At 47.0% G+C, this 553822-nt stretch overlaps 3 protein-coding genes, 1 non-coding gene and 1 pseudogene across 4 annotated transcripts; all 5 read right to left on the bottom strand.

Moving 5' to 3' along the window:
* Positions 1–10747: 10747 nt before the first annotated feature.
* On the bottom strand, positions 10748–10883 carry LOC139013370 (small nucleolar RNA SNORA58). Its single transcript, XR_011472019.1, has one exon. It is a non-coding gene; the product is annotated as a small nucleolar RNA SNORA58 (small nucleolar RNA).
* Positions 10884–35898: 25015 nt separating this feature from the next.
* LOC139013240 (tryptophan--tRNA ligase, cytoplasmic pseudogene) lies at positions 35899–36872 on the bottom strand (annotated as a pseudogene).
* A 16885-nt stretch (positions 36873–53757) lies between these two features.
* On the bottom strand, positions 53758–67773 carry KCNK17 (potassium two pore domain channel subfamily K member 17). Its single transcript, XM_070419407.1, has 5 exons — positions 67537–67773; positions 64343–64457; positions 59884–60044; positions 59273–59447; positions 53758–54236 (listed from the first exon to the last, which is right to left on the bottom strand). Exons 1-5 carry the CDS (start codon positions 67771–67773, stop codon positions 53926–53928), a joined length of 999 nt encoding a protein of 332 aa, XP_070275508.1. The 3' UTR covers positions 53758–53925.
* A 1489-nt stretch (positions 67774–69262) lies between these two features.
* Positions 69263–75347, bottom strand: KCNK16 (potassium two pore domain channel subfamily K member 16). The gene is made up of 5 exons (XM_070419406.1): positions 75135–75347; positions 72363–72477; positions 71175–71341; positions 70132–70297; positions 69263–69825 (listed from the first exon to the last, which is right to left on the bottom strand). The coding sequence occupies exons 1-5, from the start codon at positions 75345–75347 to the stop codon at positions 69602–69604; spliced, it is 885 nt and encodes a 294-aa protein (XP_070275507.1). The 3' UTR covers positions 69263–69601.
* Positions 75348–86183: 10836 nt separating this feature from the next.
* On the bottom strand, positions 86184–491139 carry KIF6 (kinesin family member 6). The gene is made up of 22 exons (XM_070419405.1): positions 491063–491139; positions 486787–486896; positions 480825–480899; positions 399409–399556; positions 393545–393654; positions 375967–376096; positions 350716–350922; positions 339918–340061; positions 338949–339035; positions 332609–332712; positions 281094–281199; positions 280120–280258; positions 274223–274438; positions 177035–177143; positions 163988–164043; positions 123950–124000; positions 104898–104982; positions 103196–103331; positions 100187–100284; positions 93984–94073; positions 92558–92664; positions 86184–86651 (listed from the first exon to the last, which is right to left on the bottom strand). Exons 1-22 carry the CDS (start codon positions 491126–491128, stop codon positions 86641–86643), a joined length of 2385 nt encoding a protein of 794 aa, XP_070275506.1. The 5' UTR covers positions 491129–491139; the 3' UTR covers positions 86184–86640.
* Positions 491140–553822: the final 62683 nt, after the last annotated feature.

Here is a 553822-nt window from a genome sequence, read left to right as displayed (position 1 = left end):
GCGGCCTGTCTTTGACTGAAGCCATTATGCCCCACCTGCCTGTACGTTCTATACACAAATCGTACTTTTACAACATGTGTCGATAATCGTGTTTTGATGTAATTGGTTGCCTTTATAATATGGCACATTTTATTGTATGCATTTAAAAGCAGGCCAGTTAGAAGTCCACAGGTTCACCCGAAGGTGAAGGTTCTGCCTGGAGGGTTTGCAGCAAGTGTCCTGGTCACTAGCATTTCCAAGAGCTCACCCCGCAGGTGTGTCCTTTAGGAGGTGGGGGCAAGAGTCCACATGGGAACCAGAAGGCAGGTGGGAACAGGGCTGTGAGAGGCAGGGGTGACAGTAGACGTTAGGAGCTAGTGGCTCTGTGATTTAGGGGTTGCCACTGTTTGGGGGGCTCTGCTACTTGATGCTGTTTGCAGGGCCTGCTGAGTTCTGGAGGGAGGCACCAGAAAAATTGCTTCCCATCCCCCGTTGCCTGACACTTGCTCACGCACAGCCTCTCCCCAGCCCGCCTCCCCTAACCTCCCTCACACTTCAGACCCAGTGCTTAATGCCCTCAACAGCCACATCTGGCCCCAGGGCGGCTACTCCCAAGGGACATAAAGATCCCAGGACAATTGGCCACTTGTGCTCCCAATAGGACAGAGGCCCAAGGATTGGTAGAGGAGAGGGCGGGAGGGAGGAGGTTGAGGAGGATGCCAAGGCGAAGGAGGAACCAGGATTCCTGGAATTTCTGCCTCCTGAGCCAACCTCCAGGCCCGAGCTGGGCAATAAACAGAACTTGGGCACACGCAGGATTTTGGCCGTGGACTCCTGGGACATGCGATTGTGGGTGATGGCTCACCAGGCCCTGGGGCTCCCAGGGCTTGGGGCCCCAGACCTCACGACGGGGCTCCTAACATATAAGCTACTACTACTCACTTATCATAAGGAACGGAATCCCTGTCCCCGGTCACAAAACACCTCTCTCTCCACCAGTGACCCAAAGCCTCTTCTCCTGATCCAGGGTCCCACGCTGGTCTGGTCTGGAGAAGCCGGGGGCTGAGCCGGCTCAAGGACCGACTGAAGATGGGCACGTTGGGGTGAGCGGCCTAGACCCTTCCTGACCCACTTTACGTCAGGCCGACGACGGGACTAGTGATCAGTGATGCCATGACTTGAGTTGCCATCACTGTGAGCTTCTTATGTGTCAGGCCCTGCATGGAGCACCTCACACATTACTGCATTGAACCTACGGCCCTCTAAGGTAAGTCTGGCCTTTATTCCCATGTTACCTGAGAGGAAACTGAGGCACAGGGAAGGGAAGTAACCACCCAATCTGCTGCATGGCGATCGAGGATCAGGACCCAGACTGGTCTGAGGGCAGAGGCCTCTGAGCACTTGGACAGGGCGGGGTCCGAGCCAGCTCTGCCCCTCCAGCGCCCAGCCCGTGTCCCCCCAGAGCCAGGCTGGCACCCGCTGGGGTGCACAGTGTTGGCCCTGCTGCTGATTTCAAAGCTATAAGCCCAAAGCACAAGGAAAGCCCGGGTGAGGTTGTCTTCATCTATGAGAGGGGTTCTCGACCAAGGGAGAGAATGGTCGGCGCTCAGAGGTGGTGGCCAGGAAAGGGACCGGGGCCACGCTGCCCCTGCCTCCACCAGCAGGTCCTTCCCTGGATGAATGGAAGACGCTGGGCCCACCTAGGCCTCCAACCTGCTCCCCCTGGTGCCAGAGGGACACCTAGGCAGTGACCATCCTGGCTCTCAGCATCCCCAAAGAGAGACCAAGCTGCCCCCTGTGGGAAGTCCCCAGGCCCACCCTGAAGTAGACTTGCCCCAAATTGAACTTGAATCTGATCAAGTCTTTACATCCAGCTCACCATTTGTAGGAAATGCGGAGGACAGAGGCCTACAGCACCGGGATGTCATCGACAAAACGCAAGTCAAACCACTTGTAAGAAGTAAATAACCAGAAAAAAAGAGACGGGAGAGAGGGCGAAAGATGGATCAGAAATTTATAGATTGCAAGGGACTAGGAAGAGACCAATCAATTACATGTATAGACCTTATTTGACTCTTGATTCAAACAATAAAACACAAAAACAAGACAGCTTAACAATTTGTAACGTTTATGAGGCAATTGGAAATGTGAACACTGAATGGACATTTGATCGTATTAAGAAGTTTTTGTTTATTTTCCCCCCATTAACTATCTGCTGCCTCATTTTTAAAATTGTGATCAAATGTACATAACAAATTTACCACTTTGATGGTTTTCAAGTGTACAAGCCAGTGAAATTGAGTGCATTCACAGTGTCATGCAACCACCACCGTTATTCATTCCTAGATGTTCATTTGGTTTAAAATATGTTCTTATTGATTTTAGAGAGGATGGGAGAGGGATAGAGAGACAGAAACATCGGTGACAGAGAGAGTCATTGATAGGCTGCCTCCTGCACACCCCTACTGGGGATTAAGCTCGCAACCTGGGCATGTGCCCTGACCAGGCATTAAACCGGTGACCTCTTGGTTCATAGGTCAATGCTCAACCACTGAGCACCCTGGCAGGGCCAGATGTTAATATTTTTAAGGTGTAATCTGGTATTGTGGCTTAAGAAAAGACATTTTATTTTTACTTTATTTTTTTTACTAACATTTTTTTCTCTTGCTGCTTTTAAGATTCTCTCTTTTTTTTTAAACAAGACATTTTCTTTTTAGAGATTAAATAAAACATTGAAAGAATCTTGTCAACTCTCTGTTCCGCTGTCGCTGGTACATACAGTCCCTGTCCTCGCCGTGGCCTCCAGCTCCAGCTCACTGCCTCTCCGGCACACCGCCCACCTCTCAGTCCTGCTCTGTGTCTGCTTCAGCCACGTGGGCCTTCACGCCAGCGCCACACTGTCTGTCGGGGGCACCTCTGCCTTTGTGGGGCCCCTTCCTCCATAAATCATATTTTACAAATGTGCCAATATAAAGACCAACACATGAGTATTATATTTAAACACTTTGTTCCAGCTAGAAGTTCATTATTTTCTTCTGATTTTAAAAGAAATCAAAACACTAACATGGGCTCCTTTGAGTATGGTGCGCCCCAGACACTGTGCCTGCGGTGGCTAATGGGTAAGTCAGCCTGTCCGTGAATTCAGTGTCTGCCTCCCCAAACACTCGCCCGCTGCCCTTACCCCTGGCAAGCCCTACTCTTCCTCGGGGAAGTCTTTCCTGGCCTCCACAAGGCCCCACGGCCAGCCCCTGGCCCATCACGTCTGCTTGTGCTTCCCCACACCCTGGCTTCATGAGAAGCGTCCCAGTCGAGAATCATATATTAATGTATGTGATTTTTTTTTGGCTTCATATCTGTCTCCTCCAATAGTTTGTCTGTCTGTGTATTCCCAGCATCCAGCCCGGGGCCTGGCATATGGTGGCACTTTAGAATAAATATTTGCTGAATAAACAAATACATTTGGAGTGGGAAGGGACATCAGTGGTGTTTTTAAATATTCAAATAGGAAAAAGACAAGTGTTTGGAAATAACTATACCAAAAGGTTAACAATGTGGGTGATTTGGGGGTGGGGGGGGGGGCCGCTGTCGTAGGAGGTGGAAAGAGTGGTGGATTTCAGAGTCATTTTCACATAGTTGCTAAGAGACTAGATCTTAAATGTTCTCACCATAAAAGAGAAGCGTTGTTAATTATGTGACGTGAGGGAAGTGCTAGCGGATGCTGTGTGGTAATCACACTGCAATGCCTAAATGTATCGAATCAACCGTGGTATACCTTAAACTTACACAAGGCTATATGCAATTACATCTCAATAAGAACGAGTGACTTTTATTGTTTTGGTCTGCTTATGTGCATTGCCCAGTTTTTTCTCAGTGAACACCTGTTGCTTACGTATTAAAAAGATTAAGCCTGGCCGGCATGGTTCAGTGGTCACGGTTTGATTCCTGGTCGGGGCACATGCCTGGGTTTTGGGCTCGATCCCTAGTGGGGGTTGTGCTGGAGACAGCAGATCGATGGCTCTCTCTCATCATTGATATTTCTATCTCCTCTCCCTATCCCTTCCTCTCTCTGAAATTAATAAAAACATAAAAAAAAAAAAGATTAAAAACCAAGCACCAGAGCAACACTATTCCGGGAAAGCCCGGAAAGAAAGACCCTCTGACCAGGAGCTCCTTGAAGCATGGCTGTTATCCTGTTCGCTGCACTGTCCCCCGTGATGGGCACACTGCAGGGGCTCGTATTTGCTGCCTGGTGCTGCCCCTGGGGGTCTGGACCGGGACGGGGACTGGTCACGGCGGGAAGGATGAGTTGGAGGCTGCACGCTCAGCAGCAGGTGGAGAGTAAGGGATGAGTTGAGGGCAGAAGTACCGGGACTCAGAGAGGAAGGATTCACCTCAACTGGACAACCGGATGGATTGCAAAGTTTGGAATAAGGCGGAGAGAGTGTAGCAGGCGGGAGGGGCCGTGAGCACACCTTGGGGTTTTGTTACAGGTCTGGTGCTGAAGAAGCCCAGAGAGCAGGGGGGACAGAGGACCAGGGATCCAGGAACCTGAAGAGACAGATTTAGGGGTCACAGCACCCAGATGGTTGCTGTCTCCTCGCAGCTGGACCAAACTGCCCGCTCCCGCTCCCGCTCCCGCTCGCAGGCTGGGGAATGGAAACGTTAGCAGCTGTGGCTCGCTTCGACGCCCTTGGAGAGGGAGAGGAAGAGGAAGCGTCATGAGGCAAGGGTGCAAACCGGTCCCGGGGCTGAGACAGATACCGGGAGAACCGGACCAGCCTCTGAACCCACAGCTGGAACCGAAAAAGACATCGATTGCATGTACCGATCAGAGTCCAAGCTGAAGTGCAAGGAAACAAACTCACAGGAACCCAGAGAGAGGCAGACCTTTCTGCTGGGTAAAAATCACTGCCTGGAACCAGCTGAGTCTTCCTTCAGCTCATGCCTCGACTGGAACCACTTTCCATTCCGGGTGCGTCCTTGCTCTGCAATGGGCACATGAGTCACCAGGAAAAGAGAATCCGATTAACAAAGATTCAGCGAGACTACAGCTGTGGCCAAAAAGCGGGGCGTGCCTGCAGAGCAAGCCTTCCCCTCGGGCAGCTGGGTTGCCCTGCACCCCAGTCATGCCTGCTGCTGCCACTGTGCCCAGATCTGACCGTCAGGGGATGTGCCGTTTAGATGAAGGCAGGACAACCTCCAAGGGTCTTATTTCAAAATGTGATTGTCCCTTCCTGGCACATCCCAGTGGCTAAGAGCTAGTTGCAAATCTGTTCCCTGTTCTCTTTGAGGATTAGCTGGGATCAGGACCCTAAGAGAAAGGAGTTTAATGAGGGCAGGGCAGGACAGAGGTAGTCCTGTGCTTTGATATGATGCAGGGGGCAGGGGCCAACTTTAAGGCTGCCGGCGTGGGGTGCAGTTGGGGTCCGCCATGGGAGGCCCTGCGTGAAGTACTCTAGCTGTGCTGTTCCAGATGTGTGTGGGGACCGGATGGGCTAGTCTCAGAGTGGCTCACATCCTCCCACAACCCTGTGTGCCTCTGTGGACTGTTCTCATGTGGTCCATGGATGCTCCATGATTGTTCCTCAGCTGTATAAGGAGATCCTTCCAATACCACGCTGGACACATTGTCTGTGCTTTAACGCGATGAGCCCTGAGAGAGGAAGCTCTTCGAGAAAAGCCCAGCCAGAAGCACTCAGCAGGCATACTGGTCAACTTCAGCATGTTTTGCACACTACAGCATCTGCAAATAACAAAGAACTCCACAAACAGCTGCAGTCTCTACAAACAGCTAGTGGCTCTGTAAACACCTTCCAGTTCTGCAAACATCTGCATATTTTAAAACAATTACAATTTTTTCCCCTGGCCTGTGAGGCTCAGTTGGTTAGAGCGTTGTCCAGTGCACCGAAGGGTCTCGGGTTCGATTCCCCGTCAAGGCATATACCCAAGTTGTGGGATGGACCCCTGATCAGGAGGTCAGGGTGCATACGGGAGGCAACTGATCAATGTTTCTCTCACACATCGAAGTTTCTCTCTCTGTCTCTCCCTCTCCCTTTCGCTCTCTCTAGAATCAATGAAAAACATCCTTGGGTGAGGATTAAAAAGAAAAAGAAAAAGAGCAAAAACAAAATAAAACAATTACAATTTTAAATTGTGATTTAAATTTAAAACAATATTTACAAATGAGAAACTCTGCAAATAGGGATAGGCTCTGCAACAGCTGTGGGACAGCTATAGGCTTTGCAAAAAGTGGCAAATCGACTCTGCGAAAGGTTGGACAATAGGCTGTGAAAGTTTCATCAATAAGCCCCAACCTGACCATCACCTACCCTTTCCACAAAACATAACTATTAGGATGACGATGGGAGGGAGGGTAGGAGGACAAGTGAATTTGACAAATAAAAGAGGTAGGGGCTCTTGTTGCATTGGCAATGTGTCAAGATAATTCAACAAACATTAATGGAACATTTTTATGTGTTAAGAGTGGTGCTGGCCTGGCCGGTGTGGCTCTGTGGTTGAGCGTCTACCTATGAACCACAGCCGTCAAAGCACATGCCCAGGTTGTGGACTTGATCTGCAGGAGGCAGCCGATCAATGATTCCCTCTCATCATTGATGTTTCTATCTCTCTCTTTCTCTTTGAAATCAATAAAAATAAATTAAATAGAATGGTAGTAGGCACAATGGGAAATGTGGAAACCACATGGAAATTCCAATCCCCCGGGCCCTTCCGGGTGGCTGTTGAGAATGCCTGTTCACAGTGCTGGTAGATGTCCTTCTGAGTCATTATTACTGTGTGCCCAACTAGTGTCCTTGGTTACCAACTGGAGCACTGAAACCCCATCACAATGCACCTGCACACTGCATCCGAAGGCGATTGACGCCTCTGCGGATGGCATCAGGGTTGGGACAATCTTGTCTGTGGGGACAAGGCTCTCTAAGGGCAAAGAGTGGACAGTTCTGGGGGCAGGAGTCCATGCATGATCCTCCCTTGCTCCTGTGTGTCCTTAAGGGCCCGGGAAGCATGAAAATGATGTTGAAGCATTTGCTCAATTAAAGCAGGAGGAGATGAGCACCGGACACAAACACACCCGCTGACGGCTGGGGGAGAGGGACGGCTATTGCGAGAGGAAAGAAGTCCTAGGGATTGTTGAGGCCAATGCACAGACACACTCTGGCTAGGTGGCCTTGGGGAAGTCTACTTAACCTTTCTGAACTTTAGTTTCATGTTCCATGGAAATTGGGGGTAGAAAAAGTACCTACCTCATAGTATTGTGGTGAGGATTAGGTGAGTTCAGTGATGGCCTATGATGAACTTCATCTAAATTTGGTGACAATGATTATGATGGCAGTGGTGGTGGTGCTGCTGCTGCTGCTGCAGCAGATGATGGTAGTGGTGGTGGTAATGATGTTGCTGATGCTGATGGACATTGTATTCGCTTCCTAGAGGTGTTAGAACAATGTACCATAAATGGAGTGGCTTAAACAATAGACATTTATTGTCTCACAATTCTTTATTGTCTCTCAGTACATATAAGATCAAGGTATTGGCAAGGTTGGTTCCTTCTCAGAAGGAGTATGAGAGAAAATTTGTTCCATGGCTCTTTCCTAGCTCCTGGGGCCTTGCTGGCAATCTCTGGATTTGTTCGGCTTGTAGAACCATCACCCGGTGTCTACATGGCATTCTCCCAGTGTGCTTATCTTTCTCTGTGTCCAAATTTTTCCTTTTTATAAGGACACCAGTCATGTTGGATTAAGACCCACTCTAATGACCTCATCTGAACTTGATCACCTCCAAAGACCTTACTTCCAAAAAAAATAGGACTCCAACATTTTTAGGGAGGACATAACTCAACCCATAGCAGTGATGAAGGAGATGGCGATAATGGTGATGATGATGGTGGTGGTGACAATATTGGTGGTGACGTGATGGTGGCCTTTCTTTTTCTTGCCTCTCTGTAACGAAAGCAGGCTCCTTGCACAGTAAAGAACTTTCTGCTAGACCTGGCCCATTGTAGGCCCGTAATAGATGCCCATTGCACCGAATTGCAGTCAGCCCCACCCTGTCGTGACCTTGCTGGGTGACTGGCTTGGGGATTCCCTACTCTCTGTTCTGAGTTCCCACCCCCCAACCTGAGACCGAGGGCCATACGGGGTGGGAAACTCAGCCAGGGAAGCAGGAAGCCAGCTTTGAGCCAGCAGGACTGTGTGGATATTCCCAAGGCTCCGAGCAAGGCAGAGGCCGTGTTGTTTCATAAGTGTCTGTGTAAACAGATGGCAGGGAGCAGTGGTTGTGACAGGAAAGATTGATAAGACATGAAGAGTCATAAACACTTCAGCGCAGCCTTCATCCCAGCCGAGCCTGGGTTCAGTGTTTGCTCAGGTGTGGCCCTTCCCTCGCCACAACACGAACTGCATCGCCTGTTGCCCCGGGGAAGAAGGGGTTAATCTGGGATGGAAAATAAATAAGCACACACTCCATGGCAACACCACCACCAGACCCACAGCGCACCTTCTCACAGTATTCCACTTTCTAAAAGTTGTGTAACCATAGCCTCCTTAACGCTCTGCCTTTTGCAAAGCACTAGGTATACTTCTGTTTGTTTTTTTAAAATAATTTATTCTGAAATAATTAAAAAATATTTTTATTGATTTCAGCGAGGAAGAGAGAGGGAGAATGAGAGATGGAAACATCAATGATGAGAGAGAATCATTGATCAGCTGCCTGCTGCACGCCCCACACTGGGGATCAAACCCACAACCTGAGCATGTGCCCTGATGGGGAATCGAACCATTACCTCCAGGTTCATAGGTCAACTCTCAATCACTGAGCCACACCAGCCAGGCTATTTTTTTTTTTTTTTAAAAATACATTTTATTGATTTTTAGAGAGAGAGGAAGGGAGAGGGATAGATAGAAACATTTCATTGGTCAGCTGCCTCCTGCACGCTCCCTCCTGGGGATTAAGCCTGGAACCTGGAACCTGGGCATGTTCCTTGACTGGGAATTGAACCAGTGACCTCTTGGGTCCTGGGTCGACACTCAACTGCTGAGTCACACCAGCCAGGCCAGCCGGGCTATTTTGAAATAAATTTGAATTAACAGAAATTTGCAAGAACAGTACTAAGAACTTCCTTAACCCTTCCACCCAGATTCTTAAACATTTTACAACATCTGCTTTGTCATCCTCTCTCCTTTTATTTTATTTTTTAAAAATATGTTTTATTGATTTTAGAGAGGAAGGGAGAGGGAGAGAGATACAGAAACATCAATGATGAAAGAGAATCATTGATTGGCTGCCTCTTGCACACCCCCTACTGGGGATCGAGCCCGCAACCCAGGCATGTGCCCTTGGCCAGAATTGAACCTGGGACCCTTCAGTCCGCAGGCCGATGCTCTACCCATCGAACCAAAACAGCTAGGTCTCCTCTCTCCTTTTATATAAGCCCATTCATCTTTTTCTGAATTTAACATCAAGCTGCAAACATGATGCCCATCACCCCCAAATACAAGAAAAATCTCCTGTCTGAATCACTGCACGGCTCCCCAGATTAGGGAATTGACATTGGTACACATTCCCGTTCTGTGCACAGTCCCTGTTCAAATGTTGCCGCTGTCCCAACCACGCCTTTTCCCTCTTGTGCTGCAGGATGGAGTCGAGGACCACGCATTGCATTTGGTTGTCCTGAGCATCCATCTCCTTCAGTCTAGACCAGCTTCTCCACCTTTCCCTGCCCTTTGTGTTCTTACGAGTCTTAGAGAGTCAGGCCTTCTGTTCTGGAGGTGCCCCTCAACTCGCTTAGAAAGCATAAGCCCTGTGAACAGTGACAACCTGATGTTTTCTCCTAACCAGTGGTCGGCAAACTGCGGCTCACGAGCCACATGCGGCTCTTTGGCCCCTTGAATGTGGCTCTTCCACAAAATACCACATGCGGGCGCGCATGTACAGTGCGATTGAAACTTCGTGGCCCATGCGCAGAAGTCGGTATTTTGTGGAAGAGCTACACTCAAGGTACCAAAGAGCCGCATGTGGCTCGCGAGCCGCAGTTTGCCGACCACTGTCCTAACCAGACCCAAGCCCCATGCTTTCTTGACAGGAATACCAGAAAAATGACTCCATGCCTTCATTTCTTTCTTTTTTTAAAATAAATATATTTTTATTGATTTCAGAGATGAAGGCAGAGGGAGAGAAAGATAGAAACATCAATGATGAGGAGAATCATTGATCAGCTGCTTCCTGCACACCCCACACTGAGGACAGAGCCCGCAACCTGGGCATGTGCCTTGACCGGGAATCAAACGGTGACCTCCTGGTTTATAGGTTGATGCTCAACCACTGAGCCACTATGACTGGGCTGTACCTTCATTTCTTTTTTTTTTTTTTTTAAATATATATTTTATTGATTTTTTTTTTTTTTACAGAGAGGAATGGAGAGGTATAGAGAGTTAGAAACATTGATGAGAGAGAAACATCAATCAGTTGCCTCCTGCACACTCCCTACTGGGGATGTGCCAGCAGCCAAGGTACATGCCCTTGACTGGAATCGAACCTGGGACCCTTCAGTCCGCAGGCCGACGCTCTATCTACTGAGCCAAACGGTTAGGGCCATACCTTCATTTCTTTTATTTATTTATTTATTTATTTATTTATTTATTATTTTTAAAAATATATTTTATTGATTTTTTACAGAGAAGAAGGGAGAGGGATAGAGAGTTAGAAACATCAATGAGAGAGATCGATCAGCTGCCTCCTGCACGTCCCCCAGGGGGGATGTTGAAGTAATGCAACTTATCCAGCCACCGAATAGGCTGGCTAGAACTAGCACAAACTCCAAATTACTCTTGCATACACTGTCCCCCCTGCCTGGCCATGAGCACAGCCAGGCAAGGTCTACGGGTATGCCCATACCTTCATTTCCTGATTAAGTTAGTGTCTGCCAGGCTCCTCACTGCCAAGTCACCATCTCGCCCTTCTAATTAATACATGCCTTGTGGGGAGATTTTATGAAATTATTCCCAAATCCTGATCCTCATTGAACCTCTACCCACCAGCTTCACTGTCCGTTGACAGCTCCTGTCTGAATCAAACACCACTATGGTGGTTGCCAAATAGGACCGCCCCCCCCCCCCCCCCCCAGCATTTCTCCTATCATTTATTAGTTGGCATTCTACTATAAAGAGACCTTCCTTTCTCCCCAATGTGCTTGTTATGTCAGGATTAGCTCCGGGATTCCTATTTCATGTGATTAGTTAAAATCTGTTAATATTATTATTTAGTTTGGTGTTCAAGCTGGCTCCTTGTGTCCTTCGACATGTCCCCATCATTCTCTAAGCATTTTCTTACTTCCTGGCACAATAACACGTTCCGGGTTCATCTGTACTTTTCTTGCTCCAGCTCTGGAACCAACCATTTCTACGAGGTTCCTTTTAGTGGAGGATAATGTTTAGACACGGAGATCAGCTGCTCAGTGGGTTCTCTCAAAAGGTAGAGCTAGGACATCCCTGTACATACAGCCGCTTCTCACTGTCCACGGGGCTTATGCTTTCTAAAGTTTCCACCAACGCGGCGTTAGTGAACGCCAAGCCATCGCGCCTACGGAAAATACAGGCTTGGGTTCCTGTGAGCCTCCGGTTACAACGTTTTCACCCGCCGATCAATTCATAACTTTGTTTTATGGGGTTTTGTGTGTAAAGACTCCTTATTTAATTATATTGTTGACACTGAACTCGACAGCACTGCAATTCATGCCTGAACAGAGCTTATCTAACACGCTGTTACTCCGGAAGGCACATCGAAGCTTTCTTGCGCTTGGGAACACGAGACGGCACTTCAGCTGCACCTGGGGTTTGTTTTAAACAGCAAACTCGCCAACCACAAACACAGGAACGAAAACAACAGGGCCCTGCGCAGACTGCGAAAGGGACGCGTTTGCAGGCTGAGGGTTGAAGCAAGGGAGTGGAGGGCCCCTTTGGAGCTCAGCTGGGAGCGTGCCCATTGAACGATGAGAGTTTCGCCCCGACCTGTGCGCGTCTGCGAGTGACCTTGGAAGTGCTGCGAGTGTTTATTTTGGGGATTGCAAACACATTTCAGCGAGTCGGCGAATTTGCAGATATGGAATCTGTGAGTAATGGGGATTAAACTCACACAACTCAATAGCAAAAAAACAAACAATCCCATCAAAAATGGGCATTTTTCCAAAGAAGATATACAGATGGCCAACAGGTACATGAAAGGAGCCCCATGTCACCATCATCAGGGAAATGCAGATTGAAACCACATTGGCTGTCACCGCACACCTGTCAGAATGACAGTTCCAAGCAATCACAGGTGTTGGTGTGGATGTGGAGTAAAGGGAACCCTTGTCCGCTGTTGTGAGAATGTAAACTAGTACCGGCGCTAATGAAAACAGTATGGGAGTTCTCCCAAAAATTAAAAATAGAACTACCATCTGACCCAGCGATTCCACCTTTAGGTATTTATCCAAAAGAAATGAAAATGCTAACTGGAAAAGATATATGCGCCCCATGTTCATTGCAGTATTATTTACAACAGCCAAGATATGGAAGCAACCGGTGTCCATCGATGGGTAAATGATAAAGAGGTTGTGATATATATATTTTAATTTTTTAAATTTTTTTCTAATATATATACTATCCCACCATTTGCAACCACATGGATAGACTTCAAGAGTAGTATACTGAGTGAAATAAGTTGAACAGAGAAAGACAAATGCCATATGATCCCACTTATATGTGGAAGCTTAAAAAAATAACCAAACCAAACCAAAAGCCCTGATCTCAGGGAGTAGATTGGCCAGATTTGGTTGGAGGGCAGGTGATATGAGTAAAAAGCATTCACACATACAAACTTCCAGCTATAAAAGGAGCAGGTCATGGGCATGTCGTGTACAGCACGGCGACTTTAGTTGATAATAGTGTATCGCATATTTGCAAGTTGCTAAGAGAGTCAATCTTAAAAGTTTTCACCACAAGAAATGAACTTGGAACTGTGTGTGGTGATGGTTAACTAGACTGACTGTGCTGATCATTTCACAATATATACAATATTAAAATTAATGTTGTTCACCTGGAACGAATAGCATGTTACATGTCAATGACATCTAAATTTAAGGAAGGCCCGGCTGGTGTGGCTCAATTGGTGGGAGCTTTGTTCCATAAACTGGAAGGTTTCAGGTTTGATCCCCAGTCTGGGTGCGTCTGGGAGGCAACTGATCAATATTTCTCTCTCTCTCTCCCTCCCTTCCTCTCTCTCTCTAAAAAATAAAATTAAAAAAAATCAATAAAAGTCTTTTAATGTAAAAAATCATGTTTTTCCTCCATATACATACCACGAACATATGATACACCACCCACAGACACCCATACTATTCCAGTATCTATCTGTGTAAATACATTTTAAAAGCATGAGTTCATTTCAATGCTTTTTATTCCAATCCCAAGCCTCACGATCCTTTCTAGCTTTCCTCTTTCCAGTCTGTAAAGCACCTCTCTGATGGTGAAAAGCTCTGCTTCCACCAAATATATTTGCTTATTTGCTCAGTCAATTTACCTTCCTGGCCCTCAGCCTGTGAGCTGAGTCCTCAGTGCTTCTGTGCAGCCCCTGCCCTCACCGCCTCGCTCCCTCTGCCGAAGAGAGGAGACAAAGGGGCAAAGGGAACAGACAACCATCCCTACCATACAGGCCTTGTGAGGGGGGCAGGGGGAGTATTTTCTACCCATTTTACAGAAGCGGCTCGAAGAAGCTGAGCGTCTTGCCTGAGGTTGACAGCAAGTAACCCCAGGAGCTGAGGGAATGAAATGTGCTGGGCCTTAGAGTAGGGGTTCTCATTCCTGCCTGCACACTCAATCCCGGGGACGCTTTTCAGAAAGACTAATGCTCAATCCCCACCCCAGGCAAAGAGCAGGGGACCTCTGGGGAGGAGACGCTGGCAGTGTTTGCTTGAAGCTCTCCGGGGCACCCCGATGGGTAGCCAGGGCTGAGAGCCACTGCGTTAGGGCCATGTGATCCCAGACCAAATCCTCACGTGCCACTTACGAGCTGCACCATCATAGATGAGCCTCAGTCTATGCATCTGTAAAATGGAATTTAGTAACAGCTTCCTAGAGTGTTCAGTCTTTCCCTGTAACATTTGTATGCTATGAGCATCATGAATCCAAAGGTCCCCTCCCACCTCAACCCCCTCCCTGACCCTCATGACTCTCTGTCGCCCCCCACCTGGCCCAAGAGAGGCCATTGGATCCATCCCTTTTTGGGGTCCTTCTCACTCCCTCCCCATTTTTCATCACAGTGCTTTTCCTTCTTTTTGCTCACATGTTCCCAGCCCTTTTCAAATGTCACCTTCTCCAGGAAGCCCTCCTAAATTGACTGAGATCTCACTATCTCCCCTTCCTGAGCCACAGTATTTAAACCTTTATTTATTTATTTTTTTGGTGGTAAAATACATATTCCAAGTTTGCTATTTAACCATTTTTAAGTGTGCAGTTCAGTGCCATTAATTGCATTCACAGTATTGTAGAACCATTTTCACTGTCACTACAATTTTTCATCACCCAAACAGAAACTCTGTACCTGTTTCTATGCAATAACTGCCATTCCTCCCTGAGCCTCGGACTCACTTTCCATCTTATGATCTTGTCTCTATATTTATGCTATATATTCCACATGGAGAGAATCATCCAGTATTTGTCCTTGCGTTTCTGTCTTTGTTTGCTTAGCATAATGTCTTCAAGGTTCATCTATGTTGCAGCCAGTGTCAGAATTTCATTTCTTATCACGGCTGAGTGCTATTCCATTGTATGGATAGACCACATTTTGCTTATTCATTCATCTGTTGATGACACTCGGGTTGCTTCTACCTTTTGGTTATTGTGTATGATGCTTCTATGAACATCAACATAAGGTATCTGTTTGTGTCCCTGCTCTGGACCAGGATTTTAAAGACAAAGTCATAAATTGAGTTGTTCTGTTTTCAGGTCATTGTGTGTGTCAATTCTATCTCCTCCTAGGCCACAGGCTGTATCTTAAACTTGTCCTGGCCCCTCAGCACTGTCGGGCCGGGTGGTTCCTCAGGGAACGTGTGCTGATTGATCGAGTGTGACATCCAGGTAGGAGGGAGGTGAGTGTTGGTCACAGGCCATGTCCGGGACCAGCCTCTAACAGCCAGGCTGATTCCAGCCCAGTTTCTGGGTTGAGGGAGGTTGGAGAGAGGTGAAGAGAAGCGATCCGAAGCCCAGGACTGTCACCCTCTCCCCAGTGTTGATTTGGCTTCTCCGTAAAAGAGACATACACTTCTAGGTTTTTATTCAGACTCCTCCCTCCGAGCATGAACTTAGCCATCTTTTCAATGCCCCCTGCAGGTCCCCACCTGTCAGGCTGGGTCACAGCTCCCAACTTTTGTTCCTGCAGTTCTCCCTTCCCAGAATCCTCTACCCCCTTTTTCCCTCTGGCTGCCTGCTACTCATAGTTCAAGGCTAACACACCGCCTCCAGGAAGCCTTCCCGGACCCTGTATCTGCGTCAGTTGCCCTGCTTTGATGTACCCACAGCATCTGTACTTAACCCATGTTTGGCATGTACGGATGAGTTATAACAGCTGAGTCACTTCTACTCTCCCCCAGTGCCCACCTACCACCCCATATAAGGCATTCCTGAAGGTCTTTCTTCTTTGTACTACTCATCAGTGGCACACTGCCCAGCACTTAGCAGGCCCTCGATAAGAATCTGGGTAATAAAGGGGTATGACTATAAAAGATCTGAGTTTGAAGTTTAACTGTTGTTTTTATTTGCTTTTTCAAAAAAGTAACACATTCACATGATCCAAAAGTCAGTCTCTCTCACTCCTGTCCTTAGCCACCCACATCCCCTCTCCTTTTCGCCCTGTTCTGCTCCGTTTTCCTCCACTTCATAATCTATCTTGAAGATAATTCTGTCATCACATGAAGACTGTCCCACTTTCCTACACAGCTGTGTAAATTCATTGTTTCGATAGACCGTAGTTTCTTGAACCAGGGCTCTACTGTGTGCATTTAGGTTGTTTCCAACTCTTTGCTAATGCTAGCGAGGCTTCCATGAATTATTTTATCCCTCTGTCATTTGCGGCATATGTCATCTGCAGGACAGCTCAGTGAAATTGCTGCGTCAAAGAGGATGTGAATGTGTAAGTGTGGAGTGAGCGTGATTGCTCTCCGCAGAGGTTGCTAATTGCTGTTGAAGATCTGGTGGTTTGGAGAGTTTGCCCATCGGACACTCGTCTTGAGGCAGCTGAGTGACTCCCAAGAAAAATGTTGATCCAGGTTGTCTTCAAGCAGCTTATAGGATTGTTAGCAGCAGCATTTTCAGCATCACCATCATCATCATCATCATCATCATCTAAAAGCCCTTGAACTGTATTGGGTAACTGACAGTCTGCCAGGCTTTCCAGGGACCAGATACCATCCCTCTCCTCAGGGAACTTCTGCTCTCAGAACCCAGGGTTCGCAGGGCTCAGCGACCTCAGGCAGGAAACAGGAATGAGTGTCGGACGTCACATCAGGGTGAGCTGAGCAAGATGGTGAGAGGCAGAGTTGTTCAGGGGCCCCTGGAAGCAGAGCCTGAGGCACAGATTTGGGCATGTAGTTTATTTGAGAGGCGGTCCCGAGAAGCAGGAGCCAGGGAAAGAGGAGACTGCGACAGGGAAAGAGGGAGGGCCCTGTCTGAGTTGCCGAGGGGCCACTGCTGTGGGCAGGGACACCCTGAGAAGAGGACAGGCAGTTTCCTAAAGGCCCGATCTCCAACTGACTGAAGGTGGCCCCTGCCCTTCCAGGCTGTGAGCTGGACCAAATGGGCTCCTGAGATGGTGGGGAGTTGGGGGGAGAAAGCAGCTGCCTCAAGGAGGCATGAGTCTGAGCTTACACAGGAGGGCCCACCACAGGGGGCTGAGACCAGATCTGTGCCCAGGAGATGCGATGCAGGGAACAGGGGCAAATGCCTCAGACAGATGTCAGAGGCGGTGACACCTGGGAGGGCGGCCAGCTCGTTGTGATCAGCCCAGAAGCCTCTGGAAGAGTGAGCAAGCCGCAGGAGCTGACGTTTATGGACCTGGGATTGGAAGTCAACCTTGGCTCCAAAGCCTTTGGTTTTGTTTCTGATAACACAGTGACGAGGACTCTTCCTTCTGTCAGGGAGGCCATGATGGTAGGTGGTGTCTCAAGTTCAAGTATGTGATCACCTTCTACACTGCTCCCAGCCCAAGTCCCTCCCACTGCTGCCCAAAGACAACGACATGTGATGTCATCCCCTCAGGGCTGAGACCCTCAGGGGATGGCATCTTGTGGTGGCTCAGAGGGAACTTTAGAGAAGCTCAATTCCTAAATTTCTTTTTTTTTTTTTAAATATATTTTTTATTGATTTCAGAGAGGAAGGGAGAGGGAGAGAGGGACAGAAACATCAATGACGAGAGAGATTCATTGATTGGCTGCCTCCTGCATGCTTCCCATTGAGGATTGAGCCCCCAACCCAGAAACATGCTCTGACCAGGAATCGAACCATGACCTCCTGGTTCATAGGTTGACACTCAACCTCTGAGCCAGGCTGGCCAGGCCAATTCCTAAATTTCAATTACGAATTGCATTCGGTTGCTAGTAGGAGAGATTCAAAATGATAACATCTTGCCTGGCTGTTACGGCTCAGTTGGTTGGGTGTCATCCTATTCATCTAATGGTCACCAGTTCAATTCCCGGTCAGGCACATGCCCGGGTTGTGGGCTCAGTGCCCAGTAGGGGGCGTGCAGTAGGAGTTGATGGATGTTACACTCTCTCATTGATGTTTCCCTCCTCTCCTTTCCCCTCTCTCTAAAAATCAATAAACTATTCTTAAAAAAAAAAAAAGGACAGCAACTTCATGAGGTAGAGCTTTGCTTCCTCCCAAGTAAAAATGTCCATAGACAAGCCAGTCCAGAGTTGCTCTCACAACTCCATGAAGTCGTGTTGTAGCCACATTCCAGACTCCTTCCAGCTTCCTTCCTTCCCTTCCAGCTTCCTTCCTTTCCTTCCTTCCTTCCTTCCTTCCTTCCTTCCTTCCTTCCTCCCTCCCTCCCTCCCTCCCTCCCTCCCTCCCTCCCTCCCTCTCTTTCTTTCTTCCTTCCTTTCTTTCTTTCTTTCTTTCTTTCTTTCTTTCTTTCTTTCTTTCTTTCTTTCTTTGTTGTTAATCCTCACTCGAGATATTTTTCCATTGATTTTTAGGAAGAGTGGAGAGAGAGGGAAAGACAGAGAGAAACATCAATGTGAGAGACACATACGGATTGGTTGCCTCCTGTACGAGCCCCAACTAGAGTACATGCCCTTGACCGGATTCGAACCTGGGACCCTTTGGTCTGCAGGTCCACACTCTATTCACTGAGCCAAACTGGCCAGCGCCAGCTTTCTTTAAAAAAATATATGTTTTTATTGATTTCAGAGAGAAAGGGAGAGGGGGAGAGAGAGAGAAACACCAATGATGAGAATCATTGATCAGCTGTCTCCTGTGTGCCCACTACTGGGGATCAAGCCCAAAATCCGGACATGTGCCCTGATCAAGAATTGAACTGTGACTTCCTGGTTCATAGGTTGACGCTCAACCACTGAGCCACACTGGCTGGGCTTTTTCCAGCTTTCTGTTTCTCCATCCTTTGCATGGGTTTTCATCTTGAGGGCTACCTCATTGTGCAAGATGGCAGCTGGAAGGATTGTGAGAGGGCAAAGGTCACCTGTCAGCTCAATCAGGATCCTTTATTTCCCCTGAACCCCAGCCTGCCCCAGCCCCACAGATGTTGTATCAGCCACCCTGCTCTGAAAGGAGTATGGGAAATGTTGGCCACTTCCAACAAACAGCAGTATAGAGGGAAGAAGAGGAGGGCGGGTATGAGATGGCAACCAGCAGCCCTAATATAAGGCTCAGAGCTCCCCTGGCCCCCAAAGGAGCTGGTTCTGATCCTGGAATGAAACTCCACCGGCTCAGCTTTCAAATGGTGGTGGTGATGAAGGTGATGGTGATGCAGGGGGTGCTGGTGGTCTGAGACAAGTGGCCCAGGTGACAGCAGCCCTGTTTGGGCAGCCCAGAGCCTCTGTCCAGGGGCAAGCAGGCCGTGGCTGGAGGTCCTGCTTGAAGCCTCTCCTATGACTCAGCCATCTGAGCTCTTACTCTTTTCCTCGTGCCTGGGCAGGGGGCATTCAGGCTTTCAGGGATCAGTGGTTCCCGGGCCGTGGAGTGGCCCTGTCAGAAGGTGGCAAAAGGACGGGGAGGGGAAAAGGTTGGCCAGCTGCACACCCATAAGAGTTTGACTCCCCCAAAAGAATCAGCCCAACCCCTATCAATGCCCAGCCCTGATTTAACTGACCTCAGTGAAGATGAGGGAGGGCACCCGAGGGTCTCTCGCTCTCCCCCTCTCAGGGGAGGCCTCAGGGCAGGACTCCCGAGGTGGGGCCTCGCCTGCCTGACCGAGGCAGCCCCTTCCTGACCTCTGAGAATCATGATGGAGGTGGGGGAGAATACCCACTCCTGGGGTAAAGTCTCCGTTTTCATGCTTCTTGCACAAGACTTAGTGCTCACCACCATTCCCAGTGCTTAAACATTAACCAGAGCCCAGTCAGGAGGTGTTCTGGGGGCATTGGCCCCACCAGGCTCTGAGGACTGCCATCCACAGGGCAGAGTTGCTGATGGGGACTTCAGTGCCCTCTGCCCAGGGCCTCTGCCCAGCTCCCGCTCCTAGGCCCTACCATGTAACAACCCTTTGGCCTTGGTCTGTCTCCTAGACCCCACCCATCATTGCTCTGAGCTACTTTTAGCATAAAAGTGCCAGGTTTGTCCTCAGAATGCAAGGAGGGTGAGGAGATGAAGGGGAAGCTGGAATCAGCACAGTCACCTCTGTAGGCCTGGCTTTGACACCTGTGTGCCTTAGGCAAGTGATAGAAACCTTTCTGGGCCTCATCTGTGAAGTGGGAATAATTAGATGAATGGATGGATGGATGGATGGATGGATGGATGGATGAATGGATGGATGTACAGATAGATCTAGAAGCTTTGCAAGTCTAAAGTGAGATCACACGCATTTACAGATTGCTGAAGGTAGGGAACGGTACAAGAGAATGTTTAACTACCTCCTGGCTTGGCTTCCTTTATCAGCACTTGGACAGCCTCACATGCTGAGGGATGACATTCTAGCTCTAAGTCTTGGACGCCAAGCGTGTCACGGTTGTAGCTTAGTTAGAGTTTCACAATCACTCAAAAGTTTCTGACACTTTCAACACTAATATATAGTATTGGGAATTGCCCAAAATATTTTAGAAAGGTCATTTGATCACTTTTCATATATGATAAGTATTTTTCAGCTAAAAATATATATCTTAGAAATTATTAAGATTATATTAGAGTTTATTTTAATGAGACATTTATAATGTGTAAAGACTCATGTTGAGTTTTCCCATTATAACCGCTACTTATTATTTAAGGAAAAACATGATTCGTTGGACAAATTAAAAATGACAAGTTATATCATGTTTAAACTAAGGATTGAGAGTGTTTTGAAGTGGATTGATGTTGATTTATACATTAGAACAACAACTGTCTGGGACTGTTTTAGGAAGCCACGTGTGGAATCTTTACATCCCACTTCATGGGAAATCAGCGGGTCCCTGTCACCCCGGCTAGTGTGGTTTCTACGTGATGAGAGAGATGTTTTCTTTCTTTCTTTTTTTTTTTAAAACATACTTTTATTGATTTCAGAGCGGAAGGGAGAGGGAGAGAGAGAAACATCAATGATGAGAGAGAATTATCGATCGGCTGCCTCCTGCACGCCCCCACACTGAGGATCCAGCCCACAACCCAGGCACGTGCCCTGACCGGGAATCGAACCATGACCTCCTGGTTCATAGGTCAATGCTCCACCACTGAGCCACGCCGGCCGGGCAGAAAGACATTTTCTCAATGTCCCCACACCACCTGGTACGGCTGTGCAAGGGCTACATTTCCAATAAAAGCAAATTGGAAAGAACCAGCCCTTTCTTGTTTTGCTTTAATAGCAGTTTTGAAGGACCCAAGACATCTTGTTGTGCTTTAAAATGCTTTTGATCAGATGAGTGCAAATGAGGGGCCCGGCGATGAGCACGTCGAGGCAATTGTGTAGCTGCTGGATTCTTATGCTTCAATCTCAGCATTTTTTCCTCCTTTTCCTAATGATGTAACCAGCCACCGGGATAGACCTCAGACAGCAAGTGACAATATCTAAAAACTATTCGAAGTTGTGGAATGGTCAACAGATTCTCACCAGCCATCACGTGTGGCCGAGTAAGAAGCTGAGCCCCCAGAGGCTGAGTCACAAGAACCACGCATTCGTTCACTCGGCAAGCACTCACTTCCCTGGGGAGGCGGGAGGGGAGGCTTTTACATTTGTTGCAACTTACTTTTGAATAACTAATATGGTTAGGTGGCTTTATTTATTTTTTTAAACAGAGGACATTTCTTTTTAAAAAAATATATTTTTACTGATTTCAGAGGGGAAGGGAGAGGGAGAGAGAAATATCAATGATGAGAGAGAATCATAGATCGGCTGCCTCCTGCACGCCCCCCACTGGGGATTGAGCCCACAACCGGAGCATGTGCCTGACCGGGAATTGAGCAGTGACCTCCTGATTCATAGGTCGATGCTCAACCACTGAGCCATGCCGGCTGGGCATGGTTAGGGGGTTTTAAATGCGGAAACTATAAGAGCAAAGTGGAGTTGCTGGGACGGAGTGGATGTGCATTTATAATTTCAATAGCTGCTGCCAAGTTGTTTGGTTCCAATTTCCATGCTCAGCAGGAAGACCTGAGTGCTGTGTCTACACATCTTTGCCAAGTAACGTTTGATCCTGGCCAATCTGATACGTGAAAGTGATATGTCAGTGCTAATTTAAATGTGCAATTCTCTTATTGCAGGTGAGGTTGGGCATCTTTTCAAATGTTTAAGAGTCATTTGAATTTTTTCCTAGCTGGTTTGGCTAAGTGGATAGAACGTTAGCCTGTGGACTAAGGGGTCCTGGGTTTGATTCTGGTCAGGGGCACATGCCCGGGTTGTGGCCGATCCACGATTCTCTCTCTTCACTGATGTTTCTATGTCTCTCTCCCTCTCCCTTCTTCTCTGAAATCAATAAAAATATATTTTTAAAAAGAGTCATTTGAATTTCCTTCCCTGTGGTTTGTCTGTTGATATTCTTTGCTTACTTTTTTCTATTGAGGGTTGCAGGTTTCTTCTTATTGATTGGTAGGAGCTCTTTATATGTTAGGGAAATTCGCTATGTTTTGATATTAACCATAAATATGCCTCCAAATTTATTGTTTGTCCTTTGGTTTTATTTATGATAGCTTCTGCATTCAGAAATTTAAAAAAATTTGTTTGGAGTTGAATTTATCAAGCTTCTATTTTATGACTTCTAGGTTTTGTGTCATAATCATAAAGGCCTGTGGATTGAAGGGTCCTGGGTTTGATTATGGTCAAGGGCACATGCCCTGGTTGGGGACTCGATCCCCAGTAGGGAGCATGCAGGAGGCAGCCAATCAATGATTCTCTCTCATCACTGATGTTTCTATTTCTCTTTCCCTTTCCCTTCCTCCCTGAAATCAATAAAAAAAATATATTTAAAGGCCTTCACAGTGAGGAAAGTATTTATTTTTTAGTATAGTTTTATGGTTGATAGTATTACAGATATCTTTCATTTTTCTCCCCTTCCCCCTCCTCCCAGCCCCTCCCCCCCTCCCCTAAGTCTTCACTATCCTATTGCCCGTGTCCATGGGCTATGCATGTAAGTACAGAAGTTCTTTGGCTCATCCCTTCCTTGGTTCATCTCTTAGGAAAGTAATTATTTAACTTATTCACATTGAAAGGAACTGAGATGGCGACAGATGCCATCACCTCCCTTAACAAAGAGTCCCAGGCTCAGAGACCTTGAGAGACCTGGGGTTTCACAGGCCTTGGGCTGGTAGAAGCTGACTGCCTCCAGCCACTGCATTGAATGAGCCGGAAGACTGAGTGGGGCCCAGAGGAGGAAGGTCCACGCAGGGTTGGTGTAGAAGCAGCTCACCCGCCTTCCCTTCGGGGTCAATGCTCAGGCAGCCCCAGGTGGAGGGGGAGCTCAAGCGGGGCCCTGTTTCTGCAGGCTGCACCTCCTCCCTGACTGCTGGGAAGGAGGGAGAGGCTGGGCAAAAGGGGGGAGGGAGGCAGATCCTCCATGGGGAACAGGGGAGATGTCTGAGCCCACAGCGGGAGGGAGGGAGGGCAGACAGTGGGGAGGCGCTGTCTGTCCCACCATCTCCTCTGGCCTCACCCCCTCCTGCAGCCCCTTCCCTGACAGGATGCGCCCCAGGGCCCAGCATCTTCCTCCCGAGCCTAGTCCTGTGGCTCCTTTGTTAACACCTGCACTGCTAGGAAGCAGGGCCTTGGAGTTCAGATGCCGAAGCGCCAGGGCCTGTCCCACCAGCAGGATCCTTCCAGGCTCCACGGGCCACAGCGATGTGTTCCCACAGCCCTACGGTTTTTTAAAAGTTGCCATTTTGAATTCTTTCTCTAAGAGTGCCCTCTCTGAAATTGTTTGAGCTTCAGGCCCCATAACCCACTGCTGATCTGCATGTAAGCAACTCTAATGGTGGGATGTCAGGCAAGCAGGAGGCAATCTTCATTTGGGGGCTGGGAACCTTCCTGCCGGCTCCCAAGTCACGTCAGGCTAGTGATACCCACCCAGTCAAAACCCAGCACAGCAATGCTGGTCTTTGGTCGGGCCTGGCCTGGCCCGCTGTACTCGCTTTGTTGAGGGGATGAAGGAATGAGTGAGTGAGTGACAGGCCCGAACTCTGCCAGAGGGTAAGGAGCAGGTAGGCAACTCTTGGCTGCTTACCTGCCTCTCACTCTTCTCAGAGGACATGGGGGTCAGAGCCGCTTACCCAGCCAGGAGCTGCTGGCTCCCTCCTCCTCCAGCCCAGCTCAGCAGCCACTTCCTCTTGGCTTCAGTTCGAGGTGCAGGTGCCCCTCGGTCACGGGGCGGGGTGGGTGGGGTGGGTGGGGTGGGAGGCGGACCAGGGCCCTGTGTGTTTATTCCCCTGGGCCTGAGTGAGCAGGTGGTGTCCTTGAGTGAGAAGTATTCTGAGGTTGGGTGTGTGTGTGTTGGGAGGAAATGTGGGGGATGGTGGACGTTTCTGAGAGGGAAGGAGAGGGGAGCAGTGCCCCAATGTCCACAGACACGCTCCACCTGCCTCCTCCCACACACTTTTGGGTGGGGTTCCCCTTCTTCCCTTTCTGTCTGCCACCCCTGCCATCCAACCGGTCCCAACCAACAAGCTGGTCCAGATGCTCTCTGAGGAGTGTGGCTCAGACCTCAGTTCTGACTCCTGGGATTCGTGGATGGGATTCGCCACTCCTGTGGCCCATTCCTCGTTCTCTCCAAGGCCCTGTAATTCCTGCTTCCACATCATGCTGGGAGCTCTCTGTTCTCGAGCAGCTGCTGCCATTTAGGTAAAAGCCTCCATGCAGAGAGCAGGCTGGTGCTTGCCAGAGGGGAGGCGGGTTGGGGGGACTGGGAGAAAGGGGTGAAGGGATTAAGAAATGCAAATTGGTAGTTACAAAATAGTCCCGGGGATGCAAAGTACAGCATGAAAATATAGTCAGTAGTATGTATGGGGCCAGGTGGGGGCTGGAAATATTGAGGGGAACACTGTGTAAAGTATCTGATTGTCTAACCACTAAGCTGTACCCCTGAAACCAAGACAAAAGAACATGGAAGGGAAACTGTAATTGAAAAATAGAAAAAGAGAAGAGGGGTCGGGTGGAGCGCGTCACTCTCAGACAGGGATCTGGGGTGAGTGGAAACAGGGGGTTGTTACAAAGACCCCAGAAGGGGTCTGAATCAGCATATGGGTTTTCTCCCCCTTCCTTTTTTTATGTTTCATTGACTTTTTTTAGGGAGAGGGAGGGAGGGAGGGTGAGAGAGACATCAATGTGAGAGCGATATTGTACATTGATTGGTTGCCTCCCACACTTGTCCTGAATGGGGACCAAACCTATGACCTTCTAGTGCATGGGACGATGCTCCAACCAGCTGAGCCATCCGGCCAGGGCCCCCCTTCTTTTTCAAACGGATAAATTATTCCTAGGTTATACTTTAACATGCTTCAACATTCCAAAGGTGCAGGAGTGCTGAGTGAGGTTAAATTCCCCAGCCCCGTCCTCTCACCCCGCAGGGCCCCTCCTTCCTTGGGAGCATCATCACCATCGCCCACCTCAGCAGCCGCGTACGACACGGGGGCGTGGATGAGTTCATGCGGGCTCAGACTTTCTTTTTTATTAGAGAAAACGTGGTGTGCAGCCACTTCAGGAAGCCGGCAAAATCGCTCAAGCGGACACACTGCATGCTGACCCCATGATGCAGCCAGTCTTCTGGTCCAAGTTCCTTTTCAGCAGCAGCGCACATGTTTGCTCATCCCGAGACCGCGCGATGCTCAGCGCAGCCTCGAGTACCAGAGTCAGCACCGGAAAGATCCAGAACGTCCTGGAAGGCAGGCGGGATGAATCAGTGCTTCACATTCGCCCAGTGATGAGAGTGAACACGTGGCTGCGGCGACCGTGAACACAGCGCACATACGTGTCACTGCAGAAGCCAGAGGGAAAGGGGCATGTTTTTCTTAAGTTGTAGCACAGCAACGACGAGTGTACAGTGTTAGGTGTCAGCTAGTGGTTGCCTTTTGTGGGCGAGGCAGGGGCAACAAGGGGGGAAGGTATCGAAGTGCTGCCGGTCCCCAGCTGGGCTTGGACCCTGAAGTCCCCGCGCCTGTCCGGGGACTACGCTACACTAGAGTCGAGGACCCACCAAAAAATGGGGGGAGGGGGGTGACATCATAGAAGAGGGGAAGCATCATGTCTGAGAAGCATGGTGAGCCCCACAGGGCTGGGGGGTTGGATGATCAGCCCCCAAAAGGCCTTCCCAGCCCGTGGGCCTGAGCCGTGCCAGGGAAGCGAAGGAGGTGGTGAGTCACACCCAGGATTCGAGTCCATAGCCTTTCTGTCCAGTTCAGCAGACACCAAGTGCCCACGGGGGCACGGGTCTCAGTTCTCTAGGGACCCGGGACTTGGTCTCTGCTCTCAGGAAGCGCACAGCCTGGTGGGAGAAGGAGGTAGCATCTAGAAAAACGGTCAGCAGGCAACAGGATACATGCCAGCAGGGAGGCCTGTGCCCATGCCACGGGAGCCCAGAGAAGGAGGCATCTGAGGTGAGCTGGGAGATGGCACGTGAGAGTCAAGGCCTGAAGGGCCACCAGGAACCACCGGTGAGCAGAGGGGTCCCCACAAGAGGGCCCAGGCAGGGGCCCAGCGTGTGTGGAGGCTCAGCAGGGGCTGGGTGGGGAGGGGATGGTACTCCGGAACCGCATTTCCTCTGCAGGGGATTGTCCCTGTCAGAGTATCTACAATTAACCAGCCACAGTCATCTGGCAACTGTCATGGCCGGGAACTGGTGCAGAAATACCGAACCTTAGGGTGAGGGTGGGGAATTCAGGGAAGGCTGCCTGGAGTGAGCGGTGCAGCACTAAGACCTGAAAGTCACAGCAAGAACTAGTCCCAGGGAGGGTTTCAGATAGGGGACAGGATTCCGTGAGGCCCAGAGGCAGGGGTGGGGGTGGTCTGGGGGGTGGGGTGGAATAAAGGGGTTGAATTTGAGGACCAGGAGCTGCAGGAGAAGGGAGGTGGCTGCAGAGCAGAGTAGGGGCATGTCCTGATGGCCGGAGTAAGAATATGGGCCTTTGCCTGAGGACAGCGGGTTTCAGCAAGATAAAGTGTGCTGTGATACATTTTGTAGCAAAGAGAATGATTCCAGGGATGCAGGAAGATGGGAGACACGCAGGGGAGGGTCTGTTACCCCGAGAGACAGGAGGGAGAGGGGTCCAGGCAAGGGCAAAAGGAACAGGGCAAGGAGCAGGGTCCCTGGAGTCCTCAAAGGATCAGCAGCTCAGACTCCATTTCCCTTTCTCTCACCTGGGTCTTCTGCTGGCTGCTCAGGCCATGGCCTGCCAGCCCTTTCCTTCCTCCTGGGTTCTCTCCTCTTTCTTCTTATTTTTTGTTGATTTCAGAGAGGAAGGAAGAAGGAGAGAGAGATAGACACATCAATAATGAGAGAGAATCATTGATCAGCTGCCTCCTGCATGCTGCACACTGGGGATCAAGCCCGAAGCAACCCAGGCATGTGCTCTGACCGGGAATTGAACCATGACCTCCTGGTTCATAGGTCGATGCTTGACCACTGGGCCACACTGGCTGGGCTCATCTTCCTTCTGAGGCCGCAGCTTCTTTGAACATCTTCCCACCCTTCCGGGGCCCCCTTGAGTGTGCAAGAGTGTGTGCCTCCAGCGGGCATCATTCACACGGACACCCCTCAGCTCTGTGATGCAGGCAGGAGGTGCCCTGACCCCGACACAGATGCTGGGGCACACGTCCAGGTGAGTACAGAGCCTGGTCTGATTTGTTCACCCAAAACCCCGGCACCCAGGGGTGCCCAGTAGACATTTGTTGGGCGAAAGAATGTGGCAGAGGCAGGTGCGGCAAGGCCTCTCCAGGAAGGACTAGCTGCCCAGTGGCCAGGAGCGTGGTGAGGCCGTGGTTCCACTGGTTAGCCTCTTTGGGGACCCCCGGCTGGGGCGAGGGTGAGGAGAGTGAGGTGCCCGGCTCTCAGGATTGTGCAAGCACCTCCTTCCATTCTGTGCTCCGTGCTTCGCTCTCGCCGCTCTCCGGCCTGGCCTTGCGGGCTGGTGGCCAAGTACGGCAGTGGGTCCGGGGCCTTGTCATTTCGACTCCGCTCAGTCAGGGCTCCCGCATGGGCAGTCTGTGAGCTGGAGTTCTCCGTTGGGCAGGTAGAGAACTGTCAGATCTGCCCAATCTTGCTCCTGCCTGTTTCCCTGCCAGGAAGTCACTTCTCAGTGGCCCTGTCCATGCCTAACCTCAGCCCAGCAGCAGCTTCCCAGAGAACCTGACCTGACAGACAGGCGCAGCCAGATTACAAAGGAATCCACACCCCTGTGAGCGCCGACACTCCGTCCCGAGCCCAGCGCCCACATACAAGGTGCTCAAGGAATCCCCGAGGCCCTGGCTGGTCTGGCTCAGTGGATCCAGCGTCGGCCTGCGGACTGAAGGGTCCCGGGTTTGATTCCGGTTAAGGGCCCATGCCCGGGTTTCCGGCTCCATCCCCAGTAGGGAGGCAGCCGATCAATGACTCTCTCTCATTGATGTTTCTATCTCTCTCTCCCTCTCAGAAATCAATAAAAACATATTTAAAAAAAAGAAAAAGAAATCCCTGAGGATGACGGAGTGGGGAGGAGATCCCTGGATGTCCGAGCATCTGCTGGGAGGCCAGTGAGTGTCTGTGCGAAACTTGCTGGATGCCTCCAGCTGGAGTTCCCACGGCGCCGGGAAGGAATAATGGGGCGGAAAGAGCGATTTCCACGGTTTAGTCTCAGGGAGTTTTTGCTTTTAGGTGAGATGAGGCCACGTGGGTTATTTGAAGGCCAGTCCTTTGCTTTTGGCAGAGACGATGTCAGAGCAGTGTGCAAACACTGGCTTATCTTGAGGTGAGCAATTGGCAGCTGCGCAGAAACATGTTTTCGCTGGGCAGGTGAGGCGGAGGAGAGGAGTGGGCAGGTCCATGGCGCTGGACTGTCACACCAGATGCCCTCAGGCACATCTCCTCCATCTCTGAGCCTCAGTTTCCCCAACTGTAAAGTGTGATCTGGGAATGTCCTGTCCTGGGGGCTCAGGATTCACGAGACAGGAATGTAAAGAGTCCATTATGGATTCTCGCCCTGAGCGGAGTGGCAGCCACTCTTATCATCAACGAATGCCGGTCAAAACCGTTTAAAACATGAAGTCGCTGGGCCAGAAGGTGTCCTTGGTGGTGACTGGCCTAACTGCCTACGCGGACCAGGTTGACAGAGATGCCTCATTTGGAGGATAAGCGAGGACTCCAATTCCGAGGCCGCAGCAAACAGGGACGCGAGCTGGGCCAGGGTCCTGGGAGACAGGAACAAGCTGGCAGGGCCAAAGGCGCTGACCATCCTCAGGGTCTCAGCCCCAGCAGAGCCCGGCGGGGAGTGTGAAAGTCCATCTGCCCTTCAGGATTAGGGTTTGGTCAGTGTTCCGGGATATTTGCGTCAGTCAGCCTTAGGGATGATACCTGCAAACGCTCTGCCCACAGCTCTGCCTTCTGGGGGCGCCCCAAGGGCTTCTTAGAAAGAAGGCTGCTCCCTTCCAGGAAGCGGAGGTTGCATATACAGCCTGTGCACAGCCTCCTGTTCTGTGAAATTCACATCCGTGTATGGAATAAAGACTAGAAGGAAACACATGGAAGTATTTCTCACCACCCTTTTTTTCACGGGGGGAGTGGGATAATGAGCGACTTACATTTTCTCCGTGGCTTGAGGGTGTCGCGGATGGAGGGTGGAGTGGAGGAAGTTGACAAAGATTTAAAAATGTATTGTCCTCAGAGTCCATTTAACTTGGGGGTGAGGTTCTAGACTCTGCATTTGGCATTTTCCGATGAGCGAGGATCCACCACCAGCATATGATTTCTAGAACACAGCGAAAGAGACCCTTTCAGGTGGGGAGTGGGTGGCCCTGGAAGCCTGAATGATCATCTCAGACTCTCACTTATCCTTCTTTCCCACACAAAGAGGGAGACATGGAGATGAAGGTCCCATCCCGCCCCCCCCCCCCCCCCCCCCGCCCCCCGCCGCCCCCCCCCAGCGCCGTGCTCAGCTGAGTTGGAGGCTCGGAGACGGCCTGTGGAGAGAGGTCCCTGCACTCTACCACCAGGCCCAGCTCCTCACTCTGGGGAGGAAGGGTCTGGACACCAAGGCTTTTGATAATCTGCTAAAGTTTGTGTGTGGCACTCTCATCGCTTTTTTGAGCTTTCTCTCCACTTCCAGGCAAACCTTCTTGCTTATCCGTGTCTAGGTGACCTTTAATGACCTTGCTGGTCCCAAGCCTTCCATATCCCCAACTCGTCTCCTCTCACCTCTGTCCCCACTTGTAGGGTTCCCTCACTGCACTGTTCTTGGCAAAGCGTGCTGGCTACTAATTCACACTACGGTGTAAAGGACCCCCGCCCCATATTACCACTCATTAAGCAAGAGATTAATAAGAGCAGCTTTACAATGGAATTAACGCTCTGGAGAAGTCAGCGTAGCTAAGCCAGAACCCAGAAGTGGAATCAGAAGGTCTGGGTTTAAGTGTTGTCATTGCCTCTAAATCATTGGCTAACTTTGGGCAAGCTGCACTCTCTCTGAGCCTCAGATTCCTCACCTGTGGAAGCATAACAGGCCCTAAAAATTGCTTTTTTTTTTTTTTCCAAATCAGTTCACAAGATATTCTTTTTTCTCTATTACCTGATTTTCACACAGACCCTTGGTTACCTTGGCAGAAAGCCCTATTATTCTGACTGGCCTTGCAAAGCCCAGCTCAGTAATCCCTTCCCCAGGAAACCCCTCCCCCCGGCCTGGGTTAATCAGTCCATCCCGGGCTGCCTGGCCTCTGCACCTGCCACTGGCTCTGGCCACTCAACCCCCTGCCTGGCATCAAGGGCAGTGACCTCTCATTGTCCCTTTGGCTCCCCAGGGCCTGGCCCCCAGTAGGCCCCGAGTGGCTGTTCCAGTGACATTGAATGACACCAACTGATCGGATTCTGTCTTCCCCGTGTTCCTCAGCTCCCCCTGCAGGGCCTCTTCTAGAAACCCGGGAGGTGGGTGGTTGTGTCTTCATGGGTCTCCCATGACAGTGCTGGGCAGGAGAGATCTAAGGGGGAGACCGGGGCCCCCTTTGTAGAGGTTGTCACCCTAACACCCCACAAACACAGCTGGTTCCAACACTAAAGAACTTGCAAGTGACTTGCCCTGCCCTGGGCCAAATATCATATTACAAATGCCCAGCCCAGGGCTGGCACCGGGGAGGCAGGTCTCTGATGTCAAATGCTAGTTCCTTACCTGCCTCCCCCTTCACCTCCCGCCTGCCACCCGCCCCCCCCACTTCCTTCAAAGGTGAAGGTAAGAAACAGGTTTCCAATAAGTGCCTCTGTGATGCCGAGTGAGGGGTCCCACCCCACCCAGTACCCCCAGGACCTAGGCCACTGTGCCATGTATCCCAGTCGGTTTCTCACTCTCAGAGGCTGGGTGTCCTTCTGGAGGAGTTGGAGAGGCTGGGGCGGGGGTGGCAGCAGCTGCGTCACTGCAGTGTGGGGGCAAAGAGCAAGGACCTGAAGCTGGGCAGTCCCCGAGGCACCTTAGCAGAAGTGCCACCGGGCCTCTCAGGGCCCCCATGGCCTCATCCTGTGAAATGGGGATGATCAGAGTCCTCCTTGGGTTGCTGAGAGGCTTAGGTGAGAAAATATTTGTGAGGCGACAGGCAGAGCGACCTGGAACAGTAACCCCTGTGTTCATCTCCAAACACTGCTGCCATTGTGGCCGTAGGAAAACCGGGCAGGACCCTCCAGAGCAGCCTCGGCCAGAGCCGCTGGTCTGGAGTGGAAGGGCACCTGGGCAGCCATGCCCTTGCGCTGCCCGCAGCTGGAATGTCCTGGGTGCTTGCATAAGGTCGGGATGAAGATCCAGGTGGCTCGGTGTTGTGCAAAGCACAGCTTTCCCCGGGCCTCAGAATTGCAAACCTTGGCCAGGCTTTCCTGGTGACGAATGTGCCCACCCTGGGTGGGGCCGGTCAGCCACAGCCACGGCCTGCGGCCCCACCCTGTTCTCTGGAGTGAGAAGAGAACGGCATGTCTCCTTTGGGTGTTAACCTGGCCCGGAGCCCAGGGTCCAGGTACAAGGGTGCAGGGTCCAGCAGACCCTGGTGGGAGCCCTGGCTGTGCGCCTGGCGTGCTGTGTGTCCTTGGGCAGTCCCCGCCCCCTCGCGGGGCCTCAGGGTCAGCTCATTTCTAAGGCCCCTTTCAGCTCAGGGAGCGTCTGCTTCCCACCCTCCCAGGAAAGGGCTGTGGGGCTGGCTGACCTCTTGCTTCCACCGAGAAAACTGAGCTTGGGTTCTAGTTTCATTCATTCACTCATTCATTCATTCACTCACTCATTCATTCACTCATTCATTCATTCACTCACTCATTCATTCACTCATTCATTCATTCACTCACTCATTTGTGTTTTCCTAAGGGCTGGGCCACTCATTCTGCTGCAGTTCCAACTCGTCCCTGAAGCTTGAGGGTCTAGGTGACAAGAAACAACACATGTCCTCACATACCCCCATCAGATGACAGCACTTGCCCAGGGAAACCAAGACAGAGGGGTGATGGCTGCTCTGAGGAGCCCGGTGGGGCTGCAGGAGGGCAGGCTGGGTACACTGGAGGGAGAGGGGGGCCTCTCAGGTCGGGCGACATGGTGTGGGCCTGAAAGGGCAAAAGTCAGAAGCCCTGGACGGGGAGTGACCCCCGCAGACAGTCCTCCAGAGTGTTGCTTCTGTGCATGGGCTGGGGGCTCCGCTGCGGCCAGGCTTTGGTCCTGCCCCCAACCCCACCCCCACTCCCACCCCCACCCCGCCCACTCCATCAGCGGTTTCAGTGGCTGCGGTGACCTGACCGGCTGGGAGCAGCCGCCCGTGTGGACGAGACTGTCGGCTGCGGGCCTGTGTCAATAGCGGGCTTTTTCTCCAGCTGCCTGTCAGCCGCCCTCACTGGGGAGCTGTGATTTTCCGACGGCTGAGTCACTCGGGGAAGGCGATACAGGAGGCCGTAGATTAGAAGCATTTCAGTTCCTGAAACTTCCCATTCCGTTTACGGGAAGTGGCAGGACAGCGAGAGTCCTGTGGGGAGCTGGGCAGGAGCCTCGCAGGGCGCAGCACGGTGCCCCATGAAGCCAGGGGTCTCAGGCACAGCCATGGTCTCCCTGGCACGCACGGGCTCCCTGAGGACAGGGTGTGTGTCCCCACCCTGTCAGGAATTTCTCCTACTTTTGTGCCAAGCCCCCTGCTGTCCAGGCCTCTGGGGTAGTGTTCAGAGATGCTGTTAAGCCCACTGCCAGGCATGGACCTGGTGGCCTGGTGTCTCCTCCTGGGGTTTCTCTTACATCAGAAGGAGATGGCAGGACATGAGGTCTCTCATTCCCTGTGGTGCTCTCTGCTCCTCTCTCCCTTTCCTTTCTCCTGGCCAGATCACCAGGGGCTCAGCCCTTCCTCACCTCAGGCCCTCATCCCTCAGCACGCCATCCCCACCCAGTCCTGCGGGCCTTGCTTAACCCCGGGCCGCTCCGGTACTCATTGACCAGGGAGCAAAGGTGGCAGGACTGGGCACTGCTGGCGAAACCAGAGACCAAACAGATGGAGCGGACGGCTGACCGAAGTCCAGCTGGGCTCGTGCGGCCCCGACCTCAGTGGGAGCCGAGGCAGAGAGAACTGGCCCTGGCCGAGTCCCCAGGGTTGATAACAGGAAGGACCTGCTGGTAATTGGTCCAAACTGGGGAAGCGGACATCAACCAGTGAGCGGTCAGCCACCCTTCCCACCGTCCCTCACCTGTCGCTGACTCTGAGGTCACTGCCCTCAGAGCAGCTCTGCAAGGGGACTCCGTGTGACCTGCAGCCCCTCCCACACACGGCGGTTCCTGGCAGCAGCAGCAGCAACTGTCTGCAGGGCCTGTCCTTCGGGCCTCGGGGTTTAGAGGGGTTTAGAGAATGTGGGTCTTTCTCAGCTTTTCCCCCCAAGGGGTGCCCACAGGGGCCACACCGCATTCTCCTGAGGGCCTTGGCTCAAAACAGCCAACTAGCGGCCCTAGTAAAATCCACAGTGTTCTCTTTCCTTTTTTTAATCCTCACCTGAGGATATTTTTCCCATTGATTTTTAGAGACAGTGGAAGGGAGAAGGAGAGACAGAGAGAAACGCCAACATGAGAGAGACACATCAATTGGTTGCCTCCCGCATGCCCCGATCAGGGCCAGGAGCCTGCAACTGAGGCATGTGCCCGTGACCGGAATCGAACCAGGAACCCTTCGGTCTGCAGGCCGATGTTCTATTCGCTGAGCCAACTGGTCAGGGCTGCAGTCTTCTCTTTTCCTAAAACCCGCACATAGAGTTTGCATTCCAGTTCATCCTATGCTTCATACAAAGATAATATTGTTCCCCGCACATTCTTTGGGTCAAATGGGTGTTGCAGGAAGATGGGGCCCATTTATCCCGTGGCTTTGTCGTGCCGGGCACAATGGTGCCGGTAGTGGGAGCCCAGAGCAAGTGGCACAGGGGCTCAGGGGCCTCAGAATTAGTCCTAATGCAGAATCCACGCCCCCCCCCGCCGCCCCAGCTGTATAAGAAGGCTCTCCATCCTTCCTGTCCCCTCTTCCCCAGGAATTCCTGGTGAGGGTCAGTGGTCACGGCCACCTGTGCGGGTGGGAGAAGGGCCTCCTGTGTGCAGAGAGCTGGGCCGCTTCCTCCCGAGGGCTGCTTGGCTCTTCTCCCCGGGAGAGACTGGCGGGGCATCTCAGCCAGGGACCAGCTGGTTAATGAACCCATGGACACTGGGGTGTCGCCACATTCGGTCTCAGCACACCTTGTCCTAATCATGGGCCCAGCCATCTGACAGGCGTGTGCATGGAGACCGATGGCTCTGGCCGAGGCTGTAAGGGTGCCATCCTGGCAGAAGCTGTGAGAGTCTGCGGGCTGCCTCTTCCCTCGTCCCCATGCCAACCAGCCCCAGACCCAAATATTTCTGACTCCTAAATGCTTCTCAAATCCATTTTCTTTCCCCCAGTTTTATTGAGGTATAGTTGACATAAGATATAGTTGTGTATGTTAAAGGTATTTAGCATAGCCCTAGCTGGTTTGGCTCAGTGGATAGAGTGTTGGCCTGGGGACTGAAGGGTCCCAGGTTTGATTCTGGTCAAGGGCCTGTGCCTGGGTTGTGGGTATGATCCCCAGTGGCGGGGAGGGGGCATGCAGGAGGCAGCCAATCAGTGATTCTCTCTCATCATTGATGTTTCTATCTCTCTCTCCTTCTCCCTTCCTCACTGAAAGTAATAAAAATATTTAGAAAAAAAAGGTATCCAGCATAATGACCTGAATTTCACATACCGTGAAATGACCTCCACAATAAGTTTAGTTAACTCCCATCATCTCATATAGATACAATTTTTTAAAAGTGTCTTTTTCTTGTGATGAGAACTGTTAGGGTCTACTTTTTTTGGTTAATCCTCACTCGAGGATAATTTCCGCCCCCCACACCCCAGCCCCGTTGATTTTTAGAGAGAGTGGAAGGGAGGGAAGAGGGAGAGAGAGAGAGAGAGAGAAACATAGATGTGAGAGAGACACGTTGATCGGTTGCCTCCTACACACGCCCTGACCTGGGCTGGGATCAGGCCTGCAACCCAGGTACATGGCCTTGATCAGGAATTTATTTAACTCATAACTGGAAGTTTGTATCTTTGATCACTTTTTTTTTTTTTTTTTTTTGGCGGGACCAGAGATTTATTTAGGCCAACAAGTGACAAGAGGGTAGAGCATTCAGGAGTGGACCCTGCCCCCCCACAAGGGCTTTCCCAGACTACACCGGGCACAAGACTCAACGGCTCCCTTGGAGCCTGGGGGCTGCTGTGTGCTCTCCACCGCCCAGGACACCGGCAGGGTGCAGGCCTCCATGCCAGCCAAGTGTCAGGACAAAGGTGTCTGCAAAGGCCGAAGACTCCCCTCAGCAGCCGGCAGGGGGGCCCAGCGCTGGTTCTCAGGGTGGAGAGCCTGTCCCTGGGGCCAGCTGCTGGGAGCGGTGTGGGGAGGCTCAGAGAGGGGCAGAGACTGCCAGAGAACACGTGGGGCTGGAGTTCACGTGTGGAGTTTCTCCCACAGACTCACCTAATGAAAGTGGCCTCCTCGGGCGATATTCAGTATGAAAAGCAGCCTCAAGCTGGGAGATCTCTCCGTTAAACGCACAGCTGGCAATCCTTTTTGGTTTTGGGGATGGGCTGTGCCCATTAAACTCCTGAAATGTACATGCAGACTATAGGCTCCCTTACCAGCGGCTTGGAGGGTCTATGTGGAACCGAAGGGTGTTTTCAGTGGAAGTGCTCCCCAGGGCGGCACAGGCTGGCAGTGCACGCCTGTGGCGGCTCTGGGCGGGCCGGGGTGCCTTGTGGGAGAGAACCAGCGGGACTCCTGTCTGCCCAGCCCTGGCGCCGGTGCACAGGCAGCGCACAGGGTTTGGCCCCGAGAGAAAGGATGGCCCAGGGAGAAACAGGACTGACAGGCACAGGGTTACCGACACCAGGACCAGGAAGCTGTGACGGCCTAAGTACAGCAGTGATTCGATTGGGCTGGGGCTCTGGGTACATTTGCTTCTTTATGTACAGAGATCAGTGGGCGTTACTGAAAGTCGTAGGACAGCTTCCGGGGGGTCATGAACTCTCTGACGATCTGCTCCGTGACCTCCTTGCGCCGGGCCTGGTGCTCCGCGATCAGGGGCTGCAGGACCTCCACGAGCTCCTTCTTGAGCTCCCCGGTGTGCATGGCTCCGCTGGTGTAATCCTTCCTGATCTGCTCCAGCTTGTCGTCATCCTCCAGGAAGAAGGTCAGGTACATGAAGGACACGTCCACGTCGCAGTTGCCCCCAAACTGCCTGTGCTCCTCGATGGTGTCTCTCCCTCCAGAAAACGCGTGCTTGTTGACCTTGGTCTTGATCTGCTTGGCAGTGTCTGTGAGGAAGATGGAGGAGTTGGGGTCGCTGGCACTCATTTTGGTCTGGGCCCCCTGCAGGGCGGGGAAGAAGGTCGAGTGCAGCAGGGCTGGTTTAGGATAGCCGATCCTGGGGGCGACGTCTCTCGTCATCCTGAAGTAAGGGTCCTGGTCGATGGCACAGGGGATGAGGCACTGGATGTCCGTCTTGTCCCCGAAGATCAGCCCATGTGGGCCTCTCTTTGATCACCTTTATCCAAACCTCCTGCCTCTGGTCACCACCAATCTCATCTCTTGTTCTATGTCCCCCGTCCCCCAAAGATTCCACATATAAGGGGATCACACAATCTTTGTACTTCTTGCTGACTTCTTTCACTCAGCAGAATGTTCTCTAGTTCCATTTACTTCTTTTTTATGGCTGGATAATATTTCATTATAGGTATATATATGTATCTATGTATATATGAATATTTCTTTATCCATTTCACCCATTAATGGAGACTTAGTTGCTTCCCTCTCTTGGCTGTTGTAAGTAATGCTGCTAGGAATTGGGTAAGCTTATCTGTTCAGCTCAGTGTTTTTGTTTCCTTTGGATGTATTCCCAGAAGTGAATTTGCTGGATCATATAGTTGCTTTTTCATTTTTTGAGGAACCTCCATAACTTTTTCCAGAGTGTCTGAACCATTTCACAATCCTACGGACAGTGCACGAAGGTACCTTTTCTCCACGTCCTCATCAGCGTTTACCTCTCTTCTTCTGATGACAGCCATTCGAACAGGTGTGAGATGCTATTTCCCTGTGGCTTTGATTTGCATTTCCCTGATGACTAGTGATATTGAGCACCTTTTCAGTACCTGTTGGCCATTCATATATCTTGTTTGGAAAAATGTCTATTCAGGTCTTTTGCCCATTTTTAAAATTGGATTGTTTGGGGTGTTTTTTTTTTGCTATTGAGTTGCTTAGTTTTTTGTTTTTTTAAAATATATTTTGGTACTAACTCCTTATCACATATATGATTTACAAATATGTTTTCTTATTTTGTAGGTGGTATTTTTATTATGTTGACTCATTTTTCAAAGTAATCTTTGAATCTGATCTCAAAATCTTATCTCATTCTTTTGCTTAAAACCCTTGGCTGGAGCGTCATCCCATACACCAAACGGTTACGGGTTCAATTCCCAGTCAGGGTGAGTCCCAGAGACAACCAGTTGATGTTTAGCTCTTACATCAAGGCTTCTCTCTCTTTTCTTTTTCTCTCTGTAAAAATCAATAAAACATACCCTTGGGTGAGGATTAAAAAAGAAAAACTACAGAGAGATACCACTTCATACCCATTAAGAAAGCTACTATAAAAAAAACCCCAAAAACAACTATTGGCAAGGGTGTGGATAAATTGGAACCCTGATGCACCATTAGTGAACATATTGATGGTACAGTGGTTCTGGAAAACAGTATGACGGTTCCTACAAAAATTAAAAATAGAGCTACCATCTGATCCAGCAATTCCACTTCTGGGTATTGACCCAAAAGAATTGAAAGCAGGGCCTTGAAAAGGTATCTGTACACCTGTGTTCGTAGCCTCATTATTCACAACAGCTACAGCGTGGAAGCAACCCAAGTGGCCCTAGGTGGAGAAGCCAACTGTGGTGCATACTCACAATGCGATATTACTCAGCCTTACAAAGGAAGGGAATTCTGCAATGTGCTACAACAAAGATGAACCTGAGGGCCTGGTGCTAAGTGAGCAACCAGTCACAAACAGACAAACACTGCATGATTCCGCTTCTATGAAGTACTCAGCGTAGTCACGTTATAGAGACGGAGAGTGGAGTGGTGGCTGCCAGGGGCTGGTAGGAGGGGTGGAATGGGGTTATTGTTTAATGGGCATAGAGTTGCAGATCTACAAGATGAAAAAGTTATAGGGAGGGATGGTTGCACAGCATTGTAATATATTTAATGCCACTGAGTTCTACACTTAAAATGATTAAGATGGTAGATTGTATGTTGTGTGTATCTTACCACAGTAAAAATGTGAAAGCCCCAGCTGGTTTGGCTCAGTGGATAGAGCGTCAGCTTGCAGACAGAAGGGTCCCAGGTTCGATTCCTCTCAAGAGCACATACCTTGGTTGTAAGCTCCTCCCCAACCAGGAGCACGTGCAGGAGGTAACCAATTGATGTGCTTCTCTCACACCGAAATTTCTCTCTGTCTCTCCCTCTCTCTTCCACTCTCCCTAAAAATCAATGGAAAAACACCCTCGGGTGAGGATTTAAAATAAATAAATAAATAAATATGTAAAAATCAATAAAAACATGTATTTAAAAAGTGAAAAAACAAACAAACCCACAAACAGGACTCTCTCCACTTCCAAGATGAATTGTATTTTCAAAAAAGGATCACAATCATATTTCTTTCCCATACACTCTTCCAGAAGAGATGGGGTCTGTTTCTTTGTTTTATATTGTGAGAAAGCGAGGCCACGTGAAGGCGTGCTAGGCCTCAGCCAACAGCAAACCTCAGATACCAGACATGAGTGAGTGACTGCAAATGATGCACCCAGCCCTCCAGCCCCAGCTGATGCCGGTGGAGCGGAGCTGTCCCCACTGAGCCCTGCCTGAGTCGTAGCTTTGCGAGTGACATAAATGTGCTCATTTTAAGCCACGAAGTTTTTTTTTTTTTTTTTTTAAATATATTTTATTGATTTTTTTACAGAGAGGAAGGGAGACGGATAGAGAGTTAGAAACATCGATGAGAGAGAAACATCGATCAGCTGCCTCCTTCACATCTCCTACTGGGGATGTGCCCGCAACCCAGGTACATGCCCTTGACCGGAATCAAACCTGGGACCTTTCAGTCCGCAAGCCGACGCTCTATCCACTGAGCCAAACCGGTTTCGGCAAGTTTTTTGGAATGTTTTGTTACACAGCCATAGTAACTAGACTCCCAGCCCCCATTCCTTCCTTGACTCAAAAAACAGAAGAGCCGAAACCGGTTTGGCTCAGTGGATGGAGCGTCGACCTGCGGACTGAGGGGTCCCGGGTTCGGTTCCGGTCAAGGGCATGTACCTGGGTTGCGGGCACATCCCCAGTGGGAAATGTGCAGGAGGCAGCTGATCGATGTTTCTCTCTCATCGATGTTTCTAACTCTCTATCTCTCTCTCTTCCTCTCTGTAAAAAATCAATAAAATATATATATATATATATATATAAAAAAAAAACAGAAGAAAGGAGGAGAGGTTGAGAGGAGGTGACAGAAGAAGACAGGTTAATGAATATATTATCCTTTCACCCCATTCCAGGAGGCACTTAAAATAGAGATTGAGTTATAAAGAAATAAGGAACTTGGCAATTCTTGCTGATACAAGATTGTAGGCGGAAACCTCTCCTTCTACACAGGCCTGGGATGCCTGTTGACATGTTTGTGTCCTTGACCCCATGTCTGTCATTGTCTGGGTCCCCTGTGACTCCTCAGACCCACGACCATCCTGTTACAGAGCAGATGCCCAATAAATGTGCGTCAATGAGTCAATGAATGATGGTGAACAAGTGAAACCTAATGCCCATTGTGGGGTTTTCATAGAGGTCTTGGTCATTTATTCAGAGAATATTCATGTGAAGGCAGGCTGAGAGACGGATTCTGTTTATAAATGAGGGCGCTGAAGTCCAGAGTGGGGCAGTGACTGTCCCGAGGCCTGGTGTCCGGTGGGTGGCAGAGATGATCCAGCACTCCGTCCCTCGGTGGCCAGCCTATGCTCTGCCCACCCACTCACTGGCCCTGACCACCGCCAGGCCAGTCGGACCCTGGAAAGGATGGGCTTGGGTGGTTTCACCCTCCCAGTTATGACCTGCCCCTGAGTTTACTGGCCGGGTTGGTCCTGGCCCCTCAAGGGCAAATGGCAGATGCAGAGAGACCACCAGAAAGGGAGCCCTTGTGGGCTGGTGACAGGGACCCAGAGGAGGTGCTGTGGAGGAGTATCTGACACATAGTAGGTGCTCCATCAACATCTGTTGAGTTGAATCGAATTGAAATAAACACCCAAATAAATACATGATGTAGACAAAGAAGAGGCCAGGTAATAAATCTCACAAGTTCAGTGACTGAAAGTCAGGGTGACCCGATCATAAATTCCTAACCAAGGAGGTCATAGAACGGTGGGTGGTCACACCCCAGGCCTATAAAAAGATGATCTTTGCCTTAAGCAAGTGCTGTCTGTGTTCTTGTGCATGTAGGTTAGCACACCTTTGAAGAGCCAGGATAATCCTCGTTCCAGATCCCCAGAGGCATAACCACCCCAGGAGCACATAGTCTTGTCCAAACGTTGGGAAAGAACTTCAAAATCATCATTCCCCAGAGCAGCTGAGATCTTGCTTCCTGGCATGTCGTCAGTTTGGCTCCAATAAACATTTTTTTTGGAAATTAAATATATTTTTATCATTTCAGAAAGGAAGGGAGAGGGAGAGAGAGATAGAAACATCAATGATGAGGGAGATTCATTGATCAGCTGCCTCCTGCAAGCCCCACACTGGGGATTGAGCCCCGTAACCCAGGCCTTGACCGAAATCAAACCATGACCTCCTGGTTCAGAGGTAAATGCTCAACCACTGAGCCACACTGGCCGGGCTGGCTCCAATAAACTCTTATAAAAATTCTCTACAGGTTTGGATGTTCTTATATCTACAGTAATTACAAACTTGTATGGTGAGTGCCGATAAAAGGTTTCGGGGAGATGGGAGGGCATTGGAAAGGGTCATGCCTTCCTTCTGTGAGGCCTCTGAGAGATGGCATTTGAGCTGAGCACTGCCAGGTGGGAGGAGTTGAGGTGAGGGTGGAGTGAGAGAAAGCCTGCATGGTATTCTAGGCAGAGGAAATGGTGGCAGAGAACCAGGCTCGACTGAGGAAGCAAGACAAGGTCAATGTGGCTATTGTGACAGGGGAAGACAGCTTATGACAATGACAGAGATGACAAGACTAATGAGGTCAGCAGAGGCCAGACCAGGGGACCTGGGCACTTTGCCATCTAGCTAAAAGACTACATTTCCCAGCTCCCCTTGAAGTGAGATGCGGTCATGTGACTAACTTCTAGCCAGTGAAATGTAAGCACCTGTGTTGCCTGCTCTTTAAAATAATCTCTTCGCAAGGGCTGAGGAGTGTGGAGCTTCTCTTCTCCCCTAGTCCCTCCAGTGGAATGTAGACCACGTGGCTGGAGTTAGCGGGGCCAGCTGGAACCATGAGATGATGCAAACATGATGATCATGACTGCTTAGCTTCAGGAGCTCAAAGAGAAATATGGTTTGGGGATAAACATTGGAGATAGGTCAAGCTGTCGTTGGCTGTTGAAATCTTGGCAGGCACTTGATAGCCCAGGGGGATATGTGGAATGAGAAAGAAGATGGCCTAGGTGGGAGCTTGGGGAAAACCAACATTTATAGAAATTGAGCTGGCCGGGCGTCTAGGATTTGAGTCCAGTCAAGGGCTCCAGTCTCCACCAGCCCTGTTAGAGGAGCTCCAGTATCTTCCCCTGGAACTCCCTTATCTGCAACGACAGGACTCCTCAGGGATGGAGTGCTCCCAAGGGCTGACTGCTGAGGCTAAGCACGGGCTGAGCGAATTGGAGCCTTTAGCCCCACAAACCTCATGGCCACAGGTCACCACTGTAGACGGTGCAGCACATTCCTCTGCCCGAATATCTCTAAGGATTTGTGCAAATCGATCCACCCCCTCCCCAGCTGTCCTACATTTGAGTAACTGTTCCTCAGAAGTGACCCTTTGCCTGACAAAGAGGATCAATTGTCCTCCTCCGTTTCAGAGAGGAAGGAAGAAAAGAAAGAAGAAAGAGGGGAAGGAGGAAGAAAAGAAGGGGAAGAAAGAAGGAAGGAGAAGACCCTGGCTGGTGTGGCTCAGTTGATTGTCCCAGCACTGTCCCGCACTGGAAGGTGGCGGGCTGGATTCTGGACAGGGCACATACAGGAGGCAACCCATCTCTCTCTCTCTCTCTCTCTCTCTCTTTCTCTGTCTCTCTCTCTCTCTCATCCCGTTGCTGTCTCTCTCCCTTCCTCCCTCTCTAAAAAAATCAATTAAAAAAAAAAAAAAGAAAGAAAGAAGGAGGAAGGAAGGAAAGAAGGAAAAAATTAAAGACAGACAGACTGTCCTGGTACCCCTCAGAGGGCTGGCGAGGTGGGCAGGAAGAAGTCCAGGAGAGCACAGCCCCAGCGATGCCACGCTCCCGAGAGGGGCACGAGGTGAGGCTGGGCGTGTAGCTGGTGCTCAGACCCGACCATCTGTGTTGCCTCCAAAGCCATGTCTTACCCACGGCGATGGCAGGAAGAAGCGAGGGCTCGGGTGTTGGCTGGGCCACGAGGGGAGAGCCTGTGTGAGCGGGGACTGCTCCCTTAGAAAAGAGGCCCAGCAACCTCCCTCCCCTCCCCACGAGGACACAGGGAGACGGTGGCCCTCGTGGCCCAGGAAGCCGGCCTCACCGGACAGCAGCAGCTTGGTGGCTGCCTCCCAGCCTCCAGAACTGAGGAGTGAGGCCTGTCGAGTACAAGTCGCCCAGTGGAGGGTGCTTTGTTCCCGCAGCCGGAGCTGGGATACGTGGACGTAGCAACACGCAGGTCTGTCCTCACTAAGGGACACTTTGGGGTCCGATTGCACACTGGAGTTGGGTGCATGAGAGAGAGAGATTTCATGCACCCAACACAAAACGTCAGGAGAACAAAAGACTTGATTCCAAGATGGTGTGAACTTCCCCCCTTCTCACCCCAAACTACGTCCAGGGGCTGAGGCCACAGCTACGCGGTTCTCTGCCACCCCTTTGAGGAGTCTCCTGGGGAAAAGGCAGAGCTGTTCCCCATCCGAAGGAGAGCCCGTCTGTACCAATGAGGCTAAGTTCGGGGGCGGGGCAGCCCCTGCGCGGCCCACTCTTCCTCCCGGTCCTCAAGGAGCACAGCACCCCGAGGACAGGTGTCAGGGTCCTGGCGCCTGAGGACAAGTGCTGAGAAGTAGGAAGACTGAGGCCCCAGAGGTTAAGTGACCTGGCCAGGGTCCCAGAGCTCCTAGGAGTGCAACTGGGATCCAGACAAGGTCTGTCCAGGCTCCTGTTCTGAAACCAGCGGGTCTCAGAGGGCGCTTCCCGGACCGGCAGCTTCCGCATAAGCACTTGTCAGAAAAGTAATTGTCCTGCCCGGCCGGTGTGGCTCCAGTGATTAAGCATCAACCTATGAACTGGGAGGAGGTCACGGTTTGATTCCTGGTCAGGGCACATGACCAGGTTGTGGGCTTGATCCCCAGTAGAGGGGGGTGGCAGGGGTGGGGAGGAAGTGGGGGGCAGCGTGCAAGAGACAGCCGATCAGTGAGTCTCTCTCATCATTGATGTTTCTATCTCTCTCTCCCTCTCCCTTCTTCTCTGAAATATATATAAAAGTAATTGTCCTAAAATTCACAAACTGGGGGACAGGGGCAGCACCCTGTGTTTGGACAAGCGCTCTAGGGAATACTAAGTACACCATCCAAACTCTCCAAGCCAAACCTGAGAACGGTGCATACTGGCCCTCAGCTCCTCTCTCCTAGACAAGTGCAGCTGTGGAGAGGGATTGGACCCTGACCAGACTCAAGCTTCAGTCTCTCCCCCCACTCCCCGCCCCCACCCTGAACTTAGCTTCATTGGTGCAGACGGGTGGGGGATGGCCCTGCCTTTTCCCCAGGAGACTCCTCAAAGGGGTGGCAGAGAGGGTGTAGCTGTGGCCTCAGCCCCTGGACGTACTTTGGGGTGAGAAGGGGAAGAAGTTCACACCATCTTGGAATCAAGTCTTTCGGTCTCCTGACATTTTGTGTTGGATGCATGAAATCTCTCTCTCTCTTTCCCCCCTCTCTCTCCCACTGTCCAACGCACGCTTGCTTTTAAGAGGGAGCTGGGGGCTGGGAGTCTACGGCACAGGCTTTGGGGAGTTTAGCCATTTCTGCTTCCCCCCACGGGCAGGGCATGACGATGATAATGACGATAATACCGTCACTCGGAGCCAGTCCATCTACTAAGCTCTTTATATGCATTAACCGTTCAAGCCTCACAACCTTGCGAGGGAGGTACTGTCATTATCCCGTGTTAAATGGAGAACCTGAGGCACAGAGAGGGTAAGCAACGTGCCCACGGTCACACAGCCAGTAAGCAGGAGAGCTGAGCTCTGACCCCAGGCCAGGTGTCCATGCTCCTGGCTGCTGAGCTACTTCAGCCTCCAGATAATAATGAAGTTGGCAGTGGGGCTTTGTCTACGCCAGGCCCCGTGGACAGCGCTCCACGTAGAGAAACGTGGGATGTTCTTACCATTGCGACCAGTGAGCTATTTCCAGCTGACCCGTGGCCTTGGTGGGTTAAACAGTTGTGGTTTGGGTTATTTTTTATGGCCGAGCTTGCGTGCGTGCGTGTGTGAATGCGTGCGTCTCACCAGGAGAAGTGGGAAAGGCCAGGCCAGAGATTGTTGCTCTTCCCATGTTCTGAAATGAACCTGCGCATTGCACTTGTGGTTGCCGGAGGAAAATAAACCGATCCCCTACCAGTCAAAACAACAATATTTGCGCAGTTCCGGTAATAATCGCTGGGACCCGCCCTTTCTCTGGCTTGCTGGCAGCACCTTGCCCTCGGCTCACTCTCACTCCCAGAGCCCCCGCAGCCTTCCGTGCATGAAGCTCATGTTCCTGGGCTCACAGCAGTTCCTGGCTGGCTCAGGGCTCGCCTCCTCCGGGAAGCCTTCCCAGATGGCTCATGCCTCCACTCGGGGCAGGACTCAGCACTTGAGCCCTCCGTGCGACCTCATTGTCCCTCTCTTCCTTTGAGCTCAGTGACGCAGGGCGCCATGGTTCTCCCTCTACCCCTGTGACTGAGCCTCCTGTCTCTTGTCCTCCTCTTCTGAGTTCAATTTTTCCCCTTCTCGTCTTCCTTCCTTTCCCTTATTTCTCATTCCTTGTCCTTTCTTTCCCTTCCCTTTCCTTCTCCTTCCTTCTATCTTTTTTTTTTTTAAAAAAAATATTTTTATGGATTTCAGAGAGGAAGGGAGAGGGAGAGAGAGAGAGAAACATCAATGATAAGAGAGAATCATTTATGGGCTGCCTCCTGCATGCCCCACATTGGGGATCGAGCCCACAACCCAGGCATATGTCCTGACCAGGAATCGAACTGTGACCTCCTGGCTCACAGGTCGACGCTCAACCACAGAGCCAAGCTGGCCGGACACCTCCCTTCTCTCTTCTTCACACCCCTTTCTACCCCACCCATTCCTGCCTCTCTGCCTTAGCTCTGAGGTTCTTCCACCTGGTCTGCCCTCCCTCCTCCTCGCCCATCCACCAGAGACCAGCTCAGGTCCTCAGGCCTTGATCCAGCCTTTCCTGATGCCCACAGGTCTGACTGCAGCCCCCCTCCTCTGTCTGTCCACAGCTCTCCACCATCTAGCCAGCCCCATGAACTCAAGCGTTTGAGTCCCTCTCCATTTACCTGTCACGCATTTAAACATGTACTGTGCACCCCCAGGTGCAAGGCCTGCCTCCTCCATTGCCTGGAAGCTCTCACTCCTGCTTCAAAGCTCACCGAGACATTACCTTCTCCTGCCGTGACCCCTCTCCCACAGCCGGGCAGGCGACCCCTGTGTTCCCATGGCTCCTGCACACGGAAGCGAGGCTAACACACGAGGCGGATGCTGGCAGTGCCCGGCCGCTCGGCTCTCAGCATTCCCACTGCTCTGCAGGCTCCTGTGCCCCATGCGCTGGGGTTAGCGCCTCCCGACTCAGCGAGCAGGCCCCGGGCAGTGAGGAATGGGATTTGGGGATCATATTCCCCAGCTCCTCACCCCTCAGCGGGTAACTGGGAGGCATGGTCCCACCCCAGGCTTCCAGAGTTCTTCAGTGAGATGGGGCCCGATTCCCCACAGCAGTCACTGCTCCTCACCCGTCTCTGCAGTCCTTGTCTTCCCTTTGCTGCTTGTCTTCCTATTTGGTGCTTCTTGGGGCCACTTTCTAAGTAAACGGCGTATAGGCAAGTCCCGTCCATGACCTGCTTCTGGGAACTCAAACGGAGGTGAATCGTGTAGGACTTAATCCGTCTTGGGTGCTTTCTCAGTTCTGAGAAATTTAAAAAAAAATTTTTTTTAATGGATTTCAGAGAGGAAGGGAGAGGGAGAGAGAGCTAGAAACATCAATGATGAAAGCGAATCATTAATGGATCAGCTGCTTCCCACACACCCTCCACTGGGGATCGAGCCCACAACCCGGGCCTGTGCCCTGACTGGGAATCGAACCGTGACCTCCTGGTTCCTAGGTCAGCGCTCAACACCCGAGCCACACTGGCTGGGCTCAGTTCTGAATTTGCAGGAGTCTGTTTCCCCCGCACAACAGCCTCCCTCACGGGGCGGAGATTGCCAGTGTCATTTCCATTTCTCCTCTGAGGAAGCGGAGGCCCCGGCGGTTAGCAGCGTGGACAGCTGTCCCACCTTCCTGGGACTCAGGCGCTTCCTGGACGTCTCAGGGACTTGCCCAGGACAGTCTGGGGAACACTGGGCCCAGCTGGTCACCCAGAGGGGAAGGGCCTGCCTCTGGTCACCAGGAGTGAGTGGGTCGGGGGGAGAGGGCACGAGCTCCGGGGCACCGTTCACAGGGTTTGAGGAGATGCTGCTGCAGACTGAGCTGGACGTGGGGGACGATAAGGAACTGAGCGAGGGAGGCACAGCCCTGCACCGGGAGCACCTAGTCAGATGGGGGAGAGCTTCCTCCCCACTTCTCCGCAGGGCCCAGAACAAGGTTTAGGGGAGCCCTTTTCCTGCCCTCAAGCTGCTGCCCCAGCCAGACAAGAGCGACGGGTCTGGGTCTCAGTGTTCTCAGGGCTAGACCGGCCCCTCCTGGACCAAGCGGTGGGCTGGCCCCTCCACACTGGGCTGCATTGGATCTGGGGCCGGCAGGGGAAGGCGGGAGATCGATGGGCTGGGTGCTTGGATCACTCGGGTCCTTGCAGGGAGCAGATGGTACCTTCCAGGGCTTCACTGCAGAGTGTGGGCAGGTCTATGCCAGGGTGACTCCCAGGGAGCAGCCACAGTGGGGAGTACCACCCCGAGGCCTCTGGGCAAGCGGGGGTGGGGGGTGGGGGGGGTGGGGGGTGGTTCTCACTAGAATGCAGCCCATACTGCTCCCCTGGGAAAGGGGCGCCGGGACAGGCACTGTGCGCTTAGGCAAGGGACGAGGCCACTGGCAAAGCCAGGGCTGCAGGGCAAGGGGGTGAGTGCCCTGGCCTCTCCCCCAGCCTCCGTCCCCTCACTCTCCCTCTTGGGCCTTAATCAAGTCAGAAGTGAAAGGAGCCTGGGTGACTCAGTCCCTGACCCCCTCCCGAGGGTTCGGAGTGAGTCTGAAAGTGGAGGGAGCAGAGATGAATAATCACTGTGAGGGGAAGGCTCACACCCACTCCTCTGGCGCCTCCCCCAGGGCACGACCTGACCCCAGAGGCCTGGCCAGTGGGCGGGGGAGAGGCCCCTCCAACACACACCCTGACCCTCTCACTTCCCAGGCTTCCCCAGCCTCCCTCCCGGAGCTCTGGCATATTCATTCCTCCCATCCCCACCTCACTTCCTGCCCCCCCCCCCCACCGCCGCCCCCCAAGTCCACTGGAGGCCAAAGAGCAGGCAGGTCCAGGAGGTCTCCTCAGAGGAAGAGGTACAAAAAGGTGGGGGTGGGGGAGAGCTCAGTCCCAGAGGAAGGGAGGGGAACAAACCTTTCTGAGCCCGATTTTGTCCCGGATACAACACGGGCGCTTTCTCATCCATTACTCACGCCCCCTTGTCCATCCAACATTCCTGAGGGTGACATCAGGGTTTCCAATTTAGGGACGAGGAGACAGGCTCAGGGTGGTTTTGTGGCTTCTCAAAGGTTGCACAGCAAGCAAGTGGGAGAGTCAGGATACAGATGCATGTCTGCCTGAGTCCAGGGAAGAATAAATGAGTAAAAGTTGGTCTGAGATGTGGAAAAGCTGGAATGGTGGGCAGAAGCTGAACAGGATCCTAACCCCAGGGCCAGGCAGGGGTGGGGGTGGGGGGCGGGGGCGTGGCCAGTGGCTGGTGGGAGCCAGTGTGCGCAGTTTCATTTTCCCGTTTCTGAAGACTGTGCAGCGGGGTGGGGAGCATCCTTGGCTCCCCGCAGGGCCATAACTGGGGTGGTGGGGTGGGGACACCCAGCTTCAGTTGCTCTTCCTGCCTCCAGGCCTTGGTCTACCTTGGGTCCAGGAGGGATTGGAGAGATTTGTGATTGGAGAGGAGATGCTGCGAGTCTTGAGCAAAGGCCTCCGAGGAGGGAGACAATTCTAACTGGAGATGAGTTGCAGTGGGAAAGGCAGGTCGGAGATAGAGCAGCGGTTCTCAACCTGTGGGTCGCGACCCCTTTGGGGGTCAAACGACCCTCTCACAGGGGTCGCCTAAGACCATCGGAAAACACATTTATAATTACATATTGTTTTTGTGATGAATCACTATGCTTTAATTATGTTCAATTTGTAACAATGAAATTAGGGGTCACCACAACATGAGGGACTGTATGAAAGGTCGCGGCATGAGGAAGGTTGAGAACCACTGAGATAGAGGCTCCAACGCTGTGTATGGGGGAGGGGAGAGGTCAGTGGGGTCAGGGCCAGGCCCAGCACTGTGTGTGTGTGTGTGGGGGGGGGGGCTGGGGGGAGCAGAGAGGGTGATTTAGGGAGGGCGGAGGGGGTGACTTCAGGGCAGTGCTCTCTGGGCCCTGGGCCCAGGGCCCAGGGGTGGGGACACGGTGAGGTAAGGATCCAAGGGAATTGGAGATGGGGGTGTCTCAGCATTGCTGTTGCCCCAGACTGAGGAGCCCTCTGGCTCCCAGAGTTCAGTCCTTCTCTGGTCTGGCGCCTGAAATAAATGGTCACCCCTCCCCCCACTAGGCCTTCAGGATTGGAGGGGCCCTGGGGAACTGTGTGTGTGTGTGTGTGTGTGTACAAGAGCAGGCATCCTTGGATCCAAATGCTTAAGGCAGCCCCCAGGAGAGGGGTGGGGCCGGGAACCGCCCTCCCTGAGATGTGGTCAGAGAGAACAATCTAGAGGAAAGCCCAGGGAGTAGCTGTCAAGCTCAGACTCCCTGAATCTAGCCTCCTCCTCTGCAGTCCAGGAGGCATAGGGCCCGGGGAGGCTGGTCCAGGTCACACGGGGCTTAGCGGTGTCTCCTGCCCCCACAGGGCGCTGGTCTTCCTCCAGAGGCCTGGCGGCAGCCTCCTGATGACCCACAGGGACAGGTGACCTTCGGTCCGAACGTCCACCAAAAACCTTTCCTCATCTTCAAACAGCATTGAAAACAATGGCTGCTCTCTCACAGCGCTGAGGGGAGAAGTAAATTACTTAGTGAAGGTAAAGAGCTTAGAACAGTGCCGGACACATAACAAGCTCCCAGTAAATGGGAGGAAGGGATGGTGATGTGGTGATGACGATAAAAGATGCCACTGTTTGAAAGGACACCCTCAGGGGACACGGGGTCTGAGTTTGCCCTGGCTGCTCTGAAGCCACCGAGCTGGGCAGCCCGTTGGGAGGCGGCGCTGGTTGAGGGGCTGCCTGCCCCTGGGTGCCGGTGCCATGGGAGCAGCAGTGGCCCTGGTTTGCCAACTCCACACACACAGTTCCCGGTCTGTGCCAGGAGGGCTCCCTGTGACTCATGTCCAGACCCTCACCCAGTCCTGCGTCACCGCTGGCTCAGCCCCGTCTGCCTGGCCGTCTCAGGCCCCCAGAGGGGCCAGCACAGAGATATCGCCTGCCACAGAGCCTCCTGCCTGCCTGCTCCTGCCTCGCCTGGGGTGGGTGTGAGTCTCCAGCAGCTGACATGCACACTGCCTCCTCTGGGCTGGGGCACACTCCTCCCGCACCTCACACACTCACTTCACACACTCGCTCACTTAAGCCTGGGAGACCAGCCTGCTCTTAGCTCCATTTGGAGCGGAGAAAACTGGAGACCTTAAGTGATTTGCCCAGGGTCACAGGGATGGGGAGCCAGGCAGGCTGGCTCCAGACTCCGCACCCCTAACAGCCACACCCGACTGTCCTGAGGGGACCCCTTTCCTTCCCCCTTAGGCCTCAGGGGCCTGGCCGAGGCTGTGTGAACGAATGGAATGAACGCCTTGGTTCCTGGCCGGCACCCATAGGACAGCTTTCCCAGGCTGCCCTTGTCATGCCATCACCATACCATCCCTCCCTCTCGCCGGTGGGGGAAAGCGCTCCCTGCCCACTTGGTTCTGTGGTTTCCATCCAGAGGTCGGAGTCTCTGTTCTTGTGCCCTTCCCAGACTCAGGCCTCTCCAGGTAGCTCCAAACACGCTTCTTATGACCTCCCCCACTCCACACCCCTCACTATTCACCCATCCCTCCCCACTTTGTGGGGTTTTTAAGACAGTTGCAGCGACTCTTCTCATTGGCTGTGCAGCAGACATCTGCAAGGAACTGGCCAATCAGAAACCTTCCTCTGCCCCACCCCCAACACCACAGGTTGGTTCCCTCTGGGGCAGGCATTCTGAACAGAGTAGGGGGGTGCATAGGGCGAAGGGTTTGATGGGGAGCAGGGACCCTGTCTAGAGAGGCCAGGCACGAGGAGAACGTGCTCAAGCTGAGCTGGGACAGAGGCCAACCCAGCACACGGCCTCTCTCTCCCCCTGCCTTCAATGATGAGGTCCTCTTTCTGGAGTGTGTTACATACAAAGGATGCCACTCCCATACCTTCAGCGATCTCTTCCTCACCTCCGGTTACCTCTGCGCAGTCTGTGGGCCCTAGGCAGTGGGCATGGGCCTTGCTACTCACTGGTGTTTGTCCCTGGTCCTGGCCTTAGTCCCACTTAGGCCCAGGCCAGATGGCACAAGCTTTGTCCGCAGCCAAAAGGCTGGCCCTGGCCCAGTTCAGGAGGGCCCTGATGCTAACGGGTTTGCCCACAGGAGCCCCTGGCCCCTGTGACGCTATCTGTAGGATGGTGGATGGGAGCAGAGACCAGGAATCCAGCTGCCCAGGTAACCCTCAGGTGCTGGCTGGGTTTGGGGACCCGGGTGTGGAGCGGAACACACCATTATGTTCCGATTGGTAGCAATTCTGGGTGAGAGATGGACATGCTCAAGTAAGATGCTCTGCAAACAGAAGTGACCTCTGCAAACCCTACCAGGCTTTGCAATCTGTGGTTGGAGCCTTCCCAGGCAGTGGGGCCGGGGGAGGCAGGAGGACCCCACGGGTCTGCCCCTGGCTTTTCCGTGGCGTGAGTGAACGACTGAGCTTGGAGTCGCAGCCACACTGGGGCCAAGCACCTGCTGGCTGTACCAGCAGGGAGAGCGCTCAGCAAATCTTGAGTTCACCTGGACGGTCTGTGGAGGGGGAGGGCCACACTCCAGCCCTCAGTCCACTCCCTCCACCAGCCCTGGGCAGTCACCTGGGAGGAGGTGGTTTCCTGAGCATGCTCCCGTCTCCGATGCTGCCTTTATCCCTGGGTATGTGTGTGACAATTAGAATTAGTTTTGTCTGTGTCAGAGAAACCCCGAATAATAGTGTTTCAAATAAGATAGCATTTATTTCTCTATCACATGGGTGACGTCTGGTGGTCTTTAGTCCGGGTTTGTTATGGTGTCTCTGTAACCATCAGGAATCCAGGCTCTTCCTATTTTACTGGGCCGCCAATATCAAACATGGCCTCTAGCTCAAGGTGCAGCAGGCTGCCAGAGCTGCAGCCACGATACCAGCATTGCAGCCAGCTAAAAAAATGAAGTGGGGCCCTGGCTGGTTTGGCTCAGTGGAAAGAGTGCTGGCCCTCGGACTGAAAGGTCTCGGGTTCGATTCTGGTCAAGGGCACATTGCAGGCTCAATTGGGAGGCAACGAATCCCTGTTTCTCTCGCCCCTTCACTTCCACTCTCTCTAAGCAATCATTGGAAAAATATCCTTGGGTGGGGATTCACAAACAAACAAACAAACAAAAAACACACAAAGTGGGGCCCTGGCTAGGTGGCTCAGTTGGTTGGAGCATCGTCCATACACCAAAAAGATGATGCGTTTGATTCCTAGTCAGCGCACATACCTAGGTTTTGGATTCAATCCCTGGTCAGGGGACGTGCAGGAGGCAACCAATCAATGCTTCTCTCTTTCTCTCTCTCTAAAAATCAATAAAAATGTAACCTTAGGTGAGGATTAAAAAAAAAAGGCACATGAAAACATGCTCAAGTCATGAATCATCCGAGAGATGTAAATCAAAATGACAATGAGGTACCATCTCACACCTGTCAGAATGGCTATCATCAACAAATCAAACGACAAGTGCTGGCGAGGATGTGGAGAAAAAGGAACACTCGTGCACTGCTGGTGGGAATGCAGACTGGTGCAGCCACTGTGGAAGACAGTATGGAGTTTCCTCAAAAAATTAAAAATGGAACTCCCATTTGACCCAGTGATCCCACTTCTAGGAATATATCCCAAGAAATCAGAAACACCAATCAGAAAGGATATATGCACCCTTATGTTCATAGCAGCACAATTTACAACAGCTAAGATCTGGAAACAGCCTAAGTGCCTATCTGCCGATGAGTGGATTAAAAAACTGTGGTACATCTACACAACGGAATACTACGCTGCAGTAAAAAAGAAAGAACTCTTACCATTTGCAACAGCATGGATGGACCTGGAGAGCATTATGCTAAGTGAAATAAGCCAGTCAGAGAAAGATAAATATCACATGATCTCACTCATTTGTGGAATATAATGAACAACATAAACTGATGAACAAAAATAGATCCAGAGACCAAGAAGTGTCGAACAGACCACCAAACCTCAGAGGGAAGGCAGGGGCGGGGAGGGGGGTGGGGAAGAGATCAACCAAAGGACTTGTATGCATGCATATGGGCATGGCCCGTGGACACAGACTGTAAGGGTGTGATGGTATGTGCTGGGGGGTGGGAACAGCTGGAGAGAGATCAATAAGGGAAATAGGAGACACATGTAACACTTTAAACAATAAAGAATTTTTTAAAATAGAAATTGGGGAAGAAGAATACACATTGTCGTCCCCCCCCCCCCCCCCCCCCCCCCCCGCCCCAGCACTGAAGCCACACAGGATACTTCTTTATGGACCCTATTGGGCAGAATTTGTTCACAACACTGCACCTAGTCTCAAAAGAAGACATAAAAAAAATGTCGTCTTTCGTCTGGGTGGCCCTGCACCAAGATTAAAATAAGGGGTCTTGCTACTGGGAAAGAAGGTGGGACAAACCCTGGAGTGTAACTAGCTCTCCTTTCCACAGCTTGAGACCTGAGTCGAGGGTTCCGAAGGCGGCCTGGCTCCCCCAGGCCCCTCCGGGTAGCAGCCTGGCAGTGGGGAGTGGCGCTCTGCCTCTCCCTCTGGGCCCTGCCTCCAGCTTCGGGGCTGGAAGTCGCCCTTGGAGCTGTGGTGGTAGCAGGAATATGATCTCCCCCGGGTCTCCATCAGGGAGAAGATCAGTTTGATGATCAGGGCCAGCCATGCCATCCCGAAGAGGATCCACAGGGACACCGTGTTCTTGTACCACAGTGGGTACTGCCGGGAGGGGTCCATCCCTAGGGGAGAGGCAAGGTCAGAGGCTGGAGTCCTGGGAAAGTCAGGGCCAAGTTCCCCACACAGAAATGGGCAGACATGGCTTGACACGGACGAGCAGAATATGGGAAGTCCAAACTGGTCCGAGACCGCTGGCCTGGCGGTCACCTCTGAGAGCATCCAGGAAGCCCCCCTGGATTGGCACCAGGGGTTTGAAAACAGTTCCTCTTTGTCTAAGGCACTCTGTGCTCCATTCCAGCGGTTCTCAGAGCAGCATCAGCACCACCTGAGAGCTTGTGAGGAATGCAAATGATTGGGCCCCACTCCAGACCGACTGAGCCAGGAACGTCTGGGGTGGGCCCCGCATCTGCGTTTTCACAAAGCCCTCCAAGAGATCCTGAGGCCTGATCTGCTGTTCGCGTGTCTCTGTGTGGTTTTCTCATATCTGCAGGGAGGCAGTTTGCCAGGGCCTTTAGGAAGAACAGATGGAACCGCTGGAGTTTGTTTCCTGCCTCCGTTCTTCCTGGCTGTGTGACCTTCATCTGTCTGACTGTCCCTCACCTGGGACATGGGGAAAATAATTTCTCCCCCTGGGCTTTCGGATGAAGTCCTGTTATCTCAAGGCCACTATTTACTTCTCCAGCCTCGATTTGCACACTTCTCCCCTTTGAGAATTGTGCTCCAGTCACTCTGGTCTTCTTCCCAAGTCTTCATCTATCATTTTTCCTGCCCCAGGACCTTTGCACTTACTGCCCCTTAGGCTCAGAGTGTTCTTCATTTCAAATTCTTCTTGGCCCTAGCTGGTTTGGCTCAGTGGATAGAGCGCCGGCCTGCAGACTGAAGGGTCCCGGATTAGATTCCTATCAAGGGCACATGCCCCAGTTGTGGGCTTGATCCCCAGTAGGGGGCATATAGGAGGCAGCTGATAAATGATTCTCTCTCATCATTGATTTAAAAAAATATATATATTTTTATTGATTTCAGAGAGGAAGGGAGAGAGAGAGAGAGAAAAAAACATCAATGATGAGAATCATTGATCGGCTGCCTCCTGCACGCCCCCTACTGGGGGTCGAGCCCGCAACCCGGGCATGTGCCCTTGACCGGAATCAAACCTGGGACCCTTTAGTCTGCAGGCTGACACTCTATCCACTGAGCCAAACCAGCTAGGGTTGATGTTTTTATCTCTTTCCCTCTCTGACATCAATAAAAATATATTTTTAAAAAATGTCTTCTTGGCCTGGTTGTCTTCCCCTCATCCTTCAGATATCAGTTCAGATGTCACTCCCCAAAGACTAGACTGGGCCCCTCTGCTAAGACCTCTCAGTGCCTGTGGTTTTGTTGGGGAAGTTACCTCAGCGTCCTCATCTATAGAATGGAGGCCATGAGGGTGTCCACCTTCTCAGACCGTTGTGACTACCACATGGGTCCATGCATCTAAATGCTCAGAATGGTGCCTGGAACAGGGTGGTGCATTGTTCCCTGTTGTTGGGTGATGGGTTCACTCACCACTGGGTCCCCACGCTGGGGTCCCCAACACAGACAGGGCTGGATAGGTAACAGCTGAGGGAGGGGGTGCGTGGGAGTTGCTGTGAGGCTTAGGTAAGTCTTGCTCTGTAACTCAGTTCTTCCCGCTGTCTGTTTCCTGGGGTCCGTCTTGCCTCCCTCAATAGACTGGGGTCATTCAAAAGGTGCTCTGTCCTCCTACTTCCGTGACATCTTCTCTGTCTTAGCTCTCGCACCGCCCTCTGACCAACCCCTCCTGTCCTGTTGGCCCAAGACAACCTTTCCGTCCTGTCCCCTCACAGCTAGGCCCCTGGCCTAGGCCCCGGGGAAGAGCCTGCAGCCCGGGAACCAGCTCGCTGCCTGGCCGGAGCCGGGATTGGATTAGGCTGATTGGGTTACGGGGCCATGATTCCGCCGGCGGTCCCAAATGAGATCAGCGGTGCGCCAGCTCCGTGCCCTGCCACCCGCCAGCTCAGCTTGCTCCTGGCAATGCAGGGGAGGAGGTGTTCCTCTCCAGTTTATTTCATTTTTTTTTTTTATAGCTGAAATCGTAAGTGGCAGGACACCTGGCAGCTGGCAAGGCGCTCAACTGAGTTGCAAATGCAATTGTGGGGGCTACGGGTCCAGAGAGGAGCAGGCAGCTGGGACCTGGGGACCCAGCCCACCACAGCCTTAAGAGGAGCAGCTGGGACAGCGCCCCTGTGGCTGCTGATGCAGGGAGCACAGGCACCCACAGTCCAGGTGGTGGGCCTCAGCATTCCCACCCAGGGCAGGGGATCGACCTTGTCCCTGGAGGATAGGGAAGGCTGCGAGGCACGGGAAAAGGAGAGTGGGGTTTGTTCCTTCTCAGCTGTGGAAGATTCTGGAACACAGGCATGTGAGGAGCCCTCCTCGGGCGTCTACCCTAGACCTGCCTTAGGCTTGCCTGCTCTATGACCTTAATCAAGGTCTTTCCCATCTCAGCCTCAGTTTCCCCTTGCAGGCGGGCAGTCAAGGGCTCAGCGTAGTCACTGGCCACAGGCACTGAAATGGCTACAATAGCAAATCTCAGGAGAGGTGGTGAAGGGACGGCTCTGCCCGCCGCCCCTGTAAGTCAGGGCGGCAGGGGCTCCGGGAGGTCTGTGCCCACACCCCTGCCCGGCATTCCCCACAGGGTGGCTCACGGGAGCAGAGATCCCAGCCCTTCTCACCCCTGTAGAGACTGCTATGCGGATGCCACTGCCCCTCCCTCGATGGGGGTGAGGCCTTGCCTTCCATTTTCAGGGTGCCCAAGTCCAGAGGGGGCTGCCCCTCCTCCCCACCCGCCTCAGGGGTCGCAGAACTTCCTCAGGGGTTCCCCTCAACCCCACATAGGCTTTCCCTGTTAGCTCCTCCCACAAGTCACCCTAGTTGGGGTCCTCTTCCCACTTTTCTGCCCTCCCCTTGCACTGGGCTCTCTCAGAGCACCAGCCTTCTGGGTTTAGGACTATCGCTGGGGACAAATTCCCTTCCATCCTCTGAGCCCTGAGGGGTAGAGGGGGAGGCGCTGCTGCAGGGCCTTCAGGTCACACTGCCCTGGGCTGAGGCTGCTGCCTGCTGTCAGAAGCGTGTTTCAGGGAGGCCCAGGGGCAGCATGAAGGGAGAGGGCTCAGTGTGGAGAGGGGGAGGGCAGGGCCAGGCCCCGAGAGGCTCCCACAGGCCTGGTTGTGGATTTTGTCCTCCAGCCTAAGACTATGAGGAAAAGCAAAGGTTTTCAGAGGAGCTGGGCAGGTGACGTGATAGCACTTGCCATTTTTATTTTTTATTTTTCCCCTTTTATTTTTAGAAAGCGTGGAAGGGAGGGAGGGAGCGAGGGAGGGGGGGAGAGAAAGAGCGATACATCAATGTGAGAGAGACACACTGCTCGGTTGCCTCCCACACAAGCCTCGACCAGGACTGGGGATGGAATCTACAATCCAGATTCGTGCCCTTGAACGGGGATCAGGGTCTTAGGGTCGATGCTCTAACCACTGAGCACACCACCCAGGGCAGTGCTTGTCATTTTTAGAAATCTAAGGGCCAAGGGGGGAGGGGGTGCTGACAAGACAGAGACATACAAATCTATGTGCCATCGTCACTGTGCTCTGTGAGGGCAACACCTTAGGAGCAACGAGGCTCAGAGAGGGGCTGTGTGAGGTGGTCTGGAAAGAGTCTGAGCTTTGGAATTAAACAGATCGGAATTGATATCGGAATTGATAGCTGTGTTATCTCAGGCAAGTGGCTTGGTCTCTCTGAGCCTCAGCTTCCTCCTTAGTAAAATGGGTGATATGTCCTGGCCCGTGTTGCTCAGCTGATTGGAGCGTTGTCCCATACACCAAGAGTGGAGGGTTCGATTCCGGTCAGGGCACATGCCCAGGTTGTGGCACCTGCAGGAGTCAACTGATTGATGTCTCCTCTCTCTCTCTCTCTCTCTCTCATCAATAAAAAAATCAATAGATAGCCCTGACTGGTTTGGCTCAGTGGATAGAGTGTCAGCCTGCGGACTCAAGGGTCCCAGGTTCGATTCCAGTCAAGGGCATGTACCTTGGTTGCGGGCACATCCCCAGTAGGGGGTGTGCAGGAGGCAGCTGATCGATGTTTCTCTCTCATCGATGTTTCTAACTCTCTATCTCTCTCCCTTGCTCTCTGTAAAAAATCAATAATAATAATAATAAAAAAATATATATATATATAATAAATCAATAGATAAAGTGGGTGGCACTCATGGCTCTAGACTGCCTGATGAACTGTTACTTGGTAAAACCTCATTTCAGTGTTCCAGGCTGGGTTCTGTCTCCAAAGGAGTGAGAGGGCAGGGCCTCCTCCCCAGTTTAGGTCCAGGGGTCCGAGCGCGTACACAGAGCCCCCTGAGCCCAGCGTGGTGGTGGTGCCAGTAGCTACTGCTCGTCCTGTGAACTTTCAGCTGTGGGAGCCACCCCTCCCGCCTGCCCCACAGGCTGTCCTCTCCTGCCACCTGCTGGGCGTCTGCCTCTGCTTTATTATGCACGGTTTTCCGGGACCCACGTGGGGCTAAATCACACATTGAACCCCACCTTGGCCCTTGGGACCACGCAGCCCACTCTTGCTGGCGCTCAGAGTGCGGCTGCCAATTGTTTTCCCGTGGGGGCCAGGGTTCCCGAGTCTCCAACTCTAGCCTGACCCTCCTGGGCCCAGCCCAGGGACTGTGGGAAGCTTGGCGTCTCAGGGGGTGGGGTGAGGTGGGGAGGAGAGACCTGGGACAAGGACAGATGGGGAGGGGTTCAGGGACTCCCCTTATCTGGAGAGCTGCAAGAATGGGAGCGAGGCCCCCCCAGTGCTTGTCAGATGGCCAGGAGTGCGACCCACAGCCTGAGGCTGGTTCAGACTCCAGTTGTCACCTTTTGGTGGGTGACCTTGGCCTCTTCACACAACGACGGTGGGTTTAACCTGCCAAGGACTTGGGGCGTCAGGCCCCCACGGGGCCTGGTATGCAGCAGGCACCCAGGGGACGCGGCCACGGGGGCAGGCGAGTGGAGGGCCAGTCTCAGCCCCCTCTCCCGCTGGCCGCTGGGGCTCTCACCAATCACGTAGTCGCCGAAGCCCACGGTACTGAGGGTGATGAAGGCGAAGTAGAAGCCTTCCATGTAGCTCCAGCCCTCCATGTGGGAGAAGAGCAGGGGCGGCAGCAGCAGGAAAAGCAGGAGGCCCGAGAGGAGGGTGCCCGAGCCGGTCAGCCAGCGGGCCTTGGCCGGGTCCTGGGGATGCACACAGAGCTCAGCGCCCCCTGCTGTCCAGCCGGGAGCAGACAGCCTGGGGCACCTGAGCTGCAGGCAGTGAGAGGGGGGTGCCCTCGGGGCCTCTCCACCTGGCTGTGTCCCCAGCTTTCCAGCCAAGGCCTTAGTCCTGGGGCCCTTCCTGTCTACCAGTCCCCTCGTGTCTCCCCACTGAGCTCTTTTATTACTAAAAACCCCTTCTGGACAGTGTCTCCCCCCCCCCCCCCCCCATCCACCACATCCCCACGGTAACCCTGACTCCCAGTTCTCCCAACATCGACCCCCCGGAGCCTCCAGTCCCACCAAAGACTCTCACCAGGGCAGTGACTGCCACAGCCATCAATGGCCACGGTTGCCAGCACACCCCTCATTCCACAAGTGCCCCTCACCCTCCTCCCCTGCTGCCCTGGGACCTCACCTGCCAGGCGCCCCCCAGCCTGCGGGCACAGCTGTGCACGCCCTGCTGCATGAGGTGCCCCAGGTGGTTGAGCACCACGAGGTTGAGCGGGATCCCCACCAGAGCAAAGAAGATGCAGAAGAGGCGGGCGGCCATCGTGTGGGGGCTCAGGTTGCCGTAGCCTGAGGGGAGACGGGCACATCAGGGGACCCTTCCGTCGCTGGGGTCCCTGTTCCTAACCCACTTCAGACATGGCAGCTGGTGTATCCAGCCTGTGCAGGGCGCCTAGGCACCCGCTCCCTCCTTCCAGATGGGGTTATGCCCACGTGGTACAGATTGGAAAACAGAAGCTCCCGGAGACTCAGCAAAGCACATGAGCTCAAACCCGTGAGTGTGAGAGCCCCGTCTCCCCTCTCTCCACCTCCTCCCTCTCTGTGGGCAGAGAAATGGGTGCAGGGACGTGGGAGGCCTTGGAGCCTCCAGCCCCTGCACCTCTGGGATTCACTGCACCATTGAAGCTGTGTCCCCAGGTGGGTCCCGGCACCCAAGCTGGTGGCTCCTGCCCGATGCAGTTCTCCTCTAACAGGCCATCTTGCTCGGGACCCTCCTGGCCGAGCCTCTCAGCGCCCCACTGCAGTCTGTGCTCACCCCCCTCAAGCCCTTCCTTCCTTCTCTCCTGTCACAGGTCTCAGACCTGCTTTGCAGCTTGAGGCTCCCACCATCTCTCCTGCTGCTCTCTATCTTTCAAAGCCACCCCCCCCCCCCCACCCCACATTTCTTGCACACCTGATTCGGTCTTGTTATCTGATTTCCAGAGGGCGCTAACTAACGCACCCAGGTTCTTTCCCAAACCCCTCGGAGTGAGGGCAGAGGATGCACATCAGGGGACCTGGGGGTGGGGTGGGGTGGGGTGGGACCTCTGTCATGAAGATCAGGGAAGGGAGGCGAGGGGAGAGTGAGGTGCTCCTAAAAGGATTCTGTCAGCCTGGACACGCTTTCCTCCTCCGTTCCCTGCCGCCTCTGTCTCCCCCATTCTCGGTCATCACTGTCTTGTCTTTCTAAAACACAAACTGGGTGATATCACCCCCAGGTTATCATTCTGTATTATTCCTCCTCTCTGTGGGGCAAGTCCAAATGCTCACCTAGCCCATCTCGGGCTGCACTCCTGCCCACTGGACCCCCAAACCCCTCCTCCCTCCCGTGCCTTTGAACATGATCCCCCCCCCTACCAAGAGTGTGCTTCCCGCCCTCCTAGCCCACCTGTAAATGGTCTGGTGGAAGAGTGGCACCCCGCCCCCCCACCCCCACTTTGAGGATAACCCACTGCAGGCTTTGAGGATAACCCACTCGCTGCTTGAGAATGATTTAGTCCCATGTCTGCCGCTCCTGAGGGTCGTGAGCCCCTTCGGGGCAGGGGCTGGGTCATAATTATCTTTATATTCTCAACAATTGGCACAGGATTGACACTCAATAGGAGCCCACCATATGTGTGTGGGAAGAGTACAAGAATGAATGAATGAATGAGTGAATTGGAAATATGGGAATGAATGTGTAAATAGATGAACAGATGCCGTGCACCCTGCCCCACATCACTGCTTAAAGAACCTCCCCCCCCCCCCCCCCCCCCGCCCCCCGCACACTCATTTGCACTGTATTGAGACTGGTGGTTTACACTCTCCAGCCTCACTTAGGGGTCTCAGAGGCACGGTCCCGGGAGAGGCGGGAGCACTCGTCTAGAGCATGGGTGTTGGAGTCAGAGGCACTTCCTGGGTTTGACCTTTTCATCCCAACCTGTGGGATGGCAGCCCTTAGATTCCGGATCTGGGAGGAGCTCCGTGGATGCCTGTGCCTTCCCGAGGCTGATACGAAAGGGGCTTTCTCCTCCCCATCCCTCTCAGTCAGCCCTCAGGTAGCGGAACTGATGGATATCAACGAAGCCCTCACCTGCCCGCTGAATGCTTGGTGGCCATGGCCCCATCTAAGCCACCTCTCAGGTCAGCATGTCTCCCACCTGTCCCTCTTTCACTTTGGTAGTCCAGCCCTAAGACACTTTGCCAGCGCCCTGCAAGGTCCTCTGTGGTTGGGCTCCCCTGTCCCTTCTCCAAAGTCAGTCCTCAGTTCCAACCCTCTCCAGCCATCTATGCCTCCTACTGTTCACCGAACACACCAGCCACGCTCTACCTCAGGGCCTCTGCACGTGCTGGTGGACGGTTCTGTCCCCAGTTATCTGCATGACTTGCTCTTGTATTTTGTTTGTTTCTGCTTCAAGGGCCACCCCATGTACAGTAGTCTCCACACCCCATCACTATCGAACTCCCTTACCCGGCTTTATTTTTCCCTAAGCACCTCTTATAACCCGAATATTCTCTGTGCATTTGTTAGTTTGTTTGTGATCCCTCATAGTAGAACGTCAGCACCCCCAAGGGAAGGGACTTGCTGGTTCTGCTCACCGATGTATCACCAGCACCTAGAACTATCAGGCCCGCACTAGGAACGCCGTCTTCTTGTTAAATGAATGGGTGGATACATGAGTGGACACAGGAGCGAGCTGGGGACGGACTTCACAGGTGATGCACGGTTTCCGGGCTCAGGCCTGTCCTGCTGGCCCAGAAGTGCCGTGTGCCTGTCCGACCCCGTTTCATTCTAGGGCTTGGGAAAGACAGCCCTTACGCTGGTCCTGGGGCATTGGAAAGAGCAATGCAGTCCCTCAGCTGGGTTTCCAATGCCAACTCTGCTGCTTCCTAGCCACGTGCCCTTGGGACAGTGTGCTTCCCCGTGCCCCCGTCTCCTCATCCGTAACATGAAAATAGGAGCCCCGTCCTTGGAGGTTGGACCGTACGCACAAAATCTCAAATGTTAAACTAGAGCAGTGATGGCGAACCTTATTGAAAGGTCCGTCAGCATTTTGAAAAACCCTAACTTAACTCTGGTGCCGTGTCACATATAGGCATTTTTTGATCTTTGCAACCATAGTAAAACAAAGATTTATATTTTTGATATTTATTTTATATATTTAAATGCCATTTAACAAAGAAAAATCAACCCAAAAAATGAGTTCGAGTGTCACCTCAGACACGCGTGTCATAGGTTCGCCATCACTGAACTAGACCGTAAGGGTAGGGTGGGGCGCGGTCCCCGTTCCTCTGCCCTCTGCCCATCAGAGCCGACTCAGGCAGTGGAACCGAGCGGAGAGAAATGGACAGGAGCACAGACCAGGCTCAGCACCGCAGGGCTGGGAAGAGACAGGCTGCAAATTCCTGAATCCAGGGGCCAAAGTCACAGGCCTGGGGCAGAGGGTGGGGGAGGTGTGGGGTTCAGAGACTGAAGACCCCGACACCTGTGACTGTGTCTCCGTGTCCCCTGCCCTGGAACTCCATTCGTGCTGGTGGAATGGGTACTTTGGAATGAGTGTGTCAGCGTCTGTTGAGTGTCCACTGAGTGCTGGGCCTTAGGCTAGATCCTGGGGGTTCAGAGATGAATAAACATCGTCCCCCTAGGCACAGGGCCCATGGAGCCTGAGGGGCCCCCAGGCAGGCTTTCCTCAAGGTGGAGGGCTGGCCAAGCTCCCGTGGAGCCCTGAGGCCTGCTTCCAAGAAGTACTGGCCGATTTAAAACTAGGAGGAGAGCCCTCTGGGTGCTGCGGCCTGGCTCCTGTCTGGGAGGACAGGGGCTGGGACTTGTTTTCCTGAGAGGATCCTGGCGGGTGGAGGTGGCCCGAGCCACTGTGGTGTCAGCCTGCCACCTGGTGGTGACTCCTGTGTCATGCAGGGGCTGGGCCTGGCACCAGGGCAGGGGGATGGGGCGCTTTACTTACTTCCTGGGTCTAGAGCTGGGGCTCTAGGCTGCTCTTCACCTTCCACTCACAACAACCCCCAGGCACCCTCCTGGGACAAGGTCCACCTCTGCTCTCCTGAGGGCGGGGCTAGGGAAACTGGGTGGAGGCAGGGATCTGTCCCAGTGTCCCAGGTGAGGGAGGCAGGGGGCTTGGAGAGGAGAGCAAAGGGTTACAGGAGTGCCTTTGTGGACTGAGGAGTGGCCTCCAGGAGTGGCCACTTCTCACCAAAGGCAAGAACAGGTTGCAAGGCTGATTTGGATTCCTGCCCCTTCTTCCTCACTTCCCACCACCACCCTCGCCCCACCCCCAACTACCCCTGGGCTCAGTGTTGGGTGGGTTTGGCCCAGAGCATCTTTACTCCGGCCCAGGGGAGACCCCCTGCTTCCCGAGGGGTTTGTGAGGCAGAAGCCCCCTAGAGCGGTGCTTCACCAACTCCCGGGGACCCTGGGGAAATGCAGAACCTGGTACAGCAGATCTGCTGTGAGCCCAGGACTCTGCTCCCAGGTGGTGCCCACAGTGCCTGAACCACCCACTCTGGGAGTCCTGAGGCCCTGACACCCCTCCAAAAGGCACTGGTCCCCTGTCCCTCATGGGGAGGCCATCGTGCCAGCCATGCTCACCTGCCCCCCCCTCCCCCGCACTTACCGATGGTGGTGATGGTGGACACGGAAAAGAAGAAGGAGCCCACGATCTCCCAGCGCCCCATGCTGGTGGTGTTGCCCAGGACGATGTCCCCAGTTTGGTACGCGTGGATGATGCCCTGGGGGAGAGGCTGCAGTGACCACCAGGCTCTGAGGTGACTGGACTCTTGCACCCAGACCCACATACATGCTCACGTGTACACACACACACACACGTGCACACACACACACGTACACACACACATGCATGGACAATCCTCACAACCACTCTGAGCCCAGACTGGCCCGGGCCAGGAGGCCCTCCAACCAGGGGCTCCTCTGGGGCAGGGACCCTGGGGATGGCTCCCTCCCTTCCCTTGCCCCCGGGACCCAGGCCATCGCAGGATATCTCACTGGTTGGAAGAACACCATTCATTTTCTTTCCTACTCACTCCCATTCTTGCAACAAGCGCTAGCCAGACATGACCTGTGGTGTTTTGGAGGACATGGAGGTGAAAGAGACGTGACCTCAGTCCTCAGTGGGATGGAGACAATGCACTGCAGTCAATGCAGCTTTAAGGGCAGTGCAGCTGCATGATCCTGGGCAAGACACTTAGCTCCGTGCCTCAGTTTCCCTATCTGCAAAGTGGGAACACTAACAGACCTACTTCATAGAATTGTGGTGAGGGTTAAACGAGGCACTAGATGTAAAGATGTAGACCAGTACCTGGACATGGCACATGTTAGTGTTGGCTGTCATCCTTACTGCGACGAATACAGTGCCGGAGGAATACAGAAAGAAAGGGGGTTCATTCTGATGGGGGAGGGGCGGAAGCTTCATGGAGGGGTGATGTTGTAGCTGGGCTTTCCTTGAGGATCAGATGGGATTGCTCCCAGTGGAAGGGCATTTTGGTAGCTGGCAGGCAGGACTGCACCTGGGATCTCAAATAGGGAGACCGAAAGGTTGTTGGGAGCCAGGCCATACTTGGTCTGCCTGCCAGAGAGAGAGAGTGACAGGCCTTTCCCAAGGCTGCTGAGCAAAGGCGAGGAAAAATCAGGTTGTGCCCGGTTGGCGTGGCTCAGTGGCTGAGTGTTGACCTATGAACCAGGAGGTCATGGTTTAATTCCTGGTCAGGGCATATGCCTAGGTTGTGGGCTTCATCCCCAGTGTGTGTGTGTGTGTGTGTGTGTGTGGGGGGGGGGGGCAGAAGGTAGCTGATCGATGATTCTCATTATTGATGTTTCTATCTCTCTCTCTCTCTCTCTCTCTTTTTTTTTTTTTTAAAAGAAAGATCAGGTTGTGTGCTCTGTGGCAGCAGGCAGTATAGAAGATGCTGGCAGACCAGAAGCAGAAAGCCTGCTGCAGGGCTGAGTGATGGAGCGGCCTGGCCTGCATCCAGGCACAGAATGGTCCAGGGGGAGCAGAGAGGAGCTCGTCAGAAGCCCAAGCCTCTGGCCCTATTTGGCGTGGGCAGTTCGGGAAGCATCTAAGGCCCTGTGGGCCGTGTGGATGGGAGGCCAGAGGAGGAGGAGGGCTGGGAGGAGGGCCGCCTGCTCTTGACCTTGGAGGAACTTTCAGGCTGCTAGGGAGCTGCATGTACAGGTCTCCACCCAGGGGGGACCTGGGTTGGAGACATCCTACCCTTGTTCCTGGGGATGAAGCCGGAGGAGGGCTGAGTGGAGGTGTGAAGGGGGAGGGCACAGAGAGGGAGCCCTGCGGGAACCTCGGGAACACCCACACCCACAGACACACACTGGGCTTCCTGGCTCTGTGGCATGCGTGTGTGCTAGCCTCCCTAGCCTCTGTTTCCTCTGCTCTAAAATGGGATGATATAATGGAATCCGCCGGTGAGGTAGGTGAGGACGAAACCAGGTACCACGCTAGGGACAGTGCTGGGTGTGCAGGAAGTGCTACACAGAGGCATTAGCGTCATTGCCATCTCATCATGGTCCCCGTCCCAGGCCCAGGGAAGCTCACCTCCCGGCCAGGGGAGTGCGGCCGCTCCAGGACCAGGCAGAGGGCTGTGCTCATAGGGGTTTAGAGGTCGGGGGTGGAGGTGCTACATTAGGTCCTTAGCAGAGAAGGTCCTTCCCCTGCCCACCTCCAGGCCCCACTGAGGCCCAGGCCAAGGGCTCAGGACTCCTCCCAGCCCGATGCCCAGGATGCAGGCTGCCCTCCCGGAGGGGATTTCGGGCGAGGTGTGCAGCTGTCTGCTCGTGGGATCAAGCCAGGACTCGGGATGCTAATGCAGCCGTCAAATCCCAGCAACTACCAGTCCAGGTCGCCTGCCCTGAGGTGGAGAAGCCCTGGGTCCATCCTTCATGCCCCGACCCCAAGAACCCGGCCCTGCTCCCCTGGGCAAGCCCCGCTCGGCTCCCATCCTCTGAGCAGTCTCGGTCCTCAGGAACCCCTGCGTCCCCGCCCCTCGTCCCCCTGGGGCTCTCCCAGTCCCTGGGCTGGGGAGGATGCCCAGCCCCTGCACCCGCCCCTCCTTCTCTAGGACCCGGGGCGCTGGCGAGCGCTCCCTGAGCCCCTTCTCCTCCCCCGCAGGCCCTGACCGAGGTCCCCTTCCTCCTTAGACTCCGCCCAGCACCCCCTGCGCCCTCGCCCCTAATGCGCATATTTGCACCCGGGGTCTCTCTGGAAGGGGCTGGGCGCGCCCTTCAGTCCTTCGCCTGCGGGTCCGACCCCAACGCAGAGCCGTCCGGTCCCAGTCCCACCTCCTCCCGCCACCTCCCCAGCCGGCTGAGAGCACCCTGGCCTGGCTCTGATTCGACGGGATGGGCCCTGGCAGCTCCTGACCCAGGTAGGCGCGCCCCCTGTCGTTCTCATCCCCAAGTTCGGCGTTGGCGCCGCGAAGCCCTCTCTCCATAGGGCGGGTCACGCCCTCTGGCCCCTAAGGTGCTCACAGCGCGGCGCGTCCCTCCGGCTGGAGCGGGGGCGGGGGCAGGGGCGGGGGTGGGGTGAGGGGGTGGGGGTGGGTGGGGGTAGGGGGATGAGCAGGGGACTTTCCTGTCTGTCAATCCAACACACTCTCTCCCCCACCCCCCCACGTGCGGCCGCGTGGTCCCCGCGTCCATCGCCTCCACCCCTTTGGAGAAATGCTCCCTGCGTTCTCCTGGCCGGGGCCAGGGTATGCCCTGTCGCCCCCTGCCCGCCACCCGCGCTCCCCTGCCGGGGTCTCCCCGCCGCACCCGCCGGCCCCGCTCTCCCCTGACCCGGATCAGCGAGTCCAGCGCCGGGCCGTCCAGGCACGTGAAGTTCCGCAGCAGCGCCCACTGGTCGCGCTTGAACCTCGCCTTGGAGGCCTGCGCCGCGGGGCTCTCCAGCATCCAGAACACGCCGGTGCCCAGGGCCAGGTAAGCCAGGTAGACGAGGAGCAGGAGCACGGTGCCCGGCAGGGTGCAGCGCGGGGCCCTGCCCTCGGACGCTGCCCGGGCTCGCGATCCGCACATGGTAGGACAGACAGGGCGGCCGGCCTGGGGAGCCATGGCCAGGACCCAGGTGGAGAGGAAGGGCCGCGCTCTGCTGGTCCCTTCTCGGCCAACCGCAGCTCTGCCCAGTGTTCTCAGCAGAGGAGGCGTGCCCCACCCCACTCCACCCCGGGGATCCAATCCCCGGGACAAAAAGAGGCCTGAGCTGTGGCATCTGGCCCCGCCTCGGAGTGTAGGGAGTTCCCACTCCCCAGCTCCCCTCAGGGAGAGGGGGAGGGCTGCGGGGTGCTGCGGGCCCTGAGAAGGAAGGGCCCCGAGCCCTCAGCTGTCCTGTAGCGAACAGTGGGAGGGACTGCGGGAGACCAGACTCAGGGGGAAGAGAAGGTAGAAGCCAAGTTTATTTTCTTAGGGCCCCTGCCTGAGCCCCTGGATCCAGGACGGTCTCCAAGGACTGCTGCTTCAAGTCCTCCCTGCTCTCCCACACCCTCATCCTCCCCTCTGTGCATCCAAAGATGAGGGCCGGGCTGGTCAGCACTGTCCATGAGCCTGGGAGGCAGAGGGGCCTGACCAGTGAGTGGGTTGTCCACTCCCTACTTCAGAGGAGACCCCGTACTCCCTCCTCTAGCCAGAATGGAGGGAGGGTCCTGGTGGTAAGGGAGCCCCTCTACTTGGCTAGGGGTCCTCAGCTTCAACAGGAAGTCCCGGGATGTAATCTGGGTCGCGCTGCTGCAGATGCTCCCCTGGGCGTCCCACCTGGGGTCTCTGCTGATTCACAGCCTCCCCTCGGGCCCGTCCCGAGGTCCAGCCACTTAGGGCCTGCCTTGCTTGGGGTCCTGGGAGAGGCCGGGGCTGAGGTGTGCAGTCCTCGGTGAGCGGGGCCCGGGCAGGACTGGCCTCAGTCTCTCCTCTCCTCTGGCCGGAGGTGTGGCCATCTGGCAGGAGAATGGCCCGGCAGCAGAGCTGGTTCCCAGGGGAGGCCGTGCCTCCATGGAGCTCTTTTCGTGGGAGTCTCCAGGGATCTGCTGACTCTCCGCGTTCCCAGGGAAATGTTTGGAAATGCTCTTAAGAGGACAGGAGCCCAGAGTGGGTGATGGGGTCAAGGGGTGCCCTGGGGGAGGGTCAGGGGAGACCATTCCCAGGAAAGTGGGCGGGACCCCCGGACCTCCTAAGCCTTGCTGGCGGACAGCTCCGGACTTCCAGACCAGGGCACTGGCGCTTGCCCGTCCCTCAACGCAGCTGCCTGAGGGCAGATCCTGTCTGCACCGAGATGCCCCAAGGCCCCTGCCCCCGCCCCGCCCCTGCTCCCTGCCAGCTGTTCTCATGGGCCCCCCTTTGCCTTTGTCATAGCCTTTTGGGCCCTGGGTTGGGGTTGCCCCTCTACTTGGCTAGTCCTTCCACTTGACTAAGTGAACATGGAGGGCAGGACCTTCCCAGAGCCTGACTCAGTGCCTGGCACATCTCGGGGCCAGACCAGTGACCGTGCAGGTATCCAATGAGGCAAAGTACAGCCACCCTTTGTTTGCTGTCCTGTAGGAGGCTCTGGGGAGGGGCTGGGAGGAGGGCAGTGGGGCTCTGGCCATAGTGATCCATGTCTGGTCACCTTCGAGGGGAAAAGGCCAGGGGCTCTGGGACAATGGCCAACCTCTCGCTTCACACTCATCCGTCATTGATCCTGTCTCCCCATCTCCATTCTGGTACTTTCTGGGACACTCCTCCCTCCTTTCTCTCCAGTGAGCTCCTGAGATCAGCCCTGGCTGGGAGAGGAGGGGGTGGGGCGGGAAATCCAGAGAACACATGCACAGGGTGGGGGAAGCTGAGAGGGGCTCCTCGGGCCACTGGGAGCGGGGGCTCATGCAGAGGTGGGGATCTTCTGAGGTCTGGGGAGCCCATTGGCCTCAGGAACTCCCCCTTCCTTGAAGCGGAGGCCCCTGCTGAGCAGCCAGAGCTGAGAGCACCTGTGCAGAAGCAGGGGACCCAATGGGAGGACCAGCGCCAGCCATGCCAGGCCCAGGAGGATCCAGATGGCCGCCAGGCTCCGGTACACCGAGATGTAATGCTTGCTGGGGTCCGTGCCTGGCCGGGAAGGGAATGTGATAAATGCCAGGGATCTGAGGCCACAGCCACTCACCCCACCCCGGGTCCATTGGGGCCCTGCTAGTCTCCCCATAACAAGGATTAGCAATGGAGGGCTCTGGGGAAAGGATATGGATTCCAGACCAGCACTTTCTGAGGATGTGAGAATTCGCAGCAGCCTCAGAAATCATTCATCTCCAAAAAACCAGGGGCCATCTGGTCCTCAGTGGTCACCCCCGCTGACACCTCCCCACCCCCCAATCCCGGTGACCCTGACTCTGAGATATGTGAAGGCCTTGTTCTCACCGACAACATAGTCCCCGAAGCCGATGGTGCTGAGAGTGATGAAGGCAAAGTAGAAACCCTCACTGAAGCTCCAGCCCTCCACATGGCTGAAGACCATGGGCGGGAAGACGAGAATGACCAGCGTCCCCAGCGTCAGGAACAGAGCCAGGCCCAGGACCTGCAGTACCTGGAGGGAGGGAGGGAGTCCATCTCTGAGTCCACTTGGGAGACCCCAGGACTGTATGGGGGGAGAGTCTGGGGGAAATTTGGAGTGGGACTGGGTCACAGCTCAGTCCCTTTTCTGCCCTGCAGACCTTTGGGGTGGGGCCTGGATCTCCGTGTCAGGGGAAGATCTGGTCAGAGGGACTGCTTTGGTGGGTCAGTTGGAATTCAGAGATTCCTCTGGGCTAGTACAGGTCCCCCAGGCCTCAGATCTGGGACAGAGCACTGTCACTGAAACGTCCCAGCTTCCTCCGCACACTTGTCCTCCTAGTGTGCCTGGCTTTGCAAAGGACTGGCCAGTGGGGTGGGCACTGGGGCATGCCGGGTGGCCTGGAGTTTGCTGGAGTTCTGTGATGACCATGGACGTGTGCCATGTTGACCAGCTGTCAGCAGGTGGCATCCAGCTGTCATCTCCTTCAGGATGTGTGGCAGCTACAGGAGTGTAAAGTCCTGGTCATGCCCAGCCAGCATGGCTCAGTAGTTGAACATCAACCTATGAACCAGGAGGTCGTGGTTTAATTCCCAGTCAGGGCACATGCCTGGGTTGCAGGCTCGATCCCCAGTGTGGGCATGCAGGAGGCAGCCAATCAATGATTCTCTCTCATCATTGATGTTACTATTGCTCTCTCTCTTTCTCTCTGAAATCAATAAAAATATATTTTTAAAAAAGTCCTGATCATTTCAGCCTGCTGTGGGACACCTCCGACAGCCCATACATGCTGCAGGGCTCCAGGAGGGGTTGGCCAAGTCTGCCCAACATGGCATCCAACCTCTCCCTCTGCCCAATCCTTTTCTTCCAGCAGTGCCTACCTAATACCTGCTGTCGGGAGGGTGGGGCCTACCTGGGAGCGCCGGGGCTGGTCCTCCCACCTCTCCAGTGTGGTCAGGTGGCCACGCAGCCCTGTGCCCAGGTGGTTGAGGAAGATCACGTTGAGGGGGATGCCCACCAGGGCGTAGAAGACACAGAAGACCTGGCCTGCCTCGGTGCTGGGGGCCAGGTTCCCATAGCCTGCAGGGGAGGAGGAGTGAAGTGTGGGGAAGAGAGTTCAGAACTGCCTCCCCCACAGACACCAGCAGAGGTGGGTGGTCTTAGCTGCCGCTGGGGGAGGAAGGGAAGCTCCCCTGGTCGAGTGAACACTCGTCTCATTCTCTGCTAGGATGATTCCTATTTATAAGATTCCTGCTTGTCTTCCAAGGCCCATCTTAAATGACACTTCCTCTAGGAAGCCCTCCTGATGACCACCCTTCACCTTCCTAGTAAGTCTGATTTCCCACAGTGCTTTGTGTCATTCCTACCTACTTATCTACTCTGCCTGGCGCTATTATTTTTGGTGTTTATCGTATCCCTCTTCACTGGATTGGAAGCTCCTTGAGGGCTGAGTCAGGATCTGACCCAAGTTTGTATGAACCCCGCCCCCCTCACCCCTTCCTCTGTCTCCCCTGTCACCAGAGCTCAAAGAAGGCGTTGGACCTAATTGGTCTTAATTGAATAGATGGGGTTAGTGAGGGTCTGGGGTTTCCGGCTGAGGGGTGTAGCAGACACTCCCAGTGTCCTGGCCCCTTGGGACCCCTGGCACAGCACCTGCAGCCTGTAGACAGTTCCTGTGCACACCGATGGCTTCCCTCCTAGTCCCTGCATCTGTACCTGAGAGATTTTTCAGCTGCAAGAGTTCCCTTGGTCAGTGGGCAGGTCCAAGTGCTGGAGAGTTAACGGATCCAGGATTTGCTCTCAGCCAGCCAGGGCAGGCGTGAGGAGACACACTGCCCTGCTTTCTCGCCCCTCGCGGGGGCTGCTCTGAGGATGGGCTCCACCTCGCCTCTCAGAGGGTCTGGAGTGAGCCCAGCGGCACTGCCCAGTAACCTGCTCATTGATGCAAACTTTATTGCCTTTCCTCCTTGTTTCACTCTCCCACGTCTCCCCTGGAGCTTCCTGAAATCACATCCCAGAGGAACCACATCCTTGCCTCAGCATCTTCTTTCGGGGAACCCAAACCGAGACAGGGGGAGCCCCTCTTCATCCGGCCCTTTACCTATGGTAGTGACGACCGTGCCTGCAAAGAAGAAACTGCTGCCAAAGTCCCAGTTGCTGGGGTTGGTGGAGTTGCCTTTGGGGTTCACGCCCTTCACCCAGGCTTCCATGATGACCTGTGGGGTGGCAGGAAGAGGGAGTGATGGGGCAGCTGGAGCCCAGAACTCAGCAGGGTGCTTTTGTGGCCCCTCACTTAGTGAGGTTCTCAAGATGGTCTTGCTTCCTTTGCACGGAAAAGGAATCTAACGCTCAGAGCCGCTGCACTGCCCGGGGCTGTGATGTGGGCTGGTGGAGGGGATGGGCACCAGGAGACAGAAGATGCTTAAGGGGATGGACCCGGTGGGAGATGCTGCGTGTGGCCAAGAGGGTGAGATGCCAATGGGTTGTTAGGCCAGTGTGAAGATTTTAGGTTGGATGTTCCTGGAAGGGTTTACTTGGAAACACGGGGTATGGGGTCCATTGGGAAGGTGGGGGGTTGGAGAGAGAGAGCCTGCCCTTCCAACAGGGCTGATGGTCCTTTGTGCCTCCAGGTGAGCTGGTAGTCCTGCTCTTTGCTGCCCCCTAGTGAGTGCCAGCCCAGGCCTACAAGGGAAATTCCATCAGAGGTGGGCAAAGGTCCTGTGTGTGTGTGTGTGTGTGTGTGTGTGTGTGTGTGTTTTTTACAGAACCTGAACCCCTCCCTGCAGGTCAGGCCCGAGTCCTTTGTCTCTGGCCTAGCTCTCTCGGGTAGGGCGGGGCTCCCTCCCCACTCCCTTCCCCTGTAGCTGTGAGTTGTGCCAGGGCAGCAGCACAGCTTGGCCACTTGGTAGAGCCCCAAAGGCAGGCGGGAGAAGGTGGGGGAGGGGCAGCTCTGGCCTCCAGTTCCTGTGGGAATGTTTCCCTGCTGGTGGGGTGGTCCCATGAGCCAGGCCGTTAGGCGCCCTGACACAGGCTGTCTGCTTCTTCTCACTTTGGCAGAACTGGCCTCGTCGCATGTGGACTTTGGCCTCCCTGTCTTTCCCACACACCCAGACAGACCGAGATGGAATCTTCTGGAACACACCCTCTCCCTGGAGACCCTCCCTCGGGAACAGCACTTGCCCCGGACTCAGCTGCCCCTCAGGCTGACGTTCTCCATCCCGTTGAGGAGGGGCCTTGAAGCCAGCGAGGATGCTGAGTGGGGCCCTTCCGTCCTTCTCTCAGAACCCGTGGTGGAGCCGTCAGAGTCCTGCGAACCCGGACAGGGCCTCCTTCCCTGGACGCTGCCTGCAGGACTGTGGCAGCTTTCCCTGGTGGTCTGAACCATCATGTGCGCTCTGCAACCTCATCCCAGATCTCTGCTTTTCAGCTAGACATCCCCTGGCAAGTGAGGTCCCCCCTTTCCTCAGCTAGACATCCCCTGGCTCCCTCAGAGCTGCAGCCAAGCCTGTGGCTTCCCCCTTCGTTTGCAGAGCTACCAACCCTTCCCACACCCTCTGGCTCCTGGGTTTCACTTCGAACCCAGGGCTGCGGGAGCAGGAGGCTCCAGGGCCTCTCTCATAGCCCTCTTCTCCTTCCTCACGCCTCCTGGAGTCTTGAGAGGCTCCCAAACCCTCTCCAGTCCTGATGTGGGTGCTGTGGCCCAGCCCTCACTGCTGGGCAGCAGGGAAGTGAAGAACAGGCCTGGGTAGGTCTCTCACAGCCCACCCAGCTCATAGCCAGCTGCTCTCCATCCTGCGTGTGCATCCGCATGGCCGCCTGCTGGTCCCGCCCCGACTCTGTGGGTCTGGGGTGGTGTGATCACTGGTGTTTCTAACAAGCTCCCAGGTGCTGTCCCAGGTGGTGCTGATGCAGCTGGTGGGGGCCACACTTGAGAACTGCTGCGTGGTGAAGAGCAGCCGGCCTGAGGGCCAGTTCTGTCTCTGCCACTAACTGCACAACCTTGGCCAACTTACGCCACCTCTCTGTGCCGCAGTCCCCACCTACAGACTGGAGATGGTGATGATGCAAGTGATTACGAGAAAACACCTGTAAAACACTGGGCCCCGCACGGTGACCCTGTTCCCCGCTGGTTAAGGCACACGGTAAATGCTCAGCGAATACCGCCCACCGCGGTGCTGACCTGCTTGTGTCTTTGTGGCCATGTACTCTGCCTCCTGGTCTCTAACGCGTTTCCCTTCCCCAGCAGCAAGGCCTTTTGCCTTGTTTCTTGGAGAGAGCATGTTGGGACCCAGAGTTGCGCAGGGGAGCAGCAGGAGCCAGACAGGGGGTGACCCCCTCCGCCATCAGCGATTGCCTCCCATGGGCATGGTGTGGGTGGGGCTCAGTCGCCCTGGCCACCGCTCTCCAAGCCCAGTGCCAGGGTCCAGGCCGGGCAGGCCAGCGTGGCGGCTGCTCCTGACCTTTCTCTGTGCCTCCCGCCTGCTGCAGCCTGAGTGTGGTCAGCACAGCGGCCACGGGGTTGGGTGGAGCGCAGGGTGCGGGACAAGGTCATTTGCACAGCACCGGTAGCACTACGTCCACTTTTAAGCAGCAAGTGGCAGCTTAGGAAGTGCTTCTGACCTGCTGCTGAGTGTCCGCGGCACAGGTGTGGTTTTCCTCCTCACCTTGTAGATGAGGAAACGTGGGCCCAGAGAGGTTAAGTGACTTGCCCAATGTCACAGTGCTCCAGTCTTAGACCTGGACCCAGGTCTCCCCTGGCTCTGTTCCCACACCCTCTGCTTCCAAACAGGGCATCGGTCCCCGGGGCGTGGCCCTGGACCTACCACAAGAAGCCCCATCCTGCCCACCCTCCCCGGCAGCGTTTCCTCATCACCTGCACGAACTGCTCCAGGGCCCGCTGGTCCAGGCAGGTGTAGTTCTCCAGGAAGCGCAGCTTCTCAAACTGAAACTGGTCCCTGGACTGAGCCTCCGCCTGCTTCTCCAGCAGCTGGAAGATAGTGGCGCCGAGCAGCAGGTAGCAGACATACACCAGCAGCAGGGGCAGCAGGCGGCCGCCCCAGCAGCTGCAGAGCCCGGCATGGGGCATGGCGTGGCCAGGACTCTGCCAGGGCAGCGGGGCTGGCTTTGGGAGGAGCTGTGGGAAGGGCTGGGGGACCTACACTCGGCCCCCTGCCGGCCTCGCCCTCCCAGGCACAGGTGTCCGGAGGCAGGGAGTCTGTTTGAACAGCGCGGCTCAGCTTGGATGCACTAAGTGCCATGAGTGCAAACAGGCCTGCCTCCCCCCGCCGGCCTCTTTTCCATGGAGAGCAGCAAGTGGCACGGACCCTCAGATAGACCTACCGGGTCCTGCTGCGGCCATCGTGCCTCACCCTCTCCCTGCAAGCTGGACGGGTGTTTCTAGGCCAAATCTGATGCTCTCGTCACTCTGCCCAGGCCCGAGCGGCCCCCTCGGCAGCCCCCCGCTTCTCACCCACGACGGGTTCAAGTCCCCAAGCTTAGGAGCTGGGAAGAAATCAGATTGGGTGTGAATAAACCTTGTACTCAGTTGCCGTGGCTACCAAACGGGGCAGAATTGACCTGCCTATTGGGGGAACTGAGGATGAGTGAACTGGTGACAAATCAGGGCAAAGCAAATAGATAGCGACAGTCCCATCAGGAACAGCACGGGCCGGTGCTCCTAACACACTGGGCGCATTTGCTCCGCGGCCTTGGCTGACAGTTGTCCTTGCCTGAAGCCCTTTAGCTGGCTGCCTTCGAGGACGCCACGTCGGTGAGATATCCGTGTAAATAAGACGAGGCTAGAGGGTGTCCTGGCTCTAGGAGGTCAGAGTCGGGGTGTCTTCTTTGCTCATGTATGTGTGTATTTGTAATAGTTTGATTGATATATGATTTACATACCATACCAGTCACAAACGCAAAGTACACAATCGAACGTTTTTTAACGATCAACTTGAGAACATTTTCACCACCTCGAACAGAAACCCTGGATCTGTTAGCCATCAGTCCCCCTCCCTGAAGCTGCCCCCTGAGCCTCTGGCAACTGTTAATCTATTTTCTCTATGGCCTTGCCCACTCTGGACATTTCCTACAAATGCAGCCATACAGTATGTGGCCTTTTGCGCCTGCCTTCTTCTGTTAGCTTAACATTGTAACGTTCATCCACACTGTAGCCTGTCAGTACTCTACTCCTCTTTATGGCTGAATGATATTTCATTGTCTGGATATACCAACGTTTTATTTATCCATTTTTCAGTTGAGAGCTATTTGGGTTGTTTCGACGTTTGGCCATTGCTCAATGCTGCTGTGAATATTCACGTACACGTTTTTGTGAGCGCACACATTTTCAATTCCTTTGGATATATTCCTAGGAATGGGATGGCTGGGCCATACGGTCACTCCATGAGGACCCGCCAGACCGTTTTCCAAGGCGGCCGCACCATGTTGCCTTCCCACGGCAGCGCACGAGGGTTCTGGCGTCTCCGCGCGTGGTTTCTGAAATGAGCTGCGGCAGCAGACACCCTGTGTTGCCTGCCCGGCTGCCTTTCCTTCCTTCCTGGCCCACAGAACCCCACGTTGGTACGTGCCAGGCAATGGAGCGTGGCTGGTCTCGTCATCACAATTATCCTGCTCCCTGCTTGCAGACCGGGGTCCCCAGGAGCAGCCTCGAGGGGGTTTGTGTATGAGCAGGGCAGTCAGTCAAGGCTACCTCCACCTGGTTCCTGGGGAGCCCTGGCGGGTCAAGCACCTCCCAGTCAGTCCCAAGTGGGGCAGGGAGCTGGGCTCTCCTATTCCCATCCTGCCTTCGGGCATCCCTGGCTCCCGCCTGCCGGCAACATGGCCCCAGTAGCCTGTGGACAGTCCACTGAGGAGCCCCAAGTGCAGACAAGGCCACTGGAAGCAAAAACACATTAAAGTGGGGAGAGAGGCTCAGATACAGGGAGGGGATCTGAGGATTGACAGTGTCCCTTGCACCCACTCTCCAAGCTCCCTCGCAGCTGGGTGGCCATGTGGCCCAGCTCTGACCAATGAGGTCTGGGCAGAGTCTGCCAAGGAGGTGGGGGCAGAGGGCTCGGCCCCTTCCTTTCTCTCCTGAATGCACGGGTGACTGCGCCTGCCGCGCGAACCAGTGTCCTTGAGGGAGAGGCCAGGCACGATGCGAAGATGCTGATTCCTGCACACACCCGTCTGTAGCTCTTTTCAGAAAGCCTTTTGTTTAGGCCACTGTTAGGTTTTCTGGAACATCCCAATGGCTCCATGAGGCTTGGTTTTCTGAGTTGTTCAAGGCTCATTTGAGTTGGAAGGAACGGGAACACTCTCCAGGTCGCTCAAGTAACTGAAATAATTGTGGTGGGAAGCCAGGAGCAGCCAGGGTTCCGGCACAACCGGGCCTGCACCCTCCTTTGTTCTTCCACTGTTATTGTGCCGGCCCTCCCCCAGTGGAGCCCCTTCCCTCCTCCCGGCAGGAGAGTCTGGTCGGTGTCAGCTCCCAGGCGCCCCCTCTCTCGGCATTTCTTGGCTCAAATCCTCTAGGAGGCAGTGTGTCCGGGAGCGCTCTTTCCTGTGGCTGCCTCAGGCGGAGGGTGGCTGTCCCTGGTCAGTCCCCACCTCAGCTGATTGGCCCCAGCCAGCTAGCACCCCCCCTCCCCCCCTGTACAAGTGTCATGTGAAGGGCTATGGGGAGGCAGACACTGGCACAGGCATGTTCAGGACAAGCACCTGCGGTTCTGTAACGGGAGAGGGGAGAAGGGGGCAGGAAGGAAGACAGAGGGAGAGAGAGGAGAGAGGGGGAGGTGTGACTTACAGAAAACAAAAGCAAGGAGGAGATGTTTGCTTATTTCAAGTGCACGGATGATGGAGAGAATGTAGTGGCATAAGGCTCTTTGTCTGCTCCGAGGCCAAACCAGAAGGACAGCCAGTACAGGCAGAGCTGGAGGCTGCACCTTAGGAACATCCCAAGGCTGTGACGAGTGCTGAAGGCAGGCAGACCCCGCCCCCCCCCCCCCCCCACAGCACCCCACCCATCCTGTGGTCCAGGTGGGGCCGTGGCTGGGGTGGTAGCTGCCTTCTCTGCAACCCTGCAGGTTCAGGGTCCCCCGAGGCCACCTGGGATCTAAGCCGCCCTGTGCGAGGTCCCCTCACCCCCAGAGCTTTCGGCCAGCACCGTGTGGGGTGTGGGCTTCTCTCGGAGGCAGATGCAAGTGTCTGGAGCCACGAACTCACCCTGGAACTGGGATTCCTCGTGTTCTGGAGAAACGGGCCAACAGAGTGCTGGCTGTCATCTCGTCACTATAGACTCGCTAGCTCCTGGTTTAAGCAAGGGTTGTCGTTAGGCCTGCAAGACCATATGATAATCAAATCCTATTTTATTGCCCCGGAGACGCTCAATATGTGAAGAATTCTCTCGTGTGCCATTTGGGAAGCTTAGCCATGGATGCCCGGGGGGATCCCTGGGAAGGCCTTGGCCTCCAGTTACTTGAGCGACCTGGGGAGTGTTCCCGTTCCTTCCAACTCAAATGAGCCTTGAACAACTCAGAAAACCAAGCCTCGTGGAGCCATTGGGATGTTCCAGAAAACCTAACAGTGGCCTAAACAAGAGTCCCAACAGGTTTGGGCACCGTCCACAGGCAATGGTGGCTGTCCTCAGGCGGGAGGAAATGAAGGCGAGAGAACGCCCTCCCGGCCTGGGAGCACACGTGGGCCCCAGGACAGCGGGGTCACCTCGGGGTGCAGGGAGGGCGGGCCAGCCACCGGAAGCCCTGCTCCCCTCAGGCCCCGGGCACGGAGTGTACCAGGTTCACTGTGGGCAACGCACGCCACTCATTTATAGACTCCAATAGCCCCCCTTCCCCTCGGCTTCACTTTCCATGGTGTTAGTTATCCATGGTCAGCTGCGGTCTAAACATATTAAATGGAAAATTCCAGAAATGAATAATTCATACGTTTTAAATTGGGTGCCGATCTGAGTAGTGTGAAGAAATCTGTCACCGCCCCCCTCCATCCCACCGGGTCTCGAATCCTTCCTTTGTAGGCTCCGGGCCGTTAGTCACTTAGCGGCCGTCTGGGTTATCAGATCGGCTGTCACAGTATCGCAGGCCTTGTGTGCGAAGAGTCCTTCTTTTACTTCGTAATGGCCCCAAAGGCGAGAGTGGTGGTGCGGGCAGGTTGGATGTGCCAGAGAGAGCCGTGAAGTGCTTCCTTTAGATCAGTGGTTCTCAACCTTCTGGCCCTTTAAATACAGTTCCTCATGTTGTGACCCAACCATACAATTATTTTCGTTGCTACTTCATAACTGTAATGTTGCTACTGTTATGAATCGTAATGTAAATATCTGATATGCAGGATGGTCTTAGGTGACCCCTGTGAAAGGATCGTTCGACTGCCAAAGGGGTCGCGACCCACAGGTTGAGAATCGCTGCTTTAGGTGGAAGGGTGAGAACCTACAGGAAAGAACATGTATACGTAGGATTCGGTCCTATGGTGGTTTCAGGCACCCACCGACGTATCCCTGTCAGATAAGGGGGCACTACTGTCCCTCCTGAGAACCTGCCACGTGCTGGCAAAGTCGGCCAGACTGTGACCGCCTCCCCTTTCTTGGCCGCCCTCTCTCCCCACCTCCTCCTCTCTGCTCTCTTCTCTCCCACTCAGGTTTTCAAAGACCAGCAAGGACAGAGTCTTTCTCAGGAGCACTGCCAGCTGGGACCGGGGCGGGGAGGCCAGGGGGGCTCTGAAAACCCGAGGCCACAGAGCTGAAGGACGGCAACATAATGTGGACTTGGTGTGTGGGCGTCAACTCGAGGTTCCCAAAACACTCTGCCCCCTAGAGGGAGCCCCCTCCCTCCCTTTACTCATTCAGCACACAGGGATGGAGGCCTCTGTGCTGGGACCTGCCTTAGCTGCTCCTGGCTGGCTGTGGCCTGAGGTGCTTAGGTTTAGGGCTTAGGAGTGAGCCCTCAGGACTGCTGGGCCTCCTGTACCTTCCCCCGGCCCAGCTCCCTGCCTGACACCCCAACGTGGGCACCCCTCCGCTGTGAGCGGCCGTTGGACATAGGTCATGATTTATAATCCCTTTCAGGGAATTATTGCTGCTAATGGGCCACGCTGATTTGTGCTTCCAAGGAGGGGAGGGCAAAATCAATTAATGGACAGTCTGCCGCGGCCGGGCCTGATGGCAGAGCGTGCCTGACATCCGCAGCGATAAGGGGCTTTCTGAGGCTGAACTAATAAGGAGATTGGAGGAAAAAGAGGAAAAACAACCCCCGATCAATTTCATGTACAATGGGCAGAGAAGGCAGAGTAAACAGCTGCTGGGCCCGGGCCTCGTTCCATCTGGATGAGCCCCGAGATAAGGGAGGGACAGGCCGCCCCCCCGCACCCCCCCCCCCCATCCGACATCGGCATTCACTTACAGAGTCACTCAATGTGCACATATCCGCGCAAATGAAAAAGGGCACGTTCCAGCCGGAACCAGGGGAGAAGATAAGGCCCACCTGGCCCCGTACGTCCTGCAGGGGAAGGGCCAGGGCAGAGGAGCCAGGCTTCAGACCCTGGGCCCTGACAGAGGGCCTCGCAGATGGCACCACAGGCCTCAGCGACGATCCTGCATGTGGTGGTCTGGGCTCAGGGGCCTCCCCACGGGGGGGGGGGGAGTGGAGGGCGTCCTGTATGGAGGCAGGGGTGGTGCACTTCTGTGTGGTGGGTCTTTGACTGTCCTCATGGCCAGAGACTACGATGTCGGGGTCTGTCCAGCCCAACTGTGCGACCAGCAGAGAGGACGGGGAAGCTGAGGCGTGCCTGCAGGGAAAGGCTCAAAACCAACCAACCAACCAGCCTTTATTGATCTCATTCAGAAATTGTTTGGGAGCAGCAAGTGTCCTTCCCGCATGAAATCTTCCCCCGAGCCCCAGTGTGTGGCACAGCCGGGGGCTCTGCTTGGTGGCGGGAGCCCACCCACGGATCGGAAACAGATGCCCTGGCCTAACTGGGCTTAGAGCAGATCCCCAGGCAAAGTTTGGGTACGAGCAGTTCATCTGGGAACGGATCCCAGACAAAGACCCCAAGAGAGTGGGAAGAGAGGCAGGGGAGGGAGGCAGCCACGTGGGGTGTGCTGAGGGGGTGACCGCTGTGGGCTCCCGGGGCCTGACCCCCCTCAGGACCTCTGGGTTTCCCACCGGCAGCAAGGAAGCTGAGCTGTTTGCCCCCCAACTCCTGTCCCTCATGGTGGAGGGCTGCTCCAGGGAGGTTAACCCCTGCACCACCCCCGCCCTGCACCTGGGCTGAGGGCACCCCCGCGGCCAGAGTGAACCTCCAGGTAGAGACCTACAGGTGCTGGAGACGGGACGCTGCTGCTGTGGACGGGGCTGTCCATAGAGGCTGTGCGTGAACGCCAGTGGCTGGGGCCAGGGGCAGGGCCCCGCAGGGTCTGTCACAGACCCTGAGTCCTCGACTCCCTCTCCTGAGCTGTGTGGTTGTAACTCCTGTGGGGAAAGAGCGCCTCTGTGGACCCAGTGAGGGAGTGGCCCCCTTGGGAGCGCTACATGAAGAGGGACTCTGTGGACACCCCATATTCAAGGAGCCCCTCTGTCTCCTTGCCTCTGCATCCTATGGAAACCCAAGGTTCAGAGCATTTGGAGCTAAAGCAGCAATAAGCCCGAGAAGGCGTGGACTGGGATGCAGATGGGGATGCGGACCAAGACAGACTTCATCCTGCCTCAGGGAGGAGCAGGGCCTCCCAGGGCCTGAGAGGATGAGTGGAGGCGCCGGGAGCAGAGCGCAGGCCAGGGCTGCTCCTGGGTGTGTGGGGTCCTGGCACGTAGTTTTTGTCTAAATAAGCAATTTGATTAAAAAATGTACCAAATTCACGAGTCCAGGTGAAATATAGGGATTTATTCAGAATATGGTGGAGGAGAGGTACCTTCTGACTTGTTCGTCTAATCCAGTGGTCGGCAAACTGCGGCTTGGCAAACCGCGGCTCGTGAGCCACATGCGGCTCTTTGGCCCCTTGAGTGTGGCTCTTCCACAAAATACCGACTCTTCCACAAAATACCGACTTCTGCGCATGGGCCATGAAGTTTCAGTCGCACTGTACGTGCGCGCCCGCACTTGGTATTTTGTGGAAGAGCCACACTGAAGGGGCCAAAGAGCCGCATGTGGCTCTCGAGCCGCGGTTTGCCGACCACGGGTAATCAATGCATGAGCAGATGCTGTCCTACGTCTGTGAGCTACTCAGAGCAGCACATCAGCGCCACCCTGGTGGCCCAGCCTCGAGCAATGCCGCCGAAGGACAGCTGCGCTGGTCAGCAGGAGTGACCGGCTGTCCGGGCTGTCCTCCTGGAACCTGCACGGACCAAGGAGCTCAGCAGAGGTATCTGCATCTCTGCCCCAGCAGGGCAGCTCCAGGGCATGAGGCCCGGAGCACCTTGGAGCCTCCGGTCACCCCTGTGCGTGAGTTGAAGAGCACCCTGAAGGGAGGAAAGAAAACTGAGGCCATTGGGGCTGGTCTGGGCAGGGGTGGCCCTCATGGGTGACATCACTGGCCTGAGGGAGGGGCCCTCTGAGGCGTGGTGGAGGGGACCTCCTTGCCTGGCTGTGATACGGGACTTTGGACTGGAACACGCGGTGTTCCCCTGGGCAGCATGGTTCCCCGGATTCTTTGTCCGTCGGAGTCGAAGAATGAATCCACGGACGGAAGATGGCATAGCGAAGGTGGAGGTTTATTGAAGAACAAGTACAGACTCCCACATGGGGAGGGGGAAAGGGTCCCCCTTGGCTGACTTTGGAAAAGGCAAACCCAAAAGATATTTCAGAGAAAAGACGGTAATAGTATCTCATGCCTGGGGCCAGAGGGGAAGGAAGCTGGTCTGGGGCAGAGCTGCTTCCTGAGACAAGGAGTTTAGCGAACGGAGAGGGTGGAGGACCTGACCAGCTTTCTGCCTGCTCTTGGCCCTGAGCTCCCTCTCAATGAGCATAAAGTTGGCTCAGCCCTGCTGGCGGGCACTTGGCCATAGAAACCCCGAATAAAGGGCTAGCCCTGCAGAGGGTTGCTGCCTCCCCTCCAGCCGGGAGAGAAGCACCCAGGGCCGCATCCAGAGGCTGCGTTCCACATGGGAAACAGCTATTCCCGCCCTCCCACGTTTTACACATACATCGTCTGCTTCCCACATTCGCAGCCAGTCTTCCCACACCTCCTTTTTCTTAAAGCCCTGGTGGCCGCGGAACACGTCATAGAATAAGTACTCTCTTCCCTGTCTCCTTAGATGACTCCAGTCCCCACGGATCCCTACTTGCCACACTCCGGGTTCCTCTTCCACCGCTCATCCCCAGGCTCCTAACATCATGGAACCCCTAACCCAGGGGTGGGCAAACTTTTTGACTCGAGGGCCACAATGGGTTCTTAAACTGGACCGGAGGGCCGGAACAAAAGCATGGATGGAGTGTTTGTGTGAACTAATATAAATTCAAAGTAAACATCATTACATAAAAGGGTGCGGTCTTTTTTTTTTTTTTTTAGTTTTATTCATTTCATACGGGCCGGATCTGGCCCGAGGGCCGTAGTTTGCCCACGGCTGCCCTAACCTCTATCCTATTCCTAAGCCTTTCTCTTTGGCCTTCCTCACCCGCCCTGGCTCTCACACCCCGACCTGTGACAGTGAGCCCAGGCCCATCCTATCCCACCCCACTCCTTAGGGCAGATTCTCTTGTTTGTTGCTTGACTATCTCCCTAATTAGAGGCTAAGCTCCAGGAGGGCTGGCACTTCGTCTTGGTACCTCCAACTCGTCAGAACTTAGCCTGGGGTCGCACATCCTGTTGGAAGAATGGCCAGATGAGTGACTCCTGTTCACAGTTGAGGAATTACAACCGACATCCTTCTGCCTATGTTTCAAACACACATCCATTGCATTAAAAAAGTCCCTATGTCTTTCACGGGTCTGTTTTCTCCTCATTATGAACCATGTTTTCCTACGTCTTTGCATGCTGGTAATTTTTTTTATTGGATGCCAGACACTGTGAAGTCTACATTGTTGGGTGCTGAGTATTTTGCATTCTTTTAAATATTTTTGAGTTTCGTTCTGAGACTCAGGGAAATTGCTGGAAGTTTACTGGAAACTCGGGACTCTTCTGAGGCTTGCTTTAATCGTTAGGACAGAGCCTGCACCTGGGGCTGATGTGGCCCCACGTCTGTATTCAATGGTCCTTTTGTGAGGAGGTTTCTCCACTTGGGCTGTTGGGAGCATGAACTATTCCCAGCTCTGTGTTATCTGCCTCCTCCTTTCTGGGGGCTCCTTCCCCAGTCTTGGGTGACTTTCTCACACGTATGCATTGGTTAGCAGCTGGCTGAAGACTCAAGAGTACCCTCCTCAGAGCTCCAGAGAGAGCGCTCTCTCTGCTGTTTCTCTCTGTCTCTATATCTATCCTCTCCCTCTCTCTCCCTCCCTCTCTCTCTCTCTCTCTCCCTCCCTCCCTCTTAAATATATTTTATTGGTCTCAGAGAGGAAGGGAAAGGGAGAGAGAGAGATAGAAACATCAATGATGAGAGAGAATCATTGATCGGCTGCCTCTTGCATGCCCCCCATTGGGGATGGAGCCTGCAAGCTGGGCATATGCCCTTGACTGGGACCCTTCAGTCTGCAGGCCGACACTCTATCCACTTTGCCAAACCAGCCATGGCTCTCTATCTCTATCTCTATCTCTATCTCTATCTCTATCTCTGTCATACCTCCTCCCCCCCCCCCCCCCCCCCCGCTTCAACTCACTCACCTCTGGTACTCTCTTGCAAATTTAAGCCCCCTTGGCCTCCCTGGTCTGCCAGCTCCATTTCCTCAATCACAAGGCACCACCTGGCTCCCCTCCGGAACTGCAGCCTGGACTCTGCAGGTAGTGAGTTGGGGCCGTCATAGTCACAGGGCCTCCTCATTTGAGTCTCTTCTCTTGGGTATCAGTGTCCTCTCCTGCCTTTTTCCAACATCTGAAAGCCATTGTTTTATGTATGTGTTGTCTAGTTTTCTGCTGGTACTATGTGCCATTGAACTGTGAGCCAGAAGTGAGCCAGAGAGACCGCACCCGGCCCACGGGCCTCAGCCACAGAGCCAGCACAAGCTGTGGGGCGGCACCAGCTGAGAAGCAGGGTCTCTGGGCTCTGACCCCCACTCACCCACTGAAGAGGAGTCACTGAGTACTGACTCGTGCTGGGGATCTGTGAGTGCAAGACAGACAGGTCCCTGTTGTCAGGGAGCTTTTAGCCCTGTGGGTGGGGGGCTGCAGGCCACAGAATATAAGCAAATAAAGATGATACATCAGACAGTGATGAAGAAAATAAAACATAGTCATGGGTTAGAGAGTAACTAGGGGTACCTCTAGTTGGGGTGATCAGGGAAAGCCCCCCAAGGAGGGGACTTTTGTCACTAACTAGCCACATATCAATAGGCCAGGGCCTCCCCTTTGCTTCAGTTCCAAGATTATGTAAATGAGGGTATGGATTAGAGGGGCCTAGGGGGCCTGCCCAGCTTTGAAATTCGGGGACCCCTCTTCTCCTGCATGACCCTTCCAGCCGGCCCTGAGAAGAGGGAAATAAGCCCCTGGGAAGGAGAGAACAGGAGCAGCGGACAAGCACTTTTATTCTGCGAGCTTCATTTCCAGGCGCCATTCCTCTCCCTGACCGTTCATGCTCCCTGCCCGCAGCCCCCACCCGCCACTGCCTAAGGGTTGGCCCACCCTCCGCAGGCTCTGCACCAGGAGCCGGGAGCCTCACTGAGACACGACCCTGGCAGCTGTTTCCCGGTGGGTGTGGGAGCTTCAGCCCCAATCCTGCAGTGCCCCAGGGCGCCCACACTGCGGAGCTCCTGAGCCATCCACGGCTCTTTGGGTGCTGCCATGTCCTTAGACCGCAGGGTGAGTGGCTCCCTGGAGACACAGCTCATGCCGATGCTGCCTACGGGTCAGCCGGGCATCAGGGTGATGGCCGAGAGACTGGAACTGGCCCTCACGATGCCCTGCATTCCACTGCCCTGCCTTGGGCTCCAGCCTCCCGCCTGGCCTGCCCTCGGCGTTGCTGTGGCGGGGGGTAGGCTGGAAAATAGCTGGAAATGACTATTATTCCCCCTGTTCCACCCATGTGAGCCCTTGCACTACCTGGTGCTACTTCATGTCTGTGAGTGAGCCGCAGCCCTAGTCCGGCCCCAGCTCCCTGGCCCCGCCCGGCCTGCCAGCAGCTCCAGCGCCCACAGCAAAGTGGCCCCAGCTCCCGGCAGCCTCCCGGACACCAGCCCTAAAGAAACAGTCTCCTCCATTGAAATCAAAGGCATGAGTTGCTCCCAGCAGGTCACTGCTGAAGCCAGGGTGAGTGAGGGGCAGCCGTCGTCTGTCGTTCGTTCTTATTGGACACTCACTGGAAACCTGAAAGGAGACAGGATGCTCTTGGTTAGGCTGTGCAGGGGCACCGACTTCTCTGGGATTGAACGGCGAGGGGGCCTCGGGCAGTGCCCCTCTCAGTGCCCGGCTCCCAGGGCTTCAGCTACTCCCCAGGCTCGGAAGGAAGAAGCCCTCTTTGCCCTGGGCCAGAGCCAACACTTACGCTCCGACCCCAGGGCTCTCACGGGCTCTCTTACTTCATTCAAGGGTCTCTCCTTGCTCTTTGCTCCTGGTATTGGGTAGGCTCCGGCCGGCCCCTCTGACCACACGGCCTGCCTGTCACCCCCCTCCCCCCCCCCCACGGCTGGGCACGGAGAAGGCTTCTCTGGATGAAGAACCAGAGCCCCTGGGTTCTAGCCAGGATGGTCCCCTATCTGTGCACCCATGACTTTGGGAAAATCGTGTTAGTTCTCTGGGCTTCACTCTCCTCCTTTCCTAATACCTGGGAAAGCACGGGACTGGCGTGGCTCCTGGCTTCTTGGGCATCCTGGGAGCTCGCCAAGAAGCGCAGAACCTTGGGCCCCACCCAGACTCACTGGACCAGAATCCATGTTTCAACGAAGCCCCTAGACTCAGTGGTGCATTCAAGTGCGAGGGGAACTGGTACCAGCCACATGCCGTTAGTTAATCTGCCTGAGGTTTCGCTATCACCACAGGAGCAAAAGGGAATTTCTGAAGATTCTTGGGCGGAGTAATGAACACAGTGTTTAGCAAAACCTGCAGCAGGCAGAGAGATTGGGGGGTGAGGCAGCAGCAGCTGAGGCGCGGCCCGGGGACCTGCAGTGGGTGGGGAGGGGGTGTGGCCTGCTTGATGCTGCCGAGGAAGAATCCACGCTTCTCCGTGACACACTGGACGTGGGAGAAGCTGGGAGGACGAGGTGGAAAACAATTCAGGGCAAGAGCCCTCGGTTCCTCGGGTCTAATTCTGTGTGCAGCACCGGGCTGCCTCGCTGTTCACCCAGCTGGTCTCTATGTTTAAAGCAGCCTCAGCTGTCCTCACTGAAGGAAGGAGGACCAGCAGGCACACCTGAGTCCACGCGGGTGACTTGTCCCAGTCGCTCTGCACCTGGTTCCCAGCTCTGCTGCGCGTTGGGAACCGATGCCCGGGCCACTCCTGGGGCAGCTTAAATCAGAGTCTCCGGGGTGGGCCAGGTGACTCCCATGGGCCGTCAGTGCTGAGACCCACTGCTTTCCTCTCTGCTCCAAGGACTGGCGGGGGCAGGTACCGGGCCCACCTGCGGGCGGCTGCTGGCCGGGTCAGCGGTCTGAGGCTCCCTCTGCACACTGACAAGCAGGGGGCCAGGAGCGGCGGCTGAGCCAGCCCCCCCCCCCCCCCCCCCCCCCGGCCCGGGACTGTCACTGCCTCACAGACGGGGTCGTGATGACAGGGGTGGGGCCGTGGAGAAGAAACGCCACAGGCTGGCTCAGGGTGCTCAGACTCCAAGACGGTTCTGCACAAAGACAGACCACAGCCCCAGGGAAAGGCGCCGTGTGCAGGGCATGGTTTACTGTGTGAGCCCAGTAAGATGGAGCTGTCCCTCTGTATTAGACTTTGTGGCTGTGGGGTCCCGGAATGGAGGGCGCTGCTACAGATAAACCCCTGAAAACGCCACACCTCGCCCTGCGGACCAGGTCTCAGCACACAGGCCACCCCTGCTCAGCTCCGGACATTATTCAGGAGACGCTGCCCACGGGGCAAAGGTGGAATCGGACCCTGACCGGTGAGAGGGAGGCTGCTGAGGTCACATGGGGCGGAGATGGCTCTTGTGTTTCGGTCTCTTCCCTAAAGTTCCATGTTCTTGCTTTTCCCCGGGGAAGGTTCCAGAGCAAAGGAGAGAGGGAGCTGGAGGTTCCCCAGGGTGGAGACGGTGAGGAGGGCGGTGGGGACACGGGAGCACTCAGACCGAGCCCTTCCAGGCACCAGCAGGGGTCACACCACGGTTCCTGTCCAGAGGGAAACACTTCCAAACTCAGGGGTTAAGGAAGATGGAAAACACACTCTAGAAAGGATTTAACCTCATCTCCGTGGACTGTAAAGCCATCCTTGGTAGTTAGAAGCAGCAGATCTGACACCACGGTGACTAACGCCTCCTCTGGGGAATGTTTATCTGTCCGCCAGTGCCCCCGGCGGGGATTGAAACGTCCCACAGCCTCCCGTGGATCCTAAATCAAATCGATTCGCCGGCCCTTGCTGAGGTCTGAGAGTCCGTGGGAGACTTACGTTAAATCACCCTCTCTGGGCCCTCGCTCCCGGGGACAGTCACAAATCCCCCATAATGAGCGCTCCGAAAAGCCCAGACAGACGGCCCCTAGATCGAGGGCAGAGGGAGCCGGGGAGAGGGACGTGTTTGCTTTGGCCGGGGAAGGGGCCTGCGCCTGGCCTGCGTGTTTGCCTGACAGGGAGGCTGATAAGTGGGCTGCGTAGCAAGTGCTGTGCGACGGGACCTGGGCCGTCTGCCCGTCCACAGAGGCGGCACCTGCTGGCCGGTCGGCCGACCTGGCAGGAGAGGGGCCTTTGTCATCCCGTCTCAGCCTCCTCTGGCCCCATGGTTGTTTTCTTCCCTGAAGAATGAAAACTGAACCCTCGAACTTGTTTGTTTTGATGAGTGACTTCCAGGCTGCTGTTTGCTCGGAGGACAAAGCTCCCGGCTTCGGGGGCGGGTGGAGGCCCAGGGGCCAGCAGGGCCTTGCAGGACGGCAGGCCCAGGGGAGGGCGCAGAGAACCACTGTTCGCGGGGCAAGCGATTCGACGTCTGCGTGCCTCAGTTTCCTCACCTGTCAGAGGGCTCCCTATGCCTCACAGGAGTGCTGAAAGCCTCGGATGGAATAACGTACATAGAGTGCGGAACTGGTAATGCGCTAGAGTTTCACCTGCAGCCCAGCTGCCGCGCCGCCTGGGCATCGAGCCGCAGGGAGACGCCATCCTGACCCCGGCCGTGGGCGAGGCTCTTCTCTTCCCAGAGGGTTGGAGGCAGAGCCTCTGTCATGTGTACAAAAGCCGAGGAAACGTGACTTAAAACATTGTTCCTCACTCCAGGACTTCTTGACGGGAGAAATGACAGTTGAATTTTTATGAATTGTCCCGAGGAGGGACCTCCCTGCCCCCAAACCCCGTCTCTTTCTCCATTTATGGCCCAGACTCCACATCCCGCACCTCCTCAGAGAATTTCCCCTGCAGTCTGGTCCTCTGGTCCATGTCGTCAATTTCCTTTGTTCCTTCATCAACACTTCACTCACTGTCTCTGCTTTCTCCCCTCCCCTCCCTCCTCCACCACTGCAATCACCGGGCTTTCGCTCTCCCAGTCCCACCCAGAAGGGCGCTGGGCCAGGGCCACCGAGGCCACGGCCACCTGGACACGCCCCGGCCAGTGGTCCGCGTGCTGCGCCTGCTGACTCGCAGCAGCACTGGGCTCCACCGCCCGTCCCCCTTGGAGCCCGCTCTCCTGCGACCTGCCTGAGGCGTCGCTGACTCAGCCACCAGCCTGCCTCCCCGTGAGCCTTCTCAGTGTCTCTGGCTGCACCTCTAAATGTCGCCACGCCTAGGGATCTGTTGTCAGCAACGAGAGATTTTACGCTGCGCAGTGCCCGGCTTTCCACACCTCCCAGACCTCCCGCGGGCTCCAGCTTCAAGTGCAGCCGCCTTCTCATCTCCTCTGGGCACACACACCCATCTGAACTCCGAATGGGCCAACCGGAGCTCCAAGTCCTCCAGATGCCCTTGCCTCTCTCGCTGGGAAAATGGCACCACCATCCCATCTCACTGGCTGCTCAGATCAGAAGCCTGGGACCCCCAGGCTACCCTCCCTCTCTCCCACCTACAGCCAGGCCTCTGTGAGTCCAAGTTGCCCTCACCCTGGCCTGGGTCTTCCCAGGCGCCTGACAATGGCTCCTTCTGGCCTTCTAACCCAAGCCACGCACGACAGCCAGAGTGACTTTCCAAAGCAGCAGGCACGTCTGCCCGCCACGGGGCACGTCCTCAGAGAGCTCCCCCTGCACCTGCGACAGAAGCCAGGCCCCACAGGGACCCTGGACCTGGCCCTGCTGCCTCGCTCACCCTCCAGCCACCTGTGGCCAAGCCAAGCTCCTTCCTTTCAGCGCTCTTCATTTCTGCTTCTCCGCTGGGCCGGCTCACTCGAGAGCACCACGCTGTGCCCTTCTCACTGTTCAGCTGTGAGGGTAAAGCTCTTCCCGCAGGGAGCCTCCCCACCACCCTCCCAGCAAAGCGCAGCCTCCCCGTTACTCTCTGCAACATTGTGAATTTGGCTGGTTCGCTGCACTCATCTGCACCTCACAGGGTCTAGGTCAGCCGTGGGCAAACTACGGCCCGCGGGTCGGATCCGGCCCGTTTGAAATGAATAAAACCAAAAAAACAAAAGACCGTACCCTTTTATGTAATGATGTTTACTTTGAATTTATATTAGTTCACACAAACACTCCATCCATGCTTTTGTTCCGGCCCTCCGGTCCAGTTTAAGAACCCATTGTGGCCCTCGAGTCAAAAAGTTTGCCCACCCCTGGTCTAGGTGCTAGTTGGCGTGCTCATCCGTCTCCTCCCTCTTCCTGGAATGTCGAGGGCACTCTGTCTTTTTTTAAAAAAATATATTTGTATTGATTTCAGAGAGGAAGGGAGAGGGAGAGAGACCTAGAAATATCGATGAGAGAGAACCATTGATTGGCTGCCTCCTGCACGCCCCTTACCGGGGATGGAGCCCGAAATGCGGGCATGTGCCCTTGACCAGAATCAAACCTGGGACCTTTCAGTCCACAGGCTGATGCTCTACCCACTGAGCTAAGTCAGTTAGGGCGAGGGCACTCTGTCTCATTCACTGCCAGGGTCCAGCCCTGGTACAGTGCCTGGCACACAGGAGATGCCCAATAACTACCGTGTTCATTCACCGACCGGCTGTGCAAACTATTCAGTGTCCGATACATGTCGTTAGAGTATATGGGGAGTAGATGGGGCCTCGGAGATCACCGAATCCAAATTCAATTTTTTCCTTCTTCTCTTTAGACAAGGAGACGGAGGCTGAGAGGAAGCCAGCGGTGAGGTCACGGTGCCCCAGCAGGTTGCTGGCAGCGCGGACTCTCAGGTCTCAGACAGGCCCTGGCCAGGTGCCCATGGTGCTGACCCTACCAGTGAAGACGGGACATATGTGGGCTGGCATCCGGGTGAGCACAGCACGGCAAAGGCCACCCTTTCCTCAGGGTGCTGGCCCTCAGGGCCGGTGTCAGTCATGATGCGCCCAGGCCTGCCTCTCATCCACCACGGAGCCCACTGACGTGGAAGCGACCCTAAGCCTGCCTGGTGTGGTCTCAGGCGAGGGAGGCGGGAGGAGGCCTGTCCACAGCGGCTCCGCGAGGAAGGCGGGAAGGGCCTGCTCTTTCCCTCCCTGTTGTCTGACCGGCCACACATGTTTCTCCGTAACTTCTATGGCCCCAGGCCTGGGCCTCCAAGTGCTGCTTACACTGACACCTCATTGGCGAGGCCACACCTGCAGGAGAACTGGCGTTTCCAGCCAGGGACTCCACAGGCCAGGCCTCCACTCAGCCCTCCTGTGTGGCGAGGACCCAGCCAGGGAGCGCTGGCTTTGGGGACAGGGGACAAAGGGAGCTGACCACCTGGAAGCGGAGAGAGGCTTTGCCAAGCCAGGCAGGAGCAGCCGGGCTGCCCACCCTCCGGCCTGTCTGGGGGCTTCTGATGCTGCCGCGTGGGGCTTTCTCCAGGAGGATGCAGAGGCCAGGCACCCGGATGTGAGCACCAGGCCAGTCCCATGGCCTCAGGACCGTGCAGGGCGCTTCCTGCTTCCCTCAGGCCTCGGTACTTGCTCCAGTCTCCCCCTGGGGAGCAGAGCAGAGTGGGGGGCCCTGTGGCCCTGGAGGAAGGCACTTACATTTCTTCTGCAGAACGTTCTGTCTGGCCTTGATGAATGCCAGGATGTCGGAGTCCGTCTGGCTGTCTCCGGTGAGGGGGACGGACGAGGCCCGCCTCTCAGGGATGCTGGGGACAACCACAGGTCACACTTTACTTATGTTTGGACTCAGCGCTTACCTGTCCCAAGGCTTTTCCATTTTCAATGACTCCATGTCACCCAGGAGGCCATGAGAACCAATCGCCTCCTCCTCCCTCCCTCCCCCTTATCTGTGCAGCAGCCACAGCAAACCTTTGCATGCAATTGTGTCATGTCCTCACCACCTTCTCCACCCTTCGTCACCCCCCCCTTCCTCGTTCCCCAGCTTACCCGAACAAAGCCCATTTGACCTGGGACCTAGCTCCTCCAGCACCCAATTTAGGTGTCATGTGCCTTAGGCTGTCTCCCCAGCGTGTTCCCATCCCCACCACAGCTTAGCCAGTTCTTCCTGAGTCAGAGATAACTATTCTCCCCTCTCTCCTTAAAAACAGAGCCATAATATTTAGCCAAGTAAGCTGCACAGCTAAAAACTACATCTCCCAGGTTCCTTTGCAGCAATGTGGCCAGGTGGCCAGGTCCTGGCCAATGAGACTTGTAAGAAGTACTGGAAATCCCCTTAGGAGGAAAGGGAGGGACATATGTGGCCTTCTCCCTCCTCTTTCTCCCTCCAACGTCTCCATATAAAATCTCCCTTAAGAAAATTCAGAGCAATGTGCTCTCCTGGCTTTGCCAAGCTGCCACCCTCACACCTGCCCCTCCACAGCAGGTGACAGTCCCCACTCCCTCCTGTATGTAATAAGGTGTTCATTATCACAGGTCGTCTTTTGTCAGCATTCCAGCTGCAGCTCAGCCAGGAGTGCCAAGGCAGAGTCACAGCAGGTGGATGGGAGCTGGGGGTGGGGGTGGGGTGTCCGTTCTCTCTGGGTACAAGGAGGAGCCCGGTGGAGTTCACCCTGGGAAACCTTGGGAGGAGAGTGGCACCTGCCAGATGAAGAAGGGCATGCGGGCCTTCTACTCAGAGGGCACAGAGCGGGCGCTGGGAGAGGCCTGGTCCACTGTGTTCAGGCGCCAGGGAGAGGCCTGGAATGAGTGGCTCACAGGCTTATCCACTCTGTCCTCCCTGTCGGGGGGCTCTACGGGGGCTCACGGCCCATGTTGGGATGGTCCCTGGGGTGGCTCTTCTTTCCTTTAATGGCCCCACGTACATCTATTCACAGGAGACAGGAAGCATCCATTCAGGGCCTCAGCGACCCTGGGGGATTCGGGTGCCAGGCGGCGGCCAGCCCTGGGCTCTGTGTGCGGCCACTGGACAGGGGTCCCTCAGGCTGTGGGGAAGGCAGACTGATGATTTCCACCCAATTTGCCTACGGGGGGGCAGTGACAGGCGTGAGAGGGGAAGGTCACAGACCTGTCGTCCAGGGAGGCACGAGGGCCCGTCTCCTCCGGGCTGGGCAGGATGGGGCGAGGCGAGGGCAGGATTTTCCTGGTATACACAGCGCTGTAAAGACCAAACCCACAGATGAGAAGGTATGGGAGGAGGTTTGCCAGGGAGAAACAAACTCAGGGTCTGTGGTTAGGAGCTGTATGGACCGAATCTTTGTGTCCCCTCACCATTCATATATTGAAGCCCTCACCCTCAGTATGGTGCTGTTTGCAATGGGGCCTTTGGGAGGTTTGGATGAAATGATGAGGGTGGGGAGACCAGAGCTCTTGCTATCATGTGAAGACACAGCAAGGAACCGGGCTCTCCCAGACTTTGATTCAGCCTCCAGACTGAGAAATAAATGCATTTCTGTGGGGTGTTTGGTGAGGGCAGCCCGAGCAGACTAGGCCAGGAGCCAAGAACCCTCTGTCGTGAACGTCCTAGTCAGATCAGGCTGCCAGAACAGCAAACCACAGTCTAAGGCAGTGACGGCGAACCTTTTGAGCTCAGCGTGTCAGCATTTTGAAAAACCCTAACTTAACTCTGGTGCTGTGTCACATATAGAAATTTTTTGATATTTGCAACCATAGTAAAACAAAGACTTATATTTTTGATATTTATTTTATATATTTAAATGCCATTTAACAAAGAAAAATCAACCAAAAAAATGAGTTTGCGTGTCACCTCTGACACGCGTGTCATAGGTTGGCCATCACTGGTCTAGGGGGTGGGAGTGGGGAGAGACTTAAGCAACAGGGAGTTATTTCTCAGTTCTGGAGGCTGGGAGTTGTAGTTCAGGGTGCCAGCACGTGGGTTTTCTGTGAGAGCCTTCTTCACTGTGTCCTCACGTGGGGGAAAGAGAGTGAGCGAGCTTTCTGGCCTCTTATCAGGGCACTGATCTCACTCACGAGGCCCGCACCCTCAGGGCCTAATCACCTCCCAAAGACCCCACCTCCAAGTACCATCAACATACCAGTTTGGGAGGCACATTCGTCTGTAACATCCCACCCCCGATGCCCCCAAATTCATGTCCTCATTCCATCCTCCCCGACCCCGACCCCCCCCCCCCCCCCCCCCCCCCCCGCCACCTTCCTAGCTTGTTCCAGCATCAACACTAAGCCTAAAGTCCAAAGTCTCACTGGAATAGCATTTAATCAGCTCTGGGTGAGACGCAAGGTATTCTTGATTCATTTCATCCTGAGGCAAAATTGCCCTCCAGCTGTGCGGGGACAGGCTCAGCATAGGCCAGTGGTCGGCAAAGTCAACAGAGCCAAATATCAACAGTACAACGATTGAAATTTCTTTTGAGAGCCATTTTTAAAACGTAAATTATATAGGTAGGTACATTGTTATTGACTTAATTAGGGTACTCCTAAGGCTTAGGAAGAGCCACACTCAAGGGGCCAAAGAGCCGCATGTGGCTCGCGAGCTGCAGTTTGCCGACCACGGGCATAGACCTTCCCCTCCCAAAAGGGAGAACAGGAAATAAGGAAGGTGATGGGTCCCAAGGGAGTCTAAATCCGCGCAAGGCCAACACCAGGAGATCTCAAGGCTCAACCATCATCCTCTTCGGCTTGGTGATCTGCCCTTTGGTCCCAGTGGGGTGATCAGCCAGGCCCTGCTGGGCAGGGGTCATGCCCTCACGGTTCTGCTGCGTGTCCCCCAGTGTTGGCCTGTGGAAAGCAAGCCCGTGGGCACCTCCTTTTGAAACAGGGGGGCAGCCCTGAGGCTCTGAATGGCCTTTGGGGTCATTCTCCTCTTGCTGGAAGAACGGTGGTGTTCACGGCAGAGTAGCACTGTGGTTCCATCCCGTAAAATCCAAGAAGTCCGGCAGCCTGCCTCGTCCCGTCCCCGCTCCTCCTCCTCAGCTCACCCTGTCAGTGCTCCTGGTGGGGCGGCCGATCCCGTCCCCGGTTCACGCCCACACTCATCTCCTTGTGGTCGCTCGGCCGCACCCTGGGGTTCTCTTCTGGAGACACTTGCTTAGTTTTTGCAGCTTGGACAGGCGGAGGAGTCTCCAAATCTGTACATTCTAGTCATTTTTGCTTAATAAGGTCGCCTTCAAGTCACGACTCTCTTACATTTCACTTTAAGCAGTCAGGAGGGGCCAAGCCATTCCGTCCACACTTCGCTTAGAAATCTCCTTGGCTAACACCAGGTTCATCACCTGTAAACTGGACCTTCCACAAATACTGGAACATGAACACAGCTCAGCCGAGTTCCTTGCCACCGTATTACAAGGACTGCCTGTCCTTCAAATAGCATGCTCCTCATTTCTGCCCGAGACCTCAGAGTGGCCTTTACCACCCAATTCCTACCAGCGTTCTGGACGCGATTATGTCTCTTCTCTAAAAGGCGGGAGCTTTCTCCACAGCGCTTCTCCGTCCATTATGAGCCCTCCCCAGAATTGCCTTTAAAAGTCCCTTTAGGACAATCTCGGCTTCTTCTGCATCTCAAAGCTTTCCAGCCTCGCCCCATCACCTGGTTTCACAGCTGTTTCAGCATCTTTTGGTTTTTGCTGTAGCAGCACCACTTCTGGTACCCATTCCTGTCTGAGTCAGGGCAGGCTGCTATCACAACGTGCCGCAGACCGGGTGGCTGTGGGAATTCGTCTCTCACGGTTCTGGAGGCTGGAAGCCTGAGGTCTGGGTGCCAGCAGGGCCGGGTTCTGGTGAGAGCCCTCTCTGGGTTTCAGACTGCTGACTGCTGTTGTGTCCCTCCCTGGAAAGGGAGTGAGCCGGCTCTCTGGCCTCCTCTTATAAGGGCGCTAATCTCGTTCATGAGGGCTCCACCCTTATGATCTAATCACCTCCCAAAGATCACCCCCCATCTCCAAATACCATCACATTGAGGTTAGAGTTTCAACATATGAATTTCTGGAGGACACAAACATTCAGTCCATGACGATGGCTTATACATTAATTTTCATATTGGAGCACTGCATGTATTGGATATGCAAGTTGAACAAAAATAATAAAGATCACAAATGTCATTCATAGACACGGTCTGCACACCAGGTCCTGGCATTGTGCTCTGCAATAGCCTCATTATCCCCATTATATACATGAGAAAACTGAGGCTTAGAGAAGTTTAAAAAATTCTAAAAGTTACCCAGCTGGTCAGTGGCCGAATCTGGACCCAATCATGACACTCGAAGCCTCCGGAATCCATGCTCTCGGCCACGATGCTTTATTAACTGGGCCCCCCTCTGGTGTTCTGGGGGAGCACAATGGAGACGTGTGGCGTTTCCCTGGCCACACCAACTGCCCTTAGGAGGCCCCAGCTGACCAGCACTGTGCTTCCTGAGTGAGGTGTCAGATCCAACAGCTCACGCACACACAATTTTGCCCATTTTACTAGGCTGCCTGGTATACTGGCCTGGCCTTGGATTCTTGATTGCAAATAGCAGATCCCAGGAGCAACCCCTGGGAGGTAAAGGGCCAGCAGCCAAAGCCGTCCGATGCCAGGGTCAGGATGGGGTCCTCTCTCTCTGGCCTTGGGAGGGTCCTGCCTACACACACGTCAGAGCTGGAAGAGGCCTGAAGAGTCTCCTGGTCAGAACCGTCCTTTTACAGGGAGCACTCAGGCCGAGGCAGGCCAGGGTTCGAGACAGGTGCACCAGCTTTGCCACGTCTGCACTGAGTCCAAGGAACTCCACAGGCCTGACAACCTGCGGTCCCGCCCATGAGTGCAGCCCCGTCCTCCGTCCTCCGCCGCAGCCTTCAGCCTCTCCCGTCTCTCCCAGCAGCGGGGCTTCTCCCCTGGGCCTGCCTCCTCAGGTTCAGGGCGGTGGGCCGAACAGGCAGGAAAGGAAATCAGAGCCGGGCGCTTACTACTATTTCCCAGCATCCCAGAGCCTCTCCACTGAGTGTGTGGGCCGGCTGGAAAGCAGCTGCAGGACCAGAGGCAGCCACAAGGTGGCAGGCTCTGCGTGCTCTTCTTTAGGGAACAGAGGCCAATTCTTTGGGCTGGAACTGGAGTTCTTGGTGTGGGGGCGGGGAGGGTGAGAAGAGGAGAGAAGGGTCCAGGTCATCTTGGAAGCTGTAGCAAACCTCACAAGACCAAGTCATTGGCACACAAATGCGTCATTGACTCAATGGTTTCCCAGCGGAGCCTGTTCTAAGATTCCAGGGAGTGTTCACAGGAGCCAAACTGTGGAGGGTGGGGAGTGGATGGAAGGGGCAGAGCTGGACGGGGGCCGGGCAGAAGGGCGTGGTGACCACACCATGGCAGAGAAGGCCCTGCAGTCCCGACGCCCAGCCCGTTGCCACGACCAGCTCAGGCAGGAGCATGGCACCATGCGGAGGCTGGGGCTGCTGGGAGGATGACTCCGCAGGTCCCTAAGCGGCCCCGGGGGCACCGATGCCATAGCCCGGTGTCTGATCCCTCATGTTACAAATTACTTTTGTCCCCTCTCCTGACCAACCAGCCTGACGCTGAATTCATTTCTCATGTTGATATTTGTTCTGGAGAGAACATACCAGCCACCAGAACTTATTATCTTTCTTAATAAGGATTAATAAGCAATATTTATATCAATTAGACCTCCCGGTTGCCATTCAGAGCTGTGAATTTAGTGTGTGCAGCCGGCAGGCTCTGCACATCCTCGGGAGGTGACGGAATCCGGTTTCTTTCAGAGAACCTAGGAGCCGAGTCCATCAGCAGCGGCCTTGCTGGAGCTCGGGTGCAGACAGCTGGCGGGCTCGCTCTCTCGCTCCAGCGGCTCCTCCGCGGCACTGGGACACTCATCTGTTCATAGAGCAACAGTGTCGGAGGGACCCTGGTGCATCTGACAGAGAGAGGGAATCCAAAGAGGGAGCTGGCTTGCCCAAGGGCCCGCTGCTGGGAAGAGCTTTGAGGATGATTCAGCATATCCTTTGGGAAAGCCTCAACTGGGGGACTTCTTGGGGGTCAGATGGAAAGAAGAGATGGACAGATGGAAGGGAGAGGGAGAGAGAGATAGAAACATCAGTGATGAGAGAGGATCATTGATCGGCTGCCTCCCGCACCCCCCCCTCCCCCCCACTAGGGATGGAGCCCGAAACCCAGGCCTGTGCCCTGAATGGGAATCAAACTGGTGACCTCTTGGTTCATGAGTCGATGCTCAACCACTGAGCCACACTGGCCGGGCCGGCTTTTCTTAGTTTTTTGTTGGAATGTGCTTTCTGGTCCAGGGCCCCATCCTGGATAGCACATCACGGTTCTAGTCGCCGCATCTGCTCAGGCTCCTCGTGTCTGTGGCCGGCTCCTGGCAGCCCTGGGGAGGACTGGCCCGGTGGGGGGGGGGGGGGGGGGAGGACTGGCTGGGTGGTGGGGGGGACAAAGGGGGGGGGCCTGGAGAACGCCCCTCCACAGGCCTTGCTGCTTTCCTCATGACTTGGCTGGGGTTTGGGTTGTTGAGAAGAAGGCCAGAGGTGGAGTGCCACCCCGTCCCATCCCATCACGGGGCTGTCTGACAGCCCCTCCCCCAACGCTCCCCAACCAGAGAGCCCTGCTGCCCTTCACCCCTTACAGGCAGCTCCCAGGTGGTAGAGCAAGGCCCCACCCTGCCTGGCCTCTGCCGTGGGGGGGTGGGGGTGGGGGATGGGGGGGAGGAGCTGTCCGTCTGGGGCTGCAGGTGGCCGGGGCACACAGCACTGGCTGTACTGCCTGAGCTGTGTGGTTGGAGAGATGATGCCGTGAGTGGTGTGACAAGAAACCTGCCCTCCAAGGCGGTGTGTGGGGAGGCGCGTCTCTGCTGGGTCAGGCCGACATTTGGGAAATTGCCTCTGGGCCGTCCTCACTGGAGACGGGCTCACAGCGCCGCCCACATCTGTCCTCACAGCCTTTTACCAGAGCTCCTGGCAGGCTGACTACCCTCTGCCCTGCCGCCAACACCCACTCTCCCCACCACCCTGCCCTCCCACTGCCGACCCCTCTCCCTGCTCAGGCGCTGGACCAGGGCCTGTGCGGTCAAGGGCTCTCTTGTTGCCATGGCAGTGGGTCTGCAGCATCAAAGCTGGGGAAGGTCTGGGGGCGGGGGTGGGGGGTTGACCAAACAAGCCGGCAAGTTACTACCTGGCGTCCACACGTGATTTAACAGAGTGACTGCTCCTCCCACAGAGACCTCAGAGCAGCCGAGTGGCCAGGAGGACAGTGGGGAGCCGTCTCGAGGCGCCCCAACCCTGTCAGCCGAGCCCTCCTCTTACCTTTGGTTAGAGAGAAGCGGGGGCCTCTCGTGCTGGGATCCGGGCCTGGGTGGGGGCGGCTGCGTGTGGCTGGGTGAGTTCCCTGCCGGAGGGTCCACCTGTGGGCCAAGCAGCGTCGCACGGTGTTAGCCTGAGTCTGATGATGGGGAAGGGCCCTGGTTTAGTTCTTAAGGGGAAAGCACTAGCTATGGAAGTTGGTGTGTCTGACATACGCGGGAAAAACAAATCTAGACACAGTGACGACTGTAGTGACCGGCACCTACATGTCACCTGTGGACGGCGGGGCACAGGCAGTGTGTGATCTGGGCTACGTTCTCCACACTGAGCACGTAGTCCTTCCTGCAGTTAGCAAACAATGTTTAAACTGGGATCTGCCCGGCCGGCGTGGCTCAGTGGTTGAGCATCGACCTGTGAACCAGGAGGTCGAGGTTTGATTCCTGGTCAGGGCACATGTCCGGGCTGCAGGCTTGATCCCCAGTGGGGGGCCTGCAGGAGGCAGCTGATCAGTGATTCTCTCTCATCATTGATGTTTCTATCTCTCTCTCCTTCTCCCTTCCTCTCTGAAATCAATGAAAATATATTAAAAAATAAAATAAAATGTGAGCTGACAGTTCTCCGAAGTCCTTTCTGGTTTTGCATCCCCAGTCACAGGGAGATGCGGCCCGAGGTGGGAGGACACCACCGAGCACCTCGTGCGGGGACAGCTCCACCGTGTGGCCTGGAACCACACGTCTGCACTCAGGGCTTGTGGGAGGGCTCCACCTGCAGCTCATCTGGGCCTGGGCAGAGTGCCCGTGACGCTCCCTGAGCACGAGAGCACGGGGCACTTCCCACTTGCTCCCTGTCCCCCAGGACACTGACTCGGGAGCTTCTCATTGCCTCTCACATCCTGCTGAGGCTTAAGGCGTCTGCCTCGCCCACCCGGGTACATCGCAGGCTGTGAAACTGCTCATAGCCAGTTCCCGGGCAACAGGGTGCCCATCATCCCTGCTGCGGTCACCTGGCCCCTTTGGTTTGAGTGACGTCTGTGGACAGAGGACCCATGGAGCTGACACCTTGGCTCCCCGGCTTCCACTGCCTCTGTAAGTCATAGACTGACGGACCCTGTCAGCCGGCCCGGACACCTCCTGAGTCACATGGGCTGTCCCCCAACCCTGTTCAGCCATGGAGCCCCCTTGGGTGCTGCAGTGGCTGACACTTCACTCTTGATGATGAACCGGGATGAGGTCTTTCCTGGGGGACAGGCAGACCCAGGGGCACTGTGGACGTGGATGGGAACCAATTACATCTTTATTTTTCCCAACTTCTGCCTGAAATTTAGCATTTTTCCCAATGATAAGCATAGACAACAAACGACCAATGTATTAGGAGTACCAGCGACTTCATCACCAGTACAGATCATAGAGAGATCTTCGTATCACATTACAGTTACAGTTACAATCTTGAAATATTGTGGTCATCATTTCTTTGAAATTATAGTAAGTATTGGGCCTGCCCTAGACCTTATTCATGAATGCATTTGTAAAGTGCTGTACATATTATTATATCATAACCTTGTTTTAAAAATACTTTGAGAACTGTATTTCAGTCTTATTGTTATTGTGCTGTTGTTTTTTTGTCATCATGTGTGTTTAATTTTATCTAAATACTAGGGGTCCAGTGCATGAATTTGTGCACCTTGAAAGGAACTGTGGGCTGTGAGGCTGTGGTGGGCACAGGGGCAGGTCTCAGCCCATCCTCCACGCCTCCCCCACCTGGCCCCTCCCACCATGGCCCCTGGTCCCCTATCTGCTGGCAGACCCACTCCCACTGCTGTTGCTCCCACGCACTGATGGCACCAGCCCTGCTAGCACCCTCTGACGGCACGAAGCGACTGGGGCCACCACCAGCAGCAGGTGCGAGCGGTGGTCACTGCCCCGATAGCCCCTCAGGAGCAGGAGGAGGTGGAGAAACCCTCAGGGGCAATCAGGGCTGGCACTGGCACCAGCAGCGGGTGCGAGCACCAGGAGGGACCGCGGCCTGGGGGAGCAAAGAATTTTCAGTAATCACCAGAGGCTCACCCCGATGACAGCGACCGGCACCCTGCCTTGGTCTGGTGCCCCCGCTCACCTGCTCCACCATCCCGCCTCGGCTGATGCCTGCCATGTTCTGCGTGTGCCCCCTGGTGGTCAGTGCATGTCATAGCAACCGGTTGTTCGGTTGTTCCGCTGTTTGGTCTATTTGCATGTTAGGGTTTTATATAGATAGATTCTTCTCTATTATTGGCCCCTATGGCCACTTGGTAACATGTTAGGAGCTGCTGCCTGGCTGTCAGGGCAAATAGCTTCTTTGGATCAGTTTTGTGTCAGATGGTCCCTGCAGGTCTGCCAGCTGTGCAGGTGACACGGCCGCATGCAGGTCATCACTCCCTGCACCACGGCCAGGGAGCCCGAGGACAACTGGAACCGGGGCTAAGCTAACGTCCCCCCAGATTATCTTAGCTTCACTATATGATAGGGAACTTTTAAGAATTTGTTCAGCAAATATGCAAAGGTTTATCTACAAATGTGTTCCCCGTGAAATACTAGAAGTAACCTAAACATTAAGCAATGGATTAAAGAGACTAAAACAGATCCGTGTGATGGAATGGTGACGGCCCGTAGGACGCTGGTGAAGAAATCACAACGTGGAAGAGCAGTCATGCTCCGTAATTAAGTAAAAATGCCTTTGTGACACCTGGAGACCAATATGATTCTAGTTTTATACAAACATGAATATATATGCATAGACATGTGATAGGATAGTGTGATCCAACATGCGACAGGCACCGAGCAAGGAACAATGAGCCCAGATCACTTGAGTTTTTTGTTACCAAAATAAGCGCTTGCTTCACGCAGGGGCTGAGAGCATATGGGCCTGTATGCTGAACCCCCACTCCTCCTCCCCTGGCAGCCCCAGGGGGCTGTGTCTGCCCCTCCCCCGCTGCCCTGCCTTTCCCCAACCCCCGCAGGGCCCTGCGGCCACCCGTACCTGCAGGCTGCTGGCCTCCGCTGCCCACCAGGCCTCAAACTCCTTCTGCAGCTTCACCTTGGCTCTGTCCATGAGCAGCTGCAGGTGCTCGATCTCTACCTTCAGGGCCTTCAGGCGCGTGAACATGGTTTTATACCTGCAGGGGCATCAGGCAGGAGCCGTGAGAGTCTGGAAGGAGGTGGGGCTGTGGATGGGCTGTTGGCTGAGGACCTGTGCCTCCGTGGCCTCACAGTGCTGCGCTAGTAATGGGACTGGGACCCTCATGCTGCCCACCGAGGCCAGAGTGTGGTGCCAGGTGCCACACCCACCACAGGGAAGCAGAGCTTGGCGTTTCTGTCCCCTGGGCTCGTGGGCCTGTGTGTGAGATGAAGGTCCCATCTCCAAGAGTGGTAACTGCCATTACTGAGCACCTGCGAGGGGCAGGCATTGCTGCAGGCCCTGGACATATACACACTCATTGAACCCTCTGCACAGCCCTATGGATGCACACAGTTCCTCGCCACTTGGCAGATTGGAACCTCAGCTGGAGCGGTTAAGTAACTTGCTCTGTGACACAGAGCTCATAGGGAGAGCAGCCAGGATGGGGACCAGGTTGTCCAACAGGAAGTAGATGAGGATTCCTCTGCAGAGACACCCTGACTTCTGAGAGGGCCCCGTGGTTGGGAGTGTGGACCAAGGGGACAAGACGGGGGCAGCACAGACACAGAGGGGGGATCGAAAGGAACTAGAAAATACACAGAGCGAGGGAGAAAGAGGACAGCAGGGAGTGGACCCGGGGCCCGGAGGGCAGTGCAGTGCAGTGCGAGCTTTCGGAAGGAGGCTGTGGCAGGAGTGACCTGCCCATCGGCTGCGTGGGATCTTGTTCTCAAGTCTCAGGAGGGTCGGGCGGCGGGGTGTGCTCGGGGTGCATGCCTAACCAGCCCGGGGTGGCCTGTGTCACAGTGACACTTTGGGGGCAAGGAGGTGGCTTGTTTGGTCTCCCCAAAATCTCTCCATGGCAGGGAGGAGACCGCAAACATTGGTTGAACGCATGAAGGAATGGATGGGCTGGAGTGTCTAGGGCGCCCTGCTGGAGTGTTAGCAAGACTCTGTGACATGCTGTGTCGGTAATGGCCACATGGCTCTGCAGCTTGGGGGTGCGCACTCTGTGACTGAAACCACCTGGGGACCCTCAATGGCTGCAGGAGGGTCTGATGTTCTCAGGACGCCTTACAGATCAGGAGACAGAGGAGGGAAGTGGGCCAAGCTGCAGGTGGAAGGAAGACCCCGTGGTCATATCTCTTGGCTTCCCTAGATGGCAGCAGTAGACAGGACTGGCTCTCCTGCAGCCCCAGCAGCAGCCTCAGCCTGGGATTGAGGGAAGGAGGTGCCAACAGCCTCCAGCTCTCCCTTCCTGATACTCTTCCTGCTCCTCATTCCACCTCACCAGCCTGGGGTTCATGCACCACATCTGCCTGCTCAGAGGCCGCACCTCTCCAGCTGTTTTGGGACCCAACAGCTGGACCCACTTCCTAGAGAAGCTCCAGGCCTGGGCGGGCACGGCCTCTCTGCCGGCCCAGGGCAGCCCCTGGCTTCCATGGAGCCCTCTGAGCTGGGGGTGGGGTGTTGGGGAGCCTCTGTGGGGCCCTCTGAGCTGGGGGTGGGGAGCCTCCGTGGAGCCCTCTGAGCTGGGGCAGGGGGGACAAGGAGAAAGAAAGGTCACCTTTTCTTTTCCTCCTCCAGCTGTGACCGCAGCTTCTCTTCGTGAAGGTCGGGCACCGCGGGCGCGGGCATGTTCTCTGTGACACCTGGAGAAGGGAGAGCGATGCTCAGATTTACCTTAATGAGGAAGGAAGTCAAATGGTTAGGGCGCACCCCAAGATGCCAGGGGACTCTGGGAGCTCCTCTGGGGCCTTGGGATGGGACCTGGATGGCTCCTCCCCCTGCTGGCGACCTCTGCTCCGAGGGAGCCCCCCCGGAGGCTCCCGTGAGTCCGCTCCGCCAGCCGTCCTTCCACCGCCCAACATCCGTCACGGGAGGAGAATTCTTCCTTACGTCCCACTGGTCCTTTTGCTGTTAGGTTCATGCATTTCCTCTAGAATCCCCAGGGAGGATGCAAAATAGCGTCGCTCATCCTCGGATACAGAGCCCTGTGCAAACCAGGAAGACACCACTAAACCGGCCCACATCTTTCTTGTGCCCGCTGAGGGGCCCAGTTCTCTAGCCTCCTGGTTTTGACTTCCCTCTAAAGCAGTGGTTCCCAAGCCTGATTAACCCAGACAGTGCACCCAGAGCTGAGACCCACTCTCAGATGCCCTGACCATTCCACGAGCATGGCCAGGCCGTGGGGAGGGCTGTGTTCCCCACTGGGGATCAAGCCCGCAACCTGGGCATGTGCCCTGATCTGGAACCGAACCGTGACCTCCTGATTCCTAGGTCGATGCTCAACCACTGAGCCATGCTGACTGGTCAGCTCAGTTTCCTCTTACTTGAGCTGAGAGCTACCACACTGACTTCTTTCACCTCTACTTTGGATCTTTGCAAGAGCATAGCATGTCCTCCTTCTAATCTGCTGGTTCTTTAAATATCTTAACAACAACAACAACAACAACAAAATTCCATGTGTATTTGGAGCTTTATTCTCAGGCCGACTCTTCCCTCATCGAGGACTCACTGACGGTTGTTGTCTAACTGATCATAAGTCTAGAGCCTGAGTCTGATCAGAAGACTCCAGCGAGGTCTGAAAGGGGCAGGGCTCTCCTGGCTGTGCCGGCTTTACACCCTTTATTTCCATAGCAGGTGAATAGTAACAATGACCATTGACTGAGTGCCTTCTCGATGCCGGGGCCTGTCAAGTGCTAACCGAGCAGGGAAGGCGTTGCCATCTCACTTCACTTAGATTCGGAAGCTCAGAGAGGGCTGTGAATAAACCAAGGTCACACAGCTGACAAGGGACAGAGCTGGTTCCAAAGAGCTAGGTGTTTATTCCAGGCAGCGCCCAGGACTATATTCCAGCCACTTGGTTGTTGTCACGGCCCTGTCAGGCTGTCATTGGCCATTAGTAAGCTTGAGGTCAGTTTAACCACTTCGATATTTTTATTTTATTTTATCCTCACCCAAGGATATTTTTCCATGGATTTTTAGGGAGAGTGGAAGAGAGAGGGAAAGACAGAGAGAAACATCTATGTGAGACAAACTGCGGTACATGCTCTTGACCAGAATCGGACCCGGGACCCTTTGGTCCGCAGGCTGACGCTCTATCCACTGAACCAAACCGGCTAGGGCTACACATTTTCATATTTTTATGCGTGGTTGTGAAAGCACCTTATTTCAGTGCGATTGTCCTTTTCATCACAAATGCAACAACCCCCATTTATTGGGGGGTTATGTTGCTGAGAGGGATTTATTTTCCCCTTGGGCTGCTGTTCCTGTCCTCATCGGACCATCGATACATGTGCTAAGCGGACTAGGAGTCTGTGCTGTGTCTTCCAGGCACCAGTTACTTTCTCTCCCTTGTGTCAAGTGACGACAGTCACTTGTGAAGTGACCGAGCAGCGTCTGACTCCTCATTGAAACACAGGAGATGCAGACGCCGCAGACTCCAGAGCTGCGGACTCCACTGTCGCCCATGCAGTGCGCCCGATGGGCCCTGAGGAGCCAGACAGCCTGACCACGCGGCCACTGGCCCAGCACAGGCGCCGGAGCCCCTCCGAGGCCGGGGCGGGCCCTGCTGCTTCGTGTCCCCAGTGCGTTGCTCACACTCCACGGACAGGGTGCACTCACGCCTCCTGGGTTCATGACCCTTGTGCTCTGAAGGAGGTCAGACGCGAGAAACTGGAGAAAGTATCTTACAGACAAACGGGCAATGGTAGGATGGGACGTGGACAGAACACTCCTCTCTGAACAGTCTCTGAAACAGGCAAACGTGCCGTCCAGCCTCTTAAAAAGAAAAACTGTGGGTCTCCGTCCTCCTTGTGGGCCCACACCAGGGAACCCCTGAGAAGTTCATGAAGGCCCTGTTCTGTGGTGACTGGCTGGGCGTCCTGCAGCCACAGGACCTGACAGGCTGCTGGAGGCAGGGCTCCCAGCTGCACAGGGACGTCTCAGCCAGCCCCTCCCCCCCCCCCCCCCCCCCCCCCAGGCAGTCTCTAGGGGCCTCATGAAAAGCAGAGGGCGGGGCGGCTGAGCCGGGCAGGCTGCCCAGCGTGTGTGCAGGGCCCTGGGCAGGAGTGGGGCTTCGTGCGGGTCTCCCTGGCAGATGGGAGTTACAGGTGCCCTGGAAGCCCAAGGGTGTCCAGGAGCCCAGGGCAAGGAGAGCATCCGGAACGCAGCTGAACGAGAAAGGAGACCATGTCAGCCACCCCGTGTGGGGCATGCCTTGGCCCCACTCACTGTGCCACCTCACTCATTCTCATCACTCCAGCAGGCAGGTCTCATCCCCTCCGTTTTTCAGACAAGGAGACCGAGGCTCAGGCTGACAGGTGGCTTGCTCAATGCCATCAAGCTGCCATGCAGCAGAGCCAGGCCCTGACTCCAGGACTAGTCACTCACTCACTCCCGTCACAAACGTTGATGCGTGTGGACACGGGCCCACTCCTGTGCCAGGGCCGTCTCCTGGGAAGGCAGAGAGACCCTCAGAAACCGCATCTCTGTGGAACGCCAGGGGCTGAGAGCTGCTGCGAGGAGAGAGAAAGCTGGACACGGGCTGTAGGGCAGCCATGTGAGGCGGGAGGCAGGGGCCTCTCTGAGGAGGGGCATTTGAGCAGGGACCTACATGAAGAGAGAGGGTGTGCAGAATTCAGAGGAGAGGGAAAGGAGCGAGTGCAAAGAGCCCGAGGTGTGTCTGCTGGTGCATCTGGAGACCGGTGGGAAGGCCAGCATGTCTGGAGTGTGCCCCCTCCTGTCGGCCATGATTTGGGGCTCCAGAGAGATCCCCAAAGCTCCTCTTCCCATTCCCCGTTCTCTGCCACCCCACACACTGCATGCGCACATACAGGGAGAGGGAGGGTGGTGGGAGCGGAGGCCAGTGAGGAGGCCCAGTCACAAAGCACCTTGTAGGTCATGGGAAGGACGTCGGCTCTGAGAGAGGCCAGCGGCTGGAGGGTTTTGAGGAGAGGAATAGCTTGATCTAGTCCTTTGATATCTAAGCCAAGCTGTTTCTTTGCTGAGCAAGACAAAGCTGCTCCAAAGTGAAGAATCGTTAATGTGAGGTGGCGCCAGGATGCCGAGGGCTGTTGAAAGGATCCGGGAGAGAGAGCTGGGGCATGGGACCTTGGGCAGCCAGAAAGAGGGCACGGTATACCCCCAAGACACAAGCTATCTGCGTTGTCATGACAACCAAAGGGGCCTCTTGCCAAAGGTGATGTTTGCTTAGTGAAATGCTTTGTAACCCACCAGGAGACAGCCCCTGGCTGCGCCTGCTGCTTCCTGAGCTTGGCTCACCGTCCTTTCTGCAGAAAAACGGGGGCTGGGAACTCAAAGGAAGTGAACAAAAGCGCTGAGCAGCGGAGGGGGAGTCACCAAGGGCATTGGGCTTTGTGTGTCTCCATGCCCACTGGGACTGTGGCCAGGGACAGGCCCTCCCGTCACCTGACAGGAGGCACAGGGAGCCCTCCTCTCAGGCACAGGGTCCGGCTGGGAGAGGGCATGGGAGGTCACAGCCCCGAGTGGCCTTTGGGTCGCACTGTGAATCTGTAGGGCAGCCGGCTCCAAAGCAACACAGAAGCGAGGAGGGAAGGTTTCATGCCAGCGGCCGTGGATCTGAATGCCACACACGGAGGAAGCCCTGAGCTGTCACACAGTGACTGAAACTTCAAACAGGGCGCACACGGTCCCTGCTCTGAAGTGTCAGGTCTTTGGGAACTAGCAGCACAAGGAGGACAGGGACCCTTGCTGGGAAGGCCAGACCTTTGTGTGCCCCTCCTCCCTGGCATGATTGAACTCAAGCTCCTCTACATACACACACACACACACACATATACTCACACACTCACACACTCACACACACACACACACACACACACTCACACTCTCACACTCACACTGTCACACTCACACACACACTCACACACACACGCTCACACACTCACACACTCACACTCACACACACGCTCACACACTCACACACACTCACACACACTAACACACACACTCACACACACGCTCACACACTCACACACACTCACACACTCACACACACACTCACGCACACGCTCACACACTCACACACACTCACACGCTCACACACTCACACACACTCACACACACACACACTCACACACACACTCACACTCTCACACACACTAACACACACTCACACACACTAACACACACGCTCACACACACGCTCACACACTCACACACACTAACACACACACAAACACACACTAACACACACACACTCTCACTCACACACACACTCACACACACTAACACACACACATGCTCACACACACACACACTCACACTCTCACACACATGCTCACACACACACACACATACTTACACTCACCCACACTAACACACACACTCACACTCACACACACACACTCACACACACGCTCACATATTCACACACACACACACCCACACTCACACACCCATATACCTGCCCCCCCCAACTCTCCTGTGCAGTTATTTAGCTTCTTAAATGTGCAGAACCACATTTCGGTGGCCCAGGCTCTCCCTGGGGTGCACATGAGAATCACTGGAGGAGCTCGCAGCAGCATAGACAGCTGGGCCCACTCCCCACCTACAGAGTTAGGGTTTGCTGGTAGGTCCCCTGGTGAATTCTTTTTTCCTTTTATAAAATCAGAGTATTTATAGCCAGAAGCATTTGTTTGGCAAACACTATAGTAGCTAAATAAGCAAAACCCAAGACAAGCAAGGAAGAATTGATGGGCGCATTACCGTTGGGTCTTTGTCACATAATTTAAATTAGGTAATCAATAATTATATACAGAGAGGGAATGGTATCGTCAATAAGGCTGATTTAGTGCCGTCAGTAGAAATCTCCTACAAAGATAATAACATGTGCTCTTATTGAGTCAACAAAAATCTAAAATAAATTGTCATATGAGAGACTCTAGAATCTTAAAAATCCGGATGAACAACACAGGAGTGAATGATCAGATTATACTCTGATCAAGGAAAAATGAACTGATCAAGTTTAAGCAACAGAAAAGGAATTAGTAAATGTGAAATAACAATGGTGAGTTAATCTTGTTTGATATTCTTTCTCTGGCGAGTTCTGATGCTCAGCCCTTGTTAAGAAACGCCGCGCAAGCCTCTGAGCCCTGTTTCAATGCAAGCACTTCAGGCAGGAGAGATCAAGAATGCCAAGGCCTAGTAGGGTGGCGTCGGAGCTGGCACGCCCTTTGCCCTGTCCACCGGCCAGGCCTTGGGAGCCCCTGTGGAGACAAGGGGCCCAGGGTTGGCAGCAGGAAAGGCAGCTGTCTGTGGGCTGGAGCTGCCTGCACGGGGCCCTGGTGGGTGGTGGGTCAACCTGAACGCTGATGCCCACCGTGCGGCTGCTCCGAGGGTCGAGGGTCGGGGCTTCCTGTGTTTTATCTTATCTAATCCTCACAGCCCCGATGCAGGAGGGGAAGCGGAGTCCTGACGGGGGAGGAACCTGCCCAGGATCACACCACTGCTGAGCGGAGCCGAGCTCAGGACCCGGCTCCATCCCACTTCAAAGCCGCTGCCTTTTCCTCCGTACGTGATTCCGATGATGAAGGAAGCCCGGGCAGAGCATTGAAGTCGGTATTGACTTGTCCTTGGTATTTGAAGGTGATGCTCTTTCCCGCGAAAGCCTTTCAGATCTGGGGCCGAGGCTGAGACAAAGCCTCCGTTTCTTCCCACGTGCCGGGCCCGTGAAGACTGCCCTTTACCAACAAAGCCCCGCTGCACCCTGGCCCCCTGGCATTTGCAGCGCGCCTGCTGGAGCCTGTCCCCCAGGCTCAGCCCCCCATGCCCAGAGACGGCCTGCTCCCTCCGTGCCTGCAGGCGAGGCGAGGCGTCCAAGGGAGGCACAACACAGACATTTCAACCCAGCGCCGGAGGGGAGGGGCCGGTGGGTTTCCACAGAGCAAAGGCCACAGGCCCAACATGGCCTTCCCCTGGCCAGTGCCCTGCGTGGGAGCAGGCGTGAGTACGTGGCTCTCCTGGGGCAGAGGGGACCTGGGAGCCAGGGCGGCATCAGCTGGTCGCCTCCCCTCTCCACCGAGTGATTCACGCACTGGGCACCCTCTCTGGGCCTCCTTGGGCTCCTCTGTCTCACAGACTGTGAATCACTCAGCCCACCTTGTCCGAGAAGTCCAAGTGTCTGTTCTTGCGGAGATGAATGGTGTCAGTGGCTCAATTACCACAATGGGCAGTGGCTCAGAGGCAGAGAGTCTGGCTTCCCAATCAGCCCATTTCCTGGTTAATGGCTCAAATTTATTGTCAGCTGAAGTGATGGCATGCTAAGGGGCGCTCAGTGCCGCCATCCATCCTGGTGTTGATTCTGCGGAACAGCACAGCTGCCGGTGGGGTGGCCGGCGGGACTCGCGGGTGATGGACGCCCTGCAGACACTGGCTGTGGCTGATCGCTGCCCTGGTACACTCACCGCCGCAACCACAGGCGCTCCCTCCGAGAGGGGTTCCCCCTTGCTTCCGTACCATCAGAATCATTAGGTATGCGGCTCAGAGCAAAACACAGTCCCAGGCACCCCCAACAGCAGCCCACCACTGTCTCTCCCGGCCTGAGTAACCCTCCTGCTTCGGCTCTGGGCCGCTCTGCCCAAGGTCATGGCCCCAGGAGTGGCCACTCTCCAGCATTTGCTCCTCCCCCTCCCCATCTGTCCCTGTGGAGGCTGCGGACCACACAGAGGCCGGCGTGCACGCGGGGCCGTGACCTGGGGAGGCAGCCCCAGGAAAGCCATTTCTGGCTGTGCTACTCGCTGCAGCCTCACTATCCAAAGCTCTCACTATCTCCTGCATCTTTACTGTCCTTTCTGCTTGATCCCCAGACCCATCTTTTGGCTTCTAGTCAGCATTTCTCTGGTGGCAGCGGCTTAGAGCCTGGCTTGGGGACACTCTCTGAGGCTTCTGGCCCCCAGAGGCCAGCCTGTGCTGAGGCCCCTCCAACCTGCTTTCCAGCCCACTGTGGCCTCCTCACCACACACACACACACACACACACACACACACACACACAGAGGCGTGCTCACATCTGAACTGAGTCTGAGTCCCTCGAGATTCTACCCTTTGTTACTTCAGCCTCACTGACCAGTGGTGACCACAGGGCCCAGTCTCTGTGGCTTTTCAGAGAAAGGTGAGCAGGAACCCTGGCACCCCCCCACACCCAGTCACGTCTGTCACACGGGACGCAGCCAGTCGGTAGTGTTCTCGGGACACACAGCCTCTCGGAGGACAGCTTCCGTGGTGCCTGGGAGTGAGCGGCCCTGCCTCCCACACGTGCCTCTGACGATGATGGCTGGTGGGGCTGGATGATCGTCCTGACTGGCTTACAAGAGAAATGTCAGGGCTTTTAGGAATCGGGTTGAGGATCCTTGATACAACTGTGTCCTCCCGTTTTTGGAAAACGTATCTGCTATTAGGCAGTTTGTTCAGTCAATATGCTCATTTGGCAAAAATGTATCACACACAGTCCGAAGTTCTGAGACAGCGCGCAGTGGGGTTGCACATCTTCCAAGTAAGACGGCAAGAGGCCGTAGACAAGCAAAATGCCCACGTCCACGCTGGAAAGGGCCGAGGGAAGTTTTTGAAGAGAATTTCTTTAAAGAGAATGAGCGCCTGCCTTAAGCCCACTTATCTTCTTCGTGGGGCGACGTGTGTGGCAGTCCTTCTCCTCCCACAACAGTGGTCACAGGGCTGGAAGGAGACCACTCAGAAAGCTCGATCAGCGTCCTCGGGAGTGTGTGTGTGTGAGCATGTGTGTGTGTGTGAGCGTGTGTGTGTACGTGTGTGTGTGAGCGTGTGTGTGTGTGTGAGTGTGTGTGCACAGTGGGCTGATGTCTGATTCCCACTCAGGAACTCTAGAGCAGGGATTTTCAACCGTGCGCAGCAAGAATTTTTAAAACATGCAACACCTGACTATTTAGTCAGGGGCACTGATCTCTTTTCCCTTAGATTGTTAAATTAAAAAATGACACCTGCCAACACAACAATAGCCATCTGATGTGAGTGAATCAAATTATACCTATTTTTTGTCAGATCAGCAAAAAATATATTTTTTGGTGTCTGCAGAATTGTAATAATTAGTTTGTGTGTGCCAGGAGATAAAAATGGTTGAACATTGCTGCTCCAGAGAGTAGGCTGTGGGCTGATGATGTGCTAGGAGCAACAGCGCAGAGCTGCCGCTGTGTCCCTGTGACCGGCCTGGGCTACAGCCCGGGAGAGTCAGGGCGGGGTCACCTCACTGGGCCGGCACATGTTTAACCACCAGCTCTTAGAAAACAAACAAATAAACAAACAAACTCACACCCTGACTTGTAGTGCTGCCAACTGTTGTGGTGGACATACTCCCATCACGGCCGATTTTAAGCTGCCAGCATGACGCTCCTGACTTGGAGCTGGAAGAGCTACGCACGGAAGCCCTCATGAGCCAGTGTGAGCTGCTGCAGCCCATCAGACTCTCCTGCATTTCACTGAAGACTCAGATCCCTTTTAACAGGGACACCTAGAGGGGACGTGGACCTCAGCAGGAAGGGGCCTGGCAGTGGACCACAGGCGCTGGGGCTGTGCGTTGGACCCATTCCATTTGCCTCTCCAATACACCCTCTGCCTTCTTCCACTCTCCAGCAGCTAAGACTAGTCTCAGGAGGCTGGCTGGTAGAACACTGGCCTTCCTTACCGCCACCCCCCCACCCCGGTCCTGCCTTCTGGCCGGGCTCAGCCAATGGGGGACATGGGCAAGTAACTGAAGTGACTGGAGGGTGGGAGGAGAAAGAGGCTGGGTAGCTCTCTGGCCCCCACTCCCGCCCCAATCATCTCTGCAGGTGCCCTGAGAGGGATGCACTGCTTTAAGGTCATGGCTCTCAGCCCTTTCCCTCATCAGGTCCCAGCGCCCACTCACTGCTCTGCTCACTGCCTTGCAGCTGTTACCATCTCTGGGGTGCAGCAGTCTTCCTACACTCTGATCTCAGCTTTGTCAATAAACCTTTATTCAACTCTCTTCACAACACCTGATTTGAGTGCTGCCATCTGCTTCCTGTTTGGACCCTCACCCATATAGGTTCAAAGTGGGTGAACATCTGTTCGAATTAGGTGGTTTCCCCAGGTGAGGAACCTTCAGGTGAGGGACCCCCAGGGACCCAGAAAGTGCCCCAAATGAGGAAGAACCAGCTTTAGCCTCTACCAGGCCCAGAAAGCACAGCCTGCTCCAGCTGCTCCCATCAGCTGCCCGTTCTCCCTTCTTCTCTCTGCTCCTGGGACACTGAGCTTAGCAGATTGGGAGGACGTGAGTTAGGGAGACAGGAGCTGACCTTGGACCCCACCTTCCTGGCAGGTTGCCTTAGTTGGGGAAGGAAGAGAAGTCTTATCTTTGAATGAAATTTGAATTATTGAGACTATAGTTATAACGTAAAATGACTAATGTCTTTCTATCGTTGGTTTTGTTTGTAATTACAATGAATGACCAGTGAGTCTGGGCAGCCCAATTTCCACCCAGGGACAGAGGAAGAACTCTCTGAGGGTGAGGATTAAAGAGACAGGGACAGAGTGAGGAAAAGGTGGCCGTCCGAGCACGTCCCAGTGCGGCGGACGCGCCAGGCGCCCAGGCTTTAGCTGCTGAGTGCCTAACAGGGACGGTGCGCCCGGAGGAGAAATGAGGAGTGAATTTGTTTTCATCTTTAAGCAAAGCGATCCTCACGTACATGGTAGTGAGGAAAATGAAGGTTAATCAGAATCAAATTGGGATTCGGTTTTTACTACCTCTATTATCACAACAATTCTGCTGACACAGTCATTTCATTTGATCTCTGAACTCTTAGAATCGAATTCTTTGTAGAGTTCTGGAAATTATTATAAACCAGTTTAAAGACAAAACCGTTCAGAGAATTATATAAATAACACGCATGCACCACCTCCATGTTTTGAATAATCTAGTTGCCACAGTTGCTTCAGTTTTTGTTTTTGAACTTGAGTGTTGCAGAGCTGGCAGGAGCCTCCACAATGCCCTCCCCAGTCACTCTCTTTTGCCCCTGAAACAGCCCACCTGCTCTCAGATTCTCACTCTATACTAGTGACCTGGTGCACGGATTTGTGCACATTGAAAGGAAATTAATTAGAAGGTGGTCGGCGGTGTGGGACTCGGCAAGACAGGTGGACACGCCCTGGAGCCAACCTCCCTTAGTCCCTCCCTGGCCTGCCGCACCTGGAGTGGTGCTGTGGCTCAGGGGCATCTGTGGAGTGAGCTGGGTCCCTCCGGCAGGTGAGGTCCCTTGGGCTGGCCTGGGGGGATCAGGCTGAAACCGGCTCTCTGATATCCCCCAAGGAGTCCTAGAGTGTGAGAGGGCCCTCTGCAAAGTTGCTGTCATACAGGGTGTGGAACACAAATTCAAGTGTGCAGTAAACCAGATTCAGGACTGACAGTGCCCCAGCAACAACATAACCCATGGCCGGAGGTGGAATCACGTGGCCCCATGGGGAATTGGCCTCCCTCCTCTCTGGTTTCAGGGTGTGTCACCCAAGAACCGCCGCTGCCAAGTCACTGCAGCTCAGCAGTTCCTGCATTGAGTGTCTGCCCCCTGGTGGTCAGTGCGCATCATAGCGACCGGTCAGTAGGTCAGACACTTAGCATATTAGCCTTTTATATATATAGATGTCCCTTAAACAGGACATAGCTAGCTCTTGACCTGAGAGGAGGAACATAGTGCTCTCTTTGTAAATGTTTGTTGGCCTGGACCCTGTACATGTAGGTTTGTGCATCTTTCTGCATTTATGTTGTCTTTCACAACAAAATGTACAAAGCTCCCATTTCCTCTCCCCAATAAGCAGTATTGAAAATTTGGGGATTTGCATAAATGGTATTATTCCGTATATAGTCTTCAGCAATTTTCTTTCTTTCAATCACCACTGTGTTTTTGAGATTCATTCCCAGTGTTCCATGTAGATCTAGTTTATTCATGTTGACTCTGTACAGTGTTCCATGGTGTGACTATATCAGAGCGACAGCTCATCTCTCCACCCTCCCCTGGGGACCTTGGGCTCGTTGCCTGTTTTTGTTTGTTTGACTGTTTGCTGTGCTGAGGACAATGCTGCGATGAGCACCTGGGGCGCGTACGTGACACCGCTCTGGGGGCATGCTCCTGGGCATGGACACGGCAGGGGTGGGGGTTTGCATAGCTTCAGTTTTGCCAGATATTGCCAGAATCGTCCTCAAATTAGTTGTTCATAGACTTTAACTATACCGTTCACTTTTCCCTGCTTCTATTTTCCTTTTTTTTTCCTGAATGGGAATTTCGCTGCTCTGCTCCCTGGGTGCCACCTGCCCACAGCTCTGCCCTGACAGACTACATGTCTCTCTTGCACGGGCCCTTGGCTCCTTACAACGGCTCCCTCGTGGTTTCCCGAATGGACACCAGTATTTTCAAAACACCACTCGAAGGTTCCTGCTGGTTGTTTGGAACACAGCACCTATGGCTTGTGTCTGAGCACAGATGGCCCTGTTTTCTTGTTGGGAGTCACTCCAAACTCAACTTCTTCAAAGAAATGGGAAGCACATCACACACACAGCAGAATCGGTCCAGGAGACACAGCAACCTTCCCTGGGCTGAGATTTGCCAAGCACAAGCGGTGATTTTTATCACATGTAAGGGAGAGAGCATGCAGGTGGAAAGGGGACAGGCCATAATGAATGTTAGTCTACTAGACTAGATTCTACAAGACTACATTCTACTAGAGTTTTGTTTTCTATGTTTGATATAAACTGAGATTTTGTGTCCCCTCTCCCCAAATTCATACATTAAAATTTAATCTCCAGTGTGATGGTATTTGGAGGTGGGCCTTCAGGAGGTAACTGAGGTCATGAGGGCGGAACCCTCATGAATGGGACTAGTGCCATTGTAAGAAGAGGCGAGAGGGCGCGCTCACCCCTTTCCACGTGAAGACACCACGAGAAGCCAGCAGCCTGCCAGCCAGGAGAGGGCTCTCACCAGAACCCGGGGCTGGCACCCGACCTCAGGCTCCCAGACTCTGGCACCGTGAGAAATAAGTCTCTGTTTACCAGCCACCTGGCCTGTGGTGATTTGTTGTGGCAGCCCGGGCCGGCCAGGACATTGGTCAAATGCCTCGTTCATTCAAAGTAGCAGGCGTGGTTCTGCACATTTGGGAGATGAAAAATGGCTTGGCAATTGGTGGCAGGATCATCAGTGGCCAAGTACTGGGCCCGGCTGTGCTTGTGCACAGAAGAGGGATGAATTGTGCCTGTGAGCAGATGCGGGGACAGTGGGACCCCCACAGCTGTGCCCGTGGTGGGCTCTGTGGCCGGCTTCTGTGTGCCTGGCTGTCTGGTTCGTGTGGTTCTGGCTCTCAGAGTCTGAGACCATGTCACTTCTGCTCCATCACGTGGACAACGTGCTCAACACTCATGCCAGCCCGGTGAGCAGATATTCTCCCGTGGAGAAGGAAGCGGAAATTCAGGACGATTAATGGAGCAAGGCCACGGGACTAGCACATGGTAGAGGTACGACTCCAGCAAGGGTCTCCTGAGTCCCAGGTGAGGGCTCCTTCGACTAAAGCACAGCCGCTGCTCACGCCTGGCCCCAGTGCTGATGCCCACAGCCCTTCTGTTCTCCAGGTTGGCTGGAGGGGAGACTGGGAGTACCCAGAGCCCGGAGCCTGGGCGACGGAAGCTGGGCAGGGACAGGGGTGGGGACCCTTCTCACTCTCAGCCTCCGCCTTGAGCCTGGAGACTTGGTCAGGGACCTTGCATCACCGGAGCTGGTTCTATGTTCACAGGAGCCAGGGGTTAGAACAGACTCAGGGGTGAGACTTTATCACCGGCCGTACTGAGCCACCCGAGTCCTTTGGGACCAACTGACAGGCCTCTCAGCCTCGGAGGCAGCTGCTTTCTTTACATTCTGCATTTTGACGATTCATTTCTGAGAAGATGAAAACACCGCCAACCCACCCAAGCCCTCCATGTCTCCTCACCAGGTGCGAGTGTCCCCGCATGTCCTAAGGAAGCCTGCGTTCACAAGGAGGTAAATTGTGTGCCCCGAGGGCTGAGGAGAGCTCGATTCCTCTGTTCACTCTACAAGCCATCAGCAGGTGCCAGCTAAGGCTCAGCGACTGCGCTGGGCACAGACTCTCATGTGGCCCAACCACCCCATTTCACAGATGTTGGAACCTGGGCCCAGAGCCCCTTAGCTGGTGTCTGGTACATCGTTAAGGCAAAAATTTGATCCTGAGATGTCACTGATTTATTCAACAAACATTGATGGAGGACCTACTGTGCGCCAGTCACTGTGCGCGGTGTTGGGGAGACGCAGAAGAGACTAACAGTTACCATACAATGTGTTAAATTCCAGAAGAAACCCACAGCTCTGGGAAGGGAAGCCAGGACGGCCTGCCTTTGGAAACGTCCTATCCATCCCTTCGCCTGAAGGGACCAAGACCTGCTAACAGCTTTGGTTGAATCAGGGCGGGTGAAACTCCCGAGCCCTGCCACTTGCAGTGTCTATCCAGCCCCGCCCCCCACCCTCGGGGTTCCCACAGGGCCCGCTGTGAGGACCGCACACTGGGCGATGCCAGGGGTTCCCCCCCCTCACCCCTGCCCTAGTTCTGCAGCAGCCAGCGGCTCCTCTGCCCATGGGGAACGCCTGCTTCACACTCAGCCTGGGCTGTGTAGGGACTCAGGGAGCCTGGTGAGTAAACGGGTGACAGTCTGGCCTTTTGCTTTCTCTTAAATTTGTTACATCAGGTGCAGAATTCCAAAGAGCAGTTCAGGCGCAATCTTAAACGATTTTACAGGGAGTGAGAGAAAGTGGCGGCCGCAGAGGCCTCTGTTCTGAGACAGCAGGGTCGCCACTAGAGGGCACTGCAGGAATTCTGTTTGGGGGAAATGAGCTGTTTGTAGGCACTCAGCTGGAACAATGAAGTAAAATAGGGAGCCCTGGGCCTCGGGGGGGCCCCCCCCACGCTCCCAAGGCTCCGCTGGGGACGGGCAGTGGCTGCCCTGTTTTCAGGGACAGGGAGCAACCCCCGGTGGCACTGCGGCCACAGGGGACTGGCCCAGGGGCTGCTTTGCTCCTGGGGTGTTGACCGGGGTTGGGGGACCTAGTGTTTGTGGGGGAACCTCCAACGCCATTTGGAACCTGCCAATGGCCTGCTTATGGAGCTTGTCTTGTCATTAATTCATCTTCGTCATTATTGTTGCTATCTCCTGTGACATGCCTGTAACAGAGGCGACAGAATGTTCCAGCAGGTCATGCTTTCACAGAAGTTGGGGCAGGGATAACTGTGGAGACAGGTGAGGTGTCATCCAATGCGGGCTGAGCTTCTCAGGGGCAGGATCCCCCACTTCCTTCTTCCACAGACAAAATCACGGACTGACCACCCAGCCCCCAGGGCAAGGCCAGGCGGGCAGGCGTGTGGCCAGTGTGGGACTCTCGGGGCAGCCTCAGACCTGTGTGCCTGCAGCAGATTCATTGAGAGCTGGCCAGGCCCTCCTGGCTGGGCTGGGAGTGTGTGTGCCTAGGGAACAGCCCAGGGAACAGCCAGGCAGGGGCAGGGCAAGGCTGGGGCGGTGGTCGGGGCGGAAGACGGATTTGTCACTCCTCAGGAGTTGGCCAGTGATGGGAAGTTGGCGAATGCCTAGGGTTCTCTCTTTCCCAACGACTCCTGACCCAGACCTCCTTGCTGGCGAATGCTCAGTGGCTCAGCTGGCCGAAAGGTAAAGGCTCAGGTCCAAGGTCCTTGCTGAACCCCTCAACTCACCCTTTCAGCACCCCCCCTGCTTCAAATCCACTCCCCCAAAAGTCATCCTACTCCCCCTCCACACACAGAAACATACAATACATACGACACACACATACACAACACATACCCACAGATACCACACCCATGCCACACACATACCACATATACCCCCATACCGCACATAGCACACATACCACACACACCACACACATATACACCATACACACATAACCACACATACCATGCACACACTACACATACCACACAGGCCACACACATCATGCATACCATACACATGTCACACACCCCACACATACCTCACATATACCCCCCACACACCCACAACAACCCCTCCCTGCCCCCTCCACTTGGGTTCTGAGTCCTGTCCCTTCTCTAAGCTCAGCCCAGGCCGTGGTCTCAGTGACCTCCAGGCCACCTCCTCAGGTGAGTTTCCTCCCGAAGCCCAGATGGCCAGTCCCTCTCGCCTGACACATTGTACAGCTGCTCAGCAGGGCCTGTGTCTCCTACACTTTAGTCACAGGCACTTGGGAGGACTTTGAGGGCAGCTGGGCGAGAGCCAGTCCCTGGTCAGATACTGCTCAGGAGAGACACGGAGGAGCCGGAGGAGCCGTGCTCGGGGCTGGCCCCGGCTCCATCCTACGGAGCGCAGGTGCCTGGCGCAGGACCTCGGCCGCGCACACCCACACCCACACTTTCCTGAGCTGAGCTGCAGTGGCCGCTCCCGCTGTTACGGGGGTCGGTCTAAGAACTGTGCTCGAACAGCATTTCCTGCGTTCTGTAGAGCTGCAGTGGGAGACGTCGCTCACGAAGCCACTCTGTCCTTCACACAAGGGTCTGCGCCACACGTCCTGGCTGTGTTTGGTTCCAGGGAGAGATTCTATTTTTGCGGGTAAATTAGTGAGCGTGCTTCCTGTTGTCAGGAAAGAAACTGGCACTCAGGGTGCTTCTCTCTCTGCCTCGCGGCTAGATAAGGGGGAGAGGAATTTATCGCCTGTGTGTTATAATCTGCTCAGCTGTGGGGTCCAAAAGCACTTACTCCTTCCACTGCTTTTAATGGACTTATTTTATTTTATGTTCCAATGTCTCATTATGCTTTTGCAAGATGTGTGGGTCTGGAAGCCATCTGGGGAAGCACTGATTGGGCCTATTTATTGCCTGTGCTGGCTGCTAGGGGTACAGAGACTCACCGGACTTTCTGGGAGCCCACGTTTTAGCGTGGAGATTAGCGATGGAAACGGATAACTACAAAACAGGGCTGGTGCTCTCGCAGAGGTGTGTGGGGCTGGAGGACAAAGCCGCCGGGGTGACCGGGGGCAGGGCACGGTCGAACTGCTCCGGGGACTGCAGTGGGAAGAGGACACGATGGCACAATACATATGTGTCTAAATCTGAAATTAGATGGAGTTTTCTCTATGCATGCTGCCCCTCCTGCTGGCTAGGGCAGGCATCGGACCTCTGCCCTCTGTGGACCAGCAATGCCCGCCTGGCAAGGGTGAGGGCAGCGCAGTGTGGGGGTGGGAGCGCGGGATCTGGAGCCGCGCTGTCGTGTTTGCATCCTTAGCTGAGCGACATTAAGCACGTGTGTGTAACCCCTTTGAGCTTTAACGGTAAAGCCAGGGCAACAGTCGTATCTGCTCGTGGGTGTTTTAGAAGCAACACAGGAGGAAACACAGGCAAAGAGCGTAGAGTCATGCCTGGCTCGTGGTGAAGAACTGAGAAGGTCTGCTGATTGTGTCATCTGCATGATGACAATACTGTGCCATCGCAGCCAGGACCTCAAAGTGGGGGGAACACAGGGAATTCAGGCGCTCGCTGAATCTAGTTCAAGTAGAATCATTCCCAAATGCTGCTTAATTTAAAAAGAACATTGTTTCATTGTTTCCTGAAGCAGTGGGCGGGAGTGGGCCCCGCGCTCAGTCCACCAGTAACTTTTGTTTGTGCGTGACATTCTTAGAACTGGCCATTGATGTGTCTCCCAGAGACCCCCTCGGACCCTGGCTGTTGCATGGGCGGGCGGGGGGGCGGGGGGGGGGGGCGGCTGCTGGGCCCGGCCTCGCCTGCCCCGCTCTGTCTCCCTTGGTTTCCTTGCCCACTGACTTTATAAAGGACAGGGTTCCGTGGGAGGCAGGCCATGAAGGAGGGCCATCGTGGACTTTCAGCCAGGAGCGGGTAGAAGTCATCATGAGAGCACACGCGCGCACACACACACACACACACATGTGCAGAAGATGGCCTCTCAATGGACACTTGTCTGTGCCAGAGGTGTGATGGTAGATGTGTAACCACGGGCTCCACTTATAACATGTGTCAGTTCCTTGGTGTAAAAGCTCCCACCACACTGACCTCAAGCTGCCTGGGCCACGCCCTGAACGTGGCCTAAGGAGACACACGGGAGCCCCACCATCAAATCCATCTCCATGAGACAGACCCCGCGATGTCAATGACCTCGAGCACAGAGATGACAGTAAAATGTGGTAAATTATTCAGGAAGGGGTGGATTTTGAGTATTTGTTACCTTTGTTTTTTTCAATGTAATTTACTTAATTGTATATAATTAACTTTTAACACCAGCTGTGTTTAACACGGCTCCCAAGTTCTCGAAAGGGTAGCACACGCTCTTCTGACACGGGCGGCGGCGCTCTCTGACGTCCCTGGGCCTGGCCTCCCTTCACCAGTCAATCTCCTCCACACGGCTCCGCTCAGCTCATGACAGTCACCAGCCCCGCTAACCATCACCATCAGAAGCACATACAGGAGCCAGGCCTGGCAGGCTGACCTGCCCTCAGTCCTGGGGCCAAGCTCTGGCCAGTGTGTCCTGGGCCTCGCTGCTCTATTTCTGATGTAATCAGCAGTTGTTGAAACGATCATTATTATTACTGAAACCAAACAACCAGCCTTCCTAATGATCAAGTTCCTAGGTCACGGGGGTCATCCTCGTGACCCTGGGCTGCCCTCTATTCTCTGCTAGGAGTCCCAGCTGCTGGATTTCTCAGGTCCGGGCCACTCCAGGGCCAGGCCACCCTGGACAAACTCTTTGTTTGGAATAAACACGTTGCATATTTAACTGAAGCTGCATGTGTGCTTGGTCCCAGGCTGCAGAGGAGCAAGCTGGCCCTGCCCAGGTGCCTGCCCATCAGCCTCTCTGGGGCTGCACGCTCCTCCCAGCGCACTTCCTCGGGGCACAGGTCAGAAGGAAGCATTGTCTGCAGATGTCGCTGCTTAAAAGGCGCCAAAGGCCTTCGAGTTAGAATGTCGCGGTGCTTGTTTAGTGTTTGCATTATCAACGTGCAGAATGCGTATGCCACGGCTGTGGGCAAAAGCAGCGTGGGGCTAAAAGCACTCGGAGAACTGGTCCGAGTCCGAGTTTCACACTGAGAAGCCCTGTGACCTTGGGAAGTCATTGGATCGCCTTCACACGGAAAGTGCACTGACCTTTTGGACGGTGGTGAGGATGGAAGGAGACGGGCACGGAGGCTGCTTTAACCGCCAGTCCTCACTGTTGGACTAGTTAGCAGTGGCTCTAGGAAGCTCAGGGTAGGACTCTGGGGGGCTGGGATGTGGGGTGAATTTAGTTTGGGGTTTGGGGTGGACAAGGTCAGGAGGATGAGGCAGCAGCTGGGAGGGTGGGGTGCCTGGTGCTGACGCCGGGAGCAAGCACACAGGCGGGGGAAACTGGTCCCCGGCGTTGCAGGAAGCTGCACTGACAGCAGACCTCCTTTCCCTCCGCTCCCCGAGGGTTTGGGCGGGTTATGTTCCAGCTGAGGGTGGGGCTCCAGGCAGGTGAGCTGGTGTAACCTTCACCTCCCTCCCGCAGCCTCCACTCTGTACGCACCTAGAGCTGCTTGCTGCAGATGCCGCTGGGTGATTGCTTCCTTCAGGTGACCTGTCGGAGACACAAAGGGAAACCGCTAGTGAGTTCCCAGGGGCTGGGAGGAGGATGGCCTCAGGAGCATGGGGCAAGCTGAAAAGAAAGGCAGAGTAAGGGAGACAAAAGCAGGCGCAGCCTCCAAGAAGAGCCCTTCTCTGCCTGAGTTTTGTTGGAAGAAGAGGCTGCAAAGGTTGGGGCCCTGGCACATCACTGCCAATATACATTTCACCTTTGAGGCCAATCATTTTGGGGATCAACTACTTAGTCTCTCACTGACAATCTTTGCTAGGGCTCTGATCTCTTACACAGGGAGGCAGGGTTTGATGTTTTAATAACTTACAGGGCCAGTTTTAAATCCACTTAATTCTTTAAACTACATGAAATTGTGTCAAAAGAAAAAGATGGCGGTTTTGGTTAATCAACATCTTAAGATAAACACAACGGTTGACCATTTGGTATGAAGCACATATAATTCTAGGCTGTATTAATAAAAGTATAGTGGGTAGGTCAAAGGAGGTGATAGCAGTCATCAGACCACAGTTGGTATTTGTTCTAGGAGCAACTCTTTATAAGGAACATTAGTAAAATAGAAAATATTTAGAAGATGGTAACTGGGATGGTGAGGGGTCTGAAACTGTGCCAGATGAGGACTATCTGAGGTGACCCGAGGCATCTGGATGGGGAGGAAAATACTTGGAGGGAGAGGAGGCGTGGAGATAACTGCTGTCTTAAAAAATCTAAACATTGTCAAGGGGATGAGAAAACATTTGTTTTTGTCCGACTGCTGAGGGCAAAAGTCACGCTGACTGAAGGCAGACATGGGCTCCATATGAGGAAGAAACAGCTCATAACGAGGACTGTCTCAACACGGACTAAGTGGTTTCAAAATGGACTAACTGCTGGCCGAGGCTCTTCCTGCTCAGGCAGAAGCTGGGTGACCGCGCTGGGTGGTTGGGGTGAGAACGCCGGCCCTGGGCAAGGGTTGGGACAACATGCCCGCAGGTTCCCTCCGCCTCTAAAGCTCTAGGAGTCTGCGCCCGAGGGAGGGTGAGGCCACAGCCCTGAGGCTTATGTGCGAGGGCTCAGCACGCCAGTGAAAATGTCAGTCTGTCTACAGTGCCTGTCCCATTGGGAGATGTGGTCAGGCCACCGGGGGACTCCCAGGGAGCCTGGGAACCTCTTCGCTCCCTTGTCTCATGTATTTCTTTCTTGACACAAAGTGCATTCGGCCCCTCAGAGGCTGCGGCTGAACTGCAGTCAATGAAGCGGTCACAGGAGGCCTTGCCGCTCACTCACAGCTCTCGGGCCCTCCTAGAACGTCATGACTGGGTCAGAGGTCATTCCGGTTAGCTTCCCACCACCTTTAGGAATGCCTTCTACAGAATGAAATGGCCACTTCCCTGCCCACGTGTATGTGTCCCGGCTGTCCCACTGATGAGGTTGCATAAGGAATTACTGAGGTGCGTCCACACCTGCTTCCTTGTACTCTCAGACTCCGGCCGGTCAGTTGTCTGGAAGAGCAGAGAAAGGATCCTCTCTCGTCGGCAGTGAGAGCCCTCCACCCCTCAGGGTGCTAGGATTTCTCCACTCAGACGTGTCCTTTCTGGGTTAAACCAGCTCCTTCAGCTCCCTCTCGGAGGCTGCTGTGCAGCTGGGCCCAGGCGTGCACTGTGCCAGTCTGCATCTTCACAGAGAGGAAGCCAGGGGCATAGCCATGATTGCCCCCAGTTCCCAGTGGGGAAGGTGGGACCTCAGGGGGGTGCTGAGAGGGAGCTGGGGATGTGGACACCCGGCCCAAGGATGAGCACTGGGAGGGCCTGGAGCCAACAGGAACATGGCCTGAACCCCAGGCCAGCCCCAGCCCCAGCCCCAGCCAGATGGGACCTCCCCCTGCACCCACCCCGCCACCCGAGGGACACAACCATCACTGCCTTCATCAGCAGAGTGAAGAAGTTGGGGGGAGGGGTGCTGCTGGGTTGAGACTCCAGCTGAATCAATATCACTGACTTGAATTTTAAAGTACAGCACACACATCCTATATAATAAAAGCCTAATATCCTAAGTGTCCAGTCAATCGGTTGGCCATTCAACCAATCAAAGCGTAATATGATAATGATATGATAAGGCCTCTCAACCACTTGCTATGATGTGCACTGACCACCAGGGGGCAGATGCTCTGACCTGTAGGTTAGTTTGCTGCTGGGGTCTGGCCGATCGGGACTGAGTGAGACAGGCTGGACATGCCCTGAAGCCCTTCCGTGGTCCCTCCCCTGGTGGCCAACCTCCCATGTCCCTCCCCGGCCCCAATTGTGCACCAGTGGGGTCCCTCGGCCTGGTCTGCTCCCTCTCACAATCCAAGACCCCTTGGGGGATGTCGGAGAGCCAGTTTCAGCCAGATCCCACAGGGGGAGCGCCGCTCAGCCAGAAGCTGGGCTCATGGCTGGTGAGTGTAGCGGTGGTGGCAGGAGTCTCTCCTGCCTCCATGGCAGCACTGAGGATGTCTGGCTGCCTGCTTAGGCCCGCTCCCCACAGGGCTCCTGGACTGTGTGCGAGAGGGCACAGGTCAGGCTGAGGGATCCCCACCCCCCCGAGTGCATGAATTTTGTGCACGAGGTCTCTAGTTCTTCAAATAAAAGGCCACGGTGCTGTGACAACGGAGCACACACTTAGACTCATCTGTTTGCTTAGCGCAGGCCAGCAGGGCTTTCTGCTGCCCGCAGTGGGGAGAGCCAGGGTCTCTGGGCCGGGCCTGCTTCCTGGGACCTGGCCCAGGGGCCTGGCAGCGGGAGCCGCCCAGGAGCCTGGGTACCACCTCCCAGTGACACTGCGGGTGACTTGCTCCTGTGGCGCCTCCTTGACCCCTGCCTTCCCCACCACCGACCTCCCTGACCTGGGTCTCCCTGACGACGTGCCCCACCTCATGCACTGCCCAAGCGGGTGCTCAGCCTGGCCTGTCACGATCTCCAGCTCCAGCTGGAATGACGGCTCCCTCGGCCGGACCCTGGGAAGCGCCTCTGGAAGGACCGGGTCAAGGACCTCCACAGCCCCAGCCTGGGAAGAGCTGCTCGTGTGAATAAAGACAGGATTTGGCCACCAGGATTGAAAGGTGTATAAACGCCATGGGCATCCTACCTGCTCACGGAGCAGTGAGCCATTCTTAGGGGACAAAAGGCCGTCTTCCTGATGCTCCATATTGCTAATGGCATGTTTACAATGTGTTTACTGATGCTCTGTTTTGGCGAATTGGCTAACATCTCCCACCACGGGGCAATTTTTTTTTTGAGATCTTCCCAAACAAGCTTCTAAAAATAGCTCGATGACTGATACCTAACTGCATTTGCCAACAGGACCAGTCCTCATGTGGAGATAAGTCTGCAGTCGGCGGCATCTTACAGCTCCCCGGGTTTTGGCAGAGGGAGGAGCTGAGGGGGTGGGGGCTGCGGAATTCGCTCCGCATGCAGCTTGCTGTCACGAGCATGGTGATACATTTGCTGGTCTTGGCCTGTGTTCCTGGACCTGTCCCCATCCCGAGGTATGGTAAAGAGATGAGGCGGAAACAGAACTCCCGGCCCGAGGCAGGAGGTAGTCCGGGAGGGAGGCCGGGGAGGGGAGCAGAGCTGGCTTGGAGAAGAGTGGTAATTGGTCATTTTGTGTCTCCAGTAATTGACAGCAGTCCCTGCCAGAAATTCTCTCCCTTTCCGATTCACTAGTGGTCAGAGTAGGGATGGCAGCAGCAGTAATGGGGCGGGGTATCAGAGAACGCTGGCCCCTTATCCCTTGATCCTCCCAGGAATCTTGAGATACAGGAAATCAGGAACTATCACATATGATGGGGGTGGGGGGGTCCCCAAGAGGAGATGCACAACCTTAGGAGTAGCCACGTGCAGGGTGTGCGCTCCGCACGGCTTTCGGCTTCTCTGTACCAGGTCGTGCGTGTGAAAAGTATTATCACCGTGCAGAAAAGCATTACCACTTATCCTTCACATGGATGTTCAGTCTTCTGGGTCAAACACTTTTCCTTAAGCTTCACACTGTATTTTGCATGCCTGTTAGTTTGGAATCAGTCACCGAGCCAAGCCGCTCAGCTGGTCCGGAGCGGAGCTGCTCGCTCACAGCCCCTGGTGGGGTTGTTGCAGGCTGTGGGAACCCGTCTCTGCTGGGCCTCACCGAGGGTGTCGATGTAGCTACAGGCGGTAAATATTGACGCTCACCTGCTATAGGGTAAGCTCCATGCTCCAAGGGCTGTAGGATGTAAATGCTCCTGTACATGTAATGTAAATGCAACCGGTAGTAAATGCTCTCCTAGCTCAGGAAAGTTAGCATGCCGCAGGGGACAGCGAACAGGTGGCCAAGTGCTCTTCCTCCATAGCTGGACCCACATGACCCTGTTCCTTCATTGTGGACGGTTCCCTGTCATGCTGAGCCTGAGTTTGGCTGTTTTTTTTTTTTTTTAATTTTGTTATATTTTTGTTGATTTCAAAGAGGAAGGGAGATGGAGAGAGAGATAGAAACATCAATGATGAGAGAGAGTCACTGATTGGCTGCCTCCTACATGCTCTCCACTGGGGACCAAGACCACAGCCTAGGCATGTGCCTTGACTGGAATCAAACCGAGACCTCTTGGTTCATAGGTTGACACTCAACCACTGAGCCACACTGGTCGGACTGAGTTTGGCTTTTTGACACAGCACTTAGGGCAGCTATAACCAGCCACTTAGGTTGGATTTGAGGAGAAGCCAACCTCTTTGCCATTTTGATTATAGTAGAAAGTTATTACAATTTGTTGATAGGCAAAGTTCAGTTCAAATTCCAATTCTGCCACTTCCTGGTTGGGCAGGTTACTTAACATCTCTAAGCCTCAATGATATCATTGGAAAAAATGAGAATAATGTTATAACTGTGATGCCATCTGCCTCCCCGTCTCTCAGGAATCTTGGAGCATCAAGGGAGAGCGAACCTGCACAGCCGATACACCTCATGAGTTTTAGGTATTAAGGCACTTTCCGACATTGAAAAGATATTACATACATAAGATGACAGGTCCTGGTGGCTAAATGTCAAATCGACAGCAGAGATAAGTTTAGAGGAGGGAGAGGCGGGTAAGTGGCATCAGGAAAGGCATCATTACTGACAGTGAGCCTTGAGTAGATCCCCAAAGAGCAGGTCTGTTAAGGTGGGCCTGGGAAAGGCATTCTGGCCACAGAAGGCTACACTGCTGGGCAATACGAGGCCAGGTGTACACTGGCTGGGGCAGAGCTGGGAAGGGGGCCTTGAATGGAAATGTAGGGCTGGGGGAGACCGAATCTATTTTTAAAAAAATATATATTTTTATTTATTTCAGAGAGGAAGGGAAAGGGAGAGAGAGAGATAGAAACATCAATGATGAGAGAGAATCATTGATTGGCTGCCTCCTGCATACCCTCTATTGGGGCCTGAACCTGCAGCCCGGGTATGTGCCCTTGACTGGAATTGAACCTGGGACCCTTTAGTCTGCAGGCTGACGCTCTGTCCACTGAGCCAAACCAGCTAGGGCTAGACTGAATCTATTCATACTGGAGTCCAGAGTCCTAGGTAATCACTAAAAGCTCTGGTCAAATGGGTTCTTCTGTTCACCTCCGCGGCTCACATCCCAGTAAAATCCACGTAGAATAAACATCGGTAGCGGACTGGGGCGAGGAGAGATGCACAGACTATGTCTCCTGCCCGAGGGGCCCCGTTGAAAGGGAAGGTCTGGCTGGGGCCCTGAATTAGGTGTTGATGCAGCCGAGAGGGGGAAGCCAGCTTCTTTCTGCTAACACAGAAGGCGGTGATCACTGAAGGCTAGGCTTTCTCAAGGCTGCTTGAATGGCTATCTGTGAAAGCAAAGGGCTTAGCCTAAACTGAATACGTCACCTTGAGATGAATTGCCAACAAACGGGTGTGTAAATCCTTCCACGCCTCTTCTCCTTGTTAATCTACTTTTCATCGGGTTTATCTAAACTTGCTTGAATCATTTGAATATCTATGGAGACAGGAACCACCTCTCTCCACAGGAGCTGTGGTGGGTAAAATAAAAAAAGGAGAGACTATCGAGAAAACGTGGCTGGGTTAGATGACGGGACATATTTCTGAAGCCCGGACATGAGACGGAGATGCAAGATGGCGAGTGGAGCCATCAGCTCGCAGGGCTCGGGGCCCGGCAGCGGGAGGGTGACTAAAAGGGCACACGCGAGGCAGGGGATGAGACCTGGCCCGGAGTTTGAAGCTGCAGGTTGGGGTGAGACCCCCATCACCCAACCTGTGAGTGAAAGGGGACTGAGAAGAAAACAGTGCTGCCAGACGCCGCTTGGGGCCCTGGTTCACATCCCACGGCGTCCAGGGAGGGAGGGAGAGAGGGGCAAAGTCAGCCCCCTCCAGCTGGGAAGCCCAGCTGCCCGTGACCCCATGGCCAGGTCGGCCACAGCCCAGCACTGCCCTGGCGTGTCCCTCCAATGACCGCTGTCCACCGCCACTTCCGGACGGGGGGCCTGGAGGGTCTGTCAGGCGGAGAGGGGCGAGCACAAAGGGAGACAGAGAGAAAGAAAGAAAATGTGTTTCATTAAAAATGGGCCTGCTCACCCAAATGCCAAACTATATGAAGAAATCTAATGTTAGAAAAGATAGCAAAATCAATAGTTGGAACATGAATTCGTTACAGATGAAAGTAATTTCCTGGACAGGCAGATCAAGACATTTATTGATGCAGAAGCTCAGAGGATGAATTAGTCCCGCTCTCCAGTCTACGGCACGGTCCCCAGCAGTCTGCACGCCTGCGTGTGCGCATTTCTATCCCCGCCTCGGCCCATCCCTCTCCCACCCCCCCTTTCCTCCAATGGGCAGGCAGCCTAACTCCCGGACACACACACTTTTATTGTTTGCATTCTGACCGCCTGTGTTACAGCGTTTTATTGAGCTACAGTTCTCATTCTGTTTCTTACTTATCAGGCCTGCTTTTGACATCTACTCATTTTGCTATGTGCGCACCGAATTCTCAGTGACTAACTGCGGCATACACCCCGCAGTGTGCACCCCGACATTTGATGCCCCTTTCCTGAGGTTGGAAGAGCTGAATTACCTCCCACTCCCGAACAGAGGCCGCGCTGTGAGCGCCATCCTGGAGCGCGCCGTCTGACACGGCCGGAGGGGACTGCTCTGCTGGGGGCAGCGGGCCTGGTGCTTGATGTGCAGGCTGCTCGCCATGACGACGGGCCAGTCTGTACTTCCCAGACAGATGTGGAGGTAAGCGTGCTGAGAATACTCAGAGACGAATAAAGGCGTGCGCTTTCTTTAAAAGAAACCATGCAACGAATCGGTGTCAAGAAAATAGTAAGTGGAAAGAAAGGAATTTTGAAATATAAATTAGAGTGATGGAAACAAAACAAAAAATCAATAGAAGGAATGAGGGGATAAACCACAGACTTGACATATTTTAAAGGCAAATCAGTGAATTGGAAGATAGTATAGAAACACTCGTCCAAACACAGAAGTGAGAAACATGGGAAAGAGCCGCCAAAGCCGCGGGGAAGCTACCAAGAGGGTTCCATCTGTCTAACACGAGTTCAGGAAGAAGAAAGAGATGGGCCGGGGAAGAAGGAAATGTGAAGAGACAGCAGCTGGGATTTTCCAAATGAAGAAAGCCGTCAGCCCCCGGATTGAGGGTGCACTCGGGGTACTGAGCAGGATGGATGTCAATAAACCCGCCCCTAGACGCATCACCGCAACCACAGGGCTTCAGGGAGGGGGGGCCCCACCACCCGCCTCCAGGGGACCTGCCCGGTGACAACAGGTGCCCGGAGACAACGGAGGGAAGTGCGGTCAACTTGAATTTGATAGATTGTCAAACTGCCATTCACAGGTGAGGGTGCCATGAAGTCATGTTCTGTGATGAGGGGACCAAGCATATCCCACCCACAGAAGCCCTGCCCCAAGGAGACCTCAGCCTAGAGGCAGCCATGCACGAGGTCAGGTGCCTGGGCTCCGAGACAGGGCCCTGGGGGGCACGCTGCTGAGCTACTTGCTCCGGGTGTGTTTGCAAGTGAAAAGTAGGGGTGATAGCATGGCTGCTGTGAGGACTGCATTAGGTCATATGGGCACAGTGCCTGGAAGGGTGCCTGGCACCAAGGGTAAAAATTATCATTGTGATCGATAAGGAGAAAAATAAGCAGAGATAGGTGGGATAAGAGGAACAATGATGAGCATAAAAACAAATAAAATATTTAACTATTGACCATAAAAGCTCGTGTGTGTGTGTGTGTGTGTGTGTGTGTGTGTGTGTGTGTGTGAAACGTTAAGCAATCATGCCTGATGGAGATAAGGCGAGGGGACGTCCCATGAGGGTTCACCACGCTACAGCCCTGGAGGTGGGTGCAGGGAGGATGCATCTGTACTAACTACGGACATGTTGTAATTACTTTTTAACTCAAGAAAATAAAAATACACCCAAGTAGACAGAGCATCAGAAAAAAGATGGGGGGAGGGTTGTGGGGAAAGAATGGCAAAATTTTAACAATTCAACAGAGCAGGGAAAGAGAGTAAAGGAAACAAAAGAGATGATGGGATAAAAGGGTGTAAATGATCCTGTTCTTGGTCAAACAACGGCAAGAGCCTTACGTGTGTGTGTGTGTGTGTGCGCGCGCGCATGTATGAGTGAGTGTTCATGTGTGCGTGTACACATGTGCATGATCTTATGAGCAGGGAGGTGATGGGAGTGGACAGCCACAGAGCTGTTACGATGGGTTACCTGATGGTGGGAGATGAATTGGAAAGAAGAGGCAGTGCCAAGTCAGATGAGAAAAAAATCGTGCTTTAATAAGTGTGTCTGACTTACAGTTTATGTAAAAGTATATTTGCATATATTGATAAAAAGAAATAAAAAGTTAAAAAGCCATTGCAATACCCTTCCTTGAGAGGGAAGTGAAGTGTTAGAGAGCCTGTGAAAATTCTGCTGGGCACCTGCCACACGTGTGACGCATCCGTCCCGGGTGCTGACTGCAATGTTCATGACCCGTCTCAGCGACAGGGTTGGGCAGTGACTCGTCCTAGCTTATTTGTGGGAGCCCTGTCATTGCCCAGGAGCCTGCGGATTAAGGGGTGGCGGTGAGGATGGCGGGTCCGAGGGAGCCCACACAGCAGCCATGAGCCCCTGGTCTGGGTGGGGAGTGTCTGAGAAGCCTTCGCCCTCCTTTGGGGCAAGGAAGACAGGTGCCTCCTGGGGTCCCCAAGGAGAAAGGCCCAGTGATGAGGCGTCGAGCACAGACCGGGGATGGTCTCGGTGCTGAGCAAACACTTAAACGCGTTATCATCCCAAAATGACACTTTAATTGTCCAGAATCCAAGATTCTTCTTCCATTTAGGATGCCAAGCACCATATTTGGTAACGTTAGTAAGTCACAGAGAGAGGAAAAAGCAGTTCATTCTTAAAGATAATAATTTGAAGAAAAACATTGTAACTTGACATGATTCCTCCCACACCCCCTCAGGTTTCTCAAGAGCGCCCGTCACCCTGACCCCGTCTTGCGGAGGAGATGCGCCTCGTAATGGATGAGCGTTTCAACTCAGGCTGAAATGGCAGACACAGTCTGGGCTTCCAGACCGCTCCCCTCTGATCACTGGGGCAGGGCATGGGGATCACATTTTGGGGGGTGCTCTCATTTATAAAAATGATCCAATGATACCATGTCTGGGAGACCCGGTTTCTTCTGTGGGATTTTCATTCTGGCTACCCAAGTAATCACCATAATCACACAAGATTAGCACATTCTGTGGGAAGCTTAGGCATTTGGCTCTGTCTATGCTTAATTAAGCTAAGGAGCTTATTAATATCACTATTCCAGCATGTGATAATATTCTATAAACAGTTCAGAGAATTAAGCAAATAGGCTCATTTGTTAAAAACTCACGCAAATGTGCGAGAGTAGGTAAGCACTGGAGAAATTTAAGTTCAGCTCCCAGCATGCATTGTTCAGTACAAAACACCTCGGGGAGCTGAGGGCTCCTGGCTGTGTGGGCACCTGTCCAAGAGATGCTGCTTGAGATGCTTAGATGTTCTTATCTCAGCGAAGGAGGGATAGAACTAGCTTCCAAGGCCTGCCTGGAGGAGGAGCTGCAGACCACAGCCCTTCCTTCCATTTGCAGATGTGGCTCTGGCTGGGGTGAGTGGCGGGCCCATGCAGCATGGCCTTTGACCAGTGGTTCTCAACCTTGGCTGCACATTAGAATCACCTGGGGATCTTTTTAAAATCCTGATTTCTGGGCCTCGTCCTCCGGAAATTCTGTTTCTTTGTTATGGGGTGGGGCCACAACATTAGTAACAAAGAAACAGAATTTCCGGGGGATGAGGCCCAGAAATCAGGATTTTAAAAAGATTCCCAGGTGATTCTAATGTGCAGCCAAGGTTGAGAACCACTGCCTTAGACTTTTACACTCAAGGCTCCTCTGTGCCAGTGAGGGTGCGTAGGTACATTCCACCTCTTCCCAAAGCTCCCTCTCACTGAGGCTGGTGTGTATGGGCCCCTTAGTGACTGTGGAGGTGAGGGCAGGGTTCTACTAAGGGCGTGAAATAAAACCCAAGCACGATGATGTGTGGTTTGGCAATAGACAGGGCGTCCCCAACAACGTATATGCACACTTTGAATCATTATAAAGGCAGTGTTTATTAAAATGCATTTCATTTTCAACATTGAGGTATCAGCTGTGAAAGTGTGTATACATGGTTGGGGACACCCTGTATATAATTTTTAGATGGGTTAAAACATGCAAACAGTGAGTTTTACATGGCTCCTTGATATAAATAATAAACTCTCATCCTCCAAGACAAAGCTCGATTCTATTCATTTAAATCAGCTGGTGCTTAAAAAAAAGTCAGCAGAGAGAAACGTGCCCGGTTAAGGCCCAGGGCCGGGCAAGCTGCCGGCCGGCCGGCCTGTGGGTAACAGTCAGTGCTCCTTGATGTGGGGGCTGCTCTCCAGCTGCTGGGGCTGGAGCTGAGGAGAACGTGCCCACGGGGTTATAAATAGGAGACAAAATCAAATGGAAATGGTTTCAGCTGTCAGGTTCCAGTCATGTTTTATGTGCTGCATAGACTTGTTGCTCCTCTCGGGTGCAGTGGGCCAGGCCCTCCATTTAACCCACATGGGTTTCTGGGCTCTGTCCCTACAGTCCCTTACTGTGGGGTGCAGGGGGGGGGGCAGGGGGCTGGCATATATTAGCACAACTCAGGGGGGGTCATCCGAAGAAGCCAAAGGGTGCTGAGTCCCAGGGAAGGAGCCAGTGGGGGCCCTGGGGAGTCCCGGTGGAGGCGGGAAGCCGGGGGAGGGTGTCTGGCCTGCAGAGACCACGGAACTGCCGTGGAGGCTCCCTCAGGAGGAGGAGCCATGGACAATGGCAGGAGAAGTAGCAGAGGGAGGCCTGGGCCTGGCAAAGTGGGAAGAACATGGGCTTTGGGAGCAGGAGCCACCAACTACCTGTGACCTTGGGCTACTGAATCCCTCTGGGCTTCATTTCTTCCTTTAAATAGGATGATAACACCTTCAAGGCAAGGTTGCTGCGAGCATTAGAGAAATGTACATACAGCACCCAGCACAGGGCCTGGCACATCGCAGGTGCACATTAAGCAGGGTAGTAATGGTGGTGGAGCAGTGAGAGTAATTACCATGGCGGGGGAGGGGGGTTGCAATACAGATAATAATACAGAAGGACGCAAACCCATTGCAATCGTTTCTAAGGCCTTGGCTATGGTCAAATATGATAAGACATTGGCATTCCCCCCTCCTCTTTTCTGAAGGCATCCCTAAGTCCTAAGCTAACAAGTTATCTAGGGCCCAGTGGACTAAACTGAGGTGCCCCTACCGCCCCGTGAGAACAGCCACTTGTCCGTGCAATAATCACAGCGCAGGGCTTCCCAAAGCAAAGCTTCGGCCTTTTGGCAGCCCCTGGCTCCAACCACAACCGTTTCTGATGCGGGGCCCCCTCCTCAGCCTCTCTCACTCAGCCTCAAATTCACCGCTACTTTCATTGGCACCAGGATCTTCGGATTCCCTAACGTAGTCAAATAGGATGGATTTTGGAATTGGAAGTAAATAGCTTTTTCATAAGCTTGCTTGAAATCTACACTAATAAAAGACAAACATGCAAATTGACAGTACCTTCGCTATGCCTTAAGCCACTCCTACCAGCCAATCAGAGCGACTATATGCAAATTAACCCAACCAAGATGGTGGCTGGAAGCCACGGAGCTGAAGTGAGCAGGAGGCTTGGTTGCTCCAGTGATGGAGGAAGCCAAGTTTCCTGGCCGGCTCTGAGCTCCACTGAAGGCAACAAAGTTTCAATTATAGAAGGTAAATAAATCCCAGAATAAAAAAAAAGTAAAAAAGGAGAGGCTGGGAGCTTCCATTGCCAGGAGGGCTTGGCTAGCCTGGAAACAGCCATCAGCCCCTCACCCAGGCTGGCCAGAGACCCCAGTGGGGACCCCCACCCTGAAGGGGGTGTGACCAGCTGTAAACAGCCATCAGTCCCTCACCCAGGCTGGCCAGGCACCCCAGCGGGCCCCCTACTCTGATCCGGGACACCCTTCAGGGCAAACCAGCCGGCCCCCACCCATGCACCAGGCCTCTATCCTATATAATAAAAGGGTAATATGCAAACTGACCCTAACAGCAGAAAGACTGGGAATGACTGGTCACTATGACACACACTGACCACCAGGGGGCAGACGCTCAATGCAGGAGCTGCCCCCTGGTGGTCAGTGTGCTCCCACAGGGGGAGCTCTGCTTAGCCACAAGCCAGGCTGATGGCTGCCAGTACAGCGGTAGTGGTAGGAGCCTTTCCCGCCTCCTCAGCAGCACTAAGGATGTCCGACTGTAGCTTAGGCCTGCTCCCCGCTGGCAAGTGGACATCCCCCGAGGGCTCCTGGGCTGCCAGAGGGATGTCTGAATGCCAGCTTAGGCCCAATTCCCCAGGGAGCAGGCCTAAACCAGCAGGTGGTCATCCCCTGAGGGGTCCCAGACTGTGAGAGGGCACAGGCCAGGCTGAGGGACCCGCCCCAAGTGCACAAATTTTTGTGTACTGGGCCTCTAGTGTTGGTATAATAGTCATATTTTTAGAGCCGGGGATGACTCCTACCCTTATCCTTCATTTTTTTTCTTTCAGAAAATAGCACCAGGACTCTTTCCACTGTTGTTTCTGTTGTGGCCAAACCTCATCTCAGGGGCGAGGGGCAGCAGGAGGGAGGCAGGCTCGAGCTTGCTGACGGCTCGGAGGGTGAGTTTCAGGGACCATGAGTTTCAGAGAGAACAGTGTCCCTCCCTGAGCTCGAGCTTTGCCTGCATGAAATGCTAGTGTATGTGGCTTTGTTTCTGTACAGACTTCAGGCACAGCGGGTGGGAGCTGGCCATTTTGGGGTAAATGGAGAATAAGGGAATCCAGGAGTTAGGACTAGAATAAGGAGGCAAAACAGGTAGCCAAACCAGAGGGCAGGTTTTTGCGATAAGGTTTGAGAGACATGAAGGGAGTGAGTACACACTTCTCCATTCATCAGAGGGTGGAGTCGGGGGCGGGGCATGAACAGGCGGGGCGGGGCCGACCGCACAGGTTTTGGTACTGAGGCCCTGAGGCAATAAGTCCCAGGGATGACAGCAGGCAGGCAGTCAGCCCTCAGAGAAGAAACAGACACAGAGGAGGAATTGCCCTGATATGCAAAGATAAAAATAATTTACAAGCTTCACATTGAAACTTTAGGGGAAAGAGATCCTGAAAAGCTTGCAGTGTGTAAGGGATGGCAAATGGAAGTTAAATATACATAATCCTGTGTGACAAATTGAAGATGAATTAGATGTTATTGTATGTCCTTTAGTGTTTTGTTTTGGTGCATATGAAATATTTGTAGGGTCTTTCATAGATTTACTTGCAAATGCAATCTTTTTTTTTTTTCTTTCTCACATAAAGTCTTAGTCTTTAGTTACGGATTTTCCTATCACAGGGATGCTGAGGTCCCCTGTGGCTGGGGGTGGATGGACAACTGCACTCTGTCAATTAGGAGACGTGACAGTGGCGTCGCCGGGCACAGCGATTGTGGAGAATTCTCATTTCAGCACCGGCTGCTTTCCGTTCAGCTCATGGACTAACTGGCCACGGGCTGCTCCGGGGTCTGACAGGTACCAGAGGAGAGCAGACGCCACTCTTTGAACTTGGGAAGATGAAAAGTTTCATAATTAGGAGCAGCTTCCGCCTTCCATGGGAGAGTCTGGATATTATCTCTGAGGCAAACACAGTTCTGTTTGAGATACTTTGATAATTCAATGAACCATTTGAGGTCTGTACGTGGAAGGTTAAGCTCGACCATTCTTTGGGAAGCTCTGAAAATGAACATGACCCAAATGCAGGTGCTTCAGGATAAGAGTTAGGTGCTCTAGGTTCAGAAACACAGACCGGGTATTTCTTTAGCAGAACCATGTTCCGCACAAAGGAGAATGCTCCCCACTCTAAACCTGCAGGTAGATTGCCCTGTGCCTAAAGAGCAGTGTTTGTGCCTGAATGGTGTGATGGTTAGTTTTATGGGTCGACTTGGCTGAGGTATGGTGTCCAGATATTTGGCCAAACACCAGTGTAGATGCTGCTTTTAGATGTGATGAACACTGACGCCAGTAGACTTGGAGTAAAACAGGCGGCCCTCCATAAGGTAGATGGCCCTCATCCAACCAGATGAAGACCTAAGAGAAGAAAGACCCAGGTCTCCTGAGGAGGAAGAAACTCCAGATTGCCTTGGGACTCGAGCTGCAACATCTACTCCTCCCTGGCCTTCAGCTCGAAGACTTGTCCTACAGAATTTGAACTTGCCAACCTCCATGATCATATGAAGGAATTCCTTAAAATAAATCAGTCTCTTCTCTCTCTGTCCCTGTCTACACACACACACACACACACACACACACACACACACGCACACATCCTATGGGTTCTGTTTCTCTGGGAGCCATGACTAATACAGATGGCCGGTGTGTGCTCTTGTCCAAGAACTTGCTCTAGCACTTGGGGGGGAGAGGACAGACCCCAGTGAGATGGACACGCAGGCCTTCATCTGGTCCGCACCTTGCACATGAGCGGAGGTTCCCACTCAGGTGCTGAGTCATGCTCATGGTAGCAGGGAAAAGCACGACTGGTATTTAGTGGGCTGCGCCCGGTCCTGCGCAGCTAAGAATGGCTCTTCTCAACAGGCCAGGGAGTCCCCATTGAGAAACATGTCATTTGATGAAAGATAAGGCAAGGGGCTGGTCACTGAGCGCAGCCCACTTGGGTCAGTGACTTGCTTGTGTCATTTAAGACTGAATAGCCCAGAGTTTGGACAAAGTGCTCCAAACTCTTCGGCGGGGCTGTGAGTCCCGACAGTGCCCTGGAGGGAGTGACTGTGTGAAGAGGCAGTTGGTCCTGGAGGCCAAAGCAGGTGGCTGCTTGAAGTGCCTGCTGAGGGGACATGGAGGCCACCGAGAAAGAGGCCCCAGAGCCGCTGGGTCAAGCCCTCCAAGAGCCCCACTTCCAGACTGGTTTTCACCTACTTTCCCAGGAGCATTTCCATCAGCCCCAAGCCCCCCGTAAAGTCTTGTAAGAGTCGGCCTGGCCTCGTTGGATGCAGCAGCCAGGGAAGCAGGGCCCAAGGCTGGACCTGCAGCCCAACACTGCCCGCATCAGAGGACAGCGAGCCCAGAGAACGGCCCCCCAGAGGGAGGCGAGGGAGGCAGGGAGGACCCCCAGGGGCACACAGCAGAGCACTCAAGTGGCCGTCCTTGGAGACCCTCTCAGGAATGGTCTGGGACTATTTTTGAGATGAGTGGTTGGATTTTTAGCAGTAACGCCAGTAGGGACTTGGGCCATAATAATTTGGGAATAAAAAGGAGGCGCACCCCTGCCTGGCTGTCACAGGCTGGCGGGGCCTAGGCTGCCGAGACTCAGTGGGAGAAGTTTCCGAGGTGCTGCTCCTGCCCCGGGAACAAGAACAGGCGGCTGAGCGGGCGGGGGCGGGGCGAGAAGGCCGCGCACTCTGGAACAGGACAGCATTCCTTCAGACACGGCCTGGGCGCTCATATTCCTAACCGATGCCAATCCGAGCTACAAACTGCTGAAGACATGAAATCTGGTTAAATTTGTTCTTTTTCACCCTTCTTAAAATATCAAAAGCTAATATTTTTCAGACAGCTCTGCGCTGGCCACACTGGCCAGGCCTCGTGGGGTCCAAAGTAAACACACCTGATCTAGATTCGGTCAGCATCGGGGGGTCCGAGGAGCGGCCAAGGAATGAACAGAGGAATCCAAAGACTGTTCCCTGTTGCGAAAGGCCTCGGCGGAAAACAACTCTTGCTTGGGAGGACTCGTGTGTGCGTGTGGCAGGAGGGGCCAGGGCGATGGGGGCATGTTAATGAAGCCGTGCAGGTTCGTTCACAAGGATCTTGATGCTGACTGGCCGCTGGAAGCAGACGCGCCTCCTGCTTCATGGTGATGAATATTTATACTCCTTTCTCTTCAGAGTCAGTTCCAGTGACCGGTGAAGACGTGTGACGTGTGGTTTCTGGAGAGAACTTCGCTCGGGGGCCTTTGGGATGTTGTCTGCCGGAGACGATCCGCGCGAGGTAATGATTTTCTGTACCACAGAACTGCAGAAATCTGCTGCCCTGGATTACGTGTCAGCGGACTAATGCCAAGGAGCCTTTGTGGGTTGTTATTTTAGCAGCGAGGAGGCGTTTAGTGGAATTGGTGGTTTTTACCTGAGTCTTAGGAAATCACCAACTATGTTAATACAAGGGATGAATGACGGGTGAGCTAAGATCTTGCATAAACAGCAAGAAAAGAACAACTAATTGTCCGGATGGCCAACACAGCATCCTGAATTCCTAACTGTGTGACATTATCAGGATGGACAGCGACTTTTGGAAGCTGCCCAAGAGCCAGAGGCCTTCCAGCAGGTTCTAACTCACTTCAGTTGGCTCAGACCCTACCCCAATCATTCAGGCCCAGTCCCTGTTGTCATGTCTGAGCTACCATGGCCTTCTACCTTTCTCAGGGTGGTTCTCCCAGGAACAGACCCTAGTACAAGTGGTTCCTTTGAATAAACTGATAAGAAAGTGGAGGTGTGATTCAGGAAAGGAAAGCAGCTACATGGGCAACAGGAACTCAGTCCCATTGCGGGGACAGGGTAGGACACATACCGCTGAGTTACCCATCCCAGGGGTGAGGGAGGTGGGTATGTGAACACCAACTTCCAACAGTGGTTGGTTGAGGCCTCCTGGGGCGCGTTAACTCCCTAGCACTGGCTTGTCCCAGGCGCATCTCTCAGGAAGAGTGAAGGTGCTCGCAGATGGAGTGGCGCTAGCGTGCTCACACACGGTACCAAGAGGGGTGTGAGTGGAGTCTGACAGCATCTGTTCTTCATCCTCCTTGTTTGAAAAGATTACTACCTCTTCAGTTAATATAGTCTCTTACACACACAAATAATTCTCTGGCAACCAACTCAGCAAAGAGAGAGGCAGAGGAAATGGAATATTCTAGCCAGTCCACCGCCTGATTTCGTACCGGCATGGCTGGCATTTTGAGGACCAGGTTTATTGTCCAGTGGATGGGAATGACTACAGTAGCTCCTAATTTCCTACTGACCACATTTTAATAGAAAAACACATTGCCCAGACCTTGGCTCATATTCTACAGGCTGGGGTGAGCTACTCTTCCTTGCTGCGTCACCTTCCCTTTTTGGGGTGACCCCTTGGAAATGAAGCTCTGACATCAGAAGCTCCTTAACTCTCTTTCATGAAGATCAGCTTTCCCTTGGTGCAGTGGGAAGTGACGATGTGTTGCTATGATGGCAAATGCCACTTGGACCAACCCTGGCAGAGGTAGACTCCACCTGGGGCCTGAGGGACTCGAGCCATTCCTAGAACAATCCAAACAGTGCATCCTCCTTAGCAGGGTCACTCCACCTGTTCCTCACTGTGCTGTGCCAGGCACATCCTGCAACCATTTAGGAAGTCAGGGAAAGGCAGCCCTGGCTGGGGGGGGGGGGGGGGGGGGGGGGAGCTTGTTGAGATACTGCTGTGTGGAGAGAGACTAAAAAATAAGCAAATAGTCTAAAGAGGGACGGAGATCAGGATATTTCCTGAGGCATGTTTAAGAAACCCACAGATTTTGCTGAGTTGACCATACAAGGGGAGATTATATAGAGATAATCATCGCTGATAACATGTCTCCAAATCTGTCCCAGTGGAGCTAGACTTGCAAAAGTCTCTCTCAAATTATTTCTTTGATTCATCCTTCCCCTCAAGATGCCAGTTCATTTGTCTTCTTTCCCTTAATTCTAACCCCTTAAACTATGGTCTCTGCTTATCCAAATCCCACAAAATCTACAACACATTACTTTTGGCTTTAGCCTCCCACCCCCCTCGCCCCCCACATCTACTAAATCTACTCAGAGCCCTCAGATTCTCTTCTCAATAACAGTCAACTGACATGTTCATTAAAACAATATTTTTCCCTTTGTTGTTCAGATGAGATACTTGCTATTGTTCTCTAAGGTCACTAACTCTTCCCTTTGTCCTCTTCATTCTTTTTGTGAGTCCATTTGCTATTTTATTTTTTGGTTTTAATTTTCCATTTGGTTCTTCTTTACATTTTTGATATTTTGATACTTTCTACCTTTCAGTTTATTTCAAGAGGGTCTTTCTTCATTCTCAAAGCATAATTTAGGAGCTGCTTTGTCTCTGTCTGGTGATTCTAACCCTGAATCCTGTAGGGGTTGGAATCTCCTGATTGTCTTTCCCTTTGTGGGTTGAGATTTTCTTGGTTCTTCTTATATGACACATAATTTTGGGTCACATCCTGAACATTTTCAGGGTCTTGTTTAAATTCTAAGACTACTTATTTAGATTTGTTTATTTCAGCAGACAGTCAATCTGCTTAGGTTCCGGTCACAAATTCCAATAAGCCTTCTGTGGGCTCTGACTCCATGTCAGCTCTGCTCTCAGAGGCTTTTCAGTGCTAGTCAATTTCATCCCCGGTGTGTGCTGCCCAGTGGCCAGCACGGGACCTGGGTGCTAGTCTACCTGTAGCAGGATTGTCCAAGCCTTTGGTATGCTCTCTAGATCCATGCATGCTCAGTTTGAAAGTGAGCACAGGCGTTTATGTAAACAGCTTTATGGAATCATTGTCTTGATTTCCTTCCCCTCTGTGACCTACCTGACACATTACGACCTAAAGCCCCACTCCTGGACGCCTCCATCCTGCCATGTAATTCCCATGACTATGTCTGCACCTGGGCCAAGTGGTGGGAGGACAGAGAGGAAAGCAGTGAGGAGTCTGCCCATTTTTTGGTACCACAGCCTCTCCGGTGAGAATGAAGGGATCTCCTCCATCAGAGTTCCTGACTTCTGTTTGGTGGCTGCAGCTTGTCACTGCTGTCGGAAGATTTCCCGGCGGGGTCCCAACCTGGTGGGACTTTGTATTCTGGCCTCCTTCCTGAAGCCGCTGCTACCGATCGCTCTCTGGGTTCTCATTTGCTGTCCATGTGCTTATAGTTGTCTTCCGGAGGAGAGACAGGATGGAGTGTGATGACTCCACTTGCCCAGAACTGGAATGTGTTCATCTCACTGGCCATGAGTACAGTCAGGGCTAAAAGTCACATTCATAATATTTTCTTTATTTCCCTTTCTCATCATCAGGCAGGCCCAATCTCTGTCCTTTACCCAGCTCACGGGCTGATTCTATTTGTACTTCATCCCTCATCAAACCTCAGACATCTGTGCCCCTGTGATCCTGCAGAGCAGCTGGTTCTCCAACACCGCGTCTCTCCATGGCCTCTCCTGCCTCGAGAGCAATGCAGACCTGCCCACACCCAGTTCACACAACAGAAGTTCCACAGCCCGAACCTGGTGATGCATGGCAGTACTTTTGCTCATGTGATCACACATCCTAAATGGTGTGACCATAAGCCATTTTCATTAGACCCAAGAACAAGAAAGGACAGGGTGTTACCAGTATTAGCTAGTAGTGATTCAATGAGTGTAATAGGACAAGAAAAACCTCCACTAAGTGTCAATACTAGAAGAAGGTTTTTCTTTTGTGATGAATATAACTGTATTTCTAGAAAACTCAAGAAACTAGAGCAAGAAAAAGACCATTAAAATTAAAAAGAGAATTTGGTAAGATAACTTTGTACAAGGAAAAAAATATTTTAATACTTATTTATTGATTTCAGAGAGGAAAGGAGAGGGAGAGAGAGAAACATCAATGATGAGAGAGAATCATTGATCGGCTGCCTCCTGCACGCCCTTCCCTGGGGATCAAGCCTGCAACCCGGACATATGACCTGACTGGGAATCAAACCATGACCGCCTGGTTCATAGGTGGATGCTCAACCACTGAGCCACACCAGCCAAGCAGGAAAATATTTTTCAAAAATAGTTTTTTTTCTATCTCAGGAAATAGAAAAATATTCCATTCACAAAAGCAGCAAAAATTATAATACACTTAGGAAGAAATCCTACTCCTAGGACTCTATTCCAAGGACTGGCAAATTGGGGCTGGCAGGCCATTCTGTCCTGCGGTCTGTTTTTGTATGGCTTGGGACTGTGAGCTAAGAATGGTTTTTACATTTTTATAGGGTTGTAAAAGAAGAAGAAGAATATGCAACTAAGACCATTTAAAGCCCACAAAGCCTAAAATATTTACTATCTGATCCTTTAGAGAAAGAGTGTCCATAGAAGTAAAAGCACCAGTATATAAAAATATATGTGCATGGGTGTTTAGTGCAGCATGTTTTATATGGCAGAAAAATGGAAATAAATACCGTCAACTAGAAAATAATAGAAAATATTGTGATAAAACCATTCTGTAGACTATCATGGACACAAAATTTTGGATGCAGTGTAAAGCAGATATATATATATATATATATATATATATATATATATATATATATATATATATATATTATGATTATTTTCATCTCTTTCTCCTTTTTAAAACAAGCCACTCAATCTCCCATATAAGTATGTGAATGTTAATATCATTATATCTACATGGAGAAAGGATTTTTGAATGCTAGATTAAGGGGCATGAACATTTTTGTTTGGCGATGAGTAAACAAACCTCAGAGGTTTCTGAGGGGGAGTGCGGGGATATTAATCTTTATAAAGTAATCCTTACTACTTATTACCCAGAATTCTAACGTAAAGGTGGCCAACATCCTATTGGCAGACTGCTGCCAAATGCGCTTTTCCCTCCCCACCAAATCCTTCTGTTCAGTGGATTTCTCTTGTTTGGGATTGGCATTCTTCTGCAGCATTTGAAGAGCTTTGTGGCTTTGGCAGCACCTTGAGTCAAAGCTGACTCTGAACTCACTCCTCTGAAATCCACCCTCTCCTTCCAGGGCCATAGCAGGAAGGTATTGCCACCACTGTCTTCTTGAGACCACCTAGGGAGTCACCACCACACCCTGGTTAGCCGCTGTTAGGGCAAAGGCACCCCCGATTCAGCTCTGCCCCTGAGGATACGGCATCTGGCCTCCTAGGGTTGGACCCCTTTTTGCATTAGATGTCACCTCTGTTCTGGGAGTTAAAGGTTTTGTTTTGGTTGTTTCTTGGGGCTGAGGTAAAGCTAAATTCTCACGATTCCTCTTCATGGCACCCCTGTCCCCTATTTTTATAGGAATACATTGTTTCACAACCTTAAACATCAACCTGGTCTTGCTTTCGATGATTGATGCAGACGATTAATAAACTTTATATCTCTGATGTTCCTTGTCTGTTAAATTAGGTACATCACCCATTTTCTGTAGTCGTTCCTTAATTATTTACTTTTGTCTTCCAACAGAAGGGAGTGTCCTCAAGGACCCTAGTATTTGCTAATGAGTTGCTAGACACTACATCCCAGTGATTTATTAGGAGGTTTTCTAGACTTCAAAATCATCTCAACATGTGTTAATAAGTTTTGCAAAACACAATTAAAATTTAAAAATATCCAGGCATCATTAAAGATGTCTTCAATAAAGATTAAATGAATAAAATCAGTCTTTACCTCCTCACAAAGCTCACATTTTCAGCAGTAAAATCAGGAGACTTGTTGTCTGGTAGAAGATTTAAGCATCTGTATGCAGGAGTCATTTATTCATCGAGTGGCTATAGGACAGCTGCCCTGGAGTCACCATGCCCAGTCCTGACCCACACCTGTTGTAGTGAGATCTGTGTATGTGACCGAGGCTTCCTTGGGTATTTTCCTTGGGGCAGGGTTATGGTGAGGCATGACTCCTATTAACAATTTCAAAAACAAAGAGCAGACAACCCAATCTTATGTAACTCAACTTTTAAAAATTAGAGAAAAGCACCTCCCTAGGATTCTTCTAAAAATCTTGAGAGTAAATGAAAACAAGTGACAGACTGGAAGACAACACCTGCTACATATCCCAAGACAAAGGCCAGTATCCAGGGGACAGAGGAACTCCTCCAAAGCGTAAGAGAAAGTCAACTAACCAACGGACAAAGGCTGCGAGACACTCAATTCCTCTAGCCGCCAGGGAAATGCACAAAATAAGACAATAACGAAATACTATTTTTCTTTTTTTTTTTACTCTCCAACTGGCAAAACCTAAAATGACTGATATTATTATGTCTGAGCAAGGATGCAGGGGAACAGGTGCCGTCACACACTGATGGGAATACACACGAATGAAACGTTTGGGAAGGGAACTGGGGCGTGCGCATGAAAATCAAAAATACACATCCACTGCAGTTTTCCCCAGTTCTGCTTCTAGGCATCTATCTCAAAGAAACACTCTTTGTAGACAAAAATGCTTGCATTGTTTGTGGTAGAAAAATATTGGGAAAAAATGAAGTGTCTGTTACAAGAGAGTAATTAAATAAATCATGGTTTATTCATACTTAAAAATAGCCCCACTAAAATGGTGAGTGATAGGCCCATAATCACTGTTAAAGGAAAAAAGCAAAGTGCAGAATAACATGTACATTACGGTCCCATTTATGCAACACACAAGGCATCTTTGTACACGTCTGCTGCCTGTCTATCATCTATGTAAGTATGCATCTATGTATGTAGGCATGCATGCATCTATCATCTATAGGTCAGTCATCTATCTATCCATCTGCAACAGCACAGAAGGGGTGGAAGGACATGCACTGAATTGTGGGGAGTGGTTACTCCCCTCTGGAGAGCAGCCGTGGTTGGTACTGGGGGAGAGGAGATGAAGAGGGGCTCTTACATTTTGATATGTATATAAGGTAGCGTTTGAACATTCTACAGAGGTATACACACATGAATCACTTGAACAATTAACAAGAGACAAAAACTAACCCTTCACTGACTCCATAACTTTCTAAACTCCAGACCAGGGGGGACCCTAGGAAGATGGGCTTGCCTTTCCTGGACTGACTTAGCCCTGGCCCACCTCCCAGTCAGCTCTCTGCCTCTTTCCTTTGTCATCTCCCTGGGAGTAAAGGTGGGAAAAGGCTCCCATTCCTTCTTTTTAGCATCAGCTTGAACTCAGTGAGGGCATGTGAGTTTCCCGGGTACAACAGGGGCCGAATATCTCCTTCTAAGCTGGGCTGTGGATTTGTCTTGCCACCTGAGGGCACTGACCTGGGAGCCCATCAGAAACTGGGCTCCAGTTGTGGCTCTCCCCCTTAAGAGCTCAGTATTACTGGGCTTGTTTACGAACTCCCCCAGGGCTCAGCTTCTTCATGTTTCATCAGAGGATAATGGCAGCACCTCTCCCAAAGCTGGCCATCATTCTCATTATGGTGGGGACTCGACCTCTTGGACACTTGAGGCCCCAAATCTCCCGTAGACACGTGACGGCTGACCTCGAGCTCCGCTGTTTCCTCCCAGTCCTTGCAGGCCACCCAGCCCTGTCCAAACACTGATTGCAGGCTTCAGGGGTCTCCATAGCATTCCTGCCCCGGGCCAACCTGTCAGCCTCGCTTGGGAAGCTGCCCAGATTCCTGCTCTTATTATTCTTCCCACCCAAGCTGCCTGCGCTGGGCTTTTGTCCACGAGGTGCCTGATGAACGATGCAGCCTGGATGTGCTCGGAGCATCCTGCCCTTTCGATGTTGCCCAAGAGCAGGCAGACACCTCGGGAAGGGAGCACAGGGGCCCGTAGGGGGACACAGGTGTCTGCCCGAGGTTTCGATCTCTCCTCTGAGGTCCGTGCTTTAACCAGCTCATTGGCCACGGAGCTGCACAGGGTACTTTTAGGCTCGCCGAAGGAAGCGGTGGTGCAGACTGTGCCTTACAGGGGCTGGTCCGCGGGGTCATGCTACTACATGAAACCAACACCAAGCCGAGGCGCCTCCACCCTGAGCAGAATGGCCACGTGGGGAGAGCTACTCCCACCCAGTGTGCTCTGGGATTGAACGCTCTGGGCGGTCGGTCTTCAGCAAGGGACACATCTGTGTTCTCAGGGTGGTCAGCAGTAGAAGCAGCAAAGCCTCTGGTGTTTTCAGCATCACCGACAGAGCCCCCGCTCCCTCTTCTACCGCATCCGCGGTTACTCATTCCTCCTTTTAATCAACGTACGATGATGAAGTAACTTGTTCTCCTTAGAAGTGAAACAACGTGATGGGAACTACCTTCCCCTTTCGAGGCTGGAGGGGCCCCCACTCAAACACAGGCCTGCCTCTCCCAGCCCTGAGCTGCCTGCTTGCCATACAAGTCGGCGCTTTTCTGCAAGTTATTCTGGTGTCTGATGAGAACAGCTCCTGCAAGTTACTTCTGAAATACCCGCATGAAACTTGCCACGGATGTACATTACTCTGACGATGAGATTAGAAAGCATCGGCTGCCTTCGGGAAACCTACAACGACTCTCCGAGGAGGGGAAGGCGTTTTATTTTAAGGCATTTCATTAGACGAAATGGGTGTTGGGAAAATTGGTTCTTTGCAAGAGATTCAACTTAGAACCTCAGGTTATGCCATATTCCTCAATAAATCCTAAATAAGTCCAGTGTGAAAAATAGAATAATAAAAAGAAAACTATAAGAAAATTTAGGAAAGCATTAAATAGGTAGGAGGCTATGAACAACCCATCATTATTATTGTGACAATAACAAGTACGAAAGCAATGGAGAAAGTCATAAGAGAAAATATCAATGGATTTGAGAATATCAAAAATAATAGAAGAAAACGCTGCATATTACAAGGCACTTTACAAAAAGCAGTAGGTGAGACAGAGGGGCAATGGCCAGGTGCTTCCTTGAGAACCTGGGAAGAAAGAAGCTGATGTCACCTTATGAGAGTTGAACGAACAAAAACCTTTGCGCAGCTCTCCATGAGATAAAACCAAGAGGATGCAAGATGTCCGCCATTGTGCCCGCCCTCCCCATCTGCTTTAAGAAAGAGAAACCCCTCCTGTCACACTCTCTGCTGCCACTTTCCGAAATACAGGGCCTCTCTTCCTCCCTGGCCACAGCGTCTGAGCCAGAGGCTGGTTTCTGACCAAAACTGCACATCCTTAGGCAGCTGTTGTCTTTAAGGTCTAAAAAAGACCAATTGGGTCAGTCAGGTTCTCTTTCTCATAATGCTGAGCTAGGAAATAACTAGCTTGATAGCCTGGGGGACAGAACGTTTGAAGGTGCTCGCAGGTTCCAGTCGGGGTCAGAGCAGGCTCTGAGCAAGCGTGGCCCGTGGTCAGTGGTCAGCAGGGCTGTGGTCAGCAGGGCTGGCAGGCTGCAAGGCAGACAATGTGCTGAGGTAGCTCGAGGCCCTGAAGGAGGCATCGGTGAGTGTCGGGCTCTGGAACCACCCTGGTTCCTGACGGCCCCCCATCCCCCCAGGTGCTGGCTCTGGCTCCCATTCCAGCTTGAAGAGGGTCTCCGATCTTATTATTGTATCTTGATGAGGTTAACACCATCACCACCCATGCATCCTGCGTCTGAGCTGGCTCACTGGGTCTCTATTTCTAATAATCAGAAGATTACCAAACTAAAAGTAATTGTTTCTGTCACCCAAAACACTATCAACACGACATGGTTCATTTTGAGGGGATATATATGGAGTTTAGTAGATAGAAGCCTAATATAAGTGTCATTTTGTCTTTTCTGGAGAAACGGGTATTGTGCACGGAGGGGGCTGGTCTGCCTGGAAGCTGACTATGATTGTTGTAGGTGTTTGCTGCAGGGGGCAGTGGGCGCCTGGTGAGCTTCCACCGTGACCTTGAGAATCCAGCTCTCAAAACCCTTTACTTTGTTTTGATTCCCACTGTGCTTGGACATGTCTACTTACTAACCTTCCAATGACGAATCCACTTTGTTCCCTGGGAGAAGATGCCCTGGATGGAGGCGGTGTAAGAGTTTCTGTCTATAAAGGAGCCTCCTCCGTGGTCTATTTAAAAACTGCCTCTCTGGTTTACAGTGAGTTGACTGACATGCATCAGTCTTTCGGAATCCAGCCAGCCAAGGCCAGATCCAGGATCCTCGTTCATTCATTAAGTTAAGACCACCCTGTCGGGACTCTTGGGAGGCAGCCATCCATCTTTCCGTGCTGACATTCCAACCAAATCTAGCTTCCTTCTTGTATACATGACAATTATTAGTGTTATCCATTGTCAAGTTAATATACTCTACAGCCTCAGCTCACTCAAATCATTTTTTTTTGATCCCCAAGATGACAGCAATGCATTAAATCAATTCCACGAAGACATCAGTCATACTGGCATGGCTGCCTTTCAGATAACTGTATGTCTTGGAATTTCAACCTTCCGAATTGTTACAGAAGGGACCCTAAGAAACAGTTTTGCTCTTTTTGTCTCCAGATGCCTTGAGTCAGCTCAGAAAGTTGCCTATCTATATTGCTTTTAAAGGTTCCTAGAAATCTCTCTCCATTTAATTACCCTTTATTTAGGCAAAATGTCTTTTTACATGAGCAACTATCTTTTCAATACGACTGAAAAGTATTTCTTCCTTTTTAAGTCTCTGTAAAGATGAACTGCAAGTTATTGGTTCCTCTGTAATCAACGGTCGGTTCTCCGACAGCGATGCTTCTTTCACAGGGACCAGCTCCTAATGATCGGTGGCAACGGCGCAAGTGGAAATGGTCTCTCCACGTCCCTTTTCTTGGTCCAGTGAGGCCAGGGCTCTTTCTTGGGAGAGAGAACCTTCCTTCCTGTGCGGCTCCTCTCACCTCTGCGTGGCTGTTTGTGTCTCCATCACTCAGCCCCTCGAACCTTCCTATGCCCTCTTCTGTCTCGATAGCCTCACGTTGGATGAACAAATCTGCTATTTTATATAGTGTTTCTTATGTATTAGGAATTTAACCTGTTATAAATTTACTTCATGATTTTTTTACAGAGAGGAAGGGAGAGGGATAGACAGTCAGAAACATCGATGAGAGAGAGACATCAATCAGCTGCCTCCTGCACACTCCCTACTGGGGATGTGCCCGCAACCAAGGTACATGCCCTTGACCGGAATCGAACCTGGGACCCGTGAGTCCGCAGTCTGACGCTCTATCCACTGAGCCAAACTGGCTAGGGCTACTTCCTGATTTTTATTAGACTGTCGTTGGTTTGTTAGAGTTCCAGTTCTGAAGTTTCATGGGTGTTGAGAGGTCTTCCCAATCATCATTTTCCTGCAATTCCTGTTCTTTTTAGCCGGAGTTTTGCATTTATTCCACTCCAGCAGGAGTGCCTGTGCTTAAAACCAGTTTTAAGCTCCCCATTCACAGCTTTCTTTTTTCTCCAGGACAAATCACTCTGGTATCTAACTGAAACCTCCTTTACAGATTTCTCGTTTCAGGCACCATGTAAGTTTCTGAAAGGACTGTAGTGAACATGATGGCTTTCTGCCCAGCCTTTTTTTTCCTTTGGAGAAAGATACCTCCTGGATTTCTTAAAAATCTTGTTCAGTTTATGTGCATGTGATCTAAGCCATGGCTGAGGAGCGGGCACAGGCTCTAGGCCCAGTCAGGCGGAGGTTTCCTTCCCCTGGATGCAGGGATGGCTTCAGAGACGGTCACATGACCAAAGCCACGCCAATCATTCTTCCCTGGAGAGTCTTCTGCCAGCATTTTGGGGGAAAATCCCTTTTACTAGGATTTTGAATTCTACAGATCATGCTACTTAGAGCTTCCGGGGACACCTCGCCACCAACTGCAGAGAAGCTAGCAGAGAACAGTCACATAGAACTGAGAGATGGAAGGAGGAAGAGGAAGGGATGGGAAGGGAGGGCTCAGGGAGAAGGGTGGGAAGAAGAGGGAGAGGAAGGAGAAGCCTGCATTTGAAGCCAACAGTACTCCTTGGACTTCCAGGTTACATGAGACAATCATTTCCCTTTTATGCTTACAGCCAACCATCCCACCCATACAAATTGCACCCAAATTAATGGCATTTTTGATAAGTATAATTAAAAAAATCAAACTAAATACTCTAATACACCACCAGAGCTTAAAATACACATGTGGTGAATCGCTTAAAAATGCAAAAATCCACTTGGTAACTTTTAAATCATCACTTTGCTGCTTTTCTCTGAGCCGCCTCCCTTCTGTAGAGTTATCGAGGAGATGCAATGTCGGCCCAGAGCTGCTGGGCAGAGAGGAAGGGGGCATCTTGACTTTTGCATTTCCTGTTGTTGAGATACAATAGTTTTCACTTTGCAGTAACATTTTTGTTCTGTGGCCTCTGGTGACGTCTATGCCTGCCCTTCACCAGCCTTTCTCTAGTTCTTACCTGCGGTGGTTTTGGTACTTAAGCATAAGTCCTTCTTTACACCTACTCCTATCAAACCTCGTCAAACCTTGACATTTGAATTCTCTCAGGTTTTCTGAAGCATCAGTGAACCCACTCAGCTGGAATTGTATACAACCTGAAAATAGAACGCTTCCATTTTCCAAACCATTGAAAACGATAGTTGAAACCCATGGGAGCTGCTGGGAGCCCACAGCACTTCTCTCTGCAAACTAGAAAAGGGTGCCCTTAGGTGCCCTCAGGGGCAAGCAGCCCTGGGCCCGTGCACCTGGAATGGGGAGCCGGGCAGGCTGGGTCTCAGACCCCCCCCTCACCACCACAACTGAGCCCCTGAATCACGTCACAAAGACCCCTTTAATCTTCCTGGGCTGTGTGTGCATGAGCTTGGGTCTAGTATGAGCCCGTTGGGCAGATCCCGTAGGATGAAGGCAAATTAAACTCAGAAGAAGATGTCAAAGTGAAATGAACCTGATTTATGGAGATGATGTACTGTATTTAAGTTTTGGAATTGGACAGAAATGAATTTTAATTCCAGCTTGGCCACTTGGTAGGTCACCTCACTGAAACACCATTTTTAAAAAATCTGCAAAATAACAATAATGCCATATTTCATAGACTCTAGACAGCATCAGCTGTAAGGCAGGCTCATCTTCATTGAAGAGGTTTTTTTTTTTTTTTTTTTTTTTTTTTTTTTTAATTTTATTTATTTATTTATTTTTATTTTTCGCTAAAAGTATTACAAAGTGTATTACATAAGTGTCCTTTTTTCCCCCCCGCCCTTGACAGACCCCTGCCCTCCCTTACCCCCCAGTGTCTTATGTCCATTAGTTATGGTTATATGGATGCATACCAGTCCTTCGGTTGATCTCTTAATCCCCTCCCTCCTCCCCCCCAACCCTCCCTGGCCTTCCCACTGCAGTTTGACAATCAGTTTGAGGCAGCTCTGCCTCTGTATCTATTATTGTTCAAAAGTTTGTAATGGTCTTTATTATCCATGAATGAGTGAGATCATGTGGTATTTTTCCTTCATTGACTGGCTTATTTCACTTAGCATAATGCTCTCCAGTTCCATCCATGCTGTTGCAAATGGTAAGAATTCCTTCTTTTTTACAGCAGCATAGTATTCCATCGTGTAGATGTACCACAGCTTTCTAATCCATTCATCTACTGATGGGCACTTAGGCTGTTTCCAGATCTTAGCTATGGTGAATTGTGCTGCTATGAACATCGGGGTGCATATATCCTTTCTGATTGGTGTTTCTGGTTTCTTGGGATATATTCCTAGAAGTGGGATCACAGGGTCAAATGGGAGTTCCATTTCCAATTTTTTGAGGAACCTCCATACTGCCTTCCATAGTGGCTGCACCAGTCTGCATTCCCACCAGCAGTGCACAAGTGTTCCTTTTTCTCCACATCCTCTCCAGCACTTGTCGTTTGTTGATTTGTTGATGATGGCCATTCTGACAGGTGTGAGATGGTACCTCATTGTTGTTTTGATTTGCATCTCTCGGATGATTAGTGACTTTGAGCATGTTTTCATATGTCTCTTGGCTTTCTGAATGTCCTCTTTTGAAAGGTGTCTATTTAGATCCTTGGCCCATTTTTTGATTGGATTGTTTATCTTCTTTTTGTTAAGTTGTATGAGTTCCCTATAAATTTTGGAGATTAAGCCCTTATCAGATATGACGTTGGCAAATATGTTTTCCCACGAGGTGGGTTTTCTTGTTGTTTTGTTGATGGTTTCTTTTGCTGTGCAGAAGCTTTTTATTTTGATGTAGTCCCATTTGTTCAGTTTCTCTTTAGTTTCAACTGCCCTAGGAGCTGTATCAGTGAAGAAATTGTTTTGGCATATGTCTGAGATTTTGCTGCCTTTGTATTCTTCTAGAATTTTTATGGTTTCCTGTCGTACATTTAAGTCCTTTATCCATTTTGAGTTTATTCTTGTGTATGGTGTAAGTTGGTGGTCTAGTTTCATTTTCTTGCATATATCTGTCCAATTTTCCCAACACCATTTATTGAAGAGACTATCTTGGCTCCATTGTATGTTCATGCCTCCTTTGTCAAAAATTAATTGAGCATATTGGTTCGGGCTAATTTCTGGACTCTCTATTCTATTCCACTGATCTATATGTCTGTTCTTGTGCCAGTACCAGGCAGTTTTGAGAACAGTGGCTTTGTAATACAGCTTGATATCTGGCATTGAGATCCCACCTACTTTGTTTTTTCTCAGGATCGCTGCAGCTATTCGGGGTCTTTTTTTATTCCAGATGAATTTTTGGAGAGTTCGTTCTAGATCCTTGAAGAAGGCCATTGGTATTTTAATGGGAAGTGCGTTGAATGTATAGATTGCTTTGGGTAATATGGACATTTTAATGATGTTGATTCTACCAATCCAAGAACATGGTATGTTCTTCCATCTGTTTATGTCTTCCTCTATCTCTTTTTTCAACGTCCTATAGTTTTCTGAGTAGAGGTCTTTTACCTCTTTAGTTAAGTTTATTCCTAGGTATCTTAATTTTTGGGGTGCGATGGTAAATGGGATTGTTTTTCTAATCTCTCTTTCTGCAAGTTCACTATTGGTATATAGAAATGCCTCGGATTTCTTGGGGTTAATTTTGTATCCTGCTACATTGCCAAATTCATGTATTAAGTCTAGTAGTTTTTTGATGGAGTCTCTAGGGTTCTGTATGTATAATATCATGTCATCTGCAAATAAGGACAGTTTTACTTCCTCTTTTCCAATTTGGATGCCTTTTATTTCTTCTTCTTGTCTAATTGCAATGGCTAATACTTCCAGGACTATGTTGAACAGGAGTGGAGAGAGTGGACATCCCTGTCTTGTTCCTGTTCTTAGGGGAAATGGTGTTAGTTTTTGTCCATTGAGTATGATGTTGGCTGTGGGCCTGTCATATATGGCTTTTATTATGTTGAGGTATGATCCTTCTATTCCCACCTTGCTGAGAGTTTTTATCAAAAATGGGTGTTGGATTTTGTCAAATGCTTTTTCTGCATCAATTGATATGACCATGTGGTTTTTTTCTTTCAATTTGTTTATGTGATGTATCACGTTTATTGATTTACGGATGTTGTACCATCCTTGCATCCCTGGGATAAATCCTACTTGGTCATGGTGTATGATCCTTCTGATGTACTGCTGGATCCGATTTGCTAAGATTTTGTTGAGGATTTTGGCATCTATGTTCATGAGGGATATTGGCCTGTAATTCTCTTTCATTGTGTTGTCTTTACCTGGTTTTGGTATTAGGGTGATGCTAGCTTCATAAAATGTGTTTGGAAGTGTTCCATCCTCTTGGACTTTTTGTAGTAATCTGAGGAGGATAGGTTTCAGTTCTTCCTTAAAAGTTTGGTAAAACTCCCCTGAGAAGCCGTCTGGTCCTGGGCTTTTGTTTGCTGGAAGCTTTTTGATGACTGCTTCAATTTCTTCCATCGTTATTGGCCTATTGAGATTTTTAGATTCTTCCTGATTGAGTTTTGGAATGTTGTATTTTTCTAGGAATTTGTCCATTTCCTCCAGGTTGTCTAGTTTGTTGGAGTAGAGTTGTCCGTAGTATTGTTTAACAATCATTTGTATTTCTTTGGGGTCTGTTGTTATTTCGCCTCTATCATTTCTGATTTGGTTTATTTGGGACCTCTCTCTTTGCTTCTTGGTGAGCCTGGCTAGGGGTTTGTCAATCTTGTTTATCCTTTCAAAGAACCAGCTCTTGGTTTCATTGATTTTCTGTATTGTTTTTTTGGTCTCTATTTCATTGATTTCTGCTCTAATCTTTATTATCTCCTTCCTTCTGCTCACTCTGGGCTTTTCTTGTTGCTCTCTTTCTAATTCTTTGAGTTGTAGAGTTAGATGATTAACTACCATTTTTTCTTGTTTTTTGAGGTAGGCCTGTAGAGCTATAAACTTCCCTCTCAGGACTGCTTTCATTGTGTCCCAGAGGTTTTGGATTGTTGTGTTTTCATTGTCATTAGTGTCCAGGATGTTTTTAATTTCTTCTTTGATGTCATCGGTAACCCAATCAATATTTAATAACATGCTATTCAGCTTCCAAGTGTTTGAGTATTTTGGGTTGTTTTTATTGTGGTTTATTTCTAACATTATGCCATCGTGGTCTGAGAAGATGCTTTTTATGATTTCAATCTTCTTGAATTTGTGGAGACTTTGCTTGTGACCCAATATGTGGTCTATTTTTGAATATGTCCCATGAGCACCTGAGAGGAATGTATATTCCGCAGCTGTGGGGTGAAGTGTTCTGAAGATGTCAATTAAGTCCATCTGATCTAGTGAGTCATTTAGGATTGCTGTTTCTTTGCTGAGTTTTTGTCTAGCGGATTTATCCAGTGATGTTAGTGGTGTATTAAAGTCCCCTACTATGATTGTATTGTTGTCGATCTCTCCCCTGATACCTTCCAGGAGTTTTCTTATGTATGTGGGTGCTCCTGCATTGGGTGCATATATGTTTATCAGGGTTATATCCTCTTGTTGTATTGATCCCTTTAGTATTATGAAGTGGCCTTCCTTATCTCTGGTTATGGCCTTCACTTTGAGGTCTATTTTGTCGGATATAAGTATTGCTACCCCAGCTTTTTTTTCATTTCCATTTGCCTGAAAGATATTTTTCCATCCCTTCACTTTCAGTCTGTGTGAGTCCCTTCTAATGAGGTGGGTCTCTTGTAGACAGCAAATGTATGGGTCATGTTTTTTTATCCATTCAGCCACTCGATATCTTTTGATTGGACCATTTAGTCCATTTACATTTAAAGTTATTATTGAAAGGTACTTGTTTGTAGCCATTTCTATTTTTTTGTGGCTGCTTTCTTTCTGGGCTTTTTATTTCTTCTTTTTACACCAGTCCCTTTAGCATTTCTTGCATTGCTGGCTTGGTGGTGATAAACTCCCTTAGCCTTTTTTTGTCTGTGAAGCTTCTTATTTCCCCTTCAATTTTGAATGATAGCCTTGCTGGATAGAGTATTCTTGGATTCAGTCCTTTGCTTTGCATCACTTTGTAGATTTCCGTCCATTCTTTTCTGGCCTGATGTGTTTCTGTTGAGAAATCGTTTGATAATCTGATGGGGGACCCTTTGTAGGTAACTCTCTGTTTCTCTCTTGCAGCCTTTAAGATTCTCTCTTTGTCTTGTACATTTGCCATCGTTATTATGACGTGTCTTGGTGTCGGTCTTTTGGGGTTCATCTTGCCTGGGACTCTCTGTATTTGTGTAACTTTTTTCTTCCCCATATCTGGGAAGTTTTCTGTCATTATTTCTTCAAATAGATTTTCTAATCCTTGCTGCTCTTCTTGTCCTTCTTGCAGCCCTATTATGCGTATGTTACTTCGTTTCATGTTGTCCTGAAGCTCCCTTAGGCTCTCCTCCTGTTTTTTAATTCTTTTCTCCAGTTGCTGTTCAGATTGAGCTTGTTTCTCTGCCTTATCTTCTAACTCACTAATTCGGTCTTCTGCTTCTTCTAGTCTGCTGTTGAAACTTTCCATGGTGTTTTTGATTGTAGCTATATCACTTTTCATTTCTTCCTGATTCTTGCATAGGTTGTTGATTTTCTCATCCATCCGGTGAATGAATTGTACAACCATCATTCTGAATTCTTTTTCTGTCATGTTGCACGCTTCAGCTTCATTAATTTCCTTTCTTGGTGATTCTTCATTGTCTTTCCTCTGGGTATTGTGTCGTCTCTTCATTCTGATTATCTCCTGATGGTTCAAAGGTTGAGTTGCGTGGGCCTGGGCCGTGCGCAGTGGGAGGCTCCCACCACCCTAGTGTCACTGAAGAGCTCTGACACTAAGATGTGTGGTTGTTGTTGGTTGGTGGGAACCAGGCTCGCTCTGTGTCAGTGTTGCCAACACTCAATGTGGCCTCGCGCGTGCCCTTAGAATTAGGGACCCTGCCTGCACTGTGCTGAAATAGAGGCCCCCCTGACGCGTGTTTAGCACCAGAGCAGAGCCCCCTAGCTTGCGCCAGGAGTCAGAGTTCCCCAAGAGTTCAGTATCAGAGTCTCTGTTGCTTCGCGCAACCTCACCTTGAGAATCAGGGTCCCTGTGTGCCCTTGCACCAGGAATTGGATTCACTGGCTCTTAGTATGAATGCACAGGAAATCAGGATCTCAGGCGCAGGTGATAAGAAACACAGTCAAGTCACTGGTGCTTGGTGCTGCCTCCTGCCCTGAGAAACGGGGTTTCTGGGCCTGTGCTAGGCGGACAAACTCCCGTTCGCGCGATTGCTCCCAGCCCAGGGCTCTGATGCCAGCAGTGCGCGCAGGATTAGTTCCTGGTGCTGTGCGCGTTTTTGCTCCCAGCCCAGGGCTCTGATGCCAGCAGTGCGCACAGGATTAGTTCCTGGTGCTGTGCGCGTTTTTGCTCCCAGCCCAGGGCTCTGATGCCAGCAGTGCGCACAGGATTAGTTCCTGGTGCTGTGCGCGTTTTTGCTCCCAGCCCAGGGCTCTGATGCCAGCAGTGCGCACAGGATTAGTTCCTGGTGCTGTGCGCGTTTTTGCTCCCAGCCCAGGGCTCTGATGCCAGCAGTGCGCACAGGATTAGTTCCTGGTGCTGTGCGCGTTTTTGCTCCCAGCCCAGGGCTCTGAAGCCCGAAGTGCGCATAGGATCAGTTCTAAGGTGCTCGCACACTTTCAGGCCAAAGTTTCTGCAGCGCTGAGGCCCCGGCAAGGGGTAGGTCTATCAGTTAGTTACTCTGGCACTGCCCGCGATCCTGGGGGAAGGGGGGATGGGCTCTGCTACTCACGGATCTGCAGCAGGGATCTCCGAACTTTCCGTGTCTGCAGGTCTGTAGCTGTGGTCACAGGTCTCTGTCCCCAGTGGCTGCAGGGTCCTGGTATGCGTCTGAGATCAGACTGGGTGGTGCTGAGGCCAGGATCCTAGTCTCAAGCAGCTCTGTTTCCCAAGATGGCGTGGTCGCTGTGCCTCTGCTGGCCGCCCAGGAGTGTCCGCCCCTCCGTGGAGGGGCGCAGGCCTCCTCTGGGCTCCCGCAGTCGCGCCGCCCGCAAGTCGCCGCCTCCGGGTTAGTAGCCGCTGGGTTAGTAGCCGATCTCTGGATGCCGGTAGGTAACCGCTTCCCAAGATGGCGTGGTCTCGCCGCTGCGCTGGCGCCCAGGGGGAAGTTTCAGCCTCAATCTCTAACCATCCGCATTTTTCAGGAGTTCTCTGTCTTTCCTGGCTGCAGACTGTCTCTCAGCTGAACCTCCCCAGCTTGATCGGGCTGGTTGTTACCCGTTTCAGCTGCTCGCCCCTATCTGCTCCGGGACGAAGGACCAACACGTCCGTCTAAGCCTCCGCCATTTTTTCCATCGAAGAGGTTTTTATAATATAAACACTTAAAACCAGAATATGAAGCAATAGCCAAGTGGGGTGGATCCTGATTTGAGGTGTTGCAACTGTAAAGATCGTGCCTCGCAGACTATAGGACATAAGGTGATGCCCCTTATAGGCAATGGCTCTCTCTGGGAGGATTATGTGCCATAAGGCATGTTGCGTTCTTGCCACAGCTCAGAGTCAGTGCTCAATGAATGATGGAGGCTGTTGTTGATGTGGTTGTCATTTGGAGCTGGCGACAAATAGTAACAAAAGAATACACTTGATTCAGGTCTTCACAAGCTAGCAACATGCCCCGGCTGCTGTCTTGCCTGGCTCTGGGAGAAGACACTAGAAGCTGACATGCACCAGCAGGTCTAGAAGTAAACCTCAGAGAAATATTAAAGTATAGAAATGCACACAACTGAAAAACAGTCCTATTTATTCTGAGAATGGAGACCCAGATCTGATTTTCCCAAATCCCAAATGTATGGGAGAAACCTTTTTAAAAAGAGTATTGTTTCCAAGGTTGGGTTGGGATCCGTCTCCGAGTTTGGAGCAGGAGAAAGAAAACGTTCAGAATGTCTTGTTAGCCTTTCCCGCTCACTGACAGCTTCTTCTGGGACATTTCCTGTGATTTTGGAACTGGTCGTTGATTGGCTCTCTAGTGAAAACCCTTCTGTGCAGCATCCTGTGACGTCAGTTCTCATTTAGGCCTGGACGGTCTATGGAGGATGGAGACGTGCCAAGAGGTGTCTGTCGAAGCCTTTCACCTGCCTGCAGAGCAGCTGGCTCCTGGACTGGTTCGGGAGTGGGCCTCATGCCAGGGAACAGCCATTCATTGTCCTTTATTGCCAAAGACAATGCTGCCAGTGGGAGAACTCCGATGTAGAAACACCGATGCCAGAATCCCAGTGAGTGAAAAATGGCCTGGTTTGTGCCACCACCTCCAAAGCAGTCTCCTTCTTTTCCCACAGCCTGGGCTCGACGGCATTTTTAGAGATACGACAAATGGAACCAGGGTGTATATGAACATGGTCAAAACACAGCCCACAGGATGGAAAGCTCCTGTGTACGGAGCCGGTAAGCAAACACAAGGGAAATGACTCTCCGACGGACACAGATATTCTATGACTGTTTTATTCTTCCGTTTCCTATCTAAACTTGTTTCAGCATCAGGACTGATCTAAACAATGTACAGAGAGGGCCAGAAAAGGAGTTTGTGGCAAGAGCTTACCTACCTAGTTTGGGGTAGCTTGTTTGAAGAAAAACAAGTTATATGGACGTGTCAGGGATTTTTGAGAACGAAACGCAAGTGGCAGCTCCAGCTCACAATGTCAGAGAAAAGCCAAAGGGCCCGAGAAGACAGGGGCAACCTGACGTTACACAGGTGGGCCGGCTGATCTGCAGTGCGCACACACAGCGTTCATGTCCCCTCCGCAGGTCACTTCCAAGTGCGTGCCACAGAGGCGGGACGTGGTGCAGTCTGGAGCGAAGCTGAGTGGTTGTTTTGCACATGTAATGGCACATTGTGAGGGCTCCCACCTCCTCACCCTGGGAGTCGCTAAAGCACTCATTGGGGACTGAATTTAATCTCACCTGATTTCATCTCTCCCTAAGGAAGAAATTAAAGATCTATGACTCAGGAACATCACAAATCTCCTGAAAGCAGTTTCCCTCAAGGTTACTTTGGAATTTTGAAATAAGTGTATGAATTCCACCTTATGCCTTCTTCGTCTTCACCTTGGGTCTGAGATGCAGGGAGGATGGGCTGCTCCCTGTGGCCCAGCACCAGGAGGGGCTTGTTCAGTCCTGGGGTTGAGTCGCAGTGATCCATGCACCTGGACCGCCTCGGATCACGAGCACATTTGTAAGAGGATGGTGTTAGTTGGCTCTTGGCATGAAATGAAGTGATAGTGATGATGACTTTATTGGCACCACTGCACCAGCGGCTTTCTCTTAGCAGTGAATCTCAACATGGTGAGTCTCCAGAGAAAACAAAGGTTTGCTCACCCAGGGCTTCTGCTGGCACATTTGCAATCACAGATGTCCTCCGTGGGAGGTCTCCCCGCCCCAACCTGTGCAGCGGCAGGCAGCCCCGGCGTGCTTAATCCCAAGAACCTGGCAAATGGGATCCATCTACATACATTATTGCACCAAAATGATGGAGAATTTAGAATTGTGACAACCCAAGGTACTGTGAGCACAAAGCTAAGTTCATTGGCATACCATGGGTACCTTCCGTCATAATCTATGACATTACTATTGGAACAGTTTTCTTTAGGTTTAGAGAGATACATTTCAAGAGCAAAACCTTATACTACTCTGTGTGGAGAAGCAATTTATAAAAGGTCTTTCCTCCTGTCTCCCAGGATTGAAAACAGACCATTGGGTCCTTTGAGTCACATGATGCTGACAAGTCCTGGGATCCACGGGGGCCTGCTCCCTTGCCCTGCCCTCCCGGCCACCAGCCAGGTGGGTCAGCTGCCCTGCTGCCGGACTGGCTGCTCCTCGGCCGGGCATCTGCTTTCCTGCCCCATCAGCTTCCTTATTGCTTTGGTTGCTGATCCCTTCGAGAATCAGATAAACTATTACCTCCAGACAAATGCACACTCCTAACCCTCCCATTTTTTTCATGCAATTTCAGGGGCTTGGGGTCCAGGCCAAGGAAGGAATTTTAAATAGGGTTTTAAGAGAAACTAACTGTACTAAAGGTTACCAACATTTTAAAACTTTTTTTGATACAGGGATATCTATGTGCTTTTGTATAAATGCATTAAATAACCAGATTGAATGCCGTGTCTAATACCGATTGTAATTGAAAGTACTGATGAGTATAAGGGACATTTTACCATGTCGGCCAACTCTGCTGTGAAATGGAAATGCCTGTGATTCCCACTGCTGGCAGGTGCTGCTAGCTCTACTGTGGTCTGCTGCCTACATTCATCACGGAGGCAGTGCTACACCGCAGGCAGAGGTTAGTAAAAATGAAGTGCATCTTCCCCCGTCCAAGACCCTGGACTTGAGGTTAAGAATTTCTGAGGCTCTAGCGATTCTCCGCCTGGCACGGGGCCTGGCAGCCTTAGCCCTTCCCATTCAGGCCAATGAAGAGGACATAGGCCTTCCCTTTCCTCAACTGAAACAACTCAAGGCTACCATGATTTTCAATATTCTGTAGCAAAAGCCAAAAGGGCCATTCAGAGCGGCTTTTGTCCCTCCGAAGGAGGAAGGTGGGGACAACGGGACTCGGGGAGTCCGCTGTGAACAGGTTGGTGACTGCTGCCTTCCCTCCCACGGGGATCCCCTCTGTGAGGCTGCCCCGCCTGGGGGATGGATCTCCGTGTGTCTTCCCCGTGTGTCTTCTAGCTTGGGATGAAAGACACATTCTCCTCTGGCTGTCACAAAGGTCTGTGACACCCTCTTGCTGAATTTGCCTCTGGCTTTAACCTCACCTTTCCGGAGATGCACGCCTAAGTGGGGGAGCTCTGCTCAGCAGCCTGCATCCTGGGAAGGCACACTGGCTCAGTGTTGCTTCTCATCCTTCCCCTGGCTCATTGGAGGGTGCTGAAATGCTACGTGTAAGCTTTGGAGGTGTGACGGTGTTTACCAGCACCTGAAAATACCACTGTCACCGCAATCCTGTGGTGATGGCCAGCAGAGCTATTGCTGGAAAACGCCAGGGAAAAGGGCAACTTTCTCACTGGGATGCTAGAGCTCAGGCCTGCATGGGGGTGAAAAGCTCAAGTTTTAGGCAAAAGGAACTGTTTTTCCTGATGGACGAGGGGAGGAGGAGAGACTCGCAAGGAAAGGCACTCTAAGCACTGTGTTGGCTGGGCCCTCCTGCAACCGGGCCCTGGCTTTCGGAGGCCACCATGACCTGGTTTCCACCAGAAAAATGGTCCGTGAGAGAGGCTCACAGAAGATCGCCTGCTTACCGATTTTACTTCTTGCTTCATTTATATTTTCTCCCAGGGACTTTGCTTCAGAAAATCTGGAGGGGGAAAAAAAAAAAGAAATGAGAATTTAACTTTTTCCTCTTCATCTTAAATTATGTTTTAAAAATAATAGATTTCTCAGAGGTCTCTAAAATATTATAATACTTTATTAAAATACATAAAAGAAAATCTAAATAAGTGAAATATACTAGGCTTAAAATAGAGATAAATTTTATATTTATCACTGGTGTTGTGAATTTTTACTCCTCTACCCAGCATAGAATTTTCATGCTCATATTCACTAATTTATGACTTTGAATTTCTAGTGTTTATGATGTAAGGGGACCAGAATAAAGCATGACTGTAAGTTTTCTGTACTATGTATGCTCCACAGTGTCAGGACCTCATCATCACAAAGAACACATACTTAATGTAACTTAAATAACTTTTTCTCTGATTGTAAAGTCATAGATCAGAGGCCAGCAAACTATGGGTGGTCATGAGACAAATCCAGCCTCCCCCCCTGCCCCCCCCCCCCCCCCCCCCGCCACCTGTTTCTGTAAAAGAAGCTGTATTGGAACACGGCCACACCCACATTTACATAGTGTCTGTGGCTGCTTTCCTGCTAAAATAACAAATTGAGTGGATTGAACAGAGGCCATATGGCCTGCAGAGCTGAAAATATTTATTATTTGACCCTTTACAGAAAAAGTTTGCTGACTCCTGTTATATCTGATGCTAAACCACATCTTGAAAATTTAAAAACAAGAAAAAAAATCTCTAATAATCTGCCACCTAAAAATAAGCACATTTTGAGATCTCCCCAGTCTTTTTTCTAGCCAGTTTTTTATACCGTGTAGACCATGTTGTGTACATGGTTCTGTGCTTGGATTTTTTTTCACTTAGCACTATAGCATGCCTTTCCCCATGTCTTTAGAAACTTCTCCGTTGTCTTTGATGGCTGTCTACCAGTCCACCAGATGATTGTGCTGATGTTTGCTTAATGATTCCTCTGTCGCCCAACAAATACTTATGAGACCCCCCAGGGAGAGCTGGAGAGGTGGTGGAGGAAGGATAAGGCCTATGTGAGAAACTTGCAGCCCAGGACCTTACGACATATTAGTTGCTTCCCCATCTTCTCCTTTCTGCCATGAAATTTAAGAGGCAACTGAAAGTCTATGAAATAAATACCTACTATATATGGCTACAGGAAAGCCTTGTGCTACTGTGGGCAACACTGGCCCTGCCCTTAGAGGACTAAGGAGGAGCCTGTCCATCAGGAAAGCTCATGTACAAGGCAGGACTGACCTGGGTTTAATGGGGGCATAGGAGCTTTAAGAAACTTTTTATTATGGAAATTTCCAAATAGGCAGAAAATAGAATAACAGCATGAACCCTCACATACCCACCAACACATGACATTAATTGTTAACATTTGGCCAGTTTGATTTTTAGTCTGCAGACCGACACTCTATCCACTGAGCCAAACCGGTTAGGGCTCAGCCAGTTTGATTTTAATCATCTCCTTTCTCCCCATCTCTCAAATCTTTCTGGATCCCAGTAAGACCCACATTATTTCACACATAGCTGCTTAGTTGCAAGGTTTTTTGTTAGAGGAAGTGGGGTGAGGAGAGCACTTCAGGCAGGGGAACAATGCAAGCAAAGGCCAGAGTGCTCTGTGCTTGATGAAAAGACGTGTGAATTATGACACTGCTATTTTCCGAATCTGTCTCCTTGGCCTGCGACTGCAGACAGGGGAATTTCCGGGGAAGGGGACACAATTTTCCCTTCATGTTAGGTTTCTGGGACTCCACCCCGGTTCCCTCACTGAGGGTACTCAGGCTCATCATAGACAATGCACGTCCTCTCTTGAGCGAGGGCCTATCGCCTCCTGAAGAGGAGTGCAGTTCCTTCTGATACCATTCAGATTGGATTTGGTTCAGCAAACATTCACGTGGCATGTAGGTCACTGTGCTGGGCTCCGCGGGCTCGCACTGGCTGTCTGCTGGGCAGCATTGTCTCGGGTTTGGTCCAGGCCATTCAGAGGTGAGGACTGTCTTCATGCTTTAGTTTCTGCCAGGTGGGGGGACTAGGACTGTTCCATGGCCACCCTGTCCATGTCCAGTATCTAGGCTTTCATCGGATTTGACAGTCCTTTGTTGCTCAATGGAAGATTCCTCTTCCTGCCAGTTCTGTGGAGGCTGGAAGCGTTAGAACAATGAAAATGCAAGAGAAGGCTGAGGAGCTGCTGGAATTCATGTCAGCGCTGGAGGACAGCAGGTGGAGATACAAAAGGAGGAGGCTGCAGGGAGAACAGGCCACCACCGTGGCACTGTTCACAGAAGCCTGACAGGCCTGGGTGAGGCCTCCCCCCACACCCCACCATGACCTTGGCAGTGTCCAGACTGTCCAGGGGGCACAGCGAAGGGGGGCATTTAGTGCAGTGGTCCACGCTCTCCAAAGAGCCGCCCAGGACTGGCAGACACGGTGTCGGGTGGGGGCGCCTTGGGCAGTCTCACCTTCCTCTCTGCAGCCCAGCGCCAGGCTCAGAAGGGTTTGCCCACTGCAGAGGTGTGGGCTGAGGGCTGTCTGTCCTCATGTTTCCCTTTACTCCGCAGCTGTCACCGCTCCAGGCCACCCCGCCCACGTGTGTTCCTGATCCCTGGTTGTCAAGACAAACTCTTCCTTAAGGAAGCCCAGCCCTGGGGGAGAAGAGGGAGAGTGTGAGGGAGATGGGGAGATGAGAAAGGAAAGGAGGCAAACTGAAGAGCTGAGAAGAGGGTGACCCCAGTCTGCCACATCCTTGTTCTTCCTGGCCCGCCCTGCCCCTTCACACCCCCAGCTCATCCCCTTCCTCCTGCCCTGAGCTAAATTCTGCTCATCCAGACTGTGCTAGGAGGAGCCTTCCACTGCTGACCTTCTAACAGACACACGTTCCCATTAGTAACGTGCTCAGGGAGCCAACCTGTGACCAAGGTGTGTGCTGACTTTCCCCAGGGCATGTGCACCCAGACAATAGATACCCCCCAGCTGCTGCTCACTGCTGAGGAGGCGTGGCCCATGGGGGAGGTGTGGCCCCAAGGTGATAGCAGCTGAGGAGGCCACACCTGGCTCTGATCCAGGACAATGAGAACCACAGACAGTTTCCTGGAGAGGCCGGGACTGCCCACTCTTTCCGTGAGAGGTGAACACTGACAGGTCTCTGTGTGTCTCTGATGTCTATTGGTTGATGATTAACATGCTATTTATTGATAAGAAGCACTCATGCACCAAAGTCTAATTACAAATACACAGTTTATTGATGATATGCAACATTGTTGGGTTAGAGCGGGCAGGTGAGGTAATGAGTGCCAATCACCCCGGATTCTGGACACACTCCGTTGCTGCCTGGGCCAAATGAAAGTGTAGCCTCGGCGCCGAAGTTTGCTGTGTGCTGCACTCCTGGACTCCATCTCGTGGACGACTCTTTTTGAAGCTCCCATTCGATTTCAACCGTCACTTGTCCTGTGGAATACTGAGAGATGCACGGGTTGGTCTTGCTGGTGGTGAACGTTGTTGGAGGATTTGCAGGAACCAGAGTATTTTTCTTTAGAATTTGAGACGGGGATGTTTCAGTCCAAATCCACCCGTCAGCGGCGAGGGGTGAAAATGTCCATCTGTGTGAGGACTTTTAGACCAAATCAGTCCCTGGAAGGAAGTGTACTTCATGATCTCGCCACACCATTCCCGGAACGACTCCCTGGTGGTTGACGTTTTCCAGTGTTGGTCCTGTGCTTGTCTGCTGCACGTTGTCTGCTATTCTGTATCCTTCCTTGTAGGCAACTGGATTAATTGTTTTATTTTGCTTTTGATTGTCATCTTTATGTGTCTGAACTCCCACCATTAGAAAGTGCTCCATTTTGTCCAAAAATCCTAACTCCAGTGTGAGGACATGTTACTTCGTCTCCAATACGAGAAGCCGTTGCAATGCCTGGTTGCATTCTGGGTGCTCTTAAGTTGACAAGCACTTTGTTTGCAGATGTCCATCCAACTGACGTCCTGTTGTTGGCAGCTGTTTCATGCACGACCTTCCGTCGCATGCAAGGACCAGGCGGCCAAGTGCGATATTGTGATGTTAGGTCGCCTTTGTTGCATGTTTAAAAACCAACTTGCTTACGTTTCCGAATGAATAGCTGAATGTGATGTCAGCTATTCACTCGGAGACGTGCCATTCTACTGCTCATGTGTGCACAACCAGAGCATTGACAGATCGATGAATCCTCTAATAGATCAATATCCATGGGCACTCGCTGCAAATGCTCAAAACAGCGTAAGCAAGTTGGTTTTTAAAAATGCAACAAAGGCGACCTAACATCACAATATCGCACTTGGTCCTTGCATGCGACAACAGGTCGTGCATGAAACAGCTGCCAACAACAGCGCGTCAGTTGGATGGACATCTGCAAACAAAGTGCTTGTCAACTTAAGAGCACCCAGAATGCAACCAGGCATTGCAATGGCTTCTCGTATTGGAGACGAAGCAACATGTCCTCACACTGGAGTTAGGATTTTTGGACAAAGCGGAGCACCTGCTACTGGTGCGAGTTCAGACAACATGCAGACCTGCCGGCTGCATTGTCTCTGTTGTTGAGAGTTAGATGTCCATGCTGTGGAGCCATGAATACACCTGCTGGAAACGGAGGCAGCGTTCCTTCGTGTGCATTCCCCGCTGCATACCGTAGCTGAAAGTCTGAGTCCGCCAACACCTGGATTGTGCTTGTGAGATTATTAGTGATGTGTTGTCGTGTGTTATGACTTCTTTGACTTGACTGTTGAAAAGCTTCAAGCCAAGCCTTTTTGGTCCCCAGTTGCTATTGATGAGATGTTGCCAGTCTTGAAGGGAAAAGTGGCCATGGAACCGACTGAAGTCCAAGTATCCCCACAGGATGCTGAATCCGTAGTACTGGTTGTCATTGTTTCCAGTTGCTCCAGAGTTGTTGATTTTCTTGTACAGGTGGTTGTTGTAGGTTGGCAGAACCCAGGTACCGGTAGATTTTGTGATGATTCTGACACCCACCCGTGTGGAATCGCAATGCCAATTTCCCGAGGAAGTGCCCACTCCATCGGAACCCTGCATATTGTGGCCCATTGGGCTGCCACCACCTGCAGCCATTGTACTAGATCCAAAATTTGAGGACACTACTGATCCTCCACTAGTACTTGTTTGCTGAGATTAAGTTCTGATCCTGGAGTTTTAGCTGTCTGCTCCATTGATAAAAGTCTTCGTCTAACAGTGGCAGAGACTGGATCTAAAGTCTTGGTCTTTTGCATCCTTTAGTCAGTGTTTTCACTGGTGCCATCTTGACTGGCTTTTCTACCAGAGCACAGGGTTCGGGAACCCGTTTTTTGGCCTGGAAAACAACTTTTTCCAAGGTTTCCACCTAGCGATGTTGTCATCTGCGAGTGTCTTCTGAAACTCAGGGTCTGCGTGGTTGTATGTTAGATGTGGATAATCACCGCTGTTAAGGAGTTGATTATATGCCTTGTCGTGCTCTTTGGCAACCGTGTCTGCTCTGTTAACTAGCTGTCCTTTACCTAGACCATTAAGTGATCCAAAATATTTGTATCCAGGAACAACAGGCCCTCTGGTGTTGTCTTGTTTTTGTTGATTAGCTTTTGGCTTTGGAGGTCTTGCCTCAAGATGAAAAAACTCAGCAAGTGCACAGCCAGCCTTTTCCAACCAAGCTGGAGGATGAGCAACAAGAGACATGACTACTTGACTCATTTCATTGCAATCATCAAAGTCAACATTAAACTCATCACATGCAGTGCTAGCAAATGGGGTATCCCACTGCAATTTATGAATCTGGCTAAGTTTTGTATGTAGTTTGTGAATCAATCCAGAATCTGATATAACTTTTGGAAAACACTGTTCACAATCTGATACACCATGAGTGAAACAAATATCCGATTTTTGATTCATCCTTTCCCAGTTTTTACATGGAAACATCATTTGCGTCAAATTCAAATGTTGAGAACATTTAGAAACATACCGAGAGGAGAAATCCAACACTTCTGGCTCCCTTGACATCTCAATCTCAAATGAAGTTTGAACGCGTTTTGACAGGCTTATATTCTCCGTAGAAGGGGCGGATCTTTTCTTAGCCTCCACCCTTTTAACATTAAACTCCCGGGTAACATCACACTCACTGGCCTTTGCCCAGGCAAAGAACTCTTTGATCTCTGTTTTTGTGATCTTCCTAAAGTCATGATCGAGTTGGCAGGCAAGTTCAAATTTGAATATTTGATCTCCCAATGGCTGTTGATGTTCAAATGTTATTGAATTTCCATCCATGACAACACACATGTTAGTATTTGAAGTCACAGTCGCTGGTGTCAGATCAGTCTGTTGAGAGGACTCCCACTTTTGGTCAATACAAACAAGACTTCCATCGAGAATGGCCTTTGCAGACTGACAACCTTGGCAGTCATTTTTCCTTCTTCCCACCAGATGATCATCTTGTTGATGTAATCATTGAATGGAAAGTTTTCATTGGTCCAATTAACACATCCATAAAACAGAACAGCATGCGAGATGGCTTCTGCAATGTTTGTCTTTCCGGTAGTTGCATTAGGACCAAACACCCAGATAGTGTTTCTTTTTCCAAACTTTTTTTGACACCAGCCATACAGCACCCTTCCAGCATATGCAGGATTGTATCCATTTAGTTCAAATATTTTGTATATCCGATTGGTCTTAATGTCATTTGGCAGTTCATTACCGGCCAAATAATCACTGGTTGTTTGTCAGACTTCTGATCTTACATGCATTCTCCAAAGCAGATTTAATCTGGCTCCTGGATATTCCAGTTGCATTGTAGCTCAGATAAGATTCCTGGCTCTCTTGTATCCATTGTTTTTCTGAGGTGATACTGAACCAGACACTGAACAAGTCCCATATATTTTGATGTTGCTTTGCTCCTGTAGAAGGGATCAGATTCAGCTTTGTCTGGGTCGGTTTGTTGAGAATCTGAAGACTTGACTTGATTGTTGATGATCTGGAGGACAGTTAGTCGTTTGTGTTCCTGCAAATTAAGAACAGCACCTTTATACTCTTCGACAGTAGTCCATGCCCATTTGAAGCTCTGACTGGGTCTTTGGAAGAAGATACGTGGGAATGTACTGTTGTCTCAAATCTGATTAGCTTCATTAAATTTGGGCTTAGTAATTGACATCCAGTCTGGAATTTGAGGCTCAATTGTCTGATAAATCTGTTTTATCAACTTACGGTGAATTTGACTCAGGTAGCACCCAACAACAATACTCTTCATGCCCTTCATTTCAATTAGCGTATGTAGATGAAAAAATTTAGTTCCTTTTTCAAATTGTACCAAATAGAGCGGTTCAGATGTGACAGTTGTCTTCCATTCATTAACAAATTCCTGCTGAATTTCACCTGCAATCATTAGCTGTGGTTGCTCAATTTGATCCCAGTCCATATCAGAATCTGACAGCAATTTCCATTCTTGGTTCATAATCCAATCCACAAATTTGTCATGTATTCCAGGAAGGTGAGAGTCCCAATCACTTGGAATGCAGATAATAACCTCATAAAGTGAGGCCAAGGCTCAAGTGTCCATGAAGATGTGGTTACAAGTGTCAGCACGGTGCTGTTTATATACTTGCATATTGACGTCATATTCTCGTTCTCACGGTGACTCTCTCGAGATGTGGGTGGACTTTGGTCAGTGTTCACATCTCATGGAGAGAGGGGGCAGTCCCGGCCTCTGGGTCAGGCTGACTCACTCACTCGGTGGCTGTCACCACAGAGGAGCCAGTGTTCAAGGCCACTCAGCCTCTACAGGCCTCTGTGGTCATGTCTCCTGTCATGTCAGCTGGGGCAGTTTCTTTAGGTCCGTGGGGCAAATATGTCATTGGAAGGCAAGGGGCTCCTAGGACATTTTTCCCGGTCTTTTTGTCTAGAGTGATGAACTTAATAGATTGATTATTTGTAGAGTGAATATTTAATTTCTTCCCCTTGAGAGAGGAAGAGAGAAGACTGGGCCGGTATCTATGCCACTGCCTTCTCTGTAGACTTGTCTCTGACACGGTACCTCAGCTGCCTCTGCTATATTGCAATGAAGATGCATCTTTCATTTCCCTCACACTTTTTAAATACTAATATTATTTTCCTCTTTCATGTCATTTCTGCCTCAGGACGGCTGCCTTCTCTTGTCTACCGTTAAGAAGTCCCGACCCTGGCTCTCAGAAGCCTGTTGCTGTATTCTCCTACTTCTAGAGAGACACAGCATGGCCCAGCAGTTTTCTGGACTGCCAAGGTCTCCCAGAGTCAATTTCAAATTGTCATTCCTGGGCAAAAGAGTGCTTCTGAGTATCATTTTTGAGGCCAACACTGTCTTAAAAACTGCAGGGAGGTTGAGAAGAGCCTAATCTGCTCTTTGCTCTCAGAGTTTATAATTCTAGTTCAGGAGACAGGTGTAAATATAAAACGCAAGTGGAAAAATAATAAAGTTAAACATGAAGTCTAATGGGAACCAGGGAACTCCTGTGTGTCATGGATGCTATTTCCAGATGATGCCATGAGATTTGTTGTGTTTAGGTTCTGTGTCTGAAGGATCCAGCTGAGTAAAGGGGCGCTTTTCTTGGATTAGTTCACAGTAGCAAGGACTTCTTTCCTGGTGCATGCAGTTAATCTCCTCGTTTATTTCTTCTTTTGCTGCTCGCTGGTGCTCTGTGAGTGAGGGAGTCCGTTTGTATGAAAGATCTGCCACAGAAGAGTTGGCTGCGTGGTGCTTGGGCACTAGTGCTTGTCGGCATGGGTTCCAGCCTCTCCTCACATCCTACACTGTGAAGATGAATGAGTCACGCCTGAAATGCAGTCCTTTTCAATTGCAATTGTCTTTAAAAATCGGCCTAAGAATGGGCTCACATGCTCTGATTTAGCGAGGGCAAACCTCCTACTAACGTGGCGACGTCTTGTTTCTCTTGTCCCAGGGAGGCTTTCCCCAGACGGAGGCCAGAGCTGGGAGAGGCTAGAAACCCCCTGTGAAGGCAGCAAAGGGTGCAGGTAAGAAGGGGAAGAGAACCCTTCTACCAAGTAACACAGATGTGCGTGCCATCGATCGTCCCCTCCTGCAACTCTAGAGCAACTCGTACACTCTTGGGAACTGAGGGAATCACAAGGGATCCCTATATTTGGGCTTAGAATGAATTCCCATGGGCTAGAGAGGCCGAGCTGGCCCAAGGCACGGTGTGGGGGCTATTCGTCCTGAGTCCCTCTTTAGTGGACTTGGCCCACATGGTGTCACAACGCCAGAACCTTGAGGTACAGTTACTTGATATGAGATGTAAACAGGCAAGCCGGGCCACTAGGCCCTGGCTGCTGAGGACTATTAGAAAGGAGAGACTAGGCAGTTGGTCGAGTCAGGAAACTGATTTAATAGCATCCTGAGCAAGCTGGTGCACGTCTGTGTTGCAGGGACTTGCCCGTCCTCCCAGAAACGTTCTACGCGATGCTCCTGCCACTAGAGGGAATGGGAGCATCGTGTGGAATGGAGGGGACCAGGGTCCCGTGAACCAGTTCCTAAAGTGAGGGTGGCATGGAGGTCACCCCTTTTAGCACCTGTGGGCCTTAGTTTGATGTCTGTTCAAGCTCTGTGTTTTCATGCACAAACATTTTCTCTTAGTCCCCTGCCTTAAGGAGTTCTGAGCACGTCATATCTAACAATTGAATAGGCTCCATAAGGCAAACAAAAGCTCCCATCCTGAGAAAGGGGTAGGTTCGAGGTTAAACTCCCCAGTACCAAATACTCCTTTAATGATTGTTATTACAGTAACGTTAAGCAGATGTGACATTAAAAAAATGTGGGCAGGTTTCCCAACTTTTCATTTGACTTGAAAAGACTGATTTACTGCTGGGAAAACCTCTTTTCAGAGGGAAGCTTTGTGTGAGTTTCACTGATTCCCTTGCCCGATGGCCTCGGGGAAGATGGGACCACCAGCATTACCAGCCCATCCTGCGTCACTTAGATGTGTTTCAATCCAAAGCACATTTGTCACCGGGTCGTCAGAACTCTACTGTGCCGGAGGTTAGTGAGCCCTGAATTAGGCTTCCAAAGACCACCACATCCTTATCTCTGCTGCCCCCACACCAGCCCTCCTCCTGCTGGACACAGACCTCCACTCAAGGGTACACACCAGGACCAGGAAACATGCCAATTCTAGAATCAGAAGGATGAAGTAGCATGTTCTTCCCCAGCCAGTGGTTCTTAAGCTTGAGTGTGCAAGAGAAGCACTTGGAACTGGTGTAGCCTGTGGAGGTGCTGGGATCCACCTCAGAGGCTCCGGCTCTCAGGGTCTCTGGACACTGTCTAGGCAGTGGCTTTCAAGCCTGGTGGCCTGCTAGAGCCTTTAAGCAAATGGATGTTGGGGCTCTATATGAGTGAGAATAGGAGGGGAGGCAGGCTAAGGCCTTGGTTGCTTTTACAAGCCCCGTGGTCACTTGGTTATGGAGCCAGGGGAATGAGGACCTGGTGGGAGCTATGACATCTTAGGCAGGGACACAGCTAAGGGCTCTTTGGAAGTTGTTATTGGATAAAGCAGCTGTCGTCTAGCTTGACATGCTTATCTTCAGACAAACAAGGTACCCTGCTTCAACACGGCCACTGACTCTGCTGAAAATCCATGGCCCACGGCGTGGAGGAGGATGGGGACCCCTGGATGCAGGTGCCAAAACTCGTGCGGCCGGGCCTATGTCCTTTTTTGGAGGGAGACGGCTGTCAGACTTCACTAGCTTCACTTGCTTCCCCCAACACTCATTATTTTATTCATTCATTTATTTATTCATTCATGTCCTCGAGTCTTGGTCCTATTCTGCTCCCCCAAAGGGTAACTGTTCTTATGGTTAAAGCACACTAAAAGGTATCTTTTCGTTTGACTATTTTTGCATGCATATATTTATATTTTACACAAATTGTGGGTTCTTAGGGCTCCCCTTGTTAGCATGTGTACATTAACCCATGGCTCCCACTTGCTGCATCGATCCCATGGCAGCCCCCCCCCCCTTCACCTCTCTACTTCCCCGGGATGGATGCCCGGAAGGCTTCCAACTCTCTCTGGCCACAAACAACTGTGGGCATCCTCATATATGTCTCCTTTTGAACCTGGAGAGATAAACCCGGATGTGGAATTGCTGGGTCACGGGGGGTGCACAGACTTCTTTAGACGAAGAGGGCTGCAGGGTGCTCCAGTCGGTTGCTCCTGGTTACACTCTGATCACCTTCACTGCGTTCCCAGTGATCTAAGATCCCCACCAAACCCCCCACCAAGTGGAGAAGCTGTCGGTTAATAGTGGAAGCTGGCTCTCATGGCCATTGCTGTTCCCTTCTCTCTTCCCAGTCTGCCTTCTCTCCCCCGCCCGTGGCAGCTGTGCTAAACCTTCATCACCATCCTCCAGTCTCTCATTCTACATGGACTTGCACAGAGGAAGCAGCGGGTACTTTCAGTTTGCTCTCTCCGCTTCTAAGTGTGTCCATGTCAACCGCATCTTGCTTTGTTGTTCTGTTCAGGGCTCCTTCCTGGCTCAGCTGCCCTGACCTCAACCCCCTCAACCCCCTCCGGACCCCACTCCCCACTCCCGGAGCCTTGCTCTTTCCCACACTTCTCTCTCGTTTGTCACTGGTTTGCTTCTGTGGCCTACAGCCTTGGCCGATTCTCTCCCATTCTCAAACAGACTTCTCCTTAGGCTACCTCCCCTTTTTCTTTATAAACATGTTTTTCTCCATCACAAACTTTCTGCACACGTTGTTTGCTCTCTTTCTGCTTGCTTCGCCACTTCTGAAACTCCAACCCCTGGTCTTCCAGGGGCCGACTCTGTGCGCTTCCCAGCTCCGCCTGCCGAGTTCTTGGTAGCGCCCGCCACAGTGACCGCATGCTGCTCCTGCTCCATGGGGCGGTCTCCCCTGGGCTTTCAGGACAGGATTTTCCCCTAGTTCTCCCTCATCTCCTCTCTCTGCCTCTTCTCAGCCCCTCCGTGGCCTTTGTTCACTCTCCTTGTCCTTTTGAGCTGCCCCTGGTCCCACCCTCTAAGCCAGCGGTTCTCAACCTGTGGGTTGCGACCTCTTTGGGGGTCGAACGACCCTTTCACAGGGGTCACCTCAGACCATCGGAAAACACATATATAATTACATATTGTTTACAGTAGTAAAATTACAGTTATGAAGTAGCAACGAAAATAATTTTATGGTTGGGGGTCACCACAACATGAGGAACTGTATTAAAGGGTCGAGGCATGAGGAAGGTTGAGAACCACTGCTAGGCCCTTCCACTGCCACGTGTTTTTCTGCGAGTGCTCATCCACTGCTCATGCGTATGCCTCTCAATCCTGGATCTCACTGTCATTCAACAGTAGTTTTGAGAAGTTACTGTGTGCTAAGACCCAGTCATGTGTGACATATACCTAGTCTAGAGCTCTAGACCCATACATCTGGCAGTCACTCTGTTTTCTACTGCTTTAGGATATGTATCTGATTCATGGCTTATCTGAAACAAAGCATAAGTTCATTCTAAAGGGCTCACACACAGCCTTCCCCCACCGCATAGCTGCCGGCTCAGCTTCTGGCCTGGAGACCACACCCCGGGCCTGGTCATTTCACTTTCTTTGACTAAGGAGTGGAGGGCCACCCTCCAGGACAGCAGGGCCTGGAGTTCTAAGACTATAATTTAGTCCTTAGATATGTCCCTGCCTTTGGAACAGGAAGATATTGATAGAGTCACAAGCTGATGAGAATGGATGTGCAATGTGAGACTGGCAGAGGGAGTTAGTGCTGCCAGTAACAGTCCCTGACGTAGGTAACCGGCTGTCCCGGGAGGGTGAGGCCTACCCGCCTGGAGAATGGTACCAGGTGGACGTGATTCACTGTGAAACTGAGTGAATGCCGTGCCTTCCTTTCAGGAGTTGGGTTGGGCAGTTTAGGGAGGACAGAGCGAGCTTCCTCTGGCTGCCCGGCTCAGCCTTGCTGGGCCAGCGGCTCCCTGAGCCGGCCTTACCTCTGCTTCAGAATCTGTTTGTTGTCTTCGATGGTCACGCTGTCAGCGTGGTCCCTCTTGAAGATTTCAAAGGCCTCCTGGCGTCCTAATGACATTTCCTCTCTCATCCCTGTTGGAGACACAAGGAAATGGCCTCAGTCACAGCATCAGGATCCCATTAATTTCATTGTCACTCTAGTCAGACCACAAAGGCGGCCCTGGCTCCGAGAGGCCCACGGCGAGAGGCTCCAGACCAGACAGGTGGCCCCAGGCTCCTCCAGCCGGCCGCCCACCAGGGAGCCCTCGCAGCCACACCCGCTGCACCCCGCTGGCTGGGCCGTGCCTCCATGTGACTGTGGGGGGTGGGGTTTGGAATGTCTGGTCGAAGGAAATGAAAACCAGAGTGCCAAGCCCTCCATTGCCAAGAACATCTGCAAATACACTTTCTGCCATCATTCAGTGCCATATTTCTCCCTGTTTTCCTGTTCCTCCCCACTTGGGTTTTCTGTTAAATTTCATCCTGAATTTCCAGGCATTGAGTTAAAAGAAGTATAATTCAGACCGAAAGATTTCAAATCTAGAAAAGTCTGCTGTCTTCAGACCCAGCCTGTCCTTGTTTCCTGTGGCTAACGAGGGGCCCCTGACCTTCCTCAGAACTTAAGTTCTCCGTGTAAGGCCCATGAGCAGAGAGCGGTGCAGGGAGGTCCCTGGCTCATGTCTAACGTCAGCATCTTGTGTCACTGTCACCACTGCAGACTCCTCCTCCCTGCTGGGGTGCTCAGGGGCCTGATTCTGAAAGCCAGAGTCAGAAGGGCCAGCGCCCTGGGAGTAGCAGGTGGCATCTCTTCCCACACCTCCCAGGGTGAGGGTCCATGCAGGTGTGTGCCTGGGACTCGAGGTGAGAGCTGAATTCACAGCTGTATTTTGGATGAATCTACAATCATTTTTTATGCCTCTGCCCTTCATTCCTTTTTCCATGTTTTTATCCCTTTAATCCCACTTATCTTTGCAGCCCCAGCTGAGTGTTACCACCTCCATGAAGCTCCCCAAGGCCCAGAAGGGCACATCTTCCCTCCACCACGGACCCATCGATGCCTCTGAAACATGCACAGCCACAACGCTGTCACTTCACATGACAGTCCTTTCTGGTGAAATGCAAGTTTCTCCGGAGATGGAGAGAATATTTTTTTGGTGAATCCTTGGTGCCTTGTTCAATGACTAGCGTTTAGAATGTGCTCAACATATGTCTGTTAAGTGAGTCAGGCCCAGATTGAACTGGGAGTGATGATGGGCCTTCCTTGTTGCCATAGGAATAGGGTCCAGGGCTACAGGGGTTCACTCTGAGGCCTAGGGTACCAGAGATGCATTCATATGGGCCACAGACCACATCTCCTGCCTGCAAAAACCTAGCCTCAGGGTGGGGAACTGGACCAGCCCATCTGACACCAATTTCATGATTGCTGTTGATAAAAATAGCACCATGGAGAATGCCTGAATGGTGAGGCACACAAAGACACCCCACCCTTTCCATCGAAGCGAAGGGGCACAGCTCAGTTCCGTCTGCACATCTGCCCTGCACACTCCAGAATTGGGGCGTGGCCTGGGGACGGGTTTATGAGAGACTCGGAAAGAGAAGCCCTGATGCACAGGCAACATTAACCAGGGGGCACTTTGCTTCCACCAGGAGCCGAGGGACTCAGTCCATACCTCTCCCCTGCCCCTGGTCTGTGCTCTTTCTAACAATGTATGTTTGCCTTTCACTGCCTAATAAGATAACAACAGGGGGGTGGAGGGAATGGGCCTCTCTGGAATGGAGGGGGTGGGGGAGGCTGCATAGAGGTCACATTGGAGCCTGCCAGTGAGGTCCCCAAAGTGCTGCCCAGAGAGGAGGAGAGCAGGCTTCCTGGGCAGTGGGAGCAGAAACGACATGGAGTACACAGCAAAGACAATCCAGGAAGGTTGGCTGGGATCATTTTTCAGAGAATCTGTAAGGTCTTACTAAGAAATCTGAGGCAAGTGTGATATCTTATTATATCATATTCCCTCCACCCCCTGCTGGTATTTTATTATATAAAAGTACAAATCAGTACTTTTCAAAGATTTTTTTAAAGTTTAGTAAAGCACACATTATGGGGAAGTTGCATGGGAAGTGATTATTACTTTGAGTGAGTTAAGAGCACTGGGTCCTGCAGTGCTATAGGCTTATCGTCAGGAGCATGGTATCGCTTTTCCTCTTGTTGGAATGGAGAAATATTCTGGGATTGAGTTCTCTGAGGGTAGTGACCTCAGGTGGATGAGCATTAGTGTGACGGCCATCATCCTGGCAGTCAGCGTCCCAAGTGTCTGCTTAGAAAGGCCAAGGCGAGGGGGCTCATGATACCCATTGCCTGGAGGCAAAGAGGCAAAACAAGGCCTGGAAGCCTAGAGAGACTTCACTGCTGCCTCATGGAAGGGAGACTGAGAGTCCACAGAGATGACAATGGGAAGGACTCCCCAGGCAGCTGTATGTGAGACCCCAGGCTCTATCCCAGCCCTACTCTTGTCCATTCCAATTATGCTCATTTAGAGCTCATCTAGTCCTTTTGGGTTGTACTAATGGACCACTTCCTATTCTAATTTGGGGTCACCTGAAACGTTAATGAACCCCTTTTTATTTGCTGAAAAGATGTCTCCACCTCGCTTTCCCTCTCAGGATTCCCTTTCTCAGATGACAAGCTCTCGCACACATGGTGTGCAGAGAAAGAGCGGGGCAGTGGAGCACAGGAGTGACCACAGCCTACCTTGCTAATGAGATAATGAACCTGCCTCTCACTTTAAATCAAAAGCTAAAGGTGATTAAGTTTAGTGAGGAAGGTATGTTGGAAGCCAAGACAGGCCCAAATCTCGGCCTTTTGGGCCGAACAGTTAGCCAAGTTGTGAATGCAAAGGAAAAGTTCTTGAAGGAAACTAACAGTGCTGCTCCAGTGAACACACGGATGATAAGAAAGTGAAACAGCCTTACACCTGATATGGAGAACATTTTAGTGGTCTGGAGAGATGATAAACCAGCCACAACATTCCGATAAGCCAAATCCCAATCCAGAAAACAAGGCCCTAACTCTCAATTCTATGAGGGCCGAGAGAAGTGAGGAAGCTGCAGAAGAAAAGTCTGAAGATGGCAGAGGTGGGTTTAAGGAAAGAGCCATCTCCATAATATAAAAGTTCAAGGAAAAGCAGCAAGTGCTGATGTAGAAGCTGCAGCAAGTCATCCAGAAGAACTGGCTAAGATAATCAATGAAGTGGCTACACGAAACCACAGATTTCTAATGTAGATTAAACAGCCTCATATTGGAAGATGATGCCATCTAGGACTTTCATAGCCAGAGAGAGGTCAATGCCTACTGTCAAAGCTTCAAAGGACAGGCTGACTCACTTGTCAGGGGCTAATGCAGCTGATGACTTTAAATTGAAGCCAATGCTCATTTACCATTCTGAAAATCCTATGCTAAGTCTACTCTGCCTGTGCTTTATAAATGGAACAACAAAGCCTGATGATAGCACATCTGTTTACAACATGGTGTACTGAATATTTTAAGCCCATTGTTGAGACCTAGTGCTCAGAAAAAAAGATTCCTTTCAAAATATTATGGCTAGTTGACAATGCATTTGGTTACCCCAGAGGTCTGATGAAGATGTACAGCAAGATTAATATTGTTTTTATACCTGTTAATACAACTTCCACTTTATAGCCTATGGACCAAAGAGTAATTTTGACTTTCAAATCTTCTTACTTAAGAAATCCATTTTGTAGGGCTATAGCTGCCACAGATAGTGATTCTTCTGATGGGTCTGGGCAAAGTAAATGGAAAACCTTCTGGAAAAGATTCACCATTCATGATACCATTAATGAACATTTATGATTCATGGGAAAAGGCCAAAATATCAATATTAACAGGAGTTTGGAAGAAGTTGACTCCAATCCTCATGGATGACTTTAAGGGGTCAACACTTCAGTGGAGTAAGTAGCTGCAGATGTGGTGGAAACAGCAGGAGAACTAGGATTAGAAGTGGAGCCTGAAGATGTGACTGAATTGCTGCGACTCGCATGAGAAGAATTTAATGAAGGAGCTGCTTTTTGTGAATGAGCAAAGAAAGAGGTTTCTTGAGATGTAATCTATACTTGGTGAAGATGCTGTGAAGATTGTTGAAATGACAACAAAATTTTAGAATATCACATAACTTAGTTGAAAAAGCAGTGGCAGGGTTTGAGATGATTGGCTCCAATTTTGAAAAAAAAAAAAGTTGTACTGCAGGTAAAATACTGTCAAACAGCATCACATGCTACAGAGAAATCGTTCATGAAAGGAAGAGTCAATCAATGGGGAAAACTTCATTATTGTCTCATTTTAAGAAATTGCCAGCCCCCTCAACATTCATCAACCACCAGCCTGATCAGTCAGCAGCCATCAACGCTGAGACAAGATGCTCCATCACAAGAAGATCATGACTCCCCGAAGACTCAGATGATTAGCATCTTTTTATCAATAAAGTATTTTTAAATTAAGGTATGTACATTGGTTTTTTTGGACATAATTATATTGCACACTTAACAGACTACTGTAGAGAGTAAACATAACTTTTATATACACTGGGAAACCAAAAACATTCATGTGACTCACTTTATTGAGATATTCGCTTTATTGCGGTGATCTGGAACCTGACCTGCAATGCCTCCAAGGTATGCCTGCATTACCTTAGCTAAACTTCTCCATGATCCATGGTCATGATTTCATTGTGCAGATGAGGAAACTGAGACTCAGTAAAGAAGTGGGTCTAGGGGTAAGACTCTCCCAGCTTTTAGAGACAGGCTAGTTCTCCTCTTTGATCAGTTTTCCAAGGAGAGCATGCCTGACAGAGGGGAACAGGTGGTAGGCCTCCAGATAACCTGGTGGTAGTAGATTTACCCATAAAACTCTGCTCTTATGAGTGCTCATCTTGTCTCAAACTTCGAGCTTTCTTGATTGTATTACAGGGAAAACAGAACCATGAATTTTGTTAACTGTTTGCATAGTTTATTTACTTTATTACTATGTTCTCAAATTATCTCTAGACTCTGTACATGGGGGCAGGGTTTTTTGTCAGTTTTGTCTGCTGCAATATTTCTAGCACCTGGGTCATCCCTGGCACAGAGGAATAACTCAATCAAATGTCTTTTCAGTGGATGTTTTGGAGGCTGAATGCTTTTCCTTGTGATAGAGCATATTATGACTTTATGGGGGAAGTGACGATGTTTCCATGGCTTTCCCTCCCTCCACCCTCTTGCTCCTGGGTAGGTTCACCCCTCATCTAGTGTGATTTTAGAAATGTAACACCGTCGTCCCCCCACTACATGTCACCATGCTTCAGAGCCCACCATTAGAGACGAATGCCAATACCAAGAAGCTTTCATAAAAATGCAAATATTCTTGAAGGTATCACTGTTTTAGGGCCAGCAAAGAAAAATTGCATAGTTTGTTGACGATTAGCTAACAGGTCCTGCCAAGATGGGAGGTGGGTGTCAGAATCAGGGGGATCTGAGCTGGAAAGGGAAGAGAAATTGCACCTTGGTCCCAACTTTGTTTAGTCTGGTGGACTCAGCTGCTCATGAAGTGTACACCTAAGGAGACCTGGCTTCCCATTTCTCTCTTAGTTGTTTCCTTTTAGTGAATTTCAATCATAGGTCCCAGTGTTGAATCCCAGAAAATACGGATGACTCAGAGAAGCCTGCTGGCTTGCTGAGTCACAGGGCTGTTTAAAACCTAACGGGGAGCAAACAGAAGCATCACAGGGTCGTGTAAAATTTCAAACAAAACAAAGCAAAACCAAAAAAAACCCCAAAACCCCTAAAGGACAGGAGTTTCTCAGTCTAAGTCCCCAAAACACGACATTGCAATTCCGGTTGTGAATTGGATGGAAAACATTTCCACGTCCCAAAGGAGCCACCGCTTCCGGATGTTGATACCTACAGGGAGTGCTCAGGTAGACATGACCGTCGACAGGTACTCTCCACATTAGCCTTGAGTTGGGTTTCCGACAATGTTAGGCATCCGAAGTTCTTAGGCCCTGGTGCCTTGTGCATTTCTTAATGCTCACTTTATTGCCATCCTGAAATTTGGTTTCTTACTTTTGGAAGCCCTCCCCACTCCCGAAGCAGGGTCCCATGGAAACCAAATGGAAAGGGAAAACATCGGAAGTGGAGAGTCTATGCTGCTGCCTTTGGGCTTGCTGTCTGACTTCCTTTAGTCTGGGCACGTGGGCCAGAACTCATTTTCCTGGCTGCTCCCAAACAACCTACTGCTGCTGAAGCTATTGCTTAAAAATGGACAAAAGTAAAAGAATGGAGAGTTGTGTTGTTCATGCTGAAAAATGATTGCCTGGTTGGAGCCAAAAATGTATTTTCCTTGGAAAAGGCATTTATTCATGTTGGTGCCTCAGAGTGAACGAGGAAGGGGAGAAAAGAGCAAGAGGGAATGAAGGGAAGTGAGAGATGGGGTGGGTTCCCAAGGGAGAGGGGGTTTGGGAGACACTGTGTGGGGAAGCACGGGACTTGGTTGGAAAGTCTGTAAGGAGGATTCTCCAAAAGGTCGGGGGCCTCTGAGGGGACCTTGCCGAAGGCAGCAACCCTTACCTTGACTTTTCCAAACAAGTCCGATCCCCTGGGATGTTTTGCTGGAATCTCTATGTTTAGTCTTTAAAGACCTGACCTTGTAGAAGCATATACTTTCTCAAGAATACTTACCCTGCTGATTGTATCTAAAGGTTAATTTAAGTTCAAAGTGTTGTTACAATAAAAAGCCAAAGAGGCAGGCAATCAGGGCTGCTTTTACTACTAAAGTAAAACAGCCCCTTAGCCTCTCTTTCACAGAAACCTGTGTCAGAAAAATCTGTTCACCCGTCGTTCAGGGTCTGCTGGTCATCCCCAGCAACACTGTTTGGGGACACTCAGGGCTGCTGCTGGGAGGAAGCTAGATGTGTGTGTGTGTGTGTGTGTGTGTGTGTGTGTGTGTGTAGTGGGGGAGAGGGGGATGAGGGGGATTACACTATCTGTGGGTTGGTATTGGAAGCTTCCAAACTAAGGTAAGGGAATGATATGCATGCCCACAATCCACATTACAAGGACGTGCGTACAGTTATGAGAAGCAGCAGGGGCGGGGGGAGTGTGTTTTCGTAGATGATATAAGGTTCCATAGGCACTGAGAATTCTCTGTAAATGTTGAGTTAAGTGAAATACCAAAAATACCCTCACATATAGTTAGAAGAGAAGACCTTTCTTTAGTGTGTGGAGAGGTTAGAATGAATGGACCAATGGGAGGGAGAGGAGTTAAGAATTTAGATGAGAGGGATAACCTATCAAGGCAAATGAAACAGGTCAGGAGGGCCTGAGACCCAAAGGAAAGGCCAGTGGTCCAGCACTCATGGGAATGAGCTGGGAACAAGGATATCCCACGGGAAGTGATGGCTACAGCCAGAAACTGGGGTGAAGGCCAAGTCAGCAGCTTCTAGCATGGAGAGCCAAGGGTCCATCGGTTCAGAATGGATAAATTGGTGAGATGGGGAGGTGCTTAGGATCTCATAAAGAGGAATCTCCCAGAAAGATTAGAGGAACATCTGAGATGCTCTCTTTACCGTCTCCCCCAACGGTGGGGCGGATGTTGTCATTAGGAAGGAGGTGGTTTTGAAAGTTACATGAAAAACAGGGATGGCACATCTGTGGCCCGTGTTTCTGCTCTCCTTCCTCACCCCGATGGGAGACTTTGCCAACCAGTCACAGCATCCTTTGCTGGGGAAACGAAGGGCAGCACTGGTCTCCAGGCAGCCTCTCCCAGCCAACCATCCCTGCCCTAGAAGCTCCTCTTTTTAATAGATGGCTCCCAAATGGCTACCCAAGCAAACGACATCTGGTGTGGCTTTCATCATTCCTGTGCTTTCAGGATAAAACGGCTGCCTGGTTCCATCACCGTAGGAGCTGGCCTGCAGGTGACTTTCCTCAGGGAGCAGCATGCCCTAGACTCACTGGGAGTAGCCGTCTGGGAGTGGGTGCGGAGGAGGCCTCTGTCCCTGCTTCTCCACCGCCAGGGTGATGGAGGCCACCGCAGGAAGCAGGGCCATGTGCCACGGCTCTGCTTACTTAAAGGGCCAGAGCAGCTCAGCTACAATTTGAAGAGTTGCTGGGTGGGGACAGCAGGGTACGAAATCTGAGGATGAGGGGAAGACAAAACCACTTAGCCACGGCCAAAGTGACTACAGATGTGAAGACCAAAGGGTAGATTTTGGGGGGTGACCAAGGACACTTGCCCAACCTACTTCCTGCTTTTGATTGAGAACTTCTGGAATGGGTTGGCACCCCAGGGCCTAGGGGTTCACAGCCTATGTTCAAACCAGATGCTACCACCTGGCCTAATGTCTTTGGATTAGGACTTGTCTTGGAGTTTCCTAAATTGCTACATGAAAGATGTCAAAGGAGAACCTTTAATTAGTAGAGTCGTAGGGCTGGCTTGGACCATGGCAGGCTTGGCAGGGGCTCTAGGGAGGGGAGTGAGGGAAAATCTGAAGTGGAAAGCCACAGAAGCCTTAGGAGACCCACCCAATGGTGGCACCACATCTAAATAAATCAAGTGAGTTCCTGAATCCTAGTGCCAGAAATCACACATCCCACCAGCAACTCTCACAGGCCCAGCAGCGCAGACCACGTGGGCTTGGGGGGAACTGAGGGTTGGTGTTCAAGGCAGGTTGTGTTTCCCTTTCATCTTGGTAACCGTGTCTGAAGCACCCTCCTGCCACACTGTGTCCTTGACGTTCATCTGAGCAGGGGAAGAAAGGCCTGGTGTGCCAGCCGCGTGGACAGGCCTGGAGCCCCTCAAAGCATGGTCACCGCTTGAGGGCAGTTGCCCATTTCCAGCAGTTCCATCAAACCTCTAAACATGGTCCCAAAGGTCACCTGCAGAAAGCCTTCATTTTCCTAACCCTGCATCTCTAGGTTTTATTTTGTGGGCGTTCTTATTCAGGACAAAGCGCCCATGTGGTTGCTTAGAGAAACCCATAGACAGATGCAGGCATGGAGCTTGGAGAGCAGCCTGGGGCATGCTGGCATTTCTGTGTTTTGGAGTTAACTCAGGAATCTGGAGGCCAGCAATGTTTCCATTGAATAAGACAGCCTGCTGCCAGGTTGACCTGCATCTGGGAGTCTTTTCCATGGCTCGGTCCACAGCTGTGGCAGCCCTGGAACAGCCTTGATGTCTAATCCCATGCCCGATATTTGGACCAACCCTAGGAATTTGGTGGAAGGACACGTGTGTCCTAGCCCTTTGAGGGTTAAAGGGCAGTCGGCCGAGGGGCCCACTGGACAGAAAGGCAGCATTCCTCTTCAGCTTACCAAGAGGCTCCAAATTCTTTGGAATCCCAAAAACTCAGGACTCCCCAATTTGAGATGTATTGACCACTTCCAAAGGCCATGGTTAACTGTTGACTGGCTTCTTCCTGATGAGGTTCGAGATGGTAAAGAGCAAGAGGCAGCTTTTGGAGGATTGTGGTTGGCACATGGACTGAAAACCACGAAGGCATCTTATTAGGGCAGGAAGCTCAGAAGAGCTGGAGACCTTGGTGAGAAGGAAACTGGGGAAAGGTCCCCGGTGGCTGGGGGAGCTGCTTCATCCGGGAACCCAGGGGGCGGGGTCAGGAGCAGAGGGAAGGGAGGGTTGGCTGACTTGAGTCTCTGACAGAAGGACTTTGGTAGCCAACTATGTCAGGTCCAATTAAGTAATCACCTCTCCCTAATCTACACAGAGCTTACACCCAGCAGTCTCCGCAATAAAGTAGTCGAGGCACTTGAAATGGTTCTGCTGGACCGGAGCGGGGTGGGGGGTTACTATAGAGAAGAGAAGGGGAAGGTCCAGGTCCGACGAGTGTGGGCTTTGGCAGACAATCTCCCCCCGCAAACGAGCAAGTCATGAAAAAGAGATGAAGAGGACCCAGGAGGCCAGCGTTTTCCTTTCCAATTCTCTGTGTCCTAACTGCTGCTTCTCTGGGAAGCACTTCATTATTTAAATGCAACATTTGTTTATTCACTCAGGCAGCTAGTCAATTGGTGAAGCCCCCCATCTGTCAGCAAGTGCTGAGTGCCTACTCTATTGACAGCCCTCTTCTCTGGCCAGTTACAGATACATAAGAGAAATATTGTCCTTGAACTTACGATACAGAGCACTGGGGCGATGGGAAGGTCAAAGCTTACCGCATAAAGCAAAAGAGCGCTCACAGACGAGGCACTGATGGGTAATAAGATGCAGATGGCGGAGACGACTGGGAGGAACAAACAAGGGACATCAACAGATTACAGAGGGGCTTTCAAGGAAAATTCCTCCTGCGGAAGGTTTTAGGAACCCAGGAGCAGGAGCTGGAGGGAAGGAGGTCCCTGTGTTCCCGGCATAGGGAACAGAAAGGCAAAGGCATGGGCATGGGGAGGAGCCCACTTCGTGCAGGATCTGGCATAGAGATGGATCGGATGAACCTGGGGGCTTCCTTTGTTGTGGGGGGATTTATTCCCCAGTGACCTCTCAGTCCAGACACCACTCTCTGAACTTGTGCCTGGTGCTTGCCCAGGGCATCCCCAGGCAGGCAGTTCTCCCTCCCTCAGGCCACTCTGCCGTCATTCTTGTCCAGCATCTGAGCAAAGGAATATGACTGATTGTCAGAAGACATGGGCATGAGTGCTGGCTTCACTTATTGGCTGTGTGGCCTCCGGTCTGCATTTAAATGGCTCTAATCCCAGGGTCCTCATCTATACCCTGAAGCTAACAAGAACCCCTGCCTCTGGCTGTTATTGCGAAGAGGATCTACTTTGTGTAGATCTCCATTTTGGAACCACTGAACACCTGTGCGATGATGTATCTTGGTCACTGTCCCACCTGCCCACCCCCCAGCCCTCAGGCCATGAAATCCAGCCGGGATGTGACTGCCTCCTGTGTCAGCAGCCCCAGGTCCAAGCTGAGTGCCTGAAACAGAGCAGACACTCCAGACAAGGTGTGTGGACTGAATGAACGAGCAAGGATGAGATGTCTCCAGTTAACTTGTCTTAAAAGCACCACTTGCTAACTGTGCATATGTCGCTAATGCAGTTCTCTGTGTACATGTTCTACGATGACAATAAAGAAAGCGGAATGTGGCAGCTCTGACTCGTCTGTTTAAAAGTCTCTGACAGAATGAATAAATACGGCATACACTATACAAAGTGAAAGTGTAAAGCTGAGTAATTATCATCGTAAGTAATAACCAGTCATCTGAAAGCCCACGCACAGCAAGCTGTTGTGAGTGCGGGAGCTACTTTAACATAGTGGAATCTGGAGGTAGCTGCAAACCAGGGGTCAGTCACGTAGGGAGAGTGGCTTACACTGTCCGCGCGCTCAGCTGCACCTGTGTCCTCTGCTCCCGCCCACACCAGCCAGGCTCATTCCACAGTGACAGCATCTCGTTGAGAGCAAATGCAACAAGACAGGGGCTTCCTCAGCTTCCAACCCCATGTCAGCTAGTGGCCTTGCCTGTGGTACAGGTTTCCCTCCTGGTTACAGTGGCACGAGCGTCCACCACCTTGTCAAAGGCCCCTTCCATAGACAATGCCGGACAGGGCTGTCCGTGTTCGCCCTCTCTGTCCCTCCCCTCCCCGGCTCTCCTGGGGCAGTCCATGGGGCTTCATCGGAACATCCCAGTGATCTCAGCATTGCCCAACCAGGAGGCCTGTTTTCTGTTCTAATGGTAGTTGACCTCTCAGTAAGTGGTTGAGCAGCAGAGTCACCAACTGGTCCACATGCCACCACCATGTCCTATGTCCCCGGGGTTAGTGAGGCACGTGGGCTGTTCTGGCCACAGGCTGTGAGCGGGGCGGCGATGTGCTACTTCCTGGCTAATGCACTCAAGAGCCACCGTGCTCACTTCTCTCTCACTCTGGTGACCCCAGTCATTCCAGATGAGTCTACGTCAGTCTGGTGACTGTGGACCTGAGACCCTGCCCTCGTGCAGTTGAATAAGAAATAACTTATGATTAGCGACTGAGCCTCACTGTTCTAATGAGTCTGTCCTGAGCAGCCCACAGCAGCGAGCGCCACTGCAGACACCCCCCTTCTGCTCCAGCTCTTCCTTCCTGGCCTCTGTGAGGCTGCTGCCACGCTCTCCTGGGTTTTCCTCTGCCAGCCTCCAGGTATCAGGGCGTGGGGCTCAGCCCTGGGCCCTTCTCCACCAGCAGGTGATTTCATTTAGTCTCAGAGCTTTAATGGGAATTAAACACCAGTGGCTCCAAAGCTTGTCTCTTTAGCTCTGACCTCACCACGGAGGGCCAGGCTGGGATAGCTAATCACCCATTCGAAACCTCGACTTGAATGTCTACTTGGCATCTCAAACTTAACGTGCCCCAAACAGAACCCTTAATTTCAAACTCTGTTCCAAACCCTCCCTGAGCTGTTCCCCCTAATTGTTTCCATAGCCATAAACAGGACCACTTGCTCCAGCGAAACCTCTGGGACTCTTCCATGATCCCGAATCCCCCATCAGCTCACCAGCAGGTCCTGTGTGCAGCATCTAAACCAGTGGTTCTCAACCTTGGCTGCACATTAGAATCATCTGGGAATCTTTTTAAAATCCTGATTTCTGGGCCTCATCCTCCGGAAATTCTGTTACTTTGTTACTAATGTTGTGGCCCCACCCCAAAACAAAGAAACAGAATTTCCAGAGGATGAGGCCCAGAAATCAGGATTTTAAAAAGATTCCCAGGTGATTCTAATGTGCAGCCAACGTTGAGAACCACTGCTTTACTGTGTCTTTTTTATCCCAACCTAAGTCACTGCCATTTCTCACCCGGAATGTCTCTTACCTGTTTTGCCCACTTAGCAACCCGAGTGATTTATTCATAATGCCATCATGTCCCTCCTCTGACTTAAACTCCCCAGGGCTCCCTCGGCCCTGAACAAACCCCTAACTCCTCGGCCCGGCAGGCCCGGGGCCATCTCTCCTCCTCACGCCTCACCCAGAGCTGTGCTCACGCCCTCTCCACTCACTGGCCTTCTTTCAGCTCCTCAAATATGTCAATCGGATTCCTACCTCTGGGCCTTTACACTTGCTGTTTGTTCCTTGGTCTGGAATGTTCTTTCCCTGAATCTTTTTTTTTTTTTTTTTCTATTGATTTAAGAAAAGGAGTGTTTATTTATAGATCAAACTACATTATACATGTACTAGGTTGAAACGGAATCATTTGAGGGTCTGGAATGGATTAATTCCATTTACATTATTGCTATGGGAAAACAATTCAATTTTATTTTTTTATTTTTTATTTTTTTTAAATCTTTATTGTTCAGATTATTACATTTGTTCCTCTTTTTTCCCCCCATAACTCCCCTCCTTCCAGCTCCCACCCCACCCTCCACCCTCACTCCCCACCCACTGAGTTCATCCATAGGTGCATGATTTTTGTCCAGTCTCTTCCCGAATCTCCCATTCCCCTTTCCCCCCCAAGAATAGTCAGTCCATTCCCTTTCTATGTCCCTGATTCATTATAGTCACCAGTTCATTCTGTACATCAGGTTATTTATTCACTTGATTCTTAGATTCATTTGTTGATAGATGCATATTTGTTGTTCATAATTTGTATCTTTACCTTTTTCTTCTTCCTCTTCTTAAAGGATACCTTTCAGCATTTCATATAATACTGGTTTGGCGGTGATGAACTCCTTTAGTTTTTCCTTATCTGTGAAGCTCTTTATCTGACCTTCAATTCTGAATGATAGCTTTGCTGGATAAAGTAATCTTGGTTGTAGGTTCTTGGTATTCAGCACTTTGAATATTTCTTGCCATTCCCTTCTGGCCTGCAAAGTTTCTGTTGAGAAATCAGCTGACAGTCGTATGGGTATTCCCTTGTAGGTAATTGAGCCTCTTTCTCTTGCTGCTTTTAAGATTTTCTCTTTGTCTTTTGCTCTTGGCATTTTAATGATGATGTGTCTTGGTGTGGTCCTCTTTGGATTCCTTTTGTTTGGGGTTCTCTTCGCTTCTTGGACCTGTAAGTCCATTTCTTTCACTAGGTGGGGGAAGTTTTCTGCCATTATTTCTTGAAATAGGTTTTCAATATCTTGCTGTCTCTCATCTTCTGGGACTCCAATGACTCTGATATTAGTCCGCTTAAAGCTGTCCCAGAGGCTCCTTACGCTGTCTTCACACTTTTGGATTCTTTTTTCATTATGCTTTTCCAATTGGGTGTTTTTTGTCGAATCTTTGGTTTGATTCTTGCACTCCTCTGGTCTGCTATTGGGTATAATATTCTTTATTTCAGTCCGTGTATGCTTACTTTCTAATTTCTTTATCGTAGCATCGAGGGTCTCATTAGTTTTCGTGAGGCTCTGCACAAATTTATGGCAAGCCCTCAAAATTGCGATTCTTAGCTCCATATCCTCCATTTCTGTCATGTTTTTTTGTCTCCGCATCTTTTATGCTTTCTTGGTGCACCCCCTTGTGGTCTCTGTGCGCAGTCTTGTTCTAGCGAAGCCTTAATTGTTGTAGTTAACACTAGAGGGATTTGACCATCAGGCCGACTGGCGGTGGAAATCAGCTGTGGGAAAACTTCAGTCCTCAGGGGAGGTGCTAGCCCAGCCCTTGCCTGAGGCGGTCGGCAAATGGTTGTGCGCAGGGTTTGGGCGGGGCGGGCTCAACAGGGGGGGGGGGGGGGAGGGAGCAGCTATGGCCGCTCTCAGTCCGTCCCCAGGGGCTCTGCCTCTCTGTCCCAGCAATCGCTGCAAACCTCGGAGGGGCCGTAGCCAGACAGTCCCGCTTCTCCCGTTTGAGTCTGGGTCCCTAGAGACTCGCCCGGATCTGTAGCCCAGAGTCTGAGATTCACTCCTAATTGAAAACGACAATCGCGCCCTCAGCCGCCAGCCCGCTTTGCGCGCGCACCCTCACCACCGCACCGCCGTACCTTTAAATTTTCCACACTGTGCCTCCGCTGAGCGTCGGAATGCTGTTGTTCTTGCTTCTAGTTGAAGAGACTCTCCTCAGCCAGCCTTCCCGTGGTTCTGGTTGATGTCCGCTCCGACTTTTAGTTGTATTTTTGAAGTGGTTGTCCACGGCGGCAGTCTCTGGTGTTTTACCTATGCCGCCATCTTCGATTCTCCCTTTCCCTGAATCTTTCTGACTATCAATGCACTATTCACTTCCCAGCTCACAGGTCCTATTGGAAATAGGTCCCCTAATAGGGGCCAGATTTGCACCCTCCCCCGTCCTTCCAAACCAAGCCTAACCTGCCCTCCTGTGAAGGCACCAACTCTCGGGTTAGAGCTCTCTCCTCTCTGCACCCACAGTGAGAACTATAAAAAGCCCCTCTCACCCTAGTCAGTTTGGCTCAGTGGATAGAGCATCGACCTGTGGACTGAAGGGTCCCAGTTTTGATTCCAGTCAAAGGCACAAGCCCAGGTTGTGAGCTTGATCCTCAGTGTAGGGCGTGCAGGAGGCAGCCAATCAATGATTCTCTCTCATCATTGATGTTTCTCTCTCTCTCTCTCCCTCTCCCTTCTTCTCTGAAATCAATAACAATAAAAAACAAACAAATATGCCTTCTCTCCCAGGATCCCGGACTGGGGCAACCTCCGCAGGCCCTGCTAACCCATATTCTGATTAACCTCCTCACCTCACGCTCTGCTCTCTCTTACTTGGTTTTCACTGTTGTGCTTGCTTATTTTGTTTTGTTTTTATTTTCTGAATACCATGCCTATAAGTAATTGTCTCTAAAGGGAACCACACTAAACTCCACGTGTACATGGGGAGGGACTTGCTGGAACAGTTCTCATTCCTTTTCCTGGCGAGAGCTTCCATCTGAGACAGAGATGAGAGCCTCGGGGATGCCTGTAGCTGTTTCAGAGCGTATAGGTCAGCCACGGGGATCTGTGTCTGAGGCTCGGACAACCTCATCAGAGAGAAGTAATTGACCACCATGAACCATTTGTGTTAAGCCAATCAGGACGGTTTCTGAGGAGGCTTCTGTCATAGATGCAGTGCCCCATAAGAACTGGAGAGGAATATAGTTGATGCTGAAGGCACGTCCTAAAGATTTAAACACCCATATCTTTGCCTGATGAGGTAGGAACAGTCCAAGGCCTTACTTCACTTTTCCTAATTATCGAGGTACAGCTTGTTCATTGCAAAAATTGTTGGGAAATAGGGGGGATGGGAACAACCAGGGAGAGGTCAATGAGGGAAAGAGGAGACATATGTAATACTTTAAACAATAAAGCATTAAATTTTAAAAAAATTGTTGGGAAATGAAGAATGATGTAAAAAAGCAGGGAAAAGAATCACTCATAATCCCTCTACCCTCCAGTTTTTTCCTATACTTTGTTTTAACTACGTAGTTAAGATGATAATGCATATACAATTTTGTAGCCTATTAATTTCACTTAACATTGTCTTATAATTTTTCTAAGTTATTACAATTCTTTATGAATATTACTTTTTTGGTTGTGTAATACTTATTCATTACAGTCCATCCCCTAATATTGGTCTTTTCCATTATTTTTTATATATGTAAGTACTACGTAAATACTGCTGCAGTGACATGTTGGTGTGTACATTTTATTCCACACTGAATTAAATTAATTAACACGACAAGTACAGAGCCCACTCTATCCCAGTTCCTGTTCGTGGAGCTGGTGAGCAAGGGCCTCTTTCCTTGGAGAGCTTCCATTCTGCTGAGGGTCACAGACAGAGGAGCACCCGGATACACACTATTCGTCAGCTATACGAAGAGAGACACGCAAGGTATGTGCTAGATATGAATAATGGGGGAGACTGTTTTCTTAGAGAGAGGAAATTCTCTCTGAGGAAGCATATTTGCACAAAGGCATTCTGGGAGATTTCTGTAGGCTAGATTCCTCGAGGGAATTTCTGAGTTAAAGTTCCTGCTTTCTAGGAAGCCAGATTGCTCCCTAATAGCAGTGCTTGGAAGAAAGACAATTATAAAAGTGCACCTTACCAGGGTATGATCTCAAGCAAGTTCCTTATTCCCCTATTGCTTAGTTTTCCTGTGTGAAGCAGAAATAATACTTGCATGTGTGCATTTGGGGTGTGTGTGTGTGTGTGTGTGTGTGCGTGTGTGTGTGTGAAGCAGAAATAATACTTGCATGTGTGCACCTGGTGTGTGTGTGTGTGTATGCATGTGTGTAGCAGAAATAATACTTGCATGTGTGCACCTGGTGTGTGTGTGTGTGTATGCATGTGTGTGTGTGAAGCAGAAATAATACTTGCATGTGCGCACCTGGTGTGTGTGTGTGTGTGTGTGTGTGTGTTGGAGGCGGGAGGGTTGGGTGGCTGTGGAAATGGGATGTTAAGGTTCTTGTGACCTAGAAGGACTGGGTCAAGGAGCAAACACACACACATCTGTGAAAAGAGAATGATCAGGTTGTCAAATGTGTGCAGGGCATTCCCGTTGGTGGAAACTTAAATAAAAGAGGGCTCTGGAGTGCTTACACGTGTGGCGTGAACTTACTGTGTCTGAGTTCCGCACATATTAGGTGGTCAGTCACGCCTAGTGAACGAAAGAACGAACCCGACCTCCTGCAAAGAGCTTATGGACATGGGGGGCTGAGAAGGAAAGATCTCAGACGATTGATCACACAGCAGCCAGCAGCGCTCAGAATCTGCCTATCGGACCCACAAGGAAAGCCCCTTCATTCATGAGCCTGCACAGAGGTGGCACTGTCAGCTTCCTCATTCATAACATGGGGCTAGGACTGCAATGCCTCCTTCATAGGGCTGTTTGGGAGAGTGAGAGGCATTGAAATATGGAAAGAGCACAGCACAGACTTGTTCACAGTGGGCCCTGGGTACATGCTGTCTCTCTCCCTCAAACTGTGCAAGTAGGTAGGAGCGGGTCTGGGATGGCGAGAGGAGGGGCAACAACATAACGCGCTGAGAGGGCTCTAAGTACACTGTATCTCCCCAAACCCCAGACTGTGTTGCACTCTTTTGAGTTATGCAGTCTTTAGATAATTAATGTTGACAAAAAAAAACTCCAAGGAAGGCCCTGGTTGATGGCTGGTGTTGAGCAAAGTGATGGAAGGCCTGCATGTTAGCATCAGACTTACATGCTCTCCTCCTGATGAACCTGAATTGGAAAACACAGCTCCAATCATTCCAATCATATCCCCTATTTCCCCAGGGTCTTTCCGGCAGTTTCTCCTTCAGATCTAGGTCCTTCTATCTCGCAGGCCCGCGCTTACCTCTCTGCTCTGTCCCACCTCCTCCATCATCTTTCTGACTCCTGGCCCGAGGCTCTCTGCCGGGTGTGCTGCCTGGGGCCGGGGCATGCATTATTTGGGTGTCCTATTCGTTGGGAGTAGGACACATACATTACGTGACCACCATGATCACCCTTCCCTTTCCCAAAAGCCAGTGATGTCTGGGTTCCTTACTCACGAGGCACCGGGTGAAACCACAGATCGGTCCCACCTGCTGCTGGCCTCACAGCTCCTCCCTGTGTTTCTCCTCTGCTCTCTTTGCTGTGTCTCCTCACGTGGGAGAGGCACTGAGTAGCTCTCCTCTCAGAACTTGCAGTAATAGCCTTTGTCTGCCTTCTTCCTCACTGCTCAGGTTTTTGTTTTGCTTTTAATTCTGTCTTTTCTTTAAGCCAGAAGCAGACCTGGACTGTGGAAAACAATGCCAAGGGCTCGGCCCGCATGCCGCCATCTGCTGCCATGGCAGGACGAGGGGGGAGCCGGGAAGGCGCTAAAAGGTAGGCAGGAGCGATGGAGAGTCTCAATTGGAAAAAGCTTCCCAGGGTGGCATTCATCTGTGGTAACACTGTTCACAGCAGACACGCAGGACCTGGTTAACTGTTTGCAGAGCACGGGCTGGGGGGAGACCCCTCTGCCCTTCACTGCGGGGCTGACTAATGAGCCGGGGGCTGCCCTGGGCAGTGAGCTGCTCTCTGGACATAACGAACGCACAGAGTGAGCGGGCTGCTGAGCGCCCCTCTGGCTGGGCTTCCTCTTGTTACAAAGAGCCAGTTTTGAACGTGTAATTATGAGTCACGGGGCTCCCGGTCTGGCACAAAAGTGATTCATTTTAAGCAAATTATCAGTTTTTGCCCTGTTACCAATTGCCGTGATCAGCCATTCTGTTAAAAACACACACACAAAAGGAACACTTTTATGAAAAGAGCGGGATGTGTGGAAGAACCAACTGCACGATGCTTTCCAGACGTATGGACCAGAGTCAAGCTCAGGCCCCGTGTGAGCCAAGCAACAAAATAAATAGTGAACATGGCACAGAAAGCAAACGATCAGGAGAATTCATTTCAGAACAGATGCAAAACCAACTTGTGCAGCCAACAGCATAAAATTGCTATAACGCTATGATTCGTGGATATTCTCCCCTGGCCCCCATTCCAACTCGCTTGGACCTACTGGAATTGAGGTCAAAGAAGAAATATATATTTTGGGGGGGACGGGTTGATTTAACCCAGAACATTGTTGAAGAGTCAGTGATGATGGATGCATTTGAGTTGCCCAAAGGTAGCTAGTTGGACAGATGGACTGATAGGTAGAGAGCAGAGCAAATAAATGTGATCTAGCGATGCGTCTGTGGTGGAGAGGAAACCCCGGGGCCTTCTCCTGAGGACACCTGCTACATTCATGGTCTCTGGCTGAGGAAACATTTGAAATGATCAGTGCCCCTTTGTCCGTTTCAACAGTAGTAATGGATCTGAAAAGACAAAGGCAGTTTTTGTTTCCTCTGTTGCCTTAGGAATTATTAACACTTCCCAGGACCACAATAAGGGGAAATGGGTCCAGAGTGAACTGGTTCAAGTGTCTATTTTTTTGGAAGAATTACTTGAAATTTCCAATTAATCTCTTTAAGTAGCCAACCCCCTCACCCACACCACTGTAGCACATTTCGTAAGCTGCCCGGAGAACTTGGCTCTGGGTTAAATTGTCTCACAAATTTTAGATCCTTTCCAAATTACTTTCAATTTAAAGCTGCTTTTCTTGTTTCTTGATTACATTATTTCTTGCCCCTTCCCTAGAAACCACAGTTACTAAGTGGCTATTCTCATGTGTTCCCAAACCCATCCAATGAACTCAGTTAATCACTTAATATTTTTTGGAATATCCATCTTCTATGCTTTCTGCTAATCATAGTAATTGGTAAAAAAAAAATTAAAAAAAAATCAGTAAAAGCCATGAAAAGTAAAGGCAGAATATAATGGTCAGCAATCAGCTCCTAATGGGCAATTCCAGTACACATTTTCCATTCTCATACCTCTTGGCCTCTCTGCAGTCGTTGAATATCCCTTTAATTATGAAAATGTTCTTCCCTGCATCTTGGCAGAGTCTCCTCCTTATTATCCCTCTGTGTCTCTACTGTTCCCGTAAGCCTCCTTCACTGGCTGCGGCTCTGCCGTGCATCTAAGTGGCAGAGCTGGCAATGAGATCAGCGGGGATGGAAAGGAAATGTTACATTCAGTAGACATTTCTAATGAGACATGATGGTTAACTAGCTATGTGACTATATATTAGAACTCTTGAGTTACAAAAAATGGAAACCCAAAGTTTAGTCTGGCTTTAAAAGTGTTTTGTACTGGTAAAGGTAATTGAAGAATTCAAAGACAACACGGGCTTCAGGCACTCTTTGATGCAAAGAATCAAAAGGAAAGGAAGGAGAAAAGGCTGATCGGAGGAAATAACTGAAAATGAAGCACAGACATCTACTGATGTGGAAAATATGCAAGACTGAGATGTGACAGATTAATAAGGTCCAACAGATGTCTAATTGGGGTGTACAGAGAATCGAGAGAAAGGTGGAGAGCCAATATTAAAAGAGATAATGGTTCTACATTTTCCAGAAATAAGAAATATGTGAATCCTGGCATTCAGGAAGCACAATAAGTACTGGACAGAATAATACATTTAAAAAAAAAAACAACCCCTGATTTCCTAATCATAATATTCATGCTGAGAGCACCAAAGACAAGAGATCTTAAAAGCAGCCAGGGGTTTTAAAAGACATATTGCTACTAAAGAATAACAATTAGATTGACACAATATTTCCCAACGATAACAATGGAAACAAAAAGGCAATAGGATAGTACTGAGAGAAGAGATATATTAAATTAGAATTCTATACTCAGCTATATTGCCATTCAAACATGGGGGCAAGGGGTGTTTAGGGCACAAAATGTTTACTCTCACCCTAACTGGTTTGGCTCAGTGGATAGAGTGTCAGCCTGCGGACTGAAGGGTCCCAGGTTCGATTCCAGTCAAGGGCATGTATGTTGGTTGCGGGTACATCCCCGTTAGGGGGTGTGCAGGAGGCAGCTGATCAAAGTTTCTCTCTCATTGATGTTTCTAACTCTCTATCCCTCTCCCTTCGTCTCTGTAAAAAATCAATAAAATATATTTTTTAAAAAATGCTTACTCTCCCCTCTACCCATATAGAAAATCCAAACTCTAGCCTCAATTTCAAGCAGTTTTTCATCATTAGCCAAACACACTGTGTTCTCCCATGACCTTTGGGCTCCTGCAATACTGCCTTGTTGGCACGGGACGCCCTTTTCCACAGGCAGGCTCCAACCAATCATTCTATGTTACTTCAGGAAAAAGAATGCCAAATCCAAAAGGAAACTGACATATGTAAGAAAAATAGATAAATAAATAGGAAAATCTAAATAAGAAGTGCCTGTATATCTACACTAATAAAAGAGAAACATGGTAATTAGCGTACGACCGCTACCCTTCCCATTGGCTAATCAGCATATCCTTATGCAAATTAACTGTCAGCCAAGATGGCGGCCGGCAGCCAGGCAGCTGGAAGTGAACATGAGGCTTGCTTGCTCCAGTGACTGCAGACTCCAACGTTCCCCGCCTGCCTTGCTAGCCTCTGAGCTGGCAGTTTGAAACATTCTAACAAATATAGGCTGGGATCTCAGAGCTGGAGTTATACATTGTTTCGATTACAGAACCGAAACAAACCAGATACCTGCTCTCAGTGCTAGAGCCAGAGCTAAAGCTGGCCCAGAATAAAACCAAAAAGAAAAAAAAGGAGCCGTTGGGAGCTTCAATCAACAACCGTCAGCCTGAAAGCAGCCCTCAGCCCCTCACCCAGACTGGCTAGGCACCCAGTGGGGATCCCCACCCTGAAGGGTGTGTGACCAGCTGCAAACAGCCATCATCCCCTCATCCAGGTTGGCCAGGCACCCCAGTGGGGACCCCCACCCTGATTCAGGACACCCTTCAGGGCAAACCAGCTGGCCCCCAGGCCTCTATCCTATATAGTAAAAGGGTAAAATGCCTCCTGGCACTGGGATCAGCGGAGCACAAGGCTCCTGGCACCGGATCGGCATGACAGGGGGCAGCGCCCAAACCCCCTGATCGCCCTGTGGCTTTGTGTGTGACAGGGTGCGGCGCCCCAACCCCCCACCCCCCCACGGGCCCTGCTCTGTGTGTGACAGGGTAGAGCCATAACCTCCCATCGGCCCTGCCCTGAGTGTGACAGTGGCTGCGCCCCAACCCCCTGATCGGCCCTGCTCTCTGGGTGATAGAGGGCGGTGCCCTAACTCCCCTATCGGCCCTACTCTGTGTGTGACAGGGGGGAGCTCCTCAACCCCCTGATGGGCCCTGTTCTGTGCATGACAGGGGGGAGCTCCCCAACCCCCTGATTGGCCCTGCTCTGTGCGTGACGGGGTGGCGCCGCAACCTCCCCATCGACCCTGGCTTGAGTGTGACAGGGGGCGGTGCCCCAACCCCCCCAATCAGCCATACCCTGAGCATGATTGAGGGTGGCATCGCAACCTCCCGATCCGCCCTGCTCTGTGCATGACAGGGGGCAGCGCCCCAACTCCCCAATTGGCCCTGCTCTGAGCCCGACCAGGAGCTGCACCTAGGGATTGAGCCTGCCCTCTGCCACCCGGGAGCAGGCCTAAGCCAGCAGGTCGTTATCTCCCAAGGGGTCCCAGACTGCGAGAGGGCTGAGGCCGGGCTGAGGGCCCCCCCTCCCCTGAGTGCACAAATTTTTGTGCACTGGGCCTCTAGTCTATACTAATAAAAGAGAAACATGGTAATTGGCGTACGACCGCTACCCTTCCCATTGGCTAATCAGTGAGTATATGCAAATTAACTGTCAGCCAAGATGGCGGCTGGCAGCCAGGCAGCTGATGCGAACAGGGAGGCTTGCTTCCTTCAGTGACAGAGGACTCCAACGTTCCCCGCCGGCCTTTCCGGCCTCTGAGCTTCAGTTGGAAACATAGTAACATTTATAGAAGATAAACAAAAGCCCAGAAAACTCCTGTCAGTCAGCCGGGATCTCAGAGCTGGAGTGGCAACATTGTTTCGAATACAGAAAACAAAGGCCAGAAAGGCTTTCAGCCGAGCCTCGGAGAGAAAGCCGGTTCTCAGCTCCAGTGACAGCCATAGAAGGTAAATAAATGCCAGAATAAAAAAAAAAAGAAAAAAAGGAGAGGTTTGGAGCTCCAGTCGCCCGCCAGCCTGAAAACGGCCCTCAGCCCCTCACCCAGACTGGCCAGGCACCCCAGTGGGGGCCCCCACCCTGAAGCAACAAGATGGCGGCTAATTTGCATACTGAAGGCAGGCGGCAGCAGGCAAGGCTGTCTGCGGTCTGGGACCCGGATCTGTGACCCTGCCGGGCGGGATCAGCGGAGCCGCGAGGCCTCCCGGCACCGGGATCAGCGTTGACAGGGGGCAGTGCCCAAACGCCCTGATTGCCCTGAGGCTCTGTGTGTGACAGGGGGCAGCGCCCCAACCCCCTGATCGGCTCTACTCTGTGCATGGCAGGGGGCAGTGCCCCAACCCCCTGATCGGCCCTGCTCTGTGCGTGGCAGGGGGTAGCGCCGCAACTTCCCTATCGACCCTGCCTTGAGTGTGACAGGGGGCGGTGCCCCAACCCCCCAATCGGCCCTACCCTGAGCGTGACTAGGGGTGGCATCGAAACCTCCCCATCTGCCCTGCTCTGTGCATGACAGGGGGCGGCGCCCCAACTCCCCAATCGGCCCTGCTCTGAGCCCGACCAGGGGCTGCACCTAGGGATTGGGCCTGCCACCCGGGAGCAGGCCTAAGCCAGCAGGTCGTTATCTCCCAAGGGGTCCCAGACTGCGAGAGGGCACAGGCCAGGCTGAGGGACCCCCTCTCCCTCCCGAGTGCACAAATTTTTGTGCACCGGGCCTCTAGTAATAATATAATACTCTTTATTAATTTGGAGAAAAGAAAGAATAAAAATAAATTTGGTCATATTTTGGACAACAATAATGTTTAAGATGAACAGAACTTTGAATTAAAATGTCCTCAGGTTTCTGTATTGTTTAGGAAGGCAGTAGAACTATTAACTACCTTCACTGGCTGTAGTAATTAGTTAATTTTAAATCTAAAGTAGTAATTAACTAACCTTAGATTTCATAAAGCAAAAGTTACTTAATAAAATGTAAGAATAATAGATATAGCACATAAAATGTCCAAGCTAAACTAAGAAACAAACAAACAAAAAACTAAAAACCTCTCAATAAATTTACTGGAAGTAGGAAAGAAAAGAAAATAAAACAAATTGCAGTGAATAGAAAAGACACATTAAATAAAACAATGAAATCCAAGATATTAGTAATCACAATTTATGAAAATAGATAAAATTCACCAGGGCAACAATATATATTGTCAGATTGGATTTTAAAAATCCAAGTATATTCTATTTATGAGGCATATCTAAAATATAAGAACTTGGAAAGGTTGAAAGTAATAAGATTGAAAAAAGATATTCAAAGCAAATGCTAACCAAAAGAAAACTAGCAAAGCAATATTACTATCAGGCAAAATATACTTAAAGCAAAGTACATTGTTAGGGACTCATAGGCTCACTTCATATTGATACACAACAGAAATAATTCATAAATTGAAAACACCAAAGTATATCATCAAAACATATAAAAACAAACTAAACAAATCACAGGAAACAAAAGGCCAATTCCATTACCATAATGGAACATTTTAATATTCCATCACAATAACTGAAAGAGCAATGATATAAAATGAGTAAAAATATTGAGGATTTGAAATAATAAAGTAAGTAGACTTAATATAAAGAATTCAAAAATCCTTTATCCCCAAATGAAAAAATATATATTCTTTTATTTATTTTTTAAATTTTATTTTATTGTTTAAAGTATTACAAATAGTAGTACATATGTCTGCTTTTTTTCCGCATTGACCTTCCCCAAGCACGCATGAGATATTGACAGAAGCCGGACATGTACTATATTTCAAATCAGGTCTCAACAAGTACAGAAAGTTGGTCATAGAAACCATTGATAACAATGCAATATAATTGAAAATTTAACACAAAAAGACATCTTTAAAAACTTTGTATGTTTGAACATGTATAGAACATCTCAAAATTACTCAGGCGTCAAAGAAAAACTAAAAAGCAAAGTAGATGCTATTTATAACAATGTTAATGTTTTTCATATCTTGTGGAATGCAGCTAAATTAGTAATTAATGGAAAATTTATAGCTTAAGGGTTATATTATAAAATAAGGAAAAAGGTAAGTTAATGAAATAAGCATGTATCTTGAGAAGGTAGAGAAACATTAGAACAAACCTCTTAGAAGGAAGGACATAGTAGGAACAAACCTGTTGAGAAATGTCCTGCTTCTTCCCACTCCACCCGTATAGAAAGCCCAAAGTCTAGCCTCAGTGCCAAGCAACCTTTCCTCCAGCTACACAAAATTTTCACCAGTATCCAAATGCAAGACGCCTATTCATGCTTTTGCAATGCTGCTTCCTAGGTTTGGCAGGTTCCACCTCATTCTTCTTATTTCAGTTCAAGTGCTACCTCTTTCAGGAAACCTTTTGTCTCTCCTCTGCAGAATTCTTACATTCTTTCACATTGATGTCAATATACAATGGCTTTTTGTCATGTGAAAGTGAGCATGAATGCATGAATAGAATTGCTAAACTGGGTGGTCAAAGAAGAGTTTTTATAAGATGTCAGCCTTAAGCTAGAATTTATGTAAAGCCACACTAGATATTGTTTGAGGCCCAACTTAATAGCAATAGGAGTAACCTCAACAATAAATTACAGTGGGGCCTTGACTAACGAGTGCCCCGACTAACGAGTTTTTTGAGATACCAGCTGTCTCTCCGCTGATTTTTTGCATTGAATTGATAGAGTAATTTGAGTTAACGAGCTCCTTAATGAGCTCCTTAACAAGCTCGGTCTCGGAACGAATTAAACTGGTTGGTCAAGGCCCCACTGTATAGTCAAGATTCATTGAGCACTGCTGTGTACACTTAATAGGTGAGGAGAGAAAAAGTATTCCTGATGAGCAGATGACACAGGCAATATGAGTGAGGCCAACCCTATTAGTTGGCTAACCTAAAAATCATCCCCAATCCTCTTCATTTTTGCCTTCCTCTCAATTTAGACAGGTTGTACAATAAAAATATAATGCAAGTCATATATATATAATTTTAAGTTTTCTAGTAGACCCATTAAAATGTAAAAGAACAGGTAAAATTGATTTTAATAATATATTTTATTTAACTCACTATAACCAAAATATTGTAACTTCAATATGTAATCAATATTTATAAAATTAAGATATTTTTACATTTGCTTTTTATAATATATTGTTGAACTCCTTTGTATATTATATACTTACTAGAGGCCCAGCACGTGAAACCCCAGACCCACAGCACCTGCGGGACCCCAGACCTGCCGCAACGCCATGGGCGGGACCCCAGCGTCTGCTGCACTTCTGTGGGGGTAGGACCCCATACCCGCCACAAGAGGTGGGACTCCAGACCCCAGACCTGTCCCAGACCAACTGTACAAGGTGGGACCCCAGACCCGCCCCCATGAGGCGGGACCCATCAATGCACCTCCTGGTGACCAGTTGTTTGGTTGTTACAGTGTTACGGCCATGGGCTTTTTATATATATAGATAGTGCACCTCATTTCAGATACTGAATTGAGATGGTAGAGATAATCTTTATGTTTTATAAAATTTATAGTTTTTCCAAACATCCTTTAAAGTTTTCCAATAATCAAAATGAGTGCTAAAAAATACTGCCCTTATCTACAGCCAATATCATTCTCAATGGACAAAAACTAAAAGCATTTCCCTTAAAATCAGGAATAAGACAGGGATGTCTGCTTTCACTAGAGGACATACTTATTGATTTTAGAGAGAGGATGAGGGAAGAAGGGAGGGAGGGAGGGAGGCGAGAGAGAGAGAGAGAGAGAGAGAGACATTAATTCGTCATTTGACTTCCAGTACATGCTCCAACTGGGCATCAAATCCACAATCTAAGTATATGTGCCCTGACTAAGAATCAAAACTGCAACCTTTTGGTGTATGGAAACGTGCTTCAACCAACTGAGCTACACCAGCTGGGCTCACCACTCTTATTCAATATAGTACTGGAAGTCCTAGCCACTACGATCAGACAAGAAGAAGAAATGAAAGGCATCCAAATTGCAAAGGAGGAAGTAAAGCCGTCATTATTTGCAAAGTAGAGGCCCTGTGCATGAAATTCATGCACTGGGGAGTTCCTCAGCCTGGTCTGCACCCTCTCACAGACTGGGAGCCATCAGTCGGACATCCTTAGCACTGCTGTGGAGGCAGGAGAGGCTCCTGCCACTGCTGCTGCGCTTGCCAGCTGTGAGCCTGGCTTCTGACTGAGCAGCGCTCCCCCTGTGGGAGTGCACTGACCACCAGGGGGCAGCTTTTGCATTGAGAATCTGCCCCCTGGTGGTCAGCGTGCATCATAGCGACCAGTTGTTTTGCCGTTTGGTCAATTTGCTTATTAGCCTTTTATTATATAGGATGGCATAATATTATACATAGAAAACCCTAAAGACTCCACCAAAAAACTATTGGATCTAATAAAAGAATTTGGCAAAGTAGCCAGATATAAAATCAATAGCCAGAAATCAATGGCATTTTTATACACCAATAATGAACTATCAGAAAGAGAAACTAAGAAAACAATCCCCATTTTCTATTGAAACAACAATAAAAAAAGGTACATAGGAATAAACTTAACTAGGAAGTAAAAACCTGTACTCCGAAATATAGGACATTGAAGAAAGAGCGGAAGATGTACATGGATTGGAAGAATTAGCATAATTAAAATGTCCATACTACCCAAAACAATCTATAGATTCAACGCAATTCGTATTAAAATACCAATGGCATATTTCAGGGATCTAGACAAATATTCCAAAAACGTATATGGAACCAAAAAAGACCCCGAATAGCCACAGCAATCTTAAAAAAGAAGAACAAAGTTGAAGGGGTCACAATACCAGATATCACACTATACTACAAAGCCATTGTAATCAAAACAGCCTGCTACTGGCATGAAAACAGGCATATAGATCAATGGAACAGAACAGAGAGCCCAGAAATCAACCCAATTGGACTTTATGGTCAATTAATATTTGACAAAAGAGGCAAGAGCATACAATGAAGTAAAAATAGTCTCTTCAACAAATGGTGTTGGAAAAATTGGACAGGGACATGCACCCCCAAAAGTGAAACTAGACCACCAACTTCCACCATACACAAGAATAAATTCAAAATGGATAAAAGATTTAAATGTAAGTCACAAAACCATAAAAATCCTAGGAGAAAACATAGATAGTAAAATCTCAGCTATCTTGTATAACAATATTTTTACTGATATATCTCCTAGAACAAGGGAAACAAAGGGGAAAATAAACCAATGGGGCTACATCAAACTAAAAAGCTTTGCACACGCAAAAGAAACCATCAACAAACTGGAAAGGGAACCCACTGTAGGGGAGAACATATTTGGCAATGATACATCTGATAAGGGGTTAATTTCCAAAATATATAAAGAACTTATACAACTCAACGCAAGGAAGACAAATAATCCAATTAAAAAATGAGCAAAGGACCTGAATAGACACTTCTCTGAAGAAGAAATACAGATGGCAAATAGACATATGAAAAGATGTTCAATGTCACAAATCAACAGAGAGATGCAAAGGAAAACTACAATGAGGTGTCACCTCACCGCTGCCAGAATGGCTGTCATCAATAACTCAACAAACAAGTGCTGGCGAGGGTGGACGATGTGGAGAAAGGGGAACACTAGTGCACTGCTGGTACGAATGCAACGTGCAGCCACTGTGGAAAACAGTATGGAGTTTCCTCAAAAAATTAAAAATAGGACCGCCCTTTGACCCAGTGATTCCACTTCTGGGAATATACTCTAAGAACCCAAAATACCAACCAGAAAGAATATATGCACCCCTATGTTTATTGCAGCATTATTTGCAATATTTGGCAAGCAGCAGAAGTGCCCATCAGCAGATGAGTGGATAAAAAAGCTTTGGTACATTTACACAATGGAATACTAGGTGGCTGTAAAAAAGAAGGAACTCTTCCCCTTTGCAACAGCATGAATGGCCCTGGAGAGTATTATGCTAAGTGAAATAAGCCAGTCAGAGAAAGACAAATACCTTATGATCTCACGTATATGTGGAATCTAATGAACAGAATAAACTGACAAACAAAATAGAACCAGAGGCATAGATAGATACATGGTGCGGACTGACAGCTGTCAGAGAGTGAGAGTGGAGGGGGGACCGGAAAAAAGAAGGTGAAGAGAGTAGACAAAGAACATATATACATAGTCCCTGGGCACTGACAACTGTGTAGTGAAGGCCAGGGGAGGGGTGGTGGGGCTGGGTGGAGGTGGACAAAGAGGGGGACAATGGGGGACATCTGTAATAGTGTCAACAATAATAAAATACAGCCCTCAATATCTGCATCCATATTGATAAACTGGTCAATGAACTATTTATGTGTGATACTGGGAACCATGCATGCAGCTGCTAACATGTGGGCCACAAAACAATAATATCTGTGCCATGCAAAGACCAAAATGAAATGTAGTCTTACCCAAACAATAAAGTGTATCTAATGGAAAAAATGTGTTTTGTTTTTTTTGTTTTTACTGCTCCCATGTTTATATTTAAATTAATGAAAATCACATAAAATGAGAAATTCAGAGCCTCAGTTGCACTAACCACATTTCAAGCACACAATAGTCACGTGTAGCTGGAGGCTGCCGCATTGGCCAGAGCAGCTCTAGAGGCTGGAGGAGCCACACATCCATGTTCCCAGCCTTCACCGTACCTCGGCGTATGATACATTTTGGCCAAAGAAATATGCGACAAAGTTCAGAGTGAGCTTCTGAAAAGTCTTTTGCTTTCCTCATAAAGGAACAAACACAAGCAGGGAATCTGCTAGCATCCTTTCTTCCTCCTTTTTCTTGCTTTGCATGTGAACATTATGTGATACATGGAGATAGAGCAGCCATCTTGTCACCATGAGGCAACTCACTTGAGGATGAGAACTAATAACGCTAAGAACGATGAAGCAACCACCGAGACCCACATGACAATCACTGAGCTGCTGCACCAGCTCAGAGATCAACTACCTCTGAACAGTCTGTCCTTTCAATTTAATAGACAGATGGTACTTGCAGCTGAACGCATTCCCAATTGGCACAATGAGGAGAGCACGTTGGAAAATGAGACAAGAGGTGGCCTCAGTAGGGGAGGTATATGTTGAAGGATAGTAGTAAGCTTGCAGGGATGGCGCAGAGTCAGGAAAGGGAGGGCCCACTAGATATCTCACCTGAGAAGCCCAGAGTAAAACAGCTGTCCCCGCCTGTGAACCTTACCGTGCTCTTTTGGTTGCAAATATCAACCTTACTGTCTTTTTCTATTATAGTTTGTATAGATGCCATTTTCCGGTGCTCGATGATAGGGCCGGGAACTTTTCCAGAGAACGTATTCAGTAAATATTCATTAGCCAAATGATTCGATTGAGGGCTGGTGGTAACAAGACAGACTCTGCAGCTGAGATCAAATGTCTAACATTAAAGAAATCCCAGCAACCTAAAGCCCTCAGTGAGAAAACCTATTAAGGGTTCCTGTATTAATCTGTCAAGTGGAAAGTCCCTGGCCTACCTTTTATATCCCATAAACACCTAAAACAAAAAGGACCACAGTGAATTGGATTTTGCCGAACCCTCTCTACTTTCCACTTAATTAGCAGGTAGCACCTTTATCTTTCCTCTGGCATTTGGCTTCTATTTCCATCTCTTTGAGCATGTACCGCCTAACCTCTTGATGTCCTTTCCGTTATTCCTCTGAACTAAACTCCCCATTTTCTCTCCGTTATCTGGCTCCATAGTGTGAGACCAGGCTCCCACTTACAGCTTGAATCATTTGCGAACCTCTATTGGCCAAACTGCCTCCAGCCTCAGCAACTCCAACCTACAGTCCAATCAGATTCCTCTGATGCTATTTTTAAAGTCACATGTAAATTTTTTCTCAGATTTTGAAATAACATATTCTTTGTACATTATTTGGAATAAACTTTAAAAAGAAAAAATAATCTCTACTCTGACCACCAAGAGATAATAACTATATTTTAGTGTATTTTCTTCCTGACTCTCTAAGCGTTAGATCTACGTACCATGATTGAAACTGTATTATAAACAAACTTGCATTCATCTTTTTCACTTCTCATCACATTGTGAAACATGTCCTGTTGTAATGAAAAATTCTTCAAAAGAATTTAAAAAGCAACTGCATGATGTCCCATCATGGCCATTCTTTAACTTATTTAGCCGTATTCTTACATTATCACCTCTCTTTTCTGACTCCCCACAATGACTGCCAATTGTCTTTTGTATTAAATAAAAATTCCGGCTCCTGGACCCTGTCAGGTGCTGTAGTTACGCAGCTGCCTCTCCCTCCAGCTGGCAGCTCACGTTATAGCCCAGTGATGGCGAACCTATGACACGCAAACTCATTTTTTTGGTTGATTTTTCTTTGTTAAAAGGCATTTAAATATATAAAATAAATATCAAAAATATAAGTCTTTGTTCTACTATAGTTGCAAATATCAAAAAATTTCTATATGTGACACGGCACCAGCGTTAAGTTAGGGTTTTTCAAAATGCTGACACGCCGAGCTCAAAAGGTTCGCCATCACTGGTATAGCCCATAGCTCTGCCCCCTCCCTCCCTCCCACATGCAACTAGCCTCTCTCCTCTGAGCCATCGCTCATTTTCTTCCTCCTACATCTCTATCAGCTCATAGCGCTGCTTAGAAGTTACCTCGGTGTCGTTCCAATAATCGCCCACCACCCCTCCTTGTGTTTCATATACCCCAGTTTATCTGGTGTACAAGTTTAGGACCTGCAGTTTGTAGCTGGTCGTATTTATGTTTCTCTACGCGTCATGGTCTGAAAGGGTGGCAGGGGCCGCTCGGGGGCCAGAGCAGGAAGAATGGAGCGTGCAGGCTGGGGGCCGCTTCTTCTGGACCCTCTATTGCACTTTAGGAGTCCGGTCGGCTCTGGAAGGAAGGGGGAGGGGCAGGGGGGCAGGTAGGACCATCTCGTGCTCCAAGCTGAGCAGCAGGGAGTAGTCAGCGTTGGCCGGGTTTGAGGAACAAGATAGACTATCAGGCATTTGGACACCATCTGCATTTCCAGGCTAAATGAAAACATATTTATTTTGGCTGCTGAATATCTGGGGGATGAGAGACTCTCTGTGTATATGGGAGGCTTACCCCTTTTTTGGAAAAAATGATCTCAATTAAACCCAGTGTTTGCTTTAGATTAGCCAGTGTGTGAAGTGTGAACTTGTGCCCTAACCCAGTGAAGTGTCCCTATTTTTGCACCCAATGTTCCTTTATCTCACACAGCTCTTCTTTGGTCATTGAAAATTGTCAGCGTTTGCTTAAAAGGAGAATCTGGAACACAAAAGTCCAGTGAGTCTCCTCCTCGGCCTCCTCAGGCCTTCAGTTGGCAGAGGGCCTCAACCCAGCCTGGACGCCGGGGCTGAGGCGGCCAGGCCGGACCCGGCGGCGTGTTCCTAAGCGCCACTCAGTGGAGCTGGGCTCGCGCTCACAAGCCTGGCGTCTGCCTGTGGGAGGTCGCGGGGCTTCCCGAGTTCCGGGCAGTGAGACTCCGAGGATGGATTAAAGGCCCTTCAAACGCTGCCTTTCTAAACGGCCCCTTTGAACTCTTGTTCATGGACAACAAACTTTGGCCCTGAAAGCGTGGCTGTCCCAGTTTACGGCAAAAGAAAGTTCGGTGAAAACCCGGTTCGGTGCTTGTTAGCCACTCGAGCACAAACGTGGGTGGGAAGTAGCACCTTTCAGGTGTGTTTGTAAACTCTCCTCGGCCAGGACTTCTTTCCCAGAGGCCCACTTTCCCAAAGATGTCTGCTATCACCAGAGGGCAGTGTCGATCTCATTTTCCAGAAGAGGCAACAGCGGTACCTGAACAACAGCTGCCCAACTTGAAGCCTCCAAGTCGTCCCGGACCCCTTCCCTGTCGCTGGCTTCTTAGTCACAAAGACCTGCTGCCTCCGTCTCCTGGGGAGCCCTCCGCCCCCCCTGCATCCCCACACCGCTGCCTTCCTTGCTTCAAACCCTCACCAGCTCATGCCAAAACAGCGGCCCCTCACGCCCGCCTCCTTTCTCTCTCTGGCTCCATTGTGGCCCTCTTCATGCTTGTCAGGAGTGGCTTTCTAAAGAAATCCGATTGCTTCTCTCTGAGGCTTAAACACTTTCACAGGTTCCCTAGTGTTGATGGTCACAGTGTCATATCCAAACCTTATGAGGTTAACAATCAGGTCCCAACCTAAACCTTTTCTCTGTCGCCACTCTCCCCCCATACACACACACTGCATCTTGTGTGCTAACTACACTCGACCGCCCGAAGTCCTGGGAGCATTCGCACAGACCATGCGCTCGCAGGCCTCTGCTCTTTCTGACCTCGCTCTCCCCCCTTCCGCTGTGCGATGGATTCATTTCAAGAGGCAGCTGAAATGTTGCTGCCACCGAAGCCCATCTCAATTTCTCCAGGAAGAGTGTTGCTCCCTCCCCTCCACGGCACAGCACACGCCACATGCCTCCCTTGTCCCCTCCACCTTATGTGGAAGGGCTCCTTCTCTTGTTTAGCTCTTTGTCTTCTCTGTGAGCTCCTTGACCTCAGGATGGTGAATTCCAGCACTAGCACAGAGCCTCACATATGCTGGTGCTCTGTCATGCTGGCTGAATACATACATAGCGTGGCAGAGGAAGGTTTTCTGATGAACAGTTTTGTGTGACAATAAGACCGGCCTTTCTTCCTTTCTTCCTTCCTTCCTTCCTTCCTTCCTTCCTTCCTTCCTTCCTTCCTTCCTTCCTTCCATCCTTCCTTCTAAAAATCACTGGGTATCAAACTTCTCCTGGATTTTCTAGAAGAACATAGAGTAATGGTTCCCAAGTTTAAAAATCAAAGACAAGGGAGTTGGTATTTTCAAAATGGTGGCCTGAGGAGCTCAGAGAACCCTCTCACCAGTAAAACAACCATAGTTAGTGAATTTAAAAAAAAAATTAAAGTCTCTGAAAATTATCCTACGGGCACATAGCAAATGAAAAAAATATTTATTTTTGAAAATCTGCTAAATCTTTGTAATTACAGTGAGAGTTTGTGCCATTTGAGCCTGGACCCATTCTCGCTCCATCCCACAACAAGTAGTGATGGTAGCTCTACTTTGGGTGAGTGCACAAGGCTCCCTTGTCCCATAGCTCCCAGCCTGGGGTTACGGTATCTCTCCAGGAGGGGTAGGCTCCAGCGTTTCTTATGACCCCAGCTCTGTGTTGCAGAACCTTTATTCCAGGTGAGAGCAGATGAGAATTTGGGGGCCCATTTCCTTTTTTTATTTTATATAGATATTTTTTATTGATTTCAGAGAGGAAAGGAGAGGAAGAGAGAGAGAGAAACATCAATTATGAGAGAAAATCATTGATCGGCTGCCTCCTGCACGACCCACACTGGGGATGGAGCTCGTAACCCAGGCATGTGACCCAACCAGAAATCAAACCATGACTTTCAGGTTCATAGGTCGATGCTCAACCACTGAGCCATGCCGGCCAGGCTGGGGCCCCCTTTCCTTCACTCATCCCCCACTTTTAAGGCAGAAGCTCTACCCCAGGAGTTGCAGGCCAAGATTACTGGGTCCTAATTGCTTTTGCCTAAGTTTGCTCACAAAATGATGGTTTCATGCTAGAAGAGGCAAAATGAGAAGGCAAAGGGGAATGCCCCTGGCCAGCACCTCACTCATAAAGCAGAAGTGTCACCTCAAGAGATACGGACCATGGTTCCCACCCTCAGTTCCAGAGCAGCTCAGAGGTTCGGCTCAGAAGAAGAGGCAGGTGTGAAAACAGAGAGCTTCATAGTTTTCCCCAAGGTAACTGACTTTATTTGAACAGAAAGTGTGGAGAAGTTCATGTCTAAGGGTGAATTTAAGTGCATCAAACTGTGGAGTCTTGTATGCTCCGCATTGTTGGAAACAATAGAGCAATCAGCTGTCAATTAGCAGAGGCTAACAGTCAGGTGTGATACCAACAGGCAGACAGCTTAATAGAAAGATCAGGAAAACGAAGGAAGAGGTTGCCTGCTAAAACCACCTTCATCCTAGGGTGACTGTGCACATAGCCGGGATCATGTCTTCTGAAGGAAGAGCAACACCAGAGGCTGCACACCGCCAGGGAAACAGACTTCACTGAGATGGTCCAGCCAAACTACTAGGGAAATAAACATACACATAAATACAGGCCCTGGGGGTGGGGTGGTAGGGACCCGTATCCACAGTTGCTAAAATATATGATCTAAAATGTCTAATTTTAAATAAAGAATGATGAGAAATGCAAGTAAACAGGAAAGTGTGACCCATAAACAGAAAAAAAAACAACAGAAAGTGCCTATTAGAAGGTACAGATGTCAGCTTAGTAGACAGAGACTTCAAACCAGCTATTTTGAATATGTTCAAACGGCCAAAGGAAACTGTGCTTCAGGTGCTAAAGAAAGGTATGATGAAGTGGCTCGCCAAATAGAGGCTATCAATAAAGAGACAGAAATTATAAAAAAAGAACCAAAGGGAAATTCTGCAGTGGAAAAGTACAATGACCAAAGTGAAAAATTCACTAGAGGGCCTCAACAGTCGATTTGGACTGACAGAAGAAAGAATTAGTGAATTTGAAGGTCCATCAGTAGAGATTATGCTATCTGAAGAACACACAGAAAAAAAGAACAAAGAAAAAAATGAATAGCGCCTCAGAGAAATGTGGACACCATTAAGCACACCAATATACAAGGAATAGAAGTACTAGAAGAAGAGAGGAGGGAGAGAACATAAAATTATTCAGGTAAATAATGCTGAAAACTCCCCAAATTTGATGAAAAAACGTTAACCTACACATCCAAAAAGTGAGATCTACACCCAGCTGCATCCTAGTAAATATGAAAGCTGAAGACAGAAAATCTTGAAAGCGGCAAGAGAAAAATGACTTGTCATGTACAAGGGGACCCCAGTAAGACTAAAAGCTGACATCTCCTCAGAAATGATGAGAGGCCAGAACGCAGTGGGATTATATAGTCAAAGTCCTGAAAGAAAACAACAACAACCATCAACCGGGAAGTGTATCCAGCAAAACTATTTTTTCAAAAGTAAGGTTAAATAGAGACATCCTGAAACGAAAGTGGAGAGCATTTATTGCCAGAAGATCTGCCTTACAAGAAACACCCAAGAAATTTCTTTAGGCCAAACACAACGGACTCCAGACATTAATTAAAATCCATATGAGGAAACAAAGAGCACCAGTAAAGGTAATCATGTAGGTAATTGTAAAACACATTATAGTGCATATTTCTTCTTTTAACTGATTTTAAAGGCATCTATATAAAACAATGTGTATATAATTATATTGTGTGGCTTATAACATATAGAAATTTAATATGGTTGACAATAACAGTGCAAAGAAGGTAGGTGGGAACAAAGCTGTATTGAAGTAAGAAAATCACTTCAGTGTTATACCAGATGGTAACCTGAATCCAGGGACTAGAGGAAGAGAACCAGAAATGGTAAATCGGAAATATAATAAACACTATACATACATAATTGCTTGCCTTTCTTCTCTCAGCTCCTTTAAGATAAAAATTATATAAAGGATTAATTATAACACTGTCTTGTTGGGTTTGTAACGTATAAAGATGTAATATGTATATCAAAAATAACACAAAAAGGAAAGAAGAAATAGAGCTATATAGAATTAACATTTTTATATCTCACTGGAATTAATTACTATGTATCTGAAGTAGATGCTGATAAAGTTGAAATGCATATTTTCAGCCGGAGCAACAAATAAGAAAATAACTCAAAAACAAATAGAAAAAAAATTAAAGGAATTAAAATTCTACACTAGATATTCACTTAATTCAAAATAAAGCAGTTAGGGAGGAAGAGAGAAAGGAAAAAGACATGATACATGATAGAAAACAAAACATAGCATGACAGATATAAATTTAACTAAAGTAATAATAATATTAAATGTGAATGGATTAAACAATCCAATAAAAAAGGAGAGATTATCAAATGGGATAAAAAGAACAAGATCCAAGGATATGCTATCGGAGACATGCCTTACATTCAAAGGTACAAATAGGTTCAAAGGATAGAAAAGATATATCATGCAAACAGCAACCATGAGAAAGCTAAAGGGCTGTGCTAATATGAAACAAAATAGAGAAATTATATTTTAAAACAAAAAAATGTTATTATAGATAAAAGGGGACATTTTATCATGATAAAAGGATTAATCCAACAGGAAACTATAACAATTACATGTATACAACTAAAAGTAGAGCCCCAAGAAAGATGAAACAAACTGACAGAATTGAAGGGAGAAGTAGACACTTCAACAAGAATATTTGAAGATCTCAATATGTCACATTAAAAATGGATAGAACAACTAGGGAGAAGATCAACAAGGGAACAAAAGATTTGAATTATACTATAAATCAGCTAGACCTAACAGACACCTCTAGAATACGTTATACAAACCCTGCAAAATACACATTCTTCTCAAGTGTAACATTCTCCAGGGTAGACTATATTTTAGACCATATAACAGGCCTCCATAAATTTCAAAGGACTGCAATCAGAGAAAGTATGTTCTCTGACCACAGACTAGTGGCAGAGAAGGGGATATAGAGCAGAGTGGGGAAGGGCCAGGAGTTGGGATATCAGGGATAAGGGAGGAGCAGGTAAGGAGGCAGAGGAGGGAACGTTAGGGTTTGAGGTTCAAAGTTCAGAGGTCTCAGGGCTCTGACAGGTGGCTGAGCTGTATGATTTGGCTAAGTACAACCCAAGCCAATGACACAGGAGGTCACAGATTTCTCTGTAGGAGCATCTCGATTGGTCATCGAAGAACATCCAACAGTGTATCCCCCTGAACTTGTCTCTAAGCACTTCAACCTGGAGTCCCCCAGATGACTGCCCTGGATTATCTAAGGGTGACGCCTGTGACCCAGGGGTACGATTAGGAGGGATCGCTCTGCATGCTCCCCAGGTGACGTGAAAGATGTTGTACATGTACAGGGTCGGGTTTAGAAAATAACAGATTTGGGGGAAAGAAAAAGGAAGAACATGTCATTTTTCAACTACGTGGGTAATCATCTACTAACAGATGTTCCCACTGATCCCGGTAAGTAAGCCAGTCGGAGAGAAGTGTTAACTCCGTCCATGGAGCCCCTTCCCAGCAGGCGCATGCCCTTCTGAGGGAGTAATGGCACTAACTTCCCGATTCACTATGTGCTGCTCTTTTCAACGTCGGCTCCTTTAAGATCATATTGCTTTAAGATGATCAGATTTTCCCTTTAATGGAACACCACAGAGCTCTTTTCCTCCTTGACCTTTTAATTCATGTTGAATAATAAAACTTAACATTGAGCTGTGATTTGATATTACAATGCCAGGGATGCCAAAGTTAAGGCCTCACGTTTGCCAGAAGTCTGCAATTCTCGGTCCAGCAAGAGAATTTCAGGTTGCAATCTGGAAGTGTTTTAAATGCCAAAGAAATGTGACACCCCTCTCTTCTGTTTTCATTTCCTTTTCTCCTGTTCCCCTTTTCCCCTGGTATCTTTACGGTCTCCATGCTTCCTCCTCGGGGCAGTCCCTCCGGCACAGGGACCCACGTCTGCCCAGGGAAGGCTCTGCTGTGCACAAAACAGCTGCATTTGCAGAGCATCTATTTTTGCTTCCTCCGCTCGGACTCCCTGACCTCTTTCCATTGTGCCTCCGTGGTCCACACCCAGCCTTCTCACCGCCTTCTTGTCCTGCCATGACATTGAGCACTCCCTGTCCTCGGTGCCAGCTACGCACATGGATCTACCACACTCTTTCTGGGCACGGACACTGGTCACATGGCCAGAGCTAGGCACTCAGTCTTGGGTTCTCCTGATCTGTGGTCACTCATGAGGCCACATGTGTTCAGTAGATGTGTCCTGTGGTGGCTGCAGCCATCCAGAGACCCCCAGGTATTCTGGCCCGGAGCGCCATCAAGAGACGGTAAGAGAGTAATAAACACCCTCTTCCAGCACATCTGGGGACCAGCTCAAGGCAGCAAAGGTCTAACTAATCCAAGTCCTTGTGCTCCTCCCGATAGAACTACTTTAACTCTAGGAAAGGGAGAGTTTCCCTGTATATTTGCCTTGGTCGTGATAGAGCTACGTGCTGAGCATCTAAATCGAGAGGATACACGCGTAGCCTTCTGAGGGATGAACAAACATCAAAAGCGTCATAGAGAGTGGAGTAACTTGTAACTACATGGCCTTCTACTTTTTCCATTTTTAAGTGAAGCCACTGATACTTCTGACACACCAAGGAATTCCAGCTCTCTCCTGCAGCTGAGGAATCCTGGCATGTGAAGCACTTAGAATCTGAGAGCACCGAATCCTAACACAAGTGGCAATGGCTCCCTCGCTGTCCCCATCCCTCCCCATCCTCTCCTAATCCGAATCTTCTTCCCCTTCACAAGCAAACTCCTGGAAGTGCTGTCAGCATTCCCTGGCTCCATTTCCTCCACTTCTCTTCACACCTCATTTCACTGCAGTCTGGTTTCCATACTCAGCACCTCACCGAAACTGCTCTTCTGAGGTCGGCCACCACTTCCTTAGTGCCACACCCGTCTATTTAAAAAAAAAATAGACTTTATTGTTTAGAGCAGTTTTGGGTTCACAGAACAACTGAGAAGGTTCTGAGATTCCCCATATGGCCCCTGCTCCCACACAAGCATTACCTCCCCCATTATCAACATCCCCCGCCCCCCAAAGTGACACATGTATTACATCGACACGTCATTATCACCCAGAGGCCATAGCTTACATTATGTTCACTCTCAGTGTTGTGCGTTCTATGAGTTTGGACAAATGTATAATGACATGTATTCACCATCACAGTATCACACAGAGCAATTTCACTATCCTCAAAATCCTCTGTGCTCTGCCTATTTCTCCTTTCCTCCCACAACCCTGGTAACCACTGCACTTTTTTCTTTAAATATATTTTTATTGATTGCAGAGAGGAAGGGAGAGGGAGAGATAGAAACATCAATGATGAGAGAGAATCATTGATTGACTGCCTCCAGCACACCCCCTACTGGGGATCGAGCCCACAACCTGGGCATGTGCCCTTGACCAAAATTGAACCCAGGACCCTTCAGTTCGCAGGCCAATGATCTATGCACTGAGCTAAACCAGTCAGGGCTAACCACTGAACTTTTTACTGTCACTGTAGTTTTGCCATTTCCAGAATGTAATATGCTTAGAATTATATAGTATGTAGCCTTTTCAGATTGGCTTCTTTCATTGAGTAATATGCATTTAAGGTTCTTCTGTGTCTTTTCACGGCTTGATAGTTCATTTCTTTTTTAGCACTGCCTAGTACTCCATTGTCTGGATGTACCATGGTTTACTTTTCTGCTCACCTACTGAAGGGCATCTTAGTTTCTTCTAAGTTTTTGCAATTATAAATAAAGCTGCTATAAACATCTCTGTGCAGGTATTTGTGTAGACACATATTTTTAACTCCTTTGGCTAAAAATCAATGAGTGCTATCGCTAGATCCTGTGATAAGAGTATGTTTAGTTTTGCAAGAAACTATCAAGCTAACTTGTAACGTGACCGTACCATTTTGCATTGCCATCAGCAATGAATGAATTTCTATGCTCCCAGCATTTGGTGTTGTCAGTATTCTTGATTTTGGCCATTCTACTAGGTATCTCATTGCTGTTCTAAGCTGTGTTTTCCTGATGACATATAATGTGAAGCATCCTTTCAGCTGTTTACTTACCATCTATATATCTTCTTTAGTGAGATGTCTATTATGGTCTTTGGCTCATTTTTTGACTTTAAATAATTTTTTATTTTTCAATTACAATTGACATACAATATTATATTAGTTTCAGGTGTACAATCCAATGATTAGACATTATATAACCTACTAAGTGATCATCCCAATGAATCTAGTACCCATCTGATACAATGAATCTAGTAACCATACAAAGTTATTACCATATTACTTACTATATTCTTTATGTTGTACTTTACCTTCCCATGATTATTCTGTAACTACCAATTTGTACTTCTTAATCCCTTCACTTTTTTCACCCATACCCATTATCCCAAGCCCCCTACCCTCTGGCAATTGTCAAAATGTTCTCTGTATGTATGAATCTGTTTCTCTTCTGCTTATTTATTTTGTTTTCCAGATTCAATTGTTGATAGATATTATCTATTGCCATTTTATTGTTCATATTTTTTATCTTTTCCCCTTCTTCTTAAAGAAGACCCTTACATTTCAAGTAATACTTGTTTGGTGGTGATTAACTCCTTTAGCTTTCCCTGGTCTGGGTAGCTCCTTATATGTTCTTCGATTCTAAATGCTAGCTTTGCTGGGTAGAGTAATCTTGGTTGTAGGTCTTTACTACATCACTTTGAATATTTCTTTCCAATCCCTTCTGGCCTGAAAATTTTCTGTTGCGAAATCAGCTGACAGTCTTATGGGAGCTCCCTTTCTAGGTAACTGTTTTTCTCTTGCTGCTTTTAAGATTCTCTCTTTGTCTTTAACATTTTGCATTTCAATTATGATGTATCTTGGTATGGGCCTCTTTGGGTTAATCTTGATTGGAACTTTCTGTGCTTCCTGGACTTGCATGTCTATTTCCTTCATCAAGTTAGGGCAAGTTTCTGTCATTATTTTTTCACATAGGTTTTCAACTCCTTGCTCTCACTCTTCTCCTTCTGGCACCCCCATGATGCAAATGTTGGAACACTTGAAGTTGTTCCAGAGGCCTTCATTTTTTTAACTCTTTTCTCCTTTGCCTTTTTAAAAGATTTTAAATTGATTTTTAGAGAGAGAGGAATAGAAAGGGAGAGAGAGAGAGAGAGTGAAACATTGATTTGAGAGCAAAACATTGATTGATTGCCTCCTGCATGCCCCCTACCATGGATCAAACCCACAATGCAGCCATGTGCCTGACCGGGAATCAAATTGGCCAGATTTCAGTGCATGGGACGATGCCCAACCAACTGGCCACACCAGCTAGGGCCTTTTATTCTTTTTGATGTTCTGATTGGCTGCTTTCTGCTTTCATATTTTCCAAATCTCTGACTTGGTCCTCTGCTTCATCTAATCTACTGTTGATTCCCTGTAATGTTTTCTTCATTTCAGTTAATGTATTTTTCATTACTGATTCATTTTGTTTTACATTTTCTAGTTCTGTTTTTATTTACTATCTCTTTGTTAAAGTTCTAAGTTCATCTATTCTTACTCTAAGTTCATTGAGCATCCTTACAGCCAATGTTTTGAACTTTGCATCTAGTAGATTGCTTGTCTCCATTTTGTTTAGTTCTTTTTCTGGAGTTTTGTTCTGTCCCTTCATTTGGGCATGTTTCTTTGTCTCCTCATTTTGGCAGTCTCCCCGTGTTTGTTTCTATGTATAAGGCGGAGCTGCTACATCTCCTGGGCTTGGCAAAGTGGCCTAATGTAGTAGGTATCCTATAGGGTCCAGTGGCATAATCTACTCAATCACCCCAGCTGGGCACTGCAGGTGTGCCCCTGCCCCTTTGTGAGTTGTGTGCACCCTCCTGCTGTAGTTGAGCCTTGATTGCTGTTGGCATATAAATAGGAGGGGTTTACCATTTTGTCTTTTACATTTAGATCTGTGATTCTTTTTTAATTAATTTTTGTGAAGAGTGTGAGATCTGTGTCTAGATTCATTTTTTCACATGTGTATATCCAGTTGTTTTAGCACCATTTATTGAAAAACAAATTGTATTGCCCTTGCTCCTTTTCCAAATTATATTTCTTCTGCTCCTTTATCAAACATTGGCTGACTATATTTATATGATTTTATTTCTGAGTTCCCTATTCTTTCCCATTGACTTATTCATCTATTCTTTCACCAATACCTCACTGTGTTGATTACTTTAGTTTTATAGTAAATCTTGAAGTTGAGTAGTGTCAGTCTTCCAACTTTGTTGTTCTTCAATATTGTGTTGACTATTCTTGGTCTTTTGCCCCTCCATATACACTTTAGAATTAATTTATTCATGTACACAAAATAAGTTTTTGGGATTTCAATTGGGATTGCAATGAATCTATAGATCAAGTTGGGAAGTAGTGACATGTGGGCAATGTTTTCCTATCCATGAACATGGAATATCTTTCCATTTTCTTAGTTCTTGTATTTCTTTCATTAGAGTTTTATAGCTCTTCTCATAAAGATTGTGTACATATTTTGTTAGATTTATAACTAAGTATTTCACTGTTTTGGATGCTAATGTAAATAGTATTGTGTTTTTAATTTCAAATTCCACTTGTTCATGACACTATATAGGAGAGAGATTGACTTTTTGTATGTTAAATTTGTATCCTGCAACATTGTTATAATCACTTATTAGTTCCCTGGTATTTTACTTGTTTGTTTGTTTTTCTGAGTTTCCAGGATCTATGGTTTGGTGCCTAACATTGCTTTGGTGTCTGACATTTCTTAGTCTTGACTGTTTTAAATAATTTCTGTATTCCTTTCTCTCTTCTTATTCTGTTATTCCCATTGCACATATGTTAAACTGTTTGTTGTTGGCCCAATGTTCTTGGATATTCTGTTCTATTTTTTGTCTTTTCCTTTCACTATTCAGTTTTAGAATTTCCATCTATCTGCTTACATTGCCCATCTCTTTTTGAATGATGTGTACTTTATCTATTAGAGCCCTTAGGGTATTAATCATAGCTGTTTTAAATTTCTGATTTGATAATTCCAATATCCCTGCACTATCTGGGTCTAGTTTTGGTCTGTCTCTTCAAATCTTTTTTTTTGTTTTTTTGCCTTTTAGTATGTCTTTCTTGATATTTTTTTTCTTGGTAGCCAGACATAATGCACTGGGTAAAAGGAACTGCTATAAATAGTCCTTTAGTAAGGTGGTGGAAGGCTGTGGGGAGAGGGAAAACATTCTATGCTGCTGCGATTAGATCTCGGTCTCTTAGTGAGCCAATGCCTCTGGCCTGTGACCTTCACTCATGCTTCTCAGTCCCTGCCTCTACCTGCCCCTTATGTGGAGAGGACGGCTAGGGTGGCCTGGAGTTGGGTATTTCCCTTTTACCCCATGGAAGCCTAGAAGGAGTTGGGGTTGGGCATTTTTCCTACCCCTGGGTCAGGTAGGCTCTTGTGCAACCCCAGCAGGTCAGGCTCTGGTTGCGCATTTTCTCCTGAGGGCAGACCTTGTGAGGAAGAACAGAATGCTCTGGTGTATTTCCAAATGTCTCTTCCTTCCTCCCATCGCCAGAAGCATCAGGGGATTTTTCTCTGATAGTCACTGTGAGGATGTGGTGGAGGTCTTGGAGATAAAACTCACAGAAGATCAAAACTCCAGGGAAGCCCCATAACTGGTTTCCCTGGAGTTGTTAACTCTCAGAGTTGTCCCCACTGAGCCTCAAACAATTCGTTACAGTTCACTTTCCCTATGGCTGGTTCCTGTGCAGGTTTGTGCACTGGGGTTTCTGGTGGAGGAAGCCATGGCTCTCTGTATCTGTCCATTGGTCTCTCTAATTTTGGAGGCAGTGGTTTGCCTAGTGACCTCACTTCTTTTATGGGTCTAAGAAAAGTTGTTGATTTTCCAGTTTGTTCAGCTTTTTATTATCATTAGGACGGACAGAGTGGTGATTTCCAAACTCTACACACTGGGCCAGAGCCCTGCAGCGTCTTGCTGCAGTCCTGATCTTATTTGATACCATCAACCGGCTCTGGTTCTGTTCTCTGGTTCCCAGGACTCCACGTTACTGGCTGTCCTCCATCTCCCTGTCTGTTCCCGCTCAGTTCTCATGGCATGCTCCCTCTTGTTTTAACTGCTGGCTTTTTTCTCCTAATCCTCTAACTAGAAACTTCCATGTCCCTGGGTGAAAATATAATTCAAAAATTACTACCCTTCAGATGGCAAATGATAAATGACCCCAAAAGATTAACTGTTGGTATTTTTGTCTTTTGCATTATCGAGGGACTGAACATAGACCCATGATATAAAAAAAATTCTACGGTTGGTCCCAATTGCAGTAGGAAATCAAACAGCCATGTAGAGCATTTTCATAATGCAAAGTAAAAAACAAAAATAACACACACACACATGCACACACATGTTCTGACGGGGCACTCTAGTTTTTAAAAAGGTAGCTGCCGGGCCTTCGTGGCCTTGCTGAGAAATCAAGCCCTCTAGACTTCCGGCCCCTGCGGGGAGGCCTTGCCAAGTCGGCCAGAGCGATTCACACCATCTGATAAACTCATCACACCGCTTTTGTTTGGCTGTGGTGCCAATGCCACCAGATTCTCCCACAATAAGCATGTTGCACACTTTCCAATCACTTACTGGGCATAAAAACTCTACTTTCTAGAGATTCACAAAAAAGAAAAGAAAAGGATACAAATTGACATGTAGGAAAGTAAGATTTTGCTAATTTTGCTGCATGCGTGACAGAGCCTGTAGAGAACATTGAGTTCGCACTTCCCCTGCTGGTTGTCCAGTTTAATGGACAATCTGAGAAGGCTTGCTTCACGCTCATGCGGTTGCTTCGAGTTCTCTAGGCTGACCACTGCTTACCTGTAGATATTAAGGCCGTACACTTCAGGAAGAGACTAAACCTATAATATCATATTCTCTTTACAATTGGTTTCTGGGATGATGTTTATCAAAATTGGTTAAAATGGAAAAGAGATAAGCTTTGGCTTTTTGTAAATTTTCTTTAACTGAAAATTTGCAAAAAACTGAAGTAGGGTTTTAATTCCACAGTGGGGCTCAAAAATGGAACAGAAATCAGGGTTAGAGCACCAGGTATATTTATCTCTCACTCGACTTCTAGCTTTATTTCCCCCGGTGCTCAAGAGCTTCGCTGATTAAGTAGGTAACCTGAGCATGACAGAAAACTCAGGACACATCCTTTCCAACAAATAATTTTCTTGGTGGAAAATTCATTTGAGTTTCGATCCAAGATCATGACAATACCACCCACTTCTGTTTTTTATTTGGCCTTTGGAAAATCCAATCTTGGAAATAAAATAGATGTGTACGACCGAAGAAGTTTCTGTGTGACTCTAAATAAAAGCTAATCTTTGAAAACAGGGAACAACTGAATGAGGGGATCTTCAACAAGGGAATATTTAAAGAGAGTTATTTCTAGGAGTTTGAAATATTTTAAATTCATGGTTTATATGTAAGCCATGATATGTAGTAGGTAATGCTAAGTAGGTAAAAAAGATATTGCCTATTTGGGGGTTACCCATTCACTCATTCATTCATTTTTCTTTGGTTTTTGTTTTTTCCATCACCATTTATCTGCTCTATACCCTCTTCCACCTCTACTCCCTCAACCCCCACAATCACCACATTGGTGTCCACGTCCATGAGTTCTCTCTTTTTTCCTTTTTTGCTCAATACCCACTGAATATCCTCACCCCCAGAGCTGTCTGCCTGCTCTCTATCTATTAGTCTGTCTCTATTTTGCTTGGTAGTTCAGTTTGTTCATTAAATCCCACATATGAGTGAAATCATATGGTATTTGTCTTTCTCTGACTGGCTTATTTCACTTAGCATAATGTTCTCCAGTCCATCCATGGTGTCGCAAAAGGTAAAAGTTTTTTCCTTTTTACAGCAGAGTAGTATTCCATCGTGTAGATGTACCACAGTTTTGTTTTGTTTTTAAATCCACTCATCTACTGATGGGCACTTGGGCTGATTCCTACTCTTGGCTATTGTTAATAATGCTGCTATGAACAGAGGGGTACATAAATTCTTTTGCATTAGAGTTTTGGGTTTCTTAGGATAAAGCCCAAGAAGTGGAATCACTGGGTCCTAAGGCAGTTCCATTTTTAATTTTTTGAGGTAACTCCATACTGCTTTCCACAGTGGCTGTTTTGCACAAAAAAGGAAACTATCAACAAAATGAAAGGACAACCCACTGCTTGGTGAACATATCTGCCAATGAAACATCTGACAAGGGGTTAATATCCAAAATTTATATATATATATATGTATATAGATATATACACACACACACACACACACACACAGAGGAAGAGAGAGGGATAGGGAGTTAGAAACATCGATGAGAGAGAAACAAAGATCAGCTGCCTCCTGCACATCCCCTACTGGGGATGTGCCCGCAATCACAGTACATGCCCTTGACTGGAATCGAACCTGGGACCCTTCAGTCCGCAGGCCGACGCTCTATCCACTGAGCCAAACTGGTCAGGGCGTAATATCCAAAATTTATAAGGACTTATGAAACTTGACACCAAAAATCCAAACAATCCAAGAGGAATATATCCTATAAATTTACACAATGGAATACTATGCAGCTGTAAAAAAGAGGGATCTCTTACCCTTTGAGACAAGATGGATGGACCTGGAGAGTATTATGTTAAGTGAAATAAGCCAGTCAGAGGGAGTCAAATATCACCTGATCCCACTTATTTGTGAAATCTAATGAACAAAATAAATTGACCAATGATATAAGTCCAGAGGCATGGAAGAGACTGACATATGTCAGAGGGGATAGGGGTGGGGGGAGCACAAGAAGAAATTAACCAAAGAACGTATATTCTTGTATGCATTGCCCATGGACACAGACAATAGGGGAGCCCTGGGCAGAGGGGGGAGAAGGGGGGGAAAGGGAGAACATCTGTAATGCTATCAACAATAAAATATATATATTTGAAAAAAAGAGTAAAAAAAAGGGCAAAAGGCCTGAATAGACACTTCTCCAAAGAAGACATACAGATGGCCTATAGATATATGAAAAAATGCTCAACATCATTAATCATCAGAGAGGTGCAAATTAAAACCACCAGGAGCTATCACCTCACACCTGTCAGAATGGCTAGCATCAGTAAATCAACAACAAGTGTTGGTGAGGATGTGGAGAAAAGGGCATCCTTAAAGCAAATTTCTTTCTTAGTTAAGAGATCTCTTTAATCTCAGCTACCCATCCAATAACTAAGGTAACTGGCACATGTAAGTGCTCAATAAATTTTCCTTCTTTACTTCATGAATGAAGTAAATCTTACTAACCTTATATGTTATGTCAGAAAGCCAGCCTCTGGACTATTTCCACGGTGTAATAACTGATCACGAATACCTCATACCAAGTGCCGGAGTGTCGGCGCCTGTGAAGGGGCTGAGGTCAGAAAGCTTCTCTATTCCTTTGTCCCAGTCCCTCTGGGAACTGCGGGCACATGGGAGGACTAAATACATGCTCACTTGGAACTGTGTGTTGTCCCGTGTGGTTTGTGAATTTGGACAGGACAAGCTTATCTCTGAAGAAGTGGCAACTACTGAAGAGCGGTTCCAACTCTAGTTTCAGTTGAGCTGCCTACAGCGGACCCACCGCCCCAGGGCACCATCAGCAGGGCAATCACAGAGGCGTCGGTGACTCCCTGGTCCCTGAGTCTGGATCCAGGACAAGTGCCATGACTTCAGATTCTCACGAAGCAATGCCACCATGGCTCTGCTGCTGCGAGGGAGGGGTCTCCTCTTGTACTTCTCAGCCCGCTCTCCTTCGCTTGAGCTGATTTTGCAATGAGTTCTGAGTTAAGAAACAAATCCTGGGAAGAGCCCCAGTTTGGGGCTCAGAAGACTCCAGCCAAAGTCCTGGCTCCTCCTCAGGAACTGCGTGATCTCGGGCAAGTCACTCCCCGTCTCGAGGCTCCTCCTCGCCTACGAAACGGGTGGGTGGTGGATGTGGAAATAACACGCACCTGTTCTGAGGAAGTGACACAACGAACACAGTTGTGTGAAACGGGCTGCTCAATGACGCACACATGGTGAAGTTGTTTCTTCTTGACCTGTCACTCAAGCAAACACAGGAAAGAAAAGCGATGGAGAGTTGGCAGGTGACCGAGTTTTCCAAGTGTCCTTATATACAATAATCTCCACCAACAGAGCTGTCTAAATTATCAAGTAGCACCCCGTTCACATTGCTTTCCTAGACCCCTGACCCTGTGTGCTGGGACTGTTTTCCGTCACAGAGGATGCGGAATCAGGGTTCTAACCTGAATTTCAGGTCTGCCTTGATCTTCTCCTGGGCCCTCGCTGCTCCCTGCTCCTTAGTGTGGCTGCGGCGCCGCCCCGGCCCTGGCGGGGTGTGAGCCAGATTCTGGGCTGCGCTCAGGGTCAGAGCCCCAGGGGGAGGTGCTCTCATCTTCCAAGGAGGAGGGGGAGCCTCCCGAGCAGGAGGACAGCTTTGCGCTTCTCTTGGGCTTGGCTTTCCTTTGGGGGCCACAGTGCGGCTGGAGTGCGGCTGTTAGAATAGTCACTGCAGGTCACAGTGGTCCGTGGGCAGCTCCGCTGTGGTCTCGCTGCCCGTGGAACAGTGGCCTCTCTGACTGCGGGCAGCATAAAGCCCCGGGTGGCGAAGGCGCTGCTGGAGAATGGAATTCGTAAAATCCAGAGAACTGACACACAGACACACTATGCTCATGGCGCATAGTATTTTCATGTGAGGACACATAGAAATGACAGAAAAACCAAGAAACTCGGGCTGGAGCTGCAGCTAATGACCGTCCGCATGGCCACAGGAGCTGGTTTCTGGGCAGAACCGGAGGAGAAATGAAGCTACAGGAGCCTGAGGAAGCCATATGCTGGGGCCTCATTTTGCCTCTCCTGGTTTATGAGGGGGTTCCCTGAAAACCACTTAGTCCTACAGCCCCAACCCGCTCCCTAAATGAACAAGAGCCCCTGGCAAAGAGCTTTGAGATTCCTTCTTCCTCTACCCCGCACCTTTCTGGGGATGAACGAGGCATTTAGCAGAAGGAAAATACCCTTAGACTACTGCATGTGATACTGCATGTAACATACATGTTGCCTTCAGATCTGCGTGGGGAGCTTATCCTATCTCATGCTGTTTGAGGGAAGAAGCAGGGCTAATTGAAGATTTATAACGCCATTCACATGAGCATTTATTCAATAATTTATCTACTCATTCATACAAACACCTACTGGATTTACCAACCTTGACTGAAAACCTACTTTATAGTAAGGCAAGTGGGAAAGCTCCAGGAGGGATACAGAAATGAAGCTGACCCCCTAAGAAGGAGCTTAAAAGCCATCAGGGCCAGAGACATAGAAAGATGCTCAACCTCATTCACAGGAAGAGAGAAGCAAATCAGAGCTGCAAGAGGTTTCGCCTCATCGACTGGGAAAGCCCCCCAAGCGATGAGCACTGTGCGGGCAAGGCCGTGGGAAGCAGGCGTCCAGACGCTGCTGGCGAGGATGCGAGTGAGCACCGCTCCCCGAAGAGGGCAATTTACAAACCCATTAAAGTCACAACGAATGCAGACTTTGATGCAATGAGCCCCTGTGTGGAAATTCATTGTACGGATACACACGCACACATACACAATGATATAAGGGCAGGTTACTTTTTGCAGCACTATCTATAATAGCAAAAGATTACAACACACACCCCCCTTCAGTGAGGGTCCTGTATAATGGAATACTATGCAGCAGACAGGAAGAATGGTGTGGAAAAAGCTTCAAATTCTATGTTTAAGTGAGAAAAGCAAAATCCAGAAAAGCGCGGACAGCATGTCATCTTTATTTATTTTTTTGTCAAAAAGAAGGAAGATAAAAATCTTCACTAGTGTTTGCTTGAGTTTGCATGAAGGAACTCCGGGGGCGCACAAAGGAAGCCATGGCATTTGGGGCGGGAGTGCTGGAGGGGGACCGAGTGCCAGGTGGGAAGGAAACACGCCAGGAGGAGCCCGCACTGCGCCTCTTCACAGGGGTTGGACTTAAAAGCCACGTGGGTATATTGCCTCTTCACAAAATCAATGAGCGAGTTTTAAAAAAATTTTAGAGAAGACACACACATATGCTAATAAGACACACAATACATATCACACCCTTATTTTTTAAATTAAATAAAAACTCATTGAGGGATGAATCACATAAGAACCTTTTAAACTAATCTCTCAGACAGGGAGGAACCCCCTCCAATTTCCCTTACACACTCTTGCCAGGGTTCTTCCCAAACACTCTTTTAGACAGAATCTAGAAACGTTTCCTTATGGCCTCCGCATCAAATCCCAACATCACGGACTTTCAGGGCTCCCCACAAACTCGCCCCGCCCACTGCTGCCACCTCAGGGCGCTGCTGAGACCCACCACGCACCCTGAGCTCCCGGCAGGCTGGGTTCGCCACTCTTCTTGAACGTTTCCACGCCTGCGCCTTCGCTTGGGCTACTTCCCCTGCCTGCGGGGCGCTTTCCACTCTGCCCTCTGTCTGTCCTGAGCCCTCTGTCTCCCAAGGCCCCTCCCAACCGTAAAGGCTGCACTCTAGGCCCATAGAGATGTACTCCCTGTGTGGCTTCCATGACACCAACCATCGGTGCTCCGTGTGTAACTGATTCACAGGGAGGTTGTCAGGTCCTTTGAGATAAAGCCAGTGGAATGAAAGTGTGCGCACGTATGCATACACACACAGACACACACACAGACACACACACACACGCACACCACTGGCACCATTGGGACCCTTGTTGGGAAGCGACCGCACACGTTTCCAGCTTTCTGAGTCTACAAAGAAGAGGTTGCCTGGGCCATAGCTGTAAGGACTGGCTAGACACCAACCCAACCCTCCCTCACTGCTGCAAATAGGGGTTTAGGGACCCTGAGCTCAACTGCCCAGATTCCTGCCAACTGGCACTTGTGTAACAGGCATCCACCCTTGAAGTCAAACTGAAATCCACACATTACTGTGGTGTCTGGTGAATTGGAGGGGGGTCACCCATGGAGCTCGTTTGCATGTGGGTCCCTGCCACCACGAATGTCACCACCAATGAGGGACGAGGCGGAAGGGCATTTGAGATGAGAGAGAAGAGAGGACAGCTTCAGGTCCCGGCCCCTGTCAGCCCATGTCTGAGCACCAGCGGGAAGGGCCTGCAGGTGGCACCCAAAGGCCCCATTTCCTCAGGGAATGCCTTGAGCCACAAGTGAGGGGCCACCCATCCACAGGATGGGGCTCTGGGACAGTGAGAAATGGATGGAATGTGAGGCGGCTTTGACATTTTCTGAGTTTTGCAGCTGTGGGGAGCCAGAGAGGCCAGAGCCTGAGCAGGAAGCACGGCGAGGGCAGGAGGGCAAGTGACTCCTCGAGCCATGGACATGAGGGAAGGACCGCTACGGAATTACAAGAAACATCAGTTCTTGAGCAATGCAAGGTACCCACAGGCAGCCAGAGTCGCTGGGTGGAGGGGGTTCGGCAGGAGGCTGCGGATGGAGGTGGGTGGTGGCAAGAGCCAGAGCCATTTGGATTATTTCTGTTGGTGAAGCCTTGTCCACGCACCCAAGCAGGCAGCTTGCACTTGATGTTCACCAGCTGGCCCTCCTGCAGGGCGGGCCCAGGGTCTCACTGAGAAGGGACATAGTTTGAGTGACAGAGTTTTAGAGCTCGTGCTGGGACCGCCAGCAGGTTTCGTCCTGAGAGCTGACCCCTCCCACCAGCCGGTGCTGGGTCCTTGCGCCCCGCCGAGGAGGAGGCTAAAGCCCAGGTGGGCTCACTGGGAGGGAGCACTGTGGTCCAGCACAGCACCTGCCATGGGCTCGGAGCAGGAGGGCGCACTTCATGCAGATTCACCATGCTTGGTCCTACATTACAGTCCAGGACTCTGAGCCCCGGAGAAAGTGGCTCTTTCGAGGTCTCTTTCCAAGCGAGGTCCCTTCTCTCCCCACCTCGGCGTCTCCATTACCTTTAAAATTTTTCTTTTTTCAAATAAATGGAAAAGTAGGGATAATCCAAATAACAAATGATCTAAAACCTTGAATTTATTTAAGAGTCTTATTGTCCCATCCCTTCCCTCTGCTCTTCTAGAAAAGAAACTATGAGTTTTTCATAAAATAGTTAACAGGACTGAGATTTTTCTCTTTCTCTTTGACTTCCTGTCTATCCTTCTGGGGGCGGGAAACAAGAGGGAGCCGAACAGACACAGCACAGGCGGTCTGAGGAGAAGCGGGTAGAAAGATGTCCGCGAGCCCGCACACTGAGGGAAGAACCCAGAATGACGGTGCCTGGGGACCTTTCTTGTTTGCACCGGGATCCTCCCCTCCGCACTGCTCTCCTGAGGTCCCTCCCTCCGGCTCTGCGCGTGCACCCCACCCCGCCCACGCCTGCTCTCTGCAGCGGGGCTTAGGAGGAAATCGCGATCTTTAGGATTTCCCACCCGCCACACCATGAGGCAGGACCAGGTTTGCTGGGCTCGAATTTTAAAGGCAGCCTCTCACTCACAAAACAACTCGAAGCCCGTGCTGTGGAGAGGTGTAAACCAGTGCATTGCAAGCATCAGAGAGGTCGGGGTTGTGACCTTGACCCTGACATGAAGGGCAGGAGCACGTCAATGTTTTGCTGCTCTTCCAGGCCCTTGTCCAGTGTTCAAAGGGAAAACTCAAGGACAGCTACTGTACCTCCCAGATATTAGTCCGAACAGACCAGGGAAGTGGAAAAAGTCTACCAGCATTTCAGAATCAACAAATGAAATGAGACAGGCTCTGACAGAAGACCGGGTAGCTAAAAGTGACATTTCTCGGTGATTAGCTGCTCTATTTATTCCAAAAAAATATTTATTGCATTCTGACTGAGGGCCAGGAACCAGGGCTAAGAAACAAATGGACCAGTCATATTCTGTGCCCTTCAAGTCATCGCGTGGGGCAGGCCCACAGGCATGTCAACAGGTGATTGCATTACAGAGTGACAAGCGCTAATGAAGACGAGGGCACGGAGCCACGGGAACACTCACAAGCAACTTCAAAGGACCCGCTGCTGCTGGCGTTTATCTGTGCCTTGCTCACCTCCCTGCATGTGCATCTGGGCACGTCTGCCTCCTCTCCATTATGTTGTGGGGACCACACTGCATCTTACTTGTTTTGTTTTCATGGTCTGCTCGGCAGCAGATGCGTAATAAATAATTAGGGCCGCAGATATTTATTGAGCAGCTGGTACCTGGTGTGAGACTAAAAGTAGAGGCTTACTGTGCTGAACAAATAGTCCCCACATTCAAGATTGCAGCTCAGTGGCTGTGAAAGGCAGGGACTGCAAAAGGGTCACAAGAGTGACACACGCAGAGCGCTGAGGGAAGGCAGGGCCAGGCGCCATTGGATCTGCCTGGATGGACAGCAGGTGGGAGGTGAGGGAGGGCATGAGGGAACCCTGGGAAAGAAAACGGTGGGTGGTGCAGCGGCAGAAGAGGTGGAAAATATAGACAGGCAGTGCGATGCTGAGGACCTTGACCTTGATTTCCCAGGAAAAGTCCATGTTGATTGCCTGATGGAAGCAATTATGCCAGGAGTCCCAGATATAAGGCAAAGCTGCAGTGTTACTGCAGTTAAGTAGCTCCCGACAGCACCTGGACTGTGAGCGCGGGTGCGATTTTTCTCTGTGCTCAGCTGCATGGCCTGTGCAGACTGGGCCTTTATGCTTAAAGGTGCCACTGCTTCCTCACGCACAGGCCAGGCACAGGGCAGGAGGATCCCTCGGGTGGGCAGCCTGTGTTTGTGGCTGCCATCTCTGCCCCTCCTCAATCTGGTGTTGCCTCCCCAGGGAAGCCACACTTGCCATGTCTATGGGATGTGCCTTCTGGGCCCGTCTCTGGCCTCAGCTCTCCACCCTGACCACTCCCGTTATCAGCTTCCCCTTCCCAGCAATTCACTGTGGCCCCCTCCCCAGGGCTCCACGGAAGACTTCTCATTCTACAGATGTGGAAATTAAAGCTTAGTGAGGTTAAGCAACTTGTCTGTTGTCACACTAGCAAGTCTAGTTCCTGGAAAGGGACCTGCAGTGGTGCCTCTGGCGACCAGCCACCTGCAAAGCTCTTTCATAGACAGAATGTCTCCCAAGATTAAGGAAGAAAGGCAAGCTCTAGACCAGTGGTCGGCAAACTGCGGCTCGGCAAACCGCGGCTCTCGAGCCACATGCGGCTCTTTGGCCCCTTGAATGTGGCTCTTTCATAAAATACCGGCTCTTCCACAAAATACCGACTTCTGCACATGGGCCACGAAGTTTCAATCGCACTGTACGTGTGCGCCCGCACGTGGTATTTTGTGGAAGAGCCACACTCAAGGGGCCACAGAGCCGCATGTGGCTCGCGAGCCGCGGTTTGCTGACCACGGCTCTAGACATTTAATAAGATAGGATGAAACGTGGAAATGCTCACTGTCCTTATCAGAGACACCATCCCTGAAGCTTTAACTAAAATCACCCCCCCTCGCCCAGTCCTCCTCAACACGTGTTCAACATCGAAGAACACTCAGGAAGCCTTTGCTCAGCCACTGCTAGCTGTCCCACTCAGTCCCAGGCAGGCCTGTGTCTGAGCCAACGCGGATGCCCAGCAGCTTGAACAGGGCCTGGCACACAGCAACGGATCGATACAACCTAGCGCTGAGCGATTCCCAAGTGAGAATCTCCGGTAGGAGACGCTGACCCCATCCCTCTCACGGGAGTCAGCCTGCCGGCGCCTCGGGTGTGCTGGTCCAGAACCAGGGCAAGCCTCTGACGTCCAGCCTGAACAGGCATCAGCACGTTCTTAGGAAGAACAGGCCAACATACGAGGGAGGCTCAAAGAAAGAGCTGCCACTTTCCCCGCACGCACTCCAGGCCAGCAAAGTCTCAGTGCTTTAGTGCTTAACAGTTTGCACGTCACTGAATTCTAACGACTATCTTATGAGGGAGATGGTATATCCAGGGCAGGCAATAGTCAGTTTATGGTGGTTCGTATGGAAAATAGTACAATAATTTATAATAATAAAACAAGAGTAAACTCTGTTTTACATGTTCACAACTGTAAACCTACTTTTGCCCCCCTCTCCTGTATTCCCCCCCTTCTGTAGATGAGAAAACTGAGCACAGAGAAATTAAGTTAAGTAACTTGCCCAAGGTTGTACAGCTACAAAGTGGGATTTGAATCCAGGCAGTCGGGTTCCAGAGCCCACACCAGGCAATACCAAACAAAGTGGCAGATTCAAGACGCCCATGGATATTCTGACATTCCTGCCATCCGAGGGTGGACTCTTGTACCCTCCCCTGAAACCCAGATGGGCTTATAGCTAATCTGACAGAAGTAACCATATGCCAGTCTGGGCCTAGCTTTTAAGAAGACTAGCAGTTTCCATTTCTGCCCTCTGGGAGCCGGACCACCCTGTGGGAAAGGCCAGGGGAGAGGTCCAGGGACTACGTGGAGGACAGGTGTCCCTTGCCAGGCACCAGGTGGAAGAGCCATCTCCAACCCTCAGCCCCACCCAGGTGACTGTCATTGGAGATTCCATGTCACATGGAGCTGGCCCCTGTCTAAATGCCTGATTCACAAAACAGTGAGCTATGATAAGTGATGGTGGCTTCACGCCACTGAGTTTGGGATCTTTGTCAGGCAGTTGTGTCATGTCAACTGGAACAGTGTGCTCTGAACACTTGGACTGTGACACGCAGAAAGGATTCATTTTCCAGAAAACACACGTACCTGGGGAAACCCCAACGTTCAGCATTGGCTCCAGACACTGAAAGTCCGAATGGCCGAATGTCTACCTTCTATATCTTCATCAGAATTAGTGAGGACAGCTTTAGCAATAGGTTTTAAACTATTTTTCATTTTTTCATAATCTATACTAATAAAAGGGTAATATGCTAATTAGGGAGACCCTCTGGATGTCCTTCTGGACAAAGCCATGGTGGCAGGGCCGAGGTAGAGGCAGTTAGGGGCAATCAGGCAGGAAGGGAGGGCAGTTGGGGGTGATCAGGCCTGCAGGGGGAGCAGCTGGGGACTATCAGGTCAGCAGGCAGAGTGGTTAGGGGCAATCAGGCAGGCAGGTGAGCGGTCCTGGACTGCGAGAGGCCTAAACCAGCAGTTGGACATCCCGAGGGGTCCCAGATTGAAGAGGGTGCAGGCTGGGCTAAGGGACATCCCCCTCCTGTGCACAGATTTCATGAACCGGGCCACTAGTTTTATATAAAATCTTTGTTTTCTAAATTGCCTTTGACTACTTGATTTCTTTCATGGGATTTATTTATTATTTTTTTATTTTTTGAGGATCAGCTTTTTCCTAAGGAAGGCTATTAATTTTCCAAATTGTTTTTGTCCCACATCACATAAATTTGGGATACATCTCTTTAAACATCAGGATGGTCATAGCAAAGGGCTTGAGAGATTTCTCAGCTGGACATGAGGTCTGCACAGACCTACGTAATTAATGTTATCATTAAAAATAACCTCAGATTATTTATTTCTTACTTCTTGCCAGGATAGGAGATGAAGAATGCTAGCACTTGAGCAAAAATCTCAAACAGAAAACCTGAAGGTCAGAAAGGGATGATGACTGTGACAAGAGCAGCAGTAAATTTAGTGCCTTCACGCAGCTACATGGTTCCAGGATGGAGTATTTCCCTCAGCGCTGGCTTAATAAAAACAAAACAAAAAAGTAGCTGCTAGGGAGAGCCACAAGAGAAGGGGATGAGAGGATACGGTCTTAAAAATGAGCAAACCAAACCTTACAGAACTACTTAATACAAACCTCGAGGCACTACAACTTGATGTTGTTAGTCATTTCAAAAAGGAAAATTAAGGTCTTCTTCAGAGCAGTGCACAGGGTCCAGGGGAGCACGCAGAAGGCAGAAAATACATCCAGAATCGAACCACCGGTGATGCATTCGACCTGTGCCAGTTTTTTTCTTCCTATCCTCTGGCCAAATGTCGCCCTTGGATGTATGTAAAGGTTCTCACTAAATTAGAAGGAAGTTAAATGTGTGTGCGCAAAGGACAAATTGGGCCCAAAGGATCTTGCCGAAGATATTAATAAAGCGCTAGAAGAGAAAATGATTGTTGGGCGATCAGAGTTCGTGCTTCAGATGAGAGATGCTGGGAGAGAGGGGAGCAGTTCATTATTTTCTCCTTTGGAGAGGCTCCATCCCTGCATTCCCCAACGCCAGTGCCTTCTCACTAACCCTGAAATGTGTCCACAGGAGCATCATCTGTATCAGTGATGGCGAACCTTTTGAGCTCGGCGTGTCAGCATTTTGAAAAACCCTAACTTAACTCTAGTGCCGTGTCACAGATAGAAATTTGTTGATATTTGCAACCATAGTAAAACAAAGGCTTATATTTTTGATATTTATTTTATATATTTAAATGCCATTTAACAAAGAAAAATCAACCAAAAAAATGAGTTTACGTGTCACCTCTGACATGCGTGTCATAGGTTCACCATCACTAATCTATATCAAGGCAACGCTGCCAGACGATGGGAAAGCTGAGCGGATTGTGAAGACATCAAATAAGGGGAAATGTAAACTTTTATTCCAAAGAATGAAAAAGTCAGCTATCACACCTTTCTTGGTGAGAGAAGTGGGATGCTACAGGGGAAAAAGCATTGGTTTGGGAGTCCACACAAGTGGTCTGTGAGCCTGTTGTCTGTCTGTCTGTTACCAGTAAGTTGCCTGACTATGTGTGCACAGCAAATGGCTGTGAAGCACTAAGCTCTGGACTTGCATCTAAAAATAACACGGTTGGTTGACAAGCTAAATAAGATGTCTTTAGCTCAAGTATTCTGTGATTTTATGAAATATCAAATTATCTACAAAAGTGTCCTGCTAGCAATGAAAGGTGATGATAAAATTATAAAGAGGGAAGAAAAGAAGTTAAAACAGTGCTTTATAGGAGAAGATTCTGAGAACACTTAGAAAAACCCACACTGAATTATGCGAGTAATAATGACATGAGTAATAACAACATACTTCATTTAGCAGCTACTACATGAATGTCAGACTGTGTGCCAGGCACTTTACATTCACCATCCCCGGCCGTCATGATAGTCGGCACACTATGGCCACAGTGATATGTCCCATCCCATACACTCTTCTAGAATTTTGTCCTTTCACCATTAAGAGGAGACTAGTTTCCTTCTCCTTGAATCTGGTATACTTGCAACTCATTTGTAGCCAAGCAGATGTGACAGAAGCCATTCTGGATGGTTCCTGGGACTAGATCATAAAAGACGGTGCAGCTCTGGCTTGTGAGCTGGAACACTTGCTCTTGAAGACTTCAGTTGCTAAGTAAGCAATCTGGCTGCTTACATGCTGGGGGCTGCCACGATGGGGGAAAGCCAGACAAAGGCCACCTGGCAGGTCCTGAGACAACGTGAAGAGAGATATCTAGACAGCTCCCAGCTTCTCCAGCAGCCCTCTCCCCACAGTTCCAGCTCCAGCCACCACATGAGAGACCGTAACTGCCCAGACAACCCCTTCCCAAAATCCTGATCCAGAGAAACCATGAGAGATCAAATTATTGCTATTTTATACCACTACGTTTGGAGTGATTTGTGACTTAGCTATAACTAATCAGTAGATGTGGGTAATTTTGGTACCTGGAATTGGGGTATCCTATCTAATAATAGGCAAACACGGTAATTGACCGTACCTTCTCTATGCCTCCCATTGGCTAATCAGTGCAATATGCAAATTAACCACCAACAAAGATGGCAGTTAATTTGCATACATAGGCTCCAAGCTGTGGAGCGAAGCCTGACGGCCTGGGGCCGGTGGAGCAGCTAAGCCTGACGTTTCCCGGGCCAGCTCCGGCCAGAACTCGGCCAGAGTGAAGGCCTGGGCCCCGGGTGCCGGAGGCAAACGGTGCCAGCAGCCAGGGAAAAGGAAGGCCTATTGTATGAATCTCTTCGTGCAACAGGCCTCTAGTTTTGTAAACAAAAACCTATAACATGTCACACTGGCTTTGCAACTAGACAGCAACAGGAAGCCAGGAGGGACCTGAAGAGTTTGCTAGTGAGAGCCTGAGAGCTTTAAAGAGCGTGTTAGCAGAAGCCCCCGGAGGCGGTGGGCGAGGGCTTAATGGAAAGTGAGGGAACTATTATTCAAGCTGGAGAAAAGGAGACTCTTGGTATATATTAGGGGGGAGTTTAGCCAAATTATCACCAGCAATAAAATATAAATTTTACCCAATGACCTCAATGTTTTACCTAGGAAGACTTCAGGAAGAGTGTCAGGGCACTGCCTGCCTTCTTCTGGCTGCCTACACCAAACCAGAGGGGAGGAAAAGGAAATAAGATACAAGATATTCAGTTTTTGAGTAGAAGTTGCAGGAATTTCAAAGGGTCCAGAAGAGAATTTTCTGCCAACAAAGGGTTCTTGAATTAAGGAATGGCTTCCTGGAAAAGATGACATCTGGGGTGGGACAATAGATCCTTTGTTAAGACCCCATAAAGATCTCTTTGATCCTTTCAGACAGACAAAAGAACTCCTCAGGATCATAAATGAGGGCATGCCTCACAGATCCTTATAGATGTAGAGAAGGACTTACCTTAAGGAGCTTCATGGCTGTGAGTTCTGTCTAATGGAGTGGATTATAAAATGATAGGCAGGCATCCCATAATGTTTTTAAGGAAATTGTATCAGTTTGGGCTGAAGGAGACAGAGATAGGGCAACATATAAAGAAGCCTTTGAACCCTCAACCTTTTGTGGGTAGGAAGTAAGCTGAGAAGTTGTTCAGTTGCAAATGCAGGCCACTTCTTATTGAAAAAAGCAGATGCTTCAGAGACTGGACCCAAGGGAAGAGGCAAAGCCATGGAAAACAACTCCCAGGAAGTTGGTTGGGTTCTAATGAAGGACTGAAACTATGTGCCTGGATAGATTTTATAATTGAAATAGCCCAGTGCTTGCTGTGTGCCTCCCATTCTCCCCCTTTCTCTATGGCAGTATCTATTGCAGTTATCTGGAGTTTGGTAGTAAGTTCAGCATTGTATGTTATACTAGAGGCCCGGCACATGAAATTGTGCGCGGGTACGGTCCCTAGGCCTAGCCTGCGATCAGGGCCATCTTCCCTGGCTGCCAGCACCCACCCTGCCCCCTGCTGCCACCCACCCTGGTTCCCCATTTGCCAGCGATGGTAGCTGCTGGCCTGGGGGGAGGTACTGAGAGATTGGCTGTTCTCACTCACTTGCCGGCCCCACCCCGCTGCAGGTCGCCCTCTGTGTGTGGGGCGACTGGCAGGGCGCAGGCCTTGGCCTGGCACCACCTGCATCCCCCACCACGCACCCTCGGGTTCCCATTCACCACCAGGCGATGGGAGCCTGCCGGCTGAGGAAAGGGACCAAGAGGTGGTCAGTGCACCTACTAGTGACTGGTTAAGAGGTTGTTCTGTTTGTTCTGCCATTATAGTCGCTGGGCTTTTATTATATAGGATGTGTTGAGGCAGGTAACTTATCTCTACTGCTTTTCAGTTGGGAAAGTACCCAAGGAAGTACACCAGGACCTGACTTAGAGCCCAGACCTTGAGCCTAATGCTTTCATCAAACTCTTGAGTTTTATAGGAAAAAACATAACTCAAAGCACAGAAACTGCCATATTTAATAGCTTGATTTCCTTTTCTTCTTGACATCTAAACCATTAACTTAGGTCTTACTTCCTCCATGAAGCTGACTGCTTTCATAATCTTGATGATAATAAAAATGGTGATGAAAGCTTTGTGCCCTTCCTTCTCCTTTCCCAGAACCTAGGGGGTATACTTCTTGCTGCAGAATTTGTAGTTCCAACTCGTGAATGACTCAGAAACTATTTATGGAAGAGAAATCTTGTATGTTCTGGAATTTTAGAGCTGGAAGGAACCTAACAAGTCCAATTGCTCAACCCCTTCATTTTACAGACGAGGACATTGAGGTTTTATTTGTCAGTGGGATGATTTACCATAAAGTGGTTAAGTGACCTGCCCAAGGTCATGTAATTAATGACGGAGTCAAGACTAGAAATTTCTCCTGTCATTCCACTCCTGCGTTCAACAAGCTTTCCGGAGAGCCTGCTATTTGTAAGGCATGTGTTGGATTCTTTCCTTCTCTGGTTCCCTTTCATTCTCACTAGATGATGTTGACCAGAATCAGGAAGTAAACAGGCATTCAAGCCAGTCTACCGAATCCCTTCTTTTTCAGTAGTTCTAGACAAAATTTGATGGGTGGAGATGTGAAAACTATTGCCTTTGGTATGGGGTTGCCTGGATTTCTGATTATTTATGCCAGATGGCTCGTGTACCACCGATAATCAGGAACTAAATAAATTTGGTATCTTCCAAGTAGAATATTCTTCTTTCTCATATAGCCACCTTCAAATTATACAAACTCCATTTAATTAAAAAAGGTACAGCAATCCTTCTTACCAGCTGCTTTAGCCCATTCCCTGGCCTTTCCCCAAACCCATCCCTGCAGCTTAGCAAGACGGAGCTCAGCTTGAAGCTCCTCCTGGCTTGCAGAACCTTCTTGTTTGGTTTCTTTCTACACACATCTCGATGAAGTCCTGGCATCTTTCAGCAACATTTTCCCCACTCTTGGCACCAAACCTTTGTTGCACAACTCCCTACATGAGGAATATTTTGTTTCCAAGAACATTAAGAACTTTCTTGATATCTTTGGGAAAATCTCAGGAAACCCACTTCCTCTTTAATCCTTTAGGGACTGTAAGTGTGGGGTGTGGATTGTCCCATCCTTCCCACTTTCTTTCTTGTTTGGTGTTTATTATTGACTTGATGGTTACATGACTTTGAAAGGAAGGGTGATGTCTGGTGAGTGACTCTGGATGGTGCCTGGTATACCTGCACTGAAGAGAATTTAATATTACCCTTAAAAATGTTTTTATTGATTTTAGAGAGAGAGAGGAAGGGAGAGGAAGAGAAAGAGGAAAACATTGATGAGAGAGAAACATTGATCAGCAGCCTCTTGCACATCCCCTACTGTGCCTAACTGGGAATTAAACTGGTGACCTCTCAGTGCATGGGATGACCCTCAACCAACTGAGCCACACTGGCCAAGCCTTAGCACTACTTTTTGAGTGTAAGATTCAAGTGAATCTTAAGTCCTGGGAATAATGCTTGGTTTTATTACTTGGAGGTTTATATATTAAGAAGTAGCGACAGCCTCTTTCTTAAGAACTTTCTAAAATAAAATGTTTATAATAAAATAAGTGACAAATTAAAAGAAATTAATACTCAGTACTGTATTGTGTTTGTTTTTGTTTTTTTGTAGATTAAATAATAACAGAACTTTTTGAAGCACAAGAGAAGGGGCAGACACTTGAAAATATTTTTACAAAATCATTCAAGCCAAAGTATATATTAAATTTGATAGCAAACAAATTAATGCTTTTAGAATTCTGAAATTTTTAAAGAAAGTCTAATATTAAGATGTAAAAGAATGGGGTATTTTATTCATGGAGAGAAAAAAATATTGCAATATTTTCTTATTCTTTGGTCCTTTCTGTAGAAAAAAATATCCATCGGAATGAATGGTGAGGTATATAAGCAATGGCAGATAGTTAAGGCCTATAAGGATGCCTGTTGATTTTATGGACAAAGATGATAAGACTCTATGAACTGGTGAATCCTCAGAAGCTTTCTCCCCAGGCAGGGTGGCTGCCTGGATCATCCCTGACCAGCCTGCAAACATGCTGTTCACATCAGGCAGCTCCTGGGGGGGGGGGGGGGGTGGGGGCGGGGTGGGGTGGGGGGGGACGGAAGCGGGGCTGGGGCCGCCAGGGGCCGCAGAGCTGCCAAGCTTATTCAGGGAAAGGAAACAAAGGTGGAAAAAATCTGCACCCGTGTCTCCCACACCCCGCGCTGGTGGTCACTCCAGGGCTAGTCACCAACAGCATTTTTGGTGGATGAAATAGCTGCATTCCCAAACAGCCACAAAGTGGGCAGATTACTGTAATTAAAACAATCTCCAGATTCTAGGTCTTCTAAGGTCCGAATGAAGGGACAACGGAGAGGACCTGGTCTGGGCTCTGCTCTCTGTGTCTCTATTCCAAAGTGAAGTTAGAATGGGGAAGACACACAGCTTCGTAATTCACAGCGACAAGAGGAGCAATAGCCCCTTGGTCGGGTGTAGGAGGGAGAATTAGCACAAACAGGGAAGCGGGAGTGGGCTCATGGAGTGCTGTGCGCTTGCTCAGCAGCTCCCTCCTCTCCCAGCCCTGGATGGGTGTAAGTTTCCTGAGGGCAGGCAAAGCGACCATCATTTCTATCCTCTGCATCTCTTTCCTCCGTGGCCACGTCGGTGCCTGTACCAGCATTCCCTGCAGTATGCTGCAAGGAATGTGAGTTCCTGTCCTGTTAAAGGTCTTATGCATATAAAAGGGCGGGCAGTGCAGTGATCAAACAGGCCTTAAAATGGTGTTAAACAAAACAAACAGTTGAATGGGGTTGTCCTAGGTTGTCCTGGACCGTTAGTAAATCAATGCACCATTTGACTTGTTAAAAGGGAGGGTGGATTACTTTGGCTTCTCTCAAGCTTTCTGACCAGAGAACACCTCATTCATGGCTTTTTGCAGGACTCTACTTTATGGACGGCGCCTTCCATGTGGTAGATGCTGCACATTTTTGGAGCTGAATGAGCTTACGTCTTACCCTTTCACTGGTTACCCCTTCAGCATATTTTGCCTTGATTTTTTCTTTTCTGTGTTAAACACCCTCTTAGGCTTATTCTCCTGTAATCATTATCATACTTTTTAAAATATATATTTTTATTGATTTCAGAGAGGAAGGGAGAGGGGGAAAGAGATAGAAACATCAACGATGAGAGAGAATCATTGACCAGCTACCTCTGGTCAATGACCCACACTGGGAATTGAGCCTGCAACCTGAGCTGGTGCCCTGACCGGGTATCGAACCTGTGACCTTCTGGTTCATAGGTCAATCCTCAACCACTGAGCCACGCCGGCCGGCCTATTACCATACTTTCTATCGTTCATTACTTTTCTAGTCTGTCTGCCTTCCCCACTGTAAGGCCTGGGAAGGCAGGTTCACCCCTTGTCCCCATGAGCTCCCTCTTCATGGATGTTCATAACAACCTTCAAGAAGGGGTGTTCCAACTGAATCTGCCATTTTGAGCGACCAAGGCAATCCCGTCAGTGCGGCTGTCACTATTGCTGTGCTCTGCACACTGCCCCTCTCCAACTCCAGGGTCCTGTTGGCGATGGCAGCAGCCGCCGCATGAGCCCCCGCTGACTCACACAAAGCCTATCGAGACCTTGACTCCTGAAACCCTACTTTTGCCATTTTCTTTTTGTTTGTTTGAAACAGCTTTACTGAGATATAATTCACATAGTACAAACTTTACCCACTTAAAGGGTACAAGCTAATGATTTTTGGCATCGTCACAAAGTTGTGCAACTATCCTCACAGTCAACATTGGAACGTTTGCATCATGCCGAAGAGAACCGCTGCGCCCTTTCGTTATCAATTCCCGGTCTCCTCAACCCCTCAGGCCCTAGGCGACCACTAATCTACTTTCTGTCTCCGTAGACGTGTCCATTTTAGACATGCCACTTAAACAGCATCATGCGTCTTTCTGTGATGGGCATCTTTCACAGAGCATAATGTTTTGCAGGCTCATCCATGTTGTAGCATGTGCCAGTGATTCATTCCCTTTTGTGGCTGACTAATATTCCATGGTATGGATCTCTCACATCTTGTTTACACATTCATCAGTTTATGGACATTTGGGGTGTTCCTACCTTTTAGCTATTGTGAAGAGTACTATTCTGAATAGTCCTATACAAGTTTTGCTTTCAATACATGCTTTCAATTTTCTTGGATATATGTACCTGGGAGTGGAATTGCTGGGTCATGTGCTAAGTCTATGTTTAACTTTTTGAGGAACTGCCAGGCTGTTTTCCAAAGGGACTGCACCATTTTACATCCCCACCAGCAGCATGTGAGAGCTCCAGTTCCCCTGCCTCCTCTCCAGCACTTGACTTTTTGATCTAGCTACCAGCGTGGGTGTGGAGTGGAGTCTTGTGGTTTTGATTTGCTTTTCCCTGATGACTTCAGTATGTTTTCATTTGTATATCTTCTTTGGAAAAATTTCTATTCAAATCCATCTTTTTACCATCACTATACTGTCTCAATTACTGTTGCTTTGCAGTAAGTTTTGGAATTAGAAAGTGGTGAGTCCTCTAACTTTTCCTTTTTCAAGAACATTTTGACTATTTGTGTCCTTTGAGTTTCCATATAAATTTTAGGATGAACTTGTACTTTCTACAAAGAAGCCAGCAGGGATTCTGATAGAGATGGCATTGCCTCTGAGGATCAATCTGGGAAGCATTACTAACTTAACAATATTAAGTCTTCTGATCCATGAACATGGACAGCCTTTGTATTTATTTAGGTGTTCTTTAATTTCTTTCAATAATATTTTATAGTTTTCAGAGCATAAATTTTGTACTTCCTTTATTGTAGGGAGCAGCTCTAGGGTCAAGCCCCGGGCTGACCTGTGGCAGGGCCACAAACAAGTCCCAGCCTGGAGGGCAGAGCTCTCCTAGCATAATTAAGCCTGGCCTTGTAGCCCTCCCTAATTCCTTCCTAAGTAGCTAATGGGCTGTGGGAGGTGAAGCAAGTGTTGCCAAAACAAGTACATTTGTATACATGTTAATCTACCCTTGTTTTAATCAGACTATAAAATAAAGCATTGGCTTGCAGGCTGAGTCCTTTGTGTCTTCATCCAGGCACGGGAGACCCACCGAGCCCCAGCTGTATTCTTTTGTCTGTCTTTTCTTCAATCCATCACCACCCCTCCTCAGGTTCACCCTTGGCACACTTTATTAAATTTATTCCTAAATATTTTTTTTTGTTAGTTTGTAAACAGAATTTCCTTATTTTTATTTTCAAGTTGTTCACAAAAAAATGTCTAGAAATACATTTTACATATTAATCTTGTACCAAAAAATCTTGCCTTTGTTAGTTCTAATAGTTTTTAGTGGATTCCTTAGAGTTATCTATATACCAGATCATGTCATCTGTGAACAAAGAAGTTTTCACTTTTTCTTTTCAATCTGAAGGCCTTGTATGATGTTGACTTTTTAAAACTAAGAGTAGAACTTTACATTTACTTCTACCCATTTAATTTTGTTTGTCTTAGCCCCGGGTTCTTTTCATTTGGATAATTTTTCAGTGCATTTTGTTTATAATGCATCATTTTATTACCAGCAGTTCTCATAGTGTCTGGTGTTTTGCATTCAATAAATGTTTGTAAAGTTAAAATGTGGCATAAATCTGCAATTTTGGTATGCTATTACACTCTGTGTCTTTCATTGCTATAACTGTTAAATAATATTGGTGCCATTAAAATGTCTAAGGCCCCAAGATACCAGCAGTGGTGGCAGTGGCACCCAGAACCTGCCCTTTCACAGCATCAAGAGGCCACACCAGAGGCCAGAGAGCAGTGAAGATAAAGCCTCAAGAAGCTATGGGGGTACAACCATTATTAAAAGAGTATGGGGGTTCTTCACAAATAATTAAAAATAGAACCGTATATAATCCAGCAATTTCACTCTGGTATATCACCAAAGGAAATGAAATCTGTAATATTTTAAAGAGCTATCTGCACTCCCACATTCACTGCAGCATCATTCACAATAGCTAAGATATGGAAACAATCAGGGGATGAATGGATAAAGAAAATGTGGTATATACACAATGAAATATTATTCAGCCTTCAAAAGAAGGAGATCCTGTCATTTGCACAACATGGCTGAACCCGGAGGACATTATGTTAAATTAAATAGCGCGGGCACAGAAAGACAAATACATCATGATATTCCTTACACGCGGAACCTAAAAGTGTCAGACTCAAAGATGCGGAGAGCGGAACAGTGGCTGCCAGGAGCTGGGGCGATGCGATGTTATTAACTACAGTCACCATGCTGTATGCTAGATCTTCAGAGCTTCTTCATCCTGCATATAGGATTTTTGACCGCTCTGACCACCCCTTATTCTTATAACTTATTCAGAATTAGCTCTGGAGACCTAATCTACAACATGGGGACTATAGTTAATAATACTGTATAGCATTTTTGAAATTTGCTAACAGAGTAAATCTTAAATGTTCTCACCACACACACACACACACACACACACACACACACACACAGGCAATCATGTGAAATGGTGATATGTTAATTAGTTTGACTGTGGTAATCATTTGACAATGTATACATATATTAAAACATCATGTTGTATACCCTAAATACGTATATTTTTTATTCATCGGTTATACCTCAAGAAAGCTGGGAAAAATAATGAATAAAATGGGAAAAAAAGAAGCAATGTAGACAGCGCGGGCACAGACCTCAACACTGGCCTCAAGGACACCGACATCAGGGGTAAAGGCCTGGCCTCCTCGCCCGGCGTGGGCAGCAGGCGGCACTGAGGGAGCCAGAGCCGGGGAGGAGGAAAAGCAGCTGCCAGGATCTGGGTGAGAAACCTCGATTCTGTGCAGATGTGAAATGCTGCCTGTAGGATCTTAAAATTAATGGAAGGGGACATTCTCAGGGAGCTGAGGACCCCAGAATAAACAGGTCGGGGTGAATGTCAAATGTGAGCGCCATTTCACCTCAGGCGGCAGTGGTCTGGGAAAATGAGCTAGACCTGCAAAAATCTACCACAGATTATTTCTTTGCTTTCTCCTTCCCCGCAAGGTGCCAGCCCATTTTTCTTCTTCCTGTTCATTTAAAACCCTTAAGCTGTCTGCTCTACTTCTTCAAATCCCGCACAGACTGCTGTCCATTACTTTTTGGCTCCAGCATCCGACATCTACTGAGGGAGATCTACCTGCGTCCCTCAGAGTTTGCTGGCACGTCCCACTTCACGTACCACATGACCACAGGGCTTCTACAACGAGCCTGTGTGCTCAGGTGGCTCCATTGCCTCCATAGTAATAGTTACTATTATGTATGTAACTGTATGTCTACATGAATGCATGTGTATGTATGGCTATATATCAATATGTTCATATATATAAATATGTCCATACCTATGGACATTCTTAAGACTCACAGGTGCCCTCTAAGGGTAAAGACACTTCCTCTTTCCTGGTACATGGCAGAGTCCAGGCCCCTACCCCATTCTTCCTGCTCACACACAGTTGAGGGAATGAAGTTTAGATAAAAGTGAGTTCCCCCATTCTCAAACCTGAGATGGTCATAGGGTAGGTTAATCTATTTTTATGTGACAATCTTGTTTACAGAGAAACTACCCATGATGCCCAATGTCTAAAGTCAACAGGAGCCACTCAACAATGGGAAGTTATTATTTCCACACTGAGCCTGGAATGGTGAGTATAAATTTAGTTAAATTATTGCACAGCTAAAATAAGTCAAAGCCTGGGTTAGTACAGGTTTATGCTTCAGGAATTCTACCTGTTTCAAGAGCCATCAGAAAATTAGCAAATTCAGGAATTCTGCTTTGATTTTTGGTATGTAATCAAATTATGTACAAAAGGCTAACTCTTGTACCAGATTTACAAACCCATCACCAAGCTGCAATAGTTGCTGGGACCTGGTTGGTGTGGCTCAGTTGGTTGGGCATCTTCCTGTGCACCAAGAGGTTGCTGGTTGCATTCCCGGTCAGGGCACTTGCCCGGGTTGCAGGCTCGATTCCCTGGGGGTGTGCAGGAGGCAGCCGATGGATGTGGCTCTCACACTGATGTTTCTCTCTCTCTCTCTTCCTCTCTCCTCTAAAAATGTGTCCCCAAAAATATATATACACTTTAACAGCTGATAGCTCAATTTTGAAAATGAAATATATTTTAATAAACACTGTCTTTATGATTATTCAAAGTGTGTGTGTACATGGGGGGGGGCACCCTATATAAACATAAAATAATTGTTTTGGTCATAAAATAAAGATTGCAAACTGGAGTTTTCAGCTCGTTGCCTGCTTGACCCGGGCTGGCTGAATGCAGAGGCCGCGTGGCCATGAAGGGCTCCTCCACAGCAGCAGCTGGACCAGCTAGAAAGAGAAGCTGCTCCTTCTGCATCGACTCCCTTTCGCAGCTTCGGTAAGTTACCCAGCCTGCCAAAATGTCAGCACCGGGCCTGGTCCTAGGTAAACGCCGCACTGCGTGGCCCGCGCACTGAATTAGTGATGCTGCCACCGCCATCCCTGACTCGGAGGTGACTTCCCGCATCCAAGAAAGACAGGTCTGTCAGCACGAAAGTTGGTATAGCTGTCAAACAGCGAAGCCAGTGCCGCTCACACCCACTGTCACCAGCCAGGTGTGAGGAAGCCCGGAGAACTGCGGGCTCCCACAGACCCTGCATGGCTCACCGGCCTTACTGTGACCCCCTAGCCCTCGCCCCCGGGCAGAGGGCCTGGGTGGAGAGGAAGGGGCGCTTGGGTCCGTCTGCCAGTCAGGCAATTCTCACAGGTTTCTGACCACCAGTCTAGGAAGGCTCGGAACCGAACTTGCTTCATACATTAAAAAGTGAGACATTTCAGCCACAGTGACAGCTTCCATGGGCCTGTGGGGCCAGGCCTCCAGATACAGCCACACGAAATCACACTGACAACCCTTCACTCCCCAGCACCCCCTCCTGCCCCCATTCTCGGCCCCTAGCCTTCCACAGTGCTCCCAAGGATGCCTCCGCTCTGCCCCTTCCCTCCCCCGTGATCTATGAGTAAACATTAACAGATTATAAACATTGGGGCCTGGAGTGCACTTCGTTATTTTGGAAACTTGTTCCTCTTACAAGAAAGGGTCTATCCTGTAAACTAGGCCCCGGGATGTCTTACTCCAAACTTCATGGTGCGTCAGACTCATAACCTGGGAACAGGCAGTGCGCCCGCAGGGGCCCCACATTCACCAGCTGCCCGCACGGAGCTGGGGATTGGGCGCTTTGGGGAACAGTGGCCTGGACAGAGACCGGGCCTTCCTTCCCTTCCTTCCTCCCTTTCTCCCTCCCTCCCTCCCTCCTGAACCCTGGGCTCTGCCCGCACAGTTAGCTCCTCAAATGATTCCAATGCAGCAGCTGAGCCACACAGCTCGCCTGAAAAGCACTGCCCTGCAAGGTTCCCTCACCTCCCTCCAAAATACCCCCGACGGGCTCCTCAGAGTTCCATGGGCTGAACGTTCTCTCGTAGGCGACACAAGGTTGAGGGTGGGAGAGCTGGCCATTTAGAAGGTGCAGAGAGAGACGGGACAATGAGTGCTGGGCAGTCAAGGCTGAAGCAGAAAGAAAGCACCGATGGCCACAGACATACTCTGACCACGTCACAGTTCCTTCCAGAGCAGGGCCAGCACGCTTCTTCTGTCAGCGGCTGCGTGCAAGGGTCTTTCTCCTGTGGGCCATGGGCTCTGCGGCATCTGCTCAACCTGCCGTCATGTGAAAGGACAACAGGTACACAAAGGAGCATGACTCCTCCAGCCGAACCGTTTTCATAAAAGAGGAGGCTGCGGGCCATGGCTGACACCTGTTCCAGAGCCAGTGTTACAGTATCTTTATTTTATTATTTTAAAAATATATATTTTCATTGATTTCAGAGAGGAAGGGAGAGGGAGAGAGAGATAGAAACATCAATGATGAGGAATCATCGATCGGCTGCCTCCTGCACGGTCCCCACTGGGGATTGAGCCTGCAACCCGGGCATGTGCCCTTGCCCGGAATTAAACCCGGGACCCTTCAGTCCGCAGGTTGACACGCTATCCACTGAGCCAAACCTGCTAGGGCCAGTAAGTAACTTTTAAACAAATCCTAGAGGAGGAGGAGATGGTGCAGTGTTGGGTTCTAACTGCATTTCAAAGAAGATTTAAACACAGTAGGTGGGGGAACTGACCAGCACGCTGGCTGCAAGCGGACTCCCCTGCAGGTGGGGAGGACTGCGCACCCAAGCTCTCTGGCCTCCCCTGGGAGCACGCGGGAGGGAAGCAAGTAGAGAGGGGAAAACAAACATTAACGTAAACAGAGAACAGCTGATAAATGCTCTGGAGATAATGAGTATCACTCATCGCTACAGAGACTGATATAGAGAAGATGGAGAAAGAACAAAGGATTTAGAGCCAAATCCAATTCAACCAAGTGTGACGGGCACTGCCTGTGAGCTGAGACCCTGCCCTTGGGGAGACTGAAGTCCCGCAGGGGACAGGCTCCCAACCAGGTGGTTGAAACTGTGCGCACAGGGGAATGGAGACCCACACCTATCTCAGCCTGCAGGTGCAGGAGGCTTCCTGGAGGTGACACAAACAGAACCTTGCAGGCTGAAGATCAATTGGCCAGATATTTAAAAAAAAAAAAAAAATAAAGGAGAAGCAGAAAGGTCGTTACAAGAAGAGGCAAAAACACGAGCAAAAGCATGCAGGTGAGAAATGGCAGAACGGCAAGCTCAGGCTGGGGGTGAGTAGGCTCAGGCCACCGGGAGCTGTGCCCCCACCGCAGGGCCAGGCATGTCTGGTTACTGCCAGGTGGGGCACAGCTCCCCAGCAGCCCCTGTTGGTTCCCTTAATCCCTGCACACACCTCCATTAAACAGTTCCTTCCGTCAAAACCTCTCCCAACACCCAGCTGAGCATGCCATCACCTTCCTGCTCGGACTAAAAAGCATGCCTTGAGGAGATGAGTAAGCACCTCCCCCTCCCCCCTGGGGCCAGTGGTAAGACAGTCACCTTCCTTCAAAAGCACCCTCTTCTAGGTTCTCCAACATCCTGTGCATAGCCTCAAGGTGGGTGGTTGGAAGCAGCATATAGGACAAACGGGTTCAGCTTCTCCTGTAAGAGCTCATGATTGAGTTCAGGAACTAGGTGTGCAAATTACTTCTCACAAGAAAGGATGAAGAAACTGCTCAGTAGAGGTACAGGCTATGCATTGTGGGTCCCCACAGGGATGAGTAGTGGCTGGCGATGTCCTGACCCCACCTAGGGAGTGTGTGTTGGGGGGTGAGTGTGGATGTGTGCTTGGGGCATGACAACTGGGGTGGCTTCAGTCTGGGAAAGGCAGAGTGGGTGCACATGGGGGATGGGCTCAGGGCTGTGCTACGCTCTGTACAGACCCTCATGTGCCAGGGATGGGAAGACCGTAGTCCCTAGCAGCCTAGACTTGGAGACCTTCAAAAACAGAATTCTGGAAGAAAGGCAAGGATTCAGAGAGTCCTAGTACATACAGACTGGGGCAAGTCTTGCAAAGTGTGTGCGGTGTTAGCAATGCAGGGTCCCAGGGCCCACTCACAAAGCTCCTACAAGAGACTCCTATGTGCACTGGAGCTTGATATCCTGCAGACTAGAGGGACAGGTGCCAGAGGTACCACCACTGCCACAGAGGCCACTATAAAGAATCAGAAATAAAGAGGAGACCCTTTCCTCTACAGAGACTAAACGAGTGCTGGCGGTTGGAAGCAATACCATTTAAAAAACTGTATTCTTTTCTTTTGCCAGGTGATGCTTCTCCATTGTTTAATGGAGGATCTTGTAGGTTTTAATTGCCTTCCTTTGTTCATCTTGTGATGCTGGTGGAGCATACAGAGGGAGGTATTCCCAGGTTCTCTGGGGTTGGCTGGTCCATCTTTTTCAGCCCTGGAGGATCTTCAGGGTCTGCAGCCTCCCCCCTGCAGCCTGCGTCTGTCCCGGCCCTGGCAGGTTGCACATTACCAGCCTGGGCTGCTGAGCTCTGGGGCGAGCCTCGCCACCCCGTGCCAGTGAGCTGATGCCCCTAGTGAGGGCCTAGGAGCTCTGGTGTCTGTCTTTCCTCCTTCCCTCCATGCAGACAGGGGGTATGTGAGAGCATTTTGGCCCAGCTTCTCTGCCTACTACACCAGTTCCCTGCCGAATGCAGGCCCATCCTGAGCTTCATGGACCCTGGCTGAGACCTTGACAGCATCTTGGCCCCTGCAGATCCTTTCAATCAGAGGACTAGCTTCTATTTCTTATATCTCTAACCACCAGCTTGGATCTTATTACAAACTGACTGATGATGAAGATCTGCGGGAATGTTTCCATCCTGACTTGAGTTTTGCTTGCCTCCTGGAAGGAAGCCCACTGAAGTTTGGTACTTGTGAGCCAGGCACATCTATATGTTTTTGTTTCCCAATAATTTTTTCAACAGCCCGAAAAGGTAGGTATCACTCTCAGTTTTATATAGATAAGGGAGTGGGGCTCAGAGAGGTTAAGTAACATGCCCAGGGTCACACAGCTACTGGGGGCATATAGAAGAAGATTGGAGTCCAGACCTCCAAGACTCTCGAGCTCATGTTCTCCCTTCCACACTGCAGTGGCTGGCTTCCTGCGGGCCCTCCTATCTGAGTTTACCACGACGCGTGAGATCTGACAGCAAGTAACCCGGCTGCCTTTCTCTGGGTCAGTCACCCTGCAGCTAGGTTTGTCCCCTACTGCCTGTGGCATCTGCATCAGGCTTCCTCCTCTCCCTCCCTACCAGACTCCCGTGTGCCCGAGCCTGCCCAGGGCACACAGATAGCAGGCACTGGCAGCCTGATTACTCTACACTCAATCCCTCTTCACCATGACCCATGGTGTGGTCATGAATGGAAACTAATGAAGCCCAAGCTTCAGGGCCGCTCACGTGCATGGGTCCCCGAGAGGATCCTAGTAGTGTGGGCACACGGGGTATTGTAAGCATTTTAAAAGTCAGATATTTTCATCGCAGTCAGTCAAGACCCCTGGATCTCCCCACAGGCTGGAAGTGTGGAGTGCAGGAGTGACCACTGGCGTTTTAGGGTCTAAGGAGAACATTTAATCTGGTTTTAGAGTAAGATAGCCGTCTGGTTCTCAGTTGCTTAAGTTGTTGCTGGTGGTCCTGGCGGGCAATGGTCTGCAGCAATGCGTTTCCCTCACTGAGCCGTCTCACCTGGCACGTGGCAGGAAGGTAGGTGTAGGTCTAGAGGTTATACTACGATATGAACATGCCCCGGGGCACCAGTGCTGGAGGATTTTGGTACTGTAATGGGACAAGGTTTGAATGTATGAACACAGAGATGGGCCTGTGGAAGTGAAAATCCCTCTAAATCCGATAGCTCATATAGGAAAGTGTGGTAGGCAGTTAGACAGACATGAGCAGAGCAAGGACCATGGGTACAGAAGGTCACCAAGGTGAAAGCCCCCGGTGCTTAGCAAAGGACAATTGTAGGGTGGGAGCTGACCCCAGGGTGACCTTTCCCTCCCAAGCATCTCACTGGCCAATCTGTTTGGACCCCTGACCTTTTCTTCCTATAGATAACACAGGGGCCTCAGTTGTATTTCAGCTCCAGGCCCAGAAAAGCAGGAAAACCAGACAAGGGACACCAAGGCTGACCTCAGGACCAGCTGCATTGAATAATGACCCCCTGCCCTGGTGCCCACCAATCAGTGGAGACCATGGCCATGAAAGGGCACACCTGGAAAACTGCTGAATATTTTGTTGAGATCTTCCCCTGGGACTTTCCCTAAAATCTCCATCCTTAAAACCCTTAGGATGGAGGACCAGCATGCTCCCTCCCTGGAGCACACCCCTGCCTTTCCCTTACTCCTACCCCTTTTAACCCCCTTCCCCCCAGGCATGTCACCTTCCTTACTCCCAAGCTCCTAGGGCCTTTCCTTTTCCTCTATAACTCACTTCCTCAGCCCATTTCTTCTACAAATTACTCTTCCACCTCTGTGATTTTATAAAGAAACTAGAGGCTCGGTTCACGAAGTCGTGCACCAGTGGGGTCCCTTGGCCTGGCCTGCCAGATCAGGCTGAAACTGGCTCTCCGACATCCCCCAAAGGGTCCCAGATTGCAAGAGGGCGCAGGCCAGGCCAAGTGCACAATCAGGGCCAGGGAGGGATGTGGGAGGTTGGCCAGCCTGGGAGGGACCAAGGGAGGGCTCCAGGGCAAGTCCAGCCCGTCTTACTCAGTCCATATATGCCAGACCCCAGCCGCAAGCTAACCTATTGGTCAGAGTGTCTGCCCCCTGGTGGTCAGTGGGCGTCATAGCGAGCGGTTGAGCGGCCTTAGCTTATCATTAGCATATTACGCTTTGATTGGTTGAACAGCAAACTGGTTGACCAGACACTTAGCATATTAGGCTTTTATTATATAGGACTAGAGGCCCAGTGCATGAATTCATGCACGGGTGGGGTTCCTTGGCCTGGCTGGTAATTGGGGCTGATCAGGGCTGATCGGGGTCAGTGACCGGAGGGAGGGACCGCGGGAGGTTGGCTGTGGGAGTGCACTGACCACCAGGGGGCAGCTCCTGCATTGAGAATCTGCCCCCTAGTGGTCAGTGTGTGTCATAGCGACCAGTCATTTGGTCGTTTATGCTTTTATATATATAGATGTTCTCTTATAGTTGGAGTCTTGGCTCTGAATTCTTTCCTAGCCAGAACTCAAGTACTGAAGTTGCTGAACCAGTCTAACACCTGGTGTCATTCCCACTGCCCACAGCAAAGGAAACATGATGGAATTTCCCCAATTTTGACAATTCTAACAGTTTTTATGACATTAATGATGACAAATTGCAAAGCCAAAATAATATTTCCTAAACTACCAATAATATAAACAAGTTTCAGACAACCATGTTTAGGAGGAGAATCAACTTATCTTTCTATTCTATCTATGGAAAATGATATTACAAAATGGTTATAGAAAGTGTTGAGCAAAGATTATTCAGCAAAAAATGTAAAGAAAAAGTATTATAGAGGTGTGTTAATTAAATACTGTATTTTTCTGGGTTCTGTTATTTTCTTTTAGCTTTTTAAAAATTTACAATGTGCTATTATTTTTTCTCATTATTTCATAAAGATTTAATTTTCCTTTTCCTTTTGAATTAATAATTTTGTATTCTTTTTCTTAAAGAGAACTCCCCAAATTGCATAAGTTTCTGGCCCCATAAAACCTTGGTCCCCCCCAACAGTGGTATTTACAAAAGGACTGTCTAGATGTAGGGCCACAGCATGTAAAAGTTGGCAAGATTTTTCTTTCTAAGAATTTTGCTGCTGTTTTTCTCTTTCCTTTGGGAAGTTAAAAGGCTCAAATGAGGCACAAATTGCTGTCCTTTCCTTTCCGGTACTCAGGTGAAGTCACCTCCATCAGGCATCAGCATTTAGGCAGAGAGAATGACAGGAGAGGCTGAGAGCAGAGAAACCTGCTCATGCAGGGAACAAAGCCGGGGAAGAACGCAAATCCCTCCTCTAAATGCCTATTAATTACACATGTACACAAACACAACATGCATAAGATTTAATTTTTGCATTCCTTAGACTAACCCTGGAATACAAAGAAAGAAAATCATCAAAATTTTAATTAAGTCCACCAAAGTTTTTCTTGCTAATAAATACAGATAGAAGCCATAGATAATATCCACATAGAAAAAAAAAAGAGATGAAACACGTCTGATTATCCACTTAGGAAAGTACTTGAGTGAAGTTCTCCCAGATACTCATCTAAACTCCAGGCTTGATGATTTCCCTCACTACTTGGTTCAATTGTTTTCAGGTTTCAATGAGGGCATGGAAAAAATGGAAAATCACATCACACAATTTGAACACCGAAACTTGATTAATGGTGGGGAAATCGGCACTGTTTGCCTTGGTGATTAAAGTGAACAAACCAAGGAGAGACTTCAGTACTGTTCTTATGCTAAGCTGTGATGAAGCAGGTCTATAATAAAACAAATGCCCCGAAACCTCAACTGGAAAGAGAAACCTATTAATTTTTTAACTACATGAGAACACTTTTATGTATATAACGTACATAAAATTCATGCGGATGGGAATGAGGGAAGGAACCTATTTCAATTACGAGGCCTGCACTTCATTCTACACTTTGGGCTCTTCTACAAGCCTCACTCTGTTCAGATTGAAAATGTCTGGAGACGGGAACACAGGTTAAAAACAGAAGTAGGTGACGTCGTGAATGGGAACCATCCTGGAAGATGAAAAATGGGAGTTTAACACCTAAATGGGCTTTTCCCAATCTCTGATCTGAACTCAGATAAAACTGTCACCTCGATTATCTGGCGTGATCGCGTCTCCCTGCTGGCGTGGGCCAGGCGTTGCCATCCCTGCACAGGTCTTTTGCCCACAACTCTCTTCCATTTCTACTCTCCTGGTCCCCACTCTAGTTCAGATTCTTACCATGAAAACCTTGATGCGTTGTCCTAAGTAGAAAAAGAAATCTTTCCTTACCAGCCCTCTCATACGTCTCTGCATTGGGCCTCTGGTCTGACAACACAGAATGTACCCGAAAAACCATCACAAGTGATGAAGGAAGCACCTCCTATCTCTCCAGCCAACTGTGGAGAGATACCCAGCAGGCCAGATGCTGGTCAGCTCATGACAATAATCCCATCAGTATGGGGCTGTCTAAATCATGGGCTACAACCACATTTATGCATTATTTAAAAGGACTGAGGTAGGTCTATATGTATGCAAACGGATAGCCTCTAAGACATATTATTGAGTGAGAATGTTCCAGAATGATAGCATTTGCACGACAGTGGGATCTTTGTTTTACTGAGTTCACCTGCCAACACCTGGAACAGACCCAGTGCAGAGCAGGCACTTAAACTTGGCTGAATATCGAGACATGAATGTTGGAGCTTGTACAAAAATATTCACATAAAGTAGTGTCATATATCTTCTATGGGTTTATGATATAGATAAAGAAGAACATGTATTTATACATAATAAATGTATTCATATTATCTACATAGTATAATTATATTATACTAGTGGCTCAGTGCACAAAATTCATGCACAGGTAGGGTCCCCGGGCTTGGCCAGTGATCAGGGCCGATCAGGGCCTTCTGGCTGCCAGCTGGCGCCTTCCTTACCCCAGTTGCCGGCTGCCAGCCGGGGACTTCCTTCATTCCGTGCCAACCCCTAGTGGTCAGCACATGTCATAGTGGGTGGTTGAACTCCTGGTCGGTCAAACTTCCGAGGGGACAATTTGCATATTAGCCTTTTAATATATAGGATACTACATTATATATTATACATTATGTAAATACGTTGTATATTATAAAATAAATATTTATAACACATATATTTTGAATAATATATTATTTGTATGCAAATATACACATATGTGTGTAAGTATATACATGTGTATGTGTTTATAGAGAAAAAGTAGCAGAACTGATCTCATATACACAGTTCTAATTGGGGTGGTGGTGATAGGGAGATTGGGGTAGGTTCTCAAAGGAAACTTGATGTTATTTGTAAGTTTCAGTATTTTAGAGGGAAAATATGTGCAAGTATTACTTGTAAAAGTAAAAATTCTACGGCATCATTTCTTGCTAGGCTGTGTGGAGGTGTGGCCATGTGCAGTGCAACATAAAATAATCTTAAAACTCCTACACGCTGCGCACAGCAGGTGTGGGGTCTGTCCTGACAGCAGACTGCCCATGTTTCTGCACCTAGTTATTGTGAAGCCAGCCGACGGGTCCTGACCCCTTTCCTGCTCCCTCCTGTCATCCAGGAGTTACTCATAGTAGGTGACGCTGTACCTGACTGTAGTGAGCCCTGGAGGAGGGGAGGTGAGAGCAGCCGCATTTCTGAAGAGCAAACCTCATTCTCCTTGCTCTCCCACTGTGCCCCCTCTCCCAGTGTGCCCCCTCTCCCACTGCGCCCCCTCTCCCACTGCGCCCCCTCTCCCAGTGTGCCCCCTCTCCCAGTGTGCTCACCCTCCCACTGCGCCCCCTCTCCCACTGCGCCCCCTCTCCCAGTGTGCCCCCTCTCCCAGTGTGCCCACCCTCCCACTGTGCCCCCTCTCCCAGTGTGCTCACCCTCCCACTGTGCCCCCTCTCCCAGTGTGCCCACCCTCCCACTGTGCCCCCTCTCCCACTGTGCCCACCCTCCCACTGTGCCCCCTCTCCCAGTGTGCCCCCTCTCCCACTGCGCCCCCTCTCCCACTGCGCCCCCTCTCCCACTGTGCCCCCTCTCCCAGTGTGCCCACACTCCCACTGCGCCCCCTCTCCCAGTGTGCTCACCCTCCCACTGTGCCCCCTCTCCCAGTGTGCCCACCCTCTCACTGTACTCTTCCTCCCACTGTGCCCACCCTCCCACTGTGCCCCCTCTCCCAGTGTGCCCACCCTCTCACTGTGCCCACCCTCCCACTGTGCTCCCTCTCCCAGTGTGCTCACCCTCCCACTGTGCCCCCTCTCCCAGTGTGCTCACCCTCCCACTGTACCCCCTCTCCCCATGTGCCCACCCTCCCACTGTGCCCCCTCTCCCACTGTGCCCCCTCTCCCACTGTGCCCCCTCTCCCAGTGTGCTCACCCTCCCACTGTGCTCACCCTCCCACTGTGCCCACCCTCTCACTGTGCCCCCTCTCCCAGTGTGCTCACCCTCCCACTGTGCCCCCTCTCCCAGTGTGCCCACCCTCCCACTGTGCCCCCTCTCCCAGTGTGCCCACCCTCCCATTGTGCCCCCTCTCCCAGTGTGCTCACCCTCGCACTGTGCCCCCTCTCCCAGTGTGCCCACCCTCCCACTGTGCCCCCTCTCCCAGTGTGCCCACCCTCCTACTGTGCCCCCTCTCCCAGTGTGCTCACCCTCCCACTGTGCCCCCTCTCCCAGTGTGCCCACCCTCCCACTGTGCCCCCTCTCCCAGTGTGCCCACCCTCCCACTGTGCCCCCTCTCCCAGTGTGCTCACCCTCCCACTGTGCCCCCTCTCCCTGTGTGCCCACCCTCCCACTGTGCCCCCTCTCCCAGTGTGCCCACCCTCCCACTGTGCTCCCTCTCCCAGTGTGCCCACCCTCCCACTGTGCCCCCTCTCCCAGTGTGCCCACCCTCCCACTGTGCCCCCTCTCCCAGTGTGCCCACCCTCCCACTGTGCCCCCTCTCCCAGTGTGCTCACCCTCCCACTGTGCCCCCTCTCCCAGTGTGCTCACCCTCCCACTGTGCCCCCTCTCCCAGTGTGTTCACCCTCCCACTGTGCCCACCCTCCCACTGTGCCCACCCTCTCACTGTACTCTTCCTCCCACTGTGCCCACCCTTCCACTGTGCTCACCCTCCCACTGTGCCCACCCTCCCACTGTGCCCACCCTCCCACTGTGCCCTCCCTTCCACTGTGCCCACCCTCCCACTGTACTCTCCCTCCCACTATGCCCACCCTCCCACTGTCCCCACCCTCCCACTATGCCCACCCTCCCACTATGCCCACTCTCCCACTGTGCCCACCCTCCCACTGTGCCCACCCTCCCACTGTGCCCACCCTCCCACTGTACCCTCCCTCCCACTATGCCCACCCTCCCACTGTGCCCACCCTCCCACTATGCCCACCCTCCCACTATGCCCACCCTCCCACTGTGCCCACCCCCCACTGTGCCCGCTCACCCACTGCAGTGCATCTGCTCTCCAGGCTTCTGGAAAAGAGGCCTCCATCGCTGTAGTGCCCCACCCACATGACCTTCTCTCCAATGACCTGTTTGTCTAAGCGGGGAAAGGAGTTGACTAGGTGAAGTGCACTAGGTGGAATGAGGCATATTTCAACAGCTTAACCTTAAATTTCACTCACCCAGTGAAACTGGAACGGAGGCAACTTTGAGACTCGGGGAGAAGGAGGATATTTTGGGCAGAGCACCCTGGACCCCCAGAAGGTTCTTTATGTGGGACCAGGATGGGGTGGAGAGCAGAGAGTTATATGGAGAATCCTGGCCCCAGCAAGGTCAGTTGGCCATCTTGCACCTTAGCGGTGGGCATATCTGGTGTTGACATGGAAGGAAGGGAGTTCTTCTCCCTGGATACGTCAGACACCACCTACAGCACCGTCATCTGCCTGCACCGGTGAAAGATGAGGTTTTAAACCTCAGAGTCAACCTTCTGTCCAACAGAACTATTCCGTGAAAATGGTTAATTCACCACCAAAGCGGTGAGTCTGAGGGTAACGAGGCCCTCGGGTTCTGTTTGCCAATGGCCAGAGTTGGTTATTTCACACGGCCTATGTAACTACAGTAGGAGGGGTAATGAGCAACTACGTTATGAAATGAATACAGTAACCAACTAGGTTTCTACTTCTGCTTAAACATTTTTTTAAGGAGCCCATCCCTTGTATATCTAAGCTAACCTACTAGTTCCCAGGCCTTGCTGATGTGGGAGGGAACAGTGGTCTGGTGAATGCTCTCCCTGAAGGACCCGATCAAACACCACCGTGCACCTCGGTGAGAGAAACACAAAGCCCCCCGGTTCGGAGAGCATCACTTTCCATGATCTCATTCCGACCAAAGGCCGCTCTGATCCCGCTGTGTTCACAGAGGAAAGTGGGTCACAGGAATTCACTGAGATCATAAAGGCCAGAGAAATGCTGGAGGACAACAACCCAGTCCTGCTGGACTTAATGGAATGGAAAGAAATGGAAATTTAACCTATGAGTCAGTAAATCGGCCGTTTACATAATTCTGGACCAGTAAGCATGGCACTTGTTTAATTCACTACAGGCTAGGAAGACTGGAACAGGGCCGGGTGCGCTAGAGAAGCACAAAAAACGAAAGGGTTGGTGTGTGTGGTATTGTGTGTGTGTGTGTGCATGTGTGTGTGTGCATGTGTGTGATTGTGTTGTGTGTGCGTGTGTGGTATTTTATGTGTGTGTTGGTGTTGTATGTGTGTGTGGTATGTTGTATGTGCTGTTTGAGTATGAATGTGTGTGGTATGTTATGTGTTTGTTGTGCTGTGTGTGTTGTGTGAATATGAGTGTGTGCATGTGTGTGGCATGTTATGTGTATGTGTGTTGTGTGTGCATGCATGCATGCATGCATTGTGTGTGGTGTGTTATATGTGTATGCTGTGTGTGTGGTGTGAGCATGGAAGTACATGTACATACACACATATGTTCACTGCTGTGATTGGAGGAAATGAGTTAGTCGCTTTGTTATCTGAGTCAAGCAATGAGCATTGTAGACAAATAGTTAAAAAGGCTCCATTGCTCTTTCTCCTGTCATATCAGTGGTCTGTGATATATTGAGGTGACACGTCTCACTGTGATTTTATTATGAGAGAATTGTAACATGGGAGAGTGACTGAGCAACAGAGGACATGAAATATGAACTCCTATTCCACGCTCTTATAAAGAGAGCAGGTCAGGCATTAGCATGTGATCACTGATGTTCATTTCTCCTGAAAGGAAAAGAGAAAGATACCGTGCAGACACTCAACATCCAGACGGCGCTCACTCCTCCGTTAGGTCACTGCTTGGTGATGAGGTTTGAAGGGAGAGCCAACTGCTCCACGACACTTCCTGTAGGGCCATTGTCTGACTCCCATTAAACCCCTGTGCGTAAGGCCATTCATGTGCTGCAAGATGTCACTCAAACCACCCACAGGGTAAGTGCTGAATTTCTGGAGAAATAAAACCCTCAAAGAGAGATATTCAAACACATCCCAACAACACGCCCAGAGAAGGGGACCCGCCACCTGAAAACTCAGCGTAGCCCGGCGCTGACTTTCAGCATTTAGCCCCAATGGTAAAGGTCAACATCATATGCTCCATGCGCAGAACCGGGCCAGGAAGCCTCCGCATCCGGCTGCCTCCATAAACACCCCTGGGCATCCCAGTGTGACTAGTGAGCGTGGGGAGTCCCTCATGGAGAGAGCAGCACATCTACGCGTTCTATTTTGGTTTGTCAGCAGAGGAGACTAGCCAGGCTCAGAGTATACCTGGGCATCTGAACAATTTCCCAAAGAATAAGCTACGTTATTAAGAAAAGTATTGGTTATAAAACTTATCTCCAAAAGTAGCCACATACAGAGGCCTGGGCTGTGGGGATACCCGCACAGGGAGACAGGGAGTGCATCAGGCCGCGGCTAGAGTCAGTGCTGGGAGAATAAATCGCTGGATGCGGAGGTACCGGCCACCTGTACCTGCAGCAAAGAAGTGTTCCCGGGGAACCGCACGCAGCACGTTTTCCCAAACTGTCCTCACAGACAGCATCCTGAGCGACGTGGACAGGCGTCCTGAGGCAACAGTTTGAGAAACACTATGCACTATGACTCCCCTGTCTTCTCCGGGGACCAGAGCCTGTAACTCCACTCGTCTGGGAAGAAACAGGTGGAGGACAAAGGATGAAAGCTTCAGCGTTTGGTGGTAACATGAACATCAGCTCCATCTCCCTCACCCCCCACCCCCACCCCCCAAAAGAGAGCCCTGCAGCAGTCCGCATGCTAAGGAGCCCACAGACCTCCTTATCCTCTTCTGGGAGAAGCTTCTTAAAGGCCACAGAACCCCCACCCCAGGGAAACACCCCAACCAAGCACAGGCCTGGGCCGGTGCTGTCAGGTGCGATACAGGACTTCCCAGTTAAGTTTGAATTTCGGGTAAATAACAGGTAGCTTTTTAGTATAAGTGTGTTCCAAATATTGAAGGGATCCATTTGTACTAAAAAAAAATAAAACATATCGTTGAGCTTCAGTGCAGATGGAAGCAAGTGCCCTCGGTTTCTGCCTCTAAGTCTGGCAGCCGCAGCCAGAAGCCGTCCCCCTTCTGTGAGTTTCAGGACAGTGCTCCGCACAGCACAGCTCACGAGGCGTGAGATGGTCAGAAGACGGGGTGCTGGAGGATCCCCAAGAAATCTCCGCTCATCGAAAGGAAGCAGAATAATCGAGGGCAAAGAGCTGAACAGATTCCCGGAAGCAGAACTAGGAATGAGGGGACGGGCGAGGAGAGATCAGCCTGACATGCAGCGGGAGGGGCGGAGCAGCGTGGCCCAGCCACGCGTCTGGCTGGGAGGTTGCCAGGCAGAGTAACAGGCGCCGAAGGGCTTGGCAGACAATGACTGAGGTTCTAATAAAAGCCCAGCATCACAGGTGCCCAGCAGAGAAAGGCTTATTGTTTCCCAGGCGACCTCATGCTTCCATCTGCCCCTCCCCCTCAGCATGTGCACGGACTGCAGTAAATATTAAGAACACGATCAGAACATGAAACCAGCTAAGCCGAGTGTTGTGGGCGCACAGTGGTAAATTCTGCCCGGGGCGTCAGAGCAATTGATAGATGTTTTAGAAAGATCATGTCTTGTGCTACAAAGTTAGTCAGGGTTCGTCTATCATGTTTCCAAAATACACTCCCTACTGAACACACTGACAAAACCATGTTCACCTTTGTTGCTATAAATCTTGGGAAATCATATTTGAAAAAGGAAGTGCTGATGGAATTCTCACGCTCCGGGGTGGAGGCGAGGGATGCAGCTCAGTGCAATTACCGCTTCTCATCGCAGGAGGAAGTCTGGCTGTTATGGCCGCGGGACGGGAAGCGACAGCTTACATCGACAGGTAGGAGGTGTAGGGGTTCTCAGCTCTGTGCTTGACCCAAATAAAACAGCCCAGAAAAAAGAGTCTCCTGGATTCGGTTCCATTTCTCTTGAGTTAGTGTCTCTGTTACCTCCAGGGGGGCTCCGAGGAGACCGCTGAACAGTGAGGACATATTTAGGAGCCTACGATTCAGGAAGTACAACACTAAACTGGTAAATATCAGGCTTGGGAATGACTCATATCTACAAAGCCACACAATTACTCCCCCTGATGCACGAACAGCCCCCAAATCGGTGCCCCATCCCTGGAGGAGCTGCCCCAGCTAGAACGGCCAGGACTCAGCAGGAGGGGAGCATGCGGGGTGTGCCCACGCCTCCCACCACTTGGGGAACACTAACCAGAGGGCTGCTCCGAAGCCTCCCCGGCTTCCCCATGCTGCGTGCTTGCCCGAACCTCCCTGCGTCCTGTGATGTCACGGGAGTGCGACACTCGGAGGCCGATGATCGTCCCCACCCGCTTCCGGCTTCATCCAGGGAGAGTTCATTTCTAAGGGAATCCTCGGGAGCCTCCTGTGGAAAACCGCTGAGAGTAACCTGCTCCACTTACCAGGCCCATGGCCGCAAGAATAATCGGTCTTACCAGGACTTTTCTCCCTGCCATCTTTCCCACCCAAAAATGCAAGCCCCCCCCCCAACTGCCCCCCTACCCCTGCCCTACCTGTCTCATCCCACCCATCCCTCCTCCACCGCTGGCCTCCCTCATTCCATGGCTAATTCACCCTTCCAGAGGCTCCATGTTGCCATGGGACCCCCCCCCCCCCGCACCCCCTTCCCCCCCCCCCCCGCGTCAGCTCTTTCTCATCACTGAGACCTGTTTCCCCTCCAGGGAAACGGCCCGTCTGGAGCCTCTCAAGTGGAGGATGCTCGTTCTCCAAGTGCGTAGACGCCAGCAGGGCAGAGACAGTGCTGGCCTCTGACTCACCGAGACCGTTTCAGAGCCGCTGCTCTCTGATGCCAAGGCCAAACGTTTTCCTCCACTGAGATCTGTGCCATGTGGTCCTGCTACCCACTCTTTCCGTCGCTGAAATGTAAGGCTACTCGGTATATGTCGGTCCAACCAGGGAACAACCCTCCCAGCTACTCTAAGTGGACTTGGGCTCCTGGCTCACAGTTTCATTTTCCACCCCATGGGTTGCCAACATCCCAAATGACTTCAACATCCACAGAGAGACTCCATTTAACAAGCCTGGCCTCAATATTCCTTCACCTCCGGTGATCTATCTGCGTGACCATGCCTGCCTGTCTCGCTTCCTTACCGCCTACTCTTCAACCTGGCCCAGGGCGCCTTCTGCCTCCGCACTCTTTGAAATTGCTTTGGCAAAGGTCGCTCATCACTTACCATCCAGACCCAATAGACTTTGTAGTTCTCATCTAAACTGACCATTGACCGCGCTGCACCATTCGATGCTGTGAACCACCCCACCCCCTTGACACGCAACCTCTTGCCTGGCTTCTGAGATCTCACTCTCTCGACCCTCTCTCTTGCCTTTCCTACTTCTCCTTAGCTGGTTCTTCTGCTTCAGCCTCCTCCATCAGTACTGGGGATCTTACGTGCTCTCCTGTTGGTCCTTTTCCCCTTTATCCTTGCTACCCATCTCTGTGGGCCACCGTATCCACGCTCCTGGGCACAGGTCCATGATCCATCTCTCTAATTAACTTCTTGCCTTGAGCACTAAAGCTCTATATATTTATTACCTTAGACACTCCCACCTCATACTCATTCTCAACATACCCATAATCAGACCATAATTAAACTCTCCCTCCAAACCTGCTCCTCTTCATGTATTCCCTGCCTTGGTAAATGGCGCCATATCCACTCGGAAACCAGGAGTCACCGTGGACTGTCCATCTCAGCCCCATTCTACTCAGGACAGATCAGTTCTCCTTCCTCCTCGAACCTTTGACTCACTTCCCATCTTTCTACTTCCTACTGTGGCTGGTTTGATTCAAGCCCTTAGGACTTCCTACCTGGAAGGCTAACACAACATCCCACCCACCTTCCCTCCAGCTTCCGATTGACTCAGCACGCTGCTCTCATGATCTTTCCTTAACAGAAATCAGACCATGTTACTCTCCAGTTACAAAGCTGCAATGGCTCCCCACTGCCAAGAAAATACAGCTCTAAACTTGAAAGCGTGGCTTTTTAGCTTCTCATGAGCTGATCCCCCTTCAGCTTGATCTCTTGCTAAACACCATTGTATCCACACAAACCCTGCAATCCCGCCAAACCAAGTGCTTGAAACCTCACAAACACACCCTGTGCCCCACACCTCTGTGCTTTTGCTTGAGAAGTTTCCCAGGCTGCACTGTGCTGTCCTTTCCCTCCCTCTTCGATTCACTCTCCCAGACATAAATGTGAATAGTCTTTGAAGGTTTTGTTTAAGTACCACCTCTTCCGTTCAGTTTTCCTAAACCTACCCAGGGAAGGTTGGCTGTTCCTAGATTGTAAGTCCTCTAACAGGTCCTGGATCTCCTTCACCTTCTAATCTATAACACCCAGCACATTGCCTGCTAACCAGCTTGACCTCAATGACTGCTTATGAAACGAATCAACAGTAGCCTCTGCTCCTGCAGCTATGGATAGACCTTCAGTTTTCCCAGAGCCGTTGGTATGGAATGCTCACATTCTCCACCTCGTCTAGAATGGCACGGAGCTTTGCATGTTCTATAGGGGAAATCCATAACTGGTGAAAGAGTAATGCTATTGCCCAAGTCTGGACAAGACTCTGTATGTATATGTGCACGTACCCATGTATGCACATGTATGTGTGTGTGTGTGTGTGTGTGTGTGTGTGGTGTGATAGAGAGAAAGATAGAGAGACAGAGAGAGAGAGAGAGAGAGAGAGAGAAAGAGAGAGAGAGAGAGAGAGACCTACCTACTGTTTCTTTGCTGTCTCTGCTGCTAGAGGCACAGGGCATGTGTTTTTGGGATTCCAAGTAGGAATGCAGAATATATTTTGTCATGAAAACAATACTAAAATTAGTGATTACACAATTCCTATATTTATTCAGCTTTATGAGTCATATTAATATTACTATAGAGTTACATTATGGACTAGAAAGCTAAATAATCAGTTAAATTAGGACTACATTGATATTTTGGATGTTGTAGAAAACTTAATAGGTGTGGTACATTCTGTGATGTGCCATCCAGATACCCCTTCAAGAATCAAGAACTTCAATAAAACAAAAAAACAAACCTAGGAATAAATTTAGCCCAGGAGGTGAAAGATCTGTATATTTCTATAAAACATTAGTAAAAGAAATTGAAGAAGACACAGATAAATGGAAAGATATTCCAATGCATTTTTTAAATAAATAGAATAATCCTGAAATTTTTTTATGGAACCAGAAAAAAACCCAAGTAGCCAAAGCAATCTTGAGAAAAAAGAACAAATCTGGAAGCATTCCATTCCCTGGTTTCTAACTATATTACAAACATTAATGCACAGGCATTAAAAAAAAATAGATACATAGATCAGTGGAACAGAATTGAGAGCCCCCAAATAAATCCATGCATATGTGGTCAATTAACTTACAACAAAGGGGCCAAGCTTATACAATGGGGGAAAGATAGTATATCAATAAATGGAGTTAGAAAAACTGGGCAGCCACATAAGAATAAATAAAACTCAATTACTATTTTATACCATTCAAAAAAAAACTAACTCAGAATGGATTAAAGACTTGAACATTGCCAGAACCGGTTTTGCTCAGTGGATAGAGCGTCGGCCTTCGGACTCAAGGGTCCCGGGTTCGATTCCAGTCAAGGGCATGTACCTTGGTTGCGGGCACATCCCCAGTGGGGGGCATGCAGGAGGCAGCTGATCGGTGTTTCTCTCTCATCGATGTTTCTAGCTTTCTATCCCTCTCCTTTCCTTTCTGTAGAAAATCAATAAAACATATTAAAAAAAAAAAGACTTGAGCATAAGACCTGAAATAATAAAACTCCTAGAAGAAAATGTAAGCAGTAAGCTCCAAGACATAGGTCTGGGCAATGATTTATTGAATCTAACACTCAAAGCAAAAGCAACAAAAGCAGAAATAAACCAGTGGGGCTACATCAAACCAAAAAGCAAAGAAAACCATCAATGAAGTGAAAAGATGGCCTACTGAGTGCGAGAAAATGTTTTCAAATCATATATCTGAAGTGCTAATATCCAAAATACATAAAGTACTTGTACAACTCAATAACAAAAATCCAAATAATCCAATTGAAAAATGAGCAGATTTGAATAGACATTTTCCAAAGAAAATATACAGATGGCCAACAGATACATGAAAAGATGCTCAACATTATTAGTCATCTGGGAAATGCAAATCAAAATCACCATGCAATATCACCTCACCTCTATCAGCATGGCTATTATTTAAAAAGAGAAGAAATGAAAAGTGTTGGTGAGGACGAGAAAAAGGAAGCCCTGTGCACTGTTGGTGGGGGTGTAATGGTGCAGCTACCGTGGAAAGCAGGAGAAGCAGGTTCCTCAAAAAATGGAAACTAGAACTACCTAATGGTCCAGCAATTCCACTTGTAGATTTTTATCCAATGAAAACAAACACTAACTCAGAAAGAGATATGCATCCCCTGCTCATTGCAGCATTCCTTATAATAACCGAGACATGGAAATAACCTGAGTGCCCACTGATGGACAAATGGGTAAAGAAATTGTGATACAAACACAGACACGGGGACACAATGGGATATTACTCAGCCATAAAACAGAATGAAATCTTGCCATTTGTAACAACATGGATGGACCTTGAGGGCATTACGCTAAGTGAAATAAGTCAGAAAGAGAAAGAGAAATATCCTATGATCTCTCTCATGCGTGGATTCTAACAAACAAAAAACAAGCTAATGGACACAGAGAGCAGATGGGTGATGACCACAGGTCGGTGGGAGAGGTGAGATAAATAAAATTTAAGGAAAAAAATGAAACACTCATTCCTCCAGCTGCTGGGGCACATTAACAGGAACTCCTCAGTTGTCAACCCTACTTAGGGGTTTTCTCAGCTGAAAAAACTGCCTCATTGAGAGCCGTGCCTCCTGCCAGGGGAGGCCCACATCCATGACTGATGGTCACGAGGGAGAGAGGCCCTGTCCCCTGGCCCGAGCCCTTTCAGCCGCAGCACAGCTCAGCTTCTCCCTCTGCCAACCGCTGCTCTCACTCCACAGGTGTGGTCCCGGGCCCTTCCTCATAAACATTTAGCTCAAACAGTGCTTCCTAGGGAGCCCTACCTCCCTTTACAGATGAAAATGAAACCTGAGTTAAAAATAATCAACTGAAGAATTAATTTGTGAATGCAATGTTTAATAAAATAAAGTTCCCTGCGTTCCGACCCAGTGTTCAGATTTATGACCCTCTATCCCCTTCCCAGCCTCATTCACTCCTCTGTGCCATGAGAGTGGATGGCTTTGGGCAGTTGGTCTTCCCTGTTTGGTAAGGGTTCTCAACCAGACCTGCGTGGAGTGCCTCTCCCAGCTATGTTTGAAAGGAGGTTTGAGGATCTCACGCCTATTTGCAAAATTAATTTGCCTGTGCAGACAATATACAATCTACTTTATGGACGTCACTAAATAAAAATGTAGCCTTTCATTCTAAACTTCAGGACAAGGTAAGAAATAGGGCCTTATCCCACAATACGATTCTTCCTGTTACAGGGTGGGGGAACGGGGATGGAGCTTCTCTGCCTTCTTCTGTGATTCTAGAACAAAACTTAACCATGCTGACGGAAATAAACACACAAGCAAACAACACAACACATGAAACCTTGTCCCTGTTCAGGTTCATTCTATTGGGCCATGTCTTCTTCTTCCATTTCCTCACTGTCACTAGCAGATCTTTCTTTGGGCTCCAGGTTCAAGGTTTTCCTTTATATATCTAAGCAAGCATTTTAACACGCAATTTCAGTGCCCATAGGGAATAGGTGTCCATTTCACCAAGCGACCTTTTGCCTCTTTGATACTCTACGCTGAATCCTCTCACATTTGAAATCTGTCTTCTCCGTCCTTACTGTTTTCCCCAAGAGTTTGGAACTGATGGCTGAATGGGCAATGGTTTTGCAGGAACTTTCATCTATCCAGGCCCTTTTCTTGAGCATTCATTACACGAAAGACAGCTTTATCTATCTATCTCCGCACTACGTTAAAAACTCCTGAGGTGCTCATGATGGTGACTTACAAAATAGATAGAGAGCTGGCATGGCTCAGTGGTTAGAGCATCCGTCTGTGCCCCGAAGGGTTGCAGGTTTGATTCCAGGTCAAGAATACACACCTTGGTTTCATGTTCAATCCCTGGCCCCAGTCAGGGCGTGTGCGGGAGGCAACCAATTGATGTGTCTCTCTCACATTGATCTTTCTCTCCTCTCTCTCTCTCCTCCTCAACACCTCTTCCTCTCTCTTTAAACAAAAAGAAAGAAAAACATAGATAAAGAGCAAGGTAGGCAAGGCGCGTGGGTGCTCATGGATGGCCGCTGAATCTAAATGCCTGGAGTTGAGTTCCAGCTAAGGCAACGCCACTGTCTTTTAGAAAACACACCAACTTCCATTTGTTCACTTTTTAAGTTAAAAGACCTGATTGGAATCACAAAGAGAACCAGATAAAACAAATATTTAGAAATGGGTGTGAGCCTTGATTTTGGACTTAAAAGCAGAGGTCTGTTCTCTCATATTCTCTCTCTCTCTCTTATTCTCTCTCTCTCATATCATTTATTCATTCCATCTAATCATAGACACTTCACATAGGAGGATGCAAAGAGGTAGCACTGGCAGTGAAGCTTGGCTAACTGGTCAGTACTGTGCTCTTCAGAAGTGAGACTGGCCACAGAGCTGCCGAGGAGGCAGCGGTCCGTTTACTGACCATCTCCTGAACTGCGTTATGGGAAAATGCAAAGACGAAAGTGTGGTCAGTTCCAGAAAAGAGGGTGGCATGGGTCATGAGAGCTCTGAAATGCGGGAGGTGGCAATTGCGCCTGCGGCCTAACACAAAGCAAGCTGAGAAGGATCTTAGAAACTGTCATCTTTCTTTTCATCTGTTTGTTTTATGGGTGAGTTTTGTCTCCATCAAGTTCTCTTGGAGCTTTTCTTTTCACCTTAGTGGAGGGTTGGGCATATTAAGCCTTGATAGCAGTAGCTCTGGTCTAGAGAGCAATCCTTTGAGCAAGAGTAAGCAAACCCAAGGAGCTGGCTCCAGGTCCGAAACAGCATCCGAGAGCCCCGCGCCTGCTCTCTGCCTGCAGCTGCACCCTCAGCGCCAGGAGAACCCACAGCCAGGAAGGAGAAACAGAGCCGCCCTTTATGCCCCGGGAACTGCCCTGGGCTCCTCGCCTCTTCTGTTTCCATCGTTCCCAACTTGGACTATTATGGTATTTCCTGAGCCATTTGCTCGAGTCTCCAGGAGCCAGTTACTCGTCTCCAATGTACCCTGAAGATTTCTTCCAGAAACACCTCCCAGCGCACAGCCATCGCCAGGCCCGTTCTGCTTCGGTGGTTTCCTTGCAACCAAATGAAGAAAATTCCCTGGACTGGCATTCACGGGTTTCCATAATGTGTCCCTACTTACCCAATAAAGACATGCAGGCAATTACAACAATACGAAGCATAGAGTGATAGAGTTAAAAGGGGGTTCTCATCCATTCCTCCACTCCCGTTCCCTGAAGCAACCGTTCTAACAATGTCCCCCTCATTTTTGTAGCCTTATTTCTCCTGACTTCCTGTATATCTCCAAGGCCTCAGCTAAACAAATATCCCTGCCAACTCTACACATTTTTCCATGTCCTGTTCCCAAACCTTTGTTCATAACATTCTTTAAACCTAGCATGTTGAGACCCTTCTTCCCTCCATCTTTGAATACCCAATTCTGCCAATATTTTCAAACCTAACTTCCATGTCACTGGCTCTGGAATGCTTTCCCTGATCTACTTATTGAAATTCATCTCTTCTCCGCTGAATTCCCATAGCACTACTTCTAGTCCCTGCTTATAACACTTGCTGCTTTAATTTCTGCTCTTTGTACGGAGCCAGCCTCCTTTACTGAAGTGTAAGGGTGCAGAGCCAGAGAGCATTCCTCAGCTCACCTCGGTAGCCCCTGCAGCTGTGCCCTTGGGCCTTCTGTGAACGTCCTCTGGAGAGTGAATAAACGCTCCTGGAGTAAAAGAAACAAGCCTGGAGCTGGAGCTTTGTCTTTCAATTCACCTTTTACTAGTAAAATGCCAGTGACATCACCTGTGATGAGGGGCTCTGTTACCATCTCAAAGAGTTGAAGGGCAGGGTGGAGGAGGGGCTGCAGAATACTGAGGGCTCCAGGTGACTATTTGGAGCTTACAGTCAGAGAACTGAAACAGGAAAAAAAAAAAAAATCCAAACAAACCCAACCCCAAACAACAAAAAACTAAAAAATAAAAAACCCAACCCAAACAAAAAACTCCCACCCAAACAAACTATAAAACTCCTGCTATTTTAAAGAGAACAATATGACTCTTTCAAACTGGAAAGCTGAACAACCCCTCCTATTATTTCAATAAAACCCAAACAGACATTTAACCTCCAAAACAACAACAAAAGCCCAGTGCCTCCCTTCGCCTCGCCCCTCCTCCGCCGCCGCAGCGGCTGCGCAATGACCACGAATCTCCAGGGAACCATGAATTCGGTTTCACGTTCTTTCAACAGAAGAAGCTTGAAAGGAGTCATTTTCAGCATAAAGTGGGGGTAAGTGGAAGAAGGGGGTCACCAAAAAGGGGAGACAATTTCACAAGGTCTCAGAGTACAAGATGGCCAAACGTACTTGCTTTCTACATTAAAGACAGCCCCGGGGATGGTGAATGGAAACGGACAACACCTACATAAGGCAGAAATACTTTCCAAGCAGCATGTTAATGCGTTTTTGAATCTGGTTTAGAGTACACAAGCTGCTTGTATAAAATAACGCTCTAATAAAAGCCGAATCAGCTCCGAGGACCTTAAACATTGCCACAAGCTATCCCATTACCTGTTGCCTTGCGGCATGGGCTCATCCACAGCAATTTTCATCCCACCTGTAGTTTTGCCAAAAAATAAAATCAATCCCCCAGCAATCCCTCCTCCACGGCTTAGATCATTATCAACCCATTTGTGAGCCTGCTCCTCCTCAAAGTTATTGCTAGAACTGTATCCAGTGACAGTTAAAACAACTCAAAAACCCTTTCAACTGCAAGGCTTTGTGCCAAAACTCTTTTACCTCATTTGTACTTGGACTTTACAAACAATTTCCATTATTTTTTCAGTGATTTTCTATTCAAGTAAACTTAACTCATTCTCCAAACAAAACTATAGTCTTTCCCGATGGCAGTATCGAGAGAAGAAATGAGTGACTGAGAGTTGACTGTAATTATGAGTTAGGAGAGAGATTATGAGCTGCTGTGGGGGAGGAGAATTATGAGAAGAGAGATGGTGTGGCCAAGAGAAAACAGAAATAGAGAGGGCCTGGTGCACACGGCAAGGGGTTGGGCAGAGACATCCGAGGCCATGTCTGCACAGCACATGGTGTGCATCTTTGGAAAAGGCCAGTAAACAGAGTTCCTTCCCTCATGAGCCTGGGGTTCTTATGTGGGAACTCATTGGGACCTTTCATGTTGGCAGACACGCCAAGATTATGTTCCTGTGGCAACAGTGCCTCTCGCTGCAGTGCTGAGAGGCCCACTTCTCTACCTCCATGGAGAGCCTCCCCAGCCCCCTAAACACCAGGGGACCAATATCACCTTACCCACCCACTCCCAGACACACACACCTACACTAATAAAGAAGAAATATGCATATTGACCGTACCTTCATGATGCCCACCAGCCAATCAGGAGTGGATATGCAAATTAACCCAACAAAGATGGTGGGTTAATTTGCATATGCAGGCGCTGAGCGGTTAGGGGTGGGGTGGATGTTCTGGGCAGCGTGGGAAGGCAGAAAGGTGGCTCCAGCCAGAGCAAAGACAGTGCCAGCAGCCAGGGGAAGGAAGGCCCACTCTTGCACGAATCTTTGTGCATCAGGCCTCTAGTATCCTTTATAAAGGCACCAGGCCCTTTTACTTCACTTCCTAAAGGCTTATGATCCCCCATCTCTCTCTTCATCCCATTCTTCGCACTGGACTAGGATAACGGCCTTCTCATTGCATGTGCAAACTTTGTGTCCTCTGCCAATCTGTTCTTCCCAGGCTCTCACTCCACAATGCCAACCATCCTGGCCTCTTGCTTCCTAAAATGCTCCTTTCTCCAACAAAGGCCCTGAAAACTACCCAAGTGATTGTTCTGCTTGCAACATTCCTTCCCCACGCTCCCCCTCCATGTTCCTTTTGGATCTTTCTGGGGTTAACTGGAGCCCGAGTCCTGGTATGTGCTCCCTCAGTAACAGAGAGGCGTGCTTTGTAGCTCATTGTTCAAGACGCTCTGAGATCAGAGATGGTGTTTGCCCATGCGCACCCTCATTTGTAATATGGGGTAAAACAAGAACTTAGGTAAGGGTTAAGCAAGTTAATTCAGGTAGAGAACTTTGAATAGCCCCTGATACATACAAGGGCTATGTATGCTTTAGTTATAATAATAATAATTAGCACAGTACCTAGAAAAAAGTGTGTACTCAATAAATAGGTGTTGAAGGAATAAAGGAATAAACAAATCCTATATAACAAAAGGGTGATATGCAAATTGAACGAACAGCAGAACAACCGGAATGCCCACGGCCCCTCACCCTGGCTGGCCCCACCCCTGAGCGGGCACCCTGACCCCAATCAGGGGTGGGGCCAGCTGGCCAACCGCCTGTGGCCCCTTGCCCAGCCGGCCTGCCCCCGATGGCCCCTATCATGTATTGGGCCTCTAGGAGATGAATGAATGGATAAATTCACCCACCCAGAGGGCTGCTTACTTTTCTAGCCTGCTGTTACCCATCATAGAGTACAGGTGTGCCAGCTGGAGCAGTCACAGGAGTAACGCCCCTCCTTCTCCACAGCCACTACAATAAATGCTAAAACAGCATTTTTGGTTTCCTATGACTTTGAATTTATCCTACCTACACTTTTACTAAAAAAAATATTCAAAGCAAGAAGATTTGGAATTAAAAGGTAAAAGGGTTCAAATATATGGTAACGGCCGGAACCTAGACTTCAGGTGGGAGCACGTGGTAGAGTATACAGATGTCGAATTATAACCTTGCATCCCTGAAAACTATGTATGTTGTGAACCAATGTTACTCAAATAAATTTAATTTAAAAGGCCATAAAGGGATATAATATCACAATCTATATACCCAGGCTTCTCAATTTTGTCTTTTATAAACGAAACAATCTCTTTCTGGGTGAGACCAGGCTCAAATTATTCCTAAGCCAAATCCTTTAGGAAAGCTTGCATGTCAGGGCACCATCCCAACAAACATTTACACAGAAAATGTTTACACAGAAAATGTCAACTGATGTTGTCGAAAGGGAAGCGTTTAAACCTTTGTTCTAGTACATTCCATACTTCAGATTCTTCCAAGTGTTTAAGAGAAAGGTATCAGCCACAACAAATATTAGTAATGATAAAAGTAAGAATTACAATGAGTGTAATGATAAAGTGATAATTGCTTACACTATTTCTACTTGTTATATTGATGTGCAATTTATGATATTCTATATCAGGTTCTATAATCTATATTTATAAATAAACATCACCGACCTGTTTTTCTCTGGAGCAAACTGGATCTGTGCCCAAAAGTGGTGGCATCTTGGGCCTGTGTGGAAGCTGAGGGCAGCAATGTCCTTGGGCCCTCCGGGTTCCCTGCGGGGAGGGGCGAGTTCTGTGCGCGTCTAGATTCGTTTCTATCTGTGCCAGATGCGTGGAGGGCATCCTGAGCTTTCTTCTTTTCCTTCTTTAACATATTGACCAGAATATCTGAGGCGTGACTTAAGGATTTCACGGCTCATGCTAGATACAATGATCAAACATGAATGTTTCCAATGAGATTCATATTATCAATAATATTCACTATTTCCCACGTGGTGAAGACTGACTAGAGGAAGGCTTCAATCTCCTGGAGTCACGGGTGGTGCCATGGGCGCTGGGAGGGCACTGGTCTTCCACTATGGTGCCATCGTAGGCAGATAGCCAGCCCAGAGCTCAGGAGCAGGCGCTGCGTGTAAACCGGTGCAGCCTTACCATTGTTATGAAAGGTTTATAAAGATAAAGTGAACACTGACAGGCAGTAGGCAATGGCTCTAGGAACATATCAGTGAGCAAATTAGAGTTAACCCAGGAGTCTGCTCAGCAGCGCCGAGAGAGAAAACCCAGAACCCACCCTGCTGGGGAGCGGCCAGATCAATCCTAGTGCCCAGAGCACCTCCAGGCCTCGTTAACATACCTTCATGTGGGCTTTAAAGTCACTTTGTTTAAAATACATAATTTTGGGTCTGAAATTGAACTGGAAAGAGGTAACTTATTAGTATAAATAGTCATTTTGAAGGGCATTGATATTTAGATGTATTATGGGAAATGATGGTAAGAGAGAAAACCATTGCATTCTACCCCATCTCACTGTTCTGTTGTGCTCAGCACGCCCAGAACCCTAGGGGGTTCTTGCCATTGCTCTGAGGAGAAGCTATAGGCCCTCTTGAGAATGGCAGAGCCCTGACTGCACGTGCAGGAAGAACAATTCAAGACCTTCGCCAGCCCTGGAGGCAGCTTCATTCATGCAAGAGTTTGAGAGAATGGGAGGACAGTGCAGGAGAGAAGACTGACTCTCAGAAAGGAGAGGAAGCTTCCTGTGACACTTATTCTTGGGCAAGTAACATGGACATCACCTGCCCTCCACCTTCTCCTCAGCTTTGACTCCAACTTTCCCATTTCTGGAAGGATAATCAGTTTTTCTCTTACAATCCCAATGTGGCTCCTATTCTTTGCCTTAAAAAAACTTGCACCCACCAAAGGTGCTCACAGCTCTGTATGTCTGACATTGGCCTGACAGAGGAACGGGGCTCCGCCCAGGTCTCCACTCCTCGCGGTCTGTTATCAACAGCAGCAGACACCTGCCGGGTTCACGCACTGCAGTGGCAACCTGCTTTCTTTTCCCGCCCAGCGATGCTCACGGGAGCTTGTGCTGTGTGTCAGGCTGTGTTCCAGGGACGGGAATATATGATACCAAGGCAGCCCCTCATGAAGCAGACGTCCTAGTGGGGAAGGCGGGTCACACACACGCATGCATAGACACCCACATGCATAGACACACACGCTTACACACGTGAGAGAGTAAAAGTGCTTATTTAAAAAGGCCAAGATCAACTGAGTGGCTGCTCTGCACTGGGCACTACTCTTTCTGAGAGAGACGTTTTTATGCTGAGATCTGAATGGCAGGCAGAATCAGGCACAGGAAGGGGGCCTCCGCAGAGGGAATGGCCGGGGCGAAAACCCTGAGGGGAAATGGCGTGGCAGTGGTTCCCCAGCAGGGGCCACTTCGCCACCAGGGGACATTTTTGGTTGTCACACTGGAGTGGGGGTAGGTGCTGTCACTGAACTCCGGTGGGGAGAGGCCGGTGGTGCTGTGAACCCTCCCGGGATGCATAGGAGAGGCCCCTGGTTCAGCACTGCGCAGCCCAGACCGCAGTGGTGCGAAGCTGAAACACTCTGTGTTAGAACAACAACAAGGTCACTGTGACTGCAGCCTGACCCAGGGGGCAGGGGTACGAGAAGTGAAGTCAGGGGGTGGGGGGACACGATCACGCAAGGCCTCATGGTCTGGAGGACGCAGTCTGAGCAGAATTCCGAGTTTGATGGGAGGCCCTGGAAGACTGCGGCCACGTGTTTTGGTTCCTATTTGATAAAGCTCACAACACAAAGCTACCTATCGTCTTCTCATCTTTCCTGTCGTCTTCCCCTTCCCGCTCTGCTTAACGTGGGCCTTCCTTTGTGCCCAGCGCTGTGCGGGGACCAGGGGACACTCCCGTTATGTTTTCTGAAGGGGCGTTAGCAGGAGTATTCAAACTGAACATGACACGAAAATGACATCATTTTTACTCTCTAAGACAAACATTCAACGCGCCGTCCACTCATTTTGGTCGCATTGCTGTCTCTTGTTGACCTCGAGAGTTAGCACTTTTCCCCTGTTAAGCCATGTCTCTCTTGTGCCTGTCACAGTCTTGGCCCTCTTGGTTCTACAAAAAAATATGTGAAAATATCCCCCAACCCAACTGTGAGAAACGATGAGGTCTCAGGAGGCTTTCCGGGCGAGGGCCCTTGCTAAGTGTCGACGCTGTGAGGTGTGGATCTACCCGCTCTTGCCCTTCCTCTGAGCTCCCCGCTGTCTGAGACGCATGTCCGTCTGTCCCGCCACCCAGCGCCCTGCCATGCCCAGGGAGCCTCTCAAGGCTCTGCTCTGAACGTGGGCTGGCAGGCAGGCCACTCCTCCCAGAACGGAGTGGAGCCAGTGCCTGGAGAGCTAGGAGTGAGTCTGGGTGCGAGCTTTAAGCTCAGTGTTCTCTTCCCCAGGCCTCCCACCCATCAACATTTTGAATGAGTCTCAGAGGGAGGGGACTCTGCTCACGTGACTGGCAGTCAGGAAGGAGTCTATGTGGCCCCATGGACCGCAGTGGAGAACGGAGATGCTGTGTGGCTCTCTCTCACTCTCTTAAAATAAACGTATACACACCGGCCTGGACTGCTCCCTCCCTGTCACACCTTGTTTCATTCCTCCTCGATGCACAGACAGTCATCAGCTCAGAAGGGGATTAGGAAGTTGGCAGGAGTAGTTAGGGGAGAAGATCCTCAATCAGGACCGAGGCCAGGAAAAGCAGCGGAGCTCAGCTGGGGCCGGGCCAGCACCGAGGTCCAGGCTGGGACGTCTGGGGGGGAGGGAGGGAGGGGAAAGGAATGCCGGATGACACTGCCTGTGGCCCACAGGGCCTGTGTGGGGGAGTCCCTCACAGGGAGCCTCGCTGCTGGCTGGCCATGAAGCAGCTAGCGCTCATTTGAATCAGACATACAGGGTCTGCTAATTCTCAACTTAAACGAGAGGCTGAAGTTAAGCAGGCAGCCTGCCTACCTCCTATTGGTGGTGCGTGTGCTTTTTTTCCGTTTACCTCCTTGTTACTGGACTCCCTTCATGTGTAGGTTACTTTTATGCATTTTGCACGATAGCTGGAGCTAAAATGCCTTTTAGTAATTTTTTAAACATGAGCCAAAATAGCTGTTCATAAAGAACTGACCAAAATAATGCCTTGTGTATGTTTAAAGTCTGAAAATGTAACAAAAATGTCAAATCTTTCATGAGAAGCTTGAAAGATAAAATAGAAAACAATACTGAGGACATGGGGAGACCTGAGGTCTCCCTCCACCAACGGGGGCTCTTGCAGTAACCACCTCGCTGTCCCCGGAGGCCACTCCCAGCATCCGCCACAGTCAGCACCCTAAACACACCGCCTCCCGGGGCCCGGGGAGTCCTGTCTTGAACATTCACACACACTTGCTTCCAAATTTGGGAACATCTGTAAGTGGAATCCGAAGCAGAAGATCTGGCATTTAAATGAAAAGTTACATTTAAATCAATCTCTGCTCCTCATAAGCTAAATTCCATTTGTCGTGTTTCAGCCATCATTTCAGTCTCACCCACACACAAGCCACAAATTCTGGGCCATGGTGAGGCTGTGGTCAGCCCGGTGTCCGGTCAGCTAGCTAAAGATAACCAGTTAGCTGACTGGCTCAGGACTGAAGCAGAAAGGGCACTGCAGAGCAGTCAAAAATATTTTTAAATTTTAATGTGAAAAGACGGTGTACAAAAGCCCACACTTTTCAATAAACTGAAATTTTTAGTCTCTCTCTCTCTCTCTCTCTCTCTATATATATATATATATATAAAACAGAAACATTATAGAACTATTACATCTGGCTAAAATCAAAGTAAAGATTTTTCAGTTGTTGCTCCATTTTGTTTGCTGAAGGGCTGGGGTTTCTCAGTGGTTGAGCATCAACCTATGAACCAGAAGGTCAAGGCTCAATTCTCAATCAGGGCACAGGCCCGAGTGCGGGCTTGATCCCCAGTGGGGGCGGAGGGGCATGAAGGAGGCAGCCTGTCTCTCTCTCCCTCTTCCTTCCTCTCTGAAATCAATAAAAAAAAAAAAAAATATATATATATATATATTTTAAAAAAGACATCTTAGAGAGATTAAAAATGGCAGCAGAGTAAGTGGATGCTGCATGGACATGCTCCCAGGAACGAACTGGTATTACAACTAAAATACAGAAAAACATCCTGAATAATCAACAGAAAACTCGGCAGGAGGGAACTCTGATATCTGAGGACCAAAAGTGGAGACAGCATAGAGACTGGTAGGAGGGGCAGAAGATCAAAAGGGCTGGCCCGGTGCCCACAGACTGCAACTGAAGTCCTGGAGGGATATCTTAGCTGTGGTGGGGGGAAGGGATGCTACTGAGAACTCTGGATCTAATCCTGAAGCTGGGCGCCCCAGCAGAGAGCACCAAACTGAGAAGGGTACCCACATAATATCTAGCTGTGAAAAGCAGCAGGTTGCTGTCTGCCAGGGAGAGATGGCTGGAAATTCAGGCACCCTCTTAAAGGGCCAATGCACTGAATTGCCTGTGGAGCCACCCTGCTTGTGCTCTGGCAGAGGGAGGGTGAAGTGGACTGGAGCTGTGAGAGCAGAAGCCAGGACTGGGGACTTGGGGGACAGAGCTCAGAAGGCAGACACCCCACGTTTCCTGGGCTGAGCCATTCCCTCACGCAGTGGAGGTCATCTTTCCCACATAGACATTTGCTTTGCTGGAGGGGGGGGGGGGGGGAGACAGTTGACACACCCTATTGAAAAACACCTTGCCCTGAGGCCACTTAAGAGACTAAAAATAACAATTAGCCTCCAGGCAGAAGCAACTGCCTCACCCTGTTGAAAAAACTCTCGCCACACCTGAGGATGATTACCTGGGGGGCAAGTCAAGTCAGAATCCTATTAGTCTATAGGCAGAGGTGATCTCTGGAGCCTTTGAGTCTATGCCTGATCCAATCAGTCAGAAACAGCTTTTAACACTGTCCTGCACTAGAGATCGAAAGGTGGAGAGGATTTACCTAATACACAGTCACAAACCCAGAAAGACAACCAAAATGAGGAGACAAAGAAATAACCCCCAAATAAAAGAACTAGAGAATTCTCCAGAAGAAAGACAAATGAAGCAGAGATAAGAAATTTATCTGAATCAGAGTTCAGAGTAATGATGGTAAAAATGCTCAACAGCATGAAAAAAGATATAGGAACTATGAAAAAAGAACAGTCTGAGATAAAGAATGAATAATACAAATAAAGAACACATTGGAAGGAATACACAGCAGATTAGGGGAAGCTGAGAATCAAATCAGTGAATTAGAAGACAGAGTTGAAAATATCACTCAATCAGAGAACCAAAAAGAAAAAAAAAAAACACAATTAAAAAAGACATCTTACTTCAAAACAGAAAACAGTAACATGTATTGGAAGCAGGTGGGTGGGGCACCAGGTGCTGTGTCCAGGGGAAGTCTGTGCCCCTCTCCCTGCTCAGGCCCCTAGAGGGAGCGTTTCTTACTGCTTCAGGAAGGATACTGATTTCATTATCTCTCTGCTGTAGAATATCTCGTAGTTTTTTATATTCCTGGTCTTTCAGTGGCTCCTGACAGTCCTGGTCTTTGATTTCAGAGGATATTGTGTTTGTTCCATCACCCTTCTTGTCCATCAGTAGTTTCTGGAAGGTGAGATAAGAGCTGGTGTCCATATCTCTATTCCAAGTGTGTTTCTTTGAGATGCCACCTTTCCCAATGACTTACACACCCCGGTGTGCACATCCCTTCCTGCCTCCTGTCTGTGCCATGCAGGTGCCTTTGCTTGCCATGTCTTCCCTCTCTCCGTCCTGCCTCCTCTTTCCCCTCTGCTATCTGACCTCTTCTTCCCTAAATTGAGAAATTCCTGCTCCGACATGATCTCCTCTTGAACTTCCTTCCCTTTCTCCATAACCCCAAACCACTTTTCAAAATGATACTTTCCATGTACTGCAATTATTCCTTACATACCTGTCTTCTCCATGACTTACTTTTCTTGCCTTTTCTATGCTTCACAACAGACTTACCACAAAGATGTGTCATTTTACAAAGTATGTCAAATTATAAGTGAGGTGGAAGTAAAGGGTAATGGTACTCCCTTGTACCATCATCAAAGGTAAACCTAAGGCAGAGAAAAACTGAGGATTTATATGGATAAATCCAAACTGCTGGAAAACATTAAAGGTACAGTTCTCTGGATATCTCTTGAAAATAAATGGTTTTTGAACAAGGAACTATTCCGTGTAGAAGGTAGACATTCCTGGCAAAAGAATTAGAAGTCTATGGTCTGAGTTTATTCACTGGCAAGTAAGAGACAAGCTCTGCAGGAATTCAATGACAACCACAGCCTTGGTTCAAAGGTCATCCCGTCTGGCTGTGTGGATGGGTCCTGACCTTTTCAGAGCTGGTCAGTAGGAAGGCTGCATTGTAGTTTGAACATAGCAGATGAAGGCTTCTACCAAGGGAAAGGCTTAACCCTACCTTTAAATGACGGAAACAGTGATGAATTTTACGCATGTCGGCGCCAACCTCTAGTCTACTCTCTGGATCCTGGTCTTCCAAAAAGGATGTTATTTGTTTTTCCAACCTGAAAATACATAATATATGAGAAGCAACTGTGAGCTAGAAACTTTAGAAATTCTAATAGCATTACTTGCTTGGTTAACATTGGAAGCACAGGATACTGTCCCTAGTTCTTGACGAAAATATAGTTACCTGAATGATGTGACTAAATATTAAGGATAAAGAAAGAAATCGACCAAGTGAAATCTGAAACGATGTGGTTATTTGCAATTAATCCCCAATTAATTTTCATATGCAGCCTTCAATATAAGAATCATTGATTTCTACAAAACATGCACTCCAGCCAAGCTAAATTTCCCATGCCCCTGTGCCTACCTGCAACATTGCAGGAGAAAGTAATGAAAACGTTTATTAGTTTCATTAAAAATTCATGCTACTCAGCAATGACCTCAAAGATGCTGCAACACCCTTCTCATCATTCCTGGCTGACTTATAGTCTTCACGGTGGCTATGCCAAATCTCCCCTCAGCTCCCAACCCTGCTGCTACCTTTTGGCTCTCTGTCAGTGATGTAGCTTCTCTCTAGACGGAGAAAGTCAAAGCTGTTACAAGTGGGCTCTTTGGGTTCCTTTCCCTTCATCTCAGTGTCTCTGCCTCTCCACTCAGGACCTCTTCCTTTATTACATATTTAGGATAATATCCCTCCTTCTCATGATCAATTTCTCCCTTTGGGTTCTCTCCAGACCTCTACCAGCTTTACTTAATTAGTTTCCTCTTTGTCTCCTCTCCACACTGACTCTCTCCTCTTTGCTTAAATGATTTTCCTGTGTGTTTTTTTTATTTTATTTTAAAACAAAACACAATAGGAAACAAAACACCTCCCTTTGGAGGGACCACCCAACCACGCTACTCAGGAGTCCTGCTTTAGTTTAGCTGTACGTGTGCTCACTACGGCCCACATTGCATCCTGGAGCCTGTCCCACCTTCGCTCCCCCATTAGTTTATAAGCACCTCGAGGCAACTATTGGCTCTTATTCACTCTGTGTCCCCTCTCCCCAACCCTGTATGTAGACCAGTGCACACATTAGGTTCTCAATACAAATATGTTAATTAGGATTCATTTCCCTGGAAATTATTCCCCTCTCGGTTGAGATGGGACTCTTTTTTATTTTTTTTTATTTTTCGCTTAAAGTATTACAAAGGGTATTACATAAGTATCCTTTTTCCCCCCCCGCCCTTGACAAACCCCTACCCTCCCTTACCCCCCAGTGTCTTATGTCCATTAGTTATGCTTATATGCATGCATACAAGTCCTTCGGTTGATCTCTTACTCCCCTCCCTCCTGCCCCCCAACTCTCTCTGGCCTTCCCACTGCAGTTTGACAATCAGTTTGAGGCAGCTCTGCCTCTGTATCTATTATTGTTCAAAAGTTTGTAATGGTCTTTATTATCCATGAATGAGTGAGATCATGTGGTATTTTTCCTTCATTGACTGGCTTGTTTCACTTAGCATAATGCTCTCCAGTTCCATCCATGATGTTGCAAATGGTAGGAGTTCCTTCTTTTTAACAGCAGCATAGTATTCCATCGTGTAGATGTACCACAGTTTTCTAATCCATTCATCTACTGATGGGCACTTAGGCTGTTTCCAGATCTTAGCTATGGTGAATTGTGCTGCTATGAACATCTGGGTGCATATATCCTTTCTGATTGGTGTTTCTGGTTTCTTGGGATATATTCCTAGAAGTGGGATCACAGGGTCAAATGGGAGTTCCATTTCCAATTTTTTGAGGAACCTCCATACTGCCTTCCATAGTGGCTGCACCAGTCTGCATTCCCACCAGCAGTGCACAAGTGTTCCTTTTTCTCCACATCCTCTCCAGCACTTGTCGTTTGTTGATTTGTTGATGATGGCCATTCTGACAGGTGTGAGATGGTACCTCATTGTTGTTTTGATTTGCATCTCTCGGATGATTAGTGACTTTGAGCATGTTTTCATATGTCTCTTGGCTTTCTGAATGTCCTCTTTTGAAAGGTGTCTATTTAGATCCTTTGCCCATTTTTTGATTGGATTGTTTATCTTCTTTTTGTTAAGTTGTATGAGTTCCCTATAAATTTTGGAGATTAAGCCCTTATCAGATATGACGTTGGCAAATATGTTTTCCCATGAAGTGGGTTTTCTTGTTGTTTTGTTGATGGTTTCTTTTGCTGTGCAGAAGCTTTTTATTTTGATGTAGTCCCATTTGTTCAGTTTCTCTTTAGTTTCAACTGCCCTAGGAGCTGTATCAGTGAAGAAATTGTTTTGGCATATGTCTGAGATTTTGTTGCCTTTGTATTCTTCTAGAATTTTTATGGTTTCCTGTCGTACATTTAAGTCCTTTATCCATTTTGAGTTTATTCTTGTGTATGGTGTAAGTTGGTGGTCTAGTTTCATTTTCTTGCATATGTCTGTCCAATTTTCCCAACACCATTTATTGAAGAGACTATCTTGGCTCCATTGTATGTTCATGCCTCCTTTGTCAAAAATTAATTGAGCATATTGGTTCGGGCTAATTTCTGGACTCTCTATTCTATTCCACTGATCTATATGTCTGTTCTTGTGCCAGTACCAGGCAGTTTTGAGAACAGTGGCTTTGTAATACAGCTTGATATCTGGCATTGAGATCCCACCTACTTTGTTCTTTCTCAGGATCGTTGCAGCTATTCGGGGTCTTTTTTTATTCCAGATGAATTTTTGGAGAGTTCGTTCTAGATCTTTGAAGAAGGCCATTGGTATTTTAATGGGAAGTGCGTTGAATGTATAGATTGCTTTGGGTAGTATGGACATTTTAATGATGTTGATTCTACCTATCCAAGAACATGGTATGTTCTTCCATCTGTTTATGTCTTCCTCTATCTCTTTTTTCAACGTCCTGTAGTTTTCTGAGTAGAGGTCTTTAACCTCTTTAGTTAAGTTTATTCCTAGGTATCTTAATTTTTTTGGTGCGATGGTAAATGGGATTGTTTTTCTGATCTCCCTTTCTGAAAGTTCACTGTTGGTGTATAGAAATGCCTCAGATTTCTTGGGGTTAATTTTGTATCCTGCTACATTGCCAAATTCATGTATTAAGTCTAGTAGCTTTTTGATGGAGTCTCTAGGGTTTTGTATGTATAATATCATGTCGTCTGCAAATAAGGACAGTTTTACTTCCTCTTTTCCAATTTGGATGCCTTTTATTCCTTCTTCTTGCCTAATTGCAATGGCTAATACTTCCAGTACTATGTTGAACAGGAGTGGTGAGAGTGGGCATCCCTGTCTTGTTCCTGTTCTTAGGGGAAATGGTGTTAGTTTTTGTCCATTGAGTATGATGTTGGCTGTGGGCCTGTCATATATGGCTTTTATTATGTTGAGGTATGATCCTTCTATTCCCACCTTTCTGAGAGTTTTTATCAAAAATGGGTGTTGGATTTTGTCGAATGCTTTTTCTGCATCAATTGATATGACCATGTGGTTTTTTTCTTTCAATTTGTTTATGTGATGTATCACATTTATTGATTTACGGATGTTGTACCATCCTTGCATCTCTGGGATGAATCCTACTTGGTCATGGTGTATGATCCTTCTGATGTACTGCTGGATCCGATTTGCTAAGATTTTGTTGAGGATTTTGGCATCTATGTTCATGAGGGATATTGGCCTGTAATTCTCTTTCATTGTGATGTCTTTACCTGGTTTTGGTATTAGGGTGATGCTGGCTTCATAGAATGAGTTTGGAAGCGTTCCTTCCTCTTGAATTTTTTGTAGTAGTCTGAGGAGGGTAGGTTTTAGTTCTTCCTTGAATGTTTGGTAGAACTCCCCTGTGAAGCCGTCTGGCCCTGGGCTTTTGTTTGCTGGAAGCTTTCTGATGACTGCTTCAATTTCTTCCATAGTTATTGGCCTATTGAGGTTTTTAGATTCTTCCTGATTGAGTTTTGGAATGTTGTATTTTTCTAGGAATTTGTCCATTTCCTCCAGGTTGTCCAGTTTGTTGGAGTAGAGTTGCTCGTAGTATTGTTTAACAATCATTTTTATTTCTGTGGGGTCTGTTGTTATTTCGCCTCTATCATTTCTGATTTGGTTTATTTGGGACCTCTCTCTTTGCTTCTTGGTGAGCCTGGCTAGGGGTTTGTCAATCTTGTTTATCCTTTCAAAGAACCAGCTCTTGGTTTCATTGATTTTCTGTATTGTTTTTTTGGTCTCTATGTCATTGATTTCTGCTCTAATCTTTATTATCTCCTTCCTTCTGCTCACTCTGGGGTTTTCTTGTTGCTCTCTTTCTAATTCTTTGAGTTGTAGAGTTAGATGATTGACTACCATTTTTTCTTGTTTTTTGAGATAGGCCTGTAGAGCTATAAACTTCCCTCTCAGGACTGCTTTCATTGTGTCCCAGAGGTTTTGGATTGTTGTGTTTTCATTGTCATTAGTGTCCAGGATGTTTTTAATTTCTTCTTTGATGTCATCGGTAACCCAATCAATATTTAATAACATGCTATTCAGCTTCCAAGTGTTTGAGTATTTTGGGTTGTTTTTATTGTAGTTTATTTCTAACATTATGCCATCGTGGTCTGCGAAGAAGCTTTTTATGATTTCAATCTTCTTGAATTTGTGGAGACTTTGCTTGTGACCCAATATGTGGTCTATTTTTGAATATGTCCCATGAGCACCTGAGAGGAATGTATATTCCGCAGCTGTGGGGTGAAGTGTTCTGAAGATGTCAATTAAGTCCATCTGATCTAGTGAGTCATTTAGGATTGCTGTTTCTTTGCTGAGTTTTTGTCTAGCGGATTTATCCAGTGATGTCAGTGGTGTATTAAAGTCCCCTACTATGATTGTATTGTTGTCGATCTCTCCCCTGATATCTTCCAGAAGTTTTCTTATGTATGTGGGTGCTCCTGCATTGGGTGCATATATGTTTACCAGGGTTATATCTTCTTGTTGTATTGATCCCTTTAGTATTATGAAGTGGCCTTCCTTATCTCTGGTTATGGCCTTCACTTTGAGATGTATTTTGTCAGATATAAGTATTGCTACCCCAGCTTTCTTTTCCTTTCCATTTGCGTGAAAGATATTTTTCCATCCCTTCACTTTCAGTCTGTGTGAGTCCCTTCTAATGAGGTGGGTCTCTTGTAGACAGCAGATGTATGGGTCATGTTTTTTTATCCATTCAGCCACTCGATGTCTTTTGGTTGGAGCATTTAGTCCATTTACATTTAAAGTTATTATTGAAAGGTATTTGTTTGTAGCCATTTCTTTTTGTGTGTGTGTGTGTGGCTGTTTTCTTTCTGAGCTTGATATTTCTTCTTTTTACACCAGTCCCTTTAGCATTTCTTGCATGGCTGGCTTGGTGGTGATAAACTCCCTTAGCCCGTTTTTGTCTGTGAAGCTTCTTATTTCCCCTTCAATTTTGAATGATAGCCTTGCTGGATAGAGTATTCTTGGATTCAGTCCTTTGCTTTGCATCACTTTGTAGATTTCCGTCCATTCTTTTCTGGCCTGATGTGTTTCTGTTGAGAAATCATTTGATAATCTAATGGGAGATCCCTTGTATGTTACTTTCCGTCTCTCTCTTGCAGCCTGTAAGATTCTCTCTTTATCCTGAACATTTGCCATGGTAATTATGATGTGTCTTGGTGTGGGTCTTTTCGGGTTCACCTTGTTTGGGACTCTCTGGGCTTGTGTGACTTTTTTCTTCCCCACCTCAGGGAAGTTTTCTGATATTATTTCTTCGAATAGGTTTTCTAATCCATGTTCATCTTTCTGTTGTTCTGGCACCCCTATTATTCGTATGTTGTTTCGTTTCATGTTGTCCCAAAGCTCCCTTAGGCTCTCCTCCTGTCTTTTAATTTTTTTCTCCATTTGCCGTACAGTTTGAGTGTATTTTGCTTCCTTGTCTTCTAATTCACTAATTCGGTCCTCCGCTTCTCCCAGTCTACTGTTGATACTTTCAATGGAGTTTTTTATTGAAGCTATGTCACTCTTCATTTCTTCTTGGGACTTACTTAAGTTGTTGATTTTTTCATCTGTTTCTTCTAGCTTCTTGCATAAGTAGTTGAGTTTTTCATCTGTTTCTTCTTGCTTCTTGAACATGTGGTGCATGTACTCTAGGAACCTTATTCTGAATTCTTTTTCCGTCATGTTGCATATCTCTGTCTCACTTAGCTGCTTTTCTGGCGAGTCCTCCTTTTCTTTCCTTTGGGGGTTTCTTTGCCTACCCATGTTTGATCTCGCTGACATATGTAGATGTTGAGATGTTCAGTGGCTGCTCCCTGGGTGGCAGGGGCTCCTTGGGTTGTGGTTGCTGCTCAGACGGTTGCGGTAGCAGCTGCTTTCCAGTTGGCAGCAGCTCCTCTGGTGGGTGTTGTTCACAGCTGTGTTGGCTCTTCTGGCTGGTGGGGGGAGGCTTCATGTACAGTTGCTGTTCCACAGACAGAGGGTGTGGTGATCAGGAGGCTGTGGTGATCAGGAGGCTGCGGTGATCAGGGGGCTGCTGTTGCTTGGATCTGCTGCGTTGATTTAAAGGCACAAAATACAACAGAGCAAGGCACAACGTACCAGGCACTGAACACAAGTATATTCACAATATTAATAACCCCAAATAAAGGTGACCACCCGAATTAAGAGAATTAGGGGATAAGGGAGAAAGAAGAGAAGAAGATAAAAGAGAGAACAGAAAAGAAAAATAAGAAAAAAACAAACAAAAAAGGAGTGCAAAAATAGAATTGGGAAAAAAGAGGGGGGAAAAAAAGAGAGCGAAAAAAGAGAATGAAGTAGAAGCGGGGAAGAGACTCCCCGTATGAGGAGCAAACTCCAATAGAACTGCCACTAATCTCAACAAATTCCAGCAACAGATCCCTGGAGATGAATGCAAACTACAAACCACCAATAATATCCAGAGGGGTAAGGGAAAACAGAAGCACAAAAATAACTGGGGTGGGGTGGGGGAGGGAAGGGAAAAACCAGCAGAAAAAAAAGAAAAAGAAAAAGAAAAAGAAAAAGAAAAACAACCTCACAACCAGTCCTAAAAAAGAAGAAAAAACACAAAACAAAACAAACAAATTAAAAAAAAAAAAAAAAAAAAAAAGCCCAATATATTCAACAATCAAGAAAACAATAGAAAGATAAGAGAGAAAAAAATGGTTGGAAAGTGAAGAAGGATAAAGAATAGGTGTATAAGGATTTAGAGCAGTAGATTGGAAATAGGATATATAAGTAGGGTGGAATTAGACAGGGGGTAAAAAGAGGGAATTGGGAAAGTCTGGAGCAGGAATAGGGTAAGAGAAACAGGACACCAAAAGGGGAAAAGTAAGGAAGAGGGTTTTAGCAAAGAGGTGGAATTGAGATAGGGAAAATTAATGCTAAAGGAACGATGAAAATAGAATGGAGAACACTAATCCCAAAAGAAAATAAAGAGAAAATAAAATGGCACTTTAAAAAATGGTAAAATGGTAGGAGTAATAATACTGGTTAAAAATAAAAATGTGGTAATTGAAAGGGTAAAATCAGGTGATGGAAAAAGAAGAAAAAGAGAAAAAAAAAATTGGTTTCTTAGTAAAAAGGTGAAAAAATTAAAAAGAAAAAGAAAAAGAAAAAGAAAAAATTTGCAGTAGTGATGGTCTTTCGGTTCTTCTACTCTTCAGCCTGGTTCGCCTTAGTCCTGCCAGGTATTTAGGAGAGTGTTGAATTTGCCTGCATTACACTGTTCCTCCGTGTTGTAAATCACAGTCCTGATTTTAAAGCAGGCCGTATTTGTGATCCAGTCTGCCTTAATTTGTATTCCCCTAAGAGTCAGTTTGTGGCTCAGCCTCTGGGTGGCAGTGTTTTTGGGTTGGCCTCTGAGGCTATACAGCTTCTCTATCCTTTTTTAATCCTTACCCTGCTCTGTGTTGTTGGTGGGACTGAAAATCCCTCTATAGGCCAGACCCTGGTAACTCCCAGGGACTAATCAGCTTGTTTTAGTCCTTTATCTCATACAGGGTGGAATCTGGGTGTGGCTGTGCTCCTTGCCTGGGGGGCTGGGGGGAGGAATTCCACCCTCTGGAGGAATGGCTGCCCCAGTCCTGGGCCCAGGGGGGTCTCAGCACTCAATTCGCTGCCACCTCCTCCGGCTCCCCCTCTTTCCTCAGCCTCTCCCCAGATTCCCCTCGTCTGCACCTTCACCCTCTCTTCAGCACAGGTGAGTGTCTGTATCCGAACTGTCCTATGAGCAGGGTTCAGTGAAAACAAAGAAACAGACAAACGCCGGCCGGCCGCGGAAACGCTCCTCTCTTACCGGTCTGGGAAACGCTCCTCTCTTACCAGCACTGCATGGTCTGGGAAATGCTCCTCTCTTATGGGCACTGCATGGTCTGATCAGTTCCTCAGGATGCCCCCTTTAGTCTCAGTTCTCCGCAATCACAAAATCCAAATCTCAAATCTCCTGGCGCCAGCAAACCCGCGGAACTCCTTACCCCGGTCAGGGTCTGTGTCTGTCCCAAGAGACGCGGCTGTCTGCCATGCGGTCTCCCTCCGACCCTCTGGGCTCAGGTCTGGCAAACTTTCCTGCCCAGATCCCTGGTTTTTAACCTTTCCAGGGGAGGTCTGCCCTTCCCGGCTGCAAACCGTCTCACCAGCTGAGTAAATCTGCCAATTCGGGGTGGGTGTTATTAGTTTCAGCTGCTTACTCCGTTTGCTCCGGGACAAGACCTGGGACGCGTCTGCCTATATCGCCGCCATCTTGCTTCCCGAGATGGGACTCTTGATGGCAATCAGTATCTAAGATGCTAAGCAGCATAAGAGGGTAGCAGCATATCTTTCCCACATTATGATGAAAATATCTGCATACATTCAGCATCTTTTTTAACTGCATACATTTCTCTTCCACTGTTGCTATCAGCCCGCTCACTCAGATGTAAGGATTTCCATCACACAGCAGCTTTGGATTTCACTTCCATCTCTTCTTATAATCTGTGACATGCAATAGCCGATGTTTACAAGTGAGAGGCAGTTTCTATTGCTTTTGTTAGGAGACTTTTCGGTGCTTGCCACTTGTGCTCTTTGCCGATTGACAGCATGTTCCTTTGTAGAGCTTCAAAGCGCCAGACACACAGAGATTCATTTCTGGTACAAATAGTTTTATACGTTTTTTATGCAAAGTCTTATAAAATACATGTTTATGAAAAAACCCAAACAATACAGATGTGAATAAATTAAAAAGTAAACATTCCTCTCTTCCCCTCCCCCACCACCACTCCCTTCTTCTTTATTCACTCTCGATACCTTGAGGAATCCACTGTTAACAGCTGAAATATGTTCTTCTAGCTCTCAATAAAGCAGATTTCTATATCCATATGTATGTATATTTTGTTTGTTTTTACAAAAATTAAATCCCATTATGAATAGTGTTCTGCATCATTATTGTTCTAAACAATGTATAAGGTATTCTTCCATGTCAGTACATGTAGATAGAGCTATTTCATTTTTTATGGCTACATAATATTCCAAAGTTTGGGTCTATTGGTCCTCTCATGATGGACATTGAGGTGACATACGCATAGTTGCTACTTTCCTCTGTCACCCATGTGGAGGCCGGGATCTACAATTCCCACTTAACGAGGTTTCAAAAAATAGTGACATTTGTCTACTCCTATTTCCCCTGAATACTTGGAAGGCATTCGGGGACTTTGAAAATCACCATTAGTTCTAGGATATACCCCTTTTCTGGAGTAAAAGCATTTTGTAGTTTCCGATGTCCATAAAATTTCCAACAGAAGTTAAGGTTAATCAATTGATTCTTCCCTGTTGCTGCTTCTTTAGAAAATAATTTTTTCTGTACAGTATGATGTTAAAGTATATATTCCATGGAACATTCCATGGGGGAGGCTGAAGTGGAGTCCTGTTCATAGGAGAGCACTGTGAGAGATGTGTGCTGATGGGGGATTGCTTGTCTCCCTGGGTTCTGGCCATGCTGCCCAGGCTCCTGTCTCACAAAACAATAGTATAGGGAAAGGGAGGACCAGGAACATGATCCCAAGAAAATCTTCTTCTGAAACAAGAGAACAGATTGCTCCATCCTTTCTGGAACTCAACTAGTCTGCTACAAAACTACGAATAAAAATCAGGCCTTTGACAGACAGCATTCTTTCTTGGCACTTGAGACCACAGGAAGTCTTTGGATTAAAAAAAAAAAAAAAATGCCTGGTCTTCCCTCCATACATGTATTGAACTTATTTTCTTATCAACCAAGGACTTGGCCTAATAATTAAAATGTAAAAGAATGCCTAATTCAGATGTGTCCCATGTACTTCTCTAGCAGATAAGAGTGAACGATTGACCCCAAATTCCCCATATTTTCCTATCTCCAAAAGTAGGTCCCGAGTTCATACCAGTCACTGCTCCCACTGAGGGCTCTCCGGCTGCAGGGCGGGGAGGGCCTGTTTGTAGAACGGGCTCCCTAAGGAGGCCATGTGAGCATAATGGAGTCTGTCCTTTAGGAAAAGCCCAAGTAAACAAGAAACTTGACTTTTTCTCTAGGTTCACTAAGAGAACAGAAGGAAGAGAAAAGAGCCCTATGGAGAAGTGAGCGTAAATGTGTACCAGCCAGTCCTAGTCCATGCAGACAGGAAAAATCGCAGTTATCTTACTTACGCGTGTCTGAACACTCCACGTGGCTGGTGGCAGGTGACCCATGGACCTTTGGCAGCTACGCCCATCTGCACCACACCCACCGTGTGTAGCCTGTCTCCACCACACTGACTGCATGTAGCCTCGCTCAGCAACTCTACTGTATTACAGATTTTGACATCTGGCCACATCTTAAGACTTGGCTGTATTTCTTAATGTGTGTTTTGCCCTCTTGAGACCACTGTATTCCTTTCTTTCTGCTCCCAGTATTTCTTGCCCAAAAGTGAAGTTTTGTCTATAACCATATTTTTGTAGAAATCTACATTCAATACTGTGAATAAAACGGAAAAGCAAGTTAATTATCACTAACAATAGCTTATATTATTTGAGTGAGCACTATATGCTAGATACTGTTCTGTGTCTTTGAATACATCATTTTCAAAAAATATGTTTTTATTGATTTTTAGAGAGAGAGGAAGGGAGGGGGAGAGAAATAGATAGAAACATCGATGAGAGAGAAACATTGACGAGAAGCTGCCTCCTGCACACCTCTGACCAGGAATCAAACCAATGACCTCGTGGTGCATGGGACGGTATTCAACCAACTGAGCCACACTGGCCGGGTTGAATACATCCTTTCATTAATCCTCACAACTAGATGAGATAAGTACCCTTATTACCCTCTATCAGAGGTGAAGAAACGGAAGTACAGAAGGTTAAATATCTAGCCCAAGACCACACAGCTTGCCAATGGCAGAACTGGATTCAAACTCAGGTAGGCTGACTTTAGAACCCAAGTTGTTAAGCACTGTATTTATCATATTATAGCAAAGTTATATTTAAATGCAATCCTGGACAGTGTGCTTATAAAAAAGAATGCCATACCTACTAGAATTCTTTGAGGAGGTAAACAGGTGAATGGAAAAGCAGGATGAGCTGAGCAGCAGTTGCTTAGATCTTAACAAGAACACTAGCCAGCATGACGTATAACAGTAAGAGAAGTTAGGAAAGAATCAGCATGCCCCACACCAGGAGATCAGGTAAATAAATGATGGCCCAGTTACGTACTGAGTTAAGTAACTATGGTGGTGAAGAGAGAGGTATATTTGACATCAAAACAAAAGTACCTATGCTATGTTATGATAGGTTAACAATGAATCCCTTCACAGGGGTTCTGCAATAACCCGGAACCCCCAAAATGACAGAAGAGAAGAGATAAAAAGGAAGGGAAGAAGGAAAGAAAGGAAAGAGGGAGGGAGGAAAGTAGGGAGGGAGGGAAGGAGGGAGGGAGGGAGAAAAGGAAGGAGGGAGGGAGGAATGGAAGGGAGGCAGGAGGAAGGGAGGGGGGAGGGGAGAGGAGGAAGGGAAGGGAGAAAGGAGAGAGGGAGAGAAGGGGGAGGGAAGCAAGCCTGAGACTTCCCAGTTGCCTTTGGCTCAAGAACATTTATTATCTCCCTGTGAAAAGAGACACTAGTGACCCAAGCTGAACTCGCTCTTCTGCAATATTCTTATGATTATGTTACATTTAACTGTTTATTAAATTAAGTTCACTGTTTATACATTGAGTGTGATTATGTTTTTATTATTCTGAAATAATCTTTGTTTCTAAAAATATTTTATAAACATGTTCCTGTCAGCATTAGCTCCTACAAACGGGCTGGGAGCCATATCTCTATGGTGGGAAAGTTAGAGAGAGGACCGGGTGTACCCAGGAATAGCATACCTAAAAGGGGGCATGGCAGCTGCGGAACCCCGGCAGCTGTGGGGGGCTTCCTGAGAGGGGGAGGAGCCTGCCCTCGTGACTCAGGGACTGACAGAAGTATCCCACAGTGCAGTATTGCTTCAGGGAGTTTGCTAAACACAGGCTGGGGAGTGAAAAGTAATGGGCCCTCCCTCATTCTCTGATCTGGAGCTGGAGGGAGTGAGGTGGATAAAAAAAATCCCAGCTGGTGGGCCAGGGCTGCTTCGTGGAAGAATCATGGACGTGCCTGGCACCCCTGAGCTGACAGTCCTTAGTTCATCCGGCTTCTCACTGGTTCTGGGAGGGGAGCAGGCAGCTCATTCCAAAGAGCTAGGGTGGAGTACTGAGTTAAGAACCTAACTGGTGTCCACTACACCAAAAAGTATCAAAATCTGCCTGACCCCTGCCAGTCATCTTGCCACGGAGGATGGCTCCACCACGGATGGCCGTCTCTGACAATGGAGATGCTGACGCACTATAGGTACTTCTTAACATGAGCCAAGACTCAAAAAGATAAAGATATAACAGAGATAAAGATATAACAGGAAGCTTGATAACTCTTAGTGTCCAGGAAAATGATAATTAAATAGGAAGAATGAGTGAATAGTTGCACAGTTTAAAAAATTGATCAGGGTAGATACGAGATGTGGTGAACTACTAGGTTGAACAATCTCAGTTATTAACTAATTCACCAACCAATATGGGTCACAACGTTCTCATCTGTAAAATACGCAAAATAACATCCCCTTTAGACTCTACGCGCTATGAAATAAGACAATGGGAGGAACGAAGGAAGGGGACTTACTGCCTGGCCCATTAGTGCCTTGCTATGCAAAGTGCGACCAGGAGGGCACCCTAACAGGCATCACCATCCCTGGACCTAGAGCCATGGTCGGCAAACCGTGGCTCTCGAGCCACATGCAGCTCTTTGGCCTCTTGAGTGTGGCTCTTCCACAAAATACCATGTGCAGGAGCGCACATACAGTGCGATTGAAACTTCGTGGCCCATGTGCAGAAGTCGGTATTTTGTGGAAGAGCCATACTCAAGGGGCCAAAGAGCCGCATGTGGCTCACAAGCCGCAGTTTGCCGACCACTGACCTAGAGGCTCCACCTCAGACCCCTGGACCACGATTCAGGCCCATCCCAGACCTACCGACTCTGCACTTAAACACATTCTGAGTGATCAGTTTCACACTAATTAATGTTCAAGAAGCATTACAAGGCCAACTATTGTTGCATGTTGAGTCAAGAATATTCATACATCTTTTCAGTCCTGGAAACCAAACAGGTTGGTAACTTGCAATGTTAAATGATCCTGGCTCCTGTGCTAGTGACTTTGTGTGTGTTTTCTCATTTCAGTGGAAAAAGAATGACCAAGAATTCCACAGTCGGTTTTCCTTTACACCGCCTTCTCCCAATTATTTTATGATGGCATTTCCTGAACGTTCATTACACATTAGGCACTCTCGTGTATTTTGTTATTCATCTGTACAGTAAACCTATACATTATTCTCGCTCTTTCATAGACGCGGACAGGAAAGGTCAGAGAAGTTAAGTGCCTTGCATATTGTTACAAAACGAGGGAAGGGAAACAGTGGGGTTTAAAAACAGGCCTTTTGAGCCAGGAACCCCCCTCATGCCACACAAAGCCTCTCAATCAATTCCATAAAACCTCTGCCACTTCCTCACAATCCCTGATACACTAAATTTGTCCCTTCAGAACTCTCCTGTACATTTTTCTTAACCAGTAAAGATGCAAACAACAAAGTCAATGGGATCATCCAATACATTTCACGTCTGGCATCTCAAAAACAAAAATTTAACAGAATGCGATAATGGGGGGTCTTGAGACCTAGTGGAGGGATGGCAAAGTAAGGCCTTATTGCGACTTTGCTAACATGATGGACTTCTTTTATGGGGTGTGACCTTTTAAAACATACAGTGTTGCGATAGCCTGTAATTTATAAAAGGAAAGTTCAGATAAGAGCAACAGAGCCACGATTTATGATTAACTGCAATCCACAGGACATGAAAAACTGAAGGCTGAGACTGAGCCAACAGGACTACGACCAAAAGAAACTCAACAAATATTTTTCAGGGTCATCAGTTTCGTGTTTATTTTTTGTTAGATTCTGCTGAAAGAACGATTCCCAATTGGCTTAAAGGTAGTTATGGCAAGATTCTTCTCTTTTGTAAGTCTCTGGTCTGTGACAAGTATGACATATGTTATACGTTCCCCGCGCCCTAACCAGCAAGCGAAAGACACGGCCCCTCGTGTGCAAGGAGTTGAGTTCAGTGTCAGCCACTTTCTTGGAATGAGCTCCGTGGACCGCCAGCGGGAGGCCGGGGAGTTCATGGTTTGGTGATGCAGAGGAAATTCCTACGCGGGCTTTCCCTTCAAGGTTTATCTTAGTGCATGCTTCCCTTGCCTCCAAAAACGCGCAGCTTTGTGGCGCCTCCAATGCAGAGCCGCACAGCTGCTCGGTACTGTCAGTGTTCTGAAGTAGCGAACGTGAAAAATCCACATGCAAGGCGAAACAGGTTTGCCTCTTTAGTGAGAAGATGCAGCTTACTTAGAGGAAATGCATTTGTGCCAAGGACTTCAGTTTATGGAAACTTAAACACTACTTTGAAATAATGTTAAATAAACTAAAATAACTTTAAAGCTATCAAAGATGTTTTCAAAGCTCTTTTACAATGCAATGATGAAGGCTTTTGGAAAATTATAAAAGTTAATTCTGATTTTATCAATCCAGATAGTCATATATCCAATTTACTTAAAGGCACATACCTTGATATGATTAAACATTTTAACTTCAGTAGACATAAAAAAGTCTCAGTGGTTTAGAACAAGTGGAAATAAGAGATGAAAAGAACAAATTAACCAATCCATAGATATTTGTAATTCTCTCTTTACATTCTCCGTGTGTCTTTTGAACTCCTTTGTTTGCTATGCTACTTGTGTTTAATGTGAACATGAATACTCATTTACATAACTCCATGATAAATTAGAAACTGACTCACAGGGAAGAGCATGGTGGTGTGGTAGGGTGAGGGCGGGCAGAGAAGCCAGTTAGTGGACAGCAGGGACCGGAAAAGACAGGTCACATCACGGAGGCAGCAGTGACACCCAAGAGAAACAAGGCTTCCTATCACAGGGCAGAGAACAAAAGAGCAGCTAGAGGAGTTAAACTAGGGCAGAGCTTTAGAGGAGAGTGCAGGAGAGATGGCTACCCAGGGAAAGGACTGGGGGAAAGGAGTCAGATTAGAATGTGCAGAAACTACCAAGAGAGCCCCTCTGAGGAGAACATTGGGGATAGTGAGCAGGTCAGGTCTGGGGAGCAGGAGAAGAAAGACAAGAGGGAGGAAGGACGGAGAGGTAAGAGAACAAAAAGGGAGAGTTGGGGGGAGGAGATGAGAGGAGAAAAAGGCAGACCAAAGGTGGAGCAAATCAGAGCATCCTATGGAACAAAAATTCATTGGGAAATTTGGAGAAATAGGGTCAGTTAGAAGTGGACTGGACTCTCCCATAGTTGCATATCTCCATGGTTAAGGTTCCCCAGCTATAGACTTTCCTTCATTAATTTAAAGGAGCAGTAAGAGCTTTAGTCATTCTTTGGGCCAACTTTCTGAACTCTTTTTCTGTATTTCTGACTTGTATGAAATTATATTTGTAGACGACATTAAACTTTAGAGATAAACATTTCTCAGCTGGTTCCATTAGCACAAATTCCACATAACAGCCTTGGTTTATATTAAAGAAAGTTAAATAAATATATATTCCACATATATGTGTATATATTTTTTAAATAGACAGATAACTTGTAAAAGTTTTAAAAGACAGATTTCAAAAGATTTTGTTATGTAAAAATAAAAAGTAAACCCTTGTGGGCATGTTCCCATTTGATAACAAATAATTTGCTTTACTCTATCTTATGAAAAATAGTATATAGCTGTTTGGAAACGTGTTAGTGTAATATTAAACCTAAAGCAAGTTTATGTAAATTGAGTCATACATTATCATCAGGTTCTATATTAAATTGAAGATGGGTTTACGAGGTAAAGACAGAGACCCTATGAAGCCATAAAATCACAATAAGCAACACTGAAACCTTAATAAATTAAATGTTGTGAAAAATGACATTAAGTGACTAAGACAATGATGCAGGACCTACAAAAGGAAAAACATAAGTTTAGACCAGGAATAAAGAGGACATGAGCACATGGGGAGTCTCATCAGGCTCTGAGTGGGAAGATGCAGGGCTGTAGTCTCCTCCCGAATTTATCAATGAAAGTAAAGCAAATCTGATAAAAGTCCCAGAAAAAATGCGCATGCGCGCGCACACACACACACACACACACACACACACATATTTAATATATATTTTAATATATAGCCCAAATATTTAATATCTATTTTCAAGGGTGAAGGGCCCACAAATGCCCCCATGAAGAAATCCAGGTTAGAAAACAGTAAAGTATGAGTTCAATTTAATTAAAATACATATTTATATGTGTTCTTGAAAACTTTGAAGGATTATACCCAAATAATAATTGTTATCATTGAGTGCTGGAATTACAAGTGATTTTTCTCTTTTTTTCTTTTACTTTAGCCATTATCACTTTTCCACAATGAATATAAACTTTTTGTAAAATAAAAAATTATCAAACCTCTACAACCCTCACATAAAAATTTAAAAAATGGGTACAATTCTAAAATTTCATTTGTAACCGATTCAAATTACATTTCTTGACGGCAGGACCTGGGGGGGAGATACACCTTGTTTGCGATTAGGTCCTGACATAAAACCCCCAGTTAAAAGGCAAGGCTGTCACTTGGCTTCCAGACGGTGTGCCTGGCTGACATGCTCTGGTCACTTATTTTGGGTCCTGACTGCAGAGGTTGGCAGCGGTGGCTGCATTTGTTTATCATCCTTGGAGCCAGCTACTGGGGACCGGGTGTTAGGTGTCGCTGTAACTTAGTATTTCCATACGTGCCCGTTTTCACACTGTGGGGTTTCTTCACCTGGCGCTAACCACACACAGGAAGTTGTAATTAGAACAAATGCTTGTTTCAGGAAGTCTCTAGAAATGCCCAGCTCCAGGTAGACGCAGATTTTCCCTGTGAAGGGGATGCAAGAAAGAAACACAATATTCCTGGCTCTGATGAAGGGTCACATTCCTTCTTTTAAAATAATTCCCTGGAGCTAAAAAAAACACCACACACAACACACACACACACACACACACACACACACAACAAACAAGCAAACCCACACAAACCCAATAACAAGAAGCAGAGGCATTAGCACACAAAGCATTAAGTGACTGGAGAATGAAACAGTATGTTCATACTTTCACACTCGACTCCCTCATAGAGAATCAAGTGCTTGGACTCGTGATGAAAGCACTGTGGAGGCCAAAGAATCCAATGTGTCAGCCGTGGTCCAATCCATGGGCCTGCCATTCACGCCTCACCCTTTATTTTTAATCTGCTTTCGATATTCATTCATTTGGCCCATTAGAACCCAAAGCGCTTGAACGTTAGGAGAATAAATTAATCATTAAAGTATAAGACAGCCCTGGGATGGAGACGTGCCTTTTTAATCACATTAGATAACTCTGTCTCAAGAACTCAGATGCTTCCATAAACGACCCCAGGATAACTAACACAAGCTGTAGACCATGCTTTTCGTTTTGGCTTTAATATCTTCGAAATGTAGTGTGGGGACCCAAAACACTTTGTACCAAAGTGGGAAAACCTCATCTGCAGTGAATTACATCTCATGAGTGCTTTCAGAGATCGGATTTGTATGAAATAAGAGAGACAGCATTAGGCACTTGTGGCCTCTGGGATATTTAATCCACTAAGCGGAGGTTATTGCTATACAGCCAGTCAGTGCTCGAAGCTGGGGAAAGATGCTTAGCACACAGGGGATGCGAATTCAGAACAATGTCAGCAGATAATCTGTCGTTTTTTTTTGAAAACATTGATTACTTGGTGGTGGGACTTAACTGCTTGGTAAATATTGACCATGGTACAAGATGTTTCTCAATTTTCTACCCACTGAGGCATTTTAGAAAAGAACTACATTAGGGGCTTAAATTCATCACCACATAAAGGGATAGTCTAAGAAGATGGGAAATAAAAATCAAGAATGGACTGACTCCTTCATTTGCATCTATTCAGAGAGCATTTACTGACTGCCTACCTCATATTATGCGTGTCTTCACCTTCCCTTCCCTGCATCCTGATCTGTAAATAGCTTTGAGTTGGTGTTCAATGGTACTTACTAGTAAAAAGAAAGGTTTAAATGCAAATATCAATTAGTTATTTGCAAGGCAAAATTATTTTTGGAAATTATGCAAGTGAAATAAAACCTGTGATCATACAAAATAAGGCTGAAATAGGGTTAGGAATATTACATGGGACACATACGAAAACATTATCTGTTGTTCGTGTGAAGTTCAAATTCAACTGGATGCGCTGCATTTTTGTTTGCGAGAGCTGCCACCCTGAGCTGAAAGGCAGAAAGACCTGCAGCTTTGCTCACTGCGGGGCTCCTGGGCCCAGACGCACAGGGGCCCGGACAACTGTTGTTGGTTAGTAACCTAGTCCCTAGCGACAAGGAGAGGTAGGTCTCAGGCCGCTGCTGTTTCCTGAGAGAAGGTTCTGCAGACACTGCCCACAACATCCAAATGCTTCCCCACTAATAACACATCCATTTGTAATTGATTTTAAAGCTAAAACTTCCGAGAGCTGTAAGGCTGTCTAGGGCCCTGGGGGAGCCCGAGTCTGTGAAGGCTGATTTCTTCAGGAACAATCCGACTGGGAGAGACCTCTCTGAAGTCACATCACTTCCCCGGGTCTGTATACGAACCCAGCAAATAAGGAAGCCACACGCCATCTTTGTCATAAGGATCCTGCTCTGTCTGAAATGTTCTCCCTGTCCCCAGCTTTTCCCAAAAGGTCTTAACTCATGGGTCTGTGGAAAGTTGTCCCTCATCTCCCCACTCAAAAGTAATTTCTGACCCTCCAAGAACCCAGCCCGCCTCTCACCCAGGTACCACTTTCTACCTTCTGTTATGGATATTCGTGCACGCGCCTCCCTTATAAGACGGAACTCACCGAAGCCGGACTGTCCCCAGTTCACTCTGCAATCCCTGCTGCCATCCAGCACCAGGCACTGCATTCTGCTTAATGTCCCGCCGTGGCCAGGGACACAGGTGTCTGTGCCTCGGAGGAAGGCGGCCTTTTTAGGGGCGTTTTGTGGAAGTCACTGCCTGTGCATGGTCTGACTCATGTCAGACTCCTCACATTTTAGAGTCGAAAACAGCCGTGGGCAAACTACGGCCGCGTTTGAAATGAATAAAACTAAAAAAAAAAAAAGACTGTACCCTTTTATGTAATGATGTTTACTTTGAATTTATATTAGTTCACACAAACACTCCATCCATGCTTTTGTTCCGGCCCTCCGGTCCAGTTTAAGAATCCATTGTGGCCCCCGAGTCAAAAAGTTTGCCCACCTCTGGAAAATGTTCTGCCTCTGAACAGATTTGAGAAGCAGCAGGAAGAGAAATGGCCAACACGGTGAGAACACTACTGCGCACACTCTGGAGGCTGTGTAACTGCAGCAGAAGTCTCCACTTTGAAAAGGCTGACTGGGGCCACTTATGGGCTGAACAGATAGGTTGCCTTTGCAGCCAAAATAGGGACCAGCATTCACAGCAGAAAGCATGGCCATGGCCATGGCCATGGGTGCAGGGGGGACGCTCGCTTGTAGCAGGAGACAGGCAGAACCAAAACCAGAACCAGAAGAGAAACAGTACCTAAGCCAGAAGCAGAAGAAATCCTAGGGGAGGGTCCACAGCTACACCTCGACCTACACAGTGAGTTATTACAAACCTATATCTTATTTGCAAGGAATATTCACGAAAGGGAATTTAAGCCATCAAGTGTTTTTTCAGAAAAGGACACTGAGAAGACGAGAACATAAATAGCAAACCCCAACCTTTTAGAAGCACAAACCGTGCAGCCTTCGCTTTCCTCGCTCAGCCAGGACACACGCGCTCAGTGGGTCAGAGCTCAGCTCAGCCGAGGAGGAAGGCTCTGCTCGCACCTGGACAGGTGCTGGGGAAGCCCTGGTCAGGGCAGGGTCACCAGAGAGTCCCCGAAGAGCAGGGACTGTCCCCTGTGATCCCAGCCATCTGAGCTTCCAGTGCGAATAGTCAACGGAGGCCATGTGAGCACGTTTCTGAGAAATCAGCCATACTGACTGAGACAAACAAGAAATCCCATACATTTCCGCTCTCCTCTTTGGCTGATAACAATGAAGAATGGCGGGGTGAACTTTGGAAAAGTTAGTAATTTGACCCAAATGGTGGCTAATAAGAATAATTAGGACCCGTCCTGTGTTTCTTGGTAACCACCCCACAGGTTAGTGGCCCCATGATTACTTGAACTGTGAGGAATTTCATTATTGGCATGAACTCTTGAGTTTTATCAGCTGTGGCTACTTCTACATAAACTGTCTCATAGGAAAACAAGCCCTGGTTAGTCTACTCCGAACACACCACATGAGCCAACGGCAGTGGGTGGGTGTCTGCTTTACGGCCTGTTCTCTGTCTTATGCAGAAGCCAATCCCTTCGGAGGGAAAGGGGGATACGTTTCCCCACGAGCCCGGTCCTTGTCTCTTCTCAGACATTCCAAGACCATTTCTCCACGGCATCGTCGGAGTGAGTGAACAACAATGAAGAAAAGCCAGGATTCCACAGTTTCTGATCATGAACAAGACAGAAGAGTCAAGCCAATCTAGAATACCGCTCCCATTTTGCCCTGCAGACGCCTTCGAAGCAGGACTCAGGCTTACGTCATCACTGGAAACCCCACATCTTTGGGGCTCAAGGGCCAGAAAGAGTAGCTCTGGAGACGGACAAAACAGCATTCAAATTCTGACTCGGCATCTCTTCGTGCTAGCTGAATGTTATTTTCCTCATGAAGCGATTGTGGAATTTTTATTAGACTACGTATATAAAGAATGTAATGCAATGCCTATTGGCAAATGCTCAATAAATGGTATTTATTTTTATCATAACTATTACTACATGTTTGCTGAGTGATGTGATTATAACTTATGGAAAATGTGATGAGTTAACATATTGTATCTTTAACATATTTTTAGACATCTTTACTTGGTCTGATCATAAACTTTTTGCATTATACATGAGTAAAATACAGAATAAAAGTTTACTCCAATCCTGGAACCCCAAGATAATACTGTGAAACTTTAATGTTTACCCTTCCTTGTTTGTAAGCATATATGCATATATGTGCATATGTGAATACATGTAAATGCACTTTTGTTATAAAGGTAACAAAAATAGAGTTTGGAAGTGCTCCCAGCTCAGCGTCTCTCTGTATAGGTTTCACTGACATTGACATCTGCTGCATTATATTCCACTGAAGGAATGTATCATAACCCAACTCTTTGTGATAAATGGTATGATAAATATCTTCATACATATATCTGTGTGTCCTTAAGGACACATTTGTGGAAGTTAAATTCCTGAAACAAAAAGCATAGCCATTTAAGAAGTTTGTACAAATGCTTTCCAAAGCTGTCCAGCCGGGGGAACAAGATAAAAATTATACGTGGAATTTGCTCAGACCTCAGGGCATGCTTCCCTGCCCACTGCCCCCTCCCTGGTGCGTCTCCTCTGCCTGCAGTGTGAGACATCACCAACGCTTCTCATTCTCACCAACAAGACTGGAAAAAAATTACATCTCAGTTTGATTTGCATGTCCTTGATAATTAGCAGCTTTTGTTTCTTTTTTTTTTAAAATTAAATCTTTATTGTTCAGATTACATTTGTTCCTCTTTTATTTTTTTCCCTCCATAGCTCCCCTCCTCCCAGTTCCCACCCCACCCTCCGCCCCACCCTCCGCCCTCACTCCCCACCCACTGTCCTCATCCATAGGTGCACGATTTTTGTCCAGTCTCTTCCCGAATCTCCCATTCTCCTTTCCCCCGCAAGAATAGTCAGTCCATTCCCTTTCTATGTCCCTGATTCATTATAATCACCAGTTCATTCTGTACATCAGATTATTCATTCACTTGATTCTCAGATTCACTTGTTGATAGATGCATGTTTGTTGTTCACAATTTGTATCTTTTTTTTTTTTTTTAAGAATTTTTTTTTTTTTAATATATTTTATTGATTTTTACAGAGAGGAAGGAAGAGAGATAGAGAGTTAGAAACATCGATGAGAGAGACATCGATCAGCTGCCTCCTGCACATCTCCCACTGGGGATGTGCCTGCAACCCAGGTACATGCCCTTGACCGGAATCGAACCTGGGACCTTTCAGTCCGCAGTCCGACGCTCTATCCACTGAGCCAAACCGGTTTCGGCAACACAATTTGTATCTTTACCTTTTTCTTCTTCCTCTTCTTAAAGGATACCTTTCAGCATTTCGTATAATACTGGTTTAGTGGTGATGAACTCCTTTAGCTTTTCCTTATCTGTGAAGCTCTTTTTCTGACCTTCAATTCTGAATGATAGCTTTGCTGGATAAAGTAATCTTGGTTGTAGGTTCTTGGTATTCATCACTTTGAATATTTCTTGCCATTCCCTTCTGGCCTGCAAAATTTCTGTTGAGAAATCAGCTGACAGTCGTATGGGTATTCCCTTGTAGGTAGTTGAGTCTCTTTCTCTTGCTGCTTTTAAGATTCTCTCTTTGTCTTTTGCTCCTGGCATTTTAATTATGATGTGTCTTGGTGTGGTCCTCTTTGGATTCCTTTTGTTTGGGGATCTCTGCGCTTCTTGGACCTGTAAGTCCATTTCTTTCACCAGGTGGGGAAGTTTTCTGCCATTATTTCTTCAAATAGGTTTTCAATATCTTGCTGTCTCTCATCTTCTGGCACCCCTATAATTCTGATGTTTGTACGCTTGAAGCTGTTCCAGAGGCTCCTTACACTATCTTCGTATTTTTTTATTCTTTTTTCATTTTGCTTTTCCGGTTGGGTGTTTTTTGCTTCTTCGCATTTCAAATCTTTGACTTGATTCTTGCGCTCCTCTGGTCTGCTATTGGGTGTCTGTATAATATTCTTTATTTCAGTCCGTGTATGCTTAATTTCTAGTTGGTTCTTTATCACAACATCGAGGGTCTCATTAGATTTCGTGAGGCTCTCATCAAGTTTATTGGCAGCTTCTAGCACATTATTGAAAGCCCTCAAAATTGCGTTTTTTAGTTCTATATCCTCCATTTCTGTCATGTTTTTTTGTCTCCGCATTTTTTATGCTTTCTTGGTGCACCCCCTTGTGGTCTTTGTGCGCAGTCTTGTCCTAGTTAAGCCTTGATTGTTGTGGTTAATACTAGAGGGATTTGACAACCAGGCTGACTGGCTGTGAGAATCACCTGTGTCTGCAGTGGGAAAACTTTTGTCCTCTGGAGAGGTGCTAATCTAGCCTTTGCCTGAGGCTATCCGGCAAATGGCACTGCGCAGGGCTTGGGCGGGGCGGGATCAATAGGGCGGGTGGAGGGAGCAGTTATGGCTGCTCTCAGTCCCGTTCCCAGAGGCTCTGCTTCTCAGAACCCCAGGAACCACTGCAAACCTCAGAGAGGAAGCTGCCCTCACGTTCCAACTGATGCCAGACAATCCCGCTTCTCCCGTTTGAGTCTGAGTCCCTAGAGACTCACCCGGATCTGGAGCTCAGAGTCTGAGACTCCCTCCTGATTGAAAACAACAACCGCGCCCTCAGCCACCAGCCCGCTTTGCGTGCGCACCTCCGCACCTTTGTATTTTCCACACTGCGCCTCTTCTGAGCCTCGGTATGCTGTTCTCTTTCCTTCTAGTTGAAGAGTCTCTCCTCAGCCAGCCTTCCTGTGGTTCTGGGTGATGTCCGTTCCGTCTTTTAGTTGTATTTTTGAAGTGGTTGTTTGCGGCAGCAATCTCCGGTGTTTACCTATGCCGCCATCTTGGTCTCCCCAGCAGCTTTTGTTTCTTATCGGTTGCTTTCTTCCTCCAAATTTATAGGAAAAGTGATGGCTATCAGGGAGCAAGCAAGGGGAGATGTAGAAAGGAGAGGATGCATGTGGTTGCAAATTTCGATTAAGGGCTCAGATGAACTAAAAGGCCACTATCAGCACTGTGCTCTGCCAGCCCAGCCGCCGGCTGATCTGGAAAGCCCGCCGAGGAAAGCTGACGAGAAGCACTCACGTGGGAGGTGGGCTTGTGAACAAGGAGCAATCTGATTTCTCCAGCAAAAGAAAGAAATTATAGGTCAGGCGGTAGCTACTGTGGCATGAATGATGACCCATTTTCGAGGCTGTGGCAAAGTCATCACAGGTATGCTCAGTTAATAAGAAAACCACTAGAGCAGTGGTTCTCAACCTTCCTTATGCTGCGACCCTTTAATATAGTTCCTCATGTTGTGGTGCCCCCCAATTTCATTGTTACAAATTGAACATAATTAAAGCATAGTGATTAATCATAAAAACAATATGTAATTATATATGTGTTTTCCGATGGTCTTAGGCGACCCCTGTGAAAGGGTCGTTCGACCCCCAAAGGGGTCGCGACCCACAGGTTGAGAACCACTGCACTAGAGAGACTGGGCTGGGAGGACGGGAGTGAGAAAAAGAACACCAAGACCCAGAGTATAAAATACCCGTCTCAAGTCATCACTGCTCCTTAGAGGTAGGTGGCTGGAAGGAGGACAGGCTGTTGGGAGGCCAGGCAGGGCAGGGTGACCTTGGGGGGCACGGGCCTTGCCTGGAAGGTTGCCAAGGCAGGCAGGAAGCAGAGCTCCCCGAGTGATGCTGGGTGAGAGGGCTCCGGAGGTGCGAGCCAGGGTCAGCGGGAGGAGGAAATGGGCACCTGCACGGGGCATCTTACGTTTTATTCTGGTGGACCTTTGTTGGAGTTGAGTGTATACTGTGAACTTGAATTTACATAATATGTGGGGCTAATTCTCCATTATGTTCTGCCAAAAAAAGAGTCTGTGGAACTATCATTTTTTGATAGCTATAAATGAAAAAGAAGTAGAATTTCCCCCAATGTTTAGCCGACTACAAAGATAATCACCATCTCATAGTCCAACGAATGACGCAGATGGTCCTGGTTCCCTTTGGGGGCATGAACTTCATCGGCACTAGGATGTCCTGCACTGGGATTCTCCACTGTAAAAACAAGCTTTGAATTTTCTCTCAAGTCTCAGATCTTTTCCTAAGTGTCAGAGGTGGGTGTCCATGGCACTTGGTAACATTGCTGAGGCCCTGAAGTTTGCTTTGATATGTGTGGATGCTTCTTGGAGCGCGTCACTTTTTTTGCATTTTATTTTAAAAAGTTTGATCTAAAAAGACAGTTATTTGGCTAATTAACTGATCTTCCTTTCATTAGGTCTTTTACCCTTCTGGTTTTTATTGCCCATTTTGTCTCAATCTTTACTTTTTTTCCAAAAGCAGATGTCACTCATCCTCACATAGTTCCTTCTAAGCCTGCGCCATGCTTCTGTCACAGACGGAGGAGTGGTTATCACACTCGGGACTGATAGTTAAGGCCCAGAGTTCAGCACAGCAAGGCCCAGGGATGGAACAGAAGGAGCAATCCCAGCACTTCTCCCAAGCTAAGACACACTGTTCCCTCTGAACTCTCTTTAGCCCGCAGATTTGTAAGCAAATGAGATCCATTAGAAGACATCCCCAAAGGCTAGGTTCTAAGGTCATTCAAAAAGTTACCCCCATCAAAAAACCCCACAACCAAGTAATCAAACAAAATCCTTCTCAGTATTAACAACAATTTTTCAACTCAATTCATCTTGCCCATTTAGAAGACTTCAGGATGTTCACGAACAATTTTATGTTTGTGTATTTTTAGCACACTGTTTACAGATGTTGAAATGCTCAATTCAGCAAATGGGAAACAGAAGGCTTCTCTGACATGTCCAGCATTTGAAAGAAAAAACGGAGAGTTCTGAATAAAAACAACTGGAAAGTACCTGAAAGAAGCATTAAGGTACTAAAATAGAATGTTCACATCAAACTTCCCTGGAGAGAGGCAGAGGATTCTAACTGGCAGGAGTCCCGGAGAACGGGTGGAGGGGAGAGCAGGAGCTCCAGGCCCATGGCTCCGTGGTGGATATACCGTTCCTACTAGCAAGTCCCTTGGGAACTCATGGAGGCGATGAAGCCTCATCAACATCATTCAGGCAGAAAGTGTCTGCCTTCTGCTCCTGGCATCTTTCTCATGCGCTCAGACATGGGTGTGCGCATACATACTGCTTTCTTCTTCATGTCTGTGTTTCCTAGAGTTGTTACAATGAGGACATATTACTCATCTGCTTAGGTATAGTATGTCAGATAAAAGAACTTGCACATATTTACAAAGATTTTGTTTAAATTTATAATTTTATTTTAAATAAAAATATAAACTTTACGCATAAGTTCTCTTTATCTTTAAATTTCCAAATGTCTTGGAGGTTTCAGCAAATCGTTCTCACTTAGGGAGGATGTGGAGCTCTGTTATGGTTAGGAAGTGGATGGTAAGATGAGAGCAACTCTAATTTGGAAGCATCTTATGAACATTCCATTCTGGAAATTTATAGTTTTTGTTTTATTTATCCATTTAGATATACAGTCTTATATCAACCGGGTAAGAAAAAACACCACTCTGAAGCGAATGATAAATAGTGCACAACATTATAGCCAGAATATACAAAAAATAATACAAACATTAACGATAAAAATACTTGAAAGTTAAAGGTCCAGAGGCAGATCAATTTAGAACTCAAAACCAACCATGTGTGTTGCAATTATTTGCTATATGCCGAGAGAACATTTGTTTTTAATTCAGCTGTGAAATTTAGTGTAAAAGCTGACTTAACAAAGAAGGGCATTTTTTCTGTTGTTCTTAATTAAGTGAAACAATTTTATTCTGCCACTTGGAGGTGTGAAATCAGCAAGTGACATTAATTAATTTAGAAGTAAACATTTAAAAACTTTTATTGAATTTATTGGGGTGACATTGGTTAATAAAATTATATAGGTTTCAGGTGTGCAATTCTATAGCACATCATCTGTATACTACGTTGTGTGTTCATCACCCCAAGTCAAGCTTCCTCCCATCACCATTTACCCCCCATTTACCCACTTTGACCTCCCCCAGCCCTTTTCCTTTCCAGCAATCACTGTGCTATTATCTATGTCTATGAGGGTTTTTTTTTTTTTACTTTGCTTACTTCCTTCACTTTTTCACCCAGCCCCAAAAGCCCCCTCTTCTCTGACAGCTTGAGTCTATTCTCTGTATCTATGACTCTGCTTTTATTTTGTTCATTAGTTTGATTTGTTCATTAGATTCCACATAGAAGTGAAATCATATGGTATTTGTCTTTCTCTGACTGGCTTATTTCACTTAGCATAACCCTTTCCAGATCCATCCATGCTGTTGTAAAAGGTCATAGCTTCTGCTTCCTTCTCCCTTCCTCCTTCCTCCTTCCTCCTTCCTCCTTCCTCCTTCCTCCTTCCTCCTTCCTCCTTCCTCCTTCCTCCTTCCTCCTTCCTCCTTCCTCCTTCCTCCTTCCTCCTTCCTCCTTCCTCCTTCCTCCTTCCTCCTTCCTCCTTCCTCCTTCCTCCTTCCTCCTTCCTCCTTCCTCCTTCCTCCTTCCTCCTTCCTTCTTCTTCTTCTTCTTCTTCTTCTTCTTCTTCTTCTTCTTTTCCAGCTGAGTAATATTCCATTGTGTAAACGTACCACAGCTTTTTTTATCCACTCACCTACGGAAGGGCATCTCGGCTGCTTCCAAATATTGGCTACTATAAATAATGCTGCAATAAACATAGGGGTGCATATATTCTTTCTAATTGGTGTTTTGGGATTCTTAGAATATATTCCAAGAAGTGGAATATCTGGGTCATAGGCAGTTCCATTTTTAATTTTCTGACAAGTATGAGGTGATAGCTCATTGTGGTTTTAAGTTGTATTTCTCTGATGATTAGTGATGTTGAATATTTATTCGTATGTCTTTTTCTATCTGTATGTCCTCTTTGGAGAAGTGTTTATTCAGGTCCTTTGCCCATTTTTCTTTTAAAAAAAAATCCTCATCAAGGATATATTTCCATTGATTTTTAGAGAGAGTGGAAGGGAAGTGGAGATAGAGAGAGAGAGAGAGAGAGAGAGAGAGAGAGAGAGAGAGAGAAACATGGATGTGAGAGAGACACATCGATTGGTTGCCTCCCTCACATGCCCTGATCAGGGCTGGGGATGGAGCCTGCAACGTAGGTACATGCCCTTGACCGGATTTGAACCTGGGACCCTTCAGTCTGTGGGCCTACACTCCATCTACTGAGCCAAACCAGCGAGGGCATTTGCCCACTTTATTTTATTTATTTATTTATTTTTTTAATATATATTTTATTGATTTTCCACAGAGAGAAAGGGAGAGAGATAGAGAGTTAGAAACATCGATGCGAGAGAAACATCGATGCGAGAGAAACATCGATCAGCTGCCTCCTGCACATCCCCTACTGGAGACGTGCCTGCAACCCAGGTACATGCCCTTGACCGGAATCGAACCTGGGACCTTTCAGTCCGCAGGCCTACGCTCTATTCACTGAGCCAAACCGGTTTTGGCTGCCCATTTTAAAAATAGATTTTTTTTGGTGTTAAGTTTTATAAGTTCTTTATAAATTTTTAATATTAACTCCTTATCAAATGTATCTTTGGTGAATCTGTTCTCCCATTCTTTTGGGAGATTGGTTGTCTTTCATTTAGAAATAAGCTTTAATTTTCTGTAGAAATTTTAGAAAATACAGCAGGTCAAGAAAACAAAAAACAACAATAAAATTAAAAACAACAAGACAACCTATTTATCATTCCAATAACATTTTCATGTTTTTTTTCTTTCGATATTCTTAATGCATGATATTGTATGTATATTCCAAAAGAGACATTAAAATTTTCCTTACTCCTTTGTTCTAGTAGAGAAGCTTGGCAAAATATCTACATAAGTGAATAGATTCCTCAGCAGCAATAAAAATTGTATCAAGGAACCAGAGGGAACTAATAATAATAGTTGTGTTTAGTGCATAGCAGGAATTACTTTACCAGTCCTAATAACAGCACTGTGAGTGGGTATGATCATTATTATCACACAACAGTGAGTAGCTGAGACACAGAGATGGTGTCTTTTGCCACTGGACATACAGCTAAGATTAGAAGATTGAGGTAGAATGACCATTTAAAGAAAATGCATCTTCTTAGACCAGGAGAGTCAAGATTAGAATTCAAGTCCATTCAAATTTTCTCTGACTCATTTCAGTGCCTGTGGGTAGAGTTCAGAAAACAGTGTGGGCACAATACTGAATAATTTCAGGTAATTCCTCAGCCATTCTCACTCATAAGATGAAATCCATAAGGCCCAGTACACAGGGGACAGCAGACCAGCACACAGTGAACTAGATGTTAGAAAGTGCTTTCCATCAGCAGAGGCTGGTTCTGAGGACTCTTGTTGATACCAGTCCCCCTGGGGCAGATCTGAGTCAAGTTCCTACAGATGAAAAATGAGTGGCTCATGAAGGAAACCAGACTGAGTCCCGGCAGAGGATGCACTAATTCATTCAATGAGGGTCCAAATGAGCCAGGTAGTTTCCTAGGTGACAGGAACATAATGGAAAACAACACAGATTTCCAGTGCTTATGAAGCTCCCTCATGAAGTAGAAAGAGATGGACAATAGACAAACATTGGGTGATGCTGCTGCTATGAGCCCAACATAAAGGGCAAAAAGAGTGACATGGGGAGGTGTATTTAGATAAGGTGGCCTGGGAAGGTCTTCCCGTCATGCGACATTTGAGTAAGGAAGAATGTTTCAGGGGAGGCATGGTGAGGAGACCAGGGTGATGAGAGGGAAGCATGGGAAGGAATGAGGCCCCAGAGGTTGCCAGAGGCCAAGCCATGCAGGACCCTTGCAGGTCATGGGAAGAGGTTCTGAATAGTGATGGGATAGTCAATATGATTGTCTTTGGGACAATTTCTTCCATAATAACAAGGAATTATTATGTTCTTGAGATTTATCATTTTCTAATGATCAATCTGGTATAGGACAGAGTTCACTCACATTTCAATTTTCAAGAGATTGTTCAGATTCCTACATGGGTACCTCTCTTTCATATTCATTCTCTCTCTCTCTCTCTCTCTCTCTCTCTCATTCTGGCCTCCTGAAACGTGCTCCTCTCTGACTCCACAGTGGGAGATACTCTCTGAGGACCATCAGGAGAGCTTGTCATGTCACAGGGCTTTTACAGCATAAGGCATCATTTTGAAACATATTTCTAATAGTGGTTTCACAAATAAAATCACTTTGAAGGCCAGTGACAATAAACTGAATATAAAAAGGATAAAGCATTATTGACCCCAAATTAAGTACTAATAAGAAACTCTTGAGATCCTGAAAATGGTGGTCCAATAGGTAGCAAAGTCATGCACCTCCTCCTAGGGCCAGGCCAGAAAAGCAACCCAATCAGACAACATCCACCCTGAATTAACAAATTAGACACAGCGGAGGAGGAAATTTTCAATAAGGAAGGGCTGAGGATGCCTAGAGAATGCCACTTGCCAGGCATAACCCACGTGGAACCACCACCATGCCCTGGCAGTCTCCCAGACATCTGCAGGGAATGGGCGCTGCCAGAGCGGGCTCCCACACCAGGGCTCCTCACCAGCCCACTGGGACCTAGCATCCTAGGATCTGGCTCCAAGACCCTGCAGTGAGTGTAAGCCAGGGGGAACCCTGTGCCCCACCCCCATTCTGGACCCCAGAACTGTGCTGCTAGCCTGACCCCAAGCCACTCAGCACCTGCTCCACCCTCAGCACCCGAACCTGCTGCCAGGGCGACCTGGAGCAATCCAGAGCATGCCACAGGGAGCTCTGACTGTGTGACTGAGAGATCCAGCACACACTCTACCCCAGCCCCTAGGCCCCCAGGACAGTCCTGCTGGGGCCACCCAGAGCAACCCAATGCCCACCTCACTCTGGGCGACAGGGGATGCAGACTGAGTGACCCAGGACAACCCACCCCCACTCCACACTGAGGAGGAGCAATCATGCCTCTCACTTGGGGCTACAAGAAAGTAGGGACTGAGCAACCCAGAGCAAATCTCACCTGCTTCCCCCTGGTTCCTAGGACAGTCCTGCAGGGGCTACTTGGAGCAACCCAGCACACGCCTCACTCTGGTCCACAGGAAAGCACTGCTAGGGTGACCTGGAGCTAGCTGGTGTGCTCAGCCAGGGGCCACAGGACTGCACCACAAGTGCACTGCCAGAGGGACCTAGGATGCCACCCTGCTACAGGTGCTGGGGCCACACAGCGAATTGCATGTCAGTGGGTTCTGGGTCCTCACAGAGAGTTGCATATCAGAGTAACTGTACATGTCCTCCAACCACCCCAAGCCTCTGAAGCAGACAATTGAGGGACCATATTCATGGGAGAAGGGGTTACAACTCAGAGAAGAGACAAAAAAGGTGTGAGACTCAAGGCAGACCAAGTCTCTGGGCTGTTTTCAGATCATTGAAGCTCTCAAACCCCAAGCAGGGTGCCCAGGGCCAGAAAGAGATAGCAATAAAGTGGAGACAAAGAAACAATGCCCCAAGGAAAGAAAAGGAGGAATTGGCAGAAAAGGAACTAAATGAAATGAAGACACGCAGTATGTCAGAAAAATAATTCAGAGTAAGGGTCATACAGGTCATAAACTGGATGGATGAGAAAATCAACAACATCTGTAAGAATCAAGAGGAAATAAAAAATGATACAGCTATAATAAAAAACACATTGGAAGATTTCAACAGTAGAGTAGAAGAAGAGGAGGACCGAATTAGTGAGTTAGAAGACAGGACAGAAAAACATGCCCAATCTGAACAACAATTGGAGAAAAACATTAGAAAACAAAAGGAGAGCCTAAGGGAGATTTGGGACAACATGAAATGAAGTAACATACATATAATAGGGGTACCAGAAGGACAAGAAGAGGAGCAGGATTAAAAAACCTATTTGAAGAAACAATGACAGAAAACTTCTCTGATTTGTGGAAGAAAAAGTCACACAAGCACAGAGAGTCCCAAACAAGATGAACCCAAAAGACCCACACCAAGATATGTCATAATTACAACGGCAAATGTTAACGAATAAGAGAGAATCTTAAAGGCTGCAAAAGAGCAACAGAGAGTTATCTACAAAGGATCTCCCATTAGATTATCAAATGATTTCACAACAGAAACACATCAGGCCAGAAGGGAATGGAATGAAGTATACAAAGTGATGCAAAGCAAGGGACTGAATCCAAGAATACTCTATCCAGCAAGGCTATCATTCAAAATTGAAGGGGAAATCTGGAGCTTTGCAGACAAAAGAAGGCTAAAGGAGTTTATCATTACCAATCCAGCAATTCAAGACATGCTAAAGGGACTGTTGTAAAAAGAAGAAATAGAAAAAGAAGAAGGAACACAGGCATAAAGAATAAAAATGGCTACAAAAAAGTACCTATAAATAATAACCTTAAATATAAATGGACTAAATGCTCCAATAAAAAGACATAGAGTAGCTGAATGGATAAGAAAACATGACCCATATATATGCTGTCTACAAGAAACCCACCTCAGAACAAGAGACTGACACAGACTGAAAGTGAAGGGATGGAAAAATATTTTTCAGGCAAATGAAAATAAAAAAGCTGGGGTAGCAATTCTTATATATGACAAAATAGACCTCAAAGCGAAGGCCATAACAAGAAATAAGAAAGGCCACTTCAGCCGAAACCGGTTTGGCTCAGTGGATAGAGCGTCGACCTGCGGACTGAAAGGTCCCAGGTTCGATTCCGGTCAAGGGCATGTGCCTGGGTTGCGGGCACATCCCCAGTGGGAGATGTGCAGGAGGCAGCTGATCGATGTTTCTCTCTCATCGATGTTTCTAACTCTCTATCTCTCTCCCTTCCTCTGTGTAAAAAATCAATAAAATATATTTTAAAAAAAAAGAAAAGAAAGGCCACTTCATTATATTAAAGGGATCAATACAACAAAAGGATATAACCCTGATAAACATATATGCACCCAATGCAGGAGCACCCAAATACATAAAAAAAAACTTCTGGAAGATATTAAGGGAGAGATCGACAGCAATACAATCATAGTAGGGGACTTTAATATCGCATTGACATCACTGGATAAATCCTCTAGACAAAAATTCAGCAAAGAAACAGCAATCCTAAATGACTCACTAGATCAGATGGACATAATTGACATCTTCAGAACATTTCACACGAAAGCTACAGAATATACATTCTTCTCAAGTGCACATGGGACATTTTCAAAGATAGACGACATATTGGGACATAGGTAAAGTCTCTTCAAATTCAAGAAGGTTGAAATCATATCAAGCATTTTTCAAATCACAATGGCATAATCCTATATAATAAAACCTTAATATGCAAATTGACCAAACAGCAGAACGACCAGTTGCTATGATGTGCACTGTCCACCAGGGGGCAGACACTAAATGCAGGAGCTACCCCCTGGTGGTCAGTGTGCTCCCACAGGGGGAGTGCTGCTCAGAAACTGAGCTCATGGCTGGCGAGCGCAGCGGCAGTGGTGGGAGCCTCTCCTGCCTCTGCAGCAGTGCTAAGGACCCCTCAGGTGGACATCCCCCAAGGAGTTCTGGACTGTGAGAGGGCGCAGGCCGGGCTGAGGGAACCCCCTAGTGCATGAATGTCATGCACTGGGCCTCTAGTTTTAGAAATAAACTACAATAAAAAACAATAAAAACATTCAAACACTTGGAGACTAAATAGCATGTTATTAAACAACTAAAGGAGCCCTTGGGGAATGTCTGACTGACAGCTTAGGGGAGCAGGCCTATGCTGTCAGTCAGACATCCTTAGCGGTGCTGTGGAGGTGGGAGAGGCTCTCATCACCACCGCTGCACTCGCCAGCCATGAGCCTGGCTTCTGGCTGAGTGGCACTCCTGCTGTGGGAGTGCACTGACCACCAGGGGGGAAGCTCCTGCATTGAGCAGGACTGGGCCAACACCAGCTCTCTGACATCCCCCAAGGGGTACTAGACTGCGAGAGGGCGCAGGCCAGGCTGAGGGACCCCACTGGTGCACAATTGGGGCCAGGGAGGGACGTGGGAGGTTGGCCACCCAGGGAGGGGTCATGGGAGGTCCCCAGGGTGTGTTCAGTCCATCTTGCTCAGTCCTAATCAGCCGGACCCCAGCAGCAAGCTAACCTACCAGTTGAAACGTCTGTCCCTTGGTTGTCAGTGCTCATCATCGTGAGCGGTTGAGCGGCCTTAGCATATCAGTAGCATATTATGCTTTGATTGGTTGAACGGACGACCGGAAGACTGGACACTTAGCATATTAGGCTTTTATTATATAGGATTCTTGGGTTACCAAAGAGATCAAAGAATAAATAAATAACATCCTGGAAACAAATGACAATGAAAACACAACAATCCAAAATCTATGGGACAAAGTGAAAGCAGTCCTGAGAGGGAAGTTCATAGCATTATAGACCTACCTCAAAAACCAAGAAAAACTGGTAATAAATTATCTAACTCTACAACTTAAAGAATTAGAAAGAGAGCAACAAGAAAAACCCAGAGTAAGCAGAAGGAAATAATAAAGATTAGAGTGAAAATAAATGACATAGAGACCAAAAAACAAAACAAAACAAACAAACAAAAAACCCAAAAAATCAATGAAACCAAGAGCTGATTCTTTGAAAGGATAAACAAGATTGATGAGCCTCTAGGCAGGCTCACTAAGAAGCAAAGAGAGAGGACCAAATAAACAAAATCAGAAATGAAAAGGGTAAAATAACAACAGACCCCACAGAAATACAAAGAATTGTAAAAAAAATATTATGAACAACTCTATTCCAACAAACTAGAAGAAATGGACATATTCATAGAAAATTATGATCTTCCAAAACTAAATCAGGAAGAATAAAAAAATCTGAATGGGCTGATAACTATGGAGGAAATTGAAGCAGTAATCAATAAACTTCCAGCAAACAAAAGACCTGGGCCAGATGGCTTTACAGGGGAGTTTTACCAAACATTCAAAGAAGAACTAAATTCAAGAGGAAGGAACACTTCCAAGCTCTTTCTATGAAGCCAGCATTACCCTAATCACAAAACCAGATACATTACAAAGAAAGAGAATTATAGGCCAATATCTCTGATGAACATAGATGCTAAAATCCTCAACAAAATCTTAGCAAATCAGATCCAGCAATACATTAGAAAGATAACACCATGACCAAGTGGGATTTATTCCAGGGATGCAAGGCTGGTACAATATCCGCAAATCAATAAATGTGATAAATCACATAAACAAATTGAGAGACAAAATCACATAATCATATCAACTGATGCAGAAAAAGCATTTGACAAAACCCAACACTCTTTCTTGATAAAAACTCTCAGCAAAGTGGAAATAGAGGGATCATACCTCAACATAATAAAAGCCTTATATGACAAATCTACAGCCAACATCATATTCAATGGGCAAAAACTAAACCATTTCCCCATAAGAACAGAAACAAGACAGGGATGCCCACGTTCACCACTCCTGTTCAACATAGTACTGGAAGGGCTAGCCATAGTGATGAGACAAAAAGAAGAAGTAAAAGGCATCCACATTGGAAAAGAGAAGTAAAACTGTCATTATTCACAGATGACACGATACTATACATAGAAACCCTTAAAGACTCCATCAAAAAACTACTAGATTTAATAAATGAATTTGGCAATGTAGCAGGATACAAAATTAACACATAGAAAACTATGGCTTTTTTATATATCAATAATGAACTCACAGAAAGAGAAACAAACAAACAATCCCATATACATTGCACCAAAACAAAATATTAAGATACCTAGGAATAAACTTAACTAAGGAAGTAGAAAGCCTGTATTCAAAAACTACAGGACATTGAAAAAGGAGATAGAGGAAGACATTAAAAAAATGGAAGAGTATACCATGTTCATGAATTGGTAGAATCAACATCATTAAAATGTCCATATTACCCAAAGCAATCTATAGATTTAATGCAATCCTCATTAAAATACCAATGGCATATTTCAAAGACATAGAACAAACTCTCCAAAAATTCATCTGGAATAAAAAAAGATACTGAATAGCCGCAGCAATCTTGAGAAAGAAGAACAAAGTTGGAGGGATCACAATACCAGATATCAAGCTGTATTACAAAGCCACTGTTTTCAAAACTGCCTGGTACTGGCACAAGAACAGGCATATAGGTCAATGGAACAAAACAGAGCACCCAGAAATTGTCCCAAGCCATTATGCTCAATTAATAGTTGACAAAGAGCACACAATGGAGTCAAGACAGTCTCTTCAATAAATAGTGTTGGGAAAATTGGACAGATACCTGCAAAAAAATGAAACTAGACCACCAACTTACACCATACACAAAAATAAACTCAAAATGGATAAAGGACTTAAACATAAGACAGGACACCATAAAAATCTTAGAAGAATCCATAGCCAGCAAAATATCAGACACATGTTGTAGCAATATCTTTACCGATACAGCTCGTAGGGCAAAGGAAACTAAGGAGAAAATAAACAAATGGGATTACATCAAAATAAAAAGCTTCTGCACAGAAAAAGAAACCATCATCTAACAAGAAAGCCTACTGAATGGGAGAATATATTTGCCAATGTTATATCCAATAAGGGCCTAATTCCAAAATTTATAGGGAACTCATACATTTTAACAAAAGGAAGATAAACAATCCAATCAAAAAATGGGCAAAGGACTTAAAGAGACACTTTTCGAAGGTGAACATACAGAAGGCCAAGAGAAATATGAAAACATGCTCAAAGTCACTAATCATCTGAGAGATGCAAATCAAAACAATAATGAGGTACTATCTCACACCTGCCAGAATGGCTATCATCAACAAATTGACAAACAACAATTGCTGGCAAGCATGTGGAGAAAAAGGAACCCTCGTGCACTGCTGGTGGGAATGCAGACTGGTGCAGCCACTGTGGAGAACATTATGGAGTTTCCTCAAAAAATTAAAAATGGAACTCCCATTTGACCCAGTGATCCCACTTCTAGGAATATATCCCAAGAAACCAGAAACACCAATCAAAAAGGACATATGCACCCCTATGTTCATAGCAGCACAATTTACAATAGCTAAGATTTGATAACAGCCTAAGTGCCCATCAGCCGATGAGTGGATTAGAAATGGTGATACATCTACACAATGGAATACTATCCTGCTGTAAAAAAGAAAGAACTCTTACCAATTGCAACAGCATGGATGGAATTGGAGAGCATTATGCTAAGTGAAATAAGCCAGTCAGAGAAAGATAAATATCACATGATCTAACTCATTTATTGAATATAATGAACAACATAAACTGATGAATAAAAATAGATGCCAGAGAAGCATCGAACAGACTGTCAAACTTCAGAGGGAAGGCAGGGGCAGGGGGAAGGGAAAGAGATCAACCGAAGGACTTGTATGCATGCATATAAGCATAACCAATGGACTCAGACACTAGGGGGTGAGGGCATATGCCAGGGGGAGGGGTGGCCAGGGAGAGGTCAAGGGGGGGGAGGGAAAGGAGACATATGTAATACTTTATGTAATACTTTAAACAATAAAGAATTAAAAAAAGAAACAAAAAGACTGGTTTGGTATCTAGATGATATTCACTCAAATATTGTAGGATACTTATGTATTTGTTTGTTGTCTTCATTTAATTTCTTAAATAGTCTGTCACATTACAAGACTTATAATTATAGTTATTGTCTGTTTCAAATTACATGGGATGGTCTTGGTTTTCATTATTCTGTCCCATCCTTTTGGGAAGAACTTATCAAATTTTAGGTTCAAGAGAGCCACTATACCTGCAGTTGAAATTTGTTTTGTGGTTCTAATCCAGGGCAAACATATTGAGAAACTGAACTGAGTTAAACTTTTATTTGACTAGCCTAATAAGAAATGGAGCTGAAAGTTCCATATGATGGAAATGCTAACTTGAAAAGTATGAAAGCCCTGATGGTTGTCTTTATGTTGCTCCCTCTGTAAAGTCTTTCCCCCTGTTTCCTTGCCCTTTGCAAAATGCCCTCCCCATCTTGAGCTCCAGTGTCTATGAGGGCAGCTGGCTGCCATTGAGAAGCATCATGTCTGGTCACCCACCCTCTCTCTCCAATGCCAGCCTCCAGCCGGAGCCTCGGCTTTGTCTCCAATGCCAGCCTCTGGTTCCTCACACAGTGCCTGACATGCTATTCTCCGTATTCAATCAGTGGTTTGCATTAGAAAGAATGAATAAAGCTATGCATTAGTTTCTATTCCAAAGTAAGATTCGGTAGAAAAATGAAGCCTTAAAAGTTTGGATGTCAAGGAAACGTTCATTAGTATAGATATATGTCCTTTTGAAACAAATTCCGTGTTTCTGAGTTTGAACACACAATGTGTTTGGTCTTATATTGGAACTACATTTAGTCTTAAATTATTTAATTTTATAAAGGATTAAAGAAAAAGAAATCCCATCAGGTAACAATTTCCAAAATAAATCCAAATAGAGAGCACAGCCCAGAGGATGGAAAGTGAAGGCCTATCCTCGGTTCTGCAAATGGTCTCAGGGCCTGAAGGTCAAGTCTGGCCCAGCCCAGCTTTCCAGCCGGGTTCAGCCTGGACGGCGGGTGTTATTCCCGGGAGGAGCAGGGGGTAGAACAACAGGGGCCTAAGGACTCTAAAGAGCAGGGGTAGAGGCTGCCATGGCCGGTGCCCCAGGTGCTGCAGGAACCACTTCCCATCTAGTAAAATGGACACCAAACTAGGGCATCAATTGCTGAAGGTCACACCCGCCTGCTTGGATGGACTTCAATAGCCAGTATAATAAATTGTGTGATTACATGCTCATGAGCCCATCAAATCCCTTGCAAGTCATTCCCTCTGGGGTTTCAATGTAACATGCATAATCTTTGCTGTATTAATATTCGCTGCTATTCTCTGGTTATGTGCCACAGAATGACACAAATAATGGTGCTTGACATTCACTCAAAGCAGACACAGCTCCTGCCCTCACGAGCCTGGTGGTGGGGTCACACACATCAGTCAAACAATCCCCGAAATAAGGGCTCTGATGACAAAGCACAGAAAAGGTAAAAAGGTGTAGCGTAGTCATAATTTAGTTAAGGTTGCGGGTCGGAGAACAATGTAAACTGAGGTTTGAAGAACAAACCAAACAAGGTGTGTGTGCATATGTGTGCACGTGCACGTGTGTGCACACACAAGTTAGCCACCCAGAAGTCAGAGCAATTGCATGTGCAAAGGCCCCAGGATGAGAGAGAGGGTGGGACACTGGAGGAACTGGCCAGTCAGCTTTGCTGAAGGAAAGAGAGAAAGGGGAGGAATGTGAAATGAGGCTGAAAACTCAGAAAAGGATCCGATCGGGCAGGGCAGACACTCACAGGCCATCTAACGGGTTCTGGTCTTTTCCCCAAAAACAATGGGAGGTCAGAAGTCACTGAAGAGTTTTAATAAGAGAGTGAAATGATAAGAATTACACCTTTAAAAAGGAATACTCTGGCTGCACAGAAAATGACTCAGAGGGGGGCAAAGCGGGCTGGGGAGACCTGTTAGGACACCACGTTAGGAGTGGGAAAGGTGGCCGAGTTTGGGCAAGGGTAGCAGCAGCAGAGGTGTGGTAACGTCATTTGATTCAGTGAAGACAGTCAACAGAACTCCCACTGGGAGTGGATTTAGGGCCCGATGGAAAGGATAGAAACAGAGGTAACTTCAAAGTTCCTAGCCTGGGCAACTGTAGGGCTCACAGAGACATTGATGGCACTCAGTGGCAAAGACCAAGTCTGGAGAATTCAGTTGGGGGCAGGCTGAGTTCAGGGCCAGCTGTGAGGTAGGCAATGTCATCAGTGAGCATGGCATTCAGAGAACAAATATGGGCTAGAAAAAAAGCACGTGTCATCAGTATTTGGATGGTACCTGCAGTGAGGGTGTGGATGAAATCCTCTAGGTCAGTGGTCAGCAAACTGCAGCTTGTGAGCCACATGCGGCTCTTTGGCCCCTTGAGTGTGGCTCTGCCACAAAATACCACGTGCGGGCGCACATGTACAGTGTGATTGAAACTTCGTGGCCCATGTGCAGAAGTCAGTATTTTGTGGAAGAGCCACACTCAAGGGGCCAAAGAGCTGCATGTGGCTCGCGAGCCGCAGTTTGCTGACCACTGCTCTAGGTAAAAGTACGAAGTAAAAGAAGAAGAGGTGGTCCTAGGATCGAGCCTAAGGAAAGCCAGCACAGAGGAGGACCTGCGCCAGGGAGCAAGGAGCAGTAGGAGATGGAACAGGGGTCGTTAATAAAGCTGAATGCTGCTGAAAGGTCAAGAAAGACTGAAATAAGCCCGTTAAATTATCAACACCAAGGTCATCACTGACCAGAACAGCGCTTCAGTGTGAGAGGCAAAAGCCAGATTGGAGGGTGTTGAGGAGTGAGTGGGGGAAGGGGGTGGGGATTGTGAGTGAAACCAACTTCTCCGCCCAGTTCAGCTTAAAGGAGATGAAAGTGAGGGGGATGTTGGGTCATGGGGGAGTATTTTGCTTTTAAATATGGGAAAGGCTTGAGCCCATTCAAATACTAGTAAGAAGAATCCAGTAAAGAGGGAGAAGTTGAAGATAAAGGGGGGAAGGATAGTTGAGGGTCCTGAGATGGCGGAGGTACTGGGATTGAGAGTATGGGTGGTGAGGTCGGCTGGCTCTGGACAGGAGATGGGAACTCTCTCCATGTGACGGGAAGGAAGGGGAGGGTGGGCACAGATGCAGGCTGGTATGTAGGGTTGGCAGCAGAGCAGGAAACAGGAAGTCCTCAACTCGGGCACGTAGTAACTGATTGTAAAAAGACATGTTTGTGTGCACTGAGGGGCTGGTAGTCAAAGATACGTTGCTGTTAAATTAACTACAGCAAAATAAAAGTTTCTCACTGGACAGTTTTATTTGGCTTTGGTTTGTATAATTACTGGTCTTTTAATTTTATATTATCTTTTATCATACAGACTTTTCTTTTTTAAAAAAAATATATTTCTTTATTGATTTCAGAGAGGAAGGGAGAGGGAGAGAGAGAATAGAAACATCAATGATGAGAGAGAATCATTGATCGGCTGCCTCCTGCACACCCCCTACTGGGGATCGAGCCCACAACCTGGGCATGTGCCCTTGGCCGGAATTGAACCTGGGACCCCTCAGTCCGCAGGCCGATGCTCCATCCACTGAGCCAAACCGGCCAGGGCTCATACAGACTTTTCTAATTTTTTAAAAGTCAGGTTAGTCCAGGTTAAATTTACAGATAGTAAAATTTTCAATTCACCCTTTCTACATGTGTATAAGTATGAACCTTGATGAATGTGTACAGTGTTATGAATATGGTATATGCCTATTTGTTTAACTGTTCTTCGATGTTTTCATCAATGTTCTATAGTTTTCAGCATACATATCTTACACACATTTTGTTAGAGTTATCCCTAAGTGCTTTATGTTTTTTTATGCTATTGTAAGTGATGCTGGCTTTATATTTCAATTTTTAATGGCTCATTGTTAGTATATAGAAGTACAACTGAATTTATACTATATTTACCTTGTATGCTACAACTTTGTTAACCTCTTTTGTTAGTTCTAGTAGCCTTTTTTTGGGTAGATTTTTGGGGGTTTTCTACATAGATAATCATGTTGTCTGTGAATAAAGATAGTTTTATTATTTCCTTTCTGATTCTTTACATATTTTATTTATTTTTCTTGCCTTATTGCATTGACTAAGTCCCTTGGTATGATAATGAGTAGAAGTGAAAAAGCTCTTTTTGCCTTGTCTCCAACTTTAGGGAGAAATATATTAGATTTGGAAAGTTCCCTTCTATTTCTATTTTACTGAGAGTTTTGACCATTTGTCAAATGCTTTGTCTGAATCTATTGAGATGATAAAATGGATTATTGTTATTGTTGTTTAGTTTTTTGATATGGCGGATTACATTGATTTTAAAAAATCGATTTGAGAGAAAGGGAGAGAGAGAGAGAGAGAAACACCAATGAGAAAGAGAAATATCGACTGGCTGTCTCCTGGATGCCCTCTACTGGGGATTGAGCTGCAACCCAGGCAGCTGGTTGAATGGGTGACCCAACGACTGGGCACTTAGCATATTAGGCTTTTATTATATAGGATTTTTATTGATAGATGACATAGATGATGCTGGTTTGTAGTTTTCTTATATTTGTCTGCTTCTGATATTAGGACAACAATAGCCTTGTAAAATGAGTTGGGAATTACTTCCTCCTTCTCTGTTTTCTGGAAAAGTTTGTGTTGAATTGGTGTGATTTATGACTTAACTATTTGGTAGACATTCTGTGATTCTATCTGGCTTTGAGTTTTCTTTGTTGGAAGACTTTTACTACAAATTCATTTTCAAACAGACAGAGGACTATTCAGGTTTTCTATTTCTCTTGAGAGAGTTTTGGTAGTCTGTGTCCTTTAAAAATCTGTCAAATTTATCTAAGTTAGCAAACATATTGTCATAAGTCACTCATAATATTCCTTGGTTATCCTTGTAATGTCTCATCTTTCTACACTGTTAACTATTAATACTCTGAGTACTCTGAGTCATAAAAAAGGGAGATTTCCCCCCCATTGGAAAATATTCAGTGAATGGAATACTTAATTATGTAATATAAATAGATACAAAGGGAGGGAATGGGGGTAATGTGGTTGAGTAAAAAGATAAATTCAGTTGGCAAACTTTCTGCAGTAGGTTTGAATGTAGGGAGATGTGGTCCTGTGGATCCTGATTACTATGTACTTCAAATCAGATTAGAGAATTTCTGAGCTGACTTTGGTCTTGATTTCAGTATTATATCAACTCAATACGTCATTCCAAAATTTAAATCTTCAGCCTCAACCTTCCCTCAAAGATCCAGAATTCAACCTGCACATCGTGTACTCCTTCATTATGTTAAGAACTTAACATTTCTTATTCCCAATCAATACCTTTCCCATTCTTTTCATTCCCTGATTACCTGCTTTAAGTCTTGAGCTTTTTACTATTCTCCCTTCTTTATCTCTTTTATATTTGTAGTCATCACTTCTGTTGGTTCTTCATCTCTTTCTCTCACTGTTGTAACTGAGTCTTTTCTCTCATCGTCACTCCAAACCCGATTGTGATTCATTCCTGATTTCTCACTGCTGCTGATTCTATTCATTGTGTAGCCACAAAAAGTCTTCACCGTGCCAATTCTCTCACCACCCTGTTAAAACGACACCTCCTGTTTTATTTTCCTCTTTGTACATCCTGCTCTCTGAAATGCTCTGTATGTCAGTGATTAATCTTGTGCACTACCTCCCTCCCACTAGAATGCAGCTCCATGAGGGCAAGCAAGGACTTTGTCTTGCTCAGGCCTATATTCCAGCACCTGGAACAGTGCCTGGCATAAAGACAGAGCACAATAAACATTACTGAACAAATGAATTGCAATGCTCTTAAATCACAGTGTTCCCTAGTCACCATTAAATAAAGTAGTAGCTACACTGCATATGGTATTCATAACCCATCATGAAGTCACCATTTATCTGACAAATCCTATTCTTCAATAATTCCATAAGAACTCCAGGCTCCTGCCAGGCCAATTTCATTTCAGATCCTCTCTAGTTAGTGCCTGTCATGTGCAAGCCCCACACAGTCTCTTGCTATTTCCCTCTTCTCCTCACACGGGGCTCCTTCCCTCTCAGCACCATTGTTCACGTGGTCCCCTGCATCTCAGGATGGTACCTTCTCCTTGACATTCTTTAAGGCTTATTTCACTCACTCAGTGGGTGGTATCTGCCATACTTCCCCCATCTGAGTTCCTACATAATGATTTAGATTTTCAGTATCATAGATAATGAGTAACTAATATATTAAACCGCAAGTAACAAACTGATACTAGTTTTAAAAACACGGAGCTGAAAGAGTGCATAGACAGCATTTAGTCCGATTCTCTCACTTTACACACAAGGAAACAAGTCTATGTAGAGAGCCATCAAAACACTCATGAGCAGTTTCCAAATCTTAGCTATTGTGAATTGTGCTGCTATGAACATGGGGTACATATATCCTTTCTGATTGGTGTTTCTGATTTCTTGGGATATACTCCTAGAAGTGGGATTACTGGCTCAAATGGAAGTTCCATTTTTAGTTTTTTGAGGAAACTACATACTGTTCTCCACAGTGGCTGCACCAGTCTGCATTCCCACCAGCAGTGCACGAGGGTTCCTTTTTCTCCACATCCTCGCCAGCACTTGTCATTTGTTGATTTGTTGATGATAGCCATTCTGACAGGTGTGAGATGGTACCTCATTGTCGTTTTGATTTGCATCTCTTGGATGATTAGTGACTTTGAGCATGTTTTCATGTCTCCTGGCCTTCTGTATGTCCTCTTTCGAAAATGAGTGGATTAAAAAACTGTGATGCATCTACACAATGGAATACTACGCTGATGTAAAAAGGAAGGAACTCCTACCATTTGCAACAACATGGATGGACCTGGAGAGCATTATGCTAAGTGAAATAAGTCAGTCAGAGAAAGATAAATATCACATGATCTCACTCATTTGTGGAATATAATGAACAACATAAACTGATGAACAAAAACAGGTCCAGAGACAGAGAAGCATTGATCAGATGCTCAAACCTCAGAGGGAAGGTAGGGGAGGGTGGGAGGAAGGGGGAGAGATCAACCAAAGGACTTGTATGCATGGGTATAAGCATAACCAATGGACACAGACACCAGGAGGGTGAGTGCATGAGTGGGGGGAGGCAATGGGTGGATAAGGCCACATATGCAATAACCTTAATCAATCAATAAAGAAAAAAACCTCATGAGCAGAATTAGAACTATAAGTAAGGTCTTACAATGCTCAACATCCACTAATATACCCTCTTATTTTCTGTTTTATATATACACATACATATGTGTGTATAAATATTTATATTGTATATATGTATTATTTCCCCAATAAAACTGTAACTTTTTGGAATTAGTTTCTGTATCTTATATTCATGAATCCCCTAGAGCACAATTAGCACCTAGTAGGTGCTCAAAATTTTCAGGTTGAAGGATTAATTGATTTGCAAAATTTAACTAAGATAAATGGGGCAGAGAAAGACAAATACTATATGAACTCACGTATATGTATACACTGAAACAGTTGGACTCAGAGAAACAGAGATCACATTGGTGGTTGCCAGGGGCAGGGGTGAGGGAAACAGGAAGATGTAAGTGGAAGGGAACAAACTCCCCGTTATAAGATGAATACTTTCTGAGGTTCTAACGTATAGCATAGTGTCTATAGTTAATAGTACTGTATTATATATTTGAAGTGGCTAAGAGAGTTGATCTTAAATGTTCTCACCACACACACACACACACACACACACACACACACACAAGTATGTGAGGTGATAGACATGTTAACTAAGCATATTGTGGCAATCATTTCAAAATATGAATGTATATTATAAAATCATCACATTGTAAACCTTAATGCCAACACAATGTTAAATATAGCTTGGGGGGAGGGGAAGATAGAGGGAACAAAAGGATCCAGAAGTTTGGAAGTTCACTTTGGTCAAACTTGAGCCCACGAAATCCAATTCAATTCCATCTCAAAGGTAAACTGCTGCTATGCTGCAAATATTCAACTCATTTAGACTTGGGCCAGGATATAATGCTTCCATCCTAGCCAGACAGCTAAAGGATTATTTTTTTTTAACCAGAGAAAGAAAGAGGTATGTGTTTAGAGAAGCAATCAGAATCAATTCTTCACCCAAGAAATTCTATATAAACATTAACTTGGCTATCCAGCCTTCATCCAGCTGTCTCTTTTCAAATTTACACAGACAGAGAGAGAGAGAGAGAGGTAAACTAAAAGTAACACAATAATTGGAGGCTGACATCTGAAATCTTCAAATGAAGTATCCGAGTCAATGCAACACATATTTGCATTAAGAACTGAAATGTTGGGACATAGTTCAAAAAATGTGCTCGGGCTAGGTATTAACAGACATCTCCAAAGTCCCCAATGCATTCAGCATAGAATACATTTTCCATTCTTTATCTGCTGTCTAGCATCCTGCACAGAGTCTCTGGGATCACAGGACAGAGAGGTAGGCAAGAGATAGACCGTTTCTGCCCTTGGTCTTGCCCTGCTGGGACCCTTCCTGCTTCTCTAGCACTGCTAACCCCGCCCACCTCGATTCCCAGGAGTCTGGGTGCAGGGAGGGGAGTGAAGCTGGTTCACATCCCCAGTGCATGAGCTGCCCTAGAAGGCAGAGAAGCATGTCTACTGACATGAAATCGCACTGCCACATTAGGGGCAGATTTTCATTTTTCTCTTTTACTTCTAGATGGTAAAGAACTCTAAAATCTGATGAATTTTAAGTTGCACCAACATTCAATCTAGGCTGCAATTTGGTGGACTGTCACTTTGGGGTGGTGGTGGGGCCTGTGTCCCACTTGGGGGAAGCTTGAGTGTTGCTTTGTCAGCTCCAGGTCCGTGCTGTCATTTCTCTGTAAATGGCCAGTGCACATCATGGCAGCTGGCAACTCCTGTGTTGAGCATCTGCCCCCTGTGGTCAGTGCATGTCATAGCAACTGGTCAGAGGGGTGGAGGGACAATTAGCATATTAGCCTTTTATATATATACTAGAGGCCCGGTGCACAAAAATTTGTGCACTCGGGGGGGGGGGGGGGGGAAGAGGGGTCCCCCAGCCCGGCTTGTGCCCTCTCGCAGTCTGGGACCCCTCGGGAGATAATGACCTGCTGGCTTAGGCCTGCTCCCGGGTGGCAGAGGGCACACCCAATCCCTAGGTGCAGCCTCTGGTCAGGCTCAGAGCAGGGCCGATTGGGGAGTTGGGGTGCCGCCCCCTGTCATGCACAGAGCAGGGCGGATCGGGAGGTTGCGATGCCACCCTCACTCACGCTCAGGGTAGGGCCGATTGGGGGGTTGGGGCACCACCCCCTGTCACACTCAAGGCAGGGTCTATGGGGAGGTTGCAGCGCCACCCCCTGTCACGCACAGAGCAGGGCCGATCAGGGGGTTGGGGCGCTGCCCCCGTCACTCACAGAGCAGGGCCAATCAGGGGGTTGGGGCGCTGCCCCCTGTCACTCACAGAGCAGGGCCCATCAGGGGGTTGAGGAGCTCCCCCCTGTCATGCACAGAGCAGGGCCAATCAGGGGGTTGAGGAGCTCCCCCCTGTCACTCACAGAGTAGGGCCCATAGGGGAGTTGGGGCACCGCCCCCTGTCACACACAGAGCAGGGCGGGTCAGGGGCTTGGGGCGCTGCACCCTGTCACACTCAGGGCAGGGCCAATGGCGAGGTTATGGCTCTACCCTGTCACACACAGAGCAAGGCCCGTGGAGGGGGGTTGGGGCGCCACTCTCTATCACCCACAGAGCAGGGCCGATCAGGGGGTTGGGGCGCCGCCACTGTCACACTCAGGGCAGGGCCAATGGAGAGGTTATGGCTCTACCCCGTTACACACAGAGCAGGGCCCGTGGTGGGTGGGGGGGTTGGGGCGCCGCATCCTGTCACACACAGAGCCGCAGGGCAATCAAGGGATTGGTGCACCGCACCCTGTCACACACAGAGCAGGGCTGATCAGGGGGTTGGGGCGCAGCACCCTGTCAAACACAGAGCCGCAGGGTGATCAGGAGATTGGGGAGCTCCCCCCTATCAGGCACAGAGCAGGGCTGATCAGGGGGTTGGGCGCCTTCCCCTGTCACAAACAGAGCAGGGCAGATAGGGAGGTTGTGGCCCCGCCCCCTGTCACACACAGAGCCGCAGGGCGATCAGGGGGTTTGGGCGCTGCCCCCTGTCACGCTGATCCTGGTGCTGGGAGGCCTCACTGCTCCGCTGATCCCGGTGCCGGGAGGCATATTACCCTTTTACTATATAGAATAGAGGCCTGGTGCACGGGTGGGGGCTGGCTGGTTTGCCCTGAAGGGTGTCCTGGATCAGGGTGGGGGTCCCCACTGGGGTGCCTGGCCAGCCTGGCTGAGGGGCTGAGGGCTGTTTTCAGGCTGGTGGGTTGACTGAAGCTCCCAACTGCTCCTTTTGTTCTTTTTTTTTAATTCTGGGCCAGCTTTAGCTCTGAGGCCTCCGCTGCTGAAAGCCGGTTTCTGGCCTTTGTTTTTCCTTCTGTATTTGATACAATGTTGCGGTCCGGCTGGCTGAAGCCTGGCTGACTAACGCAGGTTTCTGGGGTTTTGTTTAGCTTCTATATTTGCAACATAGTTGCTTAGAGTTGCAGCTGAGAGGCTGGCAAGTGAGGTGGGGAACGTTGGAGTCCGCCATCACTGGAGCAAGCAAGCCTCCCTGTTCGCTTTAGTGCATGGCTGCTGGCTGCCATCTTGGCTGACAGTTAATCTGCATAAGGATATGCTGATAAGCCAATGGGAAGGGTAGCAGTTGTACGCTAATTACCATGTTTCTCTTTTATTAGTGTAGATATATACACTAGTGGTCTGGTGCACGAAATTCGTGCATGGAGAAAGGGTGTCCCTCAGCCCGGCCTGCGCCCTCTCCAATCTGGGACCCCTCAGGGGATGTCTGACTGCTGGCAGTTGGACATCCCTCTTGCAATCTGGGACTGCTGGCTCCTAACCGCTCACCTGCCTGCCTGCCTGGTTGCCCCTAACCACTCTGCCTGCCAGCCTGCTCACCTCCAACTGCTCCTCCCTCCAGCCAGATTGCCCCCAACTGCTCCCCACTGCCGGCCTGCTTGCCCCCAACTGCCCCTCCCTCCAGCCAGATTGCCCCCAACTGCTCCCCACTGCTGGCCTGCTTGCCCCCAAATGCCCCCTCCTCCTGCTGGCCTGATCACCCCCAACTGTCCCCAACTGCCAGCCTGCTTGCCCCCAACTGCCCTCCCCTACTGGCCTGATCACCCCTAACCGCCTCTGCGTTGGCCCCGCCACCATGGCTTTGTCTGGAAGGACATCTGGAAAGTCTCCTGGAAGGTCTCCTGGTCTAATTAGCATATTACCCTTTTATTAGTATAGATATTGCATAGCACATGCGAACCCTTTCGTTCTGAAGTCTTACATCCTTTTTATTTTTAGTCTTGAGAAATCAATAGATATTATTCTTTAACTCTTGGCTCCCTGCCTCTTCTCTGTTTCTCCTCTGCAAACACTCTTTGTTAGATTTTGGTAAATCTAGAGCTATTCCTTGTGATCCTTTTCTTTTAAGCTTTCTCTTTATCCTTCTATCTTATATTCTGGAAGAATTCCTTGGCCCAATCACTCTAGTTCACTAACTTACCCCTCCATTTTTTCATTCTGCTATGGAGCCATCTATTAAATTCTTAATGGCAACAATTACTTTTTTTTATTTTCAAGATCTCCTCTTGATGCTCTTTTGTAAAAATCAAGATGTGGGCGTTGTTTCATGGATGTAACAGCATGCTCCCGACCTTTAAAGCTATCAGTCACTCCTGAGCAGTGGAGTTCCGCAGGCCTCCCAACTGCAAAGCCTCCTGTCCCCATCTCGCTGGCTGCTGGCAGCCCTCGTGTCCTGGGCAGTCCCGGCTGCGAGCTCACCTTTCCTAGACCCTCACTCCCTCTGCGTGGACAGCCCATCGGAAGTGAGGGGGACGTGGCTGTGGGTGCTTGTGCTCCTTGCTTTTCTCAGTGAGCACAGGAGGCGGGCAGAGCTGAGGACAGCAGCTGGGTCAGATCTCACCGGGCCTCTCATTGTCCTGTCACCTCAGCTCCCTGAGGCCCTTTCCTCTTTCTCCATCCTAACGGGGACCTAAAGGCTGGGTGGAGAAGGAAAGGAGTGCCCGTATTCATGGGACACCGCTCCCTACAGCAGCTCCTACCCTCTGCTGCACCGGAGGCCACCACTTCCAGTCAGGAGACTTGGCGGCACTGCCCCAGGCCTGGTCTGTCCCACTGGTCTGTCCCACTCCCTTGCCCATCTCAGCCCACCTTTCAGTCTCCCAGGAATTTTTTCTAGCGTCTAGTCCAGGGGTGGGCAAACTTTTTGACTCGAGGGCCACAATGGGTTCTTAAACTGGACCGGAGGGCCGGAACAAAAGCATGGATGGAGTGTTTGTGTGAACTAATATAAATTCAAAGTAAACATCATTACATAAAAGGGTACGGTCTTTTTTTTTTTTTAGTTTTATTCATTTCAAACGGGCCGCTCGGGCCGTAGTTTGCCCACGGCTGCTTTAGACTTACCACCAGGGGCAGCCACGAAATAGTTTAAAGGAAATATTTTCATTGTCTCTACTGTTTACCGTTCGCTCCTCCAGGAGAGGGTGAGGTGAAACAGCCACATCCCTTGAGAAAGAGTTTGTGCAGCTCTGTTTCTAGTTTGGAAGTAGAACTGCCACCCCCTCAGCCTGGGCCGTGGTACCACTCCACAAAGGCTTCACAAGCAGCACAGACACAAGGAGGGCCCCGGACAGGAGCGGGGACAGGAGCCACATGGCCCTGACGTGCCACGTGGCCACGCATCAGAAGCCTGGAATGAAGCCGCCTTCTCTGGGGCCCTGAATACCTGCTTTCAGCCCCATCTGGGTGTTTGAACTGGACTGTATGGGCCGTCTACTTATGAAGGGGGAGCCTGCTTTGCCGGGGTAAACTGGAGCCGGCAGCAAGATGCTGCTGAATACAAGGGACGTCTGCTGAGCTCCTTTCAGGTCTGAGGCACAGCGCTGGTGGACGGTTTTACAATTGCATGACTGCGAGGCAAGCCCTTTCTTCAGCTGCACGAGGAGACATGCCCACCCTCTCCATGCTCTGCCCCTACTTCCCCCTCCACCCCTCCACGCCCCCACCTGGGCAACAAGAATCCTGCCAGCCTCGCCAGCTTTCCATGGCGAGCCGCCACTCCCAGCTGGCGCCGGAGTGCAACAGCAGGCCGACCCCGGAGACCTTCATGCTTTTAGGTGCATTCATAACATTAGGGCCAACAAAGACGTTAACACAAACTCTCAGGGTCAGAGAGGAAGCAAGCAAGTCTGCAGGCTTACAGGAGGAGCTCCGCCTCTGTGAGTGCCTCGGTCCTCGGCTCCCCCGTGACCAGGGCTAGCTCATCCCTCAGCTCCTGGACTTCCTTCTGCAGGCGTGCGATCATCTGCAAGGCAAGTCGAGAGCAACTGTCAGCTCCTCCGGGGACTCGGCGACCGAGACACACATCTCTCCAAGTTATAACCTACTTGGAGGGTGCAAAAGGGTACAGACAATGATAGAAAAGGCACTCCCAAACCTCCCACCGAGCTTTGTGAAATCTTAACATATTATTTAAGATAGTTTTAGAATTCTTTTTAACAAATACGACATTACTGACATAAGTGGAACCCCTTGTTCCTATATCCCTCTGTCCTTTCTGGGGTGATCGCTAACTGCATGTAGTGGGGAGCATTCCCCATATGTTCACGTATTTACTCCGTGTGTACGGATGGAACTGTAGTGACGTATGGTTTTATTGTGCATGCCTTCAACTTTATGTAAATGTTACTATATAGCATGTAACTGCAATTCATTCCCCCCCCACATTATATTTCTGAGATTAATTATGTTGTTAATTTCCATTGGGTATATAGTATTTCAGTAAAGGAATAGATCACAGTTTATTTATTCATGTCTCCTGCTGAGGAACACTTAGGATTTTTACCTTTGCTGTTACAAACAGTGCTGTGTGACCATGATAAGTCTCTGGCATGTATGTGAGTTTCTTTAGAGTGAGCACTTAGAATTGCTTAGGTGTAGAGCAGTGGTTCCCAAGCTTTTTTTGGCCATGCCCCACCTACATATCTCTAAAATTCTGATGCCCTCACTGTGACATATAATTCTCATTATTCAAAAAGTGAACTCCTATTCACATGGAGGAAGCCTAAAAGACCATCAACTTGGTCTAAACAAGCTTCCAAAGAACATGGCATCAATGAAAGAGAAAATAAAAGAACAAAAGGACAGTTGAAGTACTGAGGAAGAAGTCACTAAGAAATTGTTTTAAAAATAATAATACGAAGTGATATGAAAAAATAGCAAGTGAAATTTCAAAACATATACTAGAGAACTGAAATGCATAAATATGTCACAATATATATTTAGATACTGTATATGAGGCCCTAGAACCATAAGAAATGCAAAAAATTCACTGTTAATAACTCATTCTCAAATTGTCCCGCTTAAAAAATCAAATTGCCCCCCTGTGGGGCGTGTGCCCCACATTGGGAACCACTGCTGTAGAGTATTGCATATTCCCTTCAATACATGGGGTTAGACTGCTCTTCAGAGTGGCTGTATAGATTTTCATTCTCAACAGCTATGTATCGGTTCATTTCCCCGCATTATTGCCACTATGTACGCTACAGACAGACCCTTTAATTTTGTTCACCAGGTATCTCAATCAGTTCTAATCTGCATTTTCATGATTATTAGAGAGGCTGGTCATCTGTGCATGAATATATATTGGCTCTTTGGATCCCCTCTCCTGTGGATTATTTATTCATATTCTTGCTCATATTCAGTTGAGTTGTTTTTTCTCCTTCCTTATTCATTTACAGCTTCTTTATATATTCTGGATGCACACCCTTTATTAGTTTTATGCAACACACATATTTTATCCCAATCTATGTCATATTTTTTTCACTTTGTGGTGTTCTTTTTGGTAAATGAAAATTTTAAATTTCAATATAATTCTATTATCAACTTCTTCCCTTATGAGTTGGATTTCTGTGTCTTCTGAAAGAAAATCTATTTTACCTAAAACCAAAGGAATATTTTCCTATGTGTTCTTATAAAAGTTTTAAAGCTTTGCTTTTCACATTTAGGTTGATTATATTTTGTACAAAGTCTAATATACAGATCTATTTTAAATTTATTCTTAATACAACTAACCATACAAGCTTTGCTATTATAATTCTATTACATAACATGTTTCCATATATAAATGTATCTTTTTCTAGGCTACTAGTTAAAAGCATTTTTCTGCTTGACAATATGTATGGCAATACCACACTGCTTTAATTACTACAGCAGCTCCGTGGTCGGCAAACAGTGGCTCGTGAGCCACACGCGGCTCCTTGGCCCCTTGAGTGTGGCTCTTCCACAAAATACCACATGCGGGCGCGCGTACAGTACGATTGAAACTTTGTGGCCCATGCGCAGAAGTCAGTTTTCGGCCTGGGCGAGTCTATTTTGAAGAAGTACTGTTGATATTTGGCTCTGTTGACTAATGAGTTTTCCGGCCACTGCTATAGCTTAAGACATCTTGGCATCTACATACAACAAGTCCCTTCCATCTTGTTCTTTTCCAAATAGACTTGGCTATTCTTGGTCATTTGCGGTTTTATATAAATTTTAGACCCAGCTCATGAAATTCTGCCGAAGGCCCTCCTCTAATTTTAACAGGAAATAAATTTGAGTAAAATAAATGTGATTAAAGTTTGATGAGTCTTTTCAAACTATGAATGTTTAATGTTATCAAATACCTTTTTCTACATCTGCTGATGTGATCATGTAATTTTTCTCTTTTAAGCTGTAAATGTGACGAATCCCCTGATTTGTGTAATTTTTTTGTTAGTATGAACCACCTCAGATAAACAAAAAGGTATAAGAACACCTTGTACCCACGACTAAGCTTAAGAAATAAAACATGACAGACTCTTTGAAGCCCTCGTGCTGTATAGCCTGCCCTAAGTGAATTCTCCATTACCATTACCCTAAATTTAGTATTTATTTTTCCCATGGTTATGTTGATTTTACTATACATTCATTTATTTTCTAACTAGAGGCCTGTTGCACAAAAAGATTCGTGCAATAGGCCTTCCCTTCCCCTGGCTGCTGGCACCAGTTTTCCTTCGGCACCCGGGACCCAGGCCTTCGCTCCAGCCAGAGCCGTCTTCAAAGCCTTCGCTGCTCCGTCCCGAGCCTCTTTGATCACTGCTCTGGCCGGAGCCGCCTTCAGTCTTCGCTCAGCCGCTTCCCGCCTACATATGCAAATTAACTGCCATCTTTGTTGGTGGTTCATTTGCCTATCTCGCTGATTAGCCAATGGGAAGCGTAGCGAAGGTACGGTCAATTACCCTGTTTGTCTATTATTAGATGCTAGATTATCCTTAAATTCCTGAAATAAGCCCAACTAGGTCATGATAACACACACTATATTAATGATCATATGACCGATCATAATATGAAGTCACAAATAAAAATTAGGTTAAATACAATTTTTATTCTTCCTTCAATATTTGATGAACATAAAATATATTGAGTCTGGTCCTTCCCTCCTTCCCTTCCTCTCTTTCCCCTTTTTTCTCTTTATGGTAGCTTTGTTATTATGGAGTCAATGTATTTATTAGTTGTAGATCTATTCATGCTTTACAATTTTTCTTGCTTTAGTTTCAGTGTTATGTTTTTCTAGGAAGTTCCCCATTTTGTTTAAGTTTTCACATTTATACCATAAAGTCATTCAAAGTACTTTATTATTATTTTAAGATAGTTACTGTATATAATGTTAAGTCCCCCTTGCATTCCAAGTACTGTTATATCAATTTGTGCTTTCTTTATTGATTTTTCATTAGTCTTTCCAGAGATTTATTCATATTAAAAATAAACTCCAGGTTCTGTTTCTCTCCACTGTATCTTTCTTTTCCTTTTGTTTTTACTCGTTTTTATACTTTTTAACTTCTGTACTTCTCTTGTGTGGATTTACTTAATTGTTTATGTTCCAACTTCTTGGCTTACATGTTACTAGACCAAGTTCAAATTTGAACTTCAAACTCATGAGAGGCAGAGCCTTGGGATTTCAAATTTTCAGTGAAGCCATGTTTTATTCTACGCGGAGTCTAGGCCAAGCGAACAGATTCTTTCCTTTCAGGTTCAAACTTTCACTGTTTTTAGTTTGGGGAGATGGGGGGAAGAGCTGCCTTAGGTTCATTATCTGCCTTCTCAGGCTTTGACCTCTCTGCCTTTGAACCCCCTTCACCCTTTGTTTCCATGACAACTGCAGCCTCGGCTTTGTTTCTGGGCCCTGGAGAAGTCCCCTACTTCCTCCCGCCTCAGACATATATATTTTAAGTAAATTCACAGAAAATGCTTGTTACATTTTTATGTATCCATATTATCAGTATCACATCAAGAGAAGTTCCAAAGAAGATAGGAATATTTTGAACATGTCAATGTTCCTAGAATTTCATTTAAATGTGCAGAACTGAGTGGGTTTTGATTACTTACCTCTTTTAAAAAACATTCTTAAAATCATCAAGCTACGCAGAATGAAAACCTTGGGCAGGAACTATGTGAGTCATTCGTGTGTACCCTCCCTCTACTAAGTTGATCTTGATGCCATGCTCTCTACTTCTACTGAGGCTTTCAAAGTAAAATCTAACAAATTATCTTCTGTTTTACCGAACAAAAATCTTAAAACTCAGCCAACTTTTCAGGATTTTGAAATTATGACAGCCATACTTCCCTCCTCGAGTCACTGCGGGGACTTCAGAATGAGGGCCATCCTGAGATCTGACGCATGCCCAGTGAGCGCAGACTCTGGCTGGTTCCAGTTCCTTCATCACCTGTCTCTCTGAGGCACTAATTCTCATAAAGAAAGCAAGTCAGATCCGTGCTGATCCAAGCTGACAGGGCGGGTCCACATTTGCCATGAAATTTTGAGAGTGAGATATAGGAAATCGCACTCAAGCGGTATTTGGGGTGGTTTTGAGGACAAATTTTCAATTGTCACTTGTGCTTCAGAAATACATAAGGTAACGAACAGTACTATCAGGCTTTAGAAGCAATTATAAAGGAGACCAGGGAGTAACACTTCACAGATCATTCTGCACCAGGAAGGCCTCCACATTTGTTCAATTATCCGCTACTAGCTTTGGACGCTTGTTTTTAAAGTTCTCACAGACCTACATCAAACACATGATAATGTTTACCTTTCTTCAAATTCCTCAAGTTCCTTTAAAGAAAAGTCTCTTTAGCCAAATTAAAAAAAAAAAAAACTAACTAAATGTCTAATATGTTTATTTTCCTTCAATTTTTGGCTTCTGGCTAATAACCCATTACTGTCTTCCTCCTGCGCAGTAATGTTTCAGGGCTGTTGACAGGGGTCAGGCAGCAGGACATTCATCCCAGGAGTTCAGTTCCACTGGACTCAGTTCCTCTGAACGTTGCCTCCCCTGTCCAGTGGGCCCGTGGGACGCTGTATCCGACCAGGGCCTACGCTGGGAATAGATCCTTCCCCACCCACTGGTTTCTCCTGGAGAGAATTACATCAGGGGATAGAACACAGACCCGCCATTCTCTTCTCCTCCTCCTCCTCCTCCTCCTCCTCTGCCCTCCAGAGGAATGATTTCAGGGAGGAAGGGCAAGCAAGCAAGAGGAAGTAGTTAATATGGGTAATGGTGAATTTGAGATTTTTCTTTTGGAATTTGAGAAATTTGTAAATAAAATACTGTTGGTAAGCTTACACATTTTTTTTTTTTTTTTTTTACAATGCGCACTATTAAGCTTACACCAGCTTATTTTCTAGAAAAGAAGAAAAAAAGAAAGCTGAGTGACTTGCAAAGGAATATAATCTAAATTTTGGAGTTTTACAAAATTGAAATATTTTATGTCAATATTTTCAGTGTTGGCATGAGTGAACTCCAGATTTCATTTCATTCATGGAAGACTAACAAAATAGAGAAAAAAGGAAATATCTGTGTTTATGAGTAGCTGAATCATGTAACTTGCAAATATTTTTTGCCTAAAAAATCACTTTGATAAAGTACAATTCACTGTTATAAAACTAGAAGCTTGGCCAGTTTTCCATGGATCAAAACATTATAAATGTTTTTAAATCTCTAGAAAAATAACAGAACAGTTATGCAAAATAGGGTCCTATTTTATAACCACTAGGACTTCTTTTTCTCTACAAGCTTTTCACAAGATGGTCTATTATTATTGTCTATAGAAAGTTAAGCATTTTTGAGAGGCTACAACCTGCATATAAATGTAACTATGATTCCACTGTGTACGGCCTCAGGACTCATGCATGCCTCCCTAGTGGAGGAATGGGGGACTGCAGGTAAGAGCACAGGCCCTTGAGTCAGGCTGTCTGTGTCTGAATCCTGGCTCTGCTACCTATGAGCATCCTGACTCTGAGCAAGTTATTTATCATTTCTGTGCTTCAGTTTTGCCATTTGTAAGATGGAGCTAGAAATGGCATCTACTCATAAGGTTGTTGGGAGAATTAAACGAGTCAACATGCTCTCAGGACTTAGAACATTGCCTGGTTAGGCGGAGTAAGTGCCCCCAGAGTGTAGCTAATCTTTGATATAGTACTTTGATTTTTTAAAACACAGTCAGCTAAAAGTTGCTTACCAGTCTGGGGTCAATTTCTTCGTTAAGAACAGCTTCATTCTTGATGAGCGCCACCCGTTGTGCAAATCTGCAGGTAGATATAGACTCCTGAGAAAGGAAAAAAACACCTTAAAATGTCATGGCACAGAGAGATGGAAAGGGAAAGATGCGCATCTGAAGAGCGATGTGCATGAAACACAGTGAGGAAACGTGCCTCCAGGTTAGGGAGCTTTGCTCTAGAATAGTATTTTTTATTAAGGTGTTGACTGGGCTTAATAAAGTGGTCAGTGCCAAAGGCGCAGGGAGCCCGAGGTCCTAAGTGGCAACTGGCATGTGTTTCTACTGCTGATTGTTAAAGCAGAGCCACATATGCCAATCACAACCATGGCAGGTGCCCTGGTCCATACGCATGAAAGATGACAAAAGAAATGTTTGTAAGAAACCAAAAAGAGAGGCACGGTGCAGGGCGGGCGGGGCTCGGCCTTGTTTGGAGAGGCACCCTGCTGCTTCCGTTTTCAGAGAAAGTCTGGACCACAAACATTAAACGGAAATGCATGAAACATCAGCTAGATCTCTAAAGCGACCCAGGAAAGCCATTCGGTAGCGAGTCCTGCCCAAGCATCCTGGGTACTGTGCCCAGCGACATGCTGAGGGACACGTCTCGGAGATGGCTCCCAGGTATCTTAGTAAGCCAGAGCGAGAGGGGCAGGGGAAGCTGACGTCTCCTCTCGCATGACTCTGCCAAGGTAGCGAACCACCCATCAGCAGGTCTTCTGAAACCATCCTGTGCTACGTGAAGTCAATTCTCAAGTGGGGTCATTCTAATGCTGACAAATAATGCAAAGCTGTGGATTCTGTAGGGTGTATCTAACCTGAAGGCATACCCTAACCCAGCTGAAAAGATGGAAACCCACCCAGGACCCTCGACTCTGCACACAGACTAACATTAATAACTCAGACTGAGAGCTCCAGAAAGAAGGACCAACATACGTCAATGTTCCTTTTCTCCAGAGAGAGCGTGGCAATCATGGTCGTCATGCAGTTCCCTCCCAAACTGTCTCTCAGGACACTGGTCATCATGGAGTTCCTGTAGGGGATGTGCGAACGGTGCTTCTCTGAAAGCGCGATGATGACCTGTGGCAGGGCGGACAAATCATGTCACCAGCCTGGCAGTACACGTACGTCGGACAACTGAGCAGCAACTGCGATGAGAATCCACAGGGAAAGGTGAAGCAATGCAGGGAGACGCCCAGGACTCGGGCTCAGGAGAAATATCTTCACAACATTCAGTGCAGTACGGTGAGGATGGAATGAAGCAAATGTAGCAAAAACATACCACGGCGAACTCTGCAATTTCTGGACACATGATAGAGCTTGTACAGAACTGGCCACACTAGTGTGCTGTTTGCAGCCACTTGGAAACTCATATAAAGACTCAAGAGGAAATAATGCCGGTTTTGAGAAATCCTACCAAACTTGATCAGTCTCTCATCTTCAAGTTAAAAGAGGCAGATCAGTATCCTTTTGATACCTTTTATATTTGAAGTAGCCTTAACCAGACAAGTAAAAATTTTGAATTCACAAAATTGTATATTTTTAAGACTTTGAAATGATAATTTTTACTAATATAATTGGCTTTAAACTAATAAACTCAAATCTGTAAGCAAATCAAAATTAAACATTAGTTTAACAGCAAAAACTACATATTGATTTACTAGAAGCTGCTTCACTTCACTGGTGATTTATTTGTTTATTTATTTACTTAATCCTCACTCAAGGGCATGCTGAGAGAGAGAGAGAGAGAGAGAGAGAGAGAAAGATCATTGTGAAAGAGAAACATCGACTGGTTGCTTCCATACATGCCCTGACCAGGGATCGAACCAGCAACCTCCCAACCTGGGTATGCGCCCTTGCTAGGAGTTGAACCAGCAACATTTCGGTGCACAGGAGGATGCTACAACAACTGAGCCACTCCAGCGGGGCTGCTGATTTATTTTTAATTATAAAATCGCCGAAACCGGTTTGGCTCAGTGGATAGAGCGTCGGCCTGCGGACTCAAGGGTCCCGGGTTCGATTCCGGTCAAGGGCATGTACCTGGGTTGCGGGCACATCTCCAGTGGGAGATGTGCAGGAGGCAGCTGGTCGATGTTTCTCTCTCATCGATGTTTCTAACTCTCTATCTCTCTCCCTTCCTCTCTGTAAAAAATCAATAAAATATATTTAAAAAAAAAAAAAAAAAAAAAAAAAAAAAAAAAAAAAAAAAAAAAAATTTCCAGCAGGCCTGTGCTTAAAGCCCTCGATATTTGAAACAGTTATAAACTTGATGAGGAAATTACACTTGCCTCTAGAATTACAAAGATCTCAGCTTTATAACAGGCATCTATTCATGAAGGTGAAATCTTTAATTGGAGATCAAAATGTAAACTTTAATATGGTACTAAAATCTCGCTGTAGTGTATACATGTTTCTGAGTAATTAAAAAAAATAAAATTTACAGATTCATAGGCCACAGAACAAACAATAAAAAACAGGCAGTAGAGGTTAGATTCTGGTGCCAGACTGTCCAGGTCCAAACTCTAGCTTTACAAGGTCATGCCTCAGTCTCCTCATCTATAGTACAGGGAAACGATAGTGCCTACCTCAGAGGAAGCTGGGAAGATTAAAAGAGTGAAATGTACAAATTTGAGTCGTACCTAGCTATAAGTGCAGTCTACATGTTTGCTATCATTTTAAGTGATAGGGGTCATTTATGTTGATTCAACTAAGGCTTGTTCATCTTAGTCCTGAGTGTCTTAGGTACTTAAAAGGAAGATACTAGATGGGTAGATGGTAGATGAATGAAAGTCTGCTGTGGGTTGTCCCCACAGGAGCCACTAGGAGTTCAGGGTTTTCCTGGGAAGATGAATCCAGTGCTAGGATGCCCACTGCAAAGCATCAGGAATAAGTGGGCCACAGATGTGACTTCAGGGGCACCACAATGCCCTGGCTCTTGAAAATACTGCCAACACTTGCCATTGCCCTCTCCCGGTGTGCAATCGCCACCAACAGAACTTCTACTCCTTTCTTTTACAAAACAATATTAGAGCATTATTTGTGAAGGCTGTTATGAGCAAAAACATAGACCTTACACACTGGTCTCCTTGAAATTCATGACCACTGACTTCACTGCAAACCAGAAATCCTGTGATATTTCTCCCTCCCTCTCTCTCTCTCTCAAAAAAAAAAAAAAAAAAAATCACTTTTCCACTCTCAGAAAGGAGGCTGTCACACCGTATTCTTTTGTTTCAAACCTCTACCAGCCTCCTCTCCCGCCTTCAATCTGAGCTGACAGCCACACACCCTTCTTACTAGATGTCAGCAGCCTGACCAGGACCATCTCGTGACCTGTCACTAAATCCACATTCTACCCTCCTCTAGTTACTGCCCCGCTCCTGTGTAAGGCCAGCACTGCACCCTAGCCTTCCTCTCTTCTCACCTGTTTCACTTCTATAATTAACCCCTCTTTTCTCTAATTGATTTCTCTTCCTCTCCTGGATCATTCCCATCCTGCATGCCCACTATAGGTACTAAACTAAGGTGGCTCTTTGCAAGGTCATCACCAACCCCCACTGAACCAAAAGCATCAATTGCCATCTTATTAGACCTCTGAATCTATAAAGTACCTCCTTTAGGAAGTATTATTCACTTACTAATCAGGACACCACACTTCCCTGTTTTTCATCTTTCTTAAAAACTAGGCAATGGGATCAATAACCAAGATGGCGGCATAGGTAAACACCGGAGACTGCTGCCGCAAACAACCACTTCAAAAATACAACTAAAAGACGGAACAGACATCACCCAGAACCACAGGAAGGCTGGCTGAGGAGAGACTCTTCAACTAGAAGGAAAGAGAACAGCATACCGAGGCTCAGAAGAGGCGCAGTGTGGAAAATATAAAGGTACCGAGGTGCGCGCGCAAAGTGGGCTGGTGGCTGAGGGCGCGGTTGTCGTTTTCAATCAGGAGGGAGTCTCAGACTCTGGGCTCCAGATCCAGGTGAGTCTCTAGGGACTCAGACTCAGACGGGAGAAGTGGGATTGTCCGGCATCAGTTGGAATCTGAGGGCAGCCTTCTCTCCGAGGTTTGCAGTGGCGGCCGGGGTTCTGAGAAGCAGAGCCTCTAGGACCGGGACTGAGAGCAGCCATAACTGCTCCCTCCACCCGCCCTGTTGATCCCGCCCCGCCCAAGCCCTGTGCAGAGCCATTTGCTGGATAGCCTCAGGCAAAGGCTAGATTAGCACCTCCCCAGAGGACAGAAGTTTTCCACACAGCTGATTCTCACAGCCGGTCAGCCTGATGGTCAAATCCCTCTAGTATTAACTACAACAATCAGGGCTTAACTACAACAAGACTGCGCACAAAGACTACTAGGGGGTGCACCAAGAAAGCATAAAAAATGCGGAGACAAAGAAACAGGACAAAACTATCAAGGGAGGATATTGAGTTCAGAACCACACTTTTGAGGTCTCTCAAGAGACTTCTAGAGTCTGTCGATAAACTTGATGAGATGTACAGGAAATCTAATGAGACCCTCGATGGTGTGATAAAGGACCATCTAGAAAGTAAGCATACACTGACTGAAATAAAGAATATTATACAGACTCCCAACAGCAGACCAGAGGAGGGCAAGAATCAAGTCAAAGATTTGAAATGCGAAGAAAAAAAAAACACCCAACCGGAAAAGCAAAATGAAAAAAGAACCCCAAAATACGAAGATAGTGTAATGAGCCTCTGGGACAGCTTCAAACGTACCAACATCAGAATTACAGGGGTACCAGAAGATGAGAGAGAGCAAGATATTGAAAACCTATTTGAAGAAATAATGACAGAAAACTTCCCCCACCTGGTGAAAGAAATAGACTTACAGGTCCAGGAAGCGCAGAGAACCCCAAACAAAAGGAATCCAAAGAGGACCACACCAAGACACATCATCATTAAAATGCCAAGAGCAAAAGACAAAGAGAGAATCTTAAAAGCAGCAAGAGAAAGAAACTCAGTTACCTACAAGGGAATACCCATACGACTGTCAGCTGATTTCTCAACAGAAACTTTGTAGGCCAGAAGGGAGTGGCAAGAAATATTCAAAGTGATGAATAGCAAGAACCTACAACCAAGATTACTTTATCCAGCAAAGCTATCATTCAGAACTGAAGGTCAGATAAAGAGCTTCACAGATAAGGAAAAGCTAAAGGAGTTCATCACCACTAAACCAGTATTATATGAAATGCTGAGAGGTATCCTTTAAGAAGAGGAAGAAGAAAAAGGTAAAGATACAAATAGTGAACAACAAACATGCATCTATCAACAAGTGAGTCTAAGAATCAAGTGAATAAATAATCTGATGTACAGAATGAACTGGTGATTATAATGAATCAGGGACATAGAAAGGGAATGGACAGACTATTCTTGGGGGGGAAAGGGGAATGGGAGATGCGGGAAGAGACTGGACAAAAATCGTGCACCTATGGATGAGGACAGTGGATGGGGAGTGAGGGCGGAGGGTGGGGCGGGAACTGGGAGGAGGGGAGTTATGGGGGGGAAAAAAAGAGGAACAAATGTAATCTGAACAATAAAGATTTAAAAAAAACCAAAAAACTAGGCAATGAATGCTTCCTTTTCGTCTTCCCAAATTATAAATTTTGGGGTGGTCCAGGGCTCCATCCTTGATCCTCTTCTTTTTCTTACCTACACTCTCTCCCTATGTAAACTCATCCAATCTCCTGGCCTTAAGAACATCTATATCCTGATGCCTCCCCAGCTGACATCATCGGCCTCACCTCTTCCCTGAGCTTACCCCTATGGCAACTCGACATCTTGGATGTCTATTCTTTACATTCTCTCCCTTCTACCGCTAAACCTGATTCTTTCCCAGACTTTACCCATTATCATTATTTTTTAAAAAATATATTTTATTGATTTTTTTACAGAGAGGAAGGGAGAGGGATAGAGAGTTAGAAATATCAATGAGAGAGAAACATTGATCAGCTGCCTCCTGCACACCCCCTACTGGGGATGTGCCCGCAACCAAGGTACATGCCCTTGACTGGAATCGAACCTGAGACCCTTCAGTCCGCAGGCTGACGTTCTATCCACTGAGCCAAACCGGTTAGGGCAGTGGTTCTCAACCTGTGGGTCGCGACCCCTTTGGCAGTCAAACGACCCTTTCACAGGGGTCGCCTAAGACCATCCTGCATATCAGATATTTACATTACAATTCATAACAGTAGCAACATTACAGTTATGAAGTAGCAACGAAAATAATTTTATGGTTGGGTCACAACATGAGGAACTGTATTTAAAGGGCCAGAAGGTTGAGAACCACTGGGTTAGGGCCTTCCTCATTATTATTAATGGCACCACCATCTACTTACTGGCTCAGTCCAAAATCTCAGGCATCATTTCTTATTTCCCCTCACCTCCAACATCTGATCACGAGCAACTTTCTATTGGGTTTAACTATAAAACACACCCAGAACTAGACCACTTTTCCCTACCTCTCTGCCACCACTCCAGCCCAAGTCTCCATCTTCCTTCCGGGGACAACGGCACATGTCTCTGAATCAGTCTCCTGGCTTCTCCTTTTGCCCTCACATGGTCTACTCTCTGTGGAGCAGCCAGAGGGCTCCTTACGAAATGTAAGTCACATCAAGTCACTGCCTTGCTTACGACTTTCACGAGACACTTAGTATCATGCCCCCACTCCTGTGTGGTCCGGTCCCTGTCTACCTATCTGACCTCATCTCCCATTTGTACGTTCATTGCTCCCACTGCCCTTGCCATGCCGAGCTGACCACCTCACAGCCTTTGAACTGTTCCTTTTACCTGAAATATTCTTGCCCCAGATTTTCTTTTTTTTTTAAATATACTTTTATTGATTCCAGAGAGGAAGGGAGAGGAAGGGAGAGAAACATCAATGATGAGAGAATCATTGATCGGCTGCCTCCTGCACAACCCCTACTGGGGATTGAGCCTGCAACCTGGCCATGTGCCCGTGACCAGAATCAAACCCGTGACCCTTCAGTCTGAAGGCCGACGCTCTATCCACTGAGCCACACCAGCTAGGGCTCCCCAGATTTTCATACAGCTTCCTGCTTCTCATCAAATCTTTACTCAAACTTCACTTATTCACAGGGCTTCCCTCAAATCCCTATAAAAAGCAACATCCCTATCTCTAAGTTGTCACTCCATTCCATTTTTCTTCAGGCACTTATCACTAGCAGAAATTTCATGAACTTGTTAGTTATCTGCCTCCCCCCTAGGCTTTCTCTCCACAGGCCAGGGACTTTGTTTCTCCTATTCATTGTTCTATCTCCACTGCCTGGAACAGTGCCCAGTGGCCAGTACGCGTGGCAGAAACCAAATCGTCTCACTCAGCTCCCATGACAACCCCTATTCTAGTTTTAGTTCCTGTAAAACTACATTTTCTAGTCTCTCTTGCAACTCACGTTTTGCCTGAGATGTAGCTCCATGGAGCAGACACCTGTGTGAGATCTGGAGGTGAGCGGGGAGGGTGGTGGCCCTGAGGACGATCAGATTTACAGGACAGTGTGGTAACAAAGGCATCTGTCTTTTCTGCAGCAGCTGCATGGAAGCTTCTGGAATCTAGGACTTTATGTCTCAGTGGCAAGTGGGGATATTGCAGCGCTTGCAGAGCGCGGTGGTGTGGTCAGATGCGTGCTCTCCATGTGTTCCACATGTGCTCACCACATTTTTGTTAAATTAATCTGAACAGATAAATGAGCAGATTAATTAGTTCACTGGGAAGCAGTGTGAGGGTCACTCGCATGGAATGGGATTTTTGAGAACTAATTTCAATGTAATTGGAAAGGAAGTGGTCCAGACCCAAGTCTGAGTGGCCAGGTGGCCGCCCAGGGCACTAGTGGAGCCAAGCAGACAATGAAGTATCTGAGAACGGCAAGGCAGGTCTGACAGATGTGCAGAGAGAGTGGCACTAGTGTTTATGAATCACCAGTTAAATATCTAACAATGTTCTAAATACGTCGAAGTTTTCATAAAACAAATGTCACTATTTTTTCCCTGCTCCAAGAAATAATATTGGTATCTCCTCTATTCAACAGCTTTATTGACAACTTAGACAACATAAAGAAGAATGTATTAAACTTCCTGTCGACACTAAGTGGTGTTAGTTAACTTGTCTTTTGTTGCAGCAAGAGAAAACATAATTTGAGTTGGCTTTAATCATAAGGGAAATTGATTGGCTCAGTGCTACCACCAAAGACTCAGTTATGTCCGTATCTCTGCTCTATCTTTCACATAGGAGGAGTCTGCCTCTCCTCCTGGCATAGGATGGCTGCCAAATGCCCAATTACTAACTTCCTTATTCATAACTGAGGTGAGAAAGGGCCTTTTTTTCCCAATCAGCTTCTCTAGGGACCAACTTGGGTCATGGGTCCACCCATGAACCAATCACTGCAGCCTGGGGTCATGGGCTCATCCAGGAACCAATCACTGCAGCCTGGGGTCATGGGCTCATCCAGGAACCAATCACTGCAGCCTGGGATCATGGGCTCGTCCAGGAACCAATCACTGCAGCCTGGGGAAAGACAGGTTCCAACCAGTCAGGGTCCACTCCTGGAGCTGGGATGGGCTCCTGGCTGCTACCCCTGGAATGAGAGGTGTACACAGAGGCAATCCCAATGTCCTCCCCAGAAAGGGTTCTAAAATTGTTAAAGGAAATAATTAAAATTCAAACATGGGAGTATAGATTAGAAAATACAGTCTTTAAAAATTGGGGAAATGAAGCCAGTTCCTGAGAAAAGAAAGAACCCAGGATCTGGAGTCGGAATCCAGCTTCCCCACTTGTGTGATCTTAGGCAGATCTCTTAAATGTATAGGCCTCAGGTGCTTCACCTGCAAAATCCCCACCTGTGACGGTGGGATGAGAATGCCTGCCTGGCTCTCAGAAATGCTTTGGAGATCAACAGAGATCGTTTTGGGGTTAGTTCTTGGTAAACAGAAGGCACTGGGTTTGGAGGCGACTCGGGTTTCTGTGCTCACGGCGGTTTCTCGCTGCGTGTTGGGCAGGTGGGACCGTCACACCAGGAGCGCCTGGGAGGCTCACGGTCAGAACAAGTCTGCTCGGCCCCTTTATCCTCTGTGGACTCGAGTTCCGGGCTGAGATTACCCTGTTGTTGTGGTTTAAGATGTTTTTGAGGAGACTTTTGGAGACAATACTGCATACACCAGGAGAACTCCAAAACCAACAGCCCCCTGGCACACAGCGTTGTTTACCTAAGCGCCCAGCCAGGTGCACGGCCCGGGACGCCTGGGCCGGAGCAGGTGGGAGGGCTCCCAGTTCTGGCCGAGGGCAGTTACAGTCCCACACAGTTTCCAGAGCCACTGCGAGCTAATTAATGAGCAAAGGTCGCCAGAATGTCCAAGGCCAAATCCATCTCCCTCTTATACAGTGACTGAGACCTAGAGGATGTAATTCATTTCTGACCCATGGATTTCTGTTACAGCTTTTATTGTACTGCACGGTGAGAAGTCACTTACATGATTTGCTCTTTCCCTGGAGAGCATGACAGCACAGCCTATTTCTCAATCACACATTTATTCCCATTGCCTAAGGTAACTCATAGCACCCAGTGGACACGCGATCACAAGTTGTTGAATGTATAAATGAATGAATGAAGCTAATTAAACTAATTTGTGTTACACTTCCAGTCTCATTAGATACAAAGAAAATTTGATTATGAAAGTCTTTGAATTGTTGTTTCATTAACAGTATCTGCCTGCTGTTTTTATTATTCTCATTCTGTGTACTCTGTGGTTCTCTCTCTCTTATCTCTTTCTGTGTGAAATTCCAAAATTTCTCTATTCCCCACCTCCTTTATTTCTGGCAGCTACTTCCTGACTTAACCCCACACATCTACCTCCACTACTACATTTCCATGTTAATGCTCTTTCCTCTCATGCTAATCTCCTCTCTCCATTAGCTGATTATCAGTGCAAATAGTTAACAATTGGAACGATACAGTGGGTGAATATGAAACAGATGAATTACATTCAGAACCAGTGGTGAATGCCATGTGAGGGTCACTGCGATCCTGGTGCAGCCCTCGCCCTGGCCGGGAGCCGAGGGCCAACTGACTCCCGGTCCCCTCTGCCTGCCAGGCTCTACCCAGTTCTGGCCTGGCTTGCTCCTACTCACTCTGCAAGTGTCCGCCTAATGTCAGCGCTGAGAGAGCCCCATGGCCGCTCCCTCCGCTGTCTACATGCACGGCGACCGGCTCTCTCACTCCTCGGACTCTCCCTGTACAGCTCTCACCGGGACGGCAGTGCGTGTCTCCCTGCACTGGCCACGAGGCCCTCGGGACAAAGGCTGTTTCTGTTTTGCTCACCACTGTGCTCCGGGGCAGGCTCAGACCTCAGCACATTGTGCTCCTCATAAGTATGTGTTAAATCAATGCCGTCGTTATACAGAAAATCAAATGCCACATGGCCGCCAATGCGTCCCCCATGGGGCTGATGCTCCGAGGATTTTGAAGAGAAGTTTGTGGGGAGAGAAAGAGCTTTAATGAGAAGTAGCAGCTTGCAAAGATGGTGTAAAACAAAGAAAAAGAAAGGATGAGGGGCAACGCATTTCTCTTGAGTGATGACAACTGGCGGAAATTCTGGTTCAACTGATGAACGTTATTTTCTATGAACAGATGGGCACAGAGGGAATGACAGGTCATGCTACCATCTGAAACAAAGAGGTACCTTTCTTCGCAGAAAGCACATCGCATACAGCCCATCATGGTTTCCTCTCAATGTCTCCTTAGTGTCTTACTAAGTAAGAAGCTCTGTTAAGGAGGAGAAACACCTGAGATGAAAGAGCCCAGGAATGCTGACTCTTATAGAGACACGAGAATGATCACATGCCCCGTGGCCTTGTGCTCTGGGCTGAGTCTAACTATGTGCACCTCGTTCACACAGAGCTCCCTAGGTTTTCTCTCAATCGCTTTTTCAGCCAACGTGACCATTACAAAGCATTCGACACCAAAACAACATCAGTCTCAAAGGTTCATTAGGTAATTTAAAAAGGTGCTTTTCCCCCTTAAATCTTTTAGCCTCCATCACTCATTAACAAGTCCTTCTGCCTTGCCAATATACTCTATTTCTCCACTCCAGTTTTGATCATGTTTCTCTTCTTTCTCGAATTTGGAAGTAGTAGCCATCTTTCACATTCAACTCCCAGCACTTATGCTCAGCGCTGATAGGAATTTGAGAAATCTCATTCAATTCACTCATTTTAGAGATAATATTTTTTTCCTGGAAGATTTATTTAGCTAAATTCAGATGAGCTTTCTCTGCCCTCAAAATCAAATTCAGACATTCAAAATAGCCCTGGCCGCTGCGGCTCAGTCGGTGGGCTGTTGTCCGGTGCACTGAAAGGTAGGTGGCCAGTTCGATTCCTGGTCAGGGCACATACCCAGGTTGCAGGTTCAATCCCCAGTTGGGGTGCGTACTGGAGGCAACCAATCAATGTTTCTCTCTCACATGGATGTTTCTCTCTGTTTCTCTCTCTTTCTGTTTCTCTTTATCTCTTTCCCTTCCTCTCTCTTTGAAATTAATAAACATATCCTCAGGTGAAGATTAAAAATTATTAAAAAGTAATGTTTGTGTTATGTATATTTCACCACAATAAAAGAAGCAAAGCAAAACAAAATGTCAGGAGAACGCCAGATGCGAAATACACGGTCAACAAATGGTGGATAGTTACGGCCCCTTCTGCCCACCTCACCTGTTCTAAGTAATGCAGAGACAGGTTGATGTACTTGGCCTCTGTCAGGAGCTGGCCCCCTACTCCAGTCTTTGCGACTCGCTCGGAGCCAGCCAGGTCCACCAGGTGAAGTTTGGCGTGTCGGACAGTTGCAGATCCCGGTTCTTTGCTTGACAAATGAATAGTGAAAATGCAGTGGGAACGAGTGGAAGCTTGGTTCATAGGAGTCTACAAAACAAAAACAATGTGAACAATGAGAAATGTTGAAGAGTATCAACATATATAAATTTCTATTTCCGATAAGACATTTCCCATGAACGCCAGCGCTGTCAAATGGAATAACAACAACCAAACACTTGTAGCTGAGACCCTTACATGAATTATTTTAACTGTTTTACATATTGAATGCCTGGTAGCAGATGTAGATGGGTTAAATCAGGAAAGGAGAAAAGAGTTTGAATGCGATAAAGCTTGGGTCCTCTTACTAATATGACAATTTTATTTCATTACATGACAACAATTCACACCTTAACCTTGGCTAGCCACATCGAAATGCTCAATCTGGCGATCATGGCGAGAATGGATGCGCGGAGAGAATTCATTACACAGTTGTAAACACAACCCGGAGACAAAGATGCCCAGCATCACTGCTACTACCTAACACAGAACCGGAGGTCCCAGCCAATGGAATAAACAAGAAAAAAATATACCAGGCATAGGGATAGGAAAATACAAGATCAAGTGTCATTATATGCAGGAAATACGGTGGCCTACATAGAACATGCAAGATCACTTATGAACAAACTGTTAAGACTTACAAAGTTTCTCTTTCTGTTTCTCTTTCTGCAAGATTAAAATGCAAAGTCTATGAAGTTTTAATGACCCAGCAACAATCAGGAAGTATCATAACGGTGCAAAGACGATGAGATAATAAGGGATTAATCCTACAAAATGTGTAATTTGTAGGGAAAAAGACAGAATTATATTAAAGGCACACAAAGAAAACCCGAATTAATGGTGCGCTAGATATTAAAATACTGTTTCATGGGTGAGAAATCAAAATTAATCTATATGTTAATGTATCTAGATTAACCTACATATTCAATGTGGTTGAATTAAAAATGCCACAGGTTTTGTTTCTGGAACAGAACAAACAAATTGATTCTAAAAATCAGATGAAAGAACAAATATTGAAAAATAACAAAAACAATTATATGAAAGAAAAAACCAGGAAAGGGGGCTTGTCCTGCTATATATCAAGGGGCATCATGATGCCACCGTAGTTAAAACAGAGGGTCCTGGCACAGGACCAGGTGACAGGGCCAGGGAACATGCTGTGCTCACTCAGGAGCTCTGTAGGACAGAGGTGTGGCCACCCCAGAGTGAGGAAGGCTGGCCAGTCAACAATGGTGCTGGGATAAATGGTCATCCATCTGGAAAACCATAAATTTAGATGGCCTCACACTATGCACATGTGTAAATTCCAGATTGTATTAAAGACTTAAGTATAAAATACTACAACTTTAACATTAATATAAGAAAATATGGTAGCATATTGCAATTAACTCAAGGTAGTAATGGATATTTTAGGATAAGACATAAAATACAAAAACAAATTGATTTAAAATATTTGACCCGATAATCCAAAATTAAAGGACTTCTGTGTGATAAAATCTACCACAAAGTTTAAAGATTGAGAGAAGATATTTGCAAGACATATAGCTGACAAAAGATTAATATTTGAAATAAAGAGCTCCCACAAATCAATAAGAAAAAGATGAACAACTTAGAAAAAATGAGCAAAGATTATGAACAGACAACCAAGAAAGATTATACCTGAAAATGGTTAGTAAGTATTTAAAATTTTTTAAACTCGTAAATAGGTAGAGCAAAATAATTAAAGCTATAACAATAAACTATTTCATTCATATTCATTGTACTGGCGAAAAAATGTTAAGTAAAGTTTAACAAAAGTGTTTGTAAGAATATAAAGAAATGGGAACTTTTATATGCTGCTGGTGGGAATGCAAATTAAGAACCTTTTTTGAGAGCAATTTGATAATATGTGCTAAAGTTGCAAATTCCTATAATCCACAACCCAGCAATAGGCTACCAGGTATATTTCCTAGAGAGAAATTGGAAAAGGCACACAAGGAGAGGGAGAAGGGGAAAAGGGAGGGTGGAGAGAGAAAGAGAGGGAAGGAGGAAGAAAAAGAGAGAAAGAGAGAGAGAGAGAGACACTGAAACACTATTTGAACAAGAAATTGGTGTTAGATGTACAACCTAAATGAACATCTCTGGTGAAAAAATGAATAAACTGGGATAATCCAAACTATAGAGATGTTAAAATAAAGCGACTTTCGGGTAGAGTGACCTCGGTTGGTTTCTAAAATAGAAGGCTGAGGAAACAGCAAGCTAAAAATGATGTACACACTATGTTAGAATTTAATTACTAAAAATGTAGTGTGCGATGTAGAAATATTCATCCATGGTGCTATAACTTAGGTCATTAAAAATAAAAAAAATATATGGACTGCAAGGATACGGCAAGTCAATGGTAGTAGTTGCCTTTGTGAGGGATGGAAGCAACAAGCTGACAAGGGGACTTCAATTTCATCCCACTGCTTTTATTTAAAAATTATTGGAAGCAACTTGTGATATCCAAAAACATGTAAAAATAAAAATATTCCAAATGAGTGTTCATATGAGTTTTCAGAGCCCCACTTTTGCAGAATGGAATTTAAACAAAGACTCCATATGGATGCACATGTGTGCAGAAGGTTAACATGCTTGGATGCTATTCCAACCAGAAATTGCCTGTAAATATAAATTCTTGATATACACTATCATTGACTTACACCAATGCGCAAAATACCCAGATGTCAAAATACTGGCCTAGTTTTGGTGATGATGATGTAGCTAGTGAGGTAAATAGGCTGAAAATTTGACCCATTTCTTGTCGCCACAATAACTATACCCGGCCTAGCCAGTGTGTGATTTTGCTAAAGTGGATCAGCAAATAACTGTGCGTGTAAAACCGCAGACTCAAATTTAGAACCTAAGTTGAGGTGTTCTGGAAGTGACTGTAAGTTATTTGCAGAACTTAAACATGGGTTTCATTCCACTGTTACATTCACACAACAATAAATCCTACAGTACTGTAATGAACGTCAAGTTGACAATCGATATAAAAGAAAACCATAGCGACTGCCCCAACAGCTGTCTTCTCAGCTGAGATACTGAAGTCACAGTAAAATGTAGGCCCTTAGTGAGTAGGGGAAGAGTGTACCCATTGCAAAGGAGTGTGAGATCGATATCAATTACATCGCATTTCTGGAGTCTGTAATTAAAATGCCGTAATATGCCGTAGGAGTCCATGCCTACAATTTTGTAACGTCTCATAAATATTTTCTGCATGAAGTAGTAGTTGGTGTCCTCTTAGCTAAAATTTTCTTAAACCTCAGAAAACATTCTTTCAGTGCAGCCGTTTAAGTGTGATTGAGTGTGCGGGTGTCTGCTCTGTGTTTATTTAAGGACGTCTTTATGTCTCATAGGCGTTTGTCCTTTTCAGGATAAAATGGTATTAAAACCTTTCTGAAACTGCCGAAGAACAGATGGCACCGTTTAGGCAGATTCATTCAAATTTAAGCGCACATTTTAAACAAATGCGCTCTTGGCACTGGAGACTGTGCCTTTGGAAAAATCCTAGTGATGATTAATCATCCCCGTGCGGAGAGCTTTCACATTTCATATCAGTCCATGCACACAGCTCTGGGTAGCAGTACAGAGACTAGAAGGAAAATAAGACATGGGCCTTGCCCTCAAGGAATCTGTTATCTAGCTCAGGAGCAAAAGACAAAACGAGTACAATGAGAGTCCACGGTGAGAGGAAGGCAAATGTGCAGTGAAGAAGGCGATCTGCGCTCGGCTGGAGCATCTGACGCTGCAGGTCACACCTAAGAATGCTGCCGTCCTCATGCTGGAAGCTCTCCGCCCGCTTCCCTTGCTTTCTAGAGTCACACACTCCCCCGTCCTCTTCTGCCCCTTTCTCTTTATTGGACCCCTTTCTCTCCAGTCCCTAAAATAGACATGCCCCAAGCTATGGTCATCATATGTTTCCTCCTTGGGGAAATTTCCTTCTACTGTTCTAATTCTCACCAGATAGGCACTGTAGTGTAGTTAAAACTCACACCAAAAATCTTAGAATTTGCCATGAACATTGGGGTGCGGATATCTTTTCGAATCAGTGTTCTTGTTTTCCTCAGACAGATCCCCAGAAGTGGAATTGCTGGATTATAGGGCAGTTCTAGGTAATTGTTTGAGGAATCTCCATACTATTGTCCATAGTGGCTGTACTGGTTTACAATCCAGCAGAGCACGGAGCTTCCCTTTTCTCCACTTCCTCACCGACACTTGTTCTTGGTTGTACTGTTGATAGCAGCCATTCTGACATGTGTGTGGTGGTATCTCCTTGTGGTTTGGATTTTCATTGTTTACAATAGCCAAGAGATGGAAGCAAGCCAAGTGTTTATTGATAGATGACTGGATAAAGAACACACACACACACACACACACACACACACAGTGGAATACCACTCAACCATAATAAATGAAATCCTGTCATGTGGGACAACATGGACAAACCTGGAGACTATTATGCTAACTGAGATAAGTCAGCCAGAGAAAGACAAATACTGTATGATTTCACTTCTATGTGGATTCTAAAAAACAGAACGAATTAATAAAATGAAACAGAAGCACACTCACAGGCACAGGGAACAAACTGATGATTGCCAGAGGGGAGGGGAGATAGCCACAAAAGGGGAAGGGGAGTAAGAAGTACAAACGTTCAGTTATAAAACAAGCCACAGGGATGTAATGTGCAGCCTAGGGAATATGTCAATAATATCACAATAACTCTGCATGGTGACAGATGGTTACTAGACTTAGGGTGATCACTTCATCAGGTATATAAAAGCTGAATCGCTATGCTGTATACCCGAAACTCATATAATATTACATGTCAACTATAATTTAAATTTTTTTTAAAAAAAGGGGGAAAAACTTAGAATTTGATATTGAACGACCTCATTTTCAGTCTGGTTCCATCACTTACTAGTGTTGAAATCTTATGAAAATTTACACAAAGTAACTTCAGTTTTCATATTTTTGTAACACCATAATAACACTTGCTTTGCTGCAAAAAAAAATAGCAATTGAGTTACTGATTCTTGAAGTGGTCCATGAGCTGAAGAGGCCACATAAATGCCAATCACTGTTGATATTCGCTCTATTCAGTGTCTCCATATCCTTATTTCCAACCACAATTTCTCTGTACACGAGATTAGAATGTCTAAGAGCCTGATTTATGATTGTCGCTAAAATGCCTTGCCAACATCTTGAACCTAATATTTTCCCAAAGCAACCTCGTCACTTTCCCTCAGTCCCTGTCCCACAAACGGATATCCAATCTGTCCCATTCCTGTCTGCTCTCCCCATCTCTATCTAAATATCCTTTACCTCTCACCTGGGTTACTACGTTCTCTCCCTAGTCTCCCATCTTTACTTTGGCTCCCTCAATTGTTCACCTTGCAGACAGAGTACCACTTTAAAAAGACATATTTAATGATGTCAATCCTACCTATATCCCTGAATGGAACTGACATGCTCCCTAGACTAAGTATCTCTAGTTTCTTCAACTCTCTTATGCAACTGTTTAGCAAACTCTTTTTAAAATGTAGCACTTTCACACTCTGAATTGAGTAGATTCTTTCAAAAGTCTCCTAACCACAGAAGACACTGGAATCTGGGCAATCTAACCTGAATGTTGCCAGTAAATAGCACATGAAGTGTTACACCACATTTGTTCCAGCCCTGTACCCAGGCTATGGAGTTTCTATGGAAAACACACACATTTATTTGATGACTACGTTTGATTAGTTCTTACCCCAACATTACAATCTGTTGACATAATTCCAGATCTTGATTTTTTTTTTCAATTTTGAGTTATCTACGAATGAAAGTAACTTGTATCTCCTCAACCAAATGACGTGCAAAACACCAAGCAGGGCAGGACAGCATTCCATTAAGACACCACCGCTCCCTCCTCTGCCAGGTGCCAGTTATGGGTATTTTCAAATTGGCTTTAATCCCAATACTTTTGTGTGCCTTCAGTTCCTCTCTACATCCTAGAGGGTATTTCGGGAGACTTTATAAAATAAAATGAACTCCCTTGATCTGTGAATTCTTATAACCCGATCAGAAAAGCCAATGAAATTTAGTTTAAGGTGAATCAATGCTGATTCTTCCCTAATTGCTTATTGGCTATTATTTAGTAATCTTTTTTCAGATCCTTTTCTTATGGCTTGATATTAAAAAACAATTAACTTGTTCTTTCCCAAATAGGTTTACTTTTTTGGAAAGCTGAGAATAGATGACTTTATTGACAGGGTAAACGTCTAAAAGGTTCGCTGGGCCCCCTGCAGATTCATCATGTCTGCAGTCTGTGGTCCATGAAGGTCAGGTTTTCCCTTTCTCATCTCCAGGACAGCCATGTCCCACTTCTCACTGAGGGCCCGTCGGAAGGTGACCTCCTCCAGGAAGGCTCTCCGCTTTCTTCCTCCTCCCTCCTGGGCTCTGAACTCCTTCAGGGCAGGAACTGGGTCTTAGTCATCATTGTACCCCTAGGATAACGTAACATAAAGTGCTCAAAAATGTTTATTAACTTGTTGACTCTTGCTCATTTCTAGTTTTCTAGATGCTAAGGCATGTTTCATAACTTCTAAAAATCTCCAAATAATTAGGAGACTATATCTGCAGACTGTTTGAGTGCATGGAATATAATTCATTTGAGTCTAAAAATTAGAATTTTTTTGAAACAGCAGATCGACTCAAATCTCTCTGCCTATCGTGGGCTTCAGTTATGCTTTGTGCCTAGTTCCAGGGCACTTAACCAGTACCCCCTATATCTTCAACTACCCTTTCTCTTGCGTAGAATGCCCTCTTTCTGGTCAAATATTGCCTAGTATTGCTTACTGGAAAACTATTCCCCTTTCTTCCTCTCAAAATAATCCTAGTCAAAATTTATTTATCTTCATAAATTCCCTTGGACTATTCTCAAATGGTGTTAGGCATTGCGTTCATAAAGGCCATTAGACATATGTGCATATAGTAGGAGATCATGAATATTCAAAATAGAAAAATGCAAAGAAAGGATTGTTCCAAATGGATTTTTGAATGTCCATCATTTTTTTAAACATGACATTGTAATGGACAGTACGCTCCAGTTGGTCGTGGGGTTGCGATGGTGTGATCCATTGGGCTACCAGTGAGTGTTTGGCAGCCAGCCAGTTCTGTGCACTATAAAGAGTGATGCGGATCTAAAAGGTGACTCAACAATGACCCTCTCAGGCAATGGTGGCTTCAAGCTGTCTGCGCAGAAGGAGCAGCAATGTGGTTGCACAGTGGTCCCAGAAGCTGCTTTTGCAGGACACTTTTCATAGCACAGCATTAAACTGAGGAAACACCGAAAGCCTGCATTGAAGACTAAAGCTCCACTCTCAGAAGCTATTTCATATGGTAAAAAAATCTCACATTTCACTGGATAAAATCACTTCCTATTGAGCAGGACATACTCCTAGGCCAAGAGAGAAATTTAAAAGAAACAGTATGACAGTAAGATTGGGTAAGCCTGATAAACATTTCCCAAAGGCTGTTCATTCCTCTCCCCTTTTGGGTTTTACAGGCGCACAACAACCAGTGCTGATATTCTGATTCTTATCGGTAGATCAACTAGGAACTTTGTAAATTAAAATATTCACAATGCTATGTGTGTGTGGCCATCTTCAAGACTGAAAATTTTGATTTTAGGGGCAGGAATTGATAAGTAAAATATGGTTTTTGTGTTTATATAATGTGGTCTTATGTTTTTGTAACAATTTTTCTTTTCAATCTCACATATTTTCAATAACTTTGAAGATGATTATAGTTAATGCAGCCTTCAGTGATCTACATACTGTCTTTATATCACATATGAGATATTCCAAGATCTTTAAATATGTGTTTATTTCTTGTCATAGCTTTACCTTATATTCTGTTCTTAAGTATCACAGTCTTTTTTTTAATCACTCTGCTATTTTGGAGTAAAATATCTCCACGGGAATTCCCATTGATGTAGACTAGGTTAGGTTAAGAAACTCTCTCTTGGACTGAACAGGAATACAGAATGTATAGACTCTTTAAAGAAAACCAGCTACGACCAACAGCAGCAGCCAGAGTCCAGAACCCAGCTTTCCACCCCAATTCTCCTTTCTAAGAACACTCTCTACCTGCATGTCCCGGCTGATCTGGTCCTCCCCTCACTGCATCGAAGACTGAAAGTACCAATCTCCATGCGTTCTCTAAGCTGATACTCTAGCTTTTTCAGGCTAAAACACCCTGAACTCAAGATTACTAACCCTGGCCTCACTGGATAAATAATTCCCTGTCTAGTTCTTCACACAGTGAATGAGCTCTCTTCATGTTCTCTGGCTCAGTCTTGGTCAGCAAGGCCAGACCAAACCTGCTGGTTTAGCATGTGGCCATCAACACTTGCCTTCATCTTTTTTTGAGATGGCTTCAGAACACGCTGTCCAGCAGCAAAATACCCCCCAATGAGATAGCCCTCTGCTGAAACGAATGATCCCAAACTGCCATCTTCCTTTCTGATTTTTCTCTTTATAGGACACACAGCTGTTAGAAAAGCAATCAAAATCATTTTCCCTGGCTGAAGGATTTCTAGGTCCATCATGTTGTCAAAGTAGTTTTGTAAAAGAGAAAAATAGAGTAGGCACGCATATTCTGCTTGAAATGTAAAAGTAAGCGTTGGAACAATCTGGGACATATGACAAGAATGTTCCAGCAATTATGATTCACCGTTCGAATAAGAACATCCTACTATGTTTTATTGTGCTATATCCCTCCTAACAGGTCTGGAAATAGTTTGATGGATTTTTTATTTTTACACCCTCAAAGATTTATTAGCTGACAAAGATTTGGGGAGAGCTGAATGTCAGAGTTAGTGATGGCTCTTCTTCTGTTGATGTCAGAATTCAGCAGATTGCTTCCCTGTGGGCCATTTCTCCAGGATTTGGAAAATCAAAGTGAAACACATTTATATAGAAAAATCCAAGTATGCTGAAGTTGGCACATACGGCAAATTGCAAAGAATTTTAGCTGTATCTCTAATCAGAGTTATATTCAATTATCATCTCTGTTTGTCATCCTGGAACTGATGTCATCATATCATCAGCACAAAGAATTGGTCTCTGAACAACAGAAACTCTATAACCCCAAATAGTCCCCCCTTTTGTACCTGCAAGAACAACCATGGCTAAATTTAATCCTCAGTGGCAGTCGGTAACTCATCCATCTAGCATATCTACTTATTTTTTTAATTGACTAACTTTTTTTTCTTTTCCTTTTAAAATTCAGCCTGGCTTACCAATTTCCAAGTCTGACCATACACATAACTGGAACAATACTATTATGGGGCTAAAAATTCTAATGATCTCAAGAATTTATAGCAGTTCATCAAACTGTCTTTAAGGAAAACCTTTTTTTACACATTCTAATTACCTTCAGATTACAGGTACACTGACAATACATTTACTGTCCTGTGTATAGACAACAAGGAACTTCTGGGATTACACACCACGCAGAACTCAGGTAAACATTTAAAAAATGTTATTTGTATGAAAGAAATTGATCCTATCACGTTGATGGCAACAGCTCTCAATGCAATCTTTGAGTTTGGACATCAAGATCAGCAACAGATGAGGATTTGAGAACATGTCACTCACAGTAGAGATGGAGATGCTGAAGGAAGAACTAGAAGCACAGATGTCTAGTCTGAGGTATAATATTTCACTCCATGTGATCGGCCCATACTATCTCTCCGCGTTTGGAAGATTCACAGTTCTCTCTGTGGCCACAATGATCCCTTGCTGTTAGAATTGGCAAGACTCCAAGTGGCAAACCTCAAACATGATCAAATTACTTGTTGAAGGTTTTGGGTGGCTGATAAGACCTCTGTCTCCTCTCTCCTAGCTTGAAACCAATATAAGGAATAGATGCAAAAGTCAGCCTGCCAAAAAATGAAAATATCTATCAGCAAGAAATGCTATAAAAATAGCTTCTGTGCTTAAAGCTATAGCAAACATTGATTTTTCTGCCAGTTTCCCCTGTGTATATTCCTGATTTGTAAGATAAGCAAAAAGCAATTGATCTGAGTTCTCTGTTCCCTTTCTTCTCCTTTGCTCTACGTCACAGAGATGCTGAGTTCTAAAGGTAGCTTTTCCCAAGGCCCCTGTTAGTTGGTAGCTGTCTTCCCACTTGGAAGACAGGGAGAGGGAGAATTACTCTGCCTTTCCCTTCCGCACACCCTCCAATCGCCTGCAGGTGGCTCCTACTAGCTGAGACCTGCCTGACCTAGTGGCTTCCCATTGTGGTAACCTCTGAGTTGCACCAGCATCTGGTTTGTCTTCTCAGATTCTTCCATCACCCATGAGACAAAACTATCTGCGTTGATTTTTCTCATTTTAAATACAGTGACTTATCTTTTTCTTAGTATAATACTATCCAGGTCGATCCAAATGTGGAATCTAAGAAACAAAATATGATGAACAAAAATAGATCCAGAGACATAGAAGCATGGAACAGAGTGACGAACTTCAGAGGGAAGGCAGAGGATGGTGGGTGGGTGGGAAGAGATCGACCAATGAACTTGTGTGCATATATGCATAAACTGTGGACACAGACAATAGGGTGATGAAGACCTGGGGTGGGGGGTGGGGATGGGCTAGAAAGGGTCAGTGGGGGGGGGGGGAAAGGGAACATATGTAATACTTTCAACAATAAAGATAAAAAATAATAAACACAGTGACTTATCTTCCTGGTTGGAACCTGACTAATATATTTAATTAAATATACTATATTTAATACTAGAGGCCTGGTGCACAAAATTCATGCATGGGGTGGGGGGCGTCCCTTCAGCCCAGCCTGCACCCTCTCCAATCCAGGACCCCTTGGAGGATCAGGCCTAAACTGGCAGTCGGACATACCTCTCACAATCCTGGATCACTGACTCCTAATTGCTCACCTGCCTGCCTGCCTGGTTGCCCCTAATTGCCCCCCCTGCCAGCCAGGTCACCTCCAACTGTCCCCTCTCTGCCAGCCTGGTTGCTCCTAACTGCCTCTCCCCTGCCAGCCTGGTTGCTCCTAACTGCCCCCCCCCTCACCGGCCTTGTTGCCCCCAACTGCCCCCCGCCTGATGCCCTGGCCGCCCCTAACTGCCCCCCCTGCTGGCCTGGTTGCTCCCAAGTTTCCCTCCCCTGTCACCCTGGTTGCCCCTCATGGCCCCCCTACCGGCCTGGTCACCCCACGCAGCCTGCTTGTTCAGTTGTTTGGTCGTCCCTCACTAACCTCCCTGCCAGCCTGGTCATAGGCAGCCATCTTGTGAGGGTGTGAGGGTTAATTTGCATATCACCAGCTTATTATCTACACTAATAAAAGACAAGCATGCAAATTGACCATACCTCCGCGATGTCTTAAGCCACGCCCACCAGCCAATCAGAGTGACTATATGCAAATTAAGCCAACCAAAATGGTGGCCGGCAGCCACGGAGCTGGAGCAAGCAGGAGGCTTGGTTGCCCCAAATGATGGAGGAAGCCAAGCTTTCCCACCTGCCACGGCCCACTCTGAGCTCCACTCAAAGCAACAAAGTTTTAATTATAGAAGGTAAATAAACCCCAGATACCTGCTTTCAGCCAACTGTGGCCATGGAGCTGGAGCAAGCAGGAGGCTTCCCTCCCGCCTGCCCTGGCCAGGTCTGAGCTCCTCTCAAGGCTACAAAGTTTCAATTATAGAAGGTAAATAAATCCCAGAATAAAAAAAAGAGAGAGAGAGAGAGAGAAAGGAGAGGCTGGGAACTCCGTCGCCGGGGGGCTTAGCTAGCCTGAAAACGGCCCTCAGCCCCTCACCCAGACTGGCCAGGCACCCCAGTGGAGACCCCCTACCCTAAAGGGGGTGTGGCCAGCCTGAAAACAGCCATCACCCCCTCACCCAGGCTGGCCAAACCTCCATGGGGTGAGGGTCCCCACTGAGGGGGGGCTTGACCAGCCTGCAAACAGCCATCAGCCCCTCACCCAGGCTGGCCATGCACCCCAGCGGGACCCCCACCCTGATCTGGGACACCCTTCAGGGCAAACCAGCCGGCCCCCACCCATGCATCAGGCCTCTATCTACACTATTAAAAGAGAAACATGGTAATTAGCGTACGACCGCTACCCTTTTCATTGGCTAATCAGTGAGTATATGCAAATTAACTGTCAGCCAAGATGGCGGCCGGCAGCCAGGCAGCTGGAAGCGAACATGAGGTTTGCTTGCTGCAGACTCCAACGTTCCCCACCTCACTTGCCTCTGAGCTACAACTCTAAGCAACTATATACTATGTTGCAAATAAGAAGATAAACAAAACTCCAGAAACCAGCTGGACTGAAAGCCAGGCGGACCGAAACTTTGTATCGATGTTTTCAGCAGCGAGGCCTCAGAGCTAAAGCTGGCCCAGAATAAAAAAAAAAGAAAAAGAAAACAAGGAGCGGTTGGAAGCTTCAGTCACTCGCTTCCGGAAAACAGCCCTCAGCCCCTCACCCAGACTGGCCAGGCACCCCAGTGGGGACCCCCACCCTGATCCAGGACACCCTTCAGGGCAAACCAGCCGGCCCCCACCCGTGCACCAGGCCTCTATCCAATATAGTAAAAGGGTAATATGCCTCCCAGCACCGGGATCAGCAGAGCAGCGAGGCTCCCGGCACCGGGATCAGCGTGACAGGGGGCAGCGCCCAAACCCCCTGATCGCCCTGTGGCTCTGTGTTTGACAGGGTGCAGCACACCAACCCCCTGATCGGCCCTGCTCTGTGGGTGATAGAGGGTGGCGCCCCAACCCCCCTCCACGGGCCTTGCTCTGTGTGTGACAGGGTAGAGCCATAACTTCTCCATTGGCCCTGCCCTGAGTGTGACAGGGTGCAGTGCCCCAACCCCCTTATCCGCCCTGCTCTGTGTGTGACAGGGGGCGGTGCCCCAACTCCCCTATCGGCCCTACTCTGTGAGTGACAGCGGGGAGCTCCTCAACCCCCTGATCGGCCCTGCTCTGTGCATGACAGGGTATGGAGCCCCAACACCCCTGATGGGCCCTGCTCTGTGCGTGACAGGGGGTGGCGCCGCAACCTCCCCATTGACCCTGCCTTGAGTGTGACAGGGGGCGGTGCCCCAACCCCCTAATCGGCCCTACCCTGAGCGTGACTGAGGGTGGCATCGCAACCTCCCAATCCGCCCTGCTCTGTGCATGACGGGGCGGCGCCCCAACTCCCCAATCGGCCCTGCTCTGAGCCCGACCAGGGGCTGCACCTAGGGATTGGGCCTGCCATCTGCCACCCGGAAGCAGGCCTAAGCCAGCAGGTCGTTATCTCCCAAGGGGTCCCAGACTGTGAGAGGGCACAGGCCTGCCTGGGGGACCCCCCCCCCCCCCGCCGAGTGCACAAATTTTTGTGCACTGGGCCTCTAGTCCTATATAATAAAAGGGTAATATGCAAACTGACCCTAACAGCAGAAAGACTGGGAATGACTGGTCACTATGACACACACTGACCACCAGGGGGCACGCTCAATGCAGGAGCTGCCTCCTGGTGGTCAGTGCACTCCCACATGGGGGAGCTGTGCTCAGCCACAAGCCAGGCTGATGGCTGCCAGTACAGCGGTGTTGGTGGGAGCCTCTCCCGCCTCCTCAGCAGCGCTAAGGATGTCCGACTGCAGCTTAGGCCTGCTCCCCGCTGGCAAGTGGACATCCCCCGAGGGCTCCTGGGCAGCCAGAGGGATGTCTGACTGCAACTTAGGCCCAATTCCCCAGGGAGCGGGCCTAAGCCAGCAGGTGGTCACCCCCCAAGGGGTCCCAGACTGCAAGAGGGCACAGGCCAGGCTGTGGGACACCCCCGTCCAGTGCAAAAATTTTTGTGCACCGGGACTCTAGTATAGGATAATATAATGCTCTCAATATTATACAAGACCAATAGAAGTATAAAATTTTTGCATTTCTTTCAAAGTCACAGACAAGATACTGACCATTTTGCCACACAAGATCCTTGCATATATTTTACCTACAATTTAGTACCTGTAAGCTTGCTCTGAACAATATAAACTATGTAATTCAAAATGCCTAAATGTTTCCCTTGTTTCTACTTGTCTGCCTCAAAAATTATAGCTAAAATCTCTCCTTAATGGCAATAAGTTAACGCATCCCAGTTGTCTATTATATCCATCTATCTTCTTTTTTAAATCTAGTTTCTCTTTTAAAAATTTTGCAATTTTTGACACTTTTGTCCAGATTTATAGGTTTTAATATTGTTTCAAACTCACTGGAAAAACAGATGATATATGTAGCACTAACATAAACATTTTGTTTTTTTATTAAAAAGCCATGCTACATTTGAATCTTATGAGGAATAATGAATTGTTATAAATGACACACACATTATATTCATCAAGATAGATCAAGTTACATTGTGGTAGCAAATTAACAAATTGCACCATAATCTCAGAGGCTTAAAATCACAAAGGTTTCTTTCTTACATTATTTGTCAATATGGTTTAATGGTGGCTCTGCTCAGTGGTTAGAGCGTCAGCTATGCTGGGAAGGTGCTGCCAGCTTGTGAGGCACCATCTCAACATAAGCTTCAGGGTTGCCACAAGAGGGGAAGAGACCAAGGAGAACCTCATGCTAGTTCTTAAAAGCTTCAATGCAAAAGTAGCATCTCACTTTGAGAGAGAGAGAGAGAGAGAAAGAGAGAGAGAGAGAGAGGAAAAGAAGAGACAGATTGGACACTTCACACTTCATTGGCTAAAGCAAGTCACATGAACTCTCTTCAAGGAAGCCTGTGCAAGAAGGAATAAGCTAGACATTTTGGTGAGCACTGTTCATCTCTATAACACTTACTACGTTAAACATTCGAACTGCTGGAAGCCAATCCCAGCATGTCATAATTGCAAGCATTTCATCAAAAGGTTGATGGAACAAGGGCTGAGTCCTATATGTTGTCACCTGTTGGGAATGGCTGAGGGCATTTCCCCAAACCTGAAAAGGATGATTGCTTGCTGCCAGACAGCTCAGGGCATCTTAATCTACATGTTATTGCCTCCTACTGGCCAAACACCTGAACAGCCACATGCAAATTCTTCCAATCTGACAATGGAATCTGTACCTAACCCTACCCTTTGAAGTGTATATCTCCACCTCACCTTAGGACAATTTGTGTTAATAAATAGCAAGGGGTCCTGAGACGAAGAGATCTTAGTTTCTTTAGCTAGGCTCCTCTGACCCCCAAATGCCTTTCAAAATTATGCTTCAACTCTGGACTCTTTATTAAGTTATACACAGCCCTTCTCCAGATTGCTGAACCCTTCTTAATGCCAGAACAACAACCCCGGCACGAACAACACAAAAAGGAGCAAATACGAAAGTAGAAATCTCCCAATCAAAAATAACAATGTCAATGTTTGAGTGAAAAAGCCTGCTTTTTCAAAAAAAATCCTCACCCAAGGATATGTTTTCCATTGATTTTTTTTGACAGACTGGAAGAAAAGGAGGAGAGAGAGAGAGAGAGAGAGAGAGAGAGAGAGAGAGAGAGAGGAAAAGAAGAGACAGATTGGACAGATTGATTTGTTGCTTCCCAAATGCATCCTTACCAGGGACCAGGGATTGAGCCTGCAACTGAGGTATGTGCCCTTGACTGGGAATTGAACCAGTGACCCATCAGTTCATGGGCCAACATGTAACTACTGAGCAAAACCAGCTAGGGCCTCAAGTTTTCTTTTGATCTTCTTCTCTTGTCTTGTAATCTTTTTATTTTTAACCCTTCTACATTTTTAGCTATTTTTGTAAAACAAAGAATGTATTTAGGTAATATCTAAGACATTAGAACAATATCAGAATAAACTCTTTGCTTCTGATGTAATCAACCTTCAAATACCAGTATATGTTCCTTAGTGCTCCCCCCACACCTATACTCCATATATATGGATAGGTCTGCAGATGTTTTCTTTCTAATAACTTTATCTTTGAACATGTCATCTTTTCCCTGAAGAGTAGTCTGGGAATAGATGAGGAAATATTCAAATTAAGATAGTTTTACTATCTGCTATATCCTTAGCTTTAACAGCATACACTTTTCTCAATTTTTTGCTCTAAGAGGTCTGGGATGGTAAAACCCTTAAGTCACAAACTCACTGAACCCCACTGAAAAAGAACATCTTTCTTGGCAACGGGCCTGGACTACTGACCACAAAAAAGTCTGTCTTTAACATTTCTTCTTAGGATGCACCTTTTGTAGTGCAGAATAAATATCTCTGTAACACTGCGCCCCCCATACTTGCCTATGTTCTTAGATCTCAACACTCTGACCAAATGATCATCAGATTTGGGTTTGAGAATTGTGACCCTTTCGTAAAGGGGAAATTGTATCCTGCCTGAGGTTGGAGAGTATATATGTTGGCTCTCAGCACCCTCCCACGCCATAAGTCAAATTTCATAGTATTTGGCAGGTTTCCTCCGGGTTTGAGGTTATGGCTGTTTCCTTGTTTCACTGAAGATGGCTTTTATTCCCCCTCTACATTTCACATGTTGCTGCTCTTGCTGGCGAATTTCAATAACAGGGAGTAAAAATTACTTTCTTCTGCTATGTTTAATCAGAAATGAGAATTTTAATGATCAGAAGAAACTCTAGAGCTAAGTTTTTACAGCTAAAAAGATTATGTTTCTGTAATCATGTATAGAGGCTATGTACATTTTAACATTCTAATAATGACTGTACCATACCACTTTGCTTATTTTAATAAATGTTTTAGATCTCAAAACTCATGGTTCATGCAATAGCACGAATCAGATTAGATGAGAGCAGAAAGCAAACTATGTTATAACACAGAACCACTATTTTAAAATGTATATTTCTCATATATAAAATATAAAAAAAAGAAATGCCTGGCATAGAGTATGTGCTCAAAACTTAAGTTTATTTCCTTCTAGTAAGGATATACAGTAGATAAGAAGAGGAGGTTACAATTGTGAACACATCTTTGCTAAGGCTTTTAGCTGCCTATTGGGACCTACTAATAAGAGAGGCTATCCTATATGATAAAAGGGTAATATGCAAATTGACCCTAATGGCGGAATGACCAGTCTATGATGCGCACTGACCACCAGGGGGAAGGTGCTCAACGTGGGAGCTGCCCCCTGGTGGTCAGTGCACTTCCACAGGGGGAGCACTGCTCAGCCAGAAACCGGCTCATGACTGGCCAGTGCAGCAGTGGTGGCAGGAGCCTCTCCTGCCTCCATGGCAGTGCTAAAAATGTCTGACTAACAGCTTAGGCTGGCTCCCCGCTAGCCTAAGTCATTAGTCGGACATCCCCCGAGGTCTCCCAGGCTGCCAGAGGGATGTCTGACTGCCTGCTTAGGCCCACTTAAGCCTTCAGTCAGACATCCCCAGAGGGGTCCCAGACTGCGAGAGGGTGCAGGCTGGACTGAGGGGACCCCCCCGCCAAGTGCATAAATTTTCATGTGCCAGGCCTCTAGTTTGTATTACAATAAAAGCAGGACCCAAAATATTTAGCCTGCTGCATATTTTGCTCTTCCCAGGCTCACAAATCTTGGTCTAAAGGTGCTAATTATTTACAATTAACATATCTTTCAAACAAGACTCTGTAAGTATATGTGAGTCAATGTCCCTCTAAGGGTGGAGTGGAATATGATTCTGTAACACTAATTACGACCCAAATCCTCGATTCCCACACACAGCACACAAGGCAACAGGCTTAGAGTTGATGACAAACACAACCTAATAGCAAACGTACCCTTTCCTCCTTGTATTACCCGGATGTTATCAGACAACAAGGACGCTGCTCCTGAGAGTGGCCTGAACAACTGACTCAGCTCATACGGTCTCCCACGGCCTTTACACACCAGCAAGGTCACCCAGTTCACTCCCGAGTGTGATAATGAGCAGAGTCTGAGAGTCTGCAAAGCACAGCAGCACAACTCAGATACATCTAGCATGTTTTTATTTCAAGCCAAGAATAAGGTAAAAAGACCTTGAATAGCTCCTGGAAAATTAAATTCGATAAACATTACTGGCAGGTTATTTGGAAAGTTTTCCAAAAGGTCTGGGGTCTCACAATTTGTTTTTGTTTTTGTTTCAAGTCAAAGTCATCTGTGATGTGCTCTGTACTCACATACATTCAATTCTGGGCCTGAGATTTAGGTCTTATTACCGGAAATGATCAGGCCTCCCTCTCCCCATCAATTCAATAAAACAATTAATTAATGACTGACCACCTGGTTGCCAGGTACTGAGACAATAGAGAGGAACCAGTTAACAGTCTTGCCTTTAAATAGTTGCTCGCTGAGAACCACGGGGGTCTTTCCAAATGTCATTTAATTCAATTCTTACTATAATCCTAGAAGGTAGGTGTTGTTATGCTCATTTCACACGTTAGGAAGCGTGGCTTAGAGGGTTAAATGACGTGCCCAAGGACACACACCTGGGAAGGGTGGAGCCGGGAGCAGAACAAGGTCCCTCAGAAGCTCATGCTCTTCACCACTACCTGGCCAGGATGTGAGGAAGCCACAGAGAGACCATCAACACTGGCCAGAGGAACTCACTGGCCGGTTCACCTGGGGAAGGAAGCCACATGGGGAGAAAGCATGACACCTCCCAAGGGCCCCTGGACTTTCCAATGTTGGCACAGACCATTCTTTTCGAACAAAGCTCCCCTTCAAGCAGTTTCATTGCAAATGCTGTATATAGATAGAGCATATTACTGCTTCCAAATTAATCAAGGTCAAGACCTACACCTGGTACCTACGGTATAAGAAATTATATCCTAGTTATTTGGACACTGCATTAACTTGCTAGGGCTGCCTTAACAAAATACAACAAACTGGGTGGCTTAGACAACTGACACTTATTATCTCACAGTTCTGAACACTAGAAGTCCCAAACAGGCTTGTGGACAGGGCTGGTCTCCCCTCTGAGGACCCACTCCAGGAGCCTCCTCCTAGATGACCATTTCATGTTAACACGGCATCCCCCACAGATGGGTCTGTCTCTAAGTTTCCCCATTCAATAAGGACACAAGTCATATTGTTCAGCGCTCACCCTGATGACCTCATTTTAACTCGATTACCTCTGGAAAGACCCTGTCTCTCAACACGGTCAGGTTCTGAGGTACCAGGGTTAGGACTTCGGCACAGGAAGTGGGGGTGGGGAGGGGGAGACACAGTTTAACCCGTAACAGACTTCACTGTGAAGTTTTGGTGGAAAGGACCCCAGACACTATTCTCTTTTCCAAACTGGCTTGTATACGAGGCTCATGTTACCCTTATGATTCACTTTGAGCTACTTTATCACTCCTTAAAATGGCACTTTTATCAACGGAGGCTATTTCTAGAGGGAGGACTCAAAATGAACATTGATTTTGTTAACTTAGGACAGTTTTTTTTTCTCTCTCTTCAAGATTCAGGTAAAATCTCCAGGTTCCAGAAACTTCTGATAAATTCACTCCAAGCTGATGACGACCGACCACCCCTTTCCATTTCCAGGCCACTATGGGAACAATGGGGTGGCTGCAACTGGGCATCACACTTCAATCCAAAATAACACAACACTTTCTAGTAAGTGGAATCATTTGTCAGTGAGCTGTTACATTTCTAAGTATGATACCCAAAGCAGAACCATAAAATGAAAAGACTGATCTGAACAGATGAAGAACATAAAGCTAAACTAAAATTTATAAAATGGGGAAAGCATTTGCTGAATATGTGACAAAGACGAAAAGTTACTCTTAATGTCCATTCACTCAATAATCACTCACTGAGCCCTGCTATGCATCAGGCTCTGTTTTAGGAGCGGAGGTTGCAAGGTGAACAAGACTGAATCCCAGTCTCACAGAGTCAGCACATCAACTGGACCTCCTCTGACACTCCAGGGAAATGCTGGAAGCTACCCATTGTCTACACTATCAGGAAAGTGTAAACAAGGAACCCAGAAGGCTGATGGACCTTGAGCTCTGGCAAGGGCCAAAGCTATGCACTGATTATTTAGTGGAGACAATGGTGGCTCAAGCAATTTCCTGATCTAATAGTTTCAAAGTAAATCTTTACTAATATTTACTGACCTTTAAGATAGTCTGTCTGCTACTGGAATTGCCTGCCTGACTAAGGGCAATATGTGTATCTAAAATTGAATAAAAGGCTGGCAGGGCCTGAGCACCAGTGAAGCCCTCCTACTAGAGTTGGGCTCTCTGCCTGGCTCCATTTCCAAATTCATTATTTCTTCTCTAGTTTCGTCATTTGTTGCGGCACTTATTTAGGTCCCAAATGCAAGCCATACAATGTATGTATATGTGTGTGTGTGTGTGTGTGTGTGTGTGTGTGTGTGTGTATACACACTGGGTGGCTTAGACAACTGACACTTATTATCTCACAGTTCTGAACACTAGAAGTGTATACACACACACACACACACTGTATATATACTTTTTGTCTACCAAATTGGCCAAATTTTCAAATTTAGTGGTGTTGGTGAGGATGCGTACTACAGACCTGCTCACAAACTTTTCAACAGCTTCTTAATGGAAAATCCCAAACTGTCCCCAACTTTCACCTGAGCACATATACATGCTAAAATGTGCAATCCTGGGCTCTGCTGCAGAGATTCTGAATCCATGGGTTAGAAATAGGGTCCCAGAAACTTGTCTTTTGACTATAACAGGAAACTCTATTGCAAGTTATCCTCTGACCATGCTTGAGGACAGATTGCTTAGAGTATGGGCAGGGTCAAGAAAATGGTCCCAGCTATGGAACTGTGCAGGACTGTCTTGCTCAATTAGACTTGATTAATTGATAGAAACATTTAATTACTAGAGACCCGGTGCACAGGATTTGTGCACTGGTGGGGGGCATGGCCTGCAGGTATCAGCCAGCTGTGGGAGTGCTGCTCATCTTGATCAGCCAAGAGGCGTTCTCACTATGGGAGCGCACTGACCACCAGGGGGGTAGCTCCTGTGTTGAGCATCTGCCCCTTGGTAGTCTGCGTGTCATAGCGACTGGTCGACTGGTTGTTCTGGTCATTCTGTCACTTGGTCACTGGGCTTTTATTATATAGGATAAGACAAAAAGTATCAAGTGTATGCCATTGTAATTCACCTAGTTACTAGTAATAGGAAAGCTACATATTATAGGCATGTCATTTGGGCAGCTTTGCCAGAAAGCTACATCTTTACACTCCCCAGGGAACCACAGGTCTATCCCCTGCAGGTCACAGGGGGAAGGGACTGGACAGGGAGGAGAACGGGTGCATGTGCAGTGAGTTGGGGTGATGTGAGGAAGTACTTGACTGTCAGTCACACCTGGGAACAAGTTATTGGCCAGAATGGGTGTGGCCACTGCAAGGGCCTGAAATTTGGGATATTTCAATCCCTTGAACAAAGGAGTTTGCTCTCTTGGCAAATTGCACTTGACTCCTGGCTTGCAGGGCTCTCTCGCTCCTGCTTCCTGGCATTCGCTAGACTAATGGACTGCAGCTAGCCTGGTGCTAACTGGACCTGGATGCATCATGGGAGGGAAATTCTGGACACTGGCTTTGCTTTTAGGTCTAGTGAAACCCAGTTACACTCCTTCTAGGACTGGAACAGGACTTTGGAAACCCAAGGGTGTAATTCCATGCAAATAAAAATCTCTTATCCTCCTGTGCGAGTCTCAGAAAATTCTTTTCCTGGAGATATTGTGAAGACACCACCCCCAGCACCAGTGGGGGAGAGGACGCCCCAACTTCTCCAATAACAAAGTCATGCTTGCTACTGGTGGGCTTTGACACTGGGCCACACACAGTTCAGTTTTTAAGATATTTATTCTCTTTGGCCCAGCAATTCAACTTAAAAAATTTTTACCCTAAGGATATAATCAGGTCTTATTCAAAACACTGGTAGACTTATAGAAACTATTTAAGAGTTTGGAATAAGTAAGAAGAGGATGAGGCTAGTCTTGATCATTTTTCCTTGACATGCTGGCTTTGAGAGAGAACTTGCAAAGGAAGAGCACTCCACTGGTGTCCCACATTTGCAGACTTTGTTTTGCAAATGTTTTCTGGTTACTATGGCAACTTCTGGATGTCTCCGTGTAAATGGGAATTTGGGGAGCTTATTTTTGAGAAGAAAAAAAAGAATAGTGCTTTCTTTTTATCCTGGTAAGCTTGTTCTGTGCTGTCAAATTACATTCTGACAGTGAGGTTTAATCTAGAACATGCTTCATTAGAGACTGAATAATAAAGTATTTCCAGAGATTGACAGTTCTTTTTCATTTATATTTTTATGTATTTGCTTTCAATGAATTCAAGAGATTAAACTGAAGTGCTAAATACTTGCTATCCTTTTAAATAATTCATAAATAGATCCTCACTTGGAGAGTTTGACACATGTGAGTGTGGTCGTGGCATTTGTGGAATGAGGCACAAGGAAAGAACACGGCCCTGGGTCAGTCAGACCTGGACACTCAGCCAGTGTTCTGACACCCTGAGCCTCAGTTTCCTCTATACAATAAGAATCAGAAATAATATAATTATACAGTGTCTACAACAATGTCAAGTCCTTTGAGCAGGTTCTCAGGAAAACATGGTAGCTATTCTTACCAAAGAAAAAATAAAAGCAAGCCCAGAAACATCCCACATCTATTAGATTTGGTTTAAAACAATTAGGCTTTTCACTGGAAAATGGAATACATTAAAAAAAACATAATACATATCAGCACTATTTGAATTGGACTTCTTCAGGTTTCAGCGTATCCTATATAATAAAAGGCTAATATGCAAATTGACCGAACGGCGAAATGACCAGTCACTATGACCTGCACTGACCACCAGGGGACAGACGCTCAATGCAGGAGCTGCCCCCAAGTGGTCAGTGTGCTCCCACAGGGGGTGCGCCACTCAGCCAGAAGCTGGGCTCATGGCTGGTGAGCACAGCAGCGGTAGCAGGAGCCTCTCCAGCTTCCACGGTAGTGCTAAGGATGTCCGACTGATGGCTTAGGCCCGCTTTCCGCGGGGAGCAGGCCTAAGCTGTCAATCGGACATCCCCCGAGGGCTCCTGGACTGCGAGAGGGCACAGGCCGGTCTGAGGGACCCTCTCTGAGTGCACAAATTTCATGCATCGGGCCTCTAGTTTATAATAATATCATTAGATACACATCAGTAAGTAATAGGAAAAGGCTGTGGGGATTTTGTAAGATGAAGGAATATGACAGATAAGCTTGTATAAAGGAAGTCTGAGATCCTTAAAACTTTATACCAGTGTGAAAAGATGTAGTGAGCTAAGTTGACAAACTAGATAGCAAAGACCTAGCTTTTAAGCTTATAGAAGTCACGGTAACTAAGGGCCAGGAGCCCCCAATAACCCATTATAGATGAGGGGACGCCGTGGGGACAGGGCTTGACTTCTCTCAGACAAGTGAGTCACTTCTGAAGGAAGTTAGCACTGAGGCAGGGACAGGCTTCCCCACTGGTTTTCCAGTAGCATTGATTCTCATATGTCTCTGTCTCTTGGTTTGCTGTTTATTAAACTGTGTATGAAGGAACAGGGTTTTTAAAGGAGCATGCTACATCAGACTCCTTAATTTCTAATCTGCCTTTATTCCTTAATCTTTAATTATTGTGACAAATTAGAGCACCACAGATGACCACATGGGCAAAATGTTGAAGCAAAACACAAATGCCTATTTTGTAAAGCAAAACAAGATATTCTGAAATTTAAAACTATGTAAAGGTAACAAACTGTCGAATCTCAGAGGGAATGTGGGGGTGGGTGGGAAGAGATCAACCAAAGAACTTGTATGCATATATTCATAACCCATGGACACAGACTATAGGCTGGAGAAGTCTAGGGTGGGGGGCAGGTGCGGGCTAGAAGGGGTCAATGGGGGAAATAAGGGGACATATGTAATGCTTTCAAAAATAAAGATTAAAAAAGACTTTGTAAAGGTCCCCTGAAATGAAAGTAATAGTTTGAGGGTCCTTAAGTCCATATCATATGTGGCACATAAGCTCAACTTATAGAAGTTAGTCTATTAAAAAGTATTGATGCAGAACTGTAAAAACCACCACCAACAACAACAAAAGTAAGGGCCCAACACAGAAATTGATGTTAACGCTGTATTTTCAGTATCTGAATTCGGTTTCCATTTCCATTTACTTGTCTTGTATCTAAGGTAGTACATTCAAAAGAGTGAAAATGGGGCAGGAAGAAAGGTCAGTTGATAGGCTTTCCCAGAATGCTGATCCTCCCAGCTTATTGTCCTCCCCTGCTGCTTGTCACCAGAGACAGAGAATCTGGGAGCATGGTTTAAAACAGGAAACTGCCAGGACTAACGGTCAGCTGCGCATTGGGAGAACTGTCCCCACACCACCACCACCACCACCACCACCACCACCACCACCACCACCACCCCACTCCTTTCCCCTTTCGCTGGATGACAGCTTCGTGACCCTCCATCTCCAACCTGTAACTGGTTGAGGTCAGGGTCCCCTGACCACGGCGGGTCAATCCTGGCTCCTGCCTTGGGATCCCAGGTAAAATACAGGTGTCCAGTTAGATTTGAAGGTCAGATTAACAACAAATAGTATAAGTATGTCCCCAATATTACACCGAAACGTACTCATTTTACACACTGGCAGTGTTCCCAGATCTGCCAGCGACAGCTGCCAATGCAGAGAGCACTTCCTGTGTCCCGTGCACTAATTCAAACACTTTATAAGTGATCCTCCACTGAATACACGAAAACATATGGAAATGTAAACACACACCAACACATGGGTAATTTGGGATTAGGAAGAATGAATTGTGTATTTTTAAATTGCAAACATTATGCAAAAATTCCTATAATTAAGATATTTAATGAGTTGTCATTCATTAGCTGCAAACCAATTTGTATAAAATTGAAAAATATAAAAATTAAGAGCCTAGATGCTAATTCCTGCTAATTAAGTCACTGTTGAGCTTGGGAAAGTCTTCTCGCTTCTCTGGATCTAGGTTTCCTACTCAGCAGCTGAGAGTTGGATGGGATCGTGTGTAAGGTCCTTGCTGTTCCTAAAATCCCATGATCTCCTCTAGTGTGCTAGCAGCCTCACAGGACAGTCTCTCACCTCTGCAATCATCCTGTTGGTGTCTCCTAAGAAAAGCAGGTTCAGAGCCTCTTCCTCCGTGGTTGCCTGATGGCGAGACAGGTTTTTCAGGTGAATGTTCTGATCAGGGTCCTCCAATATTGTCACTTTCCTAGGAAGTGGGAAAAACAGAAACGAGGTACTTTGAAAATGAAAGGAACTTGAAGTCTTTTTTGTATATAGGCTTAGTTTTTAAAAGATGTAGGGTATGATGTCTTGAACTTATAAAAATCAAATAACACACGAGGCAGCAGACAGGACTCAATTCGCATCACACACTGACATGACCTTGACAGCACATCAACTAGTTCTGTGGCTCCTGATTTAAAGCCACCTGTCTTTGCAATCATCAGCTCACTAAATCATCTTGAAATGCATATTACCGAACTGAAAATGCAAATAGATAACCTTCTACCTATGTCAGGAAACTTGGCCATTTGTGTCATAATTCAGTTACTTACATCGGTAATGCACTAATTATTTTGCTGACTTTCCACCTTTTTTTCCAATTTCAATTTATGTGACATTTGAAATTGGTCAGCTCAGTCATTTAAACATGATGAGAACTGAAGCAGCTGTCTTCCCTCTAGGAGTCATTGCCTTGTCTAATTTTCTTATCAACAGGAGTAAAACATTCTCAAGAAGTCTTCTAAAGGCTTTAGTTTGTCATTATTTTTATGTCCATCAGATGTGCTTCTTCATCCTTTTTCTTTTACAATATGCCCTTTCCTTCCATTACATCCTTGTAGTCAGAGTCTTGGGGCTGGAATTATGTTCATTTCACAACTGCCTTCACGGGCATCCGAGCGTCAATGCCGTGTCCTCCCAGGTGAGGCCTAACCCTTCACCCAGAGTGGCTTGTCCATATTCTCCTTAAAGTCCTTGAGCACTTTATGCAACTGAATACAACTTGGCCAAACTCCCCCTACTTTGCTTCAAAGGCCTACAGATGCAAGCAATGCAATTAGTGGACAGAGTTCCCGTCTGCCTTTTGAGTTTTGCCTTCCTGACCTTCTTGAGAATCGTTAAGGGAAGGAAATCTTATCATTTACAAGTACTGCACTTGCTTGACTTGAGGATAATAAGTAAAGATGGGCATCTTCTGGCATTACATCTCTAAAAATACAATTTGCAAGTAAACATTTGTCACTCGCCTGTTTATAAAAACACACCTACGATATCTTAAAAATGAAGATTTTTCAAATACCGTAATTCTCACCCTTCCCTTTTGTAAGGAGGTTACCTGACTTTCAGATGTAATTTGTGGGCATTGAGAGTACTAATCACAGGAAGAAAGTGTAGCTCTCCCCGCACATCTGTGACCAATATGTCACTAATTATGTGATTTTTTTGCCGAGTTTTGGACTCCTTTTTGTCTCCTTCAACAATACCAACTAAGATGGAAAAAGATCTCTTCCTTTAATGAAAACAAGTGTATTTTATTTATTTTTCAGCAAGACTCATAAGTAAGCTTATTAAAAATGTTTGTGAGTCCAAAAATGCTTGGAAAACATGAAGGCATCTTTAACTGAAATGGATGAATTGTGTTCTATTTTTAGGAACCTCCTTTATTCCTTCAATTTTGTTTTCACCCTGATCCTTTTGAAGTGCTCGAGAAGAGTTGACTAAATTCAATCCCTAGGGACACAGAAGTTAGAAAACGTCCTAAACCCACAGGTTCTGGGTAATATTGGAAGGAAGATAAAAGTATGAAATAAGTGATGAGACGGTACATAAAAAGTGGGAGGAGAGTCCTGTCTGTTTCAACATGAAGATAAAAAGAATTCTCCAACTCTGAGGCAGTTACCTCTCATGTGTGTGGTGAGGCCAAGACAGATGCAGTGCTATTCTGTGCGAGTTCAGAAGAGGGGGAGGGAGCAGCAGAAAGTGAGTCAAAGAGGATGCTCACACTCACTGGGCACCACGCAGGCCAGACACCTGCGGTGTTTCATTTAATCCAGGTGTTCCCCAACTTGGCTGCCACAGGAACCACCTGGGAACTTAAACAAAACAAGACAAACAGTGGTGCCAGGTCCCTCCTGAAATTCTGATTTGATTGTCCTGGGGTGTGGTCTGGGTATCAGAATCTGTAAAAGCTCCAGGTGTTTCTCTTGTGCAGCTAAGGTTGAGAGCCACTAGCTTCAGCTTTCCTTACCCTTCAAGGCAGACATATGGGGAGGTTTCTGGTTGCTTCATCTTACTTTCCACCCAGCTCCACCTCATGCCCAACTGGGAAAGTTATTCATCTTCTTGGTTGTCACTGAAGTCACTCTTGAGCCACATCTAATTGGCAAGGTCACATCTTAATAACCTGTCCTTCCCTGGGAAGTTCCTTTTCTACCTCCCTGACCATGCAACTGCTTGGTCAACTAGGCACCACAACAGTAACTAAAGCTCAGGCTAGGATTATGGGTCCACCTCAACTTCCACAGGGTTTATATCATTGCTGAGTCAACCTAAGTGATAGTAAGGACACAGCATACATATATCTCTCACCATTATTTCACTGAAATAAAAAACATGGAAAACAAGCAACCATGGCATTCTAAGAGTGTTCACTTACTGGACAACCTAAATGAATTTAGGATTATATTTCTACTAGAGGCCGGGTGCATGAATTCATGCACAGGTGGGGTCCTGTGGCATGGCCGGTGATCGGGGCCATTGGGGCTGGCCAGCCGGTAGGAGGGACCCCGAGGGTTTGGATGTAGGAGTGCACTGACCATGAGGGGGCAGCTCCTATGTTGAGCATCTGCCCCCTGGTGGTCAGTGTGCATCATAGTGATCAGTCAACTGGTCGACCAGTTGTAATGGTTGCTTAGGCATATATATATATATATATATATATATATATATATATATTAGAAGTCTGATGCATGAAATTCATGCAAGAGTAGGCCTTCCTTTCCCCAGCTGCCAGCACTGGCTTCCCTCTGGCATCCAGGACCCAGGCTTCCCTCACAGCCCCAGCTTCCTCCGGAAGGACGTCCAATCTAATTAGCATATTATGCTTTTATTATTATAGATAGAAATAATAATTAGGAGCATAAGGTAGAAAGTGTTTGTGAAATGTCACCAGTGACATTTGGTGACATTTTTTTTCTAATGCAGAGCCTTTGATCTCCAGTGTGGCTACTTCAGAACCATTGGACTTCTATATTTGCTGGTCCAGCTTTGTCAGTTTGTTCAAAATAACTCTGCACATGCCCCCTTCTCTGCATGTCATTTTCAGCTCTCTTTCATAGCGTACCACTACATGTTTCTCTGACTTCTGATATTATGGTTTCCTCTCTATTTTCTGATTTCTTGCCAAGGGAGACTTTGAAACGTAAATAAAAAGTCAGGTTGGTGTCCAAAGTAATTTAGCTTCTTTCATGGCTGTGCCCCTGCTTAGGGTGCATCTCGGGGCACCTTATGAAGGACTCCATCTCTGGCATCCATATGGATTCTTCTGCAGTGCAAATTTCTCTCCCCAATCAGGATCGCCCTGGCCAGCTCTTCTCCTTCCATTGTTCCCTGGTTTCTGCCCAATCCCTTGGTTCCCTGGTTTCTGCCCAAGTCCAGGAAGAAAGCTCTGGACTTTCCCTTATTGCCCTGCCTGTCCTCATTGAAAAATCCCTTTTTTATTAAGCCTTGAGCCTGTGTTTCAGCTCCATCCCCTCTCATGCCTTTGCTCAGAAAAGCCCAGTCATGCCCTGGGTACTACCTCTCACCTAGGTGGGCTAATCTGGGAGTGAGAATGTCTTAAACTGCTGCGGGTGGAATGCTTTTTCAAAGTTGGAGGAAATAAGAACCATTAGCAAAAGTTTCTCCTCAAGTTGCTTCCTTCCTGGCACTTTCTTTCCCCCACTCTCTCACAAATCAATAGCTATTTCCTGAATCCTTAGTCGCCACTTGATTCTGACTGTAATTTTCGTGGGCTTGAAAGACGGCTTTATTAAAGTTTCTTAAATAAACATCCCAATTCCAAGATGGAAACCCCCAAACTATTTATTTGATTCTTTTTGAAAGGGCCTGTGAGTCGTTTTTCCTACAAAATGTTTCTAAAAAGTTTAGATTTCAAACAAAAGTCTCTGATAGTCTTAACTTGGACACCTAAGTGGAAAAGTTTTGCTAAGTATACTCGGTCTGCTTAATGATGGGGAAGAAGCAAGCTTTGTATTTTCTCTGTAAACAGAGAATCTTTTCCATTTAGCTAAGTAATTGGAATTTGCAGGCTCTTTCTAACTGAAGGCATATAAAGAGCCATAGCCAAGCTCTTGTTCTCAATAATGGAAGCCATCAATGAAAGAACCTCCCAGCCCCCTCGCCCGCCTCCACAACATTCCACCACCACCAACTTGCCCAACAGGAACTTTCCAGGAGTTACTGCAATGAATCTGGTTTCTCATTTTCATGTTATAGGCAAAGGTTGCCATAGGTGATTTATTTTATTTTTTTTAAATATATTTTATTGATTTTTTACAGAGAGGAAAGGAGAGAGATAGAGAGTTAGAAACATCAATGAGAGAGAAACATTGATCAGCTGCCTCCTGCACGCCCCCCAGTGGGGATGTGCCCGCAACCAAGGTACATGCCCTTGCCCGGAATCGAACCCAGGACCCTTGAGTCCCCAGGCCGACGCTCTATCCACTGAGCCAAACCGGTTCGGCAAGGTGATTTCTTTTTCTTCTACTTGGGAATGCCCCATGCCATTGAGTAGACAGGGCACTACATAATGGTACCATGTCCCAGGGGCTGCAATGAACATAATGAGGTTGTATATTTATTATGACAAATGTCGGTCAGAGTGAAGTGTCATCTAACAAAACGAGCATATTACAACAATTTTCCAGCAAATGGCAGGGGTGCCTTTTAATAGTTCACACGAAGGTGCCCTATGGACTGGAGGCAGCCTTGTTTAGTTACCTTGACGTGGAGCAGTATCAGTAGTAGGCAGGCCTCATGAAAATGGGAGGGGAACCACCAGTCTCTCCTAAGTAACTAGATATGTTTCGCATGTTGTTAACATGGTCTCGCTATTTACTTTAATAAAGAGAATATTCTCTAGTTCAGCAGTTTTCAACCTCCTTTTATGTTCCATCCCAACACACCTTCTCAGATGTTCTCTATGGTGAAGATTGGGAGAAAAGAGGAGATGTAAACTTTTAGGAGAAATATGTAAGGGGGGCCCTCCTTCCTGTATTTTAACAACTTCAAAGGTACATTTTCTTTATGTTGATTTTTTTTTAATCTAAAAGATATCATTTGTTATAAATGATAAAGAGTTGAAACATATCAATTGAGGAAGTTTTATGAACCTACAACACATTTTTGTATTGGGCTTAACCTAGACGTGTAGTAGGTGGTTGGACAGGCATAAAGCAGAGCCAGGACGATGGGCCGGGCATAGGAGGTCACCAGGGTGGGAAGCCCTGGACGTCTAGCAACGGACAATCGTAAGGCCCCAAGCTGACCCTTCCTCGCCTAGCATATTGCTGGCCATCTTGTTTGGAAGCCCTGGCCCTTCCTCCCTAGAGATAACATCTAGGCCTCAGTTGTATTTCAGCTTCAGGCCCAGAAAAGCAGCAAGACCAGACCCCCTGCCCTGGTGCTCACCTATCAATCAGGGGAGAACCCAGCCCTGAAAGGACACACCTGGAAAGCTGATGAGTATTCCATTGAGGTCTTTCCCTGGGACCGCCTTAAAAACTCCACCCTTAAAACCCTTAGGATGAAAGGCCCAGCTGGCTCTCCCTCCTGGGAGCCTGCCCTTGCCTTTCCCCTCTCCTTCCTACCCCCCAGGGGAGTCACCTTGACTTTCCTCACTTCTAAGCTCCAAGGGTCCTTCTTTTACCTCTATACCTTGTTTCCTAAGCCCATTTCTTCTACAAATTACTTCTTCTACCTCTGTGGTGTTCCAAATAAATGTTCTCTTATAGTTTGAGTCTTGAATTCTTTCCTAGCCAGTACCAAGGTGGCTGAACCCGGGCACCACTGGTCTAACACCTGGTTCCCACTGCCGCCAACAGACAGAACAAGCTAAAAGTAATGGATATTTTTGCTATTTAACTACTATTGAGATAATTTTAAAATTCTTTCTAGTAGCTCCAAATTATATTTTTTCTTTATAGATCTAACATTAGATCTTTTTACGGATAAGTAAAAATATAGCCAATCACATGACATTTTAGAAATTAAGTTATTTAATTTAACTTGCTAAAAACACCAGGTTCTCTAGCAAATATTTAAGGAAAATTTATACTAATTTTCTACAATCTCTTTTAGACGATAGAAGCAAAAGTAATACTTTCTAACCCATTCTATGAGGCCAGCATTACTCTAATACCAAACTAGACAAACACAGTACAAGAAAAGAAAACAATAGACTATATTTCTTATGAAAATAGATGCAAAAATCCTCACCAAAATATTAGCAAATCGAATCCAATAATATATAACAAGAATTATAAACCATGACCATGTGGAATTTACTTCAGGTATACAAAGCTAGTTCAACATTCAAAAATCAATTATATAATCCATCACATCAACACACTAAAAAAAGAAAAATCACATGACCATATCAATAGATGCAGTAAAACCATTTCACAAAATCTGACACCCATTCATGATACAAACTTTGAGTAGACTAGGAATATTGAGGAACATTCTCAACTTGATAAAGACTATTACAAAAACATATAGCTAACATCCCACCAAATAGTGAGAAACTCAAAGCATTTCCACTAAGATCAGATATAAGGCAAGGATGTCCTCTCTCACCACTGCTCTTCAACTTTGTACTGGAAATCTTCACTGATGCAATAATGCAAACAAATATAAGGAAAAAAAGAAAAGAAAAGAAAAAGAAAGAAAGAAAAGGTATATGAATTGGTGAATTGGAAGGAAGAAATAAAATTGTCTTTGTTGACAGATGGCATAATCATCTATGTAGACAATCTAAAAGAATTAAAGGGGAAAAAAAGCTGCTGGAATTGTGATTATATCAACAATGTAGACTACAAGGTTAATATACAAAAGCCAATTGTTCTCTTGTATACCAGCAATGACTGGGTGGCAATTGAAATAAAAAAGAAAATACCATTTACATTAGCACCCAACAAAATGAAATAATTAGGTATAAATCTAACAAAATATACACAAGATCTATGGAAAGAAAACTACAAAACTCTGGTGAAAGAAACAGAAGAGGAACTAAATAAATGGAGAGATATTCCATGTTCATGGATAGAAAGGCTCAATATTGTACAGCTATCAGTTCTTCCCAACTTGATATATGGATTCAATGTAATCCCAATAAAAATCACAGCAAGTATTTTGTGGATATTGACAAAATAATTAGAGTTTAATTGCAGTTATAAGCACTTACCTGAAAATAAAAATTTAAAGAAGTGAATTTAAAGAAGGGATTAGCCAAAGAAAATATATGCACAACCCATGGACACAGACAACAATATGGTGATGGCCAGAGAGAAGTGGGGGGTAAGAGCTGGGTAGAGGGGGCAAAAAGGGGGAAATAGGGACATCCTATATAATAATAATAAAAGGCTAATATGCACATTGACTGAACAGCAGAATGGCCGGTTGCTATGATGCGCACTGGCCACCAGGGGGCAGACGCTCAATGCAGGAGCTGCTCCCGGTGGTCAATGCACTTCCATATGGGGAGTGCCACTCAGCCAGAAGCTGGCTCATGGCTGGCCAGTGCAGAGGTGGTGGCTGGAGCCTCTCCCACCTCCGTGGCAGCACTAAGAATGTCCAACTAACAGTTTAGGCCCAATCCCTTGGGGGCCTAAGCCTTTAGTCGGACATCCCCCGAGGGTTCCCTGGCTGCCAGAAGGATGTCTGACTGCAAGCTTAGGCCTGATCCCCCGGGGAGTGGGCCTAAGTCAACAGGTGGACATCCCCTAAGGGGTCCTGGACTGCGAATGGGCACAGGCGGGGCTGAGGGACGCCCCCCGCCCCCAGTGCACAAATTTTTGTGCACTGGGCCTCTAGTGTAATATAATTCTGCTCAGTGATAAGTCTCAGCCAACACCTGCCTTTTTCCTTCCTCTTCTTTTGTCCTCCAGGAATGTGGATGGGATAGTGAAGGTAGAGCAACCATTCTGCATAAGGACTAAAGCCACCTGCTAAGAATGTCTGAGCAAAAAGGCAGAAGCCCTGATGGCATCCTGCAGCTTCTGCAGCAGCCCTGGCTCCATCCCCCAGAATCCCTATTCTGTGTGTGTGTGTGTGTGTGTGTGTGTGTGTGTGTGTGTGTAGGGGGAGGGGTGACTAGTTGGGTAAGCCGCTATAAGTTGGGCTGCTGTTATAGGTAGTTGTTAGTTAATTTACCTACAAAAAATGCTCAATACCATTGACTGAAAACTCTTCCCTCAACGTTAAAAATAACATGACATAGGATCTGATTCTGGTTTATCTAATCTTTCTTCATTGTCTAATTTTGAAGTGGTATAACTTGCTTTTGTTATTAGAGCTTTTACCTAATTTGAATATATGGTGTCACAAGTCCTCCCTCATTTCCCTATTTTTCAGACATTTCTTTGCCCTTTTGGCTGGTTTCCTTTCAGATAAACTCTGGAATCATTTCAATGTTTTTTTAAAGTTTAAGACTTTGCCCATAATTTCACTGAACCTTGACATTAATATGGGAAGAACTGACTTCTTCAAGGTATTCACCCCTCTCATTCAGAACAAGACTAATAGCTTTGTATTTATCTTCAAATCTTTTAATTTTACCAAAAAATATGTACTACTGACTTCACAAATTCCCTGAATGTTTCCTGAGTATTTTACTTTCTTTTGCTATTATAAAAGACATCTATTTTGCCAGTATGTCTTCTAATGGGGTTATTCCTAGGGCTGGCTTCTTAGATTGAATTAGACATGTACTGAGAGATAATAGGGGTTGGCAGCCTGAGTAGCATCAGTCAGATCTTTGGTTTCTGATGACTAACTTGCATCTTGTGAAATGTCTTCAACTATCCAAAAATTCAATCTGAAAACACAAGGTCAATTGTAATCGACTGAACGATACACAGACTAACCTCTATGAACGTTTCAGAGCAGGGAGATACATATGCCACCGGCAAACCTTTATCTCCTGGTCCAGGTGATCCCTCTGATCCATCTGATGTGAAGTTTCCCCCTTAGTCACCTAGATTTTGTTCTAAAGACTCTTCCCACATGTCCTCTCTCTAGGCTGACTCAGCACTGCTCCCACCTCAGCAGCACTGCCAGCTCTTCGCTCAATCAGATCTCTGGTCTTGGCATATGCCAGTAAAATTAGGAAACCATTGAGGGTCATGGAGCAGAGACACTGGTACGAAAGGACTGGACTGGGTTATGACAGAAAGTAATTGGTTGATGTGGGCTCACATTGGTTGACGTGAGACTACAGCAGCTCTAAGTCCCTGCCTGCCTTTTTGTGCATAGACATACGTTATTAGACAGCTGAGAGCAGCTGAGTTTTATAGAAGTCTCTCGAGGTAATTCACATGCATGTTTTATTTTCCAACTAAATGACAAGTCAATTAAAGATAGACTACAATTAAAGTTCTTTACAATGCCTCCCAAAGAGCTGAGATTCTTGCAGTACAGTAAATGCTTGGCATATATGATGCTGTGATAATTTCTCTCTCTATTAGTTGAGATGTAATCATTAGATGTGTGTCCATACTCTGTGTATTCTTCTAAAGGACACAATAAGCCTAAATTTTCAAAACTCCCTTAGGTATTCCTATGGTTTTCCTTTATACACTCAAAATTTGGAACGGATTGCAAAAAAAAAAAAAAAAAATGATGTAGTATCAGAATAAAGCAAACCATTTATAAAGCAATTATGAAGACTAACCAGTAAGTCAAATCCATACCAATACATCATTTAAAAAGTGCATTTCACCTCTTACTCTCAGAAAAAGAAATTGTTTGCATGTGTTTGTATACAAGGCATGAGGAAAATGGAATCGACAGAGGTGACAATGTCTTTCCTGTCATTAATTAATCTCACGTGACTAAAAACCTTAAGTACCACAGGTTTACTTTTATATTCCAGAAGCAAAAGTGAAAACACTACAGCTGTTCCTTTCCATCTTCTACACATCACATATTAGGCAACCATTGGTGAAAACTAACACCAGTCTTATGGACAGGATGTTTGTGTCCCCCAAAATTCATAGGTTGACGCTTAATCCCCAAAGTGATGGTATTTGGAGGCAGAACCTTTGGAAGGTAATTAGGTTTTGATATGGTCCTGAGGGTGGGGCCTCCATGATGAAATTCCTTATAAAAAGGGAGAGACCCGAGTTCTGTTTCTCAGCCACGTGAGGATACAGCAAGAAGCCAACCATCTGCAGGCCAGGAGAAGAGCACCTTGATACTGGACTTCCCAGTTACTGTGAGAGGTAAGGGTCTGCTGTTTAAGCTGCCCCATGTGTAAGGTGCTTTGTTATGGTAGCCAGGCTGGCGGAGACAGCCTCCTGTCTAAGACATTTCTGATACTGAGAAAGATCTCTTTCCATTGTCCATTCAGAGCTGGGCATGCCAGCTTCTGCCTTGTGAATTACTCTAGCGAGACAGGCTGTGGGTGGAAGTGTGCTGTCTTCAGGCTGGACAGGCTCTGTATTCCCTCTGCCATGCTCACTGGCAATGGTCCATTTCTCTAGGAATACGTTTCTGGCCAGCCCATGACGGACACAGTGTGTGTCCTACCAGCACTGGCCACTGGTCACTTGTTCAGGTCATCGTGCAGGACAGCACCCTAGCTTCTGAAGAGGTTGCCTCTCAGCTGTGTCAGTGACTGAGTCAGTTGAAGAAAAGAGTAGAGTTAGTTTTAACTCTAAGATCTGTGCTTAGAGGCCCAGAAATCTCTTCAAATGCTCAGTGAGGCCAGAAAAATAACACAAACATAAAGTGTAATGCAATAGGTAGGAATAAGAACTAAAGGATTCATGCTTCATTTAAAGGTTCTAACTTCAAAAATTTTAATCAGAAACTGTCTGGGTTCCTCCTGGCCATTGTGGCTCAGTTGACTGGTGTTGTCCCCTCCCATGCACAGAAAGGTTGCTGGTTTGATTCCCAGTCAGGGCTCGTGCCTGGGTTGCAGCTCCATCCCTGGGGGAGTGTGTGCAGGAGGCAGCAGATCAATTTTTCACTCTCATATTGATGTGTTTTTTCTCTCTCTCTCTCCCTCTCCCTTCTTCTCTCTCTATATAAAAAAGTCAATTAAAAAGAAAAGAAAATGTCTAGGCCAAACAAAACAGGTTTGGGGCAGATGCAAGAAGGGCCCAGAGCATAAGTGGAAGGATTGGCTTTCATATAGAGCAGTGGTTCTCAACCTTCTGGCCCTTTAAATACAGTTCCTCATGTTGTGACCCAACCACAAAATTATTTTCATTGCTACTTCATAACTGTAATGTTGCTACTGTTATGAATCGTAATGTAAATATCTGATATGCAGGATGGTCTTAGGCGACCCCTGTGAAAGGGTCGTTCGACTGCCAAAGTGGTCACGACCCACAGGTTGAGAGCCACTGATATAGACAGTTTCCTGAGACTGGAGGAAAGTAGGTGAGTAGGATAGGATGGGAGGCAGGAAGTTGAAGGAATTCATGTTTCGCAGTTACTATATTCTCTCTGAGCTAAGAATACAATTGGTTTCCAAGAGAATTGGGGCAGGTAGTACTTGGCTAAAGAGCAGACATTCGATATAATTATTGTGAAGAATGGGAGAAAAGGGCTGGGCACATGGAGTCATTCCTTAGCAGGCTGAGGGCCCCACTGAGGTTGGAGACCATACTGGGTGGTTTTTCTCCAGCTGTCTCTGAATTCCCTTGTTCTGGCCGAAGGGAGCCCAGAGCATCTTATCACTGACTGTGTAAAGTGGAAATGATCAGTGTATGAGTCTGTTCTACTATCCTAGAGCCCCTTGAGGGCAGGAGCAGGTATCTTGGAGCCTTGCGGCATGGCTGACACCCAACAGAGAGCTGAAATGGACAACACTTTACCAGAGGCCTGAAGAAGCCCAGAAAACCAGCCTGCTCATAGCCCAGATGGACACCAGGACACAACATGGACTTCCCTGGCAAGAGCACCAATGTCCCCAGCTCAGAGGTCTGACGAACTGAGGTTGATCCTGGTCTGTCTCTGGCAGACATGGAATCTTGGGGAAATACGACTCAATCACCGTGAACCTGTGTAGCCGTGTGTGACATATGGATTATGACACCTCCTTTCTCGATGAGATGATGTATGTAAGGTCCCTAGCAAAAAGACTAACATATGACAGAGCCCTTCCCCTCTTAGAGAGGCTTTCCTGATATCTTAAAAAAGAACTACCTGGGCGATGAGGGAAGGGGTAAGACAAACCACCTGTGATAGAATCACCTGGGAAACTTCTTCAGACATATTTCATGTTTGAATTTTCTGAAGGTGAAGGCCAGGAATCTACATTTAACCACCATTCCAGGAGATTCTGATACATAGTTAAATCTCAATCAACTGGACTATTAATTTTGCCTCTCCTTCTTACTCCCTCCCACTCCCACTTAAATGGCCCTAATGACTTCCCACAATGCTGTGGGGTCTCTCTGACTCTCCTTTATGAGAGAGTCACTCCTGACTGATTTTTCTTCCTAAAAGCAGCTCCAATTATGCTATGCCCTTGAATAAACATCCCCAAGGGCTACCCCTTGACTGTCCAATCCTCACACTCCTCTTTCCAGTCTTACTGTTCTCACCTACTCCCTGACTGGTCCCAGCCCCACAGGTCCGTAACTGTCACAGAACGAGCTACACACATCAACTTCCCTACCTTGTTTCGACATAGAAGCCACACCCACTGCCCGTCCTATGCCCCCTCAGGGACTACTTCACCTGTCACCTTCTCCATGAATCTTTCCCTGGTCGCACACCTGGTGTGGTTTCTTTTTCCTGTAAGCGCTTGTCATTCTGGTGCCTCTCTTACGATGCTGCTCATATTCCTCCTTATGCTGTTCTGCACTAGTTTTGCCCACTCGATAGGTTCCAGGAGAGCAAAGACCAAGTCAGTAAACTCAGTGGCCAGCACAGTGTGTGGGACAGAATTGAGTCTCGAGAAATGTTTACAGAATAACTGAGTGATTCCACACGACTAGACTAAAGCCACCAGGGCAGAGGCTGAGCATTAATCCTTTTTGTAACTCCCGGGGCACTGTGCAGTGTTTTACATTGATCAGGTATTAGGAAGCTGGCGAATTAAATTTAACATTTGTCAACTCTTTTTTTTTCCTTTGATGACAAATTACTTAAAAAACACAACACAGCCAAGATTTCAATACTAGATTCTGAAGTCTACTGACTTTCTTTGTAACAATAATAACCATGACCAACTTTGGAACCTTAAATGGAATACGTGTCCCTATTTAGGAATACTAAAATTACACCAAAGTAAGGTGACTATTTTCCCTACAGTTGAGACCAGCAGTTATACTGTTTTACTTCATGAGACACACTTAGATTCTAACTATAGCATATGATATAAAGAGCTTTCAAAAACAGAGGTTCTATTTTCATTTAAATTACTAAATAAAGAATAGACTTAATACACATATATGTGTATATACATATATACCTCTGTATAAATATATAGCCAATTACTTTTTAAATTATATTTTATTTTTAGTGTTGACATTGTTACAGATGTCCCCCATTGCTCCTCCTCTTTGTTCCCTTCCACCCAGACCCACTCTCCCCTCCTCTGGCCCTCACTGCCTTCTTATCTGTGTCTATGCACTATGCATATACGTTTTTGGCTATTCCCTTTACCTTCTTTCATCCTGTCTGCCCCACCCCCTTACTCTCTGACAGCTGTCAGTCTGTCCTCTGTATCCATGCTTCTGTTTCTAGTTTGTTTGTCACTTTATTTTGTTCATTAGATTCCACATATAAGTGAGACCATATGGTACTTGTCTTTCTCTGACTGGCTTATTTCATGCTATCGCAAAAGGTTAGAGATCCTTCTTTTTAACAGATGCATAGTGTCCCATTGTGTAAATGTACCACAGCTTTTTTATCTAGTCATGTACTGATGGACACTTGTGCTGTTTCCAGATCCTGGCTATTGTAAACAATGCTCCTATAAACACAGGGGTGCATTATTCTTTCTGATTGGTATTTCAGGAGTCTTAGGATATATCCCCAAAAGTGGGATCAAAAGGCAGTTCCATTTTTAAGTTTTTGAAGAAACTCCATATTGTTTTGAATTTGGCAAAGTAGAAGGATACAAAATAAATATCCAGAAATCAACGGCATTTCTATACACCAACAATGCATTATCAGAAAGAGAAACTAAGAAAGCAATCTCATTTACTATTACAACAACAACAAAATAAGGTACTTGGAATAAATTTAACCGAGAAGGTAAAACTGTGGGACATTAAAGAAAGAAATTGAGGAAGATACAAATAAGTGGAAGCACATACCATGTTCGTGGATTGTTATAATTAATATCATTAAAATGTCTACTACCCAAAAACAATCTATAGATTCAATGCCATCCCTATTAAAATACTAATGGCATATTTCATAGATCTAGAAAAAAACATTCTAAAAATTTATATGGAACCAAAAAAGACCCAGAACAGCCTCAGCAATCTTGAGAAAGAAGAATAAAGTTGGAGGGATCACAATACTGGATATTAAACCACAGCACAAGGCCATTGTAATCAAATCAGCCTGGTATAGGCACAAGAACAGGCCTATAGACCAGTGGAACAGAACAGAGAGCCCAGAAATCAACCCATGCCTCTATGGTCAATTAATATTTGACAGAGGAGCCAATTACTTTTAATTAAACTTTTTATTTTGTGATCATTGTAGATCCACGTGCAGCTGTAAGATATAAAGCAGAGAGATCCCATGTACCTGTATCCGAGGTATCACAACCAGGACAATGGCATTGACACAATCCACTGATCTATTTGGATGTTTCAGTTTTCCTTGTACTTGTGTGTGTTTGTGTCACGTAGGCAGTTTTGTGTATCCACAGCCACAGTCAAGATACACAATAGCCCATCACCGCAAGGATCCCGCACTGGCCTGGAGAACCATCCCTGCTTCCCTCCCTAATTCCTTCAACCAGGAATCTGTTATCTATTTCTATAACTTTGCCATTTAAAGTATTACATAAATATTTTTAGATAGATTTGCAAATAATATCATACAGCACTTAGCCTTTTGGGAATGGCTTTTTCACTCGCCCTGGAGATTCACTCAAGTTGTTAAATGTATCAATAATTCATTCCTTTTTTGTTATTGTTGTTTTATTAACTATAGGTCCGTAGTAATTTACATTAGGGGTCATTCTTTGTGTTGTAAATTTTCATAGATACAAAGAACAGATTAGGGTTGCCAGAGGTGGAAGGAATGGGTAAACGGGTTTTTGTGTTTGTTGTTGTTTTAGTTTAAATAGATTGGAAAAACAACAACAATGAAAAAAAAAAACAGGGTTTCTTATAGAAAGGCTGAGTCCATAGCTGGGTAGCAAAAATAATAAATACAAGTTGAATTTCATGAAGTTCAACTTACCTACTTTTTCCCTCACACATCATGCCTTGGTAGGGCATCTAAAAACTCATTGCCAAAGGACTAGTCACATTTGCAAATCGATGGATGTTGGTCTGGCATTCTGACATCATGTATAGGAAGCCCCCCTCTCCCACCCCCGCCCCCGACCCAGTCAGGTTTCCCAATTGGAGCTCCTTTTCAGGGCCACGACTCCTTAGTTCTCTATACCCCACACTAAGATCTTGAAGCTCTTTTTGCTACTCTGGGATGAAGGTGAGAGCTCTAGTTTTTCATCCTTGCTCTACCATTAACCCATTAGTTTTGAAACTCTGGGCAAGTTACACCTCTTACAGCTTCCTTTCCTCAACCAGGAAAATGAGGGGGGCGCCAACCTACACGATTCACCTTCTTCTCTTCAAATCCAATCAAAGCCAAGGTGCTGAGCATAACCAATTAATTTTATTTCTCATTTATTTATTGTTGGATATCTCTTCTTACATGTTACGTCTCCTCCTTCATGTTCATTATAGCCAAGCCCTTCACTTTTGGATTATTGCTAAGCTGGTTTAAGTTCAGTGTAGATGTGACTTGTTCAATGTAGCTTTAAGCGAGATTTAGCCAGGAGGTATATACTAGTAGGTCAGACTGGAGCTAGCAAACGACTTAAGTCACCTGTTAGAATGAAGAGCAATCTCTCACCCAAGTCTCTTGCCTGAGTCCCTCAGAAGCTGGCTTTTACTTCACACAAATCCTCAACACCTGGCCTGTCCAACCTCACCTCGTATCGTTAATGCTGCTGTTCCTACGAGGAGAGTCTTACCTTTTTGGATGGTACCCAGAGTGTTTGGTATATGTCAGCTCACCACAATGAAACAGGGAACTAGACAGGCAGGACTTCTGTGAGAGCTGCTCCCAGTTCAAGAGCGTGTGTGAAGCCACTCTTTCTGGTGGCAATGGTAATTAATGAACGCTGGACAACAGAATCTTTTTGTAATGTAGTGGATATTTTTTTAGTAGTGATAGGAAACTTTTACCTTTTTGTAAACGTAACTCCAATAGTTTCTTTAAGGCCAATTTCTTACACACAGTAAGTAATTTTTCCTTCCTCTCAATCCTTTTCTTTTCCCTTTCCTTTAATTCTTATACAAATATTTATTGTACCAACAAACATCCCCTTTTCTAAATTTCTCTAATGAATACTGTAAACATAAGAAAGATGATATGTAAAAACATTCAATCAACATTAATGGGAGAATATATATAAAGGTGGGTTACAAATTAAACAACTGGTTGCTGATCTTTTTTGGTAGAGGATTAATATACTTTTAAATTGTTTTAGAATATTTAATAAGAAGAATATTAAAGTGTGTTTTCTTGGCTCTGGCATCTTCTGATATATGGAGATGTCTGGGCAAAGTATATGCAGTTACCAATTAACATATGTCTAATTTAGGCAGATATTCAAACAAGCAGTGAGTAATGTTATAGAAATGCTGGCAGGGTAACTTACTCTATTATTAGATAAGCTCTGAAGACTCTATTTATAGTTCAGTCACGAAACCACCAGTGCCAATCGTGACCAAATGATTGTCACTGTTAGTCTTAATGATAGTCGAGAAGCTGTTTTTGCTACTCGGGCATTTTCTCTCTTTCAGATTCTCTCCTTGCTGCTGGAGCCTAATTTGAATACCTTCTTCAGAGAAAGGCCACAGTCCAAGGGGTAAAGGAGTAGAGTGGGACTGCCTGGTCCCATCGGTCCTCTCAGCTCACACTCCCAGGACGCTCACTGCTCTCCCTGCACCAACGCCATGAGATTTCCCCAAGAAGTGAGTCCTAAGCGATTTGAGTTCCTATCACTAGTGAAAAAGCATCCATTATGTTACAAAAGGATTCTGTTATCCAGTGGTTGTTAATTACAGTTGAGACCAGAAACATGCAAAGTTTCAGAGAAAACAATTGCAGGAAACATCTGAAAGCAATTCTCCCCGTTCTTTGTTGTTCTGCTACTCACGGCAAGTCTTCCAAACTGGAGGCTTCATGTCTTGGATCCAAGAGATCATAACCGCATTCATTGTAGATTTCCAAGTAAGAAATGTGCGTTGTGTATATTTTGCTGCTGTCCTGATAGGAAAAGGGAGAGACGTGATTTGATGGCTCTAACGACGATTCAGCGCAGAGGAAGATGAACACATTGATCGTGTAGCTTCCTCACAGTTTCTCTCTCACTTTGTATGGTTTACATGTTCAGTCCGTGACACTTTCAAGTTGTCAGCTACCATAAGCACGAAGCTTTTTTTTTTTAATGGCCAATACCTATGATTACAAGCAACTTCAGTTTGTTACTTTGTATTGATTCTACGTATATACGTAAAAAGTCAATACACATTTACAACGAGCTGATGCGGTTGTAGAACTCTATAACACCATGTTTTACTTTCCAACCAAAAAAAGAAAGGCTACTAAGAAAAAATAAATTTACATTCTGTGAACAGTCTATTCATAAAAGAACACAGAATTGTTACTTTGGTTTAAAAACTTTAGTCACAAAAGAGTTTTCATCTTTAATCACAAATCTTTTTAAACTTTTTTAATATTCAAACTTTCTAAGCACATAAATAGATTACGGACAATAATTAGCTAATGTAAAGTTAATTCAGGGGACAGAAATGGTTTAGGTCAACTAGGTAATCACAGGGTGGACATTACCAGTCCACTGCCTATACCTTACCTGGTTAGTTTTTCTGGCCCAAGTGGCAAATCAGGACTGTCCTGATACTGATTAGAGAGAGGTTTTTTTCTATGGGCCATGCTGAAATGTGATGGCATAGGTGTCAAGGAAATCAGGATAAAAAGTTGAGGGGACTGGTTCTCTGGTTCTTGTCTTAGCTCTGTCAACAGACACACACACACACACACACACACACACACACACACACACACACTCCCACTGCAGTGGAACAAAACAGAGAATTTTTCAACCAGTCGCAGAGATGGGGAGAGAAGCTGGAGTCCTAGTTCTACCAGCTGTGAGCCCTGCTATGTCAGGCCTCAGTTGCCATAGCATTCAAGTAAGGAAGCTGGATAATGAATTCTTACATGCTCTTCACATTAAAAGTAATACAATTCGCTGGTCCTGAAATGGCTCAAACGATTGAAATACAGACACCACCATTTCACTAAAACAAACTAATACATGGAAAATTAAAGCAAGTTTCAGCCAGCACATGACTATAGGAAAATGTTCAAGCCCCAGCTGAAACTTCACGTTCTCCTGCTCTGTGAAGGTGACAGCATGGACTAAATCTCCATGCAAAAGATTTCTCCCAACTGCACGTTGGAAACACTACCCATGTGGGTGTCTCTGGCTGCTTCTCCTGCAAGGGATCCATGGCGGCACCATTCCGACATGATCCTTTGGCTTGAAGTTTGGCTTAGTGCAGGCATCAGAGACGATAAATACTAGACAGACTCTGTGTGGCCTTTATTCTAACGCAGTGATTCCTAAAACATTCCATGAAATACTCATGGAAAAACTGATCCATGGTCCACACATACAGGGTGGGCAAAAGTAGGTGTGCAGTTGTGAGTATGCGAAAAAGTTTATTCTTACATTATTATTTATTAATTATTGTATTATTTTCCATACGGACCATTGTAAACCCACTTTTGCCCTACTCTGTATATGCTGTTTCTCTCTGGAAGATACTCAGAGCACATTATAGGCCAGTGCAACATGTTCCTAAAACTTATCTGAAGATATCTTAAATATTCCACAGATTATGGTTTGAGGTTTGAGCATATAACTCTGAACTCATCTTAGCATCAGGCAAAAGATGAGGCTTAAATATGGGCTCTGTCATTTATACCCTTATCCTCAGTGGAAAATGGGGACAGTCATCCTTATCTTGCAGATTTGTTGTGAGAAAAAGAGGGCTCTGTATATAAAATACAACCTAAATGTGTGGCCTGCAATAGACTCCAATAAACTGTAGCTGTCACTGCTGTTATTGTTGGTGTTGTCATTATGTTGATTCTTTCTAAAACCTTCAAATGGAAAATTCAGTATGTGAATATGGAGAATTCAGTGTCCTAGCTAATAACAGACAAACATGGTAATTGATCGTACCTTCACTAACGCCTCCCATTGGCTAATTTGCATACTGCAGGCAGGGCGGGACAGCGCCATCCCGCCTGCCCTGCTGCCATCCAGGCCTGCTATCTGTGACCCGGGAGGGCAGGCGTCCATGTGCGACCCGACCCAGGGCGGCTGGGCGGTGCATCAGCGATCAGCCAGCCTGCCCAGCCGCCATCCAGGCAACCCATGTGCGACCTGACCTGGGGCAGCCGGGCTGGGCAGCAGCATTCGGCTGGCCCATCCGGGCATCCTGTGTGTGACCTGCCCGGGGTGTCCCGTGTGAGACCTGACCTGGGGCAGCAACCCCAACCCTCAAATCGGCCCTGCCGTGTGCGCGACCCTGGGAGGCGGGGCAGGCACTGAGGGATCGGGCCTGCCATCTGCCACCTGGGGAGCGAGCCTAAGCCAGCAGGTGGTTATCTCCCAAGGGGTCCCAGACTATGAGAGGGCACAAGCGGAGCTGAGGGACACCCCCCCACCCCCTCCCCCACCAGTGCACAAATTTTTGTGCACCGGGCCTCTAGTGTGAATATAAAAAGAAAGGAAAAGAGGCAGAAAGAACAGCTAACCAGTATGTGCATTTACACTGGAGAAACTCTCTCTTTCCAGAAATTAGAAGGAATGAGAAAAAGTCAGGAAGACAGCAGGCCCACGGCCTGAGGTGATAGGGATAATGCAGTTGGCCTCCAGCTTCTGCAGTTTCTGGGCTTTCACTGGAGTAGAATTTGCTGAGCGATGTGGGAGCTGCCTTTCCTTAGGGCCCTCTCAGTGCTCCGGATTGTAATGTAACACACGTGTTGCCTGCAGACAGCCTTCTCTTCTGCCCCAAACAAGTCTGAGCCTCACAGTACTCTAAAAGAATGAGCAGTGATTTCTATAATAACGGACTCAATTTTCTTCTTTTAAAATCCTTGAGAATGTGCTCCTACCACACTCACAGGCACTTTTGGGCCCGGTATGTACTCGCTCTTAGTTTATCTCAGAATAAATACTCCGCATACGTCAAATGTTTTATTCAAGAACCCTAGAGAGCTCACGGGGCCTCTACGGCTACGAGTGGGGACAGCCGAGCACCTGGCTGCATGTCGCGGCTGCACTTTTGGACACTCTCTGTGATGCACTCCAGCTGCCTCTGCCTGGCTTTGCCGCAGCTCAGTTAGATTACAATGAACATGCTGCTCCCCCAGCGTGGAAACTGTCCATTTGCAGAGTTGTCATGGCTGTAAATTGGTCCGATGGCCGCTCTCCAAACGCAGGGTCACTCAGGATGAAATGGGTTCTAGAGTAATGTCAATGACAAACACATAAAGCAATGCACCTGACACATGGCAGGTACTGGGGAGACAGGTAGACTTTCAGAACTGTATTTGTGTGTGTGTGTGTGTGTGTGTGTGTGTGTATTTTGATAGCCATAGACAAAATTTGCAAAGAGACAAATATATTTTCTATTAGGAAAGGATTTGTTTATTCTGTTTAACTTTATCAGGGGAAATGACTTTATGTGTTCTGCGTTTCAAAGGGTTATTTGAAATTGGTCAGGGATATTTTGTCTATATGCCTATATAGCACAAGAAGTCCTCCATGTTGTCACTAGGTTCTGTGGCTTTAAGAGAAATGACATGTAACCAAACCAGTTTTACCAGAGGCTAACTGACATACACCAGAGTTAAGTTCCTGCAGCATCTATCAGCCTCATAATGTGCCTGCTGAAGGAGAGGGCGTTATCCGAGGACCTGCTGCATGTGGACATTGACAGCTGTAGTAATAACAACTACGTATTGAGCACCTACTACGTGCCAAGAACTGGGCGATGTCTTTAAGTACATGTCTTTAAGTAAGCTCAGCTCTCAGAGAAACCCCATATCCCGGACCTTTAAGAAACTGCCCAAGTCCACGGCCTGCAAGTAGAAGCGGGCTGGCCTGCCCGACTCCCAGGACCTCACCTAGACACCAGGCTTCCACATTAGGCCACAGCAATAAACACCAAGACAAAGCACATCCCCAGTTTCTGAGATCTGGGGAAAAACAAAGCAGCTCATGTCAGAAATAAATGAGTAAATGAAAAGAAGGGATTTGGATTCAACATATACGCTATACTCAACTCTTTCTGTTCCTAATATTCTGGCATGTGCAGTTGGAATGTGTGAGCTAGTGAGAGATGAGCTGAACTAATGGGTAATTGCTACTTTATGGATGGAAATTAGAATTATGCAGATCTCAGCGATTTCTTCTCATTGTTGCAACTTGAAATGCAAACAGTATACAGTTGAGAAATGTTGTGATGACTGTTACACTGACCTAGTTTGGACATTGGTTATACAGAATTAGGACAACTGAGCACTTGGAACTGCTAGGGACTGTGGAGATCCTCTAGTACAGGGGTAGGCAAACTTTTTGACTCGAGGGCCACAATGGGTTCTTAAACTGGACCGGAGGGCCGGAACAAAAGCATGGATGGAGTGTTTGTGTGAACTAATATAAATTCAAAGTAAACATCATTACATAAAAGGGTATGGTCTTTTTTTTTTTTCTTTAGTTTTAGTTTTATTCATTTCAAACGGGCCGGATCCGGCCCACGGGCCGTAGTTTGCCCACAGCTGCTCTAGTACAACTCACTCCCTGCTCCCACAGAGGCAGAGATGAAGCTCAGAGAAGTGGCTCACAGGAGAGAATGTGTTTAGACACAACCAGCACAGCAGATCCAGCCTGGGTGGCATGCACAGAGACAGAAAGCACACAGACTCCTGGCATGGACCTCCAACCAGCTACCTACAAGGACCCAGAGAAAGACATTTAATCTGAGACTTAGTTTTCCCAAATATAAAATGGGGATAAGGATACCTACTTTGTTAGTTGTATTATATGTTGTATTAAATACTTATAAAGCAAGTGGCACTCGAAGCCACACAATGAATGATGCGTATAATATAGATAGGGAATTTGTCTTTATAGAAATACTAGAGGCCTGGTGCACAAAATTCATGCATGGGCGTGGGGGGTTGTCCCTCAGCCCAGCCTGCACCCTCTCGCAATCCAGGACCGCTGGCTCCTAACTACTCGCCTGCCTGCCTGCCTGATCGCCCCTAACTGCCTCTGCTTGCCGGTCTGATCACCCCCTAACTGGTCCCCTGCCAGCCTGGCCACCCCCTAACTGCTCCCCTGCTGGCCTGGCCGCCCATAACTGCCTCTGCCTCAGTCCCCGCTACTGTGGCTTTGTCCGGAAGGACATCTGGAAGGATGACTGGAATATGTCTGGTCTAATTAGTATATTACCCTTTTATTAGTATAGACTAATTACAATAGGACTTTTACTCCAGTAAATTCCTGTGGGCTTCTATTAAAAGTGTGATAAGGGAACAATCACATTGTCCTATTCAGTGCTTTAGCAGCTAAAAACAAAGGTCTGTTTTGGCAAAAGGGCATTCTCCGGTTTCTTAATGAAGAGTAAGAAATATTAGTTGTAAAATGTGTTGTCTGTTCTTTTAACCTACGTGTGTGTCAGAGGAGCTCCCTCTGAGCCTTTGCTGGAACAGCATCCCTTTAATGAGAGGCACCTTCTCAATTTCCACATCATCAGCAAAACCCCAAACTCCCCTTCAATCTAAAGGACAGCAATATTCCACAATAATACTTTCTCATTTTGATACAATATGATAAAATGTCAAAATAACTATTTTGCACACAATAAATTTCTGCTGAATAATTCATATCAAACGCAAAATGAGCCTATAGTTCTATACCTTTTGCAACTCCTCAAAAATGTATGACAGTGTCCTTGGGATAATGCCTCTGTCGCTGTAGCGCTCTGCCCCACCCGTGATGGTGAAGGTCTTACCGCTGCCTGTTTGCCCGTACGCAAAGATGGTGCCATTGTAACCGGCCAGGACACTACAAGAAGAAATGACACACTGTTAACATCAAAATAGGCTAATTGCATTTGTATTAAATGGCTCATATTATAAAAGCAGCCACCGGATTCACCACTATTGAAGACATCGATAGGGATGTTTGTACTCGTAGATGTGCGTATCTAGACAGATTTACTTTTTGACCCAAGAACATCAGCATAATGATCTTTTTCTCTCAGAAAAGATCCACAACAAAAATGGGGCCAGGCATCTTAAATATTTTCTTTGTTAAAAAATTATATTTTTAAATTTTAGGGTGGTTTTATATTTACAGAAAAGTTGCAAAGATAGTACAAAGAGTTCACATACACCTCATACCCACTTTTCCCAATGTTCCCCTATTGTCATTTATCACAACTAATGAATCAATATTGATACATTATACAAACTTTATTAAAATGTCCTTGGTTTTTACTTACTGTCTTATTCTTTTCAGCCTTAATAAGATATAATTGCCATACAACATATGCAAGTTTAAGGTGTGCAATGTGATGATTTGATGTGAAATCAATGTCAAGACTAATGTTGAATTAGTGTTTGGGGTATCTTTGGATAAATCTCCAGAAGTGTAATCACTGGGTCACAAGGCAGGTCCCTTTTTAATCTTTTGAGAAAACTCCATACTATTTTCCACAGTGGCCGCACTAATCTGCATTCCCACCAACAGTGCCCTAGTGTTCCCTTTTCTCCACATCCTCACCAACACTTGTTGTTTGTTGATTTATTGATGATAGCCACTCTGACAGGTGTGAGGTGATGTCTCATTGTGGTTTTAATTTGCAGTTGTCTAATGATTAGTGACATTGAGCACCTTTTCATATGTCTATGGACCATCTGTATGTCCTCTTTGGAGAAGTGTCTATTCAGATCCTTTATCCATTTTTTAAATTGGATTTTTTTTTTAGTGTTGAGTAGTATGAGTTCTTTATAAGTTTTGGATATTAACCCCTTATCAGATGTGTCATCAGAGAATATGTTTTACCATTTAGTAGGTTCTTTTTTATTTTGGGATGGTTTCCTTTGCTGTGCAAAAACTTTTTAGTTTGATGTAATCTCATTTATTTTTTTTTTCTCTTTTATTTGTTTCCCTTGCCTGAGGATGGATGAATATATATATATATATATATATATATATATATATATACACACACACGTATATATATGTATACCAGTATATATACACATATATACATATACACACATATATGTTTTATATATATTACACTAGTGGCCCGGTGCACAAAAATTTGTGCACACGGTGGGCATCCCTCAGCCCATCCTGCCCCCTCTAACAGTCTGGGAGCCCTCATAGGATGTCCTACTGATGTCCCTGTGGGGAGTGGGCCTAAGCCACAGTCTGGCCTCCCTCTGTGGAAGGCAACTGACCGATCAGGTATATAGATACTTTCTGAAGGCAGCACAGACTCCTTCCTTATTTCTTTCCTCTGTGGTTAGAGAATAGGGGACTAAAAGGTGGAGACAGAACTGTGGCTGGGCCTGGGGCTCTTGTAGGCAGCAGAAAGAAGGAGAGGGCTGGGGAAAGTCTAGACATGGTTTTCTTCAATTGTCCTCCCTTCTGTCAGGCCCCTTGCTCTGTTCTTTCCTTGTCGTGGTGGACACTTGGGCCTCGGACTGACAGGAGCCCAGCGATGGTGGAGTTCAGCCCTCTCACTTCTCAGCTGAACATACAACTGCCTCACATTCCAAGTGGAGCTGTTTTCAAGTGGCTAAAGTGCTGGCAATTCATGCCTCCTGGCCTTTCCCCTCTGGGGCTTCCACCATGGGTCAGTTGCAAACTTCACCGAGACACCAAAGCAACTTTGCCCTGGTACTTCTGCACCGGCCCCTGCACTCTTCCTTGAGGTCTCTGGGTCCACAGTCTTAGCTCAGGGGGGTCATCCAGAGCCCATTGCCCTGGACAGGTGGGGCAGGGGGGCTAGCTTGAAGAGCTGGAGGAAGATGGCAGAGTAAGAGTTGGTATGAACCAGCGCCTGCTTAGCCAGACTTCCTAAGCTCCCCACTGGGCCCAGGCCGGGCTCCTTCCCCACACCAGGAGGATCCCAGTTGAGGTCCCCTCCCTGCACCCAGCGCTCTCCTCCCTGTTCTACCACTGGGGGAAGGGAGCAGCTCAGCTGCTCTGGATCCTGTCAACCTGGCAGGCTGAGGCACAGGAGGTACAGCCTAGGGTGCTGGTGGCTGAGAGCCTTCTCCCCTACCCTGAAGCGTGGGGCGGGGTTGCAGCAGCTCACAGCCATCCCTGGGCACCATGCATGGAGAAACCGCTCTCCACTGGGCCGCCATCCACTGTCCTGAAGGCAGACCACGTTGTGCCAGCCCCTTGTGCTGGTCAATCAGGGAGGGATGAGGGATGCAAAATTCCGCCTCTCTCTCTCTCTCTCTCTCTCTCTCTCTCTCAGTGGGCCCCATGTCTCCGGTGGGCAGGTGAGGGCTCCGGCAAGGCAATCTGCACCGCTTGCATTCGCCCCAGCCCCCACCCGCCCCCTGATCGCATTGGGACATGTCTCGTGCTGCATTCTCAAACCCCTGGGTGCCCCTGCCCAGCACTGCTCTAGGGCCTGGGGTGGGGGTGAGGGGCGTGGAGCACTGTCCTGAAGGCAGCCCTTACTGGCTTGGAATCACAGTGGTCAATCAGGGAGGGATGCGGGATGCAGATCGCCTCGCCGGAGCCCTCGCCTGCCCACCTGAGACATGTGCCAATGCGATCCGGGGTCGGGCGGGGGCTGGGGCAAATGCAATCAGTGCAGATTGCCTCACCGGAGCCCTTGCCCGCCCACCTGAGACATGTCCCAATGCGATCCGGGGGCGGGCGGGGGCTGGGGCAAATGCAATCGGTGCAGATGCCTGCAGGAGCCCTCGCTTACCCACCAGTGGGCGGGCAAGGGCTCCAGCGAGGCAATGGGCACCGCTTGCCTTCGCCCCAGCCCACGCGCATTGGCACGTGTCTCTGGTGGGAGGGCAACGGCTCAAGCGAGGCAATGGCCACTGCTTGCATTGCCCCAGCCCCCGCCCGACCCCGGATCGCATTGGCACATGTCTCCGGTGGGCGGGCAAGGGCTCCAGCGAGGCAATGGGCACCGCTTGCATTGCCCCAGCCCCCGCCCAACCCCGGATCGCATTGGGACATGTCTCCTGTGGGCAGGCGAGGGCTCCAGCAAGGTGATCTGCACGGCTTGCCTTGCCCCAGCCCCTGCCCGCCCCCAGATCGCATTGGGATGTTTCGGGTGGGCAAGCAAGGGCTCCAGCGAGGCATCTGCACCAATTGCATTGCCCCAGCCCCCGCCCGCCCCCGGATCGCATTGGCACGTGTCTCCAGTGGGCAGGCGAGGGTTCGGAGAGGCATCTGCACAGACTGCATTGCCCCAGCTCCCGCCCGCCCTGCCGGATCGCATTGGGACATGTCTGCAGTGAGCAGGCAGGGCTCAGGCGAGGTGATCAGCATGGCTTGCCGTCTCCCCAGCCCCCGCCGGCCCCGTGTTGTGTCTTGTCTCTGGTAGGCGGTCTAAGCGATTGGCACCACTTGCCTTGGCCCCAGCCCCCGCCCGCGGATGGCACACGGGAGTGGGCTCCTGTCTCTGGTAGGCGGGCTAAGCAATCGGCACCTGCTTGCCTTGGACCCAGCCCCCACCCGACCCAGATCGCACACGGGGGTGGGCCCTGTGTCTCTGGTGGACGGGGGAGGGCTCCGGTGCAGTGATCAGCACCGCTTGCCTTGGCCCCAGCCCCCAGAAGACCCCATGGCAAACGGGGGCCTGGATGGTGGCTTAGCTGTACTACCCTGCCTTCAATATGCAAATTAGCCGCCATCTTTGTTGGCGGTTAACCGCCAACTTGGCTGGCAGTTAATTTGCATATACTCACTGATTAGCCAATGAAAAGGGTAGCGGTTATACGCTAATTACCATGTTTCTCTTTTATTAGTGTAGATATTACATATTACATATTACATATTATATATATCCATATCCCTATGGTTATTGCAGCATTATTTACAATAACTATAGAAGTAACCCAAGTGCCCATCAATACACGAGGGGATAAAAAAGTTGTGGCACATATATACAATGGAATATTACTCGACCATAAAGAAGAATGAAATCTTACCATTTGCAACAGCATGGGATGGACCTAGAGGGTATTATGCTCAGTGAAATAAGTCAGAAAAAGACAAATACCATATGATTTCACTTATGTGTGAAATATAAAGAACAACATAAAGGAATAAACAAACTGGAAACAGATTCATAGAAATAGAGAACTGGTGGTTGCCAGAGGGGAGAAAATGTTGGGGCACTAGGTGAAGGAGGTGAAAGGACTAAGAGGCACAAACTGGAAGTTACAAAATATCTAGGGAAGTGAGTAAAGCATAGGAAATACGGTTAATAATATTGTGATAACTAGGTATGGTGTCAGTTGGGAACTGGAAACATCATGGTGAACGCGATGTAAAGCATATGATTGTCTAACCACTAAACCGTACTCCCCAACTCAATACATAATTAAAAAAACAAGCTAATGCCATGTCCCTATGTTTTCTTTTTTTTTTTTTTAAGTTTTCATAGTCACATTTATTGAAACAATTTACATTTAGTAAAACTCATCCTAGATTGGACCAGTGCATAATAACCACTGTAATCAAGATGTCAAACACCTCCTCAAATCGCCCATGCCCCTCCCCACCCCTAGGAATCCATTGATCTGTTTTTATCAAAAGGGTCGCATTTAATCATTAAAGTGTTCTACATACAGCATTTTAGAAAAATCTGTAAGCATATAAAACCAGGATTTTAAAAGGATACTTGGTAACAAATAATCTTTACAACAGTCAAAAGAATAGGATTTTAAAATAACTTTGTAAATCGAAGCACAGTGGACAAAACAGCCTTAAGATAAGTACAGAATACACAGTCTGGTTACTCTGTCAGGCAGGAGGCTGGGGTCGTGAAACAAAAGCTGAAATAATGAAATTGAATTCTATGGGAATTCTCTATGGGGCAGATATATGCTCTAACAGAAATCTGCCCCCCCCCCCACCCCCCACAACTCACCCCAGCTGTTAGCGCAGTGGTTCTCAACCTTCTGGCCTTTTAAATACAGTTCCTCATGTTGTGACCCAACCATAAAATTGTTTTCATTGCTGCTTCATAACTGTAATGTTGCTACTGTTATGAATCGTAATGTAAATATCTGATATGCAGGATGGTCTTAGGCAACCCCTGTGAAAGGGTCGTTCCACTGCCAAAGGGGTCGCGACCCACAGGTTGAGAACCGCTGTGTTAGCGTGAAAGGGACAAAGAAAGCAAAAGCCTCTGTTTTGCATATATCAACCATCACCTGTTCAGATACACCTTATCTACTTGAAAAGCTTCTTTCCGGCACAATTCTCTCTCTCCAGCAGCACCAGCCCTGAAGTTTGTCAGCATCCTGAACTGGACTGAGCCCAAGTCGCGCGCCACGTCCGAAAAAACCCTATGTTTTCTTTTAGAAATTTTAGTTTGGGGTCTTTTGTCTTTAATCTATTTTGAGTTAATTATAGTGAGTGGTGTAAGACAGGAGTCCAATTTCATTCTTTTGCATTTGAATATCCAGTTTTTCCCAGCACCATTTATCAAAGAGACTATCCATCCTTTCTCCTTGTAGTATTCTTGGCTAACTTGTCAAATATTAGTTGACTATATATGTATGGGCTTATTTCTGAGCTCTTGATTCTGTTCCATTAGTCTATGTGTCTGTTTTCTGTACCAGTACCAAATAATTTTGATTACCATAAGTGTGTAATATAGTTTGAAATCAGGAAGTGTGATGCCTCTAGCCTGGTTCTTCTTTCTCAAGATTGCTTTAGTTGTTCAGGGTCTTTTGTGGTTCCATATGAATTTTAGGATTTTTTTTCTATTTCTGTGAAAACTGCCATTAAATCTATAGGTAGCTTTGGGTAGTATGGACATTTTAACAATATTCTTCCAATCCACAAACATGGGATAGCTTTCAATTTATTTGTGTCTTCTTCAATTTCTTTCATCAAAGTTTTGTAATTTTTCACTGCCTTGTTTAAATTTATTCCTAAGTATTTAATTGCTTTTGATGCTGTTGTAATTGGATTTTAAAAAATTTCTTCTTCAAATACTTTATTGTTACTGTATAGAAACACAGCTGATTTTGTATGCTAATTTTGGATCTTGAAACTTTCCTGAATTGGTTGATTAGTTCTAAGAGTTTTTTGGTGGAGTCTCTGGCATTTTTCACATCTAAGATTGTATAATCTGCAAACAGAGACAATTTTACTTCTTAGACAACAATTGGATGCCTCTTATTTTTATTTCTTGCCTAACTGTTCTGACAAGAATTTCAAGTACCATGTTAAATAGGAATGGTGAGAGGGTACCCTGGTCTTGTTCCTGATTTCAGTGGGAAAGATTTATAACATTTCACCATCTAGCATAATGTTAGCTATAGGTCTGTCATATATGGCCTTTATTATATTGGGGTATATTCCTTTTATACCCAATTTGTTGAGCGTTTTTATTACATAAAAATGTTGATTTTTTAAAAATTTTCTGTACCTACTAAAATGGTCATTGGTTTTTATCTTCTGTTCTATTAATGTGGTGTATCACATTTATTGCTTTGTGCATGTTGAACCATCCTTGCATTCCAAGGATGAATCCCACTTGATCATGGTGTATGATACTTTTAATGTGCTATTGAATTCAGTTTGCTAGTATTTTGTTGAGAATTTTTTTTATCTATTTTCAGAGAAATTGGTCTGTAGTTTTCTATTTTTCTTTTTTTGTAGTGTCTGGCTTGTTAAAAGGGTAATACTGGCCTCATAAAATGAGTTTGGAAATGTTCCCTCATCTTCAATTTTTTTAGAAGAGTTTGAGAGTAATTAGCATTATTTTAGAAATGTTTGGTAGAATTTATCAGTTAAAACCATCTGGTTTTAGGCTTTTCTTTGTTGGGAGGTTTTTGATTACTGATTTAATCTCCTTACTTGCTATTGTTCTGTTCAAATATTTATTCACAATTTAGTCTTGGAAGGTTGCATGTTTCTAGGAATTTATCCATTTATTCTAGATTATCCAAAGTTTTTGGCATATAATGTTCATGGTAGTCTCTTATAATATTTTGTATTCCTGTTGTGTCAATTATAATGTTTCCTCTTTTAGTTCTGATTTCATTTATTTGGGTCTTCTTTCTACGTAGTCTAGCTGAAAATTTTTCAATTTTGCTGAACTTTTCAAAAAAGCAAGCTCTTAGCTTCATTGATTTTTTAATAGGTTTTCTAGTCACTATTTTGTTTATTTCTATTCTGGTCTTTGTTATTTTTTTTCTTCTGCCAACTTTGAGCTTAGTCCTCATTTATCTAGTTCATGAGGTATATATTTAGGTTACCTGTGAGCTTCATTTTTCTTAATGTAGGCACTTAGAGCTATAAACTTCCATCTTAGAACTGCTTTTGTTGCCTTTCATAAGTTTTAGTATGGAGTGTTCCCATTTTTCTTTAAAAGTATTTTTTATATACCTTTTGACTTTCTTGACCTATTGGTTGTTTAAGAGTATGTTGTTTAATTTCAACACATTTGTGGATTTTCCAGTATTCCTCCTATTATTGATTTTTAGTTCATACCATTGTGGTCATAAAAAATACTTAGCATAACTTTAATTGTATTAGATTTGCTAAGGTTTTTTGTGTGATCTAAAGATGATTTATCCTAGAGAATGTTCCATTTCTGCTGGAGAAGAATGTGTATGCTGCTGATGATAGGTGGAATGTTCTGTATTTATAGGTTAAGTGCATTTTTCTAAGGTGCAGTTAACACCCAATGTTTTCTTATTGATTTTCTGTGTGGATGAATTATCCAATGTTGAAAGGGGAGTATTGAATTCCACTATTATAATAATATTTTTTCATTCATTCTCCCTATATATCTGTTAGTATCTACTTAATAAATTTAGGTGCTGCCTTTTAGATGAATATGTATTTATAATTGTTATATCCACATGATGAATTGACTTTTTATTATTATATAACTAGAGGCCCGTTGCATGAAGATTCGCGCAATAGGCCTTCCTTCCCCTGGCTGCCGGCACCGGTTTTCCTCTGGCACCCGGGACCCAGGCCTTTGGTCCAGTCACAGTAGAGAAGCCAAGCCTCGAGCCAAGCAAGGCTTGGCTTCTCCACTCGGGCTGCAGCAGTGAGACTTGGCTTCTCCACTCTGGCCACAGCAGAGAAGCCAAGCCTCTTCAGTCTTCAGTTGTCTTCAGTCTCCGCTCCGAACCTGCATATGCAAATTAACCGCCATCTTTGTTGGGTTAATTTGCATACTCATCCTGATTGGCTGGTGGGTGTAGCAGAGTGACACCAATTTGCATGTTTCTCTTTTATTAGTGTAGATGACTTTCTTTGTCTCCTTGTTCCAGTTTTTGGCTTAAAGTCTACTTTGTATGATATAAGGATTGCTACTCTTGCTTTTTTTTTGGTTTCTTTTTGCATGAAATACTTTTTTCCATCCCTTCACTTTCTGTCTATGTGTGTCCTTAAATCTGCAGTGAGTTATTTATAGGTAGCATATACCTGGCTCTTGTCTTCTAATTCATTCAGTCACTCTTTGAATTTTGATTGGAGAATTTAACCCATTTACATGTAAAGTAACTATTGATAGGTAAGGATTTATTAATGCCATCTTATTCATTGTTTTCTTGTTGTTCAGTTTCTTTGTTCCTTAGTTCTTCTTTTGCTTGCTTGCTTTGTGAATTGATGATTTTTCCTAAAGTATGTTTTGATCCTCTTTTCTTTGTCTTTTATGTTTCTTTTATTGGTTTTGTTTTGTGTTTACCACAGGCCTATGTAAAATGTCTTATAGCTATAACAGTATATATTAAGCTGATAATAACTTTGATCACATACCAAAACTCTACCTTTACTGTTTATCCCAATGTTTTATGTTTTGATGTCACAATTTACCTCTTTTTATATTGTGTATTCATTAATAAATTATTGTAGCTATAGTTTTTAATATTTTTTCCTTTGACCTTTATATTAGAATTAAGTGATTAATGCATCACCATATCACAGTATTAGAGTATTCTGAATTTGACTATATAATTACCTTTCCCAGCATTTTTATATTTTCATATATTTTTATGTTACTAATTAGTGTCCTTTCACTTCAACTTGAAGAACTCTTTTCAGAAACTTAAAGAAGTTAGTAAAAGAAGTGACCAGAGGCATTACTCCTATGTGGTTCAACTTTCCACACATTTAAGAGACTTAATAATTTTTCTCCATGTGAATACTCTTGGAGCTGGAACTACTATGGTGAATTTAGATGAATAATTATAGAATCTTTCTGCTCAACATAATTTATTGCCCATGATATAGCAATGTCCCATTAGCAATATCATTCGGATATGTGATATTTCTTGGCCATAACTGCTGTAGGTAAATGAAGCCTATAATGTTAAGTTCAAACCTTAAACATTTTTCATAGAGAACTTTTGAAAATATTTGGGCATTCTGTGTCTTAAAAAGCAAAGAATACAGAGAACAAATGAGCATTTCATTTTGACTTCTTTAGCTAAGCCTATGAAAAGTGAGTGCTACAGTGTGCTACACTGTCACCTGCTGACTACTTTTTATAGATAAATCTGTCTCACTGTCAGTTGTCCTAGTATACCTGCCCCTGAGATGTGCTCCTTTTCCCTACACCTGCTATGGGATAGAAAACTAGATGGTAAAAATTGACGGGGCTGTGTAAAATAAAAAGGATCTATAGAACACCGACAGAACAACATACTCACTCTATGGCTGTTTATTACTGTAATATAATAAATAATTAATGTAAATGGGCAAAATTTGTCTCCTGTTTCTATTCTCTAGAGCCATTTATCCCAACTCAATCTTGTGTGCCCTCTCCATTAGGCACTGGGCAATTTCATATGTTTCTAGTCTCATCTTCCTAAGGGGAGATACTAATTTAAAATAAGGAAAAGTGGTGGATTAAGTATCTTTGTAAATCCATGGCCCTGGCCAAGTAGCTCAATTGGTTGGAGCATTATCCTGATACACCAAGGTGGCAGGATTGATCCCCAGTCAGGGAACATACAAAAATCAACTAATGAATGAAGAAATAAGCGGAACAATAAAACTCTGTGTGTGTGTGTGTGTCTCCCCTCCCCACTCTTTCTCCCTCCCTGCCTCCCTCCCTCCTTCCCTCTCTCTTGAAAAGAAATGAAAACCCATCCCCCACAGAACAATGATAACAGAGGAAAAACTGTCAAAATCAATTTTTTAAGAACCCTGGAAGTTATCTAAAGGTTCACAGGAAACTAAACAGTACTCACTTAAGAAAAATGGCCGAATCTCATTAAGAACAGTAAGATTTATGGTGTTTTAACTTGACCATTCCCATTGCCTTCTCCCCAGCTCTGTGGCAGCCTTGAAAAACAACATCTTTGCAACCACAGAGGCTAGCAACTATGGGGGGGTATATGTTTGGAGGTTCCCCAAAAGCCCAAAGAATTGCACTTCTCTGATCAGCCTGGCAGCTCCCAGGAAAAGTCTCACTCACAGCATTTGTCACTGTTTGTCCTGAGTCAGAGTTCACTATAAACAGTTTTATCTCCATGGTGTTTTTGAAAAAGATCATAACAAGTGTTTAATATCACAGTTGCCTTAGGCTGCAATATCAGCAAAGCAAACAAATAGGTGAATAAATTTATAATAATAAAAGCATAATATGCTAATTGGACCGGACATTCTTCCGGACGACCTTCCGGATGAAGCCGCAGCGGTGAGGGCCGAGGCAGAGGCGGCCTCTGCGGCAACTGGGGCCAAGCCCCTTGCACAAATTTTGTGCATCGGGCCTCTAGTATAACAATAAAAGTCTGTGAAACACAATGTTTGTAAGAGGCTTTGAAAAGTTATGAACTATTCCTGGAATGGTAGAAGGCCACATACATGCACAGGTGTTCTGCATGGCCAGGAAAGACCTCAGAAGGTTTTTATATGTCACCTCTAGCTGACCTTGAAACTGCAGAAGCAGGAAGTGAAGGCTAAGGCAGAGTTATAAGCTCCAGGTGCATTTAAGGAAATCAATGTTCAGTCATTAGCTGACCACTGAGCTACCTGAACACAGATTTCAGAGGCTGCACACAGAATTCATCCAGAAAATTCACTTCACAAAACAGCAGCAGCAGCAGCAACAATAACAAATAAAAACAATCCCTGGAAAAGGTGTGAATCTAATTTCCAAAGCTGTCACCTTATATTACTTAAAATGCTCAGTTTTTCAACAATAAGTTATGAGACAGAAAGAAACAGGAAAGCATTTCCCACACCTAGGAAAGAAAGCATTTAATAGAAACAGTTCTTGAGGAAACCCAGATCTTGGCTTCCTATATAAAGAGTTTAAATGAGCTATTATCAATCTGTTCAAAGGACAAAAGCAATGCATGACGAAAGAACTAAAGGAAAGAATGAAAATAATGTCTCACATTAAAGAAAATATTAACAAAAATAGAAAGTATTTCAAAGAACCAAACAGAAATTCTGGAGTTGAAAAGTAAAATAACCAAAATAAAAATTCACTACAACAAATGTGAGTTGCTAAAGAAAAAAATGTTTCAATAAGAATAAATCAGTGAACTTCAAGATAGGTCAGCTGTGATTACTCAGTGTTGGAGGTGATGTAAAAAATGGTGCAGCCGCTATGACAAACGGTTTTGTGATGTCTCAAATTTAAACATAGAGTCACCATCTGACCCAGCAATTCCAATCCCAGGTATATGTCCCTCCAGCAGAATGGAAAGCATGTGCCCACACAAAAATTTATAATGAATGTTCATAGAAGCATTATTCATAATGGCAAAAAAATGAAGACAACAACAATGTCCATCGGCTGATAAGTGGATAAACATGTGCCATACCCATACCGTGAGATAGTATTTGGCCATAAAAGTATAAAGTCCCAATACATGTTACCAATATAATAAACTTTGAATACATTGTGTTAAGTAAGATAGTCACAGAAGGTCACGTTGTATGATTTCGTTTGTATGAAATGCAAGGATAAGCAAATTCAGAGAGACAGACAGGAGAAGAGCAGCGCCAGTGGCTGAGAGTCAGGAGAAATGGGGAGGATTGTTTATGGATATGGAACAGGGTGATGAAAATGTTCTAAAATTTGATAATCCTGATTGAAGGTTGCACATTCATACTAAAAACGACTAAACTGTATATTTTAAAGTAAAATTTTGGCATATAAATAGTATCTCAGTGAAGCTGTTAAAATAGATTCTTCTTTACTATTATTATAAACTAGAGGCCCGGTGCACAAAAATTTGTGCACTCAGGGGGGTCCCCCAGCCCAGCCTATGCCCTCTTGCAGTCTCGGAGGATGTCCACCTGCTGGCTTAGGCCTGCTCCCTGGGGGATTGGGCCCAAGCTGGCAGTCAGACATCCCTCTGGAAGCCCTCGGGGGATGTCCACTTACCAGCAGGGAGCAGACCTAAGCTGTAGTCAGACATCCTTAGTGCTGCTGAGGAGGCGAGAGAGGCTCCCGCCACCACTACTGTGCTGGCAGCCATCAGCCTGGCTTGTGGCTGAGCAGAGCTCCCCCTGTGGGAGTACAATGACCACCAGGGGACAGCTCCTGCATTGAGCATCTGCCCCTGGTGGTCAGTATGTGTCATAGTGACCAGTCATTCCCAGTCTTTCTGCTGTTAGGGTCAATTTGCATATTACCCTTTTATTATATAAGATAGAGGCCTGGTGCATGGGTGGGGACCAGCTGGTTTGCCCTGAAGGGTGTCCCGGATCAGGGTCGGGGTCCCGCTGGGGTGCCTGGTCAGCCTGGGTGAGGGGCTGATGGCTGTTTGCAGCTGGTCACACCCCCTTCAGGGTGGGGTCCCCACTGGGGTGCCTGGCCAGACTGGGTGAGGGGCTGATGGGTGTTTTCAGGCTGGCCACACCCCCTTTAGGGTGGGGGGTCCCTACTGGGGTGAGTGGCCAACCTGGGTGAGCGGCTGAGGGCCGTTTTCAGGCTGGCCAAGCCCCTCCAGCCATGAAAGCTCCCAGTCTCTCCGTTTTTTTCTATTTTTTTATTCTGGGATTTATTTACCTTCTATAATTGAAACTTTGTAGCCTTGAGAGGAGCTCAGAGCCGGCCCGGGCAGGCGGGAGGGAAGCCTCCTGCTCACTCCAGCTCCGTGGCCACAGTCAGCTGAAAGCAGGTATCTGGGGTTTATTTACCTTCTATAATCGAAACTTTGTTGCTTTGAGTGGAGCTCAGAGCTTCCTCCATCATTGGGGCAAGCAAGCCTCCTGCTTGCTCCAGCTCCGTGGCTGCTGGCCACCATCTTGGTTGGGTTAATTTGCATATAGTCGCTCTGATTGGCTGGTGGGCGTGGCTTAAGGCATAGCAAAGGTATGGTCAATTTGCATGTTTGTCTTTTATTAGTGTAGATTCTAAATGAGATGTTTTATTTTTATTTTATAATTTTTTTAATATTTTAATTATAGTCGATATTCAATATTATATTAGTTTCAAGTGTAGAGCATAGTAGTTAGACAATCATATATACTTTACAAAGTTTTCCCCCTAATATTTCCAGTACCCGCCTGGCATCATACACAGTTGTTACAATATTATTGACTATATTCCCTATGCTGTACTTTACATCCCTGTGACTATTTTGTAAGTACTTCTAAATCCCTTCACCTCTTTCACCAAGTCCCCAAACCCCCTCTTTTCTGGCAACCATCACTTTGTTCTCAGTTTCTACGCATCTCTTTCTGTTTCTTTTGTTCGTTTATTTTGTTTTTTTAGATTCCACATATAACTAGATGCGTTTTAACAGCAGTATTTTAAAAAGATGGAAAGATGAAATAATAAATTTTAAAAAAAGATATGAAAACTAATGATAAACTTCAGCAATAAAGAACCCAATAGACATTTTGGGTGAGAAATATTTCTGAACTTCTATCAAAATAAAAAATGCAGGTGACTGCCTAACTCATCACAGGTAGAAACAGTTCTGATATGTAAATAAATCAGTGCTCCATAAACGCAAAGCTTGATGATCAGGTGAAATCTCCAGTGTAGAATTCCTCTCCTTCCTTTTGCAAAATGCATTTTCCCTATAAATTTAAATTATAAAGCTAAGATATTTTGTCATTTCTTATTTTTTAATATTCTCATGAATAAAGCAAAAATAAAGCTTTCACCCTCTTGGAGATTATAAACTGAAGTATTACTCCACACATATCGCATTTACATGTTCAAAAAAATACAGACCGTTCAGGTTTAGATTTTTACTTTTATGACTTTTTGTTTAACTAGACCCCGAATAGGAGGAGACTGTTTGGAAGTATGGGCATAAAGTGAGACTTCTGTTTGTTTACCTAGATAAGAAGGCTTTAAGAATCTCCTTATACAATTGTAAATCACAGCAACCAACAAAAGTTATTATTGTGATAATTTAGCTCACCAAACCAGACAAATGATATCATATAGTCCCTCAAATTTGAGGACACAGCACAATTGAAAACAAACAACAAAGTAATAGAACCAGGAATTTTATAATTGGTGTCATTAGAAATCTTCTAACTACTTTCTGTCCAACAGATATCCCTCCTAAGATATTTCTAAAAGGCAGGTGTCCTCACTGTGCTTAAACACTTGCTTCATTCCTGAGCAGGACGGAATCAGAGAATCCCCGTGGGACTGCCTTCATTTTTGAGGAGAGGGGGACAGGTTGAAGTGGTACCTTAAAACACTTACTTACAAAAATTAAGAATCCCAGGAAAATACATAGTATTTATATTTTTAGAGACTGTGTATTGAAACAAAACAAATAGTTCACTCAGAAAACACAAACCAAACAATTAGTACTAAGAGCAGAATATATAAGTTAATAGAAAAAAAAAATAAAAAATAAATATATATATATATATATATATATGTATATATATATATGTTTCACTTCACGAAAAATCATTGCTTACTGTCAACAGATGAATCTGGAACAGAATGATCAAAATTAAGGCCTGCATTTTATTTTATTACTACCATTTTTTTAAATCCTCACCTGAGGATATTTTCCCATTGATTTTAGAGTAAGTGGAAGGAAGAGAGAGAGGAGAGAAACATTGATGTGAGAGAGAAACATTGATGGGTTGCCTCCCGCATGCGACCTGACTGGGCTGGGAATAGAACCTGCAATCAAGGTATGTGCCCTGACCGGGAACTGAACCGATGACCTTTTGGCAGCGTATGGGACAACACTCCAACCCACTGAGCCACATCGGCTAGAACAGCCCTGTATTTTAAATACATGGTTACTTTGTGACTCCATCTTGCTTTTCACAGTTTTAAAAGCCCAAGTAACTGAAATTCACTTCTTTTTGTCTGTTTTTGATTCTCAGAACAGTTCATGCCTGCCCACTGCTGCCCTCTTCCTTAGAATAAAGTCCCTCAGAAGCAGCCTCGGGCAGCTCTGGCTTTTATAAAGAATATGGTAAGTAAAAAAAAAAAAAAAAAAAAGAATATGGTAAGTAGCCTCTTCATTGTTTCACTTTCAAGATATTTCTGAGTGTGTAATGCAGCGGCCTAAATTTTTCAGAGAAATGTGAACCAATAGCAAGTCCTAATTAACATGACACAATTCAGTTTTTCCATATATACAATTAACCTTCCCATCTGTTAAGCCAAATGAGCAAGTTATAAAACTCCCAGCAAATTTTGGTCCTGGGGCATCCCCGTTGCTGTAAAAGAAGAGGGAGGGAAGAACATGGAGGACCTATCTTTCAGGGAACTTGAGAGGGCAGTAGACTTGGAGAGCTATATTTTCCTGCCCAGCAAATTTCCTTAGTCCTTCTCCTTCTGGTAATAACCCCTGCTCCCTACTCACCCCCCAGCCCCCACATACACCATTCTTCAAGCTCATGAGGAACAGGCAGGTGTATGGGGCATGTGAGTCAGGCCTGGCCAATCACAACCTTATCCCATCACGGTCCGCAATCCCTGCCCGTCTGTAAGGAAAACACTCTTCCACGAGGTTGCTGACATGACTAAAGAGCAAATAGCCCCTCCCGTACAGCTTTTGAGAAGGAAAAGGCTCTTTTTGCTGGGGTCCATGGAGCATGACTGCCAGAGGCATGTCCCCTGCCCTCTGCACAAGGAAGTAGGGAGGGACGAGGCCAGGTGGGTGGAGAAGGAATCCGGGCCACGGTAGGTCCCTAGTTGGAGTAGCAAAGACCCTGATTTCCGCAGCTCTCTCTTCCGTTCTCTCTTCCATTCTCTGAACTGACCCGGCTATGTGAGCCAAGAAGTCCTTTCTTTCCTTTCAGTTAGGACTGTTATCGTTAACCAGCAGAGCCTCACTAACCTCGAGTGTCTCGAGTAATCTGGAAAACAACTTGTGTACCTTGCTATAGACCAGAGGCCTCAAGTTGGCAGTGAGTCTTGCCTCCAGGCACGTTTGAACACATCTGAATGGGATGCCTGCATGTGGGACATCTGCTCTCCACGGTGCCACAACCCCCAGCACTCCTGTGGTCTTAGAATCTGCTTCCCAGGTGCATGGAACCCGCCTGCCCTGGGAGGCTGGGCGCGTCACTGCACAGTTATGGGGTGCCCATCACAGTCAGTCCGTGTGGCCGCTGCTCCCCCCAGCGGCATGGCACCCAGCCATTCACATGGGCCACTGTGAATCGGGCCGCTGTGTACGCCGGTGTGCGACATGCAGTCCTGTTTAAAATCATTTGAGTTTAGTTCCCCTGGTTTGGACATCATTCCTTCTAGAAGCACATCTGGCAACGCCATCCCAAGATCTTCCGCAGCTTCACCTGGATGCTATGACCCAGGGCAGTGGTCGGCAAACCGCAGCTCACAAGGCACGTGCGGCTCTTTGGCCCCTTGAGTGTGGCTCTTCCACAAAATAGCGACTTCTGCGCATGGGCCACGAAGTTTCAATCGCACTGTGCGTGCGTGCCCCCATGTGGTATTTTGTGGAAGAGCCACGCTCAAGGGGCCAAAGAGCCACATGTGGCTCGCGAGCCGCAGTTTGCCAACCACGGGCCTAGTGTAAATGCTGACAGGGAAATCAAGTAGGCTGCACGGCTACCCTCCGCCAACCTAAATGAAATCATCAGCCAGTTTTTAGAAAGAAATATCCAAGGCAAGGATACCTACACATCCAAAATATGCTTTTTGTTAGAAAAATAAAATTGCAAATGTGGATTAAGTGGTCACTGATACGCTAGGGATCACATTCAAAGCTTTTTGTAAGCACCTGTGAGCACATTGGTCGTTGGATCACAAACCGGAGGCCCGCAGGCCAAGTGCAGCCACAGAGCGTGTTGTTTGGCCAGCACTGTCTTCCCTTCCTCTCCTTCCTCAATTCAGTCAGATAGCCCTGGCTCCTAGGACCTGTGTTCCCAGTCCAGGCCCGGACCCTCTCCCCATGGCCTAATCAGCTTACTTCACACAGGCTGTCTGCCCTCCGTGCAGTTTTGAGTTTTGAAACCTCTGGTATAGAGTAACTCAGATAAACGCTAGGAGAATAACACAATGATTTTAAAACACCACTCATATGCATAGCCCATGGACACAGGCAACAGGGGGATGGGACCTTAGGGGGGTAGGGGAGGGGGGTAAAGGAGGGGAAAATGGGGGACATCTGTAAAACCATCAACAATAAAAATATATATAAAAATAAAAAATATATAAAAATAAACAACACTCAACTAAACTAAATATAAGAATGCTATGGACATCGAAAAATCAGATTTGAAATGTCATAAGCAACACCTTGACACCATCAACCACCCAAGAACCAGACGCACATCTCTCCCAATCATTGCTCACATTTCTTAAGTTTTCCACATGACAGGAAACACGAATGTGGGGCTTTCCTCTCAAACGGCCACGTGGGCACGATCAGGACTCCCACCCTTGGATGTGTCACAAAAACCGGGTCAGAACTGCCTGTCTCGAATGATGTGCAAATTCTCCTCCTTGGCCACGGGGCTCAGAGGAGGACCCTGGCGGCTCTCTCCAGCTCTGTGATCCCCAGGACGTGTTCACAGTCTTGTCCCAACTACTTTAAACCAAACTTTGCAAGAGGCAAACTCTCTCCCTCGAAAGGATCCTCGAGATCTTAAGCACACCAACCAGCTTCATGGCCACAAGTTCATGCCCCTGGTCGGGCCCACGTGCTCTCTGAATGAGGCTGTTTATCATTTCCCAAGTTCCTGAGGAAACCATGTTGTCCGATTATTAATAATAAGCAGCTTGAATCTGGAAACATAACAGAAATGCATGAAAATTCAATAGGAGAAAATGACCCCTTCTGAACACAATCCAGCTCTGAAATCTGTTTCAGTTTGAAGTCCACTATACTGTATTAAAATGTGAGGGCAACATTTTATCTTATTTACATTATGAAAAGTGCATTTACTGTAGCATTTCTGACAGATATTTTTCCATGACCCTTGAGAATAAACACTTAGATTCATTAAACACATAATCGTTTTCAGATGACCATCTAAGGAGGCAACTCGAATGAAACAACAGAAGTTTTATACACTACGATGCAAAAACCCATTGTCTATAGAAATTCACTTGGGCACAGTCTTGCATAAAGGCTGAACGTATCACTTTGTGTTTCTTTTCTAGAAATACAAAAGGAAGTAGAAAATAACTTTCCCTAAAAGTGTAACACTGGGTTCTCTGTCAGTAAACCGCTCAACCACATCTTTAAAGCACCCATTACAGTACATTAGAAGGCCGGCACCGTGTGCTATGTGCGTTTACAAGGTAAAACAAAATAATTAGCAAGAGAAGTATCTCCAGGCATATGAGCATGTGCATGTATGTTATGCCTATATGTTTTGATTTATACATTAATCTATAACAAAAAAGCACCTTTGTAAATGTGCCTCGTGGAGAGATGGAGCATTTATAGAAAGTCCCCTACAAGGAGTTCCCATTAGAAAAAGGCAAAGAGAGAAAACTGCATTTCCCCGGGGAGTGGATTCCTTTCCTCACGAGGCAGAATGGAGCTACTGGCCCTAAGCCGGCTGAGCAGGTGGAAGCAGAAGTGCAGGGACCCAGGCTGAGAGGGGAAGACAGGCCCAGACGGAAGGCTCTGCAGGCCTGCGTCAGGGGGGGAGTGGCCTGGGCAGCTCTGAGAGCGGACGGTGGGAAGGTGGGAATAGCGAGCTTCCGGGGCAGGGAGGGCAGCAGGTCATGCCGTGGGGTGCAGGTGCTGAGAGAAGCAGCGAAGGAGAACGGGCAGTTAAGACGTTTGCAGCTCTCCTCTACCCCGCGCATTCCCCTGAAAGCCTGAGTACAGCCTGACCTTCGAGTCTCTTCAACGGCGACCTGCCCACGGGCCAGACCACATGGAGCTCAATTCGTACTTGAGTTACAAGCCTTTCTCTCTGTACTTCCAGTCTCGAGGTTATTTGCAAAATAAGACCTTCTAACTTGACTTCAATTGTGTGAAATGGAGGACATTTTTCACATTCTTGGGAATTCAATTACACTTTTATTTTTTTTAAAAAAAAATATGTTTTTATTGGTTTTTAGAGAGAGAAGGGAGAGATAGAAACATCGATGAAAGAGAAACATCGACGGGTTGCCTCTGCAAACCCCCTGCAAGGATCGAGCACAGCCAGGGCATGTGCCCTGACCCAGAATTGAACCAGTGACCTCCTGGTGCGTAGGTCGATGCTCAACCATTGAACCACACTGGCCAGGCAATTGCACTGTGATTTCAATGAATGACCACCAAGGGCAGAATTGACCTTGGGAACGGAAAGGTGAATTGAAAATACATCTCATGAAGTTCCTAATCATTCCTCGCCGTGGCTTTAGTTATACCACAGATACTCAGGTTTTTAATGAGACTCACTAGCTAAGAGTCCAAAGCAGAAAGATTCGACTTAAGGAACGAGGAGAAGGGAGCAGAAAATGAGGCAGAACGTACGAGGCAGGGCATCACTTAGCGGACTGTGCAGCTGAGTCAGGTTGAGGTTGCCCTGCAGGCCACCGAGAGCCGCTGAGGGGTTCATGCAGAGATTCTGGCAAGTGGGGACCGGAAATCACCAGAAGGGCCCGTGAGCAGAGGTGGAGGCCGTGGCGGCTCCGGGAGAGCACTGGAGAGAGAATGGGGAGGGGAGTGTTCTCCCTCAATAGGACTTTGTGAGAAGCCTATCCCACCATGAGCTCGTGGATTGTGGAGAGGAATACCTGATTCCACAAAGTGCTATTCACAGCATGGTCTCAGCAAACTGAACACCTCGGGCCGCACAGCAGTCGATTGACTGACTGCTTGGCACATCTGCATTTTCCTAGGCGCTGCAACCTCAGTTTGATAAAAACTAAACTCACTTTTCCTCTCAAATGTATTCCTTTTCCTTTGCTGTCTAGGGGGTTTCTCCTGAGATTTCTCTCTATTAACCCCCTTCTACGATGAAAAAACTGAGTTTTAGAAAAGTTAACTAGATCAAGGCCACACTTATTAATTGATAGGGCTAACATCAAGGTTTAACTGGTTTCAAATAGAATATTCTTTCGTTCTACTACTTAAGTTATAAATGAACCTGACCATTTTTTTAGAAAACTTAATCTAGTGTGCTCATTAGAATCATATCAAGCTAAATATTTGTCTCTAAGCTGCTCTCCTCAGAAATGCATAGGGGATAAAGTAGTCACGTGCCATGTAAGGATGTTTTAGTCAACCTTGGACCACATATGTGACCGTGTCCCATAGATTTGAATGGGGCTGAAAAATTCCTACCACCTGCTGATGTCATAGCTATTGTGACATCATAGCTCCACGCATGACACGTGTTATGGTGATGTTGGGGTAACAAGCCTATCGTACTGCCACTGTATAAAAGTGTAACACATACAATTATATATAGTACATAACTGTATATACACTGAGTGGCCAGATTATTATGATCACCTGACGTCTGTAGGTGGGGAGGGCGGTTGGGGGCGATCAGGCCGGCAGGGGAAGGCAGTTGGGGGCAATCGGGCTGGCAGGGGAGCAGTTAGGCATCGATCAGGCTGTCAGGGGAGTGCTTAGGGGGTGATCAGGCAGGCAGGCAGGTGAGCAGTTGGGAGCCAGCAGTCCCGGATTGTGAGAGGGATGTCCAACTGCTGGTTTAGGATCAGGCCTAAACCGGCAGTCGGACATCCCCCAAGGGGTCCCAGATTGGAGAGGGTGCAGGTTGGCTGAGGGACATCCCCCACCCCCCACAAGTGCACAAATTTTGTAGGCAAATTAGGGGTAGTCATAATAATCTGACCACTCAGTGTAATTTGATGGTGGTAAAAACACCTATGTTACTTGTTTATTTAGTAACTATACTATACTTTTTCATTGTATTTAAACAATTTTTATCATTATTTTTTTAATTTTTATTGTTATTTTTAGATTATACACTTTCTACTTATTACACTTTTTTCTGTAACACTGTGTGCTGTGTCACAGCGGTAGCATCTCATGCATCTCGCGTTTACTGTGCCTCTTGGTCGCATCATTTTCTCGTGTTTGACTTACTCTTGTGTTGCTTTGTACATTAACAAGCTGCACAGACTCGCAGCCCAGGAGCGCTAGGCCATCCACACAGCCCAGCTGTGTGGTCGTCACGTCTGGTTCATGTCAGTGCACATCGATGAAATCGCTTCATGACCCATTTCACAGAATGCATCCCTGTCGCTAAGTGGCGTGAGACTGTAACATAAAGTCTTAGAGATTACACTTACTGCTTTCATTTAAAAAATGTGAGGGCCAATCAGAGTAAAAAGATTAAGATGAATACAACAGACTAAGCCATATATAGTTAACTTGCCCAGTCTAACACTTTCCATTTGTTTTCATCTTAACACCACACCTTTGTCGCTCTCACTACATGCAGGAGCATCTACAGGATAAATGCAGAGCACAATTTCACTCCTTCCATATGCACCACTCGAACTTTCATAATTATGTAGTAAAACTCTGCTAAGCACGGGTGAATAACACTACTAACTAGGATGGTTAAAGGTAGGAGAGAAAATTAACAACAACAAAAATCTGTAGCATCCATTGAGAGAGAAGCAAAAGATGTGCCCTTAACATCAGCATGTTAGTGGCAGGGCTGACAGCACAGAACACTGAGGTGGCTCATCTGTTAGGGTTTCCCTCCGAGGGCAGCTGTCAGAGGGAGCCTGTACCAGGGGCCTGGCACCACCTCTAGGAAGTCAGAGGCTGTAGAGCAGCAGAACAAAGGGCTCAGGCATTTCCCTCAATTTCCTTTGGTGCCTCATAACAAAAACTCTTTTCCATTCCATATCTGGAACCCAAGGATCGCACTGGGATTGCCACTTGTAATGCGTGACTAACCGTATTTGACAGAAAGGTAAGTTCAGCTGCTGGAAGGCTCTGACAGCTGAGGAGAGGGAAGGCAGAACCCCTGCTCTCCAGCTTCGCCTTTAGCTGACTGTTGAGAGGAACAGCAGAGGACTTTGCGAGGCTGCAAAAAAGAAATTCCAGAGGATGCCAGTCGGGGAGTGGGGGTGGTGGTTTCATAGACTTCTCTGGGGAGAAATTCGGGAATGTTGTCCCCTAAATGCACAGGGAACAGAAAAACCTGGAGTACCAAATGGGATACACTAGCATCAAAGCCGGCTGTTTCCATATTCTTTCAAACAACAGGGATTGGCTCATTGATATGCCCGGCACCATGAGCTTGTGTGCAGGCAGCAGCAGGACTGGTGGGAGCATACACAAGGGAGTGACAGCCCTTCTTTACAAAGGTGACAAGAGGACACTGCAGCCCTCAAAGGTGATGACAGCCCCCTATAAGAGATGCTAGCAATGTTAAATGTGCTTCAGGTGCACAGGTGGAGAGTCAGTCGGTCACGTGTACCGACGTCCACAGTGAGGTGGTGGGGGACAAGCTGTTACTTCAAAAAGGAAACAAAGATTATCGTACAGGAACTTCGCATCTCCTCTCTCCACTCCCAGCCTCCACCCCCACATTCATCTCCATTTGCCTCATCACTGCCCCCTCTTCCTCTCCAACGCTAACCTCTTCTACTGAAACTGTGGAGTGTATTCTCTCCCACCTCCCTAGGGACCTCCCACCCATAGCTCCTCCCCTCTATGCTTGACTCTCTCTTTCTATTCATCGCGTCCTCCCTAAATAAGCAGGCTCAACTTTCTCCCATCGTTGAAAACATGTTTATTTATTTTTGAGCATACAAGTACTTCATTAATGTGTGAATACATACTTCTTAAATTTTTAAAGAATTACACGTAAATTAAAAGTAAGTGCCCCTTAAATATAATTCCCCTCCCCATCCTCAAACTTTCCCATGGCCCATCACAGTTATCCCCTGTCCATGAATACTTCCAGACTTCTTTACATGTGGCATTGTCTTATGTCTTCTACCCTTTTTAAATAACTGGCGTACTACCCTGTATTGTTGGGAGATTTGTTTTGCTCATTCAGCAATATGCCTTATCACATCCGAAGGCCCGTGGCATTTCACAGTGGCTGATTTCAACCAAAGCACATCAGATCAGTAATGGGAGGTCCTGCTTTATTCACTCTTGATCCTACCAAAATTCTATTTTGCCCATTTAATAAGGGAAAGAGGTCTCTCATATTTCTAATTTTCATTTATCTGATCACAGTGTGATTACACATTTTCATATTCATTTTTCATACCCACATTAAGCATAATTTCATGTTTATTAATTATATTTCTTCTTCAGGGGACAGACTCTTTGTGCCTCTGACTAATTTTGTAATGGGTTGTTTGTCTCTTATTAATTGGGAGGAGTTATTTCCAATTTACAGATATTAATTTTGTTAGATGTTGCATATTTTCTTCCAGAAACTAGCTTACCTTTTAATAGTGTTTATGCTGGTTTTTGTTGTCCAACTTTTTCTTGATCGAGTCACATGTGTGTTTTGCAGCTTGTGTCATTAAGAGGGTCTTCTGTTCCAACGTCATAAACATGTTTTCTCCATTTCCCTCTATTTATCGCTTTCTTTTTTACAATTTGTCATTTAATTGATCTTATGTTTACTTTTTTGTTAATGGCATGAGTTAGAATATAACTTTGTGCTCAGTTGATAGCTAATTTCCATAGCACCATTTATTGAATGATCCATCATTCCTCAATTCTTTTTTTTATTGTTTAAAGTATTATATATGTCTCCTTTTTCCCCAATTGATTCCTCAATTTTTTTAAAATGCTATCTTTAGCATAAACTAAATATTCATATATAAAGGGTGGGGCAAAGTATGTTTATAGTTGTTCATATGGAAATGATATAACAACTAATAAATGATAATACAAGAATAAACCATGTTTCTCATACTCACAATTGTAAACCTACTTTTGCCCCGCCCTGTACCTGAGACTATTTCTGAAATATTCATTCTATCCTATTAATTTATCTGTCCATTCTAGTGTCAATGCCATGCTACTTTAATTATCATAGACTTGTCATATGGTTTGATATCTGGTAGGGCACGTCTCCACATCTTTGTTCTTCTACAAAATAGTCTTGGCTATTCTTGCACATTTTCTTTTCCCTGTGAATTTTAAAATCAGTTTTGTTAAGTTGCAATTCTTCTAATTTATTCGACCACAGAACTCATGTTTCAAAGATCAATGTTCAGAAGCACGCACTTCAGTGGTGTATTGGCCCAGGTTGTATCTGGCCCAGAGCTTTATTTTGTTTGGTCAGTATAGTGTTGACCCGTTCATGTTTTTAAGAACGTTTGACACCCATCTGAGAGCCAAAAGTAAACGATGGTCGTGCAACAGGGTGTGTGTGTGCGTGTGGTGGGGTCTCTGCTTTCCCAAATGGCAGCGGGCTGAGCCAAGTGCCGGCTGCTCCTTTATTTACATGGGCCCTAAGTCCACGTTCTCAAGTTTCTGAACTTGGCCCATTTCGCTCACTTGTGCTATTTGCCTAGACCCTAGACAGCCTTTGCCTCTGAGGACCCTGCATTTCAGATGCCATCCTAAATAGCCTCATGTCCCCCCAATTCATCCTCTCTCTACACGGCCACCAGAATGATTTTTCTATAACACATGTAACTGGGCCGCCACTCTGATTTAAACCACTTGGCAACTTCTGATTGCTTTCAGGATAAGATCCAGGTTTCTGTGTAGGACACATGAGGCTTTTCATAACCTCAAATACTTTTCATGTGTCATTTCTGATGATCTCCACATTATGTGTTCTTGAGGCATCTGTCCTGTCAGTCATTCTCAACAGGTTTCCACATAGTTGCCCATACTTGAATTTAAGTTGTTGTGTATGGAAGGCCAAGTCACTCAACCACCCATAAACCTCACCCTCCAACCCTCTACCTTCTTTCCTCATATGTATGTCCTTGTAGGTCACCTGCATCTCCAAGCCGTAGGTTCAGTTCCCTTACTACCTGTTCTACAGTTCTTACTTGTCTACTGTCACCTCGCCTTCCCACCGCTATCGCAAGTGTCCCTCTCCCAAGCATTCACCTCCCACTGCAACAGCAAGTGACTTATTTTCTTGTCTGTTTGACCCATAAAATTGTGTTCTCTTTATGGGCAGACATTCTATCTTAATTCAGTATCTCCAAAGCCTTGGGCAGGGTAACTGGAAGTCTACAGTCATTCAATAAGACTTATGGAGTAAAGGTAGAGAAGTTTGGAGAGAGGGAGGAAGGAAGAGAGGGTTTAATGAATCAACTATTGCTTCTACTCTGAGGAAGCTTAGCATCATAGAATTCTGCTCAGTATTTAAAACTAGTGTCCTGGTGCACGGATTCATGCACATTGAAAGGAAGTTAATTAGTCCCTCTGATGCAGGGATTAATGCAAGTGGTCCCCGGTGGTGGCTGGTGGGGCAAGACTGGGCCAGATGGGCCGGACACCCCCTAGAGCCAACCTCTCATGGTCCCTCCCCAGCTGGCTGCACCTGGGCCAGTGCCGCAGCTCAAAGGGTGTCTGCGGAGTAAGCGAGGTCCCTCCAAAAGGTGGGATCCCTTTGGCCTGGCCTGCAGGAATCAGGCCAAAACTGGCTCTCTGACATCCCCCGAGGGGTCTCGGAATGCAAGAGGAATTGCAAGGAATCGGGCTCCCTCCTCTCTGGTTCCAGGGTGTGTCACCTGAGAACCGAACCGCTGCTGCCAAGTGACCACAGCTTGGCAGCTCCTGCGTTGAGCGTCTGCCCCCTGGTGGTCAGTGCGCGTCATAGCTACCGGCTGGTCAGACAGTCAGACGTTTGCTTAGCCTTTTATATATAGATAGATAGAGCAGAATCAGCATGACTGAACAACTAAATCCCCAGGGAGAGTGGAAAATTAATTTTGTCCTGTGTTTAAACAAATAGTGAGGACACAATTACCTGTTTCTCTGACAAATTTATAAGAGTTGTGCAAAACCATAGACTAGTTCTGTCTAAATTTAAAGTTAAGGTTTTTACGTTTTTTTTCTCATGTAGCCAATATACTTTTACTTTTCACTTACAAAATAATAAAGAAACTGTATGGTAATAAGTGGTAAGTATACAAATACTTACTTTGCACACAGAAAGTTAAGATGACCTGTGCTCAAATAAGACTTAAGGATGCTCTTTGGCATATATGAGCATCTGCTCACATATTAAAAACCAATCAGCTATATCAGCTTTGTCAAACATTAAAACATAATAATAAGAAGCTCAACAAGATGCCTAAACCCTATTTATAGAACATTTATAGAACATTTTGAGTTGTATTTAGACCCATTTGTAGTTAGTCCCATTTTGGTATTTTTAGCATCTGTCTAGCAGACTTGTGCGTGTACATATAAAACACAAAACTCCATTAATACAACATTAAGGTTTCAAGTTTAAACATACAGGAAACTGAGAAGTTATAGCCCTCATAAGAACTTTAACATACCCACTTTATATTTTCTACATGTGTTAGGTTTAGATACTAAAACGTTAAGCATTGAGCTGGAACACAAAAAGGACACATATATAAACAGTCCAAATTCTCATCTTGCCTAGGATGTCTACCTTTATTTTCAAAGAACTAACACTAATATGATCTGTTTTCCATACACATAATGGATACATGTAGCAAGGAGTTGGAAGGGAGCCTATTTCATTGGAACGTTCAGGTGGCTTAATGTTAAATATTCACAGTGCATTAAGAACATCTCCACACTGCATTAAAAATTTCTATGCAATTTCAGTACATTGTAAATAAAAATGTAAAACAGAAACAGAGAAAAGCACCTATTTCCAAAATCAGAGAAGTATGTGCTTTTTTTTTTTTTTTTTTTTTTTAAATACATTTTATTGATTTTTTACAGAGAGGAAGGGAGAGGAATAGAGAGTTAGAAACGTCGATCAGCTGCCTCCTGCACACTCCCTACTGGGGATGTGCCCGCAACCAAGGTATATACCCTTGACTGGAATCGAACCTGGGACCCTTGAGTCCGCAGGCTGATGCTCTATCCACTGAGCCAAACCGTTAGGGTGAAGGATGTGGTTTTATTAGGTATCTTGAAAATTCCATAGTGGTTGAAAGAGCAAAAAATATATACCTAACAGGCATACAAGATCTTCTCAATTCTATTTATTGTTGCATTTTCCCCTAAAACTCTTTTGATGCAGAGATTTTAGAAAGAATTCTGTCAACTTGGAAATAAGCACCCAGCTCCCTTGAAGAGGATAATTTGTTTCACAAATAAGGGGAGAAAACTTATTTTTTCTACTACCACTAAACTCAGCGTATTAAGTTCAGAGTTATACATTAAGTAATTTCCCTACGAGCTGAGGCCAAGCACACATATTTCCACCCAGGGGGAAAAGTTTAGAGTGAATGAAAACAAAACTCAATAATGAAGTTCTTCACGCAGGAGGCAGTCGGCCAAGCGAGAGTGTGAAGTCCAGCGTGGTGTGTGGCTCTTATTTGAATGCACGAGAAAGAACTACTAAACCATTTAAGCACGGGGGCTTACCTTTGAGTTATAATGAAATATAAACACTTTGGCTAGAGGCACAGTCTGGCTTGCCCTGCTCTCAGGTAGGCCCACCCAAACTATCCTGGACAGAGGAGACACTGAACTGCATTTAGGGCCTGCCAAGAGAATCCACAATTACTCCTAATAACTCATTCTAATATTAAATAGCTTTGTCAAGAAATCTTCCCAATATCTCCAGTAAATCCTTTGTGCTGAAATTTAAACTGGAAAACAGGCCCCAGTGCGATTTTAACATGTGGTCCCCTAACCTGGAGGTTATGTTGTAACATAAAGGCTCATACAATAGGACCAATTCTCTATGTATTTTACAGCAATTTCCCAACAGTTACTTAGGAGTCTCTGGGCCAAGAAAATGCTACATAGAGAAAATTTACGTCCTATTTCGTTACAGTATTTGGAATATCATCTCATTAATCTGAGTTTCTTTTCTCAAATGTGGCCACACGTCTAAGGCTGGCAAAACAGCAGATCACAAAAGAAGACCAGTTCTCTATTGCCCAGTCAGTGACCAAACTGGCCTTCTCACCACATCATGGCTAATCAAGTCAGGTTTACCAGCTCAACTATGTAATGATCTTAGTTAGTAAAATCATGTTTTGTATGATTTACTTAGCCTTAAAGAAATGGCTTCAATTAGGCCATACTGAAAACTGGCCAATCTAGCCATATCATATTTACCCATTAGTTCATGTACACTAAAATAGCCAATCAAAAACTTATTGAAGGCCAATTATTTATCCCTCAATTCATCTCCCTCTTCATGCATTTATTCCAACATTCTCTCTCTTCCACAGCACTGTTCTAGGTACAATATAATATAAAGAAGTAAAATGTATGTGCTATACCAGAACACATAGAGTGTACAACCTAGCCTCTACTTGGATGAGAAGACCTAGCCACAGGGTATTGCCCAATCACTGAGGGTATCATCTGATGAGATGAGGATATTGGGTGAATAGCCACCTATGAGAGTACCGTTATCTGGCTGTGTTGTCAATGTCTCTTTGTAGGCTTTGAAGTGCAAGTTGTGAAGCTAAGATATATGAATTGCTTACACAGTTTTGTCAATGAAACTGTACATTTTTTTTTTCCAGTTTAAAACAGGCTTTAGAAAAGCCAAATATTGTTGAGCTAAGGACCCCGATATTCAGTTTATTCTATTGGGTGACATGAATGTTATCAGTCTAAACATACTCAGCACTGTGTCCCTAGTAAAATAACTTTAGAGCAACTCCAAAATATTGACAGTTAACATGAGATAATAACATTGTCTGAATAGACTAATTATGATCCAGAAGCTTCCGTTTACTTTCCAAATAAGTAAAGAGTTAAAATCAAATTATTCTGGTCAGGGAAGCCATTATGCACGATTCCATAATTACCCATCAGGTTTTCTAAGGCAAGCAATAGTTTCCCTTTTACTCCCTGTAAATCCTATGAAAGCACCTTGAAGTGCTTCATACAAACGCTGGTGCTCACATATTCATCGTACTGCTGCTCTCTCAGTGAGAGCTGCGAAATCCAGATTGGTTTTACTTGCACTTCTATTATTACGCTGTGGAACCAATCACCCTGAAAGGCTGATGCTCACAGGAACCTACTCACAGTGACTATCATTCACAATCAGTCTGAAAAGACACATCAAAGGCTGCTGTTTCTAAAATGATTCTTACCACAGTTATGTATTAACAGAAGATTTAATAATTTTTTTTTAAACTAGAGGCCCAGTCCACAAATTCGTGCATGGGTGGGGTCCCTCGGCCTGGCCAGCAATTGAGGCCTATCGGGGGGCCAACCGGCCAGGGGGAGGGACCCCGGGGAGGTTGGCCAGCTAGCTGGGGAGAGGGGCCATGGGAGGTTGGCTGTGGGAGTGCACTGACCACCCGGGGGAAGCTCCTGCATTGAGCATCTGCTCCCTGGTGATCAGTGCACGTTAGAGCAACTGGTTGACAGGTCGTTCTGGTAGTTCAGTCATAATGGTCACTTAGGCTTTTATATATATACTAGAGGCTTGGTGCACGAAATTCATGCATGCGGGGGTGTCCCTCAGCCCAGCCTGCACCCTCTCCAATCTGAGACCCCTAGAGGGATGTCCGACTGCCCATTTAGGCCTGATCCCAACCGGGATCAGGCCTAAATGGGCAGTCGGACATCCCTCTCACAATCCAGGACTGCTGGCTCCCAACCAGCCTGATTGCCCCCTAACCACTCCCCTGCCAACCTGATGGATGCCGAACTTCTCCCCTGCTGGCTCAGTTGCCCTTAACTGCCCTCTCCTGCCTGCCTGGTCACCCCTAACTGCCCTCTCCTGCTGTCCTGGTCACCCCTAACTGTCCTTCCCTGCAGGCCTGGTCACCCCAACTGCCCTCCCCTGCAGGCCTGGTCACCCCCAACTGCCCTCCCCTGCAGGCCTGGTTGCCCCCAACTGCCCTCCTTTGCAGGCCTATTCCCCCCCAACTGCCCGCTACTGCTGGCCATCTTTGTGTCCACATGGGGGCAGCCATCTTGTGTGTTGAGGTGATGGTCAATTTGCATATCACCTCTTTATTAGATAGGACTAAAGGCCCAGTGCATGAATTCGTGCATGGGTGGGGTACAGCCGGCCCTGCCCCCATCAGACCAGTTGGACAGCCGCAGTGTGTGTCATAGTGACCAATTATTCTAGCCGCTTGGCTTTTATATATATAGATATAGATGGGCAGGCTCAATTCTTCACCAAGATTCACTTCTACCATCTTCATAAAGCCTTTTCTGATTCTATGGCCACACTAATCCCCTTGATTAGCATTTATTTTTATTCCTTTTTAAAAATTTCTCTAATTATAAATAGAGTATATTTTCTTGTCAAAAACACAGATTAGAGTAGAAAACCAAAGTCCTCCATAACCTGTACCATAGAGATAACTCAGGTTAACATATGCTGTGTATACTTCTAGATTTTTATCAATTATTGTGTTAAGAATGTTTTCTTTCTTTTTTGTCCTCCACTAAGTCCAGCCACCATCCCATATTCTTCCTGGGACCTGATTTTCCTCTCCTGTAAGAATCTAAAGCATCCCACCCATCTCCAGTAGTATAACTGGGATGAAATGAAAATCAAAGAACAGAAAAGAAGTTACAAAGGCATATGGTGGGGAAAAGAATAGAAGAGAAGGGGGAAGGGGCACCACAGTCTTAGGAGGTAATAAGAAATACCTTGAGAGAATCAATAAAGTCCTCCCAGGAAAAAGCTGATAAGGTGCTAATGCAGTGGTTCTCAACCTTCTGGCCCTTTAAATACAGTTCCTCATGTTGTGACCCAACCATAAAATTATTTTTGTTGCTACTTCATAACTGTAATGTTGCTACTGTTATGAACCGTAATGTAAATATCTGATATGCAAGATGGTCTTAGGCAACCCCTGTGAAAGGGTTGTTCAACTGCCAAAGGGGTCGCGACCCACAGGTTGAGAACGGCTGCACTAAAGAGAACAAGAAGTCACTACCAGATCAGTATCTATCCTTTGGCCCCCAGCAACAAGGAGCCAACTTTAAAAAATAGAAATCTGGATGGTGGTGTAGCTAAACACGGAACTCGCTGCCTCCCACAACCACATCAAAATTACAACTAAAATACAGAACAATCATCATTCAGAACTGCCTGAAAGCTGACTGAATGGAAACCCTACAACTAGAGAAGAAAAGAGGAAAGCACACAGAGACTGGTAGGAGGGGCAGAGGCCCAGAATTGGCTGGTTCAACATCTTACATATGGCATTTTTTTAAATCAGGAGGGATAACTTGGCTATGGAGACCTCCCATGAGGAGCAAGGGGTCCCAGCCCAACACCAGAACCTTCAACCCAGGGTTCCAAAGCTGGAAAGGGAAGTCCCCATACCTTCAGGCTATAAGAATCAGCAGAGATTGTGGCTGAATGACATGGAGGCTGCTGGAGCCCCAGGCAGTTCCTCTTAATGGGCCCATGCATGGACTTACTTAGACTGACTCCTTCTGAGCTCCAACACTGGGTCAGTGGCTTGTGGGGGATCCAGGGACTTACAGGGAAGAACTAGATTGTCTGGAATCAGAGCAGAAACTCAGGGGCAGCTTTCTCCCAGACAAAAGTGCTCACAGGGATCACTGTTCCTATCCTGAGACCTCCCCTGTGGCAGAACTGAATGGAAGGTTCCATATCTGAGTCTCCATCAACCTCACTCACACTGTTCTCTCTACCCTGGTGATTTCCCTGAGAACCCACACACCTAATTTGTAGCCCTGCCCAAGCTGTTTGCAGCTGTTTTTCCACATGCATGGTAGGACCTGGATCAGGCTTCAGACTTTCCTAAAATCTCTCAAACAAGCAGCAGCTGGCATCAGCAGGCCCCATACCTCTCAATAAGAGGCCCCAGGCCAGGCACTAGCAGCAGCCTGCCTTGCTTCACAGGTTGGCCTCTCCTGGGCACTTCCAAGCCCAACACAAGTAGCAGCCTTTTTCAGATCTCTCTGTAGCTCCTGCTGGGTGGCCCCAGACAGGGCACAGGCAGTGGCTGACTTTGCACCTCCAGGGGGTGCCCCTGAGCCAGTGCACCCAATGGACAGCTTCAAACCATGCCAGATTACAACTCTACCCATCCACGAGCGACCCACTAAGGGTCAGACTCAGTGAGCACCAAAGTCCCCTGAAGCAAGTCTTGCTCCACAGCGGTGTCTCCTGCACAGCAGCTCTTCCACTGTAGTCACAGCTGGTCCTCACAGCCAATTGGCCTGAGGGTCAATTCCTCCCAGTGATGCCAACAGCAATCAAAGCTCAACTACAACAAGACTATGCACACAGCCCATACAGGGACACATCCAGAGTGCTCAGGTCAGGTGACTGGGGAGGCTGAGCTTACAAGACACCTACTACACAAGGCCACTCTAACAATTCCAGGAGACCAAACAATTCTATCTAATACATAGAAACAAACACAGGGAAGCAGCCAAAATGCAGAGACAAAGAAACATGCCACAAATGAAAGAACAGAATAAATCTCCGGAAAAATAACTAAATGAAATGGAATTAAGAAAACTGTTCAGAACAATGGTTATAAGGATGCTCAAGGATCTTAATGAGACCTTGAAGGGACTCAGTGAAAATTTCAATGATCTTAGTGAGAATTTCAAGGAAATTGGTGAGAATGTCAAAGAGATGAAAAAGGAGCAGTCAGAAACAGAGGATACACTAATTGAAATGAAAGATAATTTATAGGGAATCAACAGTAGAGTAGAGGAGGCCAAGATTAAAATAAGTGATTTGGAATATGAGGAAGCAAAAACACCCAACCAGAAGAGAATAAAGAAAAAGAATCCAAAAATATGAAGATAGTGTAAGGAGCCTCTGGGACAACTTCAAGCATACCAACATCCAAATTATAGGGGTGCCAGAAGAAGAGAGAGAGCAAGATATTGAAAACCTATTTGTAGAAATAATGACAGAAAACTACCCATACCTGAAAGAAATAGACTTACAAGTCCAGGAAGCACAGAGTCCCAAACAAGAGGAAACCAAAGAGGTCCACACCAAGACACGTCATAATTAAAATGCCAAAGGTTAAAGACAAAGAGAGAATCTTTTTTTTCTTTTTTTTTTTAAATATATTTTATTGATTTTTTACAGAGAGGAAGAAAGAGGGATAGAGAGTTAGAAACATCTATGAGAGAGAAACATTGATCAGCTGCCTCCTGCACACTTCCTACTGGAGATGTGCCCACAACCAAGATATATGCCCTTGACCGGAATCGAACCCGGGACCTTCCAGTCCACAGGCAGATGCTCTATCCACTGAGCCAAACCGGTTACGGCAAAAGAGAGAATCTTAAAAGCAGCAAGAGAATAGCAGTTAGTTACTGACAAGGGAGCGCCCGTAGGACTGTTAGCTGATTTCTCAAAAAAAAAAAACTTTGCAGGCCAGAAGGGAGTGGCAAGAAAAATTCAGTGATGAATAGCAAGGACCTCCAACCAAGATTACTCTACTCAGAAAAGCTATCATTTAGAATTGAAGGTCAGATAAAGAGCTTCACAGAAGAGAAAAAGCTAAAGGATTTCATCACCACCAAACCAGTATTCCATGAAATGTTGATGGGTATTCTTTAGGAAGAAGGAGGAAAAATAAAAAGTTAAAAAATTTGAACAATAAAATGGCAACAAATGCATATCTATCAATAATTGAATCTAAAAATCAAAATAAATGAACAAGGAATCTAATGAACAAAATAAACATGAATAAAATAGAATCAGAGGCATAGAAACATGGAACAGACTGACAAATCTCAGAGGGAAGGGAGGAAAGGAGGGCGGGAAGAGATTAAGCAGAGAATTTATATGCAGGTATGCAATACCTATGGACACAGACAATAGGGTGGTGAAGGCCTGGGGCAGGGTGGGAACCTGATGGAGTGAGGGAAGGGGAGAGGGAAGGCAGACATTTGAAATACTCTCAACAATAAAGATTTAAGTAAATAAATAAATAAATAAGAATCTCGGAGTCAACATTTACTACAGGGATATTTGATTCAACCTCGTTACCTCAAACATCCAAGGACAGTGCAACTACTCACCTTGGCTGTGCTGGCCCCCTTCCCACCCAGGACAGTTTAAATAAATAATAATAGGGACAACAGAGGAAATCAAACCAATAATCTTTATATTTTTACTAGAGGTCCGGTGTACGAAATTCGTGCACTGGGGGATGGGGTTCCCTCAGCCAAGCCTGCCCCTCGGTCTGGGAGCCCTCAGTGGATGTCCTACTGATGGCCACAGTCTGGCAGCAGAGGCTCGATGCAGCCATCCCTGTGTGTGTGTGTGTGTGTGTGTGTGTGTCTGCTGGGGGCCTGCCCCCAGCCCCGCCACATAGGCTCTGAGCAGTTGCCGGGTGTGTGTGTTCACTGGTGGTCTGCTCCCAACCACACTGGAAGCTCAGAGTAGGCGCTGTGTGTGTGTGTGTGTGTGTGTGTGTGCGTCTGCTGGAGGCCTACCACCAGCCACACCCTGAAGGCTTCAAGCAGGCGCCCCTCTCTGTTGATCACTCAGGCTCCTGGCCTCCACTGCATGTTGTACTCTCCCCTGAGCTGTGGCCAGCGTGGGGCGCCCTTCCCTACTGTGGGATCCCCAGGGCTACCTAGGGAAAGGCACACAGGGGGGCTGGCTGCAGGCCACCCTTTCCTACTCCGTGATCGCGGCTGGATCCCACGGGCAGGTGCACACAGGGGCTGGCTGCAGGCCGCCCTTTCCTGCTCCGTGACGCGGCTGTGACCCCACGGGCAGGTGCACACAGGGGAATGCGGGTCGAGGGCAATCCGCCAGCCCCGGTCTGCCAGCGGGAGCGGTTTTGGGGCGATTGCCTGCACTCGCGGGTTGGGGGCGTGACTGCGGGCGGATGCGCCACAGCCGCCCCGCCAGCCCAGGTCTGCCCGCGGGAATGCGGAATGCGGGTCCTGGGCAACTCGCCAGCCCAGGTCTGCCAGCGGGTTGGGGGCGTGAGTGAGGGCGATCGCCCCCTCCCCACACCCTCTCCCCGCTCTCGCGGGTTGGGGGCGTGACTGCGGGCGGAAGCCGCAGCCGCCCCGCCAGTCCTGGTCTGCCAGCAGGAGCGGGTCGGGGGCGATCAGGCGGGTTGGGGCGTGAGTGCAGGCGATTGCAGCAACCGCCTCCCCAGCCCTAGTCTGCCGGGGGAGCGGGTTGGGGGCCTCTGCCTCCCCAGTCTTGGTCTACTGGCAGCAGCGGGTCTGGGGGGCGTGACTGCGGGCAGAAGCCGAAGCCGCCAGGCCAGCCCGGGTCTGCTGGTGGGAGAGCCGGTTGGGGTCTTGGCCAGTAGGGGACAGCTGCGGTCACGCCCCGCCAGCCCTGGGTTGGGTCGCCCGCCATCCAGGTCACAGATAGCAGGCCTGGATGGCAGAGAGGCAGGCACGATGGCGCTGCCCCATCCTGCCGGCAATATGCAAATTAGCCGCCATCTTGGTTGGCGGTTAACCGCCATCTTTGCTGACAGCTAATTTGCATATTGCCTGTGATTAGCCAATGGGAAGGGTAGCGGTCGTACGCCAATTACCATGTTTCTCTTTTATTAGTGTAGATGGACTATGTTTTACAGTAATTTTCATATCACTGGGCTATTCTAGGTTTGTTTCAAGAGTCTGAAATACTTAAGGAGATTATGATTTCAATTTGAAAGATGTAGTTGATTTCAGATTTGTGATATTAAATTGGAAGATACAAGAACATTTGATTTAAATTTGGAAATACTGTAGGAATATTTAAGAGAGGTTCACTTACTACATGTACATGTTTGATTATTAGTATTAACTTGCTTATTTTTTAAGTTGTTTACTAGATATATATGAATTAGTGTTTTTTAAGTTGCTTAAGTGCTTAGAATGATTTTTTTGTTAGGTTTCTAAGTATGCCCCACCAGGTAGTTGAGTTGCTTGAGAAATCAGATGCGTTAAATATGTAAATGAGGTTTCAAACTGAATTACCTAAATTGGAATCAGAATTAATTTTTCAGTGAAAATTCAACTCTTAAACTTAAATTAACCAAATGTTAATAAAATAATAAATGAAAGAGGCTATTCTTACTTTTATGTAAGAGTGACTAGATTTAAAAATATAACTTGTGAGATTTGTAGGTTGAAGTAGGTTTCTGAATGCACAACTTGAATGGATTAAATATTCATTTAAAACCCAATTAAATATAAGAAGTCCTTGTAAAAATTCCCCTTGGACCATAAAATACTCAATGAAAGCAGGCACTTTCTCTGCTATTTCAGCCCGGTGTTCCTGGAGCCTATACCAATGTCTGCACATAGCAGGCCGTGAAAAGGAATACACACATGTAGGGCTTTGAGCTGGGAATCCATTTGGAGCTATTTCTTCAACTCCAACCTGGTCTCATTCTGAAGAACAAATTAGAACAACCAGTCACACCAACATTGGTGAAAAAACCTGTGTTCCTGAATATTTGTAGATTTAAGGACATTTAAATTTTGGGCCAGGGTTGCCGAGAGATACTGCAGATGACAAGAACTGTGAGCATGGGCCTGTAGGACTGGTTCCTTGGCTGGCGACTGAAGATGGGCCATAGGAAGAAAGGAAGCAGGGAGTTGGATGGTACATTGCAGAATCAGAAATAAAACGAAGCGGCCTTGGGACTCCCTTGGGAAGATCGCCACATGCCACTAAAGCGAGCAGAAGCGCGGCCGGCTGCATGGGGTTGGGGTCTCGGACAGGTCAGGATGAGCATCTGCAGGCACTTTCAGAGTTGGCCGTGAACTATAGCACAAATGTAACTGCAGAGCATGTGCGGGAAGTGAGGCCGAGGCAGCAGAGTAGAGTGGAGTGGACACGAGCTGGGAAGGGAAGTCATTACAAGGAGAGGTCAGTAAAAAAGATGCAGGCAAGTCTGAGGAAGTAATTGCCTGTTATTTATTTACACTTTAATTGTGAGGTTTGGCTTCCCCTATACGTGTAGACTGAGGAGAACCTTCTATAATGACAGCAAGTGAGTGGATGGGGGCAACACGAGGCCTCCCACAGACGAGAAAGTGCAGTTCTCAAGGGGAAATCTAAATCAATTCTATGAACAGTACTAACATGTGAGCACATACATGAGCCAATAAAAATGCTGAAAGACTGGTTCCTAGCGCCTGGCGTGTGCTGAATGCTGTTATGAGCTGGAGACACAGCAGTGCCCAGTACAGGCGGGTGCCCTGTCCACATGGGCCTTCCATTCTAGTGGAAGGGATTAGAATCTGAACTAATGCCAATTTAAAATGTAAAAGCATATATAATTCCATGTGGTGAAGCTGCTATAAATAAGATAATAAAGCAGGGGAAGGAGATAGGGAGTGAAGACTTGCAGCGGTTCTCAACCTGTGGGTCGCAACCATCGGAAAACACATATAGCATATCAGGTATTTACATTACGATTCATAACAGTAGCAAAATTACAGTTATGAAGTAGCAACAAAAAAATTTTATGGTTGGGGGTCACCACAACATGAGGAACTGTATTAAACGGTCGCGGCATCAGGAAGGTTGAGAACCACTGGAGGATCATTGGGATAGGGACGAGCAGATCAGAGTTCAGCTTGGCATTTGAGGGTAGGAGATAGAAGCTGAGAAAGAGAGATAGAAAGTTGATAGCTTGAGAACCAGCGGCATGACAATCACCTCTAATTCCCCCACATGATGGCAGCCTTGATTCTGAGACCGAGAAAGCTTATACTTCTTTCCCCGCTTCCCATCGCTCTGACAGGTGGCTGTGAGTGTAAGGAGCCGGGCCCTAATGCATCACGGTCCTCCGGACCCAAATATACGGTGTTTGTCATGACAGGTGACCACATAAAAGCACGGAAAGCTGTTTGCTGGTGAATGTGACGTGTGGAGAAGGGGCGGGAGCTGCCTATGAGCAAGGGTCAGCCACCAGCACGGGAGAGCTATCGGCAAGAAACACAAGAACATGCTTGTCATTCCTCTCCTCTAGCCTGAGTTAAAGTGCGAGAATAAGAGAGAGGCCACTTGGTGTGCCTTTCAAAAGGAATAACCTCGCTGTCCCGGTGTGACCCACTTTCGGCTTGGGAAGCCAGAAAAGCAGAGCAATTTCTTGTACCAGATCTGTTTTCAAAAGAGTGGTCAGAAGAAGAGTTCAAACACTGACTCATCCAACAAGAGGTGCATGATTAGGACATGAAACTCGTTAGAACTTGGTCCTGGAGCCCAAGGAGCCCTCGGCCGTCTCTCCCTGCGGACAGGAAACGCAGAACCCATACATGTCAGAGTCCCTGACCCGGGTCGGTCAGCCTTGCTTGAATGCTTCCTGTGATGAGAAGCTCATTTCCTCACGACACAGCCGTTTCATTTTCGGTCAAGTCTCACTGCGGCACAGGCGTTTAGTACCCAGAACTCCGGGGCACCTCATGGTCACGCTCTCCGATTGCTTCTGTTTTGCCTGGTCAGGCCGTCCACATTACATTAATTATCTATAATCCCTCAAATAAGAAGTGCAAAGGCAACTCAAACCCTCCCCCATTGTAATTTTAAGAAATATTTAATATTAATTTCAACACCACAATACAATTCTGTGAAAACATATTTAAGTCCATTTTGAGTACTGAAAAATGGCATCTGCTTAAAATGAAATTTATCTAGAAAGATATCTAAAATTATAAGAATCATTGAAGCATTTATTCCTAAGATTAAATATTGAGCAATTTTGACTAAACCATACAATTCTTATTTTAGTTAATGACTAGAAAGTGACTCGAATAAATTTACTCTTAAAAATAATTTATTTTTACTTAACACCCATACATTTCATTCATAAAATAAAGGATGAAATACATTTTCCTAGAGGGTTGGCTTAGATGTTATGAGAAGTTGCAAAAACAGACCCAAGGCGGGGGCGGGGGGAAATAAATGAGAAAATCTAATAAAACAAACAAAGTTAAACATTTCAAAGGTCACTTTTTAATTACTTTGCAAAGCACCCATTCTGTAAACAAAGCTCTACTCCAAGGTCATGTACGCCCCCCCTCCTATCCCCCCTCCGCCTACTACCCCCCCCTTCTCTGGTTCTTAAGGAGACAGCAAAAGTTATTCCAGTTCCCTTCTCTCCGAACACTAATGCTTAGTATGCGGAGAGGATGCTGCAAGTGCACATAGGACTTCTCCTGCACCAGAGGCCCCACAGTAGGGACACCCCCCTGCACAGAGGCCCCCACAGTGGGGACACCCCCCTGCACAGAGGCCCCCACAGTGAGGACACCCCCCTGCACAGAGGCCCCCACAGTGAGGACACCCCCCTGCACAGAGGCCCCCTCAGTGGGGACACCCCCCTGCACAGAGGCCCCCACAGTGAGGACACCCCCCTGCACAGAGGCCCCCACAGCGAGGACACCCCCCTGCACAGAGGCCCCCTCAGTGAGGACACCCCCCTGCACAGAGGCCCCCACAGTGAGGACACCCCCCTGCACAGAGGCCCCCACAGCGAGGACACCCCCCTGCACAGAGGCCCCCTCAGTGGGGACACCCCCCTGCACAGAGGCCCCCTCAGTGGGGACACCCACCTGCACAGAGGCCCCACAATGAGACACCCACCTGCACAGAGGCCCCCTCAGTGGGGACACCCCCCTGCTCAGAGGCCCCCACAGTGAGGACACCCACCTGCACAGAGGCCCCCACAGTGAGGACACCCCCCTGCACAGAGGCCCCCTCAGTGGGGACACCCCCCTGCACAGAGGCCCCCATAGTGAGGACACCCACCTGCACAGAGGCACCCTCAGTGGGGACACCCCCCTGCACAGAGGCCCCCACAGTAGGGACGCCCACCTGCACAGAGGCCCCCACAGTGAGGACACCCCCCTGCACAGAGGCCCCCTCAGTGGGGACACCCCCCTGCACAGAGGCCCCCACAGCGAGGACACCCACCTGCACTGAGGCCCCCTCAGTGGGGACACCCCCCTGCACAGAGGCCCCCACAGTGGGGACACCCCCCTGCACAGAGGCCCCCACAGTGGCGACACCCCCTGCACAGAGGCCCCCACAGTAGGGACACCCACCTGCACAGAGGCCCCCACAGTGGGGACACCCACCTGCACAATCCATGCAAGTGCCCTGTCTCTCATCTCAGGTGGTTAATCGTTTCCTTTGCTTTAAAATATTTTCCACGTCTCACCAGGTCCATTCTCAGTTTATTTTCATTTGAAAATGTTGCTGCTCATTCATAGTCAGCTACTTAGAAAGCTTTAATTGTAATAATAAACTCTCATATTTTTCTGCAGATGGACTGATCTCTGTCGTGCGTGTTCTAAGGCTTCGTACCTCAAACAAGATTGAGGAGGCACAGCTCCAGGAATAGGACAGGCATGTTGAGAGGTGTGCGGGTACCTTTGGTGTCACAGCAGGAAGCCTGTAGTTCTGGCTGGAGGCTGGGCCAGGCCAGAGGGGCAGGTGTTGGTCCCAGGCTGGAGGCTGGGCCAGGTCAGAGGGGCAGGTGTTGGTCCCGGGCTGGAGGCTGGGCCAGGCCAGAGGGGCAGGTGTTGGTCCCGGGCTGGAGGCTGGGCCAGGCCAGAGGGGCAGGTGTTGGTCCCGGGCTGGAGGCTGGGCCAGGCCAGAGGGGCAGGTGTTGGTCCCGGGCTGGAGGCTGGGCCAGGCCAGAGGGGCAGGTGTTGGTCCCGGGCTGGAGGCTGGGCCAGGCCAGAGGGGCAGGTGTTGGTCCCGGGCTGGAGGCTGGGCCAGGCCAGAGGGGCAGGTGTTGGTCCCGGGCTGGAGGCTGGGCCAGGCCAGAGGGGCAGGTGTTGGTCCCGGGCTGGAGGCTGGGCCAGGCCAGAGGGGCAGGTGCTGATTCTAGGGTGGAGGCTGGGCCAGGTCGGAGGGGCAGGTGCTGGTCCCGAGCTGGAGGCTGGGCCAGGTTGGAGGGGCAGGTGCTGATTCCGGGCTGGAGGCTGGGCCAGGTCAGAGGGGCAGGTGCTGATTCTAGGGTGGAGGCTGGGCCAGGTCGGAGGGGCAGGTGCTGGTCCCGGGCTGGAGGCTGGGCCAGGTTGGAGGGGCAGGTGCTGATTCCGGGCTGGAGGCTGGGCCAGGTTGGAGGGGCAGGTGCTGATTCCGGGCTGGAGGCTGGGCCAGAGCAGAGGCCCAGGTGCTGGCTGGGCCTGACCTCCACCACACTCATGCTGTGGAAACGTGGCCAGTGATGGCAAACTCCATGTCGCTGGCTCCCTTTCCTTTACAGCTGCCTTCTAAGCAGCCCAGCAGAGGTGAGGGAGAAGCAGAGCGCCCGCTCTCCTGGAAGTTGCTTGGGAAGGGTCCTATAGTGGAAAAGGCTCCCAGGCTTCAGCTCAGACAGGTGAGACAGTCCCCTCCCCACCCCACCCCCCTGCTGATGCTCTGAGAAGTGCATGGGGCTCTGTCTCACTCTCTGGGAAAGCGTGTTGCTGCTCCCCACTTCTTGGTACCATTGTCTGTGTTGGTCAGCCTAGGCTGCCATTACAAAACGCCACAGACTGGGCGGCTTAAACTACAGAAATGTATTTCCTGTGGTTCTGGAGGCTGGAAAGTCCAAGACCAAGGCCTGCAGGGTTCTGTTTCTGGCGAGAACTATTTCCGGGTTGCTGATGGCTGCCTTCTCCGTGTCCTCACATGGCTGAGAGAGAAATCTTTTCTCCCCTTTTTACAAGACCATGTCCCTGTTGGATTAGGACCTCACTCATGATCTCATTTACCCCTAATTACCTCCTAATGATCCAACCTCCAAGTATGGTCATATTGAGGGGATGAGGGCTTCAACATATGAACTTGGGAGGAGATACAATTCAGACAATAGCAAGTAGAAAAAAATTTGATTGAATAGAAAAGAAGTGGCTTATAATGTCTCCAGGAAGTTTAGAGTACCAGACTCAGAAAATGGGCAGGAGCAAAGAGGACTCAGACAGCCAGCACCATGCCCCCAGCATGCCCCCAGCGTGCCCCAGCGTGCCCAGAACCATGCTGATGTGGATCCCACTGCCACTACTGTATGCCACGGCTGAGGCTGCCAGCCTCTGGTGCCTTGAAAGCCAGATGCTGGTGCCATGGGCATTGCCACCACCACTGGCTTAGGTCTTCGCTTCCCCTGTCTCTGTCAGTCCTAATTCAACATCCCAGGTCACAAACCAGCAACGTAGCTGCAAAGGATGCTGGGAAAGCAAAACTGGGGCTTTTTCTTAGGTTCCTGAATGCAAGGCAGGCCCTATTTCCTACCAAGATCAATATGATACAGGGTCCTCTAAAATAGGAAAAAGGTTCAAAATGCTAGACAGACACCCCTCCAAATGATAAAAACGCCTACAATTATTACTTCTATTACAGCTGGTAAGTTAATATATGTATATATTATTTAAAAACAAAAGTTTCATAAAATATATACCCCTCTTACAGCCACGAACTCTCATATTGTCAATCTCTTCTGCTCTATATCATTAAAACATTCTGACTATGAACAAGTAAATTGATTTTTTTAGCATACTAGATCATAAATCACAATGTGAAATGCACAGGACTGAGATTAAAGTCAGGAGAAATGGAAAATATTTAGGAAGTTATCAAATTATTAAGTGAGAAAGGGTAAGAGTGTGGCTGAGGGCACTAACAGGGGACATATTGGCAGGACTTCCTGATTAATGCATGTTAGTTGGGGTTATAGAGAAAAAAGAGCAAAGATCAAATGCAAAATTTCTAATCCAGATGAAAACTTATTTCTTAACGAAACTAAGCGCCTTCACGGAAAATGTGGTTGCGTCGTTAGTTTGCCTAACAAATTTTCAAACACCAACAGCAAGAAACGAGCTGAAGTCATGGACCCAGTAAGAAACCCTGGGGAAAAAGTCAGCCCAAGGGACCAGGTCAGAAAGATCACATTGACATCACACATCAATACTGCACATCCTGGGGAACAGAAAGTTTGGAGAAGAGAACATTTTGAGAAGATTTTCAACTAAGGGAGAAAATAGTACACTGGAATAAGAGGAAATGAAAAGAATATCTGAAAGTAACATAGTACATCCAATATTTCCAGTATTCTTTACTGAGGTCAAGATACCCTAAATGAATTTATTCACAGAAGACTATAGAGAGAAGAGAAACGGAAATTAGCCTTGTGAAGCTTTTCCCAGAAACAAACAGTATAAATTTAATTAGTATGTCTATGACATAGCAAACCGGAGAAAGGGAGGGTGCCATAAACTACACATCGATCAGGTAGAAGTTGATCCTGAGCACAATGCGGGAAAAGATAATCATGTGACCGGTTTATCTGCTCACCTGAATTTCTGCTCAAACAGGCTATGAGCACCATGAAGGAAGGAATGATGGCTTATTCTTTACATCTCTGGTGCACACACTACACATAATGGCACATAGCATGTACTTTAAGAAATAATAAGCCTTGTGGGCAAAATGTTGAAATGTAAACAGAAATAAATAACAGAGTTAGATACATTTGTAAGTAATTTCAAAGAGTTCTGATCATTGTCCACTGACAGAGAGATCTTTAGTGGCATATCCCTGGGCTGTGTACATGGACAGTTGTTTAAAATTTAATTTTATACTATAGTTTAATTTTATACTATACTATATTTAGTATTATTTAGTACTAGAGGCCTAGTGCACTAAATTCGTGCACTTGGAGGGGGTCCCTCAGCCCGGCCTGCACCTTCTTGCAGTCCAGGAGCCCTCGGGGGATGTCCAACTGACAGCTTAGGCCCGATACCTATGGGTAGCTGGCAGTCAGACATCCTTAGCGCTGCTGCAGAGGTGGGAGAGGCTCCCGCCACTGCCTCTACGCTTGCCAGTTGTGAGCCCGGCTCAGGGCTTCTGGCTGAGCAGCGCTCCTCCTGTGGGAGCACATCGACCACCAGGAGGCAGCTACTGCATTGAGCGTCTGCCTCCTGGTGGTCAGTGCATGTCATAGCGACCAGTTGTTCCACCGCTTAGTCGATTTGCATATTAGCCTTTTATTATATAGGATTAGTTTCAGGTGTATGGCATAGTGGTTAGACCAGGGGTGGGCAAACTTTTTGACTCGAGGGCCACAATGGGTTCTTAAACTGGACCGGAGGGCTGGAACAAAAGCATGGATAGAGTGTTTGTGTGAACTAATATAAATTCAAAGTAAACATCATTACATAAAAGGGTACGGTCTTTTTTTTTTTAGTTTTATTCATTTCAAACGGGCCGAGTCCGGCCCGCGGGCCGTAGTTTGCCCACGGCTGGGTTAGACAATCATATACTTTACAAAATGTTCCTCCCAATATTTCCAGTGCCACCTGGCATCATACATAGTTGTTACAATATTATTGATTATATTCCTTATGCTGTACTTTACATCCCTGTGACTATTTCATAACTACCAATTTGTACTTCTTAAACCTTTTTTCACCTAGTCCCCCAAACTTCCTCACCTCTGGCAACCATCAATCTATTCTCTGTTTTTATGAGTCTGTTTCTGTCTTGTTTGCTCATTTATTTTGTTCTTTAGATTTCACATGTAAGTGAAATCATATGGTATTTGTCTGACTTATTCATTTAGCATAATACCCTATAGGTTTATCCATGCTGTTGCAAATGTAAGATTTCATTCTTTTTATGGCTAAGCAATATTCCATGTTATATTTGTACCACAACTTTTTTTTTTTTTCGCTTAAAGTATTACAAAGGGTATTACATAAGTGTCCTTTTTTCCCCCCCGCCCTTGACAAGCCCCTGCCCTCCCTTACCCCCCAGTGTCTTATGTCCATTAGTTATGGTTATATGGGTGCATACAAGTCCTTCGGTTGATCTCTTACTCCCCTCCCTCCTGTCCCCCAACCCTCCCTGGCCTTCCCACTGCAGTCCGACAATCAGTTTGAGGCAGCTCTGCCACTGTATTTATTATTGTTCAAAGGTTTGTAATGGTCTTAATTATCCATGAAAGAGTGAGATCATGTGGGTACCACAACTTTTTTATCCACTTGTCTATTGACAGGCACTTGGGTTGCTTCCATATATTTGGCTATTGTTAATAATGTTGTAATCAATATAGGGGTGCATATATTCTTTTGAATTAGTGTTTTAAAAAATTAAAAATAGATTCCTTTGGTTTAATATTTTTACCAAACTCTTGTGGAAAATCAAGATCATGTGCACATCAAATTAACAAATGACTCAGGTCTGGAAGGTAACTGAGTCAGGGAAAAACAAAAGCGAGAATGAGGACCAGATTTAAGGACAACAACAACAAAATGTAACAGAGATCAGTAAAAGGTCCTGCACCTCAATAATAACAACAGACAAACCAGCTGCATTAGTATAGGATAAGGAGATTCAAAAGTTCTAATTCTTCCACCCTTGGCTGTCCAGAAAGCTTGAAATATCTTCTTCTAAATCTACTTAAAGAATTCTCTCTCTCTCTCTCTTTTTTTCTTCTCTTATTTTTCGCTCAATCCCTCCACCCCACCGCACATGCACCAGGGCTGTCTGTCTGTACTCTAGGAGTCTGTCTTTATTTTGCTTGGTGGTTCAGTTGAGTGAACATGGACCACATTGTGGTGGTTGTGGTGATGGAGGTGGAAGAGGGTATAGAGGGGATAAATGGTGATGGGAAAAATTTAGTGAGAAAAAGGTAAAGAGATTAAGCAAAAAGAAAAAAAACCCTTATAGACACAAACAATAGTATGGTGATCACCAAAGGGAAAACGGAATGAAGGAGGCAGAAGGTAAAGTGGGGATGAATGGTGATGGAACTTAACTTGGGGTGGTGAACACACAATACAATATACAGATGGTGGATTATAGAATTGTACAGCTTAAACGTATATAATTTTATCAACCAATGTCACCCTAATAAATTCAATAACATTTTTAAAAATATATATTTTATTGATTTTTTACAGAGAGGAAGAGAGAGGATAGAGAGTTAGAAACATCGATGAGAGAGAAACATCTATCAGCTGCCTCCTGTACACCCCCTACTGGGGATGTGCCCGCAACCAAGGTACATGTCCTTGACCGGAATCGAACCTGGGACCCTTGAGTCCGCAGGCCAACGGTCTATCCACGGAGCCAAATCGGTTAGGACAATAACATTTTTAAATAATAAAAAAATAAAATCTACTTAAAGATTCTGGACAAAATGTAATGTATACCCTTTAAATGCATAATTAGCAAAAATGTTAGAAAAGTAAGTACCTAGGTATAAAAAACAAAAAAGTAAATGAAAAACAAAAAGGTGCATGAGCTAATGCTGAGGCAACCCTAGGAGTATGGAGTTTGGAAAAGAGTGCTAATATCAGTAACCAGAGTTGAGACCAGTATAAAGTGACAGTTGGAAACAAGATCCCTTTATAAACCTGGGACCATCATTAAAAAGGCATATATATATATATATATATATATATATATATATATATATATATATATTCAATTCTACCTAATATCATGGGAAAAGACAATGACATTTGTCGTTTCTGCCAGAAAAATGGGTGGAGTAAGAAAAGGTCTCCTTTCAGCATTAATAACTATTGACCTATCCATGTGCACAACTGAGGTGTAAATTTCCACTATCCAACTGGTCTGCAAATGTCAATCACTGAAGTTAATATAAAAAGTGCTTGAAGCTGATGATAGCTCTAGGGCAGCAGGCAGAAGCAAAACTAAGCCTAGTCTATAGTGACACGCTCCTTATAGGGTGCAACAGCCAAAGCACCACTGAAAATGAGCTCACAGTCCAAAACAAAACCCACAAGGATACAATCAACCAGAATAGAGTCAGCAAGTGTGACAAACGGCAGGACTAGAACTATAAGAACTTTTGCTATAAAGATCATACAATGCATGTGTTTAAAGTTATTAAATACTTAAATAAGTAATTAAATATACTATAATAGCAAGACACTATGAAAAGCAAAGATAGAAAAGAAATGACCAAATAGAATTATGAAAATGAAGACATAATCATTGCAATTTTAAAAATTAATGTAAGCGCTAAACAGATTAGGAATACGTGAGAAAGTGCTTAGTGAACTAGAAAAGATATCTGAGAAAATTACCCGAAATGCAACAAAGAATAATATAAAGATAAAATACATATTTTAAAGCCTAAGACAATAGCAATGAATAAAAAGGAAAATGAGTTATAAAAGTAGGCATTAAAGAGAATGGAAGAAGAAAACTATTCAGAGAAAGAATAGCTGAGAATTTTCCAGAATTGATGGCAGATGTGAGTCCTCAGATTTAGGAAGCACAATGAGTCCTAAGTAAGAGAAATACAAATAAATCCACATGAAAGCATATCATTGTGAAACCACAGAACACATACACAGAGTAAAACTCTTTAAAACAATGCAGGAAATTGGCTGAAAGAGACCAATTAGATTAAAGCATTGAGAAAACATAGCTGTCAACCAACAATTCCAAATTCAGCAAATATGTAAGTCAAGTGAAATACTCATAGAGTTACCAATTGAAGGACCCTTTCTGAAAGAGCTACCAAAGGACACACTTCAGGAAGAGGAAAACTGAAACCAGAAAGAAGTAAAGAAAGACAACATTGAGCAAAGGAACTGAAAAAACATGGGAAAATCCAAACATTCACCAATTTTTTTTAACAAAATAACAATAATGATGACTAATTTGAGTCACATAAAAACAAGATATAATTAAAACATTTAACAATGATTAGGTAAAATGGGAGGAATGTGATTAAAATTAATCATGTAGATCAGGAGATTAGAAATATGAATTTTAAACTCTATGAATTCAAGTATACTTATTATGATAACCACTAAAAGAAAAGAGAATATATAACTTCTAGATAAGGAGTGGAGAAAATAAATTTTAAAAAAGTTGGTTAGCAAATCAGAAGGTAGGGAAAGGGGTGGGGAGAGAAAAAGAAACACAGGATAAATAGAAAAGAAATAGTGATAGATATAAGAAATAAATGCAAATATCAGGAACTACTAAATTGACTAAAACTTGGATAAAAACAGTAAAAGTAATCCATATGTCATTACAAAGAGACACAACTAAGGCGCAAGAACACAGGAAGTTTGAAAGTAAAAAGGTGGGGAATATGTCTGGCTTAGGGTGGACATTTACACAGTTTATTGTGGTTTGATGACCGCGTGCTGGCTCAGACCTTTTGGTAACATTCTGTATTTGTGCTGCCGGCTTTAGATATGGGCCTAGATAAGTTTCTTAAAATAAACTTCAGGATATAAAGAATTGTTATAGCCCTGACTGGGTGGCTGAATTGGTTGGAGCATCATCCCGTACACCAAAAGTTGGCGGGTTCAATTTTAATCAAGGCACATACCTAAGTTGAAGGTTTGATCTCTGGTAGAGGCGTGTGCAGGAGACAACAGAGCAATATTTCTCTCTCACCTCTCTCTCCCCCCTACCCCAATTCCTCTTTCTGTAATCAATTAAAATTTTTTAAATAAAACAAAGAATTGTTATAGATGAAATCAGTCACTATATAAAAGATTCTCAGGAAGATGAAGCAATTCTATCCAAATATATAAGGCATAAATTGACAGAATTACAAGTATAAATATACACATCTGGAAGTTTTTATACACTTCCTTTGGTTCTTGACAAATTAAAAGAAAAAGAATCATACAAATATAGCAAACTTGGACCACAAAGTCAACAAGCTTGAACCAAAGGACAAATAGGGGATCCTGCATGGAAGTGAATTAGCTATTAAAAGACTTTAATTCTGAAATTGATCCTTGGAATCACGCATCAGGTGGAGAATTTGTCAAATGACCTCTCTAAGATCTCAACTAACTGGGATTGTTTCGTTTCAATAAATATTTCACTCAAAGATTTAAAATGGTGGCTTTTTTTCTCCCTTATAAAACCTCCAAAAAATTGGTTAAAGCCCTGGGATGAGTTATAGCTTGAGGTATAAACCTCAATGTTCCCACTGTGTTCCACTTTGGTGTGGGGTGGGGATCACCAAGCTAAACCCAAAGAAAACTCCATGGGTGTAGTCCAAAGGGAACCAAATCAAACCAACCAACAATTTTGCACAAATTCCCATGAGCCAAAACCACTGAATTTCACTCAGCAACAAAGACCTATATTAGACCCCCCCTCATCAACTGGAGCCAAATTTTCCCAAACCTCAGATATGCTAGAGCCCTGCTCAGTCTGGAAGATGAGCAAAGGCCTAGATTTTTAAAGAATTAAAACTATTTCAGTTTCTCTAACATTTTAGAGTCTTTCAGTACAACGTTTTGGAGTCTTTACAATGGAATAAAATTAGAAGAAATAAATCATACGAGGCCCCGGAGTCCTTTGCCAGGCAGCAATTTCATCCAGACATTCACCACAGGGAGGGGAAAAAAAAGGAATTTGTATTGATGCTCAACTAACAAGTGAAGGCAGTATTCAAGAAGGAAAAAGTAAATAACAAAGCACATGTTGAAATAATATCATGGTCTAAATTTACAATTAACATCTTTGTAAAGACAGACTTGGCCCAAACATCAGTCTGGATATACAATTACAGGTCTACTGGTATAAAAACAGATAAGAACAAAAGGGAGCCATCATTTAATTGGTTCTTACAGTACCTACTTGTGTGGAAAACAGTGCTGTGTGTACTGATGTATGAATTTACATTTGTGAATTTATGATTTCTCAGTGTCCCTTTTCAGAGAACTCAATTAATTTATTTACCTTACATCATTTTGAGGGAAGCCTTAGGGAAGCATTATCTTCACTGATGTTTACCTTACCACCAGGCGCGGAGGCCGGGGAAGGGTAATGGTGGGGAGACGGCAAGGAGGGTGGGGGGAAAACCAACAGGAGAGTCTGTCCTACGAGCTTCTAGATCCTTTGGTTTTTTGCTAAATTCCCTTGGGCTTCTGTAGGTGCCTGTCCATCTCCCTGGAATGTCACCGGGAATGCTCACGTTTCTGAACTTGAGATGACTTACAATCAGTGCATATAGATATCACATGGCAGGGGTTCTCTTCTTGCATGAAAGCTATTGATGACTCGATGGTCTATCTTACAGGTCCTGGCATCTCAAATAAAGCAAATACAGTGAGTGCTAATTCCCCGGGCAAATGATCGGTTCCCTAACATTTGTCGGCATTTCCCACTGTACCTCTCACAGTGCTTCCAGGGAGTACGCACTGGCTGGCTTAGGCTGGCCTTCGAATAACCTACAGTTCAGTAAGATAACTGGGGGGAAGGATAAATAAGACAAAACCAACACAAAATCCACTGCGGCATACATAAAACAGTAGAAGAGAAACGGGTCAGCTAAATTTTTAACAGGCAGATTGTACTTATTGAAGGAGAAAGATAAGATGGGCTTAGCAATGAAGACAATATAAGAACTAAGAGAGGGAGGATGCAATGGAATAGAGTGGGAGAAGTTAACATCCCACCTACTTGGATAGACTAGAAATCACTGGCCATTAAGCAAGCAGCTTTGCTAAAAAAGGTGGAATAAGATGTAGTGGATGATATAAGTAATAGATTAAAGTAGCTATAGAAGTAGACACTACCATTCTACGAACTCCCCTTTCCCAGGCACCATTATATTCGGTAAGATGGGGAGTGGCGGGGGTGGGGGGGGTGGTACAGGGAGGAATACAAAAATGAATGAAACACAGCCCTTGTGCTTAGTGTACACGATACAGACACATAAATACAATTACAATATGGTAAGGACCGTGTATCATGGGTACAAAGTATTATGGGTACAAAGAAGAGGGAATAATACTTCTGCCTGAGAGAGACAGAAGTTCTTAATAAACTACTTTAAAAACTCAAGACATTTTTACATAACAACACTTGAGCCATTAAAACATAAATTTGATGGTCTGACTTGAGCATAATTACCATTACAGTGAAAGAAAGATCTAATATAACAAAGCTGTTTCCACATTTCAGAATGAACAATTACAAACAAAACAAAAAACCTTCACTGCTCTGTTTACAACAAACTGTCAGCACCAAATACTTCATGACAGGAAATCTGTTTTGTCCTGTTCCACGTCCTGGCCCTTGTTCATGTCCACTCGCATGTGCAAAAGCAGTACCTGACAATGGCCCTTTCATGCCACAGAGAGTAGGAGAGAACACTGTTTAACTCTAGAATCTTTTCTTTTCACCAAATAGTAACTGCATTTGCATTTTTCTCTCTTCCTCAACTACCCCTTCTTCCAACACTCAAATCATTCAGCAGGAAGCAAACACAGAACCCAGGGCCAACATTCCACGTGGAATGTCAGGGAGGCTGCAGAGACAGGCAGGAGGCTGCCCCGATCTCACTCACTTCCCATGTCAGAGCTGGAGTTTTCCCTTCATAATTCCACAGAGAAACAGAGAACCAGCTGTTTTCTCCCCAGTTTCTGTAACTGGAAATGCAATTTCTGGCTTTGTGACAAATTCCACTGTAACAAAGCCAATGCATACCCCACGGAGCTCACGATAATGAGATTTTAACTCTATTGGCATTATGCGTATTCAAGGAAAAGTACATCTTGGGGGGATGATGAATATAATAAGAGCTACAAGTTCAGAAGTGTAGAGTTAGAGAAATTCACTACCATTTCTCTCAGAGAAGCAATATGCTCGTGGAGGTGAAAAAACGAAGCTCTGCCAATTCACTCATGCGCAGATATGTATGCCGCTCACTCACACCAGGCACTGACTGGGGTGCTGGGAATTCAGCAGTGAACAAGGCAGAAAAAGGATCTGTTCTCATGCAGCTTACATTCTAGTGGAGGGGAGGCAGGCAGTCAGTAAAACAAGAAGATGAGAGAATATAGTGCTGTAAAGGGAACGGAAATAGGGTGATGTGCTAGAAAGTAACTAATACATTATTTAGATTGGGAGGCCAGAGAAGGCCTCGCTGAGGAGGTAATATGTACGCGGAGATCTGAGTGACAAGGAGGAACAACACCTATATAACTAGGCCCAAAGGCAAGGATAACCTTGGCTTTTTTCCTTCCCGAGGCCCCAAATCTGGTTGGGAAGGAAAAGGTGGACCTGAGGGGCCAGGAGAGGCCAATCATGTAGGGTTTTACAGACAATGTTAAGGGAATCTGAGTTTTATTAAAAGTTCAACAGAAAGCTTTTGTGGTACTATAAATGGGGGAATGACTGGATCTGATGGACACTTTTAAAAGCTCATTTTGGCTCTGAGTGGTGAATGGACTATGAGTGGGCAAGAGAGCAATGATTGGAGGGTGGCCGCAACACTGATTAGGGTGCAATTGTGAAGAGGAACAGTGAAAAGATCTGGGAGATACCAAGAGTTCAGCCAATAGGACTTGCTAAGGGGAGCTGAGGAAGACAGCACTTAAGGGTGACTGTAGCCAGTTACTGAGATGAGGGCAGCGGGAGAGGACAGATCTGGATGAGGATTGAGAGTTTTTTGAAATATTTTAGATGATCAAGTGGCGATGTCAAGAACATGATTAGATATAGAAGTCTGGGGCTCTGGGGAAAAATTAGAGCTAGAGATACATTATTTGCTATTCAGTGACACAGAGGTTGTATTTAAAGCCATGGGACTGAATGCCATCCCAACGGCATCAAGAAGGGTGGAGCTATGAGTATGAAGGGTTTATGGAGAAGAGGAGGAGAAGAAGACAAGAACTGCCACGTGGGAAAGGGATAGGACAGTGTGTGAGTCCATCTGCATCCTTTGGGAGGGTGACACCAAGATGGGATTAGACATACAAGAGGTGAATAAAGGAGGAGGGAGCAGGTGTAGGTAAAGAGAGCTCACACCTTATGCAGGTGTGACATCCAGGAAAGAAGAGAGGGATGGAGGGATGGGATGGGAAGAGCTTCAGACCACAGCTGGGTTCCTAGAGAGACTTGCCTTGGCCAGTGGGGACTTGCTGATCCAATGTGTCTATTAGAGGAATCCGGTGTAGTGAAAGCATGTCCTAGTTCCAGAACCCCCATCCTGCTGGGAACACTCCGAGGGCCTGGACTGTCTCTCCACTGTGTTGGATCTAAAAATATGGTAGTTGAAGGCTGTCTGTCAGCTGTCACTCTGTAGCCAATTGATATGAAGGGAGGCCTAGGTGGGACACCTCCATAGGCACCACAGTGTGATGTTACAGAAACCAACAGTAAAACAGTGTTTCAAAGAAGATGAAGTCAGCCCTGCCAAGTGCCCCTTACACACAAGTAACACAAGGATGGGCGTTGTTCTTGACAATATGGAAGTCACTAATGACCTCAACTAGAGCAGTCTCAGGAGGGTAAAGAAGACAGAAGTCCCACTGGAGAGGGTCAAGGAGTGAGTGGAACATGAAGAGGTATAGACAAGAGGACAGACAACTGTTTTCAGGTAGTTTTCCTGGGAAAAGGGAGCACAGAAATGGGAAATAGCTGGAAGGGTAAATGAAGGGCATTGTTTTGTTTTAGGACAGAAGATAGTAAAATGCACTGATGAGCATGAGCCCATAGATTCTAAAAGTCAATGATGCCGCAGAAAGAAGAAAATTGCAAGTGGGATATACTTGAGAAAGCAAGGGAAGAAGGCTTCAGTGAACTCGTGGAGGACTGGCCCTTGGCGGGGCCGGGGGAGCTCTGTGCATGGTAACGGGATGCCAGCCGCAGAGTTAGGAACAGATGCAGGCTGGGAGACTGGGTGCTGGGAGACTGGGTGCTGGGAGACTGGGTGCTGGGAGACTGGGTGCTGGGAGCATGAGGTAGTGCCTGTTTGATGGGGTCCATTTACTCAGTGAAACATGAAGCAACTGAGAGTAAGGGGAAGGGAAAGGAATACAGTTAGTTTGAGACAAATGAAATCCGGAAGTAGTCATCTCTGAGAGGGAGAAGGCAAACACACCAGGGAAGCATATCAGGGCTATACGGCTATATTGAGTGCCTATTTGAGGTGTGTGGGCATGAGTTTATAGGGAGACCAATCCACACCATTAATGTTTTACTCTAGCACTATCCAGTGGCCTAAGCGTATATATGGAGTATTTGGTGATTAGGCAAACAAGAGAAGGGGTTTTGCTAAGTGTATGCCAGGGAAAGAGGTGGCAGGGGGAATGGCATTTCTGGGCCCTGGATCCCAGCCCACAGTTGTGAACAGATTGACTGATGGCAGTTACAGCGGCTGAATGGCTGTAGCCCCGTCAACTTCCCAACCCCCAGAAAACTTCTTCTGCTCTCCCCTGTTTGGGTAATGCCTATACTTACTCTTTCTTGGTTGCAAACTGAACTCACAGATACCGAAATTTATAAGAACACAATGCATAAATCTACTTTATACGTTTATTTTTGTTTTAGTTGATTTCAATGACAATTTTTTGAAATTCTGTTCCTTTATAATGAGGGTTAGATTTTAAAACATTGCTGTACTTGAATATTCCTTATTTGGATGGCAGATGAAAGAGCCTTTTGATGGAATAAACTAAATAACTCCACATGACATCTTCTTAAGTCTTTGCCAGCACAACGGAGTAAGTCATATTTGGCTTAATCTTTCTAGGTCTCAAGTGTACATAAAATAGCAGTTTTTTAAAGAAAAAAAATACCACCACATTGATCTTTTTTTTTTTTTTTTGCAATTTGTCCTAAAAAGTAGGTGCAACCAGAATTTCCCTATTTAGTTTAGCAGATCTTTGAAAATGCACTCAAACTATACTCTCTTCATGTAAAAACATTTGACCAAAAAGATACTGTTTACACCAATCACGTGGTAAAACTAAAACATTTTAATAAGCAGCTTTCTCTTGTAGTCTTAGAGCTACTGTTTATTTCAGAAAAAAACTTAAATAAAACACCAAGGTAAGTAGTTTGAGAAAATAGAAATGGTTGCTTGTGCTCACAGATTTGAATTTCTGGTCAAATTCCCTAGTTTGGCAGTTTCAGCCCACGGGAATGCTGTGCGGGGCTCCGGGCAGCAGGAGAGCGAGCTGCCCAGAGCCCTGGCCTTCGCCCATGACCGGGCCGCCCACGCTCGGAAAAATGACTGGGAAGCAAACTGGTCAAGAACAAGACCTTCGCTGCAGAATCCCCACCCAAACCCCAAGTATAAACAGCCAAATGTACTATTCAAATGTACTATTTTTAACAACAAGAACACCTGGACCATAAATGCATGTTTTTCTCCTTTGAGCTCCTAAAAAGCAACTGCGTTTTTAAAGTTTGTGTATACCTGGGGCCAGTATAATTACAGGCCCTCGTCCTGGGAAGCTTGAGGGATCCGAGGATCCCACAGGAGCTGCTGCCGGGCCGTTTCTCTCCTCGGTATTTTAGCTGCACGTTGGGAAGCTGCTGTGCTGGAAAAAAGTGTCACTGCCAGACAAGCCTTCCAGCAGCACCACCTCGCAGCAACCACGGACACCCACCGTCCAGAATCAACACACCGCAGCTGCAGTCACTAGCGGCCAGGAGGATGGGCAGCGTGACAGGTCACGCCCCAGAAGAACACGGAGCACAATGAACAATGAAGAATGAGGGGTGAGAGCAGGGGGCAGGGCAAGAGACACGGCCCCAACACCAGGAAGACAGCAGAATGATGACTACTCAGTTCTGGGAACAGACCGACAGGGCTGAAATGAGGGGGAAACTAGGTCACTGTGAGAAGTGAATGCCGACTGCTCATGTTGGGCTCTGGAGAAAAGAGAGGGGCTAAATTCAAACCTTCGATGAGTTCCTATTTAAAAGCGAATACTTAATGGTTGGCAAAGAAATTTTTCTCGTAGATCAGAGGATAATAAGTAAAATTTGAACTTCGTATTGTTTAACATCAAAAAATAGCAGCCTTTCAATCTCTTCTGGGTAAAAGAAAAAAAAAATCACTATCTTTTGAAGTATCCAGATGAAAGGATAGGTGGGGAGGGGTGCTGGTGATGATCTCACCGACCCTATCTGTGGACATGATTACTTTAATACGTTTTGCTCTTGTGAATACTCCCAAAATAGCGATGAAACACTATGCACTGTGTCACTCACATCATCATACCTGGGAACAGCAGGTGGTTAAGACCACCTCGTCATACCTGCGAACAGCAAATGGTCATGACCAGGTAGCCTGGAGCCTCACATGTTGGCCCTGCGGTCTTTCTGTGCTTCCCTCTCCTTTTCCCTAGGATGAGGATCCTATTTGTACTTCCCTCATAGCATAGCTGAAGGGATTAAATCCGTCATTACATGTAAAACACGGTGTCAGTGAGGCTCCAGACAGGAAATACATGGGACACTCCATTCATCGAGGACCTTTTTGCAAAGAGGTGGGACACATAGGGGAGCCGTGAAAATTAGTGCTAAAGCCTCAGGCTAGTGGTCATGGTTATCACCCCTTGGCCTGAAAGTACAGGCAAGAATAGTTCCTGGGATCCGGAATGAGAGCGTTGCAGAGGACAGGCTGCCTTGAGAAGGAACTGACCTTCAGTCTGAAGAAAACTGCCCTCCAAGGTGACCTTGCTGGGAGAAGCCAGGGGTGGGGGTGGGGGGCAAGAATCTGATCTCTGCCCTGACCGGTTTGGCTCAGTGGATAGAGCGTCGGCCTGTGGACTGAAAGGTCCCAGGTTCAATTCTGGACGAGGGCATGTACCTTGGTTGCGGGCACATCCCCAGTAGGGGGTGTGCAGGAGGCAGCTGATCGATGTTTCTCTCTCATCGATGTTTCTAACTCTCTATCTCTCTCCCTTCCTGTCTGTAAAATATCAATAAAATATATTTTTAAAAAAGTAAAAAAAAAAAAAAAAAAAAAAGAATCTGACCTCACTTTCCCTTCCCTCTGATCCCCTGTGGCTGGGGCCACTCAGGAGCCAGAGGGCAGGACGCAGATTGAGGAGCCGCAGGTAGCCTGCAGAAGAGACGACAGGTGGGAAGGGAACACAGCGGACCTGGAGAGGCATGAGGTGCTGAGAGCATCTGATCATGTTAAGCACCTTGACTTCTGCAGATGCCCGTGGACTGTAACTAACTGGATCAGACCGATCAGTACCGCTCGCGAAGATTAACTCAGCAAGACCGCAGTTCAAGATTAACGCAACCTGTTTTCATCTTGATAGCTCTAGACCAGGACCGGAACTCATTGTTCATTCCATGTATGATGACCCGGGAGAAAAGCATGAGGAAGAAGGCATCACAGGAAGCAGTTGTAGCTTTCTCAGACGGCCCACAAGAAGCTGCTGGTGTTTTGTAACCGAGCCAAACCCAAGCAGAGAAGTGTGGTGGGGGCCCGCCTGGGACTCGATGAGCCGCGGGCTCCTGCACAGACATGGGGAGCGCTGCACGCAGTCTGGCTGCTTATTTACTGCGAATACAGACCATCTCATTCTGCAATACAGTCGCCGTGGGAGGTGCCGGACGCAACAAGCTGAGGCCTACTTTCTTACCTCCTCCCTAAGAAACATACTGTAAACGGTATGGAACATTCAAAGTGATGAAAAAGTTGATCTTAAAGTACAAAATATAAGAATCAACAAACAAGAGGCCATGAAATGCTGGTGTTACATAGTTTGATGATAATGAGCATTTCACATACATTCGGTCACAAAGCCGTGGCGCCTTCTTAAATTTTGTTAACAAACCACATCTTTGATTACCCAAAACTAATTCAAAGTACAAGAAAGTGTGTGACATTTGATAAATGGGAGAAAGTCAAACATTTCTTTGTATTTACATGAATTTTTATTAGAGTAAGCGTTATAAAGTAACATTTACTAATGTAGTGATGTAAGCTAAGATAACCCTTCCTATTAATCTACATGGCAAATGACTGCATAGATTAAAACATGTGTAAGGGGGTTTTCACTCTTATATCATGGTGAAAGAGTGAGCGAATCTAAAGGGTGCTGACACTGACACAAGCTGGTGTCACTGAGGTGACAGAACTAGGTTGACGCCAGTTCTGGCCAGTCTTGCATGTGAGGCCTCAAATAAAGGCCTAAACTTCATCCTGCAGACAACAGTCAGTCACTGAAGGTTTCAGCTGGGAAGGAATAAAAGTGGGTGCGATACTTTAACAGGATTAATCAGGAATGCAAAGTCACCTGCGGCAGCGAGAGCCTAGAGCAGGCGGGCTGGGAAAGCAGGTGGGCAGGAACCGCTGGGAGCCAGGACCTGAACTGAGGGCAGTGTGAGGGAACGGACAGACAGGCAGACAGAAAGAGACAGGGAGGGAGGGGCAAAGAGCAGGGGGAAGGGACGGAAAACGGACTGTGAAGGAAGAATGGAGAGGACTTGCTGAGGAACTAGAGGACAGAGGTGAAGGGGCTCAAAATAACCTCAAAGTCTCAGCATAAACCCGCCATGCTACCCAGAGATCAGGAGTGAGCTGCCCTAGCTGAGGAACCCGCCAAGGGAGGAGAGAGCACCATGTGGATGGGAATGACCACAGGCCGAGGCATGCGCAGGGGCAGAAGAAACCCACTGATGGAGATATGCGCATCAATGAAGCAAAAGCTGAATACGAACAAGACCATAGCAACGGGGGCGGGAAGCGGGTTGCCAGGTAGAATACAGGATGTCCAGTTAAGTTTGCATTTTGGCTAAGTGACAAATGATTTCTAGTAAACGTCTGACCCATGCAACATTTGGGACATGTTTATACTAAAAATGTATTCACTCTTTGTCTGAAATTGAAACTGGCCTGGTGGCCTGTGTTTTCATGTGGTAAATCTGGCCACCCTCGCGGGGAGAGATGCAGGAGATGAACCTCTGAAAGAGGCTCACTGAGTGGTGAATTTGGTAAAGAGCAACGCAAACTTAATGAGTCTTTCGATGCTCAATTCTTAAAATCATTAACTTCCCCCAAAGTAACAGTTGCCATTCTTTTCAAACATGATGGCCACGTGGAGACACAAAGCACTTTGATTGGCTTAAGGTCGCTGTAGAGACCACTCAGAATCATGCGCAAGAAGACTTTTACTGGGGAAGTCTGGCACTCAGCTTTTTGTCCACACTTCTAATCTCTGGGAGGTTGAAAACACGAGGGAAATTGCCAAACAACTTGTTCAATATACTCACATTGTGATATATGACCCATCACAGTGAGGCCTTAAACATATCCGAACACGTTTACAGTTCAAATAATATATGTTTTTATGTCTATATCACTGAGATATTCCCGAACGTCTGTTCATTACTTATTTTGTCAAGTAATCTCTAGGGAGAAACATGTTTACCAGATCTACACTTTAATAATTTTACTGGAGGCTACTTAATATACAACCCTGTTGTCCTCTTACTGCTCCTCACAGGATTTGCAATCTGGAAGATGAAAAAGAAGAACTACACTCAATATTTTTCTGATGAGGGAAAAGGATGCTGTGCTTAATATACGTTCGCCTCGAGTTTAGAAGTGTCACACAATGTACCGGCTGGTTAGGACAGAAATGAAAGTAGCCTTGCAGCAACAAAGGGATAACTCTCATAACCAGCTCCCACCCCTCCATTCACGTGGGGAAGAAGGGCTGGCATGTGAGAAAGCAGTGGTCACACTGCCCAGATCACCCCACACAGATGCTCGGGGAACTCAGCACCTGCCAGGACTCCAAGAAGATGCCCCAGGGGACACCTCCGAGCCGATCTGAGGACTCAGGTGAGAAGGAAGACGGAGCGCTCGATGGCAACACCGGCACATCCAGAGACATTAAGATTTTCCTAATTTGAGTAGCATTGTCTTCAGGCTCAATGACCAAAGTTTGTTGTATGTCTTAGGAGATAATTATGAGGTAGACACTCCTGGTTGTCTCTCAATAGTCATCCCCCTCGCCTCTTACTTAATAACCAAACTCCAAATTTTAGTTGGGCACTCAACTAAAAGAATTACAGACATAACGGATTGGTATTGCAGGTTAGGTCCCAGGCCATGGCTACAAAGCGAGTATCACAACAAAGTGAGGCATAATCATTTTCTGGTGGAGGGTCCTGCCTTTAATATATATGAGACAAAGAAAAAAGAAAAGAAAAGAAAAGAAAAGAAAAGAAAAGAAAAGAAAAGAAAAGAAAAGAAAAGAAAGGAGGGAGGGAGGAAGGGAGGGAGAGAGAGAGAGAAAGAGAGAGAGAGAGAGAGAGAGAGAGAGAGAGAGAGAGAGAAAGGAAGGAAGGAAGGAAGGAAGGAAGGAAGGAAGGAAGGAAGGAAGAAAGAAAGAAAGAAAGAAAGAAAGAAAGAAAGAAAGAAAGAAAGAAAGAAACCGGTTTGGCTCAGTGGATAGAGCATCGGCCTGCGGACTGAAAGGTCCCGGGTTCGATTCCGGTCAAGGGCATGTACCTGGGTTGCAGGCACATCCCTGGTAGGAGATGTGCAGGAGGCAGCTGATCGATGTCATCGATGTTTCTAACTCTCTCTATCTCTCTCCCTTCCTCTCTGTAAAAAATCAATAAAATATATTTTTAAAAAAAAGAAAGAAAGAAAGAAAGAAAGAAAGAAAGACCACTACCTCTGTGACAGAGGATAAAGCAAATAAAGCCTGTACTTCCCTGCCTCACTTACTGCTTAGCCATGTGACTAAGAGACCTAAATGGAAATTCTGTGTGTGACTGCCCATAATTCTCTTTAAAAGGAACAGCTGCAACCTTCTCTTCGTGCTCCTGTGGCTGCCTAGGTGCACCTTTGGGCTGAAGTTCAAGCAGCCATCCCATACCACAACGCGCTGTGATAAGAGAGAGGAGCCTGGGTCCCCGGGGGTCATGGAGCTACAACACAGCCTTGCACTGCCTGCCTCTGGGTTTCTGTTATGTGAGACAATAAACAGCTATCGTTAAGTCACCATTAAGTTTTTCTTTTCTTTTTTCCTTTCTATTGAATTTATTGAGGTGACACTGGTTAACAAAATTATACATGTTTCAGGTGCATAATTCTACAACACATCATCTGTACTCTGTATTGTGTATTCACCACCTCAAGTCAAGTCTCCCCTATACCCACTTCTACCTCTTTCCATCCACCCTCCCCTCGGCAATCCCCATTCTGTTGTCCATGTCCACGAGTTTTTTTTCTTCTTTTTCTTTTTTGCTCAATTCCTCCACCCTCCTCATCCAGCAGCCCCCCGACCCCCGCAGCTGTCAGCCTGCTCTCTACCTATGAGTCTGTCTCTATTTCTGCTTCTCTTACAGATGAATCAATGCTTCATTAACTCAGCTAATGTATGTACATATGTATGTAAAATATCTCAGCATTTATGGCCTAACACATAGTAGAAACCTAATGCATGTCCATTCTTCTTTATCTACTATGATATTACTATAATCAACCCCAAATCTATTAACATCTGTAAATCTCCCATTAGTAAATAGATGAGTTAATTACTAGCTGCTACAGAAAGACACAGGCAAAAATGTGATCAAACACTGTTCTTATTATTTAACTAGAGGCCCGGTGCATGAAATTCATGAGCGGGGGAAGGGGGGGGGGGTGGAAAATGTGTGTCCCTCAGCCCAGCCTGCACCCTCTCCAATCTGGGACCCCTCAAGGCCTGGTGGGATCCGGCCTAAACGGGAAGTCGGACATCCCTCTCACAATCCAGGACTCCTGGTTCCCAATCGCTCACCTGCCTGCCTGATTGCCCCTAACCGCTTCTGTCTGCCAGGCTGATCACCCCCAAACCACTCCCCTGCCAGCCTGATTGACACCTAACTGCTCCCCTGCCAGCCCAAATGCCCCTAACTACCCTCCCCTGCTGGCCTGGTCACCCCTAACTGCCCTCCCCTGCAGGCCTGGTCCCTCCCAACTGCCCTCCCCTGCTGGCCTGATCGCCCACAACTGCCTTCACCTGCCGGCCATCTTTGACCACATGGGATGGCCATCTTGTGTGCTGGAGTGGTGGTCAATTTGCATATTACTGTTTTATTAGATGGGGGTATGTATAGTCATCCCTGAAAGTCCTCAACCCTTTACTATCTTATTGTGATCTTCAAATTGATTTGGCCTCGTTTACTCTGCCTGTTAGCTCAACTCGGAGGTTTATCTGTCCAGCCTGCTTTCTGATCCGGCCTCTGCTGGTATCACCAGCATCCTGTCCTTTGGCAGAACCTCTCCCCATCTCCACGTGGCACAGGTCAGGGGCCTGGGGAAAGAACGCTCCAGCCTCTAGTGCTAGTGATGGGTGTGGGCATGGGAGGCGACTCCATGGTCCTCACTCACGCTGGGGAAAGATGAAGCCCCAGCTCTGCAAGCCTCTAACCTGGAGCTGCCAGCCACATGGAGGGGACGGAGAGGAAACCCACACGTCTCTAGACTTCCTAGAACGGTAAGCCAGGAAATTCCTTTTTCTTAGATTTGAGGTGGGTTGCTACCTCTTATCATTGAGAAAATTCTGGAGACTCCCATTAGACTGGTCAGGTTTCCATATGGCCTAGCAGGTTGGTTACACAGTAAGGATAAAACAGATTGGGAAACACAGAACCAACAACAATCTAGCATCTGTCTTCGTATCTTCTTAGTACCCTACGATTTCTATTCATATCACTCATCTAATATTGGTCATATTATAGTGATAACACATGGAAACGGAAAAGTCTTCAGAACCATTCCTTTACCTAATGTAGATATGAGACTGCTGCCATGCTTTTCATCTTTCTAATTATATTTAAAGAAGCTAATCAAGTCTTATGTCATATCAACATTTAGAAAATGGTTTCGGAGTGCTACTTCAGTGTTTCATTATCCTGGAGGCTTCCTTGGAAATCCACATTTTACTGTCTTGATGTGAACACTCCACCAGAAACAGGCAGCACAGCAAGTTCCAGTCACAATTTCTCCCATTCAAGAGCAAGTTCATTGTTTTAAGTAGCATGCAGCACACGTTTACTTTTTTAAAAAGGATACATCCTAGTTGTACCCATAATCCCGATTTTATCTTAGTGAGAAGAAAATTCAGTGTTCTCATGAAAAACTAAACAAAATTAAATCAGATGTAAAAGGAATATTGACTTTCAAAGATCTACAAAGCTACAGATGAAGAATATCTTGTTTATGAATTAGAATAATTCCTAACACAACTGGCTGTGTACCTAAATTCAGAATGAAAATACAGACCCCCCCCCCCCCAAGGGAAAACATACTGTATTCTATTATCATTTAGACTGAGGCAAAACAAGGTTTCATAGGAGATAAATATTCTTAACAAGTAAAGAATGGGATTTTCTTTTTATTTCAACTGTTGAGCTTTCATAAGAAAGTGTTTAGCATTCCGAAAGCCTTTTACGGCTCTAAATATGCAACAATTATATGAACAACACGATTTCATTAGAATGCATTGAGTGTATGGCTCTATAATGGGAATTTCATTGATTAAAGTAGTTGGAAATATAAAAGTATGAGCTATAAACAGTTTGAGGAATCGAGAATCTAATTTGCCTACTGCACAGCAAAGACTAGCACAGTGCAGTTATGTGAGTAACGGTGGCGAGCATAGAGCAGCTAGATGTTTATCTAGCCGTTTCAGACTTCATTCATCCCACAGCTACGCACTGGTCACCCACCCCATGCCAGCCCCGGTCTAGGTGCTGGGGAGCCATCAGAGCACAGACAGGTTCTGGTCCTTGTGGAGCTGACATTTGAGCAGAGGAGACAGATAATGTACGACAAGCACAGGACATACACTGTCGTCCGCAGGTGTAAGTACTGGCGGGGGGCGTGGGGGGGGGGGGGACAGGCAGAGTAGGGTAGTGGGGTCAGCAGGAGGGAAGCGGGGTGCTGCAACTTGAACTCAGTGATCAAGGGGGTGCCTCATTAAGAAGTGACATCTCAGCAGACTTTAAAGAGACGGCAGTGTGAGCTATGTGGGGGTCTGGGGGAAGAGCATGCCGGGCAGAGGAAACAGCCCGGATAAAAGCCCTAAGGCTGGCGAGCTCTGAGTGTTGCAACCTGAAGCGGAGTGAGCAAAGGGGAGAATATTAGGGGGAAACACACAGCACTATAAGGTGAGGGCTCCTTCGCTTACACGGGAAAGCAGATCATGGAGGGCCTTTGGACGGGAGTAGTTCCATTGTTTGTAGGCCTCAGTGCACAGTGAAAATGCACTGTTCAGACAGAGGGAAAGTGCTGTCGAAGGTACTAAAATATAAAGCTTTTTTCCCTTTGAAATATTGTAGTACTTATAGTACTGGGATTTACCTATCATTAGAGGGGTAATAATATTACATGAGTCATGAAAAGCTTTTAAACTGCAAAAATAATATGTTGGTGTTATAATTTTGTATAAAACAAAATAATGATATTTTATTAATATATCTTGATTGATCCTACAATTTTCCTCATTTGCTTTTCTACATACGTATTCGTTTATTAGATCACCAACCGGTATATATTTAGCAGCTTCACTTTCAATTCATATAATTGAAAGCTCTTGGCAAATGCAAGATCACAAAAAATTCTGATTTCTGATAGTTTCAAATATTGAGAAAGATCTTTCTGCTGATGCCACGGTTACGGGAACTGCTGAGAGTATTTTATAGGCTAGGACAACACCCAGATAAATCTCAGGTAAATTATTTCAAAATATAAATTTTAGTATATCTAACTTGGCAAATCTTGCAAAACAACTTCTCTAAAGTGATTTAACTTCGGACAGATCAGTTTCATGTAAGTTTGAATTTAATTTTAAATGCAAATATATACAATGCATTTTAATGTTGCCTCTGACATCTCTGATAACTTGTGGAGGTTGAACAAGAAACTGGAAGTGGCTTCATGATTTGTACGTAATTCAAAACACCTGTTTATGCATTTACCCTTGTACCTATGATTACAAGGAGCAATTAATTTTAAAATTGTCTTCCACGTTAATTGGAAGTTCCTAAAGTTTCCTATGAAAATAGAGTCCTTTTCTGTTGAATGTGATCATCTTTAAATTCCATTCCATTTCTAAGCTAGTGAATCATTTGCATCCCATGCTGCAGCAGTTTTCAAAACTGAAAACTCAGAGGTCTTTGGAGAATTCCAAGTCTCACATGTGCTTCATTGCAGCGTCCACACGTCCGCTTTCATTCTGTGCTCCTTACAGATCAAGTTTGCTGCCCGAGTTCCAGCAGTTCCTGTCCGGGCGCTCAGGCCGGAGAGTTAACATCAGCCTCCAGGACCAGCTCTGGGGACCCACTGGACAGCCAGGCTCTTGCGGTGTTCTGGCGCTGCCCCCTTGGAGGCCCCTGCTCTCTCTCAGGGCTGTGCTGCCCTCCTGCTGATGCTTCCCAGGTCTCCGTCTCAGGGTGCCTGCCCCTCAGGGTCCCAGCGTGCCCGGACAGTCCCTGGGTGTGCAGTGTGCAGCTGGTCAAACACTATTGCAAGCCGCTGCCTTCTGTGCCGGAGCCTGTGTGTGTGCAAACGGCTGCTTCAGGGAGCTCCTCTCCTCAGGAATATGCCCCTTTGTCCCACTGAACTTCACTTACAACCTGAGTTCAAAGATAAAAGTACTGAGAAGTTCATGACAGCAGCAGCGGAGGGCTGACCAAGCCCGGGCCCTTTGCAGTGCAGGGGCTGAGCGACTGCACAGCCAGGCCTCCATAAACTGCTGGGCTCTTTCTCGGAAGGAAACCGGAGCCGGTGAAGGTCTTGAGCAGGAAGTGACATGAGGTGCTTCACTTGCAGCCACAGGTTTGTGTTTCACACTAGAGAGCTGGACCCAATAAAGTCTGACTCAAACATCACACTTGATTTACACAACAATCGTTTTGCTTTTGGACACTCAATACACTCAAAAGTCATTTCTAAACAAAATCACAATGTACAACCTAACTGTGTGCACTTTTTATTTGCCCATAAAACCTAACTGTGTACACTTTTTATTAGCCTGTGTTCTTTATTATATAATCCTATAAAATAAAGAGGCAATATGCAAATTAACCCTCACACACTCACAAGATGGCTGCCTACGACCAGGCGGGCAGGGGGGTTAGTGAGGAATGACCAAATGACTGAACAAGCAGGCTGCGTGGGGTGACCAGGCTGGCGGGGGGGTGGGGGGGGAGGCAGTTGGAGGCAACCAGGCCAGCAGAGGGTATAGTTGGGAGCAATTAGGCTGGCGGGGGGGGGGGGGGGGGCAGTGAGGGGTGACTAGGCCAGCGGGGGGGGAGTTAGGAGTGATCAGGCCGGCAGGCGGGGGGGGAGTTAGGGGCAACCAGGCAGGCAGGCAGGTGAGCGATGAGGAGCCAGCAGTCCAGGATTGTGAGAGGGATGTCCAGCTGCCAGTTTAGGCCTGATACTGATACCTGGGATCGGGCCTAAACCGGCAGCCGGACATCCCCTGAGGGGTCCCGGATTGGAGAGGGTGCAGGCTAGGCTGAGGGGACCCCTCCCCATGCACAAATTTCATGTACTGGGCCTCTAGTATCTCAATAAAACTGGGGAAAAGTAATTTCTAAATATTCTTGATACATGTTTCTCTCTCTCTCTCTCTCCCCCCACCCCCCTCTCATATCAATAAACATATCCTCAGGTGAGGATTTAAAAAGAATATGAGCATGTGGGAACAGGGGTTTCCTCCAGGCCTCAGGTCTTGCAGGGCCTTCTCCTTGCTGATCTGTCGAGTCCTCACATCTGCAGGTTCCTAACTCTCACGCCCTGTGGTCCACGTGATTCCTCGGCTCTCAATCCCTCTCTGAGGGTCTCTGAGCCTCTGCTCCTGCGCCAGCATCGCTGGGTTCAGTTTCCCAGTTCCCCCTACCGAGAGCGAGACTCTAGTTGCCCCAGCTCATTCCTAGTTGAGCAACCCTTTTCGCCCCAGATCTACCCTAAGCCACAGGCAGCCTCCGCATAGCTACTCTTGACTCAGATTCCTTCTCCTGATCCGATCAGCCATGGCCGCGGGCACAGTGTCCCGGCCACAGCACAGCTCCCTGGGTCACTCCCACCCCCTGGGAACCGTGGGTGGGGCAGTTCTCTCTTATCAGAATCTGTGAGGACTGAAATGACATACTTGAACCCTTGCCCCAGATGTCTCCTAACACACAGCTTAACTTCTGGTAAGAAGTTAAAAAATTCAGTGCCTGAAATTCTATCAGTCTTGGCCTAATTTCAGTTAACAAGGATCTTTTTTCATAACAAAACTCCCTCTAAGAAAGTTAAGATTTACTTGCAGTGCCTGACAGATAGCTAGCACTCAATAAATGCTAGCTGAAATCGTGATGAATAGAGTCAATTTATCTCATTGTTTTCCTCTGAGAATAGCTACACGGGGTGAAGACATTTTATGGACGGACGAAGACATTTTATGGATGACTGTTTAGAGCAGCGGTCAGCAACTGGTGGTCCGTGAGGTCCAAAAGGTTGGCGACCACTGGTTTAGAGCACAGGAAATCTGGCAGAACCCTGGGAAAGGGTGTGATAGCTGAAGGACCGCACAGATCACGGACATCTGGAGCACAGGTGGGAAAAAGTGCAGAAGGTGGCAAGTAAAAAGGCAGTGCCTCTCACCTTCCACACCTCAGCCCCCGACACTGACCAGGACAAACACCTCCCGGTGGTGCCTGTCTGCAGCGGCCAGGAAGAAAGAGGTGACACCGCAGAATGCTGCCCAGAGGCCAGACAGGACGAGGCCTGAAAACATCCACCGATTCAGTGGCATGAACCTCCCTGGTGAACTTAGCAAAGGGCTGCAATAAAATGAAATAAAATATGTAAATGCAGTCATGTGATATAGCAATTTAAGGATCAAGGGACTGCAAAAGGAAGAACTATTCTAGTCTCAGCCCCGCAACCTAATCGCTGTGTGACCCTGCAGAAGTCCATTAAACGCTCAGAGCCCGGCTTTCTCATCTACCTGTAAAACGGGAATAACAATACCTACCTACCTGTAGGGCTATTGCAAAAATTAACGGAGACAATACACGTGAAAGTTCAATGAGCTTGACACAGCTCTACATAGAAGGAAATGCATTCTCAGTGTTACCACACAGCAAGAGGTAAGTCTGCTCATGTCACTCAGCAAGAAGCACACTGAACATAGGACCAAAAACACTTGGCCAAGCATAAAGGGGAAGGCCACGTTCCCCGCGAAGGACAGACATTCTGCGAAAGGGGCTCTGCTCCGAGGAAAGCAACGTTAGCCTGAGGAAGGCAAGTAGACCTGCAAGTGACAAAGCACGGGGTACATGTGTGGCTATATTTCCCCAAACAATTGAAACATCATATTTTAAGTCTGTTTGTGCTTTCAATTATAAATTCCACAGTCAATTATACATTCAAGTAATTACGGAAGAAACGTGCTAGATGTAACCAATCCCACACATTCATGCAGGAAGGATTTTTGCAGAGGGCTTCGCATTCTCTTTCCTTTCTTCACAGGCCATTCTTTTGAAGGATATTAAAGTGACTGATAATAACCAGAAATATCTTTGGATTATCTGTGAATGCATTCTCAGCTCCTAAAATAGAGATCGATGATAAGAATTGCAAACGTGTGCCGCAGAAGAAACCAAATCTAAAACAACTCAAGGGAAAAAAATTCATAAAGAAAAACATTCATTTCCTGGTAGAACCCTGGATTGGAATTGCAAAATCTTTTTCTATGGAAATGTTGGTGGGGAACCCACAACAGATAAGAGCTAATACTTACTGAGCACGTACTATGTCCTGGGACATGTGTTTTTTTCCCTGTGCAGTTCATATGATCATCATGGCAAATGAAGTAGCTATTAAAGTGTCATTTTCCCCATTTACAGATAAAAAACTGAGACCCAGACAGATGAATTTGTCGAGAGCCACACCGCTATTAAGAATTAAAGCGGGAAGCTGAAGCATGCATCAGGAACAAACAGTTCCTGGTTTCTCTGTTCTTTTTCATCATGCTGTAAGGACTAACAACAGAGTACGAAACCAAGACGGGTGCCCTTCTGAACAGCAGGCCCTGACAGGTCTCAGGCCCTGAAGCCTATGCTGACAATATAATCGTTGCTTCAACTTATCTGAGAAATAAGTGCGCTGTAAATTATAAACAAACATCAACTTCAAAACTGTAAAGTTGTTTAAAGTGCACCTCAGGCCTCTGAGAAAGATATCCCTGAAGACAAACAGCACGGGCACCGGTGTGAAGTGTTACACCGGACGGTGACCGCCAAACCTCAGCGTGCCTGGGAGTCACCCGGTGGGCTTGTGGAAACACAGGTTGCTCGGCCTCAGTAGGCTGGGTGAGGCCTGTGAACCTGCGTTTCTACCGGGTTCCCAGGTGCTGTGGATGCTGCTGGTCCAGGAACCACACTTTGAGAACCACGAGACTAGACAAAAAAGGCAGCCATCTATCGTGTCATTTTAGATCAGGGGTCCTCAAACTTTTTAAACAGGGGGCCAGTTCACAGACCGTTGGAGGGCTGGACTATAGTTTTAAAAAAAACTATGAACAAATTCCTATGCACACTGCACATATCTTATTTTGAAGTAAAAACAAAACAAAATGGGAACAAATACAATATTTGTATTTGCGTGTGGCCTGCGGGCCGTAGTTTGAGGACCCCTGTTTTAGATGCACTGGAAAGGCCTCTCTCTGAAAAGTCCTTCGGAAAGGAACCAAAAGCAAACTCCTTTGACAAGAAATGAAGCCCGTCAGGAATGCATTTGGCAGGAGCAAGAAGGCGGCTCCTAAGGACGACCCCCGTGTGCTAACTCTCTCACTCAACAGGGAGCATCGGATACCCAGCTGACCTGCTCAGGAGCTGGGGTGCAGTAGCGAACCAGGAGAGAGTCCTTATCTTCATGAAGTTTACACTGGAGTGGGCGGAGGCAGGCAATAAACATCCGCACCAGGTAAGCACTGCGTGTGGGGCATAGTTGGTGGTACACGCTATAGAACAGACAGAGGCCATGAGCAAACCTGGGAGCGGAGAGCTCTAGGCGGAGGGCCCGGCAAGTGGAAAGCCCTGAGCTGGGAACACCTGTGATGCGATTGAGGGACAGCAACATAAAAGGTAAGGTTTTAAATTGTGTATGAATGAGGGAAGTTTCCTACAAACCTCCAGAATTGATGGGCAAATGATACTGAGTTTGTGACTTTCAGAGTTTTGGGGAAAAGTGGAGAGAGCTCTCGTCCACACTCAATGTGCAGATAATTTCTCTCCTCTCCTCTGGTATCGCAGTGTTTGGAGAACCCAAGGTCACATAACAATGTAGATGCAAATACCCCTGGCTTTTGCTTTCCTTTTGTATTTCCTGTTAACTGCTTGGCAGTCAGGGTAAGTGCTGAGGAGAGAAGCCAGGTCTACAGGCTGCCACGGGAGAAATGGGGGTGTGTGGTGGCAGAAGGGAGCTTGCTCTGACCCCTGCTGAACATCCCCCCTCCCACTCACACTGATGGCTTCCGAGTGCGAGGCCTGTGGCTCTCGGCCCTCACATTTGTGCTGCCTACAAGCTCTCAACTCGTATACAGGTGAGGCTGCACGTGCCAAGGTGTTAACACCCTGGAAGCAGCCTCCGAACAATGAGGAACAGGTGTTCCTTTGTCCTTTTGGGGGGACAACTCTGAGGCACAGTCCCCTGTGTCCCCTCTGTCCTCCAGAGGATACCGGTAGGACTGAGTGCCTTAATGTACCCAGTAGCAGCTTCCTTTCCTTCCATCTCACCTCCTCGCTCCCCTACTGGTGCCTCCTGGCCTTACCTCCCAAATCAGCTACTGTCACTAGAATCCTGGCTTCAGAATCTGCTTGAGGGGGTGCCAGGCTAGGACAAGTCCCTTCTCACGGAGGAGTCATATCACTGTAGCATCTCTGATCCACCGGCCAGTCCTTCTACTGTCTTTCTAATTCCGGCAATGCTTTTTATCTTCCCACGGACCCAGAGGTTCTCATCCCGTGTACGTATGCTGTCATAGAACTCAGCCTCCACAAACACACCGCTCCCTGCACCTCCCAGTTTCCACGACCATACTGCTCCACACAACTCACAAGCCATTGCTTAGAGGTATTTTACCCAATAAATTACAAATAGCTTTAACTTGCAGTTATCACCGCCAAAATTTCTTGACTGGTCATTCTTAAAAAGAAACATCCAGAAGTAGACTCATGTGTTTACCCACGATAATAAAATCCATATTTGCAATGTGCATCGTTAGTACCGTCTGTGCTTGTTAGATGGGCTGCCGTTGCTGTCTCCAAATTCACTAGCTGTAGGTGGAGAGGCAAACCTACCCTCTTCTTTGTTAAGATGTTGGTGGAGTACCTCAAGGTCATTATCTTGAATAATTTCCCGATTTTAAGCTGATTGGTTTTCCTGTTTTTAACCACAAACCCATGTTTTTAGTTGGAAATGTAATTTAAGAAGTGTTCAACTTGAAAGTTAGTAAAATCACAAAAGCCAGAAATGTAATGTTATCAAGAAATTAGTGTAGCAGGAAGTGGAGCCAAGCATTGGTACATGTTTATAAACAATGCATCTGGTGAAATGGAATTGTGGCCGGAAGTTGAACAGATCAGTGGGAGTCAATGAGTTTTTGTATAATTCCGTTGTGACCAGTGTTTTCTGCTTGAAAGCCAACATTGAGAAAAACAAAGTATTTACTGCCAGGCATGTTTTTGTGAATGTCAAATGGGATTAGCTTTATTTGAGTCCCAGGGGGGAGAAGTTCTAATCTAATAATATAGATTACTTAATTTTCTGACTAGAAGAACATTACAGAACAAATGACACAAAATTCTCATATCTGGGAATATTAATTTTTTGTTCAGAAATAATTATAATTTTTTTAAAAAAACACAGAAAGTTATAAAGAGAGTACAGAGTGATTCTGTGTACCCTTCCCCCAAACTCCCCCTGTGGTTACACCTTGTATAACTATAGCATATTATCAAAACCAGGACACTGACAGTGGTACAGTATGGTTGTAGAGTTCTATTTGGTTTTGAACAGCAACCATTGCAATGAAGATACACAACCTTCTGTCACAACAGAGATCTACTGATGGTGACATCTGACCAGTTTGAATAAAGAGTAGAAACCTTACATCCCTCTAAGATCCTTTCCACTCCTTTGTTTATAATATTACCAGAGGCCCGGTGCATGAAAATTCATGCACTGGAGGTGGGTCCCTCAGCCCGGCCTGCCCCCTCTCACAGTCTAGGAGCACTCAGGGGCAGGAGACAACCAAGCAATCAGGGGAAGGTGACTCCCCATCACACCTCTGCTGCTGCCACTGCCTCAGGCAGCCCTGGGCAGCTGGCCAACCGCCATCTGAGGCTTGCCTGCACCTCGGGCTGGCCCTGGGTGGCTTTTGGGGTGAGGGGACTGGGGGATTCCAGAGTCAGGCGCATGGAGCGGCCAGGCCTGCCTGGGGTGGGCCTGGCCTTGCTGCACACCTGCTGTTCCGGTGGGGCTGAGGGGACTGGGTGCCACCATCTTGTGGCTGTGGGTGCCGCCATCTTTGAGGGCGGGGCAGTCAATTAGAATATTCCTTCCTTATTGGCTATGGGCGCCACTATCTTTGTGATGGTGTGAGGGTCAATTAGCATATTCCCTCTTTATTAGATATGATTGTCATCACACAATGCTGTCATTTTTGCTTCGATTGCCAAACATACATTTTTTAACTCAAGAGGAGGAAAGATAATTTTATTCATGTATATTTTTGCTCATTCCATTATTCTTTCTGCCTTTCTAATGTCCCAAGATGCATTCTTTTTCATTTACCTTCTTTTCAAGAAATCCCTTCTTTCAGGGGAGGTATGCTGGTGACTAGTTGTCTTAGTTTTCCTTTGTCTGCAAATGTCATTACTGCCTTTATTCCTGAAGGATAGGATTCTGGATTGAGAGGCCTTTTCTCTCATCACCGGCTACTTTCTTCTAGACTCCATGATTGCTGATAAGAAATCCACTGTAATTCAAACTATTTTTCCCAGTAGGTGATGTATCATTTCTCTCTCATTGCATTCAGATTATTTCTTTGCTTTAGTTTTCTAAAGTTTGACTATGATTTGTCTTGGAGTGGATTTCTGTGACTTATCCTATTTCTTGAAGCTCTGGGTTTATGACTTTTGCCAAATTTAGGGGATTTTCAACCATGATTTTTTTTTAAAAAATTTCAACCCTACTCCCTTTCTCCCCTCTCCTCTGGGATTCCGATGACATGCATGTTAGACCTTTCACAGCAGTTCTCACAGGTCCCTGAGGATCTGCTCCTTCTTTCAGCCTGTTTTCTTTCTGTTCAAATTTGTTGATTCTTTCCTCTGATCTCTCCATCTACCAATTTTCTCTTTTTAATTTCAGTTATTGTTCTGTTCAGTTCTAAAATTCTCACATGGTACTTTTTATGACTGTTTTTGGTTGGTTGATTGGTTGGTTGGTTGAAGCATTTTTGTAACAGCTACTTGAGAACCCTTGTCACATCTTCCAAGACCTGGGCTTCTATGTAGGGCATCTGTGGTGTTTCTTCTCCTGCCGGGGGACATTTTCCTGGTTCTTGATATTTGATGCGTGGTTTAACTGTACCCTGGAGAGTTTGGGTATTAATGCTGTAAGATTCTAAATCATACTTAATTCTTTCGTTTTTGCAGACCTCCTCTGACATGGTGCTAGTGTGCCCCTCACTAGTGCCAAGTGGGGGTGAAGATCCAGGTTCCTCATCAGCCTTTCTTAACGCCGGTGGAGGGGCCTCATTCCTGCAGGTGAGTTGAGATGAGTTGAGATTTCAGCCTCCCTTCGAGGTGTCCACGGACATGTCCCTAGACAGGAGGGGGGTGCACCATGCTGCTCGTCACTGACACCCCCCAGGGTGAGGAGGCCCAGCCACTGGTGGATGGTGGTGACTTCAGGGTCCCCTGTGACTTGCACTGACAACGTAGTGCCTCCTCTGAGACCGCCCTGTCAGTGGGGGGTCAGGTACCTTGCTATAGCCCGACCTTGGCTGACAAAATGGGGGCTGGTATTTGGATGGGGCAGCACAACTAGCTTCTAAAGGTTTCTGCCTTGCTAGGCTGCCCCCTCCCTGGTCCTCTGGCAGTAGAGGGCAGACTCTTCTTATCACCTGTGCCTCAGCCTATTGGTGTTTCTGGATTGCCAGTTTCTCCAGCATCCTTTCTTGGATATATGAGGGACAAAAAACAAAAAACAAGAAAACAAAACAAAAAACACAACAAAAACAAGCAAACAAACAAAAAACACCAGGAAACTCACTGCCATGCCTCAGGTTCTAAGGTCCCTGGCCAGTCTACCTTCTTCACACCACCTTTCAGAGCCTTTTAATGTTTCTTTTATATGTAATATCCAGTTTTAGTTGTACTGAGTGAGAGGAATAGAGAGAGAAGTGTGTCTACTTCCACTTGACCTGGAGCCAGAAGTCCATGGGCATATTTTTAAAGTGGCAAAGGAATAGAGATTTCTAATTTTTCACCTCTGACACTGAACAGGGCGGTTAGTACCTTCATGTGCATTCTTGTACCCTCAAAGCACCCTAGTAGGCTGGTATTATAGCATCCCCTTTCTCAGAGGGCACAGGTGGTCCAGAGGTGACAGGTCTGATGCAGTCGCAGAGTGATTTTGTCAGAGGGCTGGGGCCAGAATGAGCTTATTCCACTTGATGGCGAATGTTCTGAGCCAGACTTGGTAGAAGCATGAGTGCGCAGAGGTGAATAACTGACCAATGAGACTTGATTTTATTTTCTAAATATTCCCCTGTGGCCTCCTCCTCTTCCATTCTGGTCTCCTCACCTTAAAGGTGCAAGATCTCTTCTCTGCATGCGCAGCAGGACTGGGCGAGCGATGCAACCCAGAGCATCATCAGCAAAGCCTGTTTCCTAGAGCCAAGGTGAGCGCCCAGCGGGGCAAGGGGCTGTGCCTACCATGAGAAAAGCCTTTCTCCCAAGCCCATCAGCCAGGGCACAGGTGCACGAGCAGCCTAGCACATCCTCCTCCAAGGGGAGCTGGCAGCCCTGCAAGTTTTCCTTGTCCCTCGCCCTCTTTGTAGTGCAAATCAAAAGGCTACACTTCATATTGCTCATCGACGGTAAATTCAAGGTTAAAAAGCAATGGTTCCCAAGGTGACAACTAGCTTCTCAAAACCCAACCCAGGCGCCTTACTGCAGAGCAGATGCTTTACTGCCCGGTGCCAGCCACAGGGGCCTGCATCACTGACGTGACCAGTGCTAGCAGCGTGCGCCCTGTTCATGCACCGTGTTCCTCTGAAACACCACACGTCCACATTCTCCCCAAATCTCTCCCTGGAAACTTGTTTATTCCCAAATAAAATAAATGTCCTCTGACCCAAGCTTTTAGGTAGAACATAAGTTTGGCTGGAAGACTGGAATTCTGCAGATTTACATGTGATAAGATCTCAGAAAAGTCTAGACTCCAAAATCATCTCCCTAAATCTTCAAGTAAAATGGACCTTCCAGGATAATGTGCCACGTTTGGCCTGGGCTTCGGGCCTCCCCTGAGAGACCACTCCCTGCCCCCGAGATCAACGGACTCCAGCCCGAGAAGCATAATACCTGGTAAAACATCACCTGAAACTGCGAACTCCTTGATAGGATGCGATACTATCCACACCCACCATGTGCATCTGTGCACCTCCTGAAGACTCTCTACAAAAATTAGTCCAAAACCAGTGAGCAAAATTCGTAGGATAAACAGCTTTTTTTTAACATGACTAAAAAATATAGGATATATTTCAGGAAAACCAACGTTCCCAAGAGGCAGCATGTGAAGTACTTCCTAATGGAGATGTATGAAGTAATAACCACACAGATTCTTCTCCTTAATTTCCAATGATACAACGTTAAAGCTTCACAACTTCTCACCCCCAGCCATGCAGCTCGGCCGTCATGTCACTGATCTGGGTTAAGTAGGTAAAGATGAGTCTTAATTAATGGGATTCCTGAACTATAGAATTGGGGAAAGAGGTCTGATGGATTTTATTCCGCTTTAATTGTATACGGTAAGCAGAATTAAGCTACAATGTGTTAACCGACAGAACAGCTGCAAAGGGCCTCTATAGAGAGACTGGACTGTATGCTGGGAATTTGTTTCAGAGGGTGAGAGCAGGCATTTCTGTTTAACATCTAAAGTGGCAGTTTCTATTCACCCGGCCTGCCAAATTGTGTAATTCTTAAACCAGTTTTTAAGTTGTGAGATAAACATTTCTCTAACTGTTGTTGTATAAATGAGACTTTATTGATACTTGATGTTTACCATTTCAAAGTCACACAGGTTAAGTCTTCATGAAGTGTGCACATTCTGTATATAACATACTTAAAGTCAATGCAAATGGTGACCCCCACCCCAGGTTCTTAATGAGTAAGTTAACCGGCTTAATAACCCTCTCCTGCAGAGCTGGGTCAAAGGAAAACACGGATCTGCCTCTGTCAGCTCAGCCGCTGCTGCAGCTCACGGCTCCCAGACAGGAGCCCCGAGGGTGACGGTGACCTTGGTGGCAAGCAGCCCCGGAGGAAGAGGGCCTCAGGGCCAGCAGGTGAGCTCAGGGCACACCCTCGCAGGCAGCAGATGCCTTCCTTCCCCGCACACGCCGGGGCGAACCCAGAGAACACAGGCAGCACCTCAGACAGACAATGGCACTCCCCAGGACAGAAAGAGCCCCCACAGAGAACCCCCGAATATCCCAGGCAGCCTGCACCGAGAGAGCACCACACTGGGCAGTGGGCGAGCGTCCACCATCCGAGTAAGGGAGAGTGGACAGGAAAAGGGGCCACATGTCGAAAGGGGAGCACACCTGTCTTCGAGGGAAAGGGAGGGTATCCCAGCCTTACATGAGACTAGACTGGCTTTCATTTCCTCTAAATGAAAAATAAAACTGTAAAAATAAAAAATGTAAGAGGTAGGTGACAGAGCACGCACATGGCTAAAAGCAAATGATCGAGCTCACAGGCTGCACTGGCAAAGTCTTCCACAACCTAAAGAGATTGAGACTGAATGGGCCGTTACAATAGGTGAAGGACAGCACCGGTGGTTCTGAAACTAGAAGTTCCAGAAAGAAAGAATGGCTGTGCTGGAGGAAAGGAAATTAATTTTTAATTATCAAAATAATTATCAATGTGACAACCCTGAGCTTGACTATAAGACTTTTCAGATTGAATTGACTGGAGGAGAGACAAGAATACACACAAAAATAACGTACCTAGACTCACTGATATAAATGTCAGAAAGACAAGTCTAAAGAAAAAACTCCCTAAAACATCCAGGAAGTGAAAACAGGCATTTCCTAAAACAGAAATGAGACACAGAGGGGCAGTGTCATCTCTCAGCAGCACTGCATGCAGAGAGACCATGAGGCACGCTCTTCACAGAGGTCAGAGAAAGGACCTGGTAACCCAGAATTCTACACCCAAATCGCCATTTGACTGTGAAGGAAAACAAAGGACTTCAGAAAGCCCCCAATCTTGAATTCTCACTAAAAAAAATCATTAGAGGATGATTAACTAAAAAGGGATCCAAGAACTAGGCATGAGTATAAGAAACAGTGATGAGCAACAACAAAAAAAAAAAAAAGAGAAGGATTTAAACAAATGCTGATAATAAAAACAATTAATAGTGATGCAGAATGAAACTCACAGTTGATTTCAACATTTGAAGTGGTATTGGAGCAGGAAAGACAAAAGTGTGCTAAGGTTCCTGAGACAAACCGAGAGAGAAATTTCAAATATTGAGAAAAGCACAAGTAAGTTTATATCTGAATTTACACTGTGCAGACGTGTTGAAATGCAATGCACACCTCGAGGGAAAACGGAAAGTAGCAACACAGAGCACAAACCAGCCAACAGCTCGAAGGGGAAAATGGGGAATGATAAATGGAAAACATAAATCCAGACGGGAGGAACACCGCCGAACCCCATGACGGCCATCACAATAAACATAAGCAGGTGAAAGTAGCCAGTTGAATTTGGCTAAAAAGGCAAAAGCCAGCTATATTTTATTTACCAAACCTATACTTAGAAACAAAACGCCCCAGGGCAGCTGAATTAAGAAATCACGAACGATAAACCACATAAAAGCCAACAGAAAACAAACATCAGCCAAAACAGCTTCAGGGAAAAACGGGATACAAGGAGAAAAGTGCGGACAAAGAGGGCTGTTTCCTGTTGATGGAAGATGTGACCCACGCGGACCACTGGGCAGCCTGGATAAAGAAGCTCTTGCCCGTCGCTTTTTACATCATGTCATTGTTGGGGTGGGCGTCTTTGTAAGTCAGTGAACAAAACAAACCCCCAGCCCTCATGAAGCCTTGATCTAGTGCCATGGTCGGCAAACTGCGGCTCGCGAGCCACATGCGGCTCTTTGGCCCTTTGAGTGTGGCTCTTCCTAAGCCTTAGGAGTACCCTAATTAAGTTAGTAACAATGTACCTACCTATTTAGTTTAAGTTTAAGAAATTTGGCTCTCAAAAGAAATTTCAATCGTTGTACGGTTGATATTTGGCTCTGTTGACTAATGAGTTCGCCGACCACTGATCTAGTGCAGTGGTTCTCCACCTTGGCTGCACATTGGAATCACCTGGGAATCTTTTTAAAATCCTGATTTCTGGGCCTCATCCTCCGGAAATTCTGTTTCTTTGTTACTAATGTTGTGGCCCCACCCCATAACAAAGAAACAGAATTTCCGGAGGATGAGGCCCAGAAATCAGGATTTTAAAAAGATTCCCAGGTGATTCTAATGTGCAGCCAAGATTGAGAACCCCTGTGGAAGGCAGACAGAGAGAAAACTAATGAGTAATCAAACTATGCCGAGTTTCAGCTGGTGCCAAGTGCTGGAAAAAGAAAACAGGAAAGGGGGACGGGGAGTGGTTTCAAATGGGGTGACAAGGGGAGGTCTCACTGAGAAGGGGATACATGAGCAGAGACCTCAAGGAGCTGAGGAGACAACTGTGCAGATTCTGGAGGAAGAACGCTCCCTGCAGAGGGCGCAGCGAGAGCTGAGGGTGACTTGGGCAGGGGCTGGGAGACGTGGGCATCATGGGAGGAGAAACAGACATCCAGGAAACGGGCACTGCGGTTCCCTCCCGGGACGACTTTAGGAAGTTCCAAAATAAGACGCCTGAGATCAACCCCCTGAAAAAGGACATACCCTTAAAGATTATGTAAAAAGGGAGACTTTTAGAAAAGTGTGAAATCCTGTCTAGGAGACATGAATTTAACCTAAAGACCCGTTATCAGCCCTAACCGGTTTGGCTCAGTGTATAGAGCAGCTGTGGGCAAACTACGGCCCGCGGGCCGGATCCGGCCCGTTTGAAATGAATAAAACTAAAAAAAAAAAAAAGACCGTACCCTTTTATGTAATGATGTTTACTTTGAATTTATATTAGTTCACACAAACACTCCATCCATGCTTTTGTTCCGGCCCTCCGGTCCAGTTTAAGAACCCATTGTGGCCCTCGAGTCAAAAAGTTTGCCCACCCCTGGTATAGAGCGTCGGAGTATGGACTGAAGGATCCCAGGTTCGATTCCAGTCAAGGGCATGTACCTTGGTTTCAGGCACATCCCCAGTAGGGGGTGTGCAGGAGGCAGCTGGTCGATGTTTCTAACTCTCTATCCCTCTCCCTTCCTCTCTGTAAAAAATCAATAAAATATATATTTTTTAAAAAGACCCATTATCAGATTCTGACTCTAAGCAAAACAGCTTAGGCCTCCTCAATTGCATTTCACCCACGGTACGGAAAGACGTATTAAAGGAGAAGGGCTTCGTTAACAGGTTTCGGGGGCTGATGCACAGCATGGTGATGATGACCAATAACCCTGTGCCATAGACTTGAATGCTGTCATGAGAGATCTTAAATGTTCTCACTATAACGTAACTATGTGATGAGATGGAGGCCCCTAGTTACTACTATAGTGAATCATTTTGCAACTTACAATTGTTTCAGATCAACATGCCGTACACCTTCAGTTTATACAATGGTACATTTCAATTTTATCTCAGTAATAAAGTTGTGGGGGCGGGGGAGAAGAAGGGCTTGGTTTGAAAAGGAATCATGCAACAGGGTCTGAGAGAAAAATGAGGCAATGTGCTTCCAACAGCGTTCCTGGGAAAGGGTTTACTGATCAATGGACTTGAAAAGGGGTTATTTAGCAGCTAGCTTTCATTTTCATCATAAAGATTGGTATATCTGGGAGTGCTTAGGTCACTGAAATCACCCAGATGATTGCAGGGTCGGAAAGCAACCTCATTAAGTAGTAGCTGCGGGAGGGGACTTTGCCGGCATATCGTACATGAGTAAAATGGTATTCTGATTTATGCGGTGTTCTCAGGTGGCGCTGTCCTTAGAGTCATCAGACTGAAACTGTCTGGACACACAGAAATAAAAGGGTCCTCGAGGCGAAGGACCAGGCTGTGAAATATAGCTATTACACTGAGGTGGAGCTGGGTCAGCCATTAGCAGGCCTCCCAGGTGTCACCCACCCCGAGTCCCACATCCATCTAACCCCTGGAACACGGGGCTGAGGGAAGAGCTCCGGCCTTATGAGAACACCGCCTGGGGCTCTGCGCCACCAGCCATCGACCGGAACAGGGCCACTTAATCTCTCTGATCCTCCGAGATTTATGTAGCTTTCACATGGGAATAACAGAGCTATTCCGTCTATCACACCGGCTTGTTCTGGGGCTCGGAGTCTAAATCTAAAACAAACAGCTCTGCGAATAAAGGGTTTTAATGCGATCGTCATTACGTACCCTGCAGCCTGCATACGTAACTAATACACCGAGGCACGTTACCACGATTATCTGATAACTGAAGACACGATGAAAAACCACTAACCCACTCAACAGAACACAGGAAATCCTACCTCTCAGCCACGGGCTTGGCAATGTTTTCAAAAATGGTCTCTTGGTTTGTATCTTGATCAAAAATCCTTTGAAATCTGCAAATGTGAAAACAGTAATTATCTTAAAGCTGGGCCGTCACACACTATTAGATTAATCTTTTTTCCTTTTTTCTGACGGCTCTGTAAATGAGCCCATGTTTACGGCACTGGGCTCACCTACCCTAGCACAATGTTGGCCTGTGGTCCCGGCCACACTGCGCTGCTGTCTCCCTGTATACACACGGCGGGTAAACAGTATTGCTTTGACAGGGTCTGCACAATAAATCCCTCTGAAACGCTGCAGCGGCTTTGAACCAAATAACAAACTGTGTGTTTTTAGCTCTCAAGAGGGACAGTGTCTTCAACTGGCATCAGATGCACATCGAGATAAGGGCATGAAACGGAAACCCAAGACCAGGATGTGAACAGCCAGAGAACCTCTGATGTCTGACCCGTCAGGACAGAAGGCAGCTGTGAAACGCAGGATGATTGAACTTGGTCTTAAAATGCTGCACTGACGTTTACTTCCCACTCGTTAGGTACAACATCCTCATATTGGCTACTTCATTTCCAGGGAACTTTACTTCACTTTGTGGATCATGAGTCAAAAGTCCAAAAATGAAGGAAGATAGACTGTCCTGCACAGAGAAGTCCATATCTGATTGGCAGGCTGGGCATGGGGAGGTGTGACGGAGTCAAGTTCACGCTTCGTGCATTGCTGCTCACTTGGCTTAGTGCAGGGTCACACCCACCGAGGAATGCCCAGGGCAGGAAACACACAACCTATTCTTCTACAGTGTGGTGAGTTGCCACCAGCAAGTCTGTCCCCCATTAAAACATCAGAGAGAGAGAGAGAAAGAGAAAGAAAGAGAGAGGGAGGGAGGCAGGGGAAAGAAGAGAGGGAGAGAGAGAGGGAGAGAGAGAGAAGGAAGGTAGTATATAAGGTAAAATGTTAACAATTGGTGGATCTCCCACATAGAATATAGGAAGAGTTGGTTGCATTATTTTTCCACCTCTTCAGCATATTGAAAAGTTTTCAAAATAAAAACTGTGGGGATCAGAGGGATGCTTTAAAGCAAAGCCTTTAAAACAAACACACTGAGGGCTCCTACGCAGCTTTCAGAGTGGCTTGGGAACCTTCGGCCTCTGTGTCTACCTAACACAAGTGAGTTGGGCACATCTTCGATTAATGTAGAGACGACATGAAATGTAGAACTGTTTTCACTACTGGGGAGTTCAGAAGGCTATCTGGAGTGGGGCTGAGAATATAAAATAAAATGGAATTCATTGTCTTTAATCAAAATTAATTTCAAAACATCCCTATAAGCTCAAGGGTGGGGTGGGGAATGTCCAGCTTGCAGGCCACATAAGGCCCATGAAATCATTGGTAAGTTGAGAATTTTACATGGTCCGCGAATAATATTATAAATATCTGTGACAAATACACTCACCAGTCCAATATTAAATAAAAGAAAATGGACATGGAGACACAAACTACAGCAAAAACAAGGCGTTTAATGTCGGTCTCGGGAGATCGGGTGTCTGCTGGGCAGGCACGCCCAAAGTGGTTACAACCAGTATTTTATTCCCTGCTGTGCAGGTCCCTCCCCTGGTTCCTCATTGGCTGAGGACTGTGGGGTGTACAATCTTCCCGGAACCGTCACCTAAGTTTCATTATTTCCTTAGAGGGTATTCTTTCCTTCCCAGTTTAAGTCCCCTTGTCAGTTTGTCCCGCCCCAACATCCTGTTTGCCTGGGGACTCTCCAGGTGCCTGAACTTGGTCACATCAGCAGGCCATTATGCAAGCAAACTACCAGGAATTTTCCATTCAGGGTTAAATGCCTTGCCTCAAAAATGGACCACCACTGACTTTATTGCTAACAATATCCAAATGGCCCTTGGCAGAAAAAAGGTTCCCCACCCCTGTGTATAGCTTATCAACCTCCATTTGAAGAAACTAACAATGAAACCATATACAAAGAGAGATTGCAGGGCACCCTGGCTGCTACGTCATTCAGCAGGCAAGATTATGTTTTAGACAACGACATTAACGTGGGTGCCCAGAACACGCCTCACACCCTATCCGTGCACCAGGGCCCAGATACAAACACAGGGGGCACGGCCACTCTGTGCTGTTCAGGGCCCCGCTGGCTGTGACACTGAACACAGACCCAGTGGTGCTTGTGAGGATGAGGCTGAGGCTGATTTGGTTCTTTACCAGGTTGACGATGACTGGCTAAGTCAACAGCCATTCCCAGCCCCACTTCCTTAAGTTACAGGAATGACAACTACCACCAGGTAAACCAAAGAGATGGCCGGGGTTTCCGTAAACCATACAATAGCATTAAACATCAAATCATCATCCCAAAACATTTTATCTTTTATAATTATAGCTGCACAGTAATCTGAAAAGGCATTGTGATCATCTATTTTCTGAAAACCTTTGCAGAGCAAAATAGTTTACCAACTTGAGTGTCATCTTTTACAGCGGAAGAGGCTGCTTTATCCCGGGGACATAAAGCCACTGACTCATGGCCCTGGAGCAAGCCAATAATGCACCTTGAGACATGACTTGGGTTTCCTGATTCCTAGGAGGCCCGTTCATCATGAGGAGGTTGTGTAGGCTTTTTCCAAAGTCTATTTCAAATCTGGCACATACTGACCTCTCCCCACCCAGAAACTGCTCGTCCTGGCCTTCCTCAGCCCAGGAAATGACAACTCCATCCTTCTAGAAGTTCAGTCCAAAACCCTTAGGGCATCCTTGGCTCCTCTCTTTCCATTGCACTCTATACCCAACCCATCAGCAAACTCTGTCATCTCTGACCTTTAAAATACTTGCAGAATCCAACTATTTCTCAACATTTCCACTTGCTACTACCCCGGCCCAAACTACCAAAATGTCTTGCCTGGTCTCCTTTACTCCCTTACAGTTAGTTTATTTGCTACATGTTAGCAAGAATGATCCTGCTCAAACTTAAGCGGGATTGTTTCATTCTTCTGATCAAAATCCTCCATTACCTCCCATGGCACTTTGGGGAAGAGCTCCATATGATCTGGCCACTCTGCTGACCCTTTAACCTTCTCCTGCTGCCCCCCGCCTCCCATCCCCACCCTTGCTTACTCTCCTCAAGCCACACAGATGCCTTCTCTTCAACAAGCCAGGCATTCCCCCCTCTCAGGGACTTAGCTCTCACTATATTCTTGGCCGGGACTTCCCATTCCTCAGATATCTGAATATCTGGCTTCCTTGCCTCCTTCAAGTTCTTGTTCAAATGTCGCCCTCTTGTCCACCTCCCCTGAGAGGCCTGTGAAATGCTGCCACCTTCCCTCCCCTTTGCTGCCCTTCGCCAGCACTCCTCTGTCCCCTTCGCTGCCTTGTTTGGCTCCATGGCCCTTAACACTTTCTGACACACATTGTACTTATTGATCTTGCCCATCTCCTCCCACTAAAATGTAAGTAGCATCAGAGCAGGGGCTGTGCTGCCCTCCCTGCTGTGTTCCTAGCCATGAAAACAGCTCACAGTGAATGATCAATAAATGTTTATTGGTTAAGTGGATTTTTCTTGGGAGAAAACAGCCTTAAAATGCTTACATAGGTATCTCTGATCATATGTGTAAGTTAAATATTTTATTAATATCTTTATTTAAAATACCAAACCAATATTTCTAATTCAGAGATTTAGAAAGAATGATCAAGTGATTTTAAAATAAGCAATCAGCACTTTTTCTTTGTGATATTATTTCTTTACAATTTATTTTTAAAATTTATCTTTATTATTTAAAGTATTACAGATGTCTGCTTTTTTTGTTTGTTTTCCCCATTGACCCTCTCTTCCCCACACCCACCCTCCCAAGCCTTTGCCACACTATTGTCTGTGTCCATGGGTTATGCACATATGCATATAAGTTCCCTGGTTAATCCTCACATCCCTCACCCCACCTTTAGTCTGTTCATCAGTCTGTTCATGGTTCTATGTCTCTGGATCTATTTTGTTCATCAGTTTATTTTGTTCATTAGATTCCACATATGAGTGAGATCATGTGATTCTTGTCTTTCTCTGGTTTATTTCGCTTAGCATAATATTCTCCAGGGCAAACAGCACTTTTTCAATAACCATATATTTAAATTCTCTCTGTATCTATATAACCTAAAGAATACTTTGGAAAGGGCCAATTCATAGCGACATGGCCAATTTCTCTTAATCATCGGCAACATGCTGAAACAGAAGCATGCTGAATAAAATGTTTTAGCAAAGTGTGGCTTGTAGAGAATGGTGTAGGGCAGCTATCATGAATTCACAGCTACTATGGTATGTAGCAAGTTTACACCAGTGGGAGAATGCCCCCTTCAGAAAAATGAAGTCACTTACTATAAGGCTACTTCTTAAAGGACAGAATGAAATGCGATGGGGAGCCAAAAAGGCAAGATGAGGACCCCTCACTATGTGAGCAATTGCTAGCAATCCTGCTTGTACTCATTGTGAAAGGAACACAAGACAATGGGTGAAGTAGGAGAGAGATACATGCATGACCGACAAAGGGCAGAGTTGTGAAGACCAGAGAACTTTCTGAGACAAACAAATAAGAGTAAATAAATATGAAGGAGAGAGAGAGAACCATAAAAATAAAATATCCAGGATGGTTTTATCCAAGGGGCAAGGGTTGGAATAGCTACATAATAAGGACCATGTAAAACAGTTCAGGAAGAAAAGCAAGAGAGCAACTAGGATGCCTTCAGTGGCACCCAGCAATCCGCCACCTAAGCACAAGCCACAGATCAAATATGGGTTTAACTTGGGCTCAAACTTCTCCAAAAATCAAAAGTGGGCGTTAAAGGACATCACATAATCTGAAACTGGAGAATAAAGACGGTATGAACTAGCCATAATCCCAACATTCCAGGCCTGGCTACTGGAGAGTGTTTGGACTAAAGGCACGGGTGACAGTCCAAGGGTGGCTGCTTGGTACTTTTCACCTGAGCCGCAGGTTCAGCACTGTCCAAGAGCAATGTAATGCAGTCCATTATGTGAGCATCAATGTTATTTAAAATGTCCTAGTGGCCATGTTTTGTTTAAAGTAAAAAGAAACAGGTGAAATTGGTTTTAATATATCTTAACACAATATATTAAACATGTTATCATTTTAATATGGAATCAACATAAAAATATTCTTGAGATATTTTACATTACATTTTTTCATACTAAGCTTTCAAAAATCTTTTATGTACTTTTCACTTACTAGCCTCAGTTTGGACTAGCTACACTTCAAGTGCTTCAGAGCTACCTGCGGCGAGCGGCTGCTACACTGGACAGTACAGATATAGGCTGTTCATGCATGCGCTGAGGTCTGTATATCATCTATGTTATAAAGAAGGCTCACCTATACGGGATACAGATCAGACCTTAAGTGCTTATCTTGAATAACGTTTAGTCATGCAATGAACTTCCTGTAGGTGCTAACCCCTAGAGAGCCAAGTAGGAAAAGCATAACACTGATGTGGCAAAGCAAGGCTGGGACCTTGGGATACCATGGTGGACACAGAAATATACCCTCCTTTCAGCTTGGAGCACAGCAGTGAAAAGACAACTTAAGTTCCATCCGCCAGCCCTAACTGGTTTGGCTCAGTGGATAGAGCGTCAGCCTGCGGACTCAAGGTCCCAGGTTCGATTCCGGTCAAGGGCATGTACCTTGGTTGCGGGCACATCCCCAGTAGAAGGTGTGCAGGAGGCAGCAGATCAATGTTTCTCTCTCATCGATGTTTCTAACTCTCTATCCTTCTCCCTTCCTCTCTGTAAAAAATCAATAAAATATATATATATAAAAAAAATTCCATCTGCCAGATGACAGAGAACTGCCCTGCCTTCTCCCCAGCACATGCATATGAGTGCAGTATGTGTTCGTTCAATAGCAAAACAGATATAAAGAAGGAGAAAGATACACTTACTTAAATCTGTAGCTTTCTCGCTTATTATTCACAAATCCATCTGCCAAATCACGAGGTAAGATAATTTCCAAGCTGGGTGTAACTTTTTCATCTTCATTTATGGAATAAATCTGCAAACATGAAGACAGCAAATGAATATAAAGTGGTGAATTTCAGGCTTGAACTATGACCATATTATTATGCTGTGCACTGAAATCTTATAAAAAATATACTTTTAAGATAAAAAGTCAAAACATAGTACAATTTGGGTAATTTTCCTCTTTGAACTGTGCGCAGCCTCAAACAAATATATGAAATTGAACAAGAGGTAAAACCTAAATCAATGCTCTGTCAAAGCTCAGATCCTCTTTGACAATCTAATATTCAAATTTGAACATTTTTGAGTACCTCTGTTGTTGAGAAACCAATAACCCTGAAAACAGCATTTTATATAAATATTGCTTTGGAATTATGGACCAGAAATTAACACTTTATTACAAGCAACAGCATTTCTGAGCATTTACAAAATGCTAGACAAGAAGAAAAAAGGACTAGGTCTGAGACTTCTCAGAGAGCTCAAAAGAATGCTCTCATTCAAGTTATGTTCAAAGAAGCCCAAGTTTTCATGACACATATTCAGGCTTTTCATAAAAGATATGTGGTTTCAAAAGACAAGTATATCTCATGTCTTTGATGTCATTTTCAAGGCTGTACTTCCAGCTCAGCCACTAATTAGCAAATGACCTGGGAAAGTCACTTCACCACTAAGCTGATATGGAATGAAGGGTCTTAATAAACCCCCTTTCAACTTAATATTCTCTGTCTTCTTGGTTACCTACTCCTTTATTTATTGGCCAGAAAATATCAAAAGTCAAGCTTATAAAAAGATCATGTGGAATAAAGAAAGACCTATGACTTTTTGTGTCCAAAGACCTGGCCCAACGCTAATCTCAATTTACCAGATGTGTGACCAGCCACCACTTCAGAATCTTGGTTCCTTATACCTAAAATGAGGAAAACAGAATTGCCTCCCTTTACAATATTGCTGCAGGGGTCAAATGACGTCATGGAAAGGAAGCATTTTGTAATGCACCATAAAAAATGTTAGTCATTAGATTTAGAGGTTTTTAAGAAAGACTTCTTGTCTTTCACCAGGAAATAAAATTATTTCTAACAAGCAATACTTCCTGTTTAAGACCCAATTAGATGCTTGATTATGGGGGAAAGTCATATTCCTAAACAAATAAAAGCCTACCTAAATCTCCAGAAAATCTGAATAATTTTCCTAAGCAGACTTCTAGTGAAGAATCTCTGTAAAATGACATTATTTGTAGAAAGTAATGGCATCAGGTGCATGGCTTTATGGCTAGGTTTTCTCAAGAGACATTTAAAAATTATATCCTGTAGGTCACTACATTAAAAAAAAAAAAAAAAAAAGATTAATGCCCAGAAAGGTGAGTAAAAGGGATTGTAAGACGTGAAACATACACGAGTGAGGGCTGCCACGCATTAAAACAAAGAGCCCTGGCCGATTTTGCTCAGTGGGTAGAGCATCGGCCTGCGAATTGAGGGGTCCTAGATTCGATTCCGGTCAAGGGCACATGCCCGGGTTGTGGGCTCAATCCCCAGTGGGGGACTTGCAGGAGGCAGCCAATCCACGATTCTCTCTCATCATGGATGTTTCTATCTCTCTCCCTCTCTTCCTTCCTCTCTGAAATCAGTAAAAATATTTTTTAAAAACCACAAAAAACAAACAAAACAACAACAAAAACCCTGTAGCACTCAGTGTTCAGAAGACAAGATGGAACAGCTACTAGCATAGAAATAGCGACTCTCCACCATCAGTAAGCCATTCTTTGGGACGTGAAGAAAAGCCCCTTATAACCAGAAAACGTGTTTAGTCCAATAGATTGACTTTCTATCCTTAGTCACAAAAGTATTTGAGATAGAGTAGTTTTTTAAGAATAGAAGACAATTAGATCTAATGAAAAGATGAATATGAAAATATTCAAAATACACAAAGCAGAATACAAATGAAAAAGCATTGCCATTATCAGAAGTTCATCTTAGGTATTTTCTGATTTATTAGCCTATAAATTACTGTAGTGCCTTAAGAAATAAGATTAATGGAGCAGTGGAATCATAAAATGAAGAGAAAAAAACCCACTTTGAATCACTCTTGGTTTAAAGCTACAAGCAGCATTTCCAGTTTGAGAAACAACCATACAATCTTTTGGGGGCAAAAAAGGATGCTAAAAGCGGGATTTCTAAGGGAGAACAGGGATACACTAACTCAAAATTTGTTCATCTGTGCTCTCTCGGTTTTGTGTATGTGGCATAATGTTGCATCTCGGTCAGAAACCTGACATTATGAAAATACAGTATGACACCTCAAAACACTTGTGGAGTACCAATCTACTACACAGAATCCCACAAAAGAAATGCAAAAGAAGGCACATTAAAATACCCAAACATTGCATTTTAAGAAAAGAGAAAGTTCAATATTAAATCCAAGATTCTCCATCAACCCATCCACAGTTCTGCCTCTATCCTCTCACATCACCATATCTAAGCACCTGCTTCTGACTGCAAAGTCCATGTGGACAAGTTCAACATTTTTACTAAGAATCTAGAGGGGAGAGGGGGAGGCAGGCATTACATACATCTTTTACATATGATGCACTTTTTAAAACCTTCTCATACTCTTGTACGTGAATATAAGAGGAAAGAAATTGGGGAAAAACCCATATCAACTTTCTATACTGCTTTATTCCTTGTTTTAAAAAAGCCAATCTTTCCTTTAGATTCTTCTCCTGCATCTTTTCAATGCATTTCATGAGTAAAAAAAAAAAAAAAGTGATGACAAAGACACTATATTCTCCTTGTTTGAGGAGAATACATAAATACACAAATTACACATGATCAATGCTAAGCTATGAGATGCTACGATATTACATTTATACATGTGCCCAGTGTAGAAACATAGATATGGGCTAGAAATAAAATATTAGTAATACACCCATTCCAGGCACTGATTAATAAGACTCAGATTGCCCTTGCCTTAATCCTCACTTTGTGAGGCAAAAAGGTTGTCTGAAGAGCCAAGAGCTTTGGAATAATAATTTTTTTTAAAAAATCCTACGTTAAAATCAGGGCTCTGCCACTTGAGAGGTGGGTGGCTTGGGCACATTATTCATCCTGAGACTCAGTTTCCTCATCTATAAAATGAGGAAAATGGCATTAACTTTGCAGGGTTTTCATGAAAACCAGAGATAATGCAGACAAAGCACATTAGTAAGAATGACTAAGCCCCTTTCCAAGGAGAGAAAACAAAGTTTTGAAACATTTAAGAAGCATTCAAAGTTTCTCTACTCAGAGCAAGAGCAATGTTTTAACTGTCTCTATACCCTTCTGAGCTCACAACCTAGGCAGTGATGGCGAACCTATGACACGCATGGCAGAGGTGACACATGAACTCATTTTTTTGGTTGATTTTTCTTTGTTAAATGACATTTAAATATATAAAATAAATATCAAAAATATAAATCTTTGTTTTACTATGGTTGCAAATATCAAAAAATTTCTATATGTGACACGGCACCAGAGTTAAGTTAGGGTTTTTCAAAATGCTGACACGCCAAGCTCAAAAGGTTTGCCATCACTGAGTGAGTGCTCAGCTAATGTTTTCTGAATGAAGAGTAGATGAGTATTCTTTGTGTCAGGATGCATAAATATCCATTTACATATGCAGCGAGCTCATTTTTCTGCTGCGGAGTGGAAATATAGTCCACAAAATTCTAAGGGCCTACTGCGTGCAGAGCCTCTGTGTATCTGTATTTGAATCTATTATCTGCAACCTCTCAGACATGTATGGACACGCATCTCTTGCACGCCTTGCCTGAGTGTGGGACACAAGTCTGAGTGCATGTGTGTGTGCAGAGATGCGTGACCATTTCCCAGGAAGGGGCAATACGTGTGCCGAGTTGAGGTGCAGCCTACGTGAGTGTACAAATACACATCAGGGCATGCGTTTGCCCCCGGGTGAACAGGTGTGCCCGGGTGTGTGTATGCGTGCTCTGTGGAGCGTGTGTCTGCGCTCACAGGGGGTGGGAGTGCCCGGGTGTCTGTCTGTCCGAGTCCTGACAGCGGGGCTCCTCCGACAGAGGGTGCAGGGTTCCGTGAGGCACCCTGCGCCCGACACCCAGCCCCTCCCCCGGGCCCAGGCCCCACGCGGGCCGCCCCTCCCCCGGCCGGGAAGGCCCCGCGGCTCGGGCACCCTCGCTGCTCCGACCCGTACCCCTTGCGGCTGCTTCCGGACAGTGGGCTTCACCCTGGCGAAAATCTGGATCGTCTGCTTCACCATCTCCTCCTCTGGCACTGTACTGACCCTTGACCTCTCAGGCCCAAGCGCCCCAAACTTCGGATTCCCACCACCTCCAGCGAGCGGCAGCCTTAGCAACAGTAACTAGGGACACTACCCAAGGAGCAATGCGCCAACCAGGACCGCCTCCCCTCGCTAATTGGTTGCTAATGGAGTGCCCCGCCCCCCATCCCCCAGGGAAGCACTGAGGGGCGGGGTTGAGGGGGGCTGAGCGGAGAGTACTCCGCACGTGCGATGCGGAGGCCTGGGCTGCAGGCTTAGCTCCAGAGCTGATCTGGAGAGTGGCTAATGAGCGACAATCACCATGCCTTTCCCGGTCCCTTAATCCATTCTTCCCTTTTTAGCACTGAAGTCATTCTGTTTTTTATTATTCATTCATGGAATACATGGCACTTGATCTGTGGCAGCAAGGTGCTGGCTGGGTGGGGATCCTGAGCTGCGCAGAACTGCCTCTGCCCTCCTGGGGATTAGGTCAGATGCAGGAGACAGATTTTCATCAGGGAATTAGGAATTAGGTCGGGGTAAGCAAGGGGTTCTGAGAAGGTACCTCACCTAGCTCTGCTGCGGAAGAGGCCAAGACTGGAGAGAGGGGGACTGTGTCCCATGCAATCGTCAGGTCAAGAAAGAATGGGCTCCTTGGCGCAGTGTTGGAGGGAATGTAAGTTGATGCAGCCACTGTGGAAAAAGTAGGGAAGTTCCTAAAAAGAATTAAAAGTAGAATTGCAATCCCACTCACTCTTGAGTATATGTCCAAAGATGAAATCAGACGCCTAGGAGATATCTGCACTCCCATATCTATTGCAGCATTCGCCAAGATGTAGACCAACGTGGTGTCCACTGATGGATGCGTGGATAAAGAAAATGTGATATACATAATGAAATACTTTTATATTATGCCTTATATCTACAATAGAGTGAGATATCTATCTATCTATCTATCTATCTATATATATATATATATATATATTAGAGTTAACCACGAGAGCTAGAACAGATGGCATTGAGTGTATCTACTGATAACATGGTCCCAGTACTGCCTGTGAAATATAAGTGGAACTGATTTTCATATCCTTAGCAAGACAGAAATCACTTTTTCTATTTGTATAACAACCATCATGCTCACACTAAAATGACACCCAATGGGCATTAGAAAACGTTCAATGTACTTAAATGTGAGATGGAATATTATTCTGCCACACAAAAGAAGGTCCTGCCATTTGGCAATAACATGAATGAAGCTGAAGGCATGATGCTAAGTGAAATAAGGGATACAAATAAAGACCAAGACTGTATGATCTCACTTACACGTGGAAGCTGAAAAAATGGAACTCGTAGAAACAGAAAGTAGATTGGTGGTTGTCAGGGAATGAGTGGGGGAAATGGGGAGATATTGTTCAAATGGTACAAACTTTCAGTTATAAGAGGAATAGGTTCTGGGGATCTAATTAACAGCATGGTGATGATAGTTAACAATATTGTATTACATACTTGAAAGTTGCCAAACGACTGAATCTTAAATGTTCTCGTCACACAGAGAAAAAGTTAATTATGTGAGGCGATGGAGGTGTTAACTAAGCTGATTGTGATCATCATTTCACAAGACACACATGTGTCAAATTATCACATTGTACATCTTAAACTTAGATGTCAATTATATCTCAATAAAGCTGGAATAAATACATAAAAGGATGAGCACCGCAACAGACACTGCTAACACATGAAAAGGTATTCCGCATCATTACCCACCAGGGAAACACACATTAAAACCACAGTGAGATAGCACCATACACTATCAGGATTAAAAAAAAAAAAAAGCAAAAAAAAACAGATGCTGACATGGATACAGAGAAACTGAGTCATTCACACTTTACCGGTGGGAATGTGTAGTGTAAAATGTGTCATGACCAGTACAGACATTCTAAAAAACAGTTTCGCAGTTTGTTTGTTTTTTTTACAAAACTAAAGATGCAACTACAATAAGATCCAGCAATTATGTTCATGGGTGTTTATATCACAGAAATGAAAACTTTTGTTCACACAAAAACCTGTGCATGCGTGTTCACAGCAGCTTCATTCATAGTAGCTCTACAGAATCCAGATGCCCTTCAACCAAAGAATAGTTACATAGGTGATGGAATACTATTCAGCAATAAAAATGAAGGGACTGCTCATACATATAGCAATGTAGGTGAATTTCCAGAGACTTATGCTGAGCGAAAGAGGCCAGACTCAAGTTCAATGTTGTATGATTCCATTTTTATAACATTCTTGAAATGACAAAATTATAGAGATGGAGAGCCCATTAGTGGTTGCCAAGGGTTAGGCAGGCAGGGAGGGGGTGAAGTGGCTATGGCTATAAAAGGATCCTTGTGATGGACTATTGCGTATCTTGACTGTGGTAGTGGCCATGGAAATCTACCCATGTGATAGAATTGCATAGAATAAAGCGCACGCACACACACACACACACACACACGTCAGTGCATATAAATCTGGTGAAACGTGAATAAGGTTGAATAAGATGGATGAATGGTATCCATGTCCACTCCCTGGTTGTGACCTTGTACTGAAGTTATGCAAGATGTTGCCATTCGGGGACCTGGGGAAAGTGGATGTAAGATCTCTCTGTATTATTTCTTAACACTGCATGTGGATCTATAATTATGTCAAAAGAAAATGTTTTCAAAAAGAAACTCTCAGAGAATGAGAAGACCAGCCACAAACTGGGAGAACACTTTGGCAAAACACCTATCTGAGAAAGCTCACATCCAGAATACCTAAAAACTCTTAAAACTCAATAATAAATAGGAGAGCAAACTACCCAAGTAATTAAAAAAAAAAAGGTGGGCAAGGATTTGAACAATTACCATAATATGGATGGCAAATAAGCACATGAAAAGATATTTTAACATAATGAACCCTTAATGAAATGAAAATTAAAACCACAGTAAGACACTACACTACAACACCCCTCTTAGAATAGCTACAAATAAGGAAAGAAAACTGGTAATACCAACAGCAAGTATGTATGCAAGCATCTAGAACCCTCAGACAAGGCTGGAGAGACGGCAAGATGGACCAGTCGCTTTGAAAAGGTTTCTTACATAGAGAATCACACATAAACTTACTATTAGACCCAGCATCCCCACTCTTAGGTATTTACCCAAGTTAAAAGAAATGTAAACAATGACTATTGTGGTTTTATTCACAACTAGGAGCCCAGCGTGCGAAATCGTGCGGCCCTGCCCACCCACCCGCCACCTGCCTTGACACCTGAACCTCTCCACACAGAGCTAGCTCCAGCACGCCTAGCCCAGCCCCCAACCTCTCTGGCCTTCTCTGGCTGCTTCAAGTCCTGCCCTCAGTCCCTCAAGTCACCTCGTGCTGGTCCCTCCTCCAGAGCAATGTGGCAACTCCACCCCATCATAGCACAGGAAGAGAGCATGGACGCCTCCTGCCTGCTGCACTGTGCTCCCTCCCCTGGCAGGTGGGCAGCAGGGTGCTCTGAGTGCGAGCGGTGGGTGGCAAAGGATTGGTGAGGGGGGTGCTATGGGCTGTCACCTCCCCCTCCCCAGCACAGGATGGTCCTGCCTCCTCTGGGCGCCTCCCTGCTCAGCTCTGTCTCTGGAGCAATGCTCTGCCACCCACGCTCAGGCAGCCTCCTGTGATCCGTCGTTACACATTACGGAGTCCCGACGATTAGCATGTTAGCTCTTTATTATTATGATTGCCCCAAACTGAAAACAAAGTAAATGTTCTTCAATGGGTGAATGGATAAACAGACTGGTATGTCCACACAGTTAGAAGGAATGGGCTGTTAATGCCTGTAACAACACAGTTGAATGTCACATTTATCATGCTAAGTGAAAGATGCTGGACTCAAAGTTACACGCAGTATAATTCCATTTGTATGACATTCGAGAAAAGACAAGACTATAGGGAAAGAAAACAAGTCAGCGGTTGCCGGGGGTTGGGGGTATGGAAAGATGTTGACTGCAAATGGACATGGCAGAGGGGTTATTTTTTTGGGGGGGTGATGATGGAACTGTTTCATATTTTGATTGTAATTGTGGTTACATGACTAGAAACATTCGTTAAAACTCATAGAACTATTTATATACTTAAAGGGGTGAATTATACTGTATATACATTGTACTATTATCAAAAGGGTAAAAAAAGAGGATGAGGTATGAACAGGTCTGGCATAGCAGGGACCAAGAGAAGGAGAGCCAGGTGTTTGTGGAATAGACTTTGAGGGCTTTTTCACTTGCTGCTGGTGGTGAGGAAGAAGACTCAGGGTCTTCTTCCTGCATAACCGGGTCATGTCCACACCTTGGCTGCTGTGACTACTGCTGCATTGAACATGGGAGGGCAGGCATGTCTTCACCATACTGATCTCGGTTCCTTCAGAAGTGAGACAACCTGAGTGCTTGTACACACAGAATGGAATAGAATTCCCATTAAAAAGGGGGAGGTCTGCAATTGAAGATGACACTGGTGAAACTGGAGGGCATTATCCTAAGTGAAAATAAGCCAGAAAATTCACAGAAGATCGATTAATACATATTGATTTCAGAGAGGAAGGGAGAGGGAGAGATGGAAACATCAATAATGAGAAAAAATCATTGACTGGCTGTCTCCTGCACACCCCGCACTGGAGAATGGTCCACACTGGAGATCAAGCCTGCAACCCGGGCATTTGCCTGACAGGGGATGGAACGGTGACCTCCCATTTCATAAGTCGATGTCCAACCACTGAGCCTCGCCGGCCGAAGAAGATAACTTTAAGTGTTGAATCATGAGGTCCAGGCTGCAGGCTAGTGGCCTTTGCCATCAGGAGTCCAGGATGTGGGGACATCACACCTCCCACATTAAGCTCCAGATCCCATGATCAAATGCATTGATAAGAAAGCTTTATGGGCTCAGATCTTGCTTCAATCACACCTAAGGGCATGGCATTGAGCAAGTAATGTATGCTTCGTCTCGGTTGTCTCATCCAAGAAATGGGAATGGATGATAACAGCTACCTTAGGGAGCTGCCATGAAGGTTATATGGCACAGGCATGGGAAAACGTTACCGTGGAGACCAGGGAACAGAAAATGCTTCAGAGCCAAAGGGTTCGGACCTCTGGACCGGGATCCCTTCGATTGTAAACACCTCAGGGGCAGAAACTATGGCGAGTATGTGAATAAGACACACCAGGGATTGCAAAATCAAGTATCTCCTGGGGCCAGTGTGGCTAGCAGGCAGGTATATGGCAATCGGGAGTTGTCACTGTGACCTGGGACCATTTACCCCTAACTGAAACCATTCTCTTCAAAATGGTTCAAGCACAAGATTGTCTAAATAAAGCACATGTGTGCTCTCCCCCTCCACCCCACCCCCAGTTCACAACCTCTGTTTTGGTTCCTGGTATAGCCAATGTCAGGAACTCCCAGGCCCAATGCCTCTGACAGGTTTACCTAAATCTCACACAGATGGCCCTGATGGGTGTAAGTTTGGAGATTAAATCTCCAAGTTGCAGTCATTCCATATTCATATCTGTACCTTATCTGCTCGCTTGCATGTGGGAATTAAGATGCCTTTCGATTGTTCAAAAACACTCTTGAGCCCTGCCTTTGCCAAAACAACATGTAATTGCAGCAGGCAAATGAGCCAGGGCTGGTAGGCCTCGGAGCTGAGAGAAATTAAGCTGTGCCTGAAATGAATTAGTCTCGAGGCCAGTTAGCTGGTTTCTGTTTGTATGTTTTTAAAGGAAAATGGAAACTCCGGTGCTCGTGTTCAACTATCTCTTTAGCTGTTAGAACCACAACTCTAAAAGGCATCGTTTTTCGTTGTAAGTCTGAAGTGGGGCCAGTTAAAATTTTACGGGCTGGTGATTTTGATATTATAAAATATATATGTAAAATTAACGAATTGCAGGAAGCTTCCCCTCCCCCTACTTGATCTGTGGCTTTGAGGCATTTATAATCATTTGTTCTAAAAAATCTTTCATTGCCGCAGCATGACACCCCTCTCCCCTCATCAGGTGAGCAAGCGTGTTTATTTTTTTAAATATATTTTATTGATTTTTTTACAGAGAGGAAGGGAGAGAGATAGAGAGTTAGAAACATCGATCAGCTGCCTCCTGCACAACCCTTACTGGGGATGTGCCCACAACCAAGATACATGCCCTTGACTGGAATCGAACCTGGGACCCTTGAGTCCGCAGGCTGACGCTCTATCCACTGAGCCAAACCGGTCAGGGCAGCAGGTGTGTTTAGATGGGTGTGCTGGGCTGTCAGGAACAGGATGGGAAACATGTGATCGGGTCTTCTGCCCCTGACTTACTCTGAGAAGGAAGCCCAGGAACCAGAATGTTGCTACTTCTTGGCAAATGACAACATGAACAGGACAGAAGTCAACGGGTGTGAACTGTGTCCCTGCACATGCATGAAACATGTTCTTACCCACAATCGGGTCTCGTGTTTGGGGATATGGCTAGGATATCGGCAAGGTGGCCAAGCGTTCCCATTTGAAGAATGTGTGGGAAGGAATGAAAAGATGAGGAAGAAAGATTAGATTTTCTGTGGTGGATGCCTTTTATCCAGATCCCTTTCTTGTCTGAGCCCCCGTCCATGAGTCTGATGAGTGGTCAGTCCCTGAGGGAACCCCTTGTACTTACCCCATTGTTTCTAAATCAAGCGGAGAACACAGCACACTTTCTGGTGCTCATTACACGCTAAATGATAACAACATGCTGTTAGATTGCAGAGCCAGGGCACCACGGAACCTGTAATATATAATTTCAGTGAAGAATTTTCCTTTGAGAATACGTCCGGCTAATTTAAAGCATAATGTCATTAACATAACCCTCTCTGCACACACAGCAGAGTGGAATGCATAAAACTTTACTAGCGCTTGGGTTTATGGGCTCTCAGTGGGGATCGCTGGGTTTGGTAAGCTTGCACGCCCTCCCCTCTTCCTATCAGACGGTGGCTGCAGACTCCCAACACCCTACTGGGCTCTCTCTCCTTCGGTTCATCCCCTCCTGGCTGAGAGAGAGAGGCCCCCTCCCTCCGGCTCCGTCTGACTCTCTTCCTGCAGCCCTCCTGGGGCTCCCCTGACAGCAAGATCAAAGTCCTTCCTGGCTGGAAGCTGGTGGCCAGCCACATGGAATTACAGCCCGGGCTGCCTGGGGATTACAGAGCGGAGCACGGGCCCAAATGACAGTGCCGTGGCACAGAGGAAAGGCTGGTGAGGCCTCCGGTTCTGAATGGAAACTATGACCGCGTGTACGTTTATACACAGGCTCCTCATAAACAACCTGCGTGTCTCACCAACATCCCAGTGAAGCAAAGGGATGGGCTGCATTCAAAATAGCCTCTCATCTAAGGGAATTACCCACCCTGCCCCGCCTCCTCCTCCGGGGGATTTACTTTCATGTGTTTGCCTGCAGATTTCAGAATTACAAGAAGTGCTTCCCGACAGATAGCGGAGGTGAAGGCATAAAAGAACATGGCTCACGCAGTAGAGGCCCCTGGTCTGACGCATTAATTAGGATCGCCACGAAGAAATCGGAGCATGCTCCCGTCCTGAATCTAGCTCTTTAGCAGCTCCCCCCTCCAGTTCTCTACTTCCTCCTCCCCATCCACTTCTCACCCTGGCTTTGTCTCCCACCCTCCACAGAACCTGCTGAAACTGTGCACCTCCAGCGATGCCTCTCGTCTACACGTCCTGGGAAAATATCCCGATGGACTCAATTGCCTGGGCTGGAACTCAGCTTTGCCCGTTGCTTCCTCCTCTCTCTTGGAGAGCTAGGTCCCATTTCCAAGTCCTGATGATCTTGCCTCCTACATGCATTTTGGCTCTTTCCCATCAAGTTCCCGCTCGCTACTCCCTGCCTCAGTGGCTCCCAGTTCCTTGCCAGAGCCAGCGAAGACCTCCCTGCTCTCCTTGCCTCTAATCTTGTCCTTCCCCTTCAGTCCATCGTCTACACCTGCTACCAGATTATCAACGAAAGTCAGTTCATGTCTCTCCTTGTTTGAAAACCCCCAATCATTCCCTATGACAAACAGAATCGAGTCCAAAAAGCCTTTGCAATCTGATCCCAAATACCTTCACATCAATATCATAGCCCTTATGGTGTCCACACCCTCTCCTTCCCTGCGCCTGTACTCCAGGCACGGATTTCCGGCAGCTCCCTCCCAAGCAGGCCGAGCTTTTTGTATGTCTCCCTGCCTTGTTCCTGCTGGTCCTTATGTTCCAGGGCTGTTTCCCACCTGACGTATCAGGAAAACTCAACCCACCATTCCAGATCCAGCTCCGGTGTCACCTCTTCTGTGGAAACCATCACCCCCAGCTCCTCTAGGCAAAGTTGGTGACTCTCTGTGCAGCTACATGTTATTCGTCCCTTTCTAACATTGTCCTGTCAGTGACCTGTGTGTTTCTGCCCCCTCATCGTGCCAGGGGTTACCTAAGGGCTTTGATTTTTCCCGTTTATCCCTCTATATGCCCAGTGACTAACAAGGTTTTAGACACATTCCACAGATTTCTACGTGCCCAGTGAATGAAGGAGTGAGTGCCTAACTCATTGCAAAAGAAAAAAAAATCAATAAAATGAAACCCCTGCAGTTTAACATTTTTATTTGAGGTTCATATATCCATAGCGAAAATTGCTTTCTCCTCCTCTCTCACCCAAGGGAACAAAGATAACTTACAGACTGAGCAGATACTGACAGGAGAGAAAAAGTTAGAAACAAACACAGCATCCCCTTTGGGATTTCTGAACCCTCTTTCTTCAGGCACAAAAAGATGCGTACAAATTTCCCAGGGTGATAAAGGGAGCGCATTCACATTTGTATCAATGGAGGAAAACAGAAACAGGGCGATAAGTGTAGAAGCCCAGTAGCCCATTGTTGAGTTAGGGGGTTTCATCTAGGCTGTCTGGGAGGCATTTAACGAATCTGGAAATGAACTTGTTTTTAATTTAAAAAGAATGCACCGTTTACAAATGACCAGTCAAATAGTGATTCACCTTCTCTTTGTTGCCGTGTTAAAACGTTCAAATGACTGACGTGGGCACTTCAATCAACTGTGCTCTCTCCCCTTCCATGACTTTTACCCTCCCCAAGCGCCAGAGACATGTTTCCTAGGGCACAGCCAGGAGCCTTTCCTCCCTCCTCTGTTCCCAGCCCGCCTCATTGTTCAGGCCCCAGGTGAAGTATCACTTTCCTGAGAAACCTCCCTGATCCTCTCAAAGCACACACAGAGCTCGGGCTACTCGGGCTCTTAGCCCCTGCACACCCCGCGTGTGTACTGACACCACTTTGTCATCATTCGTTACAACAGGCTCTACTTGCCATCAGATCCTCAGTCCATGTATGTAGTAAGGGCTTGATAAGTATGGATTTCAAGCAAGGTGATAAATTTGTTGAATTGATGAAATGAAGCCCCTGGGTGTGAGAAGAATCAACATTGTCTTAGCATGCATTTCCCACAAACAGACACCGAGACGAGCATTTGAATGTGAGCACTTTATCTGGGAGGTGATATTGTAAGACAGGGAAGGAAGGAAAGCCAACGGCAGGTGCATCTCTGGGAGGGTTATCATAGTGGGAAACCAAGGCACAATCCCACTGAGGACCTACTGAAAGACTGTGCATGACACAATTTAGCCTTGTTCCCCTGACGGGTGAGGGGTGGGGAAGCTGGAGTATTTATCCAGCAGCTCTTGCTCCTCATTATGTGGGGGGTACTCCTCAGGGTGTAAATAGACCCCTCCCCAGCCCTTCCAGCCTAGCTGGTGTGCCAATGCCCTGACGTTCAGAGAAAGCCCTTGGGTAGGGAGAGACGCAGGTGTCTGAGGTAGGATACTGTTGGCATGCATAGGTATGTCCATCAGAGCTGCTGTGACATCTGCAGTGGACTGAAGAGATGCAAATGGGTCGCCAACAATGTCTTCTACCGTAAGCATGATCACTGTTTCTTTCTAAATTTTATTTTTTTAAATTATGAAGCACATGTGTATAGTTGTAAGTCTCACATAATTATCTACCTCTAAGTAACGGCATCTGCCTCTACATAATAGTCTAGTATCTTGTGCGGTCACAGGAAACCACGTGAGATTCATCTGCTGTGGGAACACATCATGTCCAGTGTTTGCATGGATGCTTGGGCCTCCTTTACCAACCAGCCATCCCCTTACTCAGTATTACTTATCCGCTCGATTGAGGATCCCTGGTGCATGCCTACATCATATTTATAGTGTCAACATGTCGTTCCAATAACATTAGATTTTGTAATATACTAAGCATCTGTTCTGTACAACTTATGTTTATGGAGCAGTTGCTAAATCAAGCACTAACTCTCCTGAGCAACGTGTTGGCATCCATCTATACATTATCATTTTTTTCTTTTTTTATTGATTAAGTTATTACATATGTGTCCTTATCCCCACATTACCCTCCATTACCCCCCCGCCCACTCATGCCCTCACCCCACTACATTATCATTTTTTAAGTGCCCTCTGGTCAAAGGAGTTTGGGAAATTCTGTCCTAAAGTGAAGTCCTACCCTGAAGGTCTTGATGGCTTCCTGTTGTCTATTGAATTAATACCATCTTACCAAGCCGCTCAGGACACTCCAGCAAATTAGTGCCCACGCTTTCCACATTTTCTCCACACGGAGGCTCTCTCCTCTCCCCCACACAGCAGGCCTGCCCACCGTTCCCGTGCTCTCTGTGCCTCCTCCTGACCAAGGTCTCTTTCCTCCCATCCTCAACGGCTGCCTACTGAATCGTGCTTATCTTTCAAGGTCCATCTTCAGTTCCATGAGTTTTCATTTCTCATCACATGTATCTCTACTCTCCTGCCTTTAAACCCCTCGCCCCTGTGTGTCCCTCTCTTGATGCTCTGTATGTAGACTGCTCTCCAGTACAGTTGCCAGTGAAAATGGGCCACTCCCTACCCTAGCCTGAAGTCTTTCTACTAGATTCTGTAAGTTCCCTCGAGGACAGGAACTCTGACTTTCTCATATTTATACCCTGTACTACTTTAGCAGAGTGCCTGGCACATAATACTCAAACATTAAATGTTTGTTGAATTAGATGCTTCACATTTATTTTTTTAATTTACACACAGTAAAATTGGCATACATAGGTATGTCCTATGTATATTGTCTATTGAATTAGAAAAGTATAGGGCTCTGAGTTCTGACAAATCCATGTTATATAACCATAGTTGAGATGTAGAACAATTGTATCATCCTCCAAAAATTCCCTCATGCTACCATTTGTCCTCAGATCGTCCCCTGACAATTACTGATCTATTTTCTATCCCTATAGTTTTGCCTTTTCCAGAGTGTCATAAATGGAATCATACAGCATGTAGCCTTTGATTATGGCATTTTTCTTCTATATTTTAATTTTTCCATCACCATTTATCCCCCTATACCCTCTTCCATCTGCACCTCCCTCCCTCCCCACTGCAATCACATTGCTGTCATGTCCATGAATTCTTTCTCTCTCTTTTTCCTTTTTTGCTCAATCCCGCCCCCATCAGCCTCACCACTAACACCAGAGCTGTCTGCCTGCTCTCTATCTGAGAGTCTGTCTCTATTTTGCTTGTTAGTTCAGTTTGTTCATTAAATTACACATACTTGTCTTTCTCTGACTGGCTTATTTCACTTAGCACAATGCTCTCCGGGTTCATCCATGCTGTTGCAAAAGGTAAAATTTTCTTCCTTTTTACAGCTGGGTTATAATGTGTAAATGTACCACAGTTTTTGTTTGTTTGTTTTTTTAATATATTTTATTGATTTTTTTTTTTTTTACAGAGAGGAAGGGAGAGGGATAGAGAGTTAGAAACATCGATCAGCTGCCTCCTGCACACCCCCTACTGGGGATGTGCCCGCAACTAAGGTACATTCCCTTGACTGGAATCGAACCTGGGACCCTTGAGTCTGCAGGCCAAAGCTCTATCCACTGAGTCAAACCAGTTAGGGCCGTACCACAGTTTTTTTATTCACTCATCTATTGATGGACACTCGGGCTGCTTCCAAATCTTGTCTATTGTAAATAATGCTGCCATGAACATAGAGATTCATTTATTCTTTTAAATTAGTTTTTTTTGGATTGATAAATTCCCAGAAGTGGAACCTCTGAATCAAAAGGCAGTTCCATTTTTAATTTTTTGAGGAAACTTCATACCGTTTTCCACAGTGGCTGTACCAGTCTGCATTCCCACCAGCAGTGCATGAGGATTTCCTTTCCTCCATACTTGTTGTTTGATGTATTGATGATAGACATTCGAACAAGTGTGAGGTGATATCTCATTGTGGTTTTAATTTGCATTTCTCTGATGATTAGTGACGATCAGCATCTTTTCATATGTCTGTTGGCCATCTGTATGTCCTCTTTGGAGAAGTGTCTAGCCAGATTCTTTGCCCATTTTTTAATTAGATTGGGTTCTTTGGCGTTGAGATCTATAAGTTCTTTATAAATTTTGGATATTAACCACTTATCAGATGTATCATTGGCAAATACGTTCTCTCATTCAGTGGGCTGTCTTTTCATTTTGTTGATGGTTACCTTCGCTATGCAAACATTTTTAGTTTAATGTAATCCCATTTGTTTATTTTTTTCTTTTGTTTCCCTTGCCCAATAGATATATCAGAAAAAAAAAACATTGCTATGAGAAATGTCTGAGATCTTACTGCCTAAGTTTTCTTCTAAGATTTTTATAGTTTCAATTCTAACTTTTAAGTCTTTAATCAATTTTTAGTTTATTCTTGTGTAGAAGGTGGTCTAGTTTTTCTTCCTTCCTTCCTTTCTTCCTTTCTTTCTTTTGCACATATCTGTCCAATTTCCCCAACACCATTGAATAAACTATCTTTAGCCCATTGTATGTTTTTTGCCTCCTTTGTTAAATAGTAATTGACTATGAAGGCATGTGTTTATTTATGGGCTCTCTATTCTGTTCCATTGATCTATAGGTCTTTTTTCTATGCCAGTACCATGCTGTTTTAGTTACCATAGTCTTGTAGTATAGTTTGATATCAGGTAGCATAATTCCTCCAACTTTGTTCTTTTTTCTCAAAATTGCTGTTGCTATTCAGTATCTTTTGTTGTTCCATATAAGTTTTTGCAACATTTGTCCTAGTTGTGCGAAATATACCATTGGTATCTTGATTGCATTTGATTGAATCTGTAGATTGCTTTAGGTAGTATGGACATTTAAATGATGCTAACTCTTCCTATACATTATCATTATATATGCTTCCACTTACTTATATCTTCTTTAATTTCTTTTTACAGTGCCTTATAATTTTCTGATTCTCGCTTCTTCCATTCAGTATATTGAAGACTCATCTGTTTTGTTGCATGCATCAATAGTATGCTATTTTTCTACTGTTGAGTAGTGTTCCATGGATTAGATATACCACAGTTTGCTTAATCATTCACCGGTCCTAGGACACAAGTCTTCATTTCTCTAGGGTCAACACTTAGTAGTAAGATTGCTGAGCTACATGGTTAGTGTTAGATAAAATTTACAAGAACCTCCAAGACTGTTTTCCAAAGTGACTGTACCAGTTTGCACTCCAACCAGCAATATTTGAGCATTCCACCTGATCTGTATCCTCATCAATACCTGGTATTGACACTTTAAAAATAATTTTCTAGCTATTAAGGATTGGTATCTCATGTGGTTATTTATTAATTTATTTAGCTGGTTATGGGAGATCTCATTTTCAGACCACCACTCTTATTTTTTCTTTATTTTTTATTACATTTATTGGGGAACATTGGTTAATAAGATCATCTAAGTTTCAAGTGTACATTTCAACGATACATGATCTGTATCTTTGCGTGCACATCACTCTAAGTCAAATCATCTTCAGTCACCATATATTTGGCTCCCTTTACCCTTTACTGCCTCTCCTCACCACTCATGTGGTTATAATTTTCACTTTCTTAGTGACAAATGGTGTTGTGCATTTTTTCATGGGCTTATTTCCCATCTGTATATTTCTGACAAAGTGCAAACCTTTTGTCCACTTTTTAACTGGGTTGGTTATTTATTATTATCATATACTAGAGGCCCAGTGCACGAATTTGTGCACAGTTGGGGTCCCTTGGCCTGGCCAGCAATTGAGGCCTATCAGGGAGGCCAGCAGGCCAGAGGGAGGTACCCCTGGAGGTTGGCCAGCTGACCCCCCGATTGGGACCTATGGAGGAGGGGGCGGTTGGCAGGGGAGAAGGGCCACAGGGGTTTGGCTGTGGGAGCACACTGACCACCAGGGGGCAGCTCCTGCATTGAGTGTCTGTCCTCTGGTGGTCAGTGTGCATCATAGCGACTGGTCGACTTGTCGTTTCAGTCTTTCAGTCACAACAATCACTTAGGCTTTTATGTGTATAGATGTGATTTGTAGATATTTTCTCCAAGTCTGTAGTTTATCTTTTCATTCTCTGAGTAGTCTTTCAAAAAACAAAACAATTTTAAATTTTGATAAAGTCTAATTTATCATCTTTTTATGGCTCATGCTTTTGGTGTCTATAGCTAATCCAAGGTCATGAAGGTTTTTCTTTTTATTTTCTAAAAGTTTTATAGTTTACACTAATAATTTTACATTGAGACCTATGATGCATTCTGATACATTTTAAAATAGTTTTTGTATAAGGCATGCTGTACACTGGAGTGAATCAAATGGCTCTGGAGGACAATTTTTCTTTTCCTTCTTACACCCTGATTCCAGTTTGATAGCTGCAAACTTAAAAGTACTCTGATTTCTTGCATCAAGGTTATAATTCTAGTGAGCATCTTTGAGGCTGGGCAGGTTTGAACTAAAGAAAGGATTAATTTTTACCAGATAAGCTGACTGCAAGGAGTTTCAATAAAGAATAAACAGAACAGATACTGAAATATCTCATCTTTGCTTTGACAAGTTAGTATTGGTTGGCAAAATCAACATACGGTATGTGTGTTTATCTATATGCATGAATTTATTCATTTGTACACACACACCTATAGACTCTTAAATATTTCTGAGTTATTGCCTTTCCCTAGAGCTTTAAGCCATAATTTTACTTATTCAGAAATTCCAGCTACCCTTTTCCCAGAGGCAGGAGATTTTGGTTAGTGGCTTTATAGTTTGTCACAACTGTCACATTATTCATTTTATGGCACGTCCTTGACTTGGGTAGACCGAAGATGGATTTTCCATTACATCACTGAGAAATGGATAGGCCTTTCCATAAACACACTTAGACATTTTATCCCAACTTTCGCTTTTTTATATTTCATTTCCATTTTTTAATGGCACTTTTGCTGGCAACCAACACATCCCTATTGGCGCTGCCGGCAATGTGGAGAAGCTTGAGCACATTTGTCTTGCCCCGCATCAGGCAGAAAGGCAGTGTGGCTCCTCTGCCAAGCCCACTGCATCGGAGGCCTGCAGCACCCCTATTACCCCCTCACCATGAGACCTTCACACAGTGCGGGAAGCATCTTCAATTTCTTGGATTTAGGATTAATGACTTTCTCACTGTTTCCAATTCTTCCGTGTTGATGGGTTCACTTAAGGTAACACTATCATGCTTTCGCCTACAATGTTATCTTTGAATAAGAAAAGCAGTTTTCTAGGTCAGCCATTACACACACACACACACACACACACACACACACACACACACTGGAAGATTGAATTATTCATTCCAACTCTTCACTCCCTTGCAATAAGATGGTATATCTGCATCCCTTCTCCTTGCTGGTTGGCACCCCTCCCCCCTCCACAGGACAATGGGACATTGGGGGGGAGTTTACTTTCTCCCAAAGTCCACTTTATTGATCATGAGCTTGGCCAATGGAATGTAGTGAAAATGACATGAACATAGGCTTTATGCATGCTTACGTGGTTTGGCTTGCCCTGCTGCACTCCAGTGATGATCATAAGAAGAGTGTGGCTCAGCTAGCTTCCATCCCTTCAGCTGGGGCCCAGAATAAAAACACATAGAGTTGACTCAAATCTGATCTGGAACCTGGACCTAAACTCGTCAACCTGCAGCCTGAAGTGAGAACCAGGAGTAAGAACAATAAAATGCTTGCTGTTCATAAGCCACTGAGTTTGTGTTACATAGTGCTATGACAGTCATAGCTGACTAATACAATATACTTACATGTCTCCAGTCATGCTTCCCAGGGACAGTAAAGTCCACATGACACCTGACACAAACTGTTATTTGCTAGAATGAACAAGTGCCTATTTGCAGCCATGAGTCAGACAGGTTGCCATCATCTCATGGATTTTTCTCCAGCGTAGCCCATTCTTCAAGAATCTGTTTTGAGCAGTTTTTCTGAGTATCATTTTAGTAGGATCAAACTATACAGAATAATAGAAGGGAAAAACTACCATTTCTTAATTATCCTCACAAGTGCTAGGTCCCAACAACTGACACCGCTAGCAAGATTTACAAATGAGTGATGGCACAGGTTCCAAGCTGCAGGAGGCAAATGTCTAGAGTGGTTCTCAACCTTCTGGCCCTTTAAATACAGTTCCTCATGTTGTGACCCAACCATAAAATTATTTTCGTTGCTACTTCATAACTGTAATGTTGCTACTGTTATGAATCATAATGTAAATATCTGATATGCAGGATGGTCTTAGGCGACCCCTGTGAAAGGGTCGTTCGGCCGCCAAAGAGGTCGCGACCCACAGGTTGAGAACCACTGGCTCTAGACAACAGAATAAGTAATTAAAATTCAGCATTTCCCCCCAATAATATTAATAGACCCTGATCATTTGCAGTTGTTAAAGTGTCCATTGCAATGCTCACAGAATCTCAGCATGGAATGGCAAGCTGTCCCTTGTTTTACCTTTATCCCCAAAGGAACATAATTTCTGGCATTCTTTGCTCCATGAATAGAGGTGTATTTTGCAGTTACATTATTGGGGTTGGCCAACCCTCACAAGTACATTTCCTGTCCTCTGGATTAGCTGGATACTTTTAATTGAAATATTTTATTACACTGTAATTTTTCAAAATCTAAGGACATAGACTGGTATTCCTTTTACCAAGAATGTCTCAGAGTAAGATTCCATCATCTTGTCAACAGAAAGTTTCTAGGCCATCTTAAGCCCCAGATTTGTATCTTTAAAATATGGTCAAATACTCTTCTTACTTGTAATGCGTCCTGTGAAGTCCTGAATTTGTAAAAATAATCACCAGCACATTAAAGTCATACTTAACCTTAGAAAACATGTGTTGGGCTCAGCTCGTCTTCTCAAAGCTCACCTCCCTGTGTCTGCCTTGACTTTCTCTACTTCTCATCACACCAGTCCTTTATCCCTTGAATCAGATTGTTTCCTCTCTGACTAGTGAAACACAGATTTGACAAGGCTCAATTACATAAGAGATGTTTGGCCTACAAGAGCAAAAAGAAAGGGGGACGTTATAGTTGTCTTATAATATTTGGTGGTCTGTCATGAGGAAAAGGGAATACTTGTCCTGTGTTTCCAGAGAAAGAATGGAGCTACACAAATGAGAACAAGCCACAGGAGGGGCATTTGGGCTCAGTTACAAAGCTTTCAAACAATTGGGAACATCCAGTAATAGGACAGAAAGCAGTGAGCTCCATGTCAGTGGATATGGTCAAGCTTCTCAGACATGATAGAGACATAATTCCTACATCTCTGAGAACCTTCTAATTCTAAAATACTATGATTTGTGCCTGGCTGCGTGGCTCAGTGGTTGAGCATTGACCTATGAACCAGGAGGTCACGGATCGATTCCCAATGTGGGGTGTTCAGGAGGCTGCCAATAAATGATTCTCTCTCATCATTGATGCTTCTATTTCTCTTTCCCTCTCCCTTCATCTCTGAAATCAATAAAATATATTTTTTTAAAAAAAATAAATAAAATACTATGATTTGATCTTCTTGAATCTCTACAGTTAATTAGTATGAGTATTTGTATAGTGTGGGACAACATGGGCCATAACAGTTTTATGATTCTATGATTAAATGGAAAAGACAAGAAAAATTTGTAGTCTTCAATCTGGTATATTCATCTGAATTGTCCTGGCTTCTGTGGAATCTAAATTAAAAGATAATGTGTAAGATAAAAACATTTTATTTCCTTGCATTCTGCGGGTTAGTTTTCTTTTTCCCCATAGCTTGATGTGTCTATTTTCATGGTTGAGGTAATGTTAATTTATTACCTCCCATGGCACTCCTGAAAGGAACTTTTCTATTTTTTGAAACAACTATTTGGTTAAGTTTCTTTTAATCTAGTTACTAATATTAAGAGTATACTAAGATAAATATGTTCTATGTAGGCCTATTAAGTCAAGAATACAATTTAAAAGGTAAAAAATGGTATATAGTGAAAATTATCTTCTCTTAGTAAAGAAAACAAATGTCAGATATTAAAAGAAATTTACAATTTAGCTCGACACTCAGATGATTTAGTTTGAGATTTAGGATTCTTTCCTTCTGCCTACAGACAACCTTTAGAAAGTCCTTCACTGTGATCTATTAGTGGTGAACTACCTCAGTGTTTGAAAATATATGTATATACTTCCCAAAGAATATTTTTTTTCTACTGAAGAATTCGAGGTTAGCAGTTATTTATCAATTTTTTTCAACACACCAAAGACATCCATTCACTGGTTTCTAGCTTTCATTGCTACTGTTGAGAAGTCAGCCATCAGTTTAATTGCGATTCATTTACTGGTAATCTCTTTTTCTTCTGACTACTTTTAAGATGTTCTGTGCCTTTGTTTTTTTTTTGTAGTTTTCCTCTAATGCATCCAGGTATTAATTTTCTTTCTTTATTTTATTTTTGTTGTTAATCTTCACCTGAGGATATTTTTCCATTGATTTTTTAGGGGGCATGGAAGAGAGAGGGAAAGACAGAAACATCGATGTGAGAGAAACACATCAATTGGTTGCCTTCTGCATGAGCCCTCACCAGGGCCTGGGCCGGGGAAGAGCCTGCAACTAAGGTACATGCCCTTTCCTGGACTCAAACCCGGGGCCCTTTGGTCCACAGGCCGATACTCTATCCACTGAGCCAAACCAGCTAGGGCCTTTCTTTATCTTATTTTTGATTTATTATGATCATTAAATTGGAGAAAGTTGAGGCACAAATGGCTTAAATATCGTGTCCATGGCCACACAATCAATATAGGGAAAGGCCAGGGTTCTAACACAAGCAGTGTGGTTCCAGAATCCACTTTCTTAGCTATTGCTTTATGATTTATTATGATCCTTAAATTGGAGCATAAATTAGACTGATGGTTTTTCTCAGTTCTGGAAAATTTTCAACCATCAATCTTCAAATATTGCTTCTTCTTACATTTCTTTCACTTTTTCTTTTTGAATCCAATTAAACATCCTAGAATTTCTCATTTTACATATTCCCAGCAACACTCTTTGATAAGTATGGTTATTATTCCTAGTTTATGTAGATGAGAAAGTTGAGGCACAAAAAGGCTTGTTTGCTTTTATTTGTTTCTCCATGCTTTATTTTTAATATTTTTGACCTATCTTCCAATTGCCTAAATCTCTCTTCAGATGCTATCAAACCTACCAATTGAGGTCTCAACTTGGTTATTATATTTGTTTAATTCTAGAATTTTTATTTGTTTTTTTTCTAACATGCCAAGTCACTTATTCTGGTTTCCTGGTTCATGCTGTAATTTTCAGCTTGTCTTTTTATCTCATTAATACACTGAGCCAAAATTTTTTTAGTCTGTCTTTAATAATTCTAATATCTAAAGTCTTATATCATACTCTTTTCCTTTATATTACATTATACACATAATGTTACTTATGAGTCTCCTTAAAATTTTAGTATCTGTATAATATTCTGTAGGCATGATAGTTTCTTCATCTATAAGATGGCGATATTCCCACCTCTTGGGTTAGTTGCCTGGTTCACAATGATTACTCTTCTCAAGTGTGGACTCTAAATATTCATTGCTGTCCTCCTATAACTTTGCAATGATTATAACTTTAAAATGATGCTTGTATGTAGATAGGATCTTGAAGAAAACATGGAAAAATGAATTAAATTGATCGGGTATTGGAATTATGTGTGTTTAAATGTTTCATTATTTATGTTGTAATGTGTCTGTGCAATAAACATAAATCACAACAAATAATTCTTAGACCTGAAATGGTAATACCTAATATTTCAATGAGCACTTACTACAGGCCATATTCTAAGCTCTTTATATGTATTAGCTCATTGAGTCATTCCAACAACCCTCTTTGATAAGTATGGTTATTGTTCCTATTCTATATAGATGAGAGAGTTGAGGCACAAAAGACTTAAATATCATGTCCCTGGTCACACAATCAGTATAGGGTAAGGTCAGGATTCTAACACAAGCAGTGTAGTTTCAGAATCCACTTTCTTAACGATTGCTTTATGGGGAAAAAAAGGAAGCAGGATAGAAATATACAGTAAGAGTATCAAGAGGCATAACCCCACTCATCACATCTTCTTTGACAGCTCCAGCATCATTCTGTATAACCTCAGAGGGCTAGGAAAAGAAAGATGGGGAGAGAAAAGGAAGGTGTTCTAGGTACTATGGATGAGAAACTAATCATCCTCTGATTCAGTGGCATAAAACAACCATTTATCTTGCTCATGAATTCTGTGCCTCAAGAATTCAGAAAGGGTAGAGCGAGCAAAGCTTGCCTCTGCTTCACAATATCAGGAGCCTCAGCTGGAAGACTTGACATGGGGATAGGAATAGTGCAATCACCTGAAGGCTATTTCATTCTCCTTCACGGACATGTCTGACTATTGATATGACCATTATTAGCTGGGAGTCTCAGCAACTCCATGGGATTCTCCTCATAGGCTAGTATGAGCTTCCTCACAGCCTATGAGGATATCTTCCTCTTGAGGTAACACTTTCAGAGAGAAGAGGGAGAGAGGGAGGGAGAGAGAATGAGAATGAATAAGGCTGAAACTCTTGCGACCTAGCTGGGAAGTTACATAGCATCTTTTCTACCCAACTCTGTTGGTTGAAACAGTCATGAGCCCCCACCCAGGCTCAATGTCCAAGGGGCTTGGCATTATTTCTCCATTGTTTGGAACACACTCATCTTTGTAAGGAATTGCACCATGTATTAATGGCTTCTGAAAATAATGCTTACCATGCCCCTTGGAAAATCCGGACAAAATTCACTTCAAATAAAATGACCAATGTGAGCTTAAAAAAGAAACCCACAAGAACTAGCTCTTTTGAAACAAACCAGAAGCCCTTTTGGCCTGAGCAACTTCCTCAAATTTGCTTCGAGTCAAGGGCTTGTTATAGAGACAACCAACCCAATAGATCCTTGTAGACTTCTCCTTAACCTTGCAGGGCAATGGATTCCCAGTCACTTTTGCATTCCCTGCCCAGCCTAGAATTCATGTGCTGAACAAAGTATAGACTCTATAGAACCAGATTTTAAACGTCTTGAAATCAGCTTCTGAGCCTTACATTCTCTTGCAATCCTAAGAGTGTTTAGCACATTGGTTTGCATATGGTAGGTCCTCAGATATTGTTAATTTAGCTGTAGTTCAGCTTCCAGTCATGTGGCATAAGATAAATATTTGACAATATAGTTTGGATTAAATTACCTCTACGCTATAGGTCTGACATTCAGATGCAGAATTTCTAAGATCTTGAGCTATAGGAATATATATATATATATATATATATATATATATATATGAATATATACATGCTCATGTAACTCTTTGTGTGGGTGTGTATATATATATATATATATATATATATATATATATATATATATGAGAGAGAGAGAGAGAGAGAACTGCCCTGCAATCACCACACAAATGGTGAAATGGTCTCTAGGAAAGCTGACCTTGTTAGACTGCTCCTGATTCATTGAAAATGTATTTCAACTGAACTGGGAGCCCTCACACTAAACATTCTCCATGGATGACCTCAGTCACTCTTACAGCTTCAGCTACCTCCTAAGAGTGGATGATTCTCAAATCACTTTCCAGTTCTTATCCCTTTTATAACTCTAGACCACCCGTTCAACTCCTTACTGGGAATCTCCACTTAAGTGTTCAACAACCAGCTCAATATTAACATATTCAAAGCTAAACTCCAAATATGCTCTTCCTCAAACTCCAAATATTATTTTATAACATTTTCCTCCCTGTTGGACCATAGCCAGAAACCGTGGCATCATTCTAGACATTTCCTTCAGTCGTACTCTCCAGAGATACAATCTGTTGCTGTATCCCATCTCATTTGCTTTCTTAGTTCTTTTTATTTCTTAAAATATTTTTGCAATTTAATTAACATTTTATAAAATGCACTCACTTTAAATACATTCTTCAATGTGTCTTAACAAATGGATGTAGTTGTGCAACCATCATTACAATCCAGTTTTAAAAGCTTCTCATTATACCAGGTATTCTTTGCACTCCTACCCTGGCCTCAAGCAACCACTTACCTGTTTCTACAGTTTTACTTTTCCTATAAATTTCATATAAGTGGAATAATATAATATGAAGCCTTCTGTCTGTTTTTTTTTTTTGATTTTTGTTTGTTTGTTTTTTACTTATCATGATGTTTTTGAGACTTATCCATGCTGTTGCATGTATCAATAGGTTGTTCCTTTTTATAGTTTACAGTATTCCATTGTAACACATTTTGCTTATCTACGGGCACTTGGGTTGTTATTGGCTATTTGACTAACACTGCTATGAACACGCTCATGTAACTCTTTGTGTGGGTATAGGTTTGTGTTTCTTTTGGGTAGATACCTAAGACTGGAATTGCTGGCTTATGTGAAAAATGTTTGTTTAACATTTTAAGAAACTGCCAAACTGTTTTTTCAAATTGGAGTTGCTATTTTACCTTCCCACCAGCAGTGCATTTAGGTTCTGGTTTTTGTTGTTGTTGTTTTTTCATATCCTCATCAACACTTGCTATTATCTACCTTTCAATAGTAGTCATTCTGCTAGAATGGAGTACCAGGGCATGTCATTATCATTTAATCTGTATTTCCCTAAGGACTAATAATGTTAAGCACCTTTTCATGAAATTTGCCATCTATCTTTTTTGGTGAGGTATCTATTAATATTGTTGCTCTTTTTTATTGAGTTATGTTTCTCTTACTACAGAGTTATAAAAGTTCTTCCTATTTTCTAAATACAAATTCTTTATCAGGTATATGTTTCACCAATACTTCCACCCAGTCTGCCACTTGCCTTTTCACTTTCTTAATAGTGTATTTTGAAGAACCAACATTGTTTAAAAAAACTTCTTAGCTCTTTTGATTCTGGTTCAAAAGCCATCAGCCATATCCTTAAATTCAGTTCTTTTCCATTCGTGGCTGAGTTTTTTCAGAAGCCTACTCACTACTGCTGTGTCTCTACATCTCATGTTCTAAAATGCCTTTTGCTTTCAGGATTAAACACAAATTTCTTAGCCAGGCACATGGGACACCTATGGAGGGATGCCCCCCAGATCTTCTCCCAAAAAACCTGCTGCAGAGAGCACAGCCGACTGAGAGCCTCAGTGGCCACAGCCGCGGACCCGCCACAGCCCCCATGCTAGGCCATGTCTACTCTAGACTGCCCCCGGACAGTGGCTGAGCACAGTGGCACCAGGGCTGAGTTGTCCTGCATGGTGCAAGCCTCTCCTAACAGGCAGCCTCTATTTGGGAACTGCCAATCAGCCCTGCCAAGGCCTCCTCAGGACTCTCTTCAGCCTGAGGCTTCCAACCAATTCCTCCTTCCCTCTTTCTTTTCATGCAAAACCTCCATCACAATCGGAAGGCTCTCTTAGCCTCTTCCTGTTTCCTTTTCCTTTCTCCTTACAGGTGTGTTAGCCAACAAATCTCTTGCACTTATCATCCTAGTCTGGCATCTGCCTCTCAGAAGACCCCACCTGATACAACAGTAATGGGACGCTTGATTTAGCTCCCACGATCTTACAGACTCCACTTATCAGTCGCTGTTTTCCATTTACAAACAGTCTGACTATGGAGGGAACGAGGGCTTCCCCTGACTCATCTAAGAATCCTCCCTTTGCTCAAGCTTCTGAAGCAGCATAAGGAAAACCAATCCGCAATATTACAGAGGCCTTCCTAATGTGCCGAAGAAGCCTTGTTGGAGTGGGAACAGGAACTCGGAGGAAAAGTCAGCTCTTGCCTTCATCTACACCCACACCACCTTCCTTTGAGCTGCATGCGTTGAAGGGAGGAAGAACAGAAAAAGACCTTCTTTTCCCCATGGGGAGTTATTCTCCCTGTCCCCAGACAGTGCTCAAAAGTGCTGTTGGAGGGGCTCTTCAGTAGTGAGAGACAAAACAAGGAAGGGAAGTGTTGATCATTATGAGAACATCGTCGGGCTCTTTAAAAAATTACAGGGATCAACATAAACTTTCTAGACTGGAATGCATGGAGAAAGGCACTGGGAAGAGTATTTTAAACAAGTGCCCCAGCAGTTCTTGGATGTTTGAGAAGTACTGATGGAGGGTTTATGAACTAAAGCCAGCCTGATTCAGTTTGATTGTCAGTTCTGACACTTGTTGGCTGTGTAACTTAGACAAGTTCCTAACATTTCTGTCTTAGTTTTTTCACTTGTAAAATGAGATAATTAATAGTGCTTCCTCAGAGGTCGCTATGAGCACCCAAAGAGTTCTTGGTTTTAGAGTGTGTAGGACAATAACTATCATGTAGCATATTGCTTATTAAGTTTTAACTTTTTATTATTGTTGCTATTGTTAACATTATCATCAGCATCGTTCTTATTAGTGAGAGATTGAATTCACCAGTGATCATGAGCACTGCCAGGTCCCATATGAAGCGAGTATGTCTGTCAGGGGTAGGATTGGGATACAGAAATGGGCAAGACCCACCATCTGCTCATTAGATGAGTTTTTCCTTACCCATCACATTCTTCCATCTAATCTCCAGCACCCAGGGCACACATCTGGCAGCTATCTGCCAGAAGCAGGAGTTGGATTTGTGGTCGGTGTAGAGACATGCTAACAGCCTTTGATCTTGGCTTCAGAGAGGCTCTGATGTGTACAGGAAAGAGCCTCTGAGTCAGCAGATCAGAGTTCAAATCCCAGGGCATCTCATTAGGGGAGTGAGTGAACTTGAGCAAATTATTTAAGCTCTCAGAGCTCCTGTTTCCTTCATTTTCTGAATGTTTTCAGTTCTCTGGGCTATTGAGAGGCTTAACTGAGATGATGTAGGCATACACCATGGCACACGGTAGGGGCTGAAGAAATGCGTGTTGCATGCACCATGTTTTATCGGTACTGTTTCAGCTCACGAAGCTAACCCGTCCACAGAGCCGGGATAAGCCCTGCTGCATCCCTGTGATGATAGATTTGCAAGACCTGAAAGGCTCCTCACACTTCCAAACCTGTAACTCAAATAAGCCACCTTGATTTTGGTGCTTGGGACTTTCACTCCTTACTCTTCTATTGCCTTGCTGTCTACCCCTACAGTCTGGAAGTGGTATTGCAGTTTCAGGATTGTTTCAAAACACTGATAGAAATACATCTCAGCTCAAGAAACCCAGTTCTTTCCCCAAACTTTGGCTTTCGTTTCATCCACGTGATTTTGAATTATTTCCCTCTGCCTTGATGTCAAGCATATAAGGACTCTTTAAACATGTCTTCAAAGTGTTTTCAAAGTTCCCAAAGTTAGCCTTGGAACAGCACTGTAAGTAATATCACCAAAACAGCAATCATTTGGTAAAATAATCTTTCTAAACAGGCTAATAGGTTTTGAACTTTGATGTGTCCAAATTTCAAAGGAATGTATAAACTAGTTGTTGTAAATTTTATTTTTTTTTAAATTAGAACATTTCTTAAAGTAGTTGCCAAAATGGTGCCTAATTTAGAATTGTTCTTTCTTTTCTGGTTCGCAAAGGATTTGCTATGGGGTAAAGTTATGTAACAGAGATTGCAAATCAAAATTTACTTCTTACAGATTTCTAAGCTTAAAGAGAATGTTAGTCCCCAAAATAGATTGGATAGTACTTGAAAGCTCTCTGAGGTGAAGGGCAGGGCTATGCAAAGATAGTAACAGGCAGTTCCTAATCTTTTTGCTATTTTTCAAGTGTGATGGTGGACTCCATCAAGTCCATAAGACCTAAAAATAGGGATGTAACAAAATCTTTTTGGCACTGAAAATGAAAGTGCTACGATATTCTGAAAATTTGGTAGATAAGCAACTTGTGTTCAAAGGTGAAACAAATCATACCAACTATATGATTGATTTATTTAAACATGAATCTTTCCTTCAGGGAAGAATGATTTCCAGAGGAATAGAATGGAATTTTGGATGTGGCTGCCAAGACATCCCTTGAAGAAAAATTGCATCTCCTAGATAAAATAGGAAGGAGTAACACCACAACAGTGGAATGTTGATTCCTAGGAGCTGAGCCACAGCTCATCCTTGTGGCCTTTGTCAAAAAGAAGAGGCTACACATGGGTTGATGGGGAGAACCTTCTTTTTCTTTTCCTTTTTTGACAAATTCAGCCAGTAAGTAGAATTCTTCCAAAATGGGTTTAAGAAATGCCTGTGGATGAGGGCTAGTGCCACAGCTAGCGTGGCAGCAGGCAACGCCTCTTCTCCTTTCCTGGTGTGAGCTGGCAGTCTGTTTAAGAAAGTCCCACCCAAATCAAAAAATTTAAAACAGCCCCAAATGAAGATCAGGAGAGAGAAAGACTTTTTAGTCATAGCCCTTGGCCTGTGTTTTATTCATTTGTTGCCGAAAAACAAATTACCAAAACTTAGTGGCTTAAGACAACAACAACAATTATAACGTTTAGACGCATTTGAGCAGTTTCCTTCTCCATGTGGTATTAGCAGGGAACACTCAGTAGCATCCTGGTGGCTGGGCTGGCAGCTCTAAGGAAGGCTATGCTCGCAGGTCTGCCGACATGGTCTGCTTCCTGTTGCCTCTCCATGAGGTTAGCTTGGGCTTCCTCACAGCGTGGTGGTCTCAGGGTGGTTCAGCGTTTTGTGTAGTAGCTGATTTTGCTAAGTCTCAGAAGTCAGTACTCATCACTTCTGTCACATTTTATTGGTTAAAGCAACACATAAGGCCAGTGAGATTCAAAAGGAAGAGAAATCGATCCCTCATCTTAATGGAATAACATGGTGGTGGTCCTCTTCAGAGACTCTCTATCTCAGTCTAAGAAGGTGGGGCTGCCAGTGATGGCTTTGAGGAAGAGAGTGGAGTCAGGTGAGGCAGGGTACAGCCCTATCTGGAGATGGCCAGTGTGTGAAGCTTGTTAGAGCTTAAGCAGTTTGGCACCAAATTTTAGGTAGGAGTTTAGAGATAGTACAATAAGCTATTATTGATCCTGAGGAATCTCAGGGGATAGGAGGAAAGGGAGCTGAGAAATTATACTAACTTGAATCAGACTTCTCATGAGGTCATGGATTTATTGTTAAAGTTAAAATGTCTATAGCAAAACAAGGCCTTTTTACACCATCTTTGAATAGCTGATGACTCTGTAAGCTTGTGGTTTTAGGTAAAGAGCGGGGAGACAAGTGGCCCAGAAATGATGGTGCCAGAAAACCACAGTCAGTTACTTGGCGCTGTCCTGGTTACTTGTAAATGTGGTCATGGCCGTGCTAAAGATGTTTGGTGGTGCTGGGAGTGCTCCTGGAATTTAGTGGGCAGGGGCCAGAGATGCTAACCATCCAAATGCCCCCCACTTTTGGGGGTAACTGTTCCAGCCCAGCGGTCAGCAGCACCTCAGTTGAGAAACACTGAAGTAGACAGTTGGGTGACGTAGGGTATTTGGGTGGAAAATATGGAACTTAGAGACGCAGGGACTGTGAAATCCCAAGGTAGGCTGTGTCTTCTGGTAAGGTTAGAATTAAGTGTAACGCTAAATTGTAAGAAGTATGGCACTTGTAGAAAATACACTCTTCAGATCACATACCCCAAAAGGCCACCATTGGGAACATGCGTATTCTCACTTACCATAGCCTTTTTGAAATGCTAAATGAAGAATCAAGATGAGGTACAATTTTTAAATAGAATTAATATTGTACCATAACTGTTTGAAAATTTTCTTCTATGGACTGACTTATCTCCACCCGTGGGAATCATGGCATGCTGTTTTTGTTGTTCTTATTTAAAATCAAATATGTCCAGATTTCCTGTGAAGAGATGTTTCTGCTAACTATATATGGAATCATGTTTTATGCTTCCTTAAGCCAACTGATTTATCCCAAGCGCCCATCAACCAGTTAGACGTTGTCTGTCAGATCCAATTTTTGATGGTAGTTGAACCTGACCTGTATCAGAACCTTACATGGGGCCTAATGAGTTGATTTTCCTCCAGCATGAAATTTACCTGGTGTTGTAGAAACATACAAACTTCAGTTCTCCCACCTTGAACAATTCGGTTCTCGACCAAGTTGTTCAAGGGAAAATGTTTTGGATATGGAACAAATCTTCAGTTTTCGGCCTGACAACTCTTTCATGCTGATTCCTCAGCGTGACGAAAAGCGTCTCTCAGGTAACAAACAAAGGAGAGAATGCTTCTGTTGCTGGCAGAAATCTGTGATTAGCACAATTTTAAAACATAAAGAGGCATCAAGAGTACTAAGGGTGTGAAAGAGCTACCAAAACAGCAACCACAGGCAATCGAAGAGGTAGAAAAACTGTTGTTAATATGGATAAAGGAAAAGCAGTTCGCCTGTGGTAGCATTTCAGAGGCAATGATGTGGGAAAAAGCAAAGATGCTGCCAGTTAACCCCCTGAAAGACATCCCTGGAATGAGTGCTAAAAGTGATTGGTTCAGCTCTAACCAGTTTGGCTCAGTGGATAGAGCATCGGCCTTCGGACTGAAAGGTCCCAGGTTTGATTCCCGTCAAGGGCTTGTACCTTGGTTGCGGGCACATCCCCAGTAGCGGGTGTGCAGGAGGCAGCTCATCGATGTTTCTCTCTCATTGATGTTTCTAACTCTCTATCCTTCTCCCTTCCTCTCTGTAAAAAATCAATAAAAAATAAAAAAATAAAAGTGATTCGTTTAATGTGATTCATTTAATGTGGTAGAGGCTGTTCTGATAAATTTAAGAAGTGTTCATTTATAGATTAAACAGTACATTAGGCATGTACTGTATACAAGAAAAGTTAAAACAGGGAATCATTTAGGGGTCTGATTAATTCAGTTTACATGATTTCTAACGGGGAAAAATGATTCAGTTTTTGAACAAATTGCTTCTCGAACAGCCTTCTGGAACGAATTCAGTTGGAGAACCGAAGTTCCACTGTACTCTGCAATGCTACATTTAAGAAGAGAGCTTGAGTTTGGGAGGGAGTCCTGTTTAGTCTGGTCAGGAAATTGTCCCTCCCAACGGTAATCTCTTTCTTCTTCTCCTCCTTCTCTGTTTCTTTCTATGCGTTTACCCTTTGATGTGGCTGTGACTAATACAGAGATTTTCTTGGAGGGAGGGAGCATTCCATGTGAAGCTCGGTGCTGTCCATCCCCAAGGCCTGGACGTGGCCTAGGCCTTGCTGCTGTGTGGTCAGCAGACGGGAATCTGACGCAGTCGCAGCCCAAGGGGGAGAGTTTGTCTCACCGACTCCTACAATCAGAAACTTCCAGGTTTTAAAAGCTTTTGAACGCCTTCTAATGTGTCAGTGCATAACACAAGCCCGGCACAAACAGGAGTGACTGAACTGGATACACCGACTTCTGCTTTGACAGCGGGAACTTTCGAAAGCCGTGCACAGGTATTTGAGTGGAGTCCCGGGTGACCATGAGGAAGGTCACCGGGAGGGGGAAGCTCTAACAGAGGTGGTGTAGATTTTTATTATCCACACAGAGCGGATTACCTGTGACAAATGTGAAGTCCCCACTGTACTGCTCCTGCTGCCCAGCACTTATCTGGACTCCTGCCCTCCGCGGTCAGTTGATGTGTGCCCTGGGAATGCAAACTCATTTCAGTGCAGTCTCTTTGATGGCTTGGAAGGCATCTGAGACCATGCAGAGCCCCAGGGTCATGGTTATGAACAACAATTATTGTGCTGGAGATTTACAGATGTGCTGGTTACTAGAGGGCTGTGGCTAATAGAATGTTGAACAACAAAGAGTTTATTGTATAACAGAGGCGGGGAGAGCTCCCCAACAGCAAAATACATAATTTCAGAAAGTCAGGGGATCTGGAGGAAAACACACAAAGTTGAGTTTTTCCTTTATAAAAAAAAAATTGTTTTGTTCCCCCAAATTAAATGGTCAGAGTTTTAAAAAGCTGCCCTGTGGGAAATATGCTGCTTCAAAGGAGAGAGAGATCAAATGTAGATGCAGTGAGCCAGCGTCTCCCATATGTGACCTCTTTTCCATAGCCTGGTTAAGCTCGGGGGGAAATCTGATTAACTCAGGTCCCACAGGAGCCATTTAGAGGCCTGTTACTTCACTGCACTGATTTGGGTCTGGTGAGCCTCCTACTGCCCATCACACCTGGCCTTTCTGTGGCAAATTGAGGCACAGTGCAGGGACTGCATGACCCACTACATTGAATGCATTAGCCTGGCACCGCCCTTCCATGCTATCATTTGCCTTGAACTCTGGCAACCACATATCTAAATTGGGTCCTGCTAAGACGTTCACTGAAACCTAAGAAAAATCATGGTGGTGGTGGTGCTGGTTTATATCAGAGTGGATGGGCTTTTTGTGTGTGTGTGACCCATTTCCCAAGACCAGTGGGGTGAGACGTGTAATGAACCAAACCCTGTTGAGTTGATCTCGGGCACTGGGTAGACCGGCCACAGAGTGCAGGCAGCTGGCAGTAGAATGCGTTTCTGCCTGGTGCCGGCGGTGCATCTCTCTGACCTGGCCCTCCAGATCCCTTCCCTGTCCCCTCCGTCCTGCTCTGTGCCCAGGGAGGCTGACTCTGGACTTGCCCAATGTGAGGGCACCAGCATTGGGAGACAAAGAAAGGGAGGTCAGGAGCTTCTCCCCTCCCAGCCTGGTTCCTGAGCCACCTGGTGGCCACGGGCCTCTGTGGAAGTCTGAAGCTGGCTCTGCCTCTGGGTCCTGGTGGCCACTCACCCTGCATCCTTTCAGGGTTAGTCATTGTAACAGCTCCTCGCTGCAGCCAGCCCAGGGCCAGCACCCGCACCTCAGGGGCAGCCCCTTCATTAAGCTCTCCTTCCGTAAACAGTGTGGTGGCCTGTTTCCTGCTGGAACCTTGATGAACAACACAGACTTAGTCCGCTCCTCGTTGTATGTAATGCCGCATTTCCCAGGCTATAATCCTAATAGACACAGAAGAGCGTTTCTCTGTCCCTGCCACCCCACCCCAGCCCCGCTCCCTGCAGACATTTCAGTTACCCCGTGTCCTAATAAGCTCCCTGAATTTGACCTTTGCACGCACTCCCTCCTTCCCACTGCAGCTCAGCCTCCTGGCCCCGCGGCCATCTCAAAGGCAGCAGTGCCAGCCTTGCCGGGCGCACCCCTGGCCAGATGCAGTAGAGTGTTTGGGCGAGGTCCCTGACGTGGACACTGAAAGCATTTCTGTAGTTAATACAATGGCTTCCAATCTCCAGCTGCCCACAGCCATCCTGGCCACCACTGTGAGCTCTGCTCCTCGCTCTATGTTCCCTGGAGATGATACTCTGTCTTTGTCCTTTATCACAGTCCTCTTGGCCAAGGACTTGGACTTGAGCCCAGTGGAATGGGTCAGGGTTTAGCCTGAGTGGCAGATAACGCACTGATGTTAGCATCAGGCCTCCCTCGGTTCACTAGCCCCTTGTCCTTAAGCAACTTCCCCACCTCAGTTTCTCTTTCCCTTGGGATGTGTTCTTTCCCAGGAGTCGTTTCCCATGCAAACAGTGCCCTGCTTGGCTGCCCTGCTTTTTGTCCTTCTAGGTCTGCCTAGAAATGTCTGATCCTAAGGGGACTACAGCTCAGAGTCACCCAATACCCTCCCAGGTGCCCCTGGAGGCCCACTCACCCTTACCTGCTCCGGCCTGTGCTTGGGGAAGCTGAACCCTGTGGGCTCCACCACCTGAGCTCACCTGCCTCTCAATGCCAGTTGGGCTCGGGCAATGGAAGGGTCAGCAGAAAGGTAGCAGAGAGAGCCTCAGTGCTCACGCCCTGCCCCTTCCCTGCGGTAGCTTGGCAGGAGCCGTTTTCTCCACATGTGGCCACAGCTCCTGCAGGTCACCTATGAGGGCAGTGGATTCTACTGCACTCCAGTAAGAGTGCCCTCCCTACCTTGGTCCTTTCAGTCCTGGGTGAGGAATGGCAGGCAGAATGGTCCCCCACAGATGACCACACCCAAATCCCTGAGCCTGTGAACTTGTTTCATCCCAGGGAAAAGGGGCTCTGCAGATGTGATGACGGGATGGCCCTCTTAAGACGGGAGAGTGTCCTGGGTTATCCAGGTGGGCCCCTCTCATCACACAAACCCTTCAAGCAGAGAACGTCCTCTGTCTGGAGTGGGATGGATGCTGCGGTGGAATAAATCAGAGAGATTCAGGTGCCAGAAAGAGTCACTGCTGGTCCTGAGATGGGGGGCCCGAGAGGAGGCTCCAGGAGCCCGGGCGGCCCTCAGCTGACAGTAAGGAAACGGACCTCAACTCACACCTGTGAGGAACGGGTTCTGCCAGCAATGGGGGCTCATCTCAGAGCCTCCTGAAAAGGAAGACCCCAGGCCTGCCAACACCTGACTTCAGCAGAGGACCCAGCTGAGCCCTGGTCCCCAGACCTCTGACCTCCACAGCGTGAGAGAATAAGATAAGCAGGTGTCACTTTGAGCCATTGCATGCGTGCTGATTTGTTAGGGCAGCCGTGGGAAATGAATGCAGGTGGTATGACTGTTCTTTGTGGCTCATCTATGGTGCCGCACCATTTCTTGTTGTTTCCTTAACTCTGCCCACGCCGTGTCAATGGTCTCTTCTGTTTTCCTGTAGAACGGCTGCCTCTCCTGCCGGCACATCAATGACACACCTGCTACTCTGTCAGAAGCCTAAAGAAACTCCTCCAGGTAGTTGCTAAGTGGTCATGATATGTTCCCAAAATACAGTGCAATCGGTTTCATCAGCGTCCCATATAGCCCAGCACACATTGACAGAGGGGAATTTTAACAGCACCAGCAGAGTTTCTGTGTGAGGTCTGGGGTCTAAGAGAATTTTGCTGCTCTGATGTCCAGGATATCTGAGGTCCTTCTGAAATAGGATGAGAACAAAGACCAGAAAGACATGACATTTAGTTCTCAGGAACTCAGCTGCTCAGAGGCCTACGTGCTAAGATCGACGAGGCAGGTCCCTGCACTGCGTGTAAGACGGCGTGTAAGAGCAGATGCTCGCTCCTATGTGCCCGTGAGGGGCACCGGATCCGGCTGCCCTCTCCCACATTGAGTTCTGGTGCTGGGCTAGACAAGAGGGTGCAAATGGATCTCGCTGTGTGTGAACGACCTGCAGGAGGGGGGTCGTTTTCACTTGTCAGATACACTCCATCAGGAGACACTGTCCTTGCTCCCCTGAGCTCACAAAGACAACATAACATCCCTTGTCTCTGACAAGCTCCCGATAGAACAGAGTTCTAAAACTCTGCTTCCAGTCCCACAGGGAATTGAGGCTGTGCTTTAGAGAGGCAATATGGTCCGAATCGGAGATGGACGAAAAGACAAAGGATTGGCTTGAACTTGACTTTAAAGTGCAATTCCTTCATTTATATTCCCCAGGGGTCCACTGGGCATTGAGCATTTTCACAGGGACCCGGACCCTTCTTCCAAGACAATGGGCTGTGGATGTGGTGTCATCAGGACTCTGCAGCTTAACCCGGAGCACAAACCAGACACTTCACAGGGCCTTTGTTTTCCTCCCCAGTCACAGCCAGTCCTGGCCCTAATGGGTAACATGCCACTAATTATAAACAAGCAGACAATGGAGTTTGTTTTTTGTCCTGAGAATCTGCACTTGTTCCCAGTCCGATCTGAATGCATTTTCAACTGTAATAGAAACCAGAGCTCGGTGCTTTGGGGCTGAATGTTGTGCGCAGGAAACAGAACTGATGGAAAATCCAACCCAACTTTTTAAAAAGTTGAGGGCCCACCCTTGTGGATTGCTTTACACACATTTTCTCTAAGTAGGTGAACTGATCCCACGCATCCCCATGACCCCTCTCATCCTGGTTTGTAGATGACAAGACCGGGCTAGCGTGGTTTTCTTTTCACTTGAGCAGGGCCACCCAGTTGACAAGTGTTGAAGTTGGTGTGAAACATGTCCCCTGGCTCCGAAGCCCAGGCGTCAGACATTTCACCACGCTGCCAACCACCCGTTTCCCCCAGAACTTAAGGACATTTAACTTTCTTCTTGGGTCTGCATTACTGGGGCTGGAAGAAAACCCTGCCTCATCCATTCATCTTCCATTAAAACTACATCCAAATTATTGACCCTAAATATTGTTTCTAGAACATTCTCTTCATGGTTCTCACTGTTCAGAAGTTCTTTAAGTCTGACCCAAGTACTTCTTGCTGTAGTTTGAAGCCTTCTTCCTTGCTATTCTCTTCCCATAGAGGGAGAGCCCTTTAACACATACCCCTGACAGACCTGTGGATCGTGAAGAAGCTGCTCCAAGCCGCCCTCACCCTCCCCCTGGATGGGGAAACGCATCCTCTTATTGCAGACAACTGCGCAGCCAGAGAAAAGCAATCTCTCCTGTCGGAACTCAGTGTAGGTTTTACCATTTCCAGGCCTCTCCCAACTAGAAGTTCAACTTGGAATACATGTTCAGGATTCTTTTTAAATATATTTTTATTGATTTCAGACAGGAAGGGAGAAGGAGAGATAGAAACATCAATGATGAGAGAGAATCATTGATCGGCTGCCTCCTGCACGCCCCATGCTGAGGATCAGAGCCTGCAACCCCGGCATGTGCCCTGACCGGGAATCAAACCATGACCTCTTGTCTCATAGGTCCACGCTCAACCACTGAGCCAAGGGTTTGAAAGAGGGCCAAGGCACTGGACGGCAGGCCCAGGCCAGGTTCTGAGAAAGCCACAGAGGGTCCCAGGACACTGTGAAGATCTGGGAGCCAATTGCTTCCCAGTTGGCATCTGCCACTTCGGATGAGCTGGGCGAGAGCAGACCCTGGGTCAGCGGGTCCTCGCCATGCGCTCTGCTCCTGCTCTGAGACCACCTCCGCAGTCCCATCCCTCCCCGGCTTCAGTCTCCACTTGACCCAGGCTGCCCTCCCTCCGCCCTGATTTGCTCCCCAGCCTGAAATGCTCCCCTAAGCAACAGATTTCTATATCAACAACCACTGAATACTTCCCCCCAGGAACCCTACAGGCGCCACAGATTTAATACCTCAAACTGTGCTTGCCATCTTCTCCTCTTAAAAAAGGCATCTCCACTGTCTCCCGTGTAGGTCATTGCCATGACTCTTCCCAATTCTCTGAGAGGGAGAATTCAGAATCCCCTGAATGAGGATCCTCGGGTCCTGAATTCAGAATGCTTAGGCCCCAGGCACCACCTCATTCCCACCTTCTGTCCCTGTCCTGGCTCAGGCCTCCCTCATCTCAATGGAGGATTGTAACACCTCACCCTTGGCTTCCCCACCACTGCCTCCACCCACCATTGACTCCACCTGCCACCCTGTCCTGCAGTGCCCTTCCTAACCCCTGGCTCCAGCCACACTCCTGCCCCAGAGTTCTAGAAGCTTCCGTGCTTTCTGAAACACACAGACCAAACTCATTGGGTCTTCGCCCTTCAACTTACACTAACTTTCCTGACCTCCAGGCCCTGGACCCTCCTCATTCCCTGCAGTCCCGGCTCTGGAACCAACTTCCTGAGCTTGGAATCCTAGCCTCTCTGGCAAGGGTTTTGTTTTATTTTTATTTTTCCCTACGGACGAAAGCCTATGGGGAGGCATCTGGCAGTGCCTCCCACACTCCCTGTAGACCTTCCACCTACAGGAGTGATATATGTAAATATGTATACATACATACATGACTGCATGGAGAGATATGTGCTGATATAAAAAGTATCCGCTGAACGCTTACTATGTGAAGAGGCACAGTCCTAAATGCCTTCTACCCAGTACTTATTTCTCCCTCAAGCCCTCTGAGGTAGCTATTAGCATTAGCCTCAATTTAGAGAAAAGGAAATAAAGCCCAGAGAAGTTAAGAACCCGCTCAAGGCTGCACAGCTAGGAAGTAGCAGAGCCTGGATTGGGGCCTCTGCTGTGGAACTCTGGAACCCGTGCCATTAACTATACTGGCATGTCACCTGCTACCACCCATGCCTTCACAGTACGCCTTCTAGGTCCAGGAGAGCCCCTCTGTCTGACTAAACTGGGAATTTTTTTCTCAATTAACCCTTTTGTATTTGGGACCCTGGAAAACCAAAACTGGGGAGTGGGGGAGCTCTCTGCTCTGCTCCACATTTTCCACTGTTCAGAGAGGGAAAGTGACCTACTCAGAGTCCCATAGGAGATGAGACAAAGCCCAGCAGGGAACTCCCACGCTGCTTTTGTTGTACGTTTCCGGACACAACTTTTCACTCCCAATTAGCCCCCCTGTTATCTCATTTCTGATTTGGGATTCCTGTAGGATCGACTATCTTTCAGAAAGAAAAGGGGGGGCAATGTGTGTATGTACACACACACACACACACACACACAATTATTTACGTGAAGATACAGCCTCAGCTTCGCCTTAGTGAGCTCTTTACCTCCCGTCCAACTCGCCTTTCCTCTCCCTGGGCATCCTTCCCCGGTTCGTGTTGATTTTATCGAGGCTGCAAATGTGGAAGCAACTACAGTGCTTCAAAGAGCGAAATACCTTACGGAGATTGTGCTCACCTGTTACTAATGCCCAGCGAGTGCCAACAGGGACTAACAAAAGCAGAGAGATAAACACATTTAGGCCAGACTGATTTCCAGAGAAACAATTTAAAGTTATTGCTTTAAAGTGCTTGAAACACACAAAAAAGAATGAGTTCCCCCTGGGTGCATTGTGTGCTTGCTGGCACCCTAACTTTGGCCTTACATGCAAAATCCCACAAAAAGTTAGGGGCGAGATTAAAAAAAAAAAACAAGTAGTGCGCATGGAGGGGAGCCATCAGTTGCAGCCGAATACCCCTGCCCCCAGTGACCCAGCCCCAGTCTACTGCCTGGGGACTCCAGGGGCCTGCGGTGCTGCAAGTTCCTTCTATGGAAGTGCCACGTGGGGAGGTTGGGACACAGGAGAAGAGGACCCTACCTGCTGTGACTTTTTTGGGAGTGACCTTCTTAGCCTGCCCACGAGGCAGTTTGGCCCATGTTTATTTGTCTCCTTTTTGCAGAGAAAAACATCAAAGCAGATGTGTCATTGGAAAGTCAGGGAGTGGCCGGATCCCACTGGGTGATCCCAGAGTCACAGCGCGACGGAGTTAATTCTGATGCAAGTGCAGTCCACCCTTCTGCTCTGCAAACCACTGGAAACCACAAGAGGCTTTTGCCACCTCGAGAGGCTTGTCTGACCCTGACCCCCAAACACTAACTTGAGGTATTCCCATCACCCTCACAGCAGTCATATTTTGGCAGAAATCAGTGTGGCCCACCCTATCCATCTGGACCCGTGCCTAAGCTCTCCACTGAGGACAACATCAGTGATGGCAATGACCTTGAAAAGGTCTGCCCCGTGCTTCCTGGCCTAGGGTTTCCAGGCTGTAGGGGTCCATCAAAAGTGATGAGTTGTTTTCAGTGTTTCAAAGAAGCTAAAAACAAAAAAGCCTACCTCCCTGGTAATAAGACTGCACATGTTGGCTAAAGAACAGGTTTCCTTAATGATGGCTAGAAATACATTAACTCAGAGTGTGACGACGCTATGACGTCCTGCGCACACGTGTTGATGGCTATTGATAGTGCCTTAGGGCTTGCTGGGACTTAATAAGGCATTGGATCTGGTTGTCAGGGCCACATGCTGTTTCTTCTCCCCCAGTGCACACCCTCCCCAGTTCCTCCCCTGTTCCTCCCCCTTGCTGACGTTTCTGAGAGGTACAACACCTGCTTTGCCCCTGAATCCAGAGCTGAGTTCTGTTATCTCTCCCCAGTGTGGTCCCTGTTCACCAACCTACACATGGATGTGAGGCCGGGAGAGTGCAGGATAAGGACTTTCCTGGTCTCGTCCCTCGTCTTCTCAGAGGTCATATCAGGAAGGAGGGTTGGTGGGGAACTCAACTGGGGCTTGTCCTGCAGGGGCCTGAGTGTGGGGCCTGGATACAGACTGAGTCCCTTGCTGAGGAGTTGAGAGTGAGAGACAAGTTGTGGGGCCCATCGGGAGCCCGGGTGCCCGAAGAGACTGCCTCCGTGTATTGGATCAGGCTGACACAAGGACACAGAATGTCAGCCAAGATTGGACTACCCTCACAGAAAGCACGCTGACAGGGGACTTGCTGCTGAGGCTGGAAACCTCTGTCCTGGGATGAGAAAAGTTGTCTGACCCCTTGGTGGTGGGGGAAGTGGGGGAACCTCAGCCCCAGGACCTCACGTGTCACTGTGATGTGCTGTGAGTTTGAAGATGGGGAAGAATCAGAACCAAGAGTTAGGAAGCTGCAAACGTAGAAAGGGTCTTGGTCCATCTGAAAGGGCTCAATTGCCATAAGGGAAGCTGGGAGGCTAGACAGGGAAGAGGAGGAAGACAAGCAAGGAGGCACTGGGGCAAAGTGTAGTGGAGGGAAGAGTTCAGTCTGATGGTGGGTAGAGGGCTCTGGGCTGGATGTTCTGCCTCTGAGTGGCCACAACCCCAGGAAAATGACCTGGACTTTATGCTTCCCACCCCATAGTTGTGGGTTAAGGGCCTTTGGGAGACGGCCATAGACAGCCCTCCCAGCTCTTTGCTCTTGTCTGAGGGGGCAACGTGGTTCCAGGATCTGAAAACAGGCCACCAAGGCGAGCTGCAGGTGTAGGAGATTGAAATCACATCCCCCCAAAATATGGGATGAGCAGAGAAATGGTGAAAAAGGACCCCAGGGAAGCATCTGGAACCATTGGCATTGCCCACTGCCACCCAGCTCCCCTCATGGCTTCTTCTCTCTGACCTGGCTTCTCTGGCATGGCCTGGCCCGAGTCTCTGGTTTAGAACTGGCCACTCTGACTTGCAGACCCCATGTTTCTACGTCCTCAGTCAGGGGCCGTGGGCCAATGGTCTGTCCCAGAAGGACCACTCTTGCTGAGGCAGAGGGCAAGAGACTGGCATGGAGCCCAGCCCGTGTCGTGATTGCCCTTAATCCTGCTGTAGAGACCAGCAAGGAGTGCCCTGGGTCTGTCTATGCAGCGGCTCTGGCGCATACTGAATAACTGGGTACTATTACCTTCTAGTTAGGATTGTCCTCATCACCACTCCTTTCCATTGCCCTGGTCATGGGGCTTCTCATCCATATGCATGAGTTTATCTATTGTCTAGACTTATCAGATGAAAAGGTAGAAAATAATATATGCATGATTTATGCATGTGTGATTTTTGTCAAGTGAAGAAATTCATTTTCGAGTATTATTCGTCCAATAAAAAAGAAAAAGAAATCTTATCATTTGTGACAGCCTGGATGGATCTGGAGGGTATGATGCTGAGTGAAATAAGTCAGGGAAAGACAGACTTATTTCACTAACATGTAGAATCTAAAGAACAAAGTAAACAAAGACTATTGAAACAGACTTGTAGACACAGACAGCAGACTGGCAGTTGCCAGGGGAAGGGGGAGTGGGGGCTGGGTGACAAAGGTCAGAGGATTGAGAAGTACAGGTTGGTAGTTATAGAATAGTCATGGATATAAAGTACAGCACAGGCAATATAGTCAATACTATCATGATAAGTATGTATGGTGCCAGGTGGGTGGTGGAAATATCAGGGGAACACTTGATAAAGTATATGATTGTTTAACCACTATGTTGTATACCTGAAGCTAATACAAAATAATATTGAATATCAACTGTAATGGAGAAATAAAAAAAAAGAAATCTATTTTCAATATATTCTAGGGCTGCTCATGTTGACAACAATCAATTATAAAAATAATAATAGTTATTACTATAACAACAGTAGTGTTTTTTGGGCCATGCACTGTGCCTCACATGCATTACGTTGTCATCATTTCTCTCATTCCCATTTGCTGAGGAGAAAAATCAAAGCACAGAGAGGTCAGGTAACTGGATCATAACCACACAGCTACTAAGGCGTAGCAAGTAGATTCAAGGCCAGATCGTCTCTCAGCCCAGAGTCATTCTTCTACTCATTCACATCGCTGTCTGATGCCGGTTGTGAAAATGCCAAGAGGTCTGATAAAATGCACTCACCTCTTCAGAAACAAGTGAGAGGGTGCCCGAGGGACATTTGAGAAGAACAATGAAGCAGACAGAGGCCCTGCAGGGACTGTGATCTTGCCTCTAGAAGGCTGCTGACAGTCACATGCCCAACCTACCGAGGTCTGCCCAATTGTCCAGATAAATATGGCACTAGCTTAGCTTCCACCCACCTTCTTATTGACTCTCCCCTAGTTCCATCGAACATGCATCATTTTTCCTTAGCTTCCAAGGGAAGTCGGAAAGAAAATGAGAGCAAGAAAGAGAAGTAGGAAGCTGGCTGACAGTGACTTTGCACTTTTTCTCTCGTGTATTTTGAGTGCACACATTTGTAGGAATGATAAGAATTCTCACATTAACATCTCTACACATAAGGTCACGCCGCTCGTAAAATTTGGCCTTCTGGTTATAAACAAAAGGGCATAGCCTAGAAATGGATGAAGATAACACTCTATATAGAAAAAGGAAAGAACGTTTTATGAAGTTCAGGTTTTATTTTTAACTTAATTTTATTTTGAGAGAAACATCCACTTGTTGTTCCACTTATTCATGCATTCACTGGTTACTTCTTGTATATGCCCTGAGGATTGAATCCACAACCTTGGTGTATCAGGATGCTGCTCTAACCAACTGAGCTACCTGGCCAAGGTCAAGTTTTATTTTATGCTTTTAATTTCAGAGAGGAAGGGAGAGGGAGAGAGTGATAGAAACATCAATGATAAGAGAGAATCATTGATTGGCTGCCTTCTGTACGCCCCCTACTGGGCATTGAGCCCACAACCCGAGCACTGGCCTGACTGGGAAAGAAACCTTGACCTCCTGGTTCTTGGGTTGACAACGCTCAACTGCTGAACCACACTGGCCAAGCAGGTTTTATTTTTTTAAAGCGATGACACAGAAAGGTAATCTGAGCTGTTTGAAAAAGCTTATTTCAAATCTAAAAATAACTACTTTCTACTAAAAAGGGAGAGGGGGGAAACAGAAATAGTTTACTGTGGGTGATTTATGAAGCAGGCTATTTCTGGGGATTAAGGCTGTCTACCTGGGTTTGAATTATTTGATTACTTAAAAACTTGAATGAGCATGAGGCAGTTAATTTGTCGGCCTTTTGGTTGACCTGTGAGTCATCATGTCCTCTCCAGGGAGCTCTGGGGAGACTTATCTGGGTGGCCCCTCACTGTGCCTGAGCCTCACCAGCGCGCAGTTCCTCTTCCACCCACAGGCCCGCCTCAGGCGCCCGCACAATGGCTGCCTTGGAGGCTCTGTCTCATGTCTCTAAGGAAAATGCTGGGATCCCTTGAAACGGAGCAGAACTGGAAGGGGAGACGTCATGCACCCAGAGCTGACTGTAAATTGTGCTGTTTAGTCTGTAAAGCAATTAGGTCTGGGGAGTGTAATGTGATGCTTTGGGCTGGCCGGCCTCTGTGGCCCTGGTCAGGATGTCGGTTCTCTGTGGGCACCAACACCGAGCTTTTCAGGACAGTATCCCACTCTCCCTGAGCTAAACGGATGCTCCAAAATAGACGAGTTTCCTCTTATGAGTGTGTACAAAGGGCCTGGACTTGGATCTTGAAGACCTGAGTCCAAATTCCAGCTTTGCTTCTCTCGTGCTGTTTACTAGTAATCTGAAGGATGGCCAGTCCCTACAGCTGCCCTGAGCGAGTCTCAGTTGCATTAAATGGGCCTCATCATTGCTAAGAAAACGGATTTGGCAGAACGGCCAAGCGCTGGCTGGCCTTGTGTGTGGTCAGAGTGAAGTGTGCATTCTCCCGAGTCTATCCAGGGCCCTGTGCAGGGTGGCTGGCTCCTGCTCCTTACTTGTCAGCAGCCATGTTCAAAAGTTCTGCCATCATTTCAGAGAGGAATGGAAAGGGAGAGAGAGATAGAAACTTCAATGGTGGGAGAGAATCATTGGCTGCCTCCCACTGGGGACCGAGCCTACAATCCAGGCGTGTGCCCTGACCAGGAATCAAACCATGACCTCCTGGTTCATAGATCCATGCTCAACCACTGAGCCATGCTGGCCAGGCTCTGCTTTTTAAAAAATTAAACTTATTGGGGTGACATTGATTATATGGTTAATAAGATTATATAGGTTTCAAGTGCACAATTCTGATACATCATGTGTATATTGCATAGTGTGTTTACCACCCAAATTCAAATCATCTTCTGTCACCATATATTTGATCCCCCTTACCCACCCCCTTCCCTCTGGTAACCACCATACTATTATCTGCCTCTATGAGTTTTTGTTTGTTTTTCTTATTTATTCACTTGTTGCTTTTAGGTTTATATCCCACATATGAGTGAAATCATATGGTTCTTGACTTTTTTCTGTCTGTATTTCACTTAGCATGATAATCTCAAGATCCATTCATGAGATACCACCTCACACCTGTTAGAATGACTACTGTCAACAAGACAAGTACTAACAACTGTTGGAGAGGTTGTGGGAAAAAAGGGGATTCACAGCTGGTGGGAATGTAAACTGGTACAGCCACTACGGAAAACAGTATGGAGGCTCCTCAAAAAATTACCATATGACCCAGCATCGCCTCTTCTGGGTGTCTACCTCCAAAATTTGAAAATATTTATTCACAAAGATATATGCACCCCTATATTCATTGCAGCATTATTCACGGTGGCCAAGACATGAAAACAACCAGAGTCCTTTGAGAGATGATCCGATAAAAAACTGTGGTACATATATACAATGGAACACTACTCAGCCATAAGAAGAGGTGAAATACTGCTATTTGTGACAACATTGGTGGACCTATTTGTGTTTTGAGAATCCCGGCTGGCCCAAAGGCTACAATGTCTCTCCTGCCAATTCTGTAGAATCCTAGCCAGGCTCTGTACCACCTGCGTTAAGTAGGTCTCCCTGCCCTTCTCCATCACAGGATCCTGGCTGTTTCCTACACACCACCGAGCCAGGGTTCTCATTTATTCATTTATTTCTTCTTATCTGCCTCCCCCCTTCACTGAGAGCTTCATAGAATGTGAACATGGTTGGGTCAGTCACACTATGCCTTGACACCTAGCATAGTTCCTTTCTGCTCAGTAAGTACTCTGTAGGATGAATGAATGAAGAATAATACACTCCCAATATTTAGACAGTAGGAAGATTGGGGCAGACATCCTGCTCCTTGCTGGCCTGGGAAAAGCTCAAGGTCAGAGTCATGTCCCTGGAAGGTCACGCCAGGGCAGCTTCATTCCTGGTTACCTGAGGGGACATCCTCACATCCTCCTCACCACACACAGTCTTGGACTCCCTATTTCGGGACTACTTTTACATGAACAAGAATAACTTCATTTATGCTACTGTTATTTTGAATTTTTCATTGTATGCAGCCAGAATGTATTTAATTGATACACCAGGGAATTGACGTTCAAGAGCAGCTCCATGGGGCGGGGGTGGCTTTGGAACAGCAAACAAAGTAATGAGGGGGCCTGTGTGTGCTTGCGGGGGGAGGCAGGTGTCACCAGAAGCCTTGGGTGTGTTCGGTACCAGAGGCGTCTTTTCCCCAGTGACAGATGCAGCACTAGGAAGGCTCCCCACCCTCCACGTCGAGCTGAGCCCACTTTGCTCTGTGGGACTCCAGTACACACGTGTTTTAAATTATTCCCTAATTGCTTAAGTGTTTGTGGTGTCTTTGCTTTTAACTTGGGGGCCTAGAAAGTTAAAGGAGGGAATCTCACTGTCCCCCGCCCACCCCCAGGAGCGAGATCCTCACAGGAGCTGCCCTGACTAGGCCTAGTGAGAGGCCGATTGTTCAGAAAGCCAAGACCCCTGGGTGTGGGAAATGAAGGGACCACAGAGCTTCCCTTCTAACCCCCACTCCCGCCCTGCTTCCCCCCAGTCCAAGCCCCAGCTTGGTGTTGTGTTGGGAAATCTGACTGTTTTGCTTTTGTGGCAAGGCTAACATATACCTAATTAGTCTGTTTGTCTTAAATCCACCCACTCTTTAAAAGCAAAAGAAAATAGCTGGGGCTTAAAATAGTTCAGTTTTATATGTGGGAACCATTGCCAGAGCTTTAATAAATATTGAAGCTCTGGCAATTTTTGTTTTTTGCTGGACCCGCGTCTGGGCAAAAAGCTGCAGGGCCCTGGCTGATGCTCTCTCTACTGGGTGGACTCTCGCGGCTGGGAGGACACACATCTCACGGCAGTTAGGAGTCACCACACAGAGGCGGTCAGAGATGAGAGAAACTAGGCTGTTATGGAGATCGGCTCTACTGAGTTCACAGAGGCCCAGAGGTGGGGGAGGACTTGTCCAAGGTCGCACAGCTTGGAAGGGCAGAGCTTTTACTTTAACTCATCCTAGGTTCACTCCTCTCCCTTTACACCTCAAGTCAGGGCATATACAGTGCAACTTCCATATTTAATTGGCATTGCTCCCATGAGCCTCACCCTGGGTCTCTTACTACCTGAATCCAGTGACTTCTTAATTCTGTTCATCTGTAGGAAAAGCGAACCACTTGTTGAGTCCTCAGTCTGTGCCTCATTCCCATGCTTCACACGTGGAGCCCATCTGATGCTCATAAGTGACTTGTCCAAACTCACAGATTGAAAATGATGGCGCTTAGATTTGGTATTCTTGCAGGTATTGGTATTGTCTGACTCCAGAGTCCCTGGTCTTACCCACTGTACTAGACAGCCTTCTAGACTTTTCACATCGTAACCTTTCTGCTCAAGAAATCTAGTACCATTCACCAAACATCAGCAGGCCATGTCCCTAGAGTAATTTTTCTTTGATGATGATGGATTCTATGGATCTGGTCATAGTTTCCGGTCTGTTCTGCTTAGTGGCCACACTTGTGGCCCATGTTGAATGGAGATAGCTGTATAATTTCTCACGCTTGCACAGTTTTGAATGGGACCCAGAGTGAAGAGGGCACCCCAACAGATTCAAGCTCCATGGAAGCCGCTTTGCCATGTGAACTGTCCTACCTGGCACCTCCAGGGGTGCCTGACGTGTCTGGGGCAGATTGAGATGCTTATGGAAAGCCCCTGGCAGGCCTTAGTCCAGCAATTCTCAACCTGTGGGTCGCGACCCTTTGGGGGTTGAACGACCCTTTCACAGGGGTCGCCTAAGACCATCGGAAAACACATATATAATTAGATATTGTTTTTGTGATTAATCACTATGCTTTAATTATGTTCAATTTGTAACTATGAAAATACATCCTGCATATTAGATATTTACATTACGATTCATAACAGTAGCAAAATTACAGTTATGAAGTAGCAACGAAAATAATTTTATGGTTGGGGGTCACCACAACATGAGGAACTGTATTAAAGGGTTGCGGCATTAGGAAGGTTGAGAACCACTGCCTTAGTCGGTGAAGCACAGCAAAAACCATCAACATTTTGAGCAGATATGCCATCCTATGTGAATAACTATTCGCTTTTGAGAAACAGCTTTGGCTTGCTCCCAGGCCCTAGCAGAGACTAAATACATGTGACCATGGACCAAGTTACCATGTGACTTGAGCAACCCATCATGAACTGGGTGTCAGCTGTCTGAAATATTAAAATATAAAATTGGGCATGCATGCCTCACTCCATCATCACATGGGAGTGGTATAGGTGACACTGGGTTGAAGCAGGTCCTAAAGCACAAGTAAGTTGCATGAACAATTAGTCCAGATGCCATGGCCTGTACTTATGGGCACTCTCCCAGGGCCCATGTTCAGAAGGGCCCCATGTTTGGTTCAATGCTCTGCTGTCACTGTCTTGAAATCCTTAATTTTTGAGCAAGGGGTTATTTATTTTCATTTTCCTCTGGGATCCATAAATTAAAGAGCCAGTTCTGTCTCTGCCACATTGTTTAACTTGCATCTATGGTTGCATGGTGAGTTTTCTATGACCAGTTGACTTAAGAAGGAAAGATTCAGGCTGGGTTTACATATAATTATCTGCAAGATACCGATACTACCTGAAGGTGGGTGGCTATAAAATCATAGCCTCACTCCATGGTGTCCCTGAAGGACAATGGTGGACAAACATCCTTCCAGTGGACAGAATTATTCATGTTGCCGGGAAGAAGAGATGGTCAAATGTTGAGACTGACACTGATGCATGCACAGTGGATAAGGGTTTGACTGGGTGGTCAGGGACTTAGAAAATTGGTGACAAGGGGATCTGGGGAAGAGGTATATGGATGGACGTCTCTGAATGAGCACATCATGTAAATATATTTGTAACTTTGCTCATCAATGAATGATCTCAGCAGAGGAGGAGTTTAATAATTTGGTAGACAAGATGACTCATTCTGGATACCAGATAGCCTCTTTCCCCAGCCACCTTTCTTTGACCAAGTAGCTTGTGAACAAAGTGGCCATGGTGACAGGAATGAAGCTTATGCATGGGTTCAGCAGCATGGACTTCCACTCACCAAGGCTGATCTGGCTATAGCCACTGCTGAATGCCCTATATGCCAATAATAGAGACCAACAGCGAGCCCTTGATAGTACACCATTTCTTTAGAGGAATCAGCCAGCTGCCTTGTGGCAGGTTGATTACAGTGGGCTGATTCCACCATGGAAGGGGCAGGACTTTGTTCTCTGGAGAAGATACTTTCTTTGGATATAGATTTGCCTGCTCACATGCTTCTGCCAAAATCATAATATCTGGACTTACAGAATGCTTTATTCAGTCTCATGGTGTTCAACACAGAATGGCTTCTAACCGAAGAGCTCATTTTACACCCAATGAAGCTTGTCCTTGTGGATTTTTCCTGATCTTATCATGTTTTTCATTACTCTGAAGCAGCTCATTTGCTAAAATTGTGGAACGACCTTTTGAAGATATAGTCATGGCACCAATTGTGAGGCAAAACCTTGCAGAGTTGGGGCAATGTCCTAAGGAATGAGGAATCAGCTCTTAATCGGTGATCAAGATATGGTACCCTTTCTCCCATAGTCAGGATTCATGGGCTCTTGAATCAAGGAGTGGAAATGGGAGTGGGTTCTCTCACTATTTCCATCAGAGATGCCACTAGTGAAATTTGCTTTTTGTTCTTGCATTTTGGGCTCTTCTTGTCTAGAGAGCTTGGTTTGCAAAGGAGAACTGAATCCACCATTCCATTAAACCGGAAGTAGAGACTTCTTCCTGACCTCTTTGTGCTTGTCATGCTAGAGAATCCATAGACAAAGAAGGAGCACTACTGTATCAGCATGGTGATTTTATTAAGGGGAAATTGGTTGCTGCTATACAATGGGGGTTAGGAGGACTGTGCTATACATCTGGAATTCAGGAGATTCCCGATGGCATCTGTTGGTTCTCCAATGTCCAGTGATAAAAATCAATGGTAAACTACAGCAACCTAGTACAGGGTGGCCTGCTAGTGGTCCAAACCCTGGAGGGATAAAAGTTGGGTCACTGCCATCAGGTAAGAAACCATAATCACCTGAAGATGCTTACTGAGGGCAAAGGGAATATTGAACAGGTAGTAGAAGAAGGTAGTTATAAATACCAGCTACAACCATATGTCCAGTTGCAGAAATGAAGACTATAATAGTTATGAACATGTCTTTTTTTATTTCGCTATGAACATGTTAACCAATTTTTCTCCTTTTCTTTACCATCTAACATAGGTGTGTTAATAGTAGTGAGCCTTATATCTTAGAATTTAATTTACAAGATATCACCAGATGAGTGTGGCTCAGTTGGAAGAGGAATGAACATCACCCAAAGATGAACAAAAGACCTTTGTTTTCTCTTTTACAGAGAAGATGACTATGTTTCTGGTGGTACATGTATTTGTTGCATCATCTGAGGCAAAACATGACCTTGCTATTGCCTTTCTATGGATGTTAAATATGGCTAAAAGGAATATGTATAGATGCCAAGTGGGTGGGCTGTGTGCATTGTACTATGTCCACGTAGCTAAGCTGAAACTATGTTTCCAGAATTCTCTGCCTGGTTCCAGGTTAAGGCTGGCCACAAGAGAAATTTGCATAAGATTTGAAAGGCAGAATTGTAGTCACTTTGCTACACTCTGAAGGTTATTATAGGGCAGACACTCTTGAGACCCATGCACACTGTGACTGATCAGCTGCTTCATGTCGTTGATGGGGGTAGAAGCTGGGCACACAGCTCTACTGGCTCCCACCTGCTATCCTTCCTTCTGTGAATCCTGGTCTATGTGAAGCTGTGTAAAGGGGCCAGCTAATCCTTCAGGCCATTTGGGTCATCAGAGCAGCAGGGTTGAGATACAGACATGGTCTGGTCTGCCCTTCCAGGTTTCAGGTGAACCTTATCTCCCCAATTCACATCCATCTTCCCTTCACAACTTCCAGCTCTGCTGGCTTTGTGCTCGACATGAGATACAGCAGTGACAGTCGTAGACAGACTGCGTTACCAGCCCCAGAGCTAGGTCGCATCCCTATAATGAATCCCTCACTCTCTATCACTCAGAGTGGTTCACCTCCCTGAGTGAGCCCTGACTAGTACGTCTGGACTGATACATCTTCTCTCAAAATTCTTTTCAAGCTCATTATCCCACTTAGTCCCTATAGTAACCCCTTGAGGTAGATATTACCATTTGTCAATTTGCATAAAATTAATTTGAAATCAGAAGTGTTAACTGATATTCCCAAAGTCACCCAACTATTAAATAGTCAAGCAAGGACTCAAAGCCGGGTCTAAAAGGTTCTGAGTTCAAAATTCCTCTGCTCCCCGAACACTTGAATTCTACCCTTTGCTATGTTGCTGAATTTGTGTCTTTGTTGCTCTGTTTCTGATCCTTGTGTCACCAGAGGCTGAAAAAAATCAGTTTTCATGACGCGGGGCGGGGGGGGGGGGGGGGGGGGTGATTATGAAATGGACTTTACTTTTGTCTCCTGCTACCCTTTCACACATATGACAGGTGGTGGGGGGAGTCTTATCTTTTCACTGCTACTAGGTAAAATGTCAGGTCCTGTGCTGGGGTCCAGCCCCAGCGGGTCCAGGGGTTCCCAAAGGTGTGGACGGAGTCGGCGAAGAATGAATGACACGGAGGCAGCGTTCAGGTGATCATCATAGCCAGGTTCCTCCCTTTATTGTCATCTAACATCTATATTTATACTATTTGGTCTTAATCCCATTCATTCTATTCCAAAGGTTAGGGTGTTTCTTATCTCCATTCCAAGGTTACTCTATTGTTCTATTAAGCTACAAGGAAGTAACTGAAGGAGGTTATTCTATGTAAAGATTATGTAGCTTAAGCATGATTGTTTGCAATTAAAGTGATTAACTACCCGCCTGGCACTTAGTTAAAGGGTTTACTGATAAAAATCCTCACCTGGGGAAACAACCTTTCTTGGAGAGGTGACCTTGGTTAAAACACATAGCGCTTAAGAAGGGGAGCAAACATATTAAGAACAGTATGCCATATACACCAGGTCCCTTGAAACATCCCTGTAGCGACTGCGTCAAGCAGCCAGCGTGGATCGGCTTCCAGCAGTCCTGTAACTTTTCTGTTCAATAGTAGGCAATACAAAGTTCCACAGATGTTAGGGTGTAAAACGTAGACTAGGTTTAAATCCTGTATGTTAATTAGCCCTTCAATTTATATTTAGAGTAAAGCTCCCTTCTTCTCTGACCCCCGTCCTCCTCTCCAGCTAACACTGGCTGCAGTCTAGCTGCCTACCTTTGGGGACAGGATGCGGTTGGCATCCTTCTCTCTTCCTGGCCTCACTCTTCCCCTCCCTCAGTCTCCCTCCAGGATTGCAGTTGGGAGGAAGGAGAGGGGAAAGTTATTTTGTTTTTCTAAACAGTGTTGCATACCACGAGGTATATCCCACAAAATTCACCCATTGCAAGTGTATAATTCAGTGCTTTTTGGTAGATTTATAGAGTTGTGCAATCATCATAACTTTAACTCTGTAAGAACATTTCCATGACCCGGCAAAGTCCTCTTGAGCCCATTTTCAGGTAACCCCCTTTCCTCCGCTAGTGCCGGGCAACCACTCATCCGCTTTATGTCTATAAATTTGCCCTTTTCTGGATATTTCCTATAAACGGGATAATATACTATGTACTATTTTGTGTCTGGATTCTTTTACTCAACATGAAGTTCTTAATGTTTATTCATATTATGCATGAATCAGAAATCTGTTCCTTTTTATTGCTAAATAATATTCTATTGTATGGCTGTATAGTGTTTTGTTTATCCATTCACCAGTTGACGGACACTTGGGTTGCTTCCAGTGTTGGTTATTATGAACAATGTTGTTATGAAATTCACATGCATGGCTCTCTGTGGATATATATTTTTATTCCTCTTGGATTTGTTCCTAGAAAAGGAATTTCTGCATCTAAGGATGTGTTTATATTTAAGTTTTTAAGAAACACCCAAACTGTTTTACAAAGGAGCTGTGGCATTTTATCTTCCCATCAGCAATATATAAAGATTCCTGTTTCTTTATATCCTCGCCAATAATAATTGTTGTTTGTCCTTTTTATTTTAGCCACTCTAGTAGATATATAGAGATATCTCATTAACTCTTATTTCCCTAATGATTAGTAATGAGTATCTCTTTAAGTACTCATCAGCCATCTGCATATCTTCTCTTATAACATGTATAATACAATCTTTTGCCCATTTTCATTGACAGACAAGTGGATAAAAAAGTTGTCGTACATATATAATGGAATATTAGCCATAAAAAAATGAAATCTTCCTATTTGTGCAGCATGGATGGACCTAGAGGGTATCATGCTAAGTAAACTAAGCCAGATGGAGAAAGACAAATACCATATGATATCACTTGCATGTGGAATCTAAATAAGAAAATAAATGAACAAACAAAATAGAAACAGAATTATACAGAGAACAAACTGATCAAGGCTAGACAGGAGGAGTGTTGGGGGATGGGGTAAAGAGGTGATGGAATTAAGAAGTACTAGTTGGCACAAGATGGCATGGGATGTAAGGTACAACATAGGGAATACAGTCAATAGCATTGTAATAATTATCTATGCTGCCAGATGGGCACTTGAATGAGCAGAGGGAACACTTTGTAACCTATATGAATGTCTACTCGCTCTGCTGTGCACCTGAAACTAATACAAAAAAATGTTGAATGCAAGCTGTAATTGAAAAATAAAATTTTAAAAACCTTTTGCCCATTAAAATTAGGTTGTCTTCTTCTTATTCATTGGTGAGAGTGCTTTAAATTTTTGGATATAAGTCCTCTATCAAATATATGATTTGCAAATATTTTCCCCATATGTTGCTTGTCCTTTATTTTCTTTTTATTTCAAAAGTGTCTTTTGAAATGCAAAACTGTAAAATTTTGACAAAGCCCCGTTTACCCCTATTTTCTTTCATGGATTGTGCTTTAGTGTCATATCTAAGAACTCTTTGATTAACCCAAGGCAAAGTTTTTCTCCTACTTTTATTCTAAGAAGTTTTATAGGTTTAATACCATTTGTTGAAAAATCAAAAGAAAACAACCTATCCTTTCCACATTGAATTGTTGAAAATAAGTGGTAGATAAACGAAAGGTTCTATTTCTGCACTTTCAGTTCTGTCCCATTTACCTATATTATATATCACATGTAGATTCTATATGCCCATTCTCATGTCAACACCACACTGTCTTGATTATTGCAGCTTTATAGTAAGTTTTGAAAATGGGTAGTATAAATCTCCCAAATTTGTTCTTATTTTCATTTTTTGTTATTGTCGTTCCTTTGCATTTCTGTATACATTTTAATATAAGCTTACCAACTTCTTTCTTTGCAAAGAAACAAGCAAGCAAGCAAACAAACAGACCCTGCTGAGATTTTGACAGGAGTGCATTGAATCTATAAATAATTTTGGGGAGAAGTGCCATTTTTAACAATATTGAGTCTTCCAATCCATGAACATTTGGAGGGATGCTGCTTAATTTCCAAATACTTGGGAATTTCCCATATTTTGTTATTAATGTTGTTTTATAATTTAATTTCTTTATGGTCAGATGCCATACTTTGTATACTTTCAATTATTTTTAATTTATTGAAATTTGTTTTATGATTCAGTATCTGGTCTTTGCTGAAGAATGGTCCAGACACCAGATATAGTATTAGAGACAAGGATGATATTTCCTAAAAATAAAATGGTTGCCCATTGGCGCCAGAATACATATAATTTTCAAGCACACTTGAAATATTCTCCAGGAAAGACAATATAGTAGGCCATAAGTCTCAACAAATTTTAAAAGATTGAAATCATACAAAGTATGGTGTCTGACCACAAAAAATTATAGTATCAGACAAAATAGACATTGAGACACACTCACATACACACACACACACACACACACACACAATGTTAGTGATGTCAGGTTGTTGATAGAGTTTTTCAAGTCTTCTATATTCTTGCTGAGTTAATGCTTAGTGATTTAATAAATTACTGAGAGTGGGATATTAAAACCTTTATTATTATTATTAAATTTTAAATTTCTCCTTTAATTATTCCACTTTTTATGAATTGGAAGGTTGTTATTTCTTATATCTTCTTTATGTATTGACCATTTTATTATTATGAAATATTTTTTGTTGTTTCTAATATTTCTGGTTTTAAAGTCTATGTTGTCTTATATTAATAGAGCCACTCCAATTCTTTTGTAAATGCTGTTTTCATGGTATATATTTTTCCAACCTTTTACTTTTAACCTGTTTGTGTTTTTAAATATAAGGTGTTTTTCTTGCAGATAACATATAACTGACTCTTGCTTTTTAAGTTCAGTCTGATAACCTCTGGCTTTTTTATTGTATTTTTAGGCCATTTACATTTAATGCATTTATTTTTATGGTTGAATTTACATTTACTACTTTGCTCGTATTTTCTTTATGTTTTCTGTTCTTCCCTGACTGCTTTTGGTATGTTAAATAGGTTTTTATAAAAAATATTTTTATTGATTTCAGAGAGGAAGGGAGAGGGAAAAAGAGATAGAAACATCAATGATGAGAGAGAACCATTGATTGGCTGCCTCCTGTACACCCCCCCCCCCCTCCTCCCGCCATTGGGGATTGAGCCCACAACCTGGGCATGTGTCCTCCCCAGGGATCAAACTGTGACTTCCTGGTTTATAGGTCAACACTCAACCACTGAGCCACATGGGCTGGCCTAAATATGCTTTTAAGGAGTATAATTTTCTGTTTATTTTAACCATGTTTGGGTATTATTTTGCCTAAATTTTTGAAGAATAGTTTGCTTAATTTAGAATTATTGGTTAAATTTTTTTTTTTTTTTCAGTTCTTTGAATATGCCATTCCACTGTCTTCTGGCTTCTACTGTTTCAGATGAGAAGTCAGCCATTTCCATATTGATATTCCCTGTATGTAACACATCATTGTTGTTCCCCTCCTTACAAGATTTCTCTTTGTTTTAACTTTTAAGAGTTAGATGTTATGTCTAGGTGTGAATTTCTTTGTGTTTATTCCATTTTGATTTTTTTGTGCTTCTTGTACCAGTAGATTAAATATTTTTTATCAAATTTTAGAAATCTTATGCCACTATATCTTCAAATGTTTTTTTTTTTTCCTGTCCCTTTATATCTCTTCTTTCCTGGGACTCCTATTAAATGAATATTGGCAGACATTTGATGCTGTTCCACAGGTTTCTGATGAACTGTTCATTTTTCCTCATTTTTGTTCCCTCTCTGTCCTTCAGATTGGTAATTTCTATTGATTTATCCTCAAGTCCACTGATACTTCCATCTTGCATCTGCTACTGAGCTTCTCTGGTGAACTTTTCATCTTAATTATATTTTTTCAACATCAGAATTTTTATTTGTTTTTTAAAAATACATCTGTGTCCTAATTAAGAATCTCCATTCATTGATGTCACTCTTTTCTTTCAGCATTGCTTTCTTCAGTTCTTTAAACATATTTATAGTAGCTGTTTTTAAGTCTTTGTTTGCTAAATCCAGCATTTGATGACACTAAATAGTTTCCATTGACTGCTTTATATATTGCATATGAGTTATACTTTACTGTTAGCTTGTCTGTTGTACGGTTTTTTTGTTGTTGTTGAAAACTGGGCATTCTGGGTAATCTTTTGCAGTAACTCTGGATTCTGATCTCCCTGGTCCCCAAAAGCTGTTGTTGGTATTTAATTTGTTTGTTTTATAACTTACCATAGCTGAATCTGTGAAGCCTGCAGTATATGGACACTGATGTCTCAGCTCAGCTTTGTTTTGAATATTCTTACTTTTATTTATAAGCTTGGCTTTTTAAAATTCACCCTTGTGTCTTCATGGTGTAATGATCAGCCAATGGTTTCACACAGCCTCAAGCTAGAACACCTAAGATTCTGCTATTCTTTCCTTAAAACCATCAGGTTTTTTTGTTTTGTTTTGTTTTAAGTATAAACACTTCTGACATTGTCATATGCTTTTGGTTGATTTTCAGAATGCTGAAATGATGGTGTGTGTTTTTTCCATTTTATTCTTTATTGCCTTGTGGGTATAAATTTTTCTGATTTCCCTGTTCAGCCATTGATGACAGTCCTCTCTTCCACAGAGAACGTTTTGCTTGACCAATACAGCTGTAAATGGCTTTGCATACATCTGACTCTCGCTTCTGAGTGCTTTTGCAAGTTCGTCAGGTTATTCACTGAGGCCCCCCCAATGCAAATTCTCTGATGTGGGCTGTGCATTCTCTTCCTTCAGCTACTTCTCCCGCACTTAGTTTGATTTCCCAGTGGCTCACTCCACACTCACTCACTGATTCTTCTTAATAGCGTGGCCCCATGATTCTTCCAGGTAGTCCTCTTTGATAAGATCTCAAATAGCTCCTGGCTCACTTTCTTTCCCATGTGGCCCACAGATGGTCCTCAGGAAACATGTATTAATCCCTGTCCTAGCAAGCTCAGCCAGTGCCAGCCTTCCCAATAAAGCAATTACTCTCCTTTGATCCACACAAAATTAATTCACCATCTGGCTCCTGCCCTCTCGATTTCTAGGCTGGCGTCTGACACTGTCCACATTCCCAACTTTGGGGAGACTGTAGCGAGGTCCTCGAGTCATCACCCTCACTCTGTTCTCACTGTGTGTGCGAAGAGAAAGCATTGTGGTGCAGGTCTCTCAAGGAAATCCTCCTCACAGCATTCTTTCTCAACTTCCACACTTCCAATTCTCTCTATAGAAAGGGGTTTTTTAGAGGCATGAAACCAGCTCCCAGATATTTCCTTTTGAAAATGTGCCTCTCAACGCTGAAACATTATTTTAGAATCTCTTATCTATCGCATCTCGCTGCTTCATTAAAAATTCCAATTCAGCATCCCCTTACGCTTGTGTTTATTTTTAGAGACTTCTCTGGTCCCCTTTAGACTAAACAATGTTTCTTAAAGTTACGGGATGTTCACAGATGTTATGTGGAAAATGGGTCTTGTGAGGAAATAACTGTGCCAAGCAAAGTTAGGCAAATTTTTTAGGCCGTGAGCCTTCTCAGAAGCTTTAACATGCTAATAGGCACTGTGAAGTTCCAAGGTGTGTGTGTGTGTGTGTGTGTGTGTGTGTGTAGAATATACAGCTTTTATCAAACTTCTTGGGCCTTGAGGAACGCTCCCCCTACCTTTTTGGCTAGCCGCTTAAAGAGGTTAGCATTCTACAGAACACATTTTGGAAACATTGGCCTGGAAAGTACCTGTGGAAAGAGAAGGTGTTTTCCTGCTCACCCAGCGTGCTCCCGAAGGCAGGCAACGTGCAACTGCCTTCCCCTCCTCCCAACCACAGCAATTCTTTTATTTGCTTAACCTGAGTGTCCTAGCGCTTGGCTGCCTGGTCCCGCCACTAGCCCAAGTTCCTTATTGATAGGAATCCCATCCTATTCATCTTTGCATTTCCAGGGCTTATGCCCGGGACTCAGCAGGAATGAATGAAAAACAGCATTAGGGAGGGTTTCTTGCTGCTGCTTCTGTTGCTGCTTGTTTTGTTAAGAAAGTAAAACATTAATAATAATAAAAACTCTAAACGTGGGTCCTAAACCACATATGTGCAGCAATCAAACAAGTCTATTGGGTGTTTATGAAACTCCCCCGTGTATGACAACCTGTGCTTATTAATATCTGCGGGAGGATTCATTCGGTGTGCCAATGCCCTGCGCTCTTCCCAGGGCAACCTGGGTGAGGTTTCTTGTTCTTTATGTCTGTGTGTGATTGTGTACACACAGCTGAAGAGGCGAGTTGCTGAGAACTTCCCAAAAGAAATGAATGGGGTAAAACAGATTGTCAAGTTACTGAGTGGTAATTAAGAGCAGGCTCCTAACATCATCACGTTACCATTTTTCAGAAATTTTCCTGTAAAAGACAAAACCACGGAATGATGAAACGTGCCATTCACGCTTCTCCTCAAGTGCCCGTAGTCTTACACAAGTCCTTGCTCAGTTGCACACAAACATACATGACAGCCCAAAGCCACACATACCTGAAGATTGTAAGGAGTCTCAAATTATTTTCAATGGAGAAAAGTGTGTGTGTGTGTGTGTGTGTGTGTGTGTGTGTGTGTGAGAGAGAGAGAGAGAGAGAGAGAGAGAGATTTACTCATGCTCACCCTTAATATAAACAGCTGGGAAGATTTCTTTCTCCCAAACATTTCAAAATAGAATTTCACCCTGAAGCTGACTGGGGAGCTTGGCCCTGAGCGTTATTTTTCAAAGGGTTCGAGCTACTGAAAAGGGACTCTAGCGAGACTTTGTACGCAGGCAGTCATGGCTGTGCAAGAACTCTGGCTCCAGAAATAACACCAGCAGCTGTGGCTACCAGCGGGCACGTCCTTCCCCAGCCTGGGATCTTTGGCTCTGATCACACATTGGGGAGCGGAGGGAGCAGAGGGAACAGGGGGGTCAGGAAGGAATTCCACCTCCTTTCCCACCCACTCAAGCGCTCTTCACACTGTGACATTCCATCCCACATCTGGCCAGGTGCGTGTCTTACTGGCCTGGGAGGGGAGGGGAGCGCATACCGGATTAGACACACGCGTGGCCTGCCTCGCTGTGGGGGTGGAGGGCTGCCGCCACGATGTCCCAGGATTGTGTGTCTTGTGGTTAAACACTTAGGGTTTTGACGTAGACGAGGCGGCAGAGTCGACCCTCGGAGCTGCTACAAACAACCTGAGAAGGCTTCTGAAACATTCAGTCCTGCGCCTCGGAAGGCGGCGGCCTTTATGGGGGCAATTTTCCAATTGCTGCCTATTTGGTGTGGCCATGTCTGAGCCAGGGGAGGTTTCTTAACTCCAGGCAAAGATATTTACAGAGAGCCGGATGCCAGGAACCTGGTGAATTGTACACTGATGTGAAGCGCATTCTTGGTATTAACTAACAGAGGAGCCGTGTGTGTTGGGGGTGGATCTGGGAAAGGGCAAAGGGGGAAAGGCCTATGAGCATGGCCATCTGTACGGTACCAACACTGTAATTTAACCCTCACTTTGGCACCATGGGGTGGATCCTCCTATTAATTCATCTCTCCCAGAGAAGCCAAATGATGCTTTTACTCAGCTGCAAGGGCCAGAGCTGGGGTGAGAAGCTTCATGGAGGCCGTGTGCTGAGAGGCCTCCCCACTGCACTACACACACCACAGTGAGAACCCAAGACCTCTTGAGCAAGCCTTCACATCCCACTAATACAGCAGTTCTCAACCTGTGGGTCGCGACCCCTTTGGCGGTCAAACGACCCTTTCACAGGGGTCGCCTAAGACCATCCTTCATATCAAATATTTACATTACGATTCATAACAGTAGCAACATTACAGTTATGAAGTAGCAACGAAAATAATTTTATGGTTGGGTCACAACATGAGGAACTGTATTTAAAGGGCCAGAAGGTTGAGAATCACTGAATAGGTCCTTCCCAGGAGGAACGTGTGGGAGCTCCGACTCTTTCTCTCTTTAGTCGTATCCTTGGAAGTTACTGTCAGATAACAGAAGTCCAGGAGACTTCCCTAAACAATGGAGATCACATCTTTTATTCTCAGTGAGAGAAGCAGGATCTGACCCATGATCCTCCTGGGTGACATGTCTGTACGGAACTGGGTCCGGCTCAGAACAAGCTTCTCTGCCTTCGAGGCGCTGACAGCGCCCTTGACAACTTTTGGAACATCCCTGAGCAGAGCCTGCGGGGCAGCAGGTTGATTCTCACAGGCCAAGGGGTGGGTGAGAGAGACCACACAATTCTGAGTGTTCCTCACCCTCCCCAGTCTCAGAAGAACTCACAGAGTAAGGGATTTTTATTCTGTTTTGACTCATTTGACTGTTCATTGATGAGGAATGCTGTATTAGTCATGGTTCTCCAGGAAAACAGCCCACAGAATATGTGTGTGTGTAGATAGATAGATAGATAGATAGATAACAGTTAGATAGAGATATATTTCAAACAGCTGGCTCATGCAATTTGGAGGCTTGATGAATCCCAAATCTGATGGGGTAGGATGGCAGGCTGGAGACCCAGCGAAGAGTTGCAGTTCAAGACTGAAGACCATCTGCTGACAGAATCCTGGAGGCCAGTCTTTGTTCTATCATGGTCTTCAACTGATTGAGTGAGGCCCACCCACATTATGGAGGTTCACCAATTTAACTGTTAATCCCATCCAAATAAACAATTCTATCCAATAATCATGTTTGACCAAATATCTGGGCACCATATGAGTCAAGTTGATACATCAAATTAACCATCACAAACACTAAGCTTCAAGAAGTCACCTCCTGTCTCCCATACTGAGGTTGCACAATGAGAGGCAAAGCTGGGGATTCAATCAAGGTCTCTGATCCTGATACCTGAGTTCTTTTTATGATCTTCCATGCCCCGTGTTAGTAAAACAAGGAAAAATACATTACTCATGGATAGCTTCAAATTGATTGGATGGCATACTCAAGGGATTCTCATTTACTCATCAGAAGGTCTTCACTGAATGTTCCAAGGTCCATGAAGCTGTACCCCTGGGAAGTCAGTAAGGAGGGGCCATTGTGAAGCTACTTCTCCCCCACGGAAAGGCTGTACCTTGGAAGCACATGTTAGCTTTGGAAGTCAGGACAAGCTTGGTGAACTATTTGAGGACCCCTCTCCCCCTCCAGTGCACAGGCAACATTTTCCAGGTGAGCAGTGTGCTGCACACACTCTGTGTTCATGGAGCATTCCTGGAACATGCAGGTGACTGACAGGTGAAGAAAGATGGAGAATAGGAAATGCCCCTACCCCTACAGTAGGACACTGTGGAATAGAGTTGGGGGTGGGGGGGGTGACTCAGATAATCTTGGAAGGAGTCCTCCCACTTCATGGACTTTTCAGGGTTCACCAATTTCAAAAACAGCCCCTTAGCACTGAGACCCATGCGTTTGATGAGCTTCACCTGCCTGTCTTTCCAAGGGACCTTGAGTAAGCTCACCTGGGCAGGGATGGAGACTCCCCTCCCCCAGACCTGGTGCATTCTGTGGCCCAGCCTCACTTCTGTTCCTGTCTTCCTGGTGCTCCCCACCCACCACCTCTAAGTCTCTGGCCCTATCTCACCTCAACTTTATTAGTAAATCCTCCCTTTCTCTCACTTTGCCTGGAATGAGTTAATGAGGATATGATGAAAGGAGTTAATTCTAAAAGGAGTTAATGAGGATATTTTATTTCTCATTAGGCCTGCCTCTTCATTTCCATTCGGTCTGTTGCTGCTGATTTCTATTTACTCCACTTCATTTCCGTGTGATAAGAACAATTAGATGGGCCTGTGGTGTAATTTCCAAGGGAGCATGTTCACGCCATAGCTCCTGATACTAGATATTAGTCAGTCATAAAACCCTCTTGTGCTGTAGTAACTTTTCCTGCGTCCTTTTATTTTTGAAAAATAGTTTAAAATAGATATCCTGTATTTAATACTTGCCCTCTGCTGGGCATTGTAGACCACAGTTGGAAAGGTGGGATTAGAGTTGAGAGGAAAATGTGGTTAGAGTATAGATTTGGGCACTGAAATCAGGGTTGAGTTTCCCAGACAGTTCCTGAGCCCGTGGTGGAATTCAGGAGAACTGAACGAATTCACAGGAGGAGGATCTGGGACACTCGGAGGACAGCCAAGGACAGATGCCTGGGGAACATCAACATCTTGGTGAGAAGAGAGGACTCAGGAGAGAAACCGCACAAGGGAAGTGGTGGTGATGGGAAGACATCCCTGAGAAAAGTGCTTCAAAAAAGGGGTGGCCCAAGCATTTCAAAGGGAGAGAATGAGAGTGACAAGACTGGACTCACCTGAAAGCCCAACTGCGGGGATTCACGCTAGGATGTCAGGAGGTAGCTGGAAGGCGAGGGGGATTCGGGGAGACAGTGGACTGAACTTCATTCCCAAATAGACCGTGGCACTTTCCAGTTCCAGCATTTACTTGCAATCTGATTCATCTTGGTTGAATTAAATAGAATTCATGCCAACTTAGTAGGAATAAGTGTTCTTCGCTGTTGTGTTATTAAAGATGTTGCAGAAAATGCATGGAATTGGAGTCAGAGGAACTAGGTGAGGGTCCAGGGTCCTTTATTTGCTGACTCTGATCTGGGACAGAACATTTGTCAAATCCAGCTTCTGTGTGTGTGTGTGTGTGTGTGTGTGTGTGTGTGAAGTAATAGTGATATCTCCCACAGTTGGGAGGTTCAAAGAAGACATATATGAATAGCCTTTGAAAACTATAGAGAATCATGCCAGTGCATGGTACATAAAATATCATTGTCATACCTGTAAGCTAAGGCTCAGGAATGATCCCAATATGTGGGGAGCCGATATAGGGTTAAGCCTCGGACTGACCTGTTGGCAAAGTCACAAACAAGTCCCAGCTTAGAGGGCACAGTCCTCTTAAGCATAATTAGGCTTGACCTTATGACGCTCCCTAGATCTTACCTGGGAAGCTAATGGGCTGAGGGAAGTGCAACAAGAACAAAAACAAGTGAAACTCACAAGAACAGTATAAACAAGTGAAACTCACAAGAACAGTGTAACTTTGGTAACCACTACCTTGTTTACCTCTGACTATAAAAATAAAGGCTCAGGTTGCCTCGGGATCTTTCTCTGTGGTTTCAGCTAGGCACAGGAAGATCCACGGAGACTAGAGAGAGCTAGAGAGTTCAGAATGCTGACTCCGTGTAAAACATTCTTCGCCGACTCCGTCCACACCTTTGGGAACCCTTGGACCGCTGGGACTGGACCCCGGCACCAATAGTATATTTTGGTGGACTGATGGAGTATGTCAGGAAAGATTATATTTGGCTGAAAAAAAAACCATAAAAAAACAAACCAAACAAAAAAACCCAGAAGACTCAACTATAATAACTTAAACACATAGGAGTTTATTTTTGTCACCTAACAAGAAGTCAGAGGAAGGTACAGCTCTTTACAGATGCCACCGAGGACTTTCCTGCTCCACCATCCTTCAGTGAGTGGCTTTTGTCCCCAAGGTTGCAAGATGGCTGCTGTATCTGCAGGCATCATGTCTCTGTTCCAAGAGAGAAGTAGTAGGAGAAGGACAATTAAGGAATGTCAAAGTGTTGAAGGGGCATGCTGTCTGAATCTGACTTTTTCTTAAAGAGTTTTGTGGCAGCTGACTCCTGCCTTTTGCACAACAAACTCACCTGGCCAGAACTGGGTTTCATAGCTGTCCCCAGTTATATAAAGGGGCCTGGGACGGTGGAGATTGTAGACTTCCAGTTTTTTATTGAGGAAGACAAGGGAGAAGAGGCTGGTCGATGGCTTTTGGACGCCAACTTGCAATGTCTACCACAGAGCAGAACTTACCTTGCCAACGGAACCCTGATGCAAGGAAGGGGAAAGACATGGCAGTGGGTATAAAGCTCAGGAGGCAACCTGGCACTGACCACGCAGCAGGGCTCCGGCCCTCTGTGGCTTGGATCAAAACATCTTGGCTGTCCCCCCACCAAGAGGCCCAGTCCCCAAGACCTGGCCCCTTCTGGCAATCAGCCCTAACCAGCTGCTGCCGAAGGGGTAAACACATTCCAAGTCCGTGAGTCCCTGCTGCATTGTAACTGTGGTTGAGGCACACACACACACCCCATCTGGGCTAACGGAAAGTTCACTAGAGCTGTGATGGCTTAGTGATGATTTGCAGTTATCTGTGCTCTTTCTACTGATGGGGAGTTGAATACCTACACACTTATGTTATCTCACTGCACAAGCGATTTGCATCTTGTGCATCATTTTTATGTTCGTTCTCCAATTCCTGGGAACCATGAAGGCTAAAGCATTACATTCTCTTTTTCCGTATTCTGGAAGGAGGGCCCTTAAACCAAGCCATTTCCCTAAGACCCTTGAGCTCAGGGGAGAAACAGAAATCATCAGAATCCAGACCTGGTCACCCAGAAAACCCTACATGGGTCCTCACGGGGTGGGGGTGGGGGGGGCGCCTCCTGGGACTGTGGGGGAAA

This window comes from Myotis yumanensis, unplaced genomic scaffold, assembly GCF_028538775.1.
Source record: "Myotis yumanensis isolate MYYU_CA2020_CCGP unplaced genomic scaffold, mMyoYum1.0.hap1 SCAF_6, whole genome shotgun sequence".
Taxonomy (NCBI): domain Eukaryota; kingdom Metazoa; phylum Chordata; class Mammalia; order Chiroptera; family Vespertilionidae; genus Myotis; species Myotis yumanensis.
The sequence above is the reverse complement of the archived record's forward strand: the minus strand, read 5'-3'. Positions and strand labels throughout refer to the sequence as shown.

Bases quoted from the DNA above. Each gene is read 5' to 3' on its own strand.
- KCNK17 (XM_070419407.1), bottom strand. From the start codon at position 67,773: ATGTGCGGATCGCGAGCCCGGGCAGCGTCCGAGGGCAGGGCCCCGCGC. The intron at 64,458-67,536 runs GTCAGGGGAGAG...CCTCTCCCCCAG, and splicing joins CGCTGGACTCGCTGATCCGG to GGCATCATCCACGCGTACCA. The intron at 59,448-59,883 runs GTGAGGTCCCAG...GTGCATCCCCAG, and splicing joins GGCTGGGGGGCGCCTGGCAG to GACCCGGCCAAGGCCCGCTG.
- KCNK16 (XM_070419406.1), bottom strand. From the start codon at position 75,347: ATGCCCCATGCCGGGCTCTGCAGCTGCTGGGGCGGCCGCCTGCTGCCC. The intron at 72,478-75,134 runs GTGATGAGGAAA...GCCACCCCACAG, and splicing joins CCCTGGAGCAGTTCGTGCAG to GTCATCATGGAAGCCTGGGT. The intron at 70,298-71,174 runs GTAGGCCCCACC...CCCTCCCTCCAG, and splicing joins ACCAGCCCCGGCGCTCCCAG to GTACTGCAGGTCCTGGGCCT.
- KIF6 (XM_070419405.1), bottom strand. From the start codon at position 491,128: ATGGTGAAGCAGACGATCCAGATTTTCGCCAGGGTGAAGCCCACTGTC. The intron at 486,897-491,062 runs GTACGGGTCGGA...TCATGTTTGCAG, and splicing joins TCCGGAAGCAGCCGCAAGGG to ATTTATTCCATAAATGAAGA. The intron at 281,200-332,608 runs GTAAGCCTGCAG...ATGTATTTTCAG, and splicing joins ACAGAGGCGGAGCTCCTCCT to GTTGGAAAAACAAATAACAT.